Source organism: Furipterus horrens, unplaced genomic scaffold, assembly GCF_987537825.1.
Source record: "Furipterus horrens unplaced genomic scaffold, mFurHor1.1.pri manual_scaffold_5, whole genome shotgun sequence".
Lineage (NCBI taxonomy): Eukaryota > Metazoa > Chordata > Mammalia > Chiroptera > Furipteridae > Furipterus > Furipterus horrens.
In genome coordinates this window covers 103856412-104433127 of record NW_028327175.1, presented here as the reverse complement: position 1 = coordinate 104433127, position 576716 = coordinate 103856412, and the positions used below count along the sequence as shown (strand labels likewise).

The 576716-nt window shown below is 44.2% G+C and overlaps 1 protein-coding gene, 3 non-coding genes and 2 pseudogenes across 4 annotated transcripts; 3 read left to right on the top strand and 3 right to left on the bottom strand.

The window, feature by feature from the left end:
• Positions 1-178920: 178920 nt before the first annotated feature.
• Positions 178921-479380, top strand: XYLT1 (xylosyltransferase 1). The gene is made up of 12 exons (XM_090276964.1): positions 178921-179280; positions 271106-271144; positions 349068-349575; positions 400969-401141; positions 402100-402302; positions 434002-434082; positions 448068-448284; positions 451056-451232; positions 455380-455642; positions 462733-462928; positions 468350-468683; positions 474722-479380. The coding sequence occupies exons 1-12, from the start codon at positions 178921-178923 to the stop codon at positions 475042-475044; spliced, it is 2874 nt and encodes a 957-aa protein (XP_090133090.1). The 3' UTR covers positions 475045-479380.
• LOC150009209 (ubiquitin-ribosomal protein eS31 fusion protein pseudogene) lies at positions 268456-268880 on the bottom strand (annotated as a pseudogene).
• LOC150009208 (U1 spliceosomal RNA) lies at positions 296654-296817 on the top strand. Its single transcript, XR_016511540.1, has one exon. It is a non-coding gene; the product is annotated as a U1 spliceosomal RNA (small nuclear RNA).
• Positions 348561-348667, bottom strand: LOC150009207 (U6 spliceosomal RNA). The gene has a single exon (XR_016511622.1). It is a non-coding gene; the product is annotated as a U6 spliceosomal RNA (small nuclear RNA).
• Positions 479381-481576: 2196 nt separating the features above from the next.
• Positions 481577-481765, top strand: LOC150009205 (U2 spliceosomal RNA). The gene has a single exon (XR_016511519.1). It is a non-coding gene; the product is annotated as a U2 spliceosomal RNA (small nuclear RNA).
• Positions 481766-561732: 79967 nt separating this feature from the next.
• LOC150009204 (galectin-1 pseudogene) lies at positions 561733-563927 on the bottom strand (annotated as a pseudogene).
• Between the last annotated feature and the right edge of the window lie 12789 nt (positions 563928-576716).

Below are 576716 nucleotides of genomic sequence, written 5' to 3'. Positions count from 1 at the left end.
ACTCGTGTCCCTTCTTTCCAACATCCCCAAACCCTCCTCTCCCTCGAGCCCCTTTGTCAAGACAGAGACAAGAGTGGAATTATTTTTTCAACGTTTATTGACAGGTGGCATTGTTCGTTAGCAGGCTCCTGTTCATTTCATTGGCATGGTGGCATGTTCAAGATGTGGCACGAGGGTTTTGTAGGCTGGTAAAATTCAGGCAGGAGTGTGGTGGACCTGCTGGCTTGTTCCTGCTGGCTTGTTCCTTCAGCATCTCATCTTCTTCTGTACCTCCGAGTGTAGCGGCGGCAGCACCCTGTGGAGGAAAGTGGGGAAAAGGGAAAACTCAGTGTGAGTTGAGACTACCTCCCCTTGGATTTTGCACTTACCTCTTCTCCGCCTTCGACAAGAGCTCCTCCTTCGTCTGCGATATCTTCGTCTGCGGGGGCGGCATCTGCTCCGGCTTGGGCTGCGGCAGCAACTGTACCTGGCTATGGTGCCGGGTGGACTAGGCCTGGATGCTCAGAGCAGGGCTACCGCCTTGGCTGAGCCAGCCAACCTGTGAGCAGGTGGAACTTTGTGGACTGTGAGCCAGGGGCTGGCCCCTGGCCTTTTATAGACACAGCGGTGGCCCTGGGCATTGTGAGGTCACAGAGCCCTGCACCTCAGACCACAGTCAAAGCTCTCCTGTGTCATGACCATATATGGGCATGTGGGAGGCCCTTGGTGAGGGCAGGGTGGGGCTGCTCATGTCATCAGCCACAAGATGAGTTTTCTGTACGGATAATCACTCGTTCATTCAGTCAGTTAACAAAATGTTATTGTGTACCTACTAGGTGCCAGATTCTGGCCAGGTCCCAGCATACATGATAAATAAGGCAGACATGTTTCTGCCTAATAAACTGTCTAACTACAGGGAACACTAATGAAATAGCCACACAGAATAACTGTAGCTGTGAAAAATGCTGACAAGAAAAACTTCAGATTTTTATGAGGATATATGTTGGGGCAACCTGACCTCATGGGAGGCCCTAGGAAAGCCCCCTGAGGGAGTACTGGTGAAGTGAATTCCTAAAGGATGAGCTAGAGTTGGAGGAGAGAAAAGCATCTGGGAAAAGGGAACAGTTGGTGCAGAGTTCTGAGGCAGCACAGAATGTGTGATTTCACTTATATGAAGTGTCCAGAAGAGGGAAATCCACAGACACAGAAGGCCGTTGGTGGTTGCCAGGAGGGGATGGGGAGTGACTGCTTAGCGGGTACAGATGTCCTTTTGAGATGATGAAAGTATTTTGGAGCTAGACAGAGGTGGTGGTGGCACAACATTGTGAATGTACTAAATGCCATGGAATTATTCATTTTAAAATGATTGTTTTATGTAATTTTAGCTTAATTGAACAGTTCTGAGGCTGAAAGGTGCTTGGCAGGTATAAGGTGTCAAAGGAAGGCCCATGAGTTTGGGGCAGAGAGGTGGGCAACACGAGGCCCGACAGCTCCAAGCTTCCTGTGATCTTTCCCATGTCCCCGAGAATTTAAAAAATACAGAGGGTGGCAGTTATTAGAGTTGGTTACTTTTTTTCCCCCTCTTTGTATTGAATTTATTGGGGTGACATTGTAAATTTGGTTACTTTTAATAGGAAACCAAAATAAATGACTTCTGGATAGAAGTTTTATGTTTTGCTTCAGAAGTCAGAGGAAACTTGGATGGTCGTTAGACTGTCCTTGTTTTTGTGGTATGCACTTGGAACATTTAGGGATGATGGGCATCATGTTTGCCAAGTGCTCACAGGTGACTCGGAAGAGGGAACTATGGGTTCATATCTACACAGAGAAAGGGGGAGAGAAGGGGGTTTAAGAGAGGGCAGTGGAGTAAATGGAGCAGAATGTTAATAATTGACCAGTCTGGGTGAAGGGGAGTTCTTCCCATAGTCTTGCAACCTTTCTGTCCTTTTGAAGTTATTTCAAATTAAATCACTTAATTTTTTTTAGGTAGGTAGACACGGTGCATCTCCCTCCACAACTAAAAAGGGATACAACTATCTCAAAACTAGAAACAACCAGAAGTCCCAGAAAATCAAACTGCACGGAAGTCCAACACAAAGATATAAAGAAGAAATACTCATCCAGACAGGAAGGAGGGGTGGAGCCAGGGCAGAGAGGATGTAGTGTGGTGGTGGCAGTAGCAATGGCAGCAGCAGGCCAATAGAAAGCACAGTTACATGTTTTAAAAAGTCAGGAGGGACACCTGGGGAGTGTTCCCAGCTCCTCACCACATCACACAGCTCAAGGTCCCAGCACCAGGAAAAATCAAGCCTCATTGCTTCTGACTGTGCAAACCAGTGGGGGTTGGGGCGGAGGCAGAAACTGTCTGTCTCCCAACAGAGTCTGCTTGTTTAAAGGGCCCCCGTGGTCCTAAAACATCCACAGACCCATGCACTCTGGGAACGAAAGCCAAGGCAACAGCTAGAGGGGTGCCAATCCCATAAGGAAGTGGGAGAGGTGCCTGGAAAAGGGGCAAGTGCTGGGCAAGCAGCATCATTCCCTCTCAGACTCCTCCCCAACATATAGCACCACAATGTGGCGAAACAGGTCGCCCTGTACTGACAAATCCCTAAGGCTCTGCCCCTTACAACGTAACAAGAGTGACAGGTCTGCCTAAGACACAGAGGCAAACAAACACAGGAACCTGTCAAGATGAGGAGACAGAGATGTATTGCCCAAAAGAGGGAACAGATCAAGGTTCCAGTGGGAGAACTAAGGAATGAGGAGATAGCCAACCTAACAGATGCAGAATTCCAAACACTGGTGATAAAGATGCTTCAAAGGCTTGACAGATATGCTTGAGTATGGCAAATGCATAAGAGAACAAGTGAAGGCTATGCTAAGTGAAATGAAGGAAAATCCACACAAAACCAATGGTGAAGGGAAGGAAACTGGGGTTCAAATCAATGATTTGGAACATAAGAAAAAAAAAAAACAAAACAGTCAACTAGTGCAGAATGAAGAAGCAAGAATTGAGAAAAATGAGGAGAGGCTTGGGAACCTCTGGGACAACTTTAAAAGTGCCAACATCTGAATCACAGGGGTGCCAGAAGGAGAAGAGGAAGAGCAAGAAATTGAAAACTTGTGGGGAAAAAAAATGGAGGAAAACTTCCCAAATTTTGTGAAGGAAATAGACATACAAGTCTGGGAAGCATGGAGAGTCCCAGGTGAGCTGGACCCAGAGGGGACCACACCAAGACACATCATAATTAAAATACCAAAGGTGAAAGACAAAGAGAGAATCCTAAAAGCAGCAAGAGAGATGTGGAGAGTTACCTACAAAGGGGTGCCTATAAGACTCTCAGCTGATTTCTCAAAAGACACTTTGCAGGCAAGAAGGGACTGGCAAGAAGTATTCAATGTGATGAAAAGCAAGGACCTACAACCAATACTACTCTATCCAGCAAAACTATCATTTAGAATGGAAGGGCAGATGAAGTGCTTCCCAGACAAGGTAAAGCTAAAAGAGTTCATCATCACCAAGCCATTATTATATGAAATGTCAAAGGGACTTACTTAAGAAAAAGAAGATCAAAACTATGAATACTAAAATGACAACAAACTCACAACTATCAACAACTGAATCTAAAAAATAAAACAAAATCCAACTAAGCAAACCAGAATAGAAACAGAATCATAGGTGTGGGGATCATTTGCAGAGTTATCAGCTGGGAGAGGGAAGGGGGAGAAATGAGGAAATGGTGCAGGGACCAGGAAGCATAACTGGTTGGTACAAAATAGACAGCGGGCAGCTAAGAATAATATAGGAAAGGGTGAAGCCAAAGAACTTATATGTACGACCCATGGACTTGAACTAAGCAGGATGGGATTGCTGGAGGGAAGGGAGTACTGGGCAGAAGGGAGCAAAGGGGGAAAAAATTGGGACTATTGTAACAACATAATAAATGAAATATACTTGAAAAAGAAAAAAGAAAAAGAAAAAGAAAAACTGAGTTGCTATTGTTACTATCTTTTAAGGATTTCTCATAGGTCCCCACCCCCTCCCCCTACCCCTGCTCTTCATTGTGTCTTATTTCTTGTTTTCTTGGACATTTATTACTGTGTGCTATTTTTTTTTTTTTTTTTTTTGAAATTTATTTGTGGCAATCCCTTAAGGAATGGGGAAAAGGTGTATTTCTCCAGAGAGCATTTTCATTTGCCTCTGCGGGACACCTGGGGGCACAGTCTGTGAATGTGTTAATGGCTTGGAGGTCTTTGGACCCTGTGGGCGGTTCCATTTAGTCTGCAGCTCCTGTGATTATGGCTTTATAGAGGTGGTATTTTTCTCCCTGCTTTGTTCAGCACTGGAGAAATTTCCTTGCACACTCTAGGGGTTGGGGTCTATAGAGATGCAGTAGTTTTGCCTCTGGTTCATCCTTACAGGAATATTGTAGCATTTAGGGGTTCTGTATTCTGAAGAGTCTTACTGTTAACTTTCCACTTTAGGAAGGTCCCAGGCCTGGCATTTAGTCCCTTGTGCCCCATGAAGTTGTGAAACCTGAAGCCTAAGTTCATTAGATTTGGGAAATGCTTTCAGCACACACACACACACACAAAATGGTTCAATACTGTGCTTACCATTCTGGATGTCTGCCTTCTCTTAGATTTTGGTCAGTTAATTTGTCACCATCAGCATTTTTTGTTGTTTTTAGTGAGATGCTTCGACTTAACATTTGATCAGAAATGAAAGTTTAAATATCTTCTTCTATGTAGGTTTCTGTAGATATACTGTCACTCCATGCAGTCATAACAGTGGTTCTTTTCTTCTTTCAGCTAGATACCAGGAACTTTGCTAGATGAAGTTGAGGTGTCCAGGCCAAGTATGGGCCCCAAAACATCTAACAAGGCTCAAGAAGACCAAATCCAATCCTAGAACCCAGATCAGATGTACACACAGAATAAGTCATGTTGGATTGGCCCTTCCTTGCCCTTTTCTTCTACAATATGGGCATTGGCTACAGAAGACTCACCTTAATTTCTGAGCTGGCACAAATGTGTTTTTCGTAGTTATTATCATGGACAGTGTTAGGGCTAGAGACCGACATGTTGCCTGCTCCATGACCTGCCACCTGAGTCAGGCCTTGCAAACAGGTGTTCTTGGAAATAGTCAGGCAGGACCTACCACCTGTGCTGAAACAGAGGGTCTGCCTCAGGGCCATACACCCAATTGTTACAGAAACAGAAGTGTCCAAAACCCCCCAGAGCTTGTGGCTGGGGGATGGGGAGAAGGAAGCAGCTTTCAGGATGCATTCACATGCCTGAGGCTGGTGGCCGGTGTCTTTATTGTGCAAATAGCTTGGATGCTTCCGAGACCTCAGGTAGATGGGAGGGGTCTTGGAGCAGGGGACAGTATGGAAAAAGCACACAGAGCCTGCGTGAGGTTCTGTGAATGATCAGAACTGGGGACCATGCCCACTGCATCACAGGACACAGTCAGGGATTTAAAAATCGGGGGCAGACATTTTAACTGTGTGCTCCATGTGGATTACAAAGGGGGGAACACCATGCAGTTTTAAGAGGGTACACCATGCTGCTTTGAGAAGGGAAAACTCCATGCAGCTTACAAGGAGGCTGGGAATTCACGATTCTGGATTAAAAGCTGGCGAGCACCTTAGCACAGACCTCCCCAATCAGAATTGGATGATTGGCAGCTACCGGTAAAGCTGAACTGTGTTTAGAAAGTAGGGAAACGGTATCTCTAACTTTTCTAAAATTAGCCTGGTTTGGTAGAGGGAGGCAAGGATATGTGTTTATGGGTGTTTTAAACAACATGAAACTTAACAGCAGAAATCCACAAATAATTAGATCTATACAACTATTAAATAAACAATTCTTTTTCTTTTCAGTAAACTCTAGTACTGAGAGTTGAAATTCTGATGGCGGGCAATTGGGCCCCTAACTAAAGAGCCCGTGGGTTCTGTTTCAGTCAGAGCAGCCCAGGGGCTCTGTAACACCATCACGAGGTTCCCTATTAACAGAGACAATTAAGGCATAGCCACCAGTGTCCTGCCATTGCCCCTTCACCTCTCCCTTAATCATTTCCCAGAAACAAGGGCCATAAATCTCCTGACAGCCAACCCTATTCGGAGGACATTGTTCTTTTGCAAACTCTGGAGTTGAACAGCAGGGTGATCGTTCCCCTGAGGGTCTGCTTCACGCCCTTAAAAATCCCTCTACCCCTTCCTTTGGGGCTGCAGTCCACTCAGACTGAGCCTCCTGCTTGAACATCCTTCAATAAAGGCTTTGAACTGGTCCCCCTGACTCCTCCCTCCTTCCAAGGACAAACCTAACAGACAGGACATGTGTTTTGGAGTCAGACAGCCTTAGTTTAAACCCTGGCTCCATTAATGACAGTATCATGACTTTGAACATGGAATTTAATCTCCCAAATCTATTTTCCACACTTTCAAAGGCGATGAATCAATATATGTCTTATTGGGATGTTTTGAGAATTGCATGTGATACAGTCTTTAACATAATGCCTGGGACAGTTATAAGCCCTCAGTAAACATTATATGTATTTTTAATATCCCCAAAGGACAGTTTTGTGGCATTTTTTTCATTTTTTCCTTTTTGTTGAGCCATATCCCATCTGTTTCCTCATACTTCATCCCAGGTGAGGTCTCTTTTACTTAACACAGTTACTCTTCGCCATATAGAAATGCTGAACCAAAGTTTTAGGGGCTGAAACAGTAAAACAAGGACAACGAGTTTATTGAGTGAATGGAAAAGGCGACTGGTAGAGCAAAAGAAGCGACACTGTAGAGCCTGAGTCCTGCTGCATCCATAAAGATGATAGTTTTCAAGAGAGAGGAGAAAGATACAGCCGAAGTGAGGGGTGGCTGAGCAAGACAGAAATGAAAAAGTCCTGTGCATTCAAGAGACTGAGTCACTAACAGTGGAGTACAATATACGGGTAATGGACTCTCATATTTACTGTGCTATTGATTTCAAGGATTCTGCAAACACTAGGATTGAGTGGACTTCAGGGAACTGACTTCTAAGTTTCATCTGGGTTTTCAGAGTTGCTGAAGTATGCTTTTGGCTGATCTCTGTTCTTCGTTACGTTACACCTTAATTCTTACTGTCAGGAGACCCAGAGCCCTTTTGGCAGCTCTGCTGTGACTCTCCTGGATGACCACACAAACTTTTCTGAACTCCTCCTATATCACATCAAAACTCATCTCTCCTGTAATCAAATCTTTGTGAATTTTCTCTGGCTTCCTAATTTGACAAGTATATCCATTCTAAAAGGTGGTGTGCTGATGATTTCATGTCTTCTCCGTTCTAGGAACATTGTAATGAGGGCGTTCTGGAAAGCTGGTTGCTTTAGCCCAAGGATGGCATATTGATTCTGTCTTGTATGCCAACTCCAATCTAGGGCTGGTGAGGATGTCAAGAAACAAGATCACCCATACGTGACTGGTGGGACTCTAAAATAGGACAGCCACTCTGGAAAACAGTTTGGCAGTATCCTAAAAAACTGATCCTGTATCTACATAATGACCCAAATTTGCACTCCTGGGCATTGATCCCAGAGAAATGAAAACTTATGTTGACACCTAAGCACATAAATGTTTATAGCACTTTTATTCATAACAGTCCCAAAATAAAAACAACCAGATGTTCTTCAGTGAACAAATGGTTAAACAAACTGTGGTGCATCTATACCATGGAATACTACTCAGCAATAAAAAGGAATACACAATTGATTCATATCACAGCCTGGGTGGATCTCCAGAGAATTTTGCTGAGTGAAGAAAAAAAAGAAGAATCTCAAAAAGTTACATATTCTGTGATTTCACTTACATAATATTCTTGAAATGGCAAATTTATACAAATGGAGAACAGATTAGCGGAAGCCAGGGGTCAAGGAAGAGTGGGGGCAGGAGGGAAGTGGGCAGGTTTGTAAAAGGGGAATATCATGGATTCTTTTGATGATTAAAATGTCCTGGTTCTTGACTGTAGTAATGTTAATTTTCTTGTTGTGATATTGTGCTATAGTTTTGCAAAGCATTCCCACTGGGGCAAACTGGGTAAAGGGCACATGGGATTTCTGTATTATTTCTTACTGCAAGTGAATCTAAAATTATCTGAAACTAAGAAGTTTAATTTTTTAAAAAAATGCTAATGTACATCAAGTACTCAGAACAGTGACTAGCACAAGGCCAGAGCTATGTAAGCATTTGCTATTATTAGTAGGGACAGTATATTAAATTGTCAGCTGTGCTGGATTCCAATCCCATAGATCAGCAATTTCCAACGTTTTTCATCTCATGGCACACATAAACTAATTACTAAAATTCAGCAGTACACCAAAAAATATATTTTATATTTTGCCGATCTAACAAAAAAAAAATAGGTATAATTCTGATTCATTCACACTGGACAGCTATTGCTGTGTTGGCTGTTGTCATTTTTTTATTTGACAGTTTAAGGGAAAAGAGGTCAGTGCCCCTGACTAAATAGTCAGGTATTGCATGTTTTAAAAATACTTGTGGCACAACAGTTGGAAAACGCTGCCATAGATGATTAGGAAGTGAAATAATCTCTACCCATGTGGGACAAAGATGAGGAAGCACTTAGTAGTTGGGTCAGCCCCTGCGGAGGTACCTAGAGGAAACCTCTCTAATATCCTTGGGGTCAGGATACTTCATTCTTTCTGCTCAGCTTGTTCTTGGCCTCCAGAAGCCTTAGCATAACACTACAGAACAATGTTGGCTTTCCCAGAAGGTCACAAATCTCTAAGGTACCGCAGGACTAACCCAGCCTTTGGAGAATTCTCCTCCCCATTTCTTTCTAGAAATATTTAGGCAGAGCCCAAGGTTCATTTGCTTCTACCAGCATTTAGATCATGCAAATAATATAGACCTGTGCATGGAAGAGAACTGAGTCTCATTCAGATTGTCATGCTCCCAGAATTTAACACAATTCTCTCTTAGGAATGCCATGTTTGGAGAACCTCCCTCAACTTCCTCTCTCTCTGAATGCCATTGTAACCCATGTTCTCAGAGTCCCTTTGGCCCTCTCTCTAAAGGTGTTCATGCCTCAATCATGTTTGTATTTGGGCTGGTGGTTCTCAGGGATGGGTGACACCATCCTCTAGAGAGTGGGGCATGGAACACAGAGCCGGATTTTTTTGTCGTATAAGGAAAAGCCACACCCTCTGCCACAGTGTGCCTGGCACATAGAAAACAGTGTTTTCCTTCTCTCTTTCCTTGGCATTACCGCATTGCATGTCTTCCTCTGGCTTATATCTTGTCGGCAGCCGTCCGTCTCGAGAGACGATGGTGTAACTTCTTAAGAGTCTATCTGCACCGCCGAGAATGGCTGTGCAGTCCGACTCGGGAGTGACACGGTATCTGTCTCCTCCCGTGTTGAATCGACATCTTGCGATGACGCTGGAGTGTCCTCTCCAGTGAAGCTGAAGCTACAGAGCCTGGGCAGGGTGATATGGAGGGTCTGCTGTTGCCCATGCAGCAGACCCCCCCTCTCTTCGCAGCTGAAGGGTCCAAGGGAAAGACGGAGTCAATACAGCTTGGCTTCAGGTGCGCCGCAGGAGTTGCCGGTGTTGACTACAACGGCAAACCGCCTTAGGGACTCCGGCTCCGGATTTTCTGTCGGGGTTTACTCCCTTAGCCTTTCCCTGAAGAGGTATGCCGCAAGGCAGCGGAGGTTTTTTGGAGTCAGAGTTTTCCTTCTCTGCCCTCTGTTGTTATATCTTGTAACCATACTGCAATGTGATTTAAAAGCCATGAAGTCTTAGCATACATGGACTGAATGTAATAATGACATTAAATAAAACTCCTAACCTAGGGAATCGGACACCTATTTCATGATAAGCATCCTTGTCGCCGTGCTACAGAGCAGTTAAGCATGCACTGCATGCTCTTCATATAAATGAAAGCAATTCGTCTCTTCAAGACACCAGACCATGTACACGTCGAGTTAAGAGGATGCCGGCTGGGAAGAGACTGGGACTCAGCAAAGGCTCCATTCTTGCTGAAGGAAGGTATTTCTCTTCCTGGTCCCCGCTTGGATCTGATTCTCATATTTCTTAAAGTCATAGCACAACTAGAACCAACAGGGGACTCAACTGTCATCTGCCCTGACATCCTATATTTACACTTTCCTTAAGGACCAAACGACAACTCAGACTCCTACTCAGTTTAGCCTGGCCTATCTCCAAATTTAGCGGGATTTTTATTCTGGTGATGGAAAGTTGCCCCATGTCTAGGTTTCTCACTCCAGTGTTTCCTACACTCAGCCCCAGGACCTTGCTCTTCTGAAGAGGTTGGAAAAGAGAGTTTAAACAGATTGGAATTCACCCCTGTGAGGCACTGAAAGGTAGTTGTTCTCTGGGACAGGAAAGATCTGGGTTCCTTTTTTATCTCTGTCACTTACTGCCTCTGTGAACTTGGACACGCTAATTACTTACCTTTCGGAGCTTCAAGTCATTAACTCTAAAACGTGAGCATAATCATTACTTGACTAAGTTTGTTTTGAAGTTTGAGATCATGTTTATTCAGTTTCTGGTACACATTAGACACTCAGTAGTTATGAACTACAACTATTCATCATAACTCCGAGAGAGAGAGAGAGAGAGAGAGAGAGAGAGAGAGAGAGAGAGAGAGAGAAGGCGGGAAGCAGGGAGGAAGAGAGAGAGAGAGAAAGAGAGACAGAAAGCCAAAACTGTATGATCATTGTTGATGTGTGTAACCTTGATGTCCACTCACCAAATTCCTGCTAACCAGAGAACACCTCTGCCAAAGGAGCCATATCCTTCCACACAAAGGCTCTTTCCTAATCAAACATGGTTCTCACCCTAAGAGGGTCTCTAGAGCCACCTGTTGAAATAACTTTTTTTTTGTTGTTGTTCCACAACATGGAGCAACTGAGAAATACAAATGTCTTAAGACACTGGGTCAGGGTTGCCACAAAGGTTTGGTGGGTTGTGTGCTGCACAAAGATATCTAGCCAAGGAGACGAGGAGGGGCCAAAATGTAGCTAATTCTCTACTCTCCAAGCTGTGTGCCCTGATGTTAAGTGTGAGGCAGGATAGAAAGAAGTTAGGGAAAGCTCCTGACAAGTGAAATGAGGAAGTAGAAGCAGATCACAAACTAATAAGCTGCTAGGTCCTCTTACCAGAGGCCCCACCTCCATGCATGATCAAAGGGAAACACTTGGTGGCAGGAAACTCCTCTGAAGGTCACAGATGTCAACCCCTAACAAGAACTGGCTAAAATCAAGTCAATCCAAGATGAAGGAAAAATTGGCCAGAGAACGATCCCAAAGCTAATTGTACCATCATTTTGATGGAAACTGACACCAAAAGTAGAAGGGGAGCAGTGAGGGATATACACCATGACCCCGTCCTGACCAGGAGGCAGAGACAGAATTTGGCACCACAAAGTTCAGAAACAACCCACCCTTGGAAACACGTAAAAATCCCAAGAACTGACTGACCTGGCGCACAGCTCACTTGTGAGCTTGCCCACATGCACTTGGATGTGTGCTTTTGCTTCTGTCACAGAGGCACCCAGTGAGACTTGCAACCAGGGGGTCAGGAGGCAAAGGCCGTTATTCTGGAGCCTAGTCCCTAACCCTGTGTCCTGGCTTCTTTCTTTTTCTCTACCTAAATAAAACTTGGCTTTCACTCTCACTCAAACTCATTCTTGAGTTCTTTCTCATGCGAGTCAAGAACCTGGTGGTCCCAGGCCAGGTCCCGGCTTCTCCAGCTGGGAACCAGTCTGGTGAAGGGCGCACTCAGAGTACTTTTCCCTAGGTCACCCAGCAAGGTGGGAATAGCTTTTTATAATCTTCTCCTCAGGCTGGGGAATGGGTGGTGGTGGTGCTTTCTTCTAATTCATCTTTCCAGAAGGGCATCATTTTCTCGTCCTCATAAAGATGTGTGTGTTAGCTGCAGCCTTAGGTCAGGGCATTCGCAGTCTTTGGGGAATTTGGAGCCCTGCACAAACTAACAGTGTCAGTAACTGAGTGGGAACAGCAGCGGGGCTGTGTCGTTTTGAGGGAGAGATGTCTGCAGTTCCCCTCAAGCTATCACTGGGAGGTATCATTTGCATATTAAACAAATATTTAAAATTAGCCATGCAGCAGACAATCAGAAGCTGGCATCACAGATGTCACTCCAGCAGTAGGGACTTAAATGTACTTCCAGGTGTTCACATCTGGATTGGGGTGGTGTGACTGGAGCCAGTATCAGTTTCTGTGGTAGGTGAACTTCTCAAGTAAGAAAGGGAAAATAAAATAAAATATAACTTCTTTACACCCTAACCCCAGAGAGCTATTTTGAGGGTTAAATGTGATAATGCCTTTAGACTAGTGCCTGACCACAGTAAGTACACAGTAATGTTAGCTACAACTGTCATGATTCCTGGGGTGGCAGTCAAAATATTTATAAATAGACTGATCAGAATGGACAACACTTGTAGACAATCAGCATAACTATTACCTGACCTGATATTTCTTACTTGATCAAACAGTGTTAGTCAAATGGTAGCCTGGTGTTTGTTTGAGTAAGCGAAGAGATTTACATGTTTTATTTTGTTTAATCCTTGTCAAACCTCATGTAGTAGGGAATGGCATTAGCCCCATGTTACAGCTGTGGAAACTGAGGCAAAGAAAAGTTAAGTGAGTTGGCCAAAGTCACACTGCAGCCATTGGAACTCTGGGCAGAGCTCATGACCTTGGTCTCTACACTCTATTGTTTCTCTCCTTCAACTCTGCTCAAGGCATGATATAAGCACTGATTCATTTTCTTTGATTTAACAAGTAAAAAGTCTTTAGGCAGTGTAGTCACTCTGGCCAGGCAATGTTGTCACTGTGGCCAGGTAAGTACATTTTTAAACCACTTTATGCTTTTTTCTAATTTCCAGTTTTCCACAGTTGCCCTAGTATTTTTACATGTATAATTGAGACAAGAGTGATAAAATAAAATGTTACTTAAATTTGAAGGAGGAAATAAATAGAGGCCTCCTGCCCAACCAACAGGATTATTGATTTGTGTATTAATTAACATGCTTTCTTAGGCACATCACTGCATATTCATTAGATCACTTTGTCTTCATGGTGCATGGGGGTGGGGGGTTATATCCATATTTGAATGAGATTAAACATTCCTGAGGGAGGTGGACGCAGCCTGGATGCTCGAGCTCCAATTCTCCAAGGCCTGAATCATTCATGCTGCGCGTGTTCAGAATTATCTTCATCCATAGGCAGAACAGGTAGCAACTCACTCTTGTGATTTGAAACTGCTGTGTATTCTTTCTCCAACTAAAGAAATATTTGTTTGTTTTTTAAATTTGGAGAATATAAGAAAGATGTGGGGATAGTTGGTAAAAATATGGACTCTCATACAAAGAAATCTTGACCTACTAGACTAGAATGGTCCCAGGAGTCCTCTTATGAAGCACCCTAAAACGTTCTGCTGAGAGTTGTCCATTGCCTTTGCTTTGGATGGGAAGGGAGTGGGTAAGAGAGGCAGAGGAACAGATTTGGCACTTTCTCATTTATCCTCACAACCACCATCATTAACACCATTTTACAGATGAGTAAACTAAGACACAGAGAGTTTAAGCCAATAGCAGAGCCGGAGTTCTGACCGAGACCCACCAGACCCCAAGGCCTGCCCTCCTGACCAGCATGTTAACTGTCATTCCCAGATTCAGGTCTACCAGCTGGCCCCATTATGGTCACTAAGGACTTTTGTTAAAACCCATATTCCCAGACTACCTGGAATCACTGCATTGGAACCTGACTTTAGGGCCTAGAATCTGAATTTTTAACAAGTGTCCCAGGTGGTATCTGATGTGCCACCAGGCTAACACCCCATACTTGTGCCCAAGCAGGGCTGTTATTCAGCTGGTGTGTACTGGCATGGTTGTTTAAGTGGGGTAAGTGTCAAAATACCTTCATTCTGGATGGTAAATACCTGCTGTCCTAAGTCTTACGCGCCCCCTTTGTCACCTGCACATCCCAGCCTCTCACCAAGGACTTCGCATAGCCCAACTAACAAAGGGCTGTTGGCTAGCTCACTTGGGGTCCTCAGGGGTCTGCTCCAGTACTGAAGCCATTGTATGTTCCGATTTGTGAGTGCTCACGCATACCTGTTATCAGATTTTGAATATCACCCTGAACATGACTTCAGCTCCCTCTTTAGATAGTCGACCCTGGAAGATAGGAAAGATGACTGACTTACACATCTGTACTTTACAAATGGGCCCTAAACACAGTTAAATGCTCATTGAATTTAGTTTTGTAAAAATGTTAACTGTGTGATTTTTATTCTCATATGTGTTGTAAGAGGGAGCCTGTACAGAAACGGAGGGAGGACCCAGAGCTGATCTCTGGAGATTGTACATCAGGTGGACCTGAGAAGCCTAGGATGGAAATAGGGCTCCAGACTTGGAGACACCTGGGGAGATGAGAGAGCAGTGATGTTGCTGAAAGAGAAAATAGGGTGCTCAGCTGACAACAGGTCCTCAAAGAGACATCTGTTCCATGTTAGGTGAGTGAACATAACAAGAGAATTGCAATTGGGCTCATTTTTCACATAATCTAAAGAGAAGAAAGGACCCACGGGTAGAAGTATGTCAGTTTCGATTCCATTGCAGCCGCTGCATGTGGAAAAGACATTAAATTCTCAGGAAGGAACCCATTAAGCCAAATAAACGTCACGGTAGCCAAACATTATTGGCTCCCTGACTTCCACAGATAACTTTAGAGATGGTTATTTCCTTAGCTGACAAATCACGGCCAGGTATATTTTCAATGGAAATGAGTTTCACAGCCTCTAACATGTTTGAGAAAAAGAAATATTTTGACACTCTATTCCAATAATAGATAATGCAGAATAATCTAGCAGGTAAATCAGCAATGGGGAACAATTGGCTTCATCACAGAAAAGCTGGTTCTCCCCCTACCCCCATCTTTCTTTTCTGGAATGTCTGTATCATCTCCCATGCTGCTCTTGGTGCTTCAGAAAAGTAATAAGAAATTTAGGATAATATACTGTAAATGTGTTTGTTGCAGAGCCGCAATCCCGCACTGCTGGCATGCCAGCCAAGTTCCTCGGACTCGGTCAGGTTCACCGAGCAGGGTGTTGCAACAGACTCTATGGATGTCTAACTAATTAACCCCCGATTATGGCAAAATGAGGTTTATAATAGAGGAGAGTGTGCCAAGACTGCATTTGGGAGCTGTAGAGAAAAAACAAAAAGTAAAACTGTAACCAAGCCAGCTTAGAGCTTGAGAAAGAAATCAGAGCAGAATGCAAACAGACAACCAAAAGATTCCCTGTCCTCAGCTATGGGATTTCCAAGTTTAGGTGAGCTTTGAGGATGAATTCTTCTATCTGGCCATTCAGTGCAAACCCCTAACCATTCCGGAGCTCCCTGAAACAGAAACAATACAGAAAGGATTCTTGACTGCAAAGGGGACTCCCAAGGCAACCGGTGGCCCCTAAGCAGCGCTGGAAGAGAAGCGTCATAGACCCAAGCGATCTGCTTTTCCTATGTTTCCATCACCACTCCCCAGGGGAAAAATCATGGGCATAAACCTGTTTGGCAAGGGAGGTTTTCCATTCCTTGTAAAAGAAGCCCAATGTTTTCATGTTCTTTCCATAGTAGTGAGTTGTTGGTAGAGAATGAAGTCATAGGGTTTGCTGATGTAGAAGTAACTTAGAGAGGTTTCTCAACAAGTAACCAGAAAAACTAATGTCAGGGAGCTATTAACTGAAGAAAGATTAGATATAGATCCAGATACATATATAGATAGTTCTGTTTCCATTCCCTCCCAAATACCATGGCTTTCTATCTTAGAGTCAGTGAAAAATTTTGGGTTTGGAAGGACTGAGTTCAAATTTGAGCTCATCTCTTTTGAGTGATCCTGGGTAAAACCCTTACTTTACTTGAGCCTTAATTGTCTCAGCTGTGAAATGGGGATGACCATTTCTGACCAAAAAAGCTTTAGAGTGCTCAGATCAGAAGAAGAAAGAATGGTCTTCTCTCCAGCTTTAGCTTACATATTGTCTTCTGCCCCTGAAATAGTTCTGAAAATACTCAGAGCCCACAACATCCCTGTGGACAAGAGAGTTTGTAAGCATCCAGCACAGGGGCAGGCAGATCAAGAGACCGGGGGAGGTAGACATTGTGCAGTACCCTCCATGGTTGTCCTCTTTCTCCTGCTGCCACTTGACCCAGCCAAGTACCTGCCCCAGCTCATTCCTGATTGTAAAACAAAAGCCTCCCTGTACATTAATAGATGCGTGCAATTTCTGAGGAAGAAAGCAAAGAAAACTTTACAAGATTCAGTGTCTGAACAAAGTTGGCTAAGGTGCCCTGTCACTTTATCATCATTGTCACCGTTACCATGATTCCTTAACTTTATGATTGAAAAGATGTGCCTCCACCTTGCTTTTGGCTGAAGACTGGGGAAGAACTTTCAGAACAAAGAGAAATGACATTCAGATCCTAAGAAAATTACATTTTTCAAAACTGAACAAAGAATGGACATGGTGCAAAAGAAAGATCAGTTGCTCACGTTTATGTGGCCATGGGTAGTTTATCCTGTCAGACACTGATATCCAATAAAAGCTAACTAGGGAAATGCAAGAGGGTGGGTGTCTAATACTATTCCAAGGGAGAAAATAATTAAGACCAATAATTAAATCTACAAGTCCCAAAGATAAACCTTACTTTACAAAGATATAAGGATCTGCCCTGAAGAGGGACGCAAGATGTGAAACAGTGTCCTTAGCATTGGAGGAGGAAACTGAGGAAGAGCCCATATAGGTGACCAGGTATATGAGAGACTAGTAGAGGAGAAGGGAGTGCTTTCCCCAGACCTTGATGAACATAGGCAGGTGGACCATGGCTATTTCTAAGGTAGCTCAGTGGGAAGTCTCACTCAAGACTCAGCTATTGAAACTGCTTAGGCCACTTATAAACTGGTAAACATATGATGTTAGTGATTACAGATAGATGGTTATGTGGCTTCCATTTCTGAGGATTCTCAGGTCATCTTACTGTTGGCTAAGCATAACCAGCCCCACATATGGTTAAGTTTGTGTTCAGAAGGTTTCTATATGTTGCGTTGACTAAGTTAGGTCCTTTTTTTTTTTATAAGATGCTTGCAGTGATTCAGAGTGATTGTGTTTTCTTGCCAATTCCACCTCTTCCTTCTGGAACAAGCCTCTTTAGTCTTCTCTTTATATCGGAGAAGGCTGCCATGGCCAATGGCAGGCTCCCATTGCCCAGTGAAATTTGCAATCACAACTTCCTGAGTGAAATAATCTCTACTATTTTGGTTTGACTCTTTGAATCTGAGACTGCACCTAGTATTCCTTGTGTCATTGTCATGAGATAAACCTGTCCTGGCTCACCTGTTGGCCCAAAGAGGATGAGAGACATGTGGAGCCGACCAGAACTCAGCTTGTAGCTTGGAGCAGAGCATAGCTTAGATCAGCAGGACCTCAGCTGGTGCACAAATCAGTGAAGAAGAAATAAATGCTTATTGTTGCAGAGGACTGAGTTTTGGCACAATTTGTGACATAGCATTATCATAGCAATAACTGTCTAGTACTAAACCCCTCTAAATGCATGGTCTTTAACCATTGTACCTTTTCTGTTTTGATACATGAAAATTATCCTGTGGTGCCTTCTCATTATTTATAGTTTCCCTTCTTAACTGATGTCTTCAATCTGCTCACTCACTTGCTAACCTGTTTTACATCTTTCTAACCTATGATCCTTGACTGCTGATGGCCTTATCTTGCTCTGTGGGAATTGTGCTCTTGGCTCTCTCTGATTTTGCCTCCTGCTCCTTCAAGAATGGATTGCCTTTGGTGTCTTTTGTTTGCATTGGTTAAGAACCTTCTGTGGATGCTGGGGCTCTTCAACCATGATGGAGCCTCAAAGGCAGATTCCACCAAGGCTCACCTATTTGTGTAAGTTGGCTCCAGCTACATCTTCACTGTCCCCAGTTCTCACCCAAGCACACAGTAGAGAAGCAATACCACCTAGTGGTTAGAGCAGAGACCCAGGAGCCTTGGGCAAGCGATTCATGTCTTTATATGGGAGGGCAATGCCTACCCCCTAAAATGGCAGTGAGGATTAATTCATAGAAAGCATTTAGCACAGAGCCTGGCACATTGATAGCACTATATATTTTTCTATTATTATTATCGTTAGTGTAATCCTTTATCTCCCTCAAATTACAGCCTTCTAAATCCAATTCTCTCAACATTCTACTCAGTGACTGACGTAAAACACATGAATAGTCAGCCAAGAGTTCACCCTCTCTGATGTAAGTAGTGGCTTAATGCTTTAGTGTCACCCTTCTCAAATTAAGGTGTGCAATCCCTGCTGTAAATGATTGCTGGCAAGTACTCAAAATCTTTGGAATAAATATGGTGCTACTTTCTAGAATGCTAATTTTGCTTGACAATAAATTATTAGAAACACTACTTTTATGTAGTGAAGTTAATTTTTAAGAAATCTTATTAGCTTCAGGAGAATTTCTCTTAGGAAAGAAATTAACTGTGTTTAACCAAAAGCTTTATTAGTCTTGTGGTAGAAAATTAAGCCCCTGAGATAAGGAGCCAAAACAGATATAAAAGTTAAGGATATTTTGGGTTTCAAGTGACTGAAAACTCAACTCAAATTGCCCTTGAAAACAAGGGAACTTATTAGTTCTTGTACCTAAAAATCAGGACGGTCTGGTTTCAGATAAGGCTTCATCTAGTACCTCAAATGATTTTACCAAGGACCCAGGTTATGTCTGTCCTCTGCTTTCTCTGGTGCTTGGCTTCATCCTCGGGTTCTGGTAGTTTCTCTCCCCCAGCTCTGAGCTCTCTCCTTGTGCTAATAAAATGGCTGAAGTATTTCCTATCTTATACATTGTCAAAAGAAAACAAGCATATCTCTTCTGATATCCCCTCCTTAAGTCCTGGGAGTCTCTCTCTCATTGGTCCAAATTGGGTAATGTGTTTAACTTTGAACCAATCACTGTGGCCAGGAAGCTTGGACATGCTAATGGCTTAAACCTATCAGGGCCAATTCTTGTGGCTGGGGGACAGGATTCATTCCACCCAAACAATGAAACTGGAATCGGAGGAGGGCTATATTACAAGAGCAAGATGATATTCATGGGATAAGGGGGACATGTTAGGGTGGTAACCCACCAATGTCCAATAACACCAATAAAAGAAATGAATAAATAGCTTTGCAGAAGATACAGAAAGGAATTAGTTTTTACACCCAGTAGAGAAGTGGCGGGGGTGGGGTGGGTGACTACCACTTTTTAGGTGAGGACATTTATATATGTGTTTACATTTTTTAAAGGATGTGTACTGTTCAATGTATTTATATAGTTAGGATGTAAACCCCTATTGGCAGGCTGGTAAATGTTTAACAACTAGCTCTCTGGGGGAAATATACATCCATTTGTTACAAATTTTACTGATGTAAAGGATGTGCAGCACACAATCTATAAATGATAACAAAATATACAATATTTTTACCATATGGCCAACTGGCTTTCACAGAATGCTTTCTTGATTTGTGCAGAATTCTTGCATCTATAGCTGAGCTAAAGTTGCAGTTAAACCATGATTTGATGAAAACCTGGGTACAAATAAATACTTGATTCCAGGTGTAGTTCTGACATGAATCTTGGTTGATATTTTTTATTTATGTTGATAAATAAGATGGAAGTGAAACGCAAAAGACAAACATATCAAATCTTCACTCATTTGTCAGTGACACAAGTGACAACTTTGTTGAATCAAGTAATAGTTTTAAAATACTGAAAAAATAATTTCTTCAACTTTGTATGGTAGTTATAAGTATGACACACTTAAGTTTAATTGCTATTAACATATCATTCATTAATTTTTAAATATAGACAATCAATGAAATAATAAACCAAGTCTTGATTTGTACTATTTTCAATTTATGTGGTATAAATATCCCCACCATGGCCAGTTTCATTCTACCAACATGAAATCACTAAACACAGAATTGGGAAGGGATAAAGGAGCAGCCTAATTCATGGTATTTCTGCCACACAGATAGAGTAGACAAATAACTTCAACAGCATTGATAATAAAATGCAGTAAAATAATTAGTAAGAAATGAGGTGTTAATATTTATTATTCATAATATAGTTTATTTAAGTTCATATAATTTAATTTTTAGTGTGGGCCGTGTTTAACAACCAGATTGCAAAATCCCTGGCCCTTGTGAGCCTGCCCCTCCTGCATGCACTTCTCCCCTAAGTGGCCATTTTTGAGTGCACTGTATATGTGTTTATATATGTGCATACATTTTTTAAAGGATGTGTACTAGGTTAACACCTTGTGAGAATGGATTTGACTAGAAATCAAGAATGGGTCACTTTACAACACAGTGAGATGCATCAAAAAGTAGAGATGATACTCATGGAATGGTGAGAGGATCCAGAAGCAAACTGAGTGGAAACAGAAGTTTAGAACCCTGTGATGAACCTGAGAATATAAGCACCCATCCCTACCTACCCAACCAGGAATTTTGGGGTTTCTTGGAAAAGGCTGGGTCCACTGTCTAGAGCATGTGCTCTTCTGGGAAATGTAACAGATCTTCTGGGATTAGCTAATATCTAGGGTATGTATACACACAGATACATATGTACATATTTTTATACAAAGATTATTAAAGTGGAATCCAAAGTTACATAATATTAGGATAAATGAAAAGATTTCACAGAAATTCCCCGATGAGACCCACCCAGGCTGGAAGCTCCAGTCTCTTATGGGTATGTTTCATTCTTTTCTGTATTTGGGACACCTAGTGCTTTTCTCTTCCCTGAAAGCCTGTTTTTCATCTGGCCTTGACATTTTAGTCATATGATTCCCATATCGGGCCTGCCATCAGAATCTCCCTGAAGCCTTTGAAACCTACATATTCCAAGATCCCAATCCTAGAGGTTCTGATTCAATAGATTGAGGCTCGGGATTGAGAATCTGAATTCTGATGAACCTACCAAGGTGACTCAGCCATGTGTGGGAGAGGAACTGCAGGATGGGTCCTGGGTCTAGGTTTGAGGCACCCTTATTTTGTGACTTGGCAGGGCACGTCTCCTCGTGGGACAGTCTGCCTTTCAAGCTCTGCCATTCAGGGCGGTGCCCTGGGCCATTGCTGAGGAAGGAGGGTCCTCCCCACTTTGACATCAGCACAGCCCTGTCTCTGCATGACCGGCTTCCCACTGACAAGGAGAAATAATCAAGTTCCCTTTTTCCCAGCGAGATGTCCTGATTTCAATAAACTTTGAAAGTTTCTCTCCAACAAGGGAAACTTTGGCTCCTCTCTCACTTGCCTGGCTTCCTTCCAGAAGGAGAAAATTGGTGTGAACTTCTAAATCAGTTAAAAAAAAAAAAAAATTAATCTGCCTCATGGGAGACACCAAGCTCCAACTGAATGCAGAAAGAGTAAGGAAGCCCTGAGTATCTAATTTACCACCGGAAACTTCCCGAGGATGATTATGCCATGGGACGAAGACATATTGAAGGTTGTAAGAAAAGGTTTAATAAAAAAATGTAAATGGAAAGGCCATAAAATTCAAATGAGGCACATTCCCCAGGTTATAACAAGCCCTGTGCTCAGACCTTGTTAATAGCTTTAAAAAAAAAAAATTTTATTGTAGCTTCTATTTTTTTCTGTCAGTGTAATTAGAGCTTAATTAATTCCCCCCTAAAGGGGAAGAAGAGGACAAAATGATATTTGATCTGAGATATGTATAGCAGGCAAAGCAATTAGGGCCAGCAAGTTACTTTCTGTTACCTTTTTTCTACTTAGGGCTTCCAGGAGGCATATGGCTTTGGGCAGAGACTTTCAGTGGTTCCCCTGGACCAGAGAGTCAGAGGTGCCAGGACATACAATAGGGCCAAAAGATTTTACTTAGGCAGAAATCATGCAATTGAAAAGAAGAAGAAAAAAAAAAAAAAACAGCTGTAAAGCCTGCCACATCAATTATCTGGTAATTTGAAGGGTTAGTTAAATTCTGGATATAAAATAGAGTTGGAAGTACTGAAAGCATAGTTAATGGAGGGTACCAGAAAGAGCATAGTCTCAGTAATAGCAAGCTCCAGCACTCTAGCTGTGTGACTTTGCAGACCTCTCTGGGCCGAAGTTTCTGAGAATCTGTAAAATGAGAATGGCAATAGTACCTAATTGATAGGCTGGTCATGAGGAGTAATGAGGACATGTAACATAAAGCACCAGGTATAGAAAGTTGCTAAGTGATTGTGTGCATGCACACATGCATATCCCTGGTTTCACAATATAGTTTAGTGGAATTAGTCTTGAGCAGTTCCCAGTGTTAGAATTAATTCCCTTAAGCTTGCATGGCAATAACTTATTATACTAAGCCCATTACTGTGACTTCTAGTGTCTAACTAATTCGTGGGGAAATAACATGTTCAAGAACCTCAGACAATTTACACTCTGGGGCTTAGGGAAGTGCATGTTAGAAGCCAGGCACTGGTGGGACCTAGTGAATGACAGAAAATGATCTAGGGCAGGAGTGTGGAGTCACAAGATGGTAGGAAGAAAGACATTTGTCTTCCAAGAGCAAAAAGCCAGCCCCCAGTGACTCCAGCATCATGCCAGGGCCTCCAAGGTAATGGTGAGAAACAAGGCCAAGGAAGGAGCTCTTCCTCCAACCACCAACATGATCTGAGAGATGAAAACCTGGAGCCAAAGTGAAGTCTGTTTCTTGCTTCCTGGCCTTTGCATGTTGGGTTTCTCTACCTGAAGTGTTTGCCTCATCTGTTTCATTGAGTGAACCCCTCCTCTTTCTTTCATTTAATTCTGATGCCAACCCTTTTCCTCTAAAGTACATTCATTAAACCCAAGAAAACTGTTATAAGCTCTCATCTCACCCTACAGCACTTTTAAAGTATGTTTATGTGACTTAGGTCTTTAAGCTCCAGTAGAGTAGGAGTCGGTGTGTTGTTGTTACTGTTGTTACTTGTTTGTCTGTTTTTGATCACTTCCATATTCCCCATTTCCACCACAGTTTTGTTGAATGAGCAAACAAATGAGCAGATGGGAAGAGAGAGAGAAAAGAGAGGACTGAATCTGCAATAAGAAAAAGAGTTTAAGAAGCTCAGATTATTCACTGCCTTTTCCTCTTCTACTTGCCCCTATCTTCCTTCTTTGAGAGCCTGTGCACCTTATCCCTTAGATCTTTCCTGCCTCTCCATGGGACTTGCCCAGACTCTCTGCCTGCCTGCTTGGAGCAAGGCTTTTCTTCCAAAATAACAATGGGCCACCTTGGAATTCCCTGCTGAAGAAGCTAAGGCTGGAATTTTACTCTTCACTGTTTAAAAAACATCCCAGATTGGCAAGGTCTGCATTGGCATGTATCTTTATGACCCCTTTCATGGCCTAACTCTGCTGAGGTCAATAATCAGGTCAATTAAGTGGGACTTAGAATAAAGAAAAAGGAGAAAATTAGAGTTCCTAGATTGACTTCTTGGGTTTCATCGTTTGTGATCCTACCACCACGTTCCTAGAGAAGGCCAGTTTCCTCACTGTTGAGCTACATGGTAACCAAGCAGATTGTTGCTGAATTGAAGGGAGAATTTACATCTGGAAGCCTCAAGGTCAGCTTTGTTGACTAATTTTGTTTGGAAGAAGTACACTAAAAGAGACTAAAAAATTAGCACAAAACCAGTTGTGTCCTGTGAACTATCTCTAAAATGTATATTGACTATCAACCACCAACTCTAGTTCTGTGCAAAATGAAGTCACAGACATTGGATTTAATCTCTCATCTGAAACTGCCAAATCTAACAACTAATACATGAAGCAGTGGTTTTCAAGACACTATACATGAGAAATGAGAAACAAATGAGACAAGCCCTACAATTGTCCTTAGCTTACTGCCTTCCCCAGGGTGTAGCACAGGTAGGAAGAACCTAGGCAGAACCCACAGACTCCCAGAGACGGGAGAGACTCCTTACCATTTAAACTCCTGAGAGTTCATGGGCAGCAAAGTGCTTAGAGTCCCCGTGACAGATACCAAATAGGAGACAACTTCACAGAGACACAACTCAATATCAGCAGAGGGTCTCCCTTATTTATTAGCAAAATAGTGATCTGTGCATGTGTGTGACAACACTGCTTGGAGGAAGGAAAAGATCTCCTTTAAGTATTAGCAATAGCAGCCCCCTGCACTTAGAATAGTGCTCTTCCCATCATCTGGCTTGGAAAAACTCATAATTCACTTGACATTTGGTAGAGTACTTAGAAGGGGTCTTGCCTCAGTACTAAGCAAAATTAGCACTAGATAAAATATCACTTTGGTCATGCCTAACAAATCTTAAATGCAAGATCCAAGAGGTTCAGACTGTTTCTAGAAGAGTTGTCCCAGAACATAACTTAAGAATATTTATAGAATATAAAAATATCAGTTACCCAACAAAGTAAAATTCACAGTGTCTGACATCCAAAAAAATCTACTAGGCATGGGAAGAAGCAGGAAAATACAACACATAAAAAGGAGAAAAACGGAACTCAGTCAGAACTGGAACAGGTGTTAGAATCAGCAGACAAGGACATATGTTCAAAAGTTGACATATCTTCAACATAGAAGATATAAAAAAATACCTAAGTTAAATTTCTAAAAGTTAAAACTCCAATGTACCAAGCAGAATCAATGGTGGATTAGACAATGCAGAAGAGAAGTAAATCTGAAGAAATAGCAATAAACACTATCTCAAATGAAACACAAGAACAGCCAAAGATATAAACAGCATCAGGGTCCTGTGAGGCATCTTCCAACAGCCTAACATACATATAATTGAAGTACCTGAAGAGAGAGCTGGAAAAAAAACTTTAAAAAATAATGTCCGAAATGATCCCAAGTTAGATGGTAAACCCACATATCCAAGAAGCTTAACAAAACTCTAGTACAAGAAACATGAAGAAAATTCTGGTGTGGCTCAGCTGATTGGGTGTCATCCCACAAAGCAAAAGGTTGTTGGTTCAGTTCCCAGTCAGAACACATGCCTGGGTTGTAGGTTACATCCCTGGTTTGGGTGCCTACAAAAAGCAACCAGTCAATGTTTCTCTCTCACACTGATGTTTCTCTCCATTTGTTTCTCCCTCCCTTCCCCTCTAAATAAATAAATGAATGAGTGAATAATTAAATGAATGAATAAATAAATATTACACCAAGGCCCATTATACTCAAACAGCTCAAAAGCAGTTATCAAAAGAAAGATTTTAAAAACATACAGAAAAATAAGTTAGTTATATTCTGAGTAACAAAAATAAAAATGACAACAGACTTCTGATCAGATACAATGCAAGTTGGAACACTGTGGAAGAATGTCTTTAAAGTCCTGAAAGGAAAAGAAAGTGACCAAACTAGAATTTTATACCTAGTAAAAATATTGTTCAAAAATGAAGATTAAATAAAAACATATTAAAACATACAGAAGGTAAAATTGAAGTTATCAGATGACTCACACTATAAGAAATGATAAAGGAAAACACAGGAAAATGATACCAGATGGAAATGTGAAATAGACAAAGGACACCAGATATGGTAACTACATGAGTAAATACCTAAGACTACTTCTTAGTATTTAAATCTCTTTAAGGATAATTGAGTGTTTACATGAAAGAAAATAACAATGTAATGTGAGATTGTTACCAAGCAAAGCGGAGCTTATTCACATGATGCCTTGGTGTATGACCCAACAATTAGGTTTGAGAAAACAGGTCTTTATTTACAATATTCCAACATGGGGTGGGGGTGGTGGGTGGGAACTGTGAACAACCCTGCTCAGAGCCCTATTCTCCCCTGATACCCAGCGCTTCCCTTACTCCCCAAAAGACTATAAGCCAAAACCAAGTCCAATAGTTCCCCATCCTTTATCTGTCAGCTCTCTACTTCAGGATCTGGGGTACATTGTCCTCAGCCTCCATATAACCAGGAAAGCATGTGCCATGTTACACTGGATCATGGTGAAGTCCAGGAAAGACATAAGTCCTAAGAGTGTCCTCTACATATGTCCTGAGTTCCAAGAGTCCAGATAGAGTCCAGGTCTGCAAGGCCGAGTCCTTGGTGGCTTCAGAGTCAGCTAGAGCAGGCACAATAAAAGCAGCAGCATATCTGCTTTCTTACTAGCTTAGGCCACATGACCGAATCCTGACTATAAACTGCATAACTATGTCTTCTCAAATGGCTGCTACAACCTGCTGATCCATCATGCTCCTCTAACATGCTCCTTCCATCGCGCTTCTTCTCATGGTAGACAGGGGCCTTCTACATCCTTTCAAAATGCATGGCCCTTCTTTCACATGAGACTTCATGGTGGATGGCGGGGCCCTTCTTTCATTCTTTCAAACAGTGTTGCCCCCTTTCTTATGGCTACCCCTAATTTTAAATGCTGACTTAGAGTGCCATACCTCATTGTATCATCTGCCCTTTTACTCAGGTGGCAGCACTACTTCCCTTCAGGGACAGCTAGGTTATCAGCTTGTCATTGATATGCAAAGTATGTCAAACCTCCTTTTACTGGCCTTCTACCTGGGCCATAGCACAGCTATTATTTAGCAATCAGCCTGCCGCAGATATGAAAAGTACCTTTAAAGTTATACTATCTCCTTTCCCAAAACCATGACCTGTGAGGAATTTGTAGATCCTTTCCCCCTTGTTACAGTCCCATTTGTTTATTTTTTCCTTTGGCAAGAGGATATATCAGCAAAAACATTGCTGTGTGAGATATCTGAAATTTTATTGCCTATGCTTTCCTCTAGGACTTTTATGGTGTCATGGCTTATTTTAAGTCTTTTACCCATTTTGAGTTTATTCTGGTGTACGGTGTAAGTTGGTGGTCTAGTTTCCTTTTTTTGCATCTACCAGTCCAGTTCTCCCAACACCATTTGTTGAAGAGACTATTTTTTCTCCATTTTATGCTCCTGCTTCCTTTGTCAAATATTAATTGACCACAGAGACATGAGTTTATTTCTGAGCTCTCTATTCTGTTCCATTGATCTATGTGTCTGTTCTTACGCTGGTACCAGACTGTTTTGATTACAGTGGCCTTGTAGTATAGTTTGATATCAGGTGTTATAATCCCTCCTATTTTGTTCTTCTCTCTCAAGATTGCTGAGCCTATTCAGAGAGTGTTATGCTAATTGAGATAACCCAGGCAGTGAAAGACAAATACCACATGATCTCACTTTTAAGAAGTACCTAATGAACAAAACAAAGAGCAAGAAAAATAGAACCAGAGGCACAGAAACAAGGAATAGACTGACAGTGACCAGAGGGGATGGGGAGAAGAATAAGGGGAGAAAGAAGGGGAATGGCCTAGTCAAGGAACAAATATAAATGACCCATGACATGGACAACAGGGTGGATGGGTGGGGCAGGGGAGAGCAACAGGGGAAAACTGGGACAACTGTAATAGAACTACAATAAAAAATATAAGTAAATAAATTGATAAAATGTAAAAATAGTTTTAAAAAAGGGTATACCATGTTAACACTACTTTTGTAAGAAGCTGGAGCAGTTACATTAATATCCAAGAAAATAGATTTTAGATCAAAGAATAAAGAAGATACTTCATAATAATAGAGAGGCCAGATACTCCAGAGCACATCCATGCTATGTGCCCAATAACAGACCTTGAAAGGACACAAAGCAGAACAAACAAACAAAAAAACAAACACAAAACAAAAACAAAAAAAAAGAGAAAGAGTTCCACAATTACTGTTGGAAATTTCAAACTCCTCTCTCAATAACTTATAGAACAAGTAAAAGAAAATCAGCAAAGATATAGAAGACTTCAATGGCATTGGACCAACTTCACTGAATTAACATATCACACCCGACTAAATAAGAGAGGGTATGTGGCAAAACAGCCACAATCAATAAAAGCTACAAGAACTTTCAACAAGGAATTAAGACCACCTCTCATTGTTTTTATGGCTTAAAACTGACAGAGACCAGCATGATCCAACATGGCAACTAATTTCACCTGCAGGTAACCCCTAGCTTCATTATACACACTCACTATAACACCTTAGCATGCTAAATGACACATTGCACACCACCAGGATTGGAAGTGGAAAGCCCACATAAAGACACAGAATAGCTGATGCAGCTCTTCCAAGAAATCACCCATTTCCTGGAAAGACCCTGAATATTTCTCCCCCTTATTAAATGCCCTACCCCCTATTAAACGAACCCCAATGAAGGAAGCAAACCTTACTAAATGAGGCCTGCTCTGCCTATGGAGTAACCCATTCCCTGTGTCACTGCTTCATTAATAAACTCACTTTTACTTTAAACTCTGTGCTGGCTTATATTTGAAATCTTTCCTGAGTGAAGCCAAGAACAGTGCATCACAGACCCCTAGCACACCTGCATCACCACCAGCAGCAGGATGCACATTCTCTTCAATGTGTTTTCAATGTCCACACAGAGCATTTAACTACATAGATTATATACTAGACCAAAATATAAAGTCCCAATATAGTTAAAAGGATTCAAGTCATTCAAAGGATGTTTTCTGACTATATTATAATTAAATTAGAAATTAATAAAAGATCTCTGGGAACTCCAACATTTGGATGCTTAAAAGCATAATTCTAAATAACCCATGGGTCAAAGAATGAATCCAAATGGAAATTGGAAAGAAATGTACTAATTGAAAGTTAAAACACAACATTTAAAAATGTATGGAGTGTTGTGAAAGCTGTACTTACAGAGAAGTTTGTAATATTAAATATATTAGAAAATTATGAAGACCTTAATTCAATGACCTCAGTTTCTACCTTAAAATAGAAATTGAAAAGCACATTAGATTCAAAGTAAGCATAGGAAACGATATAAATATCAGAGCAGAAATAAATGAAACAGGAAACAGAAAACAGAGGAAACTAATAAAAGTAAAAGCTGATTCTTTGAGAATATTAATACAGTTGATAAACATCTAGCCAGACTGATCAAGAAAAAGAAAGAGGACATAAATACCAATGTCGGGAATAAGAAAACTGATCTCTTTCCAGATATTATAGGTAGTTAAAGGATAATAAGGTAAATAATATTATGAACAGTTTTACATACATAAATTCAACAGTTGGGTGAAATGGACAAATTCTCTGAAAGACACAAACTATGAAAGTTCATTCAAGACGAAATAGGTGACCTGAATAGTGCTATACCTACTAAAGAAAGTGAAAGTTTAGCTTAAAAACTACCCCCCGCCCCCCCAAAAAACCCACTCTAGGCTTAGGTGGCTTTACTGGTGAATTCCTCCTCACATTTTACATAGAAATAATACCAATTCTGCAGAAACTTTTCAAAAAAAATTGAAGAGGAAGAAATACTTCCTAATTCATTGTATGAATCCAGCATCACTTTGATACCAAAACTCATCAAAGACATTACAAGAAAACTACAAAATGAGCTTATGGTCATTCCCAAGATAGCATCTGCAGGCGAAAATATAGAGGGTCCGTCTGGATGAAAATTCTATGGGATAGGGTTAAGAGGGACCATGTGGTCAGCCAAATCTATGTTCGAAATTCCTTCTCTGACACTGTACCAGCTGTGTGATCTTGGACAGGTTACTTTACCTCTCTGATCCTAAGTGTTTTATCTTATAAAATCAAGGTAATAACAGCATCTAATGCTGAGGATTGGATTCAGATGAAGTTTAAATTAGATAATACCATTACAGTGTCCTTAAACAGTATCTGGGACATAATAGGCAGCTCAATAATCATTAACTGTAATAAGATAATACTCTTATTGAGGTAAAGAAGGCTTATGCCTTTTGTGGTATGTATAAATGTTTGCAGCAGTAGTTATTTTTTGATCAATGAAGCTATTTCAAAATTATTGGTTTTCTTTGCACTTAAAGGAAGAATTAAAGTCCTCTGTAACTGCGTAATTTATTTAACTGCAAACACAGGAAACAGTGGCCTATTTTTCTTCTTTTCTGTCATGAGAAGAAAGAATTTTTTTTCCTTCAATATAAAATAAAAATTTCTTTTGCCCATCTATTTTCCTGCTAAGGGCCTGGCTCAGTTACTCAGTTCAACCTGAGACAAAGTCCAAAGAAGTCTTGCTTGCTGGAATCTGCTGGTTTACCCAAGCTCCTGTGGCTTACAGCCTTCTTTGAGAAAAACCTGTTTGGAAGAGATATTTACCTGGCTCTGTTCAGAGTCTATCCCTCCCTGTGGCCTGGGAAATAAAAATGAAGAAAGAGCCCTGAGTCCTTATCTTATTTATCTGTGCCTCACATCCAAGTCACCAAGACAAGACACCAAAGTGCAAAGGATTCAAATCTACATGCATTCCTTTCCCCTCCTGGCTAGTGGAGATTTATACCAAGTTGGGCTATGAGCTTATATATGGTTTCCATGAGCTTTACGTAGGGGTTTGCATTTTCCCACCCCAACACCATCAAATTCTCATCATCCAGTAAATTGTATTATAGAAAGTGGCTTTAGATCAGAGTTCACAGGCCTCCCATCCCAAATCTAAACCTCGAAAAGGACACACCTCTCATCTATGAAAACATGGCAGAACATTAAGAGCAGGCTTTGAAGGACAGGCTTCGGTAATCAGTGAACAAGTCTTTTTCCCCTTCTCCTGTCCCTGGCAGGGATGTTCTGCTTATTATTTTTACTGCATGGATTGGCAGCATGACAGGGCAGAGGAGACTTGCTGTGTCTGAGGATAGCTGAGACCAGAGGAAGTAGTAGCCTGCTTCTTGTTTTTGAAGCTTTGAAAGCAAAAAGAACCTGCCTGCTTATTAATGTGCCTCAATAATTGTCCCATATTCTGACAAATAGGATTACTCACTCCCTGTGAGTGGAGAAAACCAAGTAAATTGATTGAGAGAGAGAGAGAGAGAAAGAGAGAGAGAGAGAGAGAGAGAGAGAGAGAGAGAGAGAGAGAGAGAGGGAGGGAGGGAGGGAGAGAGAGGGAGAGGGAGAGATAAAACTTGAAATTATTTGGACTTTGTTTTCTCTTCTTTGGGGCTAAAATAGGGTTTCTTAACTGCAGCGTTATTGCCCCTTTCAACCAGATAACTCTGTTCTGTGGGGGCTGTCCTTCCTCCTGGGCCCTGAAGGATGTTTAGCACTATCACTGGCCTCTCCCCACTAGATGCCAGTAGCAGCCTCCTTCCTGAGTTGCTATGAGCAAAATGCTTCCAAACATTGCTGAATGTCTCCTAGGATCAAACCCCCAGGGTTTGAAAACCACTGACCTGTGAAGAAACGAAGAAACATGGGAGTAAAGACATTTCTCATTAGAGCTACTATAGCTTTTTCTTAGACAAATAAGAAAAGAAAACAAATTCCTCAAGTGCACACAACACATTAGTGGGTGATGATAGAGGAGAAATGGGTTTGCAAATGCCACTTGGATGGCCTTCCATGTCTTCTGAATGGCTAAACTTTGCCTGAGTAGGAAATAAAACACCAATTTGTTTTGTCTGAATAAGTACAAAGACTTTGCTTTGAAGGGTTCTCGGGGAAAGGATGGGTAAGAAGTTGCAGGATGACTGAATGGCATTTCCTAACACCCTACGCCACCCCCAGTGTAGGTGACCAGGGATGCAACTCAGACCCAGCAGACACACAGCAGGTGGAACTGATGGAAGTGCACACAGGGGGACAGCAGCCTGTCATTAAGTCCTCTCCCCTTGAGTAAATACGGCCCTTAGTCATCAAAAGGACAATTCCTCATCTTTTAGCAAAACTAGGAATGGGCTAGCCAGAAAAACAAGCTCAGAGAAGGAGACACAGTCTCCTCCTCCACGACTTATGTCACCATAGATCTGTGATGGAGCAAAAATGGTTTGAGACTGGCAGACCCATGCCAGTTAACGGTGACAGGCTAGAACAGTGAGGGCTGAATAATGGCCCTCCCAAAGACCACCACATCCTAGTCCCCAAACTCCATGAATATGTTACCTTATAAGGCAAAGGAGACTTTGCACGTGGTATCAAGTTAAGGATCTTGAGATGGGGAGATGATCCTGATGTAATCACATGATTTTTATGAGAGGGTGCAGGAGGGTCAGCGTTAAACAGAAGGTCATGTATTGACGGAAGCAGAGGGAAAGAGAAAGATAGATTTGAAGATGCTACTTTGTTGGCTTTGAAGATGTGTTATCAGCAAGTTTGGGTTCTTGTCTCCTGATAGAAAAGAACTTAGATTAGGGACACCGATAGAAACAAAGGCAGATTTATTGAGGCTCTGCAGAGGGTGAGAATGCTGGAATAGGGTCCCAGGTTCTGAATGCTGAATGTGAGGCTTAGGGGTTGTCATTGCTTGGGAACATGGACGTTGCTGGGGTTAAACAATCAGGGTGTAGGTTGGCTGACTTTGTCCTTTTTAGGAATGCTGGGGTACCACCATAATCCAGGTACGTGTCAGGAAAGCAAGGCATTCTTGGATTGTGCTAGATGTATTACAGGATGCAGAAAGGGGCTTTTCCAACCAGATATTGAGTTGGCCTCTGTGGTTTGTGGCTTGGCTTTATATCTGAAAAACAAACTAAAAAAAAGTCAGGTTAGTCCCTGGACCATTGTTTTATAGCTATCTATAGATAACTGCCATTGTTCCGGGAGAGCTTAGCTTCATGGAGCAATTTTTTTGGGAACATTTTATTCTGCCTGTTTCAGAGGGAGGGATGGAGGAAGGGGGTCATGAACAAAAAGAGGCAGGTGACCCCTGGAGGCTGGAACAGGCTCTTCCATTTGACCTCTGAAAATAGCCAGCCAGCTCTTAAGAGGTATGCTGGGGTGACAGAGAAAGTGGGGCTGTGGTATCAACTCCGGCCCTTGAGATATGATTAACAAAACAAATATCTTAATATGTGTAATACCCCTACTCTGGCATTTCACATATTGAAACCCAATAAAGTTTTTGTACTATTGGCATTTAAAAAAAAAAAAAGAAAGAAAGAAATATCTGGTCTTTGTCCCTGGTTCTTGCACAGAGCTTTAAAAACCTTTGGAATTTTCTTAGTGCTAGACTGTCTTTGTTATTCATAAGGAGCCCCTTGTGACCACACCTGAGTTTATGCTAATGAGGTGACTTCTGCTGGACCTTTAGCTAGTCCCCAGGGTAGGTCTAGCCATGCCAGAAAGACCTAGCAAGAGATTAAAGGGTTGGAACTTTCAGTCTCAGGCTTGCCCAGACATCCTGGGAAGGGACGAGACAGGTGGAGACTGGGTTCAAGCACATGGTCAATGATTTTATCAATTATCCCTATGTAACAAAACCTTGGAAAAACTGCAGACCCGGAGACTGAGAGAGCTTCCTGGTTGGTGAACGTTGATGATGTATGGTCAGGGTGGTGCACCCCAGACTCCACAGGGACGGACGCTTCTACACTCAGGACCCTTCCAAATCTTGTCACCTTACAAATGAACTTCTTCATCTGGCTGTTCATTTGTATACTTTATCATAAAACTACAGTCACAAGTAGTATGCTTCCTGAGTTCTGTAAGTCCTTCTAGCTAATTGTCAAATCCGGAGGGGGATCATGGGAGTATCTGAATTTATAGCCAATTTGGTCAGGCAGAGGTGTGGGTGGCTCCTGGGCCTTGTGGCCGGCATCTGAAGTGAAGAACATCTTGTGGGACTGAGCCCCCAGCATATGGAGTTTGATGCTCATCCCAGGTAGTTATTATCAGAATTAAACTGAGTTGTTGGACACCTGATTGATGTTAGAGAATTGGTATATTGGAGTACAGACTTTGACTGGTCATGTGACCTGGAGGTCTTGCTTTCCTGGTCTAAGTGAGGAGACTGGTGGGGTTCATGACTTTTAGCTGCTATCTTAAGCCTAAGCCATGTATATATAAATTAAAGTAAATGTCAGGCCATGCTTCTTTTCAAAATCTTCTATCCCTTCCTCCTGAGATACATTTGTGGGAACCTAGGGCCCTATTGAGTAATTGGAAAACCACTGGCCTAGGTGACCCAAGACACTCTTTTCTCTTAGAAAATGCTATTCTGCACTCTCAACGTCTAATACACAGAGATCTGATTTCCCCAAGGCCCTGGATACTTCTTCAGAGAGCCCCTTCCTCCCTCACGCAGCTCCAAGGGGAACGGGGGGTAAAAATAAGCATGCCTCATGGATGAGTCGGAAATGAGCCCTCAAGTTCTCCCCTGGGGACCCAAGGTCAAACCTGTGTGGTCACGGAACCCAGCGCCTCATGATCAGAAATAAAATAAATCCTGCTCTCCTCTCCTCCCCTACACAAGTCAGCAGCACACTCTGGCCCCATCTCTGGTAATATCAGGTTTATAAGAACAGTTTCTCACTTTTATTCATTTGAGAATTGAATTAGCTTTCACATTTGCCTCCACAGCTTCAAAGAACATCTCCCAGCCATCATTTACCACACTATTAAATCAAGGAGCATCTTGTCGGTACATCTGATAATTTGATTCTGAGTGATGTTTGTGTTGTTGCTAAGCATTTTAGCCAGCAACAATAACTTTACGAATGTGTGCCTGGGCCTTTTAACTACCAACTCAAAAGAGATTTCGACAACTGGATGTAGCACTGGTAATAAGGAAATGAAGACACTAGATTACCTTAAAAGTTATTATGTTTCAATAGGGGGAACTGAATTCAATTTAAAAATACTCCCATCCCTAGCCAAAGTAACGTCTTTAGTTTCTCATACGAAACTAGGTAAAAATCTGTTGTTGGAGCAGCAGGGTATTTTTCAGAACCCAGCATATAAAATAGGTTTAGGGTTGTACGTGTAAAGTTCCCTATTTAGTTCAACCTTATAGGTAAGACTTGCCAAGAGTTAATAGGCTAGATAGTGAGAACACAGGATTTAGACCCAAACAATTGGGGTTCAAATCCCAGCTCTGTTACTTGAACAAAGTACATATTCCTTGGTTTCTTCTCCTGTAAAATTAGGAAAGCAATAATAATAGTAATAATAACAACAACAATTTAAAAATAATAACAGGGTTAAAGAAGGGATTAATTTAGATCAGAATTTCTTAACCTTAGCATTACTGACATTTGGGGCTGAACTGTTCTTTGTTGTGGGGACCTGTCCTGTGCACTGTAGGATGTTTATCGAAATCCCTGGCCTCTACTCACTAGATGCCAGCAGCAAACCCCTTCCAGGGAGACAGTCAAAATGATATCCAAACATTGCCCCAATTGAGAACCATTTGTTTAGATAATGTTTTCAAAGCTCTTAGATGGTGCCTGACACATAGTAGGGGCTCAGTAATTGGTAAGTGTTATCAAGATTTTTTTTGACGTGTCTGAGCAGCTGCACTACTCCCATTAATACTGAGTTGAGCATTCTGTGCTTGAGTCTCTGCTATACTCTTTAGAATTTTCTATGAATGCAGCTTAGGAGAACATCTAAGGAGAAGTGACTTCCAATGGCTTTTGTGACCTGACAGCCTGAGTTGTCTAGTTTGCAAACTCAGTGCAAAAGTCAACATCATCACCATTTTGCTTAGAGCTGGATATGACATCTCTGTGGACAAGTGAAGTTGGCCAACACTTGTTTAATAAACACTTAGTGTCTATTATATGCTGAGTTCTATGCTGAGCATTTGGAATATAATGAATAAGTGCTGGTCTCTGTCTTCTGGAAATTACAGAGTAGCAGTGGACACAAAAAAGTAAAATATGAACTATAACAGAAAAACAGAAGAAAAATAAAGGCCCTTCAACACAACCTGGAATGTCAGGAAAATATTATTATTATTGTTTTTACAAAAAGTAAGAAAATATTTCTTTATAAGGCCTGTGTTTTGAAAATTTAGGACTTGTTTTTTCTATTCCAAAACTGCTTACATGGATTTATCTCTCATTTAAGCTCTTCAGTTTCTAGATGCAAAAACTCAGGGACAAAGAAGAGTAACTCTTACCCAAGGAAACAGTTAGTGTGTGCCAAAGTTGAGTTCAGGTTTCTTTACACTATAGGTCTCCCCACAACTGGCAACTCAATACAACAGAATGAACTTGGCCAGCAAAATGTTTCATTTCCTAGGGGAAAATCAAGTGACTTCTCATCAGTCTCTAATAGGGGATCCTGGGCTGTGTGTGTGTGTGTGTGTGTGTGTGTGTGTGTTGAGAGCTTGGGAAGAGCGAAGAGCTATGTGATATTTGTCTGTCTGTTGCTGGATGTTTCAGAGAGAATCCATTTCTCACAGGAGCAACCATTGGCGTGAAGTGGCCAACAGCCTCCTGCGTGCTGGCAAATGGTGCTGAGTGCCTCTCTAGTGGAGGCGTTGAAGAGTATGACTGAAAGTCTCTGCATTAGAAATGAATCAGCAGGAGGAAGGGGGAACTTTGCTCCACACCATCCCCAGAAAGTACCACAACCTGACGTATAGTGCTTTAATAAGAGTTTGGTGTTTGAATGAAATGAATGTATAAACGATGAGGAGATGAGAAATAAATGAGTGAAACCTGAGGCAATAGTGTCCTCCCTATGGTTACTCCTGGAAGAGAAGCAGATAGTTCACCCACGGTTTTGTCTGTCCAGCCTGGCACTTTTTCTGGAGACTGCCTCTCTGCCTATAACATCTGCCTGGTTTCCTTTTGAGTAACCATGTTCTCAAATGACCCCTCGTCTCCAGCCACTGTTAATTGGTCCAGGTGTAGGCATCTGATCCAGAAGGGGTCAATCACAGTACAGAACTCTGCACTGGAAACAGCTGATTGGCCCAAGAATGGGCACCTGGCCCAAGCTAAACTAATGAGTCCATTCATTAGGACATTTGGGCTGGCATGGAGGAAATGAGCTCAGTATCCCTCAGAGGACTGACATCTTAAATAGAAAACTTGGGAGTTACCAGAGGCCATGGTTTTTGTTGTGCAGCCAAAACCCATTTCTAGTGAGAGAGAAGAATAAGGAAACAAGCAGACAAATGCTGAAAGAAATGGAAAAAGAACCACAGCATGTCTAAATCCTTGGTTTTACAATTCCTGTGATCCACCTGCATTTCTGTCTTTTCCTTGAGATTCCTCAGCATCTTTATAATTCCATTTTTTCTTAAGCTATTTTGAGTTGTGGGTCTGTCACTCACAATTTGAAGAGTCCTGGCTAAACACACAGGCCAGGTATCAAGATAAGTTTGCTTCCTTTGCATGATTTGTCGCTTCCGTGGGTGATGTCAGGCAGCCACCAACCACCATGCTATAAATCATAAGCACAAGGCCCTTGATCTTTAGTAAAGCAACATTCCTCTTCAAATGCAGTCAATACACCCCTGTTAGAGTAATAGATCAGAAGTTGCTTCATAACAAAGATGCCGATATTACAGAAGCTCATGAGAGAATTTACTAGGGAAAGGCAAGAGTGGTCTATTGACCTGCTACAAATGTTCTGGTTCTGCCATTATTCAAATATTTCTATTGCCTGGAGTCCTGAATTCTTTTCTCCACCCTATCAACATTCATCTCCTGAACAAACAGAAGAGTGTTTCAAGGAAGCCTTTCCCACCTTTACTATTTTGAATTTATGCTACATTGTGGAAATGGTTGTGCGTGGTGTAACAGTTTGTGGCAGTCCGGAGCTTCAGCTAATGATGAATTCACATAGTGCGATGCCTCCATTCAGAGAGGGGGAAAATTCAGCCTTTATCCCCTGCCAACCACTTTCCTATGTATGGTCCGAATGTGGTGTCATTTGATCCTCACAACCAAACAGGGAAGTAGTGGTCTCCCTTTGTTGTAGGTGAGGAAACTGAAGCTCAGTTAGTTAAGAAAATTGTCTAGCTGCTCAGCTGTGGGACAGAAGGTTTGAAGTCAGATGGTCTGGCTCCACACTCCGTGTTCTTTCCTTGTTGAGATTCTTCAGGGACACAGATGGACTGCCTGGGAGAGAGTCTTGACTGCCCAGAATTGAAAGGAGTCCTGGTTTGGTCAATCCAGGCTCTTCTTCCTGAAACAGCAGCACCTGCGGCAAAGGAGGGTCCAAGCACAGTCTGTATGGCCTCCAATGACAGGAGGCTCTTCTTCACTCTTCCCAACATGGAGACTCTGTGCCATGAACCCCAAAATTTTATAAAATCATGGAAGAAAATGTTTAAATACATTTTGTCCTAGAATTGCAGTTGCTGACCTCTTTTCCTCATTGCTGCTAAGATGGCCACTCTCTTTCCCACTCAGGTGGGTTCAAAGCCTTGGAAACCTTTGCTGACTTCTTTCTTAAATCCCTTCTCTCTGTGGCTTACCCTCTTAGGATAAGGTCTAAAACCCTGGGCAGGGCTGACAAGGACCTACGCAATCATCCAAGGCTTCTCTTGCCTCCTCTGTCACTGTTCAGCTTCTCTCCTGCTTTACCCTGATCCAGTTGTATTTTCCTAGTTTCCTTCCCTGTCCCTTTCACTCTTCCACCTCCCACCCCCATCAGCCTGGAGGTCTTCAAGGAAAGGCATTTTCCTCTGAGAACTGTTTGCCAACCCCCAAGGCTAGGTGAAGACCCTGCTCTCCATTCCCAGGCACTATGTGCTTCCCCTTTGTAACACCACATTAAAACCGTTTTTCCCCACCTGTCTTCCTTACTGAACCACAGAACCACGAGCACATGGCGGCCATATTCCCAAAGGCAGCCAGCCCCTGCACTTATCATGTACAATCACCTACCTATTCCTCCTGCAGAGTACCGGTGGGATTTGCTGTTTCCTTTCCATTTCTCATCATCTCCAATTTGTTTTAATAGAATGCAGTTGGTTCCTGGGTCTCTTCCTTCCAATTTCTTTTGTGCTGCATGACCCACTCAACTTCTTAAAATATTGCTTTTGAACTTGCTCTGAAATGTTCATTGACTTCCTATTGCCTACCCTAAGTAAAACAAAATAATATGTACAGGTCTTCCAATATGGTTCCAACTTAGGTTTTCAGCTTTAATAGCCAGATTTCTCTCCTCAATCTCAGTCTAGCAAGAGATTTTGGTTTGGTTTTGTTTTTTCTCCTTTCTTGTGTTTCTTCCATCTCTCCCTCCCTCCCACCTCCCTTCCTTTTTCCTCCCACTTCCTTACTGTCTCCATTCTTCTCTTGCATTCACCCAGCAAAGATTTCAACAATGGACATCTATTCTATGATTATTAACCCCAGCTGTACAAGAGATTTAACTGTCTGATGGATGTCTAGACCACAATTCATGACTACACACCCTCAGAGGTTCCTGTTTACTTAGTATGGGGTCAGATCATGCATCATAATATTTAACAGCCCCCTAAATGATTCTAAAGTGAATCTGGAATTGAGAACCACACATCTACATTTGCCAGGCATTGGATTGGCTTCTTTCCTCCTGGAGTCTATAGTACAGTAGACGGTAGAGTGGGGTGCTCCTGGCATCTTGTAAGTATACCAGGGATGCTGCTAAATTTCCTACAATGCACAGGACTGTCCCTTTCCCAACACACAACAGAATTATCTGGCCCCAAGTGTCAATAGATCCAAGGCTAAGAAACGTTGCTGTTAAAATAAAGAGTCGTTGATGAAATAATCATACAAATAAAAGTTTATTTATTCACTGAAATAAGGGCAATGAAGATAAATATAGGATGACACTGGGTGTGCATCACAGGGAGATCGGGTCTAGCCTGGCCAGCGTGGTCTTCCTTAGGTAGAGATCTGAAGGAAGTGTGTAGATTAATCACCATGAAGGTGTTGGAGATGCCAGAAGCATTGCTGGGGGGCCTCCCCAGCGTATCTGAAGCTTTGGAGGATTTATATAACTTAGAGAACATAGGAGGGCTGGAATGCAAAAAGAGAAGACTAGAGAATTTCAATCTATATTATCAGAGCAATGGGAAACTTACTGAGGGAATGGAGGGTGTCATTACAACTAGATGTGTATTTGAAAAAATAATTGTTCTCGCTGACAAGTGGAGACTGGCTTAGAATGGAGCAAAAGTGAATGCTTCAGGAGTCTGGGCAGGTGAGACATTAGACTGGGTGGTGATGGGAGAGCCAGGGAGAAATGGATGCAAGAGCTATTTAAAGGGTAAGCTTAATCTCTCTATTTAGACCTTGTACTTTTCAGCCTCTAGGTGTTTTATGAGGCTATTTTCGTTAACTGGAAATATTTCCCCTATCTATTCAAAACTCTAACCATTCTTTACTTAAGCCCCAAGCCAAATAAATCCTAAGAAACTTCCTGCTTATCTCAGCCAGTATCACTGCCTTTGAAATCCTGGGGTTCTCTGTACCTTTGGGACAAGCTTTTACTTGTGATGTCCAATTTGCATACATTGGGTTTATCTCCCTTATTAAAAGGTAAGGTCCTTGACAGCTGACATCTGTCTTGCTCATCTTCATTTCCCATGCATTTTTCTTGATATTCAGTCCAGTACTGGTGAAAAGAAACAGAAACATACTCGATCTAACTTAAAACAAATTTTCTTTGAAGGGAGGCGGGGCTATAGCAGATGTTCCCTCTTACTGCCTGCCCAGCACCCATGTTCTAGGAATAACGTCCCAAAATTCCTTTGCTTTCTTTCCCTTAGTCCTCATGGTTTGGGTGGGCTGATTCCACTTCACTGTAAATTCTAAGGACAGACTGACTACTCAGCATATTCCACCCAGGGTCTGAAGTCCTTGATGGTTATGCGACCTAAACCATCCAATAAGCATTAGCCCTTCAACTTTTCTAAATCTACTGGAAATGTGGGGTACTTTCTTCACTGCAGTTGCTGGGCCAGAACTTCTTGGAGCATTTTGGTGAGCCCCCCTGAGAATGAAGCCAGCCCAGAGGGAAATAGGCACAAGGTGTGGAGAAAGGGAACCCTGATAACATTGTCGGAGCACCTGCAGCCATTTGTGCTGGACATCGCAACTTTGTAAGCCAGTACAGTCCCTTGGTGCTCGGGCAAGTTTGAGTTGTGTTTCTGGCGCTTGTAACCCATAGAACCGTGATGAAGACAAGGGGACATCACACAAAATCCAAGGGCAGAAATTTTAGCCACATCTCCCAGGGACCTGTAACTGGAAATGCAGGAAACCAGGTACATAACTTCACCATAGGGATGTGGCTGAATGGGGGACACCAGTGTCTCTTCTGTGTCTTTCTGAGGGCTTGTCTGCATCATTCTAACCTTTCTCTCTGTGTGTGTGTATCAGTTGTGTCTTTTTGAGTCAGGCCATCCTCAGAACCATGTGGCTCTTCATTCAAGTGCCCAACAGCAACTTCACAGAGCTCTTGAAACCACATTCTCAGTCCCTGAATGATACCCTAGTTATCCCAAAGGCAGATTTCATGTCTGCCTTTGGCCTGATTGTAACTATGCAGAAACTTCATTTCTTTAATATGACCATTTCTCCTTTCTTTCCTTTCCATTCAAACTGGCCTCATCCAGCACTTTGACTCACCTACCTTATTTTCTCTTTCATGAGTACTCCCTTAACCATTAAGCCCTCAGGACAATAAGGTTCTGGTTGGCATCAAATAATCTTGAGAACAAAGCCTTGGGTCTGTTGACCACACAGATAGAGTTTCTGTCAAACTAGCGGTAATATCTAGGTCCCAGTTGTGTTCCACCTTCAGGCCCAGAAAAGTGGCAAAACCAAATAATACGATGGTTGACATCAGGACCAGATGCAATGACCAGTAGAGACCATGACTCTGACCATCACTATAACTCCCTTAGTCACCATGATTAATGATTTTTTCCCCTGTATAACCCATCCCCTGGAAGCCACCAGGGAGTGGGTCTTTGAGCATTAGCTCACCTTCCACTCCTGGCATAGTCCACTTCCTAAAACTAAACCCTTCCTTTCTTTGCTGCAAGCTCCTGCTTGTGTCTTATTGGGCTTTGATGCATGCAGGCAAATGGACCCCTTTAGTCTGGTAACACAGCCCGTGGTCAAGGGGCAGAACCAAAAGGCTCATTATTGACTCAGCAGGCTCTGTGGGAGCCACTGTGAGATGGGGTGGGTAGAGCATGCAAAGCGATTAACATGCCAGCTATGTGAGTGACTCCAATTCACCATTCATGAGGACAGATGGAAATCGTACAGAGGTGCACCAGCTTCAGCTCCAGAGTCTACTGGTTGGAATATCGGGAAATACTTCAGCCAAAAGGAGGGCTTTATTCTGACACTCTTATTACTTTTTGTGGCTGAATTTGAGTCCATGGTAAACTCCAATTACATCTTCCTTTTGACTTACCTAAGATCCAAAGTGTTCCTTCCCCACCTGTCTCTGGAGATGTCCACAACGAGCAAAACAACCAATCAGGATTCCGAAACATGGTACTTTGACCAGGGTCTGTATGTGTATCACTTAGTAGAGCCCCACGGAAATGTGCAGATGCCTATTCAACAAGGGTACAGAGTTATATCTCTGCTTAAAAACATTCCCATGGTATGATCATTTCATCTGTTCCTATGGGGGAAAATAATAACTACAGTGCAATTGACAAAGCCTCTTATAGCAGATTTTCCCAAGAATTCCTCAGGCTCTGGAGCAGGGCCTCTGGGGTCTCCACTGGAGTCTGGGGAGGTTAAAGCTCTGAGATGTTGCCTCAACTTCAATTAGCATCTCTACTTTCTTTTTTTTTTATTATTATTGATTATATTGTTACAACAGTTCCAATTTTCTCCCCCTTGCTCCCCTCCACCCAGCACCCCCCTCCCCCAGCAATCCCCCCCAAGTCTATACCCCTGGTTCGTAAAAATTAACTATCCCCCCATCCCAAATATAAGGACCCTTTGTAATCTTGTAATGGACAATGGGTGAAGGTCTCAAGCTCCTCTAGCTGCTTCAAGCTGGACATGGTCATCGTCCTACCTACCCTTGGGTCCAGAAAACCCTAATAAGAGTGGGAGTGTGGAGGGGAGGGTGGCCTTCCCACATGGGGAAGGATCGTGCAGACTCCAGGTCAGTTATTTTGCTAATTGGGGTTCCACTGTCTTTTCAAAAAGTCTGTAGAGCCCTGGCTGGGTGGATCAGTTGGTTGGAGCGTCATCCTGCACACCAAAATGTTTTGAGTTCAATACCCAGTTGGGGCACATGCGGGAGGCAACTGATCAATATTTCTCTCTCTCTCCTTCTCTCTCTCTCTTCCCCCACCCCATCTCCCCCTCCTTTCTCTAAAAATCAATAGAAACATATACTCGGGTGAGGATTTAAAAAACATCTTTAAAAAAATCTATAGAGACACAAAGCAGACTAGTGGACCCCGGAGCTGAGGGACTGCTCCCAGGGCACAGGTTTCATCTTGGAGTAATGAAAGCATTTAGACTAAATAGAAGCTCTGGATGCACAACCCCATGAATGTACTAAATGCCACTGAATTAGACGCTTTAAACGGTTAATGGTCAATTTTATGTTATGCAGATTTTACCTCAATTTAAAAAAAAGTTTGAAAACTGCTATTTAAATAATCTTTGTTTAGAAGTCCCTGTTCTGTGTGGATTACTTAACCTCTCTAAGCCCCGGTTTTCTCATCTGGAAAGGGGATTTATAGTTGACCAATGTTGTGGGCTTGATGTAAGATTTAAATGAGAACATGATTTTGAAGGCCTGGGTATATAGTAGCCCCTTCATGAATATAAGCACCTTTCCTCTCTTTCCCTTTTAGCAGTAATGTTTCACTGGCCCCTCTTGATCTGAGAGATCCCTGGAAACAGTGTTAGAATTTTAACAGGGACAAGATGTGATGTCCGTGTTTTCCTCTCTTGGCATTGAGCTGGAGGATTTTGCTTGCCTTCCTTTTTTCCTTCCCCCAGAGTCTCTCTGGAAGTGCAGCATGGATAGGCCATATTTTTCTCTCGCAAACTACTTCAGAAACTGCCAAAGAATCTCGATGGAGGGATGCAGAATGGGGATGAAACTGCCAGACTCTGAAGTCGATGACACCTGTTCAGAGGCTGCCCTGAAAGTGAATGATCACTGGCGGGGAAAGCTTACTGAAGTGGGCTGATGAATTGGGACCCATACAGACACAATGAAGATTGCGATGCTGTTAGGAGACCAGATTAGATTTTTTTGGACTTCAATAGGCCATAATAATCTTGTTATGTCAGCTTGTTTATTGTTTTGGGTCCTGACTTATTTGCTCAGTGTAAGGTGCATACAAAATAACTCTGCTGTGAACACTAAAATAACTTGGGTAGCAGACATTAAATTCCCCTAGGGACCCCCATTAATTACTAGACCACGTTGCCCTAAGGGGATGGTTACCCTGTATTGTTCAGGAATGTTTTATCAAGGTAGAAATTTCACACCCAGTAAATTGCTAATGAAAATGTCATTTTTCCTGGTGAGTCTATCTGACATACTATTTATCTTGGCACTGCCATTAGAATAGAATTACTGTCAGACTTAAAAAAAAAACAACCCAGAATTGATTTTTAATTAGGGTTTCTGAAACTAAAGGTTAAAGATGGTTTAAAGAAATGGAGTGGTGGTTTTCTCTATAAGTATCCCCAAGATTGCTTCCTTTGTATGGTTAGAGGCCAGAGCCATCATCACACAGAATATGCTCATGGTTAACCCTTCTTACTTTCTTTATGAACAGGAAGGTGGACGAATTTCTCTCTGTCCCTGCTTCCATCGCTTCTGCAAGCCAGGGGTGTCAGAGTGTCAAAGTAGAACAGATTGCTTTGTTTTGTGTAACAAGGGTTGCTAAAATTGCAATCTTACCTTCACAAACGATCCGGGGAATACTCCAATAACCTCATGCAGGCATTTCATATACACGCAATTATAGGGAGATAGATTAGAGTGTCCAGAAGAATCATAACTTCCCTTTGCTTGATTTATAAACCGTATCTTTATTTTTTCATAATGCCATTTATAATATCAACACCATCTAGACAGCTGTCTATGGGAGTTGGTTTCTCCAAAGCATATGCCGGTGCCCCGCTGGCATGGGGGACATGATCCTGGCAGCAAACTCCTTGGGAGAACGAGTTGAGCTCAGGTTCTGGGGTCAGGAATGGGTGCCACTCATAAGCCGTGTAATGGTGAGCAAGTGGCTTAAGTGGCTTAATCTCTCCGAACTTTGGTTTTCTCTTCTGTAAATATGGGGTGACAATAGTTTCTACACTGTAGGATTTTTGCTTGCAGTAAATGAGCTGAATCTTATAAATGGATTCTCATTGTACATGGCATATAGTTAGCATTCAATAAATATTAGCTATCATTAGAAGGGCAGAATGCAGTGATGAAAATGAGGCCTAATACTTTAGGTGGGGCTGTGTTCACAATTCATTCTCCCTAATATCTGTGAGTTTGTATGATGTCACTCAGCACCCACCCCACATTGTAGGAGAAACAATTTCCACTGCCCTTTCTTCCCTTTTGCTTTTCATGTTCTCCAGCTCTTTTCTCTATGGCCAGGCTGGGTGTCCACTTGGCCATTATCAGCCTGTCCTCTCACCTGGTGCTCCAATATGAAGGTTGTGTTTCCGGTGATCCCTGCCCCTAGTCCACAGACTATAAAGATGAGAATGAGAAGCTGAATAAGGAAACACTTCCCCTGCCCTCGGTGTTGCACCTTGGGAAGCACTGATGCCCTGGCTTGGCAGAAATCCCATAAGGATCTCCACACTGCCCTTTGGGGGTGCTCTCTATAGGAAGCCGTGACTTTCCTACCTGATAAGTTCTTTGTGCTTTAAACAAAAGAGGTTTTTGGAAGGAAGGACACCAGTGTCTCAAAGTGGTATTTTGGTACTAAAGGATGTCTTAAAATAGCATCCTCACACTTTCCATTGGGGCAGAAAGGACTTGAGGAGAGAGAACGTTAAGTCCAGAAAAGCCAAAATGATTGCTGGGCATTATTGTCCCCTGATGGATAAGAGGGATCTCTGTGAGAAGCGCTTGTGGGCTCCATAGATGGGCTGCAGGGAGCAGAGCAGGCCCGTGATTAAGTGAAGGCGGACATGTCCTCTCAAAGGACAGTGTCAGCATGACCCCGAGGGCTGAAGCTCATTTAGGCAGCAGGAAGAGAAGAGGGTGATGAGTTTGTGTCATGCCTCCTACGCTTGGCCTGAGACCTAAAGACAATAAACAGGGAAGAACAGGAGGCTGTAAGTGACCAGATGATGGCTTCTCTCTGGTACACCAGCTTCTGCTTCTGCATGTCCTGTCTCTGTTTTCAGATGTATAGTTTGAATAGCACCCCCCTCCCAGGGTTTCCACCAAAGAACCTATGACTCACAAGTCTTAATGGTTATACAGACACAATACAGTATTATGGATACTTGTTTTACCCTGTCATATGAAGAAAAATTGGGGACATTGGTGGAAAGGGACCAATATCTCAGGGTTTCTGCCCATGAGTCAGTAAATTAAGTCACATTTCAAAGTGAGGGTAATACTTCTTGGTCTGCTCTGAAGGAACTGGTCCACTGATTTGTGGAGGAGAATGAGACCCGCTATTGCTATATCCATGTTTATGTCCAGCTCAAATACAAGGTACATACATCTATGGGGCAAGATAAGACTCCTTAATATAGGACTTATTTTTTCTTCAGCAATTTTTAAAGACAAATCACCCAGCTACCGAACTACAGAGAAGTCTGAATTTCTCCAGACATAGCTGTTAGTAAAACCCAATGATCATGGATCTGTTTATTTGTTTTAGAAACATTTATTGGATACCCACCATCTTCAGATATTTTTTTTAAAATGCAGCCAATGAACTTGTGGGGCCCAAGTTCAGGTGGGGAAAAAAATTATAGAAATGGACACATACTCATCCATTTAGTCCAAAATAATTGCATGCATGCAGAGGATGGGAGTATATAGGAGGACAATTCCTGAGACTGGGAAGGATCAAAAAAGCTTTCAAAGAAGGGACAAGTTAGTCCACGTGGTCCAAAAGGCAGAGATAGGGAGAGGTATCCAGGACAAGGGTAAGTATGTAGGAGAAGCAAAAGTATAGGAGTATCTACCGTGTGTGTGTGTGTGTGTGTGTGTGTGTGTGTGTGTGTGTGTTGGGATGGGGAAAATACTGGAACAGTGTGGCTGAAGATTAGGCTGACGAGTTAAGCAGGAGAAAGAAAAAAAAGAAAGGCCCTCTCTGCTTTATTTAGTGTTTGTCCTTTCTGTTTAAAGCCATGAGCTGTCAACCAGAAGAGGGACCAGAGTTGCATTATTAGAGATAAACAATGCGCAAGTCTTGTTGGCCCATTATCACTCCAGGTCCCATCAGAATGAAAATCAAATTCTTTTTTTTTAAAAAAAGATCTTATTTATGTATTTTTAGAGAGAGGGGAAGGGAGGGAGAAAGAGAGAGAAACATCAATGTGTAGTTGCCTCTGGAGTGCTCCCAACTGGGGACCTGGCCTGCAACCCAGGCATGTGTCCTGACTTAGAATCAGACCAGCGACCCTTTGGTTCATAGGCCAGCGCTTGATCCACTGAGCCACACCAGCCAAGGCAAAGGTCAAATTCTTGAACATGCACTTCAAGGTCCTTTGCAACTTGATCTTTCTCTGCCCTTCCCATTTCTCTTCTTTACATTCTTTTCTCCTGTCTGTCATACACCCCAAATACCATCCACTCTAGACCATTTACTACTTCCCTCAGCATGTCATTTATTTGGTATTAGTTATCCACTGCAGCATAAACAAATACTCCAAAGCTTAGCACTTTAAAATACAAACAGTCATTATCTCAGAGAGTTTCTGAGAGTCAAGAATCCACAGTGGCTTAGCTGGGTGGGTCTGACTCAGGATCTCATGAAATGGAAGTTAAGATGTCAGCTGAGGCTTCAGTTACCTGAAGGCTTGACTGGGACTGGGGCACCTAACTCTAAGATGGTTCACTGCTTAGCAAATAACTAGTTGCCTCAGCTCCACACTGGCTGGAGGCAGAAGGCCTCACTCCTCACCATGTAGACTTCTCCATGGGGCTGCTTATGTGTTCTCATGACCTGACATCTGACACCCCTGACAGCAAGTAATTCAACAGAAAGAACAAAGAGGAGGCCAAAATGCTTCCCAATTACGTCCACCATATTCCACTTAATGGAAGCGCGTCACTAAGTTCTCCTCATACTCTAGAGCATAGGAATTAGGCTCCAGTTCTTTAAAGGAAGAGTATCAAAGATTTTGTGGACATATTTTAACACCACACATACTTTAACATTGATGTCTTTTTCTTTAAGCAAGTGGTTCTTAGATGGGAGTAGTTTTGTCCCTGTACTGCTAGGAACACTTGTCCATGTCTGAAGACATTTTTGGTTGACACAAGTGGAAGGGAGTGTGCTACTGGCATCCAGTGCCTGGAGGCCATGGATATTGTTAAACATACCACAATGCACAGAGGGAAGCCTCCCTGCCCTGCCCTCTGCCACTGCCCCCACCAACAAAGAATTATCTAGGCCAAAGTATCAACAATGCTGAGGCTGAAAGTCCCTGGTCTAAACTGGAAGTAGCTGTGTGACTTTGGGCAAATTAATTACTCTCTGTAAGCCTCAGTTTCTTGAGCAGTGAAATGGGGACACAATATAATCCAATAATCCATCTGGTAAAAAAAAAAAAAAAAGAGACAAAACATGTAAAATACTTAAACAGTCAGTCGAAGGAGTACCTTCTCTGTGCTAGGCCTTATGCTAGATATAGAGAACTTGGAGGTGCACTGGCCAGACGTGGGCTCTGACCTCATGGCATTTTGTATTTGCAGCCTTAATCATAACATCAGTCTGAGTTTCAGTATAATGCGTCATGGATAGACCATTGTTTCATTTGTCTGTAAAAGTCTTGGAGACAGGAATGGTTCTCTTTTTACTTCCAGCCCAATACAGTGCCTAGCAATCCGCTTTGTACTAATAAGATATCCAGTCAATACTTGTTGAATTGAATTCCACCCGCTCTTTTCTTGCAATGACAACTCTTTGCATGATTTGATGGTTCTGGAGACTGTAAAATGCCCAATCTATTTAATAACAGCTTTCAATTTTGTTAGAAGGGTTTTGGGGGAAAAACTCTATTAACTGTATTCTTCAATTGCAAGACACATCCTGATTTGAGGAATGTTAAAGTTTGCAAAGCAGATGTGCATTGCAAAATTGAGGAAACAGGGTAAAGCCATGTATTTGTATCCTAGTCTGCTAATTTTGAGTAAAAGATCTGTGTGCCAGTTCCTCTAATATTCTCCCTATGGACATGGTTTATGGGCTAGATAATTTTTTGTTGGTGGCGGGTGGGGAGAGGGGGAGGCTTCCCTCTGTACATTGTGGTATGTTTAACAATATCCATGGCCTCCAGCCATTGGATACCAGTAGCACACTCCCCTACTCTTGTGTCAACCAAAAATGTCTTCAACGTTTTCTATTGCTGCTGTAACGAATTACCCTCCGCTTCATGACTTGAACAACACAAATTTATTATCTTAGAGTTCTATAGGTCAGAAGTCCAAGAGAAATCTCACTAGGCTAAAATCCAAGTGTCCCTAATGGAGACTTTGGGGGAGAATCTGTTCCTTGGATTTTTCTAGCTTTTAGAGCCTGCCAGCATTCCATGTCTCACGGTCCCTTCCTGCATCTTCAAAGCAAACAGAAAAAGGAAGCTCACATTCTTCTAACAACACGTCTCTGTCCTTTTTCCATAATCATGCCTCCCTCTTCCTCTTCTCCTCTGCCTTCCTCTTCTACTTCTAAGGATCCTTGTGATTATATTGGGCCCATCTGGAGAATCCAGGCTGATCTCTGTGTCTTAAGGTCAACTGGTTAGCAACTGAACTCCATTTACAAACTTGATTCCCCTTTGCCATGTCACCTGACATATTCATAGGTCCTGGGAATTCAAACATGAGCATCTTTGGTGGGACCATTATTTCACCTACCATGATCAGTGATACCAAAGTAATCACAAAATCCCTTTAGACTTGGAAAGGTAATCCAAGCCACATCCCATAAGACAGTGACAGTTGAACATGAGTTACACATTTCAATTGGATGGATAAATTTCAGCCATTGCTTTCAAATGGCAGGATCCAGAGAAATATTGCATTTTTGTGCTCCTTGCCACTGGGTGAAGTAGGACTTAATCCTTTCCTACATAAGCAAATGGAACCTATAAACTTCAATCGGCTACTCCATTGTTCCAACATAACATTGCTTAGTGTCGTGAAACGTGACTCTTCAAAAATCTATTATGTGACAAGCTGGGTGGTTTATGACACAAATATTGTACTTTTCACACTTCATTTGCAGTTAAATTATTGAACATCTGACAACACAGGCCATGTTCTGTTTCTTAGTGCAAATCCATTAGAAGGTATTTTTTTTCTTGGTTGCTGCTGTTAAATTAGTGCTTTAACATTTGCAAACATGAAAAGTGAATTTATTTTACAATGATTAAAAATCATTTTGTAATTAGATTTGAATGAATGAGAGGTTATGGGAAAAGCTACGCCTCATGTTCAGCTTCTGAAGGAACAAACCCAGCGCTCATGTTTTGATGATATTTACTGTTGTGTCACTTGGCTCTTTTATGAGAGGGGGATTAAGGCCAAAGGAGAATGGCCAATGAGAGTTGAGATCAGGGAGGAGGTAATCTCCAGGAAGATTTTAATTTATTTTCACATTCTGAGATCGGTCAGCTTTCTGATTTTTATAACCTTGGACTGCCTGTGCCATCCTTTCAGCGACTAGGCCATTTATTGCCTACAGCTGGGGTCATAGCATCAAAGTCTGTTATAGCCAGGCAGTTAATGAGAATGGGAGAAATGCTGCTGGCGCATTAGGGAGTGGTGGGGACTGTGAAAATTGGAAAGCATATGCCCTGTCTAAATGTATAGCTGCTACTCAACTCTGACTGGTTTTTTTCAAAAGGGTACGGGAGACCAGCCTTACCAAACTTTCCAACTTTTCTCAAGAAACCAGAATTCTGGATTTTTATGTAAAATCTTCATATTTTAAAAATATAGACTATTAATACCAAAAAAATATCTTTAATTTTTAAGAATCTTTCAATTACAGTTGACATTCAATATTATATTAGTTTCAGGTGTACAGCATAGTGATTAGACATTTGTATATCTTATGGTGTGATCCCCCCTGGCAAGTCTAGGGCCCACCTAGCACAATACATACATCTTACAATATTACTGATTATATTCCCTATGCTATACTTTACAGCCCTGTGATTGTTTTTAAAACTGCCAATTTATACTTCTTAATACCTTTCTCACCAACCCACCAACCCCCCTCCCATCTGACAACCATCAGTTTGTTCTCTGTATCAATGAGTTTGTTTCAGTTCTGTTTGTTCATTTTTTTTTTTTTTTAATGATTTCACTTAGATGTTTCTTAATGATTCAGGTCAAACAAAACGTGTATTCAAGTTTTAATATCGCCCAGGGGCTATTTGTTTTAGATGTCTAGGTTTCAATGTTCCACACACACCATATGCAGTAGTTCGTCCAACGCTACGCACTTCGAAGTAAGCAGTGTGAGGTCAGTGCAGTGAGGTGTGCTTCGTAGCAAAGACTCTTAAACAGCCTGTGAACAGTCATCTGTTTTAACTTTAGCTTGTGCATCTGCTAACTGTTAATGACCTTGGGCAGGTTACTGAACATCTCTGTCTCCGTTTTGGTTTCTTCTTCATATAAAATGATAAGGAAACTAAAGCAACTCCTGTTCAGAGTTTAGGTGACCTTGCTCAAGGCCACATACTGTGACTCTCTATGTTGCCTCTACTGGTGAAAATGTCAATGACTGTCTCATAATGGGTTTAAAAATGGGAAAATTTTAAGTCCATGATTTGGGTGCTATGATTCCCAAAGCCTATTTTATTAACACTTGAAAAACACACCACATGAATAGAAATGAATGCCTTCAGTCTCTGACTCAAGCTGCCTGCCTTGTTCTTTAATTGCTAGAATTTGGAACAAGATTACAGAAGAAATCATATGACTTGCAACCTTTCAATGACTCCCTACTAGCCTTGGGGTAGATCTTGATTATTTAGTGTGGCTTTTGGGACCCCCCATGATCTGCTTACCCCAGAACTCACCACTGCTTGCCCTATACTCTTTGTTCCAACCCTGCTGAAGATTCTGTACCCAGAATGTATCATGTCTTCTTTTCCTCTGGGAATTGTACATATTATTCCTCTGTCTGAAACACTATTCACATTCTTTATTTTTTAGATTGATTGTTTATTGGATCTCAGGAGCATTGAATTAAGTTAATCCTATTTTCTAGTCCATGGCACATCATCATACTTGGCCAATGGATGGTCCTTGTATTATGTTATTATTCATTTATGTCTTCCTGTGTACACCTAGTCCCAATATCATTTCCCTCTCTCATGCATTTGAGATGTGTTTGTAAACATCATAAAACATGCAGGGTTATTTTGAGTGTGAATGTGTTTTTAATTAATATAAACAGCATTGTTTTATACAGCTCACCCTGAGGATTTCTTCACTCTACACTGTTTTAAGATCTATCCATATTGCTTTCTATATATTTAGCTTGTGACTTCCTCATGCTGTATAATTTATTGTAATTGCATTTATCACATTTTACTTATTCAGTCCCTAGTAATGGACACCTGGGTTTCCTCCAACTTCTTGATATTACAAACAAACCTGATATTACAAACTCATCCCCTTATAAATCTATGTGAGAGTTCCCCTAGGGAACATACCTAGGAGAGAGATTAATATGAGAGACACATGCGTAAGCTCACCGCCAAGTCCCACCAGGAAGCTGTTCTGAATAGTTTGGCCAGTTTACACCTCCACAAGAAGGAAGGAGAGTCCCATTCCATGCTTCTTGCATTGGCTACCTGTCTAATGCTTTGTCATCCTGATGGGTTGATAGCATCTTATTATTTTAATTTGCATTCTCTAGTTATTAAAGAGATTTTGTATCTCTTCTTATGTCATAGAACTATGGTATAGTTTTTCCATATCTGAATTATATGTTTATGAGGGTCTTATTCATCCTTCTATTGGGTTTCCTGCCTTTTCTTTATAATTTATAGGAGTTCTTTGTGTATTCAACATATCTAACCCTTTCAGTTCTGGATGTTGTAAATGCCTCTCAGGGTCTGTCACAGTCATGTCCCTCTTCATGGACTAGCTAACGCCAACTCATTCTTCAGTTCAGTCTAGATATCTCTTCCCCAGTGCGTCATTGCACACGCTCCCTGGATTCTGTTACCCATCTTGTGTACACGCCTACAGCCCCCTCTATTTCTGCTGTCTTCATGCTTAGCAACATGTCATTATCCCCTGTTTGAATCCCAGCTTCCTCACAGTGATGTTGAGCTCCCTGAGGCTACACATCACTTCTTGTTCATCGTGACATCCTCAGCTCCTATTTCAGGGTTTAGAATGAAGGAGCAGGACAAATACGTGTTGAATCAATGAGGTAAACTCATTTGTTAAATACTTCTTATGCATCAAACCCTGATATAAGAGCATTATAGGCAATGATCCACTAAACCATTCCATTTTTTCTTTATTTTTATTGTTGACACTATTACAGATGCCCCCACCTTTTCCCTCTTTGCCCACCTGCACCCAGCCACAGAGCCTCCTTCCCTCTGGTCATTACCACACTGTTGTCTGTTAATCCCTTCACCTTCTTTTATCCAACCCCATATTAAACCATCCCAATGACCCTGCAGTGGAGGATTTGTGATCCCCATTTTACAGATGAGAAAACAGAGATGATTATGTACTTATGTGCTGCAGGCAAGAGGGGTAACTGCAAGCATTTGCAATTTTTGCACTTACTGTAAGTGCAAAAAAGGTTTTGCCAAAAGCATAATCATTTATTTTGCTTACCATGGCTACAAGAATCCGAAGATTCTGCCCCTGCCCCTCTCTCCAGCCTCATCTCTACCATCACCACCACCTATAAGCCCCAGGACACCTGATCCTCACATGGTTCCTCCAATGCTGTCCTTCCTCTTCAGAACAGCACTTCTCAGCCTTCAATGCAGATATTAATCACCTGGGGATCTTGTTACAAAGTTTGGATTCTTACTAGTGACTTTGGAGAGTGGGCTTGAGTATCTGCATTTCTAACAAGTTTCCAGATGCTCATGCCTCTGGTCTGGGGACCACACTTTGAGTAGCCAGAATTTAGAACACTCTTTACTCAAGTCTGCTCTCATCTCTCCCAGCCACTCAATGCCACAGAGCTCAGCTGCAGTATTGCCACCTCAAAGACTCCATCCTTCACCAAACTAGACCAGGGGATATAACCTCACTGCGCGGTCCTTGTTTTCTGAAGCTATTAACACCACATATTGAGTCACAAAATGAACCATGTAATATCTGTCTCCCTGACTCAAATACAAGCTCCACAAATAAGGGAGCATCCTTCCATTTCCCCATCATAATCCTTATACCTGGCTATAAATCGCCCATGGTAGGGTCTCAATAAATATGCATTAAATGAAAGAAGGACTGAATGGAGATGCATGTCCTAACATTTGATTCAGAGACCACCCTGCCCCCCACCATGACTGTGGGTTTGCAACCTCTTTGGAGCTACCGAACCCTTTGAGAATTTGAGAACTATCCCCACAAAAAAACCCCTCCCAGAAAATCAAAAATACAAATAAAATTTACCTAAGCATTGCATTCCATTTCAGGAAGTGAAGAATCTCTGTAGAAATATAGGCACAGTGCATGACATCCGGTGCTCACTAGAGCTTCCCTCCTTCCCTTCCCTTCAGTCTAACATTGGAGGGGCATGGTGGGAGCTCCTAATGTCCTTACAGCATCTTCATCTCCAGGCTCACTCACTGCACAGACATTGGCATGGAGCAGGTCCATGTGGCCAGGACAAGGCAGGGGTGTGTGTGTGTGCTGCTGGGCAGGACAAAGCCTTGCTAAGGTAACAAAAAATCAGTCAGCCTTGAATGAACTGAGACTTGAAGTGAACTGGAAATCACTTCACTTAGAAATTGGCTGATTTTTAACTCGGGGCTTAGGCAAATGAGCCAGATTCCTATCTTTCTCACGATTATTACTGTTCCTCTCTGTCCCCTGGAAACGGAAATGCTTTGTTTAATGGACTAGTGTGGACTATAGTGACAGAGGCACCTGTTTTCACATCCTACACACCAAAGTTTATTCCCTTTGAGACCAGTGGGCAACAACATTAACTTCTCTGCACCTCAGTTTTCAGTCTATGAAATGGGTCCATCAGAGCAGCCTCTGAAGTCCTGGGACATATTTTCAGTGCTGAAACAGCGGCTGTCATTTATATTGCTGTTGCCTTTAAACTCTGTCCCACTGCCCCCACTCCCCCCCCTCCCAAAGCACCCTAGAAGAGCTTGCTTTGCCCTTTCAGGCCTCTTATCTCATCTTTCTGTTCACTTTTTCCTCCCAGGATTCTGAGTTGTAGTGCATTAAAATCTGTCATTGGCACCATTATTTATTTGGAGTCAGGGACATTTTATTCTTGTCCAACTTGTACAAACCTGGGCTTAGCATCCATCCCCAACCAGACCTAGAAATTATAATGCATTACCAGGTAGGTATTCATTTTCTGACATTATTCTAAAAGACTGCTGGGCCTCAAGAGATTGTGAGCACTGACTTTCAGGAAGACACCCTGCAGGTTGCAGTAAAAGCCTGTGTGGGTAATATTTAAGGTGGTTTTTTTATGTTCTTTAATATTCTTTCAGAGGTTCGATTATTTACTGTGCTAGCTTCAGGTAGAGTAATTTGAATATCACTGCTGGTGAGGGACAGGTGGAAGAGAAGGTAGCAGTTTTCAAATCGTACGAGTCAGCCTTGGCTTTGGTGAATACAGTACCATGGAGATGCAGAAATGTAGGCTTGCATTATACTCCGTGTTACAGTTTATTGATTTAAAAAAAATTACACAGGTAATATGCTGCTGTCTTTAGGGGTGATGTTCAGAATCCACAACTGTGATGAGCAAGAGATCTAAGCCTCAGGCTGGAGCAGGAATCTAGAGACCCCTGGGTAGCCAAGGTATTCATCCCTTGCCCGCTAGATGAAGGGGAGGCTGGAGGGAAGAGGAGACCCTTGGAAAGGGCCCAGGATGCTCAGGATAGTAGGGGACATTCTTCACCTCTGGTACAAAAATATTTCAGTATTTTAACAACTGCTGTAGCCCAGAGGTTGCCTACCTGCTGAATATCAGCTGTGTTAGTTGCAGCATTTCAACAGTAAGAATATAATAATGAAGTGATTAATCTCCCCCTGAAGTCCCACCTCTTCTTAGTCTGGTATATTACCCCTTTTGTTCTTTTTAATTGCATCACAAAAAGGGGAATCATACATCATGACTAATAATCGCCAACAATTGTTAAAGCTGACTAGGTGCCAGGCCCAAGTTCTAAGCAATGGACATGATTAACTCTTCTAATCTCCCCAATAGTTTTCTCAGCTGACAGACGAGGAAACTGAGGCATGGTGGGGTTAATTAGCTTACAAGCTAGTAAATACTGAAGGAGAGAATCAGATTCCGGCAGGCTGGCTCCAAACCCCATTCAGTGTCATGAACTAAGCTAAATAAATCTGTTACTCTGCACTTGGGTTATTGTCTTACAGGGTTTACCATATGTCACTAACCCCTTTCCTTTTGATAGACATTCAGAATGTTTCCTAGTCTCTCTCTCTCTCTCTCTCTCTCTCTTGCATTTTTCTTTTCTTTGAAGGGGGACACTGCCAACAATGCCACAAGGTGCATATGTGCTGTTGGACAAATTAGCATCTTACAGCTCTTACTTCTGGAATATGAGCTTCAAAAGAAAGGGACTTGCTGGCCCCAGTGGTAAGAATGTTTTGAATTTTAATAAATACTGCTAGAACATTGCAAAAAGGTATATGCGATTTCAGCCAGTTGGACGTGCCGTTGCCATTTCTCCACACCCTTTCCAGCCCCAGAGGTTATCAATCTTTTTAATGTTTTGCCCCCAAAGGAAGAGGAACGATGCCATGTGGCTGCCTTACTTGCATTTTCCTGATGATCACTGAGGTTGGACAATGTTCATGTGTTTAATGTCCTCTTGCTCATGAATTGCCTGTACCTGTTTGTGCATTTTGCCCAGTTTTAAACTGGGTTGTTTATCTTCTCATAAGTTAATAGGTGACCTTTAAAATATTAACTGTTAGGAGTATTCACCCCCTGTCCATCATGCGTATTAAAAATGTTGTATCCCAGTCTAGCACTGCCTTTTGTTTTTCTATGATTGTCAGTTGAACAGATTTTTTTTTAAAAATTTTTTTCTTATATTCAGTTTGCCAATCATGTGTTTTATAGCTTCTGGACTTTCTGTCTAGCTTAAAAGGTCTCCCCTACCCTGAGTTTTTATATATATATATATATATATATATATATATATATATATATATATATGGTCTTATTTTCTTTCCTAGTTCTTTCATAAATTTACATATTCAATCTATTCAGAATTGATTTCTGTTTCTGATTTGATGTGTGAATCTGTGTTTTCCTCCAGACGGAGAGCCAATATACAGCTCCTCTCATTAAATTAACCATAGCCTTCCCCACCCACACATTGAGATGCCACAGTCGGTACTGCATCCAGAATCACAGGCCTGGTGGACGCTCAGGAAGGCAGAGTCAGAACATAACTGCTAATTCCTCATCCCTCTGATGGGCCACATGGGTGCCGAGACCTGGCCTGGGGCCTTCTTGGAAAAATATCTTCTATAACCATCTGCTCCTCTTTAAAATGTAGACAGAGTCTAGGGAGGGAACTGAAAGAAAGGTGACCACCAAGTCTAGACAAAAAGGATTCTATGTCCCCCTTACCCCACTCCCCCCAGAAAGGCTGGGCCCCCAAGCCTGGTCACTATTAAGAGCATCAAAGAAACCAAATCACATTCTGGATTATTACATGCCAACCTGGCGAGAAGGACACCAGCATCCTGAAAGGTTTGAATTATGCAGTCAGAGTCTGCCTGCTGTTTGAAATATGCATTGACAGCTAAACTTTGTGCACAGAGGAGCTGGCAGTGTCTTCCTACTTTACCTGGGCACCAATATACACAAAACCACAGGTGACTTTCTGTCAGTCAGGTCTCAGTGTGCAGGTATCTGTATAAAATTTTAACCTAAGACTAGAAGTGCTCGGCATTTGCCAACCAAACTGGAAAGCTGGCTTGGCCACTTTTTCTTTTCCTTTTTCTTTCCCCCTTTCCTCCCTCCCTCCCTCCGTTCCTCTCCCCCTCACCATCTCTCCTCATTTTGGGGAAGATGAGGTCCAGACCATTCCACAGAGGGATCATCTCCAGGACAGGACATCAGCAGCCCGCCCTGTGTTTGATCAACATTTGGAGGGGCTGCAAATACTCTCACTTCTCATTTAAACTTGTATTGATCTCCCAAAGGGGAAACAGGCAACGAAAATAAATTCTATCAAAAGAATTAATAATCATTCAGGAAGGTGCCAGTGCACAAGGGGAATCTGGTGCGGGTACCACAAATTCTGCTGATGTTGGAGAGCCGCTGGAATAAAATATGTATGCTTTAGGGAGAAGAAAATAAACAAAAGCCAGGCCCCAAGAAGGTGGAATTACTGAGAAGTGAAGCAGGGTCTCCTTGAGCAGAATTGCTCTGTGGCGGGCAAGGTCAGGAGGTGAGAATACAGGCAGACCTTGGAGGTGTGTGGGTTCCCTTCCAAACCACCACAATAAAGCAAACAGCAAAATAAAGTGAGTCATAATCTTTTGGCTGGTGGAGGGTCTTGTCTTCCATGTTAAAAAAAAAAAAAGTAACACCTGTGAAACGCAGTAAATCAAAACAATAAAAGAAAGTATGCCTGTACATAGACCATGGAGGGCTACCTCCTTCTGGAGAACAGGCTGCAGAAATCCTATGCGTGTAGGCAAAGATCTGGTTATAATAGCAGATAGCCTAGGGTTTTTTTTCAAATAAACAATTTCAAGCTAAACAATGCCGGCTCCAGGAGGAAACAAACAGCAGAGAGCCTGGGTGATAGTAGTCTTTTTGGTTTGTGCCTTGTAGCAAATATCTGTAGTTTTTCTCTAATTTTTCCTGATTTTGACTTAAGGAATCATCTGAAGAGAGGTGACATGCAAAGCAGGCTCAGCCACTCAGCTTGCATTCCTCTGCTCACCCAAATTGGTTCAGAGATGGATCCAATGTAGTCAACATGATTATTTTGTTTGGCCAACACTGTTTTGGACTGTTAGTATGTTTAAGTGGTTCAGTTGCCAACATTTAAATGATATATTTCTCTTTTAAAAATTAAATTATCAGGTAACTCCAGGCTGATGGTCCAACCTGGCAAGTGTCGACCCTTCTTTTCAGATGAGCATGCGCTCTTCAGTTTGCCAAGTCTCACACCCGGCCCACATGCATTTGAGCTTCTGCGGTGGTCTAACTTCATTTCATATCAAATGTCAACTTTGATGGAGACCTTAAACATCATTTGGCCTAAATTCTCTCGTTAGGGCTGAGGAAACTAGAGGCAGTTGTCTAAAATCACACAGCAAATTAATAGCACAAACGGGTCAAGAACCCAGGATACTTTTACATTAACTTTCAGTAGGAGAAAATACTTCTTCCATATCCTGCCAGAGAAAGGCTAGTTCCCCAAGGAGGACTCCAAAAGTAATAGTCTATGATGCAATCCATTAAAGGTGCTAATGGTGGGAGTTTCAGGTCCAATAGGTGGTGAATGTTTACAGGCAATGGGACTGAGTGTTCTCTCTCAAACTGCTTTTCACAGGTGGATGCCAACTTCTCTTATGACCAGGATTGAAGGCTGGCTATATAAAATGGTCCTTTTCCTGGCTGTTAAAAAATATATATCACAACTCTCCTCAGTCTTTCTGAAGTAGGTGTGACTTATAAGCTTATAGATGAAAATAAGTTTTTTCTTTAATCCTTTGTTCATTCAGTTGCTTGTTTTGCCTATCCCACATTTACTAAGTATTCACTATATGCCATGTAAATACTATGATACATTTTAGAGACACAAAGATTGATCCCTGAAGCCCTCAGTTGAGCTGCAAGTTGTAATGCAGTCACAAAGGAGTTATGACTTCACTGAGGAGATGTGGAGCTACTAACCTATCCAAGACAAGGAAGTATCAGTTTGGGGTAGGAGTCAAGAGTTTAGCAGCTGCTGGGGACTGGTTGAAAGAAGATGAAGCGATTAGACAAAGAACATACATGCATGACCCATGGACATGTACAACAGGGTGGGGATTGACTGTGAGAATGGGGGGTGGGCTGGGAGGAGGACAGCAAGGGGGGGGGGGAATTGGGACAACTGTAATAGCATAAACAATAAAAATAAGATTTTAAAAAAGAGTTAGCATCTGTAAACTGCCCTTAGAGCCCAGAACCACTTTGGTTGGTCCTCATATTTTAAAAATTAAACTTAACAAAGAGATAGTTGCCACATTTAAAAATTGAAAGAGTTCAAATAAAAGTTCAGATTTCCAACTTCTCTTGAAAATTAGTGGATCTAAAACACTGGGCCCACATCCCCTCATGGCAACAATTAGGTGTTGCTGAGTGATAGCTGCTCCTTTGAGAGAGGGTATGCATTCTCCGGAGTGCCACACACCCCACCACTCCCTATCACAGCCCCCATCCCAAAGTTATATAACCTGCCTGTCCTCTCTAGGGATGTCACCTGGTATTTTCTAATCTAGCATCTCCAAGCATGCACAATGATCAGAGTGAGGAGGCAGAATAAAATGTGTAGGCAGAGGCTTAGAGGTAGGACACATGGCATATATTCAGGAAGCAGCATGTAGTTCCACATGGCAGGCAAAGGATTAAGTGAGACAGAGGGCAGGCAGAAATGAACTGGAGAAGGCCGCAAGGGCCCCATTTCCCATGGAAGGCCCTGTAGATCATGCAGAGGACTTTGTACTGAATCTTGTACTCAACAAAGAGCCTCAGGATTCTCAGTAAGGAGTGTTGTGGTGATATTTGTGTTTTTTAAAGATCCCTGTGCAGCCATGGAGAGAATAAAGCTGGCAGAAGTAGTTAAAGAGGCTGGGAGAGATCATGTAGGCAGCAATTGCACAGGCCCAGATAGAAACAAGGGATCTAGTCATCTTTAATTAGTGCCCAGCATAGGCACTTGGCAAATGACTGTTAATGAATGAGAGATGAATGATGAAGTCGCAGGGTCAGTTGCCCCTTGTATCAACCAAGAGTCACCATGACTTTCTTGGTAGTAATTATATTATAACGCCCCAGCTGCCCCCAGGGTACACTCTGAGAATTAATGGGCCTACCAGCCTCATTTACTTCTTAGGGTTCCAGGATCTCCTTTCATAAATGAGCATTCCCAGCGCACTAAATGAGACCCTGGAGGACTAGAAGAATAATTGCTTCTCTCAAAGGTGAGCCAGAGGTGACTGTCAGCCCCTGGAGGATGCCTCTGGCCCATTGATTGGGAAATACTGCAATGACCCAGGCAGAAAGCAGTCCAAATGGAGAGAACATTATTCCAGGCAAGCAAGGGAACCCAGCAATTATTTCCACTGAAAAAGTTGGTAATGAATAGGCATGTTATTTATTCATTCATTAAGCATAGGCAAACAAGCAACCAAAGAGGAAGCCGTCTGGCCATTGGTTTAATGACTCGGCCCCATTTCTGAGAGAAATGTGGGTTGTGCAGATGAAATGCTGGACCTGGAAATATATTACCCACTCAGGAAACCATCCTCCCAGGCTTAATTAAAGAAAATCAACAACTCCCAGTTGCAATGGGCAATGATGGAAATCAAAGTGAGGAACTGAAATACAAACTTGCCAGGCCATGTGGGCTGAGCATAGCTGGGCTCCCAAGACCTGGGGCACCTCATGAGTTCATATGAAAGGTTGTGCCGTGAGTGTCCAGGAAGCTTGTATGTAAAACCAGCAGTGGCAAAGGTCATTCCTTCATTCATTCAATGTTTTTATTCATGCATGCGCCCATTCGCTCATCCATGCACTCAGCAAGCCCTTGTTGGGTGCTTACTATGTGCCAGAGACTGGGCCAGGGACATGAATGCTGAGCAAAAATAAATATAGTCTCAGTTCTACTAACTCTTAAATTTTAGTGGAGGAGCTCTTTGTTAAATAGATAATCACATAAATGTGTAATTATAAATTGGGATAAGAACTCAGAGGGAAAAATATAAGGGACCATGCAAACAAGGAGTTCTGAACTAGCGTGGGGGAATCAAGGTAGACATCCTTGGGGCATTGACAGTTGGGGCTGGAATCCTAAGGAGGTCAGAAGTTAACTGCATGAGGACAAGGAGGAAAGGGATAAAATGGGTTAATCAACACGCCAATATCTAGAAATGGAAGAGGGCCCCTTGGGTGTGGCTTTGTCTCACTTTTAGATATCAAATAATGGACTCTCTTTATATGATTAAATTAGGAAAAACCTGTAGGCTGAAAACTGCCATGAAAACATAGGGCTTGGTTTGAGTCGGTTGGTTTAGATGTATAACAAGTTAACAGGAACCCTAACTTTATACTATTAGCCATATAAAAGAACATGTGCTTACCTTGACACAATAGAAATGTGACACCTGGAAGATGGAGGCCTAGACTGACATGCTCCGTCTCCCTCCACAACTAAGCAGCAATGCAGCTACCGCAAAACCAGAAATAACCAGAAGTTCCAGAATATAAAGCTACATGGAAGTCCAACGTATGAAGTTATAAAGAAGTGGTGCTCATCCAGATGGGTAGGAGGGGTGAAGCCGGGGCAGAAAGGTCAACCTGTGCCGGCGGCGGCAGCTGCGGCGACGGTGGCACGACAGTGGTAAGCACAGACACCCGTATTTAAAAAGAGGCAAGAAGCACCTGGGAAGCACCCCTGGCTGCAGACCAGACCTGTCAGCTTGTGATTCCAATGCCAGGGAAGGCAGACCCCCATTGCCTTGGACTGTGAGGGCCAGAGGGGATGGGAATGGAGGAAGAAGCTCCCGGTCTCTCAGCAGAGAGTGAACATCAAGAATCCATCTTGGATCCCTGCCCCCACACAAAATGCAACAGTGTGTTGAGAAGGGTCACCCAGTAGTGAGGAGTGCATGGGGCTCCATCCCCTATAGCGTAGGAGGTGTGACAGCCCCGCCCAAGAAGCCAAGGTAAACACAAAACTGTCAGGATGGCACAGATCATAATAGAGATCCCAGTGACACAACTGACCAGACAGCAAATATCTAATCTAATGGCTTAGCAGACAGGAAATCTTTCTGAGGCACAGTTCAGAGCTTTGGTTATATGAATGTTTTCAGACCTAAAAGCAGATATTAAACAAGACTGGGAAGGAATGAAGGCTAGTCCTGCTGAAATGAATGAAAACACATACGAAACTAGTGGTGAGGGAAAGAAAACCAGAGATCTAATCAACAAATCAGAACATAGGGAAGGAACAGTCAACCAGTGCAGAAAGAGGAAACAAAAAGTGAGGAAAATGAGGAGAGGCTCAGAAACCTATGGGACAGCTATAAGCAGGCCAACATCTGAATCATAGGGTTGCCAGAAGGTGAAGAAGAAGAACTAGAAATTGAAAAATTATGTGAAAAAATAATGAAGCAGAACTTCCCTAACTTGTGGAAGGAAATAGACTTACAAGTGCAGGAATCACAGAGAGTTCCAAAAAAACTGGACCCAGGGAGGACCGTCGTCGTCGTCGTCGTCGGCAGCCGTCCGTCTCGAGAGACGATGGTGTAGCTTCTTAAGTGTCTATCTGCACCGCCGAGAATGGCTGTGCAGTCCGACACGGGAGTGACACGGCATCTGTCTCCTCCCGTGTTGAATTGACATCTTGCGATGACGCTGGAGTGTCCTCTCCAGTGGAGCTGAAGCTACAGAGCCTGGGCAGGGTGATATGGAGGGTCTGCTGTTGCCCATGCAGCAGACCCCCCCCCTCTTCGCAGCTGAAGGGTCCAAGGGAAAGACGGAGTCGATACAGCTTGGCTTCAGGTGCGCCGCAGGAGTTGCCGGTGTTGACTACAACGTCAAACCGCCTTAGGGACTCCGGCTCCGGATTTTCTGTCGGGGTTTACTCCCTTAGCCTTTCCCCAGAAGAGGTATGCCGCAAGGCAGCGGAGGTTTTTTGGAGTCAGAGTTTTCCTTCTCTGATGGACCACACCAAGATATATTATAATCAAAATCTCAAAAATTAAGGATAAAGAAAGAATCTTAAAAGCAGCAAGAGAGAAGAGAATTACATAGAAAGGGATCCCAATAAAACTCAGCTGATTTCTCAAAAGAAACTCTGCAGGCAAGAAGGGACTGACAAGAAACATTGAAAGTAATGTAAAACAAAAACCTACAACCAGGATTACTCTATCCAATGAAGCTGTCATTCAGAATAGAAGGGCAAAGAAAGTGCTTCCAGGACAAGGTAAAACTGAAGGAGTTCATCAGATCCAAACCACTGTTATATGAAATGTTAAAGAGACTTGTTTAGAAGAAAGAGAATCAAAACTATAAACACTAAAATGAAAACTGTATCACAACAACTAACAACAGAAGCTAGGGAACCGAAACAAAGGCAGACTAAGTAGGCAACGAGAGTGGAAAAAGAATTATAGGTATGGGGAACATTATGGGGGGAGGTCAGCAGGGAGGGGGAAGGGGGCAATGGGAGGGAAATAATGCAGGAATTAAGAAGCATAGTAGGAGGGAGTGGAGTAGATAGGAAGATGTTGAGAAGAACTATATGCACAACCAATGGGCATGGACTAAAGGGAGGGGACAGATGGTGGGAGGGTGGTCACTGCATTGAGGGGAACAAAGGGAAAAGAAATTGGGACAACTGTAACAGCATAATCAATAAAGCATATTTTTTTTAATAAAAGAAATGTGACACCTGGATCTCCTGTGACATTAGGACCTCCTGCCAGGTGGGCTGCTCACACATTGGCTGAGTTCACTGTCCTAGAGACCTCTCAGACATCAGGGAGAATGCCCATGTCCCTCCTCTCTAGGAGTCTTCCAACCGTCAGAGCATGGACTCCAGAGACTGACCATGCAATTAAAACAGTGACTTACTGTTTCTAAGCTCTTTACCCTTGGACAAGTCACTCATTGTGCCTCAGCTTCCTTATCTAAAAATTAGGTGTGATTAAGTGCCTACCTTAGAGTAGAGAGCTATTATGAGGAAGAGCTATATGGATGGCATGGAGCGGTGCCTGTCCTATAGTTGGAACAACATGAATACTTATATTATTATTACTTAGGGAACCCCCCTCATTTCTGCTTCAGGCTAAGGGACAAAAAAAAAAGCTTCTTGTTTAACATCAAAGTAAGTAGATGGATGGAGGTGCATGTGTGTTCCATGTTTTTGGTAAAAACTTCTCCTAAGACAGAGGTGTAAAAGGTGTGTAATGAGCAATTGTTCTTGGCCATGCCTAATGCAGAGGCAGTGTGGCTGGAATCCACAAGACTTGGAGTATCTTAGTAGGATTCTGCTGATGGCGTCTGGGAGGCAGCTTATGACTTTTTCAGTGATAAAATTGCATGGTCCTCAAAGATGGTAATATTCCCCAACTCTTCATCTCTTCAGCAACTGCACCCACTTTTTGAGGTTAGCTAGCCATGATGTGCTGAGTTCTACACTGCATATAGACTGTTCACCTCCATTGTATACCCAAGCTATTCCTTCTGATCTGAGGGACTTTTTTTCCTACTTCCTCTCTCAGTCACAGCTATCAGGAAAACCATTTCTCTTCCAAGACTTGACTTATGTGTCATGTCCCTACAAAGTATCTCCCACACTCCTCGTCTATCCCATCCTCATCAGGTCAGAGGTTTCCTTCTTTATTCCTAACTGAAATGTATATATAACTGTCTTGGCATCTGTAATGCTGTATTGTCTTATTAAATTTATGTGTATCTCCCCACATAAACCATAGGAAAATCCCTAAAAGGCAGAGCCCTGTTATGTCTATTTAATGTCCAGGATGTAGTAAAATGCTTGATGTTTAATGATTATTGGTTGCATTAATGAGCAAATTAAAAAATGAAATCTATTTTATCATCCCTTGAGTATAGAAGAAATCAATTAAACCACTATAAATAATTGTTTAGGAATGGGTGCTGGTTCTCTTTTCAAAAGCTCATTCATGGAATGCCAGTCAGCAATTAAACAATTCTGATACATGCAACAACTTGAATGACTCTCAAGAGAATTGCACTAAGTAGGAAAAAAATCTCAAAATGTTACAAATTGGATGGTTCTATGTACATAACATTCTTGAAATGTTAAAATTATAGAGATGGAAACAAGGTAGGGATTGCAGGGCAAGAGGCTGTGGGGAAAGGAGGGAAGTAGCAGTGGCCATAAAAGGCAGAAGAGTCCTTGTGACAGAGTCTGTGCCCTGTGTTCTGTGTCCTGACTGTGGTGGTGGTCCTCAAGTCTACATACATGGTAAAATTATATAACACTAAGCAACACACACAATTAAGTACATATAAAACTGGTGAAATCTGACAAAGGTTGGTGGATTTTATCAATTTCATCATTGTGATATTGTGCTGTAGTCACACAAGATGTTACCATTGGGGGAAACTAAGTGAAGAGTACATTGGATCTCCTGGTATTCTTTCTTGCAACTCCACGTGAATCTTCAGTTATCTCAGAGTAAAAAGAAACACACAATCACAGACACACACATATATATACATGAGATTCTACTGTATACTTACTACAATGTCTAAAATTAAAAAGACTAACAATGTTGAGTGTTGACAAGGATATAGAGAAACTGGAACTCCACTATTGCTGGAAGTGTTCATTGGTACAAACACTCTGAAAAGATGTTTGGCAGTTTGTACCAAGGGTGAAAATATACATAACTCAGTATTTCCATTCCCAAGGATATGACCCAACAGAAAAACATACATTTTGGATTATCTGAAGCAGTACCTTTTATGAGAGCTCCAAACTGGAAACTGCCAGATGCCCATGGACAGTAGAATGGGTAAGTTAACTGTGATATACCTATTCCCATCATCTCAGCCAGCTTGGGCTGCTGTCACAAAACACCATAAACTTGGTGGCTTAAAAAATTAACATTTATTTCTCAGAATTCTGGAAGCAGAGAAGTCCAAGATCAAGGTGCTGGTAGATTTGGTGTCTGATGAGGGTGAGGGTCCCTGGTTTTCAGATGGCTGCCTTCTCCTTTTGTGTTTACATGGCCTTCCCTTGTGCAGGCATGAAGAGAGAGATTACCTCTTGTCCTGTCTCTTTCTCTTTGTATAAGGCATTAATATTATCCATGAAGACCCCAGCCTCATTACCTAATGGAACTATATTTACCTCCTAAAGGCCCCACCTCCAAATACCATCTCAGGGCTGCAACATATGAAGTGGGGGTGAGGACCATAAACATTCAGTCCATAGCACCCATGACAGGACACTATATTACATTTAGAATGAACAAGCTGCAACTACATGTATTCTTATGAATGAACTTCAGAACTGTAATGCTGAATGAAGGAATATAGTCACAAAAGAAGACACACTGATCAAATTTATATAAAGTTTAGAATCAGCAATATTAATCTGTGCTGTTATACATCAAGAGGCTGGTTATGTTGGGGGAGGGGGCGGGAGTAACAATCCAGGAGAGACATGAGGGAGACTTTGGGGGTCACAGTATTTTTATGTTTCTGGATTTAGGTTCTGATTATGTGGGTGAACTCAAGTTTGTAAAAATTTATCTAATTGTATATGTAGGATGTGTGCCCTTTTGAATATAAATGTTATACTTCTATAAAATTTGTGAAAGAAAAAAGAAGTTCACTCATTTGTTCTATAATCAATGTTTGTTAGTTATTATTGCCTACTTGGTTCTAGATACCCTACTGAGCTCTGGGGAGACCCATGTAGATTAAGCAGCCCCTGCTTCTTCATCTATGTGGGGCACTCACTATCTGTGGAGAAACCATTTATTTTCTTTTTCTTTCTCCTTCTATTGTGAAGAGTTCTAAGTAGCAGATAAGATCAGGAGAAACTTTTCAGTTGGTGGTGGTTGCGATTTTAATTAGTTATCGAACTAAAAGAACTTGCGTAAGAGAGACATCACCTTGTCTTTACAGCAGAGCCCTTTTTTATAAAGTATATGTTAAACTTGAAATCTTTGAGCTCCAGCATCTCTTGGATGATTCCTTTTAAGACCTCTTCAAACTAATTTTCAATCAAAAGAAAAGAAAATCGTTAAATGTAATTGCTGTAAAAGAAAAAAAAAATCCCCTTATTAGGAAATCTACAGCTGCCTTCAGGAATTCAAAAATAAAAACTTTGGAGTAAAAGAATTGTGGCTTTTCTTTGCATGGAAATATCTTAGCTGAGGGGAAATTCTACATCTGTGTTTGCAGCCCTCGGACGTGGATGGACAGAACCCCTGGACAAATAATGTCCTGCCATTTAAGTGAAGGGCAGTTCATGGCTTCAGCCATGGTTTGGTGAAAAGTTTTTCTAGTCATTCCATCCATAATAAAGCATGGATAATATCACCTTCCCATGCCAAAGATGGAAAAGAGAACTAATGAGATCCATAAAGCTGCTCTTGCAGGAAAAACAGAAACACAGATTGGTAATGATACCAGGGCTGGCAAGCCCGAGAGGACCTGGGATCTATTCACAGCCTGTCCTAAAGCCAGGACTGCTTCGTGCAATGTGTGAGCCTGCCTCCTTCCCACACCTCCCGCAGAGCCCCGCCTTGGCAATGCTTAGAGCTCTGGTCAGGATGAGAAATCAATCAATAGGTCAACAGGTATTGATTGAACACTACTATATGCTCGGCATCAGGCAAGCATCATTGTGATGTGAAGAATGATAACATATTGCCCATTTATCAAAGAGCATATGTTCTACAATGAAAGAGTCAGATACCTTCACCTTCTCATACCATCACTTAAGTAAACTCGTTGTATGGGGCTAGACATCTGATCAATATTTACAACAAACATTGTGTTAAAGTTTACCCAAGCTTCTCAAATAACTGAACCCACAGAGCAGGGACATGGAAGCGTCAATCCAGAAAACAAACACGTATCCTAACTCATGTCTTAGATCCTCAAGGCAACCCTTAGAAAGACAAATATCATTACAGCCAATGTGCGGATGGAAGAACTGAGGCTCCAGGAATAATACAAACTTTGTCCAAAGTTCCACAGCAGGCATTAAAGCCAAATCAGATCGTAATTAGACCAGTGTGCATGCTTCCTCACCCCCACAGAAAGGCTGGCACCAAAGAGAGGCAAATGGCTCCTGGATGCACCTTTTAAATTGTGTTGTCATGCATTTATGTTCATATTTATAAGAAAAAATACATGTCAATAGCATAGCAAAGCCCTGGTTTCAGATATTTTTGTTTCTGATGAGGCTGAAGTATTTAAATTTAAAATAATGCACTTTTTAGAGCCATATTAAGTAAACTGCCTTGCAGGTGGTAAGTGTTTATAGCAAAAGGTATGAATGATTGAGGTGGAGACAGTTTTCATTTTAGAAAACAACTGTCCCTTTTACTGGGAGATTTGAGAATGTTTTATGGCATCCTAGACAGAGATAGAGGAATTTGGAGATTACTGAGACTCATATTTCCTGCCCCTGGCAAAGGCGGATTCTGACAGTGGAGAGGGAAGTCAGCGAGATGGGTGTGCTGTGGAGTTGAGTGGGAATACACGGAATGGAGTGGATACCACATCCAGGGGCTCTGGAGCAATATCAAAAACATCAATATCAATTAGTGTCACAGACAGAAGCTCAAACTTTTCACTACCAAGTTGAGACAACAAGAAAATACAAATAATTTGTGAGAACCTAAAGCAGGGGACATTAGAGTGTCATTGGGTCAGGAGCATTGTCACCTGGGACAGCCTGGTGACTTGCTCACTGACTTTGATGGGCGTGGCAGCTGATTTAAAGGGCAAAGGTGGGGGAGATGTGACCAGATGGCAGTGGCCTGTGAGGGCAGCCTAAGGCAGAGGGAGGAATGACGATGGTCCTAGTTTGTCACTGTCCCTTAGGAAGATACATTGGAAGAAAGGGGGAAGGAGAGAGCAAAGGGAGTAAGGAAGGAGAGACGGAAGGAAAGAATGGCCATATGAAGGAAGAAGAGGAAGGAAATGGGGTGGTATGGAGGGAAAGAAGGGACGGAAGGAAGGGAGGGAGGGAGGGAGGAAGGAAGGGAGGAAGGAAGGAATTAAAAGAGGGAGGAGTGAGCTGGGGTGGACCTGCTCTACATCATCAGTATTTTTTCTCCCTTCTCTTATCCACATCACACCACAAGATTAGCTTCTTGTTGGCATCTCTATCTTTTCTTCTCACTAATTTTCTTTTTGATATTTTAATTTATTGCATTTGGTAGGAACCTCTTCCCCTTTAAGGCATTGTAATTAATGAACCAGCCTAATTTCCTTTGAGACAACCTTCTTAATTGCTGTAATTCTCACTTATGTCTTTAAGGCATCCCTGTTGCTGTTGACTCATTTTCATTTGCATCCTGAAACTCTTCAATTATAAATACGCTGCTGTCAGTACGGGGAGACAGCTCTCCCTCCCCTGCCACAGAGCTGCGTGGTGTGTGCGAGCTTCAGGGGCTCTGTCTACCTTTTAACATCTCATTTATAATTGAAATCCTCTCAGTCTTGATGCACATTGGAATTTTTATGAACTGCGAAGACGTTGAGTTGCTTTTTTTGTTTTTTGTTTTGTTTTGTTTTGTTTTTGGAAGTCCGTACTGTTTTCATAACATTTTTATTGGTGGATTTAAATTCACTTTTGTTCTCTGTTTTTTGTTTTGTTTGCTTTGTTTTAATTTTTAAACCAATGTTTTATAGAAGGTGGCCTAAGCATCCAGCATTATTTAGATGTGCCGAGTGCCAAAAAGAAAGCGGTGAATTTCCCTTCTTTACCCAAGAAATGGACACTGGTGTAATACATTAGCTAACACATCCTTCCCTCCCAGCCCTAACCCTTAGCAACAACAGTTATTCTCTATCACTGTAATTTAGACATTTTGAGAATATTATATAAATGTGGTTATGCCTGCTTTCCTGATTATGTCTATTTATTTCCAAAGTGTCCTTAAACTTACTTTGTATTATAGTTATATGATGTTACTATAATATAATATGGTTATATTATATCATATCATATTATATGGTATCATGTTATGTTATATTATATTTATTACATTATATTTTCCTTTATTTTCTTCTCCATCACATACCATGACACCTTCCTCTCCTTTAAGGAATGTACAGAATAGTTTGGGGAAGCAAGACAAAATAAAAACTAAAAAGCAAAGAGTCAATCATTAAGGTTTCTAAACAAAGTTTCTAATCCTCTGCCCCCTCCCCCCCTTTTTCCTCCTTATCGCTCATAAGCAATGAGGAAAGAGGTTTGATCACAATAAGAGTAACTTAACAGTCTCGACTATAAGCTGTGACCTTGGGCAAGTTATTTTGCCTCTCTGAGCCTCAGTTGACTTACTTTTAAAATGGGGACCATAGTACCGACTTCATAGGGTTGGTAGCAGGGATTAAATGAGCAAGAATACGTAATGTTTTTAGAACGATGCGTGGCACACATGCACCATTTCTGTGATTGCTGCTGTCATCAACTTTATCCTTCTCACTCTTCTGCTAATCTCAACAGCCAAGTGCAACAGTAAAGAAGGGGTGAGAGCATTCACCCCTTTGTATCCCAGCCTAACACTTGTCCCTCAAAGACACAGGTATGACACTTGTCCCTTAGAGACGCAGGTACGTAGAGTAGGGAGTCAGCAAGCACTGATGTTCTCAGCCTGGTGATGGGGTTAGTGGGAGAGAGCCCCTCAGAACCCCAGATGTTCCAACACCCACACCTCAGCTTATATGCTTATGCAAAATCTGACACCTCTGTTCTCTACTTCTTTTTCTGATTCTGCCCAGATCTGTCACACCTCTCCTGCAAGACCATATGGTCTGTCCCAGGAGGATCCCACAAAGCTGCTCACACTCAGCTCTACCCCCTCCTTGGACTACTGCCCTGTCATGGTAATGCCAGGTGACATTTGGTGTCCATGGACACTTTGGGACCTGCAAATCAAGTCAGTCTTTGATGATAACTTGAGGTAGTTGGTTTTCCTTCGATGGTAACCCGACCTACTCAGATTCTGTGCACAAATCTACCAGAAAAATCAAGAATTTATTTTCTTTTATATTGGGTTGGCAAAAAAGTTTGAGTTTTTTCCATATGATGGCTCTAGTAACCCTTAGCTATCTTTAATTTTATTCAGAACAATTTTGTTATATTGTATTGTGACAGCCATTGTATCAGTATGCATTTTTAAAAGCTTATCAAAATTGGTGAATTTTTGGGTAGCCATTTTAATATTGAACATGGAAGAATATACACAACATTTTCAGCATATTTTACTGTGACTGATTGAATGTGTCAGAAGTGGTCTGTGAACTTTCATGGTGGAGATTTCTTGCTAGATGATGCTCCACAGTTGGGTAGACCAGTTGAAGTTGATAGTGATCAAATTGACACATTAATTGAAAACAATCAACATTCTACCATACAGGAGATAGCTGAAGTACTAAAAATATCCAAATCAGTAAAGTTATTGCTGAAAATGAAAAATGTGTCTTTTATTTTATGGAAAAAGTCATACAGTATTTTATAATCACCTGTTACTGTTAAATGGACAGTTTGAGTTTCCATGCTGCTGTTGTAATTGTTGAAAACCTTTTTATTCTGAGATAATTTCTGATTCACATGAAGTTACAAAAGTAGTAAGGAAAGTTCCTGGATACCTTCCTATCCCCCTGCCCTCAAGCTTCCCTCAGTGGTAACATCTTACATGACAGTAGTGCACCATCAAAACCAGGGAAGTGACTGGTACAATATTAACTAAACTACAGACTTATTGGATTTTGTTCATTTTTACATGTACTCATGTTTGTGTGTGTGTGTGTGTATAGATTTATGAAATATCATCAAATGCATAGATTCATGTTACCATCATAATTAGGGCATGGAACTGTTCCATTACCACAGAGCAATTCCTGGATGCTCCCCATTATAGTTACACCCTCACCCAACCCGAACCACCTGCAACCACTGATCTGTTCACCATCAGTATAATTTTGACATTTTGAGAATGTTACAAAATGGTGCCCTTGTGTTTTTTTATTCTGTGTCTACTATTTCTAAAGTATCTAGAAATCTGCCTTTATATGCATTTTCCCCCATCCCCTACCATCATGACACCCTTCCCCCATCTAGGGAATGTGTAAAATAGTTGGGGAAAACAGAAAAAAATACTAAAAAGCAAAGAGAAACCATTAATAACAAGAAAACCATTAATAATAATAATCGTCGGCAGCCTTCCGTCTCGAGAGACGATGGTGTAGCTTCTTAAGAGTCTATCTGCACCGCCGAGAATGGCTGTGCAGTCCGACTCGGGAGTGACACGGTATTTGTCTCCTCCCGTGTTGAATCGACATCTTGCGATGACGCTGGAGTGTCCTCTCCAGTGAAGCTGAAGCTACAGAGCCTGGGCAGGGTGATATGGAGGGTCTGCTGTTGCCCATGCAGCAGACTCCCCCCTCTCTTCGCAGCTGAAGGGTCCAAGGGAAAGACGGAGTCAATACAGCTTGGCTTCAGGTGCGCCGCAGGAGTTGCCGGTGTTGACTACAACGTCAAACCGCCTTAGGGACTCCGGCTCCGGATTTTCTGTCGGGGTTTACTCCCTTAGCCTTTCCCCTGAAGAGGTATGCCGCAAGGCAGCAGAGGTTTTTTGGAATCAGAGTTTTCCTTCTCTGATGTGCCCTGACTGGAAGATCGAACCAGCGACACTTAGCTCGCAGGCCGACGCTCAATCCACTGAGCCAAACCAGCCAGGGCTAGCTAACATTGATTGAGCCCTCATTGTATATACTTAATCTCATTTAATTCTTACAACTCACTCTATGAGGGAGGTGCTATTATTTTACCAGTGCTATTATTATTTTATAGGTGAGGGAATTGGGGCACAAGGAGGTTTTATCAGTTGTCCAAAGTCAGTGCTACATAGTGGTGAAGCCAGGCTGGGACCCAGGCAGAATTATCTGTCTTTGTAATTCCACTACAAAGGATTCACTTGATTCCATTTTCCTGTATCCAGGACCCACCCACAAAACTTCAGCAGACCTTGTGAAAATTCATTAATTCCTTAAGTGTCATAGATTCTCAGAGCTCTAGAGGATCAGAGATCATGTAATTCAACTCCCTGATTTTACACTGAGGAAATTGAGGTCTGGCCAGATGTGGACTTGAACAGAGTCACTCACTGATTGAAAGGCTCAGCCAGAATTAGAACTCTGGCCTACTGAGACCTTCATTTGTTTGTTTGTTTTTCTAACAAACATTCCCTTCTATCAGCTTTGTTGCAGTATGGTTGACAAATAAAAATTGTATATATTTAAGGTGTACAAGGTAATGATTTCATATACACATACATTGTGAAATGGTTACTAGAATCAAATTAACTAACATATCCATCAGCTCACACAATTACATTTTTATTTTTATTTTTTTAAGTATATTTTATTTATTATATTCTTACAATAGTTCCAATTTTTCCCCCTTTGCACCCATTGTCCTTTATAAGATTATAAAGGGTCTTAAGTCTGAGAGGGAGGGATTGTTATTTTTTATTGTTAAAAAAAAATTACATTTTAAAAAGTGAGAACAGTTCAGATCTACTCTTGTAGCAAAAGTCAAGTATACAATACAGTATTATTGACTCCAATACAGTCACTCTGCTGTACATTAGATCTCCAGAACTTATTCATTCAGCAAAACCCATACTTCGTAGATTTGAACACCATCTTAAGGAAGTTTCACGGCTTGGGCACGAGTCAAGGTATGGGACCAATTACTTCCTGCTTTGATCATTATATGGAAGTGTCCAGTACTTTCTCTTGTCTTCCTCTTCTGAACACAGCATTTTTTTCTGTGTGTGATCAGTATAGCCTTGTCATTTTATGATTAGTCACTAACCAAAGTCAATTCATTTATCCAGTTCATCTATGTGGTTTATTGTATTAATCAGAGTTCTCCAGAGAAACATGGCAAACAGAATTTTATTTTAAGGAATTAGCTCATGTAATTATGGAGGCTGAAAAGTCCCAAGATGTGCAGCTGACAAGCTGAAGATGGCACACACATGCACACACGCACAACAGATACACACACATGGACACAGAGAGACACAAACTTCTACTATGTGACAACTAATACATGAAAGGTCTGATTTGGTTCAATGCGGTTTACTCCAACAACTAATTACAGAGCATCTCTAAGCCAGGCACTGAGCCAGGTAGAGGAGGGACAGCTCCGATTGTGTAGCCATGTTTTCTTCAGACTAAGGGTCTGTTGCCCTGCTTTGGTCTCACACAGAGTTCTGTGCTTCTGTCCATCATAACACCTGTCCTGCTTTACTATCATCGTCTGTTCTGTGAAGATGTGAATTGTTTGATAGCAGCTAACACTTTTTTATTTCATTATCAGCACCATGGTGCTTAAAGCATGGGAAAGGTTGGTAAATGTTTAATGAACAAAGGCGCCAGGCCAGCTGCCATTCCCACGGTTTCCCCATAGCCCAAGCTGGTGGCAAGGCATTGCTCCATGCCCTTTTTGCACTCTGAGGCTCCCTGACTCTTTGGCCCAACATAGAGTTCTTTCCACAAATGAGGCAGATTCCTTCAATCTGAAGGGAAATTTATGCCTCATTCAATGGCTTTCTCCTCCTAATGAGAAAATAAAATATTTGACCATTTTCTCCATTGTCCTCCTACTTTGTTTTGAATTGGGCCGCATTTTGCTGTGTTTCTCCCGCTCAGAAATGATGAATATACCCTTTAAACCAACACAGTGTTATTTGCAAATGAACTTAAAGAGGAACAAAATTGCACAGGGCTGAAGTGGGCTCCAGCAGCAGCTTGGAAAAATGCATTTTTCAAGGTACCAAGCAAAAGGAATTTATCCAATTTAATTTTCAGGTAGGTCTATAAAATTAATAAATATTCTGACTGAAAAGCATAATTAAACCAATGGTGAATGTAAATGAGGAAGGGAAGTATCGTACTATGACTGGAATATTGTTTTGCAACCGAATGGCCCATACCAAGAAAACAAATTATTAATGCAGTCTTATTTCTTGAGAATATTCAGAGAAACAAGAAAGCTCTTGCTGTTCTGCATAATCATCTTCTTGGGAATGTATGAGCAAAGGACAGCAGGCCCAGCTGGAGCTAGCTGCAGTTTTTGCAGCACTGAAGCCAAGAGGTGACTGCCATTTTTCACGTCCAGAGGGAGGCTGTTTGAATTAAAAGTAAAGCCCACCTCCCCCTACTGTGGCAGACACTGTTAGCGGCTGGTCCACCTGCTAACAGAATCTTGACTTTGTTGTTAAGGAGGACAACACCCAAGCTCCAGGGCATGAATCATGACTGGCCTGAGCCATTCAGGAATCCCTGTTTTCCTTTGCTGAGTATCTGGTTTCCCAGCTCACCTTGCAGCTAAGAGTGGTCATTTGACACTGTTCTGACAACTGAGACATTTGGCAGTCTTAGCCAATGAAACATCAGCAGCTGTCTACTAGGAAACTTTGGGAAATATTTCTTTCTTAATAAAAGGAGAAAGAAGCAAAATGACCCTCTTTTGTTGCTCTGGTTCCCCCTGACATACCCTCTTCGTCCTGTCTTTGAACGTAGTCGTGATGCCCGAGCTTTGGCAGTGATATTGCAACCATGAGACAACAAAGATGCATATAAAAAACTAACGTACTAAAGACTGGAGTTCATACTGGAGTGAATCCGAATCTTTAATGGTGTAATTGAGCTGCTGAACCAACCTTGGTGTGTCTGCCTCCAACCTTCTTGTTAGAGAGATGCGAGATGTCTGTATTGTTTAGGCAACTATTGATTAGAATTCTGTTACAGGCAAACATAATCCTAACTAATAGCCTCCAAAAATTCCGTCCCTTTATAACATCTCTGGAAGCCATCTCCCCGCTAAGCAGACCTGCTGCCCAGTTCAGGCCTACACGTCTTTCATCTGAACTCCTCCCCGCCCTCTGCCCCAGATTTTTTATTGTATTTTTCCATTGCCATGTATCCCCCTTATAACCCCTTCCCCCCGCAACCACCACACTGTTGTCCATGAGTCTTTTTTTCCTTTTTGCTCAATCCTTCCACCCCCTAACCAACCCCCCACAGCTGTCATCCTGCTCTCTATCTATGAGTCTGTCTCTATTTTGCTTGTTAGTTCAGTTTGTTCACTAGAGTCCACATGTGAGTGAGATCATATGGTATTTGTCTTTCTCTGACTGGCGTATTTCACTCAGCATAATATTTTCCAGGTCCATACAGTTGCAAAGGGTAAATTTTCTTCTTTTTTACGACTGAATAGTATTCCATTGTGTAAATGTCCTATAGCTGTTTTCTTTTTTATTGTTTATTCTATTACATTTGTCCCAGTTTTTTTCCTTTTGCTCCCCCTCACCCAGTCCACCCCTCTCACCCACAGTCAGTCCCCTCACCATTGTCCACGTCCGTGAGTCATTCATACAGGTTCTTCGACTCATCCCTTCTCCCTTCCTTTCATCATTCCCCCATCTCCTCTCTCCTCCTACAGCTATCAGTCTCTTCCATGCTTCCATCTCTGTTTCTATTTTTCTGATTAGTTTATTTTGTTCAGTAGATTCCAGTTATAAGGGAGGCCATATGGTATTTGTCTTTGCCACTGGCTTATTTCACTTAGCAAAATAGTTTCCAGTTCCATCCATGCTGTCACAAAAAGTAGGACATCTTTCTTTCTGCTGAATAGTGTTCTATTTTATAAATGCACCACAGTTTTTTAATCCACTCACCTACAGATGGGCACTTGGGCTGTTTCCAACACTTAGCTATTGTAAATAGCACTGCTATGAACATAAGTTCTTTTTAAATGGTGTTTCAGGATTTTTAGGGTATATTCCCAGCAGTAGAATCCCTGGGTCATAAGGCAGTTCCATTTTAATTTTTCAAGGTAATTCCATACTGTTTTCCACAGTGGCAATACCAGTCTGCATTCCCACCAACCGTGCACTAGGGCTCCCTGTTCTCCACATCCTCGCCAGCACTTGTTGTTTGCTGATTTCTTAATGATGGCCATTCTGACTGGTGTGAGGTGGTATCTCATTGTGGTTTTAATTTGCATCTCTCCGATGGCTAGTGATGTTGAGCATTATTCATATGTCTGTGAGCCCTCTGTATGCATTCCTTGGAGAAGTTTCTATTCAGGTCCTTTGCTCATTTTTTAATTGGATAGTTTGTCTTCATGGTGTTGAGTTATGTGAGTTCTTTATATATTTTGGAGATTAAACCCTTGTCCAATGTATCATTGGCAAATATGTTTTATCATGTGATCAGTTCTCTTTTCATTTTGATGATGGTTTCTTTAGCTGTGCAGAAACTTTTTAATTTGATGTAATACCCGTTATTTAATTTTCCTTTATTTACCTTGCCCTAGAAGGTATATCAGCAAAAATATTGCTATGTGTGATGTCTGAAATTTTACTGCCTGTGTTTCCTCTAGGACTTTTATGGTATCATGACTTATATTTAAGTCTTTTATCCATTTTGAGTTTATTCTGTGTATTGTGTATAGTGTAAGTTGGTGGTCTAGTTTCTTTCTTTCTTTCTTTTTTTTTTTTTTTTTTTTGATGTATCAGTCCAGTTCTCCCAACACCATTTATTGAAGAGACTATTTTTACTCCATTGTATGCTCGTGCCCTCTTTGTTGAATATTAATTGACCATAAAGACATGAGTTTATTTCTGGGCTCTCTATTCTGTTCCAAAATGGTTTATATGTCTGTTCTTATGCCAGTACTAAACTATCTTAATTAGAGTGGCCTTGTAGTATAGTTTGATATCAGGTATTGTGATCCCTCCTACTTTGTTCTTCTTTCTCAAGATTACTGAGGCTAGTTGGGGCGTTCCATATACATTTTTGGAATATTTGTTCTAGATCTGTGAAATATATCATTAGTATTTTAATAGGAATTGCATTGAATGTATAGATTGCTTTGGGTAGCATGTACATTTTAATTATATTAATTCTTCCAATCCATGAACATGGTATATGCATCCATTTACTTGTATTTCCTCAATTTCTTTCTTCGGTGTTCTATAGTTTGCCAAGTACAAGTCTTTTACATCCTTGGTTAAATTTATTCCTAGGTACCTTATTTTTCTTTTTGTTATAGTAATTGGGATATTTTTCTTAGTTTCTCTTTCTGATAATTTATTATTGGTGTACAAGTGTGTTCCATAGTTGTTTTTTCCACTCATCTACTGATAGACACTTGAGCTGCTTCCACAACTTGGTAATTGTAAATAATACTGTAGTGAACATAGGAATGCTTATGTTCTTCTGCATTAGTGTTTTTCATTTATTTGGATAAATTCCCAGAAGTGGAATTACTGGGCCATAAGGCATTTCAATTTTTAATTTTTTTGACTTATCTCCAGACTGCTTTCCATAGTAGCTGCACCAATCTGCATTCCCAACAATAGTGCAAAGGGATCCCCCTTTCTTCACATCTTCACCAGCACTGGTTGTTTGTTGACTTATTGATGACAACCATTGTGACTGATGTGAGGTGATATTTCATTGTGGTTTTAAATGCATTTCTCTGATGGTTAGTGACATTGAGCATCTTTTTATACATCTTTTCACCTTCTGTATGTCCTCTTTGGAGAAGTGTCTATTCAGGTCCTTTGCCCATTTTTTAATTGGATTGCTTGTTTTTTGATGTTGAATTTTATAATTTATTTTTAATTTTTGGACATAACTCCTCATCAGATGTGTCAGCAAATATGTTCTCTCATTCTGTGGGTTGTCTTTTTTTTATTTTATTGATGGTTTCCTTTGCTGTGCAAAAACTTTTTAGTTTGATGTAGTCCCATTTGTTTTTTCTTTTGTATCCCTTACCTGAGGAGGTGTATCAGAAAAAAAGTATTAGTGGGAGCAATATCCAAGATTTTACTGACTATGTTTTCTTCTAAGAATTTTATGATTTTATGAATTTTATGATTTTTTTAACATTTAAGTCTGTAATCCACTTTGAAATTATTATTGTGTGTGGCCTAAGAAGGTGGTCTAGTTTAATTTTTCTGCATGTATATCCAATTTTCTCAACACCATTTATGGAATGAACTATAGCCCATTGTATATGTGTCTGAAAAAGTGCCTATTAGGGTCAAGATCAATCACCACCTTCTCTGAGAAGCCATCCCAGTTTTTCCCGGCAAAACTCTTTGTTCCCATCTCCTTTCCCATATATAGTACTATTTCCCTATGTATTTCAGAGATCCTACCTCTCTCCCTCACTTCTTCCTTCCTTTCTTCCTCTTATTCTTTCTACCTTCCCTCCTTCCTTCATTCCCTCTTTCTCTTATTTCTTCCTTCTTTCCCCCTACCTCCCTCTTTCTTTCCATTCACTCCTTCTTTCCTCAAATAGTCTGTATACCAAAAAGCATATTACATCTCATCTCTTCAAATTATGGTTGCATGTATTTCAGTAACTATCTGTTTGTCCAGCTGTCTTGTGGTCAGAGACTACAGCTTATTCTCTTTGTATCCCTAACACCTAGCACAATATCTGGTGCCTCGTAAGAGCTCCACAAATATTCATGGAACGAATTCAACCTTCTAGGCACAGGAGATAGTGAACAAGAGAATGGTTCCTACCTTCATGGTCTACAAACTCTACCTGGAGAGGCTCAGTAAACAAATCATCGCAGACACATATAACCTTGGAACCTGTGGGAAATGCTACAAAGGGTGACGTCACTCATGTATGTTGAAACCCTCAGGGTCACAAAATGGGAAGAAACTGGGTTTTCCACAGAGTTGGAAGGGAGTTGTTGCAGCCACAGCACAGTAAGTAAGGTGAGGAGAAGTGGGAGGGGATGCGAGTGAGGCAAGCAGGGCTCACAGAGGGCTTGGAAGACCATGCAAAAGGGCTTTTTGATATTAAAATGTTATTTTTTCATGTTAAAATTGTCCCATTGTGCCACACATTTTGTATGTTTATTCAGATAATCTCCATATACATAAAACATTGATTATCAATTTATGAAGTCAATAATACCTCCCCAGCATTTATGAATAATGTACATGTAGTGTATTTTGTTGCTGGAATAAATTAGTGTCTATTTCCCAGACAAGTTGAGGGGTGCAAGGTTTTGGTCAATCATTAAATTTCAATTTTAAAATAACTATTAGTGGTAATACTTGGTTTAATTCTTTTTTAGAAATTTTATTTTATTTTGGTAAGAACACGCAGCATGAGATCTACCCTCTTACACTTTTAAGTGTACATACTTGATAGTTGACTCTGGGTAGAATGTTATACAGCAGATCTCTAGATCTCATTCGTGCTGCTTAATTAAAACTCGGAGCCTATTGATGAATAAATCCCCATTTCCCCTCCCCCAAGCCTGTGGCAACCACCATTCCGTTCCTTAGACTCTATGAATTTGCTTACTTTAGATTCCTCACATAAGCAGGATCATATAGCATTTGTCTTTCTGTGACTGACTTGTCTCTCTTAGCACCATACCCTCAAGGTTCATGTTATTGCATATTGCAGAACTGCCTTCATTCTTAAGGTTAAGTTGTGTTCCATTTATGTCTGTACCACGTTTGCTTTACCCATTCATCTGTTGATGAGCATCCTTCCACATGTGAAGGATTTTTTATGTTTATCCCAAGTGCCATGGGAAGTGACTAAAGGGTTTTAAGAAGATGGAGGTGACGTTGATGGTCATTTTAAGATGGTCACCCTGTTGGCTCAGGAGAGGAGATATTGGAAGGAAACAAGAGTGGAGGCTGAGGGTCAACTTGCTCAATTTCAGGAAAAGAGAGCACCTTGGGTGGGAGAGATGGCAAAGGGGCTGAGAGGAATGGGGAGACTGGACAGGATTTCGTGGGGAGGGGTTGGATGTGGGGCTTGAGGGGCGAGACATGATTTCAGATAGTTGGGTTTGTCTCTACCTCCACCGTGGCCTGGCTGCCTCGTAACTTCCCTTAGGGCATGGGGCCAGGGTCATCCTTCTCTGAGCAGCTGCCAGACTCCTTGTCCCAAGCAATCCTGCTTCACTGGAACAAGGTCAAAGGCAAGCCTTTTCATTCTAGAAAAATCAATGAAACTCATAAACCAGAAGAAAAAATATTAACCCTGCCTCCCTTTCTTTCCACACATCTGTCCTTACAGAAAAGTACATGTAGTGCTTCCTGATAATTAAATCCTTTGGTTGAGAAGAAATGCAAGATCACTCAATTCTCCAGAGTCTGGGTCCCTGGAAGATGCTTTGCAGCTTCTTCTCAGGCTCCCACAGGAGGAAGGTTTGTGCGGGCTGTCGAAGCCTCCTTCTCAAACCATGTGTCTTTGTGGTGGCGGTGGCCTTGACCCAGACTCAGTAAGGATTTCCTGTTAGGAACTTTCAGCGCCCCCCCGCCCCCCACCTTGTGGCACTTACCAGTCTGTACTTAAATAGTTAACTGTGTAAGCAGTTGTTTAGTGTCCCATTACAGTGGGAAATGTGCCTCCTTTTGTTCAGCCTGCTTTCAGATTTCAGACTTGTTTAATAGCAAAAACTTAGCTCACCCCTACGGGCTCCCCCGGACATCTGGTCAGGCCCTGGATCACCCCATGTGCTCATGGCATCCCAGACCCCAGCCAGCACCCCCGGCCTACTGCCTCAAAAGAAATGCTTCTGTCTCAAATCATAAGCTATGTGATTTTGCTTGTTAGCTGGCCTCTCTACTTCTGTTTGTTCTTTCCTAGAATGAGGACAATGCCATTGCACCACAACATACTAGTCAAGACCCTAGATTGAGAGTGACTTGAGTCCAAATCCCAGCTACGCCACTTATCTGCTGTGTGACCTTGGGCAGGTCACCTAACCTCTATGAGTCTGTTTCCGCTTCTCTAAATTGAGAATCATAAGAGTATCTCCTAGGGTTGTTGTGAAAATTAGATAAGATAATGCATTTTTAAAATAGCCCCAGACTTGGTATTTTTTGGCCAATTAATAACTGTTAACTGTTACCATGATTACAACTGGTTTACCTTCTCACGTAACTGTTGCAAGGAAAGCACTTTAGTACACTAAATGAATGCTTGAATGACAGCATCATTAACAACAGGGACAACAAAGACTAACACTAGTTGAGTGTTTACTCTGTGCCAGACATATTCTCAGTGGTTTACTCATTTAACACAGCAACTCGAGAGGTGCTGCTGATAACATCCTATTGTAATATAAGGAAATGGGAATAACTCAATAAATAATACATAATAATACCATCAACAAACATTCAATAACATCTACTATCTTCCAGGTACTCTGCTCAGCTCTAGAAATACATTCTTTCCTTCTAGAAATTCATGGACCAGCAGAAGAGATAGATAAACACATAACTATCTTAAATTGCTATATTCACAGTACGAAGAAAATTGTATGCAAATATTGAGTTAATAAGCAATTTTTTTCCAAGGCAGTGAGAGAGAAGATTAAATCTAATGTGTAGGAAAGAAGTGTGTTAACTTGAATACACCAAAATAATGAGGAAGAGTGTTATTAACAACTAGAAATAGCTGTTTACCTCCCTGCCCAGTTGAGAAAGAACATGCCTGAGGTGCAAAGGGAATAGGGCTAGCTTAGGTCCAATGAAGGATCTTAAGATAGACCCTGTTGTTCTATGCATGAATGTGAGATGATCCATCTAATTACAGAGCGGTGGCCTCATGTTAATAACAGTGGCTTCTGTGACTTCCATGGGGTAGAAAAGCAATTTCATTAGAAGCTAACCATTTCATTCACTCTTTCATTCAACAAATATTTGTTGAGTGCAGGACTGTAATCTAGGAAATGTCTGCACCATCATAACATGTATATTCCAGTAAGGAAGATGGACCATAAATAAATGAAACAAATAAATATTTAGTGTATTTAATGGTGATAAGTGCTCATAGAGGAAAAGAAAGTAGACTAAGGAGGGAAAGAGGAGTCCTGGGATGGAGAATGGAATTATCATTTTACATAGTATGGTGTATTCACTTACTAAGACTGTCATAACATAATACTGCAGGGCTCACACAGCAATAATGTGTTATATTTTCTCACAGTTCTGGAGGCTGGAAGTCCAAGATCAAGCTGTTGGCATGGTGCAGTTCTCCTGAGGCTGCTCTCCTTGGGTCGCAGGTGGCCGCCGTCTTGCTTCCTCTGCACGTGGTCATCCCTCTGTGTGTGCACACCCAGGTGTCTCCTCTTCGTGTAAGATTGGATAGTGCTCACTCTAACAACCTTATTTTAAAGCTGTTACCCCTTTAAAGACCCAATCTCCAAATACAATCACATTCTGAGGTACTGGGGGTTAGGGCTTCAACATATAAATAAATTAATTGGGGGGAGGGGTGCTGCACAATCCAGTCCTTAACATGCAGTTAGGGGAAAGTACATCCATATAATTATATTAGACCAGAGCCTGAAGGAAGTGAGAAGTCACATGGGTATTTGGAAGGACATTCTGGTAAAGTAGCAGCAAAAGCAACGGCCCAGAGTGGAAATTGGCTTGGTGAATTTGAAAAACAGGAGACAAAGTGAGAGATAATGGGGGAAGGGGAATTCGAGTCTTATATTCCATAGTTGAAATGTGAACTTTACTCTTGATACAATGGGAAAGTTTTGGAGAGTTTTGAACAGAGGAATGACACAGATTGTAACTCTATTGTTTTTATAAGATGACTCTGGCTGTCATGCTGAGAGCTGACTTCAGGAAGGCAGAGGAGGAGAATTGGTCAAGCTATTGCAATCACCTGAATGAGGGTGGCCTGAGCCCAGGTGATGCTCGGGAGGTGGCAAGAAGCAAGTCGAAGTATCCATGTGATTTGAAAGGAGAGCTGATCAGACTTGTTGATAAGTTGCATGTGGGAGGAGTCAAGGAGACCCCAAGTCTTTGGCTGGAACCATCAGAAGGCTGGAGCCCCAGTTACAGAGATGGGTAAGACTGCAGGTGGAAAGGTGTGAAAGGGGAAGATTGAGAGCCCATCTGGACACACTTAGTATGAAAAGCCAATAAGGTACCCAAGCAGAGCTACTGAAAAAGGAGTTGGATGTAGAAGTTTGAGGACCATTGACATACAAAGACATTTAAGCCCATGAGACAAAAGCCAAGGTGGAGGGAATGAATGTAGACAAAGAATAGAAATGGTCTGAGGAACTGCTCTCTGTATCACTGCAGTTTCAAAAGCAGAGGTTTCCATCCTGGCTTGCTGATAGAATTCAGGGGGGCCATGAACTCAGAGGGGGGAAAATAAAATGTGTCTTCATTTTCACTAACTCCTAACTGAAATTTGATATGTCCCTTAAGTATGAATGAGGGAATAAACCACAGTGGTATTAGCATATCTGTGACCATGTCACCAATAGAAATCACAGCTAACTTGTAACATTATTATGTTACAAGTGTTGCAGGTATTTCAAAATATCATGTACACATATCACTGTTTCAAAATTATGAAGTCTTAAGACCTGCTACGGGATCTTCTTTTTAATGTGTTAATAAAGAAGCTCATATGTTAGCATGTCACACATTTGTATTATTAAATCTTTTTATAATTGTTTTTAATGTAATTAGTTTCTTTGATGCAATATATATTTTTAAAGCATTATTCTGAGAAGATATCATAAGCTTCACCTGCCTGCCAAAGGGACTCATATCCCAAGAAAAGGTTAAGAGTTTAAAAAGTTAAGGTTGAGAAATTGAAAGATCAACCGAGGAAGTGGAGATGACAGTCTGATTCTGCAGACCTATTCCCTCTCCCTGCCTCTGCCCTGTCTCCCTGATGACCGTGTCCTATTTGCCTGGCCCTCTGCTCAGTGCAACTTGAATTCTAAAATGAGCAAGCCAGAGTCTCTTCTCCTCAGCCCGTTTTCCAGGAGGGGAACACATACCCAAATAGACATTGTAGACATCAGACGTTCTTATAACCTACAAAGGATACTCAGCCATTCTATACAAGTTCCCAAGACGACCCCTGTATAGCATTCACATGCAGGTTTTTACTTCTCAGGAGCAGAGAATTGCTGCTGTCATTGTATCCTTTTGTGGCTTTCTTTCTTTGAGACATATTCGGCTCAGAGAGAGGATGTCTTTAGAGAATATGTTCCATCTGCGTTGATTCCATCACAGGAGGAATTCATCCCTCAAAGAATGGACCACGGCTCACAAGGCCACTCGTGGACAATAGTTCCTTTCTTCTGGTGACAACTTCTTTTTCCTCCATGCCCACTTAAGTCCCTCCCTGGCCCAGATTGGAGTTGGCGGGGGGAGGGGACCAACATTGAGAGCTATTTTGATTGTTCTTTTGCAGATTTTCCGTCCAAAGACTTGTGAGTGCCATTTACCCACTGAACCTCTGAAAATAGAAGCTCCAGATCTGAGCTTGGGAGCCTGTAGCGTGAGGCCTTCTATCTCACTGACATCGGTTTGGGGAGGTAACAAATGGCTGAGTAGTTTCTTGGCTCACACCCACTGTCTTGAAGCAGCCGTCAGTACGGTAGGATATTTCAGAGCATCAGCTGTCACCCAAAAGGAAACCAAGAGAGTTAGAAAGCATCATCCTGCCTGTATTGCTAGGGGGGGTCTTCATATCCCATTTCCATGGTTTGTAAAATAAAAAGACAATCCAACAAAAGGGGAGAACATATTCACTGATAAGGAGTTAATATCCAAAATTTATAAAAAGACTTATAAAACAACATAAAAACAAAACAAAACAAAAAAAACAGTCCAATTAGAAAAGGACCTAAATAGACACTTCTCTAAAGAGGACATACAGATGGCCAATAGACATGTGAAAAGATGCTCAACATCACCAATCATCAGAGAAATGCAAATTAAGACCACAATGAGATATCATCTCACACCTGACAGAATGGCTATCAACAAGTCAACAAACAAGTGCTGATGAGGATGTGGAGAAAGGGAGACCCTTTTGCACATTTGGTGGGAATGTAGACTGGTGTGAACACTGTAGAAAGCAGTATGGAGATACCTCAAAAAATTGAAAATGGATCTGCCTTTTGACTCAGCAATCCCACTTCTGGGAATATACCCAAAGGAATCCAAGATACTAATTCAAAAGAACATAAGGGTCACTATGTTCACTGCAGCATTATTTACAATAGCCAAGATACGGGAGCAGCCCAGGTGTCCATCAGTAGGTGAGTGGATGAAACAACTATGGCGCATTTACACAGTGGAGTACTCCTCAGCTGTAAAAAAGAAGACAATTTTACCCTTTGCAACAGTATGGATGGACCTGGAGAACATTATGCTAAGTGAATTAAGCCGGTCAGAGAAAGACAAATACCATATGATTTCACTCATATGTGGAATCTGATGAACAAACTGAACTAATGGGGAAAATGGAGACAGACTCATAGATGGAGAGCAGGATGACTGCTAGTGGGGGTGGTGGATAGGGATGGAGCGATTGAAGCAAAAAGGAAAAGGGCCCCTGGACATGGACAACAGTGTGGTGATTGCTGGGGGGTTGTATAAGGGGACTAAATGGTAATAGAAACAATACAATAAAGATTAAAAAAAAAACAGAAAGAAATATCGAAAAGAGTTTACTGCAAATAATATACCTATGAGTGGATGAGCATTAAGAGAACTTCTGGACCAGCTATATTTTTCCCCCTTTGGTACAATGGGGGAAATGATGTCTGCTAAACGAAAGCATGCGTATGTGAGGGGTGTGAATATTACTATGAATTCCCCTTAGTAAAAAGAGGACTGAATCTTCTTAGGAAATTTATCTTGATAAGAGTTTTAGATTTAAAGGGCAAGTGGGAAGGTAGGAGCCTACAGAAACCCAGGTGACTGAAGACTTGGTAAAACTGCTTGGCCTAGAAATGGACAAGATTTAAATGAGAAATAGATACACTCCTTAATAAATAATGGGATCTTTATTTTAATAAAAGGGAGTAGGAAAGGCCTCTAACTATTCATGCATTCAACAACTATTTTTAAGTGCCAGGTATTGTTCTAGGCACAGGAATATGCATGTTTGTCTTCTAAATGACTCTCCATGAATATAAATGGGCATTGGAACATTTGGAGAAATGTTTGCAAACATAAGGCATCAAGAACACTAAAGGGTTCTTATAATTTGGTGACTGAGAGTGAAGGCTTTGCCACCAGCTAGACCTTCTCAGGTTCAAATCCCAGGTCTTCCACTTACCAGTCATGTCACCTTGGCCAAGTTACTAAGTTCTCTGGGCCTCTGTCACCCACGAATCTGTCATAAGACCCAGATGAGATAATAACACCTTATTATAAGAAGGTGCCTTAAAGCAAGTTTCCTGCTTATAATTATATGTACTTCCAGATGATAGCTGCTTTTGTTTATATAACCACATTGCTATATTTGTTCCCAAGAACCTGACCTGCAAAAATGCGCTTTCATAATAAGCTGGTGTTATTAGTAAAGTTCAGTCATTAGCAAATGATCTTTTCTTTTCCCTAGAATAAGAGATGGCACTGTGTCTATCTACGTACCTTCTCCTCTCAGGCAGTCGTGCATGTTTGGAGACAGTTTGGGTTGTCACAGCTGGCAATGGGGGTGATAGCAACATCTAATGAGTACAGGCCAGAGGTACTGCTAAACATCCTGCTCTGGACATAACGGACACCACAACAGAGAACTATCTCGCCAGAAATGTCCATTGTGGGGAATCTGAGAAACCCTGCTCCGGAGGGAGTCAGCGTGTGCTCACCTATGACTCTCTCATTCGTGCACACGTGCTTTAAGCAAATCTTTTCTGAAGCCACACTGTGTCAAATACCCTGCTAGGTACTAGACATGCAGGGATGACCAAGAGGGGGCGCATGATCCCCGTTCTCACGAAGACTGCATTTTAGCTGAGAAGATAAAGAAATTACACAAATAGTTACTTAACAGTTACACTACAGGCCACCAAGAGCACACAGTGAAGCGAGAGTGTGAAAGAGGAAGTTGTCCTGGGGTGGGAGCTGGGAAGACTGCTGCTTGGAAGTGGCATTTAGGCTGACCCCTGAAGGGTCTGGCAGGGTTTAACACATGACCTTGGGATTCCGGTCAGTGTGTGTTGGGCCACTGGCTCAGCAGTCCCCAAGCATTGCTAGTCATGAAATCAGAGAGAGATTGAATAGCACGGCAGTTAAGAACATGCGCTCTGTAGCCAAATTGCCTCGGGTTGTATCCAGCTTAGGTGACTATTCTGCCCCAGTTTTCTTGTCTGTAAAATAGGGATGGGAATAGTGCCTGCTTTATTGGTTCATGGTGAAGAGTAAATGAGTTAACTAACGTAATTAAATAATGAAAACACTCATACAGTAAACAACCCTAAAAATCAGTCATTATTAGAGTTAACATTGTTATTTGTAATGAAGAGCAGGTCCTTTCCACTGGAATTGTCCCACATACCTGGGAAATGGTGAGAAAACACGTGGCAAAGTGAGCTAATCAACGCGATCCCATCTTCTTCTATTTTCTGTACAATCCCATCTCTTTGAAGTGAATTTGGTCATATTTCTTTGCAAGTGATGGCTTTGGAGACAGAGTTGGATCTATATTCTGAAGGAAGAGGGAACCGCTGTGGGCATAGTGTCACCCAGACAAAGATGCAAAATCCAATTGTTCTCATATTGTAGGATTTTTGGACTCACCTTCAGTCTTGATTCTTTAAATCCCCAGTGAACTCACCCAAATCCTCCCTTCTGTGGAGGATTTTTATGGAGCTCTCATTCCATAAAAATGGCAAAGATGTTATTTTTATAGCTTGCATGAGAATATCCTTTGGGGGATTCTGGTTTTTAGAAAAACAGCTTGATAATAAGGTTTAAGTTTGGAAAGATGAAAAAGCAAAGAATTGGATGACCAGGCCTGTACCTCAGAAATTTGGGGGTTGAGAGAAGTAAGACACAGAGGAAAAGGGGACAGTCACAGATTAAATTTCTAGCAGAAGTGCCAGGAATAGCCAGCTTTTTAAAAAAATCAGAGGTAGGAATAGCTGAAGAATTTTTTTAGGTCACATGTGCCTAAAAATCAGCTTTCAAATTATGTGCTGGGTAGATATCATCTATCACCTCAAACTTTCTGTTAAAACTGTTACACCCAAATAAATGTCTTGTGAAGTTTGGGCTCAGAAAATCGGGGAAACATTTCTGGCATCCACATCCACATTGGCCTTCCTGGTGAGGAACTGTAGTGAGAGTAACAGGAAATTAAAACCAAGAGTAACTGTAAGAATTGAAGACCCTGGAATCTGCAGAAATCTTGGAGCAGAGATTGAGTTTTCCAGCTGAGTGTGGCATGGGGGGGTTTGAGTCAATTGTCAGAAAACAGAGCAGGGTGTTTTCAGCCGACTTGTGAGTCATGTGACCCTCTCCTTTGCAGCATTTCATGTAGTAATACATGGCTCACAGTAGGAGCTACATTTCTAGATCATTCTTTATGGTTGTTTGAGGCAGATTCTATGTAAAAGACAGTGAAAAATACTCATTAGGCTCTCAAAATAAACAAAAGTGTAGAAATCTCAACCTAAAAAGATGTACTAACTTAAGAATCACTTTCTCTTGTAGATTAAAAAGGTATATTTGAACTGTTACTTGCTTTCCCTGAGATGCTGGGATGAACTCTGCCTTGTTTGGGGGTACACTAAAATGAGTTTTAAAGAACATCCCCTGGAGATATCTTTTGTTAGCTGATCATCCTGTAAGCTGCCTTGTTCTGAGGTGAGAAGGGAAGAAACAAGAAAATCCTACTTTAATTAAAAATCTAGGTCGTTTGAGTGGAACTCTGCACGGGGAATAACTGCCAGGCCACCGCATGTATGGAATTGGGGATTACAAATAGATCTGAGCAAGAAGGCAAATCCACAAATGCAGACTCTGTAAGTAATGAGAACCAATTGAAAAACTATATATATATTATACACACACATACACTATACATATATACCTATATGCATAATGTGTGTGTGTATATATATATCGTCGTCGTCGGCAGCCGTCCGTCTCGAGAGACGATGGTGTAGCTTCTTAAGAGTCTATCTGCACCGCCGAGAATGGCTGTGCAGTCCGACTCGGGAGTGACACGGTATCTGTCTCCTCCCGTGTTGAATCGACATCTTGCGATGACGCTGGAGTGTCCTCTCCAGTGAAGCTGAAGCTACAGAGCCTGGGCAGGGTGATATGGAGGGTCTGCTGTTGCCCATGCAGCAGACCCCCCCTCTCTTCGCAGCTGAAGGGTCCAAGGGAAAGACGGAGTCAATACAGCTTGGCTTCAGGTGCGCCGCAGGAGTTGCCGGTGTTGACTACAACGTCAAACCGCCTTAGGGACTCCGGCTCCGGATTTTCTGTCGGGGTTTACTCCCTTAGCCTTTCCCCTGAAGAGGTATGCCGCAAGGCAGCGGAGGTTTTTTGGAGTCAGAGTTTTCCTTCTCTGATGTGCCCTGACTGGAAGATCGAACCAGCGACACTTAGCTCGCAGGCCGATGCTCAATCCACTGAGCCAAACCAGCCAGGGGTTTATATATATATACATATCCATATATGTATATAGAAGGAACTAACAATGTTTAAATCAAAGTTTCTTGTCCTGTATTAGTAATCATTTTAATAATGTCTTAGCTAACCTTGAATCCTGCTGCTAAGAAGGTACAGAATTCTTACAGGAAATAGCACCCTCACTGAGCCAAATCTACACATGGGCTATGACATTGGATATTATTATTTTCTGGATGAGGTAACTGAGGCACAGAGAACCTAAGTAACTTGTTCCAGTTAGTAACTCAAAATCCAAGATTAGAAGCCAAACATTCAGACTCCGGAGCTTGTGCTTCTAAGGACTGTAGATCATCCTGTTGCTCAGTTTTGTCACTAACCTTCAGTGTGACCTTAAGTAAGCCACTTTCCCTCTCCAGACATGGGTTAAAGCAGGAGCATTGAGCTGCGTTTGGCTTTCTCAACCTTAATGCCACTGGCATTTGTGACTGGATTATTCTTTGTGCTCTGTAGGATGTTTAGCAGACCCCGGCCTCTACCCACCATGCCTATAGTAACCCCCCTCCCATAGTGATAACCATAAATGTCTCTAGACATGGCCAAATGTCCCTTGTGAAAGCAAAATCTCTCCTCACTGAGAACCACTGAGAAAGTAATCCATCAGGACTTGGCCCAACTTAAAATATTCTGAGATTTCTTTCTTTTTTTTTAGCTTCAAGTTAGGCGATTGCTTTACATTCAGGAAGCTCTTTAGGCAGGCAAGAGTTCACATGCAATGTGCAAGTTAACCAGTCTTCTAAATTAGCACAAACATATGTCAGTGGTAATTAATTAAATACCTCCGTTGCATCACTAATTGCACTGACTGAGGACAATATTGCCATTCAAAGCGCACCACCACCCGCTTCTCAGTTTCACATTGCGTGAGGTATAAGAATAAACAGTTTGTTTACGGGCTTAAACGGAAGCTGTTCCTTTTGCATTTCGAAGGAAAGGAGGAACCTCCCAAAATAGAAATAGAGCCTTCTCACTCTCCATCCCTCCTACTTCCTGAGAGATCATCCCAAGGACCCAATTAAGATGCAGTGGTTGAAAGTAGTGGTCCTCAGTTCCAGCTTATCTTGTTCCCTCTCTGTGTGGTCAGGGCTGTGACTTGGCCTCTTAGCTTCAGGCTTTCCCGTCATGTTATTATACAGGAGCTCTCTGGCCCTGTACTTCTATGTGGTACATAGATGCTTTTTTCATATTATTTGACATTATCCTCTACTTAAGTCAGGTTTTGGGGTACTGACTGAAGTCTCAAAAAACATCGAGAAATACCTGATTCTGTATTGCAGCTTTACCAGGGCTAGTGGTTTGCTGTCTTAGCTTCAGTTTCATCATCTGTACAATAGGAATAATAACAATTACCTCATGGATGTCCATAAAGATCAAACTACCTATTCAGCACCTAGACAATGCCTGGCAGGTACTATTTGCTCACTTCTGCCAAAGTGATTTAGTCAACAGGCAGATAAGTTGCTTTGGGCTTCTCCCTTAGCTTCTTGATGTTACTATTGAAGACCAGTGCTGATGTCCATGAGATGGTCAAAATCCATATTCACAGAAAGAGAGGGATCATCTTCCCCTGAATAATGAGCATCTCACTGTGTATAATTGCTTTGGGAAGCACAGCTCCTAAAGGCTGAGTCCGTACTGGCTTTAAATAGGAGCAAGTGTCCTTCTGACATGAGCTCAGTCTGCAAACCTTCATTGCACACACACTTCACATGCACACACAAAGAGACTGAAAAAGCAGACCCTCTGAGCCTCCAAACTTCTGGATAATCAGAAGAGCAGGAGTAATATTGCATGGGATTAAATTTGAGCTTAGCATGAGAAAAAAATCTCCAGCCTCTCTGATAATGTTTAATAATCAGCTCACCTCCTGTGTCAGTTTGCTATCCCTAGATTATGCTGTGTAACAAGCAGCCCCCCCCCCCACCTCCAAACCTCAGTGGCTTACAACAGCTTAGGTTTATTTCACCATCTCCTTATATATTGATAGTCACAAGTTAGCTACAGCTCCACTTCACACATCCTCTCATTTCTAGATTCAGGCTGAAGGAACTTCTGTAAAAGCCCCATGACATTCAGGGAGCAAAAGGAATGAGAAAGAGAGCTGATAGAAACACATAATCCTAAAACTTCTGTGTGGACATTGTTTGCATTATATCTAATCATATGCCACTGGCCAAAGAAGTCACATGGATAAACCTAACATCAGTGAGTTGGGAAAGTATCATCCTCTTACAGGAAGAGCTGGTGAATACTTGGGAACATGCCTCCAGCGGAGGATGAATTATGCTGTAAGCATTCCGAGGCATTCTCTGATTTCAAACTAATTTTCAATTTTTTGAAGACAGACCAAGTCAAAGGCATCTTAGACACACACACTTCGGGGATGTCAAAGTTCAGAGTTCCTCTTGAAGTTTCTTAGGGTCTGTGGATTCCAGCTAGGTTTTGTCTAACATATTCCCAACAGATACTCATAAATACTTAAATACATATTGTTAGAGCAGATATCCATTTACAAGAACAAGAATTTATGGCAAAGTGTTCCTTTGAGGCATCTTTGTGACTTTTAGGTATTTTCAGCTGAGGAATGTCACAATTCCTTCCTGAAATTGCTATGGCTATTATAGATGTCCCATTGAGAAAAGAGGACATATACAGAGAGTGGGCTATGTATGCACCTTGTGAAGGATGGGTCCCTAAGGAATGCAGACATGCCGTCACCAGATGGTATAAAGGATGGTGGGCAGCCGAAACTACAGGTGTTTAAGAAAAATCAGTTCTTCCATTGGTTTCTGAGGTTTCCTCCAAACCTAAGATATTATAGGTGTAAGTTTAGAAACCAACTTTATCCAGACTTCAAACCAATTGCAACACCATTTTTTAAGTATGACCCTTTCCTTCACACCACTTACCCTCTCCACAGCCAACTTCAAATGTTCCCAAGTGCTCCTTCATTGCCTCTTCCTTATTCACCAACACTTCCCCAAACCCCATCACCCATCTTCCTTGTCTTCTGATTTCCCACTTTTTTACAACTTTTTACCTTGGAAAACTTTTCCATCCTTGGATGTCTAAGTAGCATTCTGTAACATCCAAGCAGCAGTGATGTGCTGGCTCACATTGACCTTGTATGCCCATTAAAGAAAAAAATCACCCATCTTCTTTGTTATCACCAATAACTATCATGTTGGCTATTTATTAAGTTCCCTATAATGTTCTAGGCACAGTGTTCCATAATTTTTACTTATTTTATTCACTCCTGAGTACAGGAGAAAACATATGATTACCCCAATTGGAGACATGAAACAATAGAAGCTCAGGAGTGCCTTGTGACTTTCCCATGGTCACAGACACCTAATAACTAGAGAGCAGGATTCAAACTCAGTTTTGCCTGACCTCAGGATCCATGTGCTCATGCTACATCATGCTCCCGTCTACCTTAATACTTTATAAAGCAAGTAGAATGAAGGGCATGCCACGCTGGACCTCAACAATGCCCATTAAGTGAAGCTCACACCTACCTTGTTCTTCCTGCACACTTCGATTCACTCAACAGACTAAAAAATAAAACAGAAGACACTTATTTGCGTCCAGACAATAAATCATTGGCTTTCTATCTGTCGCCAGCTCAATTTTCCAAAGATTTGTTTTAGTCAGTTTAATGAATTTTTGGATCACCTGGAAATTGCTCAGAATTAACCTGTGGCTGACATTAATGAATCTGCAACACAAGTTTCAAGCTTTCTCTAACCAGTCCAATTCATCCTTTTGCTCAGTGGCCAGCTGCCTGGCACCAAGGTATTCATTTGTTTTGATGGTGGTCTGCCCGTTCCTGCAGCATTGGTGAGTGGGCACCAGAGGGGCCTGAGGGGACCGTGGGCATTGACTGCTGCTTCTGCCCTGCCTTTGTGGGAAGGAAGCTGGAATCCTAATAAACCCCATTACAACCTGGTACACCATCCTCAGTTCTTTCAGGAGCCTTTGGCAAGCTTTGGGGTTCTTTGTTAGAATCCACTCCATATCCTAGCCATCGATGAGTCCTCTTAGATCTAACCCCAGATATCTCTCCAGTCCAAGCAGTTTTCTATCCAAGCTGCCCTCACTTCATGCCTGAATAGCTGCAGAAAGCATCCTCCTGTGCTCCCTGCTTCCACCCCCACCTTCCCATAACCCATTCTCTACAGAGCATCCAGAGTGTTCATTTTAAATCAGTTGATGCAACCGCCCATTCTGCTTCAACGTCCTCAGTGCACTTGGGACAAAATCCCACAAGAACCTTCATGACCTGGCTCTGTCCCCTCCCAGCCTCGCTCTAGCTTTCTCTTGGCACTTGGCATTTTGGCTTTTGTCTCTTCTACATTCCACACTCATGCCATGGCCTGTTTTGTTCACAGCTCTATCCACAGCACCTATGACTGAGCTTGGCAAAGAGCAAGTACTTACTGTGTTGACTTTATTCACTTGTGGTATTTTCAAAGTCCTAGTAATATGGAAAATGGGGAGGTGGGCTGATCACTGCTGAGTGGTTTCACAACAAAGTTTCATTCATGGGGAGTCCCATAGCTCAACGCCACCTCCCTTTATGCTCTCTCTGGTGCTCAAATTCCAATTTATCTGTCAGTTGACTCTCTAGACCAGGAATCAGCATACTTTCTTCTTCCAAGGGCCAAAGAGTAAACATCTGCAGACCATGCAATCCCTGTCACAACTACTCAACTCCGCGGCTGCAGTAAAAACAGTCATAGACATGATGTAAAGGGACAGCTGCAGTGTGTGCCAGTCAAACTTCATTTACCTGCAGCAGGCTGGGTCTGGCCCACTGGCTGTAGTTGCCAATCCTGGCTTTGGGTTATAAGCTACTTGAGTACATTTAATACATGGATGGTCACCACTAACTCAGGGTCCATTGGGGAAGGTCCAATGTGGTAGAGACATGAATTCACACACTGCTCTGAAAATCCAGAAAGCGGCTCCATAACCTTCTACTTCTGGACCAGCCTTTCACATCATGGAATCTTGGAATGAAGTCTGTGCACAATCGTGGAGCTGTTGTCAGTCTTTCCTCTTAGAAAATGGGATTAAATAATTTCTTAGGGGTGTTTTAAAGATCAAAGGTGATAATATAAGTGATTCCAGATGAAGTGAGATCACCCAACACACGCACACACATGTGCACACACACTTGCACATGCATGTGTTCAGGTACACGCTCAGCAAGAATAGTTTTGGGTGTCACTGCCCCGTTAATAACCTGGCTTTTTGTCCTAAGTGATGGTTACAACATAGAGGCACAGCTGAATTGCTCAGGACAACAGAAGACAGTTCTTCTGTGATATTTTACGGGGACGAGAAGAAAGGTGAGACAAATGGAAAGTAGAGAAGATTTGGGGGAGGGAACAGAGCTGTTTGAAGGAGACTTTCATGTTGCATGTGGTGTCTGATGTAAAACCTCTCCCTTTACCCATGGACTCCGGTAAAATATCCCCTTCTTATTACTGCTCTGGGAAGTTGGCTCTAGTTGTTTTCAGGAGGGGCTAATGTGCTGAAAAGCTGAACACTACCTGCTTAAGGTATGACCTGAGAACAAGGACTCCCTTGCCTGGCACATACTAGGTTCAGTAAGTGCTAGTTAGTTCCATTCTCATTCCCCCTTAATCATTTCATCTTCACAAAAACAGTCTTGGCAATTCAGACTCGGTGCCAAAAATCAGTAGGTCTCAAGTACTAGATGTTTGCTGAAGGAAGAAAATAATTCAAATGAGGCTTGCTCCATAGAGATCCCTTAAGGATACACAAGAATGGCTTGCAATTAACATACTCATTCTTAATATATAAATGGATTTTTCAAAAGTGCTGAAGTGTGCTTAAAAGCAATTTGATTGTCAGTAGTTTAAGCATTCTCTCTGCAACCGTTCCCCCACACTGTTCACACTACTGATGAGGAAGTTTTCCCAAGAGAGGGGAAACTAGAGAGCAGCCTTGCCTGAATTATCACATACTGCAAAGGAATCGTTGTCTTAGCACTCTCCGGGAGAGAGAACTCACTAGGTTGAGTTCTGACATTTTCCCATATGTTAGTTGTATGGTATTGAATAAAGCACTCTTTCTCTCTGTGATTCAATGTCTTAGTAAATTGAAACATCCTGCATTTGTGGATTGTTAAAATGTCAATATACCGAAAGCAATCTACAGATCTTCCGGCATTGTCTCGCATCCAAACTGTGACTCAAACTCCAGGTGAAGGTGCCCTGGAAAATTATTATTCTTGTTGTTTGTCCTCCTCTAATGCTGGTGGTATGCGCACACACACACGCAGACACACACAATTTTCTTTCTTTCTTTTTCTTTTTAGTATCACATCAAAGACTCTCTTGCTAAATACAAAATTCTGAACATTTACCCCTACGTTTTCTTCCAAGAGTGTTATAATTTTAGCTTTTACATTTAGGTCTTAGATCCATTCATTTTAAGTTAATTTTTATCTAAGGTGTGAGGTGGCTTCGAACTTCATTCTTTTGCTTGTGGAAACCCAGTTGTCCCTCCACTAACTGGTGAAGCAACTATTCTTTCCTCACTGAATGCGCTAGGCACTCATGTCTAAAAGCAATTGGTCATAGATGTATAGGCTTATTACTGGACTCTCAGTTCTATTCCATTAGTATGTATGTCTAGCCTTATGCCAGCACCACACTGTTCTACTGACTATAACTTTTTAATAAGTTTTGAAACAGGGAAATATAAGTTCTCCAATATTGTTTTAGCTTTTCATATGAATTTTGCAATTCCATATGAATTTGAGGAACAGCTTTTTCATTTCTGCAAAAAAAATGTCATTGAAATTTTGATAGGCCATTGAACCATAGATCACTTTCTGTATATAGACATCTCAACAATAGTGGGTCTCCTATCCACGAACACAGAATGTTTTTTTCATTTATTTAGGTCTTCTTTAATTTTTTCAGCAATATTTTAGTTTTCAATATGCAAGTCTTTTACCTCCTTGGTTAAATTAATTTTTTTAGACTTATAAATGTAACTGCTTTCTTTTGAAAAAATTTTTTACCCAAGAATATGTTTACTGGTTCTAGAGAGAGAAGAAGGGGGAGAGAAACCTTAATGTGAGAGAGAAACATTAATTGGTTGCCTCTCATACGTGCCCTAACTGGGGATCAAACTACAACCTAGGTATATGCCCTGACCCATGGGACAACACTCCAGCCAGCTGCATCTGCTGGCCAGCATTAGGATTGCTCTTACTTTTTCCTGGCTTGTCATTGCAGATGTGTAGCTATAACTTGTGTTCATCTTGTCCCCGCAACTTTGCTGGATTTGTTTACTAGCTCTAGTATCTTTCTTAGAGATTCTTTGGGAGTTTCTATATATAAGATCATGTCATTTGTGAACAAAGATAATTTTCTCCTTTTCCAGTTTGGATGAATTTTTCATTCATTATTGTCTAATTGCTCTGACTAGAACTAGTAGTACAATGTCTAGTACAGTGGTGAAAGAGTCATTCTTGTCTTGTTACTGGTCTAAGGAGGAAAGTTTTCTATTTGCCACCACTGGTGTGATATTAGTTGTGCATTTTTCATAAATGCCCTTTGTTGTATGGCAGAAGTTCCCTTCTATTCCTTGTTTGCTGAGTTTTTCTATATCATGAAAGGATGTTGGATTTTATCAGATGTCTTTTCTTTATCATTTGAAATGATTACTTTTTTTCATTTTGTTAATATGGTATATTACACTGATAGATTTTCTTACATTGAACCACCCTTGCATTCCTGGGATAAAATCTTACTTGGCTTTAATGTATAATCCTTTTAATAGGCTGTTGGTTCTATTTGCTAGCATTTGTTGCTTTAAAGTAATATTTGGAATAAAAGTCAAATCCTCAAAAACTCCATATAACCATATTGTAATGGATAGTAGCCCTCTGTCTCCTGCTTAAATATAACTAACTTATCTTCTAGTAATAACACTAGATTTTTTTCTTTGATGATGCGTTTGCTGTATAGAGGATAGCTTAGTTAAATAGCTTATCTTTTATATCCTTAAACATGTGCTTGTGTGCGTGTATGTAGTTGAGACAGTATAGCACAGTAATCTACTCTGGCTTTAGAGTCAGAAAGGCCTGCGCTCAGCTCCCAGTTCAGTCACCGACCATCTGTGGGAATCTGGACAGTGTCTTAGCTTCACTGAGGTTCAGTTTCATCACAGCAATAATTTCATCGCTAGCTGTCACTGGATGCAAAAACACATAGCACAGTGCCTGGCATAAAACAGAAAGTCTTTCAATAAAAAGAGCAATGCGATTATCAGGATTATTTAGATGTAGCATATTAGAAGTATGTCTTCTTTGTGCATTATCCTCCACCCAGGAAATTAGTTTTGTCATGAAAAACTGTTCAGTTAATGTGAGCCCATGGCGGTGGCTGTGGTTACATCTCTCCAGCCAGGTGTATTGTGGAAACAGTACCATCAGGCATCCAAGTGTTGACACCGAAGACTCAAAGTATTGACATTTCACCCAGATGCTAGCACAGTGCCTCAGCGCCTTGGCCTTGGAGATGTCCTTTGTGTTCTGTTTAATAAGCACAGGGAAGGTTTTGGCCTCATCTAGCCTGGCTCTTCCTCCACCTCCCTTTTGTGCCAAGGGGAGGGTGCAATTCCTCATTCTATCACTAGGTGGCGGGTGACTGTCCCCAGGCAGGAAACTTGGCTTGAATGGGTGCCCTGAACTCCAGTTAGAACAACAAGAAAGATCAGGTATCTGAGCGCCAGCCTAAAGTTGGGGCCTTATACAACCCAGTAATAGATAACTGCTCATGCTGCTGCTTCATTTCTCTGTTGTCGCTCGAGAAGTGGTACAGTGTTGAGGGTAGGCTCACCTTGCATCATATACTCTACACAAAAGAACAAGTTATGTCCAATTCCAGGAATCATGCTGCAACCTTCAAACTAAAGCATGCTTGAAGAGTCACTACGACAAAAGTCCACAGGGAGGCAGGATTGCATGCTGGCAAAGAATAAGGTCTCAGGAGTCAGACTGCCCCAGTGAGGCCCAGAATGTTTTACCAGTGACCTTGTAGCTCTGTGACCTTGGGCAAGGTACTTAATCTCTCTGTGCCTTAGTCCTCGTGTCTGTAGCATGGCATAATAACAGAAGCTACCTCTATCCAGGCTTTGGAGAGCAGTCCATGAGACAGGTGTAAAGCTCTGAGAATGGTGCCTGGCGCATGGTAAGTTTTCAGTAGAAGACCTGTTATTCATTTAGCCAATGTTTATGACAGCTCATAACACTCCCCGAAAAGTGACTGTGCAAATTAAATGAGCTGACACAGCTCAAGTGCTTAGACAGGGTTGGCACTCAAATCAAGGTTAACTACCAGAACATAAGGGGGGAAATTTTTACAAAATACTGATGTAGAGTATAATCCCATTTTAAAGCATGTGGAGGGATAGGAGAACAACACAGATATTCTGTTCCTTCTTCTCCTCTATCCCTGGTGCTGCTCCAAAGAACCTTAACTATGCTAACAATAAATTCCATCCAGGGGCATCAGAATGAGCATTTTACTGGGTAGTGGAGAAGCCTTCAAGGCCCAAAGGAAGGGCTTACCTAATGGGATTTCAGTTATCCCCTCGAGCTTCTCCCCATTCAGACCCTCACTCAACCCAGGTCTCCTGGAACAGGGGTCTTAACCCTTCATGTGCCAAGAACCCCTTGGCAATCTGAAACAGCCATGGACTCCTTCTTACAATGATGTTTGTTTTTTTTTTAATCCTTACCCAAAGATATGTTTATTGATTGGAGAAAGAGAGGAAGTGAGATAGAGAGAGAGAAACATCGATGTGAAAATGAAACATCAATTGGTTGCTTCCTGTGGTCACTCCAATCAGGGGTCAAACCTGCAACCTAGGTATGTACCCTGTCCAGGGACAATGTTCCAACCCAACCTAGCCACACAGCCAGGGCTATAATGATGTTTTTAATGCAGAAAATGGACTACATTGGATTACAAAAGAAGACTGTAATTTGATAGAAACTATCTATGATTTCTATAAATGAAAAGTCATAGGATACAGGATGTGGTGAAAGTGGGTTTATAGTTGTGTTTTGTATGTGGTGAAAGTGGGTTTATAGTTGTGTTTTGTATGGAAAATAATACAATAATAAATAATAATATAAGAATAAGCTCTGGCATTCTTACAACTAATAGTACTACTAATACTATTGTCATTTTGTTTATATTCAGAATTGACTGAAACGCTAAATTTTAAGTGGAAGTTAGTTAAAACTGTTATGAAAAGTTTTCCATCCAGTGCACAGACTCCTGAATTCTATCTGCAAATGTTCTGGGTCAATGGGCTCCAGGTGAAGGGCTTGGCCAGGAAAAATACACATAATGCCTCCCACATTAGGTATGCTGACCAAGTAGATGAGATTTTGTGGTTTATTTCAGGAAAAACAGAAGTTTCATTATGCTCCTTGAAATCTAAGTGAATTGATTCAAAACACAGAGCTTATCACCTTTATTAAATTATAAGATTGAGAAAAACTACCACTCACCTTACGTTGAGGGGGAAATCCATCTAATTACTATTGAATGGTGTCAAGAGCTATTTTTTTTTAACACCGAATTCTGCATACAGCAAATTAGTTTGGATGGTCAATGGAAAAGAATATTACTTTAGGGCTTAATGAGAATGATTTCTCCATTCCATCACTTCAGCTCTGACTAGGCAGCTGAGTTGTTGGAGCATCATCCTGTGCACCAAAAGGCTGTGGGTTTGACCTCTGGTCAGGGCACCTACCTAGGTTGTGGGCTTGATCCCCAGTTGGGGCGCATACAGGAGACAACCTGGCAATGTTTCTCTCTCACATCTCTCTCTCTCCCCCTTCCTATCTCTCTAAAATCAATAAATATATCCTCAGCTGAGGATTAAAAATAACAATATTAAAAAGCATTTTCACTTCGCAACTAGATTGATGTATCTCTTATCAACAAATTTGGAAGTAGTGCCACATTGATTTTTATTTCTTTTTCTTAGAAAACCTTTCTCTGGAAACTTTCAGTCCCATTGATATTTGTGTGTGTGTACACACGTGTGTAAGTGCATGCACATATGTGCATTTTATCCCAGAGTTGTGAAACTAAAATAAATAACTTCATTTCTAATACAGAAAACCTTTTGAGATTGTTTCCAGAAAGAAACACCAAAAAGAGGTGGAGAACACAAAAGGTTAGAAGCGATAACTGCAAACAAACGTGTTTCCTTATTTATTTTCCTTTGTCAGCTCAGTTACAGTGACTTTGTATCATCAGAGAAACCACCTTTAGAACAATTATTCCAATTTCAAGGGTCAAAATATTTTTAAAAAACAACAACAACAGTTATAGGATGTTCCTCTTGATTCTTCCGTGCCTGTGATTACCTGTTGCTTCTGGAAGCAGAGCCCTGAGAACAGTCATTTCCTACTGCATCCGTAACACACCCTCAGTGCTAATAAATTTCCTTAAAATAATCCCTATAAATCAAGCTACTTAACAATTTACCTAAGTAAGGACGTGCCAGGAAAACCTGGTGTACAGGTGAGCTACGATTATTTCAACACCAGACCAAGCCAATAGTTTGGTTTGGTCAAGACAGTCAATTCTAGGAAAAGAAAATGATAAGAAGTACCCATTCAGGGTAAAGAATCCATGTCTCTTGTCTTTAAGAGGGAGGGTGTTGATGCCTTTCAATATTATTTTCCAGGACAATCTAAATATTGAAAGCTTAGTTAAGCTTAGACCAAGAAATTCAGCATGTGTATGGGTGTTTGCTTTGTGTGTATCTACACTTGTGCATGTATCCACATGCTTGTGTTTTGAATTGTACATGTTTGATTCTGCACGTCCGTGTGTGTAGGTATGTGTATGTGTCGATGTGTTTATATGGTAGGTGTGCCGATGGGCATTGTAGGTTAAATAACATAGTAGATACCACCTTTGGCTTTGTGTTTTGCTTAACAAATGCCACCAAAGAGAATCCTATTATTCTTGTACTCAAGAGCCCAGATATAAGAAACCCCTTAAGAGGGGAAGCAGAATCCCTGATTCTGTAGTCTCCTGACATGCCAGTTAGGTGAGCAAATGTGGGAAAGTTGAGTTAAAGTTAGAGTTCTGACAACAAAATATTCTGCCTTGCATGACTACATAATGGAGTTGAATACAAATTTAGGATGGATTTTTAAGATAAAACTTGAGACATTTTGTTGAGTGAATATAAAATAGAAAAGCATTAGATACATGGATGTAAAGGCTGATTGGTGCCAGGTTGGGGAGTTCCCTGAAAGCCATGTCAAGGTACGTGGCCCTGGGGGAGCCCCCATGACCCTAGCCAAAGCTTGGCACTGTGGGGGCAGGTATGCCAACCCCAGGGAGGTTCTACCATTGGCCATGGTCCCTGGGTCTTCCTCGAAGACCAGTGTGGGTATATTCTAACAGGTACACTGGAGGGTTTGCTGTGGAAATAAACCTGGGTCAACTTGAATCCCAGCTTTCCACTGACTGCCAGCCCCACACTCTGCTGCACTCTTAGTTTTCTGAATTGCCCATTCTTATTTATTACTTTATTAGTTCACTCAACAAACATTTATTAAAGGCATTCGATGTTTCAGGCTCTTTCCTTGGCACTGGGGATTGTGCAGTGAACATAACCAGCCAAATGCCTGCCTTCATGCAACATTCATTCTTGTTGGGAGGAGATAGACAAGGCATTGGTTTAACCAGTAAATTACATACTACTTAATGTAGATAAGAATAAGTGCTTAAGAGGAGCAATGATAAAGTGGACAAGGAAATTAGGAAGAGATAGGCAGATGAGGACATCAGGTAGGGCTACCAGGGAAGGCAGCATTCAGGGCGAGAGCTGAGGATGTGAGGAGCGAGCGTGTGTCTGGAGAAGGGGAATTTTAAAGAGAGGAGACAGCCAGTTCAGAGGCCCTGGGATGGAAGCTTGTCTGCTGTGTTCATGGAATTATGGAGAAGCCGGTGAGGCTGGAGTGGAGGGAACATGAAGGAGGTGAGGTCAGGGAGGTGACAGTGATCTTACTCTCAGCGTTGACTAAGTCTGAATTCTGGAAAGAGTAAGCTATGGGAGATTGGAAACAAAACTAATATTCTTTAAACCAGTATCTGAACCTGCACTGACAAAATGAAGCTACAGTTGTTGATATATTTTAGAAAAGAGGCTCAGAACCAACCATGGGTTAGCAGTGAAGTGGGTTCCCTGTTTAATTTCCAGCTGGTTTGGATTTAACACCATAAAAGGCAGAAGCCAGTTGATGCAATCTCTGTTCATATAGAAACTGAAGTCCGTGTTCCAGTCCGTGTTCCAGTATCTTCAAAGCCTTTCTCCTGAGAACAGACTTGCCATCCACCATTGATTGAATTCACGAAGTACTGAGAACCCAGAGAAGGCGACCCAAAATATCTAACTCTCCATTTCCAGGGAAATTAGAAGACCCAGGCTCCCCTCCATCCTACCCTTGTTCTGTCCTCTTCTTACACACATCTGGATTTCAAAGGAAATTAAAGCCACATGTAGCGGATGAACCTCAGACATGGAACTCATCAGATGGATTTGCACATTTCATTGGATATTTTAATCCTTTGGATTCTAATATCTCTTCCTCCTTCCCTTCCTTTCCTTTTGTTTCTCCTTCCTTTTCTCCCTCTTATAAATATTCCATTCATAGACAGAGATAAAAAGTGTTTTTTGGTTGTTTTGTTTTGTTTTTGACCAACCAAGCTGCTGCGGCTTCTTGTTTAGTCAGTCCCCTCCTTTACCCAAGGGAGGACTTCACTTCATCTTCTGTCCTTCTGGGCTCACATCTGCTGGACCCACAACAAAGAGTATGGGTAGGCTCATTGTGTATTCTTCTAGGAGGAGCTGTAATTTATCAGAGGGGATTTTCAACCTCTTCTGCAAGCTGCCTCACAAAGGATGTCCCCTAAGGGGAGGCAGTTTATTTTAAGGCTCCACGGTGTACAACAGGCTCATTCCAGTCACATCTTGTCTGCCATGCTCAACTGCTATTTTCAGAGAATACTTCTTGCTTTGAATGTGTATTCTGGCATGGTGTATAGCAAACATCTAGAAATCCTGGTTCAAACCACTTTGGCATTACTTGAGAAAATATAGCTTAAAAAGAGCCTGGGGTAGCTGTGGATTTGGCCTAATCCACCCCGTCCTGGAGTTTGGTGAGACTTGCTGACCAATCAAAAGCTGTCTCCACTAAAAATAAATCCTTTCCCATCCCAATTGCACAGATCCTCCCTTCTCCTCAATCTCAGAGTACCTGTATCTTCACATTCTGCTTTTGTTTCCAGTTAAACACTTGGGCATCTGTACCAGTGAGACATCAAGTACTCCATTTAGGACCATTCTCAGTGGTGCTAAAAGTTAGAGGGCTAATCTGGTCTAAACAGAATCAGGTTATCTTCAACAGTGAGCAGGGAATATAGGCATCTGGCCTATCCGTCATTGCTGTTGCTGAGAGTGGCTACATGATGTTACTGTTGAAGACTGATTATGTTGAAGACTGGTTCAGCAATGCTCTGCTTGGTAACCTAAATCCCAAAAGAAGATGCAGTGGTTCTTTGAGGGAGAACAATTTCACTTCCTTGAGTTCAGCATAGCCAGTGGTGTTTAGTGCTCTGTTTTGTAAGATTACAACTCATTAGCACTCCCGCGATCAGCCACTGGTCTCAGGAACACAAGCATGGCATCAGGACGTCTGAGTTCGTGGGAACTTCCTGCATCACTCAAGACTAGACCCAAAATATCTCTTCTCTGTAAAACCATAGACTTTATTATTGAACTAAGTGCTATAATTATCCCAGATCTAGAACACAGCTAGGACTTCTTCTTTCTTTAAAGTAGTCTTATTTCAGGGGCCTTCTTGCCCTTTTTTGCTCCTTTGCCTTGGTCAGGGCCTCCTAGTCAACCTGGTCAACCAGAGAGTCTCAGCTGCAGATCTCAGAGTGAAGGAATAGCATCCTGGACCCGCTTCCCAGCTTCCCTTGCAGGTAGGGGCAGCCAATGCGATGTGAGTGGAGGCTGTTGGGTGGGATTTGGGGGAGATGGCTCTGGACCCCTTCCGCTTACTTCCAGCTACAGGCCAGGCTTTGGTGATAACCCCAAGAAACTCTCCTGAGCCATGAAGTGACCTTGAGGATGGAAACCATGAGATGAAGATGTTTGAGTGAAAAAATAAGAAGAGTTTGGGTCCACGACAGTGAAGGAGCTACCACGCCATCTTTAGGCTGCCTTAATTCGCCTTTTAGATGGACTCCCCAAACTTTAATATGTATACAAACCATCTGTTAAAGCACAGATTCTTATTTAGTAGGTCTGGGGTGGCCTGAGAGTCTGCAATTATCATGTGATCCCAGGTTCCGGATGCCTGATAAAATAGAGTCTATGCAGTTAAAGTTGATTTCAGCTAAACAACAAATAAATATTCAGTACAAGTGTGTTCTAAATATAATTGCATGGGATGTAGTTATGTTAAAAAGTAGTATAACTATGACCCAAATAGTTTATAGTGAGACAACAGATGAGCTTCCTTTTGGGTGCAACTTAAAGTTCACGGGATTGGTGGATTTCTAGCTTTTTGGGTTTTTTTTTTTAGTATAGTGTCCAGGAAAAAAATCAGTCAGTCTAAATCAGGTGAAAAAACAATAAAGTCAATGGAAAAGGTACATGGGAGGCCCTTGAACTCTAAGACAAGAAGGCCAGTGGGTCATTATGAACAGTGCCTGGGGCCTCCACAATTGAGGACTCTCTCCCTAGGGTTGCTTTTTGTCCCATCTATGCTTTCTGCACAGGGGGACTATTCTACTCACTGTGAACCAAGTGTTCTGCCCACCCCCATAGCTTCTGATCCTACGGACTTTCAGCTTGCCTGTAGATTTACCAAGATGTCAACCCAGTCCTGGCTCTTCTGGTGTACAGCAGGCAGTGTGGCACCGTGGCACAGAGCGGGACTCCGGATTCATGCACTGGGACTGCCTCTCTTGGTATAATAGTAGGGTGGGGAGTGCATCATCTTCTCTGTGCACAAGTCTCTTTGTATGTGTGATGTGAGCACAGTGATACCCACCTTGTAGGACTGCTGTGGGCTTGAAATAAGGTGAACTAGGCAAAGACCTTAGAACAGGGCCTGGTACAGAGTAAGCACTACATAAACCCACGTGGGCTGCTATAGCATAGCTTCTGACCTCATGTTCCCACAGGCTCTAGGCCTCTTAGTTTAAAATCTCCAGGGGGCAAGGGTCTGGTTGGCTCAGCCTTGTCAGGCTGCCTCTGCAGGGGATGTGAGAAGGTTAACAGTGTCTTCAGGAAGAGCTGAGATCCTGGTGCTGTGGGAACCCAAAGGAGGAAATCAGCCTTGCCTTACCTGGGAACAGCATCCCAGAGAGGTGACACTGAGCACCTTGAAGGAGGTTTTTAGGTGGGAAAGGCAGAAGAAAGACTTCTAAGCAAAAGGGACAGAAGACTGAGTGCACAAAGACTTCTTAGAGTTCTACTAGGCCAGTGGGGTAAAAACGTGATGAGATGGGGAGCAGCAAGCGATAAGGATGCAAAGGCCAGCAGGCAAGATGAACAAACTCTATTGACAAAGTCAGGAGTTTGAACTTCATTCTCTGGGCTGCTGCTCCCAGACTAAAGTCCAAGAACCCCTCATGCTTCCTCATGCCTGATCAGAGGTCTGTGAGTTAGTTTACTTTAAGGATTTTCTTAGAAACTTCCTGGTGGGATGACTCAGGACAAATTCATGTCCCTTCTCATTTTTCTGATCTGTAAAATGGCGATAATAGTGACAGCCTTACTGAGTTGTGATGGCAAATATTTAGCGCTAGCAGTTGCCCAATGAATGCTACATATTCTTATTCTTATTTCAAGGAAAAATTTTAAATTATTATAACATTTCTAAGTCATTTGGGTGGCCCACTCCCACTCACAACCTGGCATTGCAAAGGGATTACAGTGCCCATGTTTGTATTAATATTTATGATCTCACTGGCACCAGTTAGCATGCATTTCATTGTCATGGGCCAACAGGAGAAGAACAGAAATGGGCTTGAGCCATAAAGGGTGGCTTTGTAACAAGTGAGGTTCCAGCAATGTCAGGGCATGATGTTCAAACAAAGATATCCCGACTGTTCAAAGAGAGGAAAGTAATGCGCTCGTGTGGGATCAGCACTCAGAGGAGAACATCCAGGAAAAAGAGCCTACATCACAGCGGCCCACGCAGGGCCACCAGAACTCTGCCAGGGGCACTTTAGTTTTGCCAAAGCAACATCAGCTGTTCCACTGAGTTAATGTTGATTTGAATTTCATTGGTTCTGAAGTCTTACTTTAAAAAAAAAAATTATAAATTTGACTTTATTGTTGTATAAGAGCTATTAACACACCAAGTTTATGCAGAGTTTTATGTTGGTATATATTTAAGCAGTAGTATAATAAAAGTGATTTAAGGCAATACTAGGAGTTTCTAACTTCTGTATTATTATTATTACTCACATTTGAGAATACTGCAGATGGCTGGGTGGGCATGGAGGGCTTTAAGTTGGGGAGTGGCGTGATTCTGTGCTTGACAAGGCTGTGGCGGTGGGACAAGATGAAAGGTGGGAGCAAGTTCTGTTGTCTCAATAGCACATGTTGCTGTGGGAAATTAACAACCTTGTGGAAATAACAATACATTCTCCTTCCTGGATCTCTGTATGGGAAGTAGGCCAACCATCAGTCAGCCCTGGGTTGCCTGGGACCAGAACCAGCTTCGTGAGCACACAACCGGTACAGTCACACAGGGTCGCACCCTCAGAAGGACATTACACGTAGTTCAGTGCTCTGTTGTTACCGTCTTGAAATTATTAATAATTTTTGAACACGAGCCCTGCACTTTCATTTTGCATTGAGTGCTGCAAATTACATAGTCGGTCCTTCTTGGACTGAGGAGCTTCCCAGGATTTGAGATGTTCAGTGCTAATCCTGAGATAGTCCCAGGCAAGTGGCATGCATGGCCCAGGCGAGAAAGAGAGTGGGTCACCTTAGGGGCATCTGGTGCTTTGACTCCCAAGCCGCTGGCAGAGGATTTGCTGAGCCCGCAGGCCCAGATGATGTGCACAGCCCGGCTCAAGGTGCTGGCTCGGAAACACAGGCTGGGCAGTGTCCACAGGGGCTGCTCGCTGCAGAGCAGGCTGGCGGCTGCGGCTGCCTGGGGAAGCAGCTGGCTGTCATTTGGCACATGAGGAGGGAGCGGGATAAGGAGATGGCGTGGCTCTTTGTAAACTGTGACACAACAGTGGATGCAATATCCAGACACGTCTCCTGACTGGCTTGCTTTGTCAAAAGTATGAACCATTCACAGAAATCCTCTACCTACCTTGAGAAGGAAAAGGTTCTGCCTTATCTGCAGCAAAATCCCCAGCAAGATGTCCTGGCTGGTATGGCTCCGTTAGTTGGAGCCTCGTCCCATACATAGTCTAAAGGTTTCAGGCTTGATCCCTGGTCCTGGTGTGTATGGGAGGCAGGGCAGAGGGCAACCAATTGGTGTTTCTCTCTTGTATTAATGTTTCTCTCTCTCTCCCTTTCTCTCTCCCTTCCTTGATCTCTAAAGGCAGTGAAAAAATGTCCTCAGGTATAGAGAAAACATAATAATAATAAAAATAAAAAGAGGAAGAAACTCGAAGCCACTCTCTCTCAAAAAAAAAAAAGAAAAGAGAAGAAAAGCAAGATATGGTCCTGGCACGTTCATAGCCAGCTCCCAAATTCAGGCCAGCTCTAGTCTGCTGTTGAATCCCAGGGGATGGCTGAGGCAAGAAAGAGGGGGGGAAACTGATACTTTACCTGACAGGGCCTGTCCTCTGACTGGAGCAAAATTCAAGGGGCCCAGAGTGTTACAGAAACAGGGGAGTCCAAAAACAAACCCCAGAGTTTGCAGCTGGGAGATAGGGAAAGGAAGCAGCTTTCAGAATGCCTTGCATGCCTGGGGCTAGTGGCTGGAAACTTCGTTGCACAAAGACCTGCTTTGAAACTTCCATGGCCCAGGAAGGTGGGAGGGGTCTTGGACTGTGGGATGGTACGGAAGGAGCCTGCAGAGCCTGCGTAGGGTTCTGGGAATGGTCAGAACTGCTTGCAACACCCACTGCGTCAGAGGACGCAGTCACGGATATATAAGCAGCTGCGGACATTTTAGCTGGCGCGCTCCCTCCAGGTGGCTTGGAGAAGGGCTCTCCAGGCTGCTTTACGAAGAGGCTCTCGCCATGTGGTTTGAGAAGGAGAGGAAATCCACGCGGTTTGCAGGAAGAAGGCAGGTTACAAGGAGGCTGAGAATCCAGGCGGTCCTGCATTGAGAGCTGGAGGGCACCACAGCACAGAAAGGACCTCCCCAATCAGAACTGAGTGATTGGCAGCTACTGGTAAAGCTGAACTGTGCCTAGGAAGTAGGGAAACGGTGTTTCTGACTTTCCTAAGACTGGCCAGGTCTGGGAGGGGGAGGCAGAACTATGTGCAAATAAATAATTCTTTTTCTTTTCACTAAACTCTGGTATTGAGAGTTATAATTCTGGTGACAGGCAATCGGGCTCCTAACTAAACAGCCCGTGGGTTCTGTTTAAATAAGAGCAGCCCAGGGGTTCTGTTACAAGAGGACAGAGATGCTAGGGTGGTGGGAAGCAACAGAGGTAGAAGAAGCCTCAGGTCAAATACTTCTCAGTCATTGCAGCCAAAATGCCTTGTCTTTCCCTGGAAGATACTCACAGCCTGTCCATTTGAGCTAGAAAGAGCAGCCATCTGAGTTTAAGCCAAACCATCTAAAAGGCTACATGATCCATTGGGGTGCCAGATGGAAATATTTAAATTTCTGTTCATCTTGTGTTTTTATCTCATGCTCTTCAATAGCTCTTTCTTGTATGTGCGCTGTCATTTGGACAATACATAACTCAACATGTAATTTCGATGTGATTATTCTAATAATGGGGCACCCACTCACGTTTTTTGAAAGATGTGTTAATGATCAAAAATATTTGGAGACTATTGGCCCAGATGTTGCCTTTGGAGTCAAAAAAAAGGCTGTAAGTTTCTATTCAGGCTCTTGTCTCCTTCCCACAACCCAGCAAACTCTGTGCACTGACTATGCCTAAGGCAGTGTGTAGGTGCAATGAAGCTGTGCATGATCGATGTCCCTCTGCATCTCCAATCTGATGCGGGGAGACACTTAGAAAGGGCTTAATACCTGTTTTTGAATAAAAGGCTGAGGGTGAGATTTAAACGATGGGGGAGGAGTTATTGGATGGATACAGGGTGGGAAGGTATTTTTGGCAAAAGAAAGAGTTTAGGCAAACATCTGGAAAGAAGAGTATTTGATTTGTGATTAAGAGAAGAACTAGGGTAGTGGGAATGGAGATGGGGTGATTTGGATGGCAGATGGCTTAACAGAGAGTGGAGAGAAGATAAAGGAGGGAAGCTGGGTGTTTTATAGAACACTGCCTGAAACAGTAGATGCTCAATACATATTTTTGAATGAACACATAAGGGATGAATTAAAGACAACTTTGAATTCCAGTATAAGAACATGAAATTTGATTCTAGGCAGTGGGAAGGTCCAGGAGAAAAGCTAGTTAACATTTATTATCTTTCATAGTTTTGAGAATGGGGGTGATCTGCTGATTCACTGCAGAGCTGGACAGGGGAGAGCTTCGCTTTGGAAAATAGGGCACAATATGTATACACCATCATGGCAAATATTGTGGGTTGGATAGAGGGATGTTAACACAGTGTCTACGCCAATGGAGGTGAAGTTCTATTGGTGGAGACTGAGGTTGAAGAAACATCAATGCACAGAAAAATAAGTAAATACAGAGCTACAAAGGAAAACCAGAGTACTATGAGGTAAAATAATGGGGAAGGTTCCATGATGAATTCCTACTTCAGATGAACTTTGAAGATTTAGAATCATCCAGGCAGAGAGAAGAAAATAGCCTTTTGGGCAGAGAGATGGACAAGCTCATGCATGTGGCCTTTTGAGAAGGGCTTGACAGATTAGAGAAAGTAAACAAAACAGAACAAAACAACAACAAAATTAATGTGACTGGAGCACCGTGAGTCCTCTGGAGAGAATGGCCCAAGGTGCCAGCTCAGCCCAGGCCTGGGAGACCTTATTAAGGATTATGATTCTTATCCAAAGAGCAAGAAGGAGCCACAGAGGGTCTAAGCAAAGGAGTGGCAAGCTTCTATTTATGTGGGTTTTTTAAACAGATTACAAGTGTTCAGATGATTTACACCTGGAAAAAAGTCCTGCTTGTCTTTCTTTCCTCAGAATAGTCACACGGGGCTTTTATTTGCTAGTAAGAGAACTCTGGAATGAAAGTATATTAACAATATTGATTAATTCTTCTTCACTTAAAAAGTGATCCAATCGTCCCATGTACCAAAAGGCTGTGGGTTCAATCCCCAATTAGGAAACATACATAGGTTGGGAGCTTGATCCTTAGGGCACGTAGGGGAGACAACCAATTGATGTTTCTCTGTCACACCCATGTTCCTCTCTCCCTCTCTCTCATCAATGAGCACAACAATAGCTTCTCTATGATTATCTTGGCCCTTTACACATGGTCCCAAGTTGGCTGCCATAGCTCCAAACAGCACATCCTCCCCTGCCGATATAAAAGCAGAAAGAGAGGAGAAGAAAGCTTTCTCCTTGTGTTTCCCCTCCTCCCCCTTGTACCAGCAGTGGGTATATTTCCCAGAAATCTCTCTGCAGATTTCCTCTCTATAGGGATTTGGTCACTGACCATTCCACAGGGAGGCCGAGAAAGGGAGTAGCCACCTGTCTGCTTCTGTCACAGGAGGTAGTAGCTGCCAGAATAGAAGGGACACTAGGCAGACACAAAGAGTGACTACCATGCAGCTTCTTGACACTGTTGATTTACCCCTGGCTTTTTTGAGACTTTCTGATTCAGTCTACAAAAGGAAATTTCTTTTTCTTGCACTGAAGCCATGCAGAAACCAAACCATGTTCTGGGGTGTGGGGTACCTGGACAACTTGAAAGGAGGTGTCAAGAATGAGGGTAAGGTAGTAATGGGGAAGGAGATAAGGATTAATTTGTAGTCACCTCTTCCCCAAATTGCATGTTGAGGATAATTACCTGCTTTTGGGACAGCTTGCTGTATAGGAGAATGAGCATCGTGTGTGTGTGTGTGTGTGTGTGTGTGATGTATTTCCTCTAGGGGGAAAAAGGTATAAACTAATGTAACAAATATCCATGCAGCTTAAGGAAAACATCACAGGAACCAGTGAGATCCCTGCTTACTCTCCTACATTATCACCCTCATCCCTCAGACCACAGTCTTGAATTTGATGCCAATACTTACTTGCATTTGAGCATTTCTGTTACGTATTTGTGTCATTAAATGATGCATGGTGATATTTGGTATATGCTTGAATTTGGCATACAGTGATATATATCAATATACTTTATGGCAGTTGATTCTTCCATCCACATTTGGTTTTCCCCCTCCACGGTATAGATGATTCTGTAGCTCCAGTTCACTCCATCTGTTTCAGGGTTCACATGTCCCAGATTGTTTATCCTTTCTCCTACTAATATATATTTGCCATTGTTACCATTTGTTTTCACTGTTACAACCTGATACTTTTGTATTCCTTTCCCTGTGCACCTGTCTTAAGTGTCTCTGGAGTGTGTCACAAGAATCACTGTCTGGGGAAAGCACACAGTTTAGAGTCAGACCCACCAGGACTGGATTCTAGTTGTGCCACTGGCCCACTGCACGACCCCAGGCATTTCCTGGATTCTTTCTCCCCCGGGCACCACATCTGTGCACTAGTGGGTAATGGTATCGTCATGAGATCACTGTGAAATTAAGTTAAGTTGTGGCATAGAATGCCTAACAGAGACTGGGCACAGGGCAGGCTCACAGTTAGGGGTTTCTCCCTACTTTTCCCTGTGTTCTCTTGTTTCATGACTCATAAAACGGTGATTATATTCCTCATCTTGCCGACTACTCACGATCAAAGGGGCTAAGGGAACGGGTAAAAACCTTAGCACATTGCTGCCTTTATAAGACAGAAATGTTCTAATGCCAGCAATATTACACCCTTCAATGGAATATACAAACATGTTTTGAAAGCGAAAACCAGCCTTAATTCCTCCTCTCACTAGAGCTCTTCTAGTGAGGCCTGCTGCACACCAGGCACCGGGTCATCAAAGACTGAACAAACGGACACAGACCTGGGACCCTCTTTGTGCAAACAGTGGGATGTCTGCAAGGAAAGGCACAGAACAGTTAGCACACAAATGAGTGCAGAATGTGCCAACGGACAGAAAGGAAAATAGTAGCTAATAACAATTACAATAACAACAAATAATAATAATCTTAGCACTTACGATGATGATGATGATGATAAGTGCACTGAAGCTAATTTAATTCTCACAATAACCCTGTGAGACCAATACTAGGGTTGTGTAGGTCAGAATCCTTGCAGGAGGCGGATGGGATGGCCCTCTCTAAGTGGTGACTGAGTTGAAGGCCAGGAAGGGAATATTTACAGAGGTGGGGGCAGGGCTAATGGAAACCAACAAGGGACAGCGAGGCACCTGGGGGCTAGAAACGTCAGGGAGTCATGACAATTTTCGGTGCTGAAGGTGTGTGGTAGGGAATGATTTCTAAAACTGAGGACAGGCTGTCCATCAGGAGCCTGGTCAGGGGGGCAGAGCCCCCAGGGAGCGGGGTGAATAAATGCCTGGTCTCTCCTTCTGCCTCTGGTTGACTGAATCCAGCCAGAGGACACGGGGACAGCACTGGGCAGCCAAGGGAGCATAGAGGAGGGTGGAAAGGAGGGGGCAGATAGTGGAGATCCACTGTAACTGTGATCCTCACTTACAAATGAGGGAGGCGAGGCACAGAGAAGGGGGGAAACAGCATCATGATAAGGGAGAATCAAAAGGCAACTTTTTGATGTTGTGTGAGGGCTTCTCTGAGGAGGTAACCCATACAGTGAGAAAACACCAGTGGAGGAAAGCAAGTTCCCGAGAGAAGGATTCACAGGGATAAAGATTCTAGATAAGGAAAGTTCCAGGTGTGTTGGAGAAACAGAAAGAAAGTCAGATCAGAGCAGCTGCAGTGTTTGAGCAAGGTGGAGAAAGACATGTTAGAAAGCACTTATCACCACCAGCAGGATCTGCTCCTGAGGAGGAAGGACAAGCTAATCTAGATTTACAGAGGGCTGGCTATGGCCACCAGGCTGGCTTCTCCTCATCAATAACTGCACTGGTGAGCAGTGAACTAGGAGGGGCTACTCCTTGGCTGGAGGTTCTTGGCAGGATGCCTGTCTGGACGGACTGGCTGAGCTTGGCTCAGGGCCATGAGAACCCTGCAGCACAGTCCCCTGAGCAATGAGAGCTGCCTAATTGCAGCAGAATGTATTTAAAATGCAACCCAGGTGCCAGGCCCTCTTCTACATGCAACACCATGAGGGAGGCTCCATCCTTGGCGAACAGGACGCCCATATCCACAAGGGCATAGCTTAGACTGAGACTGCACTGCATTTGTCTTTGGAGGGAGGTGGCCAGCAGCACAGACGGAAGGGAAGCAGAGGGCACCTCTGCTTTGGGTGGCGGGTGACCCCCCCAGGCCTGTGACTCCTGTTTCATGCTCTTGCCCATGCTCACAAGGGGTGAGGTGCATTTCTGAGGGGGAAACAAAGTCTTCCAGCTGTGTCACATGCTAGAATCCAGGTGTCAGCATTATATAATTTATTTTCATAACTTATCCATATAGGCATGTAAATATCCATCCATCGATCCTTCTATTATCTATCCATGTATGTACTATCCTTTATCCCTCTATATCTATCTATCTACCTATCACAAACATCCACCATAGGACAAACCATTATTGATCACCTACTCCATTTAAGAAATGGCTCCAAGCACATTAACTTATTTCATTCTCACAAAAACCCTGTGAGGGAGGTACTGTACTACAGTGATTCCCATTTTAAGATGGTGATATTGAGGCACAGAATGTTTACATAACTAGCCCAGGGCCATCGCATGGCTAATAAATGGGAGAGAGGAGATTTGAACCCAAGAAGTCTGGCTCCAGAGAAAGGCTGAAAGAATAATACAGTGACCACCTGTATATCCTCCACCTTAGATTTAAAAAATTTTTGCCACTTTGCAATTTGTGCTTTCTCTCTCTTCACACACACACACACACATGCACACACACACGTTTTTCTGAACTATTTGTAAGTAAATTGCATATATCATAATATTTTCACCCTTAATACCTCAGCATGTACCCCCTAAGAATGATATATTCTGTTTCTTTTTCCCCAGCTTTATTTAATTGACATATAGTATATAATTTACATATAGCATTGTGTAAGGTCAACTTATACATGTAATGATTTGACATATGTATATATTATGAAATGATAATCACAATAAGTTTTAACACATCCATCACCTCACGTAGTTACAATTTTTTGTGTCTGTGAGAAGGGCTTTCAGCAACTTTCAAATATACACTATAGTATTATTAACTAGATTCGCCATGCCACTGCATCTCCAGGGTTGCTTGTTGTATCACTGGAAAATTGTACCTTTTGACCACCTTCACACATTTTCCACAACCCCCACCCTTCACCTCTGGCGACCACCAACCTGTTCTCTGTTTCTATGAGTTCAGTTTTTGCACAATAGATTTCACATGTGAGGTCATACAGTATTTGTCTTTCTCTCTCTGACTTATCTCTCTGTGTGTCATGCTCTCAAGGTCCATCTGTGTAGTCATGAATGGCAGGATTTCCTCTTTATGGCGACATGATATTCCATTGTGTATATATCACATTTTGTTATCCATTAATTAATCCACAGACACTTAGGTTGTTTCATGACTTGGTTACTGTGAATAATGCTGCAATGAACATGGGAGTGCAGATATCTCTTTCATTTCTTTGGATATTTACCCAGAAGTGGATAATATGGTAGTGGCTGGATCATATGGTAATTCTATGTTTTTTATTTTTTAAGGAATCTCCATATTGTTTTTCATAGTGGCTGCACCAATTTTCATTCCTACCAAACTTCATGAGCGCTCCCTTTTACCCACACCCTTGCCAACACTTGTTATATCTTGTGTTTTTTACAATAGCCACTCTAACAGGTGTGAGGTGATAGCTAACTGTGGTTTTGACTTGCATTTCCTTGATGATTAGTGATGTTGAGCATCTTTTGAATATCTTCTTTGGGAAAATGTCTATTCATGTCCTCTGCTCATTTTTAATTGAATTACAACAGATCCTCAAAAAACGTTGTTTCATTCAACTTCATTTAGTTGTGACACTGGTGAAAAAAAAAAATAGATTTCCAGTGATGCTACTGTCAGCATGGAGTTGCTGCTTTCTTCCCATGTCTGTGTGGGTTTTCTCGGGGGCTCCGGCTTCCTCCCATATCCCAAAGATGTGTGTGTAAGGTGAACTGGTGTGTCTGCACTGTCACAGTCTGAGTGAGTGTGGGTGAGTGTGAGTGGCCTGTGATGGGCGAGTGGTCAGTGGAATGGGCTCAGGTGATGTGAGCAAGAGGAAGTCCTTTGCCTGAGATGAAGAGGGAGTAGAGCCCAGTTTCACTAAAAGAGAACCATCTCCAGCTGAATGATTCTCCACTTCTCACCCTTATTATTGAAACTTGCAATGCATGAAGGAAATTTCAATTCACCTTCCCCACCCCAGTTTCAAAAAGTCAGCTCACTCTGCCAGCTCCCTATCAAGATGCCACAAACATCAGACACTTCTCTGCCTCGGTTGATTCATCTATAAGTTTCTCTGCCACTGCGGCAAGGCCCCTCCGAGCTGTTTCTTCCCTCAGCATCTTTTACATTTCCTCTAGCCATGAGTACAATAAAATATTTTCCAAGTCCTGTCTGCTCCTTGTTTGTTTTTCCCGGCCCCTAACCCATCTTACTTGTTTCTCATTTGTGGTGGGAAAGCCAGTCTTTCTGACAGCTAGAGACTTAAATAGATCACAACCCCTAAAGGACCTTACAATAAATAGCTATATCACTCTGAGGGATGGCCTCCCTCAGAATGAGCACTAAAGCTGGCTGAGGCGTTAGCATGGCACACTGTACACTGTAATTGCTGTTCGGTATGTTGTGTTCCACGGGGAGCATCCTCAGCCAAATATGACATTTCACAAAGTCCTGCAAGAGCTTTTTGTGGCAAAGTTTTAACAAAAATTTCTTTTTGAGGTTTGCACAGGGCAGGGAGCTTTAAAGATAATAATAATTGTGAAAGCAATAATACCTCCATTTATTGAGCTCTTACTATATTTGAGGCACTATGCTAAGTAGTGTATGTTCATCTCATTTAATCCTTGCTATGGGTCTTTGAGATATAGGTACTGATATTATTCTAGCTTCACAAATGAGAAAATTGAGGCTCAGAGAGGAGAAGTCATTTGCCCCACCTTCAGAGTTTCTGATGGTGTATGTCTGGGGTGCTACCTGAGAATTTGCATTTCTAACAAGTTTCCAGGTAATGCTGCCGGTCTGGGGAACACTGAGTTTTTGAGCACCCAATCTTGCACCAGTGTTTCACCCATTCAACAAGGTTGACCCTCACAAAATTCAGCCAGTAAGTTTCATTACCTCTATTTTGAGGTTTGGAAGAGGGAAGTGGCTTTTCCTCAGAAGCACAGGTGGGCTGGTTTCATTTCCCCTCATCTGCACACTGAACTGAAGAAGCTTTCATGGACCCAGACACATGGAGGGTTTCAGAAATGATTTTTGTTAAAAGATTCTTGATGTGGTTTTCAAAACCATTGGGTCAAATCAAGAATCCTGGTTAGGGTTTGCTCGTCCCTCTTTGCTGTCCCTGGATCACTGCAAGGAGTGTGAGCAGAGTCTCTTCTGGTGCCTCTGAGGATGACCTGGGTATTTGTCCAGGTAGGGCTTGGGAGGAAGGTCCCAGACTCTTCTTTCTATCTGTGTATTTGTGGTTCATGACTCCATGTGCCTTGTGCCCAGAAAGGATAACCCTGTCCCTTCTCAGTGCTATAAATGGCCCTCTGGCGGACTGAAAGAGTTAATGCAACTTCCAAAAGTTTTAATATGGAAAGCACAGAGCCTTACAAGGCAACCGTGTTGCAAGTCTCAATCCTGGCTGTGGAGTCACCTGAGGCAGGTGAAAAATGCCAATGTCCAGCCCCGATAGAAGAGCTACTCATGCCATTGGGCTGGGGCACTCTAGCATCCGAGACATGGACAACAGTGTGGAAATGGACTATGGGGGAGGGGGGTTGAGGGGGAGGGGAAAATGGGGGGTTTGTAACAGCTATAATAGAATAACAATAAAAAATGATTATAAAGATAAAAAAGTGTCCTTGATAAAGTCTGAGATCATCCAAGGGTGAGAACTGCTAAGGATGAATCAGAAGGCTGAGAGCTGATCCCTGAGATTCCAGTGCACTGGACCTGGGGAGGAATAAGAGAATTTGCAATTTTGACAAGCTGCCCAATAATGCAGATGCCGCCATCCACACTTATACTTGGCGAGGCGCTCATCATTCCTGTTATTTTCAGAGAACCAAACGTAGAACCACAGCAAGCGATCGCTTCAGGTCACACAACCAGTTCCCTGCACACCCAGGATGAGAACTCCAGTCCTCTGACTTTGCTGCTCAGCCCAGAATCTTCATTCATCTATTCGGCAGACATTTTAAAGGCCCAAATAAGTACTTGGTGCTATTCGATGTGCTAGGAGTTTAGGACAAGAAAGATAGACAGAGTCCCTGTCCTCCCAGAGATTATAGACTAGTAATGTGGTTTCAGCCATGGAGAATTGCACATCTGCCCTGACCCAGGACACCTCACAATGTCTAGAGACCTTTCTGGTTGTCACAACTGAGACAGGGAGAGGGACGCAACTGGCATTTCATGGATAGAGGTCAGGGATGCTGCTTAAACATCCTACAATGCACAAGACAGCCCCCTGTAACCAGAATAGTCTGGCCCACGATGCCAAGAGTGCTCCAGTGGGGAAACCCTGGTAGAGTGGGTCAGTCAGACATATAAACAGGCAATGAAAATACCCTGGGGGTATTTCCTCTGCGACAGAGGAAATCAAGGGTGCCGTTGGATCCAGAGAAAGGTACCTCATGCCTGGACTATTATTTCCATGTTATAGATGTGCCTGTGGCCCAATGAGGTCAAATGACTTGCCCAAGGTCACACAAATCATAGGTAGTGGAGCTGGAATTAGAACCAGGCATCTTGACTCCCAGAGTCCATAACTTTGACCACTCTGCTACATGCAGATAATAATTCACTATACTGGGGGCATGAGAAATTGGGGTGGGGGGAGGGGATGCAGCCAGGATGCAAGCTACCTGAGTGGTTTAGGGATATATCCCAGTGGTAGTGGGAAGTCACTGAAGGAGTTAGCTGGGAAAGGGACATATTTTGATATCCAGGGGGTAGCATAAGTCAAGGAAGAGCCCAGATTAAAAGTGAATTGAGGTAGAAAAGCTTTTTAAATTCATGACCCTAGAGGAAATGTGGTTCCCTTTGTATTCCAGGGAGAGGTAAGCATTTCTGAGCTTCTTAAGAAATCTCACCTGTCCAATATCTCTCCCTGCAAGTGTCAGGGGGTCACCTGTCATCCTGTGATAACATTAGAACAAAGCAGGGAAAGATGGGCTTCAGTGCTGCATTTCAGAGGAGTCTTCTCTGTGGCCAGCTCCGTGGGGGTTAGCTAGCTCGCTAACTAGCAGCTGGAAGATAACAGAAGTGTTTAGTAATGGAAACATACAGCTATTAGCTATGATTGCAGGGGAAGCCGACGGCACCACGAGTGCGCTCTGCCTGACTTCTCCTAACTGGCAATTTCAAGCTGTCTCCTTCCCCCAAATTTCAGGAAAGGAGGAACCCAAGCCTGGCAAGCAGCTCCACGTTGTTTACTTGTTATTTTTAAATGAATCAAACGGAAATTGATCTGCCTTCTTGGGAACGTGGTGGCTGCCAAATGGCCTGGCTCTCCTACAGGTTTTAGTGGTGCGCGCCATCCGTGAGCCGTGGTCGCTTCCATGGTGAATAATCAGAGAACTAATTATGGGCCTGGTGGCATCAACCTCACCAGCAGGTAACATAAGTCACCACTAAGTGGGGTGAAAGTGAGCTTGTCATGCTTTGGAGGAAGCAGGCATGTCCCGGGGACATTCCAACACTTGTCTGCTCCAGGTTTTCCCTAAGGAAGCTGGGATCTAGTGAGCTTCAACTTTAAGGAGACCCCTGCCCACCTTCCATTCCTTCCTTTGCAACAAATATTTACTGAGGACCTAAGTTTCAGACGGCAGCCAAAGGAGCTGCTATCCTGTGAGATAAGTCAGATGATAAATAGGTAACTTTAGACCATTATTTAGTGGTGATAAGGGCTGGGAAGGAAAGCGAACATCACACACCCTAGAGTAGAGTCTTTAGAAGACAGGTTCCTCTGAAGAGGCAGCATCCCATAGAGAACTGACTTACAAGAAGGACGTGACCCTGCAGAAGATTCCAGCAAATGCAGAGGCCTGAGGAAGCAGCAAGTTTGAGGTGTTCAAGGGCAGAAGGGAGTACAGCTGGAATTATTTGAAGGGGGAGGAGAACGTAGGAGAGTAGGCAGGTCACATCAGCTTCGCAGCATCACCTGCTTAGATGTATTCAGAGGGCAATGGACCACTCCTGGAGGGCTTCAAGAAAGAGGCAGGCAAGATTAATCTGAGAACAATGGAAAAACAGGACAAAGAGTGCACACGGGGAGACCAGGGACCACGCATGGCTGCTGCTGGAGGCTTGGACCAAAATGCTCACAGCAGAAATGTGAAGGGCAGGGGTCCCAGATGTATTCTGGAGGTAGAGCCCGTGGGCACTGGGTGATGGTGTCGGATGATGAACATCACAGGCCTCTGGACACATCACTGCATTTCCTCCCAGACCAGTGGCCAGAATGCCTCTCTGCAAAGCACCATCTTCCCCACCCTGTTTCTTATGCAGCTTCTTTCTTATGTGCACCTGGGTTGGAGTTCTCGCTAAGGGCTCTGTCTAGTGTGATACCAACTCTTAGGAGCAATAGACTTGTCTCAATAGCAAACCACAGTGGTTTCCAGAAAGGCTGCCAGACAAATATGAAACAATATATGTTATTTGGGGTTTTGGTTTATTTCTGGGTCACAAGGACCTTTCAGATTCTCATGAGGAATGATGTGGACTAACTCTCAGAAAAATGCATGCACTTTCCAGATAGTTTATACGTATATCCCCCTAAAGACTACCTATGAACATGTGGGGAACCTGTGGACCCCAGTAAAGATTTTCTTGTATCAAGCTCATCCCCTTGATCTAACAAATCTTTAAATAATATCCCCTTTCAGCTCAGTGCCACCCAGCATGCCTTGCCTCCCAAAGTCCTTGCCTGTCCTGAAGAACAGAACACGGGACAGTGCTCCCCAAGGGTATCTATTCTCTCGCCCATTTTGAAAGGGAGCTAAACTGCCCTTGTTAAACCAAATGAGCTCATGGGGAGAAAAAAAGTCAGGAGTTTGTGAGGAAATGGGGGGGAAATTGGGACAATTGTAACAGAATAACAATAAAAAAAATTTTTTTAAATACATATTAAAAAAAAAAAAGAAAGAAAGAAACCTGTGCTACCAACCAGGCACTAGTGAAGCGCCACACTTTGGGGAAAGATTAAGTAAGATTGTGTCTACAGTGGTGGTTGTAAGCGGAGCGGGTTTGGGCAAGTCCAGGCACTCAAGAGCCTCACATAACTGTGCTCCTGCCCTCACAGGCTGGGTTACTTGGAGACGCAAAGGAGAGAATGGTCATGAGAACCCCTTTATGACCCTAACAGACAATACTTAAAGTACTCTAGCTCTAAGCATTTGTCAAGATGTGCTTCCGAAGCTCCCTGCTCAGCAAAGGGAGGTTCTGCGATTTAAAGTAAACTAACTACAATAACTTTCTTTTCAGTCTGCCGCAGCATCCTTTGAGGTAATTGGTGACATCCTAAGGAACTGGGGCTGGAAATGTTTCGCCTACACTCATTAAGCAGGCTGAATTAAACAATGGTTGGATTCAGCTGAGTCACTGATGAATCACTGCTTATCACAGGATGTGTTCCAAATGTGGCCATATCTGGATTAGCTGGAAATGCATGGAGACTGGGGTTAGGGTGGGGAGTGGAGGGGAGTGGGATTCTGATCAATTGACTATTCGGGTTAGGAGAGGTTTCCCTTTTGTTCCTGCCCTTGTGTTTACAAGGGTTTTCAAGGGACTGGGTTCACTTTTGTTCTTTGTCAGTAGGAACTAAGGGGGAAGAGAAAGTCTTGGCAAGTTCTGGTCACACCAGCATCATTGTTGTCACAGTGACAGCCACTGCCATGCAGAGGGTGGGACAAGGACAGGGCATAGGTTGCATATTCAATGTGAAGGAGGGTTGACCCCTGGACATTTGCACATCTATAAAATAGAATCTTGTTTGGCCACTAGAAACCAATATTGTAAAACAATATTTAATGCCAAGCGAAGTTGTTATGTCTCTCCCCGCCACTTATAAAAATAAAAAGATATGTTGAAGCATAAATCCCAGTATCTCAGAATGTGACCTTATTTGGAAATAATTACAGATGTTATTAGTAAAAATTAGGTCATACAGGAGCAACATAGGTCTCTATTCCAATATGCCTGGTGTCCTTATAGAATAAGAAGAGACACAGACGTGCAGAGAGAACATCAGGTGATGGCAGAGGCAGAGATCGGAGTGATGAGCTTCAAATCAAGGAGTGCCAAGGACTGCCAGCAACGCGAGGAGCCAGGAAGAGGCAGAAAGGATTCGCTCCAGGTTTCCCAGGGAGCACAGCTCTGCCAACACCTTGGTCTTAGATTTCTAGTTCCCAGGTTGCGAGACAACAAATTTCTGTGGTTTTCAGCCCCCCAGGTTGTGGTGCTTTGTCTCAGCAGCTCTAGGAAATGAATGCAGAAGCTGTTAATGCTATATTGCTAAGTGAAGAAGCAACTAATAAATCAGTGTGCAGAGCATGATCTCATTTATATAAAAATCGTGATTAGGTAATTTCAAATGACAGGAAGGATAAACAATGAAATACAAACAGAGTTATCACGAGGTGACAGAATTGCAGGTTTAAATGTTTGTTCATTTTTCTAATCCATATTTTCTAAGTTTTCAAAACAAATAGATTATTAGCATAGTAAGAAAAAATTTTTTTTACAAGAGAAATAATTTCCCCTGGCAATATGACCCTCACACAAAAACCTTATACCACAAATACCATATTGAACTTGCTTCCTAAGGTCAGAGCCTTAAAACATTGCCTCTCCCACCCATGGGTGCTCAGACTATGGCTCTACACTGAAAGAGAAACAGGAGGAAGATTTGTCACTCTCCTTTTATAATCAGTGGTTCCCCGGCACCATCCAGGTATGATCCATATAAGATCTGCCACGCCCAGCCCCTGCCAACTTCTGCACTCTCATTTTCCACATCTAGCTCCCTCACCAGTACTGATCAGCTTGTACCTACCCCTGGACATACACACACGTCACTTACATATCTGTATAGTAATACTCTGCCTCAATCCTGAAGGAACTTCATGTGCCTTCCCACCTAAAACTGTGCTGCACCATGCTTCAGTGCCTTTGCTCATGCTGTTTTCTTTACCAAGACAAGTCTTCCCAGCTGAATTTCTGTCATGCTAAGGTCCTCAGCTTAAATGCCAATTCCTCCAAGAAGCTCTCCTTGATGCCTCTGTTTGGTTAGGCCTTGTTTGGGGCTTCCACCTTGTGCTGGCTGGCATGTAGTAGGTCCTCATTTTATTCTAAAATGAATAAAAATAGTAAACCATGACTCTCAGTCTTATAAAGGTAGGTAAAATGGTAGTTTTCAGTTCAAAGGAACAATCCTTTAACAAGCAGCCCTTAACTACATCAGTGTCCTTCCATCTAACTCAGGGAAAGTTCTCTCCCAGGACTCTTTGAAAATAGCTCACTTTACTCTGGGTTTATAGGAAGATGTTTTGGGAAAGCTGCAAGTCTCAGAGGACCTAGGAGAGAAGCTTGGCTGACGTATGTCTCCACCCCACAGAAGGCTGGCCACCATGAATGGACCACGCCTAGCTGCATGGATCCCCCATGCCACTTTGCCTTCCCTGCTCCCCTTCCCCCAGGGGAGAAAAGGATGACCTTCTCTGTTCCAGCGTTGAAGCATGGCAATCAGGGATGTCGCCAAGATAATATTCACCCTTGGGATCATAATCTCTTGGTGGATGAGAACAGACTTAATGACTCCAGGACCAAAATTAGAGCCCGAGCTAATAAGTGCCTCATGACTCTGCTGAGGGAACAGATCGCTTAGTCCAATTCTGCTAAAATGTGGAGTAAATTATAACAGTTGGTAATGGGTCCAGTACGGCGATGTAAGCAAAAGCAAAAACAAAGAGACAGACGTTTTACAATTGGCTGTTTGCTCTGTCTTCTTTCTCTCTGTGCCACTTCCCTCCTTTGCCTACACACACGTGCATGTGCATGTGAGTACATACACATTCACACACACATACATATACACATGTGTATATACACATATGTGTGCACATGCATACGCACACACATCCTTTTACTGGAGCCCCATGACTGTTTATTCTTCAGGGAGGCCATGAAAAGAATAGACGTAGATATTTTAAAGTCAAAACTGGTTTAGCATCCCAGCCCTTCCACTAATTAGCTGTGTTACCCAAAGCAGTTTATTTACCGTTCTGAACCTCTATTTCTTTAATTATAAAATAGGAATCTCAATAATATTTATGCCAGTCATCATGGCTGGCATGACACATATTAGGTGCATGCCTACAGTTTGGAGAGTGAGTCAACATCCTTTCTCACCCCAGGGAGCCTAGACGTCAGTGGGCGGAAGGGGCCAGAGGCTCAGCATGCTTGAACATTTATAGAGTCATGGCAGCCACGTCCTGGGAAAGTCATCTAGAAAACAGGGCCAATTGGAGGTGCTTGGTGATAATCAGAAATCACAAAGAATGCCATGTAACCCGGTAATCTTTGAAATACCCATTAGCACAAACCATTAAGAAAAAAAGCAAAAAGAGCCAAAGCATTATTCAGCACTCCATTTCAGACTGACACACTCTAATCTAGCTTTTACATTTTTAATTATGTTAATCTAATTTTAGACATTAATGAGATTGTGGTACACCGTATTTATTTCCATTTCATCGTGTTTTCTTTCCTTCTCTATCCCTGCCGTGTCCCCCACCCCCGCCCCCGCCCCAACCCAGTCAAACAACTCAGGATGCTGGGCCCAGCTGTTTACTCAGCGTGCTGGGGACCGCTTCCCCATGTGCACCTGCCTGTCTGTGCAAAGCATGGTCCACTGGCTGTCAGCAACAGCACCCACTGGGAGCTTGTTAGAAATACAGACTCTCAGACCCCACTCTGGACCTCCTGAATCAAAACCCGCACTTTCAAAAGATCACCCTGGCATCTTGAGTACCTTCAAGCATGAGAAGTACTGCATTTGAGGACCCTCTAGACAGTGGGTGAGGTTTCTGTGAACATGGCCGGTCCATGGACCCATGAGCCACAGTGGGCTGCAAACCTCAAAGCCAACACATTGTTTGTCCAGGGTTTTTGGAGTTCTTGCTCTTATTTCTGTTTCACATGGGGACATGAGAGGACCCACTGTCCTAAAAAATCCAAGGCCCAGAGAGGAACGTCAGTCCTTTGGCCACCAACGTTGGTTCTTTCACTGTTAGCTGCAACAGCAAGGGGGGCCCTGGTAAGAATAAACAGAGCTCATCTTTATTCTGTGTTGGCTCTGTGCCAGGCCCTATTCTCAGCACTTTACAGGTAATAGTTCATGTCGTCCTTCCAGCATCCCTGGGAAGTGGGTGCCACTATTATCCCCCTTTCACAGATGAGCAAACAGGCTCACAAGTATATGTGACTTTCCTAAGATTACAGCTAGTTGGACTTGGAACCCAAGAGTCTGAATCTAGAGCCTGAACTCTTACCAGTTATGTGCCCTGGGGAACCTCGACTTAAATGACACCCTGAGTGCTTCACCCAGCAAGCATTTATGGAGCCCCACAGAGTCCCAGGCACGTGTGGAGGGAGCACTGGGGATAGAACTGTGGATGGACACAAAGATTTCACCTCAGGGAGGAAGGACATTGACCATATAATCACACAGATGTGCTCATGTACACACACACACGTCCTTACAAATGGGGAGGGTGTTAGGGAGAAGGGACACACAGTGCTCTATAAGAAACTAGCAGGGGGAGCTGCCTGGTGTGGTACCAGGCTGGGCTTCCCTGGGAAAAGACCTTTGAGCTCAGGGGCACAAACAGTTCAGAAAGAGACAAAGTGTGATGATGCCCTGAGGAAGGGCTACCCAGGATGTGTGGAGCATCTTAAAGGTAGAGGGCACAGGAAGCAAAGGGGATGGTGTTGTCTGTCCAGTGTGGAGAGAGAGAGAGACAGGCCCACCCAGAAGGGCTTTGGAGGCCATGCTATGAACGTCCTTATTCACAGTCCCATTATTGTCGCACAGTTCCCCTCAGTATCCTAGGATGTCTCTCCGCTCTCGTCTCATCCACCCCTGACCCCGTTCCCCACACTCCAACCTTTCCTGCCCCTTTAGTCCTTTTCTTTTAGGCTTCAGCCTGCTCCATGTCAGCACAGATTTGTAGCAGGAATCATCAGGACAGAGTTGGTTGCGAATGACAGAAACCCAACTCAAAGGGGCTTAACCATGAATTGTCTACCTTCAGGGACAGCTGGCTTCAGGTGCTCCGCCATGGCATTGGGAATTCCCTCGCTCCATCTCTGGACTCTGACCTCCTGGGTTGGCTTCATCTCCAAAGGGCCCCCTGCAGCTCTGGACCTTATTACCAACCAAGAGGACCTCTTTCCTAATGGTTCTGTAACCGTCCTAAGAAGAGGTCCCAGTGGCCCTGCTTGGATGATGTGCTAGTTACTCCAGGACATGCTAATGTTTTGGTTTGCCAGGCCAGGGCACCACCCCTGGAGCCCAGGGCTCCTTAAGGCTCCTAAGAAAGACTGTGAATAGTGAGCATTTCAGGCATGATGGACATGGAGGAAGGGGACTAGAGAGAAGGGAACCATGGCTGGCTTCTTAGTGTTTTTTAACATTTCATTTGCAGGTACCCTTTACTCTGTTCCTAATAGCAGGTCAACTGAATCATTTTTACCTATAGGAATTTACTCCAGTTATAAAATACCATTGGTTATTTTTAAAATACTGTATTAAAAGTAAACTTCTATCATAGAACACATGCTGGCTTTCGAAATGTCAACGTGGTAAGGGCAGCATCTTAGAATCCACAAGATGCAATTGAGTGCCCTCGTAGGCATGAGATTTTGGGTGAGGCACCTGGAAAACCCCAAGTAATCAATTCTCATCTTATTTCGCCAGAGTCGCTGTGTTCTGCTCCCTCAGCCCCAGTGGTGTGGCCTATGGTAGTAACGACACAGTCAATATCTACTGAGCATGGAATTCTGTATCTTGAGGTGGGGAAGAGGAGACAGACACACAGACAAACAAAGGGGAGTTGAGAGAAGTAGATACAAATGGACAGAGCAAGAAACCAAGAATAAAGAGTAGGCTTATAGGGAGTTTAGGGAAATGCCCCAAACACAAGTATAAAGTTGATCAAGATTCCATTTGTGCATGGATATGATTCTGGATCCCAAAGACAGGAAGCACTTTGACCTGGGATTTTCTTGGGAATTGTGGAGAATTCCTATGCCTGGGAGGGGCAAGGAGGAAGGGGGCCAGTGATGGGGAGGCCACTCTTCCAAGAGCTTTCTCTTGCCCTTGGAAAGTGCAGGCAAACCGTGTCTGCCTCCAGCTCAGACCATGCACAGGGCATCCCCAGCCAATGCGGACACATTCACCCCATCCTGTTGTTGATAAGACATTTACAAATTCAGTTAGAGAAAAATGTGGTCATTTATACTGCTGCATTGTAACGCTTGACATTAGTGGAGCTATTGGAGTCCATGAATCACAGAAGGAGGTAAAAATTCAAATGGATATAAATGTCAATTAATAGTGGGAAAGTTAAATTATACTTCATCCATATCATGGAATAATGGGAAGCCATTATAAAAATGAGACAGACCTTTATGTAGTGCCACAGAAATATCTCCAAGAAATGCTAAGTTAAAATAAAAAGCAAATTGAAGAATAATACCTATAGTATGATTCCATTTATTTGTGCTAGAAGAAATATCTATGCATGTAAATGCCCAGATAAAGACTCTATACCAAGCAGTACAGTGATGATCTCCTGGGAGGAACTGAGTATGACAGATTTCCATAATTGGTATACATTTATATTCTTTATATATTTTCAGTGCCAAGTTATTTTTCAATGAAAAATAAAATATATATAGGACTTCTGGCCAAGATGGAGGCCTAGACAGACACGCTGCATCTCCCTCCACAACTAAGAAGAAATACTATTACCTCAAAACTAGAGACATCCAGAAGTTCCGGGAAATCGAGCTGCATGGAAGTCCAACAAACAAAGATATAAAGGAGAAGTACTCATCCAGACAGGCAGGAGGGGCAGAGTCAGGGCAGAGAGGACGCAGTGTGGTGGTGGAGGTGGCAGCTGTGGCAGCAGTGGCGGCGGTGTGCTGTCGGAAAGCACAGTCACACATTTTAAAAAGTGGGGAGGAACACCTGGGGAGCTTTCCCAGCTCCTGACCAGATCACACAGCTCTTGGTCCCAGCATCAGGGAAAATTAAGCCTCGTTGCATCTGACTGTGCAAAGTGGTGGTTGGGGCAGAGGAAGAAACTGCTGGTCTCTCAGCACACTCCACTTGTTTAAGGGGCCCCCATGGTCCTAGACTGCCTGCAGACCCACCCACTCTGGGAACAACAGCCAGGGCAATAACCAGAGAGGCGCCAGTCCTATACGGAAGTGAGCGAAGTGCCCGGAAAAGGGGCGAGTGCTGAGCAAGTGGCATTGTTCCCTCTCAGACCCCTCTCCCACATACAGTGCCACAACTTGGCAAAACAGGTCGCCCTCTACTGATGAGAAAACCTAAGGCTCCACCCCTTACAATGTAACAGGAGCAACAGCCCTACCTAAGACACAGAGGCAAACAAAAACAGGAACCTGTCAAGATGAGGAGACAGAGAAGTATGGCCCAAAAGAGGGAATGAATCAAAATTCCAGTGGGAGAACTAAGCTACAAGGAGATAGCCAACCTAACAGACACAGAGTTCAAAACACTGATGGTAAAGATGCTTGCAGGCTTGACAGATATGCTTAAGGGTGGCAAATGCATAAGGGAGGAAGTGAAGGCTATGCTAAATGAAACGAAGGAAAATCCACACAAATCCAATGGTGAAGGGAAGGAAACTGGGGTTCAAATCAATGATTTGGAACATAAGGAGGAAAACAGCAGTCGACCAGTACAGAATGAGGGAAGAAAAATTGAAAAAAATGAGGAGAGTCTTAGGAACCTCTGGGACAACTTTAAATGTGCCTACATCCAAACCATAAGGGTGCCAGAAGGAGAAGAGCAAGAGCAAGAAATGGAAAACTTATGTGAGAAAATAATGAAGAGAAACTCCCTATATTTGGTGAAGAAAATAGACATACAAGTCCAGGAAGCACAGGGAGTCCCAAACAAGCTAGACCCAAAGAGGACCACACAAAGGCACATCATACTTAAAATGCCGAAGGTTAAAGATAAAGAGAGAATCTCAAAAGTAGCAAGAGAAAAGCAGAGAGTTACCTACAAAAGGCTGCCTATAAGACTAACAGCTGATTTCTCAAAAGAAACTTTGCAGGTAAGAAGGGACTGGCAAGAAGTATTCAAGGTTATGAAAAGCAAGAACTTACAACCAAGATTACTCTATCCAGCAAAGCTATCACTTAGAATTGAAAGTCAGGTAAAGTGCTTCCCAGACAAGGTAAAGCTAAAGGAGTTCATCATCACCAAGCCATTATTTTATGAAATGTCAAAGGGACTTACTTAAGAAAAAGAAGATCAAAATTATGAACATTAAAATGACAACAAACTCACAACTATCAACAACTGACTCTAAAAAATAAAAACAAAATGCAACTAAGCAAACCAGAATACGAACAGAATCATAGGTATGAGGATCATTTGTAGAGTTTTCAGCTGGGAGGGGGAAGAGGGAGAAATGGGGAAATGCTGCAGGGATTAAGAAGCATAATTGATAAATACAAAATAGACAGGGGGAAGTTAATAATAATATAGGAAAGGGTGAAGCCAAAGAATATAAATGCACGACCCATGGACATGAACTAAGGCAGGTGCGATTGCTGAAGGGAAGGGGGTTACTGGTTAGAGGGGAGCAAAGGGGAAAAAATTGAAACTACTGTAACAACATAATCAATAACATATATTTAAAATATATGAGTGATATTATTGTACTTATCATGTGAGAGATAATAATGAAAATTAGTGATTTGGAGAAACAGAAAAAAATTAGTTAATTTACTCACCTTCAGCCTCATCACTATCCCTACCAACACCATCAGCACCACTGATATTCTACCACTGGCCACACTGGTCTATCTGTGATTCTCCTGCCCAGGTTGGAATTCTGTTCATTCCATCACTCCACCATTCTGCTCCACCCGCAGGGTTGTTTTAATGCATATGCATTTTTTTTCAAAAACATGTAGGCTCCAGAGGTGATACCATTACTACAATTACATAATACAATGCATTAGTCAGGACAGGCATAGATATGCTGCAGTAACATAAACATTGGTGTCTCAGAACAACAGAGGTTTATTTCTTACTCGTGTTTCAAGTCCATGATAGTTCAGATATGGCTCTGATTCAAATTTTCTTCAATCCTGGAGTCCAGGTGTAATGTCTGGAGTAGCCTCTATCTGGGATGTTTCTAGTGTCATGTTATAAGCAACATGAGATCAGAGTGAACCACACAATGGCTCTTCAAGTTTCTTTCTGAAAGAGAAGAGTCTCACATCACTTCTGCTCATGTTTCATTGACTAACTAAGTTACATGGCCAAGCTCAATGCCAAAGGGTCAGAGTCCCCTGGGTGGTGGGATTGCAGCAGGGGATATTATGAGGAGTGAGCAGCAGGTATTTTTGAACAATACATTCATACATAGTTTTCAAAGGCTTGAGCCACAGCAAATATTTTTGGGTAGCCCACAATGTACTAGGTACTGCATCACATGGAAGGAGGTGAAGACAGCTCATAATAATAAAACTAGAAGCTCTGAGGCCTTATTACCTCAGACTGTATTAAACACATTGCATACATCAACTCATTTAATTTTTTCATCAGCTGTTATTAGAGATGAGCAACTGAGGGCTCACAAAGGTCATGTCACTTGCTCAAGTTCACACAGTCCCTGCCCTCCAAGAGTTTATATTCTCCAGGTATCCTAGGATGTGTCCCAGACTTTATGTATAAAGGTTGCTCATTACTTTATGCTTTTCAAGAATTATTTAGTAACTTATCAATCACCCATCATATGCTAGAACTAAGCTGAGTTCTTAGGCTGCTTTAGAAGAAATACCATAGGGCAGTGTGTAGAAATATCACCAGGACCCTAGTTCTTCCCATCTCTCTCTTAGCTATATAACCTGCTCATCCTCTCTCAGCCTCCAGATCCTACTCTAAAACTGGGGTTGTGGTAGAGTCTGCCCTTTGGGCTGTCCAGTCAGCAGGATCAGCTGAGTGCCTCCTCTAAGCCCAATGCTCTTCCTCCATGATCAGGTCACCCTTGGCCCTTCTTCTCTAGTGGGGGAAGAAATAAAAGAAGCCAATGAATTAACATATAACAATGTAAATATAACAAGTACTATAAAAAATAAGACAGAGAAGCGAGGTTGAAGGAAGGCAGTGCCATTTGAAATAAAGCAGTCAGCCAAGACCTTGCTGAGGAGGTGACAATCAAGCACAGGCCCAAATAAAGTGAAGGATGAACAGGTCACGTGAAGTTGTAAGAAAGTGTGTTTCCAATGGAGGAAAGAGCAAATCTAAAACCCATGAGGCCAGGCTGTGTTCCATATGTGTGGCGAGCAGAGGAGGCCAGTGTGGCATGGCTAAAGCAGGTGAGTGAAGAGGAGACAGCAGGAGTGAGGTGGAGAGAGGCAGGACCAGATTGTGAAGGACCACTGAAAGGAGTTTTAGTTTTACTAAACTGTGAGTGTTAAATGAGATAATCCATGGAAAGCTTCTTAGCATAGTGCCAGGTGCATAGGAAGCCTTCACCAGATGAATGGATGTCAGCAGATCGTCCTTCATTCATTGACCGAAGATTTACATGTTAGGCATTGACTTGGATGCTTGGGAATCACTAGTGCACACAATAATCAATGATGCACCCAAGAAGTTGGATTTGAGCACGAGAACCAGACAATAAAATATCATCGTCATCGGCAGCCATCCGTCTCGAGAGACGATGGCGTAGCTTCCTGAGAGTCTATCTGCACCGCCGAGAATGGCTGTGCAGTCCGACTCGGGAGTGACAATCCCTGCCGCACTTGGTACAGGTGAAGGCAGATGGCTGTTGTTGCTGCTGTTGACGCTGCTTCCGCCTCGATCTTTTCTGGACCGCCTCCTCGTTGCGCGCAGCCTCCGCGCGTGACGTACCTTGCCTGACCGCGAGCCTCCAGGCTAGGCGGTCGTCTGCTTGAACTTCCCATGTGTTGAGATTGATGGAGCATTGTGTCATATCCTTTTTGCAGATGTCTTTGAACCGCAGTTTTGGGCGCCCTGTCATCCTCTGGCCTTCTGCTAGCTCGCCGTAGAGGAGGTCTTTGGGAATACGGCCTGCATCCATTCTTTTGACATGGCCGAGCCACCTGAGGCGTCTCTCACTAAGAACTGCATGCAAACTGCTCATGTTGGCTCGCTTCAGCACCTCGGTGTTGGGAACCTTATCCTGCCAGGCGACATGCAGGACGCGTCGCAGGCACCTCATGTGGAAGCTGTTGAGTTTCCTTTCGTGCCTTGCGTAGGTGGTCCACGTCTCGCTGCCATAGAGGAGAGTGCTGAGTACGCAGGCTTGGTAGATGCGCAGTCTGGTTTTCTCAGTGAGGCTGGAATTGTTCCACACTCGCCGGTTCAGTTTGGCCATAACTGTGGCTGCCCTGGCGATTCTCCGGTTGACCTCCAAGTCAACTGACAGAGAGCTCGAGATGGTGGACCCGCGGTAAGTGAAGTCGTTGACAACCTCCAGGGTGTATCCGTCGATGGTGATGCATGGGGGAGTCCCCGTGCCTTGAGCCATAACGTTCGTCTTCGTCAGGCTGATGGCTAGTCTGAACTCCTTGCATGCGTGGGAAAGGCAAGTGACTAGCTGCTGGAGTCCCTCTTCGGAGTGTGATGTCAAGGCTGCGTCGTCGGCGAAGAGCATCTCACGGATGAGCACCTCTTTGACTTTGGTCTTGGCTCGTAGATGGGCCAGGTTGTAGAGCTTGCCATCGGATCTGGTGTGAATGAAGACACCCTCGCTGCAGTCCTTAAAGGCGTATTGGAGGAGCATGGAGAAGAAGATTCCGAACAGCATAGGCGCGAGGACGCAGCCCTGCTTTACTCCGCTGCTGACTGGGAAGGCCTCAGAGGTTGCGCCGTTGTAGGACACCATGCTGTGCATGTTGTCGTGAAAGGACATGACCACAGCAAGCAGATGTGGTGGACAGCCAATCTTCCGTAGCAAGCTGAAGAGTCCGCTTCGACTGACCAGATCAAACGCCTTCGTGAGGTCGATAAAGGCGAGGTAGAGTGGTTTATGCTGCTCGTGACACTTCTCCTGCAGCTGGCGTAGGGAGAAGATCATGTCCACTGTTGATCGGCCAGCTCTGAAGCCACACTGGGACTCTGGGTAGACGCGGGAAGCAAGGGTCTGCAGGCGGGCAAGAGCGACCCGGGCGAATACTTTGCCGACGACGCTGAGGAGAGAGATGCCCCGGTAGTTGTTGCAGTCGCTGCAGTCTCCTTTGTTCTTGTACATGGTGATAATGTTGGCGTCTCTCATATCCTGGGGGATGTAACCCCCCTTCCAGCAGAGACAGAGTAGATGGTGGAGCGGCTGTAGCAGGACTGGTTTCCCACTCTTTAGGATTTCTGGAGGGATTCCGCCGCTTCCTGGTGCTTTCCCGCAAGCGAGGCGGTCGATGGCTTTGCCGAGCTCTGCCGCAGTAGGTGGGGTGTCTAGCTCCTCCATGACTGGTAGGTCTGGGATGGCGTTAAGAGCAGTGTCTGTTACGGCGTTCCTCGTCGCGTACAGCTCGAGGTAGTGCTCGGTCCACCGCCGCATTTGCTGTTCCTGGTCAGTGATGACCTCACCTGTCTTGGACTTAAGGGGGGCGATCTTGGAGGGGATTGGGCCTGTTGCCTTCTTGATACCCTCATACATTCCTCGTGCGTTGCCTATATCGGCGGCTTCCTGGATGGTTCTGCACAGGTTTAGCCAATAGGTGTTGGCACAGTGGCGGGCGGTCTTCTGGACTTTGTTCCTGGCAGCCCGTAGAGCTTGAAGTGTACTGGGAGTGGGCGTGACCTTGTAAGCCAGTAGGGCCTTCCTCTTAGCCTCGATCACGGGTTCCATTTCTTCCCAGTGAGCCTCGTACCAGTCAGCGTTCTTCCGCTCTTTCTTCTCGTAAGCAATAATGGCGGAGTTGTATATGGCGTCGCGGAGACGTGGCCAATTGGATTCGATAATGTCATCTGCCGCCATTCCCTCACCAAGTGCATCTTCCATCCTGTTGATGAATTGCTGGGTCTTAACTGGGTTGCTGGCACAACTGGTGTTGATGCATGGGCGACCCTTCATCTTGGAGTGGTGCAACCTCTTCAGCGTTATGCGCACCTTGCTTACCACGAGGGCATGGTCCGTGTCGCAGTCTGCACTGTGGTAGCTGCGGGTGAGGAGGGTGCTGCCAATATCCGTTCTTCTGGTGATGACGAGGTCAAGCTGGTGCCAGTGGCGGGAGCGGGGGTGCCTCCATGACACCTGGTGGATCTCTTTGCACTTGAAGAATGTGTTTGTCACGCACAGGCCGTGGTGACACAAAAGCTCAAGCAGTCGCTGACCATTCTCATTGATCTTTCCTCTCCCAAAGTTTCCGAGGCAGGTGGGCCAGGCCATGTGGTCGGCTCCTACTCTTGCGTTGAAGTCTCCAAGGAGATAAAGAGCGTTACTTCTGGGGATCTTGGATAACGCTTCGTCCAGTGCATGGTAGAACTGTTCTTTCTCTTCAGTGGTGGCGCAGAGGGTTGGGGCATACGCGCTAAGAATGCTGACTGGGCCGAAAGTTGTTGACAATCGGAGGGTAAGTAATCTCTCTGTGCCTCCTGTGGGTGGCTCTATGGAGTTAACAAGCGTGTTCTTCACAGCGAACCCAACACCGTGCTGTCTTGGTTGGTCCGGAGACTTCCCTTGCCAGTAGAAGGTGTAGTTGGTTTCTCTGATAGTTCCGTTGTCGGCCAACCGGGTCTCCTGTAGAGCCGCAATGTTGATGTTTAGTCGTGCCAGTTCCCTGTCGATGACGGCGGTTTTCCTGGCACCATTGATCCACGGAAGGTCTGCAGTAAGTCCGGGACACATGGTCCTGATGTTCCAGCTAGCGAGGCGAAGAGCTGGAGGCTTCTTTCTTGTTGTTTGCTTGGAATTGCCTGGTGCGAGTGTTTTGTGGCCCACTTTTCAAGAGACACCTCTCTGATCCCCACGCACCCAGTGGGGCAGGTGAGCCATGGCGAGACGGCACCTAATTGGCTGGGGGCTGCCCAGCTTGAGGCGGGCGGTAGCTGTCCAGTGAGGTGCGATGACCTCTCCCACCGTCAGAGGAGACCCCTGGCGCTCGTTTCCTTCGCCAATCGGATGAGCTTATAACCGGTAACTGTCTCCTCCCGTGTTAAGTCGACATCTTGCGATGACGCTGGAGTGTCCTCTCCAGTGAAGCTACAAAGCCTGGGCAGGGTGATATGGAGGGCCAGCTGTTGCCCATGCAGCAGACCCCCCCTCTCTTCGCAGCTGAAGGATCCAAGGGGAAAGACAGAGTCAATACAGCTTGGCTTCAGGTGCGCCGCAGGAGTTGCCGGTGTTGACTACAACGTCAAACCGCCTTAGGGACTCTGGCTCCGGATTTTCTGTCGGGGTTTACTCCCTTAGCCTTTCCCCTGAGGAGGTATGCCGCAAGGCAGCGGAGGTTTGGAGTCAGAGTTTCCCTTCTCCTTAGCCTTTCCCCTGAAGAGGTATGCCGCAAGGCAGCGGAGGTTTTTTGGAATCAGAGTTTTCCTTCTCTGATGTGCCCTGACTGGAAGATCAAACCAGCGACACTTAGCTCGCAGGCCGATGCTCAATCCACTGAGCCAAACCAGCCAGGGCTACAATAAAATAAATAAATATAATAAATAAGTAAATGATAGAGCATGTTAGAAATTGGTAAGTGTGATGGCTAACTGATGGGGAAGGGGCATCAGGAGTGGGGCAGTGGGCTATCACATACTAAGAGATAAGAAGGCCTCATTGAGAACAAAGACTCAAAGAAGCTGAGAGCTTTGGGGAAGCATATTTCTGGGGGAAGAGCTTTGCAGGCAGAGGAAACAACTGAGCAAAGGCCTGGAGGTGGGAGCATTACTGGTGTGTTTAATGAACAGCAGGGACACCAGGGTATAGGAGCTGGGTGAGCGAGGAGGAGAGGAGCAAGGGTGGTGGACCTTGAAAGCCATTGCAGGGACTTTGGCTTTTGCCATGAGTGCTATGAGTGCCACCAGAGGGTGCTGAGCAGAGGAGGGACATGATCTGAGGAAAGTTTGAACAGGGTGGCTCCAACTGCTGGGTGGAGAAGATGCTTGACAGGACGTGGTTGGAAGCATGGAGATAACTAGTAAGCCATCGCTATGATCCAGGTGTGGGATGGTGGTGGTTGGGGCCCAGTTTGTAGCGGTGGATGTGCTAAGGGAAAGGATTCTGGATCTATTTTGAAGTAGAGCCTTCTCCCTAGACCCCTAATTTTTCCATCCCCAACCTCAGTGTTGTTACTGCCATGAACAGTCAGGGAGATGGCGGAGCCACCAGCAGCACCCCAGGCCTGAGCTCTGAGCACAGGACGCCTCACAGGTCTCTCTTCACCGCTTTGTTGGAGCTCTGTCTCTTTCTTAATGCCAGCGGCTACCACCTCTGGTGGCGTGGGACTGTGCTGCGCAGCTCAGGTTAGCCATCTGAGGCTGCACATAAGGAGAGCACGGGATAAAGACACCAGCAGCAGAAAGGAAGAACGCTTTTACAGGAGAAGAATCTCTTCTCTCAGTCCTCCTGATGTTATTTTTAGAAGGCCCCCCAATCCCATAGACACCCCCTGAAAGTCTTAGAAAAGCAATCTCGCCTGATGCCCTGTTATCATGCAGACATTGTTTTTAAAGTCTTTCTTTTTAAAAGGGATTAATGTATTTTGGTTTTCGTGTGTTTATTCATTTATGAATCCATTTTGCAAATTATTTATATGACCCCAAAGGGGTCCGTTTGCTCCCATATCCACGTTAGTGACATGTTGACTTTGACCGCACCTCAATCATAGATGATAATAAAAACATGAAAACATCATTTTATTTGGCTATTATTTGAGTATGAAAAAATAATATTCATTTTGCAATAATTTCTTAGTGCCAGACATTCTAATAAGTGATACGGCTACAGCATGGGCACAATCAATACAGACCCTGACTGCATAGAGCATATAATTGAGTAGACAGACAGGTGATGGATAAGTAATCCAACCCACAAGCAGTGAAACATTGAAGCAGAGTTGAAGGATGCAGACTTTGGGGTTAACTCCTTGCTGGAGGATATCAGGCAAGTTACCCAACCACTCTGTGCTTCAGTTTTCTCACTTGAGAAATGAGAAGATTATCTCACAAGTGAGATAAGAAGATTACTTATTTCATAGCTTTCTTGATGCATTAAATTCATATGTACAAAGCTCTCATGGAAATATCCAGCACACAGAAAACATCATGTGGGTGTTAGCTATTGTTATTATAAGCATTTAATTCTGAGTATGGTTATTCTATGAAAGGAAGATATAGGATATATATAAAAGTGGAAAAGTTTAAAAGTAAAAGATACAGAGGGCAGCCTCTCCATGGAGGTGAACTTAAGGTGAGCCCAGAAGGGTGATGAGGTGCCAGCTCTGCAAAAGTGTAGGGCAAGGGGGCACAGAGGAATGTTCAAGGAAGAGGGGAGGGTGTAGGTGAAGACGCTGGTGCAGGGAAAGAGATTGGCCCTTTGGAGTTTCGAGAGGGTGGTGCAGGGCACAGTGAGGTTGTAAAGCGACCTGATCCTTTCCCAAGTCTTTGATACCAGGAAGCGAGAGACAAGTGGGCTAACCTGAGCTAGTCAATGGCAAGTTTAATGCTCCAGAAGAATCTGGCATGGATCCTTGTCAAGTGGTCCTTCCAAAGACTAAGTCATTGTTGATCCCTGCATGCATGCGGCCTCTTTTCCTGCTTTGCATAGAGGCAGATACCTTTAAGGACCTATAGCCAGCTCACACCTCTGTGGTCTGATATCTACCCCACCCTATGGGGTCAGCTCCTGCTGCCAAGTTTGTGATATGTGATTTCGATCCCACCTTGAACAAAGCTGATTAAACCAGGGGCACAAAATGGACCAATTGGATTCTCTCCTGGAAATTTGGTCTTGGATTTGGTTGTTCTTACCAGTTCAGTGTGGGTACTTAAACTGAAAGAACATGAGAAACGGGGTGGACACATTTGAATCATGGGAAATAGAGGCAGAAAAATTGCTTTCCAGAGGACTAAAAAAAAAAAAAAATCAAAAACGAATTAGCTGAGAGCAGCAGAGAGGAGGGAGAATGAGGGTCCAGAATGAGAAGGAGAGAGAAGAGAGTAGCCGTGGACCCTGGTATGTCCAGTTATAGGAGATACTCTTGTATACTTCCTATCAATCTTAGACTGATTTGAGTTACCTTTTCTGACTTGCAACCCAGCATTCCCTAAGAAGCTCTTTCATCTCCTTGACCATCTCTTGAAATATCAAGACAGAAGCCATTACGTTTTTTACCTTCCCAGGTCTGGGTAGTGGGTATGGTATGATTTCATGGGCAATCTGCAGAATCTTTTGCTTCCATGAGCCTTTTAAAGTAGAAAATTCTCAGCAACTAACATGTGTGTAGTCCAAGAACCAGAAAATCTAGCTCAGCATGTAAGCTATTTGTGCACAGATTTACACAAATAGCAATAGTTTTAGGTAGTTCATCCTGGAACTTCTGCTTCTCTGGGCACCTGGTTGACTTAAAACATTGGAAGGGGCATAGGGAGATGTCTATCCACAGAGTAGCATTTATGGATTTCTTTTTAACAATTTTTCTCTTCTTGAGTAATTTGCTATAGAATTAATAATAATAGTTAATATTTATCAATTAATTCCTATGGGCCAGATATTGCTTTGAGTACTTGATATCGTCGGCAGCCATCCGTCTTGAGAGACGATGGTGTAGCTTCTTAAGAGTCTATCTGCACCGCCGAGAATGGCTGTGCAGTCCAACTCGGGAGTGACACGGTATCTGTCTCCTCCCGTGTTGAATCGACATCTTGCGATGACGCTGGAGTGTCCTCTCCAGTGGAACTGAAGCTACAGAGCCTGGGCAGGGTGATATGGAGGGTCTGCTGTTGCCCATGCAGCAGACCCCCCCTCTCTTCGCAGCTGAAGGATCCAAGGGAAAGACGGAGTCAATACAGCTTGGCTTCAGGTGCGCCGCAGGAGTTGCCGGTGTTGACTACAACGTCAAACCGCCTTAGGGACTCCGGCTCCGGATTTTCTGTCGGGGTTTACTCCCTTAGCCTTTCCCCTGAAGAGGTATGCCGCAAGGCAGCGGAGGTTTTTTGGAATCAGAGTTTTCCTTCTCTGATGTGCCCTGACTGGAAGATCGAACCAGTGACACTTAGCTCGCAGGCCGACGCTCAATCCATTGAGCCAAACCAGCCAGGTACTTGATATAAATTAATTTATTTTAATTCTCAGAGCAATCCTATGGAATAGGTGCTATCATAGCTGTTTACAGATGAAAAACTGAAGCATAGAATATTAAGCATTTGCCGAAGAGCACCTGTTAATACCTGTCAGAACTGGAGTTAAAACTCAGCTATGGAGTTCCAGAGTCCAGGCTTTTAACAATTACACTACACTTCATAATCCATGTGGCTGGTTCTGTAGCTCACTTTTATATTGGGCTGGCCAAGAAGTTTGATTTTTTCCATAAGGTGGCTCTAGTAGTGCTTAGTTGTCTTTAACTTCATTTGAAACAATTTTGTTAGATTGTATCATCACAGCTGTCATACCAACATGCATTTTAAAAAACTTATCAAAATTGGTGAACTTTTGTGTAGCCATTTTAATATTGAAGATGGAAGAAAATACGCATTTTCGGCATATTATGCTTTATTATTTGTGCAGTGTATGGAGAAGGTGCTGTGACTGAGCAAATGCGTCAAAGGCGGCTTGTGAAGTTTCATGCTGGAGATTTCTTGCAGGACAGTGCTCGATAGTCTGGTAGACCAGTTGAAGTTGATAGGGATCAAATTGAGACATTAACTGAGATCAATCAACATTATATCATGTGGGAGATAGCCAACATACTCAAATATCCAAATCAATGAAGTTATTGATGAAAATGAAAAATGTATCTTTCATTTTACAGAAAAAATACACTTGAACTTTTTTACCAACCCAATGTTATTTCATGCTTCTGACAGTTTACTGTTTTATTTCTCTCAGATGATGGGAAGGTTCTTTGTCCATCGTCTCTGCTACCTCACTCCCTCCATTCCCAAATATTTAGCAGTTGTGGCAGAGCAACCAAAAAGCATCATTTGTATGTGGCACACTAGGGCCATTAGGGAAATAATTTACTGGGGAAATAAAAATGATAGTGAGCATTTATTTTCTACTTAATGTATGCCAGGCTGCACCCTTTGCAGTCATTATTTCATTTAATCATTAAATTTCCCTATGAGGAAAATATAATCGTTTCCCCTATTTTGCAGAAAATAAAATTCAGACTTGAAAAGATTATGTGACTTATCCAGGGTCACAGGACTAGTATATGATGGAGCCAATATTTAACCCCCTTTCCTGTGACACATACACACCCCCCTAAAACCTTGACTCTTAACTACCAAGATCCTCGGTTCCAGAACTGGAAGGAGAGGCAAGGTTGAAGCCGCACGGACCTTGCATTTTAAATCCTAGGGATTCATGCATGAATGCTAAAAAGCACAGCTACAGTATAAGAGGGGGTTGAAACCAAAATGACCAGAGGTCATTAGTGGTCTCAGCAATATTTCTTTCAACAGGGACTTTTGGAGCTGCATGGTGGTTCCAATGTCATCTCAGCCCTCTTGACACTCACGGTGTCCTCACCTCTTCACCCATAGAGGGCAGTGAAGAGCAGAAAGAAAAAGGCAGGCTTCCCATGATGACCTGGGCCAGACATTCCCCAAGAGACTGGCAGGAAGGGTGAGGCTGCCGGTATTGGTGAGCTCAAGATGGAGATGGGGTTATTGCCATGTGGATAAGATGCAGTCAGAGAAATAAGGCTCTAGGGTGTGTGTCCAGAATGATCAATCTAGTTTTGTCACCTGTGGTCTATTAAACAGAGATTACACACTCATCAACACAATACAGCTTTATTCACCAAAGATTCATGGGACACCTACCATGTGCCAGGCACTACAGCATACAGCACACACAACAGAAGAGACATTATACCTACAGATAACTGAATTCAAGACGATGCTAGTAGATGAGAGAGTTGACAACAGAGGAGAAAGAATATAAGATCTTTCCGCATGTTCACATGTGCGAACAATGAGCTAAGAACATTTTTGAATCTATTTAATATTCATCAAAAAGAAATATATATATATATATATATATATATATACACCACTAGTAAGCAGCGGTACCAGGTTTCAGATTTCCACCCAAATCCTTTGGGCTCCTGATCCCAAGTATGTAAACATTATTCTCTGTTGCTTCTCATGTTTGTCAAGTTGTTGTTTTCTTCCTTAAAATGGGCTTCTGGTATTAACAGGAAGTTTTCCTTGGAGAGATTCCACTCTCACCCCAGGAGCTAACAAGTGTCAGTGACTGCTGAGAAGTCAGAGTGGGGGAGTACACAGAGAGATGAGGTGACATGGCTGTCCCCCAAAAGTATTCTAAGGGCTTGAGCTTGTTCTGTAGGTCTATATGGGTGAGTTTGATCTGGTTTTCATTTTTTAACACAGCCGCAAATAGTTGATAAGGTCATCCAGCCCACCAGCCTCTTTGTGGTGGGGTCTGGGTCCCAATATTGTAGGGTTTGGAGACATATTTTAGTCTAAAAAAAATGTTTCAACCGCAGAGCTGTAGACACAAGCATTTCATTCCTCTACAGGGAGGCCGTAGTCAAGGCAAGCAGACAGGAAGGTTACGATTTGTCCTTGCCTGCTGAGACCAGAGTGTAGAGAGCAAGCAGGGCTGCACTCTAGGGACCTTGTCCTACCTGGGGATATGGAATGGAAATACAGGTAGGGCAATGTCAATGTCATGTTTCTGGTTTGCAAGTAACAGAAACCAGATTCGGACTGGTATAGCTGAAAAGCAATGTATTAACCATTATTAGTTGATGGTACCTCAGGAGGTGGAGTGGGTTGAATGGTGGCCTGCAAAAGGATATGTCCATATTCAAACCTGGTCAATGTGACCTTATTTGGAAAAAGGGTCTCTGCAGATGTAATTAAGTTAAGGATCTTGAGATAAGGAGATCATTCTGGATTATCCTGGCGGGCCCTAAATCCAATGACAAATGTCCTTTTAAGAATGAAGTAGAGAGAGATTTGGTGCACTCAGAAGAGAAGACATAGAGAAAAAAAGACAATGGGACCACAGAAGGCAGAGACTGGAGTGATGTAGTCATAAATCAAGGAATGCCGAGAGCCACCGGAAGATGTTAGAAGCAAAGAAGAAATTCTCCCCTAGAGTCTCTGGAGGAAGTATGGACCTGCAGACACCTTGCTTTTGAACATTTGGCTTCCAGAACTGTGACAGAATAAGTTTCTGTTGTTTTAAACAAACAAGTTTTGGTCATTTGTAACAACAGCAACAGGAAACTAATAGAGGTGGAGACAACAGACTTTGAGGCTACATCAAGGACAATCCCTAAGCTCACACTGCAGAACTGGTGCAGCAGAGGTGTCACTGTCCCCATGGTGGGCCCCACAGAACTTGCAGTGCCAGCCCCTGGGGGTTTTCCTAAGGTGTGCACAGCTGGATGAAAATGCTGCCATTATGGGCAGTACCAGCTTCTGAGGTGAAGTCTGGAACATGCAACCTGATTGGTGGAATCTAAGTCACATGCTCTCACTCCGGCTACAAGGGAGGCTGAGAAAGACAGTGTCTGGCTTCTGTAGTAAAAGTGGGAACTGAACAGCAGGGGAATTCCCCAGACATAGGGAGGTGCTGGGCAGTCAAAAAGAGGGAAAGGTATCCTCTAGAGCTGGCTAGCAGAGCAGACCCGCCTCCTGCTCCCCGACTCCTCCCGTTCATTGGAAATAACAGAGAAGCTCCAGCTTTTCCAGGCATCTGTGGTCCTAGAACCATCTTGCTGAGTGAGCTGTGGGTCAGAAGCCTTACCTATGGCTATAATAAACTGTAGGTCTTGCTCACCCAGTTTCATTACTGTGGCAGCTGGGGTTTGCTTTTATTTTTCAGAGTTAGCTTTTCCTTTGTTGTTGTTCATGTTGCTTCCTACCGAAGGCTGCGTATGGGATGCAGGTCGCCTTATGTGATCTGGCCCTACCCCTGTCCCCACTGCTCCCTGTGCCCCAGCCACACTGATCTAACCACTGCTTCTTGAACTTCCCAGGTACTCTCCTCCTCAGGGCTTTTCCTCACTTTATTCCCTTCTGCCTAGAGGTCACCTCCCTGAACCTGATTCACCACCTCACTTGATTCAGCTTCAACACTATATCCAAATGTCATCCATTCTGGAAAAGCTTTCCTGACCAGCCTAAAACAACAGCCCCCCTCCATCCCTTTACTCTGCTTTATTGTTGAAGCACTTATCACTAGCTAGCATAAATTGCCCATTTATTTGCTTATTTGTATTGTGTCTCCCTCCCAAAATTAGAACGTAAGTTCCATGAGAGAAGGAATTTTTATGTTTTGTTTGCTCTTATATCCCTCGTGTTTAGAATTCCTGGCATGTTGCTCAATAATACCAGTCGAATGCAGAACCCATTTTGTCACTAAGAGTTTAAATATTTTTTCTTCCCCACCAGGATTTAGCCATTTCTAGGCAATGAGTTAATCTTATTCCAGATCTCCTCAAGAGCCTAGCAGAGTGTTGGGTACATAAAGGGCCCCAGGGAGTATTTGCCAGAGGGATGAATGAATGGATGGGCAGATTTATACTTTTATTAAACTCAAAAACTGGGATGATTCTCAAGTTGAGAATTCTCCTAATTGTGTTTCCCAGCCTTAAGCTAGCATCCAGTATACTTGGAGCTGTTTTTCTGTAGCTTTATTTGGGCATATAGCAGCTATGTGGTTTTGTACACATAAGACTCCTATTCTAGTAAGTAGCAATAAGCATCCACCTAACTTGCATGTTTTTATTTATTCACAGAAGAGCTCTCTTTCCCAAAACCAAAAACTGATGTTGATGTCAATCTATAAAAAACAGTTAACCAGGAAATATCTCTGGCCAGGGGCCTGCGACCTTGCCCATGTGATCTTCCTTTATAGCATTGCAGCTTTGGGTCTTGCTAGCAGCTTTGGGAACACCTGTATTGACAAGAGCAAGGATTTCAGCTTTCTCAACTCAGCCTGAAGTTTCCCAAGGCCAGCAGAAATGGTCTTTCCTAAAGCAGCAGACTTTACTTCTCAAAAGTGGACACTACCCTGTGCCTGGCCCCAGGTTCTGTGGTGCAGTTTCTTGGTTCCGTCAACACCGTGGACCAGATAATTCTATCCTGCGGGCAGCACTGCTGTCACTGTAGGATGCTTACTGGCACCCCTGGCCTCTATGCACCACCAGTGGTAGTGCTCCAGGTGTGGCAACCAAAACCATCTTTGTGTTGTCAAAGGTCCTCTGAGGGGGGAGGGCAAAATCACCCACATTGAGCAGCTCTGCTCTGTGGTTAGTACATTTTTTTCTCACTATTTTGTGGGATTATCATCTAAATCATTTATATCCAAGATACATAAAAGGCTCAGTTTCCATGGATATTGACATTTGGGCCCTCCATTTAAGCTCCTGTGGATTTTATTCTTTCATCAATAAGACTCAAGTTCTTGCTGACCCTTCAACTACATTCTGAGAATTTGTGAAGCTCCATCCCATTCTGTCTGGCTTCTTTACTTTCAGTGGGTTCCCCTTTCTCACAGCTTTGCAGGCCTCATTCAGCCTGTGGTGATCGTACAGAGGCTTGGAGAAAGAGGGAACTGGGTAGCCATGACATGATAAACACATTTGCCTGTGTTTGGAACTGTGAGGCCTTTTATGATTTCCTGGGGATACATTCAGACTCCTAAATTGTTTGAATTTTTTAAAAAATGACCTTGAACATAAATGATCTTTAGATAGCAAGTGAGGAAATTCATATTGCTAAAGCAGAAAGCCATCCTATGTGCTTTCCAAAAGGAGTTCTATTGTATTAGCAGGGAAAAGGAGGTTCAGGCATAGCTCTCACTGCCTGTGTTATTCATCCATTTTACAACTCTCTGAAAAGGCACCAGGCTTGGGTTTCTATATTTCCAAGCTTCCTGTGTTCACTCACTTCTCTGTAGAAGAAGAGCAGGTGGCTTGGCTGTCACAAAGTACCTGGGAGGGAACTTGTCAGAGTTTGGTCCATAGGAATAGGAATGACAGAATGTCAATTTCCCTCCTAACTGCATGTCGTCCTCAGGAATCAAATAAGCAATTACAGGAGGCTAAATTGAATTCATTTCACATTCAGACGGGAAGCCTGTGCCTAGGATGCTCCACCAAGGTGACACAGCCTTTTGTGACTGGGGTGGGGGGTATCTTTGAGCTGTGCTTCCTTCCTCCCACTTAGGGTCTGCCTGGTTGAAATTGTCACTGGCAGCTTCCTGCCTGGCTTTTCCATGTCTGCTCTCCTGGTCTCACTCCCCTGCTTACTCCAATCCTATAGCTGTGAAAAGTAGCAGCAACATGGCTTCAAGGGTGGGATTTGAGGCATTAAGTCAAGGTGTGGAGGTATGTTCCCATATAAGATCAGCCCCTTTCATCAGTGACTCCTCCCAGGAACCTCTATAGAGCATCTATTTAACTGATCCTGTCAGGTAATGTGGTGCTCTCTGAAGTCAAACAAAAGAGGAAACGGATGAAAGAAAGGCTCATTTTTCTGAATGAGCCTTACTGAATGACAAGTGATTAAATGAGCTAATCCATGTTTAGCTCATTTAATGGTAAAAGTATCTCTCTGAAATAGGTATTCCTATGATTCTCTTCATTTCTAGAAAACCTTAGTTGGCAGAGATGATGTTCACCATATATTCACATTCTCTCCTGTAATTTCTTGCCTTCCTTGATAATAGTTTGGGCCATGTGACTCATTATGGCTGATGGGCTGTAAGCAGAAATGATTAGCATCCCTTCTTGGCCAAGGTAGTTAGGAGGCTTCCTCCCCCCTTTCCTATTGTAGCAAACTCAGAGGTCAGGTGGTCCAAATGGAGCAACATCAAGGTGGGGGAGGGTAGTGTTCATTATGCTTACTCACTCATACTTGGAAAGGTATTTAGAAGCCTGATACTTGTGCCCTTCTCCAGCATTCTGGCCAAGTTCATTTCCAGCCTCTTCTTGCACACTTTCAGTAGCAAAGTACTCACCGCCTCCTGATCTCCTTATAATGTGGTTGAGCTCTATATCCAATAGTCCTGATTTTATCCTTGGGAACCACACAGATCAATTATCTTTGCTCTTAAACAAGACACCTTTCTCAGTATTTGAACGAGGCACTTTGTCCCCCATGAGTTTTCCTTTCCCCAAGCTTAGTTCTTTAAGCTTTCTTCTCACTCACCTCTCAAATTACAAACAGGGAGACAGATGCCCACAGAAGGCAAGTGACAACCAAAGTGCAAATCATTCCTTCATGACAGAACCTGGTGTTGAACCCTCAAAGGGAAAGGAATTCTTTGGTTCACTCACTAGTGTGTCCTAGAATAGTGCCTGGCACATAGTAGGTGCTCAATTAATATTAGTTGAACAAATCAGTGAACCCGAGTCCCATCTCCCAGTCAATATTTTTCTCTTTCTTTTAAACAATGTGAAGAATAAATTGTTGATTGTAAATTCTATGCTGAACTCATATTTTGGAGAGTTTGGGCACGAAACACTATGATAACACAGCTGCAATTTAAATTAAACATGGGCTTTAAGGCACCTCAACTTGGCAAAATAGAAAAAAAATACATATGTATATGATCTTAAAGATGATGGTGAAGATATTTCTGACCATCGCACCTCCCATTCCAACAGCTTTAAACTTCTTGGGTCTATACTAAAGCATTTCTCATGGACAGTGTTCTCGATGTCCTGCATTCTAATTCTCTCCACCAATATCACCATAATCTCTAAAGCCTTGTTAAAACACATACATTTTGAAGCATATTTCAATAGTTTGGGTAATAGCTTTATGGATTCAAGTTAAGCACAGTGAAAGAATGTACCTAGCTTTCAGCATTAAAATTGTTATTTGGGTTGTTTTTTTTTTTTTTTTCTTCTGTGATAGGGCATTAAAATAAGGGAAAGTCTTTTTTTGGAAAGATGGATATGATTCTTGGATGAAAATGGACACTGGCTAATAATAGTACAGATAAGTAAACCCTTGCATGATGCTACTGTGTTTAGGCAATAATTCAAATACATCTGCCTCGTTGCGACTCTCCGACCCCCAGCAAAGAGGCAACATGTTCCTAAGAAAATGTAGTTGTGGGGATAGGTGCACATCTCAGTTCTGCCTTCACTGTGGTGATCCACCTTTGCATTATGTGTAAAATGAGAATAAAATGAGATTAATTCATTTATTTCAAAAACAGTTTTAGAACTCCTAATAAATGCCATGCACTGAAAGCTTAATTGCTTTTTACAATAAAGGGAAGAGCAGTCACCAGCTAACTAGTTATCTGAGTGACTATGAGGTGTGTGGGTGAATGAATATGTAGGTGGGTGGGTGCATGGACGGGTTGGTGGATGGATGGGCGGATGGACAGATGGATGAGCAGCAGGTAGATAGAATGGGTGACAGAGAGTCTTTCTTTGCATTTCCAGGATGACTCCCCTTTATCCAGTAGCAGCAGTCCAATTTTCCTTAGGGTATCATGCTTCCCCATCCTCTGTCCATATAGTTTATGGGGATCTGGCTCTACCTCTGACCAATGGGGTCCATCCTGGCCAAGGAGATCACTGACTGAAGCCTGGGTGGATTCTAGAATCTCTGATAGAACTGGAGCAGACACAAGCTAGAGAGAAGCAACTCTTTTGTACTGGACTTAGCTTGAGGAAGCTGCAAGCTCGGCTCTGCATGGGGGGCTGTGGGCACACAGAGAGAGTGCCTAGAAGATGGAGGCCACCAGAGAGGAAAGCAGGATTGAAGGAAAGAATACTGATTAAATGATTCAAACATCTGAATTCTGCTGTGTCTGATACTAACAACTAGGCTTTTGAATTCATGTAAAATTTTACATTTTCACTTTTTTTGTTTGTATGTTTTTCTTTTGGCCTCTTGCAACCAAGAGAATTACAAATAACACAGATATGTAACCCAGGAAGAGGACCCAGCTTTTCCACAATGTGCTATGGAAGACGGAAAATGGAATCAGTCAGAGCATCCCACTCACTGCTTCCTGGATTAGTGATCATGGCCTGTCTGAATATTGGGATAAAGTCCATGGTCTAATTTCAAACTGAATGATTTGAAAGCCAACTCCATGGGGGCTGCTTCTCAAATATACATAAGCATTTGCATTTTAGTGGCCAAGAAGCAATGGCAAGTCTTTTATTGATAGCCTTCTATCCAATCAAGGGTGTGAGCTCAGTTTTGAGAATGTTTCTCTTAGCCCAAGAACTCAGTAAAACTATTTTCTCTTTGAAGGAACCAAAAGAAAGTGGCCAGTAACCACACTTATTTTCCCTGGAGCATTCCATGTGTAAAAGGTTGCTCACCATTGTTCTTGAGAGATGATATCCTCCAACAGTCTCTCCAGCTTTAAAACTCTAAAATCTCACGAAAAGAACAGTGAGAAGCTTTTCTTTGCATTGTCATGTAATATCCCCCAAGCTCAGCACAGAGGAGGTTCTCAGTAAGTATTCAGTGAATAATTAATGAAAAAATGTTGACGCCTCCCAACCCTCATCCCCTACCTGCTCCCTTAGGAGGACCCCAGTAGGTAAGGACTTTAAGAGGTAATTAGGTTTCAAAGTCATCACGTAAAGAAACAATCTCAGAGAGTCAAAACATTCCTTAAAATTTAAGTCACCCATTCTGAAGAAGTATGTAGTTTCTCAGTATGTCCAACTGAGTCCCCTTCCCCTCCATTTGGACAGACGATTGTGTCTTGGGCTGAGTAACTGATGAAGAAGTTGACTTGTGTTTAAGGGATCATGCAGACTAAACTCAGCAGCTTGGCACTCCACATGGGAAGAAACTCACACTAGGAGAGGCAAAAGAGTAAATGGAGGGATCTGTATAATCAGATCTTCCATCTCCTACTTTCTCAGTCTGTGAGTGGGATGGAGGTTGAAATAACCATATGATTAAAAAGATTTCCCTCCTCTGCCCCTGCCTCCTTCTTTCTCCTCCTTCATCCCCTTTCTTTTTTTTTTTTTCAGACCCTCCCCCGCCTTCATCCCCTTTCTTTCTCTCCTCTGTCTTCCTGTCTTCCTCTTGCCCTCCCTACTACCCACCTCTTTTAGTACGATTTGAATAACTAAAATATACGACCAGTATAACTATGCTGTGTTCCTTAACTTTCACAGACCAATAAATGTCCCCAGTAAAAGGCACAAAAAGGAGCTTTCCTTTATCCCCTGATGCCCATCCCCACACAGAACATTCTACAGTTGATAGAAAGTATTCTTTGCATCCTTCCTGCTTCCATCTTCACATGATCTTGAGGAAGCAGAAAGATCGGAGGCAAATGCTTCAAGCAAGCACCACACTAGATTCTAAAACCACTATGATTCATCTTTTTCCATCCAAATAAAATCCCTGTCTTTACAGTAAAGGCAATGAATGGAAATGGTATCCTCAGAGATTTATGCACATCTTGCGGGCCATTTTCCCCCTTTCTCTTTTTTGTCCCCATCTCCTTTTCATTTTGCAGTGCAACAAATTTTAATGAGGAAAGGTTTTATAGAAAATCCATGTCTGGGGATTTATTCAGGCCTTTGTCATAAATTATGGCAACATAGCATCAGTCTTTTGCTATACAATTCGGAGTATTTCAACGAGGTGATTACAATGAAGTCCATAGCTCTCTTCAGCTGGCGTAGGACTTGGGAGCGTGCAGGTGCGCTCCCAGATAGGAGTGAGACAGACGCGATGCAAACGCTGCCTTTGATGAGGAGGCAAAGCGGACTTTTTGAAGGGTAGGCAGTCTTTTCCCCCCAAACAATACTATGTTGAACTATGTCTTTTTGAGACTCAGATCAGCATCTATGGGACACGAAAGTGACAGCACACGAGACTAGAGAGTTTCCCTGCATGAAAAATGACCTTATCCCTTGATGCATCTCTGCAGTTCATATAATGACCTTTAAAATCGTGTTCTAGAGAATTGGACAAAGTGAAAAAACATCCAGCTAAAGCTCCAAAGAGATGATAAGGGATTGTTTAAATGCCTGCTAATCGAGTGCTGTGCCATCTGTGACCTACAGCATAAACCAAGGGAGTAGGCAAGGCCACTTTCCTCAGCATTTCTGGATAAACATCTACGGTGAGAATTAAGAATCACTTTGATGATCAGTTTCTGTTCTGGACCAAATTTCTATGGCCCGTTCAATCCTAGAATCAGTCTCCATGAAGACCTCCACGGATGTTCAGTGGTCCAGCTGCCCATCTCAGATAAGCAGGGTGGTCCTGTCATCCATGAGGTGATGCTGTTGGTTAAATTCAGCTTCAAGTAGTAACTTGTGGGTCTTTCCAATTCCAACAGATGAAGTTTTATCTGTAGAAGCCTGGATCTTCTTTGTCCTTCATTTCTCAAAACTGCTGCCACCTGCTCCAGAGGTCCACCCTGACCACGTGATCAAAAGAATCTTCCCATACTCCAGTCACTGGCTACCACCTGCCATTTTATTTTCTTGTAAGTGTTAATATCCATTCTTCCTCATTAACACATTTATTTGCATATTGTCTCTCTCCTCTCATAGAACCTAAGCTCTGAGATTCTGGGTCTGTCTCACTCACCATCACGTTCACAACACCCAGAATAGTGCCTGGACACAGCAGTTGTGAAGCAAAGCTGTGGATAAAGGAATGGCTTTCCTTTCTAACAATTTTCACACGTGTACCTTATTTTGTGTAAGCCAAATATTCTGGCATTATAGTCCTAAATAACTTAGAATATCTTCCACCTGAAATTTTGTAAAAGAATCCTACTGCCAGCTCCAAGAAGCCATGAAGGGGCAATTTCATCCTTTGCAACAGATACAATTGGAAATGAGTGTGGACTTTGGAAAGTGTGAAGGCACCTGTGACAGGCGGGCTCTTCTGGAAGCAGATGTGGAGCTGGCACCTGGGGTAGGTATCTGCTAGGGATCAACACCTAGGAAAGGAAGGTGCAGGAAGCGGGTTGGAGGGAGAGACAGAAGCCTTGGACTAACAATACAGGCAGGGCTTAGCTCTGGAACAAGTACTGGGTGGTGTCAGAGTGATTCAAGTGGGCCCTCAGATCTACTCCTGCTTCACTGCATCACAGGGTATGGGTTGACTTGGGGGCCAAATCCCTGCAGCTGAGACCGACCTCGAAAAAGCTGGAGGCCATCTGCAGGCCACACTCCATGGAGCTGAAGAGTGATGCCCCACCCCCCGCCCCTGGGGACAGGGCCCCTCCTCTGCACTTCAACATCGCAAATTTCAAGCTAAAACCAGCGCCTTCACAAAGAAGTCTGGCTACCCAGTGTCTTTGAAGATGAGCCACAAATAGTCTAATTCCTAAATTAGAAGTCACGTCCTGTAAGTGCTTGCTGACTTGGCAGCAGCAACACTGACATAATTTCACAAATAATGATGTTATCCCAGGCAAAAGTTGCATTAGATCAATTACCACTCTATTTTGGTGCCATCTGAGTAGCTCTCTCTGTTTATTTCAGTTCACCTATTTTTAAATCAAAGCTTTCAAGCTTCTGAACCACAACCATGAGTTACCTTCCTTTTCCAGTCCTTGACAGCATCTGCCTCACATTTTGAACTAAAGACCATGATTTGAATACCCTCTCCTTGTCTCTCTTTTCAGTTCCTAATTGGGGGTGGGGGGAGGGGGGAGTGGTCGTTCAGCCATAAAGAGAGTCTAAAACTTAAGACAAAATAGAAAGGAGAGAATATTGTTATCTTAGGACAGTGGAAGGAGATTAATGTGAACTGTGACAGGATAAGGTTTGGGTTAGTTTGGAGAATATTTTCTACTTCTCAGTACAGGGAATTGGGGAACATTTTCCTTTTGGAGAAGGATGTTGAACATGGGTGGGATTGGACCATCCAGAGAAGTGGTTAAACGTAGTGTTATGTGTTGAATTGTGTTGCCCCCCAATTCTTATGTTGAAGTCCTCACCTGGTACCTCAGAATGTGAGCTTACTTGGAAATGAAGTGGTTACAGAGGTTGAAGTGAGGTCACTGGGGTGGTCCCTAATCCAGTATAACTGATGTCTCTATGAAAAGGGGCAATTTGGACAGACAGACATGTATAGAAGGATCCGCTAAGTCCCAGGAAGCAGACCATTTAGAGGATACAATCTTGCTGTTGTGCAGGGGACTCATGAGAAAAAGACAAAGGCACCTCCTTCTCTTTTCCCTCCTCTCCAATGTATCTTTATCTTCACTTTTTCATTTCCTGCTCTCTGGTCTCTCTCTCTGAATTTATTAAACAGCGAATGTGCTGGCAGTAATATGGGACTCCCTACGTTTCAGTGCCCTCACATATCAAATGGGCATAATAAAATAACGGACGTGAAAGTGGAGTGGAGAGGAATCCGAAGGATAATGCATGTGAAGTGCAGATGCATAGCAAGTACTTGGTAAAAAGATGCCAAAACCACCATTATTGTGGTCAGCAAGAACTTTACATTATACTTCACCATCCAAATCCATCACTGTAACCAGTGATTATAAATGATAATTAATGAGTAAATCATTATTATTGGCAAATCAAACTCCACTTCTAATCTCTCTGTCACTCCTAGGGTGTGTCATGGGTCACACAAACCCAAGTTCAAAGCCTGGTTCTATAATAGACAAGTGATGGGACCTGGATAAGATGTTTAAGGGGTCTGTTTAAAAGCTGGGTCTCTGAAAACACTTAAAGATTGCCAAGGAGGTCAGTAGAAGTAGGCCCATACTGGTGAAGGAGGAGCTTGGTGGGGAAAACAGGTTGGCAGACATGATTTTAGAGAGAGAAGAAGGGTGAGGTGGGAAGAGAGAGAAACATTGATGGATCAGTTGCCTGCTGTATGCGTCCCGACTGGGGATCCTTAATCCTCGGTTGGGGTGCATGAGGATTAAAAATAATAATAATAAAATAAAATGTATCTAGGTAGCTCTGGGGAAGAGGCAGGAGGAGCGATTATTTTGTTTCCTCCTCACCTCCTGTAGTTGATCAGTATTAAAGATGGAGCCCTTAGTCCTTAGCACCAAACTCCTGATGTCTTGATTATTTTTGTTGGTGATAAAGATCACAAACATCTTCAAGTTCACCAAGGACCAGGAGGTATTCCAACTCTTGTAATTATAATAATAATTTTGGGGGGTATTTTTGGTTTATTCTTCTTATTGCTTCTGTTGATGTTTGGAGTTCTACTCTGTGCCAGGAACTAGGAACCACCTTGAATATATTGCTCATACTTTGAACAGTTCCATAATGTAGACATTATTGTTAATCCATCTTGGAGAAATAAGTAAACCTAGGCTTTAAAAGGTAAAGTAACGTGCTCAAGATTTCACAGCTAGTATATACCAGAGGCAAGATTTGAACCCAGGTAGTTGGAACCCAGATGGGGCCCAGTTAACCCTTGTATTAGTTTGTGAAATCTGCCATAACACAGTACTACAGACTGGGTGGCTTAAACACAGAAATTTATCTTCTCACAGTTCTAGAGGCTGGAAGTCCAAGGTCAATGTGTCAGCAGTTTGATTCTTCTTAGGCTTGTTTCCTTGGTTTTCAGATGGCCGTCTTCTCCCTGTGTCTTCACATGGTTTTTCCTCTGTGCATGTGTGCGTCCAAATCTCCTCTTTTCATAAGGATAGCAGTCAGACTGGATGTGGGTCACCATAATGACCTCATTTTAATTCCGTTGCCTCTGTTAAGACCCTATCTCCAAATAGTCACATTCTGAGATACTAGGGTTCAGCATTTTCACATTTGACATTTGGGGGAACACAATTGAGTCCATAGCAATCCCTCTACCTGTGTTTCCTCATGTGTGAAACACATACCATTGTTGAAGCAGCATGGTTCCAGGTAGTGGCCTAAACACTAACATCAGTGAATTATACCAAGAGAAAGTGGTTCTCTTTTCAAATCGCTTCCAGCAACTCTGATTACACCAAGGAGAAAGTCTTAGGTAGGTGGTAATGACTTTAACCTCTCCAAAGCTTATAGGTCTCCCCTATGAACAAAGACAGCTATCTGGACAAGTAACTAGAATGTAATAGCCTTGCTTATTTTTGTAGTATTTATTTTTCTGGTGGTTTTCTAGTTAGGGCAAGGAAAACAAGCCTTTCTTTTTAGGGTAGAGATATGAAGTTTCCTATTTCAAATAAATGTACCTTTTACAAAGAGCAGGTCCATTTAAAGAAACAAAAATAGTGAGTAAATCAGGATGAGAGTGGTTCACAGAGGCAACAGTCTGTATAGAAGCTCCTACAATGACTGAAAGTGGGGAGACACTTGTCCATATTGTGGCCACAGGCACTGTGGAAACACAGAAAAAGAACCCATAAATCAAAGGCTGAGAAGAAAAAATTTCTGGGGGGATGTCCCAGTTGGATATTGAGGGGACAACTCAGGAGGGTCTCTGGTTAAGACTCTGGAGTTTTAAGGGAATGCTACCAAGCTGGTTGACCATTTCCCACTCAAGGAGTGGTCCTCACCTTGGGTATCCCTTTCTTTTCAGCATTCAGCCTCTAAATCTCACCCCTTCTCCTCCCTCTCCACCCCATATGGGGCCAAGATTGGGCCAGTTTGAAGAGAGCCTTTCTTTTCCTTAAGCTATCCCACCAACCAGCACCAGGATGTTGCCATTGGTGGTTCATCACTGCTCATATTTTTATAGATTTTCCCAGAAGGTCTTCGGGAAAAAGTTTAGTGAGACAGACTTGTGTTCTAATGCCAGCTTCACCACTTAGCAACTATCAGTCTTTGAAAGAGTTTCAGAACCTGCCAGGATCTCTGTCTCCTCATCTGCAAAATGGAGTCAATAATAGAAGGTTATGAGGACAGAATAGGAACCCAGATGCCCCTAGGGAAGAGCTCCTGGCCCATGTAGGCACTCCACAAAGGGCAGCTATTATTAGGGGTAGAGAAAGGTGAATGTGCACCTGCCAAGTGTTCTGGAAGTGTGGCCAAATCATCCCACCTCAGTCATGAAAATGCTTCCCAGTCTTAAGTTTGGGATTCCACTCTGTAATGTATCTACATTTGTTTAAATATAAAAATTATGCTTTAAATTGCCATTGAGGACAACTAGTGCTCCAGGAAATGTGCTTTAAGTATCCTCTGCCATGAGCCCATCATTCCCCTGGATATACTAGGGGAGACTCCCCGCAAAAAAAAGGAATTATCTGGAGGGCAGGCCCCTTGTAGTATAGGCTTCCCCTACTGGGTGAATATTCTGGAAACCCATCTGTATCAGTGTATCAGCTGGCGTTGTTGTGAGAGGCTGTGCTCGGCTTCAGTGAATCTGTTTTAAAGATTCAACGCATTTGCACATTTCATGATGGGTGATTTATGAGCGCACCTGCCCACACTGTGCTGAGTGTTAGGCAGTTTTTGTCCATAAACCGCATGACCCCCATGCTCTAACCTCCCTATTCACTCATTCTCATGCCAAGTGACTTTTTTGTTTTTGTTTTTTCCCCAGATGAAAAAAGTCCTCAAAGGGAAACATTTTGCCAATATGAAAGAGGTGAAACAAAAAATGGCAGAAGCACTAAAAGGCATCAAAATTGTTGAGTTCAAAAACTCTTTTGAGCAGTGGAAGAAACTTTTTGATAGGTGTATTGCATCAGATGGAGAGTACTTTGAAGGTGAATGAAGTTTAAACATGTAAGAATAAATACACATTTTTAAATAAATAAAATCTGTTTTGGGGGAGGATCCCCCATTGTACACAATTTGAACTTTGAGAGGTACGCAGGTTTACCTCCCTTTAACTTAATGGTTCTCAACAAAGAGCAATTTTATCCACAGAGGACATTTACCACTGTCTGGAGACATTTGGGGTTGTCATGACCAGGGGATCTTCTAAACATCCTACCTGGCATGGAACAGCCCCCACAACAAAAAAGAACCCAGTCCCGAATGTCGATAGCATCAATGTCAAGAAACTGTGACCTGGAGGTTTCCAGAAGGCTGTTATGTATTTATGTATTTATGTATTTGTTTGTTTGTTTGGTTGGTTGGTTGTTGAAGCAAGACTGGCTTGTTTATTCTCATTCTTTCCTTCACACCCCCACCAACCTCTCCTTCATTCTCTCTCCATCTTTAAGTATCATGGTCCTATGTGTAGAATAATGGAATCTGACAATTATAAGCAAAGTTTAAAATGAGGTGGGGAGAGATAATGGCAACTCCCTATGCTGATCTATTATTCACACTCATTTAGACCAAGCCAAGGAGTGAGTGCACACCAGACACCAAGTGCTATTCGGGACCTGCATCAGCCCAAGAGTGCTCTGGAGTGACTGTTCCACTGAGAGGTGGCCATAGTGACCCAAGCCAGACCTTAACGAAGCCACCTTTTCTGCCTGTGCTCATCTCCCTGTTCTAGACATTTCTAACTCTTTCCCCCTCTTTCAAGCACGTCCGTATGTTCAACCATTTAGCTAAGATCTTGTCTGCTGTATTAGTCAGTGTTTTCCAGAGAAACAGAACCAATAATATGTGTATATATCTGGAAGAAAATTACAAGGAATTGGCTCACATGATTATGGAGACTGGTGAGTCCAAATCTACAGTGTGGACCTGCTGTCTAAACACCCAGGAGAGTTGATGGTACAATCCCAGTCTGAAGGCAGTCTGCTGGGGAGTTCCCTTTGCTCAGGGAGGCCCAGCTTTTCCTTCCATTCAACCCTTCAACTGATTAGATGGGGCCTACTAATATTTTAGAGGTGTATGTGCCATGCATTTGCCATATATACTGGATTATTTCTGTCAGTTTAATAATGGCCACTTAAACCTTGACATATGCTCTATATCCCACAGATTGAAGGAACCAAATTTCTATCTAAGTTAATATTGGTGAAGAAGTATTAACAGAGGAGAAAAAGAGAATGAGTGTGTCTTACATGGGGTAAGCCTGCCTGGGTCAGGGCTTGGGACTGGCCTTGTGGAGACAAGAGAGGATGCCTACCTCTCTCATGCCTGGGGTCCAGGACAGTTCCCTTGCAGTGTTTCACTTACCTGCTGCTCTTCTTTATTGGATCCCAGGACCCATGCTCAGAGAGTCACACTGTGGCCATGGGTCCAAGCCATATCTCCCAGCCCAGCATTACCAACAATAAAGCTGATATTTTAGTCAGCAATTTATTCTTGTGTCTGTTTCTCAGTTGGTTGATAACTCAAAGAAGAAAAAGAGGTGTCTGTAAGGAGTACACAACAGGGATCTCAAAATTGACAACAACCAAACATCTACTCTGTGGGTTGGTCCAGAATCAAGCAGGAACAGCTCAGAGAAAATGACCTTCAACTGTAAGGTCAGAGTCTGCTTTGGGTGAGATGGTGTAGAATACATCCCACATCCTAACCCATTTGTGCATATCAGTGGCTGTTACCACAGACAGTTAGGGGCCAATTATGCTCTGGATGAGGAATCAGAACAAGTTTATCCAACCGATGCAGGGGATGGCAGAAGGTTTCAGGTCCTGGGGTGGCAGTTCTGCAGGATGCAAACTTTGGTCGACCAGTTGGCCGGTTGTTCTGATCTTGTTATTTCCCATCACTAAGGATTGTTCTATTTTATTAATTTCTACAAAGAAAGGGAAGAAATTATGAAGGGATTGTTAGGCCAGATGAGAAACCAAGATGCTTCTATACATCAGTCATTTCCAAGTACTTACCACTTCAGCTTCCAAGACAATCAGAAATATTTTGACTTAACAACACAGGGGGATCAGAGTCAGTACCATTTATTTCAATACTGAGATTAATTGGTTAATAGGATTTAAGGCCTCTTAACCAATAGCTTTCTGCCTGCCTGTCCACTGTGTTGAAAAAATGGCTTTAAAATATATTTACTTAAAAGCTGGCAGATGGAACTCTAGGTCAAGCTTGGGGGTGGGAGTCTCTTAATTTCCAACTGTAATGCAGCCGTTGGTTGCTTCATCTAGAATGTCCCCATTTCCTACACTGAAAAATTACTTGCTGAGCACTTGCCCATCTTTATTTTACTTCCTTTCTGCCACCTGAGCCATATGGAGAGGGACTTTCTTATCTATACAGAAAACCACATATTGCATGGTTTCATTTATATAAAATGTCCAGAAAAGGAAATCCCACAGAGGCAGAAAGTAGATGAGTCTGTTACCAGGAGCTTGCAGTGGGGATGGGGATTAACTGTAAATGGGCATGTGGGATCTTATTGGGGTGTGAAAATGTTCTAAAAATACAAGGCGGGGCAAAAGTAGGTTTACAGTTCTGAGTATGCAAAACACAGAGTTTATTTTTATATTATTATTTATTAATTATTGCATTATTTGCCAATGAACAACTGTAAACCTACTTTTGCTTCGCCCTGTATATGATGGTGATGGTCATGACACTCAGTAAATTTTCTGACAATTTTTAAGATTGTACAATTAAAATGAGAAAATGTTATAGCCTATAACTGATACCTCTATAAAGTTGCTTATTATTTAAAAAAAAGGAGGAATAAAATGAAGTAGACACTGTGGTCATCGTTGTTGTCCTGTCCACAACCTCTAGGCTTTTATGTTTCTATATAGGCTCACTGGTTTCCATTTCCAGTCCTAGAGCTTTGCCTAAGGGCTTTATCTGGTGACTAGGGCCCACCGTGCCCACATGAGTGGCTCACTGTGATGCAGGAATTCTGGAGGTCTAGGAGCCAACGGTCCACGATCCACTGTGGTCTCTTGGCTTCTTGCAGAAGAGAATTCAAATTCGAGCTAGCATAAAGTTTAAAGTGAAAGAAAGTTTATTAGTGAAGCATGAGACAGAGAATGGGCTATTCCACAGACAGAGCAGTCCTTCCCTAGTGGGATTTACTTCTTTTATTGAGGCTCATTTAATCGAGGGGTAGGGCATTCAATAAGAAGGAGGAATATTCAGGATTTTTCTAGGAAAGGGGTGGAGACTTCTCAGAAGAACACCAAAGAGCACCGCTAGCCATTTTCTGTGTCCTCACATGGGCTTTCTGTTTCTGATCCGTGGTGGTTTGGGTGTGTCCCTTACTATGCTAACGTATTTCAACGAGCCTATAATAAGACTAAGGGTTACTGAAAAGTGAAATTAGTCACCATGTTGGATGGAGCTGGTCTTCTGCTGGTTCTAAGCCATAAATCCACTGGGGGTTGGTCTTACTGTCTCCTTGTAGCCCTTATCAAGTCCAGCCATTTTGACACATACCCTATTTCAACTAGAAGTACCAGGGAATTCATGTCCCTTGAGAGAAGCCCTTAACCATGAGCTGTTAGAAATTGGTGTATAAATGCCCCAGCTCATCTGCCCTTTGAGCATTTTTATATGGTGTTTCCTGGAGTTCTTCAAGCAGGATTGAACTCCAGTTTCCCATAGTGGCAACTCGTTGGTGAAATTCACTGTGTAGGCTTCCTTCCCTTCCCTGCCTCAATTTCCCACTCTTCTATCGGCATTTCCTGGGATCCTCATCCAAATATATTACTTCTACCCAAATCTTTGTCTCAGAGTCTACTTTTGGGATAACCCACTCAGGAAGGGAAGACCTACTGGAAATTAGTAAGAACTAAAAGTTGATTAAACACTCAAATTTAAATTAAGCCATAAACTTGGAGGACTGGGTTGGAGTCTCAGCTCTATCTTACTTGTTGTATGACTTTGACTAAGTTACTTGATTCTAAAGTCTCATATCTCTCATCTTTCTAATTGGGATAACTTGTATCTATCTGTGTTATAGGGACAGAGTGAGGATGCAATGTAATAGTGCAGCTGGAGCCATTAGCAGAGGAATTGGCACATAGTACATGTTTAATAAGATGTAATTATATGTGATTTTATGGGGTGATGACTGGTCCACCAAATAGTCACAGACATTTGAACCAGGCTGAAAAAGAGAGCTGGTTGGATTTTCTGGTGTTCATCCACAGAGTGTGCATTTGAAGCCAAGATCATAAAGCTCTGGGGATGCTGCTTGGGTGACGTGAGTACCACCCTTACAGAATAATGACACCAGCCACTCTGCGGGTGGGCAGAAAGGGGAACCAATTGTGCCTTACTTTTCAAGATGAACAAACTGGATAGAGTAGTTCTCCAAAGGGAGCTGTTTAAAGTAATGATCAAAAATCAGTAGAATTAGTTTTATGACCTTCTGAAAAGAAGGAAAGAATCATATTTTATTTGGTTCCATATTAAGCCTGAGTTGCTCATTGGATGGGAGAATAAGTCTGCTGTGACTGAGCATGGGACTTTGAAAAGTTATTTCCTTTCTCTTAGCCTACATCTTCATCTGCAAAAAAGAGATAACGAGGCTTACCTCAAAGGGATATATGAAGATTTCATCACTCTTTAAATGTAAAGAGAATTGTACAAGGTCTAGCATGTAGCAGATGGTCAACATTTACTTTTTTTTTCCCTTTTCTCTTAATGTTTCTCCAGTAGTGCAGTAGTGTTAATTTGGATAAAAAACTTTTTTTTTTTAATCTGTAGGAAATAGAGCATGTGTCAAGGTTTAAGTGACCATCATTAAATTTGCAGAAATAATCCAGCAGGCATGGCAAATGCACGGCACACGTGCCTTCATTCCCCCTTTCACAATAATAGCAGACATTACCAATCGATCATTGCTCTTTTCATTTGAGTTTGGATACGGTCCCAGAATTTTTTTCCAGCAGAGCACTCTAAGCCACCACTACCGACTGATCAAATTTGGCATGCAAGATGAAAATTATTTGCCAACCCCTAGTGTAAGCTTAAAAATAATGGAGTTTAGCACAAAGTCTAGTACTCAATAAATACTTAATAAACAGATGACTAAAAGATAAATGCACTGAGGTTATTTAATACTGACATCACCTATGTCTTCACTATCAAGCTTGCTTAAAGACTGAGCCCAAATTCCTCCAAGTATTGTACCTCCTACCGTAATGTGGATCTTTCCTTAGTGGTTGAAGATTTTGGAGGATACCTGCAATGTTCATAACTATAGAAGCAAAGGAGCTTCCTCTGAAAATATGTACATTGGTATGAGCTCATCTTGGGATATTGTCTCCTTTAGTTACATCATGTTTATCTAGCACTGGCTGCACAGAAAATTCCCAGAAGTATAACTTATCCGAAGACCGTATTCTGGTGATGAAGGAGAAATCCTTAATTGGTAGAACATAGCAAACTCTTTTCTGACTGGGAAGTACATCTCAAAACTGTATGTGAGGAGGCAGCAACTGAGCTGTAACGCCAAGGCTGATGGTGATCTCCTTAGGAAATTGGTTTTAGCTGTAGGAATGACTGACCTTTTAAAGGCAAGAGGTGAGCATCCGACATCAAGTCTGCAGTTGCAAACATCTCACATTATTAGTCACTGCAAGACTGATTCCTGGTCCAATGTTTGCTTTTTTCTGTTGTAAATTTCAAAGCATTAATTGTGTTTATACAATTATGAAAATTAAACACATTTATTTAGATTTTTATTTATTTATTTTTAGAGAAGAGGAAGGGAGGGAGAAGAAGAGGGAGAGAAACATTGATGTGAGAGAGAAACATCGATTGGTTGCCTACTGGGCACCCAATTGGCAACCCCGGCATGTGCTCTGACCGGGAATTGGGAATCAAACCCATCACCTTTTGCTTCATGGCATGATGCCCAACCAACTGAGCTACACTGGTCAGGGCAAAAATTAAACACATTTATTATAAAAGCAAAAAATCTGAAAGAACAAAACAAAATCATTCATAGATCCATCACTCAATGATAGTATTAAAATCTGGGGTATTTCCCTCTTGACATTGTCCTGTGCATATTTTAGTATAATTATATTTGTATATTACATGTAAAGATTTTATGTCCTGATTTTTAAAAATTTAGCTTTGTAACATAGTGTATGCCCATGTTTTTGAAAACTCTCCACACACATTCTAATTGTTGCATAAAAATATTCCAATAAGTTAATATGTTGTAATTTACTTCACCATTATACAATATTGTTCAAAGTTGGGTTGTTTCTGAAGTTTGCTACTGTTAAGATGTTATGATGACTATTTTACAAATAAGGCTTTTTTTCTGTGTATAGAAGTGTTTCCTTGGAACATTTGGTTAGATTCCAAATCTCTCTCTCTCTCTCTCTCTCTCTCTCTCTCTCTCTCTCTCTCAAAGATATAAAATGCATTAAATGGGTAAAGTATACATATCTTCAGTGTAGAACTCAACTAACTTTTACACATGTAAAAGTTAGAGCACTTCCGGGACCCCCAAAGGCACCTTCATGTTTCTTCTATGCATAAGTTTTAAACAAAAAAATTGCACTTTGCACCTTTTAAAGCAATACATCTCCTTCTTTACCCTAAAAAATTAGCTATCACTGTGTTAGATTATAGCAGTGATTTCCTTCCTTCCTTCCTCCTTCTCTTACTCCCTCCTTTTTTTTCTTTTCTCTTTTCTTCTCTTTCTTTCTCTCTCTCTCTCCTTCCTTTTTATTTTATTTTTTATTTTTAGAGAGAGAAGAACGGAGAGAGAAAGGGACAGAGAAATCTCTATTTGTTGTTCCACTTATTTATGCATTCATTGGTTGATTTCTTGTATGTGTCATGACTGGGGATCAAACCCACAACCTTGGTGTGTCAAGGTGATGCTTTAACCAACTGAGCTATCTGGCTACGGAAGAGTATAGCAGTGATTTTCTGTCTTTTTCATCACTGGGCATACATAAACTAATTACTAAAATTCCATGGCACACCAGAAACTATATTTTTTGCTGATCTGACAGAAAAATAGATGTAATTTTGATTCATTCACACTGGACAGCTATTGTTGTGTTATCTGTTGTCATTTTTTTTTAATATGTATGGCATATTTTAAAAATTCTTGCAGCACAACAGTATGCCCCAGCACACTGGTTGAACTCACTGGATTACAGCAATATCTTCCTTTATCCTTCCCCCACCTGGGTATGTGGGAGGTCCCTCCCAAAGCAAGCTGATGCAGCAGTGCTCCCACTGTTTATGAAAGGAACTCAGAGGGGCGCTATTCACTCTACTAATGGCTTTCAGTCCTCTTCAGCTGTCCTTGACACACTGATGAGACATTTTAAAGATACAATATATTTTCTATCTGGTTTAATAAATGACTTTGGAAGAAGCCAGCAATTATTTTCTCTTTCTAGCAACTGTGGAACTGTACATAATTATTTTTTTAAATGACAGCTCACCATGTATAAGTGTGAACGTTAAAATAAAATGTCTATGTATACAGATATGTACATATAAATAAAAAATATAACGAATTAAAATAAATACATTTATTAGACAATTCTCTGATTCTTTTCCTGCTCTGATCCTAGTCACCATCACTATTTTTTTTTGTTTTTTCCATTTTTTTTATTGTTGTTCTATTACAGTTGTCCCATTTCCCCCCCATTGCTCTCCCCTGCTTAGCCCACCTCCCCCTCCTGGACAGTAAATCCCCACGCTCATGTCCATAGGTCATTCATACTAGTTCCTTGACTAGACCTTTCCCTTTCTGTCCGCCCTTCTCCTCCTCCCCCTTCCCCTCTGGTCATTGTCAGTCTGTTCCTTGTTTCCATGCTTCTGGTTCTATTTCACTCATTTGTTTGTTTTTGTTCATTAGGTTCCTGTATTAGGTGAGATCATACAGTATTTTTTTTTGCCGCCTGGCTTATTTCGCTAAGCATAATTCTTTCCAGTTCCATCCATGTTGTCACAAAAGAAGGAGTTCCTTCTTTCTTTCTGCTGCGTAGTATTCCATTGTGTAAATGTACCACAGTTCTTTGATCCACTCATCTACTGATGGGCATTTAGGCTGTTTACAGCACTTGGCTATTGTAAATAGCACTGTTATGAACATAGGGGTGCATAAGTTCTTCTGAATTGGGGTTTCAGGATTCTTCAGGTAAAATCCTAGCAGTGGAATCGCTGGATCAAAAGGCAGTTCCATTTTTAGTTTTTTGAGGAAATTCTATACTGTTTTCCACAGTGGCTGCACCAATCTACATTCCCATCAACAGGGCACTAGGGTTCCCTTTTCTCCAGGTCCTTCTCAGCACTTGTTTGTTGATTTGTTAATGATGGCCATTCTAATTGTTGTGAGGTGGTATCTCATTGTGGTCTTAATTTGCATCTCTTATGGCTAGTGATGTTGAGCATTCTTTCTTATGCCTATGGAATCTCTGTATGTCCTCCTTGGGGAAGAGTCTGTTCAGGTCCTTTGCCCATTTTTTTGGTGTTGAGTTGTATAAGTTCTTTATATATTTTGGAAATCAAACCCTTGTCCGAGGTATCATTGGCAAATATGTATTCCCATAGAGTTGGTTCCCTTTTCCTCTTGCTGATGTTTATTTTGCTGAGTAGAAACTTTTTAGTTGGATGTAGTCTCATTTGCTTATTCTTTCCTTTATTTCCCTTGCCCGGGAGATATATTGGCAAAAATATTGCTGTATGGGATATCTGAGATTTTAATGCTTATGTTTTCCTCTATGACTTTTATGTAAGCATGGCTTACATTTAAGTATTTGATCCATCTTGAGTTTATTCTGGTGGTCACCATCACATTTACTGAGAGCATACTATGTACCAGAGGTTACCTAAATTATTTATACACATCACCTCATTTAATTTTCACAATAATTCTCTCCCCATTTTACAGATAAGGAAACTGAGGCCATGTGCCACACAAGGAATAAGTACTGGAACAGGGATTTGAAGCCAGCGTGGTCTGCCTCCAGAGCTGGCACATTTAATAACCATGCCATATTTCTGCTAAGGTAATGCACACTTGAACTTGTAGGTGATGGCAGTTTACTGATTTCTCATTCAGATTTCTGACAAGTGACCTATTTAAAATGGTATATGGCAGCTCTAGAAAAAGGAACTTTGCCCTCTATATCCTTGGAGATGTAGGATGCCCTACATTTTTCACAGTTACATAGTTAATAAACAAATGTGGGTTGTGACTTTAATACATACATATTTCTAATCCTCACCTGAGGCTATGCCTAGAGAGGAAGGGAGAGAGAGATGGGGAGACAGAGAGAGAGAGAAGAAGCATCCACCAGTTGCCTCCCTATGCACCCCAACTAGGGATCAAACCCACAACCTAGGCATGTGCCCTGACTGAGGATCAAATTCACCACCTTCTGGTTTACAGGATGATGCTCCAACCTACTGAACCACCCGGCAAGGGCTTTCTTTAATATTTTTAATGGCTTTATTGAGATATAATTTACATACTGTAAAAATTCAGTGTGTTGATATATTTACAGTTATGCTACCATCACCATAATCTAATATGAGAACATTTCCTTTTATCCTCCTCCCCAATCACACACCCATTATCAGTCACTCCCCACTTCCTCTTTTCTAAACCAGCCTCTTGCAACCACTAAGCTACTGCTTTCTTTCTCAGTGGATTTGCCTATTCTGGACACTTCATCTAAATGAAATCATACAGTATGTGGTCTTTTGTGTCTGGTTTCCTTCCTGAACATGTTTTTTAACTCATCCATGGGGTAGCATGAATCAGTTCTTCATTGTAAATAGTTGTCCAGTGTGCCATTAGTATTTTCACCATGCGAGACATCTTCCTCCTTCTTTCCCCATTTGTAAGGTTTAATTTGTTAAAAATGTCTTCCCTTTATCAAATCAAGACCCCCAGCCCCCTCTTCCTCTGTTGTAATGTATTCTTAAAGAATTTCATTTTCCTTTCTTCCTTCTCCCCCACGCCCCCTCTTTCCTTCCTTCCTTCCTCTTTCCTTTCTTTCTTCCTCTATCTCTTCCTCAATTTTCATTGTTTTTGTTTTGTTTTATTTATATTTAAGACTTTAATCCATCTGGAATTTTCTTGTACATGATATAAGAGCCCAGCATTATTTTCCTCCAATGGAAAATCAGTTGAGGAAGCAATATTCTTTAAATAAACCATATTTTCCTCCTGGATCAAATTTCACCTTTATTATCTATTAATCTGTTTTTTTTTCTAATATTAAGCCAGAAATACCATTTTTATTTGCTTATAATCAACTATATGGCATATTCTGATATAAGTTAAGACAAGTATATCCTTGCCACTTAATTTGTTTATTGGCTATTTTAGGGAATTTCCTCTTGCATTTGTTTAATCCAATTCACCCCCCCCCGAAACTAAACTGTTGCTAATTAATTTCATTTATTCATTTTGGTGAAATTTGCATTTTACATCAGTCTTCCCACTCAAGAACATAGTATTTATCTCCATTTGTGTGCATCTTATTTTATAAAATTCAATGAGATTTTGAAAATTATTTTTAAAAATAGTTTTCTTCATATAATTCCTGGCCTTTCTTCTTAAGTGCTTTCCCAAGTTACTTTACAGTTGGTGCTGTGACTGGGATGATATTTTTTCCATCCAGTTTCTCCCCATATCCATTTCAAAGTCATTATTAATATAGAGAAGAGACATTAATCTTGTATAATTTTATTGTTTCCAGTCACCTTACAAATACTTATTTCAATAGAATTGTTAAAAAAAAATTTACTGGAGTTTGTTTTCATTAGTATCTTTTGCATTTGCAAGAACTTCTGTGATTATTTAACTTTATCATTCTCATAATTTTGAATAGTGTTTTTGTTCAGTGGTCTTCATCATATTTAGGTGATTTCCTTCTATAAAGTTTTTACTTGGTGATTTATTAGGATTGACTCCTAAATTTAATTAAACGGCTTCTCAGCTTCACCTTTAATATAGTTATATAATTAATGGATTATGTTGATACCTTCCCTGATTCAAACCAGCCCTGCATTTCTGGAATAAACTCTACTTGGTCATAACACTTCATTCATTTGATGCTAGTAATTTACACAGAATATTTGCCTCATTCATAAGTAAAATATATGTATAGTTTTCTCTTCTGCTGTTATCTTGATCACAATTGAGTTTTAAAAGAATTGCAGAGCTCTTCATTACTATCTAGGACAGAGGTTATGAACCCTGGCTGCACATAAGAATCACCTGACACAGATCGAACAGGAATTTCTTGGGGAGTAACATAGGCTGGAGCTATAATTCGTTCATTTGAAGCATAGTGTGATTTTTAAAGCCTTGCAGTTGGGTGGTGAAGAAGAGAAGTCACAGGACAAAGGCCTGGGAAAAGCCAACAATGAAAACTGGGAAAGGATGGGAGGGAGGGCAATATGGGAAGAAGAGGAATTAGCCTGAGGAGTACCTGTGAAGTGGACAGAAATATGGTGAGTGGTGTTCTGAACACCAAAGAAAGAAAGGGGTCCCAGAGGAAGGAGCAGGAACTGTGTCAAGCACTGCAGTGGGTCAAGTAACTATTACATTTAGTAATGAGGAGGTCACTTAAAAGCAGTTTTAGTGTGTGTGTGAGGTCTGCTGGGGGCACGGGGAGCAAACATCTGTTTAAGACAAGATGGGAAAAGAGGAATTGGAAACAGTGAGTTAGATCATTCTTTAAAGGTCTTTTGCTGTGAAGGAACAGAAACATGGGGTAGAGGCTAGACAGGGAAGTGGGGCCAAGTGACAACATTTTTTAAAAAATCAGAGACGTGGACTTCCGGCCAAGATGGAGGCTTAGACGGACGCGCTAGGTCTCCCTCTACAACTAGAGAGGAATACAACTACTTCAAAACAAAGGATAACTAGAAATTCCAGAAAATAAAACTACACGGAAGCCCAACATATGAAGTTATAAACCAGCGGTGCCCTTTGGGCAGGTAAGAGCGAAAGGGGGCGGAGCTGTTTGCGGTCGCACCTGGGACAGCGGCGGGGAGAACAACCCCGGCTGCAGTCGAACCCCCGGCAGCTCGCGACCCCAACGCTGGGGAGAGCAGCCACCACATCGCCTTGAACAGTGAGGCCCAGGGGGGCGGGAGGACGGATCCCGGTCTCCTAGCGGAATAACTGTGTGAATCCATCTTGGACCCCCGCCCCCAAAGAAAGCACCACAGGGCTGCGAAATAGGTCGCGGACAGGCAGGCGCCGGCCGGTCGCCGATTTGTGACGCGTACACAGGCACTGCCCCCGACAGCCGGCCCAGGAAAACAAAACGCATCTGTCAAAATGAGGCAGACAACTATAGAAATCCCGGTGACACAACTCACCAGGCAGCAGATAGAGAACCTGACAGATGAACAGATAAGAAACCTGTCAGAGGCTCAGTTCTGGGCCATTGTTATCAGGTGGCTTACAGAATTCACAAAAGATCTGGAAAAAGATGAGAAAGAAGCGAAAAACACTCATAACGAAAGGAACAAAACCACATATGAGACAGATGGTGAGGAAATAAAATCCAGAGTTCATTTCAACAAACCGGAATATGGAGAAGGAACAAGCAGTCAACCAGTGCAGCAAGAGGAAATGGGAAGCAACAATGAGAGGATCAGAAACCTCTGGGACAGCTATAAAAGGCCCAACATAAGAATCATTGGTTTGCCAGAGAGCGAGGAAGATGAACTAGAACTTGAAAAATTGAGTGAAAATATAATAAAGGAGAACTTCCCAGACTTGGGGAAGGAAATAGACTTACAGGTCCAGGAAGCACAGAGAGTTCCAAAAAAACTGGACCCAGGGAGAACCACTCCAAGACACATTATAATCAAAATGTCAAAAATTAAAGATAAAGAGAGAATCTTAAAAGCAGCAAGAGAGAAGAAAAGAATTATGTACAAAGGGGTCCCAATTAGACTATCAGCTGACTTCTCAAGGGAGACCCTACAGGCAAGAAGGGACTGGCAAGAAATATTCAAAGTAATGAAAATCCAAAACCTACAACCACGAATACTCTATCCAGCGAAATTGTCATTCAAAATAGAAGGACAGAGAAAGTGTTTCCAGGACAAAATAAAACTGAAAGAGTTCATTAGATCCAAACCACTGTTATATGAGATGTTAAAGGGACTGGTTTAGAAAAAGGAGGATCAAGACAATGAAATCTAAAATGAAAACTGCATCACAAGAAACAACAGAAGCTAGGGAATTGAAACAAAGGCAAACTAAACAGGCAACGAGAGTAGAAAAAGAACTTTAGGTACGGGGAACATATTGGGGGGAGGTCAACAGGGAGGGGGAATGGGGAGAGGGAGGGAGATGATATAGGAATTAAGGATCATGGTAGGAGGGAATGGAATAGACAGAGAGAGGTTGAGAAGAACTGTATGCACAACTAATGGACATGATCTAAAAGGGGGGGACAACTGGAGGGAGGGGGGCCACCGGGTGGAGGGGAGCAGAGGGAAGGGAAATTGGCACAAATGTAATATTATAATCAATAAAACACATTAAAAAAAATCAGAGACGTAGAAGTAAATTTAGATAGTGGAGAGAATTATGCTGTAGAGTGGGGAAAATGGTGATAAAAGAATGAGGAATGGAAGTGTTGAAATGATGTCCATAAGTAGGTGAGGATGTGAGGACATGATCCAGTGAGCAAAGGGATAAGGAGCAGGTCTCATGCAGGAACCTGGAGAGTGTCTCCATACAAACGGGGTCATTGTATCAATACAGGGGAGTGGGGAAATTGGGTAGGGGAGCTTGTGGGAATTCCCTTCTGCTTGCTTCCTCCTTCCCTAGTGACCTAGGAAGCAAGGTCATCAGGCCTAGCTTTATTCCTGACATTCTTTCAGTTAGATCATTCAATTCTATCACACACCTCAATGTACCAGCTATAGAAACAGAAACCCAGCTTGAGTATCTTCAGCCAAAGGGGGGTTCATTTTCAAGTTTGAAAAAAGTTCAGGTGTAGGCCATAGACAGCAGACCACAAAGGTATCAGAGACCCATGCTGGTTCCATCTTTCTGGCTCATCACCTCTTGCACTGGCTTTTATCCTCATGGTCACAAAATGGCTGCTGGAGTTCCAGCTATCCTTTCTACATTCCAGGAAGGAAGAATGGGAATGAAAAGGGGTAAAAGGGTACTTATCCCAAGTGATTTAGCACTTTCCACCAAAGGATTTTTTGGAAGCTCCACAATGATGTCACTGTTCATTTTGTGACCATCCTTAACTACAAGGAAAGCTGGGAACCATTGTTTTCTGCTTGGGCACATCATCACCCTAAATAAATAAGGAGTCTTTATCAAGCAAGAAGGATTTGGTAGGCAGCTAGCAGATTCAAGCATATCCAATGGCTTTCCAATAAACTCCTTTTTTTGTTAAGTCTTTTTGGAATGGATTCCCAAGGTGTACAAACCAAAGAGATGTGAGAGGCACTGAGGAATCACACTAGGTACCAGATGGGTTGAAATGGGGAGGTGCAGAGTAAAGGCTGCAAACAAGATGAGAGAAGATGAGTTTGGAGAGAAACAAACTATCAACTTAAAGATACACGGGCTAGATGGAAACCTTTCTAACACAGAGGACCTTTGAGAGGGGTGAGGGTAAATTTAATAAAATAAAAGGGTATTTGGACACAAAGGTTTGAGATCCAGTACATTAGTTGCTTTAATCTTTTTTTTTCTTTTGTAAGATGGTGTCTTTTTAACTGTTTTCATATATACATTCTTAACCCATTCTATACCCCTGTCGGGCCTATGCAAATAGTCAAGTTTTTACTAATCGTAATTTGGGAAAATCCAAGATGACAAAAGAACTATGCTGAATTAAGCAGCACTGTTCATTTACACATCATAATAGTATGTATACACATTTGAAAAAATAGATATACTGTTACTTATTCAGCCAACAGGTGACACTTGGTGCATACAAGAAATCAGACTCCTCAAATAGTTGCATTTCACAAGACAGTTCATGAAACACTTCAGTGTTATTCCCAGTGAGGTCCCCCTGGCCAGCCTGTTTAAACATGACCTATTCTAGTCATCCCAGAATATGGCTTCTTCTTATTTTCATCACAGCACTCATACTTTGATATTGCTTGTTCACATATTTATTTATGTGACTTGGTATCATCTGCCCTACTAAAATAAAAGCTCCATGAGAGCAGAGACCTCCCCAGTCTTATTTATCACTGGATCCCCAACATGGGCACCATCTTGGGTAGTGAGTAGGTTCTTAATAAAAATTTGATGACTTATTTGTTGAAGTACTCAACACAGGTCTTGGCACATAGTAAGTGCTTAATAAATGTTAACTCTCACCATCACCAACACCTGCCCCCATCATCATCATCACCATTATCACCACAATCATCACCATTATCACTGCCATCATTGGCACAATTCTAAGCCTATAACCCCAGGGGTCAGATAGGGCTCCACTCACACACACAATAACATTTATTTTAAAGAGTTTTAAAAAAATATCTTCCAGAGAGTCTGAGACTGAGACCTGGAGTGTGTCTCCTCTTCAAACATCACAATGTTGCAAAGGAAGCATAAAGGCTGTGAGACCTCAGGGGGGTCAAGGAGCTGGTAGAAAACAAATTCAAATCATCCCTTAAACTGTGTGGTGGTTTCTGAATTTCAGGTGCTTTCTGCTTTTGGTGTTTCCTCCTCTGCCTCATCACCCTCCACCCTCACACTCACACACCCTATGGTTGTGAATTCCTTCTGCACAGAGTGGATGCCACATCCACTTAGGGCCCCTGCTTTTCCTTGCTATCTGCAAGTCTTTTCTGTAGGGAAGTATGTGGTCAGAAGAAAGTTATTTGCTATCTAGAGCTCCCTCTGCTGATACACAAGGTGGACGATTAGCTGGAGAACCTGCAGTTTCATAAGCACAGCTGGTGATCGGCAGGGCATGTCGTCTACCTATGCCTTTGGTCCGATCAGGAGCTGTTTCCTTTTCTTGGGTGGAACTGAGGGATGGGGTACGACTGATGCATGGCCTCATGTCCTTTGGGGGTGTCTAGGGGCTTTCGGCATCCTGCCTCCTCTGACTTCCTTGTGCCCAGGAAACCTGGCGCTTGCATGTTCTTGTCAGAGAGAATCAGGGAGTCCTAGTGCTTGGACGATGTTCTGTGCATAACTCTCCCACTGACATCCAGAAACAGGTGACCCACATCTATTATTTCTGTTTGATACAGAAGGGAAACATAGGGGGAGGTGTTTGATTTTTTTTTAAGTGCAAAGTCACAGCCAATTTGTAGAGTCTGGGTAAAAACAGGTTCTAATAAACCAAAAAGAAACAGACACATGATTAAGATTTTTTTTAAACCTATGTATTTGACTAAATTTGACTCATGAAGTTTATTTAAATTCAGAAGAAGGCATGCCATGCTCTAGTTCTCCAGTACCTTCTGTCAGGAATACTTGAGGGAAGGAGAGAGCATTTCTTTACAAAGCAGCCTCCCTATGTGACCAAGCTAGCATTCCTTCAACTCTGCCACTGGCCAGTGCCAACATTTCATATAAAATATATAATACTCTGTTACATACAATATACTTATCCTCTGCCATCCCCCACCCAGAAGCCTTAGGACATAGGTAGTATTATTTGCCTTTACCACTTACAGATTGGAGAGGTTTGGTAATGTTAGCAATTTGCTTAAAATCACACAACTGAAAAGTTGCTGAGATGCTGATGGAGTCTGCGAACTTGTATGCACCATACTGTGATCCACCAGCTGGTATTCTTCATTCCATACCCAAAGTTCCCTCAGTACCCTGAACTTTGCAAAGGGCCAGAGAGAGCAGGTCCTTGACCTTTGAGCGTTCTAGCAAAATAAAGGGCTAGATTTAGTGCCACTTCCTCCAGGAAGCCTTCCCTGACTACCCTTTTTCCCCCTCCAGTGTCTTTGGACACTTATCATTGACACTGCCCTACTGTTATTAAGAAAACAGATAATACCTAACATTTATTGTGTGCAAGTCACTATAGGAAAAGAAATCTTTACATGGATTATCTCATTCAATCCATGTAAGAAATATTTATATGATTGTCCCTGTTATAATCCCCCTTTTTACAGATGATAAAACTAGGCATAGAGAAGGTAAACAACTGACACTGAAAGTCTCAGTTAAGAGTTGCAGAATCAGGGATCTCCTTGATGGTCCTTAATGGTGAAGACCCCTTTTTTTCTTGATTTCCCTCATAACCCTTGGCATAGCACTGGGCACACCCAGGAGCTCAGAATGACTTGCTGACTAATTTACTCTTCTCACAATTGAACGTGATGATGAAACAGGATTTAGGGGTGGGGATGGGGAGGGAAGCCCACAAATCAGTTGGAACTTCCTTAGAGGTCTGGCTCAGTTAACGCGAGAGTAGAAACCGTATTTATAAAGAAAAATTCCTCAGGGGACCTTCTTCATATCTATATTTCACTCACCCAGCATGATGCCTAGTGCATAATAGGGTCCAATACATCTGTGTTGAATGACTGAATAAGCTTTAAGGATTCTAAAGAAACTTGCTGCTGTTGCTAAGGCTGCCACTGCCAGAGTTTCAAGCAGTACTCTGGCTCTGTCTTCTACATTAGGTTCCATAAAGATGCTTGAGGAGCTGTCTGTCTTGGGCAGGAAGAGGGACTCAGTGACCCTAGGAGCTTGCCTTCCCGTTCTTCTATCTCAGGTGATTTTTCGTTCTAAAAGCCTCACATAAGCTGTTTATGGCATCCATAACCTGCCTGGAGCTTTTAAACCTCTTTCTCCTGTGGCTTTTTATGAGTTGAAATAAACAAACAATTCTCTCTCTCTCCAGGGACTTGGGGGCCTGAATCCTTAACCTTACTCTTTCAGCCTGTGGCCCTGGAGGGAGCTGAACCAGAGGTTGGGCCACAAAGGACTGTGGTTAACACCGTGCTGCAGGAAGTAGATAACATCATTGCTGCTTAGAGGGAAAATGCAGCCCAGACCTTGAAGCAAAGATGGGCAGGAGTGGGGGAGGGGAGTGCCAAGAGTCCCCAGCCTTTACTGGGATTAGGAAGCTCTGTTTAGATACCGAGGAAGAGTTCTGGGGATGTGACATGATGATCTTGGGGACCATCTTGCATAATCCCTCATTTGGCATTGAAGAACCTGGAGTCCTTGGAGGGGAATGGCTTGCCAAGGTTGGGTTGCATCACAGTGACTGCATGGAATAGGTGATGGTGCCTCCCTCCCTGTACCTATCCCCTTCCTCCCATAATACTCCATTCCTATAACACATCCTGGTGGCTGCAGGGGAGCTGGCTTCTCCCCAGGGCCAGAGGTGATGTGTAGGCGCTTGGCCAGCACACTCTACCTTCCTGCCGAAGCGTTTGTTTAGTGGTGATCTCTGACCTAAAGCTGCTTCAGTCAGAATCTTGGGGCCTGTGAGGGGAATGCTGGGAAATGGGAAATATTGTCCCTCCTTCTCCTGGGCTAGAAATGAACAAAGGATACAAGTAGTTTCAGCAACTGATTCGAGGTTGACATGAAGCAGACTCCATGAAAGGCAGAGGAGAGATGGAAAAAAAAAAAGGAATCCCAGGCCATAGTTCTAAGTAGTCACTCCCACCCCATCCTCACGAACCCATAGCACTTCATGCACATCTCTAAAGTGACACCAATCTCACTGCGTTTTAATGACTGACATCTACATCTGGCTCTTATTCTAGACCCCAGGCTTAGTGAAGGGGATACTCAGCCTTACGCACCGGTGGATCCCTGCACCTGGCCCAGTGTCCGGCACAGTGTGATGTTCATGGACTCTTAGTGGATAAAACAATCTCCCTGTCTCCTTCTCTGGTGGAGCCTCTTTATTTCTCCACTTTTTTCTCTTTACAAATTAGAATGAGATTTAAAACCACAATAGACAAGAAGAAAACACTCACCTTGAGGTTCCAATTCACACTGGGAATTGGATCCGCTATTTGCTATTCGTATTCTCATGGTGCTAATTCCTGCCCCCCACCCCACCCCCATCCACTCCCTCTATCCTCTGTGTGTGTTCAGCGCTGCTGAGCAGAAAGCCTTGAGCAGAGGACAAGGGAGGGACAGACTGAAAAGACTGAGTCAGAGAAGGCTGGGGATGAAACTTGAGCCCTTTGGGATCTTCAGTCTAAACCTTCACTGACAGAGGAGGAAGCTCAGGCCCAAGGAGTTCTCCTGGCTCAAGGTCACCGAGACAGTCTAGCCCTAATGGCAAGACCTGTTCGTTCCTCCAGGAGCTGAGCCGTGCCTGTACTGGAGGGCAGCCTTCAGGCTGCTTGGGAAGAAGGACCGGGTGGAACGTTCTGGGGCCAGACTTTGGAGCGTGTAGCTTGTAGAGGTTGAGAAACTTCACAGGGTCTCCCTTTCCCTACTAAAACACTTGCTTGCCAACTGGGTTTGGAGTCTCTTGGCTTGTGCGTCCTTAGGGACGAGAGAAGTGACTCAATGAAGCACTTAGTACGTCGTCGGCACTAGGGGGTGGGCGTGATTCAGAAGTCACTCAGAGACTCATTCATAGCCTCCTCCCTGCCCCTTCGAGCCAGGGATCCAAAGATCACTCTGTGTGGCTCTGACACTCCGGGAACGTTCCTCACGTCTCCACCTGCCAAGCAGTCTTTGTGCGCACAGAAGATCCGGACCGCAAACATCGGGGCGGGGAGCGTGCTCCATTCAGCAGCCTCGTGCTTGCTTCCCACACGCAAGTCAGGACCTCAGGACCCCCGGATTTTCTCATCCGCCCCCTCCCCTCGATTCAGAGCGGGCCCACCCTCAGCCAAAGCTCCTACTGCTTTTTTTGGCTCCCGCCTCTTTTTTTCTGCCGCGGGAACTGCCCCTCAAATCCACTCCTACTCCTGTCGTAGTGGGGGTCTGTCCTCTCTGTTTGCCCCCACCCCCTTCCCTTTCCCTCCTCCTTTTTCTTCCCTCGCTCCACCCCCAGCCCCGCCTCTCTCCACCCCGGCCCACGTCCCCTTAGCTGGTTCTCGGTCACCCGCCCCCCGCCCCTGCAGAAGAGTGGTGTGGGGAGGGGAAGCCCCGCGGGCTAGCCGCCCCCCTCCACCCGTCCCTGCGTGCCATTCCCCGAGCGCGCGCGCCGGCGCCCCCCTCCGCGGCCTCCCGCTCCCCGCCTCCCCGCCTTCCCCTCCTCCTGGTGACGTCCGGGTCTCTGCCCGTCTGAAAACTCCGCGCCGCGGCGGTGGAGGCGGCGGCGGCGGCGGCGGAGGAGGAGGAGGAGCAGCGGCGAGCCGAGGCGGCGGCGGCGGCAGCAGCTCGAGCAGGAGCCCGAGTGGCGGCCGGTGGCCGCGCGAGCCACGGGGAGCGCGGGGGCGGCCCGGAGCGCCCCGGGTCCCCGCGCCCCGCTCGCCAGCCGCGCTCCGAAGATGGTGGCGGCGCCGTGCGCCCGGAGGCTGGCCCGGCGCTCGCATTCGGCGCTGCTCGCGGCACTCACCGTGCTGCTGCTGCAGACGCTGGTCGTGTGGAATTTCAGCAGCTTCGACTCCGGGGCCGGAGAGCGCCTCGGGGGCGCAGCGGTCGGTGGCGCTGAGCAGCCGCCCCCTGCTCCGGCCCCGCGCCGAGAGCGCCGGGACCTGCCCGCCGAGCTGGCTGCAGCCAGAGGAGGAGGAGGAGGCGGCGGCGGACGCGGAGGACGGGGGCCCCCAGCGCGGGCACGGGGAGGCGGCGCCGGAGAACCCTGGGCACATCAGCCGGGCAGCCGGGGGTCACCGCCCGCGCGGGCGCTGGTAAGATGCCCCTTCGGCTTGCGTCCCCGAGGGAGGAAGGAAGGGAGCCAAACAGCCGTGGCCCCACGCCCCCCAATCCTTTAGCCCTAGTCGTGAGACTGGGACTCCCCAAGCCTGCTGGGCACCACATCCCTTTGCCCTGGAAGTCGGGGTGGGGTCCCTGCCAAGGTTTAGGAGCCGGGGGCTGCCCCATCCAGAGTCTGAGGACTGCCCCCTTGGGGTCTGGGGAAGTTATCTTCAGAGGAGGTGCTTTGGGGGGTTACAGGAGCTGGCTGGGTGCCTGTTCCCCGTCACCTTCCTGGGCGCTCCTACTTGCTCTATGCGTGTGGGTGGTTGGTACCTCGAACCCTGTCTGCGTGAGGGGATGGTGCCAGGGATCTTCAGCCGCTGCTCATGGGTGGCTCATGCAGCATCTCTGGTTTTTACCGAGCTGGGTACAGACAACTCAGTGCCCGGCTTGCCGCCTCGTTTCTTTTCCCTGGACTGAAGGGGGCCTGGGATTGTTGTCCCAAGTCCCTAGCCGTGTCCCTGAATCAAGACTCATTGTGGGGTGCCTGGTCTTACTTTGGGTCTTAATGTCCATCCCTGCGTGCCTGACTCCTGCGTTTCTCTTCTCAGTCCCTAACCTTGCCCTCTCCTTGTGCCCCGAGTTTCCTCACCCTGCTCTCCACTGTCAGGGCATGGTCTCCGCTCCTTAGATGGTGTCTGTGGCGCTCTGTGTCGTGTGGAGCTGATTCCTGTCACAAGCTGTGTCCCACCACGCCATCATGACGTGGGCTGCTGTGGATTTTCTGTGCTCTCCTTGGGTGTGAAACTGTTCTCCGTGCCGTGAAGCAGTTCCTTCTGCAGGTCTTCTGGGGCCATCTGAGTGCCTTCCCACTGTCCTCAACTCCTCCAGGGGGGCCTTACATGCCTTCTTTGGGCAGCCTTGCTGAGTTCACTGAACTCGGAGCTCTCAGAACCAGAGGTCTCGTGCCGGTGGGTGGGAATGTCTGTCTTAAGGCATAAGGAGAGCTGTGTGTCTGTCTGTCTTTATCTCCATTGCGCCACTTGCTTACAGGAAATCTAGCTCTTGGGGGACATTAGACAACAGGGGGGAGTTACAGGATCCCTAGACACTGAACACATGTCTCTGCCATTCGTCCCTTTGGGAGCCTTCACTGAAGGCTGCCTTCAGACAGTGTGATGCTTGTTGATCTGCTAAACTTCTTTGGAGTCGAGGCGACCCTCTGTGCCGGACTGCCACTCTTTGTGTTGTGGGGCTGGTGATGCATTGGCGTGTCACGTGGCTGGTGGCTGGTCTGTGTGGGCAACAGGGAGCCGTCTTTCCCTCCTTTTGGGGGTGGGGGAGGACAATGGATTGAGGTTCCTGATGGAGAACCAGGACATTCCCAATGACCTGCAGGCTCTTATTTACAGCAAAGAATACTCTGAAACTCTGCCTTTGAACTCTCGGAGTGGAGAGTGATGTGTTTGGGCAGAAATGCAATTAAAAGTTCTTCCTGGATTCAGAACCTAACTGGGAGGTGGGTGGGAGGGGTTCAAGACGTGCACTGCTGGTCCTGTGTGGGAGCACATACATAGGATGGGCATGGGGCTTACTGTATCCTTTGCATCTGGGGTTCAGACCTGCGTCCAGAGGTGCCTTTGGGTGTAAACATCACCTGTTGAAACTCGTAGAAGAGGAAGGAGGCCTGGCTGTTGAGATTCTTCCTGGGCGTCTGACATTTGAGTCCTCCTGCCATCCACTTCCCCACTTTGTGTGTTCAGTTCAGTGTCTTATTCTCTCACCTCCCAGCTCAGCCACAGAGAGGTTTGCAATTGGGAAGGTAGGTGCCATTTTCCCTTCTTTATTCCATTTGGAATGCCAGTTCCAGCAGTAGAGTTGCTTTGCTTTTCTGAAACTGCTTTTATCTGCAAGTTCAGTTATTGTCACCCATCCATATCGCTCAGCATCTCAATTTCTTCACCTTCTGATATAGACATGTATGTATTTTTTTTTCTCCCTCCCACTTCTTCATAATTGTCTGTCATACTGTTGTTCACTGTTGTGTCTCCTGGATTTGTATTTTATTTTCTCTGTTTGCCTGTCTCCTCTCTTTTCCCTTCCCTACAACCCCCCCCTCCCGGAATACCTCTGTGCCGTGCTAGAGATCCTGAAATCACAGTTGCTGGATGGGGCCAGGGGTCTTATCTTCCCTGGCCTGTGTCCCCCCCCCCCACCCCACCAGCCCCTGCCCTTCCACGGAGCTCAAGGAGACCAGAAGGGGGCAGGCTATTCCCAAAGTCTGGTGTCGCCCGATCTTGGATTGCAGGCTAGGAGAGGAGCAGACCGTTTTGCAAGCCACTGTGGCCCTTGCAACATGCAGTTTGTTGCAAACCCTGCTGGAGCTGCTGGCATGGTGCTTTGGTGCTGGATTCAGGAGAGGGACATTGAAAAGAAAAATTCCCCGTGATTTTCCAGATGGCTCTTGTAAAGTGCTGGTGAGGCACATGCTTAGGAGATGGTGTGTAATCTCTGCTCTGTTGAGGTCTGGGGGTGGGGTGGGGTGGGGTGGGCAATTGTGCTTCTGCCTTGCAGAAGGAACCTGTGGCCCTGGTGGTGGTAGGTGTGTCCCAAAGAGGGTCAGGCGGGCACTGCACACAGAGCATTTTCTAAACTGGGTCTCGCTGCTTCCTTATGCCCACCCTCCCACAGCTTCTGCACTTGTAGCTTTTATGTTTGAGGAGCTGCACCCCTGTCGAAGGACCTGGTTTTATTTTCTGTGCATTTTAATAAGCCAAGAGGAAACACCCAGTTTTTCAAGCAGATTTAGTCAGATGAGTTGGAGAGCGCGAGGATGGTGGCAAGATGGGCATAGCTCTAAAAGATTTGCAAGCACCCCTTTTCCTTTCAGCCTCTTTCAAAGCACTTAAACATTAGAATTATTGGCTGGATTGTTGGTGAGTTTTGTGGCTGTGACACTGACTTTTTTCCTTGGGTCTCCACTAAGCTGTGGATTTTATTGTCATCTTGGAATTTAAGAAACAGATGAGCTCACTTATAAAGGGAGGGACACTGGAGAGTGTCAGAAAGATTATACTATGGGTTCTGAATAGACTGGGAGAAAATGAAGGAGAATTGTGTGTCTTAGTGTAAGGAATGTTTATTTTCTTTCCCTTTGCCTCCAGTGAACTTCTTAAAGTCCTCACATTTATTGCTTGTGCCCTTTGATAAACTGTTCATAAGTTTCACTTAAGAAACCTGACTTTTATTACCCTTGCTCATACACACACACACACACACACACACACACAGAGTAAAACACGGTTTCAGTATTGTCTGACCCCTTTGAATGTTGATTTTTTTCAGCAGAAATTCTTCATACTTTACATTACTCAGATAACTCAGGATGTTTCAGACACTGGCAGCGACTTTGAAAAATTGGTTCACTGTATCAGAGCGCCTCCGGTTCCAACTGCCTGAGAGGCGTAGCTTTTCTTTCTATCCAAATGTTTTGAGACCACAGAGAACAGAGGGTATTTTATTGACGGGTTTTTTTTTCATACTCTCAATGGAGTTTTATTTTGCTTGAGCAGTGCATTGCACTTTGTATACAGAAATATGCATCACTGAACAATATTTATCTTACTGCAAATGTTGCCATCTGCTTAATTACATACTGGAAAATGTTAAATAAAATAGATAAATAAAAGGAGAAATGATTATACACATAGGTATATATGTTTTGTATATATACAGTGCGTGTGTACTTATAATATATATGCAGGGTGAAGCAAAATTAGGTTTACAGTTGTGAGTATGCAAAACAGTTTATTCTTATATTATTTATTAATTATTGTATTATTTTCCATACAAACAACTGTAAATCTACTTTTTCCTCACCCCATGTTTACTTTCCTTCCAGTCTCTCTACACTTAGCATTTCTCTCTAGTTTATCAATTCTTTTTTAAAAAATTCTTCCAGAAGGTTGAATGACAAAATGCTTATTACTGTTTTGCAAATAGGAAGCCAAGACATAATTTCCTTTTTGCTGGGGATTGTCCAACTTTGATCCATGACCCTAGAAGAAAAGGAAATTTGGTGTATTGAGTGAGAGCAAATTCTTGACATCATTTTGAGTGTGTGTGTGTGTATGTGGTGCATGCACCCATGCCTGTGTGTTCTCCAGAAAACAAAATATCCTTCAGAATATCTCTGTAATAAGGGTCTGCCCTCCAGCCAGAGCTATCTATATGTGATCAGTGGGGCCATACATCTGGGTGCAGAAAGACTGACGTGCACAGTCCCAATATAATTGTGTGGGATAAGGACTGACCTCGTCTCTGTCTCTTGGTTAATACTGCCCTAAGACTTGTCACTTGTTCTCCCTTTTCCCCATTGTGTCTCCCTTTTTTATTGACCCTACTCCCCATCTAGCAGAAACAAAGAGAAAACACTTTGGGGGGGAAAAATGATCACAAACTCAACCCCAGCAAAACCCAACTTGAAAGAAAGGGCTGTGGGAACAGGAGAGGAAGTTGCAGGAAATGTATGCCAGGCCTTAGCACAAATGGAAGAGACCGAGGTTAAGTATCGTTGGGTCTAACATACCTGGGTTCACCTTCTAGCTCTGCTCTTTGCCAACTCCATGACCTTGTCATTCTGACTATGCTTCTGAAAATCAAGGGTACCTCATTGGGTTGTATGAGGATGAAATGTAACATTTGTGAATTGGTTTGTGCCTGGTACATAATTAAATGCTCAAATGCGAGCTGTTGTTCTTTTAAAAAGAAACTCTTAGCATGTTTGAAAATAAGCAATATTTTTTTTTGTAGTTAGTATCCATTTTCCCACGCCAAGTAGAGTCTAAGAGGAATCCAAGGCGGAAGAAAACATCCATGCCTGTTGTATCATCCTCAGAGCAGGATGGAATGTGCTAGGGGTAGGACTACTAACATTTATTGAGTGCCAGCTGTATGCCAGGCATCCTTTAGATATTTTGAGTACATTATACTCACCCCCTCTCCACCAAAAAAAAAAGAAAATTCAGAATTCAGGATGGAAGAAGGTATTACCCAACTCATACAAAATTGAAACTAAGAGCACTTGGCTAGAAATTGCTGGTCTTATGATGTCAGTTGTGTGGCAGGAATAATGAGGGCTTTGAAGATATTACCTGGCTGTCCAAGTGACTCTTCCCAACTCCGTGGGTTAGAACTGCTGTTGTCCCCATTTCACAGATGAAGAAACGGAGTCTCGGAGAGGAGAAGCGGCTTGCTCACTAAGAGTACAGTGCTGGGGAGGTGCAGGAGTGGGATCCAGACCCAGATCTGCCTCCACTCCAGTTGATGGACAGATTTCCGAGCTCCTTGTCTGTGCAACCGACTCTTCCCTGAAAATCTTCATATGATTTTACTTACTTCTTATTGTAGGTTCCCCAAAATGTGCCAACGGTAAAGAAAGAGCAGATATGTAACTTTTATTGAGTCAGATCCTTAATTAATGAGACAAATAGAAGGTTACTGATAATATTAATAGAAATAATAATGCCTGTATAGCAGTTATAATATGCCAGGCACTGTTTCAAGCCCTTTGTATATTGTTAACTCATTTATTATTTCAAGGCATGTACTAATTATAGTTTCAATAGCCAACATTCATGGTGCTTAATACTACCAGGTCCTGTTCTCAGTGTTTTACAGATATTAACTCATTTAAGCCTCATGCTACAGTGAGGAAACTGAGGCATAGGGGGCTTAAGCAGCCTTCCTAAGTTCCAGTTACAAATGGCAGAACTGGGATTTGAACCCAGGCAATCTGTGTGCTTAACACTCTACTCTACAACATCCCTCTTAAAAGCATCTTGCAAAGGTCCACAACCTTGGAATCATAAAATTCATTTAAGGAGACACAGAAGGAGTAGATTTGGGCACAGTGCTCAGCACCAAGGACAGCCCCAGTAATCCCAGGAGAAGAAAGTATCCCGCTACAGAGAAACACAGAGAGCGCATCCTAGGGAATAATTGAACTGCCAAGTTGGCTGGAGGGAGGTGTTTTGAATTCAGCTTCCTGTTGCCAGGGGAGGAGGGGGAAGAGGATACTGTGCAGAGGTCCTTGGCCAATGGAAACAGCCTTTTATTCAGCCTCAGCAGGCTGCCTGCTGCTCCACTCTGTGGTTCTCTCCGGCAGAGCCCACTACTTGCCCCCCAGAGACTGGGTGAAGCAGGGAGGTATCTCTGAGTCCGATTGTCTTGTGGGCACTTCCTTCCGCCTGCAACAGAAACTACCCGTTTGACCGCAGCTGCTCATCAGGGCTGCCCCTCCCCTATTGGAAGCCAGGGCCATTACCAAGAAGATGACAGGGACAGTGGCAGGGTGTGTGTCGCCTTAACCTCTTCAACACTATAGTGGGCAGGGAGACTAGCATCCAGACACCCAGCCAGTTGGAGAAGAATGTCCCTTAAGGGCATTCTTGAGTCTTCTGTGGGAGAAGCTCTGCCCCTCTGAAGGCAACAAAATGGATTTGTTCTGTGTCGGGTCTGGTTTGTCCCAGCCAGGTGACTTCTGGTTTATCAGGGCATCCAAACTAATGTGTCATGGACGCTAATGACAAGCATTTCTCCTCCCTGGAAATCCTTTGCTGTCATCCTTGGCCTGGAGGCACATTGTTTAAGCCCAAGGGAGTCAAATTTATGGGGCGGAGAGACTGATGTGAAGGTTCCCCATTGGGGCGCAGACACTGTAAACTGAGATACAAATGATGATGGGGAGGAGAAAGAGGATTTTTCTTTATTGAATATTTACCAGAAATACGTGTTTGCCAGAAAGACATGATCTTATTGAATGCTTACAACATCCTGCATGATAAGGGCTATTAGTCTCATCTCTGTTTTCATGATTATAAAGAATAAAAATTAAGGCAATAAATTGGATGGAAGTTAAACAGCTGAGTTGTAACCAGACTAAGAATTCAAGATTGGTGGTGACTCCAAAGCCTGCATCCTTAGTCTGTTCAGAGTCAGTAAGTCCTTTATCCCTTGCCTCTGCCTGCTTCACCTCCTTCATATCCATTCATGCATCCACGCATGGACCCACCTATTCATGCATCCATGCATGGACCTACCTATTCATGCATCCACGCATGGACCCACCTATTCATGCATCCACACATGGACCCACCTATTCATGCATCCACGCATGGACCCACCTATTCATGCATTCACGCATGGAATCAACTATTCATGCATCCACACATGGAACCAATTATTCATGCATCCACGCATGTACCCATCTATTCATGCATCCATGCATGCACTCACCTATTCACGCATCTGTCCATCCCATCCATTCACCCATCTGTCACTCCAGCAGTTAGAGCATGCCAGGCACTGTACCCCGCACTGGAACTACCTTTGTAATCAGGGATCTGTGCTCCCTGCTCTCAGGAAGGACTGGTCCAGCGGGCGAGGGTTAGGGCCACTGCTAACAAATGGCCTGTCATCAGAGAGGTTTCTCTCAGTTCCTGCCCCACTTCACTGCTGATCCTCTTTTCCCATGGTGGCCTCCTAGGCAGGTGGGGGCCAGGAATAGGGTGATTCAGGAGCCTGGAAGCCCTCAAGTCTCCTGCCACCCCAAAAGTGGTGGACACAAGGCCTGGACTAATGCACTGATGGAGTTCAAACTCCTTTTTCTTTCATGTGAATAAGAAGCTCAGAGCAATGAGCTGCCTCGGGTTTGCAGGGGAGTAGGTGGTCAGATGCTGATGTTTAGTTTGTGGGGGGTAGAACTCTGACATCAGAGGCCCACAGCCCAGCTCTACCATTCCTATCATGTGACCCGCAAGGGCATGTGATGAGGTGCAGCTCTGGGTCACGGTCAGTGTCCCACCTTCTTTCCCGATGCAGCCTCACCGTGAGAGAGGTTCGCTGCAGGAGGGGCCTCAACTTTGTGGCTCACGGGGAGGTTGTGTTTGGCCTGCACAGTATTACTAAAGTAGAAAGGCATCGAAATGTAGGGAGTAGGACGTGCTCTAACACAATGTGGATTTTTAAAATGCCTTTAAAAAGTCACGCCATCTGGCAGCACTGGGCCCACGTTCTGTCTTGTCCACTGGACAAGCTGAGGTGGGGCTTCCCCGAGACCTTCCAGGTTCTCCCCTCAAATCTCCTCCTTCACCTGTGATACCTGACTGGCCCTTCTAGGCTCTTGAGTTGGCAACCTGTGTTTGAAAGAGTTTGGTGTTCACTGTGACAAGCTAAAAGTATCTGTGGTCACCTTTCCGTTACCCCCGTGTGGTTTGTTCACAGCACTTACTTACCTCGACTGCCTTTGCCTTCCCGTGGGCACGATGGAGGTTTCCTTCCTACCTTTGCTCTTTGCGTGTACCCGGAATATGCAAATTCTTATGAGCATTAGGTCATTGCAGAGGCAACATCCACAACGAAAATAGAATCAGTTCTACAATTTGATAAACTGGTTTCCCTTTTGTTGGGGTGAGTTTAAGGTGCTATTTCACATCATCTGCCTTCTCCTTTCTGTGCTTCCCGCACCCTCGCCGCCCAGTACCATGGGCTGGGGTGTTGAGAAAGGTCAGAGGGTGGCAGGGCTGATGGAAGGATGGAGTGTTCCGGAGCAGCGTGGGTGGGCGCTGACTCTGTCAGGGCTGGAGTGGCAGTTCTGTCAGATTATGTGAACAGGCCCACTGTCCTCACCAGCTTGTGAGGATGTAATTCAATAAACAGATGACAACGTGCTCTGAGGCTCAGAAAACTCTGTGAATGTCAGATGGGGTCTGTCTTAGAGCAGAAGAAGTGAGAGGTTCATACCAGTCGGTACTGCTCCCCTCATGAGGCCTTGTAATCCCTGGGGACAAGGAGCCTAAGGAGGAGGAAAGTCCACCAGCCGTTTCCCACCCACTCATCCATCTGCCCATTAATTCAACAGAGAGGGGATGAGGGCCTGCTGTGGCCAGACGCCGGTGCGGACAGCTGTGTGTCCCTGCCCTCCTGCGGTTTATGGTCTGGGACTAGGATGACTCCCAAACAAAAACAAACAAGAACATTTTAAAAAGTCAAATTGTCACAAATGTAGAGACAGAAGCAGCTGGGATGCTGAGAGAATGTAAGAGGCTGTGTGAGAAGATTTATTTTAAATTGGATGGATGAATTTTATTTACTTTTGGTTGAGCACTTATTTTGGACAGACGGCTCTTGCCAGAGCTGTTCCAGACTGACCCCAGGAATCCCAACGTAGCAGCGATGGAAGGTACTGCATGGGCAAACGTTGTTAGTGTAGCAGCTTTTAATAAAGAGTTTCTATTCCCATCTGCATGAAATTTATTCATTTAAAAAATTTTGCATATTTTTAGTGATTTTTAAAACCAAAATAGACTATATATATACAAAAATGCACACAATTCTAACTGTACAGCTCGATGAACTTTCAGGAACCAAACCAACCCAAGTCACCCACACCCAGACCAGGAAATGGAACATCCAATGTCCCAGCTGCACCCCTCCCCCCACTGCTTCTTGGGTGAGCATTCTTTTTTAAACTTGTAACAGCTATATAATTCTTTGAATGTATATTAGGGAAAATATATAAATATAACCGGACAGTCAAAATGACAGCATTAGAGCTCTTAGTGCCTACTATGTGGGTAACTTGGCATTTAAGAAAAATGAAGTTAGTTAACATAATGAAAACACATAAATTATAGTATCCAACCCTAATTCTAATCTTAATTCTGACCTTAACTTGGAGGATGAATGACTAAGGAGGTCATGGAATGACTAAGGTTTGGTCAGTGGTGGCTGAACCATTTTAAAGACATCCTCCTGCTCCTGGGGGACATTTTGTAAAGTGTGGGATTATCTAACCACTGTGCTGTACACCTGAAACTAATAAAAATAATATTAAATGTACACTGTAATGGAGAAACATTTAAAAAAATAAAAAACATGTTAAAGAAAAAGACATCTTGCTCCTCTAGGAAACAACCATGTTGCTTTGTTCTGAAGTTCAAGTGGAAAGGATTTAAGGTAAACATTAGGAGGGACTGTGCTCTGGGTCTGTTTGAGGGGCACCCTTCATCGTGGGCTCTCCCTGATGCCCTTGGTTGCTGTCTGTGCTGCTCCTACAATTATGGGGCTCCCGAGTCCCATCTTCTAGACTTGGGCTTGGACCCTTCACGTGCATCTCTTCCTTCGTTTCGTGTTGACTCTGTACTGGAGTCGTTCATGTGTTGAACATATAATTACTTGTGAGGAATAGGTCCCCAGGTGGGCCCCAGATGACTGCATTAACTTAACCCTGAACCAAGACTTTCTCTCTTATTCAGAACCAGGATAACAGAACTTCAGCATAACTCCAACAGCAAATTGAAAGGGCAGTGGAGACAACCAATCATTTTATAACAAGCAAAGGGAGAAGCAATAAAAACAGAGCCCAGGGATGGCATGATAATTTTGCAAGCCTTAGCACTCAGCCGGACTCAGGCTAGTAAAATAAACAAGTGCTTTTGGTGATGGGGAGCTAAGTATACATTGTTTAAGGATAGTATTAGAACCAGATTAGATGGATCAAGTAATACAGTGCATACCTCATTAAGCTTCCTTTTCTTTGGGGACATGGAAAAGTTATTCTCTTTCTTTTCTTCTTCTTTCCTTGTGAAGTGGGGCTTTATTAATTAGAGGTGTAATGGGAAATACTTTTCTTTCTTTTCTAGGCTAGTGGCTGTTTTCTGTTTGTTTTTTAATGTAGGACCATGCTTCGCAGGTGTTCTCTTTGAAATAAAAGCCTGTTCATTGTCTCTCTTTCTCTCTCTTTTCTGCCCAATTCAGAAGGGGCAGCTGTTATAAAAGACACTAACAGAGAACCCCATTTGCTTGTCATCGGGCATTACAGAAGATTCATTCCTGATGCAAAATGTCCTCATTACCTGCTTTCCTCCTCGTCCTATTGAATAATAGTAGTTGAATTGCTACCTCTGATTCCCTCTTGTTTAGGAGATGAGGTGATAGCAGAGAACAGGGTGAGGATGATGTCAGGGAGGGTGTTAAGAGCAAGCCTGGGAGGTTTGCAAAGGGTGCGGACTGGATTACTAAAACTTTTTAGGTGAGAGGGTGACTATTGTTTTGGCTTTCTTTTAGGGTAAAAAAAAAGTCACATGGAGCAAATGAACTCTTTGACTGAGCAGGTTGTGTAAACCCCCAAACTAAAGTGGAAACTAGAAAGTTCTGGCCAAGTGAACCTGGCTTTTGTGTGTGTTAGGTCTGGGCTTCAGATGGGATAGTGACAGCATAGAATTTTCTTTGTTTCTTCTTCTCCTTTTTTTAAAAGTAAATTTTTTAAAAAATTACTGGCCAACATTTTAAAATCAGTGATTTTGTTGTCTGTGGAAATCAGGCTTTTCCACGGGATCAAGAGGAAAGCATTCCAAGGACCCACTCACAGGAGAGTGTGATGTGGCAAGGTTTATTCGGGTGGAAGTAGAAGTGCGCCTCCCACCCCCGCCTTTTCCAGTCTAGGCTGCCCCTGTGCCTCATCTGCATCTGTCCCACCATGGAAGAAGCCCAGCGTGTTCTCAGCAAGGCCAAAACAAAAGCCAGTGTCCAGAGTGTCTGCTTCAAATTAAAGCTTAGTCCCTTGGAGCCCATGCAGTCTGCTGCAGCTCCAGTAGCTGCCAGACCGACATGGTTGTGTGCTCCCAGGTGTGCAAACACACGGGGCGAGTGCTGGTCACTGAGCAAGAAACAGAGAGACAGAGAGCACTTCTTTGTTCCCCTGGGGTTATATTAGCCTGGGTTTGGGATGGACCAGGTGCTTTCTCGAAAGACCCAGTCAACTTCCCAAGCTTTTGTGGGCTTTTGACGGGTCCACCCCCTAGTTAGACTGACAGGCCTCTATGGTCAAGCACCTTCTCTTGTGCCCCCATCAATCCAGTACTAGAGGGGGAAAGGGAGGAGTGTTAATCCCCTTGGCAGAGCAATGTGATGATCCCCTGGGGTTTGAAGCTGTAGCCTCCTGGTGAAGTCAGTGGGCTCATGCTCCCCAGTTTATTAAGCTCAATATCTGTTCCCCTTGCTCCCCTTTCTTACTAATAATTAGCTAACTACCTATAGTAACAATTTCAAATAAAAATCTAGTTTGGACTTCCTATTAAAAATTCTGAAATTTTGGCCTTTATTCCTAGAGAGGTAATAATTTGAGGGAGGGAAGAAGACTTCTCTAGGGGATTCCGCTTTCCAGTTTGCCACAGGGCCCACCAGTCTGCTTTGCTTGCTCATTTGTGTTACCTGCAGGACTGCTGTTAGGATTTGAGTTTACAACTCCACGATTAATGATAATAAGAATAAGTAATAATTGCTGTTACCTCTTAAGTGCTCACTATGTGCCAGGCGCTGGGCTAAGCAGCATCTTGTGGATTATTTCATTCAATCATTACCACAATCTTATGGTATTATTCCCATTCACAGATGAGGAAACTGAGGCACAAAGAGAGTAAAGAATTGCCTAACATCACAGAGCCATAGACTTGGAATTTGAACTCAGTTAGGTGACCAGGGAGACCGTGTGTCAACTTCTGTGAGTGTGCTACACAGAAGCGATTCCTTTAGGAATTTTTCAGAGAGCTCCGTGAAAGGGTTGTCATCATCTGTCCATTGCCTGGATGGAAGCACCGAGACCCAGTAGTTAGAAAGTTGTTGAGAGTCAATCTGTGATGTAGAATGCAGAACATGACCACTGTCTCTAAAGAGAGGACAGGATGGAAATGACCGTGGAGTTGGGCAGTAGGGAAGCTGGCAGACTGAGTGTGGTGGAAGGACCCTCACCAAGGTTCCCGGAAGGCAAGGGCCGCAGCGTCTACCCTTCATCTATAGCCTTGGCAGCAGTGAGGTGGCATCTACGAGGTAATATTTTGATAAGTCCTGATTTTTATTAAAATAATAATTACAGCGATAATTACAAGCATGGATTTCAGTGAGACTCAGCTGCTAACTGTGAGAGAAAATAATTAACTGCATATTCTCTTGGAATCAAATTGGAAGCTAGGCTTGGCCTTTCTCCTTTCTGTGGGTCCAGCACAGGTTTTGCTGCAGGTTGAGGGTCACGTGTGTTGCCAGATGCTGTTTATGCTGACAGTACTGATGGCAGGTTTCCATGCGGGGAGGAGCTAGTAATGGGGTGAACACTGTCCTTTCATACAAAACATTGAGGAAAACAACGTGACCGCAAGCTGTCGGTAGCATTGTCCCTTAAACCATGAAATGCACCTCACTGTAGAAGCAAAGGCGATAAAAGCTAGAGGAAAAGTGATTTGAATTTGCCCTTAATTATTAAATATTCTTAAATACTCTAGCATTGCCTGATACCTGGCCACACTGAAGGATTCATGTAATTTGACGGCTGTGGTTCTCTTTACACTTCTGCTTTTGAACTTGATTGAATGGTCCTGCCTTTATATTAACAACTTGCTAAATTTCACTTGAAGTAGAACCTAGTTGCACAAATCATGAATGTGTAGCCAACCACGTGGCCATGCTCCAGTGACCAGGACTCAAATACAGAACAGAGAGCCATACAGCGCCCCCTCCCCCAACCCCCAGGATCCATCTCATTCCCACTTCCTGTTTCCAACTCTCCATGGGTCACCTTTATCAAGACTTCTGACCCTATAAGTTACTTTTGCCTCTATTTAGAAATGGAATCTTGTGGTAAGCACTCTTTTGCACTTAGTTTGTTTGGCCTGGCATTATGTGAGATTAGATTATGGGAGATTATATCATGCTTCAGCAAACCATAGGCCTTGGGCCAAATTCGGCCCCTTGTCTGTTTTCCTGTGTATGGCTTATGAACTAAGAATGGAGTTTACATTTGTAAATAAATGTTTGGAAAAAACATCAAAAGAATTATATTTCATGACATGTAAAAAGTGTATGAATTTTAAATTTCAGTGTGCATAAATAAAGCTGTATTGGAACTCGGTCATGTCCCTTCATTAATACTGGGGCCACAGCTGCTGTTGCCCTATAGTCGCTGTGTTGAGTACTCTCAACAAAGACCATGTGGCCTGAAACACCCAAGATATTTACTATCAGAGCCTTTAAAAAGAAGTTTGCCAACCCCGTCTCTGTACTGTTCCATGTATTTGTGTTTGTGTATATGCATTGCTGTATAGTATTTTATTGTGGAATATACCACAATTGCATATCCATTCTGCTTATAGGAATTTGGAAGTTTTTCAGTTTGGGACCATTACAAAGATCACTGCTACAAACATTCTTGTGCATTATTATTATTATTATTTTGGTAAACAAATATTTGCGTAATATTTCTGTTAAGTATGTACCTAGGAGAGGAGTTGTTTTAGCCACTGTTGTTGTTTTATTTTTATTAATGGATTGCTTTGGCAAGTGTATTTTAATTTGGAAGGTTTACTTTTCATACTACAGACTTAAAGCTTGGTGATACTTCCATGTGGTGAAACTCTGGACCAAGTCTTACTTTCAAAAGAGTGATTCGGCTTGCAGAATAGAGGGTCAGTAGAACGACAATTCATTAATGGATTACTGTTCATCCATCCCAGTGGCATCGAGGATGTTAGGACATGCCTGATGTCAGCTGCTTTCGTTGCTTTTGGAAATAGTGCCATCATTTAATTTCTCTTACTGAAGCCATATTGTCCAAAGGATGCTTTATCTTTTTGTGGCAAAACAGGTCTGGCAGAATTAGGAGAGTTTTTTTTTTTTTTATGTCACTTCCAGCTTTGATTGACTTCTCTTTATCTCTAGCTGCTCTGCGTCTCTTGCTGGAAAGCAGATGAATCCAGCTCTCCATCCAAATAATATCTCTAGCTTACAGTAGCATGTGTCATTTTACATTGAAACACTGTGTTGAGATATCCCTTCGGGGGTGCATACGGGGAACGTGGCCACAGCATCGGAGCTCAGAGATTCCCCTGAGGAGGTGCCCTCATGTGTGTTGTCAGCATTGCTTAGCAGCACCTGCGTCAGTTCCTGCACGCTGGTCCTTTTCCATTTGCTGTCCCACTTTTGCAGGCAAAGGCACTGACAGGATGGGGAGAAGAATGTCAGGATTCCCTAGGATCCACCCATCTTTCAGGTTTGCTTGGCACTGGCTGAAAAATGACTTAATCTTCTTTCTGGGTCTTGTCAAAGAGTCCTGCCAGTTTCCTTCTTCCAGCCAGCACACTTTACTAGGAGTAAAGTCTCGGTTGTTTTAATCCAGCCTTTGCTTGCACCTTGTGCAATTAATAAACTTAAGGCATGTCACAAGAGAAGACTTCTGGCTGCATATTTTAGAATTTTTTTGCAAGAGAGTTGGATTCAGTGGTGAAGGGATTAGAGGAATTAAAGCCCCAGTCTCAGCTTAAATTAATGTTGTATCTGACTCAGTCTTTGGCAGCCTCAGTTTTAGTCTTTAAAATGGGAATGCAGAGCTGCAGTGCCATTGTGGGTATGATTCTGGGATGTGGAATCCTGATCAGAGAAACCTAATCCTTAAATTCTGGTAGTTTGCTCCTCTTCTCCACCTTCCCACCCTACCCCAAGCTTAATACTTTGTTTAGTTTCTTTGTTTGGATATTTACTTCTGAAAAGATAAAACTTTAATAAATTTTTTGATAAGCATTATATGAAACTCTTTACAAAGTGTGTGTGTTTGTGTGTGTGTGTATTTTAGGGGATGGTCTTTTCTCTTTAAAGACTATTTTCTAGATGTTCTAAGATGCCCTAATTAAAATTGATTAATTAATCTCAAAAGAAACCTAATAGACTTCAGAAGTAGAAATCTTCCAGGCTTCTTTCATGAAACAGTAAGATATATTAAAAAGTTAGTCCCTAGCCCTAGCCGGGTGGCTCAGTTGGTTAGAGCATCATCCTGATACGCCAAGGTTGTGAGTTCAATCCCTGGTCAGGGCACATACAAGAGTCAACCAGTGAATGCATCAATAAGTGGAACAACAAATTGATGTTTCTTTCCCCACCATCTCTCCCTCTCCCTTTCTCTCGCTCTCTCTCTCTCTCTGAAATCAATAAATGAAAAAAGTATAAAAATGTTAGTCTCTAAAAAGGCAGTCACTTTGAAAATTTAAAAATAAAACTCCTTTAAATAATTCTTAAAGAAGAAACCAAACTTGGAATTTCAGATTATAGGGTGATTCATGAAAATGAAATACCTCATATCAAAACCAATGGGATGAGGCCAAAATTGTACACCGAGGAAAATTAATAGCCTATTTTAAGAGCCCTTTAGCTTTTGACATGAAACACAACAGATTAAAATAATTAAGAGTCCCAGTTTTATTTTCTTTAAATATTGAGAAAGAAAGTCAGAAAGTAGCATTAATAAAAATAAAAGCAGAAATTCATGAAATAGGTCTCAAACACCGTAGCAAGGTCCTGCAAGATTCTCTTATGACTCACCAATACAAAACGTTAGTCTAGTTCCTCCTAGGTCTGGGAACAGGCTGTGTGTTTCTGACTCTGATTGGTTGCTCAGTGCTTATTGCAACTACTGAGTAAAGGAAGCAGTGGGCAGCAGGAGGAGTCACTACAATTTCATGTAATCTGGTGGAGCAGATTAGGAGAAGTTTTCTCTTAGCCTGCCCACATCGAGGCAGGGCAAACCCTACGTACTATTTTTTTTTTTCTATTGACCAACTTCCTCTTCTTGCCTTTAAGAATAATAAGGCTGGCAGGGTATATTATTATTTTGCCAAATACACGCACTCTCCTGTAGGGTCCCAGGGATCTTTGCATCCAGGTTTGGTGCCTTCCTAGGTCTTGTAAAAACAGTGTTCTCCTTGTCCTGGAGTTACCTCTTGGGGTCGAAAGGGGACTGGAGAGTGGACCCTGCGAAGGTGGGCAAAGGGCTTCTGTGTTGCTAAGCACAGGGCTACTCTGTGACAGAAATAGGAAGCCAGCTTTGTCGGTTGGGCATTAGCTTTGATGTACTCCCAGCAACTTTCATTCGTAATCTACGGTGTCTCACATACTGGAACTTTTACGTGAGTGCGTAGCTGTACAGGATATTCACAATACTTATTCATTCGTTCAACAAATATTCCTGAGGGCCTGCTGTGTGCCAGGCACTGTGCTAGGAACAGTGAACCAAACAGGGTCCCTGCCCACTTGTAGCTCCTGTCCTGGTAATGGAGGGGGAGGGGTCATCATCAAGGCAGGCTTTTCCAAGGAGGCGACATGCGAGATGCAATAAATAGAAGGTGGTCAGGCATGATTGGAGGAAGATGGGGACAGAGTGAGTGAGACCTTCATGAACAAAGACATAAACGTCAGTTGGGGAGAGAACAGGCAGGGCCTGCAGGGGCTAAAGGCTACTGGAAAGGTTTCTCTTATGTAAGGTTTCCTACAGCTGGGTTAGTGGAATCATCATCCCCATTTTCTTAAGATCTACAAACATTGACTGGTTTTGCATGGCATGCTGTGGAGGTGCAACTCGCTCGAATGGAAACAGCTTGCTCTTGGTCGTACAAAACCTTTGTGTCTCCAGCTCTGCCTGTATTGCCACCCGCCTCCAGGAGAACACACTCCTCTCTTCACAGGGCCCTTTCACATCCCCGCCTGCCCCTCCAGAGGGGTGCCCCTAACTGAACTTCTTTCTCTTCTTTCATCTTCCTGTCCTGTGTGCCGTTCTCATTGCTGATGTTTGATGGTGGCGTCCTGCACCCACCCCAGCCTGGTAGCATCAAGCTGGTGAAACGGCAGAGAGAGGGGACTGTGGGCCCCAGGCCTGGCAACAGCATCTGTGCTGGTGCGGGCCATGTGGTGCTGGGACAGCTGACGCTGTCAGAGCAGGGCGAAGAGGTCTGGACTTCCAGAAGCTGGGACACCTGGGGACCAGTCCTTGTTAAGCACGTTGCTTGGCATGGCTTTGGGCAGTTTCTCATGGCTTCTGTCTCCCCATCTTTAAGACGAGCGAAGGGATTACTGGGTTCCTTATGCTCTGCAATTTTAGGTCTTGTATGGGTTCCTGTGCCCTAGTTGCACATGTCTTTCCTTCTTCCAGCTGTGGTCGGCACCCAGCAGAGGGAGTAGCTACGATCCTTACCTACCCACTCCATGTGTACAGGTGGCCACAAGCAGAGAAGGGCCAAACCTGCCTTCCTCTCACCAGTCTCTTAAGAGTTTATTAGCATTCCCCATCGGCATCTTAGCTGCTCTCGGGCCCTCTTACTCTGTCTGGGTATCCTCGGTGCTAGAACAAAATGCCACATAGGGGTTGCTCAGCACATGTTTTTGATTCCTTCAAAAACTGCCTAAAAAGATCAGATGCAGAAATGATCAAAGAGCAAAAGCTATGGATCCCCACTTTAAAATGACATTTTAAGATCCAAAGGCCAAAGATTTTTCTAGAGGTTAGGATCACGTGTTGTTATGTGCTTTCTTGTCAGCTCCTCAGCCGTACTGACAACACCCTAGGGCTCCCTTTGTGTTCTGAGCACCTGGTGCAGAGGCCTGTGGATGAGGATGTTTATGATGATACATAATACTAATAATTAAATAATAATGAATAGTAGCAGCTACCATTTATTAAGGACTTAGCATGTTCCAAATATTTTACGTTTAATGCTACTAGCACCCTGTGATGTATGCATTGTTAAAGTCACTATTTTGTGGATAGAGGAAGTGGGACACAGACAGGGAAAGTAATTATTTCAAGGTTGCACAGCTGGTTAAGAGGCAGATCTGCATTCTAGCCCAGGCAGTCTGGCATGGAGCCCATGCTCTTAACCACCTTCTTACCTCATGCAAAGTCCTTTTGATGTGATTGGTAATTGGAGGGTACCCTGTTCCACCTGCTGCCTGTCTGTGAGGCCTCCGTAGCAGGTGTTCATTCAGTTTTTGCCCTCTTCTGGGTCCCCCTTTCTCCGTGTCCACAGACAGGATGAGTGGGAGGCTGGTGGCTTCGGTCAGAGCCTTTACCCAGGATGGGACTGCAGACTTGACCCACCCCTCAGCCAGCCTGAGGCAGATGCAGCGGGAGAACAGACACACAGGAGAGGCATGAACTTGACCTCACTATAGGAAGATGACGTGCTCTCCAGGGTTATGGGGGATGAGGGTTGAGTGAGCAGGGACATGGTGTGTAATTTTTATGCCACCCTCCCATCTCATTCGCTCAGATGTCCTTGTTTGTCTTAGTTGGAGGATGCACTCCAATGGAATAGGTAAGCACGTGGACTCTGATGCTGTACTGCTCTGGCTCTGTCACCGGCTATGTGAGTTTGGGCAACTTAGGTGGACTCTCTGTGCCTCAGTTTCTTCATTTGTAAAATGGGGAGGATAATGCTATCTGCCTCAGAGGATTATTGGGGAAATGAGTTGATGCTATATGTAGTTCATTTAGAACAGTGGCTCAGCATTAATTATCATAAAGTGCTTATTAGTATCATTACTTTAAATTTTAGGAGGAAGAGGAAGAAAGGGAGGAATTAGAGGAGAGGAAGAGTTACTGTGGCTTATTCTGCCTCTTTCTCTTCTTCCTCCCACCAGAGTGGTGTGGGGACTGGATCATATCCCCAGCTAAATGAGTGACTCTCTGGCCTGGAGTCAGTCACATAACCTCTCTGTGCCTGCTTTCTCACCTAAAATTAATATAGTGATTGTAATAATGATAATAATTGATCTTTAAGATGCATGTTTTTATATTTAGTAAATAGCATTTCTGACAATAAGATGAATTTTATAATTGATGTGTACATTTCTTTAATGTTTCCTAATATACCCTATTGACTTAAAACTGTTATTTAATCAGTGTTGCATCTCAGTAGTGACAGCATCTTAGATTTAATTAAAGAGGCCACGGTATCTGTGATGTGTCAGGCAAGGTGCTAAGTGTTTTTACATGTGTCATTTAATCCTCACCATAGCCCCAGGGGTTTGGTACTATTACTCTCCCATTTTATAGATGTGGAAACTGAGGTTTGGAGAGAGAAAACATGCCTTGCGTAGAAGGTGCTGCTTGTTTAAGCAGCAGAGCTAGTGCTCATCCATCGATGTTTCTGATGCCAGAACCCAAAGGTCTTTTCCAAGGGTGCCAGGTAGCATCTCCCTCCTTCGTCCCAGGGTGTGGGAAAGCGTTCCATGGTTTTCAGAGGGAAAATGCTAATAACGGTGGTCTCAGTGTCTTATAAGCTCCTGCCAAGTACCAAATGTTCTTGACCATGAACTTGGCTGGGTGACAGCAAGTCTGGGAGACCCCCACAATCATGCTTTTTTTTTGCAGAACACAATGTTTTCAGAGCCCAAAGCATTTTATAAAATAACGTGGGATTTATCCCAGACACTGGCAGAGGATCTGGAATTCTTGAGCCCTATTTTCCAGTTGGGTTAAACTGAGATCAGCTGTTGTGCTCCAAAGACTGAAGTGAGTCACACAGGCTGGGAGCAGCGCCTCTAGGGCTCTGGGCACCGAGGGGCCTTCCTCACCCAGCTCTCCACCCAGTGTTGTGGTGTGGGTAGTGGTTGGCAGGCTTCGGGGTCTTTAGGGAAGGGAAGAAATAAACAGTGGGTCGCTTGGCAGCTTAGAGCAGGGCTCTTGGGCAGAGTCCAGAAATTATCTTGCTAACAGTGACAGTCTGTGAGTTTGTGGGAAGTGAGGCCGTGAATAATTGATTGCCGATAACTGAGTTGTGAAAACCGTTTTCCGAGATTCCAGTCTGCAGGCTCCCCAAGGGAGGGAGTAGACAGGAATGACTCCTTTCTCCCCTGAGTCCAGGGGACATTCTGAAGCTCCATCTTGTCTGCCCAGTGAGCTTTTTCATGGCCTCTGATCTTGCAGTGGTGCTGGCTGCCCTGAGCCCTGTGGATGGTCCAGCTGTGGGGTGGGCCAGGGGGAGTGGTGGGTTGGGTTGTTTCCCACTCAGCCTCCCTTTTGGGGGTGGGTCCCCAGGCTGTCTCAGATTCAAAGCAACTCCCAGAGTCTTCAGAAGGGTTTCATTGGAATGCTAACTTGGGGTTCCTTCTCCCACCTTTCCTTGCCTGACTAGCCACAGACCTGAGAGCAGACGTGGGTGTTTCTGAAAGTGGACTTGACCCCCAAGATTGGGAGGAGTATGTACTGTGTTTTCTGAACATGACACTTCACTTCTAGAAGAGGCAGCATTGTCTAGTCAGTGAGGGCCTGGGCTTGAATCCTAGATCCACTCCTTACTATTTGTTTGAGTGTGAACCAGTCATGTTACCTCTGCCTCAGCGCTCCATCTGTAAGATGGAGGGGGCAGTGGTCCCTACTTCAAAAGGTTACAGTGATGATTGACTAAGTTAGTATTGAAACATGAAAAGAAGTAATCCATGCATACATAAAATAAAGCTACAGCTATTGTTTGCTTTGGTCCTCTTAACAGCCCTGTGAAGAAGGCAAGGTGAGAAAGGATGGAGAGACGAACAGAAGAGATTCAGTGTCAATCCGAAAGCCATGAGCTGGTTTAAAGCAGAGTCTACCCTCTTTGAACACTGGGTTCAAATCCTGCACCATCACAAACCATTGTGAACTCTGCTCAGTGCTGCTGGGCTTCTGAAGCAAAATAAGATGATATCACCTGCCTGATTGGGTGGTGTGAACATTGATGGCCATTCATCCATCCATTCAATAAATGTTTACTGAATGCCTAGTACCTTCTAGGCACCATTCTAAGAGTTTGAAATGTGTATGTGAAAAAACAGTGGCTCCTGCCTTGTGGAATTCATTATAGAGGGTTAGGCAGATAATAAATAATAAATGTTTTAATAAATAGACAAACACTCTAGAGCAGGGATTGGCAGATTTTCTGTAAAGGGCCAGATAGTAACTATTTTGGGCAACATTTACTCAACTGTGCCTTTGAAGTGTGGTGAAAGCAACCACGGACAGTATGTGAATGAATGTGCTTGACTGTGTTCCAACAAAACTTTATTTACAAAAGCAGGCACAGGCCAAAGTTAGCCCATGGGGCAGAGTTTGGCATGTCCTGACTTGGTAAGAATAGTAAGAAGGTGGTGAGTGCTCTAAGAAAGGAAGGTGGCCTGCTAGAGGGGGACACATGCAGTTCTAAAGGATATCGCATGTTGAAAGTTGGGCATATGTGGACACCTAGCTGTGCTGTAGCCAAGTGGGTGTCTTAGGACTGGAGCATTCAGGCGTGGGGGCAAGGCGCTCTCTGAGAACAGGGATGTATGGAGCTTGGCGACCCCATCTAGATGGTGTGTGTCTTAGGACACATCCGTCCCCATTACCTCCTTCCCCATGGGACCTTGCTGGACACAGCGGGGAGCCTAATGGGATGAAGACAAGGAGGTGATATTCTTGGGCTTCAGGGACCAGAGGTGAAGCCTAGTTTGTGGGGTGTGTTTGAACTTGTAGGCTTAGTGCAGACCTTGAGCCAGAACTTCCTTTACCCTCTGTCCCCTTAAACCTTTTCTTCTTCATTCTCCCATCCATTACCCAAGGCTGACCATGGTCCCTCTGTGTCCCTGACCCCATGTTTCTTAAAGGGATGTGGATTCTTCCCCACATTCCAACCCTGAGGGAACGGGCCCATAGGTCACAGCCAGACACCCAGAGACAAAGCAGATGTTTTCTGGCACTTCTCTTCCTTCTCAGACTTGCCAGGGGGGCTTGCTTAACTCTAAATATAGCTAAACCTCATGGGGAAACTGGAATAGGTGGAGAACTTGTAGGTTTTAGCCCTCTGGTTAGGAGGGATGAATCTAATGAAAGAAGAAGAAAAGGTGGCGGGAACCAGAAGAAGCCGTGAATGAGGAAGGAAGGGTGGCCTCGATTCTTCCTGTGGCTTTTCGGTGTGGGCTAGTGGACACTATCTTCTCAGAGACTGCTACATGGTGCCTTCGTGTGAGTTAAAGAAAAGGGCACATTCTAGGTAGGGATGTGGACTGGCCGGAAAGCAGTGTTTGTGCAGAGAAAAGGTGCCCCTTCCTCTGGACAGTGCAGTCCTAGACTCTGGAGCATGGTTTCGCAAGCAGATCACTGCCTGGATTTCTCCCTCTCTGGGCACTTTGCGCATTGCCCAGCCTGGTATCCGTGGTGGCCCGGTGTAGGATGCCTGCCACCTGCATTTAATAGCAGGTGGCTGCTTTCCCTAGGTACCTTGCTCTCTCACTCCCAAGCCTGAAGAGCTGTTCTGAAACTCTCATACCCATGGGTGCCCACATGAATCCACTGTTTGGCTGATCCCCATGATCCGAGCCTAAATTTTCTGTTGGGCGTTGGAATAGACTCTCAAGCAACCCTTGAAAGCCTAAGACGGTGCAAGACATCGCCACAAGGCCTGATGCCTCCCAGAGAGCTGTCTTCCTGCTAGTGTCCAAACTTCATAAGAGTCCCCCCCTCTTTATCCTGTTAAACATAAACACCGTTTTCTTTGCTCCCTTCAGATGCTGAATTGTGCCCCAGAGAAAAAGCATTTGTGTTTCCACCAAAGACTCCAAAGGGAGATGAATAAACAAACTGTAAACAGCTGTTTCTCCTCTGGTGACAGGATTCAGACAATAGACCCTCCGAGGGTATTAATCAGCTTCCTTTTCTGCAGCAACTTTGTATCGCAGGCCACCAAGGAGCCACCCTGCTGGGGTGATGAGGCTGCGACTTCCTGAACAAGCAGGGCAGGTCACTCGGCAGAGCCCTGTGCAGGCCTGGTGGCAGCCGCCCCCTCGGCACAGCCCCATGTGGGCCTGGTGTGCTTTGCAAACAGATGTCCGGGCAGCTGTTGGGAAGGCTCTCAGCTTTTCTAACTGGCAACCTCTTGAGAGAGATCCTTGGTTAGAAAAGGGGCCTCTCCAGCTGACTCACTTTATCTGGTCACCTCTTTCTTTGAAAAGGGATGACGTTCATTCAAATAACTAGTCTTACGGAACACCTTCTGTGTGCCAGGCACTATGCTAGGTTTTGGGGATAAGTCAGTGACCAGTATTTAATTTGAGAGGTATTTATTGAGCACTTACTATGTACAGGCACTGTACTAGAATCTTGGGACACATCTGTGAACATCTGAAAACAGATGCCCTCCCTTCCTCCATTCAGTCCTTCAATCCTTGTTTTGATATTTATTTACTGCGTACCTTCTATGTGCCAGGTACTGTTCTAGGTACTTTAAATGAAATGGTAAACAAGATGAGCAAGGTCCCTACATTCTCTAGCACAGGAGGATGAACCATCCGTTATAAATATGTAAGTCAAATCAGTTCAGGTAGCAAAGAACTCTTATAAAAATAAAGAAGTATATGATAGAGGGTGATTGTGATGGGGTGAGTCTGGTTTAGCTGGGATAACTAGGGAAGGCCTCTCTGAGGAGGTGATATTCACATTCACACCTCAACATGAGAAGGAACCAGCTATGAGGACATTTGAGGAAATAGCTTTCCAGGCAGAAGGCGATAGCAAGTGCAGAGACTGGACCAAGGTTGGGATTCAAAGAAGTGGTAGAAGGTCCATGTGCCTGGGTGTACTGAGTGTGGGAAGTGGTAGTGAGATAGGAGGGAAGGGTCAGTGGGCCTACATTGCGTGGAACTTGGAGACTAGGGCAAGGAGTTCAGACTTTATTCAAAGCGTATGGGAAATCGCTGGAGAGTTTAAAGCACAGAAATGATCGGCTTTGAGCTTAAAAAAAAAAATCCCTCTCTTCTAGATATGATGACAAATGGATCTAGATTGGATCCTGGAACAGAAAACGTCATTAGTGGAAAAAGTAGTGAAATCCAAATGGAGTCTACAATTTAGTTTTAGTAAATCATGTTGCACCATGTCAATTCCTGGGTTTTGACATGTGAACCATGGCTAGGTAAGGTGTGGACATTAGGGAAAGCTGTGTAAAGGCTACACAGCAACCCTCTGGACTACTTTTGCAACTTTTCTGCAAATCTAAAATTAATTCAGAATAAAGAGTATGATTTTCAAGATCCCTTTGGATTATAGGTATGAGGAGGACTGCTAAAAGAAGGCAAGAGTGGAGGTAGAGAGACAAGCTAGGGGGACTTCAGGGGCAACCAGATGAGGGATTATGGCAGGGAAAGCAGAGGGGCAATTCTGACCTGGGAGAGGGGGGTCCTCCTCAGTTGAGTGCTGGGTCTCCAGCCCCAGCACTTGAAGATCTTTCTGTCACTGATCTCAGTCAGCTCAATCAACTCCAGTTCAGCTGTTATTTTGAGCATCTTCTAGGTGTTAAGTGCCATGCTAAGGATCAAAGTTAGTCTTCACATTCCTTCCCAGCTAATATTGCCTCTTATTTTTACCTGCTTCATTCCTTTGATGGAAGTTACCACCATCACCTTTGGTAATGACTTTAGTCAAAGTGTGTGTTGGGGAGTTAGAGGTTAACCTTGCTTATTACTGTATTTCTAATGCCTGGCATATTAGTGGGCACTCCATAAATACTGTAAAATATATATTTATATTACATAAATATAATACTATGTATAAATGCAATAATTATATAAATACTATAAAACAACAACAATAATAATGTTGGTAAGCACTTAATGAGCATCTGCTATTTGCCAAGCACATGTAAAACCCTTTGCTTGAATTTTAGTCCTTGCAACCCTATGAGGTAACTATTTTCATGCCCATTTTATGAAAGGGTTTCAGACTCTTGCTCAGCGCCACAGAACAGAGCCAGGATTTGCACGCAGGACGTCTGACTCCTGCACCCCACCCCACCCCCAGCCTCTAAATACTGAGCTACATTGCCTGTTGTAGAATTAATGCAGAATAAATGAATCAGTAACTTTTATTACCCTTGCTAATTAAAGTAACACATGTTCATTGAGAAAATAAAAACAAAAACAAACTTGTGAAGAAGAAATTTCAAGTCCTCCATAGCACCACTCTCTGTGGTCTTCCAGAAGGTGGTTAACCCATGAAGTTGCTAATTTTAGTTGCAATAAGGTGGTCTCATGATTTTCTTCTTCTCCTGAGAGATTCAAGATGCAGCCAGCTGGGCCTGGAGTAGATGGGGGGAAGTGGGAAGAGAGCTGCAAAGGCTTATGGGAAGATGCTCTGTACTTCTTTCCAGCATCACCTGGGAAAGCGGGAAGAGTTACAAAGACTTATGGGAGAATGGAGGTTGCTTCCGCTTTTTCCCAGCGTTCCCTGGGTAAGCAGAACTTGAGCTGCAAAGGCTTATGGGAGGATCCTCTGCACTTCTTCCCATCACTCCCTGGGGTGGCCTTTGCCCCTTCCCTCAAGGCAGGGGAATCCACCTGAGCTCACTGAAAATCTAGAACTTTGGGACCTTTGGCATCTAAAAAAGACATTCCAGTCAGCCTCTTGCAGCTGATGAACCTCCAGAGAGTTGATCCTCCTCAGCCTAAGCAACAGCTCACAGTAAGTGTTGGGGTTTTCAGTGGCTCTTTGATTCTGATCTGCCATCAGTTTGGTAGCAGCGTCGTGTTTGTGTGTGTGTGGGGGGGTGGTGGTGGTGGTGTAAGATTTCTCCAGAGAAACAGAACCAGCAGGATGTATATGTATAGGGATGGAAACAGAGATTTATTGTAAGGAGTATGCTCAACTATTATGGAGTCTGAGAAGACCCAAGATCTGCAGTCAGCAAGCCAGGTACCCAGGCGAGCTGATGGCTTACACTGTAGTTCAAAGACTCAGGAAGCAGGAAGAGCCAGTGCTTCAGTTAGAGTGTGAGGGCAGGAAGAAATCAATGTGCCAGTTTGAAGGCCCTCAGATAGAAGGAATCCGCCTTCAGCTGCAGGAGGGGCAGCTCTTTTGTTCTATCCAGACCTTCGGCCGATGGGACCAGGCCCACCACGTTTAGGAGGACCATTTGCTTTTTTCAGTCTACCAATTCAAATAGGAATCTCATACAGAAACACCTAGAGTAATGTTTGACCAAATGTCTGCACACCTTGTAACCTAGTCAAATGGAATATGAAACGAGCCATCACAGTAACAAGGGGAGGGCAAAGAATTTTTAAAGCTCTGGCAGGTATTTTTTTTTTCCCTCTGAGTCATGTGCATAGGGTTATTGCAGAGACCTGATATTGTCCTCCTTTTGATCTGACTCTATATTCTCAGCCATTATCTGGCACTTACTGTTGCTGTGGATTTCCTTAGGGAGGACAATCTTATTCATATCTATTCTTGCTGTTGCTGCTTGATTTTTTAAAAAGGGAATTGCAAATGGAAGTTAGTCTTGGAGGAATTAAAGGAAGGGTCAAAACCCCAAATGCCCGAAAGCCAGACTGGTAGGTAGGTATGTTCCATAGGACAGGAGTAGGTGGTAAGGAGTGGTGGGGGCTGCAGCAAATGGAAGAACAAATGCTCCACCTGAAGTGGACAATGGTTCCTTGGCTCCAGCTGCCTGTGGCTTTGAGAAAATCAGGCCCAGGGTTTTCTGCTCTTTCAGATTTTAAAGACTTTTAAATTATGATCTGTAATATATATTGACACACACACACACACACACATATATATATGTATACACACACATATATATGTGTATTTTTTCATAATACCCTTTGTGAACCAAATAAAACATTTCTGTGGGCTGGGTTTGCTCCATAGATAAACCTCTAAGCAGCTAATTATGAATTAAATAATGATAGTGAGACTACTAATAATAAATACACTCTTTAACAAAATAGCTAACATTTATTTACTATTTACTGTGTGCCTGGCATTATTTCAAGTCCTTAACTATATTGTATCGTTCAGTTGTCAGAACACAGGTAGGCGCATTTCACAGATGAGGGAAATAAGGTGGTCACCCCATATTTACCATTAGTGACTGTTGGAACTTGGCTTTTCTGAGTCAAAAACCTTTGCTTTAAATGTTGCTATGACTCTGGTTCCCTTGACCCTAAAGTGTGAGGTCCGCACCTACTGGCGACACCCAGCCTGGGTTATCACAGATGATAGCGGAGAGCCCAGGAGGAGAGCACACAAGGAAGTGCATATTTTATTGGGCATGATGTGCCATAGACCATGCTGATTACTTTTAAATATAAATCCCTCGAACCCTTACATTGACACAGAGAGCTGGATCTTAATCATCCAGATTTTGCAGATGAGGAAATAAGATTTTGTTTCTGTTTCCCTGATGTCACACAGGTCTCTACAGCTTGTGGTCTTGCTACTTACTCTTCCACATAATTAAGATCAAAGCATGAGAAACAGGTAATACAAATAACTGACACAGAAGCCAGCTGTACTGCATACAACTGGATAGGGATTTGGACCCTCATTCAGTCATCCTGGTATTTATAGTTTATTGTTTCCTTGTGTGATAAAGTAGTAGACACATGACAGCTGTTTATGTTTCCACATTGAAACTGTTCTCAGTAAAGGTTTTGTTCTCTTTTTATATTAATTGGTCCAGTAATGGTATGTGTTCATTTATGTCCTCACAAAATAAGAGCAGGATTCACCTAATGCCTTCAGATTGGTGACTTGGCTTTGGCTGTAGAATCTCCAGATGTCCTCTCACTTACCTTGGTCTTTATGAAGTACAAAGAAATTTACCATCTATAGTTTTAGATAGGTGTTTCCCACATCATGGCATGTGTATTATTAATGATATTCAGGTAGACCGTAAGGACTTTATGTGGCACTATATTACTTACCTAATGCTGCATAACAAATTACACCAAAACTTAGTGTCTGAAAAAAATGACATTTATCATTTCACAGTTTCTGTGGGTCAGGGATCAGGGAGCAGTGTAGCTGAGTGTTTTGTTCTGGTTTAAGGTCTCTCTTGAATATTTATTTTCTGAAATAATTAATTAATTGAATCAAAAAAGATGAAAGTTATTAGTTCATTCTGTACTCGAGCTGATGGCCAGAGCTATGGTCTCATCTGAAGGCTCAACAGGGTGGGGTGAGGGGAGAAGAACCACTTTTAAGCTCATTTACTTAGTCATTAGCAGGCTTCAATTTCTCATAGGCTGTTGGGACTGAGGACCTCAGGTCCTTGCCGGCAGCACACAACGTGGCAGGTGGATTCACCCAGAGCCAGTGATCCAAGGAGAGCCCACGGAAGAGAGCGAACCTGACTGGGAGCTGTAGTCTTTTTAAAACCAAATCTTGAACATGAAATAGTATCATTTCTTCCACATTCTGTAGAACTGAGTTGTTAAATCCAACTCACCGTCAAGGGGAGGGATTTGCGTAAAATTGTGAATGGTCATGTCTGGAATGCCTGGCTGCCCCAAGAGGTAACCAGTGTCAGTGTCTGTGTTGCAAGTATTGTGAAGGGAGACTTGTCCCTGAGGAAATGATGCTGGAGTCCAGGAAAGTGAATGTCACTGGTTTTTTGACACTGGCCAGATTTATGTTCCTGCAGTATTCCCTCACCTTATCACGGGTATTACGTTCTAGACCTCCCTGCGATAGGTGAAAATCCGCCAAGTAGGAACCTTACATTTACTTTAGTATTTATATATAGTTTAAGGCTTTACAAACCCTTCCCACACACTTATAAACCATTCCCAGTCCCTTATTAACCTTTCCCACTCCCTTATTAACCTTTTCCCCACTTTTATAAACACTACTTATGTTCTTCCGCCTTAGGGACTCCCTAAGGCGGTTTGACGTTGTAGTCAACACCGGCAACTCCTGCGGCGCACCTGAACCCAAGCTGTATCGACTCCGTCTTTCCCTTGGACCCTTCAGCTGCGAAGAGAGGGGGGGTCTGCTGCATGGGCAACAGCAGACCCTCCATATTACCCTGCCCAGGCTCTGTAGCTTCAGCGTCATCGCAAGATGTCGATTCAACACGGGAGGAGACAGATACCATGTCACTCCCGAGTCGGACTGCACAGCCATTCTTGGCGGTGCAGATAGACTCTGAAGAAGCTACACCATCGTCTCTCGAGACGGACGGCTGCCGACGACGACTTATGTTCTTAAACATATATTCTACACTCTTAAACCTACGTAACTTTAACAACATACGTATACAGTACCGCAAAATCCCGTGATATAGCGAAAAATCTGCGATAAATAATTAAATATAATATTTTTAAAAATCCCGCAATACACTGAGTCCGCGAATAAGGGAACCGTGGTATAGAGAGGGACTACTATACTTCCGAAAGACCCTTACCCCAAGAACAGTTTTCTACTAGTGATGCTTAAAGAGACATGCTTTGAAGGAATGACCTGATCCGCTTTCCCTCTCCTCTCTTTATCCATGAAAAGTTGTCAGACTTGTTGGACCTGGTGATGTTTGTTCAGGGCTCAAAGAGAGAGAATTCGTAGTGTTACAGTGTAGACACTAGTGCAAGCCAAGCAGATGCGGGTGACATTGTGCACGTTTGCTTAACGTGGGGTCATTTCCTGGAGCTGCCTCAATAAACATTTTGTACAGATAAAGATCCCTTGTCCCCAAATGCCTTCTTGGTTTCAGTGGAGCCAAATGTAATTGGAGGCAGAGGATGCTGGGTTTGAAAAGTGCGTTTCTGTGGCCACATGTGGGAGTTCAACCCAGGGAAATGCCATTAAAGTGGGAAGCAGGCAGCTTGTAACCGACATGGGCCCAGATGGTCCCAGACTTCTTGCTTTCCTGTCTGAGATGTCAGGATTTTGGAAAACATGTCTTTTTTTTTTTTTTTTTTCCCCCTTGACATAATCTTTGGTGTTCTTTGCAGCAGAATGTTGCAAATGTGATCTGAGGACTGAGACTCCCTCAGTCACATGGCTGCATTCCTAACCTGGCTTCACTCAGTTTTCCTGTCTGTTAAACGGACCCATAATATTGGCCTGCCACCAACGTGCCTGTGATGGTTAAACAAGATAATGTGGGTAGGTCAGTGAGCACGTGTCTGACATGTAGGAAGTACGCAGAGGGTCAGTTATTATTGCTGTTATGATCATTATCAGTCATCTCATATGGACGGCCTTCCAGGCTGTTCTCTAAGGAAAGCACAAATGTTAGAAAGTGAGTGAAATGTCTTGATTTCCTTGTGTGACCCAAGCAGTTATATAAAATCCTACTCTGCTATATTATGGACTTAACAAAAATGCTAATTTTACAAAAAGTGCCAGTGGAGACTTAAATTGTGAGCTGTTACATAATTCTTTAGTGCATCTCATTTAATCATAATATATGGTGGCCATGTCTTAGCTCTGTGGTCATTTGAATAGATTCCTTTCTGGACTCCTACCTCTAAACCCAAGTAATTCCTCAGGGTAAATTTCTGCTTTCCATTTTTATAGAATGACCTTATTCCCAACCCATCGCTTAAAAGCCAAGTGTGATTGCAGTAGCTTTAAATAAGATGATCAAATTTGATTTAGCAAACACGGACTGAGCCCCTACTGGGTTGCGACCAGCATGTTTAGAGGCTGAAGGTACCAAGATGACATTAGAGCTACAGCAAGCTTCCCTTGGAGCCAGCGGGGCATTGTGGTTGAAAGTGGGGACTCTGGAGCCAAGCAGCCTTGATTCAGATCCCTCCACCCCGTCCTGTCGTGTGACCCTGGGCAAATCATTTCACCTCTTGGGCCTCTTATTTCCTCATCTGTACAATGGGCACATTAATATCTGCCCACTAGACGTTGGGCACAAATGAAGCCATGTGTGGTTTCAGGCCTCCTGTGGTGCATTAACATCATGTATTAATTGTGCACAACTTCTACCCCCAGCCACTTCCAGGCGAGTGGGACAGGAAGAAAGAAAATAAAGTCGATGAGAGAATCTTTAGACAATTAAGCCCTGGAGTGAGGGCACTGGGGTTTCAGAACTCCGGATTCCCTCTGGCCACCCATTGGCTTTGCCCTGGGGAGCCAGGCTGTCTCCACTGTGTCATTGGCATTGGACACCCACTGTCTCCCCGGGCCCCACCCACATTTGCTTTCTGTGTGTTCATCCCCAGCCTGTAGTCTCCTGTGGACAGGGCCTGCTCTGTGCGGTTCACCCTCGGAAGGCAGCACCTGGCATGGAGCCTGGCACGTAGCAGGGGCTTTGTAAATTTTGGCTGAATGAATCAACGCAGACTCTGGAGAACTTTTTTTCTCAAGTAGAGTTTACCTCCACAAGCTCTGAGGCCAAACTTAGATGTAACCAAACCCGCAGCTGCCTTCGGACAGAGACAGAGCCTGAAATAGCCCCCAAAAGCCCCTTGTCATGTATACTTCTTCATTTACTGCAGCTGCTGTCGCCTTTTTAAAGACCTTGTTTGTGTAGTGGAACAAAGTGACTCGACACTGGATTGTCAGGTTGCCCTGGGGACTCTGCCTTGGAAAGAGAGGGTCCCAGGAGGCTGGATGGCGCTCTTTTAGCTTTGCCTGGGTGTCTGAAGTTGATCCACTGCCAGCACCTTCCTTGCCTTTCTGCTTGAGCCAATTTATGTGAAAAGTCAGTGATTGGAGAGTTCTGTGTGTGTTTCCAGGACAGGTCCCAGGAGGATGGAACCTGTCCCTAACCCGCTGATGCTTTAGCCTGGTGTCACCCCTGCCTTGTCTGTGTGGTGTGCACAATGCCGGAGCCCGAGACACTTGCTAGAGGGCATCTTAGGGGTGTGCTCCCCTTGCTGCCTCTGGTAGAAATGGCCTGTCTGGCCCTGCCAAGAGAGAGGGAGCTGGGAGTGAGTAGCTGAGGCACGTGCCGCAGGTGCGGGGGCCACACAGCCTTGCTCAGCTTCGTGCTGGGCACCGTCTCCACTTCCGTCCTTTCATCTTCACAACCACACGCTTATCGTCCTGTTGCTAATTCCATTTTGTTCAGTGGCTAATGTGGGGATGAAAGAGAGAAGCTGGCTTACTCATTTGTTTCGTATAGCTTGCTTTTCTTTATAAATTTTTTTTCCAGAAATTATGAGTAGTGTGCTTTCCTTATTGGAAGCTTAAGAAATACAGAAATGGCTTGCATTGCTAACGGGCCTTCACTGGCTATTGCCAGAAAGAGGGATGTGGGGTGAAGTGGTTCCTGGAAGGGGACCCCGTAACTCACTGGACACACTGTCACCAGTTCCTCAGAGGCTGGGACATGGCCTTGTTCTGTGCTGTGCCCACAAGGACTTTTTCTAAAGCATTGCTTGACATTGATGATGATGGAGACAATCTGCAAAGGTTGGTTCCAGAGGGAGAAGAGAGAGTTTCTGAGCCAGAGCCGGTCATTCCAGGGCTGTCCACTTAAATAAAGCTTTGGCTTAGAACACCCCAAACACGCTAAAGTGGATACTGTAATGGGATTTATGCAATACTCTGTTAAGGCAAACTCAGCCCCATAAATACATGTCCGAAATTCAATCTGCCAAATGAAATGTTAAAGGCGCCAAATGGATTTCTCGAAAGGATCAGAGCTAAGATGTAGTTTGCCTGAACTTGATAAGCTTATCCATCCTTGCCACCAGGAAAAGAAAAAAAAGAAAGAAAAAAATGCAGTTAAGAATTTTACTGTATTCTCCAGTATCTTAGATATTTTCCTTTTCAATGAAAAGGGAGAGATTATCAGGCCTCTGGCTGTGGAGCTAGTGTTCCTGATCCAAATACCTTCTGGACTACAAGGGGAAGGTGATTAAATCACTAGCTAGAGCCCCAGATCCGTTCCCCCAGGCCCTGAAGCCTCCTGACACAGGGTACCTGTGTACCTGGTTGGCTCAGCTGCCCGAGCCCGGCACCCGGGTGACCAGGTCCTGCTTGGCCTGCCTGTGGCCCAGTTCGAGTTCCAGTTCCCAGCCCCAAGTTCTGCCTTTGACTTTGAACCGGCTGCTGCCATCGAGTGTGTTTGTGAGTGATGGCGGGAGTCAGGGAAGAAAGCTGCAGCAGAGACTGGGGATTGTCTGAGACAACCTCTCCTGACCCCGTCTCCTTATTTTTTTAAATGGTTTTCTGTAATTTGGAAATAAATGGTCTCCTACAAGTGACTTGGAGTGTCCTGTTCTTTTTTTTCCAAAGGAGGAGATGTCGTAATAGCTCAGAATTTTGTAAAATTTTTGTACCCTATGGAAGAAAGTCAGAGCTCTGTGCTACTTAGAGTTTTCATTTTCTTCTAAGCACAGGGCAGTCGCTTCTGGCATTGGAATGTGACACCAAAGAGTCACTTCTAGAGTGACAGCATGCTTCAGAAACACGCTGCCTTGGGTGGGGATGTGAGTTTGTGGGTGTGGTTGTACTTGGGGATGGTGGTGAATTTGGCTGTCAGTTTGGGAAGTTTTCTTTTTCTTTTCTCCAATACGACGGATTGATTAGACCTTTGTCTATAACTGCCCTCACTCCCGATCCCCCTCGGGCCAAGGCCTTTGCAAGCATGCTGGGCTGGGGCTGGGTTGGAGGTCAGGGCTGTGGGTCTTGGAGGCATCTGTGCAGACATTGCCCTGCTATGCCTGGTTGATGCTCTGACTACAGATGAATTTAGCGCCAGCTGTAAAATCCAAGGACCTGTCTCCTGCACGTTTATTTCCTCCTTCATCAGGTCAGTCGATGTGCTGTGTCCAGAGTATGTATCTGGGCCTGGGGCTTGTTGTGGCCTCATCTGGAGTGACCGAAGGGTCATTGGGTCTTTCTCAGTTTATGGGATTCCTAAGCATGTTATGAACTAGGGAGGAGAAACATGACAACAAAAGGACACAATGGGAACCTTTAGTTTTTAAAAAACAGTCTGATTGAGGTATGACTTATATACCATAAAATTCATGCATTTTAGGAGTACTATCCACCAAGCTGTGCAACTGCCGTTCTGATGTAGTTTCAAAACATTTTCATCTAATAAGATTATTCATGCCCATTTGTAGTCACTGCTAATCTACTTTCTGTCTCTATAGATTGACCCATTCTGGCCATTTCATAGAACTGGACACATTGCGATGCAGCATGTGATCTTTTGTATCTGGCTTCTTTCACTTAGTGTTGTGTTTTTGAGGTCTCTGCATGTTGTGGCATACTGCAGAATAGTATTCCACTGTACGGATACACCACATTTTATTTATCCGTTCGTCAGAGATGGACACTTGAGTTGTCTTTACCTGTTGACACTGTGAGTAAAGCAGCTGTGAGCACTCACGAGCAAGTCTGTGTGTGGATGTATGCTTTCATTTCTCTTGGGGAGGTTCCCAGGAGTGGAATTCCTGGGTCATATGGTAAGTTCGTATTTAACCTTTTAAGAAGCTGCCAAATTGTTTTCCCAAGTGGCTGCGTCATTCTACATTCTCACCCACAGTGAATGAGAGAGCCATTCATTTTAAATCTTACTATAAACTGGACAGAGACTGCTGCATGTGAAATCCAAAGTTTGCCACCTGCTCGTGGGAAATAAACCCTTCCTGGGACCTTGATAAAAACATCACAAGAGCAACCTCAGTTTCCACAAAGACTCTGAGCCCGGAGGCTCAGTCCCTCGCCCCCATTCCTCTCCCTTCTCCCGCTCCATCCTGGCTAGCCATGAGCCTCCGCAGGCCATCCCATTAAAAAAAATGTTCTGCGTTGCACTGTTGCTAATTTAGCAGCTTTATTGGACAATGCGATTTACCATCCATGGCCTGCCTTCGAATGGATTAATTTACCTGCATTGATTGGTATATGTCGCTGTTAACTGCCGCCAGAAAATGCAGAGCAGTGCTTAAAAACTGTAGCATTTTGCCTTCTGATAATGGTGCTTAACTTCATTTTAGATCGCCAATGACATGGTATTTCTGTCTTGAAGATGGACTTAAATCGCATATCTGCGTTTCTTGGTGATGAGAAAATAAATTACTTTTCTATGCTGTGTTCCGCTAAGCACTTCTTAAAAATAGGTACTTTAGTAAGTGTTTCTTCTTTTATTTTCGGGTTACACTTTCCTTGCTACACAAAGCTGCTGTTTGGACTGACAGCATGGGCGTCACCGGCATCGTTGGACATGCAGAGTCCCAGGCCTTGCCTCAGACTTCCAGAATTAGAATCTCATTTTGGCACGATCCCCAGGGGATGTATATGCACATTGAAGTTTGAGACATTTTTCTCTAAATTTGGAGTGAGCAAAGTAAGGCCTGTGGACCAAATCTGGCCAGCTGCCTGTTTTTGTAAAAAGAAACAAACAAAAAAAACCAACAACAACAAAAAAAACGTTCTATCAGAACACTGCCACGGCCATTTCTTCATGTACTGTCTGTGCCTACTAGGCACTCTGATTGCAGATTAGAGCTGCGACAGAGACCTTGTGGCCTGCAGAGCTGAAAGTGTTTACCTTCTCGACCTCTACAGAAAAAGTTGCCGACTTTTGCTTGGGAGATTCTTTTATTTTTATTTTATTTACTTATTATTTATTTATTAGTAATACTATTATTTACTCGCTGTATTTACTTGCTTAATTATTTTTGAATTTGTTAGGTTTTTCTTATCTTACTTTTTCCATTTTTTGTTAATTGTAAACTTCAGCCATTCCACTTTTTTTATTTAACTGAATTATGAGTGTTGTTCATGGCCTGGGTTTTCTTTGGATCCTATCTCTTCAAATAAAGTGGCAGAAGTTAAATGAAGCCGTTAATCACCAATTAGAAGAAAAAGAAGAATTCCTTTGTCACATCATAGGGTCTGGTTAGGCTGGGAACACCTTGGGAGAGTAGTCATTGGAGGCTCTCAGAACGGGAAACCAGCAGGTTTGGCTTCATGGGTCTGCACCTCATGCGCTGGGACCCACGCTTAGAAGGGCCCCGTGCTTGGTTTGATGTTCTGCTGTCACCATCTTGAAATTCTTTTTTTTCTTTTAATTGTTAGCATTTTATTTATTTATTTGTTTATTTACTTATTTATTTTTAGAGAGAGGGGAAAGGAGAAAGAGAGGGAGAGAAACATTGCTGTGTGGTTGCCTCTCACTCGCACCCCCAACTGGGGACCTGACGTGCAACCTAGTCACGTGCCCTGACTGGGAAACCATCTTGAAATTCTTAATAGCTTTTAAGCAAGGTGCCCCTGTGTTTGTTTTGCACTGAGCACTGCAACTTCCATAGTTGGTTCTGGTAGCCAGTGATAGGATTGGAAGACCTGACGATGCGCTATTCCCGGCAGGTGAGAACCGTGTGCGTCCTGGGCCAGTGACCATATTGCTGATGCTCTGGCATCACTAGCCGGGTGTGGGTCTTGGCTGCCTTCCTCTCACCTTACTTTGTGCCAAGGGAAGAAAGGCCACTGTTAATGATTTCTTGAATTAAGTTGTTAGAGATGTAAGTCTGCTGGTGTAGAGCGGGTATCAAAGTGAAGTTTGGATTGCCTTCATCTAAGGAACAGTGTTTGATCCTTATGACTAGAATGTAATTGTTTTCAGAAGATGGATGGCGCACTTTTCTCTGCAGAGTCGGTGAGGGATGCTGCTTTTCTAAGAGGGGTATTTCTTAAAGAAGTGGGCTCCCATCTCAGGTTAGGTTCAGGTCCCTGGGGACTTCAGAACAGTTGGGATTTTCAGGCCACAGGTCACTGGTGGAAGCCTCCCAATGGTGCTACTTCCTCCAGGTACCCATGGGGAGGAATTTCATCCAGTGGACTCTGCAGGTTGCTGATTGAATCTGAAATAGCAGCCTTCCAACCCAGTGAGGACCAGAACAAGGAACATAGCAGTAATTTCTTTCCTCCTCTACTCTGAAAGATTGTTAATCAAGAGCCCTTTGGAAACAAAAATAATAGGAAAGCAAGTAAAAGGAGACCTAGTCTGGTGAACCCAATGGAAAACTATTGTTTTGCCAAGATGTCCCCAAAGCCCTCTTGTGGTGAGTGGCCCAGGCGGGGTGAGGATGTCTCAGGAGCTCAGACACATTGGTGACAAGAGATGCTTTAAGCACTTTTTGAGAGACATTTGATTATCATAATTATAACTGTAAATAGGCATTTATCACCAAAGCTATGGTCATTTATTGAGCATCTACTATGTGGCAGGTACTAGGCCAAGTCATACATGGCTCTCAATTCTTACAGCACACACATGGCCCACCTCTGCTTTGTAGATGAGGAGTCTGAGGCTCTCAAGGTTTGACTTGGCCAAGAGCACACAGCTGCTAAACCACGGGGGTAAGTTAGGCTGTGTCTGCCTCCAGAGCCTAGGTCATGTCCCCTAAACTGCCCTCTGACCTCACTGAAATTGTGACAATGCTCCTCTCCCATATTATGGTCAGGAGCTGGTTGTGAGGCTTCAGCAGATTTGAACCTCAGCAGTTGTTTCCAAGAGTGAGGCTGAAATGAATTTAGGTGGCAGATGGTGAACATTTTTTTAAAAAAAGTATTGTGTTTAAAGGAAATGTATATAATTGGTATATTAAACCTTTGACTTTAGGGTGAACTAACGGTTCCTTTTGAAACAAGAGTGTAAGAAAAAAAAACAGTGAGTCTTTTAAATAAAAGTAGAAGCATCTTGCCTGAGCAGTTGAAACCACCTTGAGTGCAGAGGTGGGGACCCTGACAAGAAGACTTTGTTCTTGGTGGGAAAGAAGTCTTGAGCAAAGTTGTCAACATTTTAGACTTTATCATCCATGCTGCTGTCACCTAGTCCTCTTCCATGGAGACGATCTCACCACTTATTGCCAAAAACCTCCACTGACTTCTAGTATTATTCATGAGTATTAGCAAGACACACTAACCATGGCCTGTGATGTTCCTTGTCACCTATGTGCTACCTACCATGGTCTTGTCTTGTACCATTCTTCACCTAATTATGCCACGCTAGCCTACTCTCTGTCTCTAGAAAAAGACAAACCTAAATCTGCCTCAGGGCCTTTGCATTTGCTGGATTCTTTTTTTTTTTTTGCCTGCAACTCTTTCCTCCTGATATTTTGTGTGACTGATGCCTTCTTACCATCTAGTCTTCACTCACATGTTACCTTCTTCGGCCTTCCTGGTCCATCCTACTTAAATTGTTCCTATCCCGCAATCAACCTCTCTGTCAGGGATCTGTGGATGTTTTTCTGTGAAAGACCATATAGTAAATATTTTGGGCTTGTGGGCCATATGGTCTCTGTTGCAACTGCTCAACTCTGCCTTTGTTGTGCAAAAACAGTTAGACAGCATATAAACAAATGGGTTTGCTGTGTTTCATTAACACTTTCCCTACAAGAACATGTGGCTGGCTGGATGTGACTCACAGGCTATAGTTTGCTGATCCTTGTTCTATGCTATCACCCCCTTTTCTATTGCTGTCATAACATTTATCACTATTTGAAAAAATCTTGCTTATTTGTGTGTAACTTTGTCTGCTTGCATCCAGAACGAAAACCCAACAAGAGCAGGAATACGCCCTTCTTGTTCAGTGTGGTAGCCTTAGTGCCTTGCACATAGTGCATGCTCAATGAATATTGAGCAAAGTTGTCAACATTTTAATTAATGGACTAAATCAATAGATACTGTCACTCAGGGGGTTCCTGTATTCATTCATTCTCCAAACATGAACGGTTCATTTACTTTGCCCCTTGCCTTGTATGGAACATTGGAAACAGAGCTCACGGCCAGTTAGCTCTTATGAAGGGCATTCATTCTCATGGAATCAAAAGTGGTTTCTTAGTTGGGTCTGAGCTGAAATTGAAGGATGTGTGTAAGCTCTCTGGGTAGAGAAGCAGGGGCTGGAAGGGCACTGCACATACAAGGAACAGCTTGAGCAATGGCATGGCTACAGAAACCAGGCTGGTTGTGTGTGTGAGAAGGAAAAAGCATTCAGGGCAGATGAAGTACATACCGTCCAGGGGTAGCCACAGGTTGAATGAATGCCATCAGGTGAAAGTTTGGGGGCCTTGTTGGATTAGTTCTTGTGAATGATTAACAAAGACCCTTTTCTGAAATAGGGACTTGGGTGTTGTACGTAAATTTAAATGTGGGCTGTGGTTTCTGGGAACTGAAACATTACGCGGCTCCATAAAAGTTTTAAGAATTCTTAGCTTATGGCTCTGACTAAGCTAATATGCTCAGTTGATTTAGTTGGCCGGCATTTGGAGGGGAGCTACCTGACGCCCTGTATAATTGGGAAATCCAAGAAAAATAATTTCTTGGCTCTTACAATATATGGATGATGCTAATGAGCAGCCTTCTTTGGCTTTTACTCTGCCCTTCTTCATGCATCTAAATCTTCACTTGTCAGCAGGGAGTTAAACACACAGAGAAAGGGCAGCATATGGCGTGGAAGAGTGGGGAATTGCAAGCCCCAAATAAAATTTTATTGAGGTGGGCCAGCCCCGCTGTTTATGAGGTGCTTAAAGGGAAATCATGACCTGCAAAGCTGAAGGCTGTTCCTCCTTGTCACTCTGTCAAGGGGAAAATTTCCGAGACTTTGGGGACTCTGAGTCCAACTTCTAAGCCTTGGCCAAGCCCTAATGAGGCTGGAGCCAAGGTCAAGGGTGGAGGCTGATGTGGTCACAAGCACTAGGGCTGCGTGACAGGAGAGGAAGAAGGAAAGGGAAACAGACACGTATCTAGCCCTACTGTGCACTTGACTTGGGTGCTGGTGGTGTCCATACCTATTATGTGCATGCAGGGACGGGGTGGGGAGGTAGATTCGCACACCTGATTTTCTTAGTGTTTCCACGGCATTTGCATAACACTTTCCCCAGCAATAGTTATTGATGTGTTTCTTTAAATTCCCTTACGTGTTTTAATCTTCAACTGAGGATGTGTTTTTTTTTTTAATTGATTTGAGAGAGAGAGGAGGGAATAAGAGAGAGAGAGAAAGAGAGAGAGAGAGATTGATTGATTGATGGGAGAGAGAAACATCAATCGGTTGCCTCCTGTACACTACCCGACCGGGAATCAAACCTGCAAACTTGCTGTACTGGAAGACACTCCAACCAGCTGAGCCACCTGGCCAGGGCTAAATTCAGTCACTTTTTACTTAGCTCAGCCTTAAACTATGAAATCATGGTATTCTTGAAGCCTGTTTTCTTCTCACACAAACCAGTGTAAATACATAATTATTGAAATTTTTTCAAAAAGCTTTGTTCATGAACCAGAGTGACTTGCATGCCACCATTTCTAGCTTATGTGGCCTTACCTTTTTGGTCCTTGTGGGGTTTGTTAAGCGTTAGTGCTTCCATTTTATAGGTGAGGAAGTGGCAGTCTGGATTTGAACACAGGTATTTCTGGCTCTAGAGTCCAAGTGATGTGCACCAGCTTCTGAAAGGAGGAAAAGGAAGACAATGTCCAAATGCCCCCTGGGTTGGATGGACTGATTTAAAGCGTCTTAGGACAGGCACAAATGGTAAAACTGAGGCTGATCAGACTTCCTGCCTCTCTTGGGAGGCAAAGTGGTGTCAGGCACTGACAGCTGGTTTCCCATGGGCTTTGCCTCCTCCACTTGCTTATGCGATGAGAGCTGTTCCGGGGGCACCACCACCGTGGCACGGCGAGCCTTTGGTCATCTTATGAAATACCAGCAATCAGTATTGACTCCTGCACAAAAGCCTGGGAGAGTGAGGTTGGGGTGGGGGGCAGGGGGTGAACAGCTGCGGGACTGGCCCCACTGAGCCACTGCCCAGCCCTGGAGGGCAGCAGGAAGCCCCGCCTTTGTACTGGAGGCTCATTAGTATTCAGTCCTCACGGAAGGGGCTTGGAGGAAAAACTCACCTTAATGAGTTCTGAATGAGTCCAACTGCCAGCCATTGTTGGAAGGTGACAGGGAGCAGACTCGGCTGCCCTTGAGGTACAGAAGTGTGGGCCCAGCGAGGAGCTCCGTCCTGGGCGGGGCAGTTTCACATGGCATCAATCAACAGGCACCACCGCTGAGAGAGAGCAGAGCCGCTGGGCATAGGCCCCCTTTGCCGGTGGACTCTTGGGGCGGAGGGAGGAATGTCCAGATACAGTTGGTGAGCCCAGCAAGGTCCCCAAGAGAGCAGCAGGGAAAAATAACTGTGGTTGGTCGTGGTGATCTCATTTTCCCTTCAAACTCTTAGGCTGTCAGGGGTTAAGGCCTCAAATCTGGCAACTGAGCTTGCAGTCGCTGCTAGTCTATATGGCACCCTTGCAGGGCTGATAAAAAAGTGCCCTTTTAGAAGAGCAATAGAGAAAGTGCCCGCTGAGTGAGTCCAGTCCTACCTAGGCAGGACTTAGAGAGGGGCACTGGCTAGATTTCAGCCCCCACTCTGCAGTTTGCAAACTAACCATTCATGGTGACCTTGAGTGAGAGCTACCTTATGTTTCAATTTTAAAGAAGGTATGCCAGTTCTCTATTATTGTATCACAAACCACAGGCATACCTTAGAGATGACAGCGAGTTTGGTTCCAGACTGACATAATAATGAGTGTTATCACAATAAAGTGAATCATCATATTCTTGCTGGTGGAGGGTCTTGCCTTCAGTTTGTAAAAATATGTAACACCTGCCCTGGCTGGTGTGGCTCAGTTGGTTGGAGTGTGTGTGGTCCCGTGCACCAGAAGGTTGCGGTCCGGATTCCCAGTCAGGGCACATACCTAAGTTGCAGGTTTCATCCCTGGTTGGGGTGATACGAGAGGCAACCAATTGATGTTTCTCACATTGCTGTTTCTCTCTCTCTCTCTCTGAAAAAATCAATAAACATATCCTTGGGTGAGGATTAAAACAATGCAGGACCTACGGAGCGCAATAAAGTGCGGCACAAGGAAACCCGGTCTGCCTGTATCTGAAAATGTAATGCCTTAAAACAACCATTTTGTTTTGTTCACAATTCTGTGGGTCAGGAATTTAGGAAGGGCTCTGCCGGGAGGTTTGTCTGCTCCATGTGGTGGTAGCTGGGGTTGGTGGATTCACTTCTAGGATGACTATCTTATCCATATACCTGCTGTCTTGTTCCTCCCTGACCTCCCCTTCCTCTCCGTGTGGCATCTTCTCTTTCAGAGCCTCTCGCATGATGGTCTCAGGGCAGTGGCACTTCTCATGTGGCAGATGGCCTCCAGAAGGCAGGGGATGGAGGCTGCCAGAAAATTAAGGGCCACGCCTGGAACTGATACAGCGTCACTTCCGCCACATTCTGTGGCTCAAAGCAGTCATTAGGCCCACTAAGACTCTAGGGGCTGGAAATAACAGATTCCACCTCTTGTTGGAACGGGGAGAGGGGGGTGTGTGTGACAAGGTGGGATGGGCGATATATAGTTGCAGTCATTTCTGGAAAATACAGTCTACCAGTCCTCAATTGGCAAGGATTTTTCAGGAGCCTCACAATGATTCTTCTATCTCCTTAGCTTCCTATCAAAAGAACAGTAAGGCAAGGCACAGGCATGTTCTCTTAGAAACAAAATATATATCCAATTCTTAGTTTTCCACGGGTTCTTCATGCAGTGCTAATGTTTGATCTGAAAGATTACTCTAATATGGTACACCAACTGGCAAAGTGTTAGTAGACGCAGTGTGAGCACACCTTTGGGGGAGGGGTGCTTGTGCGCATATCTGTGGTGGTTCGAGGTCACTGTCACAAGAGCAGATGGCTTATGTTTGGTGAGAACCCAAAGATGAGACCATCTGGCTTGGACCAACTCACCTCCCTTCCTGGTGTTTAAATCTGAAGTGGGTTTTATTGGGTCAATCGAGAAAGATTCAGTTGTTGAAATTCAGATAGTAAATTGATGTTTTCAGTTGACATTTGCTTCTAGGCCAAGCGCTTGGATCATTATTTGACATTCCCCTCCCTTTAAAAATATGGTGTAACAAATAACATGCACACCCATTCAGTTGAACATTTGGACCCTTAGCTAAAAAAAATCTGAATAATTAATTAGCCAAGCACATTTTTGGGGATGGTGTTAACCTTTGTAAAGGACAATGGAGAGATGATGCATATCTGGAGAGGAGTTACCGTTCACTTGCGGTAAGGGGACTGGAGCTAAAGGTTTGGTCTGCAGCCTCATCTCTGCCACTTAATAGCTGTGACCATGGGCAGGTCACTGGTCACCACTGTGAGCCTCACTTTCTTCATCTGTAAATGGAAACAGTTGTACCCATTCTACCTAATCCTTGGACTGGCCTAAGAATAAGATGATGCAATACTGTTTTTTAAAATTACTTTGCTAATAATAATTAGCATAGCATATTTCTGTTGCCTGAGGATAACGTTAACCATGCCTTTGCGGTTCACTTAAAAATTAAATGTCTAGGATCTATGATTATTTTAAATACAAAGTTACAAAATTAACTATCACTCTAATGTCTCAAGTTTGGGTACAAGCCATACGTTGTATCCTTGTGCTTTATATATACTTAAGTTCAGTTATTTTGCCAGTTTTGACGGACATAGTACCACTGTCTGAAATTAAAGGCTTGGTCCTACAAAGACAGAAGAGTAAGCCATTAGACAATGTTTTGCTGCTTTGAATAAACTTTACCCTACTAATTGAGCCCTGTTGTTGAATGGAGTAATAGTAATGAGTGGACTACTCTAATTCTAATAGACACAGATTCAGTTATTTATCAACGAACAGTTCTTGGAGGGCCTACTTGGGGAATACAGTAGTACTCTTAGCAGTGAGCTGCTTTAATGGTTTCCAAACACTGCTCTAATGGAACATTGTTCTCATGAGCTGGCCAAGGGCATCCTGCACTGAAATAAAGATAAGCAGGCTCCCCATCCCTCAATTTACAGAGAACAGAAGAACTCACTGGATCAGATTTTTCTCTATATTAATTTTTTACTGTAACTTTTTCTTAGGTCTTTGGCCCTTGTACCTGCCTGACCATGCTTAAAATACAGTGAGAGATGCTGTTCACAATGCAGCCCGAAGCTCTGAAAGTCATCTCTGTTGGAGGCATTGCCTATTTCATAGGTCTACATACATGATCACTCCTGAATTTAAGGACTACTGTATTACGCTCTGTACCAGGGATGGTACATGCCTTTAGAGTTGTAAGGTATCCATGAAGTCTTACCTAAGCTGTTAAGTGCAGTTCTGGGGCTTGTGAAGGGTCCAAATGAACTGAAATCATTACCTGGACATTATTTGATTTTTAAAGCCATACCACCCCTTCAGCTCAGTAGCACATGTAGGTACAGCACAGAAGTTAAATTTCTTTGCTTGTTATCAGTGCTCGTTTTCATGGTTTTTCCCCCAACCCCCAATCCCCAAGCCCCGCCTTACCAGCTGTAATTGACACATGTCTCCATTCTCACTTCCTGTTTTAAACAGCATTTGAGGATCCTACAGATGTGTGTGTGTGTGTGTGTGTGTGTGTGTGTGTGTGTGTGTGGTGGGGGTAGTTTGCTGGTGGATGCAGCAGCTGAGTCTCTGTCCTGCTGTCCTGTAGGACTCGGAACATAAATTTTAGCATTTGAGGAGCCTGGAGTTGAGAGCTGTTGACATGCCAGCAGGGGCTGCAGCTCCTTCAAGGCCAGTCTCAAAGCCAAGGTCTGTTGATATGTGTCAGGCCTTTCTCTACAGAAGCTGCCAGGGACAGGAATGTGCTCCTTGGATTACAGGGAGTTTTTCTGTCTTTCTTAGGCCCTCCCAGTTGCCTTCTGTGCTTTGATGTCTCAGGTCCTGGGCAAGGTACCAGGGAAACGGTGGTGAAGGGACCCGTGACAGCTCTCAGGGAGCTCCCAGTCTACTGAGCATGGGAATTGACTTTTCTTCAAATAAGTCTCCAAACAAGTGGAGTGCATCCTGTCCACCAGCTTGGTCAGATGAGGGCCGGTTCTGTAATCCATAAGCACAGGCTTCTGTTTTGCCCTGAAATTCTTGGTGGCTAAGAATTTTATTCTTCACCCTAGTGGCTCCCAAACCTGGATAGGGTGGCCATCATGTAACTGAGACATTTTTGGTTGTCACTAGAGGAGTGGCCGCTACTGGAAACTAGTGGGTAGAGACCAGTAATGCTGCTAAACATCTTACAACAGAAAAGACAGGCCCCCACCCCCACCCCACCGAATGTTCTGGTCCAAAATGTCAGGAGTGACGAGGTTGAGAAACCCTGCTCAACTCTCAGCATCTACTGCCTTCCTCTTGTCATTAAGTCACCATCACACTGGCTTTCTGGTAGTTTCCCAGACATGCCAAGCCCTGTCTTATTTCAGGGCCCTCACAGCTGCGGTCCCCTCTGCCTGGGATGATCTTCCCAAAGAGGGCTTCCCTGCTGCCCAGGTTCCAGGTAGGTCCCTGGACGCTCTCTCACCACAGCAGCTCCGACTTTTCCTTCATGGCTCTTGTTCCAGTCTGCCACTCTCCTTTTGTTTCCGTGATCATCCGTTATGATGTTCTGTCCCACTGGCCTGGGTGACTCCTAGACACTTGGATCTCAGCTGTGTTGCTCACTGCTATATCCTTGGCTCCCAACCCAGGGCCAGGAACATAGCTCATTATATATTTGTTGAAGTCAGGGAACAAAAAGTGGGGGAGGTTGGAAGTGGGGAAAGAAGTGGAGAGTTCTTTAGAATCAGAAAATCTGGCCACATGCACCGATTCCTAGCTTTGTGATTTTGGGAAAATGTACTCAAGCTCACTGAGTCCTCAGTTTTCTCATCTGTGAAATGGGGATGATAGCCAGCCCTCCCTGGTTGGCTTGCTGTGTGAGGATGGTTCTCCATGTTTGTACCAGGAACTGTCTGTGCTGCCAGGCACAAGTAAGTGCTGAATAAAGGGTATAAACATTGGGAGATTTTTCCTGCACATGAAGCTGGTACAGACTCTCTTGAGTGCCTGATTTAAAGGTGGAGTGAGGAATGGTAGCAGGTAGCACCCACATGGCACTTACATGCACTGGGCACATTCCCGTATTAATGTGCTTTAATCCTCACCCTGCTTCTGTTGTCCCAAGTCCCATTCTGCAGGTGAGGAGATAGCAGGTGGGGTGGACACAGCTGAGCAGGGCCCAGGGTGAGTAGGTGGCAGAGATCACGTGCCAACAAACCCAGGCAGTCTGGCTCCATGGTCTTAACCAGGACACTAAGCTACCACTCTGTGATTTGTTTTTCACCTCACTTTGCAGAAATGTTCTTTTTCTCATTTCTCATTACACGTATCAAGACTTCCTGTGGTTGCAGTCAAAGCAAGCTGATTAGTCAAATTGAGTGTTGGGGAGGGGCAGGGAAGGCAAGACACTCATAAGACGACCCACCCACACATCCACCCGTGTTGTGTGCCTGGATCTTTATTTACAAAGGTGACAGTGACGACCAGGAGAGCCATTGCCAGTGAAAGAAAAGTTTCATGTTCCTCACCGTTCCCCTAGAAACAAGAAGCCTGGCTCATCACACAGGGCCACAGGAGAAACAACAAGCTTTGGTCAGGAAGTGGAGGACAGGAAGGGAGGGTTTAGTGGGGTTTCCCCAGGGAAGCCGAGGCAGTTTGGGACTGGCTAGGTTGAATAATTCCAGAGGGCTCTGGGCTACAGGGATGGTCCCTAGTTGCCTGCTATGTGGCCCTGGGGTGATTTAGGGCAGGCGCAATCCTGGCTTGTGTATGAGTTAGATAAGGTGGTAGTCAAAGGGTATAGACTAGGAATTGTTTGGTTTGTGTGTAAAAGATGTGCTCCCTGCTAATCCATCCATGGCTTTTGTAAGAACTAGCTGGCCTAGGAAAGGGCAATCTCTCCTCAGATCGGTAAGGCCCCCAAATGCCAGGTGTCAATGATACAGAGAATAAGAAAATATTACTAATATAACTGGTTCTGTGATGCATGAATGCCAACTAGACAAAGGCAGAAACTCAGAACACAGTACAGCTTCATTCCTTGCTCATGCGCAGGCACTGGGCCTGACCGCTGGGAGTCCTGGGAGGATGTGGAGCCAGCCTGGGTTCCTTTGAGTGCAGAGCTGTACAGTGTTGATCCATAGGTGTATCTTGTCATCAGAAATGCCACCTTGTTTTTCTGAGCAGAGTGTTAAGCCCCAGGGGCACACACAGGCCAGTTGTTGCCATGCCTCTCTGTGGCTGTATACATTGAGTGCCTACTGTGTGTCAGGCTCTGGACTAGGCACCGGGTTTATAATGGTGAGGAATTAGGCACATTCCCTGAGCTTGCTGTCTTGTAGGGAAGACTGAGCTTAATCAAAGTGTAACAGGTGGCCTGGACGAGTCTTGGGATCATAGAATTCTTCTTGGAGGAGGTGACATTGTAGCTAGGTGTGGAAAGGTGTTGTGAGAACTTTTGGAGTGAGCTGGAAGAAGGGGAAAATAGGAGCTAGTAACCACAGGAAGCACTTCTCTTCCAGTGTTGATGAATCAGTGAACATCTCTGCTCTAAGAACCAGGACTGGCACCTCCTTTGGGGCTTCACATCTGGCCTATTGTAAGGTTGGATTGCACTGTGAGGTGTACTTTATTTCACGGTGTATCTAAGTTTGAACAATAATGAGGGAGGGTGAGGGGGGGAGTGTCACTATACTTAGTCTCCCTCCAGGTTCACTCAGCTCATATTTGTCCCTGGAGTAAGTGACTGAACAGATATGAAAGGAGTGAACATGGGGATGGATTGTAAACAGGTGTAGGATTTGACAAGTTATATATCCCTGCCTGCTTCTCCCCAACAGTAGGACCATCAGGAAAAGAACATTGCAGCTGTGGTACCCTGTTGAGGTATTTCTTGTCTGGGAAAACAAATGTCATTAGAACCCCTTGGAGCCACATCTGTTGTGCTACCTTTCAAGATGGTGGATGGTGATTAACTGGGAGAACCCAAGTAGGAGACCACCCCATTTCCAACAGAGTTGAAAAAGAATTTGATCACTTAGATTATTTTGAGCCTCTCAGCCTTGTCCCTTCCCTAATCGCCTGAGAAATGCTAATCTCAAAGTGAGTCTTCTTTTCCCCCATCTTTGGTATTTGTGAGGCTGGAATTTGGTTGCCATGGTGTTTAATCTGTTTACATGGGTTTTATCTTGGCTTCTAACTACACAGTAGGCAATGTGGTCAAGTCTAGGTAGGGTTAAGCCTGGGATTGTGGAATCCTGGGGGGGGGGGTGCGTGTGTGCGCGCACATATGCACATGCATATGGAAGGACCACCTCACATGCACTTGAGCATTATGCCCTCCAGACCTCCACACCTTTAGGGGTGCAATTCACAGTTTCTCTTGTGGATGATTCCCTTAGACTTGATCTGAACTGTGGTCATGAGAACACAATGCCACTTCATCAAGACATGGACTTCAACTCCAGGATCTGTGCAGAGCTTCTGTGAGGACATTTCGGAACCCAGAGAAACAATCTTGTGTGTACTTCTCACATAGGCCTTTAAGAGACCCTAGACACCTGCCTATTAAGTACGTGATATGTTGCCATGTGGGGAGAGCATGTTCCCCCTTCTGTCTCTTCCCAGTCCCCAAAAAGTTTGAATGGGTTTTCTAAATATGCCAGTGGAAAGAAAACATCCTTTTCACCTTCGGCCCCCTTGTCACCTACTGTCGAGAGCCGGGCTATGTGTCAACAGTGGGTTTTGTCATTTGACATCTGGATTAACTGTGTCCATCAAAGATGGTCCTCCTGCTAAAAAGAGAGAGGCCATTCAGCACTGGGGTTTTCTCCTCCCAGATGGTTTCTGGAGTTCGTGAAAATGTTTTAAAGCCAGGTAGGTCGTTATCACAGGACAAAGCTGGAGCAGGATACACTATAGTTCTACTCTGACCCAGAGCTGTTAGAGGTTGGAGGTCTCAGAAAAGTCACCCTCTTGAACAGTGACCCCCCTCCCCCGCGAACCAGAGTCAACCAAGGAGTGTGTTCTCATCTGCTATTCAGAAGTGATTTTCCTCAATTCAGTGTCACAAGGCCTCATGGCCAAAAGACTTCTTCAAAACAATAAACTTGACTTTCATCACATGAAGTAACAGGGGTGTCTTTTAAGCAGTTTTTTGGTGGTGGGGCATTTTTGGCAACTGAAGGTGAAAATGCCAGCATCACTTGGAGAATGAGACATTATAATTCAATTTGGTTATACCATAATTAATTGCGGAGCAAATTGCATTAAATAGATAGCTCTTGGCTTTAATGGCATTCTGTCAAGAAACTTGCTCCACAAATGTTATTTATTTATTTATTTATTTTTAATATCCTTTATTGATTATGCTGTTACAGCTGTCAAATGTCATTTATTTTCATTTTTATTATCAATACCAACAATAGCAACTACAACTAATATTTTTGCATAAATTTATGTTATTTATGTTACAGGCACCATGCTGAGTACTTGGCTTTACTTAGCTTGTGCAGGCCTCACATCTAGCTGTCAGGGCGGCCTTGCTCTGAGAAACCACCCGAAGACCACTGTGGGAGCAGACAGTGGGTTATTGAGGAAAAGGGGAAGTAGGTGGAGGGGAGAGGCAGCTCCTGGACTGCCTCGAGGGCCCGTAGGAGCAAGGGGAATTGGGAGCAAGGGAATGGGGACTCCTGGACCTCCCTGCAGGCCATAGGGGTCCTACCTACACTTCTGCAGGTGTGCTTTTTAAACTTGCCAACTGCACATTTTAGTGAGGGTGTTTGTCGTATTAGCATGCTCAGTAGGTTGTTTGCATCTCGTTGTCGTTCTGACCAGTTTGATTAACACATTCTGTTGTCCTGACCAGCTCTGCACCCTGGCTACCTCTATATTCTGACACTAGCCCAGGACACATGCCTTATTATGATTCTCCTTCCGTAATGGGGGTCGAGTGAATTGCCCAAAAGTCCCCCTGGTTGCCAGGGCCGGGTTGCAGGGTTCAGATCCAGGAGAGTGTTTCCAGGGTCCAAGTTCTTTACTGCTGAATGAGCAACATTTACTAGAACATTTACAACAGTCCAGGAATATGCAAGAAGCCTTATGCAGTGATGATGACAGTGAGGATAAGCAGCAGAGAACCAAAGTGTCTTGTACCTGGTTGTTCAGGAATATTGAGGTTTTCTCTCTATGCAGTTATGACTCTAATGTACTTTTTGTATCAGCATTTTCGGATTTTGTGAGGAAGCAAGTGATAGGAGTCACCTGGCCCCGCCCTGTGGCAGGAAGGGCAGCGATGGTGGTGTTGGCTTTGGGGCAGTCAGCAGGGATCCGGGTTTTGATTCTGCGCCGGCACAGGCAGTGTAAATGCAGTAGCGAGGGTAGGGTCTGTCTGTGCTGGCCGTCCCGCGTGATTGGGCCGTTATTTCTCACAGCAGAGTCTCCGAGCTTGATTCCCAATGTCCCAAAGACCCTGCAGGTCACTTGGTATCACTCAGTGAATTCCATTTGCATCTGTTGTCCGCAACTAAAACCCTCTCTTATATCTTTCAAATATCAGTACTTCAAAATCAGTTGTCATTTTAGTGGGCATTTTTTTGCAATGTGTGACCACCCACATCTCGTCTCCTTACAAACAGAGCTCTGAAGATAACTGTGGTTCAAAGTCAATGTCACACATTGTTCTAATTTTCTTGTACAGGAGGGGGCTTGCGGGGCTAAGATATGGGAGACCCAAGCTGCTAGGCCTTTTGCATGCTTTGATCTAATGTTAATGTTTCAGTTTTTCCTTGTCCTCAAATTGCTGGCCTCTCTCAAATCCCTTTCTTATTTTCTGCTTTCCAGTAAACTTCAAAATAGAATTAAATTGCAACTTGGAACTTGACCTCTATTACTCTTTCTAGCTCGAAAGTAGGAGGTTTGGGCACACTTTGGCAGCTGCCTGCTCTTTCTGTTCACTTTTAGAAGGTGGCTTGGAAGAAGGTCTTTGTAATTTGCATCTTTTTTTCCCTTGACTATGGCTTTCTTCATTTTTGATATGTGTCATTATGGGCAGATCCCTTGGCCCAATTTCTACAGCCCAGTTTGGGTCCTCAGTACTGTCTAAATCTGGTGTCTGAACTTGGAGTTGGCCTCGGCATATCACACGAGGGTTCCTGATGTCTCTCCCCCAGATATCTAACTAATACTTCTTATTCTTCTAGCAGTAAAAAGCATATCAACCAGAGTATTGTGGTCCCATCCAGTGGGTTCTGAATAAATTGGAGAAATTTCCAGTTTGAGGCTGAAAATCAGGTACTTGGTCAAGAAATTTCTGAGTGAGCTGTTGGGAGCACCGAGGTGCAAAGCTGAGAAATGAATGTGAGCCAGAAGAGCTGAGATTGGCTTCAGAAGGGCAGTGCTGCAAAGTTCCGGAGGCTCTGAAGATTTCATGAGAATTTGTGAAATATTCCTTGATTCCATATAGTGAGTGCTTTCCAAGCACATGTCATGGGCCCACTAGGCACTTTAAAAAGCAAGATCCCATTTATTCCTTAAGAAGAATCTGTGTTGTTCCTATTTTACAGGGCAGTTACCTGAGGCTCTGAGACACCAAGTCACACAGCCAGGAAGTCCCAGAGTCTGGATTAGAATGCAGACTTGCCTGATTCCCAAGGCCACACTCCACATTGAACTTCGTACAGTACCTGTTTCAGTAGGAGTCCCACAGATGGGTGGTGAACAGGCAAAGAAAACAAATGAATGAATGAATGCAGCAAAGGGTTTTAAATTTAAAGGGTGACTTTCCAAAGACTCTTGCATGTAGACACAGTCTGTGTCCTTTAATTTTATTTTCCCGTTACATCCACACACCCAGCCCAGGGCCAGGCATATTCTAAGCACACAAAAATAAAAGGCCACTTCTTTTCTTTTGTCTTTTGAATTAACCATTTAGCATCTTCTTGCCCTAAAGGGCCTTGTGGTCCCTTTTGAACCCCTAGCTTCTAGTGGCTGTTGGAGCTGGAGTGAATACAGATTCTCTTCTCCTGGGCCTTCTTTGCTCCACCCGTCTCCCCATCTGCTTTCCAGATGAGCAGATGACTCATCAGCTCCCCGCAGCCTTCTCAGACTTGCTTTTTGTCTTCTTTGCTCTCTTGCCTAATCTAGACAGAACTCTTGGCTGCAAGTGATGGAAACCAACTCAATCTAGTTTAGGCCCCAAAGGGAAATCTGGTGGCTCCCAGATGGAGGTTCACAGGAACCTTGGGAGAGACCTCATCGAAGCACAGAGAGGGGAAATGGTGTGTTCCAGGTCACACAGCTATTAATTGTAGGGAGGGCTGGAGAGAGCTTGGGAATTTTGAGAATAATACCCAGCACATAGTAGATGCTCAGCAAATCTTTGTTGCATGAATGAGTGAGTGAATGAGTGAATGAATAGGCGAAGTCTTAGTCTTCATTTGCCTCCCCATGGTGGGGAGGTAACAGAAGACGGGCGGTACAGAAGAGCAGTTGCCATCTCCTCTGCCTGCCACGTCACTCTCATCCTATGCCAAGGGCCCATGGCTTGGCTTCTGCTGGCCTCAGGTCCCAGGTTCTCTCTCTGCCCTGAGTCTCAGCCACTGCAGGTGATGAGCACAGGCCTGCCTCAGTCTCAGCCTAGGCGTCTCTAGGCTCACAAAGGCCCCACAGTGAATGGCCATCTTCCGTTTCTTGCATCAGGCTGGCTAGGCTGACCACAGCCGAGGAAGATGCCAGAAGTGGGGTTTGCTGCCAAGGGCTCTCCAATACCATCCCCGTGAATTCCGACTCCCCGGGGCTCCCAGCGGGTGAGAACAAGGGCTGGCTGTGCCCGAGCCCCTGGTCTTTGGGTGGGGTGTGTGGTGAGTGGAAAAGTCAGCCGCTTGGGCCTTGTGGCTTGGCCTCCGAGAGTGTGGCTGTTTCATAAAGTGGTTTTTCAAGGCGTTCTCCCTCCACTGGGCCTTGGCAGCCATGCCAGCGCTCCAGAACTGAGCGGCCCTTGTGTCTATTGGGAAGAGACGTGAAAAGGAGGACTGGCTGGAGCGGACGGACACAGGGCCCTGATTCCAGGAGAAACTGGGTGTCGAGTGGTACTGATGTCCGGGGCAGAGCTGACAAGCAGCACATTCATTCCTCAGCAGGAGTTGCCTCCCTCTGTGGCATCAAATCCCCACTTTGCACAGCCGGGACATTGATCATCAGTGTCAGCTGTGCGGAGAGGTTGCTCAGGGTAGTGAGGCCATTTGTTTAGCAAGGGGAACTCTAAATACTATTTTTCTAATCTGAGTCATCCCTCCAGAAAGCTCTGTGCTTGTGTCCAACAACAGCACATGTTCACTTTGTAGTCATGTGAATGGCGCCCCCTGGAGCTGTACAAAGGGGTGGCCCTTGTATGGAGATGGGGGTACACATGTCCATTGTTGCAGCCCTTGTACACATATTTATGCCTATCTTTATAACTCTGGGCCACTCTTGTCTGTCGCTGTAGGCACATGTCTTTTATGTGTGGGAATAACTCTGAATATTGTTTGTGCACATGTTGCCATGTGCAGGAGCGAGTCCCTGAGAGAGGTAGGCTGCCTGAGTTAAAATCATGACCATGTGACCTTCATAGGCAGCTTCACCCCAGTGAGGCTTGGTGTTCTCACCTGTATGATGGGATGATAGTTGTTTTAACCTCAAAGAACAGTTATGGAGGTTAAAGGAGGCCACACCCAACTCCAGGTAAGGGGCTGACAAATGTCAGTTACTGCTGCTGGTATTGTTTTGACTGTACGCATGTACTTTCATGTATGAGCTTCCGTGTGTGTCACTTCATGTTGTCAGCTTTGGCAGGAGTTGTGTCAGCTTTTCCTCTTGCTTGCTGAGCAGAAGTCCCAGCACTGAGTTCTGAGGTAGAAGGGAACAGTATCAGAAACTCCTGGTCTTTTGAGGACTACCCAGCCTTTGCTTTCTTGGTAGGGGTCGGGTATATCTGCCCCAGTGTCCTGTGTCCCCTTCAGCTCACTCATGTTTGTTACCCTCCTCTTGAGCACCCCCTACACGCATGCATGTGCGCGCGCGCGCGCGCACACACACACACACACACACACACACACACAGGATCTTTCTGACATCACTGTGGTTTCCTGAAAGGGCCTTAGTAATTCTCCATGTCTGTGGTCTGAATTGTAGAGAGAATCTCTTTATCCCTAATCCATCTAGTGGACTCTCCTTAGCCAGACTCTGGCTCCTTTATAAAGACTGCCTATCTAGCCCATAAGGCTTGAGGTCAGAGGCGAGCTCTTAACAGAGACCTTGTGTCTGAAATAGAGACAAGGGTGAGCTATTCCTGGCTGTGCATCTGGGAAAGGGCCTTTCCCCTCCTCCTGCTGCTGTGAGCATCTTTTCTTCAGAGGTAGACTGGTGAGAGGAAGGGCCCTAGAGGAAGAATCTTAGGTTCAAATCCTGGCTCTGCCACTGACTGGGTGTGTGATCTTGGGCAGGTCACTTGCCCTTTCTGAGCATTAAGGTCCTCATTTGTCAAATGGCTGTAGCTGCATCCAAGATTGGATATGAGGATTAAAAGGGGCGATCCCATAAAACCCTTAGAACAATGCCTGAGACATAGGGAACATTGATGTGTTAGCTCTTGGCTTATCATCAGGTACTGGTTTATCTTTGTTTATCTTCTTCATAATGGAGGCCCTTACTTAGTGCTTTGGTGGTGGCCATCCTACTCTTTGAGATAGCAGGCACTCAAAAAGTATTTTGTGATGTATTCAATTAATAATTTCTTAAAAAATAAGATATAGTAAAAAAGCCACCCAAGTACATAGAGTAAGACAAGATAAGCCCATTATTGGGAGAGCTCAGTGATGGACATCTTCAATTCCCATGCTATGGAAGAAGGAGATTCTTTACAGAGAAATTACGTGTTCTCACATCCCCCCAATAAATCCCTCCCAAGCTTGAAACTCATTCCTTTTGCAGTTTATTTTGTATATTCACATGTTAAATCATCTTTTAAAAACTTCAGCCATGACCTACCTTTCCAACCCAACAGCTGTTTTCACATCTTCATAGTCTTGTTCATCTTTACCTTCACTCATTTTTATGCGTTCACTTTGTCTTTTTCACACCTCCTTAATGTCATTTGTAAACATTTAAAAAATGTTTTGTAGTCTCCATATTAATAATTCTAATTAGTGCATAGTTTTCTGTTGAGTTGATGTACCTTAGTTAATGCTACCATTCTCCCATTGTTGAACATTTAGCTATTTTTGTTGTTATTCTACGTAAATAATGTTGTAAATATCTTTGAACAACTGGCTTGTATTTACTTCTTTTCAGTTATTTTCATAATAACTTTTTAAGCGTGAGCTAACTGACCAACAGACATTCCATAAATGCTTGGTGCTCCTAAATGCTATGGAGGTTGATACAACACTGAAAATGACCACAGCTGCAAATGCCACTGAATATAGTTAGCATTGAACAGGTAAGCCAGGCATTATCTGAGGGCTTAGCATAGGCTGTTTTTTTCTCCCAACATCTTGAGGTGGAAAGGCTGTTATTCCCATCTTACAGATGCAAGAACTGAGGTAAAAAGAGGTTAAAAAATCCTGCCCAGGAGCATAGAGAAGGATGTTAAAGGGAGTCATCCTTTCCCTTAGGGACTCAGTTGTAGAACATGCAAGTAATTTCTTCACTAAGCTCAATGCTGTCCTGGCCTGTTCTTAAGGAAAGTCATCACCATTCCCAACATTTAAGCTTGAAAATGCTAAATAAGTACCCATAAGTATATCTTTGTGTATAAATTTAGGTGGTAATGAACCTGCAGGAGGTCCCTTCTGACCTTTCATAAAGACTGCTCCCACCTTTATGGTGCTATTTCTGGCAGCCGCCAGGCAGAATGGTGGGTTTGGCAAGTTGATCCGAAGCCCCCACCCCTTGCTTCCTTGTGCTGTTTCCTCGCAGTGTTTCCTACTCCCTGTGGCCCACAGTCCTGCTGCCTCCCTTCCAGCTCTCTGACTGTTCTCTGAGAGCACTCAGCCACACCGAGAGGAGTATAGAATCCCTTTCAGACAGTGTGGATTTAGGCAAAGACCAATTAAAAAAATGACTCTGAAGAAAACATTTTAAGACAGTAGTGTGTGTGTGTGTGTGTGTGTCTTTGAGAGAGAGAGACAGATATTGAAGTTGAGAGAAGAGACTGCTTTATGTCATTCCCTCTCTATAAGTTTGCAGTGACTTATTGCTACATTCAGAATAAAAACTCATTTCCTGACCTATGCCTTCTGATTCTCCACATCTTCTGGCTTCACCTTGATCAACTCTTTCCCCTCAATCTCTCCAGTCAAGCCAAAATGACTTCCTTTCTCTTTTGTAGTTGCCATTTCTATCCCTCTTGGTGCAAGACGGCTGTTACCTCTGCAGGATCACCTCTTCCTTCTTCCAGGCTCGGTTCCCCCTTGTCCTTCAAGTCCCAGATCAACTTCCACCAGCCTCCCTTATTCCCTCGAACTCCATACCTTTCCTTTTAGTCATATTATATATTGAGCTGGCTTTATAGATTGGTTGGTTGGTTGGTTGGTTGTGTGTCTCGCTTACTAGTAGTACCTGGGTGAAAACCTTAAGCACCAGATCTGTTTTGTTCTCCAAGGTACCTAGCACCTAGTACAGTGCCAGCACATGGTAAGCTGTGCTCACTGTTTGTTGATTGAATGTTTGATGTGGCTCCTAGCACTGTCCTTCGCAGCAACATGGCCATAGACTGAGAAGGCTGTGAGTGCCAGGGAAGTTTGAGGCTGTGCTTTCCTTGTTGCATAATGAATGTGAACCCGATCAAGGACCAGTTAACTTGATGGCAGCCATTGGGGAAATTTGTTGGCTTGGTTCCTGGTGCTTGTATTTAAAGCACAGTGGTTCTGTTTTTTTTTTTGCTTCCCAGAGAAATATTTGCTTTTATCTGTGACAGTGCATATTTTATTGGAACAGAGCAGGAGGATGTTGACCTGAGATGTGAAAACAGTTTCCAAAGAGACTCTGTCAATGGCTTAAAATTAATAAAGGCTCAGGAGTGGGTGGCAGGGGGGGTGCTATGGGGACATGGTGATTAAACTGCTGCCATTTTGCTGTGGGGGCGACAGTGCTTCTCTTTTAGAGGTAGGTTAAGGGGATGAAAATCTGAATTGGCATATCTATAAACAAGTTATTACTTCAGCAGTGAGGTAATTTGTTGAGAAAATGCCATTATTTTCCCAATCTAGGGCACGATGCCGGCTGTTGCTTTTGCATATAGATGCTGAGAAGTCACTGGGTGGGGGGACGAACTTCAGATTAAAGCCTGGCTGTTTGGAAGTAAACTACACTTTCTGTTTTTCACGGTGTAATGAAGGAGGAGCAGGGTGTCCCCCTGCTGTTTTCAGTGTCGAGTTCCTAGAGTTGTCCACCCTCCTCCTTCAACTCTCAAGGTCCTTCTAGCAGCACAAGGAATTCAGGGGACTCCTCTTCTGCCTGAAAGACCTGGGGGAGCCCAGATTTCTTTTCTTCTAACTCAAAAGAATTTTTAGAATCTCAGCTCCCCTTCCCATGCTTTCCTGGTATCGTGAGGAAGTTGTCCATAATGGGTTGAATTCTGTTCCTCAGAATGCATATTTTGAAGTCCCAACCCTTGGTACCTTACAATGTGACCTTATTTGGAAAGAGGATCATGGCATCTGTAACTAGTAAAGATGATGTCACACTGGAGTAGGATAGGCTCCTAAATCTATATCACTGGTGTCCTTATAGAAAAGGGGAAATTTGGACCCAGACACATAAGCTGAATGCCATGTGAACATGAAGGCAGATATTGGGGTGATGCTTCTATAAGCCAAGGGACACTGGAAATTGCCAGCGAATCACCAGAAGCTAAGAGAGGGCATGGTACATTCTTCCTCACGGCCCTCAGAAGGAACCAACCCAGCCGACACCTTGATCTCAGACTTCAGCCTCCAGAACAGTGAGACAACACATTTCTACTGTTTCAGTCATGCCGTCTGTGGCACTTTGTTACGGCAGCCGAAAGAAACGAATACATCATTCTGCAGCCTTGGCTGACCTCCTATTCACCACTATCCCGACTCAGGTCTGTCTCACCCATGCCCTGAATGGGCCCTTAACTCTACCACTTGGTCCTCACCCTTGCCTGAAACAGAGTGCTTTGTGTTGTCATTGTGCAGGTGACGGCCTCTCTCAGGTGTGAACCCCAGAAAGGGAACCAAGTCCCTCTCTGTGACCTGCTTCCAGCAGGTGCTTACTCAGTGCTTCTTGGATTTGTCGACTCACCTCTGAGACCTGTCCTTATCTTCCTGGAGTTTTAACCTCTTGGCTAGTTAATCCTTTGGTGAGCATATGCTCCTTAATCGTTTTGCAGCCTGCATGGATCCGAGATCCGCTGCATTCTCTAATAAGACCTCACCTATATGAAAGAGCTCTGCAAACTGTTAAGTGCTCTAGAAAGATTGTAGTGATAACTGATTCTTTTGTTTGAATGTCTGACACTGGGCCGTAAACCAGGGTCAGAGGCCCTGTTTCATGTCCAGCTTTGTCATTTCCCAACCGGGTATCCTTAAGGAAGTCCCTCCAAACCTCGGTTTCCCATCTGTAAAGTGGTAGTGATTGCCTTGTCTACCTCCTGGATTGCTAGAGGGAGAGGCTTTTGACAGCAGTGAGCAGAGGAGGACACACACACAGGTCCATGTAAAATGGGGAAAGGAGGCAGGTATGTGGGGATCATGGTGAGCTGGAGAGCACGCACCCCATCGAAAGGGGGCTCAGAGGGAGGTTGGGCCCACAGTGTTCTAGATATTCAGTTTTCAACAAGCCAGAAAAGCAGATTATCATGCTGTATTTTCAGTCTTCCAGTGTTGTCTAAAATGTTTTTAAAGCCATACAAAACAGGTTTGTGGATTACTTTTGACCCCATAAGCCACCATTCGATGGCTTCTGTTGTAGAATTTGATATAGGTTGGGGTTGGTGGCAGTGCTTGCTTCCTCTTTTACCTAAACCTGCTGGTCTAACTTTGAGAATTCTGCGAAAAACAAGAATTAGTACTGACCAAGGAAAAATTACATTGTCACTTCCTCTAGGAAGGCTTCCCTGATCTCATCCCCACCAATTTGAAATGGATTAGGGGTTGGCAAACTCTTGAAGGACCAGATAGTAAATGTTTTAGACATTGAGTGCCATTCAGTCTCCTTGGCAACTACTCAACTCTCTCTCTGCAGAGTGAAAGCAACCAGAGATAATATGTAAACGAATAGGTGTAGCTGTGTTTCAGTAAAACTTTTTTTTACAAAACCAGGTCACTAACGCAATTTGACCCACAGACTAGCAGTCTGCTGACACCCCACCCCAGCCCCCACCGCCTCAGTTAGATGCCTCTTATATGCTAGTCTAACACTTGGAACTTAGCCCCTCACAAGCAGATTACTACTACAGCTCAGATAAAAACATTGATCGAGCACTTACTGTGTGTCAGGAGTTGTTCTAAGTCCTTCATTTGTATTTACTTAATTCTCACGAGTTTATGTGGAAGGGCCCATTTCACAGGGAAGAAGATTGAGTCTTCCAGAGGTTAAGGAACTTGTCCAAAATCACCCAGCTAATAAAGACAGAGCTGCGCTTTCATACAATGTGCAAGCAAACCCTTTGCCTGTCAGGCTTACTCAGCAGACTGTTTCTCTTCATCTTTGTGTCCACTTGGTGCCCAGCACAGGGACCGACGTGAAAGGTGTGCTCAGGAGTCAATGAGTGAGTGACAGGCATTGTTTCAGGTTTTGCAAACCTGTCCAGGAGGGTGATAAAAATGCTGCTTTGTAACCACTTCCAAATAGAGTGTGACAGCCCGCCTGCTGCAGGGACATGCCACCAGACTTTTCTGGGCAGGCCCCTTTGTTTCCCTCGCACCAAATCTGGCAGCTGAACGCTGGGAGTGGCAGCTCTGGTTTGGGCTTGCGTGGGACTGATTTGAACATCTGGTTTTCTTAGCGTCCCTGAAGTCTGACAGGCCCATGACAACATCATCTCTCCGCCCTGGTGCCTTGTGAACCATCAGAGCCTCTGCTGCTGATTGGAGGGACTTGTGAGCAGACTTGTCCATTAACCAATGAGCAGGTGAAAGTGACAAAGGGGACACACATGGTCCGGGTCCCTCCTGGAAGGGTCCCTGAGGAATTCTGTGTCACTATGGTAAATTGGTTCTTATTTGGAAAGCCCTTTAGGTTATTTCATTATGTTGGAAGGGGTCTCTGGTGGGAGCCCTCTGCACTGTGAATGATGTCCTGGCAATTTCTCTGCTTTAGAAGTTTGGCTTCGGTTTCACTGAGGCTCCTGTCTCATCCTGTACTTCTGTCAGCAGCGCTCAGAGTATCATAATGAGTAATAATAATGATTACAATGATTTATATTGACTCATTGCTATGTGACAGGCACCGTGCCAGATGCTTTCTGTACACTGTCTCATTTGACCTTTTCAGCTCCTCCACGGATGAGGTGCTGACCTTTTACCTGTGGGTAAACTGAGGCACGGGGAGGTTAAATAAATAATGTGCCCAGGATCACACAGCTAGTGAGTGGCACCACTGGGACGGGAACCCAGCCTGTCACTCCAGGGCCAGGGCTCTTCACCACCCTGCCATGCTGCTTCCTTTGTGCTTGGCCTTACTTGCTTGTAGAGATGGTGTCCTCTTCCCTCGTCCTCTGGGCCATCACTCAGAGCCGAGGTCGTGCCGGAGGTCAGTGAGGATGGAGCAGTGTTCTCTGATACGTGCCTTCCTGCCGGGCTATTACACGGGAGTGGGCCGCACCTGTCCGTCCAGCATGGTGGCCACCAGCCACATGTGGCTGCCTGACACTGGCAGTCTGCCTAGTGCGATGAGAAATTGAGTTTTTCATTTTGTTTAATTTTTAATTAGTTTAAATTTAAACCTGAGATGGTTATTGGAAAGCTTTTAAATCTGTTTGGAACAACTTGGGCCTGAGAATTTAATTTTTCACTTGACATTCTTATGAACTCCAAATATGGAGCACATATTTCTAAGGAAAATGTAGCATCTAAATTGAGAGGTGCTATAATGTGAAGTATGTACCACATCCTCTGAACCCACCTGTTCCCTTAATGTTTTCTTCCAGTGGTCATTTATTCATTCAACAAATATTTCTTGAGCACCAGCTAGGGACAGATACTGTTACAGATGCTGAGTGGACAACAGTGAACAAGACACAGAGATCAAAAAAGGAAGAAAAATTAAAATGATAAGTAACACAGTATGGTATGATGGAGATGGTGATCACCAGAGGGCCCTCTGGTTAGGTGGCATTTGACCTGGCACCTGATTGACCAGAGAAGCCATGTGAAAACCTGGAGAAAAAGCATTCCAGGCGGAAGGAAAAGGCCTTGAGGCATCAGAGAGGATGGACTGTTCTAGAAACAGACAAAAGGGCTGGAGCCCAGATGAGAGGGAAGAATGGTGTGAGATGAGCATATTCTAGAAGCAGCCAGGAGTAAAATCTTATGGGGCTTTGTGATTCAGGTTGAAAAGCTTAGATTTTATTCCCAGTGAGATGAGAATCTTTGATTTATAATTTGGTATTTTGCATGTTATTTGGTTTATGATCTTATAAAGGTCCCCTCCAACTGCTGGGTGGAGACAGGACCATGGGGAGTGAACAGGTGATCAACCATCCTGGTGATGGTCAAGGTCAGAAGTGAATAGTTGCAGACACATTTCATGGTAGATTCTGTTAGACTTGCCAGTGAAGTGGAGGTGGGTTGGATGGGGTGGGGGGATGCCCAAGAGAAAATGAGGAATCAAGGGTGACTCTTACATTTTTGGCCTGAGTGCTAGGGTGAGTGATTCTCCCATTGACCTAGGCACCTTCTCATTGCTTTTAGCCGGGTGGTATTGTTTTAATTTCCTTCCTCCTCTGTCTGCCCAGCTCTTTCTGGCAGCTGAAATATTTATATAACCACAACATTATTGGATATGTCTGTTTTGAGCGTGGGGAGGAGGAACTTGTCTTTCATTTTGGTTCGGGGCCCTATTTTTCTTGTAACTCCCTCCCTGCAAAAGTCTGTTCCCGCTGATGGAAATTACGTTGGGATTGAGAAGAGAGATCTCTTAAACCTAGCATTCACTTCTGGCGTTTTCCCCTCTGTGGGGAGATGCTAAAGATGTGTGGAGGTGGGGGTGAAGTGATTATTTAATTGTGTGCAAATGAGAAGTGGTGCATGCTGCAGACAAAGGGCATGACTGGGATTCTGTAAGAACAACACCTGACGAGATTCCGTTGCCTGACTTCAGAGCCTAAATGAATTTCTACTTGACTAAAAATACCTCAAGAGCTAGATGGCAGCTTAAAAAGCTATCGGTAAATTTAAAACAGGTTTGCGTGCCGCTGATTATAGCAGAGGATAAAAAGGTAGTAGAGAATTTTCTGCCACACATTTTATTTACTTCTTGGTTCTCCATCCTATCTTGTATCCTACCTACTTTGATTTTTGTTGGGTGTTGGGATGGTGGGTTGTATTTCAAAATGTCTTTTTTCTTTTAACTTGTCAGTGGCCAGAGACTAACTACATTGAATGTCTTTTAGGCTTAACATTCATCTTGTTTAAGAAGAGATGATGTGATAATGTCCTGGGGCTGAGAAGAGAGCAAATTCGGTGTGAACCAGTAGCATCATGTGCCTGGCTGTCTAAACACAAATACACTCCCAGGCTACATATTTATCTGCAAGACAGCTCCACTCTCTGTTTTCCTCCTCTAATAGCCATCCTTCAAGATCATCCTGGAAGTGAACAATTCTTAACCCAATTCCAAAGTAGCTAGTGCTGATTGCATTTGTTTTAAAGACTTTCTGTGCATTATTGCATTGAATCCACACAACAGTCCTCTTGTCTGTTGCTGGTGTTTGATTTTACCTGTGCTGAGAAAGAGCAGAAGGCTTTCTGCACCTTTTTGTGTTCTGGAAACCAGCATACGACAAAGCATTGCCCTTCTCCATAAGACTCACAGACGGCACACAGGTGACCCTGTGAAAAGGCCAGACACATGCTCCAAATTCCCATTCTTTGCGTCATAATGATTAGCTGAAATGCTGTCCTCACTGATCATACAGAACAAAATGCTTGCTGACCAAACCTTGCTTAAACATCTCTCCTTCTGCCAGCGTCCCCCAGCCCCCCGTGCTTTTGCCCACCCTCAGCCAGAGCCAGCAGACAGCCCTTCCTGAGAACAGGCTCTTTTCATCTACCCGATCCTCCCACCCTTACATCCCATCTCCCCACAGCCAGTACATTCTGGTCTTATTTACTCTCATCTATAAAAGAAAAACCTAACTTCTTAAATGCTTGTAGATTTTGTGGCCAACACCTTCACCCTATTGCGAGCATCCCCGTCCCTTTATTGCAATAGTCCCTGTCTCCCCCTTGCAATAATCCTTTCAAATAAAGTCTCCCCATACTAATCTAGATCTGTTTTCTCTTCCGCACTGGCTATTATAGGTGATCTCCATTCTGCAGAGGAGGAAGTTGGGCTTGGGGAGGTGGTAAGAGGCACAACGGGGAGCTCTGCTCTCTCTGAACCCAGGTTCATTGGCAGTTAACTGCTTCCCGAGGCTCTGTCTATGACATTTGGACCTTATCTGAACTCTGTTTGTCCTCAATTTGCTTATTATCTAATTGGAGCTACAACATACCGAGGCACGGTTTGTGTCACATCTTTGTTTTATAGCTCTGGGAATAGAGAAACTTGTGTAAGATCCCTATTTTTTGTGTACCCAGGTACCATACTAACAAAACCCAAAGAAGAAGGAAAATAATGAAGTCAGCAACAAAAACAGGCCTGCTGGTGGTGGAGCTTCCAGCTTGAATGTTGAGGAAGGTACCTGGCCCTGGAGAAGGAATGTGATCTGAAGATGTGGGGGTGGCAGGACTCTCCCATAGGGGGCTACTGGGTATAAAAGTGTGGGGATGAGAAAGCCAGATGGGGGCCCATGGCCTTGCCTCCCTGGCTGCTAACTGCAGCTTCTTCTCAGGCCGTGGGGAGCCACTGCAGGGCTTCAAGCAGTAGAATGTCGTGATGAAAGTGGCAATAACGATGATGGCGATGATCATAGCCTGCTCCTCTGTGTTTTTATAGCTCCTCTCCCAAGGTGCCCTTCTCCGGAAAGCTGGCAGCGCTTCCCAGATGTTACCTAATTAATCACCAGCGCTTCCCTGCCGAGGGAGGTGAGGGGTAGCTAATATCCCCATTTTTCAAGGGAGGAAAATGAGGCAGTGAGAAGCTCTCAGGTAGCCTAGTAAGATGGTGTCAGACCTGGGAAAGACCCTGCAGTGGAGTTCCTCTTTCTCTCTGCATGTCCCAGCCCCCAGCCCCCAGACCCCTTTGGGAAGTGGAGGCCCTCAGGATAGACTGGTTTGTGCTCAGAGGTTCTGATGCGTATCCCTGACATGAAGGATGGAGGTGGCGAATCTGGGCATTGTTTACCAGTACTGGGGTGTGGGCTAATAACTGGGGATTAGTTGAGGTCCCATCTGGATTTGGGCACACCTTCGACCATTGCTGTCCCCTTCCTCTGCTCCCACAAAAGTATCTCTTCTCCCAGGGTGTTGATCATCCTTCTCTATCTGTTGACTTTTCTGACTGGTCCGTGTCCTCCTTGAGATGTGGAACCTGTTTTTGTAATCTAACCTCAGTGCCTGTTTCCTGGACTTTGGCTTGTATTCATTCTGCCATCCACTCACTCAGGGTGTGTCATGCCCCCTCTCCTCGCCTCAGCTTCCTCATCTTCAAAATGATGGTAGCAATCATACCTGCCTCATTGGATTGCTTTGATGGTAGATGAAATAATGCACATCACCGGCTCAACAGTGCCTGGTACATTATAAGCACTTACTACATTTAATAAATTATCAATGTTCTTTTAATAGGAGCTTAAAAGTAAATATGCTGGGTTACTGCTCTGAAGTGGCTCTTGGGCACAGACGCACTGGCTTTAATGTGACTGACATGCAACCAAAATATTGGGTGGGAATAAGGTTCTTTGAAATGAAGTAGTTTCTCTTGTTTGTATCCATTACAATTTTAAAGAAAACATGCACATTTAAAAAAAAATTTCTTGTTGGGCCTAATCATGCTCTTGCTCCTATTTCCTAGCCCCTGCACCTCTCCATCAAGTATTTAGTAATCCATAAATAAGGCTTAAGCTGCTATTTAAAGCAACTCTGCTGTTAATCCTTTTGTAAGAGCAAATCCTATTGGAATATGAATAACCTCCCCCCCAACCAGCCCCCAGCTCCTCCCTTTTGCTCCCATTATGTAGATTAAGTTTTTGATTTTATTTCTGACTTTATTTCATCTATGGACTGAAAGTCAGGTTCAGAGCTGGAAGATGAATAGAATTTTAAGGGTGTCTGGCCCAACATCCTCATTTAAAAGATGGAATGGAGGCCTGGGGAGAGGGGCACCTTGCACAGCTGGGTAGTGGCAAAGCAGGGCTCAGCCTATGTTTCCAAAAGTGCTGTTTAGTTGTCCCATCAATGACCTTTTTAAAAAAATTTATCATGTATTTATTTTAATATGGCAAGTGTTACTGTTTTTTTTTTTTTTTTTTTTCTTCTATAAACATGCTACTACACTATTACTATGAATAGTGATCACTTTGGGCTTACTATATCACAGGCACCATTATAAGTACTTGCCATGAATTAACTTGACATGTTTTAGTTTATATACCCCTAACATGTGGAGGTTGTGCTCACTAGTCTGTTTTACAGATGGGGAAACTGAGAGGCGCAAAGAGGTTAACTCGCTTGTCCAAGGTCACAAAATGGTGACCAGCTCCAAAACTCATTGATTACAGGTGCTTCTCCATGGCCTAAATACACCACCGTGAAGATTTATTTTTTAAATAGGCATATCTCAATAAAAATGAGAGTTGGTTGAAAGACTAAGTTATTATATGGGTGCTAGAGAAATGTGGCAAAAAGCACGAATCTGTCCGGTGAACACTGGGAGTTTGGAAACATTACAGGGCACCATCGAGCATGTCACAGATGCACGTGCAGCTTTACGGTAGGGGTGTTTTTGGTGCCAGGTGGTGCCAGAAGCAGAGTGGATCCAAGAAGGTCCCTGCCTCCATGGACTGTGCAGTCTAGTGAGGAGTGACCATGCACAAGAGAAGAAATAAATAAGATTTTGCAGCTTTTGGGAAACGCTGAAGGAAAGCAAATGGGAGAGTGTGTGTGTGTGTGTGTGTGTGTGTGTGTGTGTGTGTGTGTGTGTGTTTTACAGGAATAGGGACAGAGTGAGGGCCTACTTTACTAGGTTAATCTCCGTCACCCTCTAGGAAAAGGTGACACTTCAGAAGAGACATGCAACTGACCTGCACAGGTTCGTTTCTTCCTCTGGTTATATCTGCACCCCATCATTTCCTCTTTGACTGCAGAGAACATCTGGGCCCATATTTCAGCAGCTCCTGCACCTTCTCAAGGACTCCGCAGTGCCCCAAATCAGGAATTTTTCCAGGTCTGATCTGGGAAAGGGCAACACCACCTGACACCCCTCTGTCAGGTGGAGATTGATATGCTGCCCACGAGTAATTTATTTTTAGCTTCCTCCGCAAGAGACCGCAAAGGCATGGTTAGTTTATTATTAAACAGAACCATTTATTCATTGTGTCCTTACATATTGGTGATGTCAAAGAGAAGTCAGATGAGTTTGGGGTACAAGATTTTTACTCAGACTCAGAGCTGCTTCTTGCCTTTAACTAACCAGTTAGAAATAAAACAGGAAGGTGCCTATTTCTGGCCAGATCCCTTCCCGTAGGGCAGGGCTTGCAAAGTTGGATGTCTCCTGGGCAGGGCCGGCCAGTAGTGGGTCGTGAGAATGAGCGTGGTGGCCACCTGGGGACTGAGGGTGCCTGTGCCCATCTGAAGTGGACAGTTGCTTCTCAGCTCCAGCCAATTGGAAATTCAGACCCCATGTGGCCAGATCTGATTTTTCAAGGAAGGTCAGACATCTGGAATTTGAACACACTGTCTTCCTGAATTTTGGGTATTGGCAACTAATTGAAACTTGTAAAAACGCTGTGCAGGCCGAAAACAAAATATACCGGAGAGTTAAAATATCTGACTGTTCTGTGACCTTTTTTCTGAGGACCCTGGAGAATCAGGCCTGGCCAGCTGAGAAAGCCAAATGGGGGGCAGAGTCTTTGAGAACTGGAAGAGGAAGACATTGGCAAATCAGCTATGTACCTGGGGCTGGGGGTACAGGGCCGTCTCTTCCCTCTGATCTGCTTTCATCCTGCTGTTCTGGGCCCACAGCTGGCCGGGGTTGGCGGCGTCCTGCGGCGTGAACTGTGCCACCTCAGTCATCCTTTCGGGTGGCTTGCCAGTGAGGGCAGACATTTACTGAATGCTCTGTCGGAGCAGAGGCTCCATGCTAAGTGCTCTCCATACAGTACTCGCTGGAGCGACCTTCACGGCAGCCCCTGCAGGTGGAGTCTAGTGTTATCCCACCTTACCTGTGGGGACGGTGGGGCTCTGAGAGATGAAGACACACTGTTGGAAGGCAGCTGAAGGGGAAAACTCACTCCAGGGCCTGAGACCTTGAAAAATACAACTCTCCTTTTGACAGAAGCCAGTTCTTTCTTTTTTTTTTTTTTCCTGCAGTTTAAAATTTTAATAAATACTTATTAAATTACCACCAAATAAATCCATACACAGAATATTGATGATTTAAAAATATACTTATATACTTATATTCAAGTGATTCTTATTCCCTTCTAAAAGCCAATAATTTTGAAGTTGCTTAGATGTTTAAGATTTGTCTTCAGAGTGAAAGAAATATAATTGTTTTTCAGAATCATGCCTTATTTTTGATCCAAAACATCTACTTATTCAACAAGTAATTATTGAGTTCTAGCTACTATTTTTAGGTTCTGGAGATTCAATTGTGAGCAAGACACAGTTATCTTTTTACATTACAAGAATCTTGCTTACTTTTTAAAAAATATATACTTTATTGATTATATTGTTAGAATAGTTCCAATCTTTTCCCCCTTGCTCCCCTCCGTCCAGCACCACCCCTCCCCCAGCAGTCCCCTGCTACACACACACACAGTTCATGTCCATGGGTCGTACCTACAAGCTCTCTGGCTTCACCCTTTCCTATATTATTCTTTTTTCTTTTTTTTTAATAATTAATTAATTTTTTTTTAAACCAATAAAAAACAACAATCCCTCCCTCTCAGACTTAAGACCCTTTATAATCTTATAAAGGACAATGGGCGAAGGTCTCGAGCTCCTCTAGCTGCTTCAAGCTGGACATGGTCATTGTCCTACCTACCCTTGGGTCCAGAAATCCCTAATAAGAGTGGGGGTGTGGAGGGGAGGGTGGCCTTCCCACATGGGGAAGGGTCATGCAGACTCCAGGACAGTTGGCTGTCCCCAGACAACGGCATGCTTGGTTTAACAGGCTGGCATCCTTGTTGTATTCTGGGGGCAACATCTTTGGCAACAGTGTTAAAAGGCATCATTCAATCCATAACCACTAGATGATGAAAGGCAAGTATTAATTTTTCAATGTCCCACATTAGGGAAAAAAAGGGCCAGGAGCCAGTTCTTAATTCAGCTCTTAAAATGTTAATGTTCCTTTTGTTTAAACCATTTATCTTATCATCACCATTCAGAGTCAATATTTGCTGTGCAAGGACCATTTGTCAGGCACCCTTTTTGGCTCTGGGAGAACGGGGTGGACAAAACACAGCCCCTGCAGATCAGGAACCTTGAAGATCAGGGCCCAGAGGGAAGTAATTACAAGGTACTTGTAATTCTTGTAATTGGGGATTATGGTGACAGCAGTGAGCTTGGGAAGGAGGGGTGGTCAGCACATCTTTGGGAGGCCAGGAAAGGTTTCAAAGAAAATGTCTTGAATTGGGAAGGGTAAATAAGAATTCTCAGGGGTGAGGAGGTGGGAGGGCAGGAAGAGAAGGGACTCCTAGCAGAAGAATGAAAGCAAGAACTTAGAGCTGCACTGCATTTCCTCTTTGTCCTGAGCAACTGGTAGAGAAGGAGCTATCCCTTCACCTTGGATCTTGCCTGTACCTTTCACAACACCTTTCAAGGAAAACCAGCCCTTCTTCCATTAAAACAAAAGTCTCTGCAGCCAGCTTTTGTTGGGAGCAAGCAGAGGTGTCTCAGAGCAGGCAGGGAGAGATGGCTTTGTTTTGGGAGACAGGTTGGGAACGCCTCCTCTGCCACAGATCCACTGGGTTCAGACCCTGCCTCTGCCAAGCACTGTGACTTTGAATAGGTAGCTTCACCTCTCTGAGCCTCAGTTTCCTCACTTGAGAAATGGGGATGAGCAAACTCCCTCTGGGATCTCCAGGAGGTAAAGCGCTGAAGTACCTTGCACAGGATCTTTTGTATAATGAGTGTCCATAATGGGGACTGTTACCATGATGGGGCCTGTGCATGGTTGTGTGCCCATGGCCCACAGTGCCCTGGTCAGCTCACAGGTGCACAGGTGTGTTCAGAGGCAGACTGGCTCCTCTGAAGTGCATGGGGCTGCCGAGCTCACCCACCATGGGCTTATCCATTCATCTAACAGTGGGCACGTAGGCTATTTCTGCCTTCTGACTATTGTGAATAATAATACTGTTAGGAACATGGGTCTGCACACATCTGTTCAAGTCTCTGCTTTCAGTTCTTTTAGGTATATGTGCAGAAGTGGAATCGCCAGGATATATAGTAATTCTATATTTAATTTTTTGAGGGGCCACTGAATTATCCTTCCATTTTTAAGTGGCATTTGCTTTTTAAATAAAGGAGTACAAGCATGTGACAGGAAAACTCATCCATGAGAGAAAGATACAAATGAAGTAGAATTCCTTCTTCTTCTAGTCTCTCTTAAAAGAAATAATTGCTAACAATTTCTTGTATATTCTCCAGGGTAAATACCAACATTTTCAAGTGTGCCTTGAGAGTGGGGGTGTGAGTGTGTGCCTTTTTGCGTGCAAGTGTGTGTGCGTGTGTGTGTGTGTGTGTGTGTGTGTGTCCCCTTCATTTCAAGGATGGGGAAACGGAGAGCCTGCACTTGGCTTCTAGCTGGTCCCTAGGAGAACATGAGCTTTAGAAAAACTGGGGACCCTGGAGCACAGGTACTTGCCCTCTACACCTGGCTACCCCAGGACTTGCCCAGTGGCCTGCATACATCCACAGGCCTGGTGTGGCTCCCTCCAGCCCCCACCCACCACACCCTGTCTAACTTTTCTCCAGCATGCTCCCTGGGAAAGGCTTGAATTTTCTTGAGGTAACAGTTTGCTCAGAAGCCCTGGGGCCGCAGCTCAGACAGACTGTGCTGCCTTACAGGGGTGTTCCATCTCCCAGCCAGCCTCTGTGATTTAAAGCTGCCAGTCAGATGTTGCAGATTATGTTAGAAAATAGCTGTTTGGGCTGAGTTTTGGAGAAGCTGCTGCCAGATGGGGACTCTTGTGTTTTCTTCTATATATAGTCTTTATGGTGAGCTAACTGAAGTTAGCACAGCTTATTTTAGGAGGTAACTCCCTGGAGCAGGCCATGGTGGGTTGGGCCACTCACCTGGGGGAGCATTTGAAAGATTGCTAAGATTGCCGTCCTCTGACAGTTCTGGGAGAGGAAGATGTGTTTACTGCGGCATCCTCCTTTGTTGCTGGCAGAAATCCTAAGGGTTAGTTGGGAGTTGTACCCATTTAATAGATGAAGCAGTTGAAAATCAGGAACTTGCAATGTGCCCACAATTGCAAAGTGGTTGTGACAAAGGTGAAATAGGGCAGAGGTTTGGCAGCTCCTAGTTTGTTATCCCGGGTGGTAAATATTAAGTTTCCTGGAGTATTCTGTGCATGGGAACATATGAAAGCAGAAGGTGGACGTGGTCTTTAGGCTGAGATAATAGGGCACCAAGTAAAGAGCTTGGACTTCAGAGTAAGAGCCAGGTTCAAATCCCAGCTCAGGCTTTACTAGCTTTGGACACTGAAGCAGTTATTTTGCTGTCTCTTAGCCTCAGTTTTCTCAGCTGTGAGCTGGGGATATCTGCCTTCCAGTGGTGTCATGAAGGCAAAAATGAAAATTAAAACGTGTTAAGACCAATAAAGTACCTGGCACATAATAGATGCTTAATAAATAGCAGTTATTATTGTTTTATTTGAAGGAGAGGAAGCCTTTAGCCCTATCTTCCTAGAAATCATCTCAATCAGGAGGAATCATTTTGTTAGAATACAAACTAGGATTTTAGATTAAATTATGCAGGCTTGTGTTAAAAGGGCTGCTGTTTGGAAAATGGTCCCTTATTGGTGGAAGGAACCTTCAAATTTCCCTGCAGTGACCTGCCTCTTTGAGAAAATCCAATTGATGTACCGTAGTCCCTCTCTATACAGTATCATCATTCACTTATCGTGGATTCACTGTATCTCAGGATTTAAAAAAATATTATATTTAATTATTTATCGCAGATTTTTTGCTATATCGCAGGATTTTGCAGTACTGTATACATATGTTAAAGTTACGTAGGTTTAAGAGTGTAGAATATGTTTCAGAACATAAGTAGTGTTTATAAAAGTTTGGAAAAGGTTAATAAGGGAGTGGGAAAGGTTAATAAGGGATTGGGAATGGTTTATAAGCGTGTGGGAAGGGTTTATGAAGTCTTAAAATATATATAAATACTAAAATAAATGTAAGCTTTCTACGTCGCGGATTTTCACCTACCGCGGGGGGTTCTAGAACGTAATACCCACGATAAGTGAGGGAATAGTGTAATCACGATTACAGAGTATATTGTTTAAGAGGTGATTATACTAAAATAAGTTTTGTTGTTTTTTTTTTTTGAGAAACAACAAGTGTCTTGGAACAATTGGTTATGGGAACCATTCTCTCTCTCTCTCTCTCTCTCACACACACACAGACACAGACACACACACACAGACACAGACACACACACACACTCATACATATCGTCCTCAAACAGTGTGCCTGCTAAGGGCTTGCTAACTTTCATTCATTCACTGATGACTTTTGAGTGTCAGCTGTATGCCATTTTTAGAGGGGTGAAAACCTCAACGTGTGAGTATACATGCTTGCCCTATTCTAATTCAACTGCACAGAAAAAGCCAAGGAGAGAAAGAACAATGAAAATACTCTGGGTATCTTCTTTGTTCTTCTACGTCTCAGTTTTTCTCTCTTTGCAGTGAGCACAGTTGGATGGAATAGTTTCTAGGTTCTTTGTAGCTCTTTGATTCTAGAATTGAGCCAAGGTTAAGAATTTCTTTTCCTCATTCTGAACCCCAGCACGATGATTTCTATGCCTTTGTTAAGCCTTCGGCTTCTAGGTGAGGTGGTTCCAGCATGAGTTGGAATGCTCAAATGCTCACAACTCTCTGGCGTCAAGTGGTTAAGCCAGAAATAAAAAAAAAAAAAAGTCACGTCTGGGTTTGGGGGCCTAATACTTAGCCTAATACTCTCTAGTTCTATCCATGCTGTCACAAAGGGTAGGAGTTCCTTCTTTCTTTCTGCTGTGTAGTATTCCATTATGTAAATGTACCACAGTTTTTTGATCCACTCATTTACTGATAGGCACTTAGGCTGTTTCCAGCATTTGGCTATTGTCAACCAAGTGGTTTTCAAAGTCCTTCTGCAGAGGATAGAACAGGCTGGATACCTTGTATGTGGGGTTTGAATCTTGGTCCCCACTCCTTACATGCTCTGTGATGTTAACAAGTGTCTTTACCTCTTTGAACCTGTGTTTTCTTTATATTAATACCCACAGTTGTCAATAGAGTGACTAATTTATCCTAGTTTAGGACTTTCTAATTTTAGTACTAACACCCATGTCTTCAGTCCCAGGCCAGTTGTGATGAGGGTCACATTAGTTATGAGGATGAAATAAACCAGAGCACATAGTAGGTATCAGTAAATGGGAGCTTGCAGGAAGTAGTGTGTACAGTTTGGTTTTGTGTGTGCATGAGTGTATAATGTTGGGGTGGGGTTGCTATTTATCTTTTTCAGCCCACAAAGGCCTAAGCCATAGAACTCAGTGTTGCCAGTTGGCATTTGTCTAACCTAAATAGATTTTTTGTCTTTTTTTTTAAGATAGAAGAAAGATATTTTACCAGACTTTAATATGCTGCAACATATCAGAACTAGATATTTTTCATTGTCTATAACAGTAATGAGGATTGAATAATTTGTAAAACTCGGTAGCTAGTAGCAGCCTATGGCTCAGGCTGTGTGAGATGTGTTATGAGTCTTAAAAATGGCAAATAGAAATTACTTGAAACCCATTTTGGAAATCTTCAGTGTGTTGGTTCACTGAGTTGGTTTCCAGATATACTTTTGGATCTGATTATGGAAAACCAGATATGTAAATATGATCTAGGTAGTGGTATAGAAAGCTGGCTTCTAATGAAACAACACATCGCTCCATACTAAACCTTGTCTGTGGTTCCCCAGTGCTCTTCGATTTGACCCAAACTTTTTCCTGGGACCGGCAGGGACTCCCTGCCCCAGCCTCTGCAGTGGTCCTCCCCCCTCCTTGCGTGGCACTCACTCCTCCACATTCTAGGGTCAGGCTTTCTCACTTTGTTTCTTAAAAATGATGTGTGGTTTCCCACATCAAACCTTTCGTTAATGCTGTTCCTTATGCCTAAAGTGCTTTCCCCCTCTCTCATCTTGGGCTAGTTGATTGTTGCTCTTTCTTTGAAGCCCAGTTTAATCCTCACTTCCTGAAAGAACCCCTGGCTCCCCCACCCAGGTTGAAGGTCCTCTGTTTCGTGCCCTCCCTCTGTCCTCCTCGTCGTCAGCTTTCATCTCAGATGTAACTAAACCACTGATTTTGTCATCAGTTGCTCTCTGATTATTGAATCAATCAACCCCTACTCTGTCTTGTTTTACTTTATGTGTTCGTTGAAGAGGCGACGGTTGTCGAATTTTACAGATTTTACGAGACTGTAGAACAGAGGGTTCAGGAGCAGGGCATCTAGAGACAGATCCTAATGTGGTCAAGTTCTGGCCCTCCCACTTGCAGCTCAATGACTTTGGGCATGTTGCGTAACATTTCTGAGCCCAGTTCCCTCACTTATAAAATGGGGGCTAAAAATTTTATAGAACAAGTAGTTATGAGAATGAAGTGAGTTAATACATGTCAGTGGTTTAGAATAGTGCCTAGCACGTGGTATATATTGATGCTGGTGGTGATTATTACCGCTTGTTAGATTAGTAGTAGCAGTAATCTTGAGAGACTGTATAGCCAGGTAGCTTAAAAAAATGTTGAAGGAGAGACTGTTCATTGTTTGTGTCACATTGTGACTTTGTTTAATTAGCAACTGATGAGATCATAGAAGAGTTGTTTAAAGCCTCAGTCTTCTCATCTATAAAACGGGGTCAGCACTACCTATTCCACATTACCTATTCATAGGGTTGGTGTGAGAATTCAAAGAAGATGGAGCTACAGACAGCCAACCCCTGGTCGAGTCACACAGCAGGCACTTGATGAAAGTTAGTGGTCCGAGCACCATGAGAACCTGATTAGCAGCTCCTCAGGTTCTCAGGCACAAACAGCAGTGCCTGAGCTGTTCTTGAGGTCTGAGGAACTGGGCTATAAATGCAGGTTTCCACAATAGCCCTTCAATAAGCGATCTGTATCTCTGATTTAAAACAAAACAAAATGAAAAATAATCATGAATGGTCCAAGGTCCTGGTTTTATAGGGTAGCTTACGAGATAGCAGGACAAGTCATTGGAGAATATATTGCTAGCAGACCTAATACATACAGTTGTGATTATGTATTAGCAGTTCTCAAATGGCTCATAATGCAGTGAGTATGAGTGAGGTCAAGAACGTGTCAGGAACAGATGCTGTTTAGATATGTTACAGCCTTATAGCTCACACGTTTTAAAAGAAATACGTTATGATTATTATAAACCAGACATTATTCCAAGTGCTTTACAAGTGTTAATTCAATCAATTCTGAAAAGCAGCCTGGGGGGAAGGTATTATTATTATCCCTATTTCACATATGAGGAAACCAAGGCACCAAGATGGTAAGTAACTTGCTCAAGGTCAGGCAGAGCAGTTGACTGAGCCAGCATTGGAGCACAGGTAATCTGATGCAAGAGTCCATGTTCTCAACCACTACTCTGTACTGAAGTCACATGGAAGACTATAACAGATGGAGATACAGTAGTCCTTCTCTATACCGCAGTTCACTTATTGCGGCCTCACTGTATTGTGGGATTTAAAAAAATATTATATTTAATTATTTATCACGGATTTTTCGCTATATCTCAGGATTTTGTGGTACTGTATACGTATGTTAAATTTATGTAGGTTTAAGAGTGCAGAATATGTTTAAGAATGTAAGTAGTGTTTATAAAAGTGTGGAAAATGTTAATAAGGGAGTGAGAAAGGTTAATAAGGGACTGGGAATGGTTTATAAGTGTGGGAAGGGTTTATAAAGCCTTAAAAAATATATAAATACTAAAGTAAATGTAAGGTTCCTACTTCGTGGATTTTCACCTATCACGGAAGTGGGGGGGGGTGGTCTAGAACATAATACCCGCCATAAGTGAGGGATCACTGTAGATAATTGAATGCGAAATGCCCACCTTCTCCTTGAATGGTCCAGACCAGCTGTCCTTGGTCCTGAATACTACAGGCTTCTCCATTAATGGAACTTGTCTACTGGAGTCTAGCTAACTGGCATTGGGAGGGTTTAAGCCCTTGAACTGATGGAAGCTATACAATTTCTTGTCTTTATCATTGACATTGTGCTCACCCCCCATTCACATCCTCTCCCCAAAATAATTTTCTTTTACTTGGGTAAAATGTGCAAGTAGTTTAACATACCTGCTGAAAGCAGGGTCTTAATTAGCTGTAATTTTTGAAGTCTGCTGCTGTAAACTGTAGTGAAAAGATTGAAAAGATTAGTGCACTAGTAATAAGATAATTGTCCCTGAGAAATGCTGTTAGCATGTAAACACATTTAGCATGTGAAATCAGAACAACTGTAATATTTCCCCCTTTTGGTGTTTAAAGATGCTCCTGCATGAATAATTATAACTAAATGCAAAGTGCAGAAATGGAACACTGCCTGCTTTTCCTTTCCTTCTTTCTTGATTTTATCATGGCTCAGAAATAAATGTCTGCCTGGTGGACTCTCTCCTGAAGTGGCTTCCCATCCTCTAGCAGCCATTTGAAATTAGTACCAGGAGTGGGGCAACTCAAGGGGAACTCCCCCACATTAGGAATGTTAGGCAGACAAAATCTATGGATCCCACTGCAGCTTCTTAGGAGAGCTTTGGATGTAAGAAACCACACATACATGTGTGTGAACGCTCACAATTGTTTGCATGTGTGTACACACATACGTACACACTCATATAGAGTTGAAAAAAATGGTCACGGCTACATACAACAGAAGCAGGTGCAATGGACCTCAATTCCCTTTCTTAGACCTACAAAGCTGCAATAAAATGTGCTGCACTTCCACCATTCTCTGGGACCTGTCTTGTTTCAGTTGACTTTTTGTGTCTTTGGATAACTGGGAAGTTACTTTCATTTCATGATGTCAGTGTATGTAATGTGTTCCCAATGAACCATGACTCATCAGATATGCTACATAGGTCATAAAGACGAACCTCGACTTCCTTAGACATTGGCCCATCAGTAGGTTTAACTTGTTTACTTCTGTTATCTTTCATTCCCAAGGCTCGTCTTTGAGGTAAGGACTTGACTTGTAGTCAAGCAAACATCTTACAACTCATAAGTTGGCTGGGTTCACAGCACTCACCTCTTAGATCCCGAACCCAGTGGGACCTGAGGGCCGATTGATTTGGGTTCAACAAGAATTTACTTACTAAGTGCTGCTTATGAAACAGTGTCAGGACTTGTTAATCATGAAAACAAAGAAGATGGTCCTTGGCCTTGGGAAAGGAGGACACGTTGTCAAAACAGTATATAGCAGGGAGTAAGAACACGGGACCCCAACTCCTACCTGTGGGCATGGACTCTGCTCCTGACCCAGTATTCCTGGGTATATGTTTATACACTCCTCCTTGAGTCACATAGTCCTTGGTTTTTATTTTTATTTTTCAGTATATTTTATTGGTTACATTGTTACAGTAGACCTAATTTTCTTTCCCTTTGCTCTCCTCTGTCCAGTAACCCCCTTCCCTCCAGCAATCCCACTGCCCCCCTAGTTCATGTCCATGGGCTGTGCATATAAGTTCTTTGGCTTCACCCTTTCCTATGTTATTCTTAACTTCCCCCTGTCTATTTTGTACCAACCGATTATGCTTCTTAGTCCCTGCACCATTTCCCCATTTCTCTCCCTTCCCCCTCCCAGCTGATAGCCCTCCAAAATGATCTCCATACCTGGTTTGCTTAGTTGGATTTTGTTTTTATTTTTTAGATTCAGTTGTTGATAGTTGTGATAGTCCTTGGTTTTGTAGTCGTTTGTTTTTTAGCCAGTCTGTGGCCCACATCCCATACTCTGTCCAACCCCAGGGCCCCTGTGCTGAGTGTCAGGACTTGATAAACCAGAAGTTGCAAACTGCAGTGCCCAGAGCCGCCACACAGCCTTAGAGAGGGAAGCATGTGGGGAGGAGGGTGGGAGCCGTGACAAGCTGGAGGTGCATGCTCCTTCTAAGAACAGCTACTCCCAGATCCAGACAGTCAGTGCCTTATGGAAGTGATGGATTTGTGTAGCCATTTCTTCTGATTTTCCAAGAAATTCTAGAACTTTGAGGTTTTATGTGAAACCTCCTGAACTTTAAGTGTTGGCATCATCTGTAGCATTTTTAAAAAACATAACACAGGCTAAACAGAACATATCTGAGCTGAATAGTGCCCGTAGGTTCCCAGTTTGTTGTTTGCTCCCTGTGTAATAAAACCTTGAAGATGATATTCTCCAAGCGCCTCCTCAACAGAGGCTACTGCTGGGTCATCGCTGTTGATTCCCACCACATCATGCATCCAACTCGCACTGCACACTTTACCTTGCATCTTACTTCTCCAGTCCTTTCTCACCCTGCCCTGCCCGCTCTGCACAGATATCTCAATGAAGTTCCTGGGAAGGGAGCACTTACTATCCTGAATAGATCCTACAGTTGTGCCAAGCATGTCATGTGTGTGAATGAGTTTCCCTACTGCACACCCCAGTGCAGAAAAGCTGAAACATGAAAGGGGATCATTGTAGTGTTTGGGCCCGCAAACAGCACTGAGCACAGTGGTCCTCTCCTGGGTGCTGATTATCGGCTTGCTTGGGGATCTCAGGCTCTTGCCTGACCTTGGCACAGGGTCTGGGCAAATTTGGCTTTCTGGGTGTAGAATGGGTAGTTTCAGAAACAAAGCCATTGAGACCAACTTGAGGAGAGTCCTCTATTCATTGATGAAAGGAGCTCATTGTACAGAATCCTTGTGCCCCGCCGGATCCCCTTCCTCGGGCCTCCTCCTCCTCCCTTTTCCCCAGCTGGGGCTTTGTCAGTGGCCCACAGGATGCTCTACCCCAGGCTGTGCTTTCTTCCCATCTTCCTGTCTCTGCAGCTTTGGGGCTGCCCTCTGCAGAAGGAAAGCTGGGCCCGGAGCCCCCATGCACGTTCTCGGTTCCTTGGGCCAAGTCTGTTGTCATGGACGATGAGAGTGCTTCCTTCCGGGAGGGTTCGGAACAAACGGCCAGTTCACATGCAGCTGCACGAGCTGGCTGTGCAGGAAGCGAGAAAACAGTGGGCACTAATACGGTCTTCCTGTTCTGCCCTCCGCCCCGAAGCCTCCCTGGCCACCACTTGCAAGAAGTCAAAACCATTGAGCTCTGTAGAAGCTCCTAAACGAGTAAACTACAGGGCTTTACTCTCTCATGGGTTATTAAAGCTTTTCTGTTTCTTCTTTCAAGTCATGGCAACCTCAACTTTTCTTTCTCTGGACTGGGACTGAGGGAGGGGTCATATTGAATAAGCTCCCCAGTGGGTAAAATGGTACCTTCCTTTGGGGACAGCAATAGCATATGGTGGCTAAGAGATGGGCGGGGCGGGGCTGTGGTCAGGAGGAGGGTGTCGACTTGCTGTAAGGAGGTAACAGTCACCCAGCTCCAGCTGTGCCCATGCCGGCCCAACATGCCCACTTACCCAGATCTTCAGACTTTTTAAGAAAAGTCAGAAAATCTGGATATTGTGGAATCGCCCAGTTTTTAAAAATGTTGGCAACAAGTGAGAAAAAAAGTACTGTGCACCATGTAGGTCAAACCATACCACATGCAAGCATTTTGGTTATGTGTTTAAAATAAAACTTCTATGAAAATATTAGGATTCAATGCGTCTGGCTCTGTGGCTTTTGAGTAAGTCTTGTAACCTTTCTGAGCCTCAGTTTCCTCCTTTTTAAATTAGGAACAATCCTACAAGGTGTCTATAGTCTGGAAATAGGCAAAGATATAATGTCATCAAGAGCATCCCCCAGTGGGAAAAGCATAAAATAAATGCATCTGTGTTTCCAGACTCTATGGTCATCCTGTAGTAACCACCCCATGAGGATGGAATGAGGAATTATTGAAATAACGCACATAAATTGCTAAGGAGGGTGCTTCATAGGGACTTAAATGATAGCTGTCATCACAGCCACCATCATCAATGTTGTCATCATCATCATCACTGTCATTATCATTAAGAAATATAGGAGAAAGATAGGAAGCAGGAAGGAGGCACTGAGTATCTCTGTTCTGAAACCTCCTGACTTCGACCCTGACTCGCGTTATAGGAAGCCTTTGCTTCTCTGTCCCCTGCAAGCTGACTGCCAACCATCCTCTCCCTGCCTGTGCCAAGACACATCCTGGAGCTGGGGTGTGCCCTCTGTAACTGCTGCACAGCTCTCCCGTCCACCCCCCTGCGCTCCAGATCCTGAGCCCGGTTTCCCCAGTGGCTTGAATCAGCAGTTGTGTGTGTGGCCTCTTGGAAACGATCCAGACAATGAAGCACTGCTGAATCCCAGTTTTCCCAGAGCTGGGATCTGCTGTCTTTTGAACAAAAGATGTCCTGGTTAGAGGCTCTTGTGACAGAGCTGAAGAAGAGGAAATAAAGAAAAAGGGGAGGGGATAGAAATTTATTTTGGCAAAAGGGATGAACCCAGGATTTTATATCAAGATACTTGGATTCTAGACTGGGTTTTGATCTGAACTGTGTGTGGCCCTTGGCAAACTTACCTCCCATCTTGGATCTCATTTACCTCACCAGAAAATGGTGGGTTTGATTCAGGTCAGGGATGGAAATAAGTTTCTCATAGGAAAACCGGAATCTATTGGTAAATGTCTGCTCATAGGACCATAGTATTGAGAATCTGAGGCCAAGTAATTGCTTAGTAATATCTACCCTGGGCACCATACAGGGACGTTACTACTCACCTGCCCTTCATATCGCCAAGTTTATTTCTGGCATTAACAATCACAGACTTTGGGAGGCAAAGCCGAACTGTTCCCCCGGGGAACAGAAAACTCACCCCGTAGTCCCAGAAGCTGTAGAACAAAGCATGGTGTCTTTGGACTCCACACAGTGTCTACAGGACACTTGGCAGTATTGGTTCTATTTGGGCTACCTGCCATCTTGGTGACCACAGCAAATGGGAACAAAATCAGTAGGTGCTGAGGCCTGTGTCTTGGAAAAGCTAATTATTGGGCTGAGCTGGAGACTTAGCTTATGTTCCAAGCTTCAGGGAGGCTTGTGTGTCCAATGGAGCCTGGGGAGCCCCGGATGGATCTTCCAGGACCTCTTGCCTGGCTGTGTTGGGTGGAGGCTGTGTTTCTCCTTTATTTATTTATTTATTTTGGCATGTGGCATGTCTTGTTTCTGTTCTGGAATGCTTTTGAGCTATGAAAACAGAGCACTGTAAAGTGATAGTAACTGTTCAGCAGAAACAATTGTGGCTTGCCTGCTCTATATCAGGACTGAGTGAGGCTTGATATAACATCCCAGTCAGTCTTCACAGTGACCATGTGAGATGGTTATTATTATTGTAACAAGTTAAGTAATTAATCTGAAGACTCACAGCAAGGAAATGGGAAGATCTGGCTGTTAATGAGGAGCATGTGATCTTACTCATAAGGCTTCCAAATGCAACGGCTCGTGGACCTGTGAACTGTGGTTTAGTGACTCGATTCAAGATGCGGTTGAACCTCTGGGAAGCGGCGCAGCTTAGGGTTCACTAGTGCAGCCTCAGGAGCCATGCTTCCCTGGTCCAAGTCCTGGCTTTGCCACAATTTGACTGATCAAATTGCTGCTTCTTTGAGCCTCATTTGCACTATCTGTAAAGTGGGGCTGTTAATACCTACATTTTAGAGTTGTTGTGAGGTTTAAATGAGATCTTACACCCACTTATTATAATGTCTTTGGTAGGAACCCATTGTTAGCTGTTCTTCAGATTACTGTCTGTGTGACCAGCCATGTGACCCTAGGCAAATTGCATAATTGCTTAAATGCCAGGGATGACAAAGTCAGTCTTCTTGCAGTGGCCAGGCAGCAGCCATTGGGCTGGAAGCTTTTTTGCCTTGCAGGAATGCATGTCCAGTGTTGCTAAATCTCCCATTTTTAAAAAGAGAAATGAGAAATCTGCACTCTCATGTGACGTATTCTGGCTTAAAAACATTGGCAGTGATTTCATCAATAATATAGGGAAAGAAAAAAAAGACAACAACCACCCAATGTATGAATCATCCACAGGCCACTGGTTGGCTACCCTGTCTTAACTTTCCTACCTCTAGGCTCTGAACTTCCTGGTGGGTACATTAAAAAACATGTCATTCCGAGAATTATAACTGTGTGTACTCTGTAAAGAATTACAAAGCCTGTTGAGGTACCCACAGAACTAAGTGCTGTATACAACATTTGGTAATCGTTGTCTTCAGAGATACACACACCAAGTGGAAGAAGCCTTAGAATAGTCTCCGAGTTTCCATGTATCTGTGGTTTCTGCTATCTTCAAGGCTGTGGGTGATGAACTGACTCCAAGGGCCAGGGCTTCACCTTGAGATTCTGTTGCTTAGTTCTGGCTTCTGGACTGAAAAATATGGAGGGAGGGTAGAATGGCAAAGATTCCTATGAACTTAAAATTTTTTTAATATAACAGAAACAGACAGATAGAACAAGGAAAATCCATCCAGTTTTATGGGCCTAACCATATCTGCCACAATCCCTCTAAAGCAATGAGAACCCTCTAGACGTCTCAGTGGGGTTTCTGTTTTCTCCCCTGAGCCCCGCTTGAAGGTGAGTTCACGGTTCTCAACAAGGCCTGTGCTATGTGAGTCTGGCCTGAGTTCACATTCCAAATGCAGCCTTTCTTTGAGAACAAGGAGAGTTCTGTGTCCTTGGCATCCCTCCCTCATCGCCCAATGCCGCCCGTCCTGCACGCGCCCTGCTTCATCTCAGGACCCACTGGCAGAAAGGAGATAAGCTCTCTGTGAAACTCCCCAGGGTCGGCTAGAGGCACAGCCCCATTGTGTGAACACCTCCATTGCTGGGACTAGATCTAGAGAAGGAGTTGAGCCTCCTGGGTTGCGTATCCTGGGGCAGGAACGTGGGAAGGAGGAGGGTGGTGACAGGGTTGCTGGGGCAGGATGGATATCTTTGACATAATAGTGGGGTGAAAGGAAGGGGCAGAAGACACTTTACAGCCTTCTGTAGATTGAAATACTAACCCCAATATGATGGTGTTAGGAGACGGAGCCTTGGGGCGGTGATTAGATACTGAGGGCAGAGTTGTGATTAGTGCCTTTATAGAAAAGACCCTGAAGAGCTCCCTCACCCATTTTGCTAGGGGAGGACACCACAAGAAGTCTGCCCTTTGTGAACCAGGAAGCCTCTTGATCTTGGACTTTCAGGCCTCCGGGATGGTGAGATAGACATTTCTGTTGTTTATAAGCCACCCAGTCTATTGTATTCTGTTAGAGCAGAGATATACCCATGATAGAAATTTCTTGGGGGCGCAGTGCATGCGCACGAAAGTTCCATGCATGCATCACACACTTGGTGGCTGGCTTGGGTATTAGAGGTTGCAGTCCTGTTCTTCGTTTCTCACTGGTTGTCTTTGTCACCTTGGATGCTTTCAGTCTTGTGTTATTCATGATATAGTGCTGGGGTTCTCAGGCCCAGTAGACATGACTTTCCCCGTGGGTGTTGAATAAAAAGCAGATTCTTTGGATACTTGCCCAGCAATCCTGAGTCAGTAAGTTCATGCTTTAGAATCACCAGGATTTTGATTAAGGGACCAGTTTCTGACAACTTAGAAACCTGAGCACTTGTCTTGGCTCCATCCCATATCAGCCCTGTGTTTTTGAGCAAATTATCCTCGCTGAGCATTGGTTATCTGATCTGTAAAATGGGGCGCGTGATACCTCTCTTGGCAGGGTTGCAAGTATTCCATGTGCTTGGCACAAAGTAAGCATTCAAAACAGAGTAGCTAAATTGAGTCCTTTCGCTGCTGTCGAATGGAATTGGTTTAGCTGGTGTCAACAGTACCTTGCAGTTTAGAAGAATTGTATTTGAGTAGGTTTGGGGGTGAAGGGATATGTCTGAGCCTTCATAAGCCTGGAAAAAAATAAACAAAGGGACAATTATTTTTCAGCCTCTAGCCATGTTCCAGACATTTTAAATACCTGGCTTAATGTAATGTTCAGGACAACCTGTGATATCAGTGGTATCCCATTGTCAACAAGAGGTGATCGTATATCCAGATTTGCAAGAGAGAGAGCCCACGTTTATACCTGTTAAGCTGGTGTAATTATTATTACTGCCCTTTTTTACTTACAGAAAGGTCCCAGACAAATTCAATACAGTCCCATCTATACCTTGTGTAAATGAGAAAAGTAAAGCTCACAGAAACTAAGAAATTTGGCCAAGGTCGGAAGTCTACTAAGTGGCTGTTATCTGCCAAATTGCCAACCCCCAGTACCTCAGAACATGACTGCATTTGGAGATAGGGCCTTTTAAAGAGGTGATTAAGTTAAAATGAGGCCTTTAGGGTGTATTCGAATGCAATCTGACTGGTGTCCTTACAAGAGGAGGCAATTTGGACGTGCTGAGTCCCCAGGGGTACTCACCTATGCAAGGTGGAAAGACAATGGGAGGACACTGGGAAAATTGCCATCCAAAAGCTGAGGAGAGAGGCCACAGAAGGAAACGGCCCAGCTGGCACCTTGTTCTTGGACTTGCAGCCCCCAGAATTGTGAGAAAACCAATTTCTATTGTATGAGTCAGAGTCCATCCATGGTTTTTATTATGGCAGCCTGAGCAGGTTAATATAGTAGTTGCACATGATTTAAACCTAAGGTTGTCCCCGCAAACCTGTACTCTTTTCCACTGAGTGTTCCTTCTTTGCCCTGTGCCAGGCCCGTCGTACACGCGATGGCCTCCATTTACGTCTCTGGCTTGGCATCAAACTCAGTTTCCACTTGGTGGTCTCCAGTGAGCCCATTTCTCTAGCAGGCAGGAGTGCTGTTGGTGAGTTTTTTTTCATTCAGTCTCTGAGCCCACGAAGAGTTCATTGCACTTCCCAGGGCACCTGGTGTTTGATGGAGGCTAAGAGTGAGGCACAATGTCCTGATTGTGGGAACTTCCTACCTCTGTCACTGATCAGACAGCTCACAGGGAGGAAGTGCCATGCATCCTTCAGAAGTGTCCTCCTGGGTGTGTCTGTGCACACAGGTGGTACCCTAGGGGCCTGTTGTCCATCTGCTGCCTTGATGCATGCAGGGAATGACAATGAACAGATTCTTCCTTCTCTTCTCTCTACGTTCTTATGGAAGCTTAATTGCTTATTAAAATTAGGCATTTGGCCTGGATGGGCTCAGAAACATTGGAGCCTGGCATCCAGGTCTTACAAACAAGGCTTGTGAGGTGCCAACAAGTTTCATTTCTCCAGGACCTGTAATCAGGCTTCCACCTCTTATCTAAACAGTTAGCTTTGGGAATAGAAGTGTACAGGGTCACTTTAAACTCGTTTCTGTCTCCCTCATGGTGCCTGCCAGGCGTAGCGATAGCTGCTGAATTGTGTGGATGGATGTGGCTAACTACCCACTTCCCTGCTGTGGCAAAGCAACTGGGTTTTGTTTTTAGTCTTAACACGTGTTCTAATTTCCATCAACTATGTACACTACCTTTTAAAAAAAGATGACACATGCTAAAAAAGGATTCTAGTAATTGTTAAGGTGGAACCTTTTATTTGCTGTAAATATTCTTCCTTTTGATAAACATTATCCAGGTTGCAAGATTACTTTGTCTGAAGTGGAACTGTATTTTTTTAATAGAACCACTATAAAATAGTAGAGCACAGGTTTCTCAAGGCCAGGGTGCTAGGATCGAATCCAGACTTCAGCACTACCTGTATAACCTAGGACAGGTTATTCAGTCTCTCTGGTCTTCAGTTTACCCATCTCTAAATGGGAATAATTAGTGTCTTCCTCATTGGATTGTTATAAGCAGTAAATGGAATGATAAATCTATGAAGTTGAGCTAGTGCCTGGAACATGGTAAGAACTTAACAAGTTATTAGTTATTATTGTTACCTTAGTAAGTTACTAATTATTAATAGTATTCATGACTATTCTTAACCTTGGTCAAGCAATATGCCCATGGGATAAAGTGTAGAATAAACCTGAGGAATGAAAACTGTCTTTATCTCAGGGCAAGAGGATTCTGCGTGATTATTTCCATTAGTGTTGTAATTGCATCTAAATAACTTTGGAAGGACTGGTGTGTTTGACAAAGGTGGATGAAAGCTAACTCATAGGTAGCACTAGATCCTGATGGTCAAGTATTCCTTTGCTTGGCATAATGTACACTTTGCACGGAGCTTGGTACATGGTAGTTTCTCAATAAATCATAGCTATTAGTTATTGTTATTCCAGATCCCTGGGATATATTTGCAGACTTAGGGAGAGATGTATATTTTGTTTCCAAGGCTGGAGTGTTTTTATAGTAAGGTTTGATCCTACCAGGGTCAGTCTTTGGAAAGCGTATCAGTTGGTTATTGCCACAATGATGCCTGACATCCCTCGGAGGTGCTGCAGGTTTGGTTCCAGACTACTGTAATACAGATTTTTGGATTTCCCAGTACAAATTTTTGGATTTCTCAGTGCATGTAGAAGTTATGCTTACATTTTACTATTGTCTATTAAGTGTGCAATAGCATGTGTAAAAAAACCAATGTATAGAGTTTAATTAAAAATACTTCATTGATTAAAAAATGTTAACCATCACCTGAGCCTTTAGCAAGTTGTAATCTTTTTGCTGGGGGAGAATCTCACCTTCAATTTATAAAAACACAATATCTGTTAAACCCAATAAAATGAGGCTCTGCCTGTATAACAGATCAGCCTGAAACTCAATGGGTTAAAATAAATATACCGGGAGGGGCAAAAGTAGGTTTACAGTAGTAAGGACATAAAACAGTTTATTCTTGATTTATTACTTACTAATTAAAGTATTATTTTCCATACAAACAACTGTAAGCCTACTTTTGCCCCACCCTGTATGTTCTCTCTGTGTCTGAAGGTTGGCTCTGGGTGGCTGATGTAGGCTGGGCTTGGATTCAAGCTGTAGGTTGTATTCAGGTTTGTTCCATGTGTCTCTAAATTCTCCTTGGACAGCAGGCTACCTGGGGCATGTTCTTCTTGTGCTGATGGCAAAAGCACCAGAGGCCAAGCTCAGTTTCACAAGCACATTTCAAGCTGCTGCTTATGCCATATCTGCTGACCTCCCAATTGGACGAAGCAAGTCAGATGCACAAGGCTGAGGCCAAAGGATGAGGAAGCATACCCTACAAAGAAATGCCAAGTCACATGGCCAAGGGCATGGATATAGGGAGTGGTGGAGAATGAAGACCACGAATTTGGTCTGCCTAGTTCTCCATTTGATTTCCCCAGTTTAGTCATTGCAATACCTGCTATGAAAGGGCTTTCTGTGCTTTAGGTGCTTCCCTGGTTCCTGTTCCCGCATTAAGATTCTAAAAGCACTTGGTACCATCGGAGCACATTGCAAATTCCCTTTGGTCTTGAGGATCCTTTCCTCTTACAGACAGGAATTTACTCTACTCTAAAGCAAAGAATCCCAGTTTAGACAGACAGGATGGATTAGGCAGACAGCATCATTGACCCGGTTCCGCTTCGTTAGCCTTTCCAATTAAGGAGGATGTTGCTGAAAGTGAGACCTCACAGATATGTAGTCATACCTTAGATCCTCTGGACTGAGGCTCTGTAGGGAGAGTCCTATATTTCAAATGTGCACAGAGGGGAGCAAAATTCTGTTGGCAAGTGAATCCTAATGTTAATGAGTGGCCACTTGTGAATAGTTTATCTTCTTGACTAGGAAATTAACATGCTAAATAGATAGCATTTGTGCTTTTGTCTTCCAGAAGCTTTTAAATGAGTATTGGACCCCTGACCATGTGCCCATAGGGTCTCTGATCTTGGAACATCAAATAAAGAGTTGGTACATCACTGTATCCAGGGATCAGACTCGGTTTTGTCAAAACAGTTGACAGAAGATTTCCTGTGGTTTCCCAAGGAAGGTCTTTTCCAGGGAAGTTGTTCGTAGGGGCTCGCAATGGTATTTTCCCCTCCTCACCCTCTTGGGAGTCTGAGCAATGAAGCATAAGCCCCAAACAATGGCCAAATGGGCTGTGAAGTACAACTTAATTAATCTGGGCACTCACCCAACACCCAGTGCAGTACTTTGCAAGGCTGTGGCTTTGAGAAATAGGCTAAAATTTGAGTCTTGATGCAGCTTCTTATCTACCTGTCAAAATCTCATTGGTGGGATCTGAATGGAGACAGACAGACACAGACTTCTCTGAGCTTAAGAGCAGACATTGTATGCTGTCACTCACTAAGCAGCACGCCAAAGATCTTGATTCATGCTGCCTGTCACACACCAGGAGGAGGGCCTTGCCTCCTGATGGCAAAAAATGGGCCCTGCCCGGTGTGCTTGCTTAACACAGGGAAACTGGAAGTACAGGGTCAACTCTCCCTGTGTACCAGGGATCACGAGGCTGGCTAGAGGGGCTCAGTGAAGGACTGTTAAACTAGTGAGCCTGCTCACTTGAAAAAAGTGGCTCAGTGAAGGTTCTCACCCATTATAGCTGCCACTTCTTCACCATTGGGAAAGAGCTAGTCAGGGTTTCAAATATTCCTCCCAAGACTCTTCCAGTTCCCCGAAGGCTGAAGTTTGGGGAGAGTGGGACAAATGTTCCTCTCAATAGTTTCCTGGGGTATGAGGAGTATCTACTGCCTTGGTGGAATGTGGAAATTAGAGAGAGATGTTCTCTTGCCAATTCACCATTGGAGAAATGCTGGCTGTTGGACTCAGAAGTGGAACTGGGGGAGAGGAATCCCCCATCTTGAAAGAAAAGTCAGAACTGTCCAGAGCCCAAAATGTCCCTGGGTTCATGGCTCTTACACTCATCAGAATTATTATAAATAGGCATCATTGTAAAGAGACCACAGAGGAGTTGTCAAGAAAGTGACGGTTCATCTAGGGTAGGGGTTGAAAATGTTTCAGTTTTTTTTAGTCCCTTTTTTTCTATTCATGTCTTTTATGAACCCATATACAACTACTTGTCTTCTGGTTTGTTGAAGCCACAGGTCAAACAACATTTGCATTAATAATGTCTGTCAAAGTGGCTTACCATAAAAACTCCCGCGCCATGTTCATACGAAGGGCAGTCACAACAAAGGCGACTAATTTTACCATTCTCATCCACTTTGTAATATTTCAGTATAGCTGGCCTAACTTTCTTTCTCTTATGCTTATTCTTCTTGGGACTGGTGTAAGACTTCTTCTTAGCACCGCCATGTAGACTCAGCACAAGATGGAGCGTGAACTCCTTTTGAGTGTTGTGGTCAAAGTATGCCTGTCTTCTAGTTGCTTGCTAGCAAAGATCAGTCTTTGCTGGTCAGGAGGAATTTCTTCCTCATTCTGGATCTTGGCCTTTACATTTTCTACTGTATCCAAGGGTTTAACCTTGAGAGTGTGTTCTACCCTATAAGGGTTTTCATGAAAATATGCATCTTGGCGGTGATTCCAGCATAGATGGCAGATTGGAAAGCGCCATTTACCCTGTTGACTATAGGTACAGTGTGGTACAGCAGATCTCTAGAGCTTATTCATCTTGCTCAGCTGAAAGTTCATACTCATTGAAAAGTAACTCCCAATTCCCTACCTGCCCCCACTCCTGGCAACCATCATTCTGTAACAGAACCCCTGGGCTGCTTCGATTGAAACAGAACCCACGGGCTGTTTAGTTAGGGGCCCGATTGCCCGCCGCCAGAATTATAACTCTGAATACCAGAGTTTGGTGAAAAGAAAAAGAATTATTTACACATAGTCCTGCCTCCCCCTCCCAGACCTGGCCAATCTTAGGAAAGTAAGAAACACCGTTTCCCTACTTCCTAGGCACGGTTCAGCTTTACCAGTAGCTGCCAATCACTCAGTTCTGATTGGGGAGGTCCTTTCTGTGCTGTGGTGCCCTCCAGCTCTCAATGCAGGACCGCCTGGATTCTCAGCCTCCTTGTAAACTGCCTTCTTCCTGCAAACCGCATGGATCTCCTCTCCTTCTCCAAGCAGCCTGGCAAGAGCCTCTTCTTAAAGCAGCCTGGAGGCCCCTTCTCCAAGCCAGATGGAGGGAGCCCACAAGAGCCAGAGAGTGAGGGCTTGAGGGCCAGAGAGAGCCTGAGAGAGAGAGCCTCCTAGAGCCAGAGCCAGCCCAAAATATGTCCGCAGCTGCTTCTCTCTTCCTTCCTGCCTCCTCTCTCTCCCTGCGTCCTCTCACACAGTGGGTGTTGCAAAGAGTCCTGACCATTCACAGAACCCTACGTAGGCTCTGTCTGCTTCTTCCGTACCAGCCCACAGTCCAAGATCCCTCCCATCTTCCTGAGTTTTGGAAGTAAAGCGGATCTTTGCAACAATGTTTCCAGCCACTAGCTCCAGGCATGCAAGGGCATCCTGAAAGCTGCTTCCTGCTCCCTGTCTCCCAGTGCAAACTCTGGGGTTTGTTTTTGGACTCCCCTGTTTCTGTAACAATTCTCTCTGCTTCTGTGAGTTTGATTGTTTTAGATTCTGCCTATAACTGGAATCCTATCTGCACTCCCATGTTCATTGCAGCCATATTTATAATAACTAAGATATGTAAACTACCTAAATGTCCATTGATGGATGCTGGAAGAAAATGTGGTATGTACATATAATGGAATAATAATCAGCCTTTAAAAAATAAGGAAATTCTGCTATACGTGACAACATAGATGAACCTTGGGGACATTATGCCAAGTGAAATAAGTTAGACACAGAAGGACAAATATGGCACAATTCCTACATGTGTTCTTTCTTGTTCACCATATAGGCCAGTGAGCTGATGCTAATTTGCATGGCTTCCTAGAAGCCTGTATTGGAAACTCTGCTTGGATAAAGCAAAGCTTCCCACTGAGTTTGCACGTCATGCCCATTCTCTGTAAGAGGCAGCTTGAGATTGCTTTCCCAGAATTACAAATCCAAGATGGTTAAGTTCAGAGCCAACATTGTGCAGACAAAAATAGCCTTTATGTGCCAGGTTTCCTGTTTTTCTTGGAAACCGCTAGCTGAAAACCACTACCTCCTCCACATTCGTCCCTTCTTCCTCTGTACCCACCCTGGCCCCCACCCAGAGAGTTCATGTTTAATGACCCAAGACATGACCACCAAGCATTTCCAGTCAATTGGCTTTTGTAGAGAGTGAATGAATCAGACTTTTCTCTGGCTTCTGTCTCCTGAAAAGGATCTTCCCCAGCCCATTGGAATGTGCTCTGCAAACCAGGAATTAAGCTCTTCTCTTTCTCTGTCTCTCTCATTTCTTCCTTCATTCTTTCTAAGATCAGACACAAGTTGTTGGCCTTGCTTCTAAGTGGGACTTCACATTTTTTCAGGTTTATTTCTAATCCTCTTAATGAAGCCATCTTTTCCTTTATATAGAGAGTTTGAACATACTTAGTTTCTCATTTCTTTACACTTCACCATTTTTCATGATCTCCATGTAGGTGTTCTCTTAACCTTTTAATGAAAAACTTGAGCCGCCTTAGGAGGGATATTGGAGATTGGGCCACGCTGTTCTCATGTCTCATAGACTGGGGGAGACAGACTTGGGCAGCCTACCTGTGGGTTGCTTAAGCACTGAAGAGATCTAGCTTTGTTTTAAATGATACTGGGGCAATAGGTTAAATTTGCCCACCACTCATGTGTGTTTTCTCCTTTCCTCCCACAGGACCCACACCCAAGTCCACTGATCACCCTGGAGACCCAGGTGAGTACCTTCCAATGGTCTCTGTCACTTAACATTACTGCACCAGCTCTCCAGGGAGCATCCATGCATCCTCTTGGCTCCATTGCTCAGAAAGCCAGGATAGGCATATAGGGCTGCCCTCTTGTCCGGATGCGCATGCATGTACATGTGGGTGCACACACCAGCTGACTGTGTGTGTGCATGCATGTGTGTGCCCAGGTGTTTGAAAGCACAATAAGAGGTAGAAGAGGATACTGAGGGGATCAATGGTGATGGAAGACGACTTGACTTTGGATGGTGAACACACAATACAATATACAGATGATGTGTTATAGAGTTGTACACCTGCAACCTATAGAATTTTATTAACCAATGTCCCCCCATTCTATTCAATAAAAAGTAAAAAATAAATAAAAATAAATGAAAGCACCATAGAAAGAACCATACACATTGCTTTTGAGTTTCCTCTATCCTTTGCTTCTGACCAGTCATGAAGAGGTGAATGGAAATGGAGAGAGGAGGCAGAGGGGAGCCCTGCAGTGGGATGTGGCTGTTCTTCCATGACTGTGGATTTGGATAATTTTTCTCCTTGGCAGTGAGAGCAGCAGCTCTGAAGACTCTGTATTGCAATGCTGTTTCTGTGTGGCACAGGTAACCAGTGGGCCTTGTAAGGAGGGCATAGCTCTTACATTCACTTTCCAGAGAGATGGGGCAACAGACCAGCTACGAGTATGGGGCTTGGAGTTCAACAGACCAGGTGGAATTTCAGATCCACGTCTTCTGGCCCTGAGAGGTCTCTTAACATCTAGACTTCCCTCTTCTCATCTGGAACATTACCACAGTGAGAGCGCCCACCTTGCAGGCTTGTGGTGAGAATTATAGGGAATGATGACCACAAAGTCATTGATATAGCTCCTTAAGCCAATAGAACTGTTACCTTTCCAATAGAACTTGAAGGGGGTGGTGTACCATTGGATTGACCGTGTCCTTAGCATTGTGGATTGGTAAGAGAGTAAAGAGAGAAGATGGATAGGCTGGATTCCATCCAGAGCCCCTCAGCTAACAGTTTTTGAGGGTCAGACACTGGCAAACCTATTGGAATATTTTGAGGCTGAATAGCAGCTCCTGGATGGTTCCAGAGCTCACTGGAAAGCACCACTTGCCTCTCTCTCTCTCTCTACCCTCCTTTGAGGGCCCTGCCCTCTCTCTGTGTCTCTTTCTTGGTCCTCCCAAAGGGCATGAGGAGCGAACCCACCCCACTCCTCCTTCCTTGGGCAGGAAGGCCAGACGTTGTGGGGAAAGTGGATTCTCAGGGTGTCTCTGTATTCTTCTGTCCTCTGACTTCCCAGCACACACATTTAGTTACGTTGGCTTTAGGGATGACCAGACAACAGAGCTGGCAGGAGGGAGCAGTGGGTGGGACTGTGAGGGGGTAGATAAGGACCCAGTTTCTTCTGCCTGTTTTGTCATCCTCTGGTCTGGCTTTCCCAGACTTCTGCCATTCACACATTACCTCAGCCATGTTTGCCATAGGTGAATTGCACTTGTTCTATTAAATCACCAAAATACATTTTTTCCTTGATTTAGAATTTTTTTTTTTACATTTTCACAAGTAGATTTATCCTAAGCTACTGGTTCCCAATCAGGGGTACCTTCAATCCCTAGAGGGCATTGGGCAATGTATGGAGACATTCTGGGTTATCTCCCCTTATGGTGTGATTACTGCTAGCAATTAGGTAGAAACCAGGGATACTGCTAAATATCTCCCAATGTACAAGACCCCCTGCTGCCCATAGAAAGGAATTATCTGGCCTAAAATGCCAATAGTGCTGAGGTTGAGAAACAGTTTCAATCAATACTATTGGTAAAATCACAAGTTTGATGTACTAGTTATATTTTTTTGCAAAACATTAAAACAAATATTAAATCAATAAAATTTAAAAGTTTCTTTGGGTGGCCTCTAAAATCATCTAAAGGTACTCCCCAGGAGTTGGTGTGCTGCACTTTGGGAAATGCATCTCTCTCCAGGCTACCTAGCAGGTTGTGGGAGAACTTCCAGGGTGTTTTAAAAATGATGACCTTTCTCTTCATTATCAGTTCCTCTCCACAAAGAAACTCATTAGACTGAGGAATACCCCTGGGAAAATAGTCTGTGTCCAGCATTCTGGAAGCCAGATCTTACCTCCTGGGGGTGGAGTGGCTCTTGCCCAGATGGTTCTGTCCTTGGCCCTCCTGAATCCTCCACTCTGGAAACCATTTAATCAGCCCTTCAAAGCCTCCATGGGAAAGACCAATCATATGCCAGTGGCTTTGGCCAGCACATTGTGAATGTGACAGCTCACCCCTACACAGTGGCGTCTCTTAGGGTCACATCCATTAGCCCAAGGGACCCGAGCAGCCAGCCGTGGCACGAGACAGGCTTTCTGCATTTGTGCCATGCCATTGGGGAAATGACTCAATTTGTCTCCAAACAACACGCCATCAGCCTCATCTGGTTCTTGGTCTTTGGGGAGCTGTAGGATGTTGTTGTCTTTCCCTGAGTTCTGATTTCCCATGCTAAAGAGACATTGGAACCCACCCAAGAATTTTTTTTAACTGTTGGCACAAGTCTGTGGCCAGATCTTACTCTGTGCTGGGCCTCAGCCCATCGTGTGACTCACAATGGGATACTATTCAGCTGCCGGCAGGCGGGTCAGACAAGAGGGGCAGAGAAGCATTCTCTGGCAGAAAGTGGTGCCCCAAATATTACCCATATGGCACGAGTGAGATGGCAGATGTGACTGAGTCTGGAAGAACCAACCATGCAGAGGAACTGGCAGCTGTGCTCTGAGCCCTGGGTCAGTGCCCACTTCCTCCTCCCAGTGCCCTATGCTCCTAAGAAAGGCACAGGTGCTGCAGGTGGGCCTGCCTTTTAGTTTTCACTGCCAGCCATGTCTGTACATCACACATCAGTGACTTCACTTGCACATGCCCAGCCTGCATAGGATTATTGGGCCACCAGGGGCCCTTCCCTCCATGCATCCCCTCTCCCCCGGTATTCAATGCGTCTTACCCTCTCCCGTGCTTTGTGAATCTGTCCTTGTGCAGCTGTTCTGAATTGGGGGAGATGGATTGATTGGCTGCTGGCTGAGGACTCCTCTAATGCTCTTTGCTGTTTGCTCGGCAGAGCTTTGCATCTGTTGGCCTCAGCAGGGCTCTCAGTGCTTAACAGCCAGATTAATAGAATGAGGAAGCTGAGTAAGGTTGGAATCCCTAGTGTCAGCTTTCTCCTTGGCAGGCAGTCCCTGGGGTGGACCAAGAAAGCCTGACTTGCAGTGCTGAGTGCTTCCCTAGTCTTCAGGTGGTGGTTACCCAGGAACCAGGTGTGCTAGAAATGGGAAGAGAAAAAAAAAAGCCCGAGAAGAGTTTGAATTTTGTTATTGGCTTGGTGACATTATCATGATCCCCACTCTCACTGATATTTGCCATTTGCCAGGAACTGGCTTCTCCTATTGATTCCTCAAGAGCCCTAATTACATAGATGCTCTTATGATACCCAATTTCCAGCTGAGGAACAGAGGTTAAGGACTTTGCCCAAGGTCGTACAGGAAGCATGGTTGTACAGGAGGGATGGGCTTGGTGTAAACAACCCAAGGTCCATGGATAGATAGGAAGGAAGGGAGGGAGTGGGGAGGAAAAGAAAGAAAGAAAGAGAGAAAGGGAAAAAGAGAGAGAGAGAGAGAAACAGAGAAAGGAAGGAAGAAAGAGCTTTGCACAGGTTGTCCACAGATGTACTTAGATAAATAGGTAAAACACTAGATAGAGGGTAGATGGGTAGGAAGCACAGTGAGTAATTCTTTGACAGACAGGTTACCATAAGACTTGTGGGTAAAATGCTTTAAGCAATGGACCCAATAGAAAATTTATTTGCAGGCAACAAAAATGAAGCATCTCTTTCTGCAACAATAGTGTTTTGAAAAATTTGAATTCTCATTATTTCATTCTTTCTCATTGATCCCCGAGATGGTTTATCGTTTCTGAATCCACTCCAATTGACAAGGCCTCTTGTCATTTAATTTTAGCTTTTCTGCCTCCCTTCCCTTGACCCCCCACCAATTTCACTGTCAGTTAGTTAATGGCCTCTACTCAAACACTGGGATACCCTGGGAGTTGTAATAAAAAAAAACTCTTCAGTAGAGTAAAGACTTGTCAATCTGGATATTTGTGAAGTTGACTCTGTGTAAATGGGAGCAAACCTTGGTTTACCTGAGATCCCTCTCAGGAACTGAAGATCAAGGGCATCATAAGGAAAACTCCTGACAGCTGAGCGTGCAAAAACCAACCAGGTACTTGAATTTCTTTGATCAGCTAACTGGGGGGATAGGGGGAGAGAGTTACATTCATATTATTTAAAGATGACACTGGGGCCCCTAAGGATCATAAGCAGAGCTCATGAAGAAAATGAGTAGCGGGTGGAAGGAAATTAATACTTAGACATTATACAAATGTACATCCATCCACCCATTTGCTAATTCAATAAATAATGTTGGGGCGGGGAGACAGCCAGACCTTGTGCTAGATGGCGAAACAAAGATACTGCAGTGAGCAAGACAGAAGGTTCCCTGCCCATGAAGCATCCCTTCTGGTTGGGGGAGTCAGACAGTGAATTTACAAACAAAAACGCCCATCATTTCAGGCAGTCATAAGTGAACAGAAATAAGACAAACATGTTTGTAAATGAGCCTGACTGGGCATGGTGGGGGGTTGTTCAAGGAGGTGTCTCTCTGGAGGTGAGTTTCAAGCTGAGGAGGTAAGACTTGAGCTGCAGCTTACTGTTGAGAAAGAGTTAACCAGGCAAAGAGACCTCAGTAATAGTGTTCTGATAATTTTGTACACTATGTTTGGCTTCCTATAAAAATAATGCCAGTTTTCCTTAGAGTCAGTTAAAGTGTTAGTTCCTTTGAGAGCCTTCGATACCTTTGCATCATTATAATGTCAAGGTGAATAAGGAATTACCTTATCATACAAAGGTGAAGTAAGTGAAAGAAAAGAAAAGGGGCTTAAATTTGGGGCCATCCAGCCAAACAAACGTCCAGGGTGAGCATTTTGACAGGACCAAGGGACCTTCAGGTCTTAGCAATGTCATGTAATAATGGGGCTTTATGTGAGAAATCCATCTAATAGTTGTCATTAGCTAATTAGCTGACTCATGCTCAGTGGAACTGTAGCCTAAGTCTATGCCAGTGGTTCTCAGCTGGGAGCAAATTGACTTCCCCAGGAGATATTTAGTGGAGTCTGGAGGCATTTTTGATTTTCACAATTTAGGGGCAGAATGTGCCACTGGCATCTAGTGGGTAGAGGCCAGGGATGCTGCTACACACCCTGCAAATACCCAAGAAAGAATTATCCAGCCCCAAATGTGAGTAGTGCTAAGGATGGGAAACCCTGGTGTAACCCCATTTGCTCTGTGGACAGCTTATTTACAAAGACAGTCCCAGCCATAAAACTGTGGCCATGCAGAAAAGTATGATTAGTTCCTTCCTTGTTCTCGGGTTTATGTTCAAATGTCACCCTCTCTGGTTGATAGCAGACTTGTCCTGCTTCTAAGCTCTGATCATGACACATTCATCCCACACAGTCTCTAGGTCTGTGTTGACAATGACCCACTCTGCACTCAGAGCAATGACTCATAATGCGAGTCAGCGTGTGCACAGTGTATGTGAAAAGGAAAACACCTCTTGAAGATGGCTTCCTGAGAAATTTATGGCTCAACAGTGCAGACAATATGCAGCGTTAAAATACATATATATTTAAAACAATTTAAAAACCTAGCTACTTGGCTGGGGTTCGGAAAGGGGCTGGCCAAGGCTCTGGACTGATGAGTAGGCCTTGTGATTGCTAGATGCCCAGGCCCATTCCCTTTTTTGGAGGCAGACCATGGCCTCCTTCCTCTGTGCAAAAGTCTCTCCTGAAGCTCTTCTGCCACTCCCAGGATTAAAGCAATTGCTGTCTCCTAGCCTCTATTCCAGTTCTGGGCTTCGGTTAACCATTTCCTCCATAGAGAGTGGGTTTTGGAGTAATCAGGGAGCTTCTGAATGGCTCTTACCTGAGTCTCCAGTCCATTAATTCTTATGGTGCCCAGCATCTGTTGAGAGGACAGAGAGCAAATTGCTTCTCAGCCCATCTGCTTCCTCCTGCCAGCCTCCCTGGGGGAACAGAACCTCTCTGGAGCAGACAAGGCTGATTTGGGTCCGAGCCATATCTCTCTACAATGATCTTTTCCTTGGGCTCTGATTTGCTGGGTCTTTAATGAGTCCTGGTAAGGGGTGGGACAGGGAGGTGACCAGCTGGACCATTGCCTGGGCAAAGATTTGGCTCACTGGGCAGGACGGCTGGACCTGGGCAGTGGGAATGTTCGCAGGGAGGATTTGCAGTCCTATGGCCACGGGTGCCTTTCTGGTCTGTATGACTCAGGATGAACGATGTGTTGCAACATTCCACAAATAGGCAGCCACACATACCACTTCGAAAAATAGTGTTGAGATCGCTGTTCCTCTGTTCTTGGTGGGAGCTGACTATGCTCAAGACGTTGAAGGTTTGAATTTAGCCCTTGACTGGGAACACTTAAAATTATTACTCTTGTCCATAATGACTGAACATGCACAGAATGTGTGTTTACTGTGAGCTAGGACTGTACACTGCATACATATTTGTAAATGTATTTTTTTTTTTTTTTTTTAGCTAACATTTCTTAAGCACTTATAGGATGTGCTGGGCACTCTTCTAAGTAAGCTCTTTATAGATCCACTCATTCAGATTTCACATTTGTCCCCTATGGGAGGTATTGCTGTCATCCCCTTTTTATGGACAGGAAACTGAGGCTCAAAGAGGTTAAGCTGCTTATCAAACAACTAGCAAGAGGAGCAGCCAGGATTTGAACCTAGCTGTCTAGCTTTTATTTATTAGAAAATAGGACCCTATGAGGCAGATACTAATCTTGGCCCCATTTTACAGATGAGTCAGTGGAGGCCTAAAGAGACTGAGTTTCCTTTTAAAAGCTATACAGTCAGTAAGTGGCAGAGGCTGGATTAGAACCAGGTTAGAAATGAAATACTCTTTCACTGTTTTGTTACTAAGATATAGACATAGATATGATACAGATATATATGGGGGGGACCCCAAAACAGGAATTTATTTATTAAAAAATGTGTATTTATCCTTAGATGTTTAAACTTCAGTCACCTTCAAAGTACTCTTTATTTGATACAATACACCTTTCGAGACATTTTTTCCATTGCTCAAAGCAGTTTTTGAACACATTGATTTTGATGCCTTTTAATGCTTCTGCCATTTTTTTTTTATTCATCTCTTGCACATCGGCAAGACATTTCCCTTTGATGATTTTTCTCATCCAGGGAAACAAAGAAAAGTCACTTGGGGAAAATTGGGTGAATAGGGTGGATAGGGCACAGGGGTCATGCTGTTTTTGGTCAAAAACTGTTGAACACCCAGCATGGTGTGAAATGGCAAACGCATTGAAAGATTTTTTTAAAAGATCACTGAAGCCAAACACCACCTCTCACAACAATGCGAGCTGATACACTGATACAGACGGATACCTAGAAAATTCACCTAGCAGGGGAAGCCTGTATTACAATGTGCCCACCCTCCTGTTTTCTAGTGGGTCCCCCCCTTGTATTATAGATAGATTAATATAGAGATTAGATACAGATAAAGTTAGTTATATGTCTATAACTTCTGTATGTATATGTATACATATGCATTACATATACATATTATATATCAATTTATATATTATAATAGATGTAATTATACATTAGATGTAATCTATGCCTAATTTATATCTATAGCTGATGCATATAGAGTAATCCCTCTCTATATCATGGTTCAGTTATTGCGGCCTCACTGTATCACGAGATTTTAAAAAATATTATATTTAATTATTTATCGTGGATTTTTCACTATATCGTGGGATCTTGAGGTACTGTATACATATGTTGTTAAAGTTACGTAGGTTTAAGAGTGTAGAATACATTTAAGAACATAAGTAGTGTTTATAAAAGTATGGGAAAGGTTAATAAGGGAGTGGAAAAGGTTAATAAGGGACTGGGGACAGTTTACAAGTGTGTGGGATGGGTTTATAAAGCCTTAAAATATATATAAGTACTAAAATAAATGTAAGGTTCCTACTTTGTGGATTTTCACCTATCGCGGGGGGTCTAGCATGTAATACCCACGTTAAGTGAGGAAATACTGTATAATACATTATATACATTATAATTTATATATGTATAGTGTATACAATATAATGTATATATGTTAAATATAGATAAGATAAAAATAGATATGGATAAATATAGATTAGATAGAAATAGAGTATAGATATAGGTATGATGTAGCTGTAAATATAGCTATAGATTAGATGTAAATGTAGATATAGTTGCAGGAATAGTTGTTGATATAGGTAAGTAGAGGTAGAGGTAGAGAATAAGATCACTCAAAGCAGTCCAAAGCACATAGGTTTGGAAATGTGTCCCCACGGAGTGGATTCCAGGCCCTGGGAGGGTCCCCTGCAGAGAGCAAGCAGAGTGCTGGCACGCTGGGGAGAAGACGCTCACATCTCCCCTCCAACAGGAGGTACATCCTACAGAGACCCCCCACACACACACTCCAAGCACTGAGGCAGGAGCCCATGGTGCTGCCTGCTGAGCAACAAGGCATTGTCGCTGGATTTACATCAAATTGCAAGCTGGAGGCTTAGTCTGTCTTCACCATGGGGTTTTAGGGCAGGGCTGTGTAAACCAGGGAGCTTAAAAAGAGAAAGTCCCACATCTAGAATGTTCAGGTTGCGTTTGAATGTTTTAGTTATGATGCCTCAGTCGGAAAACTGCTTAAACATGAAGCAGCAGCATAGCGGGGCCAGGTGCATGAGGGACGTAAGAACCGACACACAGGGCCCGCACTGGCAGAACTGAAGAGCTGGAAAGGACCTCGGATGCTGCTTATGGTAACGATTTTTGCAATTTTTGCATGTTTTTTCTGTGCCTAGGATTTTGCAAAATACTTTTTATGTGGAATGTCCTGGGGGCCTTCCACCCCCTCAGGGATCACTAGGGTCTGCCTCTGTAGTTAACAGTGAGAAAACCTAGAATAGCTCAACAACTTCCATGGCCGTGGCATCTTAGTGGCAGACCAGGATGCTCCTCGCCAGTGCCAGTCAGAGAAGCAAAGCCTGCTCTGTGGCAATGGGAGGATCAGCAGCCCCATGCATCCTTCACCCACCCCTTTGCCAGTTCCGTCTTGGGTGATAGAGAGGTCTCAGCTGAGACGAACCTTGGTGGGTGTTTTCTTTCTGTGTTGCACACCCAGCAGATCTGCTCTCCACCCTTCTCCCTTCTCTGGGACCCTAGAGGCTGATTTTGAAGGATTTCATTAACGGGGATTTCTCATTACTTTGGCCAAGAGGAGGCGCTGGGAGGAGATGGGCAGGTGCGAGGACAGTGGGCTGGGGACCAGTTTCCATGGGTGGGCTGTGTCTGTGCGCCTGTGCGTGGTGCTGTGCCCTTCAGCTACAGCTTCTCCTTCCAGGATCTGATAACAGGCTCCCCTGGTGCTGACAGCTCCCTGTCGTGGCTGGCTCAGCTGCACCCACCTCCTTCTCCTTTGTCGGTTTCTCTAAGCAAGCATCTCTTTGTGAAGTCTCCCTAGTTATCCCCTAGGAGAGTAGCATCTGTTTTCTTTGGGGACCCTGACCTGGACAGTCAGCCCACCTCTGGCCCCTTGCTAACCCTGCCCTGCCAGTGGGCTTTCCTAGGGTGAGTCACAGTCATTTCATGTCGTGTTCTCTGATGAAGTCCAGGGTCCTCAAACCGAGGAAAGATCCCAGAATGGAGGCAAGGGAACAGGGAAGCTCTTGAAACTGAATGCCCACTTGTGGATGTAGGAGCATTTTTCTAGGCAGAAGATCATAGCTGTCATTCTGTTTGTGACAATCTGCCCCCAAAGCCAAGTCAAGAAACCAGCATTCTAAACACCACTGTTCTAAATAAAGGATTGGAGGACCCAGATGTGAAAAGAGGTGCCCTAGGCATGGGGCAGTTTGCTCTGAGTCCTGTCACTCACACCACTTCTGTCTTGTCCCCAAGGCAGTGAAGTGCTAAGGGACTAAGGTCTGGGGTGACAAAGGGGGAGAGCAGGCCTTCAGTTCCCCCCTGTAGCCCCAGAGCAGACAGACAGGCACAGAGAAGACAGAGTATTTCTGCCAGCAAAGAAGGCCTTCACACTCTTCTCGTTCTCTGTCACACATCCAGGAAATATAACCGTCCTAGCATTGGAACCTGAGTTCTGAGAAGTGCTACTGCCTCTCTTCTGCCTCGGAGAGCCAGGGGAAGGGCCATCACGTTGCCCTTTTTCCAGGCCAAGTGGTCCTGGCTGGGAACTGGGAGGTTCCCTGCCAGCAGGATGAAGAGGTGGGGCTGGTCCAGCTCCAGCCTCAGTGCAGCCTCCCTGCCGGGTTCAATTGCTTTCTGAAAAAGGAACATCTTATTAATAATACTAACCCCCTTCTAATTTTCCTCTGGGAACTGTAGCTGTAATTTTTCCACTGAAAGAAAGAACACTGGATGGAAAACTGAAGTTAGCTGTGGTACAGGTGCCAGATGGGTGGGGTTGAAGACAGGCGTGTAGTTTTTTCGTCCCAAGGAGGAAACACCCAACCAGATCAGAGCTAGTAAAGAAAGAAACTCTAGCTCTTAAAAAGGGCCTCAAGCAATTTGTTTGCCAAATGCTCACTGTCCCGGTTATAATTGGGCACCAGTTATGGGGGAGCTGGTTGTGACTTTCTCATTATGTGCTCCTAGACCCAAAGTTGTACACAGGCCTCCTTATGGCCATCTTCTGTGGGCCCGTGGGTTTCTCGGGGGGGGGGGGGGGGCGGAAGGAAGTGGGGAGGGATTTGGAGGATTTTTGAAAAATTGGAAGGTATAACCACTCTGAGCCTCTAGATGTCAGCTATCGGCAATGACCAGCTGCTCTCTTTGGATGGGGCCCAGGAACACCCGTTCATAAAAGTTTCCTCCTGGTCTGCTCCACTCACTCAGCTCCCAGACAGGCCCCAGGGACCTTGTGTTTGGGGCGCCACCCACACAGGCAAGATTCTGAATCCTCCCAGGGTCTCAGCTGCAGTGCACAGGGCAGTCTGGACCCGGCCCCCCACGCAGCCACTTGGTGAGGCGGGAAAGAGCCCTAGAGACTGTGCAGTAGGCCCCCTGACTTGCTTCTTACTTGCCCAAGACCCCTGCAGGCCAGCTGATCTCTCCATGCCTCAATTTCTTTAAAAAAATAGGAGGGTACCAGTGGTAGCTGCCTCCCAAGGGTGCTAGGTGATCAAATGAGTTAATATGCATTAAGCAACAGAACCAGACCCATGCCTGGCAAGTAGTGAGCTTTTAGTATTATCTTTATAGCTCTTGGTTCAAATCCTGACCTTTTCAGTTACTGGAACCTTTGAGATGATTTTCAGCTTCCCTACTAGTTAAAGCAGCCACAACAATACCTGTCTCCTTGGGGCTCCTTAGGGGATGAGCCGAGGACACCCTGTTGTCAGTTGTAAACACCCCCACCCCTCACCCACCCCCTGCTCTCTCTCTCGTGTCAGAAGCAGGCCTGGCTCCCTACATTGTCTCCCCGGCCCATGCCATGGCCAGGGTGAAGATGTTGGTATTCATTCTTCGCAGGAATTTGCTTTGTGCTTTTTCTGGGACATTCTTTCTTATCTACCTGAATAGCTGGTTCTCTCTTTGGAGAGAGGGAAGTTGCACTAGTTAAAACACCCAGGGTATTTTGGGCAGCTGAGCCAGGTACTTGAGTCCAGTGATCAGGCTGGGATATTTGCCCAAATGTGCCACACATAAGGGCAGACTGTGTGGTCTCCACATGAGTAAGGCCAGGCCTGCCTGAACTCCGAGCTCTCAGAGGAGTGGCAGAGGCAGGCACAAATGGCCCCTAGAGCCTCACCTCTGCACAGGCTGCCAACGCTCCTGTCCTAGCCCAGAGGGTATTCAGACCTGGCCGGGCAGTGGAGCTGACCCATGATTAAGAGTGGCTCCCAAGGCCAACTCAGTAACCTCAAGGTGGACTGTGGGCAAGGTCTCATCAGTCCTGTTCTTCTGTCTCCAGCCTGTATGTCACTTTAGGGTCTCCCTTCCCCAGGGTGACCTCGTTCACCCTGCTGACCCACCAGGGTTGTTGAGGCCAAGTACTCCTGACATTTTTTTGACAAGATTATTCTTTGTTATGGGGGCTGTCCTGTGCATTGTAGGAAGTTTGGCAGCTTCCCTGGCCTCTACCCACTAGATGCTGGTGGCACCCCGTCCCTAGTTGTAACAGACAAAAATGTCTCCAGACAGGGCCAGATGTCCCCTGTGGGCAGAATCAACCCCAGCTGAGAAACACTGGCCTAATCAAGAATTGTTAGCAGGGATCCTGTGAAAGTCAATGTCGACTGACTGTGTAATGAAAGGGTGCTGGTGAGGTTAGGTGAAGTCCACTGGTTGGACACCTCCCTGTCAATGTCATTAACTTTTAAGTTTTTCCTCTCAAGTGACCTCCTATGGACTGGGTTATGCAGAAATTAGAATGAGCCAAGCCTTTCAGTGTGGGTGAGATGAGAAACCAAGGAAGACTATAATGTTCCTTCTCCCATTTAAAGAGCCAGCAAACCCAGAGGCACAGAAATGTGAAGGGCCCTCTGGCGGGGCAAGCTACTGGGGGATGAGATCCCCAAGTTCCAGCTCTTGACTCATGGGCGCAGGAAGGCCAAGCCCCAGGCAGGGCCCCAGAGCTCCGGCTCTTGCAGATGTGGGGTTGGCAGATTTGCGATGGTTTGGCCATTCCAGGAGGGTGTGGGTTTGTCTGACACCCGGAAATACTCTGCGGCTTTGGAGCTGAGGCTGTAACGTGTTCGAAAGTGCTGCTATTTACTCCCCAGTTGCTGGACTCTCACTGTACTGCATTCAGACAGGCTGGTTTTTACTCTCCAGACTCCGTGAAAGAGCCCCGTGTTCCGAGCATTGACCTAAAACAACCAGACTGTTTACCGCGCTGGCTGTTAGGTGTTTACATGTTAGTTTGTCCCTGGGCGTTCCTCCCCCGTTTTCTGAGGGCAGCTGGGGCTGGAAACATGTTTGGTTTTCTTATTTATTAATTTTTTTATTTATAAGTGTTCCTTTTGAGACTTGAGATCTTTTTCTGGATTTGTTTTTCCTAGTTGTTATTATCAATATTGTATATCATGTATTTTTGCATCCATTGTATTATATTGTATATACATGTTGAAGGATTGTTATTAAAATATTGATTAGCTCATTTATGGAACTATTTATTTATTTATTTAGTGCCTATTATGTGTCAGACAGTGTTTTAAGGAGCCTGCCATATAATAGTAAGCAAGATAGAAGTCCCTGCTGTCATGAGTTCACATTCTAGACAGATGATAATTGAGAAACATGTATTTATATGTTATATCAGATGGTGGCAAGTGCTGAGGAGAGCTGTTAGGCAGGAGCGGTGGGCCAGGCCAGGTCGGTTGAGGAGAGGTTTCCCTTGACTTTGGTGGGATCAGGGAAAGCCACGTGGAAATGAGGCAACATTTCAGCAGAGACCTGAGGAGCATGGATGGGTGAGCCCTGCAAGGAGCTTGAGGAACACAGAGCAGCCAGTGCAAAGGCCCTAACATGGGATGTACCTGGCATGGTCATTGCGCAATAGAAGCCAGTATGGCTAAAACAGGAATGAGCAAGAGAGAGGGGTAGGGGTGGGGCCAGATCACTGGGGTCTTGTCCAACCTAGAAAGGATATCGCTTTTGCTCCTTGTTAACGAGCCTTTGGAGGATTTGGAGCAGAGGAGTGACATGGCCTGACTTTTGAAAATGGAATCAGCTGCCCTGCGGAGAACGGACTACAGCCAGTAACAGGGCAGGAACAGGGAGATGGGCAAAAGGGGAGGCTGATGCAATACCCAGGGCAGCAGAGTGGTGCTTTGGACCAGGGTGTTGACAATGGAGGCCCAGAGAAGTGGTTTGATTCTGGATACTTCTGAGAGGAGAACTGACTGGACTTAATGTGGATTAGGAGCATATAAAGCAATACAAGTGCATGAAAGAAAATAAATAAAATCAAACAATACAAAAATATCAAGTGAAAAGTCAGTCTCCCGTATCCTTTTCTAGAGCCTTCAGAGGTAACTACTATGAACAGTTTTCTCATTTCTCCTTCCATAAATTTTTTTTTCATATTAATGCACATGCATGTATGCATATTTGTGTGTGTGTTGTGTGCATAGGCAGGGATTTTATTTGTTTTATTGAAGTGGAATCTAATGAAATATATTTTGCAGTTAACTTGCTGTTCCTTTCTTTATACCTTAGATATCATTTCATTGCAGCACAAATCACTTCCTCACTGTTTTTAACTGCCTTCTGCTTTGTTCAGTTCTCTATTCCCAGAGCCCAGCATGGAGTCTTGTAGGTAGTACCCACCTGTTCAATAAATATTAATTAAATAAATTAAATCTTCTCTCACCTCTTTAACTGATATCCTATTGGTGGACATTTGGATTGTTTCTCTCTTTTTCCCTTTCTTAAACAGTGCTGTCATTCTTGAACATACATTTTTTCAGCATTGAGTGTGTGTACATCTGCACAGTGAATGACTTAGATTTGAGATCGCCGACTCAGAGGCGCTGTGCATTTTACCTCGTGACAGGCATAGCTGGATTGTCCAATGGAGAGGTTTCTTCAAATCACATATCAAAGGGATTTCCTGTTTCCCCTCTCAAAAGCACTGGTGATTATCAATCTTTATCATCTGTATCAACCTCATGGGTAAAAACAGTATCTTGCTGTTTTGATTTGCATTTTAGATATGAGTGGGTTGAAGCATTTTTAGAAAGTGCTATCTGTTGATTAAATACTTAGCCCTGTTCTCCTGATGTCTGATGGCAGCTCTCTCTCTCTCTCATTCTGTACCTCCTTGGAGATGTTCTGGGTAACCAATAACCACTTCTTGTTCAGCCCTTATCACCTGCCAGCCATTGTGCTAAGTACTTTACATGTGTTAACTCAGTCTTCCCAAACTCCATGAAGGAGGTATGGTTAGTATCCTCACTTTCAGACTATGAAAGTGAGGCTCAGAGAAGAGTGAGTTGAATAAGTCACCCAAGGTCATGTGGAGAGGAAGTGGGGAGCTGGTATTTTGGGCCTAGGCAGAACTCCTATTAACCAGCCTGCTGTTCAGATCGCTGGAATTGGTAGGAGCCGTGACTGTCCTTTAGGGCACAACCATTTTGATATTTTGAAAACAAACTGCCAAAGCATTCCCTGGCTTTGGGAAGTAAATGCACTGGATGAAGGCCACGCTTGGGCTTGGGACGCTTTGTGGTATGAGTGCCGGAGACAGCTCTGTCCTGGGTGCCTGAAAGACAGCTGAGTCACAGGCACATTCAGGGACATGTCCAAGGCCACACAAGAGAACAGTGTTACCTGTTTTCACAATGAGTCACATTTTCTCCTGACCACGTCTTCAGCTACTCTGTAGACCTGAATCCTGGGGGCTTAACTGCAGACGTGTCGATAGTTAGACTGGATCAGAGAGGTAGAGAGATGGATGGAAAACTGGACAGACACATGGAAGGAAAAAGGGAAGGAAGGTTGGAAGGAAGAAAAGATAGTAAGTAGATAGATATAGTATCTCAGTTCATATAAAAAATCCCGACTGTATGCTGACCACTGCCTCAGGTACCGGGGTTGGGAGATGAAGGACCTGTACCCTGTGCCCAGGAAGCTCCCATCTAGAGCAGGGTATTTTAACCTTTTCTGTGCCATGGACCCTTCTGGCATCTGGTGAAACCCATGGCCCCCTTCTCTGAATGGTATTTTTAAATATAAAAATAAATGTATAGGATTACAAAGGGAACCTATCAAAATATATAGAGAGATAACACTGAAGTATAGCTATCAAAATATAGAGAGATAACAAATACATGGAATAGTAACACAGTTTGCATGTTTATTAATATGCCAGGTAACTAGATTTGGTGTCGGGGCTATTAACTACCATAATTTTGAAGTAGTGGCAAGTGTAAATAATAGTTTGAGACATTTGCTTCCAAAAAATGGGATATGAAAATATCTATAATTTCCATTGGTGTCAGAGTCTCAGGTCTTGCTAATACATCTGCACTCTGGTGCTTGCATTTGTAACTGAAGGATATTCTACATTTTAGTTACGAGTTGGTGACAATAATTATGAAAATATATTGGAAATACTTAAGACCCCCACCCCCAGAGTTCTCTCCATGGGCCTTCCCCTGTCCCCAGACCATGGGTACCTGGATAATTATTCTGGACTAAATAGAAAGATAAAGCATTGCAACATGCTGTATACTCACTGAGCAAAATGGTGCACTGACTCTAGAGCACTATTCAACTGAGTAGTCTCACTGTCTCTCTCAGACCTTTTCTTCCCCTCTAACCAATTATAGCTGAGTCATTGTAATATAAAAGGACTTTTGATATTTCTACATTATCAGATCTATGATAATGTAGGAGCACCCGGTATACCCCACAATATTCCAGAAGGCTTCCTAGAGGAGCCGTTGCCCTTATCACATCATAACGTGTGAGTGAGAGTAGGCCAGGAGAGGCAGGCATGTAAGGACTCACAGGCCATTCCCAACAGAGAGAACAGAAATGAAATAATGGGTCCTATCAAGAAATCACAAGAAATAGTATTAATGAAATACAGGGAGAGGAGTAGAAAATGGCAAGAGATGGGGCTGACGAGGTAGGCACAGGCCCAGATAATGTAGACCGCACCAGGGAGCTTGAGGTTTATTGGTCAGGCAGTGCGGAGCCACTGAAGGTGTTGGGGCAGGAGAGTAGCATGGCCTGAGGTCAGTGTGAGAAGGTGACTCTGGCTGCTGCTTGGGGAATGGATTGGAAAGGTGAGCCTGGAGGCAGGGGGACCAGACAAGGGACGTTCAGTCGGGCAGAGCTATGATGAAGGCCTGAACTAGGGCAGCAATAGGGAAATGAGAAAGGAGGGTTGTTCGTATGTAGATGGGGCAAGATTTTGGCAAGTAGGGGGAGGGCAGAGAAAAAAAATTGACATAGGAATGCATGAATAAAGGACATATTCGGAGGGAAGATGAAATTGTCCTTGGACATGGGAGTTTATATCTTGTGAAGCTGTCAAAGAGCAAGTAGAGCAGAAGAGAGTTAAGGAACCCCCACACCTCCTATTTCCCCAGAAGGCCAAGCCGTGGGAGCTTCCCTGGGTTCAGCTATGTGGAGTCTTGCTTTCAGTGCTACAAGTTCAGTGCAGGCCACTACCTCCCAGGAATGAATTAGACAAAAGAGGTAGTAAGAAGTAAACCAGTTTTAAAAGAAAACCCTGCACTTTGCAGGGATTTATATGCCTTTCTGGGCTGAATAATAATTTTTTTTACAGCTACAGCTGGCGTTATATACGACCTTATAAAATGCCATGGTAGTGTCTCTTGAGTATCGCATTGCGGAATATATGACTTTCTTTTCCAAGGCTTTTTTAAAGCATCGTCTCTGGCTTGTGCAGGCAGGAAAGCCACACTGCACTTCTTCTAACAGAGCAGGGAAGTGTCTTCTCTGGAGCCGCTCATCATTGTCAAGGTTTCTGGGTCCCGAGGACGCAGCCACCAGCAAGGAGTGGGGCTGACCTGACACACAGGCAAAACAGCCCCTGTATTTGGGGATGTCAGCTCAGCTGGATCAAAGGTCAGGCTGGCTCTGCCCTGTGGAATTCAGCTTGGCTAGACTTGCCCTGCCCAATTTAGAAGTTGACCTTTTACAAGGTATGTGTGTCTCTTTAATGGCCTGGGGTGACACATACAGACACATACACTCACACAGGTGCAGGGGTGGGGGGTGAGGGGAGATGGGGTTCCAACTGTCAACACTCCCAGATTGGCCTTTGCCCACCTTTTTGTGTCCTTTCCCATCCTCCTCCCCCTGACTGTGGACAACTGCGTTCAGAATTCACCATTGTCCAGGAAATAGGATTCGTTCCCCACCGGAGAAGTGTAGTCAGACAACAGCATTGGGAAACACTGGGGAGCTGCAGTGGGCGCTTGGGTTAATTGTTTTGTTGTTTAACTGGGGGTTTTCAGTCCTTGCTTTTAAAATATTTCCAAAGCATGTCAGCCCGTATTGCCAATGTGTTAAATCTATTGCTAGTAGCTGAGTGTGTGGGGTGGTTAACTTACACAGGTGGCAGTTTCTTCTCTGCATTTTGTGCCCCATGCTCCACCTGCATCCACCCCTGCACCTCTCTCCACACTGTGTGCCCCCCTGGGGGCCCTCCTCCCCTCCTCCTCCACAAGGTCTTCCCAGCCAGCCAGGCGAAGCCGGGGTCTCAGCCCCTCTCTCTGTGGCAGCCTTTTCCACAGTGGCGAGTGTGAACTGGTGGCCCACAAGGTAATGCCCAGCAGTACATGGACAAACTCTAAAGAAATTAATAGCTATTTGTTTATTTTTCTAGTTACACTCTATTTATGGAAAATTATACTAGTTTTTTTTTCCCATTAATGGGTAATGTTTCCTTTTCAAATGAGTTTATTGAAGAGAAAAATGGATGAGCTGATTTAAAGAGTATTGCTAAAAAAAGAAACGGACATTGAATGGGTAGGGCAAAATTGGAAAAGTTAGCAGATGTTAGGATTTCCAGAGTTCCTTCTGGAATTCCCAGTGCAGCAGGTGGGCGATGCATTCCTTTTCTGATTTCCACGTTTCCCATCACGATGTCAGCCTCACAGGCTGGTTAGCTGGCAGCCAGTTTTTATTGACTCCATAATTAATTGATGTTTTTTTCATGTCGGGTTTGTCACTGCCCCAGCTAGACTACAAGCTCCTTCGGGGAAGGTAGACACCACAAACTTTGTACATTCCTAGGTGGTTAGTAGGTAAAAGCCTTTTTTCAGAGAAACATTTACTTTTTCTTTTTTCTTTGCTCCTTTGTGTGAAAGATGAGAATACTCACCTATTGCAAGTCTGAGAGGCAGGTCGTGGGGTGGGGGCAGGCAGCGTCGACTGCAGCCGCGTGTGTGCTGGGAAAGGCCCTGGCTGCAGAGAAAGGCCTCGGCAGCCCCTACTCCAGGTCCCAGGAGAGCTGTTTGAGCCCAAGAGCTGCCTGTCGATCATGATGCGCCAGTTGGGAGAAGACCCTTAGCGAGTTGTTGACCAGTCTGTTATAAACACCGAGAACCAGCACTGTACACAGTCACGTCATTCAGACTTAGCTCCAGACGCGTGCTGTCCGACGGGGTGGCCGGCAGATGCGTGGGGCTGCTGAGCACTTGCACTGCGGCTAGAAATACAGGTGCGGTACAGACCAGACAATGTAAAAAGTCACACTGATGCTTTCTGTATTGATGGCATGATAAAAAAGAATATTTTGGATCTGTTGGATTCAAATTGGTCTCTCCCATTTTTTTTTTACTGTGGCTGCTAGAAAATTTGGAGTTACATACGTGGCTTTCACAATAATGAAGGAAATTGGGCTGGATCAAAGCTGAACCTGAGAGAAGCTCAGAAAACAATTTTTCTTTTTAAATTGCAATTTTTCTCACTTCCTTAGCTTAGGGCCTGCTGAGAAGAAACAAAAAGAGCTGTCACTGAGTTGATGGTTCTGGTTAATTGAGTTCAGTTACGTGGGGCTTTGCCTCTAATTGCACCCACTCTCACCTCTCCCCACGTACGTGAGCACTCTGCCTTTATTACTGATGCCCGTGTTTTCTCTGTGGCTCCTTCCTGGGTTCCACACAGAAAGGCGGAAGCTGCAGAATTCAGAGCTCCTGCCCACAGGTGACAGTGACATGAAAAAGCAAAATGATTGCTGGGCAGCTGCTAAAGGCCAGTGGGGATGAATTGAGGTTCAGTTATCTGAATGCCAGAGTCCTCACTCCGTCTCTTCTGACACCGACCAGCATTTCACCTACAGGAGGCACTTTGAAAGATGGCGGGTTGAGGAGGACTTTGCAACAGTACATTCTGTGGATGTGCTAATAGGCCTACCTTTCTAAGGAAGCAGTGTGGTGTGTGAGGGAGTGGTCCTTGCCCTAGGGCATAGGGGTGCCACACGACCCCACACACTGCACAGACGAGATGGACAGCAGCTTATTAGTCACGTATACTCACAGTGTGGGGAGGAGGATGCCACAGTCACACAGGACCACACAGGGTGGGCGTGCACCCGGGAGCAGAGTGAACATCCAGGGACCATGGGAGGCAGACTCTAGTATTAAGAGGGTGAGGCGACCACAGATTGACATAAGAGGACGTGATTGTCTTGTTTGAAAAATTTGAAGCCCTCTGCCTACTCAGGGGTAAGCAGGTTCCTATGATCAGAAGGGCTGTTTGGCGAGGGCACCTTATCCCAGGGAGCAAAGTGGGCTGGGGGACTTATATTTAGGCCATCTGAGGCCCTCTTGGTTTTCCCCAGATGTCAAAGCAACACATAATATTAGTTTTAGAGTGGTGGGTAAGAGTGGAGGGTGGAATCATCCCATCTGGGTTTGAATCTTGTCTCTTACCTATCAGCAGTTTACCCCTTGGACCGTCAGTATGCCCTTTGGTAAAATGGAAATATTAACATCTGCCACGTGTGTGTTTGTGTGTGTGTATGTCTCTATCTTCCTGCATATAAAGATGTACACACAGGTATTTCCCCTTTCCAGAGTGTGCTTTAATCCCTGCCTCCTTTTAAACAACTACAACCACAACCAAATCAAAAACAGCATTTAATGAAAAACAGATGTGCCAGGGAGCAAGCTGACTTTTTCAAGCCAAAGGCTACATCTGGTCTTCCGTGTACTATTTCCACTGACTAACCGAAGACTTGGTTTTGCATGGCCAGAGGCAGACATTGGCTCATTCTGTTTCAAGGCCAAAGAACCAGTCTATTGGTTTATGTAATGTTAAGAAGACATGGCCTCCACCCTAGTTCAGACAGTGTCCAAGCTCCAAGGGCTTTACTTTGGCATGGCAAAGGCAGCCGCCTGGGAGCAGGCGCAACTCGGGCACAGCAGCTCTCAGAGGGCCTTGTGTGCTGCAGCCGGAGTCCCCCCGCCTTCTCTGGAGGCGAGCTGTTGTTTTCATGTCTTAGAGGCAGCCTCACTCACACAGGGAGCTAAGGAGCTTCCGGGACTCAGAGGGGATCTCGGGAAGGCAAACTGTCGGCTCTGCCCAGGGGATTGGCTGGAACCTGGTGGAGTACAAGTGCCCAGTTCATGCGGCTCTTTCCATTCAGATACACACACTGTCTTTGTTCAAACAGACCTCAGTTCAAAGGACAGTCCTGTGTCTCCCCAGGTGCTCACATGCCACCTGATACTGTGTGTTGGATATTTTATTGCTCCTTACTCATCTCCCACCTTGGCAGGATGTTCTCCATACAAACCTCAGCCTTGGGCACCTCGTGGGATCCTAGAGTTGCAACTTGCTGAGCCGCTCAGGGAACTGAACTGGTGTGGTTCTCTGAGCTATGTGGGTGGTGGTGTTCTGGCACCTGGCAAACGGGCAGCAAAATGTCAATATCATAATTTCAGGCCTGGATCCACCCATTCCACAGCTCCTTCTGGGCGGGCAAAGGATATGGATAGGGAATGACAAGGACCTTAGGTAGCCCAGCCCAGCTATCAGCTGTTTGCAATGATCTATTTATGTATATGTTTTGTATGTTCCATAAACAAACAAGCAGTTCTTTAATGAGTGCATGCTTTGTGTCAGATATGACTCCTGCCCTCATGGAGCTCACAGCTGTGTATGTGTGCATATAAGAGTATTTGCATGTATAAGTGTGTGTAGACCTGTCACTAACAGAGCAATGACCATTTATTAAGCTCCCTATATGACAGGCACTGCGTCTAAAAATCTATTCTTATTTAATCCTCATAACCATGCTGACTGGCTAGGCACTGTACTAAGTGCTCAACATTTTAAGGTAGAACCTTCTAGAACCTATCCTATTATTGCCTTCCACTTTTTAAATTCCTAATTTGAAAACATATTTATTGATTTTAGAGAGAGAAGAAGGGAGAGGAAGAGGGGGAGAGAGAGAGAGAGAGAGAGAGAGAGAGAGACAGAGAGAGAGACAGAGACATCAGTGTGAGAGAGCAACATTGATCGGTTGCCTCTAATACACACCCTGACCAGGGATTGAACCCAGAACCTTCTGGTGTACAGGATGATGTTCCAGCCAACTGAGCCACCTGGCCAGGGCTATTCACAACTGAAGAAACCTAAGCTGAATGGTCAAGTGCGTTATCTACGGTTATGCATCTAGTAAGTGGCCCAGCTGGAAGTTGTACCTGGTGCCCCTAACCACAAAAGTCGCCTGCCTCATCTATATCTTGGATATATTTCTCAGTGGGCATGTCTACAACTTCATGTCTGTCCATGTTGTACAAGTAGCAGACATGAAGCCAGGAGTTGCTGATTTCAAGACTATACTTTACCACTCTGGCTATAATATCTACTTTCATGAATCTTCCTTTTCTTATCAGTAAAATAGGCAATGATGTCCTAGTGATATATGAGCAGGGGGAGAGTATGGAGCAATGAAATAATGTTCAAAAAGGCCGTTGTTGACTAAAAAGAACTATAGAGTTGAACAACCAAGAAAAAAAACCATATAGATGAAAAGAATAACTGTTGGGGGATGGAAGTTAATTTTTATCAATTCTCTACTATGTTTTCTAGTCAGTGCTAATAATAACCCAACAAAGTAGATATTACTGTCCCCCATATTATAAAAAAGGGGAACTGAGTCTCAGTAAAGAAGGGGTGGAGTCGTGATTTGAATTCAGGTCCAGTCCTGTCCAGAGCCCATGTTCTTTGTTCTAGACCAGGGTTTGGTAAACTATGGATCATGGCCAAGTTTGGCCAGCTGTCTGGTTTTGTAAGTGGAGTTTTGTTAGGAACACAACCACACTGATTCGTTACACACGGGCTATGGCTGCTGTTAGCCACAGCGACAGGGCTGAGCCATTGTGACAAAGACCATATTGCCTGTGGAGCTGAATGTCTTTACTCTCTGACTCTCTACTGGAAAAGTTTACAAACCTTTGTTCTAAACTACAAGACCTGTGAGAAGGTAAAAAGAAGTGGTAGAAAATGTGAACATATACATAGCTGTGTGTGTGCACGTGTACAGCAGAACTGTGGCTGTCTGGGGCCTTTGGGAGATAAGACAATTTTAGTTTTCTCAAAGAGTTAGGTTTTCCCCGTGAGGAATCTTTCTGAATTATATCACCCATTTCCTACTTTCTGAAACAGAGTATGCTAGGCATGTATTCAACTTCCCTTGAAAAAATCTCCCCACCATTTCAAGCACTAGATTTTAGATTCTGCTAAAAGCACCGATGACCCCCAGCGGCATCTCAAATGCTGTAGCTCTTCACTCAGTGGACCCGGAGTCCTTTTACAGTCTTTCTGTCTGCTTTTTGATCATTTTTCCTGCTCTTGCCTTTCTTGCCCACTGTTATTTCTTGCTGCTTTCGGTGTGCCTGATTGTGACCATCGGCTGGCTCTGCGTCTAACTCTAGAAATCATCCAACTCATTAGAAATGTACACAGAGTAATGGCCTGTGATTGAGAACCTGCAGCGTCTCTCCTGTCTGTGGCTGGTCTGTGTAGCTGAGTCCCTGGGAAGCAAAGTTACACTGTATGTGACTTGCCTCCTACAGTCCAAAGGCAGGGAGTGTCCTGCTCTATGATGGCTTCGTTGTCCCAGGGTTTGGATCGACAATAGCTGAGGTAACAGCAAGCCCTGGCTGCAGACGGTGAGTGTGGCTGGCTCCTCACACTACAGAACACCAGATCTTATCCTCAGAGTTGAGCTTCAGTAGCCAGAGCTGACTGTGTATTACCTTAATCTTGATCACAGATGTTAGCAGAGCAAGGGGCCACTGAGTCTGGCTCACAGCAATGGAATTTAAGAATTGAGAAACAGACTTGCCTATGAAATTCAAGCACAATTTCATATTCAGAGGTGTGTTTTTAAAATAGAAACCAATTATAATCAAGCACAAAAAGGCAGTTGTCGTTTGTTTTTAATCACTGGACCCAAGCCTGGTTAACTACTTTTGTTGACAGGTGTTTTATCTCCCTTGTGAGTAATTCTTATTGAAATCTACACGCTTGGTTTGCAGACGCTTTAAAATCCACTTTCGTTTTGGTTGGTGATGGCTTGTAGTTTACCTTCTATCATCAGCAGAGCCAGCTTCACGGGCATGTGCCCTGGGCAGCTACACAGGGCTCTCTGGGGCCCTGTACTCGGTTCAGTGCTCTTATACCCCTGTCTTGAAGTTCTTAATAGTTTTTAAGTAAGAGGTCCTGCATTTTCATTTTGCAGTAAGTTCTGGAACTGATGTAGCTGATTTTGGCCATCATGGACTAGGACCAGGGAATATCTAAGTTGGAAGGAGTTTAGTAATCAGCTTTCAAAACCCTTCATTTGAAAGATGAAGTAACTGAGGCCAAAGCGAAAATAGAAGTGACTTGCCCAAGGTCGTGAGACGATGTTTGGGAGATTCAGACAAGTGGGACACTTTGATCTTCAGGTCCCACGTGATCACAGCCTCTTTGCCCTACATAGAAACACTGATTCCTACCCAGTTCATTCATGCTGGGGGGGACGGCGGGGGGGCGGGGGGAGATGAGAAAACTTAATAGTAATCTGAGCAGTTAATACTTATGAATTAAAATTTTTCATTTATCCTCCTTCCCCCAACACAAATACACACAGCGTAACATCTTTGCAACATTTGAAAGTGGTTATTTACTGTAATGGAATTCTTACTAATGATATAAAAATGGAGATAAAACTGTTTAAAAAATGTCGGCAATTTCCCCAAATTAAAAATGTGAATGGCACCTTTTTTCCTGCTTACAAAAATACTGCATTTCATGGTTGGAAATTTGGAAAATGACCAAGAATTTAAAAAATCACCATGCCACAGTTTTTGCTATATTTTTTCCAGTCCTCTTTTCCATGCATGTGTGTTTTTTACATAGTTGTTCTCAAAGTCTATTCATGTGACCCTTTATGTTCCATCTAAAATTATATCAGGTTCAACTATATGTAATTTCAGTTTTTGTAGGTCAAAAAGGGTTGAATATTGGCAATTTCATGTTCAACAAATTGCAATGGTGTCTCCTTAAACTATAGTGTATTCTTTGTAAACATCATGTTTATTGGTTGTATAAAATTCCATCATGTGACTGCATGCAGATATGTAACTTATTGAACCATGATAGACAATTACTATTTTTTACATAATAGAATACTTATAACATACATAAATATTTATATATAAATCAATGTAGTCATGATTTGATAAGCATCTTATTATTTTGCCTTCATAGATGAAATATTCTTTTAAAAGTAACTTTATTTTTTATGTTAAAATAATTGGTTTTAATAAAAAGCTTGAAAAAAGTACTTACCTTGGAGGGGAGATACCGTAATCACAGAGGTGTTTTTCCCAGGGCAAGGCTTATCCATTGCACTCCAGATGTGCTGACCCCTGCGATTTCCCCAAACGTAGGAAACTTGATTGCATAGTTTGTAGTAGTGGGGGACTGCATTCGTGCTCTCCCTGGGGGCGGGGGGGTGGTGGTGGTGCTTGAACAAAGCAGAAGGGAAGAGAAAGTAAAATCATCATCCTGAAATAAAATCTTTGGTGCATTTCTTTCTGGATCTGCTTCCTACAGTTACATGCTTTTGAAAGCCCACATTTTTTGTCAACCAAGAACATGTGGGGAACATTACATAGAATATTCTGATTCTGAGTCAGTGAATTCCCAGTGACTTTGGGAGATATTTAAGGAAAGAGCTACTCAAGTGTTTATCACTCTGTGCTGAGACAAGTTTGGAATTTGGGGGAAAACTTTTAGAAACTTTTACAGTAATTGGACATTGCATGGCACCCAAGCACCTGAATTCTTTTTTCTTTTTCTTTTTCTGATACTTCATTGTTTTAACCCTCACCTGAGGGTGTGTTTATTGATTTGAGAGAGAGAGAGAGAGAGAGAAATATATGCACCCTGACTGGGGATCGAACCCATGACCCATGGTGTAGCGGATGATGCTCCAAACAACTGAGCCAGTTGCTGATACTTTTTTTGTTTGTTTGTTTTATTTTACAAAATTGTTGGTCTGGGTAGAGGGAGAGGTGGGGGAGACATTTCACCACAGCTGGATTGAGAAGCATCGTTCTAGAACCTAACCTGTATCCAGGACCAATGCAGGGAGGAGTCAATGCCTGCTCTCAGTTCATCCACACAGGCAGTGCAGGGCTTACAAAACTTCTGTGTAGGCTGTCTTATAGTATTTTTATTTCTCTGTCCCATTTTGCTCTTTTCAAAGGGCATGTCTCTTGTTCTTTCTTTTCCTCTCCTGCCCTCTTTTTCTTTCTCCTTCCTTCCTTCCTTCCTTCCTTCCTTCCTTCCAGCATTTTTCCCCCTCTTGTCTCCTGCTAGCAGGGAAAGGAGGGTGCTAGCAAACCACAGGACAATGCTTGTGAGGATTCATTGAGACATATGTCAGTAGGATCTGAGATAGGGTTTCAGAGTGCCTCTGTCTAAAGCAAACATGCTTTTTTATCCTGTTCTTGTGACAAGTCTTCCCATAGCTTGAGAACTAGGCTTTTTCCTACTTAGTAGAGACTTGGTTGCATTTTGGATTTGCAGTTGGCTGGCTCTGAATAACTTAGATGTGATTTACAGCTAAACATTTTGAAAAGAAATATGTTTATTGATTTTAGAGAGAGAGGAAGGGAGAGAAACATCAATGTGAGAGAGAAACATTGATAGGTTGCCTCCCATATAAGCCCTGACCTGGGACCAAACCCTCAACCTAGTGCCCTGACCGGGAATCGAACCCCTAACCTATTGCTGTATGAGACGATGCTCCAGCCAACTGAGTCACATGGGCCAGGGCACTAAACATTCTTTTTTTAATGTTAGCTATACTTTGGCACCTTCTCTACCTTTGACATAGTATCAAGAGCTGGCTCTAGGTAAACCAGAGCTTTTTCGGTGGAACGTGCACTACCTGATCTTTACTTCAGCAGGATCACATGTCCAGTGGAAACAGCTGTACGTTAGTGATGTTCTGTTGCCGGTGCGTGGGAGCAAGTGGCATCACTTTGGAGTGGTTCCTGGAAGCCCATCAGCCTAATGTCCCCTGGGCTACGTGCACACGTCCAGTGTTGGGAATAAAGTGAACAGCAACGATGAAATAACTGGCTTTAGTTAAATAATTTGCTGTTTACGGCATTTCTGTTTATGAATCAGTTAAAAGCCCTTTTAAATGAAATTGGATAGACTACAAAGTGTTGGTTTCATGTGTTTTATTTGCAGTTTAATCAGCGTGATCCAGCTGCTGGAGTGGGGAGAGAGGAGCTGGGGTTTTAATTATCCCTGCTTTGCCCGAGTTAGGAATTCCCAATGGTGCCGTCTGCACGAAGATACCAAAAACTGCATTGTTCTTTAATTAGCTGTTGTAATTGTTTTAGTCTAATCTCCATGATTAGCAGCAGCATTAAATACAGCAGGAAGAAAGGGCCTGTCCTCTACACGCTGCCCCAGTGAACAGAGCCATTCTTCCTTCTGGAGAGGGATATCATAGAAAATCAATTAGATCTCAACCAGCATTGATTGGAAAATGATAAAGACCAGCCCCCATGAAGAAGAGATGGCTCTGGGGAGTTGGTTTATGGTCCCCACTCCCACTTGCCTACAGGGCGCTGCAGCCTTGACCTGTCACAGAGGCATTTGGATGGGGCCCCACTGGTTGGCTCTGTCTCTCTCTGGGGATGGTGAAATGGACTGCACTGGTACCAGCTGTTGTTTTGGCTTCCAGTTCTCTGCTCTATGCATTAAAGCATAAGCTTTTATTCAGCGCTTCTTTTGTTCCAGGCATCATGCCAGGGGACCAGGGATTCAGGGATGATCAAGGCAGGCACCATCCTAGTCCACACAGTCTGTAGTCTAGAGGAGGAGACTGATGTTAATCAAACACCTGCAGAAGTGATTAGTTCATTGTAAAATGTGAAATGCTGTGAGTGGAAGCTAGGAGACAGTTTAACAAAGGTAACTCACCTGATCTGAAGGTCAGGGAGGATGTTCCACAGAAATGAAGTATAAGTTAAGATCCCGTGGGTTCAAAAGAGTTACTGGATAAACAGACCAGAGGAAGGGTATGTAAGGCAAAGGGAGTACCTTGTGCAAAGGTCCTGGGGCAGGGAGGAATTTGATCTTTCTTCTTGTTCTCTTAGAGGCAGTAAGGTGAGGTGGGAATGAGATAAATTGTGAATACAGATGCCCTGGATTCAAATTTTATTTCTGTTGTGTACTAGTTATGTGAGCTTCCTCAAGTGGCTTCATACAACTCTGCCATAGTGTTCCCATACTGTAAAATGGGGATGATAGTGATAATGATGATAAAAATAGTAGTATCTCATTCACAGAGGTGTTACAGAGATGTTTATACATGTTAAAGATTCAGAACATTGCCTGGCATATGGTGAAGCTCAGAAAGTGTGAGCTGGAGTAGCCTTAACTTTGGAGTCAGACAAAATGGCTACAGTCTAGATCTGTAATGTGTAAGCTTCGTGACCTTGACCTAGTTACCTCACCTTGCTGTCCCTGCTTTCTTATGTGTGAAGTGGAGCTAATATCCACTCACTCTGAATTGCCCTGTGGTTATGTAAGCTGTGTAGGCCCTGCTGTAGCCTATTATAGGTGCTCAGAGAACATTAGCCATTGTCCTTGTTCATGAAAGAGATGCTTGGCCCATGGCTAGAGGTTGATAGTAATGATAAGTTCCCTCCTCCTTTTCTTCCTTCTTCCCATTGTCAGTGGGCCTTGTCCTCCCCGCACCCACAGAAAGGAGACCTCTATAGCAAGGTTTCCCTGCCTTGGCCCTATTGCCATTTTGGGCTGGATCATTCTTTTCCATGGAGGCTTCCCTGTGCATTGTAGGGTGGTTAGCAGCATCCCCTGCCCACTAGATGCCAGTAGCACCCTTTCCCCTAGACATGACATCCAGAATGTCTCCAGTCATTGCCAGTGTCCCCTGGGGGGCAAACTTGCCCTCAGTTGAGAACTTCTGCTCTAGAGAAAAACAGAACAAATTAGATTAGCTGGTAACCTGGGAATGAGCCAGTGCAGGATGTTAGTATAAAAATGGCAAAAGTCTATTGGAGAGGATGGTGTATAACAGATAGCTTAGATCCGTTGAGCATGAGAAGTTTACAGTGGTTCTCAATTTTCACATCGGGATCACCCAGGGAGATTAAAAACTGGTGTTCAAGCTCCCACCAGCTAGGCTGATATAATCGGTCTGGATGCCACCCAGGCATCAGGATCATTTAAAGCTCCCTGCATGGTTCTAATGGGCTGCCAGGGTTGAGAATTACCTTCCACACAGGTATGTCTAGTTGAGGAGCTGACATACCTGTCTGAAAGGTAAGGTACTCAGCTAGACCTCAGGTATATGTGCCATGGAAAGGTCGGGACAGGAATATTATTATTACTGCTACTAGATGTCATTTATTGATATAGAAGACATAATTCTAAATGCTTTACACGTTAACTCATTTAATGCTGAAAATAGTTCTGTGAGGTACATAGTATTATTATTAACCCTATTGTAATAGTAAGGAAACTAAGGCACAGAGTGGTTAAGAAATTTTTCCAAGATCACACAATTAAAACTGGTGGAACTAGGAATGGGACTCTGGTCAGTTAGCAAGAGCCCAGGCCCCAAGGCCTTCAGGAGTGGGGCTGGAAAAGAACCAGACATGGGCATTGGGAATAGTGTGTTTGAGGTCCTGCAGAGTGGATTAGATGAAGACCTTGATGTGGCAGATTGAAGGAGATACCAAGCATTTATTCACTCATGTATCAAACTTTTATTGAGCACCTACATACAGTGTTCCAGCCATTGTGCTAGGTTCTGGAAATACACCCTGGCTGAAACAGGCGTGGTGACTTTCCTGAGGGGGCTTACAATCTCATAGTCTGTGGAAGAAACAGACAAGAAACCAGTAAACAATAGTTAACACATGTTGACTGGTGGTAATAAGAAGATTAATAAAGAGCTACTATCAAATCTAATGGAAGGAAGTGGTTTACAAAACACAGTGAAATCTCAGCCCTGTGGTGGAGTTTACTCCAGCTGACTCAGCGGGGCGTCCTGTGCAGAAGCAATGTAGCCTCGTGGTTAGGACCCCCAGCCCTGGAGCGAGGGCAGCTAAACCTAGGTTCCAGTTCCCACTTCCCCTTTAATTTCCTCCTTGAGTGTTTATTTAGTCTCTACCTACCTGCCAACAACACTCATACTAGGAATCCAAGATCCCCAACTTCATGGAACTTAGCTAGAAAAAACAGACTATAAACACCTACGCGAACACGTAAATAACAAAACTTCAAGGGAGGTGGAAAACTGCTATGAAAAAGACTAAACAGAGTGATGAGATGAATAATGGCTTGTGTGCGGTTGGTGCTATCTGAGCCCCGCTGTGGTGATGAGAATAAATGGGACAGATATTCAAGGATGCAGGGGAAAGTGCTCCAGGCAGGAGAGGCATGTGCAGAGGTACTGAGGCGAGAACAAGTGTGGCCCCTGCTGGTCAAAATGGAGTAATGAGTAAGGGGAGGGGAGAGGAGCTTCTGGAGGTGGGCAGTCACTGAGTCTCAGAGGGCCTCATAAGCCATGATAAGGAGCTTGGAATTTATTCTAATTACACAAGAGCACATGAGGTTAATGAGACACTGCATGTAAATATCTGTACAGTGCTGCCCTGACCACTGTGGCTCAGTAGGTTGAGCATTGTCCTGCAAAGCAAAGGGTCACCATTTCGATTCCGAGTAAGGGCACATGCCTGGGTTGTGGGTTCGGTCTGTGGTTGGGGCATGTATGAGGGGCAACCATTCAGTGTTTCCTTTCACATCGATGTTTCTCACCCTCCCTCCCTTCCCCTCTCTCTATTAAAATATATATATATATATTCTGAACAGTTCCTGGAACATGTGCTGGGTCCCATAAATATTAGCTCTCAATGTCATTGTTTATTTATAGTTACCTTTTATTTGCGCATTCATTCCCCAGGCCGCTGGTATATCCGTCATGAATCTCAAAAGTTGCCATTCCTCTTCAGTCGTAAATGACCCACAGAGAAGTTACAGCTCAAAGAACCATGAAGAGACGGTGGGAGGTGAACACCTAGAAATGGAATCATGTTGCAATTTATTGCTGCCAACAATGAGAGGCCCCATTAAGTCAGCCTGAGGTTTCAAAATCAGTTCTTTCAGTTACCACTGTCTGTAAAAAGTCAGCTTTATCTCAGATCCTTCCAATATCCAAGCCAGCCAAGTAAAGATAAAACAGGGCCTCAGGAGAAGGGACTCTGACTCAGAAATCTGCGGGAAGTGGGGAGACAGGGGAGTCATGTCCCACCCCCCCCCGACTCCCACCCCCAGCTGTTGTTAGAAACTCAGTAAATACCCACTGCCAGTCACCTACGGTCTCCCAGGCCCAGATGACATGTGTAAACATCTCTCCTCCATGTGGTATCCAAAGACTGAGTCAATAAACTTAATTTCCTGTGGATTCCACTGTTTGGTTGCTGCAGCCTAGAAAATTGATCAGATAAAGGCTGTGTACTTCGGGGAGCATAGTTGGCATTGGAACATGGCAGCGGTGGGGCCAGCCTGGTGGGACCTTCTCTAATCCCCTTTGCTCTAACATGCTGCTGGGGCCTGACCCTCTTCTAGCATTTTTTGGGAGCTTTACAGGTCATCATCCCATTCTCATTGTCTTCCCCCACTACCCACCCCTGTGTCAAGGCACAAAGATCTCAATTTAATTTGATTTAATCCAGTGGTGAGAATCGTGCATAGTTAAGATCAGGGCAGGCTCTTCTGATTTGAGTCCAGAGCAATTGGGTCAAGGGCCCTGCCTGGCCTTGGAATCAGACCTGGGAGCTACCAACAGGTTGCCTGACCTCTTGAGCTTCCATTTCCTAACCTAGAAATCATTCTGTATCTACCTCATAGGGTTCACTTATTCACCAGAATTTATTAAGTGCCTGTTACGTGTAAGGCCCTAGGAGATATTTCTTTATTATCTTGGAATACTAAACGTCCTGGTGGAGAGACAGGCCAGAATCAACCAGCCAATAAGTAAACCAAGACTACAGTAATGAGTTGTCGTGAGTGGGTGCTAGGAGAGAAGCAGGAGAGTCTTAAATCAAGGGAGGTTCTGCATGTGATAGGGGCTCGGGAAAGGGCTCTCCAGGGGCCAACATTTAAACTGAGCTGCAAAGAATGAGGGTAGGGGGAGAACAGGACATGCAGATGCCCAAAAGTGGCAAATGCAGAGGACAAGAAATGGACAGAGGACAAGAAATGGACAGAGATCAAGGTGGCTGGAGGGAAAGAAAGAGGCATGAGTTTGGGTTGAACAAAGAGGTTGGTTCAGAGCATACAGGGTCTTATAAATCCCAGGGTGTCGTCGGCGGCGGCAGCCGTCCGTCTCGAGAGACGATGGTGTAGCTTCTTAAGAGTCTATCTGCACCGCCGAGAATGGTTGTGCAGTCCGACTCGGGAGTGACACGGTATCTGTCTCCTCCCGTGTTGAATCGACATCTTGCGATGACGCTGGAGTGTCCTCTCCAGTGAAGCTGAAGCTACAGAGCCTGGGCAGGGTGATATGGAGGGTCTGCTGTTGCCCATGCAGCAGACCCCCCCTCTCTTCGCAGCTGAAGGGTCCAAGGGAAAGACGGAGTCAATACAGCTTGGCTTCAGGTGCGCCACAGGAGTTGCCGGTGTTGACTACAACGTCAAACCGGTTGCCTTAGGGACTCCGGCTCCGGATTTTCTGTCGGGGTTTACTCCCTTAGCCTTTCCCCTGAAGAGGTATGCCGCAAGGCAGCGGAGGTTTTTTGGAGTCAGAGTTTTCCTTCTCTGATGTGCCCTGACTGGAAGATCGAACCAGCGACACTTAGCTCGCAGGCCGACGCTCAATCCACTGAGCCAAACCAGCCAGGCTGGGTAGGGATTAAGAACCAAGATTTTTACAGGTCTAGAGGAGAATAAGCTTGGTACATGCACAAGATAAGACAAGAATTTATGATGATACCTGCTCCATTTGGGAGAAAGTTGGAGGCCTCTCTGATTTGTCTGTTCTCATGGATTTTCTAACAATGGATTGCTGTACTGTGGAGGAGGAAGCTCTCCTGGAATCAAGGTAGAGGGATTCCTGACTCTTCCCTACAATTACTATGTTACTGTCAATAAGAGGAAGAAAGAAAATGACAGGGAATATTCATTTAGTATCTGTTTTGTACGTGTTGCTTTGCATATGCTATCTCCCTGAATCACAGCAATAGCCTCCTGTGCTATGACTGCCATGTTTCCAGTGATCGAAATGAAAGTGAGAAAGTTTAAATGACTCTTGCCCCTTGTACATTTCCGTGCATGCTTTGCTTCTTTCATTCACTTAAGCTACGTGGGCCTCAGTTTCTGTACTTGAAAATGAATGGAATGCGCCAGATTGTGTTTTAAGCCTTCTTACTTCTAAAGTCAATGGAGTAGACTGGGTTTTATTCTAAGGGCTTGCACCAACTCTTGGCTGAGTTTTGCTATAGCCTCCGAATTTGCCTCCTGCCTTCTCCCTTTGTCCAGCAGTGGACTGTCCTCACAGAGCAATGCTTTTAAATCTGGAGTCAGATGAGGTCATGCCTCTGCACAAAACCGACCAGTGGCTCCTCGTGCCACTTGGAGTATAAGCCAAAGGTCCAACCTTGTCCTAGCTACCACTCACCTCTGGATCTTACTGCCTCCCTCTCACTCACCCCTGCCAGGCACATTGCACCAGGACCCAGTTTTTCTCTTTTTGCTTTGGCCACTAGGAAGCTCAGAGCCGCATCTAATGGCAATTGGAATCAATTAGCTTCAGTTTGGAAAGTTTCCCCTCCCTCATTGTGGTTATTGATTTTCTGTCTCTAGTGTAGTGGTTTCTGGTTTCTGTGGCTTTCATTGCAGGCCTTTCTTTTATGGAATGAGCAAGTATAAATTGTAACCTAGTTTTATATGCTGCTATCAGCTAATTGTGTGTCCATTTTCGCTTTTAGTATGTGTCTTTTTTGGGAGAGCAGATGTGTCGATGCCATTAAGGGAGAAGCAGTTCGTGGAGTGAGGGGGGAACCTATAATGCATATCTGGGATCTAGAATCTAGTGGTTTCTAGAGGGCTCTGAAAATGACTGACTCGGCCACTTGCAGCTGAGTTGCCGGCTGGGTTGACTATACACTTTCCTCTTTCTCTGTGGCACCCAGCGGAGCTAGTGTGTGGGTGATGGATGGGCTTGGGAGTCTCCTGGCCAGAGAGCAGGGAGCTGATGAACACTCCAGAACCATGGTTCATTACCCTGGGGCCTGTCACTTCAGAACTTTCTCCAGGATCTCCTGATCCTAAGATTTTACAGAGACCTCCTGAAATGATTCTGGGAAAGGGACTGACTTTAGAAGTCAAAACTAGTAACTGGGAGTTGACAAGTTTGGTTTGACCTGAAGAATGTTTTGAAACAATTAATGTTCTTCTACGACCCTTGCAAAGCATATTGACCTTATAATTAATGACCACGGCCCATTGATGTGTCCTGTCCAAGGCTGCGTTTTGAGTCTCAGGACAGGATATAGTAAAAGACTCTCTTTAACTTTTCCTCAACCCCAGTTTGGAGTAGATCCTTCTAGCCTAACCCACACTTTCCAGTTGAGGGAATGGAAGCTTGGAGAGATTAAGAGATAATATTTATCAGGCCCTGATGGTAGTTGCTCCACATCAAGGCAAAATCACTCTCAATACCATACAGAGTGGAGTTCATTTTGTTTGTTTTATTTTTGTTTTGTTTTTTACTTTTTTTCCCCAATGGTTTGAACTTTTTTTTTCCCTAATGAAAGGAAGGCTTGTTTTTGCCTGACAACACAAACAGTGTTATAGCAACATCAACGGAACGCCACGTTGAAGCAGGAAAGAATTCACCCGCAGCCCCACCGATTTGGCCACAAATCAAGCAGTGTGCGTGGATATGAGCAGTCCCTGTCCACAGGCATAAGTCATCTGTACATATTTGTAAGCACAAGGAACATTCTCTTCCAAGAAACAGAACACTCCAGAAAAGTCAGCAATAAAAGAGGGATTGTCGGGTCGGTCGCTGGCCGCTTAGGTGGCAGCTGGAGGCCCTGTTTGTGAGGAAGGCCTTGTTTGCTGGTGTAAGGCCTTGCTGTTTCCCCTCTCCCCGCCTTTTCTACCCCCATGCCAGCCCCAGCAGCCAGGTACCAAGAGGTTGGCTGAGAGGAAGGCTAAGCAGACCAGCCTCCTGCTTCCTGCCCTCACAAGCAGGGTTGCTGGGCACCAGGGCAGGGGCTGGGAAGTGAAACAGCAGATTTTTGTCTGGTCTTGATGTTGGCAGACAGCCCAAGCCAGCCCTGTGAACATCACTGACCAGGTGCCTGGGGTGGGCGTGGTCAGAGGTGCCCTTGAGTTAGGGTGACACTGTCCAGGAGCCGGCAGCGCAGGGGAGGGCATCTGTGGCCTCTGCCCTCTCTCCCAGCCTCTCTGCTCAACCTCCACTAGTGGGGCTTTTTCTTAGAGGACCTGGTCCTTCAGGAGGGGCCTGGAGTCTCCATTTGGCACACAGCGGACCTTTCCAGATAAGAATAAGATGGGAACATTCCTGATCCATGAGCATTTGCATAAATACCAGAACTTGCCAGAATAGCAATAATGAGGAGTGGCTTTGAGCCAGACTTCTCCAATTCAGTATCTGCCCCTGCCCCTCCTTGTGCAAATTACTTTGTTCTCTCTGTGCTTCAGTTTCCTCATCTGCAAAGTGAGATGATAAAAGGGTTATTGTGAGGACTAAATAGTAGCACATGCACACACATGAGCACATGGAAAATGTGAAAACCACAGAAGGTCTGCCTATGCTCTAGTTAACAGTATTGTATCGATGTGAATGGTCTGCTTTGGTACTGCCCTGCCTTTACATAAGATGTCCCTACTGGGGGAAGCTGGGGGAAGGAACACGGGACTCTGTCCTATCTTGGCAACATCCTGCGAGTCTATTAATTATTTTTTAAAACAAGTTGAAAAAGAAGGAAAGAAAAATATGGGAATGTATGTAAAGCCTTAGGACAAGGCTTGAGGCCTGGGAAGCCCTACATGAATGTTAGTGATGATGACGTTGGCGATGATGACAATTTGAGGATGTTTTTAGTCCATCCTTCACAGAGCTTCTCTTACCTCCAGGTCCCTCCCCTCCTGTCCTCTCCCTCCCCCTCCCTCCTGGCCAGAGCTCCAGGCACTGCTGATGGATGACATTCCCTGAGCACAACTTGCTTCCTGTTGCTTCATTCTGCTCACGCACGCAGCACCTCTGTCTAGAGTGCCCCTCTAAAGCTTGTTGTCTGGCCAGCTCCTTCTCATCCAGATCATACCTTGCCTCTTCTAGAGTGCCTTCATGGGCCCCTCTGAACATCACCTGGACCCCCCTCACTGCCCCCCATAAGGCTGTAAAGCAGGGAAATGAGCATGAACATGAGAGAAACGCACATTCTCCTACCACACCCAGACACCTGAATCAGAAACTGGGGGTGGGGTGCGGTGGAGTCTAGCGATCTGCAGTGCAACAGCCCCTCATCCTACCGGCCCCCCAGTGGTTCCGAGGAGCCTGCTCTCACCCAGCACTCCTCACACTTTGGCGCAAGTCACCTGGGATCTTGTTCACCAGTAGATCCTGATCAGCAGGTCGGGGTGGGGCCTGGGATTCTGCATTTCCAGCAAGTCCTAAGGTGATGCTGATGCCTCAGAGCCCCTGTCCACATCTCCTTTCTGCTGGCAGGGCAGTGGGGGCTCAGCAGTTTGCTGCTGCTATTGAAATAGTGGGTAGATTTGCAGGGACCGATTATCTGTGACGAATCTTTTCATTGAGGGGAAGCAGGGCAAAGGAGAACCCACGTCATCTCGCAGGGGCTAGGAAAGGGAGGCTTGTAAGCTGGAGAGGAAAGAGGCAGTCCACCTGTTCCTCCCAGGCAGCACATACCCCATGCTCTGCTCGGCCCCCTTTTTATTCTAGTAGGGTCTGGGAATGGAGCCATGGGACATGACCATTGAAAGGGACACTCTGTACAAACTTGGAGCCAGCCTCTCTCTTCCGTCCCCCATTCATGCATTTATTTATTCTGCAAATGTTTACTGAATTGAGTAGGAATGAAGACACATTAGTGGGTCAGACAGATGTGCACCCTGCCTTCAGGCAGCATCATCCTCTGATGGGGGCAGATGTCAGTTGTTGATCAGGACTGCAACAGCTGCAATGCGATGGAAGTTCAAGGGCTCTGAGACCATGTAGCTGTGGGACGTGGCCTGGAAGTCGGCAGAGTTTCCATGGGGATGTAATATTTAAGCTGAAATGAAGTGCAAACTGGGAAAGGATTATTTTAGGAAGAGGAAGCAGCATATGCAAAGGTCCTGGTCTGAGTGGGAACCCAGTAATGACTGGGGAGAATGCTAAGAAGCAAGAGAGAAAGCCCAGAGGGGAAAGTGGAGGGTGGGCAGGGGGCGGGGCATGCAGGGCTTTGCAGGCTACAGTAGGAATTCGGTCTTTGACCTGGTAAGAAAGGGAAGGATTTTAAGCAAAGGATTCCTCTGGCTGCTGGGTGAGGCGGGGTTGGATGGGTGGGCAGCAGGGTAAATGCAGGAATCAGTCAGGAATCTGCTGCCCTCGTCAAGGTGCCAGGAGATGGTGGAGCTGGAGGGACGTGATGCCCCAAGAGAGACTTAGGACTTGGGAAGGATGGGAGCTTGGACACGAGGAAGAGGAAGGTGTTGTTAAGGAAGTGTCCAGGAATTTAGTTCAGTTGTGGCTCATTCCTAAAGGCAGACCCAAAGAGCAGCTGCCTTGGAGCTCACATGACCTCTTTCCTCTGCCACCTCTGTTCCCAGGGGCCCCTCCTCCTGTGCACCTGAGATCTATGCATTTTACTTTCCCCTACCTAGCCTCCCTCAGCATCCGCCCAAAGGTCATGTTCTGCCGGTGGAGAGTGTCTCACCCACTTATCTGTCATAAGTGAGAGTTGGGCTGGAGCAGCGGGGACAGCAAGTCAGAGTGGTTCCCTCCCTGCCCTCTCTCCCTGTCTCCTGCCAACACGCATTCTTGCTGAGGGAGGGCCCACTGTGTGTCAGATACCTTTAGACCAGTGTTCTCAACCAGGGACGATGGTGCCCCGAGGGGACATTGGCAATGTCCAGAGACATTTTTGGCTGTCGCAGCTGGGGTGAAAGGAGAGACAGGTTCCTAGCGTGACTGGGAAGAGGCCGGAGATGATGCTAAACCTCCTGTGACACACAGGTCAAGCCCCCACAGCAAAGAATCATCTGGCCCCAAATATCAGTAATGCTGAAGCTGAGAAACCCTGTCACAGACCCTTGTACTTCTCTGAACCTTCTTCTCTTCTCTTTGTCGGCCAATATCTTCTGAGCTCTGTTTGCATGCTCGGCTCCATGCTAGACATCTGCTTTTCCGTGAATCTTCAGTTCATTTTGTCATCCCTGTTCCTATTCATCTGTTGATCCTTTGCCTCCATCCACCAAGACTTACTCAGTACCAGCTATGGCACTAGTCACTGTTCTATCCACTCTTTGTTTTACTTCTATCCTCATGACAGTTAGAGGTGATAGACATTGTTTTCCCCACAGAAAATAATGAATCCCATTTACTGAGCACCTACCACATGCCAGGTGATCAGAATCAGGAAGGTTACTGATTTCTAACCCTCCTGGCAACTGTGACTTAAATTAGGTTCTATAATCCCATTTAGCCAACACTGAGATGAGGATGCTTGGCTAAGAGAAGGAGCTCATTCAAGTTCACATGACTAGGACATGGGAAAGAAGCCAAGGATCGAGGGGATCTTTTGGCAGGTGAGCAAGAGTGTGGGTGGGTGTCTTAGGATTGAACTAGCCTGTGAGGAGACAGGTAGAGCTTCTGTCTTCTCTGCACACAAGTCACCTCTCCCCTCACTTTACAGGGTGGTGGGTGAGCAGTGGAATGGTTGGGAGGAAGAGTTCTGAGAAGAAGGGAAGGAGCTCTCTTCATTCTGGAACTGGGCTGGGACCCCCTATTTCATAGTGAAGACTTCGAGCAGCAACTTTTAAGACAGGTTCAGCACACTATTGACATTCTGATCTGGATCTTCCTTTGTTGTGTGGGGGCGAGGGGGCTGTCCTGTGCGTTGTAGGATGTTTAGTGGCATCCCTGGCCTCGACACACTAGATGCCTATAGGATCCCACCCCACCTCCCCAAGTTGTGAAAACCTACAGTGCCTCCAGACATTTCCAAACCTCCCGTGGAGTGGGGGCATCTTTCCACTGCCTGAAATTGAGAACGACTGCCCTAAGATAAGCAGCCTGTCCCTGGTTTTATAGAAGAGGAAGGCAGGCCTAGAGAGAGAAGTCAGTTGCCCTGGAATGATAGGAAGCTCAGTTTAAGACTGAGCTCAGGCCTCCTGGTCTCCTACTGAGGGTACATTCCACCCACTCTGCATGGGAGACCACCAAGAAGGAAAACTGATCCTCAGTCCCTGAACACCCAGTATCAAGCCTTCCCTCAGATTTCTTTTAAGGCTCTTTATTTTAGAGACTTCCAGGCATTAGCCCCTCTGCAGATGGCAGCAGAGGAGGGGAGAGCGTGTGTAACCCTTCACTGCCCACTCCGCGGAGGCCAGGCTTTCCCGCTGTGCTTTCCCTCCAGGAGCAATTGCCCAATTGAATTCCATTTGTAGACTCTGCCTCCTAGGGCTCAGGAAGGCCCCCGGGCATGGAAGCCATCCAAGCCTGGATCAATCCCTTCTTTTATTCAGGGCAAAGTTACAAATGGGCAGGAGTCATTGGAAAGCTGTTCCACCTCGCTGTGCAGAGGCCCTTATGAAAGATGTATTGATGGATCCTCTTGTACCAGGATATTACTGGCCTCGGAAAGGCAGGAAATAAGGATTCTACAGGCTCGTCTTCCTGCCACAAAAACCCTCTTTCAGGTCAAATTCTCTCTCTGCCCAAACACATTTGACTTAAATCATTTCGCTGCAAATTGTAAATAAAATAGAGATGACTCCCATAATGAGAAAGAGAAACACCATTTTGATATAGTTTTGACTTACAGAAAATAAGGCATTAAAACTATATAGGCTCATTGAACTAAAGGATTCTCAGGCCCCGGGCACTAGCCCAGTTGTTTTAGGCAGCACAGGATAATAAACACCAGAACATGTACCACCCCCAAAAGACCAGCCTCTCAGGTTCAAAGTTCAGCCCTGACGTACTCTAGCTGTGTGGCCTTGGGTGAGTCACTTTGCCACTCTAGGCCTGCATCCCCTTTTCTGTATAATGAGGGGGCTGGAATAGATGCCTCTAGCTTCATGAATTCAAGAACTTTCAAGACTTGGAAACTCAAACATACCCAAAGGACACATTTTAGAGGTTAGGTGGGACCTTTAGGAAGAAATTAGGATTAGATAAGGTCGTGCAGGGTAGCTCCCTGGTCTCAGGCTCCCGGCCTCCAGAAGTGTGAGCAGTCACTGGCTGCTGTTTCAGCCCTCGCCCCAGTCTGTGTGGTAGCTGGAACAGACTAAGACAAATGGGCACCTTCAAGTTGTGAGCTTTCAGACATGTATACAAAAGGAAGTTTTTAAAAATCCTGTTCATATCCAGTCTTTCAGAAGTCCATTTGTTGTATAAAGTGAAACACAGATGTATAGGCAGACTGCATTTCACTTGGAGTTTAGGTTTGGAAGTTAGCACTTGGGGCCAAAAATCCTGTGCAGTCTGGATTTTTGTGCTTGCTTGTGTCTTCGCGCTCCTCTTTCTCTCTCACTCGTTCTTCCTCTCTTCAGTTCTCTCACTTTTGCTTCTTCTCTCACTCTTTCCCCCTCTCCAGCCACCTACATTTGAATTCAGTACAGTATTCAGAGCCACATGTGATGTACATCCATCTGTCCTAGCTCTGGCTGCTGTAACAGAATACTGTAGACCAGGTGGCTTAGAAACAGCAGACACTTCATGTTCACAGTTCTGGAGGCTGGAAGTCTGAGATCAGGGTGCCAGCATGGTCCCTCTTCGCAGCTGCACACTGCTGACTTCTGTATCCTCACCTGGCAGAAAGGAGGCAAGAGCTCGGTGGGGTCCCTTTCGTAAAGGGACTAATCGCATCATGATGGACCTACCCTCATGACCTGGTCACCACCCCAGGGCCCTGCCTCCTAATACCATCCCCCTGGGGGTTAGGATTTTAACATCAATTTGGGGGGTGACACAGACATTTGGTCTATAACAGTACCACATCTAATCTCATAATAGAAAAATGCACTTGGTAAATTCCCCTGAAACTGATCACTGATCCCTGGGTGCCCAGGGAGAATAAAGCCCTCTCAGCTGTTCTTTGGTACGCTGAGGACCTCCTGGTTCACTTTATAGTTGTGTGTTTCCCTCTATGGGTGTCAGGAAAGGGCGTAACCCAGCAGTGCTCTTCAGCAGGCAAGGGCGCCCCCTCGCCGCTCCAAGCCCGAACTCCCTTAGAAGAAATGAGTGTAAACACCCACTCCCGGGACCCTGTGGCTGCACGAGCTTCTGGGGAGAGGGGGTTGGCACACAGGACTGACTGTTTCTCACATGTGTGGGCTCTTTTCATCTGGAAATAAAAGTTCTCCGGAAGCCAGAGTCGGGGATTTGTGGGGTCTAACAGCTATGAATGCTTTAGTAGAGTAACACTTCATCTGTTCAGCGCTATTAAGAAAGAAGATATTCTGTCTTATAAGTAAATGTTCCAGAAAACCAAAGTGGACCCCTATCAGTATCTCATACCCACACACACTCACACACTCACACAATTTAATGTGTCTTCATGGAAGTTGTGTCGCATCTTTTGTGCCATATAAAACGGTCCGAAGAACAAAATGCAAAGTGTTCTCAATGGCATCACTGTTATTATCCTTCTTCTTATATTGTGTTGTGCTTCGATTTAGTGATACCTGAAGAAAATAGGAAGGTGTGATGGGGCCCCTGCAGGGAGTGGCCCCACATGTTCCTGCTGTACTCCCCCCTGATTCTGCCCCCCTCCCTTCCTGTCAGCACCGTTCTCAATACATCTGCTCCTAAAAAGCCTCACTGACCTCCTCTCCTCTCACTCATACACAGATACACATTCCAATCTGCTATTTATCAGATCCAGAAAGGTAGTATTTTGGATATCAGAGAAAGTAGGTTAGTAACTGTTGATTTATACTCGTGTTGGACCCATGAACTTGAATCCAAACCTGAGAATGAAGTGCCTCCTGTTCCATATGGTCAAGGCCAAGGGCATCCTGAAGAAGGGAACTGGGACAAGCTTTAGAATCAGCACATCCCTGAACTGCATCCTGTCCTCTGTACACAGGGAAGCAGGCAAGGTCACTGTGAGTTGGTAGTGGAGTGAAGTGTGGCTGCTGTCCGCAGCAGGCCCATGGACACAGCCCTGAGTGTAGCTGTAAATGTACGTGTGGGCTTTAGTCAGGTGTTCCTTGCCACCCAGAGGCTGGGTCTGTGGCTTTGTTCTTGGCAAGTTTGCTGAGTCCTGGCAGAGGAATGTCACAGCTGCAACCTCATTATTCCATACTCTCCCCATCTATGCAAAGGTGGGTGATAGGTACACAAATAGATTTATTTATATTGAACCTATGAGAACATTCTGTGGAAATAGACACCTTCTCATTCAGATTTACCTGCCAAGTGCATAGAAGGAACTGGGACTGGCTTAACTGGTCCTGCAACTTTAATAGTGACTCATTCGGTTCCCATGATTTTTGGGGTAAAAAAATCTTACCTGTGGATTTATTTCATTGTTGACAGGTGATGCTTTTGGACATAGGCTTGTAGCAGGTTCAGGGCCAAGAAAACGCCAGCTATTTCAAAGAGGCTGAGCTTGAAGTAAGCTGAAATGAAAGGTGTTCCACTCACTTCACCACTCCCCTCTCCCAGTCCAGATCCCAGCACCATTATTTCACACCACGCCTGTCCTGTATACACACAGCCTTTCTGTAATCCCAGGATAGCATCGCTTTAGTAACAGCTTTGGTTGGGGGAGAGGAGAGGAAAAAGAAACCGATCTGCTGCCAAAGATACACATCTTTGCACCTGAACTTGCAGCTGCCCTTTCCTCTGCGTAGAGCCCTGTCCTTCCAAATCCCAGCAGTCTCACTCCCTCAGGTGCTTCCTCAAGGATCAGCTTCTGGGGGAGGCCATCCTGACCACCACTTTTAAAATCACAAGTGCTCACTACTCTCTCTGCTCTGATTTGTTTTTCTTCATAGTCGTAATTACCAGCTGACAGACTGTATGTATACGTGTAGGTATCCTTTGTCTTTCCCATTCCAGTGTAAATCCCAAGCAGCCCTAACTTTATGTCTTATGAAATATATGTGTATATACACATGCACACGTATATACAAACACGTAGTCACACCTCAGTGCTCGTCGGCTTCAGAACTCGCCAAACACTGTGCTTCTCATATTTTGACGAGAAGAAAGGGTTTCAGCACTGAGTGCTCGCTCTGACTCGTGTGAGAACTTGTGTGAGTCACGACGCCGTCCTGCAAGGGAAGAGGCTTCATTTGCCTCCTTGTTTGCTACTCCCGGGTTTGGGCGCTCGTCACGAGCTTCTAAAATTAATGACAAGTACCGAGGTACCACTGTATTTATTGTTTACATATTTGTTTTGTTCATATATCCTGAGTACCTGCTCCAGAAGTGATTCTCAACAAATATGAATTAATTGATTATAAGATAAGCCTCAATTTTAGAAACATTAAAATGATGAAAAATACAGTTATCTTGAAGTCAAGAGAATGTGGTAAAACAGCCTGTAAAATGCCCGGATTACTTAGATTAACTAATCCATCTACCCCTAGAATCAGAATGAAAGGCTGAATGTGTTCTGAAGATGTGTTGGGGTGAAATTATCCCTCTTCTGACTCCCAGCCGTTATAATATCAATAATTGCAACAACAAAAAGTATTGTAATGCCTGTGTTCTAGGCTTATTTCTCAGAACTTCTCATGCATTCTCTCATCTAACCCTCAGTGGCATGTGTGTCATGCTGATTTAAGAGATGAGACAACTGGGGCCATAAGAGGGTGTCAGAATTTTTTGATTGATGTGAAAAAGTTTTTATATACTCACAGGTAAAGTGCAGTGTTGACAATCTGACTGTAAAGGGCCAGAGAGTAAATATTTGGGGCTTTGCGGGCCATATGCTCTGTCACAATGACTCAGTTCCACCCGTGTAGCTCTAAAGCAATTGTAGAAAATGTGTAAATAAACAGGCATGGCTGTGTTCCACTAGCTCTAGTTTGCTGAGCCCTCAATGAAATATTATATAATCTTCACGAGGGCAAGGATCTTGCTCTTTTTTTTTTTTTTTTTTTCTTTTGTTCATCACTGTATCCCATGCAGGGAGCACACAGCTTTTTGCACATAGTAGCTCCTGGATGGATGGATGAACGAACCAGGGAATCAGATGGTGGTCTGCCTATTGAGACCACCACAACTAAAGCTCCTGCCTTCCCATTTTTCTCTCCATGCACTTATTTCCTTTACCTTACTACAGCCTTCTCTCCCTCCTTCATCTCCTTACCCATTCCAGGCCAAAGGGCCAGCCCCCGCCTTCCCAGCCTCACCGAGATGCCCCTGGGGAGTTAGAGTTGGGCAATAGAGCTCAAAGAATTCTTCTGACAGTGGTGGCTTTCTGGAACCTCTTGGGGTTGTGTGTGTGTTTATTGATTCATCTCCTTCCACCCTCCCTATTCTCAGAAGGGTGTATGGCAGTCTACAAAACCAGATTGAATACGTTAAAATGAAGCCAATGAAAGGAAACGTGATGGTGGTACTGCAACTTGGAGTCAGGATTGACAATAAAGCACAGGCCATGAGGACCTTGCTATAGGGAACCAGGGAGTTGGCTTTGTGCTCTCTAGCAGCCATTGGGAAAAGCAGATCTGCTCCCTTCCATCACCCCGTGTCCAAATAACTGACACAGACCATTGCTCATGGCAGGCAGTCTGTTCTTAGTGCTCAGGGCAGCTGGAAGTTTCTCCAGAGATCCTTATAAGAAGACACAGTGAGATCCAAGGACCAGCAACGAAGAGGCCTCCTCACAGAGGGCATTGTCAGAGTACCTGGCTGGCACTCCGTCTGCTGCAGCCATCCCTGGGCTGGTAGTCTCTTGTCTTATACCACAGCATATATCCCATCACATTATCCTCAAATGGGTGAGGACGCATCCAGGTATGGACGTGTGGTCTTCAAACACCATTCAAGCATAAAGTGAGAGCTGTCAGTCAGGGAGACCCCATGAAATTCTGACTGCTTCGGACCTTTGGCTCCGTCCCATCACTTCCCGAGACCTCAGGCTGCTCCTCTGAGACGTGGGGACTGATACTAGCGCTCACCGCTGGCTTTGTGGCGGGGCCCAGATAAAAAGACCACATTGTGCTATTTGTCACTGTTATTTCATGTAAGGCTCACTGCAACATCCCAAGGTAAATGTCATCCCTGTTTGCCTTCTGCTGCCGAGTGCTTTCGACCAGTGTTTCTCAGCCTTCTTTTCATTATCACCCTCCTAAGAAGAAATTTTAAGTTCTTAGTGAGAGAAATTAAATATCAAGGGATATGATTTCATCACATAGGTTGAGCTTTGGAGGGTCACACACCATTGGAATAGCTACGATTTTTTTCACCACCGCTCCTCCTTAACCAGTCTTGCCTCCAAGGGACAGTATCACCCCTGGAGAGATGGCATGCTTAGATATATTAGCTTCTCTTAACAGCCCATTTGGTGGAGGAACAAACTGAGGCCGGAGAGGTAAAGCAACTTGCCCAAGGTCCATAATTAGTGAGAGCGAGTTGGGATTCAGCCTTAGAGTCTGGCTCTAGCCTGTGTTTTGAGCCACTCTTAACTCATGACAACAATCTGGACTCTGTTATATGTCTTGCTTTTTTCACTTGTCCATACACCTCGTTGATTGTTCTGTTCTAGTACATATATAGTTTTGCCTCATTCTTGCTAATAGCTGCGTTGTTACCCACTTGTATCAGCACAGCATAAGTTATTTAACCAGGTGGGTTATTTCCAGTCTTTTGCAATTAAAATCTATGCTGTTACAATCCTCCCTGCACATGTGTCATTTTACTTAAGTGCACGCAGCCCTGAAGGTTGAATTCCTAGAAATGGAATTGCTACACGCCTGCTAAAACATAGCATTTTGTTGGGAGTATGGAAATGTCTCCAAAGAGCTGAAATTCTTACTGAACCATCCAAGGTCAATTTGCACCACTTTCTTAACAACTCACCTACTGTTTTGACCCCCAAATGCCGCCTGACCTGATTATTGATTTAGACGTGGGCTCCCCACCCCTGCCACCTTTTATGCATTTAGTCACTGAATTACCCTCTTGTCATCTGGTATTTCCCTGCGAGGCTTTGCACAGTTTATTTTTGAACTTCAGTTCTCATTTCATTAAAAGTAAGCTTAGGCAGCCAGCTTTCACTCCTTCTCCTTGGGTGCGTGCTTTGAAACAGGGCCGAAAGAAAGCAGCCTCATGGCCTCTCCCAGGTCTCAGCCCCCGGCAGGCTGGGCGAAAGCAAAATCCTTCCCGTGTTGCTCGTCCATTCGAAACTTTCTCAAAGAGCAGGTTCTCATTCTGCAGACCTTCCTGCAGACCTGGCTTGTAGCCATCAAGGAAATCGGCATGAGCGGTCCTGGTTCAGGATCTGCAGAGGGCACATTCAAATCTCTTCTCCAGTCTCCATGGCTGAGAAGGCTAACTCAGCCCCTGTGCTCTGTGCCCTCAGCTAGGAAACCGTGAGGTACAAAGGGGGCTGGAAAGTCACGCAGTGCCTTTGGCCCCTCTCTGCAGCAGTGTTGCCTGGATTAAAAGCCTGCTGCTGCACTGTCAAAACCATCTCAGTAATGAAAGCCAATGGGGTTCGGCAGTGGTTTGTTCTGTAAGTTCCTGGAGGAAGAGCAGGTTAACAGGATGGAGAGGCCCGGATGGTGTTTAGTGCAGGCAGACTGTGCCAGCCTCCTCTGCGTGGTTATGAGGCCCAGCTGTGGCTTACTGCCGCCTCCGCTCCCGTCCTGTGAGCTGTTCTCTCAGACTCAGATTTGCTGGTAAAGATGGCGGCCAGGTTTATCATTGCAGCAGCTGGGTTCCAGTGTAGTGATGGGGTTACCTATGCTTTCTCCCTCTGCCTGGAGCACGGTAAGTACACAGAAGTGGATTTAATGCATTTAGGCATTTGTTCAACAAATCTTTACCCAGTTTCTGTCATGTACTAGGTAGGGTTTGGGGGTGCATAAAGGACAGAACAAAATAGCTTGCAGTCTAACTGAAAGATGCAGACAATGAGCAAATATATGATATCCCAGATGTGATAAGTAGCGTGTGAAGGAGCATAGAGGGATAGGGAATGCCTAATGGGGGGAGGGGGGCTGGTTTCTCGGAGAGCATCTTCTGAGCAGTTGCCTGAGGAGTGAACCATAAAAATAACTAGGGGGCGACTTTTCCAGGCATAGAGGATAACCAGTGCAAAGACCCTTAGGCAGGTTCCGGCATTTACCTTGAGAAGCACCGGTTTAAGGTCTGTGTAGAGCACCACATGAGGTCAGAGCTGAAGGACATTCAGTGAAGCCTCTTCCCTATCAGATGAACACTGAGGCCAGAAAGGGGGAAACTGACTGCCCCAAGGTCACACAGCTACTGGTAGGACAGTTTTTCAGGACTCCCAGATCTCTTCCTCATACTTCACAGAGACTTTGAGGGGCCTCAGAGCAGCTGGGAATGTGTCAGCAAACCCGGTTCAACACCCAGCTCCTCCAGTCATCAGCTTTGTGACTCAAATTACTTCACCTCCCTGAACTCAGCTCCCGCATCTGTAAAATGGGAATAATGACAGCAGTGACCTTTAGGCTTGCTCTGAGGATTCAGTGAGAACACATGGGCTCGGTGCATGGTGGGTAGTAGCTGTGCCGTGGATGTTAGTTATGGGCCGCACACTTTTTGGTCCTGAGCTGGACACAGTACACCCCCTGCCCGAATCCCTCACCCCCAGTTGTGACACTCCCCCTTACCTGCATGGTTATCACTTGACCGAAACCACATTTGCATTTCCTCAGACTTCGCTTTTGGGGACTGATTTTCCCAGTGGAGACGTTCGGCAGGTGGGACCTGAGGGGCATGCTTTGTTTTCTTCATCTGCAAAGTGGAGCAAGAATAGCGCTACTAACCACCTCTCACGCTTGTTGTAAGGACCCGGCAAGGCGACGCACAGGAGTGCTGAGTGCTCTGTGGATGGCAGTGTCACTAACAGAACACGGAATCCGGGCAATGTGATGGAAAGGAGATTCTGCTCCCTGGCTCAAGCAAATGGCCGCACCCTTCCACATTGCAGTGTTCTCGTGTTAAGGGGGGAACCCAATACCATTGGCATTGGGTTATGAGAATTCAGTAAGCTAATAATCCTAAAGTCTAAACATTGAGCACAGTGTCTAATGCCAAGAATCAGGAAATATGACTTTGGCTCTTCTCTCCATTCCTTCCCTCTTCCACCAAAATGATTTCTGAAGGTATTTCCTAATTGTTTGATTCCATTTTACAGATGAAGAAACTGAGACTCAAAGAGACTATTGAACACAGCCAGGAAGAGAGGAGCCAAGATTTGAACCCCGATAGTTTTGACTCCAGCCTGGAGAGACTTCCTCTGCCCTCCCTAATTGCAAAGCTCACTCTTGATTCTTTTTTCATTTTTATTGAATTTACTGGGGTGACACTGCTTAACAAAATTATACAGGTTGCAGGGGCACAGTCCCACAACGCATCGTCTGCACACTGTACTGTGTGCTCACCACCCCAAGCCAAGTCTCCTTCCATCCCCGTCTACCCCCCCATGCCCTCCTCCACACCCGCACCCCCGCCCCCAGCAGGCACCACATCGTTGTCCATGTCTGTCAGCTTTTTCTCGTTTTCTTTTTTGCTCCATGTCTTCCCCACCCCCCACCGTCAGCCTGCTCTCTCTGTCTATGAGTCTGTCTCTGTTTTGCGTTTACACAATGGAATACTCCTCGGCCATGAAGAAAAAGGAAATCTTACCCTTTGCAACAGCATGGATGGACCTGGAGAACATTATGCTACGTGAAATAAGCCAGTCACTCTAGATTCTTAATGCTTTGATTTGATTGAAAAATGATCTGATGGAGGAAGGCCAGACCCTCCGTGACTCATTCTTCTCCACCTCTGGTGTGAGCCAGAGGGTCACTCTGACCCTGGAGAAAGCCACCCCCCTGTGTCCCTGGGCTCTGGGCTCTAGGCGCCAGTTGACTTCATCTCCAGCAATCCCTGCTGACGTTCACGTCAGATCCACCTCACATTTTTATTTTCAGAGCCTCTTAGATGTCTTGCACATCTAATTCCTGGTCCCGTGAGGCTGTGCCTAATTAGCCTTTGATTATTCACAAGCACAGAGGCAGGAACAGGGAATTGGGGCCTCCTTGCTCTAATCACCCATAGGAAACTTTAGCAAAGCTGTAGCTTTCTAGAAGTAGCTGAGCCAGGATTTGGAGATCAGAGGTGAGAGCACTCAAGAAATAACCAGTCTGCCCTGTCCTTCAGCCCTCACATGGCAAGAAACAATTATTGAGCTGGTCTCCTCTGGGACCCCTGTCACACTCCAGGGGTTTTCCCTTGGGCTGACCTGGCCACCTCCCTATTTCCATAGCCAACTTTCCAAGAACTTACTTCTGGTGTCACCAGGCCAGAAGAGAGTTGGCGTCCTTTTAGGTTGCCCATAAAATCGGACATTTCAAAACCAGGAGTTCCACTATGTGCTTTGGCATGAAGCAAGACCCCTTTTACGTCTCCCTAATTCTATTAATAGGAGAAATGGCTCTAAAGAAGATGAAACACCTTCTGATTTACGATTTGTGTTATCCTGTGCAGGTATAGGGTTCTTCAGTTCATTGGACGAAATAATCTCGACTCGTTCAGAGCAAATGCTAAATCTTTACAATGGTCTAAATTTGCACTTGTTGACATTTGGGGCCAGAGAATTCCTTGTTATTGGGCCGTCCTGAGCACTGAAGATGTTTAGCAGCATCCCTGGTCACCACCCACTAGATGCCAGTACCCCCCACCCTCAGTTACAACAACAAAAAATATCTCCAGACATGCAAGATGTTGCGGGAGGAATAAGATTGCCTTCATTAAGAAAAACAGTTCTAGAAGGCTTTATACCTTCTAGTGCCCTGTTTCTTCTTTGGCCTAGTCTCCTGCTTCTCATCCTTTTACTTTCTCCATTACAGTCACACCGGCCTCCTTGCTGGTCCTCACTGGCAATGTGAGCCACACCTGGCCTGCTGTCACCCAGGGCCTACGCACTGCAGCTCCCTCTCCCCGAACTGTTTCCCCCTAGATATCTACACAGTCTGCTCACTCACCCACTTCAATTCAAACCTCTGCTTAAATCCCACCCTCTCAGTTCAAAACCTATCCTGACCATCCTTTTAAAAGTTGCATCCCTCCCAGCATGCTAACCCCCTTTCTCCTGCTCTCCTCTACCCTGCTACACACATTATTTGTGCATAGTATTATTATTCATGTTATTGTCTGTCTCCCCATGTGAGAATAGAGTTCCACGAGGGCAGGAGTTTTGTCAGCATTGTTCATGGATGCCCCTTCCCCCAATCCCTTGGGTAACACTTTTGTGACATAATTATTTTGTGCCTGTTGTATACATGCACCGGGCACTGTCTGGACACTGGGAATATAGTAGTGAGGACGGCAGATCGGATCCTCCCCTGAAGGAGCTCAGAACTGTCATAATTCAGATCCTAGTAGCCCAGAGCTGGAAGATAAGTTTTGTCCCTGGTGCCAAGGGACAAAGGAGCCTGGAGATTCCTGGCAGGACAGAGGTTAGCCAGGGCCCTTCCCCAGGCAGCAGGATGCAGGACTGAGTTTGGGGAGACGTGCACGGGGGAGAGAAAAGCCCTTTTCCACACCTCAGGGCCCCCACTCTGTGCCAGCCCAGACCAGCCCTGCTCTGCGCCCCCCCTATCTCCCCACCCCCGTCCCTTGAAAGCCCTTGCAGCAGCACAGCCTCCCGCTGGCCCCGTTGGCATTCAGGCCACCCCACGCTCTGAATAAGCATTTCCTTGCCATCCTCCCTTACGCAGCAGCTTCTGCCTGTGGCCCGAGCGTGTCAGAACGGTGATAAAAATAGTGTTTAGTTACCCGCACTCGGCTCATTTTGTACTTTCGAGCAGTAACACGTCTTCTGACGTGTCAGACTAGCCAGCAAACCCATCATTTCTCCGTCACTTGGGGGAGCAGCCTTGAGACAGCCTCTGAGGTGGTCCCTCCTCAGGCTGGCACCTTCAGCCATCGGTGGCACCTGCCAAGTTGTGCCCAGCCCTGGCAACCAGGTTTTCCAGAAACCTTCCCTTCCGCACCTCATCTGTGTTGGAAACCCCTAAGGAACGGGCCAGAGCGGATTCCGAGGCGGCACTGAGCGGGAGCACCCCTGCCTGGGGAGCAGGCGTTCATCCTTGTAGCTGCTCCTGCATTTCTGGTAACTGCAAGGCTGCCTTGGGGATCCCTAATTACACTGTCCTGAACACTTCATCTCTTTTAATTTTCTCCCCCACGTGGTAGCTGGCTTTGCCTTGTTTTGCAGATGAGGAGAATAAGGCACAGAGAGCTCAAGGTGACGCCGGGCTTGAACACTTAAGAAGTCGAGTCCAGACCCAGACCCATTCCTCTTCAGGCCATGCCCTCCCGCTTCACAGCAAGTGGGATGTGCCTCCCCCAGCTGTGGCCGGCGTTTCTCGCCTGTAACTGCTTGCGATGGCCCTTCTAAATTCTAAATAGCGAACAATGGTCGCTGATGTTGACTCTTAACAGGGAAATTCCTTTTCCACTTAAAATCTTTAAGTAAGAACCCTCAGGCTTCTGGTTTGGGAGTAAATATATAGCTTTACACCTCCATCATGTCACATTATTTAATTGGTACAACTATCCTAAAGAACTACAGTGGCTTGTCTAAGTGGTGTTTGCATTAGGGAGATGCTTGCAGTGAGCAGAACGAAAGATTAAATACTAGTTGTTGGGTATTAAGCAGAAGTTTCCGGTGCTATCTGATGGTGTTAAACTCAGGGATGCCAGGTCACCTGTCCTGCTGAGATCTCCTTTTTCCTCCTAGTTTCCCAGGACTCTGGGCATCAGCTGGTGGAGCAGACAGGAAACAACTTCTCAATATCCCAGTGTAGTGTTTTGGTAAAAGGCTGCTCTGGAGCACAGGGCTGAAGTACATTCTCTACTCAGCCCTGGAAGATGCAGATCTGAATGTAGGGCCCAGAATGTTCCCATTCCTGCAGGAAGCCTGACTCAGTTTACAGTCTCATGTGCGGTGGTCCTGCCCATTAGTGCGTGGCCCACTCAGTGCTTGTGGCTGAGAGCAATTGGAGGAGCCTCTCATCCCTCCCCAGAGAGACTGGGTGCAGTGTGGAGAAAAGTGGGGTGGGGGTCTCCTTATTCCCATGCGCTTTACTTTGTACAGAAAAGGATTTCAGAAAAACTGTGTGTGGCCCAGTGCAGTGCATTTCCTTTTTCACTTCCACGTAAAGTCAGTTTCCTCTGCTTCATTTCTGATTGCTATTCTGGTGGCACAGTCTCCTACCAAAGTGGCTTTAAACGCCTCCATCGCCAGTCTGTTCAGGTGACGCTTGTTAAATCAACACTTGATTGTAACATGGGTGCAGGGATGCAGCCTAGCCAGCCTGTCTGATTTTAGAAGCTTTTCTGCAGAACCTTCCTGCAGGTCATTTCAGATCAGCTCAACGGAGAAACAGAACTGATATGTGGCAAATGGAACACAGCCAGATCTGATGACAATGAAAAGTGAGGGACGGCAAAGAGTTTTTTCATAAAATGAGAAATCCCGTCTGTAACACAGAACCAAACAACTAATTGTGTTTCCCTCTTTGCTTTGCCTGCTAGATAGCTCAGAGTCAGAGTTCATACCATGCCCAAGTGCCCAAGATCTATGAAATTTTATGGATGCTTACCATGCTCCTGGTGGCAAATTAAATTTCCTATTGGGTTCTTTTCTTTTGATTCTCTTCCTCACTTCCCCTCCATCCATCCTGTGTTTTATCTGTTTAATGTTTGCTCAGTGAGACTGTGGGTTTTGCTTAAGACTTTGGTAGCATGGAAGAGCAGAGGTAAATAGCTCTTAAGATAAAAATAGAATTTTCAGCTCTGCTTCTGTATATGTCTTTTACTTAAGCATCTTTCACCCCTGCACCCCTTTTCAGTATATTGCAAATGTGAGGCACTTAGCAACATGTGTTGGCCTTCAGAGCTTTAGAAAAACACAGGTCAAAGGGCTCACTGGACTCCTGGCCTTGGAGTGTATAAAGGCCATGCAAAACACGCTGGGTGTGCTTCACACCAGCCGAATTCATGTCCCTCTCTGTCTCTGAGCTGGAGGTTTAACCCTGGGCCTCAGTTTCCACATCTGTTTAACAGGAAATAGTTATCTCCGCTTGCTGACCTCATAGATCCTATATCTTACATGCTATTCATCAAATGGAAGTTCCTCTAAAACAAGACAATTGTCAGGCGGCCTGCAGATAATCAGAATTTAGTGGAAGATCCAGGGATGTTGGTCAATACCAAGCCATTGTCACCTGGTCACCCACACAAACATGATCATTCACTAAGTCAGGTACTTGTTTTCACTAAGAGAAGCCTCTGAAATCTGATGAGCTGGCTGTGCATCTCACCTCTCCCTTTCAGTCGCTGTGGGCCTTGGCCTTGAGCCTTGGTCTAAGTCTCTTCATCTCAATAATGGAGATAATTATTTGAGAAGTGACTGACCCTGCTGCCAAAAGCATGCTCATGTCCTGGAGATCCATTAACAAAGGTGTGCTCTGTGGCAGGCTTTCGGCTCTTGGTTGGGTGGATCAGACTATTTGGGGTACACTATAGTAGAGGGTTCTGGACATGGAAGGTACTAATAGTTCCATGTAGTCAAGGGCCCTGTCCTGCAAGCCATCCCCTTCCACCATGCTCTTGGCCCTCCTGGTAATGGCTGATTCAGAAACAGCTCGCTCAATGCCAGGTCCTGGGACCAAGGCCAGCCCTTCTTGGGAATGAAAATTAACCGTAATGAAAAGTGAGATGGGCCTTCTTCTGCTTTCCTAGCTTTAGACTTTAAAACTTTAAGGCAGTCTAGATGGACAGACACCTTTATTTTTACTTAGAAGATTGTTTAAAATTATGGAAAGTTTGACGCTAACTCTGACTTACCTTGGATAAAACTTTCAAGTCATGGCACAGTTCTAAATTGGATGAGCTCCTTTGAAAAACTCTCAAGTCTACTTTATTATTTTCAGTTGAGGGGAAAATAGCCAAGTTCAGAGTCTACTTTAATTGCATACACGGTTCTGTGTTCTAAGTAGGGCACTAAGAAGTGGAAAGGGCAAAAAGAGGTGGAAAAACTGAAATCTGTTCTAACACTCTAGTTTCTGGATGTGCTATACATCCTAAAAACTGAAAATCAGTGGAATTTTATTTGTTTCAAGCCCAATTTTTATTCTCTGCAAGAAGTCTTCATCATACAGTTTTCCTGCTTCTTAGAGAGAGGTTGCCCCAGAGACCGGGTGTGTGGGTTGATGAAACAGCTCTCAGAGTTACTTCTGCATCACTCTGGATATTTGGGGGGGAGGGGGAGGAACTGTTTTAGGAGGAGTGAGTCAAATTTTATAGCTACAGAACTGAAACTTTTTTTAATGTTCTGAAGAGCAGTAATTTACATTCCCAACTGTCAGAGTGATGATGTTGGGTCTTAGATTTAGAATACGATCATAACTTTTTAAAGTTCCCATATCTGGGAAATCTAGAGAGCTATCAACCTGACATTGGGGAAACATATCAGTCAAACTGATTTTTGAAAATGACAGAGATTTGCGAAATTGGGGAGTGGAGTCACACACACGCTGGGGAAACAGAGCTGTGGAGTTTAGAGTTAGTTGTCACATGTCATGGAGTGAAAATTGATGGGAGATAATTGAGGGGTTTTACATGGAAATGGTAGAGGAAGGGAAGAGTGAAATACAGAGAAAAGAAAGGGAAGAAATGCTGACACAATTAGTGATGATGCAAGGAAATGTCTAAAGCAGAAGGTTCATGAACCAAATTTAGCCCTCCACTTGGTTTTGTACATAAAGTTTTATTGGCGCACAGTCATGGCCACTTGTTTGCATATGGTTTATGACTGTTTTCACTCTACAATGCCAGAGTTGAGTAACAGCCACAGAGACTGTATGACCTACAACGCCTAAAATACTTCTTAGCATCCTGACTGGTGTGGCTGAGTGGGTTGGGTGTCATCCTGCAAACTGAGGGGTCGCCAGTTCGATTCCTGGTTGGGGCACATGCTTGGGATGCAGGCTGGGTCCCTAGTTAGGGGTGTGCAAGAAGCAACTGATCAATGTTGCTCTTGCACCTCGATGTTTCTCTCCCTCTCTTTCTCCCTGCCTTCCCCTCTCTCTAGAAGTGAATAAATAAAATCTTTTAAAAAGTAAAATAAACTACTTGTTAGCTGGCTCTTTACAGAAATAGTTTGTAAACCTCTGGTCCAGATCATCATGAATAAAAACTCTTGAGAATGGGGCAGAATCCATGCCCCGCACCACTTATTAGCTGGATTACCTTAGATAGTGACTTCATGTCTCTATCTGAGGCTGCTATATATAATGTTCATTATATCATTGGGGTGATTTAAAAATCATTCCAAAACTTAGTGGTAAAAAACAGTTTTTTGTTATCTGTTATTGTTCATGGCTCTTTGGGTCAGCTGGATGGCTCTTCTGTTCTCAGTGGTGGCTCGGTGGTCTTGACTGGCTCTGGTGTCTGGGGATTGGCTGATCTAGGATTGTTTCAACTAGGACATGTGAACTCTCTCCACATAGTTTCTCATCCCCTCATACATAAGCCTGGCCCCGTCCACATGTCAGTGACGGGGGTTCAGAAGAGAGAGTGAAAGTGTGAAAGGCTTCCTGAAGCCAAATTTAGAGCTGGTCACCTCTACCACACTTTCAGACAAAGCAAGTCCCAGGCAGCCCATAATCAAGGTATGAGAAAATAGACTCCACCTCTTAATAGGAGGAGTTTGCTGAGGGCACAGATGCAGCAGCCGTGAGTGCACTCAGTCTGTTATACTCATAAGACAAACCCCTATAAAAACAAAAGAAAAATGTACAAAGTACCCTCCTTGTAGGTGGCACATGAGAAATTCCAGCTGTATTATTTTTATCATGACTGAGGCTGCATGCCTAGGGTTGCGCTCCAAAATTTTGCTTGTGATTGATTTCTCTTGTGGCCTTCCTGCTTTGGGCAGGGTACCATTCTTATATTGGGCAAGGGGCAGGTAACTGTTATAGGTCCTGAGTTGAAATGTACTTAATATGTGCCTGGCACATATTAAACTCTCACTCAGTTTCAGTCTTTGTTACTAGGGGATTGATAAATACAAGCTTTTTAATTATTATTTCCACTACCAGTTGGAAGTACTAGTCTCTCCACTCCAGATAGACTTGGCTTAGTGTCTGTTTTCCCTCTTCTGATGTCCAGCCTCCTCCTCTCCCCATCTCCCCCTCTCCCTCTCTCCCTCTTCCCCTCTGCCTCTCCCCTTCTTCCTCTCCCCCTCCTCCTCCCTCTCTTTCTCTCCCTTTCTCCCCTGATCCCTCTTCATCTTCCTCTCTCTCTTCCCTTCCTCCCTCATTTGACTTCTCTTTTGGTGGACATTTAGCAGAGATTCCTTGTCCTCCCCCTCTGGGAGCCCAGCACAGGGGCCCTTAGTGCAAAGCGACAGCTGAGTGGAGTCCAGGGCCCTGGGAGTGCTCCCCAGCAGCGAGCTCTTGGCCGGAGAAGCCTCAGGCAGAGTCCTCAGAATGGTGAAATTGTAGCCTGACAGTGTAGATCAGGAGGGATCACTGTGCAAAGAGGCTGCCTGGCGGGGGTGGGGAGAGGGGGTGGCGGCAGGACCCGCTGCAGGGGCTCCACGATGCCTTGCAGTGGAGAGTTGCCTTCTGGGAGCCCAGAGTGTCTCCAATACTATAAAGAGGTGACCAGCAGCCCCTGGGGATAGAAGGGGTCTGTTCTGGCCAAGCACACCTTCACTGAGCTTTTGCCCACTCAAGGATACTGAACTGGACATTTTCTTAGCAGCCTTGGATGGGGTTGAATCTAGAACTGGGTTAAAAATGAGGGGAGTGATGTCTGAGATGGGTGATGGAGCATTTATAGGGACTAAAAACAAGACCCAAGTCAGACCTGGGTTGGAATGTCAGTTCTGCTGTTCATTAGCTGCAGAATAAAGTGCTTCTATGTACAGTTGTCCAGGATGTACACAGCACGCAGGACTAAGTAGGAGCTGAAATTCAGCCCGACTCAAGTCATCAGAGACATGCACCCAGACTCAGGGCTGTAACTGCCCAGAGGAAGGGAATGTTTTTGTAATTCTCACAGAGCTGCAGTGTGAGCAAGCAGTGGCCTAGCCTGGGTGGCGTTGGGACTTTTCAACTTCTCTGTCCCTTAGTGTCTTCATCTATAAAATAGAGATGAAAATAGTACCAGGTTCATAAGTTTCTTTATAACATAAGGTATTTATAAAATGCTTAGAGCAGCGTAAAGGCTCAGTAAATAATGGTGATGCCTAATGGTTAAGAAAGCAGATGACATGGGTTCAAATCCTGCTCTGCTACTTGTTAGCAAACTCCTGTTGCCTCAATTTATTTATATTTAAAATTGGGATAATAATAATAACACGTACTCATGGAGTCATTGTGAGGATTAAATGAGGTCATGTATGTAAGGTGCTTATTTAATTAACACATAAATATTAACTAATAAGCCAGTTTTAGTGCTGTGATGACCAAGGACCCGTGTAGGTGACATGTCAGTCTGGGCTGCAGAATGTGCTGTGAATAAGCACGTGTGGACACGTAAGGGTGGGCGGTTTTAGCTAGCCGGGTGGAGCAGCCTCTGCGTGGGCAGGCTGTTGCATGGCCACCGTTCAACTAAGACCCTGAAGGAGTTCTCTGACACGTTAATTTCCTCTGACTTTCCATCTGCCATCCTCTCTCCTGATGATCTAGATAGTACTGCCTACCTACCCTCCCACCCACTACAGCCCACCCATAACCCACTCTCTGTCCACACAGTTAAGTAAATGTGGTGGTGAACGGGCTTGATTAATGGGCTTAAACAAGCCTGGTTCAAATCCCCATTCCTCCCAATTACCAGGTGTGACCTTGGGCAAATGCCCTCTGTGTTTCTTCTCTGGCACAAGAGCACATGGTTGGGGGAGAGGTTCTTAGTGCTGTCAGCAGAATCAAAGCGGGGCCCTTTAAAAGACTGAGAGGCTGGTGAGACTCCATCTGAGAGCTGATGGGAAAATACTGTCCACAAACAGCACCATCAAACTCCACCCCTCCATGATGATGGTGGTGGAGCCAAGACCCAGGAGGGATCCTGAGACAGGCCAGAAAACAGGGTTCCAGAGTTTTCCTGCTGCATTTCATTGAGAAACAGAGGCATGCACACAGGGAACAGACTGATCGCTGTGAGAGGGGGGGGACTGGGGGACTGCATGAAAGAAGGTGAGGGGAATAAGCAAAAAATATATATAACTAATATGAATATTATACATAAATATATACATAAATATAACACAAAGACACAGATAACAGAGTGGTGATAGCCAGAGGGAAAGGGGGGTGGGGTAGGTGGAGGTGGGCAAAGCAGGGGGTGGGGAAATGGAGACAGAAAGAGACTTTGTTTGGGGCGATGAGTGCATGATACAATGTGTAGATGATGTTTTATTGAGTTGTACACTGGAAACCTGTCTGGTTTTGCAAACCAATGTCACTCCAATAAAGTAAATGAAAAAAGAAGATGAACTGTTGTTGCTTCACAAGAACTAAGTAACAAAGTGGTTTGAGCCATTTATACATTTTCAAATTGGACCTTTTTTCCCTTTTCCGGAAGCAAAATCTGAGAGTCCACTTAATTCTTATTGTTGAGTAGGAAGGATGCTGACATGGGTTTTCAAAACTCTCTAGAATGCCAGGTGAGAATCTGGCTGTCAGGGCAAGTCAGGACTGTGCGTGTGTGTACAGGCGTGCATATGTGCGCACAGACCTGGACCACACTGTACTTGGGATCTTTTTAAGACTCTTTGCCCTTCTTTTATGATGGGAAGGGATGGCCTGGACAGCTTCCCTTTGTGTCTTCCTGAGTGACTGTGACTGCTGCTGGCCTTCAGAGTTTAAGCTCCTGACAGATATTAAAGAACAATTCACTTATTACAGCTAAACAGAAAAGCATATGGAAAAAGCACACTGCATTAACATCTGCTGCGAGGGCTCCATCTGCTCCCGTTGGCTTGGTTCGCCTCCAGACGTGCCAGCCTGTCAGATTTCCAAGGCCAGCTTCTTCTTCCTTCCCAGCAAGGGCAGGATGTGCCCGTTCATTCTGATCCACTCATGCAGGACTGGCCCCTTCTTAGGTGTTTTGGAAATGTGGGGAAATGCACGAAATGCATTAAGTTTGGTGGCAGTGGGCTCTGGAGTTCATATCCATCCGGATCACTGCTTACTAGCTCTGTGGCCTTGGGCAGGCAGCTTATAATTTCTGGGCCTCAGTTCCCTTTTCTGTCAAATGCTGTTAGCAATAATGGTAGCTACATTTAAGGATCATTGTGAGAATGAAATGATGTACTGAAAGTAAATCTCCTGCAACAATGGCATGTATTAAGTGTTCAGTAAATACGAATTCTTGCCCTCAGTAAAAAAATTCAACACCCTGCCCCCCCCCCAAAAATTTGGCCCGTGTTTCTTGTCCTGTTTTTGATAGCCTTGCACCTTTTCTTTAAAATGTCTCATTGGATTCCATGTATGGCATAGTCATCCTGTTTCCTGGAAGCTCCCCCTTTCACATATTCCCTCTTAAAGATCCAGCCCCTTCTCCCCACCACTGTCCTTACAGAGTGCCAAGTGGAGGCTCCATCATGGTGGGATGGAGGTACCAGTGCCCCTGCAGAATTTGGCCAGCCCAGGGCCAGCCAGCCTCATCTTCATTTAGCCTGCAGCCGCCTCCTCCCCCCTGACTTTGCCTCCAGCTAGCAAGACAAACCAAATGTTGTTATTTTAGTATCTGGTTGCATGTCGGAAATAATTTCTAAAAACGTTTCCCCTCTTCCTCCCCCCTTGCTCCCTGGGACAGTCACATTTGGGGATGGATTAGGACAGGATGGCTGGCAGCCCGGGGGCATGGGAGAGGGAGCTGTCATGCAGCTGTCAATTGCTACTTATTGACTGGGGGCTTGGGAGGCCAGGGTGAATGTCTTAAGCAAGTTGGTTCACTCTCTGTGCCTCAGTTTCCTCATTTATAAAATGAGAATGCTGACAGCATTTGCCTGCTAGGGCTGCCATAAGGTTTTAATTAGTTAGTCCATGCAAGATATTAGAACCTGGTACATAATAAGTATTACCATCAGCATTCCTGTGAAGCAGAAGGTGAGGTCACATGGAGAGCTCTGGGCTTGAGGACAGCCTCAGTGGGGAGGAGAGTAAGCATAGACAGTCCTGGGGTCTCCTGATCCGTCCCTATGCTGTGGGAGTTTGGGAGGGGTGGGGGGTTTTCACTCCTCTTTCTTGCTCTGTAATAGTAGGTATGGCCCGTGGTCCTGTAGAATCCTAGAGAGGTCATGTGATAAGGAATCAGAGGGATCAACGTGTCCCGTGTTTTACCAAGAGTGGTATGGGGCTCATGGAGGTACCCAGAATGATTTGGGGTACCCCATGGATAGTAAATAACCTTGAACGATCCAAGGAGGAAGTGAGTGCCTTTTCATGCTTTTTAAATCCATTTGGTCGCACCAGGGAGAACATCTCAGCTTGGTGCTAGTCCATCTTGAACTTGACAGTTGTCCTTCTCCCTGTACAACAAAGAGTCTGCGCCCCAGGCTCAGCGCCTCAGGCAGGCAACTTGATCTGGCTGGGGTGAAATAACATTATTTCCTATTTTCTGTGTTCAGATATTAGGAACTATGGCGATCAACTTTTTTATTCACCATAGAAGTATATATGTTTAAATGGAGGCCAGTTAAAATTACTGAGTAAATGAGAATAGCATTAGAAATATTGTCTAAGCCCAACATACCCAGTTTGCAGATAGTGGGCCCCAGAGAGTGCCAAGGAGCCAAGCAGAGTCACCGCCAGGGTGCGACCAAAAGCTGCAGCTCCTGTGCCTGACCCTGTTCCCTTCTCGGGCCACTGTTCTGCTGCGTGGCACAGGTGGTACTTCCTTTCTTCTGGTGTCTGGGCGGGGCTGACCCTGGAGGGCCCCCAGATACTGAGGACTCAAGGGATTTTTAAGAGATGTGTCCCATCCAGAGAGAAAGCAACCTGTCGTAAGAACCTCAGTGCGGCTAGCAGCTTGCACACTGTAGAGTTCACAGAAAGAGCCATCTAGTGGCCTGAACAACTGTTGTCCATCAGGTCTCCCAGAACCACCTTCTGCTGGGTTTGTTTCATTTAGGATAAAGGGGAGCTCCTTTGTCTGAATCCAGCAAGACTTAGGAAGTCAGGGTGCAGCTGGTTGTGCCAAGAGAGGTGCCACTGCTCGGCCCCTCAGTAAGGAACATGGCTAATAGCAATTTGTCTACCCAACCTGGATGGCAGGTAGACACCCCTCTCCAGAACAGGAGGGACAAAAGGAAGCAGAAACAACCCTTTCACCTGTCACCGTGGCACCTGGCCTCTCTCTAGGTCTTATCGCTTTCTCAACTCTCTGGGGCCTGACCTGCCTGGCTCCTCACCCTGCTTAGATAACCTCCTTGAGCCTCAGTTTTCTCATATTCAAAATGGGTGGATAAAACATTTAGTGGATGTTCGGCATTATATCCATAACACATTCTATACTAGCTTTTTATCTTTTCATTGAGTTGGTAGGTTGGTGGTTTATCTCATTCGTACTACTGAAATGTAAGCTCTCTGAGAGCAGATATCTGTCTGCCTTATTCATAATATCCCTGCTGCCTAAGAGAGTACCTAGCACGTACTTGGCACTGCACTCAGTAATAACGCGTGAATGAATGCATGAAAGGTTACTGTGAAAATCTGGATGAAATAATATTGATAATTTTACCTTCTACTGACTGCTTCACTCTGTGTTGGAAATTGTGCTTTTTGCATTGGTTAAGTTAACATATCAACTATGGAATTTAGGTATTATTATACCTGTTTTACATAGGAAGAAACCGATCCTCAGAGAGATTAACTAACCATCCCAAGGTCATACAGCTAGGAAGTAGCAGAGCCAGGTTTCCAACCGAAAAGAGTGACTCCAGAGCTTGCACATATAACTCACTCCTTGCACAGTGTCCAGCATGTTATGGTGGGTTATGATTGCCCATTGCTCCTCCTTGCAGTTTGAGAGACAGACATTGGACACAATCCATCAGAAGAGAGTGACCAGAACTTTTGTTTTGAGCAGTACACACGAAAGTTGGTTGTGACCAGGGTGCTGTGGTTCAGTGGATTGAGCATCGGCCTGTGAGCCAAGTGTCGCTGGTTCGATTCCCAGTCAGGGCACATGACTAGGTTGCACGTCAGGTCCCCAGTTGGGGGCACGAGTGAGAGGCAACCACACAGTGATGTTTCTCTCCCTCTCTTTCTCCTTTACCCTTTCTCTAAAAATAAAATAAATAAGCAAACAAATAAATAATTAAAAAAAAAAAAAGGTGGTTACGATGAGGGTTTGCATGTCCATTCTGAAGCCTGTTAGAAAATGTCAGGGTCTAGTGAACTGTGCAGCCAAGAACAGTACCTCCTATCCCACGAACAATAGCGACCCTCAGTCCAGGATGCAGAAATGATCTTTCAGCACCTTAGCCATGGGCATTGCTGTCACTTTAATCCCCATGGCCCTCCAGTAGAGATGGCTGACCTCCAAGTCATGCCACGCTCACACGTAAACAGGAAGTGCCAATGGGGTGCCTACAGTTTGCAGCGAGTAGGCCTGCAAAACAGCAGCCTTCTTCAGGAACTGGGCCAATGAAAACTTGCTTGGAAGCCCCTGTCCCTGCGAGGGTGGGCCAAGGCAAACACATGTTCATAAAGGAGATTTAGGGGGTGACAGCAGCATATTCATTTGTACCTCTGCATAGTAAAAATAATTTATTGGCAGCTGCTGGGAGGCTCAGTTCTGAAGTCAAATAGATGGCAATATTAGCTGCCTTTCTCTTTCTCTCTCTCCGCACCCCAAATGGCTTTGGCTTTCAGATGATATAAATTAATTGGATTTGTATGTGTGTGTATATGCGTATGTATTTATTTATTTACAGGCGTCTTTCCTTATTTATATCGCTGGCTCTGTGAGCGTTTACATTTCTTTAGAGACTCTGCAGTAATGAGCTTACAAGTGTGTCATTCATTACCCACTTGTGGCAGGGTGTCTGGCAGGAGGGGGCACCCAGCAGATGCAGAGGACGAGTCCAAAAGCTGGATGTCTTTCATCAACAGGAGGCCCATTTTTCTCCTTAAGTGCCCCTTTCCCAGAGGACCTGGATGGAAGAATGTCAAAGTGATGGTCAGAACAAGGAGGACTTCTAGGGAATTGAGACAGGAGAAGCCAAGAAGGTGTGTAGGAAAATAAAACCACGACAAAGAGCATGTTGGGGTTGGAGTTTCAGAGCTGGGGTTAGTCTCAAGTGACAGAGACAAAGGCAATCAGGCCAGAAGGCTTTATACCAAGGACCCAAGCGATTTAAGGACACTTGTACCTCCTGACCCTCTCCTCCTCAAAGACTTCGGCCACGTTCTGTGATCCGTTTTTCCCAGGGTCTTCAGTGGATGTAGTGTCGCCCCCTAGGGGTCATTTTGGAAACATGCGGGGCACTCAAGGCTAGTTGTTTTTTTAATTTATTTTTCAAATATAGTTGATGTACAGTATTATGTTAATTTCAGGCACACAACATAATGATTAGACATTTATATGCCTTACGAAGTGATCACCTCGATAGGTCTAGTACCCATCTGACACCATACATAGTTCTTACAATATTGTTGACTATATTCCCTATGCTGTACTTTACATCTCTGTGACTATTTTTATAACTGCCAATTTGTACCTCCTAGTCCCTTTCAACTTTTCTGTCCGTTCCCCCAACCTCCCTCCCATCTGGTGACTTACCAGTTTGTTCTCTGTATCCATAAGTTTGTTTCTGTTGTTTTTGTTTGTTTATTTTATTTAGATTCCACATATAAGTGGAATCATGTGGTATTTGTCTCTGTCTGACTTGTTTCATTTAGCATAATACCCTCTAGATCCATCTGTGTTGTCACAAATGGTAAGATTTTATTCTTTTTATGGCTGCATAGTATTCCATGGTATATAATTATCACATCTTCTTTATCCAGCTGTCTTATCAGTAGACACCTAGTTTGCTTTCATAGCTTGGCTATTGTAAATAATGCTGCAATGAACATAGGGGTACATATGTCTTTTCAAATTAATATTTTGGATTTTCAGGTAAATAATCAGAAGTGTAATTGCTGGGTCATAACGTAGTTCTATTTTTAATTTTTTAAAATATATTTATTGATTATGCTATTACAGTTGTCCCAATTTTCCCCCTTTGTCCCCTTCCACCAGGTACCCCCATTCTCTCCAGCAGTCCCCCTTCTCCCTTGTTCATGTCCATTTTGGCTTTTCCATTTCCTATACTGTTCTTAACATCTCCCTGTCTATTTTGTACCTACCAATTTGTGCTTCTTAATCCCTTCACCTTTTCCCCCATTCTCCCCCTTCCACTTCCCAGCTGATAACCTTCCAAATGATCTCCATATCTATGATTCTGTTTTTGTTCTAGTTGTTTGCTTAGTTTGTTTTATTGCCCTTATAATGTTCATAGTTTTGATCTTCTTCTTTTTCTTATGTAATTCCCTTTAACATTTCATATAATAATGGCTTGGTGATGATGAACTCCTTTAGTTTACCTTGTCTGGGAAGCACTATATCTATCCTTCCATTCTAAATGATAGCTTTGCTGGATAGAGTAATCTAGGTTGTAGGTCCTTGCTTTTCATCACTTTGAATACTGCTTGCCAGTCCCTTCTAGCCTGCAAAGGATTTTTTTGGTAAATCATCTGACAGTCTTATGGGAACTCCTTTGCAGGTAACTATCTGCTTTTCTCTTGATGCTTTTAATATTCTCTTCATTTTTAACCTTTGGCGTTTTAATTATGATGTGTCTTGGTATGGTCCTCCTTGGGTCTATCTTCTTTGGAACTCTCTGTGTTTCCTGGACTTTTGTATGTCTATTTCCTTCACCAAATTAGGGGAGTTTTCTTTCATTATTTTTTCAAATAAGTTTTCAATTTCTTGCTCTTCCTGTTCTCCTTCTGGCTCCTCTATGATTCAGATGTTAGTATGTTTGAAGATGTCCCAGAGGTTCCTTAGCCTATCCTTGTTTTTTCAAATTCTTTTTTCTTCTTGCTGTTCTGATTGAATGTTTTTTTCTTCCTTATGTTCCAAATCACTGATCTGATTCTTGACGTCATCCCCTCCAATGTTAGTTCCCTATAGATTTTTCTTTATTTCATGTAATGTAACCTTCATTTCTGCCTGGGTCTTTTTTATGCTGTTGAAGTACCCAATGAATTCCTTGAGCATCCTGATAACCAGTGTTTTGAACTCTGCATCTGATAGGTTGCTTACCTCCATTTCATTTAGTTCTTTTTCTGGAGTTTTGTTCTTTCAGTTGGGCCATATTTCATTGTCTCCTCATTTTGGCACCCTCCCTTTTTTTTTTCTTCTTCTATGTATTAGGTAGAGCTGCTTTGACTCCCTGTCTTAGTAGTGTGGCCTATTATAGAAACGTGCACCAGTAAGTTGGATTCGGCAGAGCCTTAGGTAAATCATCAGGGCAGGGCAACCCATGGCACCACTCTGCGGCTCTGTGTGAAGGAGACCTTGGAGAAGGGACAGGGCTGCTGCCTGGCCTCTGGGGTTTAGTCTGGGAGGAAACTGTCTCCTGGCAACTTGCCCTGATGCCAGATACTTCAGTTTCTCCCCATATGCCACTGGTGCCCTCCAGTTGTTGCCCTGGTGCTGAATCCCAGAGGGAAGGAATCTGTATAAGTCCTAAATCCATTGCAGGCCCTTTAAGAGGAGTCTCCTAAGAATCTTGCAGTTTCTTCCACTGCCCCAAACCCTTACTAGTTTTTTACAGCCAGAAATTATGGGCACTTACCTTCCTGGTGCTGGAACCTTGGGCTGGGTGGTCTGGTCTGGGGCTGGGATCCCTTGCTCCCAAGGTATCCCTCTTGATTTTTATCTACCGCACATGGATGTGAGACCACCCATTCAATGTCTCCGCATGTCTCTGCACCTCACTGTGCCACTCTGCATCCCCACGCCCCTCCATGCCTCTCTGTGCCTTTCTGTGTTTCTGCCCCTCCTACCCACCGGGATGAATGTGGCTTCTTTAAATCCTTGATTGTCGGACTTCCATACAGCTTGATTTTCTCATGATTCTGGGTGATATTTCTTTTGTAATCTGGTTGTAATTTTTTGCTGAGATTGTGCTAGGAGTAGGAGGCAAGGCACGTTTACCTACACCTCCATTGTGACCAGACTCTCAATTTTTAATATTTTGAAGAACCTCCATACTGGTTTCCATAATGGGCACACCAATTTACAGTCCAACCAACAATGCATGAGGGCTCTCTTTTCTCCACATTCTGTCCAACAGTTGTTGTTTGCTAAAATATTGAAAATAGCACAAAGGCTAGTTGTTAAAAGCCCATGAGAGTAGCGTGTAGGTTTAAAGTCATGCTGTGTGATTTGGGGCATGTTACTCAACCTCTCTGTGTCTCCATAGTTTCACCTACCCAATAGAGTTGTTCTGGGATATTCCCCCGAGCTTTATTGAAGTATAATTGACAAATAAAATCATAAGATGTTTAATGTGTACAATACGAAAATTTGATATATGTAAAAATTGTTCATTGATTTACACATTGTTCTGGGACTTAAAAAAGTGATGTGTTTCAGGTGTTTGGCAAGTTCTTAGAATAAATATTCAGTAAGTATTAGCTATGATAGTTGTTATTACCAAGTTTAAGTTTTGCTGGTCTCTCCTGCCCTTGATTCTTTTGTCTGCTGCATGAACATACTCTTTCTTCTCAAAATTGGGCAGGAAAACTGCTTCTCTGTGAAAGCCTCTAGTTTCCCTGGACTTCTGACCAGCTTCCAATTTTTGATGAACCCATGGCACACATACATCTGCACCCGCCCCCCTTTTCACTTCTGGTCCTGTACTGAAATGAATTATGTACATATAACCCACTTCCCTCTCCTGTGTCTAACCTGCACCAATAGCAGGAAGTTTGTCTTAATTCACCTTCCTGTCCTTGGCCTCCGCTGTGCCTGGCAGTGAGTAGGTCCGCAATTAAAGTTTATAGAATGAATCAGCCAGTGCTTCTCAACCCTATCAGAGCCAGCCACTTCTTAATGCAACAAATCTTTAAAAATATTCCTTTTATATTTCCTGAAATGAAATCCATATTGATCACCTACTTACACTCACAACTCTAAAACAAATCAATGTACTGCCTTAATAATAAGAACTATAGAAAAGTAATTTATCCTAAAAATAATGTGTATTGCATTCTGTAAATGATAAGGCACAACAACACTGGACTAGCACGTCTCAGACTTTAACGTGCAAATGAATCACCAGGGGATCTTGTTAAAATGCAGATTCTGACTCAGTTGATCTAGGCTGGGCCCAAAACCCTGCATCTCTAACAAACTACCCAGGGATGTTGATGCTGCTGCGGATGGACCACACTTTGAGTAGTGAGGGCTGGAAGACATAGCAAGAGGTCAGGTATGTTAAAATACAGACAATTCAGTAGTTACAAATGCAGGTGGGTAACACGTGTGTTTATTGGTTACTTATAACCACAGCTTGTGTGGACATTGATGATGTTGTATTTTAAAATCATGGTAAAACTCTGAATGATATAAAATCTCCCCTTGCATTAAATGATAATGAGTTTCCTAGAAAACTCAGTTACATTAAAACCATTCACAAGTACTTGGTGTTATATGTATCTTTGAATTCGGTTCCTGGCCCCAATAATTAAATATGAGTTGTTCACCAGTTGACATCCAGACACCTACAGATGTTCTGCAAGGTGCCAGACTGTTCCTCATTGCTGAGCAATGCATGTTCCCAAGCACTGCTAGGGATGTGGTGTTCCCCACCCACTACTGCCAGGAACATTCCCCAGTCGTTGTGGCAACCAGAAATACCACTCTGTGTTTTCAGAAGACCCCGTGATGGACAGTTTCATTTCCATCAAAGCCCCTGAAATAAAAGGATTTGTTAAGGGTTCTGAGATCTTTGAAACAAGGCTCAGAAGACAGTTACCCGAAGATCCTGGACTGCCCAGGTTCCCAGTGTGTAGGTGGATACGGGAACATGGGCTGGGCTGGAAGGGAGCTGTGATGATCTGTCGAGCAGATGCCCCTTCTGGTTACCACCAGCCAGGCCACTGCTCCGGCTCAGGTGATTGTCACACATTGGAATCCAACCCAGTGTTGTTAGCGCCTCTGATGTTTCAAGAAAGGGAAGAAATCCCGATTTTTAGATGAAATCTCTAGGTATTGAAATGTTGCCTGGTATTAAAAACCAAACAAATGAGAACACTCTATAGAGCAAACCAAACATTTATGCACTGGATGGAACCATTGGGCCCCATTGTGATCTCTAGTTTAAATTAAAGGATGTGCCATCAGCTTAGGGGCTATCCCTGCCCAAATGAGTGCTCCTCTCCTCCCTGGGGTCATCCCTTAACCCTCCTTCCATTCTCCCCATGCTTCCCCTAGATCGCCTAAACCCCTGCCTGTCTCCCCTCTGGAACATCCTTCTTGGGTTAACTTGGCCCCTTCCTCTGGTTATCTTCTTTCTTCCCAGCTCAGCTCTCCTGTTCTGACCACTTTGGCTGGTCACTAGGATATGTTTTGGGTGAGAACATGGTTTGCACAGCTAAGTCTATCAGCATCGGCCTCCAGAGCACTTGCCCCTAGAGCTCTGGTTCTCAGCCAGGGGTGATTGTTGCCACCCAGGGGATTTTTGGTTGTCATAGGGCTATTATATCTAGTGGGTAGAGGTCACAGATGCTGCTAAATCCCTGACAATACACAGGAAAGCCCCCCACAACAAAATGTTAGTCACTCAAAATGTCAACAGTGTCTTAGTTGAGAAACTGTCCTTAGAGGTATCCAAAAGGCTTTATTATTGAATCAAGACTGGGTTGTCCATTGTGACTGTCACCGTCACACCCGCCTGGTGGGGCTGGCAGGAACACGTGGGTCAGGGCCTGAGCACACTTCTGGTGGACCTCTGTGCTTAGGCCTCAAGGACGTGGCATTTTGGGGTTGAGGTCCAGGCTCTGGGGCCTTGGACAGTATCAGAAATAAACAAAGATGTAAGGACACATATTTTAATTAGTAAAAATACTGTTGCAGTAGGGAAAAGAGTCCAGTGTGAACTTTGTACAGAGGTGAGCTGGCATTTTAAAGGGAGCATGAGGGACTAGAGAGGGGTGAGCTGGGGCTCAGTAGAGTCAGGGAAGGGGAAAATGACAAAGAAAACAGGAAGAGGGGGTGGACCTCTGTGATACCTGTCTGGGTTTGCTAACTGGTGTTTATCCATGTTAGGTACCTGCCCTCCCACGTTAGTTTAACATTTGCCAAAATAAACTAAAAATTTTTGGCAGCCTTGAGTTTTCTCAGGCAGGCACTACAAGGGGGCCTGGAGTCATCCTAGGGATGTGCCATTGAGCCGTCAGAACCTGCTTTAGTATTTGCTCATCTGTAGAGGCCAAGGTGGAGGCTGGTAGAGAAGGGACTCAGAGGGGCCTGGCTAGAGTCTGGTCAAGGGGCACATCTTTCTCTGATGGTCACTCTCCCTCCCCGAGGAAGGTTCAGGACTACAGGGTTCTGGGTTCCTGCTGCCCCTCTCTCTATGAAAGTATTGATCTGCACCCCATTTCCACTTGACCCAGATTCTATCCTCTGTGTGTTTATTGTGTGTATCAGTAAAGCATAAATGCACCTGTTTGGCATATAGGAAAACACCCAAAATAAAAGGTTCTAAGCTTTATTTCATTAATGACTAGATATTTAGGATTACGAGTATATATATTGTGTTAGCAGTTCTCAAACTTGTTGGTCTCAGGGCCCCCTTACAATTCCAGCTGTTATTGTGGACCCCCTCCCCCAAGAGATTTTGTTTGTGTAGGTTATATCTATCAATTATTTCTATTTACTGAAATTTAAACTAAGGCATTCTTAAAATGTTTATTAATTTACTTAAAATAACTTATATGTATATGTAAATAAAGATGTTATGAAAAAGACAGATATTTGTTACAACACAAACAAATGTAGTTAAAAGAAGTATTGTTGCACATTTTTGCAAATCTTTGTAGTATCTGCCTTAATAAAAGACACCTTCTGCTTTCAATTTGTTGTGACTTCACACATCATGTAGCCTCTGGAAAACTCCATTGTATGCTTGTCAGAGAATGAGGGAAAAAAAGGAAATAACAGCTTCATATTATGATGAAAATAGTTGGACCTTAAAGGTCCCCAGAAAGGGTTGTCAGGACCCCCATGGGTCCTCAGACCACACTTTGAGAGCCACACATTGGATCATCATTGCAAGCATCCTATTTTAATAAACTATAACTAACATTTATTAAGTGCTAGGCATTATGCTAAGTGCATTACATGTATCAACTCTTTTAACTCTCATAAAAGCCCCATCATATAGTTACAAGTTATTATGCCTGTCTTACAGAGAGGTAAACTGAAGCTCACAAAGACAGGTCCTATATGCAGGGCCACACCACTAGCAAAGTGACAGAGGTCAGATTTGAACGCACTGCCCCTTGCCACCCTGCCTTTCCAGAAGATTTAGGCCTGCTCATCAGGTGACCAAGCACTAGCTAATAATGTCAGTTGAGTGCTGAATATGACCAAGCCTCATGCTGAATGTTCTTTTGTTAAGTAGAATTAAATATATGTGCCATATTATTCCATCTCTGCATCACCTTTGCAGAGTAGGTCTTCTTACCCACCCTTTTTTGTAAATGAGAAAATCGAGTCTCTAGGAAGTAAGCTTCTTTCCCTCTATCTCAGGGTTCAGAGTCGGAGCCTGGCTCCCAAGCCAGCGCTCTCCATCCAGCTTCCTCCCTCCTCGCCCCATGCTGTGCTTCACATTAACGTGAATAAATTTGCTAAACTGCACCAGGCTTATTCAAGGTTTTGTTTAAGCGGGGCCTGTTCATGCCCAGTGTCGCCCATGGGTTCCTAGGTGCTGGCCAGCCCAGCCATGTTTTATGCATGCAGATGAGCTGTGTGAGAGAGGGGCCTTTATTAGGTCTATTTGCATTGGCAGCCTGGGTAATTGCATGTCTGTATGGGTGCAGCCACGCACACTGTGCCTCCACCATTCGTCTACCCTGGCACTGAGGTTTTTTGGAACCAAGTGTGGGCTCCCTCCCCCAGTGTCCTTCCCAATGGCCTTGGTCACCTTGGTGACTGGAATGGAGCCGCGGACACTGAGTTCAACAGCAAATAGCTGTTGTCCTCATGGCACAAAAGGACGCCGTAAACTGGTCATGATGAGTGAGTGGTAGGACAAGTGCCCTCACGTCTGAACAGCACCATTGGCCAGGGTTTCCATTGGCACCATTTATATTCCTAATAACTGCAGAGAGGCATCATGGTGTTGGCAGGCATGGCCTCCGGACCCCAGCTGCCTGGGTTTGAATCCTGACTCTTCCACTTCCTAGATCTGGATTTAGACACTTAACTTCCCTGGACCTTAGTGCTCCCATCTTAACCCTCTGAGTGCCATGCATAATTCGAAATTTGGATCAACATGAGAAAAAATTATATCAATATATAACCTGAGGTACAAAAGAAAAAGAGAACAAAACATAAAATATGAATTATTCCATTGTTATTTACATTTATAGCCATCAAAAAAAGAGTTGCTGGGAGCGACACTGGCACCCTTGGGAAAATTTGTCAGCGTCGCTCACAACATTGGCACTCAAAGGGTTAAAAATGGGGAGCATTATATAGCATCTCCTTTACAGGGGCATCATGCAGATAAAATGAATTAGTACATGCAGAGAACTTGGAACAGAGCTTGGACATTGAACTGCTCATTGTACATGCACTTTCTAATAGATGCATGTTTCTTAAGCACCTTGGGTGATGGATGAGGAAGTTGAGACACAGAGAGATGAACTGATCTGTCCCAGGTCCAAGAGCTGCCAGAGATAATGATCAAAGGATGAAGCAGGGAGAAGGCCTGGTGCCCTTAGGAGTGTCCATCTATTGCTCAGTCCCTGGTCTCTTAAAGTTCATCAGATTATTTCTCAATGAGCTGAAATTGTAGAATCTTGTTAGTCGATCATATTGGTTAGTGACTAATTCAGAGAATGTCTAGTAACACACACTCAGGACCTGTCACTTCATAGAGGAGAAAATTGGACAGTTGCTAAAGCAATCAAGAACCCAGGTCTTCTCCCTCCTGGTCCAGTGTTCTTTCTACATGAAAATAAGAGTAAAGGTTTATCAAAGAGTAGGTAGTTTTGAAAAAAAAGTGATTCACCTCCACCCCTCCAAAATAGGACCAACGGGCCCCAGTTCAATTGGTTGAGTGAGTAGAGATCCATCCTGAAGTCTGAACATTAGAGAACCAGGGAAAGACAGAGACAGACCCAGGTGTCTCTCGAACAACAGCCTGGGTCACATAACCTACCGCTCAGAACCATATTGTGTTTAGCATATTTCTACCTGAAATTGGATCTAAACATGCCCAAGGTTGAATGGAAATGGAGGACATTATTGCATTTAATTATTTCTCTGGAATAAAAATGGATTCTAGCAGCAGCTTAGTGGCAAGGCAACAGCAAAGCAATTAGAATTTTGAAGCTCCGCGCAAACATTTGAATGTGCAATCATTGTAATAAGTAGATTGAAATAAAATAAGTCAAAGGGTTGCATTTGCATAAATAACCCAAGGTGAGAGTGTGGGATCAGTTAAGAAAAAAAGGGATGCTACAGCTAGTTGATCATAATGAGGAAATAATAACCAGTCTGCCCTCCAGGCGAAGACCGCCAGGATGACAGTTGAAGCCCAGTGTCAATTAGTAGCAAACCTCATCTGGGTTCACTATTCATTCTTCCCTCTCCTTGGCTGGTGGGCATGTTCTGGAAGTTTTACATACCTTCATCCTCACCAAAATACTCATGAGGTAAGGATTATTATCATCCCTATTTTCCACATGAAGAAACTGAGGCAAGGAGAGCTTGAATCACTTCATTTCTAGCAGGGTGGCCTTGGTCCAGTTGTAGAGAAGCTCCCCTCATGACTTCATTTTCTCCCCTCAATTAGGACTAATGCTGCCTGCTTAGTCCGTTCAGAGAGGACTGGGAATACAAGATGTGGGAAGGGCCAGCAGAGGCGGTCACAGGGATGCTGAGGATGTGATGATCATCCTGAACATAATTGCCTAGAAACCTCTCAAGATTGGTTTTTATAGGGAAGGGAGCCTGGCTTTGGATTTCTGGATCTCGCATCTCCAAGGAAAGGAGGGGAGAGCTGAGATGTGCTTGCCTATGGCTGGCAGGGGAAGAGTTAGAGGGAAGGTGAGGTGATATCTCCTGTTGGCAGAGGCGTGAATGAATAAAGAAAAGGTGATATAGCCATACAATGAGAAAATCATTGAGCCTTAAAAAATAAAAAAGGGAGTCCTGCTATTTACGACAACATGGAGGAACCTTGAGGACCTTACGCTGAGGGACATAAGCCAGACACAGAGGACATGTATTGCACTTAGGTGAGGAATCAGAAATAAACTCATGGAAGCAGAAAGTAGAACGGTGGTTTCCAGGGGTTGGGGAAGGGAAATGGGGAGATCGCTGATCATAAAGTCTCAGTTATACGAGATGAGTACATTCCAGAGGTCTGTGCAACACTGTGCCTACAGACAGCAGTACCATATTGTGCACTTAAAATGTGTTGAGGTAAATGTGTGAAGAGTTCTTACCACAATAAATAAAATTTAAGAAAGAAAGAGGGGGAATGGAGGGAGAAAGCAAGTACTATAGAAAACAGCATTGACTCGGTGTGACAGGAAGTCTCAGGCCTCTGGATGAAGCCTGATCTCCCCAGTTGTGCCTCTCTGACTTTTCTGGAAGCTATCTCATGTCTCTGAGCTCTTCATTCCAGAAGACAAAATATTTTCCTCCCCTCACACTTGAATCTTTTGATCTCCTGCGGCAGCAGAGTGGCGTCTGGGGCCAGGTAGAAGGTCACAGGGCCACACTGAGCCCATCGCTCCTCTCTGAGCTGATGATGTGTATAAATCAAGAGTCATGTTGGAATTGATGGTGACACCTGGTCCTGATATCACAAATTAACCAGAAGAATTGGCTATTCTCAGATGGTCAGATTAGCCTTGTCTGTGGCAGTGTTTCCAGTGTCTGGTTCGGCTGACGTTCTGTCAGAAAGTACTGCAAACGCGAGCTTTTGAAATCAGTGGTTTATGGAGGTTTTCTGCTCAGGGGGCCAAATCGTAATCCTCAGTTAATGAGGAAAGAGAGCAGCCCAAGAATAATACTCAGGATGTGTCTGATGAGAGAGGATGCAGATGGCTGTAAGGACAGAGGCCCTTCTGCTTACTCTCTGCCCTCTTGTTAACTTCTAAAAAATGAGCTCAGGGACAGAATTTAAATTCATATTCTTGGGCAGTGTGCATCATTGAACCCATTTTCTGATTCTTAGAGACACACACAAAAAAGGCTCCTGTAGCAGAAGACAGCAGGAAGGAAGAAAGCAGATCAGGTTGGCTCCTATATTAATCAGGATCAGCTAGACCATGCTGCAGGAACAAAGGTCCCAAAATCTCAGTGACGGAAAGTGACAGAGCTTTATATCTGCCCCTGTGGAGTCTTTGCTCCACACTGGCCTCACTCAGGGATACAGGACCTGCACTATCAGGAGTGTGGCTGGATACTGTGGGGCAAAGAGGGATGTGGCAAGCTGTGCCCTGGCTTCTGTCACTTATCTTGGCCACAGAAAGTTTCTTGACTGTGCCTGACTTGCAGGGGGTGGGAAATATAATTTTATCATGTGCCTAGAAGGAAGAGGACTGAAATATTTGTCAAGCACTTTCTTCAGTACCACCCTTGCCCCTGCATCTAGCTCCATCCCAACCTAGGCTATATGAGCAAACAAGGAGATACCCTTCCCACTTCCCTATAGAGAAAGGGGAGCTAAATGCTTCTTGGTTTACCTCTCAGCCAAGTGTAAAAGATGCTATACTATAGCAAGTTTGAGAATCAGACGGGTGCAAGTTCACTTCCTCCCCAAAATGACTTTGGGCAAGTTACCAAACATCCCCAGGCTTTACTCGCTTCTCTGTAAGATGGGTGAATACTAGTATCTGCTTTTGAAGTTATGTGCCTAAGAATGTTGTAAGAACACCTTGGCTCCTCTGTTAAATAGCGAGGAGAGTACCTCCTAATGGTGTAATTGTTGATATACAATAAGTGATACCTGTGAATTACTTAGTATGTGGTACCTGGCTCATGGCAGGTGCCCAAGAAGTGCACCTGAGAGGCTGCTTAGGATTCTTCAAGGGCCTCTGGACAGAAAGAAGGGAAAAGAGGACTATCAGTGGGGTTCAAGAGCAGAGACGTAGAAACTCACTGAAGGGGATTTTTTGCAAGTCTGTGTAGGGTGGGAAGAAAGAACTGGACCAGGTGTGAGAACTGGAAGGTCCCTGTCACCAACCTGGAAATAATACTGACTCCTGTGTATGACCAGCAGCCACTCCAAGACTCAACACAGACCCAGCTCTCCCTTCTTGGTGTCTCTGTATTTCCTCCTACCTACCCCATTGCCTCGCAGCTCCTGCTGCCTAAGGCTCTTGGTGTTCCGTGGCCCCGACCTACTGTTCTCTCCCTCTCTGTGATGCCCTGCCACTTGAAGGGCCACCAACCAGATTTAAGAGGGCTATTTGCAGGTGACACATCTGCCCGGATCCATTTATTTGGGTGGGAGTGGACGGAAAGGTAGCCAGATCCTGTGGTACAGCACTGCAGGGCTGCAGTGCTTAAGGGAACAAGGGGGTGGGGGCCGAAGGGGCGCTGCAGGTTCTTGGAAGTGGGTAGTGGAATGGGTGGCCCGGGCATGAGATCTGTGGTTTTCTGCGTTACCTTGGGCAGGTCACTTGTTAACTGACGCTCAGTTCCCTCACCTATAAAATGAGAACAATAGTAGTATTCAACTTACAGAATGGCCATGAGGGATCTTAGTGTCTGCTGTCACTCTTACAGCCTCTGCTAAATAGAGAAATCAGTGCTTGAGGCTGGGAAGATGGGGCAAAGACAAGGACGGACAGCCTCATGTGACTTCTCCAGACCACTGCTAAGCCAAAGGGGCCCACTGGGGACACAGCCAACTAAGCCAGACCCAGGGTGGGGGCTTCTAAACTCACTCCTGGAGAACTGTAGGCACACTCTTTTTCTTAAAGGGCCACATAGAAATATTTTAGGCTTTGCAGGCTAGGCCATCTCTATTGCAACTGCTTACCTCTGCTATTGTAGCATGAAAGCAACCCTAGATAGTACATAAATGAACAGGCATTGACATGCATCAATAAAAGTTTATTTACAAAAACTAGTGGCAGGTGGAAATTGGTGCACCAAGGAGTTTGCTGACCTGCCAGAGGAGGAGTCACCCCAAGGTGATTTAATCAGTTCTACTCCACATACAGACATCAAAAGTCAGAGCTGAAACACTAGAGTGTCACAGGTTTGCATGTCCCCTGGGATTCATTGTAAGGATTATTCTGAAAGGGGTGCATCCCCTCCAAAATACCCAGTGATGTCTCTTCTTCAGAATTGACTATGACTGGTTTCTCTTATGGGCATTGATCTAGGAACATATCCTAAAGGCGATGGAATGTGCGTATATAATATCCTAGAAGTGTTTTCTCCCTTTATAACTTTTTTTTTTTTTTTAAATATGGAACGCTTCACGAATTTGCGTGTCATCCTTGCACAGGGGCCATGCTAATCTTCTCTGTATCGTTCCAATTTTAGTATATGTGCTGCCGAAGCGAGCACCCCTTTATAACTTTAATACAGCATTGCCAGCCCTTAAACCATCAAAGCACTCTCTGCTGAAATTTTAAAAGGAAGCTGGCACCAAATGCCCATAAACCAATGGCAGAGACAATCAAGGAAACTTACTTGAAAGGGAGGTATGGTTAATAACAAGCATTGAGACTGATAGTCCTTGCATTTTATTGTTTTTAGTTGGAACATCTCATGTTTTCAGATGGGGAAAAGGGTCCAGAGAGAAAAATGTCTTACCTGAAGTTAAGCTCATAGCAAAGGTAGGGCCTAAAACCAGGGCCCAGACTTGCAGACCTCTGTGCCACCCTCTCCCAGGGCCTACCTGCTTGTCCTGATTGTAATCCTTCAGTAAAGTTTCTCTTCGGTGTTTCTTTCCCATCTTCTCCAGGATGGCTACTTCTCTCACCGGCCAAAAGAGAAAGTGCGGACAGACAGCAACAATGAGAACTCAGTCCCCAAAGATTTTGAGAATGTGGACAACAGCAACTTCGCACCGAGGACCCAAAAGCAGAAGCACCAACCCGAGCTGGCAAAGAAGGCCCCGAGCAGACAGAAGGAGCTTTTGAAGAGGAAGCTACAGCAGGAGAAGGGGAGGGGACATTCATTCCCGGGCAAAGGCACCAACGAGGCGCTGCCTCCTGGTGAGGGGGCTGCAGTGAACAGCAGCCGTGGGAAGGGTGCCGCCGGCCAGCTGCACCCCAGGAAAAGTGGGGCTAGCTCCCCTGAGCTCAAGTATGACCAGCCCCCCAAGTGCGACATCTCGGGCAAGGAGGCCATCTCCGCGCTGTCCCGCGCTAAGTCCAAGCACTGCCGCCAGGAGATTGGGGAGACCTACTGCCGCCACAAGCTCGGGCTGCTGATGCCGGAGAAGGTGACTCGGCTCTGTCCCCTGGAAGGTAAGCCCCAGCCCCCCAGCCTGGGAGAGGCATCTCCTCTTCAACTCTTCCTCCTCCGCAGTCCCCTTCTGCTCACGTTTTCAGACCTGCTGAGAATGGCCGCCCTGTTTCTCAAACCCCAAATCAGGACACAGGATCTGATTTGTTTGGTACTCCTTGAATTCTGAAATCTTACGTATAAAGAATATTTCAAAATCAAATTACCTTTTGTTATAGCTTTAACTAGTTGCAAAGGATGAAATACGGTAGAATTAGGGCTCGTGTGGAAGCTACAGGAGGTGAGGTCACTATACTGATATAGTTTGTTTTCTGTCTCAGCAGACTGTCGGGATTAGAATTGACATGGGTATTATTGTAGTTTAATATGATTCGAAAGGTTTCTAATTGGTAGCATTGACTTTGGAGGCTCCGAAAAATAATCTCCCCATTTTCCTCCATCTAAAATTCCTCCCTTCCTTTCTTCCTCCCTTCCCTTCTTCCTTATTTTCTCTCTTCAGTTTTTCCTCCCTACCTCACTCCTGCCCTGTGCTGGGGACTGGTGATAAATCTCATCTCTTGCTGTGAGAGATCAGAGCTATAACAGAGATGCTGCATCCTCCTGTGTTGAGACAAAGGCCAGAGAAGCAAGAAAGCCAACTGCAGAGCTGATCCAGGTGGCAGGGTGGGGAGGTGGGGGCTTTTGGTCCCCCTGACATTGGTGGCTTTAGAAGCCAAACAAGGAAGACTTTACCGAGTGGCCTCCTTACTCTGAGCAGCTACTGTGTCCCACATCTCTTGATGCAGAAGGGAGGTGCGTGGTGAGAATGGCTCCCAAGAAACAGCAGACTAGAAAGTCCCCCAGAGAAAGCTTAATGCCGTTTGTTCCCTGGACAGATGGGAGTGCAGGGCCTGTAGAGGGAAGTAGACTTATCCAAAGTCACCCAATTAATTAGCGGCTGAACTTGAGCTAGTATTCCAGCCTCCTCATTTCAAACAGGCGCACTCTGTTTACTACTGATCACTGAATAATGAAGGACTTGGGTCGGGGGGGGAGCAGCCATGTGTGCTAAGTGCATAGAGAGGCCTAGAAGGACGGACGGCAAGCTCTCCTTGTGGCCCCCCCCTGGGTTCGGTGAAGTGAGGACAACTCCAGCTTTTTACTCAAATTCATCTGTATTTTTTGAGGTTTTTTAAAGTAGCAAATGTGTACCTATATAATACTTTCTTTTAAATAGAAAGATTATTTTTAAAAGTTAACGTCTACCTTCATTTTAACACCTTATCTAAGTTGTTCGAGTGGTTCCCATATTTATTCTCACCATTATTTTTTATCTTCACCTGAGGACATGCTTATTGATTTTAGAGAGCGGAAAGGGAGGAGAGAGAAAGGGAAAGAAACGTCACTGTGAGAGAGAAACATCCATCAGTTGCCTCTCGCATGCGCCCTGACCTGGGACCAAACCCACAACCCAGACATGTGCCTTAACAGGGAATCAAACTTGTGACTTTTTGGTTTATGGGACGATGCTCCAACTGAGCCACACTGGCCAGGGCCATCTTTATTCTTGATGGGTAGATACAGTATAGGAATAAGTACGTGGAGGGAGATGTTTCCCAAATGTTTTGTTAATCAGTGCATAATCTGGCAAAAAGTGATAGAATCCGACTTGACTGCTCTTCCAAGAAAATAATATTGGGCTTGCACTATATACCAAAGGTCAACACACTTTCTCTGTAACAGGCGAGAGAGTAAATATTTGGGGCTTTGTGAGCCATGCGGTCTGTGTCACAACTACTTATCTGTACCCTTGTAGCAGGAAAGCAGCCCTATGCAATGCATACCCAGATGCACTTGGTTATGTTCCAATAAAACTGAATTTACAAAAACAGGCAGTGGGCTGGATTTGGCCCATGGGCTGTAGCTTGCTTAACTTTGCTAGATACCCTTCCTATATACAGTAGTGTCCCGTTATCCGCGGTTTCACTTTCTGGGTTTCAGTTACCTGCAGTCAACCATGGTCTAAAAATGTTGGAAATAATGGGAAATTTTAGAAATAAACAATTCCTAAGTCTTAAACCGTGCACCATTCTGAGTAGCATAATGAAATTGCACACTGGCCTGATACATTCTGCCTGGGATGTGAAGCATCACTTTGCTCAGTGCATCCACACTGTGTATGTTCCCCTGCCTCTTAGTTACTTAGCAGCTGGTTTGGTAATCAGATCTACTGTCTTCATATCACATGTCTTTTGTGTTCAAGTTACCCTTATTTTACTTAATAATGCTACATTCACATAACCTTTATTATTACAGCATATTGTTATAATTGCTCTATTCTCTTATTAGGTATTGTTGTTAATCTCTTGCTGTGCCTAATTTATAAATTAAACTTTATCCTAAGTGTATGTGTATAGAAAAGAACATAGTATATAGAGACTCCAGTACTATCTGCAGTCTCAGGCATCCACCGGGGGTCTTGGATAAGGGGGAAACTGCTGTCCTAGTATATCTGGCACTGTTTGCACCTTACATTACAATGAATCCTCACACCAGCCCCATGAGGTAAATCTGTTATCAACCCATTTTGTCTATGAGGAAATTGAGGTTTAAAGAGGTTTAACACTTGGCTAGAGGAGCACAGCTAGCACACGGCACAGCTAGGATCAGAGCTCAGGTTTTAGAGCCCGCACTTTTCCAGAGCGTCTCCCTCTTCGGGAGGCTCAAGGGGATGTCCCACAGCCTGTAGGCTGCTGTCTCTCTGTCGTCAGTGTAAGAGAGAGGCGTTAACGGGGAAGAAAAGGGTGGATGTTGCCAGTGGGACACGGGGGTTTCTACGCTTCTCCTGGTCATACCAAGTCATCTCTAGTGTGGTTTTTTTCAGTGTGAATTTGCCACCCGGGTTTCCCTGAGGCCTTTGCTGCATCAGCCAAGGTGGCACGGCCTCCCGGGACCTCTGAGCTGGTTAATAAGATTGGCATTTAAGAGCCATTGCACACCCAGCCCTGGCAATGCTTTAATTTGCTGCACCACAGCCTTCCCCTTTTGCAATAAATTTACTGTGAATAGACTAATTGCAAAATAACCCTAATTGGATAGTTATCAATGAACAAGTTCCCGTGGAACAAAACAGCTTACAATTAATAGTGTTTAAGCCATAAACTATTCTTCTGCAGAAAGCTAAGATGTAATTACACCCCATACAGAGATTGTATTCCCTTTCTAGAAACTGTGACACCCGGATTTCCCTCTGCGTCAGAAATATTTGAACTCCAGCCCAGTGGTCCTTTTATTTCCTGTTAAATGAGGAAATGGAAGTGGGAGGGGACGGGAGGGTAGAGAAATTTAATACATGGGTAAATATACATACACACACACATGCACACACAGATGTACGCACTGTGCTTGTCGCTTTGCTGAGCTCCGTGTCACCCCAACTTCAGCCAATATGATGCTGGAAGTTGAATGTCATTAAAGAAGCAATTCCTCTTGGCCTGAAGTCTGAAAAATTCAGAAGAAAGAAAATATTTTTTAAATGTTGACTTTGCTAAAGGGTTCCTGCTCCTCCCACCCCCAATGCCTGCTGTCCCCTCCCCCAGCACTGCCCAATGAAAAGGAAGAGCCTAGAACCCCAGGACATGGTTTGCTTTCTGTGAAGACAGTCCTTCCATTTGTGACTTACCTGCTTCACTCTCTACCTCCTGGAAAAAGCAGCTGGAATGGTGACCCATTTTCACAAGGAAAGGCAGGATCTGCAGGCCATCTATTAACAACCAGAGTGAGATGCAGTGAGATCAGCTAGGGTGCTCTACCTCATCGGTCCCGAGGCTGGCCCCAGAGGGGCTTATTCCTAATCCCACTGCAGGCCCTCATTCTTCCCAGAACCCCTGTGCCCCCTGTAGCAACCAAGCTGCTAGTCCCCATTCATCCTGCCATTCCCCATCCAGGCAGCTCCACACACCCCCAAACCCTGCAATTACCTGGGCCTCCTGTCCCTTCCTTGGGCTCCACAATCACCTGAGGGCCACCAGTCATACCAGCTGGACCTCCCAGTGATTAACGGAAATGAAAACATGTCAGGTGGAAGGCCAACGGTGGCCTGGGCTGGAAAAAGATGTTTTCCACCAGAGATCTTCAGGCACTGATCCTGGCTCTGCATTTACTAGCTGTGGGGCGCTACCTCCCAGTGCCTCAGCTTCCTCATCTGTAAAATGGACACAGATCCTCATACCTTGTCCACACAGGACTGTGGCTGAAATGGGATCATGTATGTAAAATGCTTGGTGCAGAGAGGGCTCGAGTAAAATAGATGTGTTTGGCTGTTGGCAGTAGTGATGACCGTGGTAACCATATAATTGAGGGAGACACTGAGCAGCATCAGAGGCCTGCTTCCGTGGTGACTTCCCATTGCCCAGCCGCACCTTTCTCACTGTTCTTCAGAGGTGGCGCCAGGTGCCTCAGGCATTTCCTCATACCCCCTGCACTGTTGCCTTGTGCCCCCAACTTCATCCCGCCATGTCTGGCTGTCACCTCTTTCTACTCCAGATTGCCGTCCAAATGCCACTCTTCAGGGAAGCCTTCCCAGACCACACCTCCCCAGGAAGCCCAGGCCACAGGGGACACATCGACCCAGGTGAGGGGCAGAGGTGGCTTTCCCGATAAGTGTCTTTCCTAATAAAGACTGTTGGACCGATAAGAGGCATTCTAGTGCCATGAGCTAGGTAATGCGACTTTCCCCTCCTCATTACATTTGGAATACAGTAGGAAGCTCCCTCCATCTTGAGTTAACATGTCCCAAGAAAGGCCCCACTGGCTATCCTGGTCCCTCCTGTACTTCTTCACCCTTCTCTGTGCCAGGGAAAACTGTGACTGCAGCCTAGATGTCCAGGTGAAAAATGACAGATGAAGAATGTGAGAAGTTTTGGAGAAAGCAGTCGGCTGGGAGGCGGGGTGGGCCGGCTGCCGCCTTCGCAGGAGCTCAGGGCCTGAGCAATTGAGTGAGGCAGTGGTTCTCCGGTGAGTGGTGGGCAGGACTCTTTGAATTAACTGACTGGCTGCAGGGTCGCAAGCATTTGCACATGACTTGGGAAGCCAGCTCAAGGGGCAGAGTAAGGACAACCAGAAAGAAAGGCAACTGTTTGTGTCTTTACCCATCAGCCTTTGCATGAGGCCAGAGACTCTGGACAAATGGGCTCTGGATGGAGGTGCTGGGGGCAGGCTGGCTGCCTGCTGCAGAGAGAGACTGGCAGATGGCACTGCCAGCTGCGGAAGGGCTGTCTGCTGTACATCGCCACACACTGGGGGCAGTGGGGTGACCAGACAGCACGAGCAGCATGAAAGCATGGATGGCAGCCTGGCATGAAGGGATATGGAGACATGGATGTCAGCTTGGCCACTCTGAATGCCCCAGGGCACGTGCCTTAGTTTCCCCATCTGTCCGCCAGAGACATGGCTTTCTTCCAGGTCTTTTGCTATATCATTCATGATAAGAAAGTGAGGGAACAGCTGGGAAAAGCTAAAAAGGCACCACACTAATAGTGGTGTGCTGAAGCCAAATTGATTCACGCACGGCTTGGCCAAGTAGGTAGGGCTGACTTGCTTTCCAAAGGCCAGTTTTGCAGAGGACCCAGTGGGACTGTTTTTTATCTCCTGCTGGGGAATGCACAAAGCCCAGTAAAGAGGGGGTTTTCTGTAATGGTTTATTGAGGTTAGCAAAACTGGTCCCAAAGGTGTTTGTTGGTCTTCTTTGGAAAGAGAAGGAGACTAATTGTGGTGAGTTCAGAAAAAATCGGCAGATATCATTCAATGTCCAAGGCCAGGGCTCCACAGACATTCTCTGTAAAGGGCCAGATAGTAAATATGAAACTTTGCAGGCCATATGGGCTCTGTTATAACTACTCAACTCTGCATGAAAGCAGCCACAGACGATACAGAAGTAAATGACCAGTGAGTCTGTGTTCCAATAAAACTTTATTTATGGTCACCCAAATTCAAATTTCACATAATGTTCATGTGTCATGAAATGCTACTCTTTTGATTTTTTTCAACCAGTTAAAAATGTAAAAGCAATGCTTAGCTCATAGGTGCACCATAACTTCTCCTGGAACTTGGGGACTAGCAGTGAACCAAAGCAGAGAATGCCTGGTCCCCACAGGGCCTCTACCCTGCGCAGCTCAGGGCACCGTGTTTACTGATGGAAGATGGATGGGGCCTCTGGGAAGCCTGCAGCGCAATGGCTCCACCTTCATGGAGCTTCTGCCCTAGAAGGAGAGACCAGACATAACAAGTGGACCAATGGACCTACAACCCACTGTCTGATATGATAAGAACCATGAAGACAAACAGCAGGGTGAGAAGGCAGGAGGGCAGAGGGCATTTTAGGTGGGTGACTACAGAAGGCAATGTCACGGGGAAGAGCAAACAGTCCTAGCAAACAGCCTGGTGTGTTCTAGAAGCAGCCGGGAAGTCAGTGTGGCTGAAGCAGAGGGAACAGTGAGGAGCGTGAAGGAGAAGGGGTCCGATCCCAGGGATAGGCCACAGCAAGGGGCTCCGAGGTTGTTTTCAATGAGATGGGTGTCACTGGAAGAATTGAGCAGAGCTTTACTATAAGCTGATTTCACTTTTTTACTTGATGCTACTATGTAACATTTTTATGTTATGTTATTTTACTTTATTTTATTGTGGTAAAACACTTAACATGATTTTTTTTTTAATCTTGATTTTAGAGAGAGGAAGGAAAGAAGAAAGAGAAAGAGAGGGAAACGTCAATTTGTTGTTCCATCAACTGATGCATTCATTGGTTGACGTCTGTATGTGCCCTGACTGGGGATGGAACCCACAACCTTGGTGTATCTGGATGCCGCTCTAACCAAATGAGCTACCAGTCAGGGCTTAATATGATTTTTAAGTGCATAGTACAGAATTGCTCTATTTAGGTGCAATGTTGTACAGCAGATCTCTGGAACTTATTCATCTTGCTCAATTGAAACTATACCCATTAAGCCTCACTTCCCATCCCCCAGCCCCTGGCAACTACCACTCTACATTCTGCTCTGAGTTTGACTGTTTTGGATTCTTCATATAATTGGAATCATTCAGTACGTGTCCTTCTGTGTCTGGTTTATTTCACTCAGCAAAATGTCCTTCAGGTTCATTCATGTTGCAAAAGGCTATTTTTTTTTTCTTTTTTAAGCCTGAATAATATTCTGTTGGATGTATACACTACACTTTTAATCCCTTTTCCATCAATGGACGTTTATGTTGTTTTTATATTTTGGCTATTATGAGTAATGCTGCAGTGAACATGGGGGTGCCCACATCTCTTTGACATACCGATTTCAGTTCTTCTGGATACATAACCAGTGAGATACCACCTCATACACATTAGGATGGCTAGTATAAAAAAAAAGGAAAAAAAAAGACAACAAGGGTAGATGAGGATGTAGAGAAGCTGGTACCCTTGCGCACTCCTGGTGGAAATGCAGAATGGTTTAGCTGCTATGGTAAATGGTATGGAGGTTTTGCAAAAATATTAAAAATGAATCTACCATGTGATTCAGTGATCCCACTTCTGATCTAATTTAGCTTTAAGGAAGGAGTAGAAACAAGGAAGTCATGGGGAGGTTCTTGCAGTGGTCCCGTGAGAGGATATGGTAGGAGATAAAGCTGTTAGGATTGGCCTGCGGATTGCATGGAGTGACCATGAGCTGGTGTTCAGGCTCTGGGGTTTCTGAGGGGCACAAAGGTCACTTGAGCCTGATACTTCATTTATGGAGCTCCTCCCATTGTGTGTGCCAGGCGGCTGTGGCCAACGGGCCCCTAAGGCCTCCCGTTGGGAGGTAAGTCCCAGCAGACCAATTCCATATAGCCTTTTCCTTCTAAAACACTATGATGTTTTCCCCCTGCCAGCCTTGGGATCATAAAGAAAGGCAGCTGCCACCCACGGAGCTTTTTAGAAAGCTAAATATGTAGTTATGGGAAATATCATAAATGCCCCCTGCACCTCCCTCCCACCTCCTTCTCCACCCCCTCTTCTTCCTTCACGAATGTTCTGCCAGCTGCACTGTTCTGCCATTCACTTTCAAACTTGTCATTAGGGTGTGTTTGTTCCCTAACTGCCATGCCTGAAAGCAAAGCAGAGAGGTTTAGGCACAGAAAGGAGATGAAAACACCAGCCCCTGAAGGAGCGTCATTAATGCGCTTCCCGGCCATCATCCGGGCGCACCCTTTCCGAAACCTTAGGCACAAATAAGGGCTTCCCAGGCCAAGTGGGTTTGAGACAAGAGGATCATGGTTAGATGGATTTTTTTCCTTCTACGTGCTCACAATGACATCTGTAGACTAGGGGTTTGGGAGTGTGTTTATAGCCGCACATTTGTGGACTTGCTGCTTGGAGCACCTTAGCCGAAAGCCTGACTAATCAGCTTCCCTTTTGTCCAAGCCTAGGAGGAGGCTTTGGGAAAAGGGGTGACTCTCTCGAGTTTCTGGGCGGTGGGGCGGAGCCTGGATATTGGCCCAGCCCTAGAGTTCATAGATGCCTGCACCCGTCCCTCCTTGAGGACCCTCCCCTGATCACAGCACTCTCCCTCCCACACACAGTGCGTGGACGCACTGACAGGACAGCCTTCGTGGTTAGGAATGTCACAGGCAATTTGGGATTACTAATAATTCAGGTGCCACAGTGGGCAAATTTTTTTTTTTTTAAATAAGAGTAAAATCACAGTTCTTTCTGCACTGGCACCATGCTAAACACTCAGTAAGTATCTGTTTGATGAGCAACGAACCCCTGATGTTACATTCTCTTGCTTTTTTGCACTTCAGTGAGAATTTAGGAGAACCTTGTGGATGCCTGCGGAAACTCATAATGAACACGAACATCATTCAGCCACCCACATGCCAGGCATGTGCGAAGTACATGCATGTGCGAAGTACTGGGATACGACAAACCAGAGAGACAAGATCCCACCTCACAGAACTCACTGTCTCGAGAGGGCTAGGGCAACACGCAGCAGAGAAAGGCAGGGTATTGTGAACTGCCATAAGCAGAAAGGGAAGGAGAGGGGAGGAAGTCAGAGGGGCCATTACAAAATGACCTGAAGAGAGCAGTGGCGGCTGGGTCCTCAGAAATGGGTTTGGTCTCATGGACGAATCTGAGCTTTATGTCTGTGGAGATAAAGATTTCATTCATTCGTTCAACTAATGTTTAATGAGAGGCTGCTATGTGCCAGGCAGTATTTTAGGTACTGGGGAAACAGCAATGAACAAAACAGACAGAGCTGTCTTCATGGTATTTACGTTCTGGAAGGGGGAGACAGGTAATTGACACATAAAAAGTAAAAAAGATTCCATGTCAGATGGAGAAAATGAAAGCGTGAAGGAGGGTGTTGCAGGATGGCGTGGGTGTGACGGGGGGCCAGCAAGGAGGCCATGTGGCCGGAGCAGCAGACAGGCGTTGCCGACCAGTAGAGATTTGGTTTTTACCTGGGTGAGGTGGGAGAGCCACTGGAGGGACTTGGAGGTGGGGGTAGGGTCCTGATCTGACCTGTTTAATGGGGTCTGTCCCCTGGCTGCTGTTTTCACAGTAGACTGTCAGGGTGAGGGCGGCAGCAGGGAGAGTTAGTATACTACAGGGGCCCTGGCAAGTGCGGAAGCCAGCAGGCTTACCTGTTTTCCGTAGAGCCAACAGCACTTGCTCTCGGGTTGCACGTGGGGCACAAAGAAAACTAGCCCTGTTGTTTATCTGTCTCTGCCTCAGACCCACCCATCAGCGGGCAGGGGCTCTAGCTAACTCGTCTTTGTATAGCCAGTGTTTGGACGTCACCGGCCTCACTCTTACTCCCACGGGATAAGGAGACAGCATGGTTGTTTTGAGCTTCAGTGGCCCCCTCCCAGGAGCTACATGGAGGCCTTTGTGTGATGTGAATGAAACGTTTAGAAGTCTCACTGCACGGCACAGCCACCACCTAGGGACTGAAAACGTTCGTCCCCAGCTCCCATCAGCTTTCACTCATTCAACAGTGATTCACCCAGCATCTGCTATCTATGCCGGGCACTATGTTTGGGGGATTCACTTGGGAGGAAAACAAACAGAATCCCTGTCCTTGTGGAGCTTGCAGCCTGTTAAACATGTCCTCTCACTTTTGCTGAGCTAATGTGAATTAGGGGAAGGCTCCGAACCAGACCTGCATTGAAAGGCCATCGCCCCCGACCCCCACTGCATCATCTGCAAAACCCTTGGACAAGGCACCCTTGTTTTCACTAAGCCTCACTTCTTACCTGTAAAATGGGCTGTTAGATCCCTTTCCTGCCTCCTCAGGTTGCTGAATAGAATGCTGTTTGAGAATACTTAAATTTTTCCCTCTATTCAGCCAGCAAAATTTACCAAGCACATGTTACAAATCAGCAGCAGATTATTACAGTTCTGGAAGCCTCCAGGGTGGGCAGGGTGGACCCGCTTCCATGGCAGGGAAGTTTATGATGCTTTTCTTAGCTTCCGTGAACATCTTGTCCAGAAACTGCCCCAGGATGAGGCAGAGTGGTGATTCACAGAGGACAGCAGTCTGGCCTTGTGAGCCATTCCTTCTGTGTGCAGCTGGTTGGTTATGTGTCAGTCTCCCAGGGTCCCCAAAACAGAGACCTCGTGCAGAAAGAGGCAGTGCAGGTCTGGCTCTGTTAGCAGCCTGTAGATAAAAACGCTAAGGGAAAGAACTGGCCAGTCCCTCCTTTTAGCAAAACAAGCAAAACCAGCTTGCTTTGTTCCTCACGTTATTTGGCAGTTAAGGTTAGGAATTAATTTCAACATCACTTCTTTCTGGAAGTCTTCTGTGATTCCCTCCTCACACTCCACCATCCGTCTCCATGAGGTGCCCAGACTGTGTACCCCCAAATTACCTTACCTACCCCCTACTGAGCACACTTCACATTATAGTGGCATTACCAGAGTTATCTGTAGCCCCCACTTAGTCATGAAGCTAAGTCTTTTCTATGTGTGTTCACCGTGGTATCTCCAGCCCCTGCACAGAGCCTGGGAGGGAGAGCCCACGTGCCTTGGGCACTTGCTGGATGCCAGGTGCAAAGCTATGAGCTCATCAAGCCTTCCCCAGAGCCCCAGAGAAATGTATGTTTCCTAATCCCATTTTACAGGTGGGGAGACTGAGGATTAGAGAGATCAAGTAGCTTGTCCAGGGTCACATTTGCAGGTGGCAAACCTTGGACCCAAATCCAGTTCTGCCTGGCTTCAAAGCACGTCTTTTAGCCTCTCCGCTACGTGGCGCCTTTAGTAAATGTGCAGTGGGAATGTGTTGAATGATTAATCGAGTTTCTCCAAAGAGAAAGGGAAGTGCAGAGGAAATGTTAACACTTTTCTCTAGCTGTTCATTACTCTCCTCTGCAACCAAATAGAACAGGGAGCTGAGGTCTCTGTACAAGGGCCTGTTCTTAAATACTAATGTTTAACCTTTACCTAGGGATTGCTAAATGCCAGTGACTATACGGAACATTTTAGCCATATTAGGTCATTTATTCTCATAACAACTCTGTATCCCAAGAAATTGACACTCAGAGAGGGAGGAAACCTGCCCCCAAATCACACATTTCCTCAGCGGCACAGCCAGGCTCTGAGCTCAGAGACTTTGGAGCCAGCAGCAAAGTGCTTAGCCACTGTGCTTCACTGCCCGTAGCAGCAGCTGCCTTTGGCTGAACTTCCCTCCCGAGCTGTATCTGTGTGTTGCAAAGAGATCCATGCAGTCAGGTAATTCACCAGGTGCTGGAGGGGGCTGGTCCCAACCAAGACCCTCAGGCCTCACTGGCAAAGCCGTCTTGGGTGAAAAATAGCTAGCAGTGTCCCATTTCTCTGCAGGTTTCAACTTTCTGTGTTATATTTGTGTTAGTGTAAAAAATGACAAAGCAATAATTTTTCATTGTATTCTTCAGTCACCCATGAGAGATTGGATTTAGGTCACAATTTATTACCCCGTGGAATTGAATCCAATTTTTAACACCGTGTCAGCTATTCTGATATTGGAGCCTTTTAATGGCTGTGAAATTTATACAATGATAAAGTAATTTAAAACATATGTAGGAAGTGCATCAGGCAAATTGATGTGTATAGAACCCTGTGGTAAAAATTGAACAGGAGGTAAACATGGAAAATGGTGATTGATTAGGAGACTGTTGAAATAGTGCTCGCTTTGATAAACTCTAAATGGCGAAATTAGTGAACTAATTTATTCTTCAGAATTTTGAGGAGGGTTTATGTTGCTCTAAATCAGAATCGAGGATGAGCCACAAAGTGCAAATTAATGGCTCACCTCAAAGTGCGGCACGGTGAGAGTGACAGACCTGTCTGAGTGACTGGGAAGCAGCCAGCAGCCTGTCCCTGTGACGTTTCCAGTGGCCAAAGGGAAAAGATGGGGAGAAGACAGGGCGACAGAGGGAAAGCAGAATTTTTTCTTAATTTTTAAAACTTGCTCAAATAATGAAAGCATGCTTATTATAATTTCTTTAATTATTCAAGTGGGGCAGTATACATTCTCATTATTTAAAAAAAATGGAAAACACCGCAGATGAAGAGACAATCTAACTTGACCCATCTCCTCTGAGAGGTAACCACTGCAAGCGCATTTCTGTGTTCGTTTAGATCTTTAAATCCAACCCACACAAAACTAGTTTGTTTTATGATGGGGGGTTATATTATAGGAAAACTGATGTATCAATCTGGAAGTTGCAAAAATTTAGAATCTGGTTTGGAGATGAGAAATTCAAAAAATTATATGAAACTTATGTATATAGTTCTGGAACTTTATTCCTTTGGACATGTATCTAGGTCAGAGACCTGTATCCCTGTCAGGAAATAGAGACCTATATGATTTTTTTTCCCCAATGTATTGTTTATTTTCCATTGTCTTTTATTGCCTATGTAATTCCTTGTAATGGCTGACTTCCTCTGGAGTCTGGCGACACCATAGTTTAGCCATCCCCGATCTGTAGACATTGAGTTTGTTGCCAGGTGTTTGCTTCCCCCAAAGATGGTGCATAACCAGTACCATTCTAGATGGATTGGAGGAAAGCTAATTTGCTTCATTCTCTTAGGGGCCCTGAGTTGAAACTGTCTGCTAGGAACATCCTGAGAAATGAAACTGGTGCCTCAGAAGGTTCATCTGTTGTCAATTTTGATAGATACAATCAAACTATCCACAAAAATGTTGTACCAGTTACAGTAGTACGGTCCATCCCGTCTTAGTCACACACAGGATGTAGGAAGCTTCCAGCCCATTCTCATTACCCTCCAGGGATCTGCTTCTTCCCAGCATCCCTGGCTGGGTTTCAGACTAGTAACAGCTCGAAGTTCCTAATCTTCTGAGATCCCAGCAAATCTCTTCTCTGGTCAAGGGTGGAGGTCTGTACTCTTAAGCTCTTCAAAATACAGACTCCCAGACCTGCCCCCAGAAATGCTGATCCAGCCAGTTAAAATGGGCGCAAGGAGTTATATTTCTGCCAGGTGCTACAGCTGCTCTAGGACCACACTTTGAGAAGCACAGACATGGGAGAATATCACATCCCCTTCACTTCTGACCTTTCTTCAGGCCATTGAATCTGGATGGGGCTGATTGTGGCCCACCCCCAGAGGACATCTGGCCATATCTGGAAACATTTATGGTTGTCACAGTCGGGGCAGGGGTCAGGGACTGCTACTGGTGTCTAGCAGATAGAGACCAGAAATGTTGACAAACATTCAACAATGTACAGAACAGCCTCAAAATAGTTTTCCATTCCAATACAATTTTTTATTTCAAAATGTCAACAGTGCCTCGGTTGAGAAACCCCACTGTGGTCCCAGCCAGGATGGTGTGACTGAGACGGGGCCATCTGCCTCCCTCCATGGGCCGTGATCTCCTCCATGTGTCTAGTTCACATTCAGCATGGGTGTGTTGGGTCCCCAGTCTCATTCCTGGGTATGGAATGCCTCCACCTCACCCCTCTATCTCAGCCCTTAATGACCCCTTTCCCCCAAAAGCCCCCCTTCCCAGCCTGAAGAACCAAAAATAATTTGACACCATGTATTGATTGCTGACTGTTGCCTGGCTATGTGCTATGTACATGGAATTGTATTTTAACAGTGAGAGCTTAGTTAGTCAGCCTGGGTTTGAATTCTAACTGTGCTGCACCCTAGCTGTGTGACCTTGAGCAAGTGACTTCACCTCTCTGTGCCTTGTTTTTAATCTGAGAAATGGGGATGATGATTAACATCCCAGTTTTCCTGAAACAGTCTCCATCTGTGCCTACTTTCCCGGGAAAATTATTCATAGCACCCCTCTTCCCTCTCAAGAGTTTCCCAGTGTGGGCAATAAATTATATGGTCACTCTCATCACAATCATAGCTCTGACCTTGTAGGGTTGTTGTGAGGACTGGATGAGAGGATCTGTGTGAAGTGTTAGTGCTGAGGCTGGCTCTAGAAAGTGCTGGATAAAAGGTAGCTCTTCTATTCTGTGTTTTATACACAAAAGAATTAAAACCAGGTCTCAGAAAGATACTTGTACAACCATGCTCATAGCAGCATTATTCACAAGAACAAAAGGGTGAAAGCAACCAAAGTATCCACTGACCGATGAATGGGTAAGCAAAATGTGCTCTATTCATACAATGGAATATTATTCAGCCTTCAAAAGGAGAGAAATTGTGAGGCATGTTATAACCTTGGGGACATTGTGCTAAGTGACATAAGCCAGTCACAAAAAGACAAATACTGTATTATTACACTTACATGAGTTACCTAGAGTAGTCAAATTCATAGAACTAGAAAGTTCAATCACCATATGGTGATTGCTAGGGGTTAGGGGACAGGGAGATCAAATAAGGAGATATTTAATGGGTGAAGAGTTTCAGTTTGGCAAGATACAAAGAGTTCTGGAGATTGTTTGCACAACAGCATTAGTGTACTTAGCAGTACACTAAAAAATGGTTAAGATGGTAAATTTCATGGTATGTGTCTTTACCACAATTAAAAATAAAAAGCATAATACTTTCCAGTTCCATCCATGCTGTCGCAAAAGGTAGGAGGAGTTCATCCTTTTCTTCTGCTGCGTACTATTCCATTGTGTAAATGTATCACAGTTTTTTGATCCATTCATTTACCGATGGGCACTTAGGCTGTTTCCAGCACTTGGCTATTGTGAGTAACACTGCTATGACTCTGGGAGTGGGGCGGTGGGGAGGGTCAGGGGAGAGCAAAGGGGGGAAAATTGGGACAACTGTAAAAGAACAACAATTAAAAAAGGCAAAAAAAAGTTAGCTTTTCTGCAAACATTAACTCATGTAAACCTCACTGTAACCACTGAGATAGGCATTGTTCTCTTGTAGACGAGGAGCCTCAGAGTGAGTGAGGCTACACACATGGCCAGTTACGAGAGACAACGCAGACTAGACTGGTTGTCTTAGGTGGGGTCCCATTAGAAGGGTCTTGAAGCCTGGATAAGGCATGTCACCTTTACCCTAGAGTGACAGGGAGCTGTTGGAGGGGTCTGAGCTGGAGCAGTGGCATGATCTGATTTAGCTTTCTACTAGAGATTGGCAAATTTTCCTTAAAAGACTAGATAGTAAATATCTTCGGTTTTTCAAGGCATTAATAATAGTCTCTGTCTTAACTATTCAACTCAATATGCAAATGAATGGGCATGGTTTGCTCTAATAGAACATTATTTATAAGACAGGCTGGATTTGGCTCAAGGGCCATAGTTTGCTGACCCCGTCTCCGAATGAGCTGACTGCTACGCCCTTTCAGCTGTGGTGGGCTGGGGAAGAGAATTGCAGAAGGCAGGGTACTCATCTGTCTCTTCTTCCACTGGACCCCACCAAAGAGCCCTCTCATAACCTGGAAGTTGGTAAGAGCTGCCAAGGAAGCAGTAAGCCCCCACGGGTGGCCCATAGGTCCCAACCTAGATGAAGCCTCTGCGTGCCTGCTCATACAGAGAGCTCCCCTGAAGGAGGGCCCTGACAAGGTGCCCTGGAGGTCAAGTAAAGCCACAGCAGCCAGGCCAGGCATGAAGAACTGCACTTTCCTGGCTCCTGATCCTGGCTTGACAGTGTAGTTTGTTTCAAGACTTTATTAGAATTGCAGCCCTGAACCTAGAGAATTCAGAGGAGCTCTTGCCATCCCTTTCTCAGCCTGGACCTCAAAGGGCGATTACCCTGGTTCTCTAGGCCTCCCTCCTTCCTCTTGTTTATTGCTGTGAACACAGGAAATGCCCTGTTAAGGTGCATGGAACGCTACCAAGAAATTTAACTGTAATTTAAAAGGCTCTATGGGGAGGACCCCAGTGGCTGATTAATAATGCATTTGTAGAGCAATAAAGATTCCAGCAGATCAGTGGAGCTCAGCCTCCAGACTTTATTTATGCATCTGGAATCCTATGAGGTTCTTCTCTCGGGCGTATGTGCATTGAGGTTTTCTGTCTCGTAGTACATTGGGCAGGATCCTGCAAAATTGAGAATTGTAGAAGTGGTGCCGTCTAGATGGTGGTCAAGGACACAGGGTGCTAACCCTTGGGATTCTGAAGTTGTATCCTCGTCCTACCAGGGGCTGGTTGTGGAACCTAGGGTGTGCTGTTTCCACCTCTTTGTGCCTCATTTTTCCCATCTGTAAAATGAAACTAATGATAGCATCTACCTTGTAGGTCCTGTTAAATGAGATGATGAATTTAAAGCACTTAACAAAGTACCTGACACATACAGAGTAGGTAGGTGCTCACTGTCATCATTATTAGGATTGGTATTCCCTTCCAAGGAGATTCAGTGACTGGAGCTGTCTCAGGCTTGGGTTTGAAGAAATTTTTAAAAATCAGTTCTCATTTTCATACCTCATCCAGCAGTGAGACCTTTCCATTGTACTTCCTGAATATCACTCACTGGTCCATCTCTCTCTGTCTCCTCTGCAAGCTCCATGACCAGATGGCAACATCCCTCATGTGGATTGTGTCGATATATTCTTATCTAGTCTTCTCACATCTACTCTGCCATATCCTCCAACCCCTCTGCCTAGTGACTCTCCATTCTGCATTCAGAATGTTCTTCTTAAGATATACTTTGACCCCAACCATTGTGGCTCAGTTGGTGGACATCATCCTGCAAAGCAGAAAGTTGCCCCTTTGTTTCCCTGTTGGGGCACACGCCTGGGGTGCAGGTTCGGTCCCTGGTTGAGGCACATGTGAGGGGTGGCTAATCAACGCTTCTCTCTCACATCGATGTTTCTCTCCCTCTCTTTCTCCCTCCCTTCCCCTCTCTCAAATAAATAAGTAAATATTTTAAGAAAAGATATACTTTGAACATTGCTGGCTGGCTGTGAGAACCCACCAAAGGTTGCCCATGTCACCTCGGGTGAATCTGCCTCCTTACAGTAGTCTTCAGAGCCCTGTGTGTCCCACTCCAACGCCCTCTCCAGCCTTATCACCTGTCGCTGTTGCCTCTCCTTTCCCCGTGGCTCATTGTGCCAGAGCCCCCCAGCACGCTGCAGCCCCTAGAGAAAGCCACTTCAGCCTCAGGCTTCCCACATCTGGTCTCCCTGTCCAAACCCCTGTTCTCGTGTCTTTCCTGACAAGCTTGTGTAATTCCTTGGATCTGAGCTTACGTCCAGTTATCAGTTATGTTTTTTCAAGGGAGCTTTTACTTTTATAGCATTTATTGTGGGTTGTAACATACATGTGTTTGTGTGATTGGTGTCTCTGTTCTTAATTACACTAAAATATCCAGGAGGGGTAGGTTCTATATTTTTATTCACTACTTACCCCCACCGCCCAGCACAAAGAAGTTGCCCAGATAGACGGATGGATGGATGGATGGAGAGATGGATTTGTGGGTATGCGAATGGATGTAAAAATGAGTGGATTTGATAAACAGGTGGATGCACGGTTCGATGGATAGATGGATGGATTGGAAGAGCTGTAATCTGTAGGTAGAGGGTCTATCCAATAAGCATCTTTTGGGGATAGTCCAGGTAAGAGATGACCATGGGTTCAATTAAGAAAGAGGAAAGGTTGGATTTGAGAACAACTCAGGAGCCAAATTTGGCAGAATTTGGCAGTTGTTTGGCTGTAAAGATGAAGGATCACAAGGAATGGAAGAAGACAGGTGGATTGTGCTTTAAGAGTGACATGCGGGTGTTAATATAGCCAATTGCAAAGGAGAATTTATCATTTACCACATCTGGAAAATGGGGCTGATGACAGCACCTACCTCACTGTGTCGTGAAGGTAAATGAGATGGTGTAAACCCCTTGTCTATTTTGTAAAACCCAATGAAAGCAGGAAAAATCTTCCTAGTTTCCGAACTGAACTGGAATCCAATTCAGGTGGAGCCTTCGAAATAGGAAGAACAGCTGTGCAAAAGGCCTATAATAGTAGCCAAGTGCCTGGCTTGACAAACCTTAGAAGAAAGGAATGGATGGCTGAAGCTTAGTGAGTCATGGGGTGCAGTGGGCCTTGAGGACAGAGGAGGGCAGGGGTCTGGTCATGCAGGCCCTTGTAAGCCAGGAAAAGGAATTTGGAATGTTTCTTTAGTGGGGTCCAGTGTCATGAAAACCCGTGCCTGGTTTCTCAAGGGCAGGGTCATGTGATTTCTCTAAGACAGGAGTCCTTGGTCCAAGTGGCCCAGCAGCCTGCTTTTGTAAAACCACACCGCGCCCTTTCGTTCATAGGTCGTCTGCGGCAGTTTTCCAGCAGACACTGCGTGGCTCCAAAGCCTAAACTATTTACAGTCCGTGCCTTCACAGAAAAAGTTGGCTGACTCCTGTTCTAAGACAAAGCTCCTGCTTGCTATGTCCAGTGTGTGTTCCAGCATTTTACAGATTTGCCATTGCCTTCAAAACTGATTAATGGGAATAAATTACACATTTAACAAAGAATGGCTAACACTTGTTTCTGCAGGGTTTCAGTTGACTTTCAGGGCTGGGTGCATGGATGGAAAAGATGTCCTGATTTTAGCTCATTATAAAAACCCTCATCCTGTGTCACTTACCGGAAAGATGCTACGTTAAGGCCCGGTGCCTGACACACAACAGATGTGCAGCAAATGTTTGTTGAATGGCTGATGATGAACAATGACCTTCATATGAGTTCAGAGCTGTCCCCTCCCACCTGGAGTGCTTTAATGCTGACTTGGAATTAAGGGCAAAGATGTAGCAGTCTGCTGCTGGCTTTTACCTGAGCTATCAGATAATTTGTTCAGAATTGGCTAAACACACAGTGTCACTCAAGTGACACCAGAGGAGCCCCTGAATTTTGCCTTTAGATGGCATGCAGCATTGACACTGCGTGGTCTCACAGGGAGCAGAATTGGGCCCAGATGAATATTGGGTCATCATTTAAAAATGGGGGTAAGAAATGCTGATGATTACCGTCTCCGGATTCTAATTACACCACTGTGTCTCTCAGGAAGGAAGAGACCTTTTGCCACAGGCACACTTCTCAGCTAATCCGAAACCCAGCCGGCTCCGTTTAATTACACGTGCACTTCCTGAAGCCATGAGAAAGGTCCTGAAAAACTAATTCACTGTCTGTCCGGACAAAGGGCATAGATCTTAAACCTGGAACATCACTGGTATCTTCAACCAAGACACATTGCTGTGCTCAGGCAGGGGGAGGGGAACACAGGAACTGCTGTGAGGCGAGAAAATCCCATTTGGAAAAAAAGTAAATAATTTCTCTAATATATCTTTGAGTTTCTTTGGGGAAAAAAATACTGTCTCTGGAGTGCCTCCAAATAATAATAACAGTAGGTATTGTTTGGTTATTGAGTTCTATTATTTACACTTATGGACATTAACATTTGAGAATTACTAAGCGTTGTTATCAAACAACATTATTAAACATGCTCGGATCTTTAATCTTTTAAATCCCCGAATGAGATTTACCAGAAGGTGGTTCTTTATCTTACTTACTTTTCTGCATTGAACAGGGATTCCCAGATCAGGCCTCTTCCCAGAGTTCCAGAATCCTACCTTTAATTGCTAGGGTGATAGTATGGTTTGCATTCCTTCCCCCAAAAGATGTGGAGACCCTAACGCTCAGCACCTGTGAACGTGGCCTTACTATGAAATAAGCTCTTTGCCAATGATCAAGTTGAGGTGAGGTCATTAGCCTGGGCCCCTACCCTAGCATGACTGGTGTTCTTATTCAAAGGAGAAATTTGGGCCCAGAGACAGACACACACAGGGAGAATGCCAAGGGGCAGAAAAGTAGGGACTGCAGTGGTGCATCTACAAGCCAAATAATGCCAGAAGTTGCCAGCAAAGCACCAGAAGCTAGGGCAGAGGCATGGAACAGCATCTCCCTCACACCCCTCAGAAGGAATGCACCCTGCCACACCTCGATCTCAACTTCCAGCCTCCAGAACTAGGAGACAATACAGCTCTGTTGCTTACACCCCTCAGTGTGTGGTACCTCATTAGCACAGCCCCAGGGAACCAATATAGTAGACACTACCACTCAGATGTCCCAACTGGCATCTCCAGCCCACACTGCTTTTCAGCCCTCCCCCCAACCAAATCCAGCCCTCTTTTGTATTCTCCATGTCAATGGGTAACACCAGCCAGTCACGCTGACAAACAGTCCAGGTGCCTTCTTTGCTTCCCAATAGCCATTTATGCCAGTCGGTGCGAGAGTTGTTGAGACCTCTGACTTTCACTGTTAGCCTTGGACTAGATCTGGCAGGCCTGCACTAGATGTTTAAATTTTCAGAATCAGTTGCTAATAATTAAAAATTGGAGATCCTCATTTAAATGTCCAGATTTCCAGCTTCCCTTGAAATTAGTGGGAAGTCTGTAGGGCCACACATAGCTTCGTTTGTCTGTTGCTAAGAAAAGTCACCTCCTTTTGATGGTACGTGGATTTTCTCCTTCGAAGTCCCCGCCACTCAGTCAGGTCTCACTGTAGGCTCCCCTTTGCTCATCAGGTGACTGACTGCCTGGCCCCTGTGGGCTTTGCGTTTCCAACGTAATGGCAGTTGACAGGATGATAGGTGATCACTTCCAGCACAGTGTGGAAGTGGGGGCGAGCTTCCAGAATTCCCAGGATGAGAAGAAATTAAACCATCCCATTAGCTAGTGTGACCCCCCCCCCCAGTTTCTTCTCAGAATCTCCCCATCCCTTAATGACTTTATTATCTCCTTCTCCCCGTCAAGTACCGTCTGATAAAATAATGGAGACTGATGTGTGTGGTTCAAATCTAGGGTTGGTGGCACCAAGGAACTGGATTTGGACAGAAGTTATTACTTGGGGAGTGCTCAAGGTACAGATTTACCAACACGTCATATTTTCTGCAAACACATGCAGGCACCAGGCAAACGTGTTGTCAGCCTGAAAACCTTATGACCAAAAGAGGCACACTCCTTTAACTGCCACAAAAGCATTTGTTATAATTCCTCCACTCACTATCCTGAATGCCTAATACCTACCATGACGCAGCACATCTTTAAGAACTGAAGAACAAATGACCCCTCTCGTGGGATGGATGGGGTCCTCCGAGTTCAGAGCCTGCTGCTACCACTTTCTAGCTGTGACCTTGGGCAAGGCAGTGACCTCTCTGAGCACCATTTATAACTGAGGATACTGGTACCTCCCTTTGCAGGATCAATGTGGGGACTGGGAAGAAGGCCTACGGAGCACTCAGCACTATACTTAGTACATAGTAGGTCCTCAGAAAAACCAACATCATGATGATGGGGATTTGCCCCTGCAAACTCCAGGCCACTTTCAACATGCTTAATCTTATGTGTGACTTGAATAGCTTTGTCTGATATGTCTGGGATAAGAGAGGTTGTTTTCCTTTCCTCTAAAATCTAGAACTACATTTAATTAGGTTTCAGGGACCTCCATTTGCAAAGTGAACTGAAATAAGCTATTTTCCACACTAAAACAAAACGATGAATAAAATGGAGCAAAATGACTCTATTTTTTTTTTCAGGAAGTTTCCCCATTTTCTCATAATGAGAGATCATTAAAATAACCAGAAGACAAATGGCACCAAATTAATAAAAATGTAGATCAAATGATCCTCCGTTACCTATTTTTGCTCAATTGCAGTTGAGGAACGCATTGATTAAACTGCCAGCAAACCATTATGGCCGTACTCATTACTATAGCATAATCTATTTTATTATGAAAGGATAATAACTAACACAGTCTTGCAGACAGACGCTTCTCTGTGGGCTGAGATGTCATTTACTGTGGATCTGCACCAGAGAACACTGGGTTCATTTCGCTCGTGGTGGAGTTGAGCCTTCAAGTTGGGGAGGAGAGAAGATGGTCTATTTTCTTTGTGTTTATCACATAGCCTGCTGCATTCCCAAGTGGAGGGCGCTTTGAGTGCTGCTGTGAAATCTATTATGATCCAAGAGAGATTTTCAAACTGTCAAAAGAAGGTAGTCAATGAGCTAATTTTATTATTATTTTTTGCTGTTTTTATCTGCTCCATACCCAATAGCTGATTTGATTGATTCTCCATGTGCTGATTTATTCATTAGGCTTTTTATTCATTAAGCATTTATTAATTATTCACTAAGCAAACAGGTGATAGGGCATGGCAGTGTGCCAAGCCCTAGCTATGCAGAGATAAGTATCACAAAACCTTGAGTTGCTCACAGCCTAGCGGGAGAGGCAAGTGCGTAACTGAACAGTTATGATATGCGGGGGTAAAGGGACATGCAGAGATTTATAATAGCAAAAGTGGAGGATGATTTTGCCCCTGGATGTAACAGGCCTCAGAAGTGCAGCACTTAGAGTGGGTAGTGGTAACAAATTTGGATGCAGGAGCAGGCCATCAGGCCGTCTGCATTTGAACTCAGACTCTCGCTCACCAGCTAGGAGTTCTTGGGCAAGTCACTTCATTCCTCCAATCCTAAATGTCTCCTCTATTTCCATTGGACTCACCTCACTGTGGAGACAGCCCCCTGTAAGGGGATGACTACAGTGCATTTCCTGTGTAGAGCCTTGTGTGCAGGAGCCACTGTCATCAGCATCCTTGCTTGGCCTGTTAGAAAACTAGCATTTAGAGAGAGCGGGTCACCTGGCCAGCCACAGGCAGAACCAGGATTTGAAGCTAAGACTGCTATACTCCCAAGCACATGCTCTTAAGCAGTCCGAAGTTGGAATTTCCATGAATGCTGTTAATTAATGCAAGAGTCACAGTAGACACTGAGGGGTCTGGTGGGATGTAAATGCCTGGAGCAGGCAGGCGGGGACAGAGGCTGACCGAAGAGCACAGGTGCCAACTGAAGCCCGAGAAGATCTTCCCATGTGTGTGACAGGCTCGGGCTTGCTCATTCTTCTAAGTCTTTTTCGGAAGTAAGAAATCTGAACATTTGTCTGAAGTCTCTTCATTTAACAGACAACTATTTTAATTTGAAACAGTGAGCCCAACAAAACCTCAGTGCAGGCTGGGCAAGCCTAGGAACTGTCAGCCTGTTCATGGTGCTTCGAAGTGATGCTTCTCCGCAGGCCGCTGGGTATGCTGGGAGCCTCCTGCCCCACACCGTCCGACTTCAGTTTCTGCTGGGAGGGCTCTGCTGGTCTGCAGTGAGAGGGCTCTGGCACGGCCGGCAGCAGGGAACCAGGCTGCTTCTCTTCCGGGCGCTCTTTTTGCTGTGTTCAGCTCCAGCACCTGTCCCTCACTGTATTTTAAGCAGGATGATCAGGGCCTATCCTGTCATGAAGCCTGTGTTCTGGCACTGCCCTCTTTCTCAGTGATTTAAAGCTGGCAATGGGCTTGCCTTGAGTTGTCCTTGAAGTAGGTAGGGAGGCCAGATTCTTGTGGGTTGCTTCTGTTCTCATTATTTCTTTGAGGTTGGGAAACATAATTTGGAAAGTTCTGGTGCCCTAGTAATCCACCCTCATTTGATGTGAGCGTGTATTTATTAAATGGCCACTCTTTGCAAATGCCTGGTGAGGGAAGGGATGCCCTTGTAGAGCAAGGGAGATAAGTAGGTACAAGAATCCTGAATCCTGAATCCTGACAGTATATGGCAGATGGTGGTATGGTGGAGGCATTAACAGAATGTACAGAACACAAATCAGGAAGAATTTTCCTCAAAGGAGGCAATCAGTGAAAGTGTCCTAGTCTTTGAGCCAAATCACCAGGTATTTGTATGATTTCACCAGGTTAAAGAGAATAGGACGGACAGTCCAGACAGAGCACACTATCACCATTACCACCGCGGCTGCCACCGCCGTTGCCAACACCCTCTCCACTATACCATCAACCACTATATCACCTCCATCACTACCATCACCAGCTCCATGAACAACACCATTGCCACCACTATCAGCAATGCTATCATCACCATTGCATCACCAAAGACCATCATTCCCTCAACTACCACCACCACCTCCATCCCCACCACCGCCACTACCACCACCACCTCCATCCCCACCGCCACCACCTGCATCCCCACCACCACCACCTCCATCCCCACCGCCACCACCTGCATCCCCACCACCACCACCTCCATCCCCATCATCCCCACCACCTCCAACCCCACCATCCCCACCACCACCACCTCCATCCCCATCATCCCCACCACCTCCAACCCCACCATCCCCACCATCCCCACCACCACCACCTCCATCCCCACCATCCCCACCACCACCATTATCACCTCCATCCCCACCACCACCACCTCCATCCCCACCATCCCCACCACCTGCATCCCCACCACCACCACCCCCATCATCCCCACCACCTCCATCCCCACCACCTCCATCCCCACCATCCCCACCACCACCACCTCCATCCCCACCACCACTACACTACCAGCTTTACCATTGTCAATGAATCAATAGTCAACATAAAGCCCTTTATATGTTTTATCTGATTTGGGCCTCACAACCCTTTGACTTGGATACTAAATGTATTCTCATTTCAAGGTGAGGAAACTGAGACTTAGAGAAATGAAGGAATTTACCACGATCACAGGACTCAGAGTGTAGTCCGAGATGCAAAGCCACAGCCCAGCTCCAGAGTCTGAACCCAATCACTGTGCCCTGCTGCCTACTGTGCACAAATGTCTGAAGCAGAGGGCACATACGGCATGTGTAGTGCACTGCTGGCACATGGCAAGCACTCAGTAAATGTTAGATACTATAGATTCTTTCAGAAGAATGTTAGTGACCTAGTCAAAGGGTAAATTGAACAAAGTAAAGCAAGTTTTTATTTCTCTGCATAACCTGTCAGAGCCTTTCAAGTGTGAGTACACTTTGGGAGTCTCCAAGAAGCAATGCAGGATTCTTTTCCTCCTGAGCACGTATGAGACTAGGGTTCTTTGAGAAACACAGGTTATGAGGTAAATGGTCTAGAACATCAAAATGGGATTAAGTTAGCTCAGCGCTTCTCAACTGTGGCACTATTAACACTTGGGGCTTAATTGATCATTGTCAGGAGCTATCCTGTACACTTTGGCCTCACCCACTATTTGCCTGTAAAACCACACCTTCCTCCCCCAGTTGTGACCATCGAAAATGTCTCCAGACACTGATTAATGTCCCCCGAGAGACAAAATCACTTCCCGCTGAGGGCCAATGGATTAGCTTATTTAAAACTGAAATATAAAAGAGAACAGGGCAGAAATGCCTACAGTTAAGGGGCTGGAGCGTGAAGGAAAGGCTGCTGCTGAGCCAAGAGTAGTAGTAAAAAGAGATCTGATGAACAAGGAAAAGAGGTACCAGGGCTGCCAAAGGTGCACTGGGTTCCCATTAGAGGAGGTGTCCCCCAGTGGTGTCAAAGCTACAGAGAAGAAAGAGACCTGGAGAGGAGAGTCCCCAGTTTTCTCAGCGGCTTCCTTTGAGAAGGCAGCTCTAACTGAGTAACAGGCTGCAGATGCCGGGGGCCCAGAGGCAGAACTCCTACTGCTCATGGGAAAACTAGCAGCCGATTGCAGGAAGTGGTGTTAAGATGGGAAAATCTGACCTGGTCCAGAGAAGGAAGGAGGAAAGCACAGTGGAGAGAGAGTCAAGGAGGAAGTGCATTGATCAAGAGCCAGAAGAGGAGGTGGGCAGAGAAAGGAAGGACAGGGGGCACTTGCCTCTCACAGATGTATTTGGTCTGGCTCACTGTATTAGTTCCTAGGACTGTCATAACAAATGACTACAAACTAGGAAGCTTAAAGCAACATGAATTTATTGCCTCCTTCTAAAGAACAAGGGTTCTGCAGAACAGAAGTGAGAAATCAGGTTGTGTGCAGGGTTGGGTCCTTCTGGGGGATGTGAAGGGGAGCCCATGCCTCTCTCCTGGGCCTCTGGAGGTTCCTGGCAATCTTCAGCATTCCTTGGCTTATAGATGCATCACTCTAGTCTCTGCTTTCATTGTCACATGGCCTTCTTCCCTGTGTGTCTTCACATGACCTACTTCTGAGGAAACCAGTCACTGGTTGTAGGGCCCAGCCTAATCCAGTATAACCTCATCTTAATTTAATTACTTATATCTGTGAAGACTCTTATTTCCAAATAAGGTCATATTCTGATTTTCCAGGTGACGCTATTCAAACCAGTACACTCACATACAACTTTAAAAAATAATAATTTGACTTAGTAACTGTTTAAAAAATTGGGGTATTGAACATAGGAGTGATTATTTCTAGCACTTTCTGGAAAACCAGAGGACTTAGCAACAGGGAATGCATCCCTCATGGCACCAAGAAGTGATTATCCATGTTAGAATGACTGGCTCGTTCTAATTTGCCACTGCTCGCCCCCAGTCTCCCTTCCTCATTGACCTTATGTAGGCGGCCCCTCTGTGGGCTGGAGTTTGTGATGCCTGGCTTAAACCCTTTCTCTCTGAGGCCTAGCTCAGCCCTGGAAACAAAGTCCACATTCTCTAAGTTCCTGATGTTTTCTGATCCTAGTTTCAACCACCGTCATGCTCAGTCAGTCCAGGTCAACACACAGTTGAGATAGCACAAGTAGGCCCCCCAGATTGGCCCTCCTGGGCTAGGATTGGCTGGGTCTGCTGGTATTTCCCCAGCTAGAGTTCAGGAGGCCCATTGCCCATTATTTGCACAGTAGTTCTGGAATTTCACCTGAGAAGGGCATGGTGCCATAGGTAAAGGACACCAGTTTTAGAAATCCAGCAGATTTGGCTTTGAGTCCTAGTTGCAGGCCTAACCAGCTAGCTGCATGGCCTTCAAGTGAGAATAACATCTACTCATCCCAAAGATTTTATGAGAAGGAGATAGAATGCCTCAGACCATGCCAGATTTGAACTGGGCACTCAGTAATTGCAAAACTGTAGTAATTGTAAAAAAGTGTTACCAGTCCTATTGTTAGATGAACTCCAGTCACCAGACAGATGGCACACAACATTCACAGGTCAAGGCAGAGCGAAGTGGATGGAAAAGAAGGAAGATGAAGTCTCCCCCAGTCAGGAGCTTCAGTAAGGAGCATGTCAGCCTTCTAAGTCACCCACCCGTTGTTTGAAACAGGAAGTCTTCTAAGCAGCAACCACCCATTCCCTCATCCCCCCAAGCCCATCCTGTGCTCATTTTGCGTGCGTCATCCAATGTGTAGGTGACACCTTATTAAACAAGGTTTGCCTGTGACCCTGCAAATCACAATGAAGTCAACTCAAGACATAGCTTCCTGTATTGACTAATTGGGATTAGAAGGATCATGTGAAGGCCCTGTTGACTAGAGATGTGCAAGGGATTATCCAGTAAAGATGTTCTTCTGTCCTCCTTCACTAATCCTGTCAGAATAACTAGATTAGAAGAGAATCCAGTGGAAGGTGCTGTCTTCCTCATTTACAGTCCAGCCTCCCTAGGCATTGGGGGCTGGAGGAAAGGTAGTTATAGGTAAATGATTGGCCCGTGATGACAACTGCCATGTGTAAGCACTCATATGGATTCCTGATCCAAATACTCAACAGTCAATCATATTTCTACCCTGGGGTCCCCCAGGTATCTCAGGATCGCATAACGAACACACTATCTTTTTGACCCTAAGTTATCCTCAATTTTCTTCCTTAGTGAATAACACTAGCAGTCTCCCAGTTGCCCAAGCCAGAAACCCAGGAGGCTCTGTGTTACTTACTCCCTTAAGGCCATGAGGTCACTCTCAATTCTAACTCCTGAACATCTCTTATGTCCATAACCTCCTCCCCAGCCATCCTACTCTCCCTATTAGGTCTTTATCATCCTTCTCTTATAGTATTACTGTCACTTCTCTACTCTTCGATTTTTTCTTTAAAAGGAAAAACACAAAAACAAAAACAGCTTCCAGAGTGAGTTTGTAAAAATGTTCTGCTTGTATCACTGCCCTGGTGAAAATCCTAACATCACAAAACCAGTAAATACATTGCATTCTTCGGTCTCTTCTTCCCTCCAGGGCCCAAGCAGACATATTAATCAGTCACTGCACTGTTTCCTACTGAAAAAGATTCGGGCTGAGCTTTGCTATGAGTCCATTGGCATTAACATTTTATAGTCCTTCACCACCTGCCTTCTGCCTGCCCAGCTTGCCCCTTGCTGCTCCCTCCCTTTGCCCACCTCTACTGTGGGATTCGCATCCAACAGTCCTAAGCTCTGGGTGGTTCTGATGACTCGTACCACCATGGCCTTACTCACGCAGTTCCCTTGCCTGGAGTGCCCTTCCTCACACATGCCTGTTTTTGAAACTCTTACTTCACTCAGATGTCATCCCTAGGAATCCCCAAGACTTGGCCATTTTTCTCTCAGCCCCATTTCCCTATGCCTCCATTTTACCAAGCGTTTCATTGTACTGAAGTTTGCATTTCTGGTTGCCACTGATTGTTGTAGCTCCAACAGTGGCTTAGGTGTCTTCGCGTCCCCAGCACCTGTCACGGCTTTACTGTGATCAGCTGTTTATCAAGTACGTGACTGAAAAAATAACATCTAACTTAGATTAAATATTTACTCATGCCAGACACTGAGCTAAACACTCTACACCGTCATACTCCATCCTTACAATATCTCCAAAAGGTAGTCACGGTTTTTCCATTTTACACATGAGGAAACTGAGATGAAGTCACTTAATGCTCAGGAGCCACACATGGGAGGACCCAGGTCTGTCCAAGCTAGTATTCTCCCAAGTGACATTTGGCAATGTGTGGGGACATTTTTGGCTGTCACAACTGAGGTGAGGGTGTCCCTAGCATCTCTAGTAGGTAGAGTTCAGAGATGCTGCTAAACATCTGACAGTTCCCACCCCCAAGAGAGAACTATCCAGCCCACAATGTCAACAGTGCCAAGGGTGAGAAATGCTGCCCCTAAGCCTTTGCACATAATCCTGGCCTTGGACACCTCCCTGTACTATGTGTGCCTTCAACTGTTGGTGTTTTCATTAGTTTTGGTTGCTGAGGCTCACAAACTGTAACATGGCAGTTAGAAGAAGCTTTGATTACATCAAAACTGGATGAGAAAATGGGGATGCACACAGAGGTGTACATTCTCTAAATCTTGTGACTTTAATAAAGACATTAAACCATGATAACCCCAAAGATGGGGGGTCTCAGTACAGGTCGTCTCCCCAACCTGTCCGTCCCTGAGGGTCACCTCCAAACCCTCTGCCTTACGCAGATTTGCAACAGCTGAAATAAATACCTACAGATGCTGGAGGGGGGAGAACAAGGAGGAGGCAGATGTTCTTAGTACAAGGTAAATAAGTTATTTAGATAAATCCAAAGAGCCCATGATCCGAATCTGCTTAAGCCGCATGAAGTAAGCAGACAATTGACAGTACCCAGTCCATTTTCATCCAGAAATTTGAACTTTGGTCTTAGTATGCAACTTAGCTGTGATACTACATTATTTATTATTCATGGGGCATTGTAACTTACATAGTCTCTGAGTAATCTTTTTAAGCCTGCCAAAGGAACCGGTGTTAATTGCTTACACTGGAACATATTTGCTGTTGGAAATGTCACACCATAATTATATCCCATTTCACTGTCTGACAAGTAATATACTTAAAGAAAATTGGGTTTCTTTTTTTTCTCTCTCTCTCTTCTTCTCCTCCTTGTGATACGTAAAACCATTTCCACTACTCTCAGGCAGCAAGCAGGTGGCAAGTCTCTGGACTTGTCCAGAAGTTAATTAGAAAACTTTCTGAGCTGGCTGATGATAATTCAAATAAGGGGCCACCTTCCCGGACAGATGTGCAGTCTGGGCACTTGGACCGAGCCCATATCCAGAAGGCTGTGTTTGATTTAATGCTTTGCTTTCACTCCCTTGAAACTATAATTTTTGGATAAGGGACCCCAAATTTTCCCTTGTACTGGATAGTGCAAATTATGGAGGCAGCCCTGTGCAAGAGGAAGGAACAGGGAGTGATGTGGCCCATGGGGGTGTGGTTAAAGTCAGGAAAGAGTTGATGTGAAAGGAAATAATGAGAATTTTAAGGACACAGACAGTAATAAGTTAGAAAAATAAATACATATGTGTGTGTTATAAGACTTGGTGGGGTGTGAGATCATGCAGGGCAGAATGTCTAATCAGATGGCTCTTCCTGGAAGGCTAGAGGCTATATTTGTAGGCTGAGCCTCTGAAACCAAGTGTTGGCCTATTATGGCGCATGGGCCAGATCCAGCCCACTCCTGTGTTCTGAGTTGTTTTATTGGAATGCAGCCACATGCACTTGGTTAGGTACCGTCTGTGGCCACTTTTACACTACAAATGGCACAGTTGAGTTCCAACAAAGAACTGTGTGGCCCACAAAGCCCAAAATGTTTACTCTGCGGCTCCTTGTAGAAAACTTTTGCTTACCCTTGTCTAAATTTGGGGGTGGGGAGAGGTGGTCTCATTCAGCTGGCTGAGCTGGATGCAGGAGAGGCCAAGAGAAGTGCTATCCTAGCCAAGCAGCTGCTTTCTCATGTATCGTTGTATAGGAAAGATGGGATAGTGGATATTAATGGATGGTTAGCTGTCTGTTTCATGTCCATTTTACAGATTTGGAAATTGAGGAGACCTCAGGAGATTAAGCTGTTTGCTCAAGTCCACAGAGCAATAACGTGACAGAGCCAGCCCACCAAGAGAGGTCTGCCTGGCCTGATGAAAGTATAAAGGGCTTTCTTTTTTTAAACTGATGTGTATTTTTCATTCCCCATAGCCCAACATCTTTTTTCTCTCTTCAGTAAATAAACATGTACCTTCTCCCCTCTGTCAATCATATTCCAGGAACTGACACCAGGATATTTGAGAGAAGTAGAATAAATGAAGTCTGCTTGTGTAAAAAAAAAAAAAAAAAAAAGATATTTTAAATGTATTCTACAAATACTGAGTCAGTATATACTCTGTGCCCTCTCCTGGGCTAGGTACTTGGGATGAAATAGTGATTACATTTTCCAGGTATTTAAAATTCATTCATTCATTCATTCATTCATTCAAGCAAACTCCACTGTTTCTAAATTGTACTTGCTTACTTGTATCAGGCACCAAGCAGATGTTCCCTAAGTAATCTTCCATACAGGGCACTTGGCTAAGACTGTAGAAGAAAACCAGCTGAATAACAAATGGGTCTCGTCCCCAAGGGGAGATCAGACTTGCATGTACATGATCCTCATGGAAGGCGATGCTGCTAGAGCTCTTTGTTAGTTTATCCGTGTATTCATTTAAGAAATACATAGAAAGTTTAGGCTAATAGCTAAACAATTGCACCTCTGCCTATCCCCATTCTTGCTTTTCCCTCATCCTCTCTCTGGTCGTTCACCGGATGTGGCCACAATGACAGCATGTGTAATAGCTAACAGTTACTAACTAGTTGGTTACTCTGTGCCACTGCCATTATCATATATAGGTTAATCCTCCCAAGTATTTTATTTCCATTTTCCACTTGAGGAAATTAGGCTCAGAAAGGTTCTTGTAACTTCTCCAGATCATACAGTTGTCAGGTACTGGCCCAAGATCTTTCTGCCTTCAGAGCCCAATGTATAATCAGGATATTAGTTAGGGCAACATTAGCCTCTATAACAGACAGACCCAGTAACATATAAGGCCTCCAACATAAAGGAGGCTTATCTCTTCATCATATACCAGCTAAAGTGGGTATTCCTGATTGGCTTCCCTCCAAGTAGTGATTCCGGGATCCAGGCCCCTTGTGTCTTGTGCTCCACCATCTCCAGTGCATGGCACCCGAAGCCACCATACTCTTCTGCATCCAGACAGTGGAGGGAGAAAAAAAACACAGAGGAGCATGGGCAGGAAGTATCAATGGGTCAAGCCTAGAACGTGTGGGCATCACTTCCACGTACATTTTATCGGCTCAAGCGCAGTCATTTGGCCAGATGTAATTGCAAGGGATGCAGGGAAGAAGGTCCTAATAGGTACCAAGGAAAAAGCAGAAATGGGTTCTGCCACTTTGCTTGCCCTTGTGCTCTGGTCTTGATTCCCCGCTCTATGGGTTATTTCTAGCAAAACCTAAAGTACCCTGGCCCCTCTGAATTACATGTAACACATGACTCTTTTCTGGCAAAAGGGTCACCTTCCTGGATGCTGGAAACACATCTCTAGGAAGCATTCCTCTCTTAATGTAGCTGCGTAACTGACAGGGATACAGGGCCTGGGGGATGGCAAGGTTAGTAATTTAGTTGTCATTGGCTGACAGGTTAGTCTTAGAATGTTCCCTGCAATTCAAGGCTTGCGAGAGAGAGACCAAGAGACATTTACCAAACATCAGCTTTTTTGTTGTTGTTTTTTTCCTGACACAACTGCCTAATACTGACCCTGACATGCTTGAGGAGTATCTCAGCATGATTCTATCAGCACTTTTCCCAGTCATCCTTGGTGTTCTTGTTTTGCCTCCCCAGTGAAGTGTCCCTGGGTGTGGTCCACCAGGAGTGGTCATCACAGTCACCAGAGGGCCCAATGAAAACTGCTATGGGGGTTGTTCCAGGGCATAGTAGAACGTTTAGCAGCTTCTCTGACCTCTATCCACTCAATGCCAGTAGCACCTGCTCCCCTAGTTGTGTTAGCTAAAAGTATCTCCAGACATTGCCCAATGTTCCCTGGGGAGGCAGAGTTGCCCCGATGGAGAAGCATGGGTTTAGAGCATTACTCACTGTGTTTGAAAGGGTATGTTACTGCAGCAGAGCCTAGTGTGGCCCTGACTAATACAGGTTCTGGTGCTCTCAGGCTTTTTAGCGAGAAGAAATCACCTTACTCTCCTTATCTGCTATCTGAAACAGGTTCATAGTACATTTGAAGGCAGAACACAATAGCAGCTGTGAAATCAGATTAGTCTTGGTTCAAATCCCAGCTCTGCCACTAGCTGTGTGATCTTGATCATGCTACCTGACCTCTCTCTATCTCAGTCTTTCCTCCTCTGTAAAATGAGGATAATAATGATACCTGCTTCACAGTGCTTTGAGAGAATTAAATGGGAAAAAAAAAAATGCTACAGAACAGCAACATGAACAAACAAAAACTCATTTAACACTATGACTAGCATATTCTAAGTGCTCACTGTACATTGTTTTTGGGTCAGCATCTTTAGCAGTCTTGTTTCTTTACAATTGATCAGCTTCCTGTAGCTTTATTGACTAAAGGACTAGCTTCTGTTCACATTGAAAAGGAGTGACAGCAAGTGGACAGGGACAAGGACCCCCAAACCACTGTGTCAGGGGAATAGTGTGGGTTGGAGGTGATTATTGCTAATACCATGGTAGAGTAATGATGATACCCACTGTGACCCCATAGGGGGAGGACAAGGCAGAGGATTGTCAGTATTATTTATGTATTTCACGTATATTCCCTGTCTGCCTACTATGTGCCAGGAGACAGAGATAACAAGGAAAGCCTGCCTCTTCACATGCCTTAAGCCTTGTGTCATCTGTTGCTTTGAAGAAAGAAAAGGAACCAAACAAGCACAGGCATGTTTCCTGCCCTGGGTAAGGTTTCAGCCTTAGTTGGAAAATAAGTGGATGATGGTGTCTGCCAGGCAAACAGTAGGGTATCAGAGTCACTAGGGACAGTGGCCTGAGCCCCCTAGTTCATTTCACACAGACCGCCTCCAACCCAGGTGGCCACCGCTCCTCTCGAGCACGTTGTATTGAGAACGCTCACATGGCCTGGCCCTGGTGACAGCTTGCTCAACTTACTATTGCGCTTGTAATTTTTTTTTTTTTAATGGCAGTTTCAACAAATTCTACCCACTGATGCATTATTTAACCAAATGTCATCTCTCTGCTTTTCTCATTTAAGTATCATCTGTTAGGTTTACACATTGGTACACCCATGAAATTAACATTACACGTGTTTCCTTTTGGAGCTGACTGAATTTAATTTAATTTAAATTGTTGTCACTGTCAATGGCCTTCTGTAGCTCCAGTGGTGCCAGTCCTGTCTTAACCCCAGCCTGTCTGAAAAGCTACGGCTCCCCCTGCCCATGGAGCTCTCTAGCCTAATGTCTCTTCCATGTTTAAGATGAGCTTCATCTGCCAGCTCATTTTTAGGGGTTCTTATTTAGGGGTGCTCTCAGAAGCCGCCTGGCTTAAATGAGGCTTTCAAGCCATGGGTGAGAAATCAAGGTCTGTTTGCTCTGCCAGGGTAGCCGAGGAGTGGTAGGAGGTGAGCTGAGACAAGAACTATCAAACCAACAGGTAAGGGGATTTGGTTGATAGAAACCCCACGGCAGACGAAGGTTATCCCCACCATTACGCTGCAACGGTGAGAGGCAAGACACAGCAGCCATTCCCTCCACATTCATTTAGAAGGACTACGTCTGTCAGGTCTAGTGCGGGACCCCTCAGTGTGTCACGCAGTATTACGCATTTGATAATGACTTCTCAAATAAATGCTACTGTAGTCCCCTATGCCGGGGTGTAGCAGCACTCTTGCAGGCATTTGTAATTATTTATACAATGAATGAATGAATTTGTGCAATCACATGTTCACGAGGCTTAAAAATTTTTTTTTATAATCTCAGGCTGTGCTGGCACAGGGTCTTAATCAAGAGAGATGTCAGCCGTAGGCTGGGCCCTGTCAGGAAGAAGCATGACAAAGGGAACAGGCACCCTAGATGTATCATAGTAGGAGCAAACTGAAATGAGCCAAGGGTGCACACTTGGCCTGGATTTGGAAGGCTGCGGGGGCAGGGGCAGGATAATTGCACAATAACAGTTTCCACATGTTTGAGAGGTTGACGCGGTGGCAGCAGCAGTGGTTCTGGCTCCGAAGGCAGAGTTCAGACCTATGGACGAAACCCTCTGCATATTTTGAGGAAAAAGCAGCTCACAATCAGCACTGTCCACACATAGAGCTGGCTGCTTTGTAAGGCATGAGGTTCCCATCTTTGGAGGCTTTCAAGAAATAACTGAATGGCCCTTAATTATATATTCAATAGAGAAAAAGAAAGTATAAAACCAGACAGAGGTACTGCCCCTCCCCCGCTTTTAAAATTCTTTAGAGAAAGCTTTTTACCTGTCAGGACCTTCACATAGCTTTCCTTTGGCCTGAAATGATACCCTTTTACTTGACTTCCTCTCCCTCATGGTTAAGATCTTGACTTCACTGTTACTTCTTCAGAAAAGTCTAAAGACCTGGTCTAATTAGCTCTCTTGGCTCCATCTTCCTCCCCCTAGCACCCTGTTCATTTCCCTCATTGCATTAAATACCTTTTATAAAATGTTCTCCCCACACCAGACTATAAGCTCCTAGAACACAAATTCAGTATCTGTTTTGTTCTGTGCATCCTCAGCATCTAGCAGGGTGACTGCTCATAGCAGATGCTCAGTGAATATCCGTGAAGGAACGAGGAGAAGAAGGAAAGGAAGAATACCTATATTTTTTGACATGGAAAAAATGTCATAGGTACATTGCCAAAAAACAATGCATATGAGAGATCAGAATATAAATGCTTATATATAATGTATGTCTATAAAAATATTTGGAAAATGGTGATATCTAGATGCTCTAATATTCGAGGGTTTTTCCCTCCCTTTTTCATATTATTCTATATGTTGAATTTTCTACAATGAGTATGTATTATCTATGTAGACAGAGAAATCAAAGAGATCACCCAGAACATGCACAGGAGTGAAGTAAGATGGGATTAAAAATGAGCTCCTTTTTGTTTCATCCTAGAAATTGCAATCCCTGAGCTGTGATTTCCTGCCTGACGTTGTGGCCCCATGCCCTGGTCTCACCCCTGGGAAATGGATCTAGCACAACTCCAAGTGCACTTGAGATGGCTCCTTGTTACCCATGGCCATGAACACTCTTGTATGTGTGTTTCCCTGTCTACTTCCTTCAACAGGAATTTATTCAGTGTGTCCCAGGTGCTCCTGGCATGTCACTGGGCATTTGAATAGGCCCCAGGGAGGGATCAGTAAAGAAAATATAACCCCTGCCTGCTAGGAGCAAACCCAGTTGTACTGGATTGGTGATTGCTGCCATTGCTGTAGAAATAAACTAGACAGCCGTTAGCAGTGGGTTGGCCAAGAGGACAACTCTGTTTAGACATCCACCTGATGCTTATTTCTCAGGAGGCAGGATGACAGTGTTCTGGAGTCAGGCCGCCTGGATTCAAATCTCAGCTCCATTACACCTCCCTCTGTGGCTCAGTTTCCCCTTCTGTAAAATGGAGGTGATAGCAGCGCTCACTTTGTAAGTTTGCTGCAAGTTCTAAATGAGATAATGCATGGGCAGGGCTTGGCCCAGTGACCAGTGTGGAGTAAACGGGCACCAGTGTGAGCCTATGTAATTACTCCTGGCTGCGTTCCGTGACGTGACAGCATTAACGTGACAAATGGGTAACAATTGGGGGAAATATCCATTTTTTAAAAAGAAGGCACCTGCACAACGTATTTATGGTTTATGATCAGGAGACAGCGTTAATGGCCCATAATGTGATTACGATGAGGACTTTTATTAGAAAAAGTCCAACCAATTCAGTGTTAATTAATGTACTGTTAACTTTAGAGTGTTACTCTTCTAGTCCTTGGAGAGCTGGAGAAAATAAACCTGTTGTCAAAACCCGTACTCTAAGAAGTAAATAAGAGTTGTTTGCTCCTCAGGCGGCTCCATTTGTAATAGAAATAGATGAGTCTGCATTTTTCCGTGGCAGTATTTATTGAGCCTGCGAGTACCTTCAGAAGAGGGGAAAGGAGGACAGAGATGAAAATGTCAAGTGACAGGAAGGCTTTTAGGAGGACTTGCAAAGGGCAACCTCGGGGTCAAAAGGCAGAGTGTGGATGGAGCAGCTGTTGGTACCCCAAGCCACAAACTGGAGGAAGGCAGGGGGCTCCGTGCCTCCTACCCTACCTCCACTCGGCACTGTGAAGGCATTCCTCTCCCCCGATTCCACCTGCAGCTTTCAGAATGTGTCCTACCTGCAATCCGCCTCCCGTCACCAGCAATAATTCTATTGTGACAGCTGGTCACTCTCTTCCATTGCAGTCTTTTAAATGGTGCCCACGACCCGACGTGGGGCCCCTGTTGCTGTCTCCCCGTCCCCATCTCCCCCGATGCTTCCTTTTGGTCTCTGTGACTCAGTCGTGCTGGGCTTCTTTTTGTTCTCTCAGTTACTGCGTCCTCTTTCATCACAGGGCCTTCGCATGTGCTGTTCCCTCTGCCCGGGGACACTTTTTTCTTCTTTTACCTAGTTAACTCCTTACTCAATCTGTAGATCTTAGCCCAAGGAATATATCTTTTAGCGTATTAGTCAGCTTAGGCGGCCATAACAAAATACTGCAGATTGGCTGTCTTCAACAACAGGAATTTATTTTTTCACTATTTTGGAGCCTGGAAGGCTAAAATCGGGGTTCCAGCTGGTTGGGTTCCAGTAAGAGCTCTCTTCCCGGCTTGCAGTTGGCCACCTTCTCACGTGTCATCACATAACAGAGAACAAGCTCTCTGGTGTCTCTTCTTATAAGGGCTCTAATCCCATCAGACTAGGGCTCTACCATTATGACCTCATTTAATTTTAATCACCTCCTTAAAGATCCACCTTCTGTACAGTCACAGAGGGCGTTAGGGCTTCAACGTAGGATCTGGGTGTGGGGACTCAATCCAATTTGTAGCAAGGACTATCTTTGAAAAAGGAAAGGGCACCCCAGCATGGTCAGGAACAGAAGCAAGGGTTTGATGACATTATACTACCTCGCAGATCTGTGGAAAGGGTAACTAAGTTTGTGTGGTGGGAAATAAGGCTGGAAATGGGGAGAAGAGATATGTAATGCAGTCACTCGTATGTCATCATTTAAGGTAATAGTAATGATGGCCACCATTTAACTTTCTTCCTGTCATAGAAATGATCTTAGAAATATTTATGTTTATTACCTGTCTTCCCCTTCCAGAGAATCTGTGTCCCATAAGCCAAGGCTGTCTGTGTTATGTGCGTTAATCTGTTGCCCACTCCCTGATGGTGCCTGCCTGGCATATGTGCCCACTCCAGTTATAACTCCAAAGTAACAAACCACCCCAAATCAGAGGCATAGAACACTACATGTTTTTGTGCTCATGGATTCTGTGGATCAGGAATTTGGAAAGAGCACAACTCCACCCTCAATGGGTGGCAGAAGGGACAGTCGCCGCATGTTCAGAACCAGTGCTCTGTACTCAGTACTTTTCTGAGCACCTGATCCCATGGATTCTTCCCCACAAGTTAGGGGTCAATATGTGCCCTCACTTCACTGATGAGGAACTAGAATCTTAAGGAGGTGATATAGCTTGCCCAAACTCACAGAGTTAGTAAGTGAGGAGGAGGAGCTATGGTTTGAACCCAGATCTCTCTTATTTCAAAGCCCGTCTTCTTTTCGCTTGCCATGCTGCCTTTCCAAAGTGACTGCTCATGTTGCAAAAAATGAAGTAAGCCATCTTGGCAGGAAACCTCCTGCCTCCCAGTGAGAGGAGTGCCTCTCAAGCAACAACCATATAGATCCCCTAAGGGGGGCACTGGGAAATGTAAAGGGGCTGTTTTGGGGACTAGAGATATTAAATGTCCTGAATACATGGGACAGCCCCACCCAGCGAAGAACTGTCTTTCCTCAAATGCCAGTAGTCCCTGTTGAGAAACATTGCTTGAGAGGGAAGAAAATGTGTGAAACATTAATCTGTACTGAAACCATCAGAAAGGTTGCTCAGATACAATAGAAGCTGTTTCTTCTTTGCATGTTTAGCTTAGGAGTTGTCTTAGTCTGTCCGTTCTGCTACAACAAAATACCACAGACGGGGTAGCTTATAAACAACAGAAATTCATTTCTCACAGTTTTGGAGGCTGGAAGTCCAAGATCAAGGTACCAGCAGATCCAGTGTCTGATGAACCTATCGGAACCAGGAAGTGGGCCCTCACCAGACACTGGATCTCCTGGTACCTTCTCCCCGTGTTCTGTCTGGTGGAAGGTGGAGGGAGCTCTCTGAGGCCTCTTTTATCAGGGCAGTAATCCCATTCACCCCCTGGCTGGTTTGGCTCAGTGGATTGAGCGTCGGCCTGCGAGCTAAGTGTCGCTGGTTCGATCTTCCAGTCAGGGCACATCAGAGAAGGAAAACTCTGACTCCAAAAAACCTCCGCTGCCTTGCGGCATACCTCTTCAGGGGAAAGGCTAAGGGAGTAAACCCCGACAGAAAATCCGGAGCCGGAGTCCCTAAGGCGGTTTGACGTTGTAGTCATCACCGGCAACTCCTGCGGCGCACCTGAACCCAAGCTGTATTGACTCCGTCTTTCCCTTGGACCCTTCAGCTGCGAAGAGAGGGGGGGTCTGCTGCATGGGCAACAGCAGACCCTCCATATCACCCCGCCCAGGCTCTGTAGCTTCAGCTTCACTGGAGAGGACACTCCAGCGTCATCGCAAGATGTCGATTCAACACGGGAGGAGACAGATACCGTGTCACTCCCGAGTCGGACTGCACAGCCATTCTCAGCGGTGCAGATAGACTCTTAAGAAGCTACACCATCGTCTCTCGAGACGGACAGCTGCCGACGACGACGACGAATCCCATTCATGACGGCTCCACCCTCATGACCTAATCACCTCCCAAAGGCCCCACCTCCTAATTTCATCATCTTGGGCATTAGGTTTTCAACATATAAATTTGGAGAATCGGGAGAGATATACAAACATTCATACCATATAGCAGGGGTTCAAACCCTTTATTTTATGATAAAGGAAAATTTGAATCCCAGTTCCACAGTGTATTAGCTGGTCAGGTCTACATCTTAACCTCCCTGTCTGTAAAATGGGAATAATCAGAATAGCTCCCTCAAAGGTTGACAGCTGGAAGTAAATGACGTAATGTCTGTTTAAAAACACTCAGCCCAGGGCCAGCACACAGAAGTAGCTCTTTCATCCTTGATGCATGGGAAGGGTACCAGCAGCACGGACAAGAGCTTAGAGGCCAGAGCACACCATTTTCACAAATGATGTGTGACAGGAAAAGTGACTGGGACCCAGTGAATTGTGGCAAAATGTACCATACGCCATCAATATCTATCCCACCAGTTTCCATTTATTGGGCAGTACATCATTAGAATATCTCAGGGCTTTCGACAATAAAATCAATAAGACGGTTCAGCCATGGGCTGTGGTTTAATAACCCCAGGCTTGAATGAGGGGAGAAAAATCAGTGAGCAGGAAAATTTCCTGAGTGTTTGGTCGGGGGTGGACGGAGACATTTTCTCAGAGTGAGAGAAAAATAACCAGTGAGCTAGCCTTCGGTCTCTAGTGGAGCAGGAGGCCATGAGGATTTAATGTGGCAACTGGAGATGGATTTGGATAAAACTCTTTCCACCTTGCAAGATGCATTTTTAAACAGAGTTTGAAAAGAAAGAAGGTATCCAAAATGTGGCTCTCGACCCTGACTGCTTTGAAAAATTGCCAATACCAACATCCAGAGTAATTTAATTAAAATTTTCTGGTGTGGAGCCAAGGCATGGTTTGGTTTTGTTTTGTTTTTTAAAGATGCTCAGGTGATTCTAACGTGCAGCTGGGGTTAAGAATCATTGGCCTACCCCAATGGTGTTCAGACACCAGCTTGCATCAGAAACACCTGGAGGGCTTGTTGAACCACAGATTACTGGTCCCCTAGCCGCAAAGTTTCTGATTCAAAAGTCTGTTTGGGGAGAGGGGGCAGAGGGAACTGAACTTTGCATTTCTGACAAGTTTCCAGATGTTACTGATGTTGCAGGTCAGAGACCACATTTTGAGAACTTCTGTTCCAGAGCCATGCTTCTCAGCTGAGAGTGATTTTGCCCCTCGTCCCAGGAGACATTTGTCAATGAATGCAGATAGTTCAGGAGGGTGCTGTGGGTAGGGGCCAAGGATGTGACTAAACATCCTACAGTGTACAAGATGGCCATCCCTTCCCACAAACAAAGAATTATCTGGCCCTAAATAACAATTGTGCTGAGATTGAAAAACCCCAGTCTGGAGCCACTGGGGAATACGATGCCTTGGCTCCTAGTGGGAGTGGTGGCGGGAGCCTGAGCGAAGACAGGTGGTGCCCAGATTCTTGCTAGGCAAAGTCCAGTCATGGAGTGCAATATTCAGTCAGGTTCATTTGTATCCTAATCTCTTCTGTCCCCCTGGCTCTGTGACCTTGGGTAAGTTCCTTAGCCTCTCTGAGCCTGGTACATTTATTCATAAATGGAAGTAACTTCCATATAGAGCATTGATATAAGGGGTTAAGAAGCCTGTGAAGGAACTTCATGAATGTTAAATGATCCACAAATTGGAGTGAAAAATCAGAAGGACAGTGTTTCTCAACAGACCCCTGGCTGGAGCTCTTGCTCTGGCAGGAAGAGGGCCTACCTCAGAAAACTACACCCTCCCCCCAAAAAAACCCTGGGCCCCTGAAGCAAGGACCCCTGAAATCAGGAAAGCAAATATTGTAGGAAGGACCTACAACCTCTCCCAAGACGTGTGGGGCTGCTTAGGCGTCACTCTGAACCTGGAGTTCACCTGCCCTCATTTGTTGAACAGATTCAGCCATCCCAGTTGGGAAGCCAGCTTGTGGCATCTCATTAGTATTCTCCAAGCTTCCTTTGCACTTCTCCCATCTTCACAATTTTTCAATATCCACATTCCACCTGCCCTGTCATTCTCATGTTTTCATTGTAACCTACTCAGTTGCATTTTTACTCAAGTCAATTTTATTTTAAAAGTAATTTTGCATCCCTGCTGTAAGTGGAACTCTTGCTATCACTTGCCATAAAGAGATAGCAACTATGCAAATGAATCAGTGAAATCAAACCAGTGGTATTCAGTCCTCCTGCTGCCTGCCACAGATGCCGGTTTTGTGGGCAGATTTCCTCTGTTGGAAAAGGAAGTCCACTAAGCGAGTGCTATTGAGGACATGTTTGCATTGACCAGAGACTTCCTAGGTGGGCTGATCAGAAGGACCAGATGAGAACTGGAAAGGGAATCACTGTCTCACCGTGACTCCGTGCCATTTGCTGTCCATGGACCACAGAAATCTTCTGCTGGGGAGCTCTAACATCATGTTTATGAACACCAGCTCGAGGTCAGGTCCTGGCCCACTACTCATCAGCCATGCGAACAGTTGACAAGTTTCAGTGCAGTGGATGAGGGCTCCAGAATCACATCACATCGGCTCAACAGTGGACTCCTCCACTGTCCAGCTGTATGACCTTACTTTGACTAAGTTATAGTTTTTAGACCTCATAGGTAAGCACTCTTTGACAGACAAGGAAACTGAGACACAGATTAGCCAAATGACCTGTGAGCAGATGTGGCTTCAAGATGCAGACCCAGGCTGAGCCCCTCTGTGGAATGGCTGAGTTAAGTGCAGGATGGGTCTCTTCAGATAAATAATAAATTTAAAATATATTTACCATTTGATTCAGCAATTCCACTTCTGGGTATACACCCAAAAGAATTGAAAGCAGGATATTAAAGAGACATTTGTACACATGTTCATAGCAGCATTATTCACAAGAACCAAAGAGTGGAAGCAACCCAGCTATCCTCCGACAGATGAATGGGTAAAGAAAATATGGTCTATACATACAGTAGGATATTATTTAGCCTTAAAAAGAAAGGAAATCCTGCCACCTGCTAAAACATCGATGAAGCTGAAAACATTATGCTCAGTGAAAGAAACCAGTCACAAAAGAAGAAATATTCTGTGATTTCCTCTTCTTTGAGGTGTTTAGAGTGGCCAGATTCATAGATACAGAAAGCACAATGGTAGTTGCCAGGGACTGGGGAGAGGGAGAATAGGAAGTTGTTGTTTAATGGGTAGAGTTGCAGTTTTGCAAGATGAAAACATTCTGGAAATGGATGGTGGTGATGCCTGCAGAACAGTGTGAACTTTCTTAACATTATTGAACTATACACTTAAAAGTAGATATGATGGTAAACTTTATGTGTATTTCACCACAACCACAACTTAACAACAAAAAAAAAGAAGACGTGCAGAATGCTGGGAAGGCTTATGGGGGGAGAGGGCAGGACCAGAAGGAATGGGGAAGCAGGTTAGGCTTCACCAAAGATAGGGTCGTTTCACCAGAGACCTAAAAGGTGCTGGCCTGGCCAGCTCTGTCCTTGGAGCTGTGTTCTCTCATCTCTTCCTCTCCCAATTCCATGATCGCTACTTAATCACCTTCTCATTTGTTATTAATTGAGGTCTGAGGGAAATTCCAGGTGTGGGTGTTTATTTGGGAGCCTGTGAAGACTTGAAATAGAACCCCATAGTTGGACCCATGAGTTAAACCGAACTTGATCTGATAATTAAGGATGAACAGCCAAGTAGAAATGATGACATTAACCCTGATGATAATGATAGCTCTTGTTTATTGAGCATTTACTAGATGCTTGGTGCTATGCTCAGTACTGAGACTGGACACGAATGCCTGTCCAAGGCAGAGTCTGTGATTATAAGATACCCATTTTACAGAAAAGAAAACTGAGGTTTGGAGAGCCTACATAACCAGTCCAAGGTCTCACAGATCTGCCTGACCAGAGGCCATAATCTTAACTCCTGCACCCTGCCTTCTCCTCCTGGATCATATTCCTACACAGTATTGCTGGCACGGTCATTGCCAGCTTCACATTTGTATAGCACACTGATCCTTGCAAAGCACCTTTTTCTTCACCATGTCTTTGGAGCCCAAGGATTACATAGTTCTTATTGGATCCATGACTATACTGAGAAATGGGGAGTTTGAGTTACAGGCCTAACATGGTACAGCTTGTTCCTGGCTGAACTCTCCATGATTTCCTACCCTTGGCCTTCGCACCTGCATTGCAGAAATACACTTGATATTCTTCCCCAGATACCTGGCTATTTAACATTTGTCTGAAGTCAGCTTCTCCCGCTGCCTCTAATCACTCTGATTCTTCCACTTATTTTCTGTTCTGTGCCACAGGAATCTGATTACATTTTTAAGTTCATAGTATTTTCTTTTTTTTAGGAGCTAGGCAGTGTTTGGGTTTTAATCTGTAATGACACACATAGCTCTGACTGCATGCCATTGCTTTTTGTCTTGCAGTTGAAAATCAACTCACATGCTTCTCCTAGGAGCAGAGTTTTCTCTTTTTGAAATGGGGACAGTTTGATCCAGCATAGTGGCATTCATAGGGCTCCAGCATCATAGACTCTCTCTATTCCCACCTCTTCCCTGGGACTTCTCTGAGCTTCAGATCCTCTGTAATGTAATAGGACAACGATAATTCTTTGCTTATAGAAGTTTGGATAGAAGTAAAAAAAGATCATGCACAGAAATCACTTAACACATGGTCGTCGTCGGCAGCCGTCCGTCTCGAGAGACGATGGTGTAGCTTCTTCAGAGTCTATCTGCACCGCCAAGAATGGCTGTGCAGTCCGACTCGGGAGTGACATGGTATCTGTCTCCTCTCGTGTTGAATCGACATCTTGCGATGACGCTGAAGCTACAGAGCCTGGGCAGGGTAATATGGAGGGTCTGCTGTTGCCCATGCAGCAGACCCCCCCTCTCTTCGCAGCTGAAGGGTCCAAGGGAAAGACGGAGTCGATACAGCTTGGGTTCAGGTGCGCCGCAGGAGTTGCCGGTGTTGACTACAACGTCAAACCGCCTTAGGGACTCCGGCTCCGGATTTTCTGTTGGGGTTTACTCCCTTAGCCTTTCCCCTGAAGAGGTAAGCCGCAAGGCAGCGGAGGTTTTTTGGAGTCAGAGTTTTCCTTCTCTGATGTACCCTGACTGGAAGATCGAACCAGCGACACTTAGCTCGCAGGCCGACGCTCAATCCACTGAGCTAAACCAGCCAGGGTAGGCACTCAGTAAATAGCTGGTATTAGAATTATCGATAAGCATCCTCTTTATGGTTATGTTTTATTATAAAAGTGATCCATTTTATAAAATGCAGATAATGCAGAAAAGTACACAAAAGAAATTAAAACTGCCATGCCACTATATGAACTTCTGTTAATATTTAAGAGCATGTCTTTTAAATTGTTATGGATTATGTTTTAGGACTTCTCTTTTGCTTTTATACTATAACAAGTTTTGTATCAATAAGTATTAATAAGATCTTTGAGTTGATCCCTATTTGGGACTATTATAAACACTGTTGAGGTTGAGGCCCCAGGACATTTGCACTTCATTTGCCAGTGCCCAGAATCCTCCTCCATCCCTAATACTTAAATGACTCACTCCCTCGTTTCATTTAGAGCTTGCTCAAGTGTCTCCACTTCACATCAGCCTTCACTGGCCCTCATCCTTTAACATGCTAAATTTCTTTTTCTCTATAGCCTTTATCACTACCTGCAATTGTGTTCTCTGCTTCCTTACTTTTTTTTTTACTGGCTTTCTACTCCACTAGACTAAGCAGCATTCAGGAAAGGACTCTTTTGTGTCTGCTGATATTACATAGGAGACACAGAATAAATGAATAAGTGAACAAAAGAACATCTTATACATAGAGACTTCTGTATTTGCCTCCTCCTTCCCATAGCATGGATTCTCAGGAGCAGAGTTACTGAGTCAAGGGGAATACATATTTAAAATTACAGTACGTGTTGCCACATTGCCTCTAACAAAGTTATGCCAGCTGCTGCTCCCTCCAATAAGACAAGAGAGTGTCTGTTTCCCCGTTTCCTGTCATGCTGGAATCTTGCCACAACCCAATGAGGATCCCACTCCTAGTGGAGGAGGCTGCATGCTTTTCAGAACCACAGCCCCGGAAATGGTGGCTAGGGTGTGGAGAAGGCCCACGCTAAGGGCATCTCTGCCCTTGGCTGCGGTGTGGTTTATTGTCACCTCCAGCTCCCCTGTGTCAGAGCAGCTTGCCGGAAAGGTCGTTACAGGAGCCAGGGATGTGGAGCAAAAATAGCAAGCTGGTTATTGGCCACTGGCAAAGGGAACCATGTGTGAACCTCAGCCCCTTGAATGGCACCCTACCCCACACCCTGCTGCAAGGTGGAGCAGAAAACTCACACATTCATTCTCTTGTTCTTTCAGTAAACCATCTGGAGGTCCTACTATGGGCCAGTATGGGGCATGGTTGCAGTTGGGATTCTGGAGCCAACCTGAGAATGCCTTGCCACTTTTGGCGGGTCCCTGGGCGAGTTGCTTCACCTCTCTGAGCCCCAACTTCTTCCTTCATCCCTGGGCTCTTGAGAGGGCAGGAGTTGGCCAGGTGAGAGGGAGGGGCAGGTGTGTAAAAGACAGAGGTAGACAGGGCAGGATAAGCATTTTTTAAGTTCTGAGATTCTGGAACTCTGGTGTGCCTTTGCTTTTAAGGATAGCTGCAATGTTTTGAGGTTGAATGAATCCAGCTTGTCTAGTGTGGCTTCCCTCCTGCCCTCTGTCTCTTCCTGTCTCACTGTGTGTGTCTAATTATATGTGTTTGTCTCTATTTATACCTGTGTGTGTTTCTGTCTTTCTCAGTATTTCTCTTTAGGTCTCTCTATATGTTTCTCTCTTCATATATGGGAGTGAGGGGTAGAGGGCGATCTTTCTGACTGTAGGTCTCTCTGTTTTGCTCTCAAAGTGTGTGTGGCCTTTCTGTATCCCTGTTCACTTTCCATCTATCCATCTGTCTGTCTATCCATCCATCTGTCCATCTCTCCATCTATCATCTACCTTTTTCTATCAGTCTTTTTGTCTCTGTCTCTCCTTTTCTCTCTGTGTCTCTGTCTCTTCATCTCTCTGCCTCTGCCTCTCATCCCCATAGCCATCTCTCCCTCTGTGTGTCTCCTTTCTTGGGATATTTTTGGTCCTTCTCACCTACCCCATCCCCAAAATAGCTGTCCTCCTGAAGAACTCTGGGTTTTTAGTCCCTCTTCTCTTTGCTACTCCCCAGATCAACCCTGTGACCCATGAGTGACTGAATCTTTAAGTGGAGGAGTGCTGGGGTGGGAGTGTTTGACTTCCTAGTGCTCCCTCCCCTTCTCCAGGAGGGTAGCATCCTTGTTCGTGTCTGTCCACCTGTGAATCTTTTCTGCATTCTAAATCCCTAAAGAGATGTCACAAGAGGCTTTTCTCAACATCAATGTGTGAGTTCTTTTAAAGACCAGCACAAAAATCTTTACACCAATCCTCCGATCTCCCTGTTCTTCACTTCAGCAGAGGGTGGATTGGAGATAGCAAGGCCAGCTATGGGCTCAGCCACTCACAGCTTTCACTCCCACCTCTGTCTTCACTCACTGTGTGACTGGGAAAATTGCTCCGACCTCTCTGAACACCTTCCTCCCAGAGCCCAGTAGCATCTAACACAGAACCTCCGCACAGAGCTGGCACATAATAGGCTCTTAGGAAATCTCAGCTCCTCTGAACCAGCCACTGTTCTCCAGAATGCATTCATTCATTCATTCATTCAGTAATCATGGCAAGATCCATCATGGCTGGAGATAGCACAGGCTGATCCCAAAGGCCCTATGAGTCTCAATTGCTAAGAAGTCCAGATCGCTATTACCCAGAGACCTTGGGGCAGGGATGAGCAGTATTATCTGAGTGCAGCAGGAGCCCCTACAGAGTGAACTTCCTATGAAATAAAGTGTCATAGACCATGCTTAGACCCTTGAAAAACCACCCAATGAAATTCTGGTGGAAAAAAGTGGCACAAGTAGCTGTTGCTTTTAAGCATCCCTCCTTCTGTTTGATAAAGAGTCTCCAAGCGCAGCAAGGAGAGGTTGCACCGGGCCAGCACACTGCCTTTGGGCTGCGGTTGTGGGAAGAGAATATAGGCTTTTATCACACATTATTTTTTCACTTTGGATTCTCACATTCCTTAATCAATTCATGATATGTTTGTGAGAACATGCTCATGTCCTACATGCCTTTGTCTAGGCTTTATCCAGGGCTAGCCAAGTAGGATGTTTTAAGGATACCTTGTGGTTGGTTGGTTGGTTGGTTGGGTAGAAGGAGAGAGGAAGGGAGAGAGGGAGGGACTGTTGTATGAGTGTTTAAAGGAACACAGTCCCTTCAGGCAGGTATCCCCCTTGTATGATCACCTGAGAAGCCCAGAGTGCGGTGATTGCTTCTGAAAGATTAGAGGATGCTTAAGCCAGCCCTCTGGTTGCTGCCCAGTCTATCTTCAACCAGAGCCAAGAGAATAATTATCCCCAGGGCCACAGCTACTGATTGAACAGCCAAGAAGCCAAAGACATGAGGACTCATCAGGAGAGCTTGAAGAAATGGACTCAGAAGCTTTGGGCTAAACTCTCTGAGATCTCCTCTTTCCCTGCAGCCAGACTGTGCACTTCTCCCCCGCCCCCAAGAGCAACCTGAACACACTTCTATCATAAAACAATTGAGCATTGTTTTCTGTTTTCCACAGTTGACTGAGAGCTTCTCAAAGGCAAGAATTCTTTCCCCCAAATTTTATGTTTCTAGTACCTAGCACAGAACTTGGCATGTGGTATAGACTAAGTTAATATTGTATGGATCAATGAGTTGATAGTTAAATGATTGAAGAATGGATTCACAGATGATTTACTTTGAGGATGATCGGTGAGTGGATGGATGGATGGATGGATGGTTGGTTTTAAAGGACATGAGTGGTTGCACGGATGGATGAATAGATGTTTGGGGTTTTTTTTTTTGGTCGATAAGCTGTTGAATACTTTGCTGGATAGTTAGTTAAATGGTTTGTTGGATGAGTGGGTAGGTGACTGGATGGGTGGGTGGATGGATGGACAGACAGATGGATGCATGGATGGATGGATGGAAAGATGTGTCCTTGTTGGCGATTAAATTCATCTACCCATGAGATACAAGAATCCTCCCTGCAATGCCTCTGATAGTCCTCAAATGCATGCCTATTTACCTGCAGTAACTCACATGGTATTTCATTAACTAACAAGCAGAATTGTTGTAAACTTTTCCAAATTCTGGGTATGCTAATGTAGTGCATATTAGTGGGAAAGGGCATAGACTTTGGAAACAGACCTGGGTTTGAATCTCAGCCGAACTAATTAAGGCAGTGTGACCTCGAACAAATAAATCCCTTCACCTCTCTAAGCTGTGGTTCCCTCCTTTGCAGAATGGGAATAATGTCATTATCTTGCAGAGTGGTTATGAGGATTACATGAAATAATGAATGGCGAGGCTCATCAGTGCTCAGTAAACTCTTGCTGTTTTTATGGTACTGGGAACCAAAATGAACCCTCCTGTAACTTTTTTTCCACAAAGAACTACATGTGCAGCAGCTGTTGTTACAGTGATGTATATTTAAAGACAAACACAACTAAATAGTTCTTCATCTCATGGAGTTTATTTTCTAGTGGGGAATTTAAACAATAAGCGAGTAAATGAATAAACCATTTCAGACAGTGTTAAGTGCTGTACAGAAAATTGAAATTAGGTTAGGTGAAAGAGTGGTGTGTGACTGGAGAGAGAAGACCTTTTATAGAGCTGTGAACTAATCACAGGAAGATGCAGTCATGCATAGATCTGAGAAAGGGGTGTTCCAAGTAGCAAAAGTAGCCAGTGAAAAGGTCCTGAGGCCGAAACATGCTTGCTCAAGGTAAAGAAAAAAGGCAGCCAGGGGATAAGGTAAGTAGTAGGCCAATCAAGGCAGAGGTGCGCAGCAGGCAGGCTGCAGGGGCTGGGCCCTGTGATTTGGTCTTTAGCTACGTTAACCCCGTCCTGCCCTCTGAAACAACACAGAAGATGCCTTGTTCCTTTGGCAGCCATTCAGCTTTCCAGTGACAGCTGACAGGCTCCCAGTCCCCTGACCTCCAGGCTAAACACTCCCCATTCTCAGCTTTCCCAGTTAACATTCTGAGGCACATGCAGCTAATACCCTGACAATATTCTGGGCTCATACACCTAGGAACTGACAAAAAGTCAGGTTAGACTCAAAGGAAATCAGGCTGAAGAAAGCCAGGACCTCTCTAATGAGAATTGTAATGAACTACACCAATGAGCTGCGTTTCTCCTTGAAACCTTGCACCTCGTGCATTTGCAAGGAGAAAGAGAAAATTCCAGGATAAAAGACATTTGGCACCATTTATCCAGGTGGATCTTGTGTAGGATCTAGGTTTTCAAAGAAAACTAGGACATGACTGATGGCGGCTGACCTCCAGCTGGGCTGATCTAGGAGCTTGAGCAGGGTCATCCGGATCTAGACCCCCTCTGTCACGCGGCAGTGCTTTTTCTCTGTGTTGGCTTCTCTCCCAAGCAGCTTTTCTCCAAGTGGGGTGAGAAGGGCTCTTAGGATCTCCCAGTTCCATGTATACCAGAAAAAGAACATCTCTAGGTGTTTCAACAGAAGTCTAGAATTATGTCTTCTTGGCTAATTAGCTTCATTGGGTCACATGTTCACCTCTGAATCATATGAACTATGGCCAGGGAGGTGCAGTGTTCTAACTGCCAAAGCCAAAGCTCTGTGAATGCCCCCGAAATTGATAATGGAGGGAGGTCCTCCCCATCTGTGTGGACTGAGAATGGAGGAGAAGGATGACGCCTCCCAAGATATTGGAGAGTAAATTTTTTGTTATGCAAGATGAGTAAGTTCTAAATATCTTCTGTACAACTCTGTACTTATAATCAACAATACTATTGGGTTCTCTTAACATTTTCTTAAGAGGATAGTTCCTATGTTATCTGTTCTTACTGCAGTTTTTTAAAAAATGTATCCTATTAGGAGGGAATGGGTAAATGGATCCCAGACAGGCAAAAGCAGTTCAGGTATCTTACATTTTTTAATTCAGAATTAACGGCTCCTTACTCTGTGGTAAAGAGACACATCTCTTACACCTCTCATCTCCTCTTGTTCAGTAGTTTAATACATGTACCTATATGTCTCCATCAGCTTTTAAAAGCTCCTTGGGGGTGGAAACTATGACTTAAGCACCTCAAGCTCCCCCACTCCTGTTGCACCGGGACAGCGTAAGGGTCCAGGACATGCTTGGTTAAGTTAAATCAGGTTTCGGGGCCCAATATGCGTGTTGTGCCCCTTCAATAGTCCCCAAGATGAAACATCAGAGAACCTGCCCCAAAAGGAACTGCTGATCCTCACCCACCTCTGTGATCTTTTGGGTTTTTCTCAGGCAAAGCCAACAAGAATGTCCAATGGGACGAGGATTCAGTGGAGTACATGCTAGCCAACCCGGTCAGAATCGCTTTCGTCCTGGTGGTCCACGGCCGTGCGTCTCGGCAGCTGCAGCGCATGTTCAAGGCCATCTACCACAAAGACCACTTCTACTACATCCATGTGGACAAGGTGAGCACCCCTTCCAGTTGCCCCATGATGGCCTATTCCTGTGGGTCTGACTGCTCCCCTTCAAACCACCCTCCCTTTCCTGGAAGGCTGGTAGGCTGAACAGCTACCTCTCCTGGGAATGTTTGGTCTTGAAGTGCTGTGTGCGAGTGCGTGTTTTGGTTTCAGAGTTCCCAACTGTGACTTGAGACTTTCTCCATAAATATTCATTTTCTTACCTCTTTTCCTTACTGTCCCACTGACCAGTGCACTACCTGCTACTTTGTGAGGATAACTATCCCAGGAGTGGGCACACTTTTTCTATAAAGGGCCAGATAGTAAATATTTAGGCTTGAAGGCCATACCCTCTCTGTCACAGCTACTCAGCTCTGCCATTGTCATGTGAAAGCAGCCATAAACAATGCATAAATGAATGTGTGTGGCTATGTCCCAATAAAACTTTATTTAGAAAAACCTGCAGCAGGCTTGCTGGCCCCTGAGCTATCTGGTCCCAGAGGTTTCTGTTAGTCTGCTGACATGATGTGATTATGTCCTTACTCAAAAGGTAAAGAGATGCTTGGTCCAAAGGTCTGCTTCTAGCAGCCCTGTCAGAGGGCCATGGAGACATTTCACCCCTCAAAACAGACCTCAGGTTTTGACAGCCATATTTCAAAGCTTGCTATCCTCAGACCACATGCATCAGTCTTATATAAAATGCAGAGTCCTAGGCTCCTAGTGAACCAGTAGGTGAGAGGCAGGCCCAGGGAATCTGAATTTTAAATCACTAAAGCAAAATTTTAAAAATTATGATAAAGGATTAAATAGTAATGCATAAAAATGCCCCAGGTCTGAGCCAGTTCCTTGGCAAAGTTGAGAAACCCTATCAACTATAATAGAAAGGAAGGGACAGAGAGGGGACAAGGGGCATATCTGGGTGTTTTCTGGGCTGCTGAATGTCATTCGTTTCTCTCCTGGGAAAAAGCGCTCCAATTACCTACATCGCCAAGTGCTCCAGTTTGCCAGCCAGTACAGCAATATCCGTGTCACCCCCTGGCGGATGGCCACCATCTGGGGAGGAGCCAGCCTCCTGTCCACATACCTACAGAGCATGCGGGACCTCCTGGAGATGACCGACTGGCCCTGGGACTTCTTCATCAACCTCAGTGCAGCCGACTACCCCATCAGGTAAGGCGGCCTGCAGCCCCAGCCAGCCTGCACTGAGGTCCTGCTCCCTCGCTTTTCCTAGTCTTGGTGGGGAAACAAGAGGCAGAGGCAGTTTGCCTCCAGTCCAGAGAAGCGTTTCTGCCTCTGTGACAGAAATGCTTCTGTCTTTGTAGATCTCTCAGCATAGGATCCATGTTGGACCTGAGGATCATTTGTGCTTTCATTCATTCATTCACTCACTCACTAACTCAACAGATATTTATGGAGTACATGCTTTTTCCTGCTTTGTTCACGGAAACACTAAAGGGACCCTCACCCCTCCCTAGACGGAGCTACCATCCAAGTCAGATAGACAAATAAAAAAATAAGTCAAAAGGTACATGGGAAAAACAAAGCAGAGAGAGGACACAGGGGAGGGTTGTAATTTTAACCAGCATGACCAGGACTGTCCTTCCCGAGACGAATGGCAGAGGAAAGAGGAGTGAGTCACTCAGGCAGGGAAAGTGGCCCAGGAAGAGGGAACAGCAGGTGCTGAGCCCTGAGGTGCATACACACCTGGTGTGTTGAAGGACAGTGGGGCCCAGTGGGGCTGGAACAGGGTAAGTGAGGCGTAGAGTAGTAAGAGCCAGAGGACCAGAGGAAAAATTGGGGCCAGATCATAGAGATTCTAGAATCTGGCTTTTACTCAAGCAAGATGGGCACCACTGGCATGTTTTGAGCAGAAAGGACAGGATATGGTTTCAAAGTGGAGGAACGGAGGTCGGGTTGGACATTTGAGGACCATGAATGTTTGGGCTTTTTCTTTTTCTTTCTTTCTTTTTTTTTTTTTTTTTTTGACTCCTATTAAATTCTAACAAATAATTAATTGCCTGCATTTTTTAATTGGGAGATTTTTCATGAAAGTACAGATGTTGAGCCTTTCTCAAAGTTCTGCCCCCTCTAGGCCTGCAGCCTGCGTGGCCATAGGTACATGGGGCTGATAGAGCAGCCAGCAGCCCGAGGTGTGGCGGTGCCACAGGGAAAGCCTCTCTGTGCAAGTATTGATCTGCTCTGTAAAACAGACCGTAAGCAAGAAAGCCCCTCCAGAGATCTTGTAAAGGGAAAAAGGCAAGAAAACGAACTGTATGTCTTACCAACATGGCAGCTCTTTGCTTAACTGTGGCTTCCATTCTGGTTTATTGAGAAATCTGAAAAACAGAAGTGAGTGGACGGGGAGAGGGAACAATGTGTGTGAAGGAGAGGGCCTCCCTTCCTCTGGTGGCACGAGGGCACTGGCAGCAGCATTCCCAGAAAGGCTAACTGAAGGAATCTAAAAACACACACACTGCCCTGAACACTGTGGCTCAGTTCATGGGAGTGTTGTCCTGTGCACTGAAAGGTCGCAGGTTCTCGTCCCAGTCAGGGCACATACCTAGGTTGATCAATGTTGCCCTATCACATCGATGTTTCTCTCTCGCTCTCTGTCTCTGTCTCCCTTCCTTCCTCTCTCTAAAATCAGTGGATGTATACGTGGGCAAGGATTAAACATACACACACACACACACACACACACACACACACACACTTTTATCAGGGCAATTTATCAGGGCACAAGAGTCCCAAAACTAATATACATCACCCAGTTTCAGCTGTATCAGTTCATGACAGTCTGGTAGCATTTGTGCTCTTGCCCTCTTCCCCACCCCGGTGAAGCATTTCCACAACATCATAAACTTGTCTCTGTAAATATTTCAATATACATCTCTCTTTGAACATAACATCAATATATTTATCACATTAAAATATTAACAGTCATTCCTAATGTCATCAAATATTGAGGCCACATATTCCCAGGAGTTTGGATTTGGAGGCCGGATCCAAATAAAATGCAGGCATGGAGAAAAGGCCTCTATTTAAAGCAAGAAATGGCTTCTGTCTCCTTCACCATGTGGTTTATGGTGCATTCCGTCAGTCCTGGGCTTGGTGGCGTCCCATCGTCCGCCAGGAGACCCTGGACTCTGGAAGACATCTGGGGAAGGCACAATATTTGCTCAGTTCAGGTAGAGTATTCCTGGCACCCTTGAACCTGATACAAATGATGAGGTTAGAAAGGTACCTATTTTCTTTTGTTTGTAGGCTAGCATGGACAAAAAAGGGGGTGATTTTGAAACATCACTGGTAGATTTTTACTTAATTATTCATTCACACATTTCATTCCACAGAGATTTATTAAGCAACTCCTGTGCCAGGCACTATTTGGGTATATAGTGAGCAAAGGCCACACAGCCTCTACCTGGTGGTGCCCTAGTTGGGAAGAAAGAATTAGATAATCAGGTAAGAGAGGCGTCATGCAAGGTGTGAGAGGGCTGCAAAGAAAGGAAGATGTTCTGAGTGCAAGAGGGGCATAATCAGGAGGTCAAATGCTCTGAATATGCAGTTTTGCGATGAGACCTGAGGATAAGAAGGGATTGGCAAGCAAATGAGAAAGAGAAGATCATTCTAGACTAGGATTTCCCCACCTGGGCTCTATTAATGGGATGGATCATTCTGTGCCGCAGGGGCTGTCCTGTGCACTGTAGGGTGTTTAGGAGCCTCCCTGGCCTCTGCCCACCAGATCCCAGTAGGGCTCCCCACCCTCAGTCACTGTGACAACCACCAATGTCTCTAGATGTTGTTTTCCCCCAAGGGCAAAATCACCTCCAGCTGAAAACTCTCCAGTACCTGAGAGAAAGAACAGCCTGAACAAGACTTGGGTCAGAGATGAACTAGTTTCATTTGGGAAATTTCAACATGGATAGAGTGTAATAAAAGAAAGAGGAGAGGTGGGTTTAGAGAGGGACAGGGCAAGGGTGATTTAGAACATTCTCCCTCCATCTTCCAAAGAAGGACTGAATTCAGAAATATCCTAAAACGCAGAGTGTAGCAGCTGATGTGGAAGGTACTTCCTTTGACTCTCAAAGCAAACCTTTTTTTTTGAAGGGCGCACTGAGGCCCAAGATCATATAAAGAGTACATGGTAAGGTAGGGATTAGAACCAGTTCTTTCTGGTTCTAAGATTGTTATTCTTTCTGCTTGAAGTTGGCCCCTTGAGGGAGTCAGCAGGCTAAGAGTAGTGGCATGGCCCCAGGCCAACTAGAGAGCACACCCACTCCTCAAACTCCTGGCTGGGCAGGGTAGTGATTGCAGCACCTGGCAGCAGGAGAGCTCATGAGAAACGTCACCTATTGTCCCCAAGTCTGACTAGTTAGGATCAAGATTCCAATACTCTTTCCTCCAGACCTCCAGTGGAGGCCCCAGAGGTTATTTCACCCTAGGTCAGGTGGCAGAACCCAGTCAGAGACATCCTGAGGTCAGGTAGCTGTGCCCAGGCCCCTGGCCCTTCCCTGGAGACTCCTGTCAGGTTTCAAGGCTGCCCCCTGGGGGCTCTGGGTTGATTTGCGAGTTGGAGCCATAACCAGAACCACTTAACCCAGTCTGCTCTGCGGGAATATCAGACTTTCTAGCATTTCAGCATCCAAGAGGATGAGGGCTCCAATTGTCAGCAGATGGCCAAGGTTTGAGTCTGAATTCTTCCGCTTTACTAGCAGAACTAGAACCATCATCAAGTAAATTCAATCTTTGTGAAATCAGGTTGTAATAATGCAGCCTAGCAGAGTGTTGAGCACTTAGAAATTCTCAGTAAATGTCAATGGTTAATTCCCTTGTGTGTAAGGCTGAGCCTCATATCTCTGATGGACCAGAATTCCTTTCTCAGACCATGTACCTCACCTATTTGGGGGTTCAGAGAAGAGTCATCCCATTTCTAGTTTAAGCTTTATGCTCCAGGTCTCCGCATCTCTATCAGTCTGTCTTTCTCTGCTCTCATTTCCATGCCTGTCCCCAGGTTCTTCTGCCCACTGTGCTTTGCCAGCCTGCTGGCCAGAGGCACTTCATGCATCAAGCACTGCTGGTTCCTCTTGCTGTTGTTTTCATGAAGTCGCCCCACACAAAAACATATGAATTTTGCAGATGAATGGTTTTATCCTGGGCAACTCAGATAGGCTTTCACTTCCCATCTGCCATTCCATCTGTAGCTTCCAAAACCACGACTTCTTCCATCCCAGGAAGGGTGAGCAAACTTAGGAGCCTTGTGCAAAGGATGGGAGTGCCCAAAAAAAACTTCTGAGAGTCTCTGAAAATTTAGGGTGTAGCCAAAGGCAGAGCCGCCCAACGTGGCTACTCTGAACTGTTTGTGGTTTAATATCACCTCCCTGTGTCTGCTGCCCAACTCTGCCTGGGGGAGCTGACGCTTCCCCTTTGAGGCAGTGAAGACTCACTGGTCTGTACTGGCCACTAGCCTTGTGTAGACCCCAGACATAGCCTGGTTGCAGATTCTGTGCCACCACCAACTGTTCGTGTGATTTGGCACGAGCTGCTTTAGCTTTCTGTGTCTTTGTTTCCTGAAAAACAGGCACCATCTTAGTACCTATTTTGTAGGGCTGTTAGGATTAAAGAAAATATTGCATGTCAAGAACTTAACACGGTGCCTGACACATAGAAAGTGCTCGGTAAATACAGGCTGTTGTTGTTGAAACGATGGAGTAGCATGAGCACCACAGGCTGGGCTTAATCATCAACTGAATTGCTTTCCTATTTCAAATTACTTGTGAAAAGACTAGTGAAATATTTCTTGAACTCACATCTCTTGCAAAGGTAGACTGTACAGGCTAATGTTTCAAGGAAAAAGAGGACAGAACCAACTCATGTGAATGTGCAGTCCCTCCCATATTTTGGAATATGGAAGCTAAGGGTGTTTCAAGAGTCCAGGTCTTCCTGCTCTGGTGTTGCCCTGACTGCCTGGCCTGCTGCTTGGAGCTGGTGATGCATCCAGTGCATGGATGGAAATACATGTTTTCAAACACTGAGACCCTGTGAGGTCTTGAATCATCAAAAGACATGCTGGTTTTATTCAATATATTCTACTTCCTAAGGCAGGGCGTTGTGCTAGCATACGTTAGTTAGATGGGCCACAGGAAGGAGTGAAATCAAAAGCAATCTGCACCAGGAAGGAATGAAACCAAAAGTGATCTGCACCAGGAAGGAATGAAACCAAAAGCGATCTGCGCCGTTGCTTAGTTGGGGCCAGTGGTAGCAGACATCCCACACTGTCTATCTCTTACCGGGCCCTGTGTCTTGGGGCAAATCTAATGCAAAGGGAGGAGGACTCACTGTGTCCTCAGTGTCTCCAGGGCTCACCTGCTGTCTGTGGTATGCATATGCATGTGTGTGCGCATGTGTGTGCATATGGCAGGGGAAACTATTGACATTTTTCAACTAAACTCAGGATCTATTAATTCTAACTCTTGGGCATCCATCCCAACAAGGTCTAACCCAGCCGGGTCTGCCATGTGGACATTTGCATTACACTTGACTGTAGACCTAAACCACTGTCCTAAGATACCACCAGGGGCCCAGGCCAAGTACACAAGAGCCATTCTGTGATGCCTCAGCAGGAAATGCCCGCTCATAAACATAGGTGTTGGGGCTCCTCTGCAATACTCCGAAGACCAACGTCTGCGTGGGACTGATAGGCGAGGCTCACATCCAGATCCAGCGACATTTGCTTTGTATTTGCTATGTGTCAGACCTGCTGCAGGGGCCTCTATCTAACACATATATTTCCCAAAATAAAACTTCTGTGTAAGAAAGGTTAAAGAGGTTAGTGTTGAAACAGAACTTCTAGAAAACTTTGCAAGAAAGTCAAACCCTTGATAATATTTAGCACAGATGCTAGTCACCCTGGGATTTGAAATTAAATTAACTGGTATGGATGCTCAGACATCAGTCTTTCCCTTACTTTGCACTCCATCAGTTGGCTCAGTGATTCTTGAGTGGGTCAAGGAAGTCCTTTGTTTGTAGCGAATGCATATACAGCACTTAGTAAATCCCTGGCATTTTTCTAAGTGCTTTACATAGTCCTGACAGGAACTCCATGAAGTGCACTTTTGGTATCCCTATTTTTCAGATGAGAAACTAAGGCACAAAGATGTTAAGAAACTTGACGACAAGATGTAGCTAGCGACAGAAGCAGGATCTTTTTTTTAAATTGAGGCAAAATTCACTTAACATAAAATTAATCCAGTGGCCTTCAATAGCACAATGGTGTGCAACCTTTACCTCCATCTGGTTCTGAATCACTTTCACCACCCCAGGAGGAAACCTGGTGTCTGTTAAGCAGCCACTCACCACTTACCATCTTCACCAGCCTGTGTCAAGCACTGATCTGTCTCTATGCGTTTGCCTATTTTCAATATTTCATATGAATGGAATCGTATAGTATGTAACATTTTGTGACAGGCTTCTTTCACTTAGCATGGTGTTTTCATGGTTTTTTCATGTTGTGGCATATATTGGTACTTCATTCCTTTTCGTGGCTGAACACTATTCCATTGTGTAGCTATACCACAATTTGTTTAGCCTTTCATGACCTGAAAGAACTGGGGTTCTTAAGAGCTGCCCCCAAAACCCTATCTCTTGGCTTGCCTATCTCTTGGATTGTGCCATATCTCCTGAACCAAGAACCTCATCTGGTTTAAGAAAATGCACCTGCATCCCATGTGCTTCCGCACAGCATTGGAGCTTGGGAACTTTCATTGACTGAGCTCCAATGGTGCCTGGACCAGGAAGGTGGTGCCGATCTGACTCAGAAGAGGCCTGGTGACCTTGCCCACTCAGTCTAGTTCTGGCCATGATTCCAGTTGGCTAAGACAGATGTGGGGTTGAAGATGGAAAGATGGAGGATAAGGTTGAGGTGTAAGCCTCCCTTTTCCCTTTCTTCCTTCTTTTATATTCAAGCAGCCTGGGGGTGTGTTGGGAAGGAATGAAGTCAGGCCACCCAGTGAGGCCAGCTAAAGATAGATCTCTACTTCCACAGATGAGTAAGGAAGGTAAGGTTCCTTCTAACTTTGTTCATTCACTCAACAAATATTTATTGAGAACCTACTATGTGCCAAACACTGTTCTAGGCACCAGGTATTCAATGGTGAGGGAAAGCATAGTCAGTTTTTGCCTTTGTCCCAGTGGTCAAGGCCAGACTGCCTGGGTTCAAATCCCAGCTCTTCTGTGTACTAGCTGTGTAACCTTGGACTTGAGAAAAATCACTTAATGTCTTGGTGCCTCAGTTTCCTCATCTGTAAAATGGGGATAATAGCACCACCCATATGGTTGCATTGTTTAGATGGTTAAATGAGTTAACACATGTAAAGTGTATAGCACTCAGTAAGCACTGTCTGTGACAGCCATTGTTATTAATCGGGCCAGCTGACATTAATCAGAATGGTCACAGGAGTGAACATATTACAAAGTGAGGCAAGTGATCTAAAGGAGGGGAGGGAGGGATCTCAGTGCACTTTGCAAGTGAAGCTCACTTTGACTGGCGGGGGTGGGGCGGGACAGCCTCCCTAAGGAAGCATGTGAACTGAGGTGTGTAAGATGGGTAGGAGTTCGCCAGCAGAAGTGTGAGTGTCCCAGGAAAGGGGATGGCATGGACAAGGGCCCCATGGTAGGAAAGCCCCTGGAATATATGAGGAGCTGAAAAAGGGCTAAAGAGGCTGAAACTCAAAGAGCAAGGGGTTGCCTGACTACCAGTGAGGTAGGTCTAGGCCAGTGCCTTAGGGGACTTTACGCATTGGGTGGTTGAATCCATAGCCCATTAGCAGTGTGGTTTTAACGAGGAGTAATCATTATTGCATGGGCTATCATGGGAGAACGGTGGGAGGGGTCTTGAGTGGGGAGGCCAGTAAGGAAGGAAGTAGTTGCTTCTGCTGACCCCAGAACTATGCCCAGAGAGTCCCCACGCCTCTTCAAACCTCCTGGCAAAGGCAGGTGTCCTGGGAGTCATTATGAGCTTCCTGAGTCCAAGCAGGTGTTTAGCCTTTCATTCAAACAGAGCCAGGCAGCTGCCTTCTGTTTGGGGCCAGGACCCCCCACCTGCATGAAACAGCCTTGTTCATAGGCTCGCAGAGCAGGGCTGATCCAGAGAACCCAAGGAACCAAGGACGCCCAGTGGCCTGCGGCGAGAGCTTAGGGAATAGGTCTGGAGAGGCTGAGTGGGGAAGCAGGAGGAGACAGCCTCAGGACTGGGGGAGCATGTGGTTCAGACCCTTCTTTGTTCTTTTGTTTTTAATTGTGGTAAATATACATAACTTAAAATTTGCAATCTTAACTATTTTAAGTGTACAGTAATGCTAAGTGCATTCACACTGTTGTGTGACCAATCACTAGGACTCTTTTCATCTTGTAAAACTGAGATTCTACCCATTAAACAGCTCCCCATTCCCTCTCCCCCCAGCCCCTGGCAACCACCATTCTACTTTCTGTTCCTATGAATTTGACTAGTCTAGGTAACTCATGTAAGTGGAAGCATATAGCATTTGTCTTTGTGGGATTGGCTTATTTCACTTAGCATGATGTCCTCCGTGTTGTAGAACATCAGAATTTCCTCTCTAGTTAAGTCTAAATAATATCCCATTGTATGCATATGCCACATTTGCTTCTCCATTCACCCATCAATAGTGGACACTTGGATTGCATCCACCTCTTGGCTGCTGTGGATAATGCTGCTATGAACATGTGTGTGCAGGTATCTCCTCATCTCTCTGCTCACAATTCTTTTGGGTTTATACCCAGACAGGGTAGTTCTTTTGTTTGTTTGTCTGTCTGTTTTAATGGAATCTCCAGACTTTCCCAAAACAGCTGCACCACTTTGCATTCCCACCAGCAGTGCTGCAGGGAATGTACAGGAGGGCAGAGGCAAGGAGAAGGGGAACAGCATATGCAAGGTCCCTGAGGCAGGGAAGAGCCCACACATTCCGGGACCTAAAGAGAAGGGAGGTAAAGTGGAGGAGAGCAGTAGTGCATAGGGTTCCAGCTTGTGCACATCCTCACCAACACTTGTTATTTTTACATGTTTTTTACAGTAGCCATCCCAATGGGTGGGAGGTATTTCTTGTTCTTTTTAAGAACATAAATTTCTGAAACACAGGGCCCTGGGACCCTTAGGAGCTTCGAATAACTGATCTTTCTCTCAGCAGAACCATTAGGTAAGCTACAGGGAATTGTCTTCCTACAGGATCACAGCTCTCACCAATTCCTCTAAAATTTCTTCCCGACCCTCATCAGCCCCCTTCTCATTTCCCGCCCTTCACTCAGTAGGGCCATCTGTTCACCTGTTCACCAGCACCTGGGGATGTGTGCCCCCGGCCTCACCACCCCATCAGGGCCTGCCTATTCTAATTCTAACCCTGATGCCTGTCTTATGTACATCACCCCCGGCCATGACCCTCCTCCATCTCTGCCCCAGTCAGACCCTCATTGCTTCACACTGGGGCCTTCAGAGCCCCTCGGGAGGACATAAACTGAGCCAAACCCTGAAAACAGGCTAGAACTTTTCCACAGCCATTTGGAAAAACACTGGCCCCCAGCCCCGTCCAGGAGCAGCTTGCAGCATCTCGTCATTTATTTACTGAAGCAAGTGTACAAATCACTTATCGAGCACTGGTTGAGCACATCTGAGTGCCAGGCACTGGGCTAGGTACTGGGAGATGGAGAAGGGGAGGGACCTGCTCATTCACTGAGGGAGCTTGCAGTCTATGGGAGAGATGGAGATCATATTAGTAAAATCATGTCAGGGTGCCACAGTGGAGAATGAGAAGGGGTCTTCCTCTAAAGAGCGTGGTCAGGGAAGATAAGGTGCCTTTACAGAGCCTACACCTGAAATGGGGCCCATTATGAAGAAAAAAGAGGTAGAGGCAAGGTAAAGGGGGAACAGCATATGCAAGGTCCCTGAGGCAGGGAAGAGCCCACACATTCCGGGACCTAAAGACAAGGGAGGTAAAGTGGAAGAGAGCAGTAGAGGTAAGGAGTGAGGGAAGATGAATTTGGAGGACACAGGGGACTTATCCACCCTGTGACTCTTCCCTCAGTGCCCTTAGCCTCTGTCTTGGTTTCCTGTAGCTGCAGTAAAGAATCACCACTGGCTTAAAACAATAGAAATGTGTTCTCTTACAGCTGTGAAGCTGAAGTCTGGGCTCAAGGTGTCTGCCGGGCCGTCTTCCCTCTGTAGGGTCTGGGGAAGAATCCTTTCTTGCTTCTCCCTAGTTTTTGATGGTTGCTGTCAGTCGTTGGCGTTCCTTAACTTGTAGATGCATCACTCCCATTTCTGCCTCCCACTCCCTTTGGCCTTTTTCTTAGACGTCTGCCTGCCTTCACATGACCTCCTTATAGGAACATCAGTAAATGGATTTAGGGCCCACCCTAATCCAGCATGACCCCATCTTAACTAATTGCAACTACAAAGATCCTATTTCCAGATAATGCCACCTTCTGAGGTTCTGAGTGGATATGAATTTGGGGAGGGGGTCCCCTTTAGTCCAGTGCAACCTCCCATCACCCTCGCTGGGCCGAGTGCAGGACGCAGCCGCCCCATGGGGGGAGCAGTGCTGTCCCAGGTCTCTAGCAGCGTCTGGAGTGGGCATTGCTGAGCGCCCACTCTGAAGGCAGGTCTTGCACAGACACCACCCTCTCGCCTCGTGTTGGGATGGAGCTGGCATTCTCCCGTTCCTGCATTCCGCGGTCGTTCCCTGAGCCCCTACCAGTCGTGGGTCTCTGAGGGGAGAGCGGGCAGCCTGGCAGACAAGGTCCCTGCCACAGGGAGCACGGCATCCTGCGACATCGATCTCAGCGGGAGATGTCAGGGCTCTGCTTGATTCTTGGAAGTTTTCTTTAAAAATACCTTTAAAATATCAGAATTCCACCACAGACCAGTTGGGTATCAAGTCCTTGTGGAAGGCAAGAATCTATATATATTTTAAAGCTCTCCGGGTGATTGGAATATAGTAATGGTTGAAAACCACTGGCCTGGGGAAGACAGAGACATTTGTCACTTTAATTACAGTAATAAATAGCAAGGTAAATGCTGTGATGGAAAATGTGTTATTACCCTCAGTACTTCATGGGAAGTCATAACCGGGGCCCCAACACCCAGATCTTTGGATGTGACCCTTTCCCTTGCTGACCACATTCTCAGCATCTTTGGATGTCCAGAGGTGCTGAGACCCCAAAACCTTGGTGTGATAGCATCTGAGGGAAGCTTCACCAGAGACTGTTTGAGTCAGAAAGGGTGTATTTGCTCAAGCTGTTGTTCACGAAGACCTGGGGAAAAAAACAAAACAAAACACCAGTAATTATGCCGTGAACAGTTTTGTTCGCATCTCATAGCAAAATAATCATTTCCTTAACCTGTTATTTTTCAGCCTGACGGTGTGCATTCCTGCCTTTGCAGAAATGCAGTTTGCTCCCCTCTCCCCAGCTGCTCTGGGTCTCCTGAGCTGTTTTAGGTTGGCAGCTTTCCAGGCTTCCTGGAAGTGAGGACTGAGCCAGAGTGTTCCCCAGACAAATGGGGTGGAGCTGGGGTTTGTGGACTTCTGGTGGGACTGGGTTGAAAAGCATCACAGCTCCTCAGAAAGCCTAGAGTGTGGCCCTATCAGTTTAAAACACTTCCTTATCTACTTGGCTGAAGTAGATTAGGAAGGACATTTCTGGAAGGATGGGGGAGTTCATGTAATCAGTGAAAAGGTCACAGAACAAAAGGCAGAAATGATGTGAATGTTTCACCCATGAGATGAGATGCCACCGTTCAGCTTAAACACATCGTAGCCAGGTTGTCTTTTTGCTTGTCATTTTCATTCTTTTGTTACTGAAAAACAGTTTTGAGAAAAAGAATTGTATGCTTTTAGGTTTAGTTGTATGTCCATCCTTTGGCCAGCAGAGAGTAGAGCATGTTGGTCATTCATGCATTTGTTCATTCGACACATTTGAGAGTCTGCAAGATGCCGGGTGATGTACTGGACCAGAGCTCTCCAGCAGAACTTGCAGGAATGTCCTCAAACTGTCATTCAGTGCAGTAGCCATTAGCACCATGTGACTGCTGGGAGCTTAAAAATGTGTTTTGGTGTAGGACAGACGAACTACACTTTAAATTCAATTTGATTCTAATTTAAATGTAAACAAATAGCATATAGAGCAGCACAGTTCCTGATGCTCGGGATGGAATAATGAACAAAACCCATTAAAAACTGCCCTCATGGACCTTACATTTGTGTTGTGGGACAGAAAGACTTCCACTAGAGAGAATTAAACTGCAGTTAGGATGATAAGAGAGGGTGGATACTGCTGGTTCAGAAACCGATATAGTCTCCATCCTCTGCCAGTTTGATGGTCTCACCAGACTCCAGACTGACCATGCATTCACTTTTATAGGTACTTTTTTCCTAACTTCTCCCTCCCCAGCTCGTAGTTCTCCTTTGTCTCGGCAACTGCTAGCTATGTGTCTGTGGATGGAACACTTCCAGCCCTGGGCATCTTCCTGCCCAGTGCTTTGAACATGTTTGCTTCTCAGGAGAGCACAGCCTTCATTTATGTGGCTTGTCCACCAGTGGCCAAGATCGCAACAGTGTGCATCCTGGGAGTTTGGATGTGAGTCCAGGGTGGTCCACAACATGGGTGATTGGACTATAGTGTCTGTCATTCTTTCCCTGCTTCCCCCCTCATATCTCACTGCAGGTGAAGATTATTCTCAGGGGCAATCTGGGAGAACCCATGTTTTTAAAGGTCAAGTGGGATAAGAGAGGAATGTTTCTACCCCTTTGTATTGGCAATAGCAGAAACCTGGATAAGCACGGGGCCCAAGGGACAGGGTTAATGTCCAGTCATAGGGTGGTAGTTGGAAACCGTGGATTTTTAAATTATTATTATTTATTTCCTCCCTCCCCCTAGTTGCCACCCTGAGCTGTTGCCCAGCACAGAGAGTGGTCAGTAGTGGGCTCTCAAAATAGATGCTTGGGGAAGCCCTTCAAGATCTACCATGCTCCAGGAGCTAATAAAATCAGCTAGCATTTTGTGAGTACCTAGCATGTGTGGAATCCTGGGCCAAGTGATTTCCATGTGTCACTGAATGTCACGACAACCCCAGAAGGTAGATAGTATTGCTGCATCCCATTTTACAGATGAAGAAACTGAGGCTGAGAGAAGCTAAGGAATTTGCCCAGTGTCTCATAGCTGGTGGGGATTCAAATCCATGCTTTTCTTCGTAACTGAGGGAAGAAACAAAAAAAGACCTGAGTTCTTCGCCAACAGGTCATATTGTACCCACTGGGCAGCTTTTCCATTCGTTCTTCTCCCATCGTTCTCTTCATCTGGATGAGATGCAGGAGGCAGAAATGACCATAATCAAAGTGCACATCATAACCTGAATCCAGGGCCACCAGTACTCAGCCACCTGCTAAGCTGCTATCACTTTCTGCTTCCGTCCTCACAGTGTCCCCAGGGGTGGTGTAGAGATGGGCACTGAGACTCAGCAGGTTGAAATGACTCAGCCAAGGACACAGAGCTGGGTAGGCCCAAGGCAGGATTTGAACACAGGCTCCCAAGTGCAGCGTGAGTTCTGCTCCACCCAGCTACCTCACTGGAGAGGTTGGCCAGCATGTTGCATAAGCAGTTGACCCCAAGGGGAAAAACCAGTCACACAAGAGCACAAACCCCACCCTGTGGCCACCAGAGCCTACGTGGTCCCAACACCAGATGGGCTTTCTCTCTGACTGGTGAGAGATCAGGGCTTTACCAGTTGTGTTTGCTCTAAGCCTGGACGGAGGAACCAGCTGTCTGCATTAGCTGGAGTATCCCCAGCTTTCAGATTCCTTGGTAATCCCACTCCCTCTGGATTTGAGACTCCAGACCCCTCCCCTGCTGTCTAGCTGTGGTGCCCTGTGGAATTCTCACTCATTTAAATGTTAGCCTCGAGCAAGCATAATTAGGAACAAATGGCTGCTGATCCCCCAAGTGTGCACAATTGTTCCACAGCAAAACCTAAACGAAGCTGGCATTTTCTACACCATCACTCACTCCACGAGGGCACAGGAAAGGCAGGGTGGTGTCAGCTGACCTGGACTTGAATCCTCTCTCCACCCACTACTAGCTATATAATCTCAAAACAAGTGAATCCAGGCTTTCTGAGTCTTGGTTTTCTCGCCCGTAAGAGGGAGATGATAATGTTAGCTGTCAGGGAGGCACACAAGAAGCAGTAGCCAGGTGGGAACCCAAGCTCTGCTGTACATCCAGCCCTGTGGGCTGTCTCATAAACAGCCAGGTTAGAGTGCAGTGGCTCAGGTCTGGCACCTATGTGTGACCTCATGTTCATCCCTCCAGCCATCTAGACATTGGAACCAGGAGCTGAGCTGTGCCGATGGGCAGAAAGAAGAGAGAGATGGCCAGGGAGACCTTAGCTTACTGCATCTACCCAGTTGCATGAACCAGAGATGCAGAAGAGAAAAATGTGGCTCTTTCTGGCCCCAAGGAGTCAGGCACAGCCCAGGTTTGAGGCAAGAAACATGAGAAAAAGAATCAAGGTGGGGGCCTTTACCATACGGTTACCCAGCCCACTAATAACCATGCCTAGACAAACCCTTGGCACCACGTCATCAAACGCCAGTTCCTCCTCTCCTTGGGCAAAAGTAAGGAGAAGACCAGCAGAGCGGGGCCTGACTTGGGAAACCAAGCTGGAGCCCCCCTCCCCACAGTGCAGTCCTCATCAAGTCACTATAAAGATGAGACCTACTGAAACACAAGGCCTAATCCAGAGGTGGACATTTGTCATAAGCACTCATGAAATGGTCCTCTTATTGTTGTTCTGATAACTAAAAGTTCTGCATTATTAATTATGTATAGACAAAAACATTGGCTGGCCTTCTCTGTGGCCACTTTCTTTATGCTCTTCTTCTTCCTATAGCTTATATCTCTATACCCTTGTACTAATTTGAAAATGCAGGACAAGAGGAAAAATTAATTGTGTGGAGTCAAGAAGGTGGTAGCCTTGAATTGAACCAAGTTCGGACCCACGTGTAGTTGAGCTTTCTGGCCCTGTCTCCCCTCCCCGTTGCAGAGCTGCTTGAAGAGAGCCTTGGTGTTGATCAGCCTTCTTGGCCACATCTGAAGCAACACTGTCCTTCTCACATGCACTTACTCTTGAATCAGTGAGGCCGTAACCTCCCTGAAGTTTCAAGTTAGAAACTTCCTCCAAAGTTCTACCACCCCTTCCCCAGACTCAAGTAGTGGGCCTCTGACCAGCTTGGTGGGCACTTCAAGCCCTCCAGGCAGTGTTAGAACGAGGCTCAGACATCTGGATGGTCCCAGGATCCATAACACCACTTAACTGGAAAACAGAGAAATGGCAAAGAAGCAGCCATTTAGTGGTGGCAGCAGGTTTCCCAGAGTGAGGGTGAAGTGGCTCCCACATCATGACTCCTTCCTGTGTGGAGGAAGAATGGAAATTGTGTCTCCCGAGCTGCCACCTGTCTCCTGTGCCCTTTCCTCCTCCAGAGAAGGATTCTCCTTGGTGCAGTTTAATTGTGTTCATCAGTCAACATTAGTTGGCAAACACAGCCAGGGGCACAAACATTGCCACTCCTTTTTCAGTGTAATTGCACTCTTTGGAATGGTGGAGTGTGGTTTAAGGCCAAGCAGCTTTTGATTACAGAGTCAATCTTTGTTTAAAAGTTTGCCGCCCTGGGGAAGTTTCTAACAGGTTACTTTAAACAATGCTATCTCTGGACACACACAGCTAAATAGTCCCATTAATCCAAATTGCTTTGCCAGGATACAGTGGGACCATTCAGCAACCAGGGCAGTGTCAAAAAAGGCTTCACCGAGGGCATGGCTGCACTACCAGTGGGGTGCTTTGTCATGAATTCATCTACCAGGACCTGCCCCTACCCCGAGTGTCCCCACCTCTATTCATCCAGCCCTGAGTGTGTGCAGGGTGCTGTGCTAAGTGCTTCCACAGTCTCATTTAATTTCTCAGCCACCTGGTGAGAGGGGACCTTCATCATCCCCAACTTAGAGAGAAGGGACATGAGCAACTTCCCCAAAGAGGTGGAGCTCAGACTTAACCCCACCCACGTCTGACCCATGGACCACTCGCAGTGTGCAAGGTGATTTAAAGTGGCACACAGGCAAGAGTTTGAAAATGTCAGTATTTATCTATGCTAACCCACAACGAAAAACTTACCCCAGGGTTCTGAAACTGAAGTTTTCTTTAAAGAATAGTTTATCTAAATGTTAACAAAGCAATAAAACAAATAGTTTGTGGCTCTTTAATCATTCAGTAAATATTCATTGAGTGCCTACTATGTGCCAGGCACTTCTCTGGATGCTGAGATGAAACAGCAAAGAAAGCATTTTACTGTCAAGGGAAAGGGACATTAGATAAGTAATGGGATAATATATCAGGCGGAAATGTGTCCTAGGGAAAATACGACCTGGAAGAAGAGGTTGATCCAGGAAGATGCTTTGAAAAAAGTTGGGAGGAAGGTGTATGAATGACCAAAATGAGAGAAATATTATACTGAGGTGTCGGCAAACTTTTTTATAAGGGATCAGATAGTAAATATTTTAGGTTTTGTGAGGAACAGGCAGCCAGAGACAATATGTACATGAATGGACATGACTGTGCTCCAACAAAACTTTACTTACAAAAACAAGTGGTGGGTTGTAATTTGTAAGTTCCTGCACTAGACCATTCTGCCAGATGTTCCCACATTTCAGATAATGGCCTTGCCCAGAACACACAAGTCTCCTCCCTTGCAAATTCAGTTCCTGATCCACCCACCCATCTTCCCACGCATGGCCTTTCCTTCATTATCTCATGATTCTGTTAACTCAGGTGCCAGCTTCTGATGCTCCATGTTCAGATTTCAGGATCCTGGATGAAGAAAAAGTGGTAGAGATCCCCAAGGCTTTCTGGTCAACCTCCCCTGGACATCAGCCTGAACTTCCACCCATCCCAGGGTATCTGAACTTGACCTAAAACAACAGTCTCCTTTCCCTTTATTTTCTCCCCACCTGCATGCCTTACCAGTCCTGAACTTGAGCTGGAAAGCAGCACATGAAATATGGTTCACCCATCAATGTTGCCTGACAAGGGCCAGCCAAGAAGAGGCAGGCAGTTAATTCACAGAGTGCTCTCTCCAGCCCCCTGTAGTGTCAGCTAGAGCAGACTATATGTTCTTACCACCAGCCTTCTCTACATAAACCCATCAGAAATACCTGGTTCTCATTAGCACTGTAATTCACCCTTCTCCACCTTCCTCAATCTGAATCAGAAAGGTTAATGATGCTGAATCCTGAGACGCATTGATTTCGGCACTTACCCCAGCTTCCCGCTCCCCTTGAGAGTGCAAGACTCGTTTATCTTCCCTTGGCTGACCAGGCAAGTTGTTGACTAATGCCTTAAGGCCAACTAGTTCTCAAAGATTTCCCAGAGTGACTGGACATGTGTTCCTATTGTGCTTTCTGTAAATCTGGTTGATCTTGTGTATCTATTTTCCCACCATCTTTCTGCCTAGATGTGTCTGGGGACATTTTGTCTCATGCGTCTGCCTCAGGTTGTAGTGCCAACTTGGGAAGGCAAGAAATTTTTAGTCAAGGTGATGACCGTGGTAATGCTAGTGCATTCTAATGAAATAGCTTTAGGACCTCATTATTGATTAAGTCCTTCAGTCAATCAACACACACTTATTGGAAACCTACTATGTGCCAGCCTTTTGCTAGAATCTGGGGTTACAGCCCCCAGTAGGATAGCTAACATCTCTGGCCTCACAGATTGGACCATTAAATTATTTCATCTTTATGTCATTGTTAGGAATGAAGTCTACATATATATAATATAGGAAACAAACAAGCATATAACCTCTTCTCTTTAAGGGAGACAGAGAAAGCTTCCCTGGAGAAATGCCTTTGAGCTAGATGGACAGTTCCAGAAGCGCAGAGATGACATGTATTCTACTTAGCACTGTTTCTCTACTGCCCGGTACAGTGCCTGGCACATAGTAGCAACACAGTAAGTCCTTACTGAAGTGAGGAACAGCGGAGCAAAGGCGGTGCCTATTCTTATTTATTCTTAAGTGGCAGAAGACTCACTGATACTTCACTGCATGTTTTACACTTCCACAATTATTAAAAGCATCTCTGGACTTATTTCTGGATTGAGGAATAATGGAGAGGTTTTGTCTTCACTTATTTCTTTCAGCTAGAGGCATTTTCTGATATTTCCATGATGAAAATAGAAAACGATCCAAAGAGCCAGAGTCAATTTCAGAAGAACAATGAGCTGTGATGGTTTCTCATAAATTCTACAGTTGGCTCAGCTGGCTCAGCTGCTTCTCCACTTAACTGGGGGTGTCCTCAAAGATACAGAGGAGCCCCCTCTGGGATCCCAGCAGACTGAGGAATGTTGACATGTCACACCTGTCTGGCTACATGCTGGCTTTCACACAGTCTGGGAGAAGGTCCGAATCCCACATGATCCCTTGATGTCGTGTTGGCAGATATCTAATCTATCCCCATCCTTGAGAGGAAGCTGGGAGGGAGGAGTTCAGCTATCCATATGCTCTCCAGTTTCCATGACCCAGCCACATATCCTCTGTAGTGAAGGCCTTGGACTCTAAGGTCAGGTGACTTCGGTGCAAATCCCTGCTCCTATTATGTGTGGACTGTCTAGCCTGACACAAGTAATTTGACTTCTCTCTACCTCTTCATCTGCAAAATGGGTGAGAATAATAGTATCCAGTACATGAGGTTGTTGGGAAGGCAAAATGTATCAATATAGATTGAGTGCCTAGAACACATGACTTGTACCATCAATAGTTATCATCATCATTATCATCATCATCATAATCATCACTGTTACCCAAGCTTTGAGAAGCTCAGTTTGCTCCATTGTAAAATGGACCTTATCTGCCCACCTTCTGCTCTGGTTGTGTGGATTAAGTGGATAGAGTATATAAAATACTTACGATAGAGCAAGCATGTTTATTTATTTTATTTATTTATTTTTTGTAGCTATGTTATGTTGGTTTTTTTCTGCATTTGAAATTGGGGGTTCAACTGGTATTTTTTTATTGTGGTAAAATACACATAACAAAATTTATCTGCAGTGACATTTAATACAGGCACAGTGTTGTGCAACCACCATCACTATCTAGTTCCAGACATTTTAGAATCCCAAAGGGAGACCTCGTACACATTCAACAGTTGCTCTCCATTTCACTCTGCCCCAGTCCCTGACAGTCACCAGTCTGCCTTCCGCCTCTGTGGATTTACCTGTTCTGGATGTTTCATATAAAAAGGATCATGCAATATGCGGTCTTTTGTGACTGGGTCACTTCGCTTAGTATCGTGTTTTCAAGGTCCATCCATGCTATAGCATGTGTCAGTATTTCATTCCATTTTATGGCTGAATAATAGTCCATTGTATGGACTATTTGTCCATTTGTCCATTAATGAATACAGTATTTGCGTTATTCCCTCTTTGGGACTGCTATGAATATTTGTGCACAAGTTATTGTTTGAACAACTATTTTCAGCTCTCCTGGGTATTATGTTGACTTTTTAATGGACATGGTTTAGCTACTTAAGAGAGAAAGGGAAAAAATAGTAAGAAGATAAAGTAAGAAATGAAAGGAATTCCAGCTTCTGTATGTGGGTTTCCTTTTTTGGTCAACCTCAGCCTTTTGGGGGGCCAGCAAGGGAACTGACCAGAGAGAGGTTGGTCTTGGCTCTGTTCTCAAGCTCTTGGGCCCTATTGTTGTCCCATGGGCCACAACTTCCCCTGGGGAAACCCCTGCTAACTGTGTATTGCAGCCTGATGTGCCTGGGAAACCAGCCATCCTGTCCCTCCACGGAGGGAAGAAGTAGCTAGAGCAATGAGATAATCAAACGCTTTCCCATGTTCCAGGCACTGGGCTGAGCCTTTCACACATGTGAGCTCATCAAGTCTTGGCCAGACTCAGACAAGGAAACTGAGGATCAGAGGAATAAAGTAACTTGCAAGGTCACATAGCAAGGAAGCAGTAGGGGCAAGCTTCCAACCCAGTCACCTAATGCAGAGCAGGACAGTGGCACAGCTGGCCGCCACTCAGGGGAGTGCATCTCAGCTGGACCTCCCGTGTATCTGCCTTGGAGTGAAAGAGATCCTACGTGAGTTGGGAAATTCCATTTGAGGGACTTGGCACAGCCTCACAGACATCATTCAATATTTGTCCTTGTGTGTATTAAGCAACTGCTATGTGCCAGACATTGTGCTAGCCAAGCCTTCATCAACTGGGATTCCTCATCTAAACCCCACAACACAAAAGGTGATCCAAATGACTATTTTCTTGATACTTGCAAAGATGGTGCATAACTAGTACCATTTTGATGCATAGGAGAGGGGTTATTCAGGACGTGCAGTGGATACCTCGGGACACCAGGGACCACCTCTCACAGAGACCTGGTCCCCTTCATTTCACTGTTTCTCCAACATCTAGAGCAGTCCCTGACACATAGTAGACATCACATAAATATTTCCTGAATGAATGAGCATGGGTATAAGTGATGTGCACAGATAGACATGAACCCTCTCCTCGCCTAGCACACATCCTATTTTACAATTTATGATAGGATACTCTTTTACAATCCATTTAAATATGCAGAGACCTAGCACAGAAAATAATTCATCAGTGATCAGTGAACTTGTACCAGAATCTTTTCAGCATAGTTAGATGACAGCAGATTTTTGAAATAGTCCCAGATGACATTTGTTAAAGTGTTTTTTTTTTCCTTAAGAAACACCGTATCAGTCATATAGGAACACAGGGGGTGTAGGACTTAAGTATTGCCTCTGAGTAAATATTTCAGGAATACCCGTAAATGAATAACCTTTACCCAAGGAGCAGGATGCCTAAACTCATATATAGTCAAATAAAACCAGAGCCTTAAGTGGAAATGAGTCTATACAATTCAACGTGATACCAGTGGTTGAAAAAGGTAAATTCATTTCTAAAGTCAGAGTTCAACACAGTCTTTGGCACTTAGGAAATGCTCAGAAATTTGTGGAAGGAAAGGGAGGAAAGAGGAAGAAGAATGAAGGAAGGAAGGGGGGGGTGGAGGGAGGAAGGGAGAGAGAGAAAGAGAGAGGGAATTTAATTCATATCCCTACTGGGAACCCAGGCAATATTTAAGTGTTTACTGTATTCCAAGCACCCATGCTAAGAACTTAACCTAAGTGCATCATTTCTTTTGGCCTTAAAATACCTCTGTGAAACATGCCCTATTATTTGAATCACACAGTTTAGAACACAGGAGTGCTGCTCAGAGAAATCGCACCTGCCCAGGGTCAGGCAGGGAGAGCAGAGTGCAGCCAGTCCTGCTGCAGAGGTATGTAGTTAGATGCTGTACTCTGCCCTCCTCCCAAAACAAACGATTGGAATCTGAGTTGGCCATGTTCTTTAATTATTTTGGATGTTTTATTTTTAAGTTTCTAAACCCTTTTATTTTTCTCAATTGACTCTTCACGCAAGGGCCTAATGCAGTAAGTAGGTGATAGCGGCTCCTCTCTACAGGAACCTCGAGGGAGCCCCCTGAGGCTACCCCCTCCTTTCCCAGCCCCGCAGGAACTAGGACCATCCCAGACCCAGCGCAGCTTGAGCATCACTGATCTTTACCATATATTTCCTTTTAAAACGTTTGTCTGCAAGAACTGCAAATTAGGACCTCAGAGCCTGTGTCCTGTTTCAACAGCCTGCATTCTTTTTTTAATGTCTCCAATCCTCGGAAATAAACAGCGCTGGAAATCTGGATAAAGGATATACTGAGTGCAGCACATCCTGATCCTGCAGACCCTCTCTCTTGAGCCAAGAATCTGTGTCTGCTTGAGGTTTGCAGAGGTGGCCACAGCGTTTGTTTTTCTGTGGATGAGCGTGAGGCTTTTCTGCTGTGTTGCAGTGTATTTTGACCTTGTTCCAGTACAGACAGGCTAGTGAACCTGGCAGGCTGCCCAAGGTGATCCGTGACAGTCAGCTGTCTTTCAAGCTCAGTCCCACCCCAGGGCTGAAATCTGAACTGACCTAGCCTTGCTTGACATTCTGAGAGATGGAGATCCTTGTTGTATCCTACTCCCAGAAGAATATTGGCTCACGTCCTGGAGAGGTAATAATAACAACAACAACAATAATAAGAGCTAACATTAGAGCATTGTATGGGTCAGGTTACCCAACCTAGAATGGATCCCTGTGCTTTCCCCTACCCACCATTCATTACCCCGCTTCTGGTACCGGTTTCTGTATCAGCCGGGATTTTTCCATTGCAAACAGTCAGTGCCCTCTTATTTCATCCTTATCACTACGTATCAGGTGTGGAAGTTGAACTTTGCACAGCTAAAATGACCTGCCCAAGGCTACACAGCTAATAAGTAGTGAAACCAGGACTTGAACCTACATCTCTCTGGTCTTAGATTTGCATATTTTAATTGCTCCAATTTCTGATATGGTGCATTAGGGCCACCTGCCTGGTGAAATTGGAATTGATAAATTATCACTATAGGTCATTGCTATCATTTTTATTAACCCAGGGGAGTGTAAAATGGCAGGTGGAAAATCTTACCCATACACACGGAGGGAAAGCTGAGCTTATCAATTTATTTTAATTTAGGTTAATGCTTATTTATACTCCAGCCCTTCCCAGTTGAACTGACACTGAGCCGGTTCTTGCAAAGACAAGCAGGAGCTGATCAGGCAAAAATCTAGGAAGCGTGTTCCCAGCTGAGGGGGGCAGTGGGGACAAAGGCCCTCATTCTAGAATGCAACACACTTATCCTGAACAGTTCCCTGGGCCATTCTGAAATGGGCGTGGGGACCCAAAGAGAAAGAGGCATAAGGCTGCTAGAACCTGCTAGAGGCATAAGGCCTATTCTGGACACTGGGGAAATATTGATAAATTAGACAAGATCCCTGTCCTCAGGTAGCTTACAGTCAAGGGACTTGAACATATGTAACTTACAGGAGTACTAGGAACACAGGTGTGTAAGATTAGAAATGTCACAGGTTGGCAGAGGACTGACAAGCAGAGGGCATGCCTTTCCGCTGGCATTTCTAAGCAAAGGATATGGGAACTTCCTTCTGAAGGCTGCCATTTCCTGGGCACCTGCTATGGGCCAAGTACTGTGTGTGCCATACCCAACACACAGGCAATTTAGAGGCCTTTGATTTTTATCCTCTTGGAGCAGATTAGAAAGCTAAGGCTCAGTGAACTTGAGAAACTTGCTCAAAATCAACAGCAACAAAGTGGCAAAGACCAGAGAGAAATTTCTACAAACACTTCTCTGAAACACAGCTTTTGTTGTGGCCGAATTTTGACTTTCCCACTTAAATCACATTTACTTTTAAAATTCAATCTTGCTGTCCTCCAGAGCAGTTCTCATCTTGTCTCCCTGCCCCCCGCCCCCCCTCAAAAAACCCCAAATCAAATAACTGGCTGTAATCAGTTGTTGTAAGGGGGCGCACAATTTGGTTAACCACATGTTCTGCTCATTTGAGATGTCTCGTGGTATATGAAGACGACCAGATTTCAGGTAATTAAAATGCAATCAAATAGACTACACACACACACACACACACACACACACGGCTGAACAGCAGTTTAGTTCATTCAAAATTCAAGTGGTGTTCTAGGATCAGGCATGGCTTCTGGGTGCTGGTTCCTGTCAGTTACCTTCCCTTACAGCCATCTGGAGGAAGGCCTCACCGGTCTCTCCGGTGAAAAGTTCCCACTGATGGAACATCAGATAAACTGCCTCTTAGAATGGCTTGTAAATGTTTAAAATGAAAAATAGGTGTCTTACAAACGTTCTTTGAAAGCATGGAGATTTTGAGAAACAGTTTGCCAGTTTCTGCAAATGCGATGAGCGTGTTTTAATTCTGCATTGTTTTAGTCAGTAACAGAAATCAATCAATCAATCAAATTAAAAGCGAGTGGGTTTTATTATCCAGCTGGTTCTTCAGTGTGCTGTCTGCCTGTGCAGAGGGAACCACTGTCTTCCGGTGTCTCCAGCATGAACTGTGCTTCAGTTCATCTGGTGTTTCACCCCAAATCATAGGACTACCTGTTTGTCTGCCTCTTCCACTCTGCTGCGTGCTACTTGTGGATGAGGACCATAACTACCTGATCCAATGCTGTTCCAGGTGTCCGGGACCTGACCCATCAAAGAAATGGGAAATGTTTCCCAGGAGACAAACAGAGCTTGCAAAGTCTTAGTTGTGAAGAACACGGAACATTTAGAGAACTTAAAGTAATTCCAAAAGTTGAGCAGGCAGGGCTATCTCATAGACCACCTTGCACACTTGTGACAGAGTTAAGGCATTGTCGTGCAGGTGATGGAGAGCCGTTGAGGATATTAAATAGAAGAGGGGACATGGTCAGACTTATGTGCTAGAAAGATCCTACAGCTGTTTTCCAGAGGATGTTTAGAGTGGAGTTTGGAAGCTGGAGTGGCATTTTATCTAGCTTACTTTTCCTCAGGTGCCCAACTGTGGCTATAATTATGCCCATGGGATCCCGGAAGAAATAGTATACCTCACTTTTTCCGTACATTTTTGCCTGTATCTTGCAAACATGGGTGTCTCTGTAAGCTTTGACTACATTCGAATTGGGGATTACCCTTCTCTTATCTACAGTACTTTTGCTCTTGACCTTTCGTCTTCTTATTCTGACATTTTGGCCTTCCTAGTAGACGAGAAGACTTCAGTAAGATCCAAGCATAACCCATCCAGAGAGTTAAGGACAAAGTGATAATAGTCACTGCCCCCCTCCTCACCCAGAAAAAAAGAAATAAGCCACATGGAAAAATGGGTCGAAATCTACTCAAGAGTTGGAATGCAGTGAGAGGAATTAGGTAACCGGAGATCAGATTTCAGACAAGCATAGCAGCATACCCACAACCCGGACAGATCCTTTATCTGCATCGACTCCTGGTGGCAGCCTGTGTGGGACAGTGGTCCCCGTGAAAGGAAGTAGGAAGCTTCAGAAGCCAGCTCTGGATTCTTGTGTGTGTTTCCTGGCTCTTTTCTAAATTAACAGAACACATGCCTGACACTTTTCACCATAAGGAAAGCAGGACTGAAAAGAGCCGAGACTCTCGACCTGGGGTGCCAAGGCCTGGCTCTCCTCTCCACCTCTCGTTAGACTTTGGCCAGGCCATTAAATCTCTCTGAGCCTTACTTTATTCACATATAAACTAGCTCTGGCTTGCTGGGGTTCTTGTGAGATGAAAGGAGGGAGGAGGAACAATTAGCACTTTCTAGGCAACAAAGAGAGAGTTTTCTGCAATGGTCATTATTTAGTGCATTCCCATATCCTGGGGTTCCTTGTCCCACATTTCTTCTAGCTCTCTGGGGGAAGACTTGGGGACGAGCATTCCTAGTTGAGGGAATGGGCCGGGCAAAAGCACCGATATAGAGGTGAGTGATAGAGCTCTCTGCCTTCCTCTGAAGTGGCAGGTCCTGTGCTGGGTCTAGCCGCCGCACACCGGGCACGCGAGCCCTCCGCTGGGGCATTTGTTAAGCATGTCAGTGGATATTTGTTGAGCACCTACTATGTGTCAGGTCCTGGAGGAATAGAACAGAATTAGACTCAGTGCTTGTCTCACAACTGTAGTCAGGCTCCCAAAAAGTGTTGTCCAAGGTGCCCGGATAGAAAATCCCAGTGCTGTTAACAGACAGATGGGCACCAGCTGGAGCAGCTGCCCAGGCACTGGAGTAGACAGCTCTGTGCATCCCCCACACACACACCCCTTGCTCGTTGACAGAAGCCTCATTGGGGTCTCACTTGTTGGCACCATGAGGAAGCTAGACGGCCCCTGCCCAGGTCTCACCAGCCTGCCAGAGAAGGCCACCAGCCTATCCAGGGCATTCCCCACTCTGCCATCTTACAATTTCCTTCTTCCTCACCACCTGCCTGGTAGCCAGCTGGCTTGGTTCCTGTGCAACGACATGAGCCCCAGCCATGCCCTCAGCTTGGGGCAGCCTCATTCCATTTAGCATGTCTTTGTGAAAACAGAGACTAAGAAGTGTGCTTTGCATGAACAATTCCACATCTAGAAATTTAATCCTACAGCAGTCTATCATAGCTACAGCCAGAAAGATACATATTCAAAGATTATCATAGGAGCGGTATCTATAAGAGGGGAAGAAGGAAATAATCTAATTGTTCGTTGCTAGGGTATTAGCTATGCCCGTCCTACCGAATTCTGTGCAGCCATTAAAAGGGTGACGTTTACCTGTATGTTCTTATTAGACAGAACAGCAGGATATATCATTACGTAAAAAGGTCAGGTAAATACATGAAATAAAAAATTGATATGAATATAACAGCTTCCACTTCACAGGGTTGCCATGAGGAATAAGTGGGTTAATAAATGCTTAGAATAGTGTCTGGCCCTGGTAGTGAGCACTCAAGTGTTAGATGTTGCTGCTGTTGTTGCCATTGCTGTCATTTCACTCTCTATATTGCCGGAATCTAAGCTTTCATAATCATAATTTTAGGGAGGGGTTACAGTTGGCCATCCCACCATCATGGTTTTCTGTACTCTTTGGTTTGTCAGAAAAGGATGGAGTGTGCTGTTTCTCCTGTGGTCACTCATCACGGTTGGCTAGGACTGTCTGACTTTAAACGTTCTGTGTCCTGGGCAAACCAGGACAGCTGGCCACTCTACATACGCCCCTGGCAGCCAGTTTGTTTTAGGAGTTAGACAGACAAGTAGTCATTACTGCTTTTCACATGTAACGGGAAGAAAAAACATTAAAATGGTACACCCAAATGAAATATTACTCAGCCTTAAAAAGGAAGGAAATATTGACATGTGGATGAACCTTGAGGACATTACACTAAGTGAAATAAGCCAGCCACAAAAGGACAAATACTGTATTACTCCACTTAGATGAGGTTCCTAGTTTGCTGAATGACTTTGACTGTTCATAGAGGCGGAAAGTAGAACAGTGGCTGCCAGGGTCTTGCAGCAGGAAGGAAATAGGATGTTGTTATTTAATGAGTTCAGAGTTTCAGTTTTGCAAGATAAAAAGAGGTTTGGAGATGGATGGTGACAATGGTTGCAGAACATTGTGAATATCCTTAACGTGACTGAATTGTACACTTAAAGATGGTAGGGTGGCAAATTTCACGTCATGTTGATTTTACCACAATTCAAAATTTGAGGGGAAAAAGGTACATCAACTATCACAAATATTGTTGCTCACAGTGAAGTTAAAGTGGTATTTAAGTTGAACTTACAGCCATGGCCCGTGTGGCTCAGTTTTTTGGAGTGTCGTGTCGTAACCAAAATGCTATGAGTTCAATCCCCGGTCCCGGAGTGTACAAGAGGCAACCAATCAGTGTTTCTCTCTCACATCAATGTTTCTCTCCTTTCTCCCCTCCCTTCCTCTGTCTCCAAAAGCGATGAAAAAATGTTCTCGGGTGAGGATTTAAAGAAATTAAATTGAACATAAATATACAATAACTGTACAGATGACAGACTAGTGGTAGGAATCGGGGAAATACTGTCATCATATACCCTGAGCTCAGATTGAAGGTGTCTCCTCGGCCCCCACCACCCTCACCTTGCCCAATCCCAGTGTCTCTCACTACTGCTCGTGCACATTTCTGCTCCACAGATGGCCCACCCACTGCATCCAAGAGGTATCTGTGCATACTGGCAGCATTAGGGGTTTGAAATCCTGGATCCTGGCATTCACAAAAACTCTGTGCTTTAACCTTTGCCTGAGCACTGTCTTCCTCATCATCAGTTGTGAGCATTCTGTATCAGAGAAGGAGATCTGGGGCCCAAGTGTGTTGGGCAGGAGGGACCCAGAGAAGAGAGGTTGGCTCTGTGTTGGCCTTTTTCCTAGTGGAGGCTAAATGGGCTCCTGGGCACCGGGAGTGAGGGGGTGTTGGGGGGAGGATCAGAGAATTGAACCATGCCCTTTCCTGTGTGTCTTCAGCCCAGAGTCTTTATGCATATTAGATACACATGATGGTGCAGTGGCTCTTGGGAGACAGTTCCTAACTCTGACAGGCTGGGAGACTGTGCAGCAGTCCCTTCTAGAGGCGTTTTCAAACCATGCTCTGCAGAACATCCCGTACATGTGATGCACAGAGAGCCTTCCCAGTTCAAATTGGGCTGGGTCCTTACACTGCTGCCCTGGTTCAAAATATCTTAGGCTTCTGGTGTTCAAAATGGGAATAATACATATTCAAAGGCATACGATATGCCAGGTGCTACTGCACAGGTTTTACATGTGTTATTTTATTTAATACTGCCAACACATGAGGTTTAGAGAGATGAAAGTAACATGCTCAAAGTCTGGGCTTTCAGGAACAGACCATGGGGAGATGATGAAGAAAGAAAGAGGAAGAGAATTAACTACCGACATTCATGCCTGACTTAAAACAGCACTTCTTAAGCTTTAAAGGGTAGACACCTCACCTGGGAATCTGGTTTAAAAGCAGATTTTAACTCAATAGGTCTTGGGTGAAGCCTGTGACACAGTGTCTAACAGCAGAGGGCTGGTGTTCTTGGTGCAAAGGCTGGACTCTGAATAGGAAGGCCTCAGAGCACCTGTATATTTTCTTCTGCGCCTGGAATGGAATTCATTCACTTACTCACTCATGTATTCACACATTCACTTGTAGAAGTTGGTCTGGTGGTTCCAATCCCAATTCCCCATTTTACTAAATGGGAGACTTCTTTGAGTCTCAGCTGCCCATCTGTAAAAAGGGAACAAAACTCACACTTTATAGCATCTTTATGAAAACTAAGTGTAATAAAATGTAGCAACAGTCAGCCCCAGGACCTAGGCCATGGTGAACATTTCATAAATGGTCATAGAGTTTCCCTTCTTACTCATTTATTTATGCATTTCAACTGATATTCCCATATGGTTCCAATACATTTATTTGAATGTTTATTTTCTTAAATGTTTATTAAAACAAAGATGTTCCAGTGGCTCCAAGCAATACCATGATGGACCCCAGAGTCACCATCATGAATCAGAGAAACTGGCATAGGTGAAGAGACATACCTTCTAATAATTTCTGCAAAAGGTGCAGAGAAACTGGTGAGGAGACAGACACAAGTGATGAGCTGTGGGAGCCACTTGGCAAATGACGCCACCAGAAAGAGTGAGTGAGAAAAATATGTGTGAGGGGAAGAGAGAGAGAGAGACTGGGACTGAGTAAAATGTCAACAGATCGCAAGCTGTTAATTATCTGGAGAGAACTAAATATTATGTAGGCAATTATCGACAGGCGTCTGAAAACAACAATAGGAAAACTTGGTCCCCAGCCGAATTCCATCTCCTTTTGTAGAAGGGCTGGGGAGAGAGGCTTTAGTATTCAGAGCAGGCTTATTTATGCAGAGGGAGGTTGAGGGGCCGGGGCCCCAGGGAGAGGGGCCAGGCAGGGGACACAGCTCTCTGCTTTGAAAAGCAGCTTTACCCACAAGCTCTAGGCCTGGAATTCACGGCCCCCTCCTGTCCACCCTTCCTCCCCCAACATGTCATCTTTTGAGAGGATTTCATGTGGAAGCATCGCTAAGTAAATTCGCTAAATGCCTATTCATCCCCATCAGATGGGCACTTGGTGAAGCGGTAAATGTGAAAATGGCCCCAGCTCAGGGCCGTGAAAGGGGTTTCTGGGGTTGCCAAATGGAGCTGCAGCCACTGACCTTGGGAGGCCTGAAGCTTCGAGAGAGGGGGCCCCTCGGGAGCCCCAGCCTGGCCCCTTCAACCCTCTGACTAAGGCTACTGAGAGGCCTCTCTTTATTATTCCTGCTGCCAGGAACCCATTCAGCGGTTAACTTGTCTCTGTATTCATCAGGACGACAATAATGAACTGTAGTGAGGGGGTTGGTGAATAGGAATTACTAAGACGTGTAGATGGTTTGGAGAGAGCTTGCTTAAATTTTTTATAGGCTGATTTAGTTAACACCTCTTCCAGCAGCTTCAAGAAGCCCTCTGCCCACAAGCTACCATAACTTGGCACGGGGCATGCGTGGGCTTTACCTAGCAGAGAGCAGTAGGGGTTTGTCCACACAGGAGGTACACCATTATTGTGCAGACATGTGGTGTGAGCATTTGTCTGCATCCCTGGGGTTCACCTCTGCTCACTGGCAGCTTAGGTTTCTGTGTGCGTGCTGGATTTAACTCGTCGCAGACGCACGGGTTTTTCTGCAGTCTACTGCTGGCTAAAACGGCTGGCTTTGAATTGGTGTTTATTTCTGTTAACCGGATGGGACATCAGCTGTGCTCATTTTCACTGCAGCATCTCTTTACCGCTTTCTGCCCCTGCCGCTGGTGTTACCAGTTGGTCAGCACGAGTCAGCCAATCACAGAACAGGGACTTGGAGTGGCGCGACTGCAGGGAGTTGCGGGAAAATGAAGAAGCGGTAGGGGTTGGGGGCGAGGCTCAGACCAGATGGTGGGAGACAGGAAGAGTAGAGCAGCTTGTACTTACTGCACACCTACTATATGCCTTTTAAACCCACCCAGTTGTCCATTCAGAATATATGAATGCAGAGCCTACTGTGTGCTGGTGAGTTCAGAGAAGGTAAATGACTTACCCTTGGACACATAGGCCCGGGTCATGAGAGGATCTGGGATCTGTCTCCAGGTTCTTCTGCTTCTTGAGTCCAGGCATCACCTTCTAAGATACCCACCTGCCTCCCAAATGTCTATCCTCCATTCTGTTCCCAGAAGTGCCCTTCCTTTCCACTGTCTTCACATTTCTCCCAATTCGAAACAATGGTTAACCCTTTCCTCCTAAATAAAAGTCCCTGAGCAGAGAAGCCTGATGAAGAAGGAGCTGTCACTTCAGTACCGTTTACCTGTTTGGGTTTGTTCAGCAAAAGAGGCGACTGCATTTCTGGCAGATGGAGACCCGTGTGACTGCCTTATAAAATACTGTCACAGCTGTATGCACAAGCTGATTAGCTGTGACTACACTGCTAGTGCCGAGATTGATGGTGATAAATTTGGGATAACAATGCTGGGAACGATGTCATTCGTTTGCATTGCACTTTATCTTTGTTAAAGATCTCTCAATCAGTTGCCCAGTGGTTGTCGAGAACTTGGTATTCTTTCATTCATTGATTCATTCATGTCTCAAAATACACTTGAAAGAGTCAGTTCAAACTCATGTCAACATTGAGACATTTAATCATCCAACAAACATTAATGTAGCTCCTACTATGTGCCAGTGATAAGCAAGTTTCTGTCTTCATGGAACTTACCTCCTCATGTAAGAAAGTTCAACACCTTCAGATGGTGATACTATAGTGAAATAAATAGAGTGATATGATAAAGGCAGAGAAGGGGATGTGGGTGCTGCTTTAGGTTGAGTGAGCATAAAAGGCCTCTCTGAAGAGATGACACTTGAAAGGGAACCTGGATAGCAATAGCAAGCTAGTGATAGGAAGACACAGGACAGGGTTTTCCATGTACAGCAAATGCAAAGGCCCTGAAATTACTATGTGTTTGGCATTGAGCTACACACTGATGACTTATTATTTGCCAAGCCGGGGACTGGGCCCTGAAGATTCCAAAATGTATAAGATACTATCCTCATTCTCAAGGAGTTCACAGTATATGGAGCATACAAGACACAAACACAGAGAGTGTGTTTTAATGTGGTGTGGTTGATGGTGACTCATGAAAGAATACAGCCATATCGGTCTACCGGCTGGTGTGAAAGGAAAAGGAACCCTGTTTTGTGACAAAGAATGGAGCCAGGACTCAATTTTCCATTGCTTCTGGAGGATCCTGACTTTCCTCTTCGTTTGTTTCCACAGGACAAATGACCAGCTGGTGGCATTTCTCTCCCGATACCGAGATATGAATTTCTTGAAGTCACATGGCCGGGACAATGCAAGGTAGTACACCCTCCCCCCGTCTTTGTACAAAGTGGAAATGAAAATCTGAGTGATCATTTTGGGGTTTCCTTCCAGGCTGGTCTGGTGCAGCCAGAAGAAAGTTGAAGATGGAAGAAAGGCAGGCTCTGTGGGCCTCCCTGCTTCCATGCAGGATCTGAAGTGACCCCTCCTGTCAGCGAAGGACAGAGAGCATAGTAAATGTTTCATAGTAAATGTCATTGCCTTGACACTTTTCATGCAAGCACTTTTGTGTCATCTCACCGTGGCAACCCTTCAACATCAGTAGGGCAGCCATTGTTGATTCCCATTTTCTTGGTGTGAAGACAGAGGCCCATAGTTTGTCATGTCCCCAGAGCAACCATTTGGTCAGCCAATCATTAAACAAATATTTGCTGAATGCCAAGCATGTGCCAGGCACCCATCTAGCAGTGAATAGGACAAAATCCTCACTCTTTTGGAATTTACTTTCTAGTGGGAAAGAGGATCGTGCCAGCATGGCGTTGAACTCAAGTATCCTGACTCCAGCCCTGTGCTCTTGCCATTGACCCGCTTTGCTGCCCAAGACATTGGCAGGGATTCGAGGCATCCAAAGTCCAATTTCACCCATTGCGCTTCCCTCATTAAAACGAGCAATGCCAAATAGCATCAGTACCACCCAGCTCTGGCCAGATCTCCATGGCCAGAGATCAGCTGGGAGGAACACAGTCTTGAGCGCCCCCTGTAGGAGGGTTCAGGTGATCAGCTTCACCATCCAGGTGTAAAATTTCATTAAAATCCAGCCCAGGATCACTCTAACATCTTAGAGCCTTTTTCTAGAGTCGACCTCAGGGCACACTGGCGGCTCATAGAGTAATTTTCGCTTGTTAACCTGTTTTGTTTTGGCGCTCATGTTGGTTTTGTGGTGTTGTGTTTAGTTCAGGTACTTTATTTGAAAATTAATAGCCCCATTTAAAAATAGCAGTACTTCTTATGAAAATCCAGATTTCCAGTTCATCTTAAAAGATAAGAAGGTCTGGCTCCAGCCAAGTAGCTCAGTTGGTTGTAGAGCTGTCCAAAAGGTTGCAGGTTCTATCCTTGGTCAGAGCACATACCTAGGTCGTGGGTTCTATCCCCTTTTGGGGCACATGCAGAAGGCAACCTATCAGTGTTTCTCTCTCACATCAATGTCTGTCTCTCTGTCTGTCTGTCTCTCTCTCTCTCCCCTCCCCTCTCCAAAGTCAATAAAAAAACAACCTTAGGTGAGGAATAAAAAAAGAATTTTTTTAAGATAAGAATGTCCACTAACTCTGCACCTGAATTTTTTCATGGCAGTTATTAACTGGATCTTAGATAACGACTGTGTTTTCCAGGTCTTTGGAGTTCTCTCTGATCCCCCTTCCATACCTGGCCCTGGTGGCATTTCAATTTTCAGTCTCTGCTTTAGGTGTACTCCACCACTGCTGCTGGAGGTGTGGTTTGGCTGGCTCTGTGACTTAGTTTACCCAGTTATTCGTAGCAGAGAGGGACAAAAGAAGCAGTGGTCTCCATTTCCTAGCCTTTGAGTAGGAACCCCAGGGTCCTTTTGTTGTATGATATTCCTGCATTTTAACTTTGATTTCATTCAGCTATTTATAGATTGTTCCTGTCCTATTGACAGCCTGCATTCTTTTCATTTAAAAAGAGCCCCAGGTTTGAAGATGCTCTGAAAATCAGTAGCATGTTTGGCCACTAAGGGTGGGTGAGGCCTGGGTGGAAAAAGAAGAATTATAGCCACTTTGTGTTGTGTTCCTACTAAGTGCCCATTGCTTTGGTGGACCTTTTCATGCAGGATCCCTTTCATCTTATAGCTCTCAGTGCAGAAATAAGATGTAATATCCCCATTTGTCAAGAAAAAAGGGGAGTCTTTGGGAACCTAAATGATTTTCCCAAGGTCACACAGCAGGAAAGTGCTAGAATTTGAACTCACATCTCTGACTCCAAAGCCCATGGAAATGAGATAGAGCTAAACAAGATTCCATGGGGGTGGTTAGTAATCAAAACTGGCTCACGTTTTCATGTCCCCACCCTTAGGTAGAGAATTAAGACCCTCTTTCCCCTGCAGGTAACCTTGTCATACATGTTTTGTGCAAATAAAGTTGCATCATGAGAACGGAGCCCACTGTAAGCTGATAGACATGACTGAATTACATCCAGTCTACTGTTCTTGTTCCAGCCTAGTCAGTATTTATTCTCTGATTAGTATTTCCAGGCACTGTACTAGGAACTGTGTATAGGACAGAGGTTAAAATCATGGGCTTTGAGGTAATACCTCTTGGGTTGGAGTTCTGCTCTACCACATCCTGGTCGTGTTACATTAGACAGGTGATTTTATTACCTCTCTGAGCCTTTTTCCTTACCTGTACAATGGAGGTATTAATAGACCTACTCTTATGGGATCACTGGGAAGATTAAATGAAGTGCTGCATAAAAAACATTTGACATATAGTAAATGCCCTGTGATGGTAGCGTTGGTGATGATAATGATGGCATTGCCACAATAAGTATAGGACTAAAATATTGCTGTTGTGAAAAAGAAATAGATGGTGTGTGGGCCAGAGTTGTGCCTCTGGGTGTGTATATCCTGTCTAACTGATGTGCCTCAGTAGCTGACAGGTGGTACCCAAATGGCATGGGACAGGATGAAGGCTCAGGCTGAGGAGATGTTGTTTGTACCTCCTTCTAAAACCCTAAAATTCAAGGGCAGAATAGCTCACAAGTTCCAACACTAGTCCATGAGTCCTCAGCAGAGATTCTCTTACTTGATAAATTAAGGCAAGGAATTTAGAATTAATTTAATACTAACATGAAGCAACATGTCATCATCTGCCACTCTCTCGTGCTATATGAACAAGCTTAGCCACTACCTGTCCTCTGTTGTCTATCCCATGTGTGCAGAGCTTAGCTCTGGTTCCTATACTGGTGATGTGTTAGGAAGGATACTTTTGGTAGGAAATGACAGAAACCCAGTTCAAAGTAGTGTAAGGAGTAAAGGAAATTACTGGCTAATGGAACTAAAATCTTAGTTTCTGACTTCAGATATAGCTTATTAGGCAGTTCAAATGATATCATCAAACCCTCACTCTGTTAGTGCTTTTATTTACTTATTTTTGGTTGTTTAATTGTTTTTTTATTATTCCTGGAGAGGGTTAAAGTAAAATAAACATATCCCTTCAAATAACCAAGTAGCTCACTGGCAAGAATATTTTTTTAAATTGAGATATAACATTACATTAGTTTCACGTGTATAGCATAATGATTGGATATGTGTATATTGCATAGTGTCTAGTTAACTGTACAATTATTTTTAATCTTCATCGGAGGATATGTTCATTGATTTGAGAGAGAGAAGAGAGAGACAGAAAGACGGAGAGAAACAGGGGTCAGCTGCCTCCCATGCACGCCCCGACTAGGGACCAAATCCCGCGGCCTTTGGTGTGTGGGACATGGGACAGTGCTCCAACCAGCTGAGCCGCCTCGCCAGGGTACAGATTTTTTTCTTGCAATGAGAACTTTTAAGATCCACTCCCCTAGCAACTTTGAAATATGCGACACGATACTATTGACTATAGGCACCATGCTGTCCGTAACGTCTCCATGACTTTTATTTATTTTATAACTGGAAGTTTGTACCTTTTGACGCCCTTTACCCATTAACTTCACTTTCATTAGTCCTATTATCCTTTGTGTCGATTTTAGTTTTGTGGCTCCAGATGGTGACCCTTCCCAACTTTCAGCCTCTTTTCTCAGGTAAGTAACCTGAGACTCAGAGAGGTGAAGGAAGTTGCTTAAGCTCACACAGCTAGGGCAGGGCCAGGACTCAGAACCAGGCGCCTCTGTCTCCAGAGCTCAGTATCCCTGCATGGTGAAGCCTCTCTGTGCTCTGGTACTGCTTTCTTCCAACATGCTGGCTGGCTTTGAGACAGCCCTTCCCTTTCTCTGGGCTTCATTTTCTCCCTTTGACAAACCTGGGGGATGAACAAGATGGTCTCCCATGTCCCTTCCTGTTCTGATGCTTCTGGGCCAGTTCTTGTAAGACATTGTAACAGAAGCAGAGAGCCTATAAAACAAAGAGATGGGGAGGGGCAAAAGCAAGCAGTGAGACACAAAATAAGCCCCATGTTGCCTCAGTTTGTAACTCCACGAGGTTTCCAATAGCAATGTTGACCTTCTGTCCCCATCTCCAGCCTTTATCAGCCACTTCGGACTTCCAGCTCCTGCTGTGAAGAGATGGCATAAAGGCAAACTAGTATTTTAATAGCTGCCAAATTGGTCCTGACTGTTCCTGTAATTAAATGAAGAGGAGTGTTGCCTTCACTGTTTCTCCTTGCTTTCCTCCAAAAATAAAGTAACTAGATGCGCAGGAAGACACATAGTACAACACAATGATCATTTTCCCAGATAGCCTCGGCAGGGCTAGCAGATGCAGGTACCCTGTAGTCTACTCCCAGCCTGAATAAGTGGGTCTTTGCAGACATCCCCATGAGCTCCTGGCTTCTGCTTAGAGAGCGTCACAAGTCTCAGCAGCCTGATCAAGTCCCAGTGTGTGGGGACAGACCCCTTACAGTGAGATGGAGATGAAAAATCATTACCCCTCATCACAATAGGGTTTCCTCTGGGCCTTTTCCTGCCTTGGTTGATCTAAGTTCTCTACCTAATTCAAGGTCACCAAGGCCTGAGTGCTTAGTTCTGGGGAGCAGTGTGGTGTAGTGGTAAGAGCATGAGCCCTGGAGTGCAGCTAGCTCTGCCTTGTGACAGCTGTGGGACTTCAACAGATGACTTTGACTCCCCATACCTCCATCTCCTCATCTCTGTAAAACTCACACGGTGAGGTCGGAATTGTGAAGGACTGAATTTGCACAGGAAGGCCCCGAGCCAGGCGCTTCCGGGCGTGTTATCGCATTCCAGGCGTGTTATCGCATTCCAGCCTCACTTGGCAGGTGTTACCCCTTGTGGAGATGAGTACAGCTGAGGCCCGGAGAGTTGCTATAATGTGCTCGAGGTCCCACAGCCAGTGATTGGAACTGGTTCAGTCTGACTCTTAAGCCTGTGTTCTTCTATCAACCCAGGATCTGAGAGGACTGTAGTTATACATTCTTGGGGTATACAGTACAGGTGAAAGAACAATATCCTGATGACTTTAAGCAGAATCATTTTTTAAATGAATTGGGAAGAGCGGAAATCAGGTACTTCTACTTTCTGAAGTCAGCCTGTCTCAAAGTGTGTTCATGATCCACCAGCAATGTGTGGCATTATTCTGAGTAGTTCATAAATGGGTATACTGGGAAAGTTGGGTATAGATCTAATGTGCATCAATGAAAATTTATATAATGAGCTCATCTAGCCCAAGACTTCATGGATATTATGCTTAGAATAAGACTTGTTAAAAAAAATAGTTGAAGCTATTTAAATTTGGCTTGGAGAAAAATACTGGGTTGGCCAAAAAGTCTGTTTTGTTTTTTCCATAAAATAAAAAAATATTTTTTATTTTCACCAATAACTTTATGGATAGGGATATTTTGAGTATGTCAGCTATCTGCCACATGGTAGAATGTTGATTGTTCTCAATTAATGTCTCGATTTGATCACTATCAACTCCAAGTGGTCTACCCCACCTGTAGAGCATCATCCAGCAGGAAGTCTCCAGCACAAAACTTGCAAACCACTTTTGACATGTTCAGTCAGTCATAGCACCTTCTCCATACACTGCACAAGTCTTCTTTTATTTTCCATTTCAGTTGCGTTTTTACCTTTCTTAAAATATTAAAGCATAATATGCTGAAAATGTTGGTATTTTCTTTCGTCTTCAATATTAAAATGGCTACACAAAAATTCACCAATTTTTCTATTTGTTTGTTTTTTAAATCACGCTGATATGACAGCTGTGTCAATACAGTCTAACAAAAATGTTTCGAATGAAGTTAAAGACAACTATACGCTACTAGATCTATCTTACGGAAAAAAACAAATGACCTTTTTGACCAGCCCAGTATTAAGGGACTTCTCATGCGATTACTACATTAAGCACATAGCAGGGCAGGGCAGTTAAAACCCAGGCTCTGGAACCGGACTGCAGGACTCAACATGCCAACCACTGACTAGGTGTGTGTGACCTTGGGTAAGTTATAGCAACCACCTTGTGTTAGTTGTCTCATCTGTAAAATGCAAATGATGATAAAATGAACTGCAAAGAGTTGTTGCAAGAACTAAACAAGTGAATATATCAGTAAGCTCTTGGGACAGGTAGTTGTGCTTGTTAAGTTGATGGTGGTGGTAATGATGATGATGGAAGAAAACCTTGAAGATCGTGTACACATTATTAATATTTTAGAAATACTTTCTACAATTCATAGGGAAACAACTAGCTTTTCAAATGTAAGAAGGCTAGACCAGAAGGAAGCTAGGATAGGTCCCAGCCCTCCCAGTTTGGCAGCTCATTCTCTGTCACTGAACTAATCTTTAGACCCAAACCTCCCTTGATGTATAAACAGGCAACTGTTTAGCCAAAAGTTGGCAAACCCATTGAGAGCCTGGCCAGGAATCTCCTCCAAGCAAATCTGCTTTCAGGAGGCTCTTTGGTGCCAACTTGCTTATCTAGAGAAGGGCTTTCTCCCAGCTGTCTTGTAGCACCATGATTGATGTGAGAAGATAATTAGTATCTCATCTCCAATGGGGAAAGCAGATTGCCTTTCCCTTTAGCTCTTCTTAAACCCAACCAGTGAGTTTATCACTGTTTGCATGTTCATTTTATTTAATGAATGCAATTATGGCAGCCATGTCAAAATAGTGCTTAGCCTCTCTCAGGCACGCACACAGAGCTGTGTACACGCATACCCTCTCTTGGCCTCTGCATGGGCTTTGAGGTCAACTTCGGAGCTTTTCTTTTTTCTGAATAAGACATGTCAAGTTAAAAAAAAGACTAGGAGGGAAATATTTCATAGCATCATCTCTGAGAGGTAGAGTATGGTTTTTCTTCTTTCATTTCTTTTTCTGTTCAAAGCCTTCTATAATGCATATGCATTACTTTTTCAATCAATAAGAATAAAAAGCAGTAAACATTGTTTTTTAAAATGTATGAAATGTGGAAAGCCATGGAGCGCTCCATAGAGCTTTAGAACTCTTGGAGGTGCCAGCTGCTTCAAGTCCTGAGTGCTGTGAAGAGCATGGGCCACTGAGCTGGGAGATGTTAAGTTCCAGAATTGGGGCCCCTGACTCTGTTTTTCTCCACCCTTGAATGTCAAACCAAGTCAGCTTTCTTAGCACAGGGCATGGAATAATAGTAACATGTAGAGAGTGTACTGTGTGCCAGAAACCATCCTAAATGCCTTACAGACATTAATTCTTTCAATTCCCACAACAACCCCATGATGTAAGTCATTTTTGTGTCCATTTTCCAGATGGGGACACCAAGGCTAGAGAGCTTAAATGACACACAGCTCGTAAGTGGGAAACAGACTGGAACCCAGGCAGTCTGGCTCCGGAGTCTGCTCTCCAAGCCACTGTGCAACACTGATTCTCTAAGTATGTTCCTTGCGGAGTTTCCTTCCTTGTCCAGGCTACATGCACTTATGGATGGTACATTCCTTCTACCAGTTGGGTCAGAGTCTGCCTGTCCTGTCTACTCCCCATGGAGGTAGAGAAGCTGAGCATTCCCTGTAGCTCTGACTCCAGCCACCTTAATCTCTTCATTCATTTGGGTCCTTGCATATACTACTTCTTATAAAGATCAAACTCTTCCCCACACGCTTCAAATAACTGAATCCTTCTCATAAATCTTAAATGCCACCTCCTCAGTGGAACCTTCCCCAACAATCTTTACTAATTACATCCCTGTCTTTTTATTTTCTGTCATTGCACTGAGTTCCTCTGTATTGCACTTGTCATAAACATTTAATTATGTATTAATGTGTTTTGTACCTTTTTATGTCTGTTTATTTATTTATTAGAGCAGTATTGTAGCCTATGGCTAAGAATGTAGAATCCAGAGTCTGATTGCTAAGGTTTGAATCCCACCCTTGCCACTAACCAGCTGTGTGGCCTTTGGAAAATTACTTAACCTCTCTGTGTCTCTATTCCTTCATTTGTAAAATGAACCCTCATAGGCTTGTGGTGAAGACTAAATTAGAGAATACATATTAAGTATAAGGAGCAGGGCCTAGGAAGTAGTAAGTGCTCAGTAAATGGTAGATGTTATTATTTCATTTTTAAAAATCTCTCTCACTAGAAGAGAGAAGGGCAAGGATTATGCCCATCTTATTCACAAGCATATAGACCTGAAGTATTGAAGGTGCTCGCTAGAGCCGCTGAATGAGGGGATGCCTCAAGCTCCCCTGTTATCCCAGGCAGCCAAGTCAGGAGACGGCACAACCCACCCTGCGCCTGAGACAAACGGCCAACAGGGCCCCTGTGGGGCTGCCAAGGAACCCAGTGAGCTAAATCCTCGCTGACTCATGGCATGGGAAGTTGGAAGGGTTTTGTATTCATGATACTCACACCGAATTAGAAGGATTCTCTACCACCACAACCGTGGGCATTACTTAAGTAAAATAATAGCAAGGTTCGCTGTGGGGGCTTTGGGCTTCTGTCCTTAGTGCTGAAATAGCATTGCTTCTCAGTTCATAGAGGGTTTCTCCTTAGCCCTGTGTGTGCTTTACACATACCTGTGCCCAGTCACAAGAGAGAGATAAATTTAAATTTTCTAGCCTGATAAAGGAAAAACGTTAAGCATCTTGGTGAACGTGTATGGAGCAGTCACTATGTGCTAAGCCCTCTCCATATATCATCTCATTTAAACCTTCACACCGACTCTGTGAGACAGTATTATTATGATCACTGTTTCCCACATGATAAACTGAGCCATCACGTGTTCAGGTTGCCTGTGGTTAGTGCAGACCAAGGACCTGAGTCGAGTAGTCCGTTTCCAAAGCCCAAAGCTTGGCCCCCGCATCATCATATGGCTGTTACCTGTGAGCCCATTCGCATAACCGGTTGACTTAATACATTGTGATTTTCATGTCTTGTTCCATAACTTTATTTTTTAACTAAAATACTTAGGCTGTACTTATGCTAAAGGAGTAATCTGGGTTCAGGGACAGATCACTGGACAAGAAAAGAAAAGAACGGGAGACTTTGTTTTCTCCCAAGCTATACATTTTTGGATGAATTTGGGTCATCTGCCCCTCTGGGTCTCAGTGTGTGTGTCTGTGTGTGTATTTAATCTGTAGAATTAGTTATTTTAGCTGATTGCTAAGATTCCTTCGTGCTCAAACATGCTATAGAATCTGAGGGGCAGAGCTCTTCCTTTTAGAACTCATTATAGGACAAGACAGGGCTAGAATAATTTCATACTCAATGACTATGCTGAGATTGTAGCCAGGAAATTAACTGAATTGAGGGACTTCTTCATTGTCTTTTCTGACATCATTTCCAAAGGCTACAGATACTTTCTTTTTTTAATTGTATTTTATTACTTGTGCTGTTACAGTTGTCCCAATTTCCCCCTTTTGGCTCCTTCCATGCAGCACCCTCCCACACACACTCCCTCAGGCAATTCACACATCTGAACTCTTCTCCCAGGGGCGAGAATCGGGACCCCTCCTACCTTCCATCTCGTTTCCTTTGATGATCAACCAAGTACACCTGATCACTGTGGCATCCCAGTAGAATTTTATTTACTATGACTTTGCTCCATAATGTGCCAGTTGAGAACTCTCAGAACTACCTGTCCCTGAAAGATGCACCCCTGGAGGTAAAACTGAATGCACAGATTCCAGGTTTGCCCTTAGATGCCCTGTTCTGAAGACAGCAGTCCTTGTGAGGTCTTCCGAGACCAGCAGTGAGGCCTTTGGTTCTGTCATTTCAGCACAGTGGCTTTTTGAGGCAGTAGAAGTTATTAGATCCTTCCCTGAATTCTCTTGGCAGTACTTGGCAAATTAGGACTGGTGAAGAATGGCAGAGTAGTTAAGAGCTTGCATTAGATTTATCCAGACCTGGATTCAAGTCTAGGACTGTTGTCTGTGTGGCTTTGGGAAATAGACTTAACCTTCCTGTGAATCAGTTCCTTCATCTGACAAATGAGTGTTACAAGAATCGGGTACCTAGTTAACTAACCACTGCCACTTCCTAATTGCATGACAGGCATGGCTGTTACTCTTCCCTTTATTTATTTACTCATTAAATATTTACTGAGCAGTAGTTGTGTGCTAGGCACTGTTCTAGGCATTAAAGATACAGCAGTGAACAAAAATAGACAAAAATCTATGACCCCTTGGGGCTTATGTCTAGTAAGGTGAAATAGACAATAAACTAAATATCATATATTTAATATATCTTGTACATGCTATTGAAAGTTTAAAATGCTGTGGGGAAAAATATAGCATGAAAGGTGATCAGGGATGTGAGGTACTGGGGAGAGGTGTTATCACTATGTAAGAAGGAACTGATGGTTGGGTCAGTCTGTTGCTTGGGTGAACTGTGCTTAGAAACACTGTGCAAGGACCTTTATAAACATCATCCTCAGCCTTACGCAGCTGACAGGAGATGTCAGTACAGGTGTACAGAGCTTGTCCGACAGATGAGGAAACTGGAGTTCAGAGAGGCTAAGCCAGCTCCACATCTCACAGTCTGTGAAAGCAGAAGCAAGACTGGTACCCAGATCCTTTTGGTGTCTGTTCTTCTGTACTTCCAGTTGCCCCAGGTAACCAAGTCAGTGAGAAATGAAACTGAAGGGAGGAGAGCATCATTAGTCACCTTCTATTGCCTTGGGCCCATTGCCACAAATCAGTCTGCCCTCCATCCCTCAGGTAAGAGAGCCATGTACCCTTTACTGGTTGAGGCAGCATCTAAGAAAAGACGCACCCAGGTGTTTACTGACTTATCTTGATTTCTAACCTTTAAAAAAAAAAAAAGAAAGAAAGGAAATCACTTTCTAAGAAGATGATTCGTTTTATCTGCAAGATACCCAGACTCTGGGTCTCTGCCACCTTCTCCCAGTCCAGATCCAGTTCCCAGTAGCCCCTCTCAACCCAGGAATTTTTCAGAGACCTTGGGAATCAGTTGTCTTTATTTTTACTCATAGTTAACCAAAGCATGCGCTTGCAGATGATCAGTTTTGGAATGCAGTAAATACAGCAACCAATCTCCCAACACCATGAATATTTTATTTTGGAGATTACTACATAAATATTGTATTTGGATATTATGGTCTGGGACAGCACATTAAAATTGCCAGACAATGCTATTATCCCATATAATGGAACATAAAACTAAAAAGCTGGTCCATGGAAAGAAAACTTTTGTAAGTTCTCACACCTGTATATCTTTTATTTTTCTCTCTGGGTTAGTCTTGGTTACCTTGTAAGTTTTGGTACAATTATCTGAAATTTAAAGTGTTAAGCATGGTCAAATGCACCAACTGGACATTATTATATAAATTAACACCAGCCAGAGTTGAGGTAGGATTTTATTTTCTTAAACTCAGGGATCCTTTTAATGAACTGATTAAAGCCAAGCTTTGTGTCTGTGGTGTGATATGGTGAGTATAATGAAACACCTTCACCAGGTCACGCCCCCCGCCCCACAACAAAGAGATCCCTAACCCCTTCGTCCATGTGAGGCCAAGTTCAGATTTGGCACATGGAAAGATGTGGTAGAGAAAGAACAAGATGAGGGATGCTGGATACCTGAGTCTTCTGGTTGGCTTCTGTCCTTACATGTGTCCTCAGAAAAGTTATCAATGTCCCTTGAGCTCCTATGTAATGCCTGCCCTTCCCTTCTTTCTCTTTTTAAAATCTATTTATTTATTTATTTATTTATTTATTTATTTATTTTATTTTCGTGGGGGACCCCTGCTCTGTAATAATTTTCCCCCTCTTAGACTTAAAACCCTTTATGCCCTCCCCTTCTTTCAGTGTTACCTCCACTAACAGACAACCTCTGTACTCATGGTTATAAAATGGCTGCTACCAGCTCTAAGCTTGTATTCTCTCAGCCAAAAATCCTGTAGAAGAGTCTTCCTTCCTGGTAAATTCAGTGAAAATCCAGGACCCAATTTCAAATTCAGCTTGAGTTTCCCACCCATCCCTGAACCAATATTATGGCGGCCAAGCAGATGGAATTGACCAGCCTGGGTCGTGTTGCCACCCCTGGTGTTCAGGTAAGATGCAAACCCAAGTGAACTGAGAATCAAAGATTAGTGACTGTCCAAAATAAGACTGAGATGTGGTTCCCAGAAACACAAGGGATGTATGCTGGGTAGACCAGAACAAGGAATGAAGCACCGATATGTGCTACAATGTGGATGAACCTCAAAAACACCATGGCAGGTGGAAGAAGCCAAACCAAAAAGACCAACAAGTTACAGGATTCCATCTGTATGAAATATACAGAATTGATACATCCGTAGGGGTGGAAAGCAGTTTAGTGGTTGCCAGGGGCTCGGGAGCAGAGGGGTATGGTCAGTGACTGCTTCTGGGCATGGACTCTCCCTTGGAGTGAGGAAATATTTTGAAGCTAGAGATGATGGTTGCACAACATTGTGAATGAACACCATCCCATTAAATTATATGCTTTAAAATGCTTGATTTCATGTTGTACAGTTGGAGGAACAACAGGATCCCTGAGTCCAGAGACTTCCAGACTAAACTCCCAGCTTGGTAACTAGCTCCTAAGGAGCAGGGATCACCCTTACTCCCCTTGTCCTGCACCAGGGCCAGCACAATGCCTGGCGCATAGTAGGTGTGCAATTAATCTTACTGTAAATATGCACAGAGTTTGGGCCAGAAGACTGGGTTTTTGCTCTATCCAGTCTCCCAACACAGCTGTTTCACCAACTCTTTGACCATTGATCTCTCTATTTACAGAATAGGAAGGGCTAGTGCTGCCCTGCCTGCCTTGCAAATTCCCAAATATGTACATGTATATACTCTAGAGCTGGAGTTGTCTGTCTGAGGTTCATAGACGGAATTCAGAGGGCCCATTACTTTGGGAACAGAATTATCTTTGTTTTCACTGAAATCTAGCTAAATGTAGCGAACAAACAACAGTAGCATGAGCAATAGCTGTTAGGAATCACATATTTTCCTATCACATCACAGTTGATGCATCTACCTCTGAATATCAGTTATGCTCACCACTTTTTCACAAGCACGGTGGTTATTGGACCTGCCACAAGATCTGTTATTTCATGTATTAAGAAAGAAATGCTCATAATTATCATAAGTTCAGTGTTTTAAGAAATATTTTATAATCATATATTTAATATGTAAATCAAGAAGCACATGAGTAACTATATCACAACTTTGCTGTTTTCTTTTAAATTCTCACCTGAGGATGTTTATTGATTTTTAGAGAGAGAGGAAAGGAGGGAGAGAGAGAGAGAGAAACATTAAGTGGTTGCCTCCTGTATGTGCCCCAACCCGGGATCAAACCCGCAACCTAGGTATGTGCCTAGGTATGTCTCAGTCAGGATCGAACCTGCAACCTTTTGGTGTAGGGATGACACTCCTACCAACTGAGCCTGGCCCAGGGTATAACTTCACTATTTAAAAAAAATGTTTTTTTCTAATCCTGTGTATTTTTAAGAACATTATCCTGAGATGAGAGTCCACAGGCTATGTTTACTAAGCTACCAAGCCGTCCATGGCATGGAAAGATGATTTCAAAGTTTCCTACAGAGGAAGGAGATATATTGGGTGACCATTGCCATCTAATCATGCTCTGCAAGCCCCTAAACTCTCTCGGTTTCAGCGTCCTCATCTGCACAATGGGGGTAATGATAGTACCTGCCTCAGAGGGATAGTCACCTGCCTCACTTGTGAAGACCAAGTGGCAAACTAGACACACAACCCCCGCCTCCGTTACCTGGCACACAGTCAGTGCTCAGTACATGCTCCGATCGCCGTGACTGTGCCATCTCATTTGGACTCTGGATAGAGGCACCTTTGGGCTACCGGCTTCTTTGTCTCTTTCAGGTTCATCCGGAAACAGGGCCTGGACCGGCTTTTCCTGGAGTGTGACGCCCACATGTGGCGCCTGGGGGACCGGCGGATCCCAGAGGGCATTGCTGTGGATGGCGGCTCAGATTGGTTCCTGCTGAACCGGAAGTTTGTGGAGTACGTGACATTCTCCACAGATGATCTGGTGACTAAAATGAAGCAGTTCTACTCCTACACCCTGCTTCCTGCTGAGGTGAGGCTCCAGGGGGAAAATGCCAGGCAACGGTTGTGGCCGGCTCTAACCTTTGGAGCAAAGCAAGTGCTGAATGTTTGGTAAAGCAATGCTGAGTCCAATGCATGGCCCTCTAGATGTCCAGATGTAGACTGAGAATATCACTGGCTACCAGGAGCCTCGCCATCATAGCAACACGCCTGGCCCCCTCCCGTCTGTGGAGCTGTATGAAGTAGACGCAGAGGGCTGCTGCCAGCGATCCACAGCGTCTTTGTGTGAAGTAGGAAAGGCAGGCCTCTTTAAGGCACTTGGCTCCCATTGGTCATAAAAATCATCACAATATACTGATTTTGTTAGAACAAGACACTTACTGCCTTTTTCTGGAAAACTGTTAACAAAATACAGACCCCTGATATGTACAGTGTTGGTGGCAGCCTCACACACACCAGCATTGTGCAGTGAGTAATCTGCACAACTGGTAAGTGCTGGCCTTTCAGGACGCCCCTACACTGACAGTCCGCATGGCCAAATGCTTGGGACTCAGCATTTCCTGCTGGCTTTTGGAAGTATTTGAAAGCTCTGGGGAGTCCGTCACCACTTTCCAGAAGCTCTTTTGGTTCAGGCTGCAAAATACCATAAGGTGGGTGGCTTATAAACAACAGAAATTTACCTCTCCCAGTTCTGGAGGCTCGATGTCCAAGATCATGGTGCCAAGCATGGTCAGGGGAGGGCCCTCTCCCAGGTTGCACACTGCCTACCGACAGTTCTCACTGTGTTCTCGCATGAACAAAGGGGTTAGGGATCTTTCTGGGCTCCCTTTTATCAATAGGGCACTAATCCCCATCTATGAGGGCCCCACTCTCCTCTTCTAATCAGCTTCCAAAGGCCCCACCTCCTAACCTTATCACCTTGGGGGTTCTGATTTCAGTCTGAATTTTAGGGGGACACACTCAGTCCATTTAAGAAGCCCTGTTATATAAGACTGGAGACTATTCTAAAATAGCCCTGGCCCATCTGGAAATGGGTGGGGACCCAGAGATTAAGTATTGCCACTGACGTGCCAGCAACCTCTTTATCAGACCCGAGCTGAAAGGTTCTAGGTTAAGTTCCCTGACCTCCAGCTCTTAATTTCCTACTTCAGAAAGCTCCAGAGCTGGTTCTGTTTCTGTTGAGTTCATGACACCTCCCGCGAATGATCCACCATTCCTTCCTAGCTGTGTCGCATCTTTGGACACCTCAGGTGATATGTTTCTAGGACAGACAAGACAGTGCATCTCATTTGATGGTTTCCATGTCCCTCACCAACATCCGGGGCAATGACAAGCTCCGGGTATGGCTGACTGACTGCGTCACTCCAGAAGGATGATGGTTTGTTGTAACCAGGCCATGTTTTGCTATTCTGCACACATGTTCAGTAATCAGCTTTTAATCCTGTTTCAGCAAAAATTACCTTTTCTCTCAATTCTGATAACCTCCTTGTCCATTATCTTGAAGAGAATTTCTGTATCATAATGAAAGGACACAGGGCAGTCGGTAATTGGGTACTTTTCCCCACTGCTTGATGGAGAATATGTGCTTCTGTGGGCTTGTAGACAATTCGAGCTTAAAATCCCCATTCACCAACATGTCATTTAGCATCATGGGAAGGTCAGCGGGGGTGGTGGTGGGTGGAGCCTCATTTTGCCCACCCACCCATTGAGAAGACACTGTTTGGTGCTTTGGTCCTTTTAATCAAGATGCTCACCCTGGTGCTGGCTCGCTCTCTCTGTCTCACCCCTGCTGCAGCACACACCAGCACATTACAATCCAGGTCCCTGTTAGATCCATCCCCTCTATCCTAGCATCTCCCCTCGCCCTCCCTTTTCCCAGACCACTTCCATGGAACTGGTTCAGAAGATATCTGAAGGCTGTGCCATAAATTTATAACAGGCAGACACATGTTCCCCCAACAGCTTCCCCTAGGGAGCAGAGGACAGGGGAGAATGTATCTGCCTGGTATGTGGGTGGTCATAAAAGTATCCAAATAAAAGCGTCCGTCTCTCCCTCTCTCTCTTTCTGTCTCTCCACATTTATAACCATGTCTCTTCTCTCTGACCTTTCTTTTCACTCTCAACATTGCTTCTTTCCCACATTCCTAGAAGAAGTGGACCAAGAGTCTTAGGATTGGGGAAGGCCATTGTGCCTGGTTCAGCACCATGGACAGCAAGCAGCCCCCACCCCACCCCTGGCTCTGCCCCTCCCTATGTCACAGTCACACTAGGCCTGTAAGCCTTCACTCTGGCGCCTGATGCTCCCATGAATCTGGCCTGCCTTATTACCCCAGGGGTAAAATTCCAGAACATTAGTCTTTCTTCTCAAGATATCCCAGAGCTGAATCCCTTTGGTATCGGACCTGGCTATTTGCAAAGCAAGACCCAAAGGGCCCAAGGTTTTCTGAAAAATTGCCCCCATCTTTTTCTCTGGTCCGCATGTGTTGACGTATCCTGAGGGACTTTTCATCTCTGCTGTGGAGACAGATGTCCTGGGTGACAACACATATCTTGAAATCAAGTTTTAGACTATTGGGGAAAGATAATTAGAGAAGTACTCAGGACGTTAGGCTTCTGAACAGAATTAAGCCACTCTGGATGAAACACCCAGTATTCCCTGAGCAGGACCAGACTACCACTGACCACAGGTGAGACTCCAGGAGAGTCCCTTTGCAGTCTGGTGGTGCCAGGGCAGGACCCCCACCCCATCCCATTCAGAGGAGGCTGGAAGAGGTCTCAGGCTGGTTCCTCTCTCCCCTACAGTCCTTCTTCCACACGGTCCTGGAGAACAGCCCACACTGTGACACCATGGTGGACAACAACCTGCGCATCACCAACTGGAACCGCAAGCTGGGCTGCAAGTGCCAGTACAAGCACATCGTGGACTGGTGCGGCTGCTCCCCCAACGACTTCAAGCCCCAGGACTTCCACCGCTTCCAGGTGAGCCACCGCACCCTGCAGCCCCCGAGCAACACCTTCCTGGCCAGCCTTGGCAGGCATCCAAGGCCAGGCCTGCTGATCATATCCCCCAGTTTTCAACATGGCTGTTGATCATGATCGTGACAACATCAACAGTAACCAACATTTTTTGATGACTCCGTGCCAGGACAATTCTAACTACTTTGCCTATCTTGACTCATTAACCCTACAACTTTATTAGATTGGTAAGTAGGTAGGTAGTAGGTAAGTAGGTAGGTAGGTAGAGAGATAGATAATTAAGATTATTGTTTTTATTCCATTTTAGAAATAGAGAAACTGGGGGCATGGAAAGATCAAAAACCTTGTTCAAGGTAACATAGCCCCATGTATCTGTTCCCACACTTGTACTCATTTCTTTATCTTGCCTTTTAATAAGAATCCCCTGAAATAACTTGTTAAAAGCATATTTATGGGTACAAACGTGAGTCTACTTGAGGCAGAGTTTCTCAGCCTCAGCGCTATTAACACTGTAGCGGGATAATTCTATGCTGTGGGGCTGGCCTGTGCATTGTGGGATGTTTAGCAGCATCCCTGGCCTCCACCCACTAGAAGCTGGTAGCACACCATCATTGAGACAATCAGAAATGTCACCCAATGTCAACTGGGGAAAAACTACTTATCTCCAGTGAGGTCCAGGAATTTTTGTTTTTAATATATTACAACTTTGGTCTCTGAGCTGCATGGCTCGGTGGGTTAGGCATTGTCCTGCAAAGCAAAATTCCCTGTCAGGGCACATGGCTGGGTTGCGGGTTCGGTCCCTGGTCGGGACACTTATGAGAGGCAACTAATTGATGTTTCTCTCACACATCAATGTTTCTCTCCCTCTCTTCCTCCCTCCCTTCTCCTCTCTCTGAAAATAAATAAATAAAATCTTTAAAGTATATATTTTACAACTTTGGAAAATTCTGATGAGCAGCCAGGTTTGGAAACCACCACACTCCGTGAACATAAAGGGGTAACAAGAGGTAGAAACGTTATTGTCCTCCAGGTATCTCTGCATGGACTAGTAATTTACAGTTCTGGAGGGAGCAGGGGCAGGAGGGTGATAAATGCTTCATCTGCTTCCCATGAACCCCAGACCTTTCCATTCTGTGTGCACACCCCTCCCTCTCCCTCCAGGCCAGCACCCCGAGCTCCTTCCTCCTCTCCCCCTCACCATGCCCCCACCCCAGGTGCAGAAAGCACGAACAGAAGGCTACAAAACAGTTAAACACATCACCCTGAGGTCGCTAGAACCACCATATGGAAATGGTATTTTGCTTCCCAACCACTAAGCCAGAGGGAGGGTGGGGACAGCAGGGCCAGGCTGATAACCGCGGGTACCCCTGCTGACTTCTGCTGGCACACAACTGAACCGGCTGCAGGCATGGAGCTTCCGGTCTCTTAGCCTGGCTCCTAAGAGTGTGGGCCACCGGCCACCAGCATCAGAGTCACCAGGGCGAGTGTACTAGAAATGCAGAGTTCCTGCATTTGAACAAGATCCCCAGGTGGCTGGCAGACCCTGTATATTTGAGAAACACGGGGGTAAGGATCTGCTCCCTCCAGGCTCCCGCTGTGGGCATTCGCTTTCCTGGGTAGGCATCATCGCCGTTGTGCAGGTGGGGGAAACTGAGGCACCAAGAGGCAAACTTACTTGCCCATGGACGCACATGTAACGGAGTGGTAGGGCTGAAGGTCCCAGCCATGTGTTTCCGGTTCCAACACTGGGCTGTTTGCACCAGCCCTTCCTGGTTTTGTGTCTGCGCGGGCACAGGACACAGCAGGTTCAGCCCTCAGGTTTGTATTCCCTCAGGCCCCCACCTCATGCCTTCTGCCTCTGTAAGTGGTTGCTGCAGTCGTAATTTTTTTTCCAGTGTCTGATTGAGAGCTACCCAGGGACCTCCTCAAGCCCATGTTAATTTAGGCATAAACTTGGGTGACATTTTTGCTCTATTGTCCGTGCAGAAAGGATCTGCTGAGGCAGAAAGAGGGTTGCAGGGGGAGTATTTGACCTATTCAAAAGGAATAAAAAAAGAACTCCCACTTTTGTAGAGGACCAGTCACTGCCCTCATTGCAAAGGAACTCATCATTTAAAGCAAGTAGCCATGTGGTTATTATGTGCTCCGCCCTCTCAGGCCACTCGTAGGCAGCAGCGTTTGTATCCCCATCATCTCACGGACCTCGTGGTCTCTGATAAAGACTGGCTGCCATAGAGATGGCCTCACATGCTCACAGCTCATTCTTTCACAGTAAGCAAAGATCAAGAATATCTTCCAACATCTAGAATCAAGAAACCGCTACCTGTAAGGAACTCGCTGTTCTTGAAGGAACTCCAAGGAAGAGAGTGATAAATATAGAAACGTGCCCTTTCAGAAGATCCAGCTATAATCAAAAACTCATGTGTGAGAAAAGAAGGTTGCCCTGCCACTGAGTCTGACGCTCTGCACCCAGAAAACAAAGACTTAGAAGCCCCTGGTAGCAGGCTCAAGGGAGAAGTGATAATGCTCATAATACTAGCAACTAACACTGTGTGCCAGAGTCTATGCTAAACACCCATGCTACACCCATTTTAAGGACGAGGAAGCTGAGGTCCTGACTTGCTCAAAGCCACAGATGGGAAGTAGCAGAGTGAAGATTTAAACTCGGGTGGTCTGTCTTTTCAGTGCTACTGTAGGGGGACTGAGCTGACCACAGAGGTGCAAGGTTCTAAGGGTTCATGAAGCAGAGAGGGGATGGGATGTTCTGAATAATGTAAAAGGTATTCGTTATGAGGAGCTTCCAGTTTACTCAATTAGTAGCTGGATCCTAGAGTAATACAAAAGAAAGAGCTTGGGTGTGAGGGGTATCAGATTCAGGTTCAAATCTTATGACTATATGAGTTTGTACATAATCACTTCACCTCTCTGAGCTTAGTTTCCTCGTCTGTAAAATAGGAATCATAATACCTGCTTTGCAGAGCTGTTGGGAGGATTAGAGGTGATGACATAACCTCAATGCCCTGCATTGAGTGTGTGCTCAGTAGTTATCATTTTTGCTTTTTATCCACAGCAGCCAAAACAGTGCTAGGCCCAAACTTAGGTCAATAATAACACTAGACTTATAAGCTCCTCAAGGGAGGAGGCTGTGTTTAAATTGTTTCTGGAGCCCTAGACAGGGGTCAGCAAGCTCATCTGGGCCAAATCTAGCCCACTGCCCACTTTTGTAAGTTCTTCTGTAACACAGCCATACCCATTCATTTACTAGTTTGTCCATGGCTCCTTTCTCACTACAAAAGCAGAGTTGAATAGTCGCAAAGCTAGAAATATTTATCTGGCCCTTTACTAAAAAACTTTGTTGATTCCCACCCAGACCATAGTATAAGACCTGGTAGATGACAGATGCCCAGTATTTTATTTATTTAATACTAGATGCTGGATCTTAGTCCTATCTCTGCTATTACCTTGCTGTGTGACCTTAGATAGCCCCTTTCCCTCTCTGAGCTTAGTCTCCTTGAAAACTTGCCTTACATAAATGGTCTTCAAGTTCTGCATCATAATGACTAGGGATCCTGACTCTGCTGCAGTGTCCAGGAGGCAATAGGGAGTGGTGAGGACTGTGACAAGACAAGGAAACCATGCCCATCTAAAGGGACAGCTGCTTTTCAGCTTTAACCAGTTGTTACCATGAAGGAACGTGGGCCTGGAGTTGCTACATCTATTTTTGTTTAAAGGAAAGCCAATAATTGTTTCTGTGAACTCTTCTACTTTTTAAATATTGCCAGCTAATTCAATTTTACAACACTCTGCTGGACAATTAAAATATATCCGTAGGCTATATTTGCCCTAGAACTCCAGCTAAATGATTTCTGAGCTCCATCCTAGCTATAAACACTAAGATATAATTTATTTAACAAACATTTAAATGATGCTTACCAGGTGTCCATCATTGCTCCAAATGCTTTACAAATATTAACTCATTCCATCCCGACAGCCTTGTTATTGTTCCCATTTCACGAAGAAACTGAGAACAGAAAGGTGAGTAATTGTCAGAGCTGGAATTTGGATGCAGGCGAACTGGCTGCAGAGCTGCTTCCCAACCCCCGACCCCCATCCCACTACTGACCAAGATCTTTTTATCCCTTGAGCACAGCAGACAGCCAGACCCACCTTCTTTGCCCGCAAGTTCGAAGCCGTGGTGAATCAGGAGATCATCGGGCAGCTGGACTATTACCTGTATGGGAACTACCCTTCAGGCACTCCTGGCCTCCGCTCCTACTGGGAGAACGTGTACGACGAGCCCGATGGTGTCCACAGCCTGAGCGACGTGACGCTCAGCTTGTACCACTCCTTCGCCCGCCTCGGCCTCCAGCGGGCTGAGACCTCGCTGCACACAGACGGGGAGAACAGCTGCCGGTGAGCAGAGGGGTTGGCCGCAGGGTGGGGAGGGGCAGGAACTGGACCAGAAAGGAGGGTGCAGACCATCCTCTCTGTTAGTAGCTCCACTTCATGCTTCTCCTTCTTTTCCTTTACCTGGAAATTATTTTTGCAACCATCCTAGCATTCAAAGCAAGGGCCAGCTAAGCCAGCATCAGAATTTTACCTTTTCAGAATACCAGATCCAAAATTTTCCCATTTATTTCTTTTCAGTGGACTCATTCTTTTTTTCTTTTAATAATTTATTTATTTATTTGTTTGTTTGTTTATTTATTTTTAGAGAGAGGGGAAAGGAGAAAGAGAGGGAGAGAAACATCACTGTGTAGTAGCCTCTCACTTGCGTCCCCAACTGGGGACCTGATGCACAACCTAGTCATGTGCCCTGACTGGAAATCAAACCAGCAACACTTGATTCGCAGGCCAACGCTCAATCCACTGAGCCACAGCAGCCAGGGCAGTGGACTCATTCTTTATGCTAAGCATATGTATTTTAAAAAGAAGCTCTATCCCTCGCCTCTTGGCTTAGTTAGTTGGAGCATTGTCCTGTGCACCAAAAGGTTGTGGGTTTGATTCCAGGTCAGCGCACATGGCTGGGTTGTGGGTTCAGTCCCCCGTTGGGGCACATACGGGAGGCATCCGATCAATGTTTGTCTCTCACATCACTGTTTTTCTCTCTCTCCCTCTTCCTCCCTCCCTCTGTCTCTAAAATTGATAAACATATTCTCAAGGGAGGATTTAAGAAAAGGAAGCTCTATGTCACCGTATTATATAGTTCTGTTTGTCTTAAATGGAAGGTAACCATGGAAATACAGAACTTTTTTTAACTTTATATTATGGAAAATGTGAAATATATTAAAATTAAGAGGAGAGTGCTCCCATCACCCAGCTGCAGCAGTGACCCACTCCACCAAGCCTGCTTCTCATCACCCCCTCCTCCAGGTCAGTGATTGAAGCACATCCCAGACATCATAACATCTCAGCTGTAAACATTTTCATATATGTCTCTGAAAAATAAAGGCTGCATTTTAAAACATAACCATATTATCATTACCACACCTAAAGCTATAACCAAAGACATCGTCAAAATGCAAAACTGGTATTTAAAACGTTCGGGTACCCCTTCAGGTGCCACTTAGAATCACCTTACCTGCCACTAGAAGGTACCAGTTGACACTTGATGAAAGAGTGTTCTAGAATGTGTGGAAAGAAGAGGGGAAGGTAGCAAAATAATTCAACATTATCCCCTCCCCTCTGCTGTCTTTCCCTAATCCAAGCAGCTTTTTTCATTTTGTGTGGCTTTTGCTCCCTTCTCTAGCGATGTACATGGCAGATATTTACGTATTTGCGACGAGGATTCGGAGTCCAGTAACATTAGCCCACTTAGCCCGTCTCCCGCGCTGCCCTGGAGCTCCCGTGAGGATGCTAATAATCCTCTTTACCGCTGCTAGTGTTCCACTGAGGAGAAAGAAACTCCAGAGTTTGCTTAATCCAGTCCTTTCCTGTTGCTGTTGTCATAATGGGCCATTATAAACAATGTCCTGATGAATATTTTTTTGCATAAAGCCTCTTCGTTTTTTTTCCTTCTTTTTTCTTCTGGTTATTTTTTAGGCTGTTTTTCCAGAAGTGCCTCTAATCACACTCCTCTTTCTTGTTCTCCCTTTTCCTCCCACCTCCCTTTTATAAAGCAAAAAAGAAGAAATTCAGTATCAGTCTCTCCACGGAGGCTTCCCTGTGTGCCCCGCCTTGCCCAGCTCTTGCCTCTTCTCAGAAACTGTGGCCTAAAACCCTGAGAACATGGGGAAGTTTCCTGGCTGGGGCCTCACATGTGGCCAGCAGGGTTTCTGCAGCGTAGCCACAGTTTTTCTTTACCCCCTCATGGCCTCAGCCCTCCCTCCGCTCCCTGAAGGTTCTGACTTAGTTTAAAGAAAGCCTAGTGTGAGCTTATTTACTGCTTATTGACCTTGGACAACAGATTAACCTCTCTGACCCTCAGTTTCTTCATCTTTAAAATGGGAATAATAATAGGCTTTACAGCATAAGATGTTGTGAGGTTTAAAGGAGATAATCCTCAAAAATGACCTTATTATATATTTATTATTATTATCCCCATTTTAACAGTGCTTTACATACAACATGCTTAGTAAATGTCCATGCTATTATTATTAAGCTGCTAAAGTCAACAGGGAGCCTCATCATGTGACCTGCTCGCTGTTCCCTCTGTGGTCTCCTGTGCTTAACGCTCCCACCGTCCCCACAACAGCCTGCCCTTTCTGAGTCCTCAAGGGTCATCTCAAGTGCCACCTCCTTTGGGGAGCTTGCTGGGAGCTCCCTCTGATAGCCCACCCTCTCCCGAGTTGAAGCAGCTTAGACTCACTCCAGCCCTCCCGTTGCGTGCCGCAGCCGTGCCTGGGCTCAGGGTCTTGGGGCAGAACCGTTGCTCACAGAACCACAGGAGAATTCCCAGGACAGAGCCCAGTGCCACCCTTGGCAGCGGAATGCCTTTCGTGAATAGTTTTAATCCCAGGCTTCTTAGAACTTATAAGGTAAATGATCTTATAGGAAATTCCAAAAGACACCCCCAGTTTATTTAAGGTTGTTGAAATTTTCTCCCAGTACTTGTTTTGGGGTTAAGTGAGCCGTCAAGTGCCTCTGGCCTAGAATCCTTTGACTTCTTACTCATTTTTTATTATAATAGAACCACTGTGCCTCGCTGTGGGCAAACCGATATATTTATGAATATGAGCCTGAAAATAAATCAAGACAAAGGACCCTTATCCCAAAAGGCAAAAGAGAGTAAATTCCTACCCCTAGGGTATCTAGGGAAATAGCAAGTGAAAACTTTATTTCAAGAGTCTCATTTCCTTTGGGCACTGCATGCAAATTGTGTCTTTCCAGTCTGTGGCATAACCTTTCATAAAAATAATGTTTATTGATTTTTTTCTCATTATAAAATAACACATGCTTGTTGCAGAAATTTTTGAAATGGCAGATTGAGAGAACAAGAAAATAAAGTTTGCTTGTGAGCCACACTCCAGAGATAAAGATGTCAGTATTTTATTACAAGTCCTCAAATACAAATGCCCTCCCGGGCCAGGCAAGTAGCGTGTGCCAGTCAGTGCCGGCCTGGAGCACCGCGGCCTCTAGTGCTGAGACCCAGCACGTTCCTGCCCCGTGCGAATGTAGGAATGCTCAGTGCTGCCGCCGTTTCTGAAGACAAATCAGAAAGCTGTATTTTTGTGAGTTTCCTAATTTTTTCAATGCCCCCTAATTTCAATAAGGGAAAATCTCCCCTTTGGGTGAAATGCATGCATTTGTGGCATCCTTCGGGCTCTGTTGTATTGCATCTAGTTAAAAGAAACTTCTTTCTTAGTTTTAATTATCATATATAGCCAAAACAAAGATTAACGATTAACTCCTCCTGGTGCTTGACCAGAAGGCGTTCTGTTCAGTCCTGGGTTACATGTATCCTCGATGTACCTCAGAAGCAGAGAGTTCAAGAGGAAATCCTTCTAGAATTTTCTCCCAATCAACAAATATTTGTTGAGCATCTGTCATGTGTCAGGTTCTGTGTTAGGCTCTGGGCACTCAGCCATGACCCAGATAGACCAGGCCCCTAAGTTCAAGGCCCTCCCATTCTGGTGTGAAGACAGACAGTATCTAAGCACTGGTAAACAAGATCAGTGGAGATAATAGTTGGTGCCTTTCAGCAAATGCTGAAATTCATTCGGAACCTGTGTTGCAGAGGTGCAAAAGTGTCCTTTTGTCTTTTTGCTGTATAACTTATTTTAGTAAAAAAAAATTTTTTAAAGATCAGTAGGGATGAATGCTCTGCTAAGAATGAAGGTAAAGTCATGTGATAGCAACAAATTGGTGACTTAAGATTCAGCAGTCAAGGAAGATCTCTCTGAAGTGGTAACACTTAAGCAAAATAATAAGACAGAGCCAGCCCTGCAGTCTTAAGAGAAGAAGAGCATTCCCAGCACAGAGAATATCCTGTGCAAAGGCCCTGAGATGGAAATGTGCTTAAGTGTGTTCAAGAATCCAAAATGATGTCTGTGTAGAATACAAAATAAGGTCCGTGTGGCTAGAAGGTGGTAGCGTGGGGCAGTGGGAAACAAAATGAGGCGAGAGAAAGGGGCACAGCTTGGTAGACCAGGTGAGGAGTTTGGATTTCTTCATAAGCATTAAGCACAACCACTTGTGGTACTTCAGCAGGGGACGGTGGATATGGCTGTTATGAGGTTCTAGTGGACGAAATTAGGAGGGAAGCAAGTAAGGAAGCTCCTGCAAACATCCAAGTAAAGCACAGCAGAAGTGCAGAGGGGAGTAGAGGATGGATCCAGGTGGAGACAGCAGTATTTCTTGATAGAAGTGGAGGAAAGCAGGCAATCAAAGACTAACGCCTCGGTTTCTACAGTGCCGGACCACGGCTCACTTTCTAGACCCCTTAGCCACACCCCCTACGATTGACCACTCCCTTCTGGAAACACTTTATTCTTTTGACTCCCATATCAGCAAGCTCTCCTCTTCTTCCACCCTCACTGACCCCATCCACCTTCGGAACAAACATTGACAGTGCATTATTTAGCTATTGCAATAGTGCCACATAACAAGCCCCAAATCAGTGTTTTGAAATGAGAAGCTCAAGTTTGTGGGTCAGTTAGGCAGTGTTCCCGGTCTCAGCTGGCGTCTCTCCTGAATGTGCAGCCTCTGCAAGTCGGCCTCTGCTGTTCTTGGCTGGGAGCCGCTGAGGCCCCTGGGGGGGGCTCTGCTCTGCCCCAGGCGCCTCCCCCCGCCAGCAGGCTAGCCCTGGCATGCTCCCGGTTCACCTAGAGGTTAATCTTTGATTGCCTGCTTTTCCCTCTCTTCAGTCCGGGAATCCTGCTGTCTCCACGTGAATCCATCCTCTGCCCCCTCTGCACTGCCAGCATCCTGGTCCAGGCTTCCACCGTGCCTTACCTGGACCTTTGCAGGAGCTTCCTTATTTGTTTCCCTCCTACTTTCATCCAGTAGAACCTCGTAACAGCCATATCCACCGTCCCCTGAAGTACCACAAGTGGTTGTGCCTAATGCTTATGATAAAATGCTCACCTGGTCTACAAAGGCGTGCTGTCATCCCAAACGAGCAAGAGAGGAAGTATGCAAGGCTTCCTGAGGCCTGGCTGAGAACAGGCATGACCCCCCTCCTACCGCCTTCTGCTGGCCAGAGCAGATTCAGGAGGAGGGGAACAGACTCTGCCTCATCCGGGCAAGGGAGCCTGCAGAGGCACGTGGAAAGGGGCAGGGAAGCAGAAGCGCAGAACTGGAGACACCGCCACAGGCGACCACAGGACTGCCATGACTCTCTGTGTCGTCCAGTGCAGTCGCCACTGGCCACCCGTGGGGATTTAAGTTTAAATGAATGAAAGTGAAATGAAATAAAAAATTCCGCTCCTCAGTCACACCAGCCGCCTTTGAAGTGCTCAGTAGCACAAGTGGCCAGTGGCTACTGTGTGGGAGAGCGCGGCTGCACACCGTCTCTTCATGGCACAAAGTTCTGCAGCGGAGTCCAGGGTGAGGGCTTTCTGCTCCCAAAGTCCAGACCCCAAGCAGACTTTTGCGAGCCGTCTCGCCTAGCGAGCAGTTTGAAGAGGTTGCGGACTTTTGCTCAGAGCCCCAGAGGCATCCCAGTAACCGGGCAGTGATTTCCAGAGATGCGTAAACACAGGAAGGCGGCTTCCCTAATCATTATAATTAGGCACAAAGATTTAAGCTCCAGATCAGGACCAGAAGGAAGGAGGCTGAGCAGGAACAGTGATTTGTAGAACGCTGTTATTAAGGAGCCACAAGCACCCTGTAAGTGCTGTGCAATTTACACATTGCAGAAGCCAGCAGCCTTTTATTTTACAAGTAGGAAAGACAAAGCTGGGTTCCTCCAAAGTTCCTCCCTTCTTCGCTCCCTGGGGGGCGGGGGGGGGAGGGCACCTCTGCTTAGTTTCTCTGCCCCTTTCTCCCAGGGAGCCTTCGTGGATCAAAGACATGCATCTTAAAACAACAGCTACCTCTTTGTGTGTGAATATAGGGGCCTTGGGTTAATTTTTAAGGATAATACTCAATGCCGTGACTGAGAAAGACGGTGAGAGTGTAAATCAGTACACCTTTTTTGATAAAGTTGGACAGCTGACATATATATAGCCCCTTGGACATTAGAGAGAGATGTCCCAAAACCATTTTTGCTAAAGGAAATTTGATGCAGTATTGTTTAGACCGGCCAAAAAAATAGAAACCAGTTAAATAGCCAATGATGGGGAACTTCCTTTGCAAAATAGGGCATTATGCCCTGGCTGGTGTGGCTCACTGGACTGAGCGCTGGCTTGCAAAATGAATGGTCACTGGTTCTGTTCCCAATCAGGGCACATGCCTGGGTTGCGGGCCAGGTCCCCAGCTGAGGTCATGCAAGAGGCAACCAACCGATGTATCTCTCACACAGTGGTGTTTCTCTCCCTCTCTTTCTCCCTCCCTTCCCCTCTCTCTAAAAGTAAGTAATTGTTTAAAATACGGCATTACATATACAGTGGAATAATGTGTATCATGTTTTCAGAGACTTTTCAAAACCATGTGATAATGCTCAGGAAATACTGTGAAGCAAAAGCAGGATATGACCAGTATGTATATTACGATCTCAGCTATGTAAGATTTATGCAAATGTATGCATGGAAAATAAGGCTGAAGGGAAGTATGTCAATATGACAGTGTTTGCACACCGTTCTTGTTTCCCAGTACCTAGCACCAGAGGGTGAATAAGTATCTGTGAATTGACAACATCTATGTAAAGAAGCATCAAAAGTAGCAATGTTCTTTGTTATGCTTTTGTACAGTCAGCATACTTTACATTTATAATCCTCCAAAAAGCTGTTGTTAATAGTTATTGAGATCATCGATACACAGGCTGTCAGTAATACGGTAAGCATTGTATAAAACGGGGTTTATTTTAGGAACAGGACCAGCCTAATGGGTGGCACCCCGTTGTGAGCCTACACATCTCCAGCCCTGACCCATGAGCTCCTATGAGACTGTGCATGTTTTTCAGGTACTACCCAATGGGCCACCCAGCCTCTGTCCACCTCTACTTCCTTGCTGACCGCTTCCAGGGCTTTCTGATCAAGCATCACGCTACCAATCTGGCGGTGAGCAAACTTGAGACGCTGGAGACGTGGGTGATGCCCAAGAAAGTCTTCAAGATTGCAAGCCCACCCAGCGACTTCGGGAGGCTCCAGTTTTCTGAGGTAAGAGGCCAGACCTTGTCATACTTCACTGTCTTTTGCATCCCCCCCGTTAGGTCCTTTTCCGTGAGCTCACCCTGTGCCTGCAAGAGGTTCTCCAGCTCCAAACACTGGAACTGACATCTTAAACAGGGCGGGAGGTGGGGGACAGTGGACCAAACCAACCCGGAGCCCTGGTCTATATTTTATAGTAGAATTTCTGTTTCTTTAAATGTTTTTAACTCTACCTAGTAAGTCCGCCTAAATTTGGGTTAGTAATAGACCGATAGCAAACCAATTCCCTAATGAAGTAGTGGCATTAGTCCCATTTTACATATGTATTGGAAAACTGAAGCCTGTGGAGATTCAGTGATTTTCTAGGTCATAGCTAGGAAGTGGCAGAGCACAAAATTGAACAAGGTCTTTTACGCCGCAAATCCCATGCTTAATGGTGCTTTTGTCTCCCCAGTTCTTAGGACAGGGTTTAGCTTAAAATAAGTACCAGATTGATCATTGAATGGATGAGTGGATGGATGGATGGATGGATGGATGGATGGATGGACAGACAGTGTGTCAGTGATTGGACAGATGGACTGATGCATGGATCTATGGAATGCAGTTTCCACCTCTCCAGTATAGCATCAGCTTTTAGTTATTTTTCTGCCTATGGAGATGGATTTGTTCGGCATCACCCTTGTGACACTAGCCCTACCTCCAGACCCGATCTGCCCTCTCCCTTCTTCTCCAGCACCATCTAGTATCACTCTCCTCCGCACTCACACTTGTGTCTTTGTCAAATGTGCCAAGTTTGTTCCCACCTCAGACTTGTCATGTGCTGATCCCCCTGCCTAGAGCACTTTCCCACAGGTTTTCACCACTTGATGGTGTGTGTGTGTGGGGGGGTCATTCTGATTTAAATCTAAATGATATGCTTTCCCTGCCGCCCAACTTGTGCCACAATAGCTAATTTCTCCATCCAACACACCCTTATTTTATTATATTCTTTCTTAGCATGTACCATCTGACATCATCTTGTGGGTTTCTCTGATCACTTGGGGATTGTCCGCAAGAGAGCTAAGATGGTATCACTCTCACTCACTGCTGTGTCCCCAGCACAGAGACGAGTACATAGTGTTTGTAGATGCTGAATAAGATTTCTGAGTGAGTGAGTGCCTGCACTTGGCTGGTGACACTGGAAGGAAGGGGGAACATGATCAAACTTGATGAGGGCTGTCCACGCAAACTCCTCGTGGGATTTCTGCCTTCCCTGTGTCAGCAAGTGGCTAAAGCATCATCCCTGGAGTTAAGTACCCCCAATAAGTTTGGCTCTGGCTTAGGGGCCGATTTTAAAGACTGTGGAGAATCTTGAGAGGTGGGAGTGGGCTGGGGTTAAGTGTCCTACCCGGTCCTTTCCAGCCCCCTACGGCCCTACCTGGCCGACCTATGCACTACAGAATGGGCACTGAACAGGCATGGGCAGGAGTTTCTTGTGAAGCCACCATTTCTAATTAAGGCTCCAAATGGGTTGGCTGGATTTGAGTTGCCATGGGAGCCCACTCCATAAATTACTGGCGCCAGGGGGCAATTAGATGCTGCCCCAGTTGGAGTCTGTGCTGGGGGCCCAAGCGGCCAATTGAAGACATTAATGTCCCATTAACAAGATGGATGCCTGGTGGCTGGGCTCTCCCTGTTTATCAGCCTGCCGTTGGGAGACTGGGCACTTCTGGCAGTGACAAATGATGCTGGCCACTTGTGGCTGGTGATTTGTGAGGGTTCCTACTGTAGCTATGGTACCCTTGGTGTGACAGCCACCAAGGGCTTTGGCAGTAGCAACATGTAATGCAAAAAGCCCTGGATCTTGTATTTCGATTTTTTTTTTTCCTAAAGCCTTAACTTTGAAGCAAATGTAAAATTGGACAAGAAGGAGGTCAAGAACTGCAGGTCCACTTCGTGGGCTGTTGAGAAGCTCCCTCATGTCGGCATGGTCCCAGGGCTATGCATAGGGCCTGGCTCACAACAGGTGGGCAGCTCAGATAGATTTCTCAATCCCATGGGAGCTCCATGCTTGTGGCTTGGAGCGTCACAGAGTGCCTATAATATGCTAGGTGCAGAAGGGACATACCAGACCCTTGTTGTCATGGAATTGCTCTCTAAGTGGGCCAGCCAATGAGTGAGCAAATAAATGAACATTTCAACTAATGACAACTACTAAACAAAGAAAATAAAATTCCATTCATGCGATTGATTGCTGAGGACTCGAGAGGCTGATGAGGACTACTTTCAAAGGGATGATTCATTTGGGAAGGCTTTTCTAAAAAATAATTTTAGAGCTTAAAACTGTAAAAGCTGGATTATTCTTGGACCTTCTAAGAGAAGAGCATGCGCAAAGGCCCTGAGGCTCCAGGCAGGAGCTTGGCTTACTCAAGGAGCAATAAAGCCAGTGTGACCAGAGCACAGCAAGCCAGAGGGAGAGTGATAGGAGGGAGGTGTTTGAGGGGACAGGGGACAGATCATGAGGGATCTTGAAGGCCTTGGAAATAAGTTAGGATTGTATTTTAAGTGTCATGGGAAGACTTTGGTGGGTTTGAAGCTGGGGAGGAATATGTGAAGCTTAAACTTGAACATGCTTTTAAATGTGAACAGTTGATCATTTTGTAGTGACTGGCGTGGACTTCCAGAGCAGTGGTGAGAATGTGACTGCAACGGGGCCCCACCTCAGGCAGACCCTCCTCCCTCATGCCTGGGCTGGCAGCTGACTTCCTCCTCCTTTCAAAGTTTAGAAACAAGATCTAGGTTTTCCACTGTCAGCTTTACAACACCTCTGCTTAGGTTATTTTGGTTTTAGAACTCAGACTTCATAGGTTTGTTCACCCCCAATTCTATGGAGGATCCAAGGATGATTTCTGGAGTATCCTCACACTCCCCTAACCAGTCAATAATCCCTTCCTGAAGTAAGACCCTCACGTAGTTCTGTGACCATCAATCCATTCATCAGGGCTTGTGGGCAAGTCAGCATGTATAGGGCCTGGGTGCATAGGGGTGTCCCTGTGCTCAGCCCCTAATCACTCATGACCTAGATAGATGGTGGATGGATAGATCGGTGGATGATTAGATAAATAGAGAGATATATTGAGCACCTACTATGCGCTCAACACTATTTTGGGTGCTAGAGATACATTGATGAACAGGCCAGATGTTGTCCCTACCCTTATGAAGTTGACAGTCTTGAGCTAGGGAGAGAGACTAAATTAAAAGTTGTAATACTCTATCAGAAAAAAGCTACTATGGCAAATGCTTAGAGAAATACCTCAGTGGGGCCTTGAAGTAGGAAGGGCTTCCCAGGACAGGTGACACCCTGACTGAGGTCTAGACGATAAGTAAGAGCTGGTGGGGAAAGTAGGGCAGACTGTGCAGAGGGGGTGGTCTGGATGCAAGATCAGAGGCAAGAGGGAGCCCTTCCCCCGGAGGCCCTGAGAGTATTTCTGGAATGGAGGTAGCAGGGGTGAGAGGGGAGTGGGGAGAGAGGGGCAGAAACAGAGCGGACCCAAAAGGACCAGAACTCACAGGACAGAGTGAGACACTGGACTTAAGAACAATTGGATACTAAAAATGGTTGCACATGGGATCAGATTTCTTTAGAAAAATCTCTAAGACTTTGAGGTGTAGCCTGAATCCTGCGCACTCATTCATTCATTTTTTTCCATCAGTAGTATCTTTTATTCCTACCATGTTCCAGCCAGTGTGCTAGGCAGCGGAGTCCTCAGAAGCAGCAGCCCCTGCTGATCCACAGGGTGGCAAAAAATGCCATGATTTCACAAGTCTGGGAGGTATGGTGCCCCTGCAGAAATGTCACAGGAGTCACTACCTTTAGGACCACTCCTGAGGCTGTGGTCTAGAGACAGAAACCTGAAGCAAGCCCTGGGCCTGCGAATGTGCGTGCTGCGTAATAGTCCCCCCTGGAAGGTTGTAGGCATTTGGTACATATGTGTCGGATGAATGAATGAATGAATGAATGAGAGGCAATACATATCTAAGAACACATACAGCCTTTGGGGTCAGACTTCTTGGCTCCCCCTTGCTGTCTTTGCCCCTCAGTGACCATAGCAAGTTATCTAACTGCTCTGAACCTCCGCTTCCTCATCTATAAAATGGGGATAATGACAAGAGTCTCTCCTTTGTGCCGCTGGAAGTGAGTGTTAAATGAGTTGATGCATCCAAGCACTTAGTATTATGCCCTCAGTACATATTTGCCATGCAGCTCTGTGCTCTGGGGAAAGAGTGGACACAGTGACTCCTGGTGAGAACAAGGAGAAGGTAGGCCAGCTCCTGTCTGCACCATGCATGTGGAATCTTCTCAGGGTGTGGCTGTGTGTGCCCTCATGACCTGCAGACATACACATTGGAGATGCTGGGCATGGAACAACCAAGAAGCAGTGCAAGCCTTACAGCGTGCTCATTATCTGCTACCAGCATGCCCCATGCTGTGTCTTCAAAAGCATTAAATTAAAACTCCTGGGGAGCAGAAGGCCCTAATTTAATTTGATTTAAAATAGCAACAGAACTCAGTATCAGGGATCTCTTGTAGTTAATTCATTTTTTTGTCAAGTCATTCACTCAACAGATATTGACTGAGCACCTACTGCGTGCCAAGCACAGTGCTAGGCACCATAAGAGAGCAATGGACCTGGCCACAGGGATTTGAGCAGTTTGAGGACAATTGACAAGGTCTCTCTGGCTACCGTGTGGAGAATAGACGGCAGGTGACACAAGTGGAAGGAGGGAAGGCAAGAGTGGATCCGTGGAGGGTCAAAGCCATGACTCCACTGGCTGGCAGCAAGGATGGATTATACAACCATCTCCCATCCCTCGGGTACACTTCAGAATGCCTTCAGGGGGCCAGAGCTATCTCTTCCTGGGAAAGCCATGTGAACTCCTACAAATGACAGGTGATGCTGAGGGACCCTCTTTTTTTCTAACTTAGGACATGGCAGCACCAAAACCTGAGCTCAAGTCTTGCTCAGAACAATCACATTAAATTGAGGCACTTAATCAGGAAAATCAAGGAGCAAAGTGGAAACCAGCTGTACCTCTTGAATGGCAGGGTGTATGATTCCTTGGAATGGCCTGCAAGCAGGGATTCATTCATTCATTCATTCAGTCAGTGCACATTTTTCCCCCAAAACTCATACCATGTACCGGGCACAAGAGGGCCAAAGATTTAGAGAATGGATCACAGGCCTTGCAATCCCCCAACGTGGGTCCAAATCCCGGATCTTCTGCTCACTGCCTGACCTTGAGCATGTAACTTAATTGGAGCCTCAGTTTCCCCATTTCTTCATCTGTAAAATGGGTATATGAAACCCCGTCAGCAGGATCCTAGGTCTTTCTGGGACCCAGCACCATAGCTCAGGCTCAGTGATTTCAGGAATCGCTCTTCTGTTTCAGGTCGGCACTGACTGGGATGCCAAGGAGCGGCTCTTCCGCAACTTTGGGGGTATCCTGGGACCCATGGACGAGCCAGTTGGCATGCAGAAATGGGGGAAGGGCCCCAATGTGACCGTGACCATCGTCTGGGTGGATCCTGTCAACATCATCGCAGCCACCTACGACATCCTGATCGAGTCCACTGCCGAATTTACCCACTACAAGCCCCCTTTGAACTTGCCCCTGAGGCCTGGGGTCTGGACAGTGAAAATTCTCCACCACTGGGTGCCGGTTGCCGAGACCAAATTCCTCATCGCACCTCTGACCTTCTCCAACAGGCAGCCCATCAAACCGGGTGAGTGAAGGGGAAACAGTCCATCCCAGGGGCCTCATGGGTTCTTCGCCGGAGCAGGCAGTACTGCCCAGGTGTGGGGGCAGGGGGCCACTTTTGAGAACAATGCTCTCTGCTCTCAGTACCTGCTTTTCTGCCTGCTCACTGAGGTGATGTCATCTGTCTGTGAATTAGATACCTTTTTATTAGATGCTCTCCCATTGGACTCCCAGAAGCCCTTGATCATATTTAAGACAAGATGGAAAATAAACTCAGGCAGATATTGAGTTTTAGCAAATCTTGTTCACTGTTTAAAAACTAAGAACTAAAAGAGGGAATTCTGTTTATCAAAAATATGATACATAAGATCAAGGATTTTCAACCAGCGTGCCGTAGAACTTTTAAAACATGCAATACCTGACTACCTAGTCAGGGACACTGACCTCTTTCCCTTAGGTTGTCAAAAAAAAAATTACAATAGCCAACACAACAATCGCCATCTAATGTGAATGCATAAAAACTATGCCTATTTTTTTGTCAGATCAGTAAAATAAAATATTTTTGGTGTGCCGCAGAATTTTAGTAATTAGTTTATGTGTGCCCTGAGGTGAGAGAGGTGGAAAATCACTGCACTAGGTAAAAAGACATACCACATAGCACATACTAGGGGAAAATATTTACTAAACATAAAACATTGCTTATATTCAGAATAGATAAAGAAATTCTGCAAGTCAGAACAGTCTATAAGCCACAGGCCAAGTCTGGCCCACTTCCTGTTTTTGTAAATAAAGTTTTACTGTGACACAGCTACGTCCATTCATTTACATATTGACTGTCTGCTTTGGGGCTACAACGCCAGTGTGGAATGGTTGTGGCAGAAAATACATGGCCCACATAGCCAAAAATATTTGCTATGAGCCTTTTATAGAAAAATGATTATTAACCTCTGTTATAAAGGAAAATAAAAGGAAGAAAGAGCATAAGTGGCCCACACACATAAAAAGATGCTCAACCTCATGAATACTGACAAAAATACAGATTAAAAGTAAAAAGAGAGCCTGTTTAACCCCCATCCTGTTGGGACACATTGGAAGGTTAGACAATATGCATCATGGTGGGGAAACTGGAGAGTAATGACCATCATCTAGTTAGTGCTGCTGGGAGGGTAACATGGTGAAACAAGCTTGGAAAATAGCTTAGCGTTTCCCAGTGAAGTTGAATACGCACGCACCCTACCACACAGAAATTCCACCCCCGGGTTTGTGCTCTAGAGACCTGAACATAAATGGAGCAGAATTGTCCATAATAGCACTAAACTGGAAACAATCCAGATGTCTGCCATTTGAGTGGATAAGCAGTGGCGGCCTGTGCAGACAGTGGAGTTCTACACAGCAGTGAACATTGATGATGGGACTTTGAATGAGTCTCTAAGGTATAATATTGAGGAAGCCACCACGGAAGGAATCATAATGACAGTGCACGTATTTAAAGTTTAAAACCAGAACAAGCCAACAGTATATTAGTTCAGGATTTATGTGTCTGCAGAAAACTGAGAAGATATTAAGGGAATTAGGAACACAGTTCAGGATGGTGGTTTCCACTGAGCCTGGAGGGCAGCGAGAAGGATATCAGACCCCTAATATGACTGCCTTTTTGTTTTTTATCCAAAAGGGTTACTTTTATCTTCCTCTTTGCTCCTCTCCTTTTGTCACTGGGAACGTCTTCCTGCCCATTCAATCCTACCTCCAGGAGTAACCACTGCCAAGAGTTGGGTGTGCATCCTTCTAGAGGTTTCTCAATGCTTTTAAAGCATACACATAAACACACAAAATAAACCAAAGACACATTGTTGTTTTGTAAAAACGTGATGATACATTTTGTAGTGAATCCTACTTTTGTTCACTTTCCAAGTCAGCATAGATAAAGCCACCAGCTGCAGACTATTCCAGTGGGTTAAGGACGCCCAATCTATTTGTCCCCATCAGTAGACACATAGCCTCTGTAGTTGTTGTCATAGATAGCACTGCAAAGAAGATTCTTGAACCTAAAACTATGTACACGTGCAGATACATCCATCCAAAAGAGATTCCTAGAAACAGGTTTCCTGGGTCTCTTGGTATTTGAAATTGTTCATCTCCACCTAACAGGTTGCAAACCCAGAAGCCGGAAACAATTACAGCCTCTGTTAGCTAAGAGCTCTGAGCTGGGTGCCATTTAGCCAGTAACACAAGGAGACGGGGACGTAGATATGGGGAGTGGACACCTGGAGTTCTAAAAAAAAGGGAATGTTACAGTAAGTTCTGTCAACTTCTGCTAAGTTTCTGTGCTGAGCAAGCAGAAAGATACAGACCCCATGTTTTCTCGAGACGGAGGACTGTTTCTCCACTCCTCTCTGAAACAGACAGAGGACAGCTCCTCCAGAACTGTCTGGGCCAGTGCCCAGCCACAGAGGGCCCTCAAGTGTCCCTTGATCAGGTTCACATCCTCAGATTTCCAAGCCTGGTGTGGAGGAGAGCGATGGAAAGGGCATTGTCAGATGCAACTGTTGGACAGAGCAAAGGAGTGGTCCTGAATCCACCCCCACCCCAGTAAAACAGCCCAGGGCTCTTCATTGCATCCTGTGGTTTCCAGTTTATTTCTGCAGTTTCTGAGGATGGTAAGGCTTTTCCTACCCATACCTAGCATGAGCCAAGGGTCATTTTACCCCACTGGGAGCACCCCCTCACCCGCCTCCACCACTGGTAATTGTATCTGGTAACAATGTTGCAATGACAGGGAACACAAAGGTGGAAGCTATGCAATTTGTAAAATGATTCATCAAGAGCAATTTGCTATTGATGCGTCCCTAGTAATCTCAAGAAATCTGATGAGGTGGAATTGAGGGAAATTTAATTACAGAGGTGAGCATTGCAGGCTGATGCTGTAAGAACACGTCCCACATTAACCTCATTTTTCACAAGGGTTTTCTGCATCAACCACAATATTTGGTGTCCAGATGTTTGTTAGCTACTCTCTCTCTTTTTTAATCCTCACAGAGAATATGTTTGTTGATTTTAGAGAGAGGGGAAGGGAGAGAGAGGAAGAAACATCAATGTGAGAGAGAAACAGCATCGATCTGTTGCCTCCTTGCACGCCTCAACCGGGGATCAGACCCGTGACCTTTTGGGGTACAGGACAATGCTCCAGCCAGCTGAGCCACTGGCCAGGGCATTAGCTGCTCCCTTCACGCTGCATGCCCTGCGTTTTGTTGGTTTGAGTGTCTCCCCACCCCCATCTGCAGGATGGAGGCATTGAGCGGCTCAAGTACAGAAATTAGACCTGCACCAAAGAGAACAGTCTCTGTTCTCCCAGAAAATGATACAGGAGCTGCCCACCCTGTCTGCCAGCATCAGGGAGCGGTGGGCTAGGGCCAGACTGATAGACATGGACCAATCTAACTTGAAAGGGAGAAGCTTTGCTATCTCATAGCAAGATCAGATGTGTGCTTATGCCTGCTAGCCTTTTTTCTCCCACTTGCTCCCCTCCGCAAACTGCAGAGCCCAGCCCCTCAGCTTCCCGACGCATTGGAAACAGAAGGAATGACTTTCTTGTCTGTGTCCATCAAGGCATATTTTTAATTTAGCTGGCTCCCGTTGTGTTTGGAAGAGCAGACATATATATGGCCTTTCATCCTCCTTCTTCCTCGCTCAAGGCCACACATGTTCAAAAATAATCTGCTGACTCTCCTGGCTGTCCTGGTTGCCACCGAGGGTGACAGGCACTGTCAACCAGAAAGCATTGTCTTCTGAATGCCACTTTGTCTTATACAGAGGTTTCTTCTAATTCTCACCAGAATCATTAGTCGGTATTTTTAAATATACCTATTCTTGTGTTTGACAATAAAACAAGCAATGAATGAGAACTTCTTCAAAATAGATAAGCCTAGCTTCTTTTCTTCAGCCCAAATGACTACATTTCCCACTTATCCATCCTTAGCCCTGGAAGCAGTCACCACGCCTCTCATTTATACGTTCCTTTCCTGTTGACAAAGCACAGGAACTTCAGTCGGAGCCTCTTGCCAGCCCAGAGGGTCCAAATGGTGCAAGGATGAGTATCCCCTTTTTACAGATGGGGAAACCAAGTCTTCCAAAGACTGACTCCCAAAAGAAAACAAAACAAAAAATCAAAAACAAAACTATTGCTTTTGCTTCCAGCTGGTGGATGAGCCTACAATAGATTATCATGAGGACAAACACTGGCCTTGGAGTCAGCCAGTCTTAGATTTAACCCCAGATCTGTCTCTAATATAGTTGCTCCTGTTTCCCAATCTGTAAAATGGGTATAATAACACCAGCCCCATAGTTGTACATGTGTGTGCGTGTTTATTGTGTCCTAATAATACCACTAATAGTCATTCTAGCTAAACCTTTCCAAGTGCTTGGTGTATTCTGGACACTATTTTAAGCACCTGGCACGAGTCAGCACATTTCATCATCATGAAGCTATGAAGAAGGTATTAGCACTCCACCCATTTTATTGATGAGGAAACTGAGGCACTGGGAGTTTAAGTCAAACACCTAATATGTGGGACGTGATGATTCAGACCCAGACAGGTCTGACTGAAGTCCCTGTGCTCTGCCTGAGGCATGGTGCTCAACAAGGCAGAGCTGTTGTGAGAGCCAGTGGGGGCTCCCACGCCACCCTACTCTGGTCTAAGCATCCTGCTTTCCAGGACACTTCCCTGTAGTCTGTTCATGCATTACATCTGGGACCAAAGCAGAAGCCGTGGCTTATACAGAATTCACAGGGGCACTCAGCAGCCAAGGCAGGGCTCCTCACCAGGCTTCGAGGTCAACAGACCTAGTTCAAGCTCCCTCTCTGACTCTCATTACCTATGTAATTTGGGAAAGGTGCTTAATGAGGCTTTGTGCTCACTATTCCCTCTACCCAGAATTCTCCTCCCTGAGATCTGTATGTGGTTTCTTTTTTCCTTCACATTAATCAGCTCTCAGCACAGATGTCACCTCCTCAGCGAGGTCTCCCTTGCTCACTGCATCTAAAATAAACACCTTAGCCCTGGCCAATGTGGCTCAGTTAGTTGGGCATCGTCCCTCTAACCAACAGATCACAGGTTCTATTCCTGGTGAGAGCGCATGCCCAGGTTGTAGGCTCAGTCCCCATTTGGGGTGTCAGGGTGCATGATAGATCTCTCTCTCTCTCTCTCTCTCTCTCTCTCTCTCTCTCTCTCTCTCTCTCTCTCTTCGCTCTCTCTCCGTCTCCCGCCCGTCCCCTCTCTGTGGAATCAATAAAGGAAAAATATTTTAAATAAATAAATTAAATTAAATAAACACCCGTGTCACTCTCTAACCCAGGGATCAGAAGGCTTTCACTATAAAGGGATAAATAGTAAATATATTTGGGTTTGTGGGCCACTGACAGTCTCTGCCTGAATTACTCAGCTCTGCTGGGATAGCACGGAAGCAACCACAGACAATATCTACACAAATGGGCATCAACATGCTCCAATAAACCTTTATTTACAAAAACAGGCTGGGGGCCAGATATGGCCCAAGGGCCAGTGTGCCAACCCCCACCCTGGCTCAGCACCCTGTTTATTCCCTTCATGGCACTTACCACTAATTAAAATAACCTTATTTATTTACTGTTCATTTCTTTATTGTCATAAGTCTACCCTACTGGACTGCAATCTCTTGACTGTCTGGTTCTCTCCACCCCATGTAATAGAGTCTGGCACTTAATAGATCTTTATCAAATGAATAAATGGATGCCTTTCAGAGAGCAGATGTTCAGTAAACATGCCTTGAATGAGTGAAAGTCTGGACTATAAAAGGTGCTGCATAAATATGTGCTGAATGAATAAATGAGCTTTGTTCTAAAGTGGGCTCATAACTATTGCGGGCTCAGTTTCTTCATCTGTACAATGGGACTGCAAAAATAACTTCCTTATGAAATTGTCCTGTGAATGAAGTGGTGCCGCACCAGCGCCCAGCATGGTGCTGGGCACACAGTAGGTGCCAGGGCCGTGGCTCTTCTAATAACGTGATGGTTCCCTTTACTTTCAGAGGAGGCGCTAAAGCTGCACAACGGGCCCCACCGCAGCGCCTACATGGAGCAGAGCTTCCAGAGTCTGAACCCCGTCCTCAGCCTGCCCGTCAGCCCTGCCCAGGTGGAGCAGGCTCAGAGGAACGCAGCCTCCACCGGCACTGCGCTGGAGCGCTGGCTGGACTCGCTGGTGGGCGGGATGTGGACCGCCATGGACATCTGTGCCACGGGCCCCACCGCCTGTCCGGTCATGCAGACCTGCAGCCAGACAGCCTGGAGTTCCTTCAGCCCTGACCCCAAGTCGGAGCTGGGGGCAGTCAAACCTGACGGCCGGCTCAGGTAGCACCAGGCATGCGTGGGTCACAGCGGATGTCAAAGGGAACACAGCCAGACGGCCAGTGAGGCCTGAACCCTGGCCTCCCACCCAGGGGGTGCCTTTTGTGGGAGGGGCTCTCCTGGCCATAGAATAATGGAGAAGGAAGGTTCTTAGGCCAAAGCGGGGTCTGCCGATGACCTGCATTTGGCAAGCTGGCTCCTGGGGGTGTGGTCTTACCTCTTCCAGCTGATCCTCAAGTCCTACAGGGTCCTTGTCTTCCCCCTCCAATGACCCAACCCCCCAGACAAGTAATTCTTAAACTGACTTTGAGCAGCAGAACTTTGTTTACTAAGCACAGTTGTAGGTGGAATCAAGGTGCAGATGAAATCCAGGCTGCTCTGGTTGAAGCTGGGGAGAGGGAGGTTCTTTCTCAAAGCCCCACCCACCGGGCAGTCCCTTTGCCAAGCGCATCTCTTAAAGTACCTCTTCAGAACCTAAGGGCTCTGCAAAACCCAGTTTGAAAAGCACTGCCCAGACGGTAGGTTTGATCTCCAGCCCCACCCACCCTTCAGCTCGTCTTTCCACTCCAGGAAACCCTTGTGCCAGCCCTGAAATGACAGGCCACTGAAAGGCATGCTCACGGGCCCCTCCAGGGAGCGAGCAGAGTCAGGACGGCTTGAAGCCTTCCACCAGCCCTTCTTCTGAGCAACTAGATGAGCAGAAAAGCCTTTTGGTGTGACATGGCCAAGGTCCACCAAAGGGTGACTGCCCGTGTCCTGGGGTCTAGGCCACCCTCCCTCGAGGAAAAATGGGATGATGATGAACCTCGAGTCTCCAGCCATCATGGGCCAGTGACCTTGTTGATCCTTGACAGTAGGAACACTGGGTTCCACGGCCATGAAACTCATAGAGGTTGTTTGGGGCAAAACTCCTGAGCTAGACCACGGCAGGATCCGTCATCTGCCTGAGCCTTTCTGCTCTGAGGTCGGGCATCCCAGACCTTCGTGAGTCGCACACTTGGTGCTTTAGGGACTGACCAAACTTCATGGACCAGACTTTCCACATCAAGGGAAAAAACATTTCCGATTTGGTTTTTAAATTCATGCCCTTCTGTATCCGAGGTGCCAACAGGCCCATCTGACATGCAGTGTAAAAGTGGGAAGCTTCAGTATCTGGTTGTTTAAAACCTAAACAACAGTATTATTCAAATGGCCCGAGTTACCAGGAACCTGCAGGGTTTCCTTGCCATGTGCCCCTTGGAGGGCGCTCCCCCTCTGAGAGCCCCTCCCTGGCTGCCCCCTTCCTCCTCGGATCCCCCCTCCCCCGAAGGACAGGGTTCCCACGGACAAGGCCCACCCCTGGTTGCAAACTGTCCTTCCCAGGACAGCCAGTCCTTGGTGTCTCTGTCCAGTGTGAGCTTGAAGGTACTGCAGTTCCCTCCGATGACCTTTCAGCTGTTGTCCCTAAAACCACCCCACCCCCCACCCAGCAAGGCAGGATGTCCTATGGGCAATGGAAGATCTAGAGAAAGGACACTTTAGATATTTATTATTTATATGTTTTAGTCAGTGACTAATTAGTAGGTGCTGTTTTTGCAGCTTGTCGATTATGTTATCTTACTAACTGAAGCTGCCTTTCTTCACAAAAGATACCCAGCCCTTCCCCTCTCTCTTCCTCTCCCACACCCCCAGTGTCCTCTCTCTCTCTGTCTTTCTCTCTCTCTCAGTTTCTCTGTGTGTCTGCCCGCCATTCTCCGTGTCCTCATGTCCTCAGAGGGCAGCAGGGGTGTTGGCCACCATGAGGAGAACACTTCAGCCAGCAGCACCCACTGGCTGGATGTGGGGTAACTTGGGGAACACTGGAGCCTTGCTTTTCCTCACACAGGTGTTAGCCTCATCTAGGCCTCCAGTTCTGGGGATGTTGGAATTCCTGAGCCACCCCCACTCCCCGCCCCAGGCACAGGGGCAGGACGGGCTGACCGCTTACGGAGGGAGAGCTGGGACTGTCCCTGCTTCCTCTCTTGCTGACCTTCCTCAGCCCATCTAACCATGAACTTCCATGTAACATGACAAGATGACAGGGGGCAACAGGCTGCTTCCAAGCCCAGGACGAAATCAAGAAATCCATTTTAGAAAGAGGGTAGGCAGTCAGACCAGGCCAAGAGAGCCCAGAAGATGGCCACTGTCAACAGTGCTTTTAGGGACCTCAGAGTGGCTTTCTCAGAAAGCCCCTCTGATCTCTAAATGGGCTTAGAAAATGGGGGAGGCCCATGCCATACCCTTTTCTGCCTGCAGCTTCTGCCTCTGGCCAGTGTCCCTGCACATGTCAGAGCTGCCCAGAGAACCTCCTTTCACCCTCCTCAGCAGGCCACTAGGACTCTGAGTGTTCAGTGTCACCTGCAGTGTCTTTGAGGGCCCAGCCCTGACACATCCCTGGGCATAGTGTATGTCTGCTGGCTCCTACACGGGCCTTGGCATCGCTGACTTCTGTCCCCGCCCTGGGACAAGCGGAGAAGTGGCAGGGCTGGCTTACTCTGGGACGTCCCCACCCTGTCCCTGTCCCAGGCTTCAGTCGCCTCTTCCTGCAATGAATTCTGGACCACTGAGCTGTCACCCAGGTGTTCCTTAATGTCCTTTGTTTCTGGACAGAGAATAGCTTTGCAGATGTTACTTTTGGTTAAAAAAGAGACAGAATTGCAAACAAAGCTCAGCATATTTTGAGAACAGGTGATCTTTTCCAGGGAAAATAGTTTAAGTTGTTTTTTAAATCTGCCTGGGAGCAATTTATTTATTAGAGGCCATTGGTCCTGCAGCCTTCAGCAGTGGTTGCCTGAGGGTTTTAAAAATATGAGGTCTCCCGAAACCCTGTTCCAGTCTGCAGCAGCATAGTGACTGGGGCCAGGGTACTGGCCGGGTCCTGGGACTGCGGGCAAGCTGAAAGGTGGGCCTTGGCGTCAATTTGTGGGGGAGAAGGAAGCATTCAGTCTGCTGTGACACTCAACATAATTTCCCAGCCAGCCCCCCAGCCCAGTGACATTCAGGTGGAGAGGGAGCTCAGGAGGCACTTCCCCCCTCACTGGGCCCTCCTAGGTCCCACTTCTCAGGCCAGGAGGTGTGAAGAGCTCCCACCCCGTACCCCTCCCCAGTGTTTTAACACATGCACTTGTTCCTCCCTTTGGAGAAAGGCCTTCTGGTCAGATCAGGAGTCATTCTGACTTCATTTCCCAGGGTTAGCTGAACTTTTAAAAATGCAAGTGGAGTTTAGAGGCTGGGCCAGGCCGCACAAGCCTGTGAAAGCTGCAGATTGCAGCTGCTCTGGGCACGTGCCTGTGTTGTGTGGTCTGTGCTTCCTTCTGGTTCTCTGGTTTCCAAGTACAAGGTCACTGGCTCGAACCTTGATGCCTTTGCTGAGAAAGTGCAGACTAGAGGACAGCAGTAGCTGCTGGGTGTGGGGTGTGAGCAAAGACCTCTTTCACAACCAAGTTCACTAGGAAACTCAGGATACAAACTCCCAGGCAGCACCTAAGGGGAATGTACTAGAGAGAGCTGTTGGCAAAGGCCTGCTATATCTAAGCGGCTCCCCATGGTTGAGGCCACAAATGCCTGTGGGGTCCGGGACACTTAACATAGAGGAGTGAAGCCATCGGTGTAGCACAGTAGGGAGTGGTGGGGACTGTGGACTGCTGGCACACATGACCTGTCCAAAAGGAGCAGCTGCCACTTGTCCCCAGCCTGGCGGTACTTGTGAGAATGAAGGCATGCTTGGCAGAGTCTCCCAGGCTGGGCAGGGAAGCCAGAGATCCAGATTTTAATCGGACATCTGATTTTTCAATGTTAGGGACTTTTTTTAAAAAAAAAAACAAACGATGGGCGAAGAGAAATTCCACAGCTCAGCCAGTGCAATGGCAGCAACCTCACTCTGGAGAGGTCGTGTAAGAGGTCAGGCTTTGCCCCTGTGAGGAGAGAAAAAACAGCATTAGGACAGGGCAAAAATCATAGTTCATGTTGAACTCAAGGGAAACAGGAATCTCTTCCTAGTCATTCCCATCCTAAAGAGGGGTGTCCCAGGAGAACTGGCTTGTTCAGCTCTCCTGGTCCCAACACAGTCTGTACCGAAGGGGCGAAGGAACAGAATCTGGAGACCCCAGCTCTTGTCCCTTATACTTAAGGAGGTCCACACTGCCCAGGTCACATCTTCAGGAATTCCATCGCACCCAAGTGGGGAGGTCAAGGACGGGCTCCAGGAGGCAAGGGCAGTGTGTGGAACAGCTGTGCTCACTCACAGGCTGTCCTCCCAGCCTCTGCCTGTTACCTTACTTTGCCCATGGGTCTACCACAGGCGCTACCTCACTGTGTCTGCTGAGAAGTTTACCTTGGGTGGGGTGGGGGTGGGGGGTGGGGGGACACAGGCGGCCAAACCTGCTTGAGCTGAATGTACAATCTATGCAAATTCTGTGTGTCTGCTCTCCCCCTCTCTCTGTCTCTCTCTGAAGTAGTATTATTTTTTACCTCTTAAGACTGAGGAGGGCTTTCTCGTGCCACTTGTGTCCACCCCTCATGCTGTCTTTGGTCCTGTCCTTGCCAAGCCCCCGCGGGGAGATGGTGGCCCTCCCTTCCCTGCCCACGTGGCTGGGAGTCCTCCAGCTGCCTCTGCCCACAGACCCCACAGGAAAGCAGGCTCTGCCCCTTGCCACCTCCATTCCCGACTCATCTTCTCCATTCCTCACTTTCCTCTGACTTGCTTATCCTCTCCCTACTCCCACCCCCCCAAAAAAAGCCTTAGGTTCTCCTTTTTGAAATGTGGCCTTAAAATTATTTTTGGAAAGCTGACTGCCCTTCCCTTCCCATTTCCACCAACATCCAAGAAGAAAGAGCCTCTTAAGCAAGAGGCGGCCAATCTGTAGTTTGCAGATGCTTAGAAATTGCTAATAAATATCGTTTTTAAGAAAAATATTCTTAAATGTTTCCTATGGGTAAAATGAAGGCTTGGGTGCTCATCGAAACCTCCGCCAGCTCCCGAAGCGCTCTCGGAGCCTGTCGCGCTGTAAGTGGGCTGGCTTCATTACCTGCAGAGCCTAGCTCTGCTTCCCACCCCTCCCCAACTCCCCTCCCCAAACACGAGGCGACTTAAGTACTTCAGTCAAGGGGAAATTAGGAGAGTCTCTCAATGTATCTCTTCGTCCTTCCTGCCTGGAAAGGGATAGCATTAAACACTCCCAGCAGATGGGTCGCGTTCTCCAGGGGGCCACACTGTCCCTGCTTTCAGAGCCCCTCCTGTTCCCTCCCATCGCTCCAGGGCTGATGGAGGCCAAAGACAACCCAGGGTTTTCATAGGAAATTCACTGGAATTGAGCGCAGTCGTCTTTGTAGCTTTTTTTGTCCTTTTTTTTTTTTTTTAAATATTATGTTGTCAGTAGCATCTGGGAATTTTTTTAGAGGCCTCACAATAAGTTATTACCGTCCCTTTCATTTTTTTTCAAAGACATGTGGTGATATAGTTTTTAAAAATAACTATTTTGTTATAGATCATAATATGCATAAAACTGTACAGAAATATTTTGTAATGTATTGATTTTTTTAAAAAGAATATGTAAATACAGTTTTAAAAAAGAGAGAATTCAAATGGCACACACTGAAAGATGTAGATATTTTGCTATTTATTTAAAGAAGTATTTTAAGAGATATTGAACTATCTGAAATTGACCAGTAATCAAAGTTCCAATCACCCGAATGTTTTTTTTCTCATAGTAGAATGTGATTCTCGGAAATGATGGCACTACCTGCCCTTTTTTGCACCTTTTCTGTCTTTTAATTTAGCAGAAAACAACAACAAAATTGTGCCTTAGCTGTATTTTTTTGTCTAGGGAAGTTTGTTTCTGTCTGACAAAGCAAGTTTTTTTGCAGAAAACAGTGGATGTAATAAATACTGTACCATACCAAAAACACTGCAGGTGTATATAGATGCTTTCTGTCATACTGTGTTTTCAGATGCAGAATTTTAAAATTAAAAAAATATATACTGTCTTTATGAACAGTGGCTATGTGGCTTCTTTTTGACAAAGTTTTCTCACACTCTTGTATTCTCTTCCTTCCTCTGGACTGTTCGCCCCTGAGGATCAAGGTGACTATATAATTTGTCATCCAAACTGGGATACTTTTGAGAATGAAGGGAGCACCGATTGGAAGGAGTGCTGAGGCCACAGGCATAAACGGGACTCTCTTGGGAAAATATGCATGTGTGGACACACTCCCTAATCAAGCCTGCTGTAATCTCTCAACTCCTGTAAATGATTTCCCTGGTTGAGGCAGAAGCATATGGTTTTATACCTTTTGTTAAGAAATTAGCAAGGAGGGACTGCTATCTAAAGTGGCAGACTGTGTTCTATATCCACTGGCTGGTTATGCAGCAAATGTTCTTTCCTCTTCACCACACAGCTAGACTACATTTCCCAGACTTCCTTGTGCTTAGGTGTGGCTGTGTGACCCACTTCTGGCCAATGGAATGTGGGTGGAATGGATGAATGCACTTCTAGACCTGGCCCATAATACTTCCCACAAGAATCGCCTCTTTACCTTTTGGCTAAAACCAAGTGTAGTATATCTTCTTATCAGTTTATATCCAATATGCCCTCTACCTGAGGACAATAATTTAAAAGATTTTTGAAACAGGGAAGTGGAATAGGAGCTTGCTTCGTCCACTTCGCGTATCAACCTGGTATTGCAGTACTTCTGGGAAAGGTGCACAGAAAAACTTTTCATAAGAGCCTCCTCTCTCTCTTCCCCTATTAACCAGCTCAAATGTTTTGAATCATCTTGATTTGGGGCATGCATTAGTTGGTCTATTCTCCTGCTCTTCTTGGAACCCCGACTTAAAGGAGAGAGAGCCACAAACATGGAAGCAGCAGCCCCTGGAGAGCAACATAGAAGGCCATCTGGCCAGTCTCCCCTATTGACTATGATATGAAAAGAGAGAAGCAGGTACTGTGTATACAATTGAGAATTTATCTGTTACAGCAGCTAGTCTTATATTAAATAATTCATCCAGAAATGGAAACTCATATGTTCCTCTGGGGAAGACCAGATTTCAGCCCCTTAATTCTATAGGTAAAGATTCAGAAGCTCAGATGGATGAAGCAATTTGCCTAAAGCTACCAAAATATTTGCATAACTAGAACCAAGGTATCCTATCCCCCAAAGAGGCCTTCCAAATCATTAGAACTGCTTCTGCATCCTTAGATTGGCCTCAAAACAATGTTTATATGTGGCTCCTGAAGGCCATGGCCAAGGATGGAGAGTGCACAGGTGGCCAGACTGCAAAGGTGCCTTTAATTAACCTTAAAATCCTTACAAGGAGTGACACTTGAGACCCAGATGGGAATGTACAGCTAGAGCAAAGTAGGGTAAAGAAGGTAAGTAACTGTATTTGGAAAGATGGATGAACCCCAGATTCATCTGTCAAAACCTCTTTTCCAGTCTGACCTAGCGCCAATCCGCCAGTGCTCCTCTGCTCAAAGATGAGTCCTCAAAAAAAGTTTTGCTTGAAAGAAAGGATTAATTTCCAAAATTGCCATGGAAGGAAGAATCATACACTTTGTTCCATATGGTATTCTCAGCTCTTAACATGGTGAGCCCAGGGTTTGTGCACTCAGTGAGTATTTAGTGAATAAACAAGTGAATGAGGGCGCAGTTCTTAATTATCATATGGGCATGGGGTCATTGGTCCAAGATGCTGTCTTTATAGCCAATAGTTGATCAACAATATTTGGCAAAACATGGGTTATTGTAAAGTAGATAGTGATTTTTTCCCTTCAATAATGAGGTTTCCAGGCCTTTTTCATAAAAAGGTTCTTTGGAATTCCTTTTCTGCTGACTTATATGGCCTGTCACATGTCACCTTTTGTTCAGAGAATAGTAGTGGTTGGCTTAGGTTTATCAGATTAATGGTTTTAAGGTGTTGGGTTTGTTTTTTGTTTTTGTTTTTTTTCTTTCAAGAGGAACTCATTTTCAAACAAAATTATACATTAAACATAAAAGAGATTTTGAAATTAGGGGCTGACAGGGCTGCTCTAGTTGAAGTGGGAGTGGAAATTCTCTTTCAGCAGGATTTCTCCCCACTCCACCCCACTTCCCATCCCCAGCCAACCCTTTGGTCTCCACAGGATGTGTAGATGGCCAGGCTTTGAAACTCTTACCTCTGGTGGAAGCAGCTAGGCCTCTGGTAGGTTGGCCTCAGGCCTTACTGTGTCAGGATGCTGAAAGGTGAGTTCCAGGCCAGGTCTCTAAAGAATGAGACCAAACCAAGAATAATCGACTTCTTACCTAGTCTTAGAACATCAGAAAGGCAGAAACATAGTAGAGTTGGGGTGAAAATAAGTCGAGGTGTGGCTGACCTGAGGCCAAGTTTGGGATTCTCTTGATCCTGTGCATTTACAAGCAGTTTGTCTGTTTGCCCTGCTAGGAAACTGCATGCTGCCCCAACCCCAGTGGGAACTACTAGCCTAAGAATCAAGAAACTAAAACCCTCTCCAGCCCTGATTCTGCCAGTGATTTGCTGCTATGTGATCACAGCAGGTCTCTTTCCTATGCTGAATCTCAGATTCCTCAACTGCCAAATGGGACTCATTGACCACTGAGGTCCCTTCAAGTTCAGACAATGTAGGTGCATAGTCCAAGTTCCAACCCACCACCTGTAAGGTGCCAACTTCTTAGAAGAAAATGTTCTCAGAATATGATTTTCGGTGTTCATATATGTTCATAGTAACCCAACTCAAAGGAGTTTAGTCAAAAAGGGGATCTACTGGATCATAAAACTGCAGAGACAACAATTAAAATGCAAGTACAAGAACGAGGCAGCAGAGGACTCAACTGGAACTGGAGTCTCCATACACATTGTTCCTTTACTCCATTTCTGTGGTCCCAGTTTGAGGTTGTTCTCTCCTACAGACAGCAGACACCACATGATAGAGAAAGAAGGCCCCACAAGTCTGTTTCTTGTCCTTCAAAAATCATAACACAGAGACACCGATGTCCTTTGTCCTCATTGCCAAAAGAGATGGTTCTAACAAGCAAGCTGGAGTCAAAGGCTTGGACCAATCACTAGGACCAGGAAAATAAGGTGCTGTGATTGGCTAAGTCTGGATCATATGTCTACCCCTGTGGCCAGGGTGTTGGGTAATAAATTGTGATTGGCAGCCCCATCCCAATCACGTGATTACGGTGGAAGAGGAACATTTCCTCAAAGGGATAGGATGGTGCTGAACAGATGAAAACAACAGATGTCCATCCACTTGCCACAGCCAATTCCAGGCTCAGGTGGTTTCTCAGATGCCAGTTCAATTCGTTTTTGCTTCTCAATTGCCCAAATCATCTCCATCCAGTTCCTAGCTATCTCTCTAAGGAGAAAGGTTCTGGGCCCGTCTTGAGAAAATCTTTTTAAATAAATATCATATGGATGGTGCAAAGGATTTCACCCACACTTAATTATTTGTGTGATATTTATGCCTATGTGACAGCATGATGGATTTCTCCTTTTCTCCTTGTACCTTGGGCACAAGACTCATTAAAAAGACTCATGTAACTGCCTTGTGTTAATTATGGTTGATGGTTCTAACATGCGGCAGAAAGCAGAGCCTGCAAAGAAAAACAGTTGCTCTCCTCACATTTCTGTAGCATAATTCGGGGATTCCAGTCTCCCTCCTGGGCCTTTCACTGCTCTGTCCCCTCAGCAGGCACCAAAACCCTTAGCTAGTACCTTGCTGAGTTGGCGTATGAAGCTTCCAGAGGTGGATTTAACAAGGAAAACAATGGTTATGATAGCAGATAGGCTGATAGGCATCACAGTACATTGACTAGGATTCAGAAGAAATATGGGGGATGACTTTCCAATCACAGTGTCAAAGCTGAAGTCCTTACTGCCAATTTTTCTATGCCTCTGACCAAAATAGGGGCCCTTCTCCAACTCTTTTTTTTTTTTAAGTATATTTTTATGGTGTTACAGTAGTCCCAATTTTTTCTCCTTTGCTCCCCTCTGCCCAGTACTCCCCTTCCCTCCAGCAATCCCACCCCACTTAGTTGATACCCATGGGTTGTGCATATAAGTTCTTCTGCTTCACTCTTTCCTATATTATTCTTAACTTCCCCCTGTCTATTTTGTACCAACCAATTATGCTTCTTAATCCCTGCACCTTTTCCCCATTTCTCCCCCTTCCCCCTCCCAGCTGACAACCCTCCAAATGATCCCCATATACCTATGATTCTGTTTCTATTCTGGTTTGCTTAGTTGAATTTTGTTTTTATTTTTTAGATTCAGTTGTTGATAGTTGTGTGTTCATTGTCATTTTAATGTTGATAATCTTGATCTTCTTTTTCTTAAGTCCCTTTGACATTTCATATAATAATAACTTGGTGATGATAAGCTCCTTTAGCTTTATGTTGTCTGGGAAGCACTTTATCTGCCCTTGCATTCTAAATGATAGCTTTGCTGGATAGAGTAATCTTGGTTGTAGATCATTTCTTTTCATCACCTTGAATACTTCTTGCCAACCCCTTCTTGCCTGCTATATTTCTTTTGAGAAATCAGATGATAGCCTTATAGGCACCCCTTTGTAGGTAACTCTCTGCTTTTCTCTTGCTGCCTTTAAGATTCTGTCTTTATCTTGAACCTCTGGCATTTTAGTTATGATGTGTCATGGTGTTGTCCTCTTCGGGACTAGCTTCTTTGGGACTCTCTGTGCTTCCTGGACTCATACATCTATGGCCTTTGCCAAATTCAGGGAGTTTTCCTTTATTATTTTCTCACATAACTTTTCAATTTCTTGCTCTTCCTCTTCTCCTTCTGGCACCCCTACAGTTTGAATGCAGACACGTATAAAGTTGTCCCAGAGGGTCCTAAGCCTCTCCTCAATTTTTTTCAATTCTTATTTCCTCATTCTGTACTGGTTGACTGTTTTTTTTCTTCCTTATGTTCTAAATAATTGATTTGAACCCCGGTTTCCTTCCCTTCACCATTGGTTTTGTGTGGATTTTCCTTCATTTCATTTAGTATAGCCTTCACTTCTTCACTTATGCATTTGCCATACTCAAGCATATCTGTCAAGCCTGTGAGCATCTTTATCCCCAGTGTTTTGAACTCTGCATCTGTTAGGTTGGCTCTCTCCTCATTTGTTAGGTTGGCTATCTCTTTGTCGCTTAGTTCTCCCACTGGAACCTTGATCCATTCCCCCTTTTGGGCCATACTTCTCTGTCTCCTCATCTTGACAGGTTTCTGTGTTTGTTTGCTTCTGTGTCTTAGGTAGAGCTCTCGCTCCTGTTACATTTAAGGGGCGGAGCCTTAGGTATTCGTCAGTACAGGGCAACCCATTTCACCACGTTGTGGTGCTGGATCTGGGCGAGGGGTCTGAGGGAGAACAATGTCACTTGCTCAGCTCTTGCCCCTTTTCCAGGCACTTCTCCCATTTCGTATGGACTGGCGACTCTCTAGCTGTTGCCCTGGCCATTGGTCCCAGAGTGGGTGGGCCTTCAGACGTTCTAGGGCTGTGGGGGCCCTTTAAACAAGCGGACTCTGCTGAGAGATGGGCAGTTTCTTCCTCCATCCCATCCCTCACTGGTTTGCACAGTCAAAAGTAATGAGGCTCAATTTTACCCAGAACTGGGACCATAAGCTGTGCGGCCTGGTCTGGTGCTGGGAACGCTCCCCAGGTGTCCCTCCCAACTTTTTAAAACATGTGACTGCGCTTTTCACCAGTCTGCCTCTGCCGCTGCTACTGCTGCCACCACCACACTGCGTCTTCTCTGCCCCAGCTCCGCCCCTCCTACCTGTCTCAATGAGTATTTCTTCTTTATATCTTTGTTTGTTGAACTTCCATGCAGCTCGATTTTCTGGAACTTCTGGTTGTCTCTAGTTTTGAAGTGTCTGTATTCCTTCTTAGTTGTGGAGGGAGATGCAGCATGTCTGTCTAGGCCTCCATCTTGACTGGAAGTCCCCTTCTCCAACTCTTAAATCAGATAATCCTATGTATAAACCACTGGTTTCATTGTGGATCAGATGAGTCAGGTTTAAGTCAAGTTCCCTAACCTATCTGGGCCTCAACTTACCTGTCTGTATGTTGGGTATAATAGCTACTAACTTATAAAGCTGTTGGGAGAATTTTAGAAAGAAAATGGCTGTGAAATACACAGCCAACTGTCTACACATAGGAGGAGTTCCATAAATGTCAGTTCCCCTCGCCTTCACACCTCAAAGGTGAAAGCTCCTTGAAGGCAGGGACGCTGTCTATATTCTTAGCAGACATTAATGGGTTTGACACATAAAATGGTGTACCAGTGTTTCATGAATGAATGAATGAATAAATGAGCGAGTGAACCATACTTCTGCTACTTCAGTTTCTTCAGGGGTGTTCCATTTAGTGTGGTCTTCACAATAATTCTGGCTTTGAGACTTGGTTTCTTCCTTAAGCTTCAATTCATGGCAAACAAAGTGTCATTGCCTTGACTTCAAAGATTCAAGTGAGACTTTTCCCACACACCCTGATCCTAGGGAAACATAATACTGCCCCAGAGATTCTTGGGGAGACTCAAATTCAACTACAACACTGGGTCCTACTTCTACTGAATTGGTTCATTTTACAGATCAATTATCTATTCTGCGGGGAAGAGGGTAGGGGTTCTCCTTTGTGCACCATATCACCCCCCAATAAGTACTCCAACCCATCACTCCCCAAATTACTACTGCCAAGCTATATGCACAGAAGATTTTACCAAAGCTTTCAGGAAACAGATTGCATGAGAGCATTTCAAATGATTTAGAATTTAATATTAGATACTTCTCTTCTCAAAAGCTCCACAATCTCTCACCAGCCAGCTGCCTACACGTTTCTCTCTCCCTCTCTTCATGCCCTGATCTCTCTTCTGTCTCCTCTCCTCCACCCCCCAAAAAATGCCATTATCCCTTGCCATCCTGCCTCCTCTTTGCAAACCAGTCCCTCTGGCCACACATTCCACACCTAAAGAAAACTGTAAAGGTGAACTCTCTCCCAAGTAATAAACTTGGCTCTCACCTAGAGAGCTCTGGAGCCAGCTACGATAGCAATTACTACAAAATACTTTATCCCTCTGATTATTCTGATTTAATACAATCCCTGGCTGATGGGGGAGGGGGAGTTTTTTGGCTTTGTTCCTTAGATCATGCTTTTTATGAATTTGGGAAACGTTGGGCTCTCCCTCACCACCACGGGAATCATTCCAGTAACTGCAACTTCAGTCTCATTCTATCGTGAATGACTGCTGATTTACTTGGGATGAGTGTTGGGCAAGCAGGTTGTCAGTGTCCAAAGATGAACTTGGATGAAATCCAGGATCAAAAATTGCTCAGAACTAAGAACAATGACAATCTAGAGTTGGGTTCAATGAATTACAGTCCTTCCTGACAACTTTTATTTTCCAACCTTGATTATTTATGGCCTATATCAGTAGAAACTAACATTGACCTTGTCATTCAGGGATTTGTTTTTCTAATATGGGTATTGGCCCAAACTTATCTGCAAAGCCTGGAAACAGGAGAGGAAAAAACATCTAGCAAATAAGGGATATAGACCCCTATCTAACTGCACCCTAACTCAAAATCTGACCTGTTCCCAGAAACCCAATTGCTCCATCTGTCAGTATATATGTCAGGGTTTTCCAGAGAAATAGAACCAATAGGATGTATATGTGTGTATGTATACATGGAGAGAGAGAAAGAAAAAGAAAGACATTATGTGGAATTGGCTCCCATGATTATGGAGGCTGAGAAGTTCTGAGATCTGCAGTCAGCCCTCTGGGGACCCAGGAGAGCTGATGACGTAAGTTTCAGTTCAAGTCCAAAAGCCTAAGAACCAGATGAGCAGATTGTGTAGCTCAAGTCCAAAAGCCAGTGACTGGAGACCTGAGAAGAGCTGATGTTTCAGTCTGAATCCCCACCCCACCCCCCAAAAAAGACTGGCTTCCCAGCAGGAGGTCCCCCTTATTAGCAGAAAGGTCAGCCTTTTGTTTCAATCAGGACTTCCACCAGTTGATTGGATGAGACCCACCTGCATGGGGGAGGGCACTCTGCTTTAGTCTACTCATTCAAACTTTCATTTTACCCCAGAACACCCTCACAGACACACCCAGGATAATGTTTTAACTGTGACCCAGTCAAGTTAATACATAAAATGAACCATTACAATCAGTTTCTCTTCCTTTGTAATGAGGGCAATGGGGTGAAACAAACTAAAAGACCACTAACCAATTAACAGGAGCTTGAGTTCTGACCCTCCCACTTAGTAGTGTGTGACTTTGAGCCAATCACTCAACTTTGTGATACAGTTTTTCCATTGGTTAAAGAAAAAAAAAAAGTAGGGGATAATCTTCTCTGCCTTACCTACTTGTGAATGGATCCTGGTAAAATGAGATCAGTGGGCTCTCAACCATGACTGCACAACGGAATCACCTGGAAAGGTTGTTTAAATGCTGAATCACAAGCCACTCCCCAGTCCAATTACATCAGAAACTCTGGAGGTGGGTCCCAGGCATCAGTAATTTTTAAAGCACCCTGGTGATGAATCCAATGTGCAGGCAAGGTTGAGAAGCACTGGATTAAGTGGATGTGAAACCTTTCCCCAAATGTTGGGGATTCTCATTACTGCCCTATGCTTACCTCAGCCCTTCATGCAGCAAGAAGAGATCGCCTGGCTTGAGACCACAGTGCCCCACATTGTTAACACCAGAGCTACAAGGATGAGAGCAAGATCCAGGGCATTAACAGAAAACATCTAAATGTTCTGAATCAATGCAATTTCCCTGAAAATTCAACCCTCAGAATTGCATGTTTCAAGAACTGGGAAGAATAGCACAAATATATCATCTAGTCTGTCCCGTTGCCTCCAGCCAAAGTCATACTTTGACCTGACAAGAGAGACTAGGCTCCATGGGTTCTCTAGAGTGGAAGCGAGGACTCCATCACCTGCTACTACCCAGCCCCACCTTTCTTTTGGATCCCCCGGGCAGGTAAGCCAGCTTCCCTCTCGCTCTTGCTCATGACTCACAACCCCTTGGCTCAACCATGAGTGACCCCTGCCCAGCTCTACATTCCAGACCATACATAAACTTGGGAGGCTCCCTATATTCCACAGCTCCTCCCTTGACTGCCTAACTGACTTCTCCTCGGTCATACTGCCCAATTAAGGGAGAGGGGGCCCAGCACGCAGTGGATAGGCCCACAACTAGACTGACACTGCATTGTGGCTGGCCTCAAACTATCCTGCTAGATGAAGTGCTTTCCCAACTAGGTTATTAAGCTTATTTGGGACTAGTATGATGTCCTCTAGATGTTTCCTACTCAAAGTGTGCTCCATGGAGCACAGCATCAGCATTGCCTTGGAGCTTGTTAGGAAAACAGGATCTCAGGCTCTACCCTAGACCTCTTGAATCAGAATCCTCATTTTAACAACCCCCCCCCCCCGGTAATTTGTATGCACATTAAAGTTTTTGAGAAGCACTGCTCTATACCTTTTTTGTGTCCAGAACAAGTCATTGATTTATTGAAGAAAATAAATGATTACCAAACACTGTGCAAGGAGCTATAGTAGAACTAGGAACATGATTGTGAATGGAAACCAGTCTCCATCCTCAAGGAACTCGTGGGGGAGACAGTGACCATAGTCTGCTAAGTGTTAATGGAGGGGTAAGTGCAGAACATGTGGGAGCACTATGGCAGTGTCAAACTGTGCCCACAAATTCTTTTGACGCTCCTTCTTTCAAGAGGTAGAGCTCTTCTCCTGAAGTGTGAGTTGGAAATGAATCACTGATGGTTAATAGACTATGAAAGAAGCCACAATATGTGACTTCAGAGTTTAGAACATTGTCTTAGCCTGTTTAGGCTGCTAAAAGAGAATACCACTGGGCATTTTATAAGCAGCAAACATTTACTTCTCACAGTTCTGGAGACTGAAAGTCCAAGATCAGGGTGCCAATATGGTCAGGTTCTAGTGAGGACCCTCTCCCAAGTTTCCAACTGTCATCCTTTCATTGTATTCTCCCATGGCAGAAAGAGGGAGAGAAAGCTCTCTGGGGTCCCTTTTATAAAAGTATTAATCCCATTCGTGAGAGCTCCACCTCATGACCTAATCACCTCCCAAGACCCCGCATCCTAATACTATCACATTGGGACTTAGAATTTCACCATATAAATTTGGGCAATGCACAAACATTCAATCCACTGAAGACATAAAAACCATACAGAGCTTTCTTGCGACTTTCTCTTGGACCAGTCATTCTGGGGGAAGCCAACTGCCAAATTGTAAGGACAAAGTCTATGAAGTAGCCCAAGGGGTAAGGAACTGAGGTCTCCTGCCAACAGCCATGTGAGTGAGCTATCTATAAAGCAAATCCTGCAGCCACAGTCAAGCCTTCAGATGACAACAGCCACAGCCAACATCATGACTGCAACTCGCAAGACACCCTGATCCAGAACCACCCCACTGAGCCACTCCTGAATTCCTGACCCACAAAAAACAAGAGATAATGAGTGTGTGTTGTTTTAAAGTGCTAAGTTTGTGAGTAGTTTGTCAAGCTGCAATAGAGAACTAATATAGGCACCTAACCACATCCTGAAGAAACAGAGAGGCCTCCCAAAGGAAGTAATCTCTAAGCTAAGACCCGAAAGATGAGAGGGAGTTATCCAGACAGTATAAGCAAGAAAGAGTGTTCTAGAGATGGCCAGAGTATGTGCAAGGCCTGCTATGGCATATCTAGTACTCTGCAGGAACCACAAGTGATCAGATAGTGACTCAGAATCATGAAAGATGACACTGGACAGATTGGCAGGAGCCTGGCTCTGCAGGGCCTCATAGACCATGAAGAGAAACTATACTGAGGACGATGTGGAATTTCCATCAGCATAAGAGGAATGTGGTCACATTCATGCTTTATAACATTTATCGTGGTACCTTGGGAAGAATAGGTTGGAAGGAGGCAAGATGGGAGAAGAGGAGACCAGAGAGCAGGTTACTACAGCAATCCCAAGGGCAAATTATGGCAACTTGGAGTAAGGTGGGACTTCTATAGATATGACATACTCATTACTGCTTGAACATGTAACTGTGTGGGTGACTGGAGTATTCTCTTCAATGTCCAGACATGCATATTTACACTCAGCATTTGCTGGCTGGCTGGGATCTGTGACCTCAGGTAGGTTTAGAGGTGGAACGTGAGATCATAAAAGAGTGATTATGCATCAGGACAGTCGCCAGTGCCCCTACCTGTGAAGCAATGAGAATTTGGAACTTGGAGGAAGCTCCATGGGAAATGGTCCAAGAGGCCTCATTTGGGAGATAAGGACAAAAAAGTTTCCTTCCACGCTCCCCCCACTCTCAAAAGATAACTGTTATGCTGTCCAAAATAGGCAAATATTGAATATATAGAGACAGAAAGTCGATTAATAGTTGCCTAGGGCTGGAGCTGGGGGTTGCAGTATGGGATGCTGATAGCTAAAGAGGATGGGGTTTCTTTCTGAGGTGATGAAAATGTTCTAAAATTGACTGTGGTGATGACTGCACATATCTATAAATATACTAAGAACTATTGAACTGTACTTTATACTTTAAATGGGTGATTTTACAATATATGAGTTATATCTCAATAGAGGTGTTTTTTTAAAAAGACCTTTTCTCACATCGAATGGATACTATAAAAGCATCAGATGGAAATGCTGGTTGGTATTATCTCTTATATTTATTTGATCTCAGATAGAACATAAGCTTCATAAAGACAGAAACTTTGTCTGTTTTATTCAACACTGGTTCTCTAGAACCCAAAACAAAGCCTGACACTTAGCAAATGTTTGAAAAAGGTTTGATGGATGAATGAAGGAATGAACAAATGAATGAACAAATGTCATAACACATCTTCAAGTTTACCAATATTGGAAGCAAATGTTCTTTTTTTAAAAAAAATAAGATTTTATTTATTTATTTCTAGAGAGAGGGGCAGGGAGAGAGAAAGAGAGGAAGAGAAACACAATGTGTGGAGCAACCTCGAGTGGCTGCCTCGCACATGCTCCCAGCAGGAGACCTGGCCTGCAACCCAGGTATGTGCCCTGACAGGTAACTGAACCAACAACCCTTCACTCTGCAGGACGACAGCCAACCCACTGCACCATGCTGGTCAGGGCAGAAGCAAATGTTCTAATGTAAGAAGTGTCCCTCCTTTCAAAGGTCTGTAGGAGAGATGTTGGCTTTCATAAAGAGTAGTTTCTACCTATGATACTGGCATCCATGAAAAAATCTAATTCCCTGCAACCTTAGAATTCGACCCTCACATCAGTGGGCTCCTCATCCATTTGACACTGTCTTTTTAAAACCAGCTGAGTCAGCACCAATTAACAATCATTAATCCAATTTTCATGAAATTGGACAAGCAGACATAGAAGTTCACACAGCAAGACAAATTTCTGGAAACCAGAGTGAAATACCTTTTCTGGCTTCTTAGCCTACTAAGGTATAAGGAGCCCTTCCACTGGGAATTGGAAAGCAGGTAGTAGTTCAAGGTCACCTTGCATGCAGACTGTAGTCTTGCCACCATCAGAGGCTTGAGAAATTGGAGGTCATTTAATAACAGGCTCTCTCAGGCTGGTGTGGAGCTGGAGCTCAATGAATGAGTCATGGCACCCCTTCTAGCCTGATGTACACACACAAACATCCTCCCATTTAGCTTTGAGATTTGAGCAGGAATAGAATCTTCATCTGATGGGTGAGGACATGAAGGCCGAAGGTGTTGGCTGACTCACTTCTGGACCCAGAGTTAGTGAAGGAGTTCTTTTTTTTTTTTTCAGATTTAATGTGTTTTATTGATTAAAATATTACATTTGTGCCAATTTCCCTTCCCTCTGCTCCCCTCCACCCGGTGGCCCCCCTCCCTCCAGTTGTCCCCCCCTTTTAGATTATGTCCATTAGTTGTGCATACAGTTCCTCCCAACCTCTCTCCATCTATTCCATTCCCTCCTACCTTGATCCCCAATTCCTATATCATCTCCCTCCCTTTCCCCATTCCCCCTCCCTGTTGACCTCCCCCCAATATGCTTCCCGTACCCACAGTTCCTTTTCCACTCTCGTTGCCTATTTAGTTTGCATTTGTTTCATCTCCCTAGCTTCTGTTTTTTTTTTAAACCAGTCCCTTTAACATCTCATATAACAGTGGTTTGGATCTAATGAACTCTTTCAGTTTTATTTTGTCCTGGAAACACTTTCTCTGTCCTTCTATTCTGAATGACAATTTCGCTGGGTAGAGTATTCGTGGTTGTAGGTTTTGGATTTTCATTACTTTGAATATTTCTTGCCAGTCTCTTCTTGCCTGTAGGGTTTCCCTTGAGAAGTCAGCTGATAGTCTAATTGGGACCCCTTTGTACATAATTCTTTTCTTCTCTCTTGCTGCTTTTAAGATTCTCTCTTTATCTTTAATTTTTGACATTTTGATTATAATGTGTCTTGGAGTGGTTCTCCCTGGGTCCAGTCTCTTGGGAACTCTCCTTGCTTCCTGGACCTGCAAGTCTATTCCCTTCCCCAAGTCTGGGAAGTTCTCCTTTATTATATTTTCACTCATTTTTTCAAGTTCTAGTTCATCTTCCTCATTCTCTGGCAAACCAATGATTCTTATGTTGGGCCTTTTATAGCTGTCCCAGAGGTTTCTGATCCTTTCATTGTTGCTTCCCATTTCCTCTCGCTGCATTGGTTGACTGCTTGTTCCTTCTCCATATTCCAGTTTGTTGAAATGAACTCTGGATTTTATTTTCTTTCCTTCTGTCTCGTATGCGGTTTTGTTCCTTTCGTTATGAAAGTTTTTCGCTTCTTTCATATCTTTTTCCTGCTCTTTTGTGAATTCTGTAAGCCATCTGTTAACAATGGCCCAGAACTGAGCCTCTGACAGGTTTCTTATCTGTTCATCTGTCAGGTTCTCTATCTGCTGTCTGGTGAGTTGTGTCACCGGGATTTCTATAGTTGTCTGCCTCATTTTGACAGATGCGTTTTGTTTTCTTGGGCCGGCTGTCGGGGGCAGTGCCTGTGTACGCGTCACAAATCAGCGACCGGCGCCTGCCTGTCCGCGACCTATTTCGCAGCCCTGTGGTGCTTTCTTTGGGGGCGGGGGTCCAAGATGGATTCACACAGTTATTCAGCTAGGAGACCGGGATCCGTCCTCCCACCCCCCTGGGCCTCACTGTTCAAGGCGACGCGGCGGCCGCTCTCCCCAGCGCTGGAGTCGCGCACCGGCAGGGGCTTGGCCGCAGCCGGGATTCCTCGCCGGGGTCGCACACCGCTAGGGGCTTGACGGATCCGGGATTCCCCACCGCCGTTGTCCAGGTGCGACCGCAAACAGCACTGCCCTCTTTAACTCTTACCTGCCCAAATGGCACCGCTGGTTTATAACTTCATATGTTGGACTTCCGTGTAGTTTTATTTTCTGGAATTTCTAGTTATCCTTTGTTTTGAAGTAGTTGTATTCCTCTCTAGTTGTAGAGGGAGACCTAGCGTGTCCGTCTAAGCCTCCATCTTGGCCGGAAGTCCTAGTGAAGGAGTTCTTGCTGTAAACTGGTTAAGTCCATAAATTTTGAAGTCAGACCCAAGTTTGAATACTAATTACCAATTACTCTCTGACCTTAGGCTGTTCAGTTGGTTCCAAGTTTCAGTTTCCCCATCCACAAATTAAGCAGCAACTACAAATTAACTTCTTGGTGTTCAACAAGATAATGCACATAAAGCATTTATCATAAGGCCTGGCAAAACATATATTTTCAGTAAGTGTTAGTTTAAAAAGTAACCATTTGGTTCTGGCCAGGTGGCTTAGTTGGTTGGAGTATCAACCCATGCACCAAAAGGTTGTGGGTTTGATTTACTCTCAGGGCACAGACCTAGATTGTGGGTTAGATCCCTGGTCAGGGTGCATATGGGTGGCAACTGATCAATGTTCCTCTCTCCCCTCACCCCAACCCTTCCCTCTCTCTTTGAGGTCAGTGAACTTATCCTCAGGTGAAGATTTTAAAAAGAAAGAAAAAAAAGAGAAGAATTTTCAGGACTTCCGGCCAAGATGGAGGCATAGATAGATGTGTTGCGTAGATAGATGTGTTGCGTCTCCCTCCACAACTAAGAAGGAGTACAACTACCTCAAAACTGGAGACAACTAGAAGTTCCAGAAGACCAGGCTGCATGGAAGTCCAGCAAACAAAGATGTGGAGAAGAGGTGCTCGTCCGAGGTGCTCGTCCAGACAGATAGGAGTGGCAGAGCCAGGGCGGAAAGGACTTGGTGTGCTGGTGGCAGCAGTGGTGGTGGCAGGCCAGCGGAAAGCGCAGTCACACATTTTGGGAGGTCAGGAGGGACACCTGGGGAGTGTTCCCAGCTCCTCACCATACCACGCAGCTCACGGTCCCAGTGCCAGGGACGATCGAGCCTCATTGCTTCTGACTATGCAGACCAGTGGGGGTTGGGGTGGAGGCAGAAACTGCCAGTCTCTCAGCAGGGTCCACTTGTTTGAAGGGCCCCCATGGACCCACCTACTCTGAGAGCGATGACCAGGGCAGCAGCTGGAGTGCCACCAGTCCATTGTGGAGGTGGGAGAGGTGCCTGGAAGGGGGGCGAGTGCTGAGCAGGCAACATTGTTTCCTCTCGGACCTCTCTCGCACATACAGCACCACAACGTGGTGAAACAGGTCGCCCTGTACTGATGAATCCCTAAGGCTCCACCCCTTATAACATAACAGAAGCAACAGCTCTACCTGGGACACAGAGGCAAACAAACACAGGAGCCTGTCAGAATGAGGAGACAGAGAAGTATGGCCCAAAAGGGGAAATGGATCAAGGTTCCAGTGGGAGAATTAAGTGACGAGGAGATAGTCAACCTAACAGCTGAGGTGACAGACAACCTAACAGATGAAGAATTCAAAACACTGGTGATAAAGATGCTCACAGGCTTGACAGATATGCTTGAGTATGACAAACACATAAGAGAAGAAGTGAAGGCTATGCTAAGTGAAACAAAGGAAACTCCACACAAAACCAATGGTGAGGGGAAGAAAACCAGGGTTCAAATCAATGATTTGAAACATAAGGAAGAAAAACACAGTCAACCAGTGCAGAATGAGGAAGCAAGAATTGAAAAAAATGAGGAAAACTTCCCAAATTTTGTGAAGGAGATGGACATACAGGTCTGGGAAGCACGGAGGGTCCCAGGAGAGCTGGACCCAGAGGGGACCACACCAGGACACCTCATGATTGAGATGCCAAAGGTGAGTAATAAAGACAAAGTCCTGGGGGCAGCAAGGGAGAGGCGGAGAGTTGCCTACAGGGGGCTGCCTATAGGACTATCAGCTGATTTCTCAGAGGACACTTTGCAGGCAGGAAGAGACTGGCAAAAAGTATTCAATGTGATGAAAGGCAACCTGTAATCAGGACTATTCTATCCAGCAAGGCTATCATTTGGAATGAATGGGCAGATGAAGCGCTTTCCAGATAAGGTAAAGCTAAAAGAGTTCATCATCACCAAGCCATTATTATATGAAATGTGAAAGGGACTTTCTTAAGAAAAAGAAGATCAAAAGTATGAACACTAAAATGACAACAAACTCACAACTATCAACAACTAAATTTAAAAAATAAAAACAAAATCCAACTGAGCAAACCAGAATAGGGACAGAATCATAGGTATGGGGATCATTTGGAGGGTTATCAGCTAGGAGGGGGCGAGGGGGAGAAATGGGGATAAGAAGCATAATTGGTTGGTACAAAATAGACAGGGGGAAGTTAAGGATAATATAGGAAAGGGTGAAGCCAAAGGACTTATATGCACGACCCATGCATGTGAACTAAGTGGGGTGGGATAGCTGGAGAGAAGGGAGTACTGGGCAGAGGGGAGCAAAGGGAAAAAAAATTGGAACTCCTGTACCAACATAATCAATAAAATATACTTTAAAAAAAAGATAATTACCTAAAAATGAAATTAAAAAAGAAATAAAAATAAAAAAGCAAAATTTAAAAAATGGTCATTACTTGAACTGTGTTTCATGACTTGCTCAGTAAGACTTTTGGTGATGCTCTCATTAAATATCATCAGCTTCTCTATCTCCCTTCACAGTATTTTGGCTTTTTTACTATCCATGTCTTCCTACTAGAACGTAATCTCAGCAGGGCAGGAATTTTGTTGTATTTACTGTATTTCATGCCTCTAGCACCAAGGACAGTGCCTGGCACATATGGAAACCTAACCCTGGATAAATATTTGTTAAATTCATTATGCAGCTTCATGCTCTCAGCGAACCAGTGAGGAAGGTGCCATTTTTATTCTTGTGTGACAAATGAAGAAACCGATATCCAGAAATGCAATTTTTTTCCAAAGCTATACAGCCAGTAAGCAACAGAGCTGGATTCCTACTGATCCTAAAAGACACTTTTGATTACCAAACAGTGTGTTACCTCATTTTTAAATTGAACTTATTGGGGTAACATTAGTTCAGAAAACCATACAGATTTCAAGCACACAACTTAATAAAACATCATCTGCATGCTGCATTGTGCACCCATCACCCTAAGCAAAGTCCCCTTCTGTCCCCATTTATTTCCTCTCTGCCCACCTCCACCCACCCCCCTTTCTCTCTGGCTACCACCACACTTGTCTGTGTCTATGTGTATATGTATATAAATATTTTTTCCCTTAATCCTTTCACTTTCTTTAGAATGGATGGAAGCAGGTCAACTCCTTTGAAGACTTTCAGTTGAAATTCAAAAGACAGGACATGGCCCATTCCTAACCTATCTCTCACCTCCCAGTCCTTTTCCTTCCCAGGTGAAACAATGATTGAACAGGGATTGTTGAGCGTATCTTCCAGGCTAGCTCTTTAGAAGCAAGCCAGACTCAGAGGAATGTGCTTAAGGAGTGATGGACTTGAGTCTCTTTGTTTCAGCTTACCAACTTCAATTGGTTGCTAAGAGACTATACAATGGGAGGCCATTAGAAATCCTCAGAACCCACAGGCAGTTACATAATACCAGGCACTTCCTTTATAGAAATGCAAATAGTCCAAGTGCCAGCTTTGCCTGCAATCTGTGCTGCTGTTTGATAAGGGGATTTCTGTTTGGGCCCCCAAGAAATCCTGTCTTGTGGGGAATGGGTTGTGAAGGAACCAAAGGGTCAGGGGAGGGTTCTTCCTTTAGTGCCACTTCCAAGGGACTTAAATATTAATTAACATGCAATTCAATCCCCACTCCACAATAACTGGATTTTATACAGTCTGTATCCACGCTAATGAATTCAATGATCCCATTGTGTCATTTGTAGCATTGCTTTTTTGGCATTTCCAATCAATAAGCAGGGAGCGCATTTATTTTATGGCCCCAAGTGATGCAAAACCATGACATTTCCTAATCAGGCTGAGTAAGTACCTCTCGCTCCTGAAACTGTTCTCTGAGTTGTGCTTGTCAAACTTGATTCAAACAAGGGAGCCACTAAGAGTAACTAAGCAACCTCCAGTGTACCCCAATGCCAGCTTTGGTTGGAGTCTCCTAATTTGGTCAAGATCAGAATTTCTGGTCAGCACAGGAAGGCAAGTTTTATGATTCACTCTACAAAACAACGAGAAGTGTAGCCAGGATAACTGGCCCATAGTTATCCCACCCATGGCAACTGAAGTGTCTTACATTTAACATATTTCATTTTATACGTATTTATAGAGTACCTACTATGTGCTAAACAGTACAGTTAAAGACAAGACAACAGGACCAAAATAGAGCCACTTATGCTAAGCCCCACAACACCAAACCAAGACTTAATTACAGTTTCGTCGCTCCCAGAAATGGAATCTCAAACCAGTCCATCAGGAACCAGTTGATCAGCACTAGGTAAGTCATCTGCTTGATAGACCCCTGCCATTGCCCGAAAGAAAGTGACCTTGCAATAACCAGCCATTTTTGGCCATGGGTAATAACTTCCTCATTTCTGCTCCCTTCTGGCTATGAAAGTCTTTCATTTTGTGTGGCTCCTTAGAGTTCCTTCCTGTCTGCTAGATTGGTTACTGCCTGATTCACGAATGATTGAACAAAGCCAATAAGATTTTTAAAATGTACTCAGTTGAATTTTGTTTTTTGACAGTGTCATGGGGATGAGGACGCAACAGTGACACAGAGACAGTATGCCTCTCCTCTTGGAGTTTATGTTGTAATACAGCAGAGAGGTAATAAATATGTAAACAACATCTGTTAATGAAAAGGGTTATGAACGTAATGAAGCACAGTGATATGATAGACAGGACGTGAGTGATGGGAAGAGGATCACATGTCATGATTTGCCCAGGACTATACTGCTTTAAAACTATTGTCCTGGCTTAAATGTATAGAGCCTCCTTTCACTCCTATAAGTGCTCTAGATTGAACAATAAATTATATTTCACCTTATAAGTGACCATATCATGATAGACTACATCAGATAAGGTGGTCAGGGAAGGCCTCTCTCAAGAGGTGACAACTCTGCTAATGTTACCGAGCAAAGCAGGCCTCACTCACGCGGCACCTTGGTGTGTGACCCAACAATCAGTGTTGAGAAGAACAGGTCTTTGTTTACAATATTCCAACCTCGGGGGATCTGGGAGCACTTCAGCTCAGAGCCCTCTTCTCCTATGACACCCAGCACTTCCCTTGCTCCCCAAAAGGTTATAAACCAAAACCAAGCCCAATAGTTCCCCATCCCTTATCTGTCAGCTCTCTCCTTCAGGGTCTGGGGTACGTTGTCCTCAGCCTCTGTATAATTGTCCAGGAAAGCATGTGCCATTTTACACTGGATCATGGTGAAGTCCAGGAAAGACACAAGTCCTAAGAGAGTGTCCTTTCCATATGTCCAGATAGAGTCCAGGTCTGCAATGCAGAGTCCTTGGTGGCTTTGGAGTCAGCTAGAGCAGGCACAATCAAAGCAAAAGCATGGCCAAATCCTGAGTACAAGCTGCATAGCTGCTTGCTGCTTCTTGCAGGCTGCTATGACATGTCCCTTTCTCATGGCCCCTCCATCATGCTTCTCTCACAGGCTCCTTCTCTAAAGGCTGCCCTCCCTTCCATTTAAAGCCTGAAAGTCACTCTACCTTTTGCCCTGGGGTGGTAGCACAGCTATTATCTAGCTATCAGCTTGCCATAGATATGCAAAGTACCTTAAAAGCTGTATTAGCTCCTTCCCTCATCCCCCAGGACTTTGGGGATCCCTCCCCTGCTCTGTACCCCATTTCACTGAGGCCTGAATGATGAAAATTAGTCATTTGGAGAAAGGGTATACTGGGATGAAAAAAAAAACCAGAAGTGCAAAGTCTGGAGGGAGTAATGAACCTGTCTTATTGGAAGAAGAGAGAGAAGGTCAGCGTAGCAGGACCATGATAAACAGAGGGAGGGCACAAGATGAGACGATGGAGATGGTGGGGGTCTGAGCTCATGGCACCACGGGTATGGAGCTTAAGTTTAATTCCAAGTGCATGGGGAACCATTGGCAGTTTTAAGCAAAGGGGTGGACATGAGTCAAATTTTTAAAAGATGCTCTGCCATGAAGACAGCTTGTCAAGGTCCGGGAGTCAAGCAGCCACAGTGATGGGACGCGGGGGCCTGCAGAGGGCAGCGGCAGTAAGAAGCCGCGAAAACGCATTGATGAGTGGAGTAGGGAAACTGAGACAGACAGCTGATTACAGGGATGGAGCAATTTACAGCCAGGGGAAGATGGTCAACAGGGGGAAGTCCCCAAGTGCCTGGCAGGGGGCAAAACCGGGAAAATAAGGACATGCCCCCAGGAGAACCTCTTCTCCCCTGGTCTTTCTTCCGGGAGATAATATCCAGGCCTCAGTTGTGTTTCAGCTCCAGGCCCAGAAAAGCAGCAAACCCAGGTGGATGAGGCCATAAACAATGGCAATGACTAAAGACCCCCTACCCTGTCACTGGCCAATCAGGGAAGAACATGACCCTGAAAGGGCACACCTGGGGAACTGATGAATATTCTGCTGAAACCCTCCCCTAAGACCTCCCCTAAGATTCCAACCTGCCTGCAAGAAAGAGGTAAAAGCCTCAGGTCAAAGAACCCAGGGTGTGTGCTCTCCCTCTGGGGAGCAGCCCACACCATTCCTTTTCCTTCTTTTTCCTTCACTTCTTTCATCACAGGCATGTGTCTCCTAAACTCTAAGGCAATGGGCAGCTGGCTGGAAGCTTGTCCCAGGCTAATCCCCTGAACCTTTTCTCTGACTTCCCAGTGAGCTAAGGCAGCCCAGCCTAGGTTCTCCTGTTGCTTCCTCTATGCTAAGCCCTTCCTTATTTCACTGGCCCCAGCTTTAAAAAACAGGTTTTTATAGTCACCCGGACTCCTGTTGTGAAATCTTTCCTACACAAAGTCAAGAACCCACACACTACTCCGGGCCCTAGGCAGACCCACTCAGAGCCAGGCCTCTGTCTGGTAACAGTAGTAGAAATGAAGAAACAGGAATGAGCTGAAGCATGTGTTTGAGGTAGAGACCATAAGACTTACCATGGGTTACATGTACAAAGTGTAAGAGAAAGGGAAGGACCCTAACTGTGGACTGAGGTGTACGAAGCCTCAGAGTTGAGTAGAGAGGAGACTTCATGCACATAGTTTTATTGAACATAAAACTACAGTGATGAGTTATTTACAGATTGCTATGGGCCAGGCACTCTACACCTTAGACTCATCCAATCCTCACAACCACCATCTAAGATTAGATGCTATTATTGCCCCTGTTTCACAGATGAAGAAGATGACACCTGATTTTCACAAGAGATTAGGCCGCAATTCAAGGAGGTGCACCAGGATTCCTGTAACATGAAATCCTACAGAAAGCAGAACAGAAGCATGCCCCCCACCCCTGTCTCTCTTCCTCTCTTTCGCACACATGCATGCACGCACACACACCAACCCCACTTGGCCCACATCTAAGATTTTTGTTTGAAATGATGGATTATCTTCAGCAAACACTTAAGTGGTTGAATGGAGCTACTCATTGGAAAGTAAAGCAAGGCAAATATCTCAGAGGGGATTGAGAAGAGGGGAATGTCCAGGACTGTACCTTCCTTCCAGACTCTAAAGAACAGAAGACTTAGTCTAAAGTCTTAAATCAGCAGTAGGAAGACACTCCAAAGATAATATAGCCCAGGGGAAAGGCTTGGAGTGAAGGAATAATGGGCTGAATAGAGAGCTTTTATCAGGAACATTCAATTCTCAAGGTGAGGCAAACTTTTCCCTTTTGAAACCTCAAGCTCTGCTGAGAGTCCCCCAGTTCTGAAGCAGACAGAACATTGACATCAGAAAAGACCTCTGGGGCCCACAGCATGAACTGAGGCTTGTTTGCCACTGGAGTTCCAGCATGTGGGAATGTCTGCAGGCCCAGATGGAACTGCTCCTCTGAGGAATGTCTCGCTGTAACCCAGACTGTTACAGAAACAGGGGTGTTCCAAAAAACCCCAGAGTTTGCAGCTGGGGGATGGGGAAAAGGAAGCAGCCTTTAGAATGCCTCCACATGCCTGAGGCTGGTGGCTAGTGTCTTTTTTTATGCAAAATGGCTTTAATGCATCCAAAGCCTCAGGTAGATGGGAGGGGACTTGGACCAGGGGATGGTATGGAGAAAGCACACAGAGCCTGCGTGAGGTTCTGTGAATGGTCAGAACTGGTTACCGCACCCACTGCATCAGAGGACGTAGTCAGGGATTTAAAAATAAGCGGCAGACATTTTAGCCAGGCTGACTATGCAGATTTGACTGAGGCTGAGGCTGACTGTGCGGATTTGACTAAGGCTGATGATGCAGTTTTAAGGAAGGGACATACCTTTCTGCTTTGAAAAGGAACAGACTGACCATGTGGATTACAAAAGGACTAACTATACAGTTTCCAAGGAGGCTGAGAATCCATGAGGTTCTGGATTAGAAGCTGGTGGACCCCATAACACAGACGAGGTCTCCCCAATCAGAATTGAATGATTGGCAGCTACTGGTAAAGCTGAACTGTGTTTGGAAAGTAGGGAAAGGGTTTCTCTGCTTTGGTAGGTAGGGGAGGCAAGGATATCGAGAGTTATAATTCTGGCGGCGGGCAATCGGGCCCCTCACTAAAGAGCCCGTGGGTTTGTTTTCAATTGGAGCAGCCCAGGGGTTCTGTAACAAGAGCAGTAGTGACCACTCCAGCCTTAGGTCACAGCACCAGCATTTCTTCCAGGGGCCAGATGTCAGGGAATTTCTCTATTAGCTGAAATCCAATGAAGGTTGGGCTCAGGGAGGAGAGGAGAGTGTCCACCAAGGTCTCAGGAAACAAGAGGAAGCTGAATGCTTAGTGTGAGGCAAATCCTATTAGCAATAACATGGATCTGTGGAAAGATTCTGTTCAATGACACTGAGGACAGACAGGAACATGACAAGAGAGACACGCTGAACCTGTCAGGTTAGGTGACAAAAAAAATGGTTCACTTTCAATTTTGTAGATGTGGGATGAACGTCATGATTCTCGCTTTTAACCTCAATGAGTGAGGGATGCCAGCCTATATGTTCTCAAAGCCTTCCAGAATAGTGATGTTTGCTTTTTACTTTTTAATTAAAATAAAGCTGTGGTCTCATCATGGGAGGTTCCACATCCTAGCTGACTTTTTAATGTCCTTCTGGACACTCAAGTTGATAAAAAACTTATTTACAAACTCTATTTTCCCTATAAACAGAAGGTTATTTTTCACAGTCTTAATTTACTTGGAAACTTACAATTAAATTGTAACTCTCACTATGTTTTATTCTGAACTTGATCAGTAGTTGTTCCCCATTTCAGAAAACCTCATCACTAATGGAAATACCACTTGAAGTATTGAGTCCTCAGTAAAACACGTCGGTATGGGTTGGCTTCTGTAGGCATCCCATTCATGGGGATTCTAGGCAGAGGTGCAAGTATCTGTTTATTTCATCACATCTTCTATATTCATAACCAAGCAGTTACATATGGAAATACATATTATTTAGTATACATTACTTTCCTTTTACCCTCTTTCATAATACAGTTAGGGCATTATACTAACTTTTATGAAATTATGTGTGTGAGTTACATAATCTATGAATTTCATTTTAGGATGGTGAAGGGGATGTCACAAACTATTAGTTATAAAAAAGAGTGCATTGGGTCTGACAGGGTTGAAAACCATAGAGATACAACGAAACATTTTATTCGACTTTCAGCCAAGATGGAGGCCTAGACAGACATGCTGCGTCTCCCTCCACAACTCAGAAGGAACACAACTACCTCAAAATTAGTGACAACCAGAAGTTCCAGAAAATCGAGCTGCATGGAAGTCCAACAAAGATATAAAGAAGAAATACTCATCCAGACAGGTAGGAGGGGTGGAGCGAGAGCAGAGAGGACGCGGTGTGGTGGTGGCAGTGCCAGCGGTGGCAGCGGCAGCAGCAGGCCAGCAGAAAGCACAGTCAAACATTTAAAAAGGTTGAGAGGGACACCTGAGCACTCCCAGCACCGGACCAGACCCCACAGCTCATGGTTCCAGCTCCAGGGACAATAAAGTCTCATTGCTTCTAACTGTGCAAACCAGTGGGGCTTGGGGCAGAGGCAGAAACTGCCAGTCTTCCAGTAGAGTCCTCTTGTTTAAAGGGCCCCCATTGTCCTAGAATGTCCACAACCCACTCAGTCTGGGAATTATGGCTAGGGCAACAGCTAGAGAGGTGCCAGGCCCATATGGAAGTGGGAGAAGTGCCTGGAAAAGTAGCGAGTGCTGAGCAAGTGACATTGTTCCCTCTCAGACCCTTCCCCAACACACAGCACCACAACGTGGTGAAATGGGTCACCCTGTACTGATGAATACCTAAGGCTCCACCCCTTACAACATAACAGATGTGACAGCTCTACTTCGGACACAGAGGCAAACAAACACAGGAGACTTTCAAGATGAGGAGATAGAGAAGTATGGCCCAAAAGAGGGAACAGATCGAGGTTCCAGTGGGAGAACTAAGCTACAAGGAGATAGCCAACCTAACAGATGCAGAGTTCAAAACACTGGTGATAAAAATGCTCACAGGATTGACAGATATGCTTAAGTATGGAAAATGCATAAGTGAAGAAGTGAAGGTTATGCTAAGTGAAACAAAAGTATATCCACACAAAATTGATGGCGAAGGGAGGGAAACCAGGGTTCAGATCAATGATTTAGAACATAAGGAAGAAAAAAACAGTCAACCAGTACAGAATGAGGGAACAAGAATTGAAAAAAATGAGAGGCTTAGGAACCTCTGGGACAACTTTAAAGGTGCCAACATCCAAATCATATGAGGTGTCAGAAAAAGAAGAGGAAGAGCAAGAAATCGAAAGCTTATGTGAAAAAATAATGAAGGAAAAATTCCCAAATTTGGTGAAGGAAATAGACATATGAGTCAAGGAAGCACAGAGAGTCCCAAACAAGCTAGCCCCAAGGAGGGCCACACCAAGACACATTATAATTAAAATGCCAAAGGTTAAAGATAAAGAGAGAATCTTAAAAGCAGTAAGAGAAAAGTGAAGAGTTACCTACAAAGGGGTGCCTATAAGACTATCAGCTGATTTCCCAAAAGAAACTTTGCAGGCAAGAAGGGACTGGCAAGAAGTATTCAATGTGATGAAAAGCAAGGACCTACAACCAAGATTACTCTATCCAGCAAAGCTATCATTTAGAATGGAAGGGCAGATAAAGTGCTTCCCAGACAAGGTAAAGCTAAAGAAGTTCATCATCATCAAGCCATTATTATATGAAATGTTAAAGAGACTTAGTTAAGGAAAAGAAGATCAAAACTATGAACATTAAAATGTCAACAAACTCAGAACTGTCAACAACTGAATCTAAAAAATAAAAACAAAGTCCAACTAAGCAAACCAGAATAGGGACAGAATCATAGGTATGGGGATCATTTGGAGGGTTGTCAGCTGGGAGGGAGAAGGGGGAGAAATGGGGAAAAGGTGCAGGGATTAAGAAGCATAATTGGTTGGTACAAAATAGACAGGGGAAGTTAAGAATAGTATAGGAAAGGGTGAAGCCAAAGAACTTACATGCATGACCCATGGACATGAACTAAGTGGGGGTGGGATTGCTGGATGGAAGTTGGGTACTGGGCAGAGGGGGGCAAAGGGAAAAAAATTAGGACTACTGTAACAACATAATCAATCATACATACTTAAAAATAATAAAAATAAAAAACACAACATTATTTTAAATAATATGGTAGAAGGAGAAAATCACCCAAGTCATTTTCAGTTTTTCAATATTCCTTCCCAGTCCTCTTCCCCCCACACACTCACTTTTCAATAGTTGCAATTATAGTCCACATAAATAAACAGTTATACAGTGGTACCTTGGTACTTGTCATTAATTTGTTCTGGAACTGGTGACAAGTACCGAAACCAATGAGTATTGAATGATGAAGCACTTTCTCTTGCAGGGCAGCATCATGACTCATACAAGTTCTAGCAAGTGTGACAAGTCCTGAGCAAACGCCGAGTACTGAAACATTCTTTTCTTGTCAAAATGCAACAAGTACGGGGTTTGATGAGTTCTGAAGCTGACTGTAGTTGCAATGAAAGGGTGGCTATTCAGAACTACTCTTTAAGAAAACCCATTTTATGGATATGGAAACTGAGGCTTAGAGATGTTATGCATCCTCACAGAATTTATGCGTAGTTAAGCCCAATTTTCACTCTAAGTTTCATCCTAAAATGGGCTACTCCCGAGCAAAGTCTGCTTCCATCATAAGTGTAAACTTTTGTTGTTGCAAATGATCCTTGGACCAGTATAACAGAGACCAAGGCTTTGGAGGAGATGGAGGGAAAAGACAATGGATGGGTGGAAAATGGAGGAGGAGAAGATGGCGGAAAGGTGATGGGTAACAGGGGTGGGGAGGGTATAGACAGAAGGGGAGGATATAGAGAAAGAGAAGGAAGGGAGTGGATGGAGAAGGAGTAGATAAGGGGAGTAGAAAGGGAAAGAGATGGAGAGAGGGGAGATGCAGTGGGGAGGAGATAGAGGAAAGGTGGACAGGGTAGAGGGGGAGGAAGAGAAAGTGGAGGGTGAAGAAATGAGAGTGGGGAGATGGAAAAAGGGGAAGACCCAGAAGTGGAACCTAGTCCCCACTCTGCTATACCTGTGACAGTCAGAAAGTCACTGTCTCTGTGTCTACCTTTCCATTTGCATGTCTCCCTTAGCAATTAATTGTACAAGGTTGTGGTAAGGTCAACCAGCACAATAGAGAGGGAGAACTCCGAAAAAGTTCAAAGGCCAGTCACCAAGTGGAAAAGGACACATTCTAGCTTCCTGACAAAGACCTCCCAGCTGGATCTTCCAGGCACCACCGACTCAGGTGTGTTGGTGTGTGTCCAACGTGTGCCCTTTCTCACATCTGCACCCACACAGAGGTCATTTTGGAGGAAGTGACTGAAATCCATCCAACACCAAGTAACTCGGATGTTATGACTTCTCCCCAGTCTACTGTCATTCCTGCACTGAGGCAGCCCTGGCCAGACCACAGGGAGGTATGAAGCACTTGCTGTTGAGGTCCATTGAATTTTATCAGCAATTTTCTCCTTTGTTAGCAATTTCACGTTGCCTATTAGCATTTGTTTTCATATCATATTAGTATTCATTACAAAAGGCTAATCTCATTAGCACTTTTCACATTGGATTAGAGAAAACAATCTCTTGGTGCCAATGCCTCACTGCAACATGGATGGCCTTTTTGTCTGCTGCTCCTCTGTTTTCCCAAGTCTGCTCAACCACTCTCTGCAAAACTACCTACAAATAGCGAAAAACTCATAAATTCAGACTCTGTGAACCGTGGGAGCTATTCTAGAGCTGAGATTTGTCCTTCTAAATATTCTAATTTATTCATTTGGTTAATATTTGTTAAGGATATACCTGTACCAGGTGTTGTGCCAAATGTTAGAGAAGACAATGAAAGGAAGGCAAGTAAAGGCTTTCCTCAGATTACAGTAATATATAAACAAATTTCAAGGGAATGTTTAAGCAAACTTTACAGAGCACTTGGTAGTAACTCAATTGTCAACAAAAAATGCTATGCCAGTTTCAATGCTTTTCACCTTTATCTGTTTATTTGTAGGTCCTTTGAAAATCTCTACCAGACAACACTCTGTTAGCTTAGTTAGTGCACCTGGTTGACCCTAAAATAAAATAATCCTGCGTTTTCTTTTTACTTTTTTTGTTTCCGATGCCTTTTATAGATACCTTTATTAGAGTGTTTTTCCCTGTAACACTTTTTCTTTATAAATCCTTCTGTCTCATTACGCTATGAACTCTTTAGCTGCATTTTCTATATATCTTATAGTTCAAGATTTTCTGAACAAGTAAGTTGCTCTTAGTATTTTGAGGTTTACAAATGTAGGTATTTAGGCATACATACAAAATTTAAATAGTTTTTATTTCTTTAAAAAGTGTCTATTTTCTTAGGTTTCAGATGATTCTCAAAGTAAAGTTGATTACTCCTCACTTTTCAGGTTTAGAAACTAAAATTATCACAATTTCTGGTAAATGCCTTACTTGCCAAAGGACTGACCCTCAGTTCTGCATTTGTCACTGGGGGACCACATGGCTCAGCTGATAAAATATAATGATGGGGGAAAGAGACTTTATAAATGGTAAACCTCTCTACAAGTGTGCAGGGCTGTGATTACAAATCAGGAAAAAACACAATGAAGATGAAGGAGTCTTCAATAATTTAGTACAAAGGGAATCTTCAGCTGTCTGAGGAGGCCTATGAACCCCATCCCAGAAAAACTAGGTTTTCAGATGCACAAAGTAAAATACACAGTAATTCAAACTGTATTATATTGAACTACGATCACCCCAATACTTTTTAAAATTGAGATAAACCAATATATATATGGCTTAAAGTTGTTTAATGGAAAATTTCATCCAGTTGAATGACTAGTTGCCCCATTAATGTCTAATCCTCTTGAAGAGTTTTGAAAGAAGTAATTAATAAAACATAGATCAACGTGAAGAGAGGCCTGGTCCATGGAGGTGATGAGGTGGATGATGATGGTGATGTTGCTGATGATGATGACAATAACTATATTGAATGATCTTTTGTGCTTCAGTCCTCCATCCCTCTCTGTATCCACACCCTTGCCATAACACTTTGTAATTTGTCCCACAAAAGGGAAGGTGTATTTTTTGACTCCTTAGCTTTGGGCTCAACCGTACAACTTACTTTGGCCAATGGAACATTAGCAGACATGTGACCAGAGGGATGTGAAATGTCCTTGGGTGGTTGGGCATACCCTCCATGACTCTGCTTCCCCTTCACCTGGGTTCCAGAATAAGCACATGAGAATTAGAGCCACCCTATCCTGAAGTGAAATAGATGCTTATTATCGTATGCCATTGAGATTTTTTTATGCAGCAAGAGCTAACATCTGGTGCTGAGGGCAATGATGATAATAATAAATATATTCACTTTTAGTTATAGGGGGTAAGTTTTAATGATACCGAGGAGACAGAAAATGCTAGAGTCCTGGGTTGTGAGATCTGACTTGGTTCAGATCCTGACTCTGCAATTTACTGTGTGATGAAGGCATTCAAACTCTCTTAATCTCAGTGTCCTTGTCTGCAAACTAAGAATAATATTTATCTTACTGGGTAGTCATAAAAGATAGATGAGACGATGCCTCTTAGGTGCCTGAAACAGAGTAAGGATTCAACAAAACAAGAAGGAAGGGAAGGATGGAAGCAAGGAAGGAAGGAAAGAATGAAGGAGGTCCAGGAAGTCAGAAAATAGTTTACCTGGAATTGAGGTCAAAGGTTCACAGCTCACACTTTGCCTGCCTCAGAGTTCCTTTCACTCAGCCTAACCTCAGAGAGGAATGCTGTGCCACACCCCCTGGGCCTCCCAAGGCACACAGTGTTTCCAGGAATACCATGCCAGGTGTTTGATGCTTCCACAAAGCCTCTCTTCCTTTTGAACCTGTTGCCACAAGAATAGAGCTCCTGTCCCTGTAAAAGACTGGCAGAAAGAATGAGGGAGGGGGACAAAAATTCGCCCTCCTGTATGCTCATTGGGAAATTATCCCGAGCCTTTGATATATTAAAATTGAAGAGCTGTAAATGCCGGTTGTCATGGCAACATCTTGCATGCCGCCCTGCAATTGGTGGTGCAAGTTCACCTTCCTTTGGGTGTTGCAGCCTAATTAACTGTTATTTTTGTCAGTGTGGAGGAAGAGCCTCCACTTGGGGTTTTGGACGATGATTGCAGCCCCGGCAGACCGAGTTAATTTTCGTAGACTACAAAGAGAGAAATGGCTGGCCCCAGTCATATTTATAGTCTCCAGAAAGTTGCCAATGTTTAAATAAGAGTCAAAGAAAATATTAGAGCATCCCCCCACTTCTCTTGTCGGCAATTTCAATTTCTCCAGCAATCACAAAACTTATTTGGGTTGGAGCAGGGCAGTAGTTAACCCACACCGAGAAGCAGCCCTATGTTCCTGGTTCCGGCTGATTTTGCCTCCCCCACCAGACACGCATACACTTGAGTGCCTGTACGCGCTGAAATGTGTGCACCGTCACCCCGTGTAGGTTGGTAGTGCACACTAACACTACGCAAGCAAGGCTAGCACAGACACATGAGAGTCGTTCGATGTGTTTCTCCATCTCCACACCCAACTATGTCATAATTATGCCAGTCAACTGGGTGGATCTAACTAATTCCCTGAAGACCTCCAGGAAAAGAATTCCATGTTGCCACAAGCCTGAAAGCCAGAAAGCTGTCTTATTGCAATTTAAGCCAATTTGTTTTCAATTTTGAGTCTTAGGTGAGCTAAAGTTAATCAGTGTTATAATATGAATTGCTCAGTTCATACTCTCTCAACTTTTTCCTTTTTGCTTCCTGCCATGTGTTTTTAAAAACGAGACTCCCCTTTTTCCAGGGAAGAGAAAAGCAAATTTTGCACTACTAATAAAGTGGGTTCCGACCTTAGCTCTTCCTGAAGGGCCAATTGATACGGCATGTGTGTTGTTGGCTAACAAATGTAGAGAATATGGTGAAAATTTAAAGTTAATTGGGAAGAGAGAAAAAGTAGAAGAAACACTTAATTGAGGCTCTGGTTCTCAAAAACCATCTTTGGAGGTAGAGTGGCCATTTTAAAATTCTTTTTAACCACTCTGCTCCTTTGCATATCCTTTCTTTGTTTGGTGATTTCTCCACTTTATAGTAGAAGCTTAAAACTTTCTTTCCCAATAGCTTTTGCATTGAGGACACAGGAATATGGCACAGATGCCACCAATTAGTCATTCCTGTGCATTACTTTGAAGTGGAAGCCAGTTGCCATGAGAAATCCACTTTGGAGAGAGGTGCAGCAGGGATGCTCAGCTCGCAGAGGGCTGAAAGGCAGAGTGCCTCACAATAGCCCCCCATGCTCAGTGCCAGCGGTTAGACAAGGATGTCTGGCCCAGGGTAGCCACAGTGGGAGCTATGCTTACACAAGGCTACAGTGTCATTTCAGAGACACTTCTGAATCCATGACCTGTAAGCCAGGTTCTCTGGAGATTCTTCAAGTGAGCATTAAAATATTCTTTCATACAATCTCTGTGTGTGCGTGTGTACACATATATGTGTGCGTACACATGCATGCGCATGCACACATATGCATGTGCTTAACATAGCTTATTGGGGGTTAGAAATAGGATCTGGCTGGCCCAAGGAGTTATTTGGAGAAAGAATATACATCAATTCCCTCATGAAACAGATCTCAGCTCTCATCCAAAAACCATGTTTGGGACCATATGTTATTTTTGACACTGTAACCAATGGAGTGTTATTCAGCTACCATGATCTCAAACTAATGGTTAGGTCAAATTTGGTAAGGCCTCACCTGTGGGAGATAAGGATTTTCTAGCATCCAGGAGACTTGACTTTGGCCCTGAGCTGGGTTCCATTAAATGCTCCAGTTCTAGACCTGATAACTTGGCTTATGGGCCCAAGCTTTTCCCAGGTACTTTGCATATATGTTGGGATCCATCAGTTCTAGTACAGGGCAGACCTTGTGATGTAAGTGGCATAGAAGGATGGTGCTCACTCAGGTGTGGATGCATTGTCCGCATTCTTTGTCACTTCTGAGTTACATGTAGGCAGACATCTTCCAGCTTCAGAGGAAGGCCACTTGCGTGCGTCAGACACCATGTGGGCAGAGATGGGACACATCCCTTTGTGCATTCTTCCAAGTGAGATCAAAGACACAGATCGGGCATCAGAGATGACTTAGTAGAAAGGAGAATTTGAGCATTTTAAAAGCCTCCGTAACATTGCGCCAGGCAATGTTCCACAGTGGAATAGGCTCAGTGGTGGTCTGCCAATGGGAAGAAGTAATGAAGTCCTTGGCTCATTAAATTAACTGGTGACTTCTGTTGTTGTCACTTAAAAAGCCTAACTGATGCAGAAGGGCTTGGCTGCCTGTGTTTGTAAATAAAGGTTTATTAGAACACATGCTTATTCATTTACATTTTGTCTATGGCAGAGTTGAGTAGTTAAGACTGTTTGACCCACAAAGGCTAAAATATATACTCTCTCTGGCCCTTTCCAGAAAAAGTTTGCTGTTCCTTGGTCTAGGGCATTGCTGTTCAAAGTGTGGTCTGGGGAATAGCAGCATAATTAGAAATACAAATGGCCAGGACCCACCCAAGACCTCCTGGGTGTGGGACCCATGAATCTGTGTGTTAACGAGCTTTTAATGTGATTCTCATGCACACACACATTTGAGAAATGCTGTTCTAGAAAGCTTGTTCTTCATATTACACAGAAATCTGTCAACTTGAAGATGTGATATTTCTAATACTACCCTAAAACTACCCCAAGCAAATCGAATCCCTCCTTCTCCCACGGGCCCTCAAGAGATCTGAAGGTCTCCTCATTCCCCAAAGGTATTTTTATTATCCTTGATAAAGACTCATTTCCTACAAAGATTCTACATCCATCCCTCCCCCAAGTTTATCTTGGCCATCTAAGATGCTTCATTTTATCAATGCTCCTCTCACTGTGTTGCCTAAGCTCTAAACCATAAGGTATTTTTGCAAAACCAGCATAAATGCACTTTCATGTGGTGAGCAAAGCAAACAACAGAATGCTAAGTACTGGGACCTTGGAATCAGACAGGAGGATTTGTACCCTGGCCTTGCCCTTTGATAGGTCTGACCTTGTCCAAGGGACTTAATCTCTCCAACCTGTGAAGTGAACAAAATAATTACAACATCCAGCTCATGGGGCTATCATGAGAGTTAAATGAGATAGCGCACAAATATCTGACTCCTGATACATGTTGAAAGAGTGATGTTATTAACCAGTGGCCTATCATAACCACTTCACCTGTTCAGTTCCAGCTGTGCCTAAGCCCAAAAGGGAGCAGTAAATGGTCAGCTGTCTTTGTCCACAAGGTTTTGTCTGTGGTCTTACTGTCCTAAAGGGCACCCCCAAATTCTCCATGTGCCCCAAAGGGCCTCATCTTCTTTTCTATTGTTAGACTTTTTTAGTCATAATTTTATTCTATTGCCTTTTGCTGGATGTCAGTCAGCACTTTTAGTTCCATTTGACTGCTTAACAATTATTGAGTTTCTACTGTGTGTCAGGAACGACAGTAACCACCTGGGAGATAGAGGTAAACAAAGGGACTATTCTTGACAATATCTTAATGTAGAGCAGTGTTTAGCAGAGGAACCCCTTTTTTTCCAAATAAGGTTGTATGCAAAGATACATTGAAAATAGACAGAAAAATGGAGATGTTCTAGTTGAAACCAGGAAGGGGTCTGAGCCACCCACTGAGTTTCCTTCTGAATTCCAACCCCAATTCCTTCTAAAGGATCCTGAGGAATCCTCCCAGAGACCACTGGCCTATGTGGTATGGAATGTGACAGGTCAGACAGTGCTGGGTGGTTAAAGCATTTTTTCCTGTGTTCTGTCTTGCTAGAGAGTTGAAGGGAAATCTTTCTGATTCTTCTCTAATTCTGTATTTCCATTTTTGAGAAAACCCTTTTAAGAGGATCCTTCTATCTTTCCTTCTTATCTTTCTTTCCTTCCTCAAATCATTCTCTCTCCTGTAACCGTCAGAACCCAGAGAGTTGGGAGACAGGGAGGCTTGACAGTATAGCACGCATCTGTTGGTTTTATCTAGTCAGTATCTCTTTCTCCTTCTTCTGGTCACAACAGCCTAATTGTCCTGTGAAGGACCACCACCTTTCTCCTGCTCCCAGACCACAGCACTCAGAGGGTGATGACTTACTTCATCCACAGGACCACCAGTAAGCAAGTGATGCAGTCTGGTCAATCAGAATGCCACAACCCCGACTTCAGTGATTGTTTTAATTTCGGGCAGATGAGACAATCAGAGCTGAGACTATTGAGAGAAAAGCAAAAGCTTTTCTTCTGAGTTTGAGCCTTGAGGTTGAAATCCTGGTTCTCTCAGAGCAAGATGTAGAGGAAATATGGGTCCCAGATAGGCACATCCTTCCCATGCGGTGGGAGGCAGCTGGAAGGTGCCAGCAGACCGGATTGTGCAAGTTTAAGGGAAGTCCTTTCCCAAGGGTCTACTTGATCAAGATGTGTACCCTTGTTCTTAAAAAGACACTGCTCCCTAACATTAGATCTATATAGTTTAGTAGTGAAGAGGGTAGACTCTGAAGTCAAGCAAATCTGGTCGCCATTTCTGCCTCTGCCAATTACATGCTGAGTGAACCTGAGTGTGTCACTTAGCCCCTCACAGCCTCAATTTCCTCATCAGTAATTGTCAGTGATGATTGTGAGAATTTAATGAGGTCATAAAGGTAATATGCTTTATCATAGTATCTGGTACTTGGCAATCATTCTAAAATGTCATTATTAGCTCAAAAAAAAAAAAAAAAACAAGAGAAGATTTCAGGCTCTAGAAGATGATGAGTCTTCCATGGGCTTTGGGTGAATGCTCCAGTAGGTGGAGATCGGGGAGTCAGTTTATTCTAGCACTTAGAAAGAAAAGGGATAGTGAGCAGTGATGACAGGAATATAGACCTTTAAGAAATGGCTTAAGACTTAGTCTTCAAAGAGCTGCCATTCCTTAACAGTAGCCATTTTATGCTTGACTGTCAACTTTGACAAGCAGGAGGTGGCCAAGCTTTGCAGACAGGCAGACAGTGTAGCTATCACATTATCATGCCATAAATTAACATTTCAACACGAACCTGATATTGAAATGCAGCTCAAGTCAACTCCACTACTTCTTCAGTCTTACCTTGCAGTCACTGCTTTCTGATTTATAGTGAGCAACCGATGATCCCAGCTCGCCTCCCCTCCATTTTTGTTGTCAGCAGGAGAAAAAACGAAGATTCTGTTCATCTCCAAGTAATAGCTCGAAACAATGGTGTTGCTGGTGCTAGCAGCTGGCACTTTGTTGTTGCTGTTGTTGTTTGATTTGCAGTCATTATTATTGGCATCTTTGTAGACTCGGGCGGGATTTGAAATCTCACCATCTTTTATTTCTCTCTCTTTCTTTTTTTTAAAGGAACAGCAATGCGTAGCCCAGCATTAGGGAGACTTTCTTTCTCTATCATTTTACACTACATTATAACAGGAGTTGCATGACTCCAACGGATGCTTTTGACTTTAAAGTTCTTGTGCTCTATTTGTGCAAACACATGTTAAATTAGAAATTCATTTGTCACTCCAAGATAATAATGTTCAGAATGGTGCTTCCTGCATGAATCATTATCTTCAGCCTGGAGTTCTACTCATGAATATGCATGAGCCCAGAAAGAGAAATTTGCACAACCTGTTTCCTGGAGCAGCCTCAGAGGTTTCCACTCAATGTTCTGAGTTTGAACTTCCAGAGCCAGCCCCATAGTCTGCCTCACCACCCACAGCTTGTCCAGTCTCTCTGAACACGTGCTTTCTGTAGACAGTGAGTGCCCGGTGACAGTGGGGAGTCCACAAAATCAGGGACACACTGCTGCTTGTTCATTCACAAGCTGTGAACTAAACAGGTTAGAAGGCAGTAGAAATGAAAGTGGCCTCACAGCATCCTTCAGAAACTCCAGCTGGAGAATTGAGAGACCATGAGAGATGCCCGCTGGTTCTGCCTCTAGGAAGCAGGAATTAGAAATGGGGGTCTGAAGAGCAATTAATTTCAAAGAGAGACAAATGCTGTGTGCTGACTGCCACTAAGGTGAGGCGGCTCTTCCCAAATGAGCAGTTGCATGTCAAATAAAGGAAGGATAGCACTGTGTTCTGAGCTGCCCTGGAGTCCGTTAGTGGCTTGGTCACATCTGCAAGATATCCTGGCTTTAGTTCCTTTTCTCAAGTTCTAGGCTTCAGTCTCTAACACAGAACTTGTTTCCTGCGACAGTGGACAGTTCTTCAGAGTCTCTCATTCCATTGGAATGGCTTTCACATCTGATCAAAGTTCCTAGATGCTGAAGTTCTCTCTTGTATCTCCTGCAGGGATCGAAATAGATCATGTTTATGGATCATCTGCTTGGTTCTGGGCACTGCCCCAGATAGAATGACAATCATTTTTGAAATATGTAAATATCCTTTCTCCTCAGCCAGAGCATCCATGGCCTTCAGAAGGAATGGGATGGTTATAGCAGAAACACAAAGACCAGGGAACAATGTCTAGCTTTTGACTCCCAAAATAGGCTCTCAGTGCCCATCATGAGACAGTAGTCTCCATACACACACACACACACACACACACACACACACATGCTATTGGTTTTGTTCCTCTGGATAAAGACATGGAAATGATATAGATATAGATACAGATACAGCTATAGATATAGCTAGATACAGAATTTTATTAGATATTGACTTGTGTGATTATGGAGCCTAAGCAAGTCCCACCATCTGCCGAGCCAGGAGAGCTGATGGTGTTTTGGTCCAAGTTTGAAGTCCCAGGACCCAGGATGCCAATGCCCAAGGCTAGGAGAAGATGGATGTCCCAGCTCAAGCAGAGAAAGCAAATCCCCTCTTCCTCTCTTTCCTCTCTTCAGGTCCTCAGCTGAGTGATGCCCACTCATGTTGACAAGGGTGATCTTCTCTACTCAGTCCACTGATTCAACTGCTAATCTCTTCCAGAAACACTCTCACAGACACACCCAGACATAATGTGCTACCAGCTATCTGGGCATCCCATGGCCCAGTCAGGTTGACACATAAAATTAACCAGCTCAGTGGCTGCTCTGCAGTGAATGCCAGCACAGGACCAGGATGAGACCCAGAAAGAACAGCAGATGGCACACGGAGAGACACCATTTCTTCTTGGCTTTGAAACACCCAAACTTCTTCATGAGCTCAGATATCACTTTCAAGAGGTGAAAGAGGAAGAGCATTAGAGAGAGGAGATGGACCACCCTGAGTGAGCTTTGACTGTACACTGATATTTTGCCACCGCTGAGTTAACTTTTTAAAAAATGATGTAAAACCAGTATCTCTCACACTCCTGTCCCAGGCATTCCAGGAATGGGGACTTTGAGCACAATGAGATCAGTTGTTAAAAAATCAGAGGAGGTTACACAGATCCCTCACTTATCTGAAGTCTAGTGAGGAAATCCCACATCTCCTGCACGTGGGGGCTGGTCCAGGGTTTCAGAGGATCCCATGGCAGGCAAGGCTGGAAGTATGGCCTGTGAATGCAGAGTCACTGCTTTTTTGTGGCAGCATATGATGCTGAACTGGGGAAGGGGACACTTACCATGCATGTCATGCAATGGTCTGACTCTACTTAGTGGCCTGAAATGTTCTACTGTTTTCTCATTCTTCCATGGCAAGCCATGAAGGGGCGCTCAGGCTAATGGAAGAGTGACAAGGACAGATTATTAGACTCTAAAATGGGAAGAGTCCCATTAGAAATACTACAGAAGGCTCTGTGGGTCCTATGGGAACATGGACGAGAAGCTACTACAGCTGCCAAATGGAAAGTACAGCGCTTGGTGGCAGCAGGGGCATTCTAACAGGCACTACATGCTGGTTACTCAAAGTGTGGTCTAGGGACTGCAGCACTGGCATTGACTGGGAATGTGCTAGAAATGCAGAATCTCAGGCCCCACCCCAGACCTACTAAGCCAGGGTTGCATTTTAACAACCTCCCCAGGTGATATATATATATGCACATTAAATTTAGGGCAAACTCGACTTTCTGCCAAGATGGAGGCTTAGACTGACACGCTTGGTCTCCCTCTACAACTAGAAAGGAATACAACTACCTCAAAACAAAAGATAACTAGAAATTCCAGAAAATAAAACTACATGGAAGCCCAACGTACAAAGTTATAAACCAGCGGCGCTCGTCGGGCAGGTAGGAAGAGCGAAAGTGGCGGTGCTGTCTGCGGTAGCACCAGGGACAGCGGCAGGGAGAGCACTCCTGGCTGCAGTCGAGCCCCGGCAGCTCCCAACCCCAACGCTGGGAAAAGAAGCCACCGCACTGCCTCGGACGGCGAGGCCCAGAGCATGGGAGGATGGATCCGGGTCTCCCAGCGGAGAATAATGGCAGGAATCCATCTTGGACCCCCGGCCCCACACAAAGTGCCACAGCGCTGTGAAATAGGTTGCGGATCGCCGCCGGTCGCTGGGTAGTGACGACAAAGGGCCACAGCGCTGAGAAAAAGGTTGCGGATCGTGGCCGGTCGCTGGGTTGTGACGAGTACACAGGCTCCGCCTCCTATAGCCGGCCCAAGAAAGCAAAACACAAATCTGTCAAAATGAGGCAGACAACTATAGAAATCCCAGTGGCTCAGCTCACCAGGCAACAGATGAAGAATCTGACAGATAAGCAAATAAGAAACCTGTCAGAGGCTCAATTCAGAGCCATTGTTATAAGGTGGCTTACAGAATTAACAAAAGATTTGGAAAAAGATGAGAAAGGATTGAAAACCACTCATACAGAAAAGAACAAAAACACATACGAGACAAATGGTGAGGAAATAAAACCCAGAGTTCAAATCAACAAACCGGAACATAGAGAAGGAACAAACAGTCAACCAGTGCGGAAAGAAGAAACAGAAAGTAAGGAAAGTGAGGGGAAGATCAGAAACCTCTGGGACAGCTATAAGAGATCGAGCATACGAATTATAGGGTTGCCAGAGGGCGAAGAAGAAGAACTAGAAATTGAAAAATTAAGTGAAAATATAATAAAACAGAACTTCTCAAACTTGGGGAAGGAAATAGACTTACAGGTCCAGGAAGCACAGAGAGTTCCAGAAAAACTGGACCCAGGGAGAACCACTCCAAGACACATTTTAATCAAATTGTCAAAAGTTAAAGATAAACAGAGAATCTTAAAAGCAGCAAGAGAGAAGAAAAGAATCATGCACAACGGGGTCCCAATTAGACTATCAGCTGACTTCTCAAGGGAGACCCTGCAGGCAAGAAGGGACTGGCAAGAGATATTCAAAGTAATGAAAATCTAAAACCTACAACCACGAATACTCTATCCAGTGAAATTGTCATTCTGAATAGAAGGGCAGAGAAAGTGCTTCCAGGACAAAATAAAACTGAAAGAGTTCATTAGATCCAAACTACTATTATATGAGATATTAAAGGGACTGGTTTAGAAAAAGGAGGATCAAAACTATGAACACTAAAATGAAAACTGCAATACAAGAACCAACAACAGAAGCTAGGGAATTGAAACAAAGGCAAACTAAATAGGCAACAAAAGTGGAAAAAGAACTATAAGTATGGGGAACATATTGGGGGGAGGTCAGCAGGGAGGGGGAAGCGGGGAAAAGGAAGGGAGATGATGCAGGAATTAAGAAGCATAGTAGGAGGAAGTGGAGTAGACAGGAAGATGCTGAGAGGAACTATATGCACAACCAATGGACATGGACTAAAAGGGGTGGACAACTGGAGGGAGGGGGCCACTGGGTGGAGGGGAGCAGAGGGAAGGGAAATTGGGACAACTGTAACAGTATAATCAATAAAACATATTAAATAAATAAATAAATCTGGGGCAAACAACAAGGCTGGCACTCTATGGAGGAGCCTGGAGAGTCTTGGGCCCCTAAAAGCCCTTTGAGATCCAGCTTAAAGTGCACTGGCTCACCCCTCTCAGGACCTCCAGAGCTTGAGCTGTGGCACAATTTTTCCAGGACATAATCAAACTAAGAGTCCCCTGAGGCACCAATGCACCATCTGTAGAAATCAGATTTTTCTGTAAATCGAGCCTTACAAAGTGTTTAAAATAGACTTAGAAATGCCAGTGAGTCCCACCTGCTAAGGAAAATGAAACAACACCCAGACAAAGAAGGATCTGCCAGAGGAAGAAAGAGATCCAAACCCCATGGACACAAGACAGAGAGAGAGAGAGAGAGAGGTGGGAGAAGTTTGAGTCAGAATGGAAAATACAGAGGAGAAGGAGGGAAAAGAGAAGAAAAGGGAAACTCATCAAGAGAACATGTTGGACCCTCTCTGCTCACTGGTGCCACTTGGTCTAGGACCCCAAGGCTCTTTATAAGTGGCCTTAACTCACTCCTAAGAGGACTTCACCTTATTTCCAGCCATGGTTACCACCTCAACCCAGCAGGCCACCTTCCCAAACACGTCTTGGTTTCTCACACTCCCATGCCTTCCTGCTGTATCCCAGGGCAACTCCTACATAGTCATCAAGTTCCAGTTCCAGTCACAGTTCCAACACCTGTTCCTGTCTCAGTTGGCATCTGACAGAGTGCTCAGTCTCATGCATTGCACCAATTCCTCTGATTAGTTCCTCCAGAGGATCACTTACCTCCCCAGCATAGGTTCTTGTTTACTTGTATGTCTCCTCTATCAGACAGTTTCTTGAAGGGGTGATGTCTTATTCAATTCTATAACTCTGTCACCTAGTATATGTTTTGTCACAAAGTTGGCACTCAATATGTGTTGGCAAAGTAGTTTATTCTTTCTGAGATATAATGAAAAAAATAATAGTGTCACAGGCTCAAAGTTAGAGCTATTTTCCTTAGTGCAAATGAATAGAAAGGTGTGACATTATCAAAGATGCTTAATTTACAAGCAAGAAAAATGTCAAATGCCTTGCAACTGGATGTCTTTCCAATAAGACAGTATTGCAGATTTAGAGACTGGTTTGTGGGTTATGTTGCATAAATTAATATGTGTGTTCTGTTTGCATAGGGCATGGGCCTATGATCTCATTACCTGAGTGACTGTCTCTATGTATAGGCCTCAGTTAATCCTGTCTGCATCGCTGCCTCCTGCGACTCAATGGTTTGGCTTAACTAAGTGGCTGAGTTGGTGAAGAATGGGGTGGTCTGTGGACTTCACTTTAAAACTGGTTTCTCTTTTCTATCCTAATGGCTTGGACAGAAAGGGCCCAGAGGTCTGAGAGGGGGGAAACCTAAAATATTCTCCTCAGCCCAGACTAAGTATAGTGGGCCAAGGGTTTTGGACAGATGTGACGTGCCTTGCACACCTTCCTCCAAAGAAGCCTTTTTTTCCCTAATGTGGAACATTAAAAAATTAATTCCTGCCTTTTGTCATCCAGTGGTTATGGATTGAATGATGCCTTTTAACGCTGTTGCCAAATCTGTTGCCCCCAGAATATAAGAATGCTAGGCTGTTAAACCAAGCATGCCGTTGTCTGGGGACAGCCAACTGACCTGGAGTCTGCAAGATCCTTCCCCATGTGGGCAGGCCACCCTCCCCTCACACCCCCACTCTTATTAGGGATTTCTGGACCCAAGGGTAGGTAGGACGACGACCATCTTCAGCTTGAAGCAGCTAGAGGAGCTTGAGACCTTCGCCCATTGTCCTTTATAAAATTATAAAGGGTCTGAAGTCTCAGAGGGAGGAATTATTAAAGAGCGAGGTCCCCCCAAAATAAATAAATAAATAAATAAATAAAATGGAAAAAATGATACCTGAAAAAAAGAAAGAAAGAAAGAAAGAAATTTTGCAGGCAAAAAGGGACTGGCAAGAAGTATTCAAAGTGATGAAAAGCAGGGACCTACAAACAAGATTACTCTATCCAGCAAAGCTATCATTTAGAATGGAAGGGCAGATGAAGTGCTTCCCAGACAAGGTAAAGCAAAAGGAGTGCATCATCACCAAGCCATTATTATATGAACTGTTAAAGGGACTTATTTAAGAAAAAGATGATCAAAACTATGAACATTAAAATGACAACAAACTCAGAACTATCAACAACAGAACCTAAAAAATGAAAACAAAAACAAACTAAGCAAACAACCAGAATAGGAACAGAATCATAGGTATGGGGATCATTTGGAGGGTTATCAGCTAGGAGGGGGCAGGGGAAGAAATGGGGAAATGGTGCAGGGATTAAGAAGTATAATTGATTGGCACAAAATAGACAGAGGGAATATAAGAATAATATAGGAAAGGGTGAAGCCAAAGAACTTATATGCATGACCCATGGACATGAACTAAGGTGGGTGAAATTGCTGGATAGAAGGGAGGTATTGGGTGGAGGGGAACAAAAGGAAAATAATTGGAACAATGTAACAGCATAATCAATAAAATATACTTTAAAAAATGAGTAGAAAGTCACAATCTAGATTTCATAAGACCAATAAAACTAAACAAAAATATTGCCATTCTTCATTTCTATGCCAGTGGCAGAAGTCACTAATCAATCAAGGACACTTTTCTGCTGAGCCCAAATGTGACCTCAGAATTTTCCCCAACATTATTGTAACCCAGAAAGACGCTATTAACCGACTGAAGTGAGCTTAGTGATTTTCATCATTAAGACATTCAGAAGAACTAGTAAAATTGATTTTGTTGGGTAAAAACAATATTTTTACATCCTATAACATTTATGTACACATGCACATACACATGTTCTTAATAATTACTGGTTAACATTTATTGATTTTTGCATGAAGTGCTTTTCATACATTATCTCAACTAATCCTCAAACACTCTCCTGAGTTTGGTACTACTATCACCTCTAATTTACAGATGAGAAAACTAAGTTTCAGAGAGATTATGTGGCTGCCCAAGGTTAGTAAATAGAGTGAAGATGTACAACCCTGTTTGTCTGAAATCCAGACCGATGTTAATAGTTAAGCTAGATAGAAATCTTCTAGTGACTAGAAGATAGAAATCTGTAGTAGGAAGAAAATTAGTAAATTCCATGGCCTCCTGTTCAAACTTAATTTTTCCTTTTTATTGAATTTATTGAGGTGATACTGGTTAACAAAATTATACAGGTTTCAGGTGCACAATTCCACAGCACATCATCTGTATGTTGTATTGTGTTCATGACCCCAAACAAGTCTCCTTTTCTCACCATTTATCCCCTCATACCCTTATCCTCCTCCCCCTACCCTGCTGCTTAAACTTATTTTTGATGTGGTTGTTGGTCATTGCTGTTGCTAATCCTTTATGCATTTTGTCATAAACTTTAAAGTCACATAAGATAGTCAAATACACTCATCCTTTCTGTGTATCTCTATCTTTGAAATCAGGTATAGGATTTCACCCATTATATAAATTTGTCAGTGTAATAGTTATTACTTACTGAGAGCTTGCCATGTGCCCAGAACTGTGCTAAATATATGTGGATTACCTCATCTACTCCTCAGTACGGTAGGTCCTTACCTAACATTGTTGGTAGATTCTGTAACTTTAAGCAAAACACCACATAATAAAACCAAATTTACCATAAGCTAATGGATGTAAAAAGAGTTAAGTTCCTGTGACAAATTCTCTGAATATTTGCAGAGAGGAGATTGGGGTTTCTGGAGCCCCTCATTGCTTCATGCTAAATGAAGCTAAATTTATTAGGCTACCAAATAAGAAAACTACAAGTATTTTCCCCTGGTCTTCCAGGATGGAAGCTGATCACTGCTTAGGCTCAGCTGCTCTTGAGCAAAGAGGCAATACAGAAGACCAGCTGTGTTCAAAGCCAGCTTAGTTCTTTCTTAGCTATGACCACAGAAGGGTGGGCCAACCTCTCTGGGCTTCATGTCTCTTGTCTGTGAAACAGGGGTAAAGACTTATAACAATGTAAAGAACTTACACCAGTTCCTGCCACGTGGAAAACTCCTGAGAGTATGAAATATGAATCATTGATTGATACATCAGAAGTGTAGATACTGAAGGATGGATGAGAACTGCAGTCTCCAGGAAAAGAAACAGGGGACTCCCCTCTACAATGGCACCTTAGGAAGATTAGGAGTCTATGGGTCCCTCATTCTTCTCCCTCAGGATATATCTCCTTCCTGCCCGTCCCTTGTTCTCATCTCTTGTCTTGATTGAAAAGATGGGTAATAAAAATATGTTCAGTTACATCATAATATAAGCTTCCGTTGCCAATAACCTATGATAGGCCAGTGTGAAGACAATAGAATTTAGTCAGACCTCCTCACCCCGGATGCCCAGGGGTGGGCTACTAGAGATAACATTAGATCCTCATGCGCAGCACACTTGCAGTTACATAAGCATTGGTGTCATATTTTAGCTAGTCAGCTGACTTTGTCTATGTATAATATAAAAGGGATAGCAAAGCCCATGGGAGTGTTTGGGTGCAGCAAGGAGCAAGTGTTGACACAGTGAGCAGAGGCGCAGTGAGCAGCAAGGGCTGCACATTGAGCCGTGGGAGCACAGCCAGCGGCCAGCTGGTGGTCCAGTGCAAGTCCAAGGGCGGAGGGCAAGTGTGAATGCTGTAAGGTCTGCAGTAAAGGAACTGTCAGAGATTCCAACCTTGCCTCGCATATTCTTCCTATTGGAATCTATAGGAATCTGCATTCATTGACACGACAGCCAGGCACTAGGACAGGCAGTAGCATGCACTCCTTTCTCCCTGAACAAGCAGGCAGGGTGCATATTTGCATTGCCATTTGCTGGGGAGGGGAGAGGAAGTTAAGGACCACATCCAAGGGCATAGGGGCAAGTGACAGAACTGGGGCCTGCACTAGTTCTGAGTTCAACTCCTGAACTCCCTTATGCAGAAAGCTTTTTGTTCCTCCAACACAATCTCCATTCTCGCTGACATTACTTTCTACTGAATGAAGATAGACAATATGCAGAAAGAAAATTAGGAAAATGTTTGGTATGTAAGAGACTGTGACTTAAAGCATGGAAGGGAGATATGGAATAGGTGGAGCATGGGTGAGGTTGCAATCAGTGTTAGGGCGACTAGGTAAAGCCTCCCTGAAAAGAGGCATTTGGATAAAGATCTGGCAGGAATGAGAGAGGATGCATGGGGCTTTGTGAGAGAAGGGCTTTCCAGCCTGTGGATACAGCAAGTGCAAAGGCCCAGGGGCAAGATGCTGCCTGGTGTGTTCAGTGGATTGAGCAGAGGGTGTGAGTTATGGGTGATATCAGACAGGAAAGGTGGGGAGTAGCACAATGGGGACTCTGTCTTCCACTGTGAGTGAGAGGTGAAGCTATTGGTGGGCTTTGAGCAGAGAAGTAATATGAAGTGACTTACATTTTCTTTTTTTTTTAAATCCTCACCCAAGGACATTATTATTTTTTTCATTGCTTTTAGAAAGAGAGGAAAGGAGAGATGGGGAGAGAGAAAGAGAGAGAGAGAAACATTGATCAGTTGCCTCTCTTAGGCTCCCTGACTAAGAATCAAACCTTAAATATGGGTGTGTGGTAGGTGCCCTGACTGGGAATTGAACCTGTGACCGTTAGGTATATGGGATGACACTCCAATGAGCTGAGCCACACCGGCCAGGGTGTGACTTATATACTGTAGCTATTTTGTAAAAAATAGACAGCAAGGAACAAAGGTGGGAATGGGGAGAGCAGTCAGGGGGCCGTTGCAGCAACAGGGGTAGTCTATGCCAGGGGCTTGAGCTGCAGTGGTATCCATGGAGGAGGTGAGAAACGGTGCGTTTTGTAAAATGTTCAGAACACTTTCCAGACCTTAGACACATTATCTTGCTTAATTTTCATGAAGAATCAAATGAGGTAAAGATGAAAACCTCCTGTTTTTAAAAAGAATAAGAACATGAGTGCCTGCCCAAGGTCACACAGCTGACACATACTCAGATCAAACTGTGGATGTGGGTCTCCTGAGTCAGTTCTCTTAAGTATTGCCCATAATCCAGTGATCCTTCTCCTACACTTCAATCAGAAGATTCTGTCGTCTGTGAAGACTCCACCTCTCAAGAACAGTGCTTCCTCAAGGTTCTCTGCCATCAGGCCCCCTCTACTGAAGCCAATGAAGACTTGAGAATGAAAATGTTCCTGACAGATCAGAGACAGATAGACAGACAGACAGACAGACAGAGACCAAGCAAGAGGGTAACCACTGAAATTCCAGTGCTCTGCAGGCAGGGATCAGTATCTTGGGGTATTTTCTTCCCTTTGTTTGAGGTTTTAAGTGGAAACTTAATTAAAAGTGTGACTAGATTCAAAGAAGGGCCTGGAGGATGTGACACTTTGAAAATAAAACAGTGTTGGGCTTGGCAACAATTCTGAGAAAATGCCTCCTGAGACTTCAAACATCTGCACTCAGGATGATCTGCAGAGAGACGTCAGCAAGAAGGAATTATACCATCAAACACATTATGACGTATAATGGTAGTAAAACGTTTCCAGCCCTGACCGCCTTCTGTAGCTTCAGACTCATACAGCAGACTATGTACCTATATTTAAACTTGGATAGAAAATCAATATTTTAAACCCACAAGTGCAAAACAATCCCCAATTCCCACCACCCCAACCTGTTCCTTCTGATGTCTTTCCAACTCAGTTAACACTACTGCCACCCACTCAGTGCCTCAGGCAAAAAACTTAGTGGTTGTCCTCGATTTCTCTCTCTCTCCCTCACCCCTAAGATGCAGCATCTCTCTTAAGGGCCATCTGCTCTGCCTCCAAAACATGTCCCTAATCGGTTCCTTTCTCTCCACCCCCACTGATAAAAGTCAATGTGCCACCAGCTCATGCATGGATTACTGCTACAGCCTCCTTCCCTGGTACCTCTCCAATCTGCATGACAGCCAGCAGGACCTTTTTAAAACATGAAATGTAAACCCGAACAGCAGTCCCCTTGTTTCATTGGCTCCCCAGTACTCTTAGAAACAAAAACAAACTCTTTATGTGACTTATAACATCTTGCATGATCTGGCTGCTGACTTCTCTACTTTCTGTGTATGTAGAGATTGTCTCTTCTCCACATGGCTTACCAGCCAGAAGTCCTCTTCTGATTCTTGAACGCATAAAACCCTTTCCCTCCTCTGGGCTTTGCAGATGCTGTTCCCTCTGCCTAAAATGCTGTTTGGTCATCTATTCTCAAGAATAGTTTTTTTCATCCTTGAACTCCCATCTCAAATACACCCACCTTGGAAAGGCTTTCTCTCATGACTCTCTCAGTGCTTCTCAAGCTCAGCACTGTTGACATTAGAGGCAGAATCATTGCCTGTCGTGGGGCTGTCCTGTGCATTGCAGGGTGTTTAGCAGCACCCCTGGCTTCTACCCACTGGAGACCCTAGCACTTCTCTCCTAGCTGTGACCATCAAAAATGTCTCAAGCCCTGGATGGGTGGCTCAGTTGGTTGGAGCATCATCCCATCCACTAAAATGTTCTGGGTTCAATCCCCAGTCAGGGCACATACCTAGGTTGCAGATTCGATTCTCGGTCAGGGCACATACAGGACACAACTGATCAATGTTTCTCTCTCACATCGATGTTTCTTCTTCTCTCTTCCTCTCTCTCTCTGTCCCCTCCATCCTTCCTCTCTAAAAAATCAGTAAATATATCTTCGAATGAGATTTTTTTAATTTAAAATATGTCTCAAGACATTGCCAAACATTTCCTGGGGAGGGGATGGAATAAGTTACTTACAGTTAAGAATTATTTTTCATCTAAGCTTCTCCTGACAGCTGTGCCTTATCTCTTTGCCCTTTAGGCTTTTTGCATATACTTAGCAATTAACTTTTGTATTATTATGTGTTGTCATGATGTCCTCAAGAATGTAATCTCCATGAGTGCAATAATTTTTACTATCTTATTCATAGACTGAATCCCCAGAACTTAAGAGAGTGCCTGAGAGGATGTTCACTACACATGTAGATGTTCACTGAATGAATAAATAATAGTTGACACTCATTAAGTGCTTACCATGAGCCAAGGAAGCAATGTGCTAAGCACTGTTCATGTCTTAGTTCATTTAATGCAGCAAATGAGGTAGGTAATAGTATTGCCCCCATTTTTAGGTATGGAAAAGTGAGATTCAGAAAGATCAAGTCAGGAAGCAAATAAAGGACAGAACCAACATATGAGCCCCTGAGTTCACTTAACTACTGGGCTATATTGTCATCATATCTCCATTGATGAAAATATCAACACAATCTCCCAAACTGGAAGCTTTGAATTGGTCTTGACTCTCTTCCTCTTTCCTTTCTGGGTTCTCTCAGTCCTTCAGTCCCATTAATTGGGCCTCGTATGTACTACTTAGATTCAGCACTTCCGTCTGTCCTGCTGCCATTGAATTCATGGAAGACCTCATCAATTCACAGTTAGGACCTGGAACAGCCTCCTACATCTGGTCTCTCCACTGCCAGCCTCTACCCGCTGTTTACACTCCTACATGGCACTGGCGTTCACTTCTCCATCAGCTCAGCCATGCTCTGGGTTTGAAAATGTTTGTTGGCTTCCGGGTACCTACAAAGTAAAGTCTAAACCATTTTATGTGACCCGGGGTATGTGATTTGATCTCTCTGAATAACAGTTTCCCATCTATAAGAATAGAAATATGGACATAACCTTTCAGAGGCATCTTCAGGATTTAGTGGGACAAGACCTGTAATAACTTACCATAAATACTCAATGGCATTGATTTCCTTTCCTGCCCTTTCTTCAAAATCTGAACCTAACGTACTTCTCCACATGCACCTCCTGTCAATTTTTCCACCCATCCTCTCCTACCTAATGAATCCCTATTTATTCTTCAAGTTGGAGTTCAAATTCTCTGACACTATTAAGTTTTCACTACTTTCTCTGGCAGAGTTGATGGTCCAGGTCTGGGTTCTCAGACCTCTACTCTAGCATTTAACATTTTTGTGCCTTTAAACATTGTATTGTCATTATTTCTTTACATTGTCCTCCTTCTCCATTAGACCAAAGTCAGGAATTTATGCATTCCTGGATCTCTAGCACTAAGCAAAAGGCTGAGTACATAGTATGTTCTCAATAAATGACTATTTTCTTCTTATCTTTTAAAAAATAAATGACTGTTTTAGATGTAGGGAGACTGCAACATAATTCTAGAATTACAAAGATCTGGGAGTCAATGCTGACTGTGTCCTGAATTTGCTGGACAATCTTAGGCAATTTACATTTCCTTTCTGTGCTTTGGTTTTCTTTCTCCTAAAATGTAAATTGTTATATCTTCTTCAATGGATATAATTAGGTAAGTAATATAAAGTATATAGCAGAGGTTTGGCACTTGGTTAGCATTCAATAAGTGGAAATGGCATGCTATTACTACTCTGGTTTATTAGTTAATTATAAAACAAATAAATTAGGGCCTACTTTGGGGGCTAAGGAAACTAAAATATTGATATTTGGAACAATTTAGAAATAGCATAAAGCACTGTATAAAATGGGCCTAAGGCCCAAAGTAATAGTAGTTATATATTGATAGAAAAGGGACCTGGAGACAAGCCAGGAATTACTTACATGAAGAAGTGGCATGATAATCTCCAAATATGGTCACACCGATCCTTCCTTCCTTGTATGTACATGCTGCTCCACCCATCAAGAGATGAAATTCATTTCCCCTTTCAATGAAATCTAGGCTGCCCTGGTGACTCATCAATAGGATGACAGTAGAAATGATACTGTATTAGCTCTGAAACTATTCCACTTGAGACCTGGCAGCTTCTACTTTTGCTCTTAGAAGCAGCTATCATGATATAAAGACACTTGGACTAGACTGCTGAATGGTCAGCTATCGCCTGAAAGGAGGTCATGTGAAGGAGCACAGAGGCCCAGAAATGTAAGGGAAGCTTCCAGACCTTCATTCCCTGCCCAGACAGCCAAAAATGTAGCTAAGTGAGAGACACCAGTCAATGCCACATGGAGCAGAAGAACAACCCTGCTGAACCCTGCCCCAGTTTCAAACCCAAAGAGGTATGAAAAATAATAAATCATTGTTTTAAGCCACTAACTTTGGGGACTATTTGTTGAAAAGCAATAGATGAAAGAAAGAGGTGGAAACGTGAATATAGGCAGGCTTAACACATATAGATAGGTATGGTGAGAAAGGTTTTCCAAAAGGGAAACCCAGGGTCATGAATGAATTAATCTTAATAACTGCCACAGGCTCTCTTCCAGGCTCTCAGCCCCCTCCCTTTCCTTGCTACACTCCAGTCATGCTGCGCTCATCTCAGGCATGGTCCTCACTCTTTCTGGTCCTCTTTTAGCCACCTTCAAGTTCTCAAACTTGCTTCTTCTAGGAAACCTTCCTTTGCCATGTCCACAATTCCAGCATGTATCAGTGTTGCCCTTCTTAGCCTAATGACCTTATTTCTCCATTGTGATGATTAATTAATTAATGGAGAGAAGAGAAAGTACTTACTGTAAAATGCAAACTAATCACTGAAGGAGGAATAATGAAATTAGAAAATTACCATTTTCAACCATCATAGTAATAACTGATTCCTACACAAATTATCAATAGATGCTACGAGGAGTGGGTGAAAGTCTGATGCAGTATAGGATACTTGAATAGCCTTGGAGTATATGCCCTAAAATGACTTGTTAATTATAAATGCATAAGAGTGATTTTATAATGGAGAAACCTGACATACATCATCACTTCAATCAAGTGATTCAAGTTAACACCAACAGTGATGGAACAAATCACTGTCACACACCTACTGAACAATCATTAAGAAGGACACAGGTGGAGAAAAAGGAACCCTAGTGCACTGTTGGTGGGAATGCAGACTGCTGCAGCCGCTATGGAAAATAGTATGGAATTTCCTCAAAAAGCTAAAAATGGAACTGCCTTTTGATCCAGCAATTCCATTGCTAGAATTATATCCAAAGAATCCTGAAACCCCAATTCAAAAGAACTTATGCACCCCTATGTTCATAGCAGCACTATTTACAATAGCCAAGTGCTGGAGACAGCCTAGTGCCCATCTGTAGATGAGTGGGTTAAAAAACTGTGGTACATTTACACAATGGAATACTATGCAGCAGAAAGAAAGAAGGAACTCCTGCCATTTGTGACAACATAGATGGAACTAGAGAGAATTATGCTTAGTTAAAGAAGCCAGGCAAAGAAAGAAAAATACCATATGATCTCACCTAATACAGGAAACTAATGAACAACACAAACAAAGGAGCAAAATTGAATCAGAGGCAAGTAAACAAGGAGCAGACTGAGAGTGATCGGGGTGGGGGGGGAGGGGATAGAGAGGGATAAGGAGGGGAAGGTTCTAGTCAAGGAACTAGTATAAATGACCCAGGGACATGGACAATGGGGTGGGGACTGACTGTGGGAGCAGGGGTGGGAGGAGGGGTCGGTGGGGTTGTGGGACGCAATGGAGGAAAAGTGGGACAATTGTAATAGAAGGACAATAAATAAAAATGTTTAAAAAGGACACAACATCACTTGCACAATAAACTGGCAACAGTGTATAATATGAATCTAATCAGGAGACATTAGATAAACCAAAATTTACTGACATTTGCTTACATTTTTCAAAATATGTCAATGTCATGAAAGACAAAGGAAGACTGAGGAAACATTGCAGATTAAAGGAGACTACAGAGACATGAAAACTAAATGCAGTGCATAATCCTGGATTGAATCCTGCGCCTGAAAAATAAAATGCTATAAAAGTCATTGTAGGTATATTTGGCAAAATTTTAATAAAGTCTATAGATTAGATAATTATATTGTATGAATGTTAAATTTTTCTGGTTTTGATTATTTTACTGTGATTATTTAAGAGATGGTTCTTGACAAACACATTCTAAAGCCTTTTGTGGTAAATAGGCATGACATGAAACATGTTATCAAAAAATATGCATAGATAGAAAATAAAGCAAGTGTGAAATATTTTCAGTTGATGAATATGGGTAAAGAGTATACAAAATTTGTACTAGTCTTGCAACTTGTCTATAAGTTTGAAATTATTTCAGAATAAAACTTTGAAAAAATAAAATAAGGTATCTGACATTTGGTTAATAAAATGCAATATGATGTGACTACACATCCACTAGATTAGCTAAAATGAAAAACAGGACAATACCAAGTGTTGGTAAAAATGTGGAACAACTGAAACTCACACTATTGGAAGAAGTGTAAATCATTACAATCACTTAAGAAAACTATTTGACAGTGTCTTCTAAAGTTAAGCAGATGTATACCCTATGAATTATGTGGAAATATAGATTTATAAATTGCATATATATGAAAATTTTGCAAAAGGTGTGTAGAATGCACTATACCATGGCTATACTTTATAAATAAAAAGTAGAAATAACCCAAATGTGCACCAAATGAACAAAAAAATGTGCCATACTCCCCAAGTAGAGCACTGCACACTAATGAAAAATGAATTACTTCTATGGGCTAAAACAGAGAATAAGTCACACAAATATTAAGCAAAATAAATTAGACAAAAATAGTGCATCTTATATGTCTCCATTTACATAAACTTCAAAAACAGGCAAAAGTGAAGCTGCAGTTGTTAGAAAGCAGAAGAGTGGTTACCTCCTCTTGCCTTGCAGCAAAGGAGTTAGAGACAAGCAGTGAATATGACAGTGCTTCTGGAGTTTTGAAAATGCTTTGTTTGTTGATCTGGGTGCTGCTTATTTAGATGCATTATATTTTGAAAACTCTCTGAGCTTTACCTTAATGATTCAGTACTTTTCTGTATGCATGTCACGCTTCAATAAAATGTTTATATTAATAAAGGGAAAAGGATAATGGTAATGATGCATAAAGTACTGCTCTAAATGCTTTTCATGGATTAACTCAGATTGGCAAGTCATGAAATATATGTTATCAGGTAGCTATGCTATCACCACATATTGTTCATTTTTATGAATGAAGAAACTGAGGGCCAGAGTGGTTAAGCAAATTGCAGAGGGTCACACAGCCAGGAAGTGGCTGATAACTCAAATTCAGGCAATCTAGCTGCCTACACAGTCTGCATCCCTAGGTGCTAGGTTCCATGTGTCTTAATGAAGAGCCTTTTGATGTAGACAGGATCTTCTTCATTCCTTCATCAAAGGGCCTCCTCAATAAGCCCAAGAGGTTGGGAATTATGCAAATGAGCTTAAAGAATCAGAGACTCTGCTAATAAAGATAGAGAGAAGAGCACCGTGCCAAAATGAAACGTGATAATGAGGCTGATCTTAATGCCACTTCTCAGTCCTCATTTGAAACATTAAGATCTAAGAGGGGGAGAAAAAAGCCCACCCCAACCATAAAAGGCAGGGGTGGATACCCATGAGATAAAATGGTCGAAGAAGTGCTAATGATCCAATTAAGAGATGGAACACAGCTCTGTGATCCTTATTCCAATTACCATAGACTCTGAGCCTTGCAGCATCTTCACTGCTGCAAGAGAAAGAGCAGGGGGAAATTAATGGCTTGATTTTGTTTTCTTCTACCTGTGGCAGATAACTTTTTGAATTATTAATCTGTGTTTTCTTTGTTGTATGTCTGGTCTTCCATCCCAAAGAGGTCTCAGGGATTTTTGCTAAGCAGAACTCAGAAGGATAGGCTATAGGAATCCCTCTGGAAGTGGGACCCCAGGCTCAGGGCCCCTCAGCCCTACTGAAGGGTCTTGGGCCCCACACTTGAAATAGAAGTGGAAAGTCTACAGGCCACATTTCTCAGCAGTGGGTCCTTTACAACTACTCAGCTCAACAGCTACTAAATGAACTCTAGGGGTGAGGAAGCTCAATACTGACTGAAATTAATTTCTTTTACCAACCTCACAGTTTGAGGGTTTGGGGTGACTTGAGTTGAAATAAGAAAAATAGAAAGTGATATTTTTTCACACCTGAGTCTGAGGATTTAGATGCATGTCTCCTCCTTATAAATCAATGGAAACCGCTCGCATGGACTCCAAAGAGCATTTGCATTGAGAAAAGCGCTTGGATGGAAAGAATATTAGCACCTTTACTTTTCCCAGTGCCTGCTTAATAATTCCCAGAACCCCGCTCTGCTGTGACAAGCCAGGCTGGATTTGACTACATATTCCCCTTTTTTTGACCTTGGGGTCCAACTGCTCATGAATTCCCTATGTTAGTATTTCTGTCAGGCAGAGCTGTTTTAAGATGACTTTGAGTCTTAACAAAACCGAATTAAATATTCAACCAAGAGTCTCTCTCTCCTGTGAGTAAAGATATGATTGAAACTTGTGGGTGATTGCTGTTATCATCACATGTTATAAGCCAGGTGTATCAAGCCAGGATATTTGAATTTACCTAGAAGCCAACTGTTACTGTTACCGGGTGTCAGAGAACCATTGAAGTACAGAATTGGGTAAAATATGAGAGTCATCATGGAAGCTGGAGCTATTAGCCCAGATGTGTAGAAGGCTTGTGGCGATGATAATTACACATCATTAGTGCACTTACAGAATTAGATCCCTTATTCCAGCAGGAGAGGAAAATCTGCCTGGTGTGGCTAAACACAATGCATCATGGTGGCAATCCATCATTGTCTGGCCTCTGGGAAAAGTACATCCTTCCCCAGCAACTTTTTCTGCAGGTCTGTGGATTCTGGAACCTTCCACAAAGAGTAATTGGCTAACAGGGTACATGGCCATTGTCTGGATTCCAGAGATGGCTGCATAAGTAGGGTGTCAAAGCTAGGTAGCAGAGAAGGATATCGGAATTAAAAATGAAGAGTGTCAGCAAGCACTCGTGAACATTATTTGTAAATCCTTTCTCACAGGAAGCCTTTGTGCTGTGAGATGTGAAGGGACTTGGATTGGCAAGGCAGAGTTTCCCTGGCATTTTTGGCTGATGTATTTGTGTGAATGAGCTAAGCAGTCTCTATCAATGCAAAGGTAACATCTGGAGTAGGGATTCAACTCATTGAACAGAGCTAGTTGGTGAAAAGTTGAGAGTTTGAGAACCATAGGACTATGCTGGCAAGGGGGTAGTTAAGTTTGGGTACTCTAGGCAGGCAAGATTTGAGGCCCAGAGCCCTCATTTACTGGCTGTGTGACCTTGGGTAAGTGACTTTACCTCTTTGAATCTCTATTTCTTCATCTATAAAATGATAAATCTCTCTCAAAAGATTATTGTGAGGATTCAATGACATATTCATGTCATAGCACATGGCATTGTACCAGACATAGTACATGCTCACAAATGTTAGCTGTCACTCTTAGTGAAGCGTATGTGACATAATGAGAAATACATATTTGGTCTCTGCCCTTGGCTTATGACACAGAGTTCCTAAGTCCCTTGGAATTTCCTGGGTGATAGAAATATCTTTTGTTCTAATGAGGTCATCCCAGATACCTTCAGGATGGGGGTTTGTCACCAAGAAGACCAAGCTTTGAGCCCCATCCTCCATTTGCCAGGGGGACTGAGTTAATGATCAGTCATGCCTATGCGATGAAGACTCCACAAAAATCCCTAAGCAATGGTGCTTGAAGAGCTCCCAGGCTAGTGAACACATCCCTGTGCAGGGAGGTAGATGCACCTCAACTCTACAGGGACAAAAGCTCCTGTGCTCAGAATCTTCCAGACTTTCCCCTATGTACCTCTTCATCTGGCTTTTCATCTGTATCCTTTATAATAAACCAGTAAACATAAGTAAAGTGTTTCTCTGAGTTCTAGGAGCCGTTCTATACAGGAAGGGGTTGTAGAAACCTCCAATTTATAGCCAGTTGGTCAGAAGTACAGATGATAACCTGGGACTTGCAATTGGCATATAAAGGAGGGGGATGGGGCAGACAGTCTTTTGGGACTCAGCCCTTAATCTGTGTAATCTGTTCTCAGTCAGGGTAGCCAGTATTGGAAAGGAATTGTGGGATACCCAGTTGGTGTCTGGAGAATTGGAGAATTGGTTGAAGTGGGGAACATGTGCACACACTTGATGTCAGAACTGTTCAGTGAGTAGAGACACAGTTTTCCTTGAGGGTGTTTTCCAGCCAGTTTGCGGCTCCATCAATATGAAAAACACCAAAGCAAAATGAAAGGTGTGGAGATGGGAGAGTAATTATAAGTGCACCCCAAGTACCTCTAAGCCTCAGCCTGAGGGACAAATGAGGTCCTGGATAGTAATAATTCTTCCCTGCCTCTTGACTTCAAATCCAGAACCTCTACACACACCTTAACATTTCACATGGTCCCTTGTGAAAACACTTCTTTCCGATTCTCCTTGCAGCCCTCCATGACGGAAGGTTCAGAAAACAGTTAATGGGACCAGGCAAGAGGCAGACATTAGAAGAAGCCAAGATTTATTGAACACTTACTCTGTGAAGCGCAGTGTGCTAAGCCTCCTTGTGCACAGCCACTCTGAACCCTCAAAATGACTATAGGAGGTTAGTAGTAATTATCCTCATTTTGTGGATGTGCAAAAGAAGCCCCAAAAGTTTAAGTAACTAGCCTAACATTATAGAGATAAGAAGTGAGACCACGAATGTCTGACCCCCAAATCAGATGTCTTTATGACTATGTTATTCTTCCAAGGCACCTTCTCAATTACCCCTTACAACTCTACCCCACCATGAATATAAACTCATTCAGATAGATATTTGATGAGCCCGTAAGACATACTCAGATGCCATGGATCCAAGTGAGAGCCAAAATTAGGCTCAGAATGAACCACCACATACCCTTGGCATAAATCAGGGCATTCATAAGCAGTGGAAAAATTGCAAATGAGCTCAGAGCCCAATGTCTTGCCCCAAATCCAAAATATGCTACTAAAAAAAAAGTTAATAGACTTAGAACAGTCTACTGGGTAGAGAGGCCATTAATATAAGATAAATAATGGTAGTGAGTTGGGTGAGAGCAAGCTTATAAATTCTCACTTGCTTATTAAGGGAGATATCTTTTGGACTCACATTTATAATGTATATGACTGCATACAGATGAATTATAAATGTATGTTTTTCTTAAATATCAAATACTGGCTGCTATTTCTCTCTGATTCAGGAAAATGAAGTCATAAAGGAATGAATTAAGACTCTGTTTACCTTTCTGTTATCAAAGAGAATACTTCATAGCTAGAAGGGAATTTTGAGATACACTATCTGTTTCAACTCCCTCCTTTTGCCTATGAGAAAACTTCCAGTTTGGGCCACACCAATATTTCAGATGATTTGCAATTCAAGCACTCTAGTGGGGCACAAACATGCTTTAATTTACTGCTTACCCCTGGCAGCTCTAATCAAGGTATGATGAGTCTTCTGTTCAAAGCCAACAACTGATTAGCCATAATAATGAATGGACATAGAATGCTAATTCATATTGATTCCAGCTTCAGGCCTTTGCTGCTATTTCAGTCCTGAACTTGCAGTTATTATCCATATTACAAAGCAGTATGGATCATTTCCATGTTCAGCTGGAGCACTGATTGTCTTACCTTTTGAGGAGATTTATTTTAAAGGTCATTTGAAACTATTAAGATCAAACACGGTGACCCCAGATAACCAGGATAGATATGGTCTAGAATGATGAAGGAAATCATCGGTGAGTTTGGGGAAACCCCAGAGCAGAAGAGCCACATTTCTCAGATCTACAGAGAAGCTTCTCATCCAATATGGTGCCTCAGCCATAGAGCAGAAGAAGCCAAGGTGACTGTCTGGGTGAAGAGTAGTGAAGGCAGCCTGGTAGGTCCTGGTTGTAGCATTGTGGTGTGGGCAAAGCAGTTGGGGGTTCTCAGTCTCCTGCAAAGGGAATGGAAGTGGCTGTGAGACCCAGTAAATCAAAGATGTCTTCATGGTTGGGGCTTGGGGATGAGCATGCATTGGCCTGAAATCCCAAGGCTGCTGTAGAACCATGGCCAGCATCAATGGAAGGAAAGGGGACACAGAACTACACACTGGTGAAGATAATGAAGATGATACTTCAAGCACACCTGGAGAGAAGGATGGAAAAAATTGTTAAAGACAAGAAACATGGGTCAACTGAGTAGTATCCAAGAGATTGACTCTTAAGCCAAAAGTGACTTAATTTCTTCTCACTCAGTTTTCCATTGTTTAATGGAAAGTAAATTCAGTTATATAGGAAAATAAAGTTCCATTTCACCCATCCAAGTTTTGTGACTGGGAACAAAACTACTGGAATAAAATAAGCTCTTAATACAGTATCTGGCTTAATAACTTGGCTGTAGCTATTGTTATTATTGTAGTTACTATTGTTCTTATCGTCATTATTATACAGTGAGCCATAGAAGCAGATACAGTATCTTTTGATTCTGTATCTCCAATGTTAATTACAAAATAGTTTCTTCAGTACACATTTGTTGACTAAATGACTCAAAACTTGAATTTATCCCAACAGGCACCTAGTGCTAATATTTGTGGGACCTGGTGTCCAGCTGGCACCTCCAGAGGGGTTCCTGACTCACTAATGATGGAAATCCAGCAACCTGTTAGACATATAGCATGAGTAAGAAATAAATTTCTGTTGTGCCAAGCCAAGGAGATTTCAGGGTTACTTGTTACCATAGCACAACCTAACCCATCCTGACTCATACAAACTGAAATGTGAGATGTATTTAGGAGGAAGTACCTAGTCTGTGACATGCTCTTTTACATCCTTTATGAATTTAATTTTCACTATCTGTACTTTATAGCCAATGAATCTGAAACTCAATGATATTAAATGATTTGTTTAAAGCCACAGATTCTGTAAAGGACAAGACCATTTGAATCAAGAACCTTAGAATTTTCTATTTCTTCAAACTGCCCCCAAATTAAGCCCTTCTTGCACCTACTTTGAATTTCGTAGGATACCATTACTTGATTTATATTCCTGTTCACTTTTCCAAATAGTCCTAAAGTAAGTGTGGTTTGGGATGAGGTACAAGGGAAAACAGGTGGCCACTGGGAGAAATCCAGAGTGGAAATGGAAAATTACTACTGTAAATTTTGGGGTATATGTCACCAGTAGGAGCAGTCAGTATAATGTGGCAGAAAACTCTGATGGTGAAACCGTGCCCTGTTTTTCTGTAGACTGAGATAGAATAAAAAAGAATGATGGAAGTATTGGCAAGGATAGGAAGCAACTGGAACTCCCACACATTGCTGGTGGGAGTGTAAACTAGTCTAATCACTGTGGAAAGCAATTTGGCAGTTTCTCATAAAATTAAATATACCCCTACCCATGACCCTGAAGTTTCAGTTCTAGAATGTTTCTCAGGAGAAACTGGCACATATGCCCACAAAACGATTTGTACAAGAATGTTCATAGGAGGCTAATTCATAATAGTCCTAAACTGAAAATAATTCAAAGATCTTCATAGATCTTTGAATAGGAAAACACATCATATAATGTAATTAATACTAATCATCAACAAAGAAGAATAAAGCATGGTAAAAACAACCTGGATAGTGTTCAGAAACATTATATTGAGAAAAATAAGCTAGACTTGAAAGAGTATTTACTGTATCATTCAATTTATGTGAATGGCAAACACAGACAAAGCTCATCTATGGTGACTGAGGTCAGGCAGCGGATACATCCAAGGGTGGGGGTACTGACTGGGAAAGGTCATGAGGGATTTTTCTGAAATAAATAAAATGTTCCGTAACTAGATCTGGATGGTGGTTAAATAAGGCAAAGACCTATACATATATCCTATGAGCTGCATACTTAAGATGTGCATTTTACTGTAAGTTATGCCTCAAAATATACAAAAATAATATTGAGGTCCTGGAGGCCCGGGCACTCTCATTAAACAGCAGAAGGGGATGGTTCTGAGTTACAATAGAGAGGAAGTGATGCACCTCTGGGCTGGCTTGTTGGCAAGACTGAGAATGGGGATTCAACAAGGAATGCAAGCCTCAGTGATGACTACTCCTGAATGTAACAAATGACTCCAGTGCACTAGGCTGGGTATCTGTGTCTGAGTCTGTGGTCTACAAAAATGATGCTTGGAGGGGCATCTCTGAGTCATCAGAACAAACGGCACAGGGCCAGTGCCCACAGCATCATGGTATAGCCAAAAAAGCATCATTATTTTTTTAAGTATGTTTTATTGATTATGTTCTTACAGTAGTCCCAGTTTTTTCCCCTTTGCTCCCCTCTGCCCAGTACTCCCCTTCCCCCAGCAATTCCACCCCCTTATTTCATGCCCATGGGTTGTGCATATAAGTTATTTGATTTCACCCTTTACTATATTATTCTTAACTTCCCCCTGTCTATTTTGCACCAACCAATTATGCTTCTTAGTCCCTGCACCTTTTCCCCATTTCTCCCCCTTCCCCCTCCCAGCTGATAACCCTCCAAATGATCCCCATACCTATGATTCTGTTCCTATTCTGGTTTGCTTAGTTGGATTTTGTTTTTATTTTTTAGATTAACTTGTTGGTAGTTGTGAGTTTGTTGTCATTTTGGTGTTCATAGTTTTGATCTTTTTTCTTAAGTAAGTCCCTTTAACATTTCATGTATAATGGCTTGATGATGATGAACTCCTTTAGCTTTACCTTGCCTGGGAAGCACTTCATCTGCCCTAGCATTCTAAATGATAGAGGAGCACCATTATTAATGGCATCCCTAGGAAACTCAGAACCAAGCTTTGCTTCACTTTCCTAAATACCTTACAAGTCCTAAGATGCTTGTATAACCCCAAGATGGAGCAAGGGTCTCCTAAAGCTGACTGATATTGAAATTCTCATCAAATCTTTTGGGCTATGCTGTGAGCCAGAGTCAGTTTTAGTTACGTATTCCTAAGTGAAAACACTAAAGTCAGTTTTTTCAAAGTCAGCAACCCTGAATGGTGGCTGCCAGGAAAAGGAAAGCAAATTTAACTTCCTCATACCCAGAACACTTGCCTTCCCAGCCAGTTCCAGTGACTTGATGCTGTTTGACCCTGGGCAAGTCATGTCTCTTCTCTGAGACTCAGTGTTCTCATTTGTAAAGTGGGTACAGTAGCTCTCACTCCCTCACAGAGTTGTTGTGAGGATTAAATGAGAAAGTATGTGTAATTAGAAAGCCTTGTACGGATCAACCGCATGGTTAACTCAACTAGCTTTCCCACTGTTTGCTCAGAGGTTTCTATGCAGAGACTGAATCAAGTATGAAGACAGGTCATTTTCAGAAATAAGCTCTGGGGCTGCCAGCTGGAAGTCTGCCTTCATTCATTGACACTGTGGCTATATAGATAAAGTCAGGTGGGAATTGAGGTGTGATGACCCAAAAAATTTTGAAGCCCAAAGGAGACCATCAAAACTCTTTACAGAAAAGAAAGCAACAAGTCTGGTGGTGGTGGTCTTAGAGACTGAGTTCATTATGCTGCCTGAAGTGAAGTTTTCCTCTATCTTCTTCCCACGAAGCGCGCACACACACACACACACACACTTACAGACAGGATATGACATCATAGAATCTAGCTTTTAATCTTCTTTCACGTTGACACCCAGATTTCTTCCTTTCTCACTGCCCCACTACAGGCCTACTCAAAAACATTCAACCCCTTTCAAAACTCCTTGTGTGTCAGATATCTTCAGAGAACAAAAAGAAATCAAGAGGGCTATTATGCAAACTACTGTGGTAAAAAGCCTTAAGAGGAAAGTAATGAACCTGGACTTGGTCCTAGCCTGCCTCTAACTTGCCATGTGACATTGGTTAAGTCACTTCACCTCTCCAAACCTCAGTCTCCCTGCCTCTATAATCAGGGTTTGAAGAAATTAACTATTCCAACTCAGATGATTTGTGATTTTCTGTTTTAGAAGTTATTAATGTAGCAGTAGGAACCTGGACAGTGAAACAACTACCCAAAAGACTAAATTATAGCATATGCTTAATTCATTTTTTAACTAACATTTTCTGAGCTATAAATTGAGATTACAACAATGAAACAACACTTGTTTCTTTTCCACAAGAAAGTTACAGTCTAGCGAAGAACAATAGAATGCATACTAGACACACACAAACACATGTGCATTCTTCCAGTCTATATGATATACACATATGTATCCTTTTTAAAAAGCTGTATCGTGTAATATATATTATTTTCCAATCTGCTTATTTTTCAATTAATATATTATGAACACCTTCCTAATAAGTGAAATTTTAAAATTCCATTAAATGAATATACCATAATTTTTTAAATGAAGACTCTAACTTTGGACACTTGGGTTGCTTACAATTTTCCTTGGCACTATTAACAATTTCGTGATGATTATGTTTGTAGCTAATTTATTGAACATATCCTCCTTTATTTTTTCAGATTGAATTTCTAGCAGTGAAATCATTGAGTCAAAATCGTGTATCTTTTTAAGGCTTTGGATACACCAGGCTAGATTTTTCTCCCAGAAGTTTCTGCTAATTCTCAATTCCACCAGCACTATATGAATTTTTCAATTACTCCCACATTCTCCATGTCAGTAGGTATTACTCATTACTTTATGTATCAATTACGCTTGTTTTTCTTTTTCAAAATTGCATGTTTGTGTCTTTTCCTTTTATATCAATTTCAAAGATCTCTTATATATTAAGGACATTGTCGTTCTGGTCCATCATGTATGTTACAAATATTTTCCCATTTAAATGAGTATTCTTCATTGGTGTAGGATTTTTAAAACTGTTCTTTTCACAGAAAAATCAATCTGATTATTTAAAGTTACCTGTGGTTTCTCATAACAAAGTCCTTCTTCACCATTGCTTTTTTTAAAAAAGTATATTTTATTGATTATGTTACAGTAGTCCCAATTTCTTTTCCCTTAGCTCCCTTTTTTTCCAGTATCCCTCTTACCTCCAGCAATCCCACCCCCCTTAGTTCATGTACATGAGTCGTGCATATAAGTTCTTTGGCTTCACTCTTTCTTATATTATTCTTAACTCCCCCTGTCTATTTTGTACCAACCAATTATGCTTCTTAATCCCTGCACCATTTCCCCATTTCTCCCCATTCTCCCTCCCAGCTGATAAACCTGCAAATGATCCCCACACCTGTGATTTTGTTCCTGTTCTGGTTGTTTGCTTAGTTTGTTTTTGTTTTCATTTTTTAGATTCAGTTGTTGATAGTTGTAAGTTTGTTGTCATTTTAATGTTCATAGTATTGAACTTCCTTTTTCTTAAATAATCCCTTTAACATTTTATATAATAATGGCTTGGTGATGATGAACTCCTTTAGCTTTACCTTGTCTGGAAAGCACTTTATTTGCCCTTGACTATAGGTCCTTGCTTTTCATCACATTGAATACTTCTTGCCTTTAAAGTTTCTTTTGAGAAATCAGCTGACAGTCTTATATGCACCCCTTTGTAGGTAACTCTCTGCTTTTCTCTTGCTGCTTTTAACCTTTATCTCTCTTTAACCTTTGTCATTTTAATTATGATGTGTCTTGGTGTGGTCCTCTTTGGGTCTAGCTTGTTTGGGACGCTCTGTGCTTCCTGGACTTGTAGGTCTACTTCCTTCAACAAATTTGGGAAGTTTTCCTTCATTATTTTTTCACATAAACTTTTGATTTCTTGCTCTTCTTCTCCTTCTGGCACCCCTATGATTCAGATGTTGGCACGTTTAAAGTTGTTCCAGAGGTTCCTAAGCCTCTCATTTTGTTTTTTCCTTCTTGTTTCCTCCTCCTGTACTGGCTGTTTTTTTTCTTCCTTATATTCCAAATCATTGATTTGAACTCTGGTTTTCTTCTTTTCACCCTTGGTTTTGTATGGATTTTTTTTTTTCAGTTCATTTAGCATAGTCTTCACTTCTTTACTTATGCATCTGTCATGCTTAGGCATATCTGTCAAGTGTGTGAGCATCTTTATCACCAGTGTTTTGAACTCTGCATCTGTTAAGTTAGCTATCTCCTCATCACTTAGTTCTCCCACTGGAACCTTGATCCATTCCCTGTTTGGGGCCATACTTCTCTGTCTCCTCATCTTGATAGGCTCCTGTGTTTGTTTGCCTCTGTGTCTTAGGTAGAGCTGTCATACCTGTTACATTGTAAGAGGCAGAGACTTAGGTATTCATCAGTACAGGGCGACCCATTTCACCATGTTGTGGCGCTGTGGGGGGGAGGTGTCTGAGAGGGAATAATGCCATTTGCTCAGCACTTGCCCCCTTTCCAGGCACTTCTGACACCTCTCTAGCTGTTGCCCTACTATTGCTTTTTAAAATAATCTCTTATTGCTCATTTGAATACTTTATAGTTTGGTTTTAAAATATTTAAATCTTTATTCAAATGAATTGTTTCTGGAATATAATAGAGATCATAAAGGACAGGTTTCAATCTTTACTTTTTATCCTCTTATAATACTGGTCTTAGGATTTTTTACAATGAGCAATTTATAATTGCTTTATAATTTTTTTAATTTAAACAATTACGAAAAATGTGCCACATAGAATGGGCTCTCATTTTGGAATTTGATAAGGTAGGATGTAACTTTTGTTGGTTTTCTAAATGGTTCATCAGATGCCTTGTCACCCATTATTTAATGTGAAGCTGAGATTTGGAGAACAGAAAAGAGTAAGCCAGGTGGAAAAGGTAAGGACATTTTAGTGAAGAGAAGCAGGGTGTTCAGAATGGTATCAAAATAGCCAGTGTGTTCAAGAAATTCCAAGTCAATTTGTGTGGCTGGAGTAAAAGGTGCAGGTAGAGTCCTCTCAATTTTTGAGGAATTTGGGGGAATACACTGTAAAATTTCACAATTTAAAGATTAACAGTATCATTATTTCTGATGATGGTCCCCACCTTCTAGAATTTATAACTATCAAATATTTCCTATATTTGTTTTATCTTCTTCTAATAAAAGAATTAAAACATTACAGAGAAAATTAAGGTTCCTTTTGATCATCATTTCCCATTTCACTCTCCCTGTGTTCATGTGTTTGGAATAGTCCTACTTACGGTCTAATAAATTATACATACATGTGTATATGTATTAAGATTAGTCTTGGATACAAGTGAAAGAAACCCCAAAATAAGGGGAATATGTATTTTGTTAATATTTTAGAAATGATATGACTTCTTTATGATCTCAAGAGTCCAGCATCCTTCTACCTTGTATCTCCTTCACCCATGGATCTTATTCTAAAATTTACTTCTTGGTTCAAGATGGTTGTTCTATCTAGCTCCTACTACCACACCCACATTCCAACTAACAGAAAGGATAGAAGGGGTAAAGAAGAAATATGAGAAGAAGAATGTGTTGTGAATAGAACTGTGACTGCCAAAAAGATATGTTGAAGTCCTAACCCCCCAGTAACTTGGATATGGGTTTTTTGCAAATGTAATCAGATTAAGATGAGGTCATACTGAATTAGTGTGGGTCTTAATCCAATATGTCTAGTGTCCTTGTAAGAAGAGAAGAAACACAGACTCAGACACACAGGGCATAATTTCATGTGAAGACAGGGGCAGATATTGGACTGATGGGTTGACAAGCCAAGTAATGCCAAGGATTGCCAACAACAGCAGCCAGGAAAAAGCTAGGAACAGATTCTTCCCTACAGCCACCAAGATAGCATGCCATGCTGATAGGATACCTAGCCTTCAGAAACAGAAAAATAAGCTTCTGTTGTTTAAAGCCAATCAGCTTATGGCACTTTGTTATGGCAGCTCTAGGAAACCAATACAGAAAGCCAAAGGAAGAGGAAGCAAAAGGGAAGTGGAAGATTTTAAAGGCTCTTATCATCTCCCCCTAAGGAGGGTTCCTGGAAGCTTCAAAATAACAGTGCTCATATCCCAGTGAGCATATTGAGACATTAGTGAGACATGGTCACACCTAGCAAGGTAATCTTTATCCTGTAACTCCCTGTGCCCAACTCAAATTTTTATTACAATGAGGAAAAAAGAAAAGAATAGTGAGATTTTAAAAATTTACATAAATGACATCAACAATAGTTTCCTCTGTAACCTTTTATTTTACTTATTTTATGTTTTGCCACCTTTTATTTTTGACTCATTTGTTTTGAGGAAGTTATCCAGGTTGAAACACACAGTTCTAAATCACTGTATTTAAGAGTAATATTCTAATTTACTATGAATACATACCATTGCTTACCTTCTGAATGATAGCAATATATTTCCACTTTTTTTTTCTCTTACAGAGCTGCAGTAATGTACTGTGCTATCTGTTAGAACATGGCAGTCTGGTCAGTGCGACTGGTGGGAGGGAGAGCGGCTTCTACTGCAGTTTCTACTGTGGCTGTGCAAGTGCAGTGCACAAAGGCTCCTCCCTCCAGCCCAGTTCCTTTGAGCATCTGTGGCCTACACTATCTGTTCTTTCATTGTCAAAAATGGCGGTGGCTGGACTTTTGACATATGCAAATGAGTCACATGCAAATTAGTCTGGTCCCACCTTCCCCCATGGGAAATAAGAATGGACTTTGCTCATTCCCAGAAGAAATACTGATGGACCTAGCATGACATATAGACTGGGGAAAAGCTGGGAAATGTAAATAGCTTGTTAAATGTGTTGCTGGGTAAAACTCACCCTAACCAAAATGTACGTTTGAAAAGATGTGGAGATGGCGCCTGCAAGCACGAAGTAAGAGAGACTCCGAGGGCCCTCAAGGTTGACTGGGAATTTCCTCTTTTCCTCCCTTTCTCCATTCTCCTTTCCTTTTCTCTTACAGGCCCTTGAGGTGGACTGGGAGCATCCTTCTTACCTCTAAACCTATTCTCTCCCTTTCTTTAATACTCCTAGGTGTGGAAACCTACACTGTTCTCTGGTTGATTTCTCAGAGCAAAGGCAGCCTGACACTATCTTGTTAAGCATAAATGGGAGAATTTTCCTACAGCATGTACTGATAGGTTGAATTTTTAGAAGACAGCATGTATACATTTTTAGTTTTAAAAGATGTTTCCAAATTGTTTTTCTATAAGATTGAACTAGTATACATGAAGTCTGTCCAGAAATTTCCAGTCATTGTTAATATAACAAGAATGGTTTGCACAACATCGTGTAAACTGGGAGCCAAGGTGAGTGGACTGGAATGCGCATGTGTGAACAATGACAACTTCACTGTACAAGTCAGTGGGGGCGGTAGATGTCCTTAATTGAGCATGTGTACTGTGTGGCCATGGCATTATAAATGACTGAGTGAGTAGAGCAACAGATCTGCACCAAATTTTACATTAAACTTGAACATTCCTCTGTGGAAACTATTCAGATGATTCAGAAGGCTTTTAGGAACAATGCAATAAATGCAGTGTAAATAAAGTGTGGCACAAACACTGAAAAGATGGTTGAGAATCTTCTAAAAGTGATCCACATTCTGGAAGGCCTGCAGAACACCTAAGAACACTGAACATGTATGAGGTGCAATCAACAAAGATTGGTGATCAACAGTGTGAGAACTAGAAGTTGATCTGGGGATTCCAAAAACTACTGTGCCCAAGATTTTGATGCAGAATATTGGCATGAAAAGTGTCATGGCAAAATTCATTCTGTGGGTTCTACCAGAGCAGAATCAACATTGTGCTGTAGTTGGGAGAACTCTGTGAGGTCCCAAAATGCCTACTTTGAAGGGGACCACGGCATCATTGTTTTATGTACAATGTTTCTTGTATCTTGTATCTCCTTCAATAAATGTCTCTTATTTTTCATAGTGCATGGCTAAATACTTTCTGGACACACCTCGTATACTTCCAGCAGTATATCCCAGTTTACTGCCAACAACTTGATATTATTGGACTTCTACATTTTGAGTGAAATAAATAAAATGTAGATATTTTAAGATAACATTAAATAAGTCTTGACAAGTATATGTCCCCATGTAAACATTACCACAATCAAGACTTTTATTCTATCAGATAAATAATTGCCTCATGGATTGTAGAAGAGTCTTAAATGAATAGATTTGAAAATTTAGATAAAATTGGAATCTTTTTTAAAAAATAACTTAGTAGCCCTGTCCCTGCGGCTTAGTTGGTAGGAGTTTCAGTCCATGCACTGAAGGGTTGCAGGTTGATCTCCAGTTAGAGTGCATATGGGAGGCAATTAATTGATATTTCTCTCACATCAATGCCTCTCTTTCTCTCACCCTTCCTTTCTCTCTAAAATCAATTGGAAACATGTCCTCAGGAGAGGATTAAAAAATTAAAATAAAAATAACTTAGGAAAACTGGCACAAAGGATATCAGAAAATTAAATGTTCCTATAGTTAATAATGACATTGAGTCTTCAATTATATAGTCTATCTCACACACACACACACACACACACACACACACCAACTCCAGGCTCACAAGGTTCTACCAGTGAATTATTTTGAACATTTAGAAAATAAATAATCCCAATCTAACAAAATTCTCAAACTATTGTGTCTATTCAATACAAACTTATTTTAAAGTCCCAGCAGGGTCAACAGAAACACTACAAGCCAGAAGGTAATGGCAAAAAATAATTCAAGCAATGAAAAACAAAGGCCTACAACCAAGACCACTCTACCCAGAAAGGCTCTCATTCAAAATAGAAGGTGAAATAAGGAATTTCGCAGACAAAAGAAGGCTAAAAGAATACATCTCCACCAAACCAGCATTGCAAGAGATGCTAAAGGGTCTGCTTTAAGAAGATGAAGAAACAGAGAGAGACAGAGAGGAACACAGTTACAAAGGGGCAAAATAACCATGAATAAGTACCTGTCAATACTAACCTTAAAAGTAAATGGATTAAATGCATCAATCAAAAGACATAGGGTAACTAAATGGATTAGAAAGCATGATCCACATATATGCTGTCTACAAGAGACCCACCTCAGAACAAAAGATCTACACAGACTGAAAGTGAAGGGATGGAAAAAAGTATTCCAAGCAAATGGAGGTGAAATAAAAGCTGGGGTAGCAGTACTTATAACAGACAAAACAGATTTCACAGCAAAGGCCATAGAAAGAGACAAAGGACATTTTATAATACTTAAGGGAATAATCCATCAAGAAGATGAATGGTAAACATATATATAAGGAAAATCTTGGAAGACTACAAGAAGGATATCAACAGCAACACACTCATAGTTGGGGACTTTAGCACCCCATTATCAACAATGGACAGATCTTCCAAGCAAAGAAACAACAAGGATATTGTGGCACTGAACAACACTCTAGATCAAATGGATTTCATTGATATGTATATAGAATTTTTCACCCCAAAGAAGCAAAATATACATTCTTTTCAAATGCACATGGAACATTTTCAAAGATAGACCACATGGTAGGACACAAAACAAGCCTCAACAAATTCAAGAAAATTGAAATTATTTCAAGCATCTTCTCAGATCACAATGGCTTGAAAATAAAAACCAACCTCAAGGAAAAAACTCAAAAACATTCAAATCCATGGGGACTGAACAACATGTTATTAAATAATGATTGGGTCAACAATGACATTAAGGAGAAAATATAAAAGTTTCTGGAAACAAATGATAATGAACACACAACAGCCCCAAACCTACAGGACACAGTGAAGGCAGTCCTGAGAAAGAAGTTCATAGCAATATAGGCCAACCTAGAAAAGGACAGAAGAATCTCAAATAAACAACTTAACCCTACATCTACAAGAACTAGAGGAACAATAACAACAAAAGCCCAGAGCAAGTAGAAGAAAGGAAATCATCGAGATCAGAGAAGAATTAAATGACATAGAGACTAAAAGAACAATTCAAGGATTGATAAAACCAGAAGCTGGCTCTTTGAGAAGATAAACAAAATCAACAAGCCTTTAACCAGACCCATCAAGAAGAAACAGAAAGAGGACCTGAATAAATAAAATAAGGAACAAAAGAGGAGAAGTCACAACTGATATCACAGAAATACAAGATTGTAAGAAATTACTATAAAAAACTATATGACAAGAAATTTGACAACCTGGGTGAAATGGACAAATTTATAGCAATGTATAATCTTCCAAAATTGAATCAAGATGAAGTAGAAAACATGAATGAACCAATAACAACTAGTGAAATTGAGGCAGTAATCAAAAAACACCTGGCACACAAAAGCCTTAGACCAGATGGCTTCACAGGCAATTTTTATAAAACATTTAGGGAAGAACTAACTCTTATCCTTCTCAAACTATTCCAAAAAATCCAAGAAGAGGGAATACTCCCAAACTCTTTCTATGAGGCCAGTATTTTCCTAATTCCAAAACCAGGTCAAGACACACCAAAGAAAACTACAAGCCAGTATCACTGATGAACACAGATTTTAAAATCCTTAACAAAATATTGGCAAAACAGATCCAGCAATACATTAAAAAGCTCATACACCATGATCAAGTGGGATTTATCCCAGGGATGCAAGGATGGTATAATATTCACAAATAAATAAATGTAATATTCCACATAAAAAAATGAAAGACAAAAATCACATGATTATATTAACAGATGCTGAAAAAGCATTTGATAAAGTTCAGCACCTGTTTCTGATAAAATACCCAACAGACTGGGAATAGAGGGAGCATACCTCAACATAATAAAGGCCATACATGAGAAACCTGCCGCCAACATCATACTCAATGGGCAAAAACTAAAAGCTTTCTCCCTAAGATCCGGAACAAGACAAGGATGTTCACTCTTTCCACTTCTAGTCAACATAGTTTTGGAAGTTCTAGCCATAGCAATCAGACAAGAAAATGAAATAAAAGGCATCCAAATTGGAAATGAAGAAGTAAAACTGCCATGATTTGCAGATGACATGATAGTGTACATAGAAAATCCTATAGTCCCCACTAAAAAACTACTTGGCCTAATAAGTGAATTTGGCAAAATAGCAGGGTATGAAGTCAATATTAAGAAATCAAAGGCATTTCTGTACAACAACAATGAAATATCAGAGACAGAAACTAGAAAAAAAATCCCATTTACTATAGCAAGAAAAATAAAATACTTAGGAATAAACTTAACCAAGGAGATAAACGATCTGTTCTTGGAAAACTATAGAACACTGAAGAAAGAAGTTAAGGAAGATACAAATAAATGGAAGTATATACCGTGTTCATGGATGGGAAGAATCAACATCATTAAAATGTCCGTACTACCCAAAGCAATTTATAGATTTAACGCAATCCCTATTAAAATACCAGTGACATATTTTACAGACCTAGAATAAATACTTCAAAAATTTATATGGAACCAAAAAAGACCCTGAATAGCCTCAGCAATCTTGAGGAAGAAGAACACAGTAGAAGGAATCACAATAGCTGATATCAAACTATACTACAAGGCTACTGTAATCAAAACAGTCTGGTACTGGCGTAAGAACAGACATATAGATTAATGGAAAAGAATAGAGACCCCAGAAATAAACCCAGATCTCTATGTTCAATTAATAGTTGACAAAATGGTAAGGAGCATAAAATGGAGTGAAAATAACCTCTTCAACAAATGGTGTTGGGAGAACTGGACAGGGATATGCAAAAAAATGAAACTAGATCACCAACTTACACCACATACCAGAATAAACCCAAGATGCATAAAAGACTTAAATGTAAGCTGTCACACCATAAAAGTCATAGAGGAATACATAGGTAGTAAAATCTCATATATCCCACACAGCAATATTTTTGCCAATATATCTCCCAGGACAAGGGAAATAGAGGAAAGAATAAACCAATGGGACTGCATCAAACTAAAAAGTTTCTGCTCTGCTAAAGAAAACATCATCAAGATGAAAAGGGAACCAACTGTATTGGGGAAAGTTTGCCAATGATAACTCAGCCAAGGGTTTGATCTCCAAAATATATAAAGAACTTATATGAGCCAACATCAAGAATACAGACAACCCAATTTAAAAAATGGGCAAACGACTTGAACATACAGTTCTACGAGGAGGATATACAGAGGGTCCATAGACATATGAAAGAATGCTCAACATCACTAGCCATCAGGGAGATGCAAATTAAAGTCCCAATAAGATAAGATACCACCTCACACTGGTCAGAATGGCCATCATTAGTAAATCAACAAACAGTAAGTATTGGTGAGTATGTAGAGAAAAAGGAACTCTAGTGCACTGCTGGTGGGGATGCAGACTGGTGCAGCCACTATGGAAAACAGTATGGAATTTCCTCAAAAAATAAAAATGGAACTGCCTTTTGAACCAGCAATTCCACTGCTAGGATTATACCTGAGAAATCCTGAAACACCAATTCAGAAGAACCTATGCACCCCTATGTTCATAGCAGCACTATTTATAATGGCCAAATGCTGCAAACAGCCTAAGTGCCCATCAGTAGATGATTAGATCAAAAACCTGTGGTACATTTACATGCTGGAATTCTACGCAACAGAAAGAAGGAAGGAACTCCTGCCTCTTGCGATAACATGAATGGAACTGGAGAGTATTGTGCTTAGTGAAATAAACCTGGCAGTGAAAGAAAAATACCATATGATCTCACCTAATACAGGAACCTAATGAACAAACAAATGAGCAAAACAGAACCAGAGGCATGGAAACAAGGAACAGACTGACAGTGACCAGAGGGGAGGGAGCAGGGGGAGAACGGGGGAAAGAAGGAGAATGGCCTAGTCCAGGAACTAAAAAATAAAATAAAACAAAAGTCCTAGCAGGATTTTCTTCTTGTATAAAGGGACTACATGATTCTAAAATGTGTACGGAAATGCAAAAGGTCAGAAGGGGAAAGATCAACCTGGTGAGAACAAAGCCAGAGGAAGCTGTCAGGGGTGTCAGTCATGTTCTATACCTTGATCAGGTGGTGATCTCATGGGAGACTTTGTAAAAATTCAATGAGCTTTTTGCTTGAGATTTATGCACTTTGATGTAAGTGTGCTATATGCTAATAAAATATTTACAATACAAAGCAACCTCCACAACATAAACTCTCTCCTTGCCTAGAGAGTCCCTATTATTTATACTTGGCACTTTGGTTGGGTACATTACAGTGGTTAAAAGTATTAGAGCAGGAATTAGCCAGATCCAGCTTCAGACTTGGCTGTACTGCTGGTATTGATATGTCTTTGGAAATGGATTGGCAGTATCCAGCAGTGGCCTTATGTACAGTCTGTGATATAGCAATGAAGCTGAGAGGCAGATACGCAATACAAATGACCTAAGAAACCAGTCAAAAATGTGAAAGAACTCAAGTTCTAAGGCCTGACCATCTTTGGGCAAATTGCTTTACCGCTTTGAGTTTTAATTCCCACATTTGGAAAGTGGACATCATAACACCTATAGCAACCTCACAGAATTGTGTCCAGCCTAAGACTAGCATCTAGCAAATGGTAGCTGATAGTTCTATTTGACATTTAAATAAAGATGCCATCATTGATACACTAAAGAAGTATAAAATGCCTCTGCCACTACTCCCATAGCACTAGACTTCCTCCCAACATCAATATTCTAGGTAAGACAACGAGGGTGGGAAATTTTCCTTGAGAAACTCAACCCACCTCTGAACAAAGGCTTCTAATGGACCAAAAGGGGAGAGTGGGTGTTGCTAAGCATCTCAGCATTACAGCCCTCCCTGGGACAAGGGCTCCCTCTCCTTCCCTGTGTGTGTCTGGGTTGCTGGTACCCCTGTGAGTTCAGTCATGTCACAGCCCATGCTCATCTTCTCCCCCAGGATCACCAGCCATCAAAGAACTGCCTCTGCTGAGTTCACTCCATCTAGAATCCTCTGGGAAAACAGGCAAGGATTGTGCCCATCGCAGAATTAGCCTTTATATTTCATTGTGTGCCTGTTGAGGCGGTGGTGAAACAGATGTGGTTTTCGGCAGACATGACTTTGAAAGCCATAAACACACTTATCAGCAAACTGCAGAACACGAGACAGCCGGCAACAGTCAAGGTCACTGACAGGTGACATGGCAAATAAAGGGAGATTAAAAGCCATGCCTTGTCTGACATGGGCTCGTTTGATACTTACCAACGACAGGATACGGAACACTGCCTACTCTTGATAGGAAGTCACTGAACTCAGTGTAATTTCTTGAAAAGTGAGTCTCTGCTATTTTGCTCTGGGGGGTGGGGATGGAGGTGAGGGGCGGGAAGGAAAAGAAACAAAGTAAAATACAGGTAGCTCTTTGCTGATGGTCTGTTTGCATTTATTTAATATTAAGAATTTGCCATTGGTTGGATTTTCTGCCAAGCATTCTTGTTCTCCATCCTCAAAACAACCATAATTATCCTTATTTTATTGATTGATTTATTAATTTTTATTGTTGACACTATTACAGATATCCCCCATTTTCCCCCTTTGCCCCCCCCTACCCAGTTCTCTCCTCCACCACCTTCACCACATTGTTGTCCATGTCCGTGGGCTATGCATATGTGCATATATGTTCTTTGGCTAATCTCTTTCAGTTCCCCCACTTTCTCTCTTTGGAGACTTATCAGTCTGTTCCATGTTTCTATGCCCATGCCTTTGCTTCTATTTTGTTCATCAATTTATTTTGTTTATTAGATTCCACATATGAGTGAGATCATATGTTATTTATCTTTCTCTGACTAGCTTATTTTGCTTAGCATAATTATCTCCAGGTCTACCCATTCTGTCACAAAGGGTACGAATTCCTTCTTTTAATAACTATTCTCCTGTCCTGGCTGGTCTGGCTCAGTGGATTGAGTGCCGACCTGTGAATTGAGAGGTCACCGGTTCGATTCCAGGTCAGGGTGCATGCCTGGGTTACTGGCCGGGTGCCCAGTTGGGGGCATGTGAGAGGCAACTGATTGATGTATCTCTCACAGATTGATATTTCTCTCCCTCTCTTTCTCCCTCCCTTCCCCTCTATCTAAAAATAAGTAAATAAAATATTTTAAAAATAATTATTCTCCCTTTCCAGTAGGGGAAACTGAGTCTTAGAGGATTTACAGTAACCTTCCTAAGCTAGTCAGTGACCAGCCAAGACTGGAACCCAGAGATTATGTTATAATGCTTATGCATAATGACAGAGATTCACTCTGGGTGAAGGAGGGAGTATGTTAAGATGACATCCAGATGGCATAGCTCTCTGGCACTGTAAACACTTGGCATGCAACATGTATCCTACCTATTTTTGAACACCATTCTCTCTGAAGTCGAGAAATGTGCACTCCAAATAATTTCTAGAAATGGTCATTTGCATGCCAAGACACCAACATCCTTGATTCTGCATCTCTGTGGCATATGTAGGATTTCCATAAATCAGGCTTTCTTCTATCCCAAAGAGCTTTTATGTATGCCAAGAAAATGCACTATTTGAAAGAGCCCATTCATGAGACATTCTTTTGCTTTTCACTCACACATCTAGCTGTTATTAAGTGGAAAGCCAGTTTGAAAGTCAGGTTTAAACCACAGGGCACATCCACTAACAACAAACCAAATTAAGATATGATTCTCCAAATATCTGGTGTCTTAAATATGTTTGACCCAGGTGTCAGCTGGGGTCATCCCTTTCCCTGACATAAATAAATTTGGCCTGAATCCGCATCCCAAGTCCTATGAGTCTACCATCCTCCCAGGACTTATCTGAATTGCTCAGGGTTGATTACAGTTGTCTACAAGTTCTTGCCCCCATTACTTCTTTGTTCATATTTTAGCTCTCAAGGCTGCATGGACCCAGAGAGTAACAGCCTCTTTTTCTGATGTTCCTCAATATATTGTCATTGTCAATCCTTTGGGGTGACCAAGCGGGGTTCTATCACAGCAATGCCAATACCTTAAAATTCCGTATTAGCTGTCTCAAGGTTACTTGTCCCCTAACTCTCAATCTTTTCATACTTCCAGAGCTGGTAGAATAAGCCCTACTCTAGCTACGGTGGCTACCCTGGCTGGTTTGGCTCAGTGGATTGAGCGTCGGCCTGCGAGCTAAGTGTCGCTGGTTCGATCTTCCAGTCAGGGCACATCAGAGAAGGAAAACTCTGATTCCAAATAACCTCCGCTGCCTTGCGGCATACCTCTTCAGGGAAAAGGCTAAGGGAGTAAACCCCGACAGAAAATTCGGAGCCGGAGTCCCTAAGGCGGTTTGACGTTGTAGTCAACACCGGCAACTCCTGCGGCGCACCTGAAGCCAAGCTGTATTGACTCCGTCTTTCCCTTGGACCCTTCAGCTGCAAAGAGAGGGGGGGTCTGCTGCATGGGCAACAGCAGACCCTCCATATCACCCTGCCCAGGCTCTGTAGCTTCAGCTTCACTGGAGAGGACACTCCAGCGTCATCGCAAGATGTCGATTCAACACGGGAGGAGACACATACCGTGTCACTCCTGAGTCGGACTGCACAGCCATTTTCGGCGGTGCAGATAGACTCTTAAGAAGCTACACCATCGTCTCTCGAGACAGACGGCTGCCGAGGGAGCTACTGTGGCTCATCATTGTTCCTCCAAGTTCACTCCTGCCTCTAGGCCTTTGCACTTGCTAGAAGATTGTCCCTCAAATAGCCTCAAGCCTGCTCTGTCACTTCCCTTGTGTCCCTGCACAAAGTCACCTTATCAGACACACCTTCCATTTGTCCTACATATGACACCTCCATTTCCCCTTTCCTCCTTTGTCTCCACAGATTTCATCAGCACCTCCCACACCGCTATTTGTTCCCTTTTTTTTTTTTGTCTCCCCTGCCAGACTCATGCTCCATACATGTGGCAATTTTGCTTATTTTGTTCTCTCCAGTCTCCCCAGCATCTCAAGGAGGAGTGTATGGTTGCGGAGGCAGTAGGGGGTGGTTTGGGGGAGATGTCAATGCAATGTGTTGGCAGAGTAAAAAAATCAGAAAAGACATTTTCCATTTAATTGAAGTTTTTCTTCCCAGAAGCAGTGTCAACATGACCAGCTTGGAGTACAATTAAGTCATCAGGATGATATTTTGCCACCACAAAGAAAGCAAAGCAGGGGCATCATTGTCCTGGAGGCAGACTCATGATCCCCATGGGCTAGAAGGACTGAGGAGGAAGCTGGGATCAGCACTGTGGAGGGAGGCCCACGATGCCGAGACTGGGCAGTTAGAGCTGAAGAAGCAATGGGAAGGCCTGCCTGTCCTGGCCCCGCAAGGCAGACCACAGCAGGGACATTCCCAGAGCCACGTTCCCCTCTTGGCAAGTAGTCTAAGTGGTGACAAAGAGCTTGGCCTCTAGGATTGGACTGCTGATTAAAACCCTCATTCCACCAAATCTTAGCTGTATAACCTTGGGAAAATTATTTATCTGATCCAGAGAAACACTTCTCCCCTAAATCGAAAAGAACTTTATTGCCTTATTGATGATCTGCTTTGTTTAGAAAAAAATTAGAAAATTCAGACAAATATGCTGAACAAAAGAAAAATATTTCATAATCACACTACTAAAATTGACTACCTGTGTATAACAGCTTGCGTATATCCTTCTAGACTTGCCCCGTGCCCCACGGTGGTCACTATGGTGGAAATGTGGCTATTCTGAATGAAGAGGTGCTTTAAGTATAAAAGACATACTGAATTACAAAGACTTATAAAAAATTAAATTTTAGATTAATTAGAGGTTGAAATGATCATATTTTGGATATTTTGGGCTAAATAGTTTTAATTTCAATTTTTTTGCTTTACTTTTTTCTTTTTTTAATTATATTTTATTAATTATGCTATTACAGTTGTCTTGATTTTCTCCTCTTTGTCCCCCTTCACCCAGCACCCCACACTCCCCCCTCAGGCAATCCCCCCACCATTGTTCATGTCCATAGTTCATGCGTGTAAGTTCTTTGGCTACTTCATTTCCTATACTATAATTTACATCCCCATAGCTATTCTGTAACTACCTATTTGTACTTAATCCCCTCACCTCTTCACTCATTCCCCCAGACCCACCCCACTCCTCATCTGGCAACCATTAAAACATTCTCTGTATCTATGATTCTGTCTCTGTTCTTTTCATTTGCTTAGTTTGTTTTTTAGATTCAATTGTTGATAGATATGTATTTTTGCCATTTTATTGTTCATAGTTTTGATCTTCTTTTCTTAAATAAGTTCTTTAACATTTCATATAATAATGGTTTGGTGATGATGAACTCCTTTAGTTTTTTTTTCTTGTCTGGGAAGCTCTTTATCTGTCCTTCGATTCTAAATGATAGCTTTGCTGGTAGAGCAATCTTGGCTGTAGGTCCCTGCTTTTCATGACTTTGAATATTTCTTGCCAAACTCTATCAGCTTGCAAAGTTTCTTTTAAGAAATCAGCTGGTAGTCTTATGGGAACTCCCCTGTATGTAACTAATTGCTTTTCTCTTGTTGTTTTTAAGATTCTCTCTTTATCTTTAACCTTTGGCATTCTAGTTATGATGTGTCTTGGAGTGGGCCTCTTTGCATCCATCTTGTTTGGGACTCTTTATGTTCCCTGGACTTGCATGTCTACTTTCTTCACCAAATTAGGGAAGGTTTTTTTTCATTATTTTTTCAAACAGAGTTCCAATTTCTTGCTCTTCCTCTTTTTCTTCTGGCACCCCAATGATGTGAATGCTGGACTTCCTGAAGTTGTCCCAGAGGCTGTTTATACTATCCTCATTTTTAAAAATTCTTTTTTCTTCTTGTTGTTCTGATTGGTTGGTTTTTTTCTTCCTTATGTTCTGAATCATTGATTTGATTCTTGGCTTCATCCACTCTGCTATTGTTTCTCTATAAATTATTCTTTATTTCAATTCATGCATCCTTCATTTCTGACTGGATCTTTTTATGCTGCTGAGGTCCTTACTAAGTTCCTTGAGCATCCTTATAACCAGCGTTTTAAATTCTGCATCTTATGGATTGCTTATCTCCATTTCATTTAGCTCTATTTCAGGAGTTTTGATCTGTTCTTTCATTTGGGCCATGTTTCTTTGTCTCATTAATGTGGCAGCTTCCCTTTGTTTTTATGTATTAGGTAGAGCTACTTTGACTCCGTATCTTGGTAGTGTGACCTAATGTAGTAAGTGTTCTGTAAAGTCCAGTGGCACAGGACTCTGTCATTTAAGCTGGTTACTTGAGGTGTGCCCTTCATGTGGGCTGAGTACACCCTCCTCTTGTAGTTGAGCCTTGATTGCTGTTGGCAGATCAATGGGATGGATTTATCCAGGCCAGTCAGCTGCAAGAATTGACTGTGATACTGACCACCAACCTCCATCCTCCAGCTGTGCAGGGGCAGGATGGTGGTGCTCCAATATGGTCTATAGCTGTCCACTGGGCACTGGCCCTGAGGCTTCCCAGGTGGTGCCGGCCAAGGTCAGATCCCACCTGTATTTTGCCTGGGGTCACCCTACATGAGCTATAAAGCAATCTGAGATGGCTGCTACTTGTTCTAGCTTGGAGAGCCCCAGGCAAAGCATGCTATGAATCTAGGCTGGTTGCTGCTAATGCTGGGCCTGGGGTCACTGAGGCCAGCTGTTGTTTGTTTGAGAGGATTTAGGAAGTTCTTCAGGATCAGCCAAGATCAGCCATTCATATGGAAAAGCAACTTGGGTGGGTCCATAAGTTGGATGGGGCAGAGTCTCTGGGGAACTTCTAAGGTGGGTCAAACAGTGTTAGCCAGATTGATGTAGTCTCAGATCTGGCAGCAGCTTGCAGACTGTCACTCTGGAGAGGCGGGGGATTTAGAAAAGGAACAATAGCCTCTGCTCACATTGATGCCAGACACTTCAGTTTCTCCCAGTATGCCACTGGTGCCTTTTAAGATGCTATCCCAGTGCTGGAACTCAGAGGGAGTGAATCTGAGTAGCTGAATCTATGTGTGGGTTCTTTAAGAGGAACTCCTGAAACTCCAGAAGTTTCTTCCACTGACTCAATCCCTGCTAGTTTTTGCAGCCAGAAGTTGTGGAAACTTATCCCACTGGCACTAGAACCTGGGCTGGGGAGCCTTGTGTGGTGCTGGGACTCCTCGCTCCTGAAATATCCCTCCCAAATTTTTACCCACCACACATGGGTGTGGGACCAGCCTGTTCTGTATTTGTGCCCCTCTTACCAGTCTGGATGGATGTGGTTTCTCTAATTCTGTAGTTGTCAGACTTCCATTCAACCTAATTTCTGCTGTTGTGAGTGATGGTTGTTCTATATTTTAGTTGTAATTTTGATGTGGTTGTGCAAAGAGGTGAGCCATGTCTGCCTATGACACCATCTTGACTGTAAGTCCTGTTTTACTTTTTATGTGGCTATTAGAAAAATTATAATTACACATGCAACTTGCATTATATTTCTATTGAACAGCACTGTTCTAGATTCTCTCTCCTCTTACACACATATAAATGTATATTTATATATTTTTATTAAAATAGAAGTACATTATACATATTGTTTTTGTAAACTTGCTATTTTTTATGCCACAAATTACAGGAACATTTTTGCAGGTCAGTAAGCTATGATTCTCATCATTGCTTTTAATGACTACTGCGTGTACTACTGAATAAATGCATTAGAATGTATTTAATCTATATTAAAATTTTTAGGCTATTTCTTTCTTTGTTCTGTCATTCTCTCTCTCTCTCTCTCTCTCTCTCTCTCTCTCTCTCTCTCTCTCTCTCTCTCTCTCTCGCTTTTTTCCTCTTTTTTGTTGGTATATAATGCCCTGTGACAAGTTGCATTACAAAAAACCGGTAAATTTCTAAAATGTATTTAGGGTTCATGGAAATGGAATAAGTGGCAAGTTCTTTGGACTATCAACTTTATGAACTGGGTGGAGCAGTGGGATGATTTCAAAGACTTTTGACCAGTTGATTTGAGGTTCAGACACACTTAGTCCCTGGACACAGGAAACAGTATAATAATGTATGGCAGGACACAAAGACTCTGAAGACAGACAAGACACATTTTGATTCTGTTTTCCTGTCATTTCTGTATGACCTCTGGCCAGTTTTATAAACTCTCTGAGCCTCAGTATCCATATCTAAGAAATGGGAACACTAAGTATACCTCCCTTATCAGATTAATCTCAGAATTGAATGAAATGCTATATGTAATTGGCCAGCACACTGGCTCTTGGTAAATCCTCAGAAAATGTAATTATTAACATTTTTGAGGTCATATTTGGATACGCCAATCAATACACACATGCACACACATACACACACATGAGATTTCTGCATTTTTATGATACTCTCCCCTCTCAACTACTTTTTTCAAAAAGAGATCTATTTGCTAAAATAAATTGAAATGGGTAAAGAATGTGAGGCACAATTTATACTAGATATATCTGCAATTACTAACTCTGAATTAAACATATCCCTTTATGAATAATGAAGCAGAAATAGGCCAAAGGAAATATGAGATAAGATCTTAAATCCATGTATTTTTAATTGCTTCATTATCTAAAATTTGCTATGAATAGCAGTGGATACAGTTTGCTGTTTAAAGCACAAAAACGAAATAAGAATTTTCAGCCAAATCACAAAAGGCTATCAAAAATTAATTTTGTATGCTGTGATCATTGAAAATGTAAGTAATTTTGAGGCAAGAATGACATTAAAAAATGCCATTTATATGCTAATAATAAATGAGTCGTATTTTTTTCATTTTGATGCAAAATAAATTTTATTTTCATTTTAATGAACTGTAATGAATTACAAGCTTTAGGTAGAAGTTTGGAATAGAGAATAGAAGGTTGGCAGATGGTAGAGAAGAGGGCTGAGAGGGAGTGAAAATGAGATGGGTCTTGTCAGCTGGCACTGATATCCTAGACTGGATGAGAACCTATGGAGGTAAGGTAATTTTCTCTAAGCTTCTAGAAATTTCCAGAAGTCAGATTTACCTAAGAGAAGGCAAACTATTCATTAGTGCCATATTAGAAAAATGTGTCTATGAACTATATTGAATTCATCATGCTTTTTTTTTCTTACATAGAATGACGTTCACATTCTAGAATTGTTTTGTTTTGTTTTTTTTCTCCTAAAAACGAACAGAGGCAGCTGCCTTCATTAGGTGCTATTGGTTGGCTAGCTTCACTCAAAGGCCACACACTTGAAGTCACCTTCAAGTAGAAGTCACCATCTACCACCAGGTAACTGATGGCCTCCAGGTTGAGAAGTTTGGAGAACTTGAATGTGTATCCATCTGGCAGCTTGATGGTCAGGTCTGTCTGGTGGAAGGAGATGTATACCTCTGTGACACTTCCAGGCTGGAAGAGAAGACAGACTCCTGCTACTCAGCCCCCCAGGCCCCTCTGTCCTTGCTGTTGCACACAATGGTGTTGGTGTCCCCATGCATATTGAAGCATGGGTTGACGTACAGGCACACATTGTTGTCATCCTTGTCCAGGTTCAACATGAAGGTCTTGACATCAGGGGCCATCTCGGCCTGCACTCTAAGGCATGCCTCAGATTTGAGATTCAGCTTACTGGCCACCAGACCACAAGCTGTGACTGAGGACAGGAGGATGGTCCTAGGGTTTGTGGCTCCAGCTGTGTGAAGATTCCACCTGAGAGATGCACATTCTAGAATTTTTAAAAAGAATGCAGTTATGTGATACTTGGTATGCATACTTGGTATGCATATTGCTCTCTGAAGAATATTTTTCAATAGTTGTATTTATTCTTTATCAAAATTTCTATGTCAGACATTTTGCTAAGTATTTCATCCATTCTTTCATCTAATCTCCATGACAGTGCTAAGTAATTGATGTTATTATCATTCCCATTTTACAGATGAGAAACTTGAAACACAGAGAGGGTAAGCAATTTCCCCAAGATCTGACAGTTTGTGAGCTGTGGAGTTTAGATCTGAACTCATGTCTGTGACTTAAGTGCTACATATTTACTTATATACAACATCGACTCCTTTTCAAAAAGAGGAAATAGAAGAATGTAAACATTTAACTCAAACAAATGAATTTTGAACGGTAAAATTCAAAGCATCCGTGAGAAAACCCACCTTTGGAGATGACAGGAGGAGGGCCATTGGGGTGTCCTAAGATGTCACTGTCCATTCTGCTGCCAGGATGCAGGTACCCACTGAACACATCAACTACATTTTGGCAAGCTTTAAAGTCCAGTTAGTTACTTTATCAGATCTGAAAGGATTCAATGCTCAAGACTTCCACACATGTGTGCCAGGCCTTTGATGAAAAATACCCAGAGTTCTGCTGGGCTGAGAGGCCATTTGTTTTTTTATCGAGGGGCTGACATTATTCCCTGATGTCTAACTTCTCTGAAGCCAAGAGCAAAGTTTCCAAATTCATCTCTGTATTCCCCCTTGCCCTTTACTCTTAGATCTTGGGTTGCCTTTGCCTGACTTGGTTGTTGATGTTAATTATCTTTAACCAGTCTCTTTAAATGAAACCATTTGAGTTATGGTGCATTAATTCAACTCTTCAAATCTAGTGGACCCAAGGCCACAGGCCAAAGCCTATTAAACAGAAAGGTCTGAGTTATTATCCTATAATTCACCTCTTGAAAGTGTCTTAATTCAATTAAACTATGTCCCTGAATGAATATTAAAAGAAATAGAAAAAGGGTTCTGGATCTCTCTTGTTATAATCCAAAGTAATTTTCAGTGCCAAAGAGTTCTTTCTTTAAAGTCATTAGGAAGAAAATTAAACATAAAAATGAAAGAAAAGACTTATCACTGGTAATGCTTCACTGTAGACATTCGATCGTATTTTAACCAATGGCACCATGGCGGAGATCTTGGCAACCAAGTACGTTCTCTGTGACCAAATCTTTTTGATTTATATCTTCCCTCCCTTGCATTTTTGAATTGTTTTATAGTGAGTCTGAGTCAAAACTGGGGCTAATTCTGTTATAATCTGCCCTATGACAACACAAGACTATATAATAAACACGGATGACTAATCTTGGCGACATGACTATTTTCAACAGAAGCAAATACCACATCTAGGTAACATATATGGTTTGGAGAAGTCCTGCAGGACACATTAAAACCAGTAAATGTATTTAAAATTTCAGATTTCTATTGAAATGGCAAAAGATCTTGCCATGTGGGGCTCAATTGCCACTGCACCATTGTCTGGACATGAGGGACAGATGCCCCTTCTAGCCTGCCGAGCCCACTCCAGTTTGCCTCTCCTAGTCAATGACCTTCTTCATGCCTGCCCATTACCTGCCTGGCCTCTGTAGGCATTTTTTGAGTTTCTGACATTTAGTTCTGCTAACCAAAAATGGTTGCTCTAGACATTCTCTTGCATTACAACAAAGGTCTATCCAAAATGATTTTAAATGAGAAATTGAACTCCACTGGCAAGAATTAGAGAACCAGGCTGAGCAGTCAGAGATGAGATAAGGAAGCTATGCATTTTAGTCTAAAAGCCTTGTAACTGGCTAATCTCCACCTGCCTCTTGTGAACAGGGCAGCTTTTGTATCTTGGGTGGTTACTTACAGTCATAGAAATTAGGGGCCGTAGGTGGCAATTACTGAATGAGGAGTGTTGGGCATGAGGTGGAAAATCACTTCTGCTGAAGCATAAAGGAAATGGGTAGGCATCTGGAGAGGCCTGGAGGGAAGAGGCCATTCCTGAGCTTCTGGCTTATCTGCTCCTTTTTAGAAATCTGCTGCCCTCATCCATCAGACGATTTCAAACACAGGTATGTTCTATTCATCATAGGGTTTCCCAATCTCGGCATTATTGACATCTGCAATCATTCTTTGTTGATGGGGGCTGTCCCATGTGTTGTATCCTAGGCCTCTGTCTCAACCTGTGTCTGACCTGTCTGTAGCACCCCTCTCCCCAGATATGAAAGCACACATATCTCTAGACATTGCCAATGTCTCCGGGAGGCAAAATCACTTCCAGTAGAGAACCACTTGTTTTAGTCTGTACAGTGTTTATTTTTTCATATTAGTGGACTATCTTTAAAAATTAAGGAATATCGCTTTAAATTCTGATTTCTGGTTTCTCTATGAAAAGGTCAGATGAGTTGGCAACACTGAGCTTAACCCATTCCCTCAATGTCTTGGCTTCTGTTACCTTCTAAACCTATCTACACTCTTGTCCTCTACCAATTCATTCTCTCTGCTCCCCTCCAGTCACACTTGCTCCTACAACAGGGCCTTTGCACTTACTGTTCCTCCTATCTAGAAGGTCCTCCCCCAGATATTAGCATGGGATACTACTCATTTCCTTCAGGTCTCCACCTAGGCATTACCTTCTTGATAGAGGTCTTCTTTGGCTACTCTACCTAAAATTTCAACACTTCCCTTCCCCAAATTTTCTAACGCCATTCCCAATTTTACTTTTTTCTATTTAACACTTACCTAACAGGCTATGTAAGCATTCTGTCTTTACTTAAAATTTTGAAATTTTGTTCAGCATGGATATTTTTACATTAATTTTGCTTTTTAAAAATATTGCATTAAAATATTATTTATCGCCCTGGCTGCGTGGCTCAGTGGATTGAGCATCAGCCTGCGAGTCAAGTGTCACTGGTTCGATTCCCAGTCAGGGCACATTACTAGGTTGCACATCAGGTCCCCAGTTAGGGGCATGAGTGAGAGGCAACCACACAGTGGAAAAAAAAAAAAAAGAAAAAAAAATTATTTATCTTGATCACTGAGTATTTTGGCACCCTCCCCTAAATTTTGCAACCAAAGTAAGTGCCTCATTAGTCTCATCCTAGTCCTGGAACCATCATCTTTGTTCACTTATTTCTCTTGCTTATTGTTTATCTATTTCCAGCACAAGATAAGCTCTAGGAGGACAGAGATTTTTTTTTAGTTGCTTTGTTCAGTGTATTGGACTCATGCCTGGTATAGTATTTGTGCAATACATAGCCAACAAATAAATAAATAAACGAATTCCTGCCAGGCAATACTTAACTAGAGCGGACACTCAGCATCCTGGTTTCATTCTTAAATTCATTCACTTATTCATTTTACAAACACATACAGGATACCCACTACAGGCCAAGCACAGTGCTAGGTTCCAGGAAGAAAGAGGTGACTAAGTCCATCTTTCCTGAAACTTAGAGCTGGATGGGGGCCAATTACAATACAGAGAAGTAAGTGCTGTGATAGAGGGAAGCAAAAGAGCTATGCAGAGCAGGGGTTCCTCACCTCTTCTAAGGGAGGTATATTAGTTTGCTGGGCTGCTATTAACGAAACTCTACAGACTAGGTGGTTTACATAACAAAATGTATTTTCTCTGAGTTCTGGAGGCTGGAAGTCCAAGATCAAAGTGCCCCAGGTTTGATTTCTTCTGAGGCCTCTCTCCCTGGATTGCAGATGATCTCTTTCTTGCTATGGGTTCACATGGTCGTGTGTGTGTGTGTGTGTGTGCGCGCCCGTGCATGTGTCTGGCATCTCTCTCTCCCTGTGTCCTAATCTCTGCTTCTCATTAAGGACCCCCGTCATATTGAATGAGGACCTACTTTAGTAAGCTAATTATAATTTAATTATCTCCATAAAGACCGTATTTCCAAATATAATTACATGCTGAGGCACTGGGGGTTAGGACATTTTAGATATGAATTTAGGGGTAGGAGGGACACAATTTAGTGTGTATCCATGCATGTATATATTACGGAAGGTTTTCATGAAAAATGTACATACTCTAATTTCATGGAACCAAAACTTTCTTTCTGTACATCAAAAGAGACACATTCCATATTCACAGTCATTTATTTTACAAATATGTAATGATTAGCTGCAATCCCTCTTTTTTTTAAAGTACATTTTATTGATTATATTGTTACAATAGTTCCATTTTTTTCCCCTTTGCTCCCCTCTGCCCAGCACTCCCCCTCCCCCAGTCCATGCCCATGGGCCATGCATACAAGTTCTCTGGTTTCACCCCTTCCTATAGTATTCTTTTTTAAAAAATTAATTAATTAATTTTTTATAACAATAAAAAATAACAACCCCCACCTCTCAGACTTAAGACCCTTTATAATCTTATAAAGGACAATGGGCGAAGGTCTCATGCTCCTCTAGCTGCTTCAAGCTGGACCTGGTCATCATCCTACCTACCCTTGGGTCCAGAAATCCCTAATAAGAGTGGGGATGTGGAGGGGAGGGTGGCCTTCCCACATGGGGACGGATCTTGCAGACTCCAGGTCAGTTGTCTGTCCCAGGACAATGGCGTGCCTGGTTTAACAGGCTAGCATCCTTTTTGTATTCTGGGGGCAACAGATTTGGCAACAGAGTTAAAAGGTATCATTCAATCTATAACCATTAAATGACAAAAGTGCAATCCCTCTTTTAAGGCCTAAGAATACAGCAGCAGTAAGACAGAGGTAGCATAAAATAAATAATTGTAAAATTGCTATTTGTTATTGAAGAAGATGTAAGGAGTGTCAAAGGAGTTGGAAATAGGGGAACCCAGCTTAGACTGGGAATCAGCAGAGCTGCCCCACAGAAGTGACACCTGAGTACTTGAGCCCTAAAAAAAGGAACTGACTAAACAAATAGAAGGGAGAGAGGGTATTTCAAACAGAGAATACAGTATGTGCAAAGGCCCTGAGGTCAGACAAAGTAAGAAACTAATGGGCTAATGTAGATGAATTGCAGAGTGCAAGCTGAGAATGAGATGTGATAGAGATAGAAAGGTAGGCAATAGGTAGGTCACACAGGACTCTATGATTATGTTAACCTGAACTTTCTCTGTAGCGAGTGAGAATGAAAAGCATCTACCTTCACCTAGACACTGAGAACCAGAGCACATCTGTCTACTAGAATGGGATTTTGTACTATTCCTCTGACTTCATTAGCATGGCTTTCTTTTTCCAGAAGTAAAACTTGAGAAGGACCCATCAACTCTTCTATTTTTAGTCCTTCATCTCAAAATCCATACCTTTGTGTGCCCACCAGTCCTGAACTGTTGCATCATGATCCTTAGGCAGTCCTAACGAAACCTTCACTTAGAAAGACCCATCTTAAATCAAACTTCCAATTCTCATTAAATTCTGACCCTACTCTTCCCCAACCTGACACACTGCCATTGCCTTGTAAACTGCTTTTCTTCCTTACCACCCTAGGCAGTAAACTCAGCTTTGTCTTATCAACAAGTAATGTTGCTTCTATTGCGGGGGAGGGGAGATATGGGGGATGGAGCTTCAGACTAGAGCCACAGAGGCAATTTGAACAGGAAAATGACAAATACATATAACAAGTCTGGCACAGAGTGAAATCCAGAGAACACCTAGAAATAGGACACTATTTACAATAGGGTCTGTTTTTTCTTGGTGGTCACCTTCAAGCTGTCTGGACAATAGAGGAAGAACAGTCCAAGCCAGTGAGAGACAAGGGAAACAAGTACCATGTAGGAGCCAAAGGGAAGCGAATTCAGGAATGAGGCTACCATACCCACTGTCCTGCCTTTCTCCAGCAGAACCCAGGTTTTGAATTCTTTAAAGGTGGTTTTAAGTTGCTGTCTTCACATATACACTGAAAATTATACAGGTTTTAGTGTTGTCTTTAATCAAGTGAAACTGCACCATAATTTTGTTTAGTCATTCAAATATTCTATAGCAAATCTTGTCAGCAAGAGCCATTTAAAGGGTTTTAATCAGTCTTAGTCCATCTCAAACAAGATAGCGGTACAATATTGGTAAGAAGACAAGTGAGGTGTGAGATGCCCAAGACAGGCAGCCTGAGTGTCCTGCTTTCATTGCTCTGAGAGCTGTTTCCACACCACTTTCTTTTCTTGCAGTTATTACTTGCCAGTGTTCCTATCCATCACCATGTCCAACTTAGCTTACACACAACAGTCATTTCCAAGGGCCTTAAGGTGTATGTGCACACATATCGGTGGGGACAGGAAGACAGAATCTGTGAATGGGCACTATTACCCAACAGCAGACAGGTACCTCTTTGGATTTAATGATAATAACAATAAAAGAATCATCCCTTATGTGTCTTTATCTCCCAGAAGACACTACAGTTCACGCAAATCCTATAAGAATAGGAACCCCTGAGAGGGGAGTATAATCCAGAATTCACTGTTGGAAGTAGAACATTAATGTGTCACCCACACTGAACATCTAGCCCAGCCTTCTCTCCTCAGTTTTACAATTTCAGACATGCATTCATGACTATATCTCTTAGATGCTTTTGCCAGCAATAACAGAAATCTCAATACATACTGGTTTAAATGATAAGAAAGCTGTTTATCAAATTGTCATTTAGATATCCCCTCAGAATCTTCAACTGAATGTGTCTAAATCAGGCCCCATGAGAGAGTCTGCTTCCTGTAGAGGTAAAGAGTGTATATTCTGGGATGGCCAGCCTAGGTTTGAAGTTCTGGCTCTGCTATTTACTAGTTAGGTGATCTTGGGGAAGTCACTTAACCCTCTGACCCTCACATTTCCAGCTATAAAATGGGGATCATGATGGTCACCCCTTCATAGTTTCTGGGAAGATTATATGAGATGGTTGTAACCTGCTTAGAATGGTGCTTGGTACTGTGAGCTCCATGTGCATTTGAGTCTTATTTACACCCTGAAAGCCACACCCAAACCTGGTCTCTCTCTTGGATTTTCCATCTCAGGAAATGGTATCACAGTCCACCCAGGTACTGACACCAGACTGGGCTACATCCCCCCAGTGCTCGGTATTCTTCTTATAACTCTTAACCCATCAGCTCTAAGCTCTGAGACCATTATTTTGTGTGTCTTGTTCATTAATGACTGGCAGACAGTATTGAATAAATGAACGAATGAATGAAAAAGGGAGGAAGGAAGGAAGGAAGGGAGGAGAGAAAGGAAGGAAGAGTTGGAGACGAAGAGTTGGAAATCTCATGAACAATTAGAAACTTTTAAGTTATAAAAATCTAAATTAATGATGATACAGGGGAAAAGCCACTCATTACTTTGCTTGATGACACAGTTGGGGATGGTAAAGAAGGGTTGTGTGGGTGCAACTAGGCTTACCTTTTTCTAGTCTGCTTGGCTTTTCTTTAGGATGGTGGGGAAGCAAAGCCTACAAATGTCACTTAGAGCTCGGAGAATTTGGAGGTGTTGAAGAAACACTTTCCTAGAAGTGTTGCTTCAACATTTCTGAGTTTTCAACTAGTCAACTTTCTTAAGCTTGGGACCATATTTCCAACTACCTTCCAGTGTCCCAATTGTCCTTCAGACTCTTAACTTGAACAAGTCAAAAAGTGAATTCATTAATTTCTCCCCAAATCTCCTCTTCCTTTGTTTGTGACATTAACATCCACCTAATCACCCAGCACTTGAAGGAAGTCAATTCTTGATTCTACCCTCTCTCTCAGCCTCCTCTTGCTCCACAGATACTGGATTGAAAGTGAGATTAGCTACCTAGATGAGAAGTTTGGAGGGTTTGCTACCAAGAGTTTGGCCCAAGAGAGGGCCCCATGTGTGAGTTCCCTTCTCTGCCAGACAGAACATCCTGTGCTCATGAATAGGGATCCAGTCAGCCATGAGAGTCTGTGTTGTCATAAAAATGGGCACAGCAGTGAAGATGTCCTGAGGCAATTAAGTGTCTTTCCATTTACTTATGGAAATTAAAAAGCATTCCAGTTCTAGTCTGTATTTTCTTTGTCCCCCTCAAGGCAGGCTATACGAAAAAAGACATTATCATGGAGTTTTCTCTAACATGTCTTCCTCAGCTTCACAGAGAGCTCTCTGACTTGTGAAAAAGCTAATTCACACTCACTTCATCAGTGCACACACTGTGAGGCCAACAATGGCCAGTTTGCCTGGGGAGGACCAAACTCTCTGTCATTCAGGAGTCTGTGGATATTCAAGAGACCCCTTGTGTGTGCTCAGCACATGATCATGGGATAAAGGCCAACCTCTTTACCATGGCCACAAATTCAAGTCCCTACCTACTTCTTTAGCTTTCTCTTTTGCTTTGGTGCTCACACAGTCTATTCTGGGTCACATTGATCTTTATTTTTTCACTTCCTCCAAAATGTACTAATCTCCCGTCTGCTGTGAGCCATTGTACAATCTTTCCTCTACCTGAATGTTCGCCAGGTTAGAGCCACTCTCCATGCAGACTTCAGCTCTAACGTCACTTCCTCCTGAGCCTTAAATGACTTTCTCAATGAGGTCAGCTGCCCTCTTACAAGCTCTCAAAGGCTTGTGTACCTCCAGTGTTCATTTAAATTTATCTGTGATTCCTTCACTCATGTTTATCTCCCCTATTAGATTGTACGTTTCTTAGGGCAGGGATCTTGTCAATACATTCCCAGAATATAATGCAGCATGTGACATGCAAAGACTCATCCTTGAAAATATTGTTTAATTAATTCATCACTACCTGGCAGTTCACTGGGTACTGGAGACACATAGATGAATCAGATACACACAATCTATTCTCAAGAAACCCACAGACCAGTAGAGGAGATGACGGTAACATACGAAGCTACAGAAGAGTGCCATTAAACATACCAGTAAGCCCTAGCCAGGTAGCTTGGTTGGTTGGAGCATTGTCCCATTCACCAAAAGGTTGTAGGTTTAATCCCCGTCAGGGTACATACCTAGGTGTGGGTGTGATCCCTGGTCAGGGCAAATGCCTTAGGTTGTGGTTTTGATCTCCAGTTGGAAGCATATGGGAGGCAACCAATCGGTATTTCTCTCTCTCACGCATCGATATTTCTCTCTCTCTTGCTCTGTCTCCTTTCCTATCTCTCTAAAATCAGTAAAACATATTCTTGAGCTCTTTCGGCCAAGATGGAGGCTTAGACTGACACGCTCGGTCTCCCTCCACAACTAAGTAGGAATACAACTACCTCAAAACAAAAGATAACCAGAAATTCCAGAAAATAAAACTACATGGAAGCCCAACGTATGAAGTTATAAACCAGTGGTGCTCGTCTGGATGGGTACGAGGGGCGAGAAACCACAGTGCTGTTTGTGGTAGCAGCGGGGATAGAGGCAGGACTGCGAGAAATGCCAGGGAGCAATCCCGCCTGCAGTCGAGACCTGGCAGCTCGCGATTCCAATGCTGGGGAAGGCATACCCCCCATTGCCTTGGACGGTGAGGCCCAGAGGGCGGGGGGATGGAGGAAGAGGATCCCGGTCTCTCAGCGGAGAGTAACCACAGGAATTCATCTTGGGCCCCCGCCCCTACACAGAGCCACAGTGCAGCAAAAAAGGTTGCCAATCGCCGCCGGTCGCTGGGTAGTGACGAGTGCACAGGGCTCTGCCCCCTAGAGCCTGCCCATGAAGCAAAGCTAAACACAAGACTGTCAAGAAGAAGCAGAATACAAATGAAATCCCGGTGATGCAGCTCACCAGGCAGCAGATGCAGGACCTGACAGACGAACAAATAGGAAATCTTTCTGAGGCTCAGTTCAGAGCTATAGTCATAAAGTGGCTTACAGAATTAACAAAAGATTTTGAACAAGACAGGGAAGGAATGAAAGCTAGTCACACTGAAACGAACGAAAACACATACAAGAGAAGTGGTGAGGATATAAAATGCAGAGATCAAATCAACAAACCGGAACATAGGGAAGGAACAAACAGTCAACCAGTGCGGAAAGAAGAAACAGAAAGTAAGGAAAGTGTGGAGAGGATCAAAAACCTTTGGGACACCTATAAACAAATGAACATTCTAATAATAGGATTGCCAGAGGGCGAAGAAGAAGAACTAGAAATTGAAAAATTATGTGAAAAAATAATGAAGCAGAACTTCCCAAACTTGGGAAAGGAAACAGACTTACAGGTCCCGGAAGCACAGAGAGCTCCAAAAAATCTGGACCTAGGGAGAACCACTCCAAGACACATTATAATAAAATTGTCAAAAACTAAAGATAAAGAGAGAATCTTAAAAGCAGCAAGAGAGAAGAAAAGAATTATATACAAAGGGGTCCCAATTAGACTATCAGCTGACTTCTCAAAGGAGACCCTGCAGACAAGAAGGGATTGGCAAGAAATATTCAAAGTAATGAAAATCAAAAACTTACAGCCACGAATACTCTACCCAGCGAAACTGTCATTCAGAATAGAAGGGCAGAGAAAGTGCTTCCAGGACAGAGTAAAACTGAAGGAGTTCATCAGATCCAAACCACTGTTATGTGAGATGTTAAAGGGACTGATTTAGAAGAAGGAGGATCAAAACTATGAACTTATGAACATTAAAATAAAAACTGCACCACAAGAACCAACAACAGAAGCTAGGGAATTGAAACAAAGGCAAACTAAGTAGGCAACGAGAGTGGGAAAAGAATTATAGGTATGGGAAACATACTGGGGGGAGGTCAGCAGGGAGGGGGAAGGGGGAAAGGGAAGGAGATGATGCAGGAATTAAGAAGCATAGTAGGAGGGAGTGGAGTAGACAGGAAGATGTTGAGAAGAACTATATGCACACCCAATGGGCATGACTAAGAGGAGACAACTAGAGGGGGTCACTGGGTGGAGGGGAACAAAGGGAAAAGAAATTGGGACAACTGTAAGCATAATCAATAAAACATTAAAAAGATAAAATAAAATAAAACATATTCTTGAGTGAGGCTTAAAAAACTGTACAGGTAAGAAGAAAGGAATTTTTTTTCCTAGAGGGAATCAGGGGAAAAAAAATAGAGAAATGACAGATGAGCTGAACTTTGAAGGCTAGATTGGATTTGGACCAATAGGGATGAGAGAGTGACAACCAGAAGGAGGAGGGAACTATAAAAAAGTACAGGGGTGAGAACATGCAGAAGGGTAAAGAAGGGGAAGGGTCTAGTCAAGGAACATGTATAAGTGACCCATGGACATGGACAACAGGGGGGGGGATTGACTCTGAGAGTGGGCTGGGGGGGTGGCAGCAAGGGGGAGCAACGGGGGAAAAATTGAGAGAACTATAAAAGAATGATAAAAAAAAAAAAAAGGCAAAAAAATGAAGGTGAGATTTTAATGTGCTATGGACAGTAATCTGAGCATCACCACTCCAGAATGTTCCCAGAGGGACTGGATATAGAAGGTTTGCAGATAAGTATCAAAGACCATTTTATTAATGACCAAGCCTGGCAACCTCAGTGTAGAGCTCTGAGCTAAAGCTGGGTTGAAGCTCAATGCATAGGCTTGGAGTCCCTACTTCCCCACCTATGCCTGAATCCAGTACCCAATTTTCACCATCTTCTGTGCCTGCATGACACCCTCACACTAAGTGACCTTCACACTCAGGCCTTCTGTGACCAGGCTTAGTTTGGATTTGCACTTTTAATGACAGAGTCCTCACCCATAATAAGTAAACAATATTTCTTGTTCTGATGGATTCAAGTTAGCATTCCAGTCCCTCAAAGAGCACTGAAGCAGGGAACAGGCTGAGAAGATAATGCAGGGCAGATAGGTGTGGGGAGAGAGGACGAGGAAGGTGCATTACATAGGGAAATAATGGGACACAAAGATATTTTTTCTAGTTTTGGCAAGGGGTTGGGGGAGGAGGACAGATATAATGTTCTCTCCTGACTTGATTAACTCTTATTCAAATTTCAAAAATAAACACAAACTTACCACCTCCAAAAGTTTCTTCCCACCTCTTTGGTTATGTATTTATTTCTTTCTTTCGTGGCTAGACCACTCTACATAAGGTCTACTATCTTAGCCAACTTTAAATGCAACAGTACCCCCTGATCTTCTGGGGATATGTTCCAAGACCCCCAGAGCATGTCTGAAACCACAGATATACTGTTTTTCCTGGCTGGTTTGGCTCAGTGGATTGAGCGTCGGCCTGCGAGCTAAGTGTCGCTGGTTCGATCTTCCAGTCAGGGCACATCAGAGAAGGAAAACTCTGACTCCAAAAAACCTCCGCTGCCTTGCGGCATACCTCTTCAGGGGAAAGGCTAAGGGAGTAAACCCCGACAGAAAATCCGGAGCCGGAGTCCCTAAGGCGGTTTGACGTTGTAGTCAATACCGGCAACTCCTGCGGCTCACCTGAAGCCAAGCTGTATTGACTCCGTCTTTCCCTTGGACCCTTCAGCTGCGAAGAGAGGGGGGTTCTGCTGCATGGGCAACAGCAGACCCTCCATATCACCCTGCCCAGGCTCTGTAGCTTCAGCTTCACTGGAGAGGACACTCCAGCGTCATCGCAAGATGTCGGGAGGAGACAGATACCGTATCACTCCTGAGTCGGACTGCACAGCCATTCTCGGCGGTGCAGATAGACTCTTAAGAAGCTACACCATCGTCTCTCGAGACGGACGGCTGCCGACAACTGTTTTTCCTATACGTACATACAAATCTATGATAAAATTTAATTTATAAATTAGGCACACTAAAAGATTTTGACAGCAGTAGCTGTTAATAAACTAGAACAATTGTAACAATATCTGTAATAAAAGTTACATGAATGTGGCCTCTCTCACAAAATATCTTATTGTTCTGTACTCACGTTTTCATTTAAAGGGAGTACTTTACAGCTTCTCTTTGGTGTATCTGAATTGCCAGCAGCACTATTTTTGTGATTTGGGGCCATTATCAAGTACAATAGGGATGAACTGAACACAAGCATTGGGATACCTGACAGTTGATATGATACTGAGCCAGCTACTAAGTCACTAATGGGTGGGAGTATCTACAGCGTGGATAAGCTGGAAGAAAGGATGATTCAAATCCTGGGCAGGACAGAGTGGGACAGCATGAGATTTCATCATGTTACTCAGAAAGGTGCGCAATTTAGAACTTATGTTTATTCCTGGGATTTTCCATTTAATGTTTTCATATGGCAGTTGACCACAGAAAACTGAAACTGTGGAAAATGAAACTACAGATAAAGGGGACTACTCTATACAATAGAGTATAGTTAAGTATAGACCCTATGCTATACAGTAAATCTCCAGAATGATCATACCTAAATAAAGTGGTGTAAA

What these genes read in the sequence shown, in the direction of transcription:
- XYLT1 (XM_090276964.1), top strand. Translation starts at nt 178,921, where the DNA reads ATGGTGGCGGCGCCGTGCGCCCGGAGGCTGGCCCGGCGCTCGCATTCG. An exon ending in ACTACATCCATGTGGACAAG is followed by an intron (nt 401,142 to 402,099) that starts GTGAGCACCCCT and finishes CCTGGGAAAAAG; the next exon opens with CGCTCCAATTACCTACATCG. An exon ending in ACACCCTGCTTCCTGCTGAG is followed by an intron (nt 448,285 to 451,055) that starts GTGAGGCTCCAG and finishes TCTCCCCTACAG; the next exon opens with TCCTTCTTCCACACGGTCCT.